A 527,935-nucleotide genomic window follows, 5' to 3' on the forward strand; every position below is an offset into this window, starting at 1 on the left:
GGCCAGGGTCAGCTCCCCCATAATGTGGTGCCTTCTGCCCCCTATACCACCCCTGAAGTGCCCTGAGGGTGGGCCCCAGAGGATCCCACCAGCCCACTCCCACCTGCCTACCTGGGAGCCCTGGGCAGTGCTGGGCACCTGGCCTTGAGTGTGGTGGGATGCTCTCCCTCCATCTTCAAGACAGATATGCTAGTGGCCCAGGGCTACTGCAAGCAGAGGTGAGGGGTTTGCCGTGTGCGGGAGCCTCGACAGGGTTCAGACCTCACTGCACCCAGACTTGCACCGTGAGCCGAGGGCCTGACCTCAGCTCGTTTCCTCGTCTATAAAATGGGTGTTGTGTGGAGCAGAGGCGCTAGCACGAGGCAGCGAGCCACGGGGACCCTGCACGGCCTTGATCCCTGGAAAGACCTAACCTGATGTCCAGACAGCCGTGCCAGACCAGGAAGCTAGGGACTAGGGACATGTTGCGAGGACCCAGAGGACCTGGAGGGCTGAAGCTCAGTGACAACACCTGCAGCAGCAGGACCCTGGGGACAGCTTGGGAGACATACCTGCCTCCTCCCCTTTCCTTATTGTCCGACTCTGGTCTCTGCTGCTCTTACTATGGAGAAGCACAGGTAGACCCACAAGCGCAGGTATGCTCCAGGAGAAGCGCAGATCTCACACATCTCAGCCCGCCAGGCTCAGGTGACAGCGCCCCGCCCCTCCTCGGAGACAGCTCTGCGGGGCCCAGGCCCCTGAAAGTCAGTGATGGATGTGTTTTTGATATCTTCTAAATTGCCTCTAATTTGGAAATTGTGCTCCTTAAACAGCTCAATTTAAAGTTGTGATTTTTAAGGTTGATCATTTTTCCCTCTTTCTACCACTATTAGCAGAATGCCAGAAACATTTCTAGCAAATTATTTGAAATTGGAATAAAAGCAGTAAATGGTCTCCAGGGGTCTGTGAGAGAGAACAGGGAGGGCCTGCAGTGGTGGTGAGGGAGACGCAGTGTGCCAGCCAGGCCGCCACGCCCACCGGCCGTGCCCCGCCCACCCCACCACCTCCTTCCTTCATTCCCCTTGATGCCAAGCCAAGCTCACTGGACCTGGACCCTTGGCCATCCCTCTTCACAGACCTGAGTGTGCCTACTCAAGTGACCCAGAAGGCACCTCAGGCTGCAGCTCCCCCCCTTGTCACCACAGAACTTCAGGACCCCGAGTCCCACTGATGTCTCTCTGGGAAGCCTGTCCTGGCTGGGGTGGCCTCACTGCACTGTGCTTGTGCAAGGCAAGCCAGCAGGGGCTGCAGGGCCAGGGCTGGAGCCGGGTCCCTGCCAGGAGGAGGGCAGCAGGCGGCAGTGCGTCCCTTAACCCAGGAGGAGGGCGGGGACAGGGCAGGTGCAGGTCCAGAGGAGAGCGAGCGGCAGGCTCCCCGGGCAGCAGGGGCCCATGCAGGGAGCACCCTGCAGAGTGGACTTTAAGGACAGAGAGTTGCCAAATAGAGACATTCTGGGCAGAAGGAGCAGAGGGGGCTAAGGCAGAGGTGGGGACAGCCGCTGTGGCCTGACAACTAGAAAGCAGGAGCCGTGCTACACAGGACCCTACAGGAGAGGGTGGCACAATGCTCAGAGGCCTCGGGGGCTTGGCAAAGGCAGAGGTTCTGTAGATGGGGTCCCTGCAGGTGAGACAGGTCCTGCAAGCCCAGATCTCCATGTACATCTGGGACCCCTGGGGAATGACTGTTGGGTGCCGCTCAGGCCTAGCACAAGTGGCCACCCAGAAGGCACTGGGGGACAAGGACTACGGGGGCAGGCTCACATGGCACAATGCCACCAGCTGACTCCACCCTCAAGCAGCACTGGGGGAGACCTGAGACAGGCTGAGTGGGGACACTGGGCCCTGGGAGGTGGTACCCATTCAGGAGCAGAGGGAGGGGGGTGCATGCACCAGAGAGCAGCAGACCCGGCCCCTTCCTACTCCAGATGCTGATGGGCAGAGACAAGCACACAGCCCAGGCCTCAAAGGGGTGAGCCTGGACAGAGGAAGCAGAGCAAGGCCGAGCACCCTCAGGGAACGTGTGGGGACAGAACTGGTGTCCACTCAGCCTGCTGTCCAGAAGGCCCTGGACACTGCAGGGGTAGGTCCCTGAGGACTCTGCTCTCCTCCTTGCTCTCCCTGTCCTTCCCCTGCCGGCCCCTTCCTCCCCATCCTCTCTCTGGAGTGGACAGTGGTCACCTCTGGACTTAGAGAATTAAATTTCTGGAGGACTTAGAACTTACCTTGGTTTCCAAGGCAACACGAGAACAATTCACGCTTCCCAGCCAAACCCAAGACAAGCCCAGCTTTCCTCTACGTTATGGGTGGCCAATTATTTTTAATAGCCAGGTCAGCAGGAGCTGTCCCTGGGTCCCCTGTTCTCATAGCCATCCCAGATGGGGGCTGCCAGGGCAGCGGTCACTAAGAGGCTTTAGGAGGTGCTGACCTGGAAAGGGGAGAGGAGATGCTCTTCCACCACTGTCGCCAGGAGGACGAGGTCTGAGCTGAGATGGGTCTCACTGAGCAGATAACAGAGTGCAGGGCTGAGCAGGGCAGGCGGCCAGGAGGCGTGCTGCAGAACGCTGCTCAGGAGGGAGCACAAGGCCCAGAAGGCACGAGGCCATGGGTGGCCTAGCTGGACGCAGAGGTCCTCCAGATCTGTGGCCTGGGAGAGCCTGGTGGGAAGGGTGTGGGCTCTGACCTGGAGCAGTGTCCTCACTGCTCCTTGGCCTCGAGAGGGGAATCCTAATGCCACACACAGGACATCGCCACTCCAGGAGTCAGGGCCTGGGAGACAACAGCTGCTCAACAAATGCCTGCAGTCATGACCAACAAACCACCCTCCTTGCCCCCAGGCAGCCCTGCCCCCAGGCTAGCCCCTCCCCTCCTACTGGCAAAATATCTGCTCCCAAGGGATCACTGAGGCAAAAGCTGGCCAAGCATCCCTGGGCTTTAGCCTCGACAAAATGGGGACCATGTGAGGTGCCCCAGGGTCACCATGTGACAGAACAGCACTGGACTGAAGAGCATAGCTCAGCCCAGGTCAACCAGGGCTCCCTCCATCCCAACACAGGGCCCTCGGCCAAGCTGTTGGCTTCTTGGGCTTTACTCGTTCAGCAAGGACCAGCCACCTGCCTGACCCTGTTCCTGAAGCTGGGGACAGGAGCAGGTAAGGTGCAGCCTGCTTCTTATGTCTGTGTGTCGGGGGGCGGGCAGCTTGGTGGGAGATGGCCATAAACTAAAACAATGTGTCCATGACTGTGTTCTGCAGAAAGGAAAACCAGGTGAGAGGGAGGGCAGGGTGGGCACCTCCCCAGGACCAGGCCCTCCCTCCCCAAGCTGGCTGCTCTTCTGAGCTAAGCCCAGCTGCCCAGGGTGGGTGTGGTCCTCTGACACATGTCCGAGGAGGGTCTTTCTCCACCACCCCACCTCTCCCAGAACAGGAGTCGGCCACCAGCCCGCCCAGCCCTCGGACATCGGCCCTCCACAGCCACAGCTGAAGGCTCCAGGGTGGGACTGGCTTTTTAATTTTGAAAATAAATTTGAAAATTACAGAAAAGAAGATGAATAATTTAACACACACCCTCATATCCACAGCCCAGGATTAACTCCTGTTAACATCTGGGTGCAACTGAATCACCATGTAATAAGAAATAAGACACTTATATAGATGTAAGTCAAGCAAATACCATTAAAAGATATACAGATATACAAATATGCACATCATGTTCATTAACATGTAAATGCGACACAATTGCATCAATGTCTAAAAACAAATGTGGCTGGTGCCCTCTGGTCCCCACCACTGCCTCCCACGATCCCTCTGGAGGGACAAGCATCCTCCAGCTCCCTGCCTTTGTTCACACCTCCACAAGGATGCACGTGGGCAGCTGGGTGTGCTCTGGCCTCTGCAGGGAGGGTGGGGAGCCCCACCGGGTGCCACCCCCGCCCTGCAGTGTAAGCGAGTCTCTAGATGCTTGGTGGCTCCTCTGAGCCTCTCATCTTCTGCACAGGGGTCAGGAATAGCGCCTCCCTGCTGGGCACGCACTAGGGGCTGAGATGGCCGTGCTGAGATCCCCAGAGACACCTGGCCAGGGTGCACCTGCCCCCAGGGCCGGCTGGCTGAGCACTGCTCTCGAACCCTGTGCAGGCTTCCCTTTTCCTCAGCGCCGTCAGGCCTCTCGAAGCCCACAGGAGCCCCTGCTGTTCCTGTGGCCCCATCCCACCACCTTGCCATTCCACTCCACAGTGCTCTCCCAGGAACGGTCCAGCCTGCTGCCAGTCCCCTGCCTCCGTCCTGCAGCACGCACCCTGCAGAGTGACTCACAAGCCAGATTTGGGGGTTCAGACTTGCTTGATTTGCTTCTCTGTGGGGCTTCAAGGTGGCTCTGGGGTGCCTGCCTACCTGGTCCTCCGAGGGAAGAGTTCCTGCATCCCACCTGCCCCTGCCCCTGCCCCGCAGGCCTCCTGGCTGAGGGGCATGCCCACCACAGCCAGGCTCACCTGGCCTCCTGAGCTTTTCAGTCCCAGTTCTCCTCAGCAGGCTTCCTGGCGTGTGGCTTGTGACATGTATGCTGGACTGCCTCTGCCTCCATCTAAGATGTCATACTCTGTTGACAAGCCCCGCCCCCACTTCTTTTTGTCTTAAAATAGAACCCACCCCAGTCAGGGTCACTAAGCCCCATGCCGGGACACAGGTCTTAATGAACTGGAAAGTCTGTGCTGGAGGACTGCTCCCTGGAGCTCCATCCAGCCCAAGAGGGCAGGCGGCGGCCGGGCGGCCCTCCCACCCGCCCGCCTCACCTGGCTGACAACGTAGGCAGAGGCTGCCCCACAGCCCCGTGACAGCCAGCCTGGGAGCCTTGTCGATGCTCAGCCTACAGACTTGATGGAAAAAATGAAGAGAACCAAAGGGCAGCAACCCCCACACTCCAGGCCCAGGCTGGGCAAGGGCCAAGGTCGCAGGGGACATGGGGGTCTCCCCTGGTGTTACACGGCGTGGGTTAGACAAGTGCACCATGGCAGCCATCGTGCAAACTTGGTGCTCTGTCTGTCTGTCCTGCCCATCCCAGCCCCTGGCAACCGCTGGTCTTTGACTACCGTTTTGCTTTTTCCAGAATGTCACTTAGGGAATCCCAAGTGGAGCCCTCCAGACTGCCCTCTCCCGCTCAGCAACATGCCTGTGACCTTCCTCTGTGCCTGTTGGTGGCTTCATGGCCATCTCCCCTTAATGCTGAAAAGGATTCCCACACATGGCTGTGCCACCGTTTGTTTACCCACTTACCGCAGGTCGGCGGGTGGTGTCCGAGCGGGGGCCATTGTGAATAAACATTAATCGGCAGGCTTCTGTGGGCTCAGAAGCCTTCAGATCAGCTGGGTCGAGTATCCAGGAGCAGGACGGAGCCCCCTAAACCTGGGAGAAGCTCCAAGCCGTCTCCCAGGGTGGCCGCACCATGTGCCTGCCGCTCCGCGTCCCCGCCAGTGCTCGGGCGCTCAGTGTCCTGGACCTGTCACCCTAACAAGGCGTAGGGCATCTCACTGCTGCTCCAATTACCATTCTCCAAACACCTGTCACCGAGCAGCTCTTGATATGCTCCTTCCCCATCCCTACAACCACTTCCATGAGGTGTCTGTTCAGGTCTCAAGCCCATTTTTAAATGGGGCTTCTCGTTTTCTTACTGTTGGGATTGAACGTTCCTGGTATAGTTTACGTAGCGGTTCTCTATTGCTCAAGCCTTTTGCAATTATTTCCTCCCAGTCCTTGGCTACTTCTTGTTTTCTTGCTGCTTTTGGTTTTTATGATCTCTGCATTATCTATAGTTTTGCCTTCCTCTTAATTTTTTTCCCCTTGGGAACTGTCTGTTATTCAGCAAACATTTATCTGACTCCAACAGTAGATGGGTGCTGGTTCTGAGCGCCAGAGGCAGCCAACCTGAGGAACAGGCCCAGTTTCCTGCCCACCTGAGGGTTACGCTGCTGGTCTTTTCTAAAATGCAACTTCTGCTCTGGCCAGTCTTTTCCATTATTTGTGTTTCATTTACAATCCAATGGCATCTGTTTCTGTATCGTTATTTGAATCAAATCATCTTATTTTTTAACCTGTTCCCCAGGGGTCCACTGCTTTCTGCAGAAGCCCTGATGCGGCTACACTTGTGGACAGGCCAGCACACTTCCTGGTGGCTCGGGGGTTTGCTCACCTGTGCAGGCTGTGCCACACCTAGGCAGGCCATGCCAGGGAGGTTCTCTGAGCATCGGAAGCACTTTCCCTGTCCTGGCCGATGCTTTCCAAGTGGGGTCTGGAGGTCGCGTGTGTTTTCAGTCACACTGTCTTCTGGTCAGTGTCCCTTATATTTCTTTTCCTTCAAAAATCTTTTGTTGTGTCTCTTTTCAACAGTATGCCCTATTTTATTGGTTTTCAAAACTATATAACATACTCTTTTGAACAGGTAATCAACATTTCCTATGTGACCATACTTTTCCTTGCTCTTTTCTACTCCCTGTCCTCTCAGTTTTGACATTCTCTTCCTTTCTCTTCTCTTGGCAGTAATACACCATTTCTGTCATTTAAAAAGTTATCTTTAAATTATTGTATCATTTCTTAAACTTCTACTGACTTTCCACAGTAAACCAGAGGAGTAGGTCTTCCTCTCTCTGTGAGACACTATGGGTTGGAGACAGGGGTAAGTTATCTGGTAGCAGTGACTGAAAAATCCCACTTCCAAAAATCCATAAGAGAAAGTATTCAAATGTAGCTATTTGTCACGGTCACATTTGCAACAGTAAAAAAAAAAAAATCCACTTGATGCATAAGGGAATAAACAAATTATGCTAATCCATGCAGCTGAATATCATGCAGTCATTAAAATCATGTTTTTGAGGAATTTTAATGATAGGAGATGCTTCTGATGTTAACATAACAAGATGTCCTGCACGGTTTCTGTCTGGGCTGCAGCCAGAGGAAAGGAGGAAGGGGAGGCGATGCCTCAAGGCGGCTGCAAGAGGCCAGGCGTGCGTCTGAGCAGGGGGAGGGCGGAGAACCAACCTGCCCACAGATTGACCAAGTCCAACCACTGCAAGTGCTGGAGAGGTGAGAGGCCCCCAGATCCTACCCTGCTGTTGGAACCTGACCAGGAGAAACTGCTTTGCCAGAGGGTCTCCATCCCCGAGCACAGCGGGTCCCCCAACATGGCTCGGCAGTCCCACTTCGGGTGAAGAGCATCCTGACCCTGGCACATGCCTGCCTGTAGGAGATGTGCACACCAGTGTTCAGAGCAGCGTTATTTAGTTGCCACAACCAGAAAAAGGCTGTGTCCTCTGACAGCAAAATGCATAAACCATCCCACACTCACATGATGCAGAACCTCGCAGCAATAGCAAAGAAAACACAATGTCACCAGAAGGGTTGGGCAGAAAAGGTGTTCATGAAACAGCTTGTGCTGTGCGATTCCCCTGGCACTACATTTAAAGGCAGGCAACACTGAACTGTGGTTGGAAGTCAGGCTGGTGCTTTGGGGAAGAGAGCAGGGGCTACGGGATCTAAGGTGTTCTGTCTCAAGTTACGTGGGCGTCTGCCTTGGGATAATCCACAAAGTGCTGAATCTGGGTCATGTCCTCTTCTGATATATTTGCAACAAATTTGGGGGAAAAAACACAGCCAAAAGGAGGGTATATTGGCATTTCATTGCTACATAACAAATGATCACAAACACAGTCCTGGACCTCACAGTTGCTAATTGATGGAGCCGGACATCTTGTCGTGCGTTTTTCCCGTTTAACTGTTAGTATTGTAAACATGCTATTCATCATTTGGGGTTTTTTTTTTGTTGTTGTTGTTGTTTGTTTGTTTTTTGTAAACCGCCCATTTTCTGTGCCCATTTTTATTCATTTCCAATAGCTGTACCTACTAAGGAATTCAAAGGTCTCACCTCAGTTGCAAATGTCTGTCCAGACAGTGGTTTACCAGGAACCTGTTTACGGAGGTTCTCTGGTGTCCTTGCAGTTGCTCCTATAGTGCACCTACAGATATTTATTGGCAATGTTATACACTGTTTTTGCCACTGGCATCATGTTTAGAGAGCCTTTGCCATGCCCAGTTATAATAGTTGCCTACTTTGACTATTTTGGTGGGGACTTAGATTTTATACTTAAATCACTTTGTATAGAATTTACTAGGGGATGTGATTGATTTTCCCTAAAATAATAACCAGTGTACGTGCACAGGTTCACTGCTGGGCTCTCCCTTCTGTCCCGTGAGGCGATGTGGGACTCTGTGCCATGTTGTGTGGTACCCTGCTATTTAAACTGCAACAGCTCTAAAGTACAGTTTGGAATCAGGCAGTGTGACCTTCCTGGCTCTGTTCTTTTGTTCATGACTGCCTTGACTACCTGGGGTTTTCTGTTCTGCATGAATTTTGGGATTTTTTTCTATCTCAATGAAAAACAAAATTGGCATTTTGATTGCATTGATTCTACGGATCACTTTGAGTGGAATGGATATCTTAACAATTGTCGTTTGTCCAATCCATGAACATGGGATGTCTTTCCATTTATTTTTGCCTTCTTCAATTTCTTTCAGCAATGCTTTATAGTTTTCAGTTAACAGATCCTTTACCTTTGTGGTTAGATTTATTGCAACTTTATTTTTGCAGCTGGTGTAAATGGGATCGTATGGAAAATGTTACTGATTTTTCAGTATGATTTTGTATTCTATGACTGAATTCATTTATCAGTTTTAATTCTGTGTGTGTGTGCTGTTTGTATAACCTGTCATGTTGTTGGCAAAAAGGGACAATTTAACTTCTGCCTTCCCCATGTGGATGCCTTTCATGTTTTCCCTTGCTTGACTGCTCTAGAGAGAACTTGCAGTGTCATGTCAAGTACAGTGGTCAAAGTGGGCGTCCTGTCCTGTCCCTGGCCTCAGAGAAAAGGGTTCCAACTTTCCACACTGAGCACACCGTTGGCTGTGGGCGTCTCACAGGGCCTTTGCTGCGCGAGGTACATTCATTCAATAGCATGTACTTTGATTCAATTTTTCATCATATAGTGAATTTTGTCAAATGACATGTTCATGTGGGGTCTGTCCTCCGTTCCATTAACTAATGGGGTGCATATTCACTGACATGCCTGTGGTGAATCATCCTCCCATCCCAGGAAGAGATCCTGCTTGATCATGAGCCCTTGAATGTGCTGTGCTTTTTTTTTTTTTTTTTTTTTTTGTCTTGCTAGTATTTTGATGAGGATTTTTGCATTTTTGCTCATCAAGGATACTGGCTTTTGATTTATTCTCTTGTAATGTCCTTATCCAGTTTTGGTATCAGGGTAATTTAATGTTGGCCTGGTTAAAAAAAAAAGCTTGGAAGCCTTCCCTCTTCTTTGACTTTTTGGAAGAGTTTGAGGATTGGTGTTAGTGTCAGTTCTTTTTGGTGAAGCCACCTGGTTCTGGACTCTTCTTGGATGGGAGACTTTCTAATCAGCCTTAATTGCGGTGGCCTGAAGGTTCAGTCACGGAGGTGGCTTCGTGTACTCACTCTGCCATCTCTGGAGGAGGACCTCCCAACCAGGGGCTGCAGGATGGGTCTGAAGAGGCCTCCAGGCTGAATAGGGCAGATCTGAGCAAATGGCCCTCTGGGGCTCAGTGCTTCCCTGGAGGGAGTCCAGAGCTGGGGATGAGAGGGCAGCCTGTGCGGGCAGCAGAGGCCCGAGGGAAGGGTACACCTCAGTTGTCTGCCTTGAGGAAGCTCCCCTGAACCCCAGGCTGAGAGCTGACCTGCTGGGGCGAGGGACTGGCACCCAGCTGCAGCCCAGGGTGGGCGGCACCTGGAGGCTTGACTCTGAGCAGCCTGAGATGGCCTTTCTGCAGCTCGTCCCCATGTCCTAAAGGGAGTCGGTCTGCTCAGCCCAATCAACTTGCTCAGCCCAATCAACTTGCCCTCTCCCCAGTCGTCCTTCTGTAACCCACATCACTCAAACAACTTAGGACTCTCCCCTCCCAACAAGGCTGCCCTGGCCAGGGTCTGGCTGCCCCAGGGTTACCTCTGGCCCTTCACAAACAACAGCAGAGCCAGCAGGCCAGGTCTCATCTGTGGGTCAGTCTCTGTTCTGTAGACCACATGGGCCCCACCGGGTCTAGGCCTGTGGCCCACCCTCAGCTTGGCCCACTTGGTCACAGGGTGAAGGAATAAGAATCACCAGCCCACCCACGAGGGCAGGACCACAGCCCATGCCCAGGCAGCAAGCAGCAAGAGATGGCAGAAAGCCAAGTGCTTCTGTGGGAGGATCCCAAATGTGGGGGGTGCAGACATGGGTACCCAGAGAGGCGTGGGGGCCTCAAGGACTCCTAAGAAACCGGGGCTCATCAGGGCTGTTTCAGTGATGCAGGGAGGGGCAGGGTGTGTGTGTATGCCCAGGGAGTTCCCAGGTTGGGAGGGATGGCCAGATCCTGTAGTGCCCACTAGCAGACCTTTCACAAAGCCCAAGGGGCTGGCCTGGACCCTGACACTGTACTAGCTCCTGTCCCCCAGCAGTGCAGAGAGTCCTGCTACACCACCTTTCAAGTGTACATTCCTCCCCCAAGGTCTCATGGGTGTCACCGAGTTCACAGAGCTCATGGGCCCAACATGGGTCCTGGCATCAAAGCATAGTGCTAGGTCAGGGCCCCTACTGGAAAAGCGAGTCCTCAAATCCCAGGCTGTGCCATAGGCTGCACTTGGCATCTTTATTCCTTGTTTCAAGCACAGCACATTCCAGACACCCCGGAACAGTTCAGCACACCTGCTCAGCATCAGGACTATCACCAGGCCCCTCACACCCAGCGTTTCATACATGAAATACAGACAGGACAGAATTTGACTTCAAGCACCCTTCCCCTTTGAAAAATAACCTGCCACGAAAGGCAGGTTTTTTGTGTGCCCAGCTCTCTGGTTGTGCAGAGCTCTGTGCTACAGAAGGGGAAAGTGCAGGGTGGGTTCTGGCTGAGTAAGATGGGCTCCCCACAGCCACAGGGATGGTTCTTCCTGTAACTGGACAGCCCTCCCCTGCCCCTGCAAGAGGAGCAGGTAGAAGAGGCCCCTTGAAGCTGGCCTGGGAGGACCCTGATCCTGTGGAAATGGCCTCCATCAGGTCCAGGACTAACTGGCCCCTCAGCTCAGTACTGTGTGCTAATTTCCAAGATGATTTTAACAGAAGCAGGAAGATACGCACGTCACACGTCTGGATTCCCACAGCCTCTAGGCAGTGGCCAGGCACATAGGCAGGGGCACTGCTGCCCCTAAAGGAGGGACAGGTCTGAGAAGTAGGCAATCACGGGTTGCTGAGGGTAGGGCCCTGTCCTGGCTCAGGGTGAGGGAGGCTGAGGCTGCCCCCTCCCCGTGGCTCAGTGCCCCAGGGGGTGTCCTTGTCACCTGGAGGATGTGTGGAGGCAAGTCCTGAGAGCGTGGTGCAGCAGACAGCCCCAGCAGAGCCCAGGAGCGGTCAGCACAGCGAGCAGTCAAGCCCACTCACCGCAGACCAGGGAAGCACAGCAGAGCTGCTGGGAGCCCAGGAGACCCTGAGAAGCTCCGCCCACTAAGCCCAGGCAGCTTGGAAGAGGGCCCCACGCAAGGCCTGGGTTACAGGCCAGTTTGTCCTGCTCTGAGAAGAGACCCCACCCCCAGGGGCTACTGGACAGGGACATCACAGGATCGGGGACGGTGGGGGGGGGGGCGTCTCTTTTGAAGATTAAACACGAAAATTAAGGCAATTGAGAGAGGCCTCGCTCTGCCCCACGGCCCCCCCGGGGTTCCAATGCCTGACATCAGCTTCCAGCCAAGCTCAAACCAAGAAAGGAAACACCCCAGGGTGAAGGGCTGCAGCCCAGACACGGCTGGCTGTCAGAGGCTCTGTGCTCGCAGAGATCCAGCTGACGCAAGGTCCTGCTCAGCATCTTGTCCATATTTTATTCTCTTTCACTCAACAGAATAGAACTTTTGCATCATGAAGCAGGTCTGAGATGGCTGCCCCTTCCTCCGCCTGGCTCCTGGACAGCAGGCCTAAGAGGGTGCCTCTTGGCTGCCAGGTTGGGGTTCCAGGGTGGACGTTTGGCAAGGACACTCCAGGGACAGGGTGAGGGGGACTCCTGACCCATCTTTGGCCCCTAAAGCGGGGACCCTCCCTTAGCTCTCTTTGGTATCTCATAAAACTGGGGCTGCCCCACCCCTCAGCCCTAGACGCCTGGGCCCACCCTGGCAAGTCGCCTGTAGGAGGGGCTGCTCCCCAAGGCAGTGCTTGGCCAGCGCCTGCTCAAAGGGGCCTTCAGCTGGCCGGGCAAGGAGAGGACGCTGCCCGCACAGTGAGGCCACTGTCACTGGCGCGAGGCTCACTTCTTGTAGTGATTGGGAGCATCTGCAAAGACGAACTTGAGGCGGTAGGCCTCAGCCAGCAGTAGGCTCATGTCCTCGTCACCCCAGCGGGCGGTGGGCAGGTTCTGGAGGAAGAGAAGCAGCTCCTGTGGGGAGAGACAGGCAGGTCAGAGGAGGGCGGCAGGGGCTGCAGGTCAGGGCCCGAGCAAGGGCAGCCACCAGTGGCTGCAAGGTGGGCACAGGGAACTGCAGAAGCCTCCCATCCACACCCACCCTCCACGCCCGCAGTCCTCTCCTGCTCACTCGCAGCTTGTCCTGCAAGAGGCTGCTGAGCTGCACCTGCCCACTCTTCACAGCAGCGGGCCATTGACCTAATCCCACAAAGCCCCAGGGAGGCAGACATCGGCACGCCCAGGGGCACACTGTGTTCCAGAGGCCTGGGGGCAGGTGAGCGTCTGAGAGGTAGCGCTCAGGCAGAACTGGAGCACACATGCGCAGGGACCACAGGGTGGAGCCAGGAGCATGACAGGACCACCCGGCCCTCCCCTCCACAGCTGCCCTGTGCAAAAGAAAGTGAATCAGGTGTGTGGAGGCACCGGGTGTCAGCAAGGCCAGCTGCATCCCCAGGTCCAGCTGAGCCGCTTAGACAGTGCCACCTCTGAGCCCTGCTAGCTCCTCTGTGCAGACAGGGACCACACGTATGGGCCACTGCAGCACCTCAGCACCAGGCATGCACATGCGGGGCACACACGGGGCACACAAGGGCACACACATGGGCACACTGCACACTCAGCAGTGCCTGTCACTGCCCCTCATTTGGTCCTTCTGGCTTCCAGGAAGCAGGAGCTCTGCTCTGAGTCCCCCATATTGGAGCCCCTTCTGCTAGCCTCACACTCCAGGCCAGCAGTGAGCCATGTCTCAGCCTGGACAAGCTGTGGAGATAGTCACACAACCACAGGACACAAAGGAAATGTCTCCAGAGCTCAGAGTTTAGAGGCCAGGATGCAGACACTGGTGACAGACACGGTGACCTCCTAACCAGAACTATGGCTGAGACTCAGCCCACCCCCACCATGCACCCACAGCGCAGCCCCTCCTGCAGCCCACAGCCCACGTCCAGAGCATCTGTGACCTCACTAAGGACACGCTGGATTTCAAGGGACTGTGATACCTAGTATGGCTCGGCAGGAGTGGGGCTCCGAGGGCTGTGTAGCCAGGTCAGCTTCCTGGACTGGGGTCTCAAAAGAGGTCCAGGCCAGGCTCCTCCCCGTGAGGCCAGGAGGACTTCCAGAGGGAGGTACTCCACTGTCTGATGGCCCTGCTGAACCCGGTCCTAGAGAGTGTCCACCCGAGGCCCTTGGGGCCACCTGCTCCTCCCCAGCCCAAACAGAAGCAGGATGGAAGTGAGGAAGACAGTGAGGCGCCATGGTGCTGGCACAGCCCCTTCCCAGCTCCTGGCAGGTGACAAATGACAAAGGGGGCAGCTGGTTCAGGCTGCCAACACCATCTGTCAATAAAAGGTTCAGCCCAGCGAGGCTCATGCCCAACCTGAGGTAGCCTCTGGGGCCCTGCAAGGTTGGCACAGGGCAGATGCTGCAGCCACTGGCTGGCCGGGAAGTGCACCCCCTGCCTTCTGTGTGGTCCCCGTCAACGGTATGTGCCCCAGACCCTTGTTCTCCTTTAGAAGTGAGGCTGGCGCTATCTCTTCACGGGCAAGATCAAGACAAGCCGAGCTGTCCTGGTGCAGGGCCTGGCACAGTCCCAGCTGCCCTTGTGACCACCCACCACTGGCCCCATCCTGGGTGAAGTAGGGCCCTGGCTGTCCCTGAGCAGTCTCACACCATGAGGGCTACATGCTAGGACACTCTTCTAATTGTCGTTTTGCTATGGCTGGGTGCCAATTCCCCCCATTTCCTTTGCATTTTGGATACTTTCTATGGGCCTTTAAATTGAATTCACAGAGCAAATTTCACCGGCAATATGTCCTCAGGGACACATCAACATCAATCTGCTGTCTTTCACCATTAGATGCAACTTACACGGATGCCAATCCGATTCCGAGCAGGTCATAAATAAATACCTTTGGTTTTATTTTTAATCCACTTCGCTCCGTATTATCATGACCTCGCTACTCGCAAGGTGAGAAGCAGTGCCCTCCCATCACGGCGGCTTACCCACTCCACTGCACACTCAATTTCAGAATCTAATTTAGTCCCCCAGGTTCGCTGGATGGAGGGAGAATAGAAACGCCCGGTTCCTCACGGCCTGTGATGCTAAGGAAGGAAAAATCTATCCGGGTGACCTTTACAGCAGGCAGAGAACACAAACACACCCTTAAATACAGATCTCCTTTAAAAGGCTTGTCTTATTTATGCGCCAGGCAGCGGCATCTCCAATCTGGGTAACATGGCACATTTATTAGCCCTGCGCTATTCTGCATTACCCACCTCATGCAGGTAGCGGGTCCATAACTCACAGAGCCACTGCCTGCGCATGTGACGAGGCTGCAGCTCGCCCTGGACCACCCTGTGGGGAATCCTCCAGGGGCCTGGTCCAAAGACTGCAGGTGGCACTTTCCGGTCAATTCTTCTCCATAATCAACACCGACCCCCTTGGTGGCTGTCAATGTTCAGGGAAGGCTTTGCTCCCACCTGTGATGCTGAAGGAAAACAAGGCAGGCCGGCCCTGCAGCCGCTTCCCAGCCTGTCTGTGTCCGAGGGACTTGGTAAAGAGCAAATGATGTTTACGGCTTTGGCTCTTTGCTGCCAAAAGGATTTTATTTGTCCAGAGTCAAACTCGTCACAGCGCCATCTACACCATGTGATCACCTCGGCACACAGGCCCTTTCAGGAAGGACAACGTGGTGACGCGGGTTCTGTAAGCACGGGCAGCGGCAGGATGGGCGGAGATCACAGATGAGACACCAGTGGGCACCACCCAAGCCCCAGCTCCACACCAGACAGCTCCCCACAGTCACGGCCTCCGTGAGCTCACCTGTTGCAGAGGACACGCTTCCTCCACTGTATCGACAGGCCCCTGTGTCCCTATGCCGCCCAAATGGCATGAGGCGCTGGGTGGAGGTCAGCGAACATCACAGAAAGGTGAACATAGTGCCCTAGGTACCACCAAGGGCCAACTGGGCACCCACTGGCTGGTGCACAAGGACCAGGATGCAAACTCACCCTGCACAAGCCACACGCCCTGGGCAGGTCCCTCACTGGCTGTGCCTCAGTTGGTTACCTGTAAAAGGGGTGACGAGAGCCCCCCTTGGGCTGCGCAATGGGGCTCCTATCATGAAATCAGCACGTGACCACTAGTGGTGCATGCGCCACCGTGGCAGGCAGGAGCCATGGCAGCTGCAAGCTTCCAACCAACCACCGTCCACAGAGGATGCCGAGCCACCCAGCAAACAGGGTCTCACTGTGCAGAGCACTGAGGAGGCAGGGACAGCATCCTGCTCTCCCACAGAAGCGCCTGGACATGGCAGGGAGGAGGCAAATGTCTGGGGGAGGAGACGCCATTACAGGTGGTGACTGGGCTGGGGCTGCCACACTGCCCATGCACCCACACTGCACCTGTAACTCCTGGGAGGACACACTAAGAGATGTGGAGGACAGTGTCCTTTGACCCCTTTGGACTAGACCTTCAAATTCCAACCTCAGATGCTAAATAAGCCATATTAACTTTAAAATATTCCCAAATAACTGACTTGGGCATCACTTGCTGAGCACATAAAACAAGAGGCCCACCCTCATCCTCCCCGCACAGCGCGGGGATAACCCATGCCAGCTGTCAGGGCAGGGTGTGCATGGCCCAGGGGCACAGGATCAGTCCATGGGAGGCCTGATACCCCCACAGCCTGTGATGTGCCCTCGTGTGCAACAACCCCCACAACCCTTCCGTGTGGATGAGTGACCCGGGCCACCTGGAAGGGGACACTGCCCACTAGGCCTATAGGTCTAGGCACACACCCCTTCCTACACTGAAGTTAAAAGGTCCCCTTCCTGTAAAAACTGTGACCATGTGGCCCTGGGCCAAGAGGAAGCTGACCTTCCCACTGAAGGAGAGGTGTTCTCAGGACACCCAGTCCCCATGACTGAGACCTTCTGGGACTCCAGGTAAGACACATGGGAACAGCAACAGAAAAGGGGATCAGAGGGTAGAGATTCAGTCCCTGGGGCGTGCCCAGGCCTCACTGTGGTTGAGTGCAGGAGGCCAAAGGCCAGTGCCAGTCCTCAGGTGGAACCATAGGCAGGGCCCAGCACTGCACCTTCCAGAGGGACCCCACGTGAGGGCTGAACAGAGACACCACTCCAAGTTTTGGCAGCTGCGAGATCCTCCAGGGACAGGTACTGGCACAACACAGAGCTACCGGGCAGCCAGCCGTGTCGGTCACAAAGGGGCTTCCAGTGCCACAGTCGGCCAGGCTCCGCACAGGCTCTCAGGCACAGGAAGCAACTCTGGCTCTGCTCCCCAGGGAGCACCTGTGGACAGGAGCATGCCATGGATACCGCAGCATGCTGCCTCTCCTGTGGCCACACAGACCCACAGGCCTGCACCTGCACAAAACACTCGAAATCACCAAGAGCTGAAGGGTAGTTACTGCCCATCATGGCCGGGGGGAACGTGGGGATTTTCTTTCATGAGCCCACATTCTGATCTTTTAAAAGTACACACACATTTGTTCACTAGAAATGATTAGAGAGAGAAGCAGAGGGCCTGCTCTGAGTCAGAGGTGGCCCGGCTCTGGTGCAGCCAGGGGTGTCCAGCCCAGGAAACTCCTGCAATAGTCTCTGCCCAGTCACGGGGCAGTAATAGTGGAACAGAGAGGAAGTCGTGGCATGGGAGTCGCTGCTGGGCAGGTGGACTGGCTCCACTCCAGCCCAGCCCCATCCTTCAGCAAACAGGGTGCAAGGCCCAGGCCCTCTGTGCCAGACCTTCTTCATACAGAGTGTGGGTTTGCGACTCACTGGGTGGCCGCTCAGATGGAGGCCACCTGTGTCCAACACACGGTGTAGCAGTTAGGCAGCGCTGCCTGCAGGAGAAATCGACAGGAAGAACAGACAGTTCCTAGTGCCTGAGGCAAAACCAAGTGTGGGGCTGGCTGGCCACAGGGTGCTCGGCCTCCAGGTCTCTGGCCATGGCCGGGGGGCTGCTGAGCATCTCCAACAGGCGGGGGAAGAGATGAGATGTAGGGTCCGTGCAGCCCCACCCGATGTTGAACATTTAATGTGAATGCAAGAGGGTGGAGATTCTCTTCAGTGACTTCATGTCGACTGTAGGGTCAGATGATGGCATTGGATGTGCTGGGTCCAAGCAAATATTTTGTTGGAGTCAATTACACCTGCTTTTCGTTTTGTTTCCGCATTTCTAAGTGGCTCCCGTGATACTTTGCACTTTCAAAGTGATGCTGCTCTCAGTGACGCTGACACGCACAGCCTACACGCCCCGGTCCTTGTGTAGGGGGAAAGCCCGCAGGCGCCCGGACAGGGAAGGGCCAGGCAGCAGAGGCCCCATTGGCCATCCTGCTCCTTGAACACAGCAGAAAACAACCAGAGGTCTGCTCAAAGGCCACTGGAGTCAGTATACAAATCGCCTGCACCCAGGAATGAATGAGCTAACCATGACGGGCGTCAGGGCTCCTTGCTCGTGGGCAGGCAGGAGCTTAATTCACTCTGCGCCCTATGCCCTGCGCCCGGCACCCCTGTGCAGCCCCCACAGTCAGGCTGCACAGGTCTCCTGTGTTCCTCTGAGGTGGCCACTTGTCAGGGGGGTGGAGTCTCCAGCTCCAGGACCCTTCCCTGGGACTCAGTAACCAGCAGAGCAACCTCAGTGCCCAGGAGGCATGTCTTGTGCCATGAACAGCATCTTACAGCAGGAGCTGTGGCACCCCTTACCTTAGACTGGGCCAGGATCCACCGAGGCCAGCAGTCCTGAGGCCACTTCCTGTACCCCTCCCTCCTGTCCCTCTGGGTTCCCCGCAGGAGTCAAGAGTGTAACTCTGACAGTTGATTTCTTTGACAATCCAGTTATTAGTTTGAAATCTTGTCAAGTTCTGGACCAAACCAGGGCTAAAAATAGCATCACAGTGACAGGCAGCGGGGGCTGGATAGCACAGCCAGAGCTGGCCATCCCGTGGGCTGACGGCCCTTGGAGGGTGAAAACAGGTGACCTCTCGACAGAGCAGTCTTCCGAGGAGGGCCTGATGGCACAAGGACACACTGTCCTTGTGATTAATTTTGTATTTTTGCCAAAAGAAGACCTCTGGAGCTCAAAACCAGCTCGGCACGCAGCGGCCCACAAGCTGGTGCGGCTGAGGGCCTTTGATCAACACAGTGCTGCCGATCCTCGCTCGGCGATTAGCGTCTGTTTCATCCTGAGCAGGCGGCCTGCATTGTGGACCCAGGCCAGGGACGCTGTGGCCATGTTGTCCCCAGGCACCAATCAGGAGGGTGGTGAGGCTGCAGGGAAGGAGAGTTTGGCGCTTATCTATAAAGCAGCAGGCTCCGCAGCCCTGGCACCTGAACCTGGGCACACGGCTCACAGAAGCCACCACTCCCCAGGCTGAACCAGACACGTTGGCCACACTGCCTGCAGGCAGCGCAGGGGCAGGACCAGGCTTCCCAAGGGCTCAGGAGGGTCAGCCCCACACCCTGCTGGACCTGTGTAGGGACCTACAGCATCTGTCCTGAGAGCCTCACCTGGTGGCCTGTGGCCTCACTCTGGTCCTCCCATGACCCAGGGGCCCTTGCACCAACCTCTGGTGGACCTGGAACCTTGGCCCTGCAGCCACTCCTCTCTGGCTCACCTTCATCACTCTGGCCACCTTTCCCGGCCTCCTTGGCAGCCCCGGCCTGTGAGGCCCCGGGTGCTGAGGTACCCAGGGCCTCTCCTCTCCTCTGTACCTCTGGGACACTGCTGGTGTCCCCACTTCCACATCTCTGCCCGGCAACCAGCTCCCCAAATCCCAGCCCTGCAGGTCCTGTGGCTGCCTCTGGCCTGCGTCCTACCCATGGCCACGTCTGAGGCATCTCAAACCGAACGTGCGCCCCCTCAGCCGCTCCTCCCTCAGCCACTCCTCCCTTAGCCGTCCCTGCAGTGCCGGGCACCACTGTGGTGGGGGAATGGCACTGAGGCGCCCACCCACATCCAGCCCCCGTGGCCCCTGCCAGTGCATCTCCACATGCACCTCCACCTGGTCACACCACCTTCCCACATCACACAGCCCCAGCCCATGTCATCCTGCAGGACGACCCTGCTGTCCCACTGGCCTTCCTGCTCCCACCCTACCCGCCCCAGTGACCCACAGCCCACACAAGCAGGGACGCGCTTCCTTCTTGAGGCACAAGTGCAGGCACGTGGCTCTGCTCTCTAAAAGGTTCTGAGGGCTCCTGCTGCACGAGGAATGGGCCCCACAGTGCGCTGACACGCTGATCGTCCTCTGCCACGCCGCCCTTGTTAGGAATTAAGTTAGGGCTGGGGGCGCAGCTCATGGCAGAGCACTTAGCCAGACAGCCTGAGGCCCTGGCTTCAATGTTCAGCACCCCCAAAACAAAAGCAAACAAACTCAGGGGTGGTTTCTCTCTCCTGCCTCAGGCCTGGGAAGCTTCTGTTGGCGTTAGCAGGAACAATTCTGTTCCCGCAGCTCTGCAACGTGACTCAGAGATATCTACTCCCAGCCACCCAGCTCAGGCAAGCTCCCGGCTCAGCACCAAGATGCTCTGTGACTGCCCCGGGAGGTCTCCTTCCTTCAGGTGACAATGGAAAGCAAGTCACGGATTATAAATCAGATAAATGCACACTGAGCTGCTGGAACAGACTCATCTGCAGAGCATAACAGAACCAGGAGTGGTGACAGCACCACCCGTGACACCCAGCACACACAAGCTTGTCAGCTTCTCATATGAACAGAAACGCCACCAGTCAAGAGGGAAGGCTGCCAGGAGGCACCAGCCAGGAAATGGCCCACGGGGTACTGGGCAGGTGTCACAAGTCATGTGGATCCATAAGGACTCGGGGGAACTGCGGCCTTGTGGCTGAAGAGCTGGGGTGATAGCAGAGATGGAAGCTCTAACAACAGACAGACTCTTCTGAACTGGAAGCTGTAAAGCCTGGGATTAAGGAGCTCAAGGACTCTCAGGAGCAGGCAGGTGACTTGGGCAGCACTGGCCGTCCCCTGCCTGTGACCACTCTCCACTTCCCCACTGCAAGCTGCTCTGTGGGCAGGTGCCCTCTGCCTGGTAGCTCCAGGATCAGAGCAGCGCAGGGCAGTTGTGGTCAGGGTCGTGAGTTTAGAGGGGTGCTTCTGCACGTGACAACTGAGTGCTGCAGCTGAGGAAACCTGGAGAGACGAAGCCAGTCTAAGATAAGGACGTCCAGAAACAGTTCCGAGGGCCACTTGGCAGGGCCTGAGTGGGAACTGAGAGCAGCTCTTGGCTGGCAGAGAGCACTGGGGTGGCTGGAGAAGAGGGTGTCCAGAGGGAACACTGGTCAGTAAGACCAAGCAGGCCTGGGGCACCACCTGCTCCCACCAGCCATGGGCCCCTCTGTTCCCATGGCACCTTCTCCCGCCCTCCGCACGTACTCACACTCACTCATATCCCTGCACACCTGCCTGCAGATGCACCTTCTGGTCCAGCCTCCTGGCCAGCAGCTGACTGGGAGAAACTTCTGAGGAACCCAACTGAGGTACCAATGACCGCTGATCTCAGAATGCGGCAGAGCACTCAACAGAAGAGACACTTCCTGAGTACAAAGGGACAATGGACAGAACAGCAGCTTCCTGGGCCAAGCTGTCGTGGCCCAGAGGAATCCTAAAGTGGGGGTGCCACCCAGCTTGTAGGAAGGCCCAGACCCACAGCTGTAATATGCACCTCTATACCATGTGGCACACCTGTGGCAGGAACCACTGTCACCACCATGGTACTGTTAGGAAGCTGGGTCCCAGCAGGGTCACTACTGGTCACTATTGGCCAAAAACCTACAATCAAGGAGCAGGAACAGAGCCGCAGGCTGTGGTGACTCTGCACAGATCAACACACTGAGACACCAGAGCACAGGGCCTTTCCCAGTGCAGGGCCTAAGGACAGAACCAGCTAAGAGGTGACACTGCTCTCCACTTCTGCAAGTGCCTGAGGTCCACAATGACCACTCGACAGGCCTGTGTGGGGTCTATGCCCCTCACTCACTCGGGTCCTCCTTAATCACAGGGCAGGAGGGGTCCTCCTAGGTGAGAAAGGCCACCTTTGACCATGGAGGCTTGAAAAGACCTTCAGAGGTACCACCTTCCAAGGAAGACCTGGGGGGCCAGCTCTGCTTGTTGTGGACCTCAGAGGCCCACGTCCCACTGAGGTGGAGCCCCCACCCCTCAGAAGGGCCACGAGAGAGTGCCAGGGGGCAGCTGCTGGTCTCGGGCACCACCTTTGTCCCAGTGACTCTAAAGACAGGCTTCCAAAAATGCATCTCATCTGGCCCTCCCACCCCGCATGCACAGGGCCTGCTCTCTCCCCCCAGAGAGGATAACTGTGGGTCTCCTGCTGCGTGCCTCCTGAGACAGGGGCACATCCAGTGGTCCATGTGGGGGCACAGAGGGGATTCGCACACAGAGAGGCCAGAGATGGGGTGAAGAGCCACAGTGCCCCTTTAACTTAGAGAAGACCATCCACTGTGAGTAGGCTCCAGTATCAGGAAAGCCAGCTAGGATGTCATTAAGTCCTCAAAAAAGCAAACCTCTGAAAGCCCAAGAGCCACAGTAGCCACATAGACTTCCTTAGCTGCTTCTGTTCAGTGTTGCCCCTTCTGGAATCTTCCTCCTGCACTCTCCACCATGGACATCAGCCTGTGAGCTCCTGGGGCAGGGCTGGCCAGCTCCACTGTGCCTCCTTCCCTACCTAGCCCACCAGGGTGGCAGGGCAGCCCCCGGCCGACCACACGCTGCTGAGCCAGCCTGACCCAGGTGGGTGGGCAACGCTCTGCACAGGCTGGAGCTTCTGCTCCTGAAGAAGGGACACTGAGGCCCAGTGCGAGGATGAATGTCGCCAGGAGTTTTGCTAAATGTCTAATTAAGTTCCTAATTTTAGAACTTTTGGAAAATCATCTGAGGAAACAAATAGAAGCTGCAGGCCATGCCGCTGAGCAGATGTATGCTCACGCAGACTGCACTAATGAGGCCTGGGCCATGGCAGACCACCCTAGGCTCCAGAACCTTCCAAGTTCCCTGTCACAAGGGCATGTTCCCCACCAGGCCACCAACAGGTCACTGGACATGGCTACCAACATCAGCCCTGCCTGCGCCCCCCCCCCACCCCAGAGAGAGGGGTCCCTACTGGACAAGTAGTGGACACTGACCCTGGGCTGGCCAGGGACAAGTGTGACCTTCAGTCCTCTGCCTCACTCCCCTGCTGGCTCCCCAAGAACCTGAACCAAAAGCTGCACAGGAAGCTGCAACTGGCCAGGGTGAGAGCGGGAGGGTGGTGCTGGGTCAGGGATTGTTCCTGCAGCACCAGAGGCTGGCCGCGAAGCCCAGCAGGCAGAGGAGCCTCAGGGAGGTCCTGGAGGGAGGGCTCCGCACAGCCAGCTCCAGGCCCCCAGGCCCAGGACATGGTACTCACCTGGGATGAGCTCCCTGGGGCCCAGCTCCAGCAGAGCCTGGAGCTACTGAGGGGCAGCTGTCTCCCAGCCAGGGCCACCACTGCCTCAAGCACCTTCCTATTTAGAATTTCTGGTTTTTAACCCTACTGCTCTCTTCTCATGCCATGCGGTCTCCCTTCCTGCCCGTGTTTGTTTTAAATGTCTTCTCAATTGTTCTGTGAAGGTCCCCTGGTTGGGAGCTCCCTTTCCACAGCAGGTGTGCAGCAGGTGAGTCACATGGTGTAGGAGTTTGTCTTGGGGAGGAGCCTCTTGAGGGACTCGCACTTCCCAAGGGTGAGGAGGCTCCCAGGGCTGGTGTTGGTCTGTTTCTGTGAGGACACTGGTCCCCTGCCTGCTGGAAGCCTCCCCTGGGATCAAGTCCCTCAGGTCCTCTTTCCCGGCACAGCCCAAGGAGGAAGTGGGGGCTTTCCTGGCCCTTTCAGGATTGGCGGAGTGGGGGAGGGGCCTGGCTCACACAAGCTCCTTGGACACTTGCTCTCCTCTCTGAATCAGCCCAGCCTGGTCCTTAGGCTGAGAGCCAAGTCCCCGTCATCATGGACCAGACCCCAGTGCAGCCCGCCCCTGCCGCTGGGTGGCATTCTTGTTCATGGCCCTGGCCCAACTCCCTGCCAGCAGGTCTGGAGCTGGCCAGGCTGTGTGTGCCTGCAGCTCAGGCCATCCCCACAATTGAGGAGAAGCCGGAGTCCGGCACGGCCATCCTGCACAGTGTAGCTGCTGACAGCGGAGAACACTCGTGGTGCTTGAAGACAGACTGGAAGGCAGCATGTGTGGCACAGCCTTGCAAGGCCTCTCTGAGGACACCGTGTGACCTGGGGACCTAAATCAACACTGGAGGCTGGTGCTGAGGGTGCGCACACTGGAGGCCAGCAGTTCCAGGGTCCCGACAGGTGGTGCGACACCCAGGAAGGCTGGGGGAAGACAAGCGCTGGCTGGAGGCTCCCAGACACAGCACTGACAGGCGACCCGACAGTGCTTAGAACAAAGCACTCTGGGGGTGGTTTCACCCCGGCCATCGTTTGCAACTGGCAGCTCCTGGTTATAATAAAAGCAGGTGGATCACCAGCTGGACTCAGGGAGCCTGCTCATCTGCTCCAGAGGCCTGAGCCCCACCCATCAGGTACAGTGGCTACTGGAGTCCTGGCTGCTGGGCCCGTCCCTCCGACTGGGCCTCCGACCAGCTGCACCCCTGGCTCACCTCAGTGGTTTTCCTCTCACAGACCCTCACTCTTTCAACTGGTTTGCCCCTGTCACTCAGCTCAGGGCACAGTCAGGCAGGGTGACTTTAACAGGTGCCTGGGGTTCGTGATGTCCTCTAAATGAAAGAATGAATGAGTGAATGTGTGCCCTCCCAACGGCCATCCTGGGCCTCCAAGCTCCATGGCCTTACCCAGCCTGTAGCCAGAGCCCCCTGTGCAGCTGGGGACAGCAGTGGAAACAAGAACCACAGAAAGACCCCCCCAGCTCCGCACCCTCACGAGCGAGGACACCTCCTATTCCCAGGGGGCAAAGCCCTCCTGGCCAGATGTAAAATGGGCCAATGAGTCATGGCCCAAGTATCAGAAGAAACATCTTACTGCCCTTCCTCAGTGCAGTCCAAATCAATTCCTGGGTAATCCGATTTGGTTATCTCTCAATGATAGTAGAAAGACAGAGGTGTGGCTGCCTTAGGGGGAGATTAAAAGGGGCTACTGGTGGGGGACACATTAAAGATAACAGCTAACTGTGCTGTATTGGCCTGGCCCAAAGAAGCCCTGGGCCTGGGCTTGTGTGTCTGCAGGAATGAGTCTTATGGATTTTTCCTAATGTCACTTAAGCACCATTCATCAATCCTACCTAGCAACTGTAATCAAAAGGCTTCGACTTGATTGCAGGAATCTGCTCTGGGAGGAGGGCTAATCGATCCTTCTTGCTAGTCTACCCCATGGATGAGTGAGCCACCAAGCCATAAGTAACATCAGAATGTCTGGACACCTGGGGAAGAGTCACACCATCCAAGAGCATCTCAAAGCCCTCTGGGAAGCTCCCTGCTGGGCCACCTGGTGTAAGCTGGCTGCTCTTCTGGGCCCCAGTAGCTGTCACCCTGTCCTGAGGCTGTGGGAGGTCCCAAGGGTGGGACTGGTAGCTTCTAGGGGTAAAGTAGAGGAGGCCTCACTCTTCTTCACCCAGTGCCTCAGTCTATGCCAAAAATGAGGCCCTTTCCCAAGGGAGATGGACCCATGGGCCCCAAACACAGTGCCTCTGGAGAGGAGCCATGGGAAGGCAACGTCCAGTTCCACAGAGGGCCTTGGGCAGCCCAAGTGCACAGCTCCATAGTGTCAAAAGCAGAGTGGAAGGACTGGTTTAGGAGCTGGGTGGATGCGGGGCACTGGGTCTTCTCTAAAGAAGCCAAGGGCATCGGTATCTGAGAAACCCTGGCCTCGTGTCCAGGAGGAAGCAGCCTCCTATCTCTACACACCCAGAATGCCATGAGGCCATCCAGCCAGGACCTCTGTGAAGAGGAGTGCACGGGGAAGGGCTGATTCACCAGGGGGCTTGGCATCACCCACCAGCATGGGCAGAAGAAGGGTGCAGCCAGGACTGTGAGCAGAAGAAGAGGGAAGGCTGCACATGGACTGTGCATTCCTGGAAGTTTCCAGGCCTTCCCTGTCTGTGCAGGGGAGGAGGGCTGCTCCAGACCTCACCCCCAGGCCCGCAGATTTCCTCCTGTGTCTCTGACAGGGCTCCAGGGACCAATCCTGGGCAGGCTCCTCCTGGCAGGGCCATCTGTGCCTCAATAGCTCAGCTGGCCCTTGCTGCACATGCAGGTCCACTGGGTGCCTGCCAGAGAGCACGGGGCCCCAGGGGACAGTAGGCTGCCCCACCTGCTGGGAGAGGCTCTTATCCCTGGGCTTAGCATCCTCACTGGTGGGCTGCCATTCCTCTGAAGACGTGGGGCATGGACAGTGAGGCTTAAGATGCAAGCCTACTCCTCTTCACTGGCCAAGAATAACTAGCCAACCCCTGCTGCAGGGCTTCTTACTACCTTTCCAGTAAAACCCAGGCTGAAAGTCCTCTACTGGTGGGACACTCCCTTTTGTTTTGAGGAATGTTAAAGAGTCACTGCCGATACCTCACACAAGAGATTCATGGACTTTGAAGGGCCAAAGCAGCTTTTAGGGCTCATCAATTTGTAGACTCTATGTCTGCTCCACCAAGGCAGAGAGGGTGGCGATGGGGGCAGGTGGCTCCATCCTGATCCATCTAGATGGTTCCCTTCCCTTGGGAGAGAGTCAGAGCTTCTAGGGGAAAAGGTCTCCTCAGGGCCAAGGCTTGGCTAGGGGAGCATCCTTGCCAATACCATCCATCCACCCACCCATTCATCTATCCACCCAACACTGGGGAGTTGTGTGGCTCTCAACATCTCCACGGTGCAGTCACCCTCAGGGCCTGTGCATTACCCTTGGCCCTCACCACCAGTGAGTCCCTGAGGACAAAGGTTAAAACATCATAGTGCCTGGCTGAGAGCAGCAGGATAATGTCCAAATGAATGATGAATGATGGGTGGTAGATGAGTGCATGTATCAGTGGGAGGGTAGATAGGTAGATGGATGGATGGGTAGATGGATGGTTGGATGGGAGGTGAATAGGTGAATGGGTGGGTAGATGGGTAGATGGATGGTGGGTGGGTGGATACATAGGTGAATGGATGGATGGATGGATAGATGGACGGTAGATGGGTAGATGAGTAGGTAGATGGATGCACAGATGGAAGGATGGGTAAATATATGAATGGCTAGGTGGGTGGGTGGTGGGCCGATATATGGGTAGATGCCTAGGTGGATGGATGGTGGGTGGATGGATGGGAAGATGAGTAGATAGGTAAATGGGTAAATGAATAGGTACATGGGTGGGTAGACGAGAAGGTAGACAGCTAGGCATGAAGGTGGCTGGGTGGGGATGGGCCTTCAAACAGGCTCCATGGTGCTAATCTTCCCACTGGGAACCTGGAGGACAGCCAATGCCATGAGGCCTCCAGGGCCCCGTGGTGGCAGATACAGGCGCATACTCCCCATCCAGAAGAAGTCTCAGCACACAGGAGGGTAATGTTGCTTATGATCCATTAGCACCATGACTGCCAAAACCAATGCATAAAAAGCCAAATATATTCCATGCCAGATCACCATTTGGAAGAACAGTTTCAGTCACAACTCAAAATATTATCCAGCTAAGCTCTATTTTGGAACTAGTGGAATTTGCTATAGGAAACTGTAGTCTTTAAGGTATTAGCCAAGCCACTTCCTTCCTCCCTCCCTGTATGGCTCCCTTATTCTCTCCTCTTCATTCTTCCTCCTAGGAAAAAAAGCTACAAATAGGAAAAGAAGCCCCCGGAAGCAGGTATTAGTAAAAATTTCGTACCCTGTAAAATGGTGGTGCCCTACTTCAGAATGGGGTGCTAGGAGGGTTTCCCCAGGCAATTAGAGGAGTTGGACTACCCTGGGTTCAGCTCGCCAAGCCTCACGCTAGCTGTGGCCAAGTCATGGTGCCTGGACCTCCTTCTTGGTGGGTGGGCATGAGGAAGACGAGTAGGGTAGACTGAAGATTAAAGGCAGACACCAACTGGAGCATGGGAGCTCCGTGGAGACAGTGGAGCGGTGTCAGGATGGCTGGGGGTAAGCTGTGTGCTCCGGGGCCTGAGAAAGAAGGATGGAGCAATCTGCTCAAGGAAGATGACATGGAACATTAGCACTGCCCTGAAGGCCAGGGGTCCCGGGCCAAGACCAGGCCTCCTTCAGTTCCAGAGCTGGATCCAAGCATGCTGTGACTGGGGCTGGGGCGCCGAGTTGTCACTTCACAGACAAGCCCCAGAAGCATGGGGAGCCTTTTGGGGAAGGTGGGGGCAAGGCTGGGCTCCCCCACAGGCCCTGCTGGTGGCCAAGCAGAATAGCTTCCGGGTGAACAAGCCCTGTTTCCTGAAACGGGCTCTATGGCAACACTTTGCACCCCGATGAGCTCCATCTAAAATAAGTAGAGCAAACTGAGCCGCCCCAGGGAGAATGGAGAGATTCAGCACAGACATTCAGAGTGGTGAGACCTTTTCAATTGATTTCTAAACACATACAGCTCAATTTCTACTCAGAATTATGTCCACAGCACCAAACGAGGAGGAACTGCTTTAAAATTGCTGGGCTTCATTTTGGACGTCACTGCCGTTCCTAGCGACCGTCTCCAAAGTGACAGATAATGATTATAAAAGATGTTAATGTGGCTGGGAGTGCAGACAGAATCACAGATTGGTATTTAGAGTGAGATTCTGATCAAGAGTGATAATGTGAGAGGAGATGTCACATCACTTGACGCCATGACAGGTTCGCAGGCTGGTTTTCATGTACTGGCAGGAATTAGGTTTTATTACAATAGAATTACTTGAAGACATAAAACACGGCCCTGAGAATGGGGCTTCTGCAGCGACTCTGAATACAAATATGTACCTTAGGAAGGCAGGGTGGGTGCGGGGATGCTGGCAGGCCAACCTCCTCTGAGCCAGGAGGCCAGCCTCCTACGTGGCAGGGGAGGCTGGCCCCTGGGAGAAGGGAGGACTGTGCTTCACAGACAAGGGGGCAGTGGGCCCCTGCATGGGGAGTGCAGCACATAATTCTGAGCAGAAGTTGAGCTGCACGTATTTAGAAATCAATTGAAAAGATCTCACCACTCAGCTCTGACTGTGTGTGCCCGATTTATCCATTCTTCCTGAGGAGGCTCAGTTTGCTCCACTGATTTCTAGACGGAGCTCAACGCTATAAAAAGTGCTCCATGGAGAGCAGGGCTTGTGGGCCCCGCCACCGGGGTCCTCCCCTGCAGCTCACCACCCAGAACAACGAGGATCCCAGTGCCAGCCCCACGGGGGGCTCTCCATAGCTCACGTTTGGGTAAACTCCTGGCTCAAGGTCCACACCCTGAGCAGGACAGGGGAAGGTGTGACCACACTGGTGCTTATGGCCTGGTACCTGTGGACTGAGCCAGTGGCATCCTCCAAGGTGTTAGCCTTGGCAAACTCTGCCCCAGATGCTCAATGACATGGGACCATTCTTAAGAGGCATCAGGCCTTGGTACCTGAGCCTTATGGTGACAGACAAGTGTAAACGAAGCAACCAGACATGTTAAGTCAACTTCTGGCAAAGGCTCAGCAAAGGTCTCCCAAGAGCATTGGCCGAGCGGGGCCCACATCTAGGTGAGGCCATCAGGTGGAATGGCTGGAAGCCCAGCAGCTGCCAAGCTGTGCTGGGAGCGTCTGAAGGACCAGATGCTATGGTCCCCAAGCTCGTTTCCCCAGACTGACCTGTTCAGGTCTAACCTGCAATCCTGGCCTTGATGGGGCCTGAGGTTATGAGGGAGGGCCCTTCAAGAATGGCATTAGGGCCTCTATAAAGAAGGCCTGAGAGAGACCCCTACCCCTTCCGCCCAGTAAGGACATAGCCCCACACTGCACCTATTTGTGCCTTGTTGTGGCTTCTGGCCTCAGCACGGGGAGCGACAGGTGCTCCCTGTTTATTGGCCACCCAGTCTAGACCCAGTCCCCAACATCTGGAAGCCCACAGGTATCACTGAACACCCTGAGGACAAAGCAACGAGGATCTCCCGGGTCGTGCCTCCACCTAAACCTGCCCCCCAGCTCCTATGGAAGGAAGCAGCAGGTGACCCAGGCAGGGGCCAGAAAACACAGTGCATTCAGCTTCTCCAGGAACCTGCTGTTGGCCAGTCCCAAGCTGCCAGTGACTACTGTCCACTGCCTCGCCTGCTCGCCCAGAGGCCGAGCATGCTGTAGAACAGGGACTGGTGTCCTCAGCTGGGAACACACAGTAGCCAGACTTAGTCAGTCACCTGACCAGCAGGGCAAGGACCCAAGACATAGCTGAAGCACTTCCCCTGGGTACCCACCAGGACCAGGGCTAATGCATGGAATTTCAGGGGCACTAGGAACCCCTACTGGATGGCAGTCGTGACACTAAGGACAACAGTCCATGCAGCAGCTGTGTTTCCAGGGTACTTATCTATCACAGGGGAAACAATCTGGCCTAGTCCAGGGTGGCTGTCAGTGGCAGGACCAGTCCCCAGCTGGGAGAGGTGAACCTGGTGGTTACTCCTCTGAGTCTGGGCTCTACCCACTGTAGGACCTCCCTTCCCCACCTGCCACGTCACTTCAGCCAGGCTGGTGACCACGCTTCCATGTCTCTCTCTTCCCCACTGAGAGAGCTCAGGGGCTCTCAGGAAAATGCAGTGGTCCCAGGACCCGGGCCTGAATGGGGTCCTGCATGGCTGTTACCTTTGCTCACTGGTCCTGTGATTGTGACAGGGAAGCCCCCAAGGGGAGACAGAGGCCCGGCTCTAGGACACTGAGGGGCACAGCATGCAGCTGTATGCAGAGACATCTCAGCACCCCAATGCCAGGGTCCCCGGAGCCCAGAGAGCTGCCCCATGAGGAAAGGATGCCCTTGGCCCCCTGCTGAGGGGCAGTGACAGGATACCCAGGCTCCATAGTGGCCAACCCAGGCCCAGATGTCCCTAGTCTCTAGTGTCCAGCCTGACTGGACCCTGCCACCCCTGCCAGCCATGCTGAAAATCAGACACACTAAATAAGAGAAGAGCAAATATTTTTTCTTTGCAGGAGGAATTAAAAGATCAATGCAACTTCTTCTGTGTGCTTTATCTCAAAAAACAAACACCCCAAAGTTGAATTGAGAAATCCTGTCATGTTTGCCCTGAAAATCCTCAAAGTAATTACAGTAACAAAGGAATGCACAGGCCCAGGGCTTCGCGGAGGGGAAGGGGTTCCTAGGACAGCCCAAGTTCTCCTCAAGCTCTTTCACACCACCTTGTCGTTACTACTTTATTCTTTTGCGCCAGCACACGGGTGGGGACTCAGAAAGGACCTGTGGCCTACTGTGTTTAGTTCTTGCTCCACTGCTCTGGGTAGGGCTGCGACACAGGCCAGCAGGGCACCTGTGGGCTATGGTGGCCAAGGGCCTGGGCACTGGCAGCTCCCACCACTGAGGGCCCGAGTGTGCCAGGGTTAGAGCACCCTCCACAGAGGCCGCTCTTGCTCTGGAGGTCCAGGGCCCTGGGTGTGCATGCTGGGGGCCAAATGGCCACGAGGGGTCACCCGGGACGAGGGTCCCCAAGGCTCTGGTCTGAAGAGGTGTGTTCACAGCTGATGTTTCAGGTCTCCCTGACACGGCAGAGCAGTGAGGCCGGGAAAGCTCCAACCTCACCCTGTTAATCAACAGAAACCGAGGACCCCCCCTCACTTTCCCCATTTCCTGGTTCTCGTCAGAGCTGAGCTGGGTGAGAAGCATGGCCAAGGAGGGGGGCAGTGGGACCACCAGGCTATGGGGAGTAGAAAAGGCAGGAGCCAAGGCCCAGCGGCCAGATCCACGAGAGGTGTGGAGCCTGGGGCGGCCAGGGCCCCAGACCTCCTGGCAGCTAAGAGGGGAGGGTGGAGCAGTGGGAGAGGAGGCCCAGGAACTTGGGGGAAGGACCTCAGCCCTGCATGTCACCGAGCCCCACTTCCCTCTGTAAGTACAGACCGGGGACTCCAAAGGCACTCACTACCTTTTCCACCACCCTCACCCAGTCTGCCAGCTTGCACTGGGCAGTTAGTGTGGCCTTCTAAATTGCTTCCCTGCCAGTCTACTCAGCCAGAGCGGCTGCCCCATGGGAGCCCAGGACAGGCGTGGGACAGGGCCGGTGTTTGGTGACGTGCCCCAGCAGAGGAATCAAGCACGCACTGCCCCTCCGGCCGCCAGTCCCTTTCTGAGTTGCCACTCCTGCCACCACCTAAGCCCTGCTCTGGGCACTGGGAGATCTCACAGAGAGAAAGGTCCAATCTCCGAGCACCAGGCTCAGCTTTCACCCTACCTCCTCCTTGGCCAGCGAGAGTGGCTCTGCGCCTGCCCACCTCATCCTGGACGACGACACACACACACACACACACACACACACACACACACACACACACACACACACCCCTGGTTTCCAGCCCTCACAGCCTCCGTGCCCTCTGCCAGGGACATGTCTTTGGGTGGAAGCCAGCCTGTGTGGCCAGAGCCCACCCTTCCCCAGCCCCAAGGCCACCTGCATGTGCTTCTACCCTGTCCAATCTCGCTGTCCTCCCTGTCAGAACCAAGGCTTCCCGAGGCACCTGCCCTTCAGCCGTCCTACCACCAGGTCCTCAAAACCCTGGTGACACCTGGCACATGCACTCAGTATGCCCACTACATGAAGAGCCAGGGAGGGGGAAATGGATCCAATTTGAGGGGCGCTGGGACATCAGGATGATAGAAAGAAGTGCCCAGCCCCGCCCTGGCCCACCACAGGTGCTCAGAGGAGGTAGTGCCAGGAAGGTGGCCCTAGATGGCTTCCTTCACCCTCCCAGGTTGGGGGTAGGAGGCTGAACCTCACAGGGTCTGGTAACCATGGGGAGAAGGTGGGGATGATCCCCACAACACAGGCTCAGGGAATGTGCAGCAAAGCCACAGGCCATGGCCCTTCCTCGGGTGGGGGTCAGGGTTGGGGTCGGGATCAGGCCATGAACATGGTGGCCCGATTGCTGAGGCCAGTGTGGGTGCATGGGGTGAAGGGCAGTGTGGCTGGAAGGGATCAGGGTAGTCAGCAATGGGTTCCCCGGGACCAGCCTCCCGTCTGGGCTGCATGTCCTGCCCAGCACCATGATCCAGAGCACCATGATCTCGGAGTGGAGTGGCTCCACTGTCACCTCAGAAACTCAGGACACTGTCACATGAGCAGAAAGGACACTAGCTGCACAGCACAAGGGGGCTCTGCGTGAAGACAACCAAGAGCTGAGTGATCCAGCTAGTCCCAAGCTCAGGGACACGGCCTCCTGCAGCAGCCTCCTCCTGGCCAGAGGTGAGCACACATCAGGTACGCTCCACGTCAGCCTCCTGGGGCCGACTGCGAAGCCTGCGGGCTGGTGGCGACCCTCTACGCTTTACTGTGAAACACTTGCAGGTCGGCCCCACTAAGGTGGTTTGGGCAGGTGGCCTGCGAAGAGCATGTTCCGGTAGACCACGTGGGCTAGTGCCACTACTGCCCTGTGCTAGACTTGTGGGGCAGCCACAAAGGGCTGCAAGATGGGACCTGGGACAGCTGCGAGGGGGACATTTTATTTTATTTTACTGTTCTGGGGATTTGACTCAGGGACACTTAACCACTGAGCCACATCCCCAGCCCTTTTCTGTATTTTATTTAGAGACAGGGTCTCACTGAGTTGCTTAGGGCCGCAACAAGTTGCTAAGGCTGCTTTGAACTTGCAATCCTCCTGCCTCAGCCTCTGGAGCTGCTGAATCGCAGGTGAGTGCTACCGCACCCGGCAGAGGGGAACATTTTAATAAGGCCCAAGATGTAATCACATTTCTTCAGGGAATGAACAGATGAGCTTCCCTAAGTTTATCTGCCTCAGATAGCAAACCCCATTAATGAGATAATAAGTGCTTTTCAATTAATGATTTGAGTGGTGGATGTAATTTTTTCTTTAATGGCAAGATTAATTCAGAAGCAGAAATGAGCAAGGGGGGGGATGCTGGCAAGTTCTTCTGCACCCCTCCCCCACTCACCTGCAGGCAGGTTCTGCAGGCAGCTTGGGCCAGGCCCCCAGGATAGCTGGAGCAGACCCAAGGGAAGGCACTAAGTCCTGGGGTTCAGGTACCACCCTCTTGTCAGGGAAAAGAAATTCTCTGAAGAAATGGCAGTAGAAAGGGAGGTCTCCTTAGCCTGAGGATACCACCCAGGGAAGGGCAGGCACCTTACATGAACACACAGGGGTGACCCCACAGTGCAGCCAGTCCTAGGCTGGCTCCCTGCAAAGCCAAGGACAGGACCACCCCCGTCCTGTCCCCTGCCAACCAGCAGGTACGCTGCTGCAGGTGGAATCCCCGACACCTAGGGGCCTGCCATGTGGCTGCGGGACAGGGAAGTGTGTCCTAGAAGGCCACTGCTAACCAGCCACTGGCCACCAGTTCTGCAGCTCTGCTGCCAGCTGGAGTCACGGCTCGCGGTCAAGGAGGGACCAGGGGGCCCCACACGCCTCTGTCACCCAGTGACATCACAGGAGTCCTTGTTTGTGCAGGTATAGTCTGTGACATTCGTGGTGTTTGCACAACAACAAAACCGCCTGTGGGTGGGGTCCCGGCATGAAGTAGTGACAGCAGTGTCTGGAACTTCAGAGGCATCTAGGCGTGGAACCCAAAGCCAGGCCCCGGCAGCCCGGTCACAGCCAGGCGGGCCTCCTACCACCCCATTCCGTCCTTGCCCCAACACCACGGAGGCCCTGCCCAAAGCATGGCAGGACACAGCTGCACCACTGGACGCCTGCCTGCTCGTGAGGACGCAGCAGGGTCTCTGTCATTCTACTCTGAGGTTCCCACCTGCGATGATCTGGCCAGGACTCCTCCTGCGCATGTGGGAACGTGACTGTGTGACCCTCCCTGACCTGCACCTGTGCTCCAGGGCCATCCGTCAGGGAGGCACAGGCAGCTGAACCCCACGAGCGTTCCTAAACACGTCACCGAGAACGTGAGTCTCCACTTCCCAGCCCCCTCCTTCCACGTCTCGAGAGCCCACGGAGCTTCCGGAGGTCGGAGCGGCCCTGCCGCCAGCTCACACTACACTGGGCTGAACTCCCTGAAGGAACGTTGAGTTCAAGGCCTTGGGTGAAACTGAACCACGATCATCAGGTCCAAGTTGACATTAAGATGCCACTGAGGTCCTGGGTTCCACACTCCGAGGCACTCCGTGTCCCTTCAGACCGCACAGAACTTGGGTCCAACTGAGGGTGGAGTTGAGCCTCACATCCTCCTGCTGCCCATGGTGGGAGCAGCAAAGAAGAGGAAGGCCACCTGGTGGGAGAGGAGCTGGAGACAGAGGAGCGGCTGCCCTGCACCCAGAAGGCAGCGAGCCCCATCCTGCGGCAAGCAGGGTCCCACGCTCAGGAAGCTCCCTGCCATCACATGGCAGGTGGGCTGGAGGGAGGCTGGAGGGAGGCAGGAGGGAGGCAGGAGGGAGGCTGGAGGGAGGCAGGAGGGAGGCTGGAGGGAGACAGGAGGAAGGCTGGAGGGAGATAGGAGAGAGGCAGGAGGGAGGCAGGAGGGAGATAGGCAGGAGGGAGATAGGAGAGAGGCAGGAGGGAGGCAGGAGGGAGGCAGGAGGGAGGCAGGAGGGAGGCAGGAGGGAGGCAGGAGGAAGGCTGGAGGGAGGCTGGAGGGAGGCAGGAGGGAGGCTGGAGGGAGGCAGGAGGGAGGCTGGAGGGAGATAGGAGAGAGGCAGGAGGGAGGCAGGAGGGAGGCAGGAGGAAGGCTGGAGGGAGATAGGAGAGAGGCAGGAGGGAGGCAGGAGGGAGGCAGGAGGGAGGCAGGAGGGAGGCAGGAGGAAGGCTGGAGGGAGGCTGGAGGGAGGCAGGAGGGAGGCTGGAGGGAGGCAGGAGGGAGGCAGGAGGGAGATAGGAGAGAGGCAGGAGGGAGGCAGGAGGGAGGCAGGAGGAAGGCTGGAGGGAGATAGGAGAGAGGCAGGAGGGAGGCAGGAGGAAGGCTGGAGGGAGATAGGAGGGAGGCTGGAGGGAGGCAGGAGGAAGGCTGGAGGGAGATAGGAGGGAGGCTGGAGGGAGGCAGGAGGGAGGCAGGAGGGAGGCAGGAGGGAGGCTGGAGGGAGATAGGAGGGAGGCAGGAGGGAGATAGGAGAGAGGCTGGAGGGAGGCAGGAGGGAGGCTGGAGGGAGGCAGGAGGAGCAGGTCCTTTGACAGAACAGGGATGGTGTTAGCTGCTTTGTGGGGTAGCCTTCCAGGCAGAGGAGGGACAAGGCTGGGGCTACCACGCCACCAACCTGCTGTGGGGGACATGCTGGGAGTGTGCAGGCCCCACTCTGGCCTCTACCCAGGCCGTAGAAGGTTTGGGGCAGAGCTGTCTCACAACTTGTTAGTGGCCCTCTAGAATGTCAGTTCAGAAGGGCTTGGAAGCTTCTAGAACCCATGCCACTGTGGTGACTCCTTACTGCCCTATATAAAGACTGGTCTGAGGTGAATGAGGGGAAGCTGCTCTGGCCTGGGAGACACAGCAAAGAACCAGCTCTCAGGCTCTGTGCTTGCTGCAGCTAACACCCCTTCTGCTGAGAAAAAAGGATCTCAGTGTGGCAGGTGACCGCTAAGGCCAGGCCCTGATCCTGCTTCCGCAGAGGAGGCCACTGTTGTCTTCCTCGCGCAGGCAGGAGAGGCTTGCTGGCCCGTCGCCCAGCACGGGAGAGCTCAGATCCCCTGCTCCTGGCCCCGTCAGGCCCAGGGGGCGGCTTCACCACGGCAGGTCAAGCAGAGCAGCGCAGCCGGGGCGCGTGCAGAGTGCACCTGCTGAGGACTGCACCTCCAGGGACGCAGGTGCTGTGAGATCTCAGGGCACACGCCAGCTGCTGTACCCTCAGGTGAGCAAACGGAGACTCCCAGAGCCAGAGGGCCCAGCGGCATCTGCATGTGACCTGGAGGGGTGCCAAGCATGGACCCCAGGGCCTGAGTCAGAGCGGGGTCTGGGTTTAGAGTGCTCCCGCTCTTCCTGCCTCCTTCCCGAGCACTAGCAACAGCAGAGAGAAGGGACGAGATCAGCGTCGAGGGGCCGCCGGGGGCCCACCTTCCACAAGGCGCTCCAAACAGGAGGCAACGGGTGCGGATGGACTTGCGTGCTCCAGGTGGGAGGGCCCTGGCCGCTGCTCTGGCAGTGTTCATGGTTTAGATGTGAGGTGTCCCCTAGCAGCTCAGGTGTGGGACAATGCAAGGAAGTTCAGAGTGAAGGATGGTTCTGAGACCCTGAACTCTCAGTGCACCAATTCTCCCCATGGGGGCTAACTGGCTGGTGCCTGGGGCAGGGGAGGCTGGAGGAGCTGGGTCACTGGGGCGAGCTTTGGGGTGTATTTGTTCCTGGTGAGGGCATGCTCTCTCTGCTTCTGGTGCCACGTTCCTGGCTGCTTTCCTCCTCCACGCTCTTGTGCCATAGTGTCTGCCTCCCCTCGGGCCAGAGAAATGGAGCCTCAGGCTGTGGACCAAGACCTCTGAGACCATGAGCTACACGTAAGCTTTTCCTCCCCTGACGGTTCTTGACCGGTCTTTTGTCCCAGCAGTGGAAAAGCTGCCTAAAGCAGGCAGGATGGTGAAGACGCCTCAGCATGGTGACCCTGGGCAAGGGGACAGGACTGCAGCAGGGGACAGGAATGTAGACAGTGAGGGACAGGAAGTCAGATGGCACCCTCTCCCTCAGAAGAGCAGCAAAGGCTGGGAAAGAGCAGAGCAGCAGCATCTTGCAAGCCTGCCAGCCTCCTTCACCCTCGGGAGAGGCGGGCATCAGTCCAGACACATGGAGCCCCCTTCCCTTGAGGGGCCAGGGCTGTGTCTGACCAGAGGAGGAAGAAGCAAGAGATGAGCAGTGGTCACCCAGGCAGTGGGGGTGGCAAACGGCCACAGGGTCACGGAGGGCAGGCTGTGAAGGACGCAGGGGTCATGTGCCCACAGCGCACGACTTCCAGCATGAGGACAATGACACGCGCAGGAGAGCCATACCAGGCCCATGGCACGCGAACAGCTCCAGGGAAGGACCATGTCACAGTGACCCTGAGCACGTGCCCGCCGTGGGTGCTGAGAACCTACGTTCTCACCTTCCCTCTCCTGCTGTGGAAATTCACCTCCAGAGGCTGAAAAACTCAGCAATGGCTAAGAGACAAATACAAAAACGGAACAGAGGCATGAATGGCTGCCAGCGGTGGGCAGGGCTGGGAAGCGGGTGGGACGCTGTCCTTCAAAACCTGCACACACATGCAGCTTGGACAGCGTGGACACTGTGCATGCTTAAAGTGAGGGCGTGGGACACAGGTCTCTGGGAACAGCCCGCCCCTTCTCCTAGCTCTGTGACTTGAGGGAAGCCACCAGGTTGGCAGACCTTGGCATCTCCATAGGCCAGCAAGGGTCGTGAAACCAAAGGTCAGTGGCCTCTCAACTATGCTGTCATTCGTGAGAAATCGCAATGGCACCGCACCCACTTCCCAGCAGGCACGTTGAGACCACTTGGTGGTGGGCATTCGCTGTGGCACAGTCAAGACAAAAACATGAGGGGAACAAATGACCCTGAGACCTGGATGCACAGTGAACAGGTGCACAGACGCCAGCCCAGCCCCATCAGGCAGGTGGCCAGCACAGAGGTCCTCGGACGGGGCGCCTTGGGCTCACTGGGCCCACAGTCACACAGCCTCAACCGATATGTGGACACTGGGGTTTGGATGGCCTCTGAAGGTGGGCAACACCCTGAAGTCCTTGAGCACAGTGGACATCACCTCATGCCTGGGGTCTGAGGTGACTGTTAGGGTGCCAGCATGGCCCCAGGCCACACAGGCTGAAGTCTCAGCTGCTTGTCCTCAGAGGAAGTGGGATTCATCTCAGAGGGATGACTGAATACACAGGTGTGTCTGCAACCCCATGCAGATGCCATAAATCTGCCCTTTGAGTCAGTTGTTAAAGGTAAAGTGACCAAGCTCATCTGGAATCAATGAGGCACCCACAGCACTCCCTGGAAGTCACCAATCAGGAGGGCAGGGCAAGCACGTCCTCCCTACTACAAGGTTCTGCATCAGGGTGGGCAGGACCCCGGGACTGGCTGAGTGGACCAGTTCTTCTTGCCTCCCCCAGCTACCTTGCTGAGTCTCCAAGGGGACCTCTCTGGAGGAAGCAGTGAGGACCAGAGGGAAGTGTGGAGAGGATGACCAGAGGGAGGGATGGGCCAGGGGGTGAGGACTGTGTCCATGCCTCAGGGGCTCCTGCAGGCTGGGCGTGAGCGGCTTAGGGGCCTAGGTGAAGACTGGGCCCAAGAGAAGGAGTGCCAGGCACTCTCCATGAGAACAGGCACCTGGACACTCTTTGGCAAGCCTGGGTCTGAGGGCAGTGTGCTCTCTGTGCCCAGAGCCTCCTGCCACCTGGAAAACACTCACTACTCAGACAAGGACCCTGAAGCAGAGGTCCCCTCTCCCTGCTCACTAGGGCAGAGAGAGTGGCTGGCCAAGCATGAAAGTGAATGCCACTGGACAGGAACTCTGCTTGCAGTAACAGAAGCACAAGGGTCATTGTGCCAGAGGAAATCCAAACACTCCTAGATGAGGCAAAGCAGTTTTCTTCAGGACTATTTAGGTAAGAATTCCCCATTTGCAAATAGAGAAAGGGTTTGTTTTTCAGAGATTAAAAAAACAGTCAATTCTTTCCTGCCTTGCTTCCTAAGAGATTCCAACGTTGTGTGCAGGCACGACGTGAGTACATGTCTGTGTGCATAGGCAAGAGCACAGTGTGCCTGTGTACTGTGTGTGCCCAAGTGCATGTGTGTGTGTGTCCCTGTGAGCCTGTGTGTGAAAAACCATCAGCTCAGGCGCCTGCCCTGTCTGGTGGAGAGGTACAGAGACATTCCAGAATGCTGTTCCACCCCTCCTGGGGACAATGACCCCCACCCCAGTCTAGGCAGGGCAAAGGGCCTTTGCCTCCGTGCCCCTGCCTAGAGTCAAGGGCCCCTGGGCTGCCCTACTGGAAAGGGGCTCCACTCGTGGACTCCACATCTCCTGCACCCTTTCAGCTGGCCTTGACCACAGCCACACTGCTGCAGCCCAGAGCATCTTCACAGAACTTCCACCTCTCAAGTGACCCCTCCCTGCCGCCCTCACAGATGGCACCAAACCCCTCCTAGGAGGCTCTGTCTCCTCAGCTGGCCACTCTGGCCCTCGTTCTAGGGAATACCACGGCTCTCCTGGCCTCCTGCATCCTCCCTCCTACATGGTCCTGGGCCCTGGTAACAATGCTCTGCAGGGCAGGTGGGGTATGGAGGAGCAGAGGCCCTGTGGGAAGGGCCTAGGTGGCTTGCACAGGGTCTGCTGCCCACTGCCTGCTGGGCACCCACAAGGCTGGATATGCTCTCCTGTGCTGTTCTGCCCAAGGGAAGCACTGCTGTCTGCCCCCTTGCCTCCCTGCAAGTTCCTTCCTCCTGACCCTCAGCACCATACCCCATCTCACTCTTGGTCCACTGGCCCCGCCTGTCCCCTCTGGCAGACCAAGGCCAACCTGGCTGCTCCACAGGATCTGGACCTCCAGTTAGCCCACCTGCTCTGTGGTGAAGTCCCCACCACCCTCTGCAGCTCCCCACAAGGACTCCTTCCAGCTGTGAGTGCATCTGCCACCAACCTACTACATGCAGACACCATGGACAGTGTCCTCCTCCCGGGCTTCCCAAAGCCACCCAGCATGGGAGGCCAGGTCTGGGCCCCTGGAGGCCTGCTCCACAACCTGCTGCGCCTCCCAGTGGCGTGGACCACGCTGCAACGCAGTCGCCTCCAGTGGCCCAGAGGCAGAGTCCACTGAGAGACTTGGTTTCCATTCACCCAATGTTGTCTTTAAAACATCTGGAAATGGTAGGAAGGAGGCAACTGATCTTTGCTTTGGCATTTCATGACATTTGCTGCTTCAAGTGAACATTGGGTGAAACAAACCCACGCAAGCCAGATGGAAGGACACGCCGACTCAGGGCCATCTGCCAGCCAGCAGGCAGGACGATGTCCCCGAAATAAGTAACTGGGCCCGGGGTGTATGTGACTCAAGACAGTGGTGGACATTCCCAGAGGAAGCTGGACTTCCAAGCAAAGCATACAGGGACACAAGCCTGTCAGGACCACGGGTAGGAAGGCCACCTGCCAGTTGGCGCACAGCACAACACTAGGGAGAGGTCTGGCTGGGGGACGTGCAGTTAAGGTCACATAACGCACAGGTGCCAGAGACACCAGGGACTTCAGGATAAGGGTCTTGAGTGGCCTCTAACAGAAGTCCATGCTGCCCCAAGCAGGAGGAGGAAACACCACCCAGAAAGCACCCAGGTTCTCTTGGCTTCATGCCCGACTGAGGGCTGGGGAGGCCTTCCCACCACCAGCCTTCCCGAGGTGCTGGCAGACAGAAGAGCAGGGGATGCTCTTCGGCTTCTGAGTGGGGTTGGAGCTGGTGGACCTAAGGAGACATTACTCCAGGGAAAAGAAACTCCAGATAGACGCCCCCTCCCCAAGTAGGTGCTGTCTCCTACCCGCCCTCCAGGTGTGATTCTGGAGCAGAAAGTGACCTTGAGAACAGCCTTCCTACCCAGCCTGGGAATTCCAAGCAGGCAGGGAAGCAGGGCCCGTGGCCACTGGGCACCATCACATGAGGCCAGGGGCAGGTGAGAAGAAAGGCCACTTGCGCCTCCCTGCACACCCTCTGCACACAGAAGCTCGGCCGGTGTCTGTAAAGCTTGGGGCCGGGGGCTCTTACTGACGTCAGGTTCTTTGTGCCAACAGACGTCTGAGACTCTGCTGTCTCTCCTAGTTGTTTCTTTACCAGAGATCCCTGAGGTCTGAGACCAGGGCATTTGGCTTCCACAGTGCTTAGAATGCATTCTGGGAGCAAACTGCCATGTTCTTCGGGAGGAGTGCTCCTGATTTGGACAGGCTGTCCCCAGCACCTTCCTGAACACCTACTTGGGCCTCTGGTCACTGTAAGCCACCTTTTAGTGTGAGGTTTACCAGCCACAGAAGTAACATTACTTCTAGTTCTAGTCAGTGGAGGTGACTGTGGCTAGGGGTGTCCAGCACAGACTCTTATTCCTGCTCCATTCAGAGCGAAGCCTCAGAGGAGCCGGAACACAGGATCCCAGTGCTGTCCGTGTGTCTGTCGTGAGCTCACTAGCTTGGGCTCTTCCTCCCCGCCCCGTGCTGTGTGCAGCACGGCTGGACCAGAGCCTGGGAAGCGGGTGCCTTTGCACAAACATCAACTCTGGTGCCGCCTGCTCCTGTTCTGAAGAACCCAGGCACCCTGTGCGAGGACAGCCAGCCGGCTCCAGTCGGACCTCCTCATGATAAAAAAGCAGGCACCTCCTGATCTGGACAGGCTGACCCAGGCACTCCCCAGGTGCTAGAAGACTTTCTCTTATTTCTATTTAATTAAGAGTAGTTTTTCTTCCTATGACACTCAGGAAAAGCTACTGGGTCTCTTCAGATATCCCGTGGCCTGTGCCTGGGTGGACTGACAGTGTGCAGAACGCTCAGCACAGCAGGCAGGGCTTGGCTGTCACCCTGCACTCACCCCTGCTGTGAGTGGGAGTGGGTGGTGAGGGTGTGCCTCGAGCCAGCCCACCCGGCTGCTCAGGGGGATGCCGTTGATGGTAAACACCAGCATTTCTCCTGGGATCTGGGTTTCCGGTTAGAGGCGGATAACGCTGGACCAGCCCCACCAGAAACCCGGGTCTCTAGGCTTCCAGTGGGCTTTCCTGGTGTGGCGCCTCACTGCTGCTGCAGGGAGAGCTTCCTTCCTGTGGCCCCCCAGGAGGAGCATGGGAGCCCGCCCCGGCTCCCCACACCACCTGCAGGCTTTCCCTCTGGACCTGGCAGTGCCACAGTGACAAGTCTTGGCCACTGAGACTTGTGGGTCCTAAGAAGCCCAGGCGGTGATGGTGGGACCCCAACACAGGAGATTTGCCAACACAAACCAATTCAAAATTCCTAGTGTAAAGAGATTTTATGGAGTATTTTTTAGTTAACAAATTGATTAATTAAATTTGTTGGCATATCATTAAGAATATTTTTATTTATACTGCAATAAAAATTAGATCCTAATTTTTAATCTGATTTGTATGTGCGTCTTCTTTCATATTAGCAATAGCTCTGTCCAATGCATGTTTATATGTGCACCTTCCTGGGCATGGCATGATGAGGGCAGAGGTACCCAGTGAGCAGGGCCTGGAGTCGCCCTGAGCTGTGCTCCTGACATTCATGTTCACACGTGACCCTACTGCGCACACACAGGACTTTAGTGTGCACCTGACATACGCATGCTCACGTGACTCTAGGCTACAGTCCAAACTGGGTTTTAGTCAGTTTGCATGACTGTGGCCAAAACACCTGAACCACCCAGAGGAGGCACCTTGACCTGGTTCAAGTTTCAGAGGTTCAGGCCTTGGCTGGCTGCCTCCACAGCCCCGGGGCTTAAGGTGGGGCAGAATGTGAGCTGGGAAGGTGTGCCACCAGGAAGCAGAAAGAGAGGCTCCCCTCACCTGGGACAAAATATAAACCCCAGAGGCCCCCGCAGGGGCCACCCCCTCTAGCCACACCCACCTGCCTACAGTTATCCCCCAGTGGATCCATATGGGTGGATCCACCCTCTGAAGAAGTTACAACTCTGAGTCTCGTCCTTTCACCTCTGAACACTCCTGCACCGTCTCACACATGGGCCTTTGGGGATACCTCCTACCTCCCATAACAGCCCCCACATTCTTATGGGAACAACTGCCCCACGAGTCCTGAGGCGGGGCCTCTGGGAGCAGGTCAGGCCTCTTGCAGACTACCTGCATGCCACGTGAGCCCCCAGCAACCAGGCACCACCCTAGAAGCAGAAGGCAGTGTCGCCAGACCCCTCTCCCCCTCTCCCCCAGCCTCTAGAGCTCGAGACAAGAATGCCTGCTGCTTATGAATCACCCAGCAACAGAAGCAGACGAAGGCCCTCCACACTGAAGGACAGACACAGCCACTGCCCCAAAGTCACCAACACCAGCTGCCTTGCTCTGTGAGGTGGAATGCCAAGTTCCATCTCTCTGAGATTGTGGATGAAGCCACTGCAAAGACCCTGCTGGCCTTCAAGGTAAGGCTTTGGCAATATTGGAATTTATTCCCAAATTAGGGGTCCAACAGGCTGTTGAACTTTTTTAAACCTTAACTTTCTGAGTTAAAGGCTTAGCTTATTTCTTTAAAAGATGTTTTTAGATAATAAAAGCACTGTGGCTTTGAATGTGATTATGGGACCCGCACTGGCCACGCCACCTATGTTTAATTATCTTTCTGTGACCACAGGATCGTTTTCCTCTCAACCCGTGCCATCCTGAAGAGGGTTCTTTCTTCAACAGCCGAGGTTTGACCACCTACTGTCCATCTCACTGCTGTCTGGTGTAAAGGACGCTCAGGGCACACAGCTGGCTTGCTTCATGACTGCTTTCTGATTTTGAAAGATCTAGGGCTTCAGTTAGACAACCAATTTCTGAGTGCCACAAGGGCCCTCAGAAAAAGACGTGCTCTGTAGCACCCGCCTCTGCAGGCTCAGCACCCCCCGGCACCTGCCTCAGACCCAGCGACGCCCTCCGTCCTCCCCACATGTGTCCTCCCACTTCTGTAAGTCACCCACGGTTGAAATCCAGTCTACCAGGAAAGTACACAGACCCTAGTTCCAAAAATGGCATGGCCCAGGGCCGCCACCTAGCCCCAGAGACAGACGGCATGGTCCCCTGCCTGACCACTGGCCCGGAGGCACTGCTGTGGCCTCTGTACCACGCCACATTCTCGGGATGTGCGCCTGGCTGCAGCTATGGCACAGAGTGAGCATCTCCTCCTCTGCACCCAAGAAGGTGCCATCTGGCCTCCTCACAGCCCAGTGTCCCTGCCCCTCTGCCTGTCCTTTTACTTGTGGCTAGAGGGCTCCTGCTAGTCTGGCTCTTAGCTGACCCTCTGGCTCTGTAGCTCCTTCGGTCAGTTCCCATCCTACCTCCTCCCAACAGCTATTCCTCAGCCTCAGTCACCGCTTCCTACTTCCCTCCCCTGGACTGTGTCCTGGGTCCTCTTTCCAAGGCACCTCCCTGGTCACCCCTCCCATGGCTGAGCCTGACGCTCCCCACCCTGGTGGTAGGGGGTGCTCTCCCCTCCTGCCGAGGGCCTCTCCCCACTCACCACCCAGCACTCCCCATGCCGGGCACCAAATGACTTCCCTCTGTAGTACAGGCACTCCGCAGGTCCACTCTGCCAGGAAAATACCATCCTGCGCTCTCTTTGGTCCTCTGCCCAACTGGCTCCCAGCACCTTGACCTGCTCCTTCTACTCCCTGGTAACTGCACCAGGTGCCCATAACAAAGCGTTGTGCTGACCCTGAGGAGCAGTCCTTCACTTTTGACCCTGGAGTCCAGCTGGCACTGCCCTTGAGTCAGAAATGGCTCAGGGAGTTCACTGAATGAACAAGAAAAATCCACAGGCCGTCAGGACAGGCTGTGAGGACAGGCTGTGAGGACAGGCCCTGAGGGTGAAGAAAGCAAGCCAGATGGGGCTGGGCATGGTCCAAGCCCTCACTGTTCTTATCTGGTTTCCCTGCCAGGTGGCTACAGATGCCACAGGACCCCACCCGAGACTCAGAGAAGGAGAAGAGGGGGCTCCTGGGCCAAGCCCTACAGACCACACCTGTGGGGCTACTTCCTGCACACCCAGGAGCTCTCAGCTGGACGTGGGGCCCATAGCCAGGCAGAGCTCAACAGAAACTGGTGTCAGAACCAGGGCCTTGCCCCCCGCCTCCTTCATAGGCCTACAGGGTAGGCGTTTCCCATGAACACAGAGAGGCTGTCTCCAAATGAGGCAGGGCCCAGCCACCCTTCAATCAGGTGTGCTCCTGGGAGAAGCTCAAGGTTTCAGGGGAAGGAGAACCACAGCAGGCGGCCGGAAAGGGCTGTAGCGGGTCCCCAGTGAAGCCAGAGCAGGAGGCTGAGACCCCTGGAGATAAGGTGGGCATGACGCAAAGGTTCTAGGGTGAATCAATTTCAAACGTTCTAAGAGTCAGAAAAGCCAGCATTTAAGCTTAACGTACACCCCACAGGGGTCAAAGCCAGCACACAATGGCCTCGCAGGAAATATGCCTGTGTCCTGCTTAGGGCTTGTGCAGCAGGGACGGAGCCCTTTCTCTGAGCACAGGGACAGGTTGCAGCCGGCCATTTGCAGGCTTGCAGGGAGGTGTGTGGGCCCACCTGGCCAGAGGAACCAGCAGGCCCCAACGGATGGCACGGGCCTTGGAGGTCTCTCACCACACAAGGACGGTGGAGAGTGCCCAGCAGACCCCAGGGACACTAGAAACTCCACACAAAGGCTCTCCTTTCACCCCAAGGACCCTACAAGATCTGATGGGGAAAAGTAGCCAGGAGGGCAGAGCCCAAGCTGTGGGAAGTGAGGGTGGAACCCAGCAGCAGGCCTCAGCAAGAGACGCCAGCTTGACGGCCACTCTGCACTTTGTGTGCTTGGTGGGTGGACGCCCAGAGGGAGTGCCCAGGGCTACTCAGTCAGAGCCAGGCTGCAGAAACAGATGCCAAGGTAGGTAAGCGCCGCGGGAAAGCCTTCCCAAGGACAGGCAGCTCTGGCAGGGACAGAGTGCAACCACTGAACCCCAGTGCCGGGGGAGAGGCTCCTCCTCTCCGGAGGGTACCCCTGCCCAGGGACCAGCAGACCACCTAGCCCGAGTCCCTGCCCTAAGACACTCGCCCAGTGGTCCCCAGGAGCCCCTCCACATTCACAGAATGGCTATAACCATCCAGAATTCCAGCTGCAACAGTCTCAAAAGCTAAGGGGCACCGGAAGGGGTGGCACCTCAGCCCCCACCCTCCCTCCTCAACCCCACGCCTGGCCGACCATCTAGTACCAACAGAGCCCCAGGAATACCACCCTCAGAATAAGATTCCTCCTATGACAATGTCTTAAAACAACCCAGGATTTCCCAATGGGCAAATCACAATGCCACAGGTTGCTTTGAGCCGTCTGTAGTGAAGATTCTCTTGCTGGAGACTTCACGTCCTGGGTCTCACCCACCCAGCCTGCCCTCCACAGCGTACCACATTTCCTGAAATGTCAGGATCATAAATGCCAATTCCCCCATGCTCACCAGGACTGCTTGGGTTCTTGCTTCAATTTGTATTTCCTCTTCCTATCTCCTTTCCTGTTTAGTTCAACTCTCCACAGCACATGCTGGGTTCACACGGTGCTCTCTATCCACTCCCCGTGATACCAAAGCACCAGTCTGCTCTGAGCTTAGAGGGGGAAACTTTATCCCGTGGCTCCTGTGCCAGGCCCTGCCATCCCCACCAGGCTGCAGGGCTGCGCAGGCTCTGGTCTGTGCCCTGGTGGTCACCACACCTATGCCTGATTCTGGGCGGCATCCCCCACCCTGCTTTAGACTCAAGGTGAGCAAACAAGCTCAGAGGAGGAGGGCTGGACATTCCCACCAGCTGCCCTGAGTGCCTCTGACCAGCACAGCACTGTCTGCAGCCCAACAGCCAGCAGACTGCACTTCTGAAGTGTGATGGGAAGGGCAGCTGGCAACAGCGGCCACCCTGCCCTTCAGAGCCTCAGATGGGCTGTCCATGGCCCCTTGTGTCCAGAGGCTGTTCCTACATTTGGCCCTCCACCATGAGGGGCTCTCATGATTACTTTGGTCCCCAGGGCACATATAACATGTCTCTGCAAGAATAAAGAATAAGCAAGAACAAAGGTGCTTGGAAATGCCCACGGCCAGTGCGCACCTGGTCTGCCTTGAGCCACCTTGTGGGATGGGCCAGAGCAGCACTGGCCCTGCTGGGGAGCAACCAGAGAACCTAACCCCTCACTCTTCACTAGAACGGGAACATCATTCCAGGCTGCGGCACGTCTCACACACATGCAGCCCAGGGCCAGTCCAGAGTGGGCTCCAGAGGCTCTGGATGCCGCAGCACGCAGCCTGGCTCCAGACAGTGCACAGCAGGCTTCTCCTACCATCCCCAACCCCAGTGTGGTCAGTCCCTCAAGGTGGCTTCTGGGAATGCTATTTCCCACCTGGTGAAGCCACACACTGATGGCAGGAACACCAAGTGGCCAGGTCAGTCCTGAACCCTGACTCTTGGGGGCAGGAGGCAACTGGATCTGAAACAAGTTCTCCAGGAGACCTCTGGGAGCCAGCTGGGGCACAGGAATGCAGTCTCCCACACTGGCCACGGTCACACGGAGAGCAGCCACTGTGCCCAGGGAGGCTGGGCCCCTCACCCTTCAATAAGCAGGCCAGCTGGTCAGTGGCCTTCACAGGCAGCCCTGCTCACCAGAACCCTTGGAGATGAGAGTGCTTCCTGCAGGAGAAGGAAGCAGAGGGCGTATGAGGAGACGGGGGTACGTTACCAGCATTTATTCTGCCTTCTTTGGTGGCAGGGAAGTCACAGCCTCTCTTAGGCTTCTAGGCTCTGGAGTGTAGAGGTAGGAGAGGAGCAGGTGGCCCAGAGGCCTGACCCAGCAGCCCTGCACACCCGACGCGGCAGGCATGCTGGCCTGTGCGCGCGTTCACACCTCTCTACATGATGAACGTCCTGAGTCTCACCTGCACGGGGCAACGCAGGAGCAGTGGCTGGCTGAGGCTGCCTCCAGTGCCCCCAGTGACACAACTGAGCCCACGCTAACGAGGGCAGCAGCTGGCCTGGAGATAACCTTACTCCTCCTCCCCAGGGAGCACCTGGGACGTGTAGGCAGGCTGGGCCCGATCTGCCTGGCTGGGGCCCTGTTGGCAACCTCTGGCCCCACAGAGGCCTCGCCTGCCTAGCCTCTCCTGGCGTCTGGCCTAGAAGCAGGAGGCAGTGCAGGGGAATGTCCATGACTCACCACAGCCCTCGGAGGGCAGGGGGCGGCAGGGATGCTTGGAGCCGTCTCACAAGCACAGGGCTGCAGAACAAGCAGCCAGGAAGCTGTCTCAAGTCACCATAGTGGGGCAAGAGGACTGTGGGGTCACCTAGCCTGTCCTACCACCTATGAGATGGGGGGCTCAGGGTGAGGTGGAGAGTGACCCTGGCACATCAGTGTGGGGTTCATTCCCATCCTGGCAGTGTCCTCTTTGCTGCACCTCTGGTCCCACCCCTGTCCAGGATATGGGCACTGGGCCTGCTCTGGGTAGGTAATGGGCAGACTTTTGTCGGTACCTCAGGTAATGGTGGCTGTCAGCCCCCAGTGGCCAACCACCCCCATGCTTTTTGGACCACCATTTAGAAGAGTTACTGGGGGTGGACCAGGGGCTGGGGACTCAGTCCATGTGACATCCCCTGGGTGGGGCACAGTGCCTGGCACAGTGTTATGGTCTGGATATGAGGTGTCCCCCAAAAGCTCACGTGGGAGACCTGCAGGAAGGTTCAGAGGAGAAATGACTGGATTGTGAGAGTCTCGACCCAATCAGTGAACTGACCCCTGGTGGGAAGACCTGGGTGGTCTCTGCAGGCAGGGGGTGTGGCTGGAAGAAGGGGTCACTGGGGGCGTGGCTGTGGGTGATATTTTGCACCTGGCGCTGGAGTCTCTCTGCTTCCTGAGCACTGTGATGTGAGCTGCTGTCCTCGGCCACCCTCTCCCGCCATGATGTCCAGCCTCACCTCGAGCCCCGAGGACTGGAGCCGGCCTCCTCTGGACTGTGACCTCTGAAACCGCGAGCCCTCGAATAGACCTTTCCCCCCTACAGTGTGGGGGTCAGCTCCTCCAGTCACAGCAGCGAAAAAGCTGACTAAGACACATGCTCGAGGAATCCTCTGATAAGTGGGTTCGAGTACAGCTCTCCTGCTAAATCACAAAGGAGCTGGCTCAGAGAGACTCAGACCTGTCCCAAGGTGCACAGCTACCAGGAGGTCTGGCCCGACAGAAACCCAGGCACGTGGCTTCTCATCAGGCACCATCCCTTAGGCCCCACAGTCCAGGCACAGTGAGGAGAGTTCTTCCAGGATCACACTGCCACCGTCCAGGGTCACGCTGCTGAGGGCATGTGCTGGCTCTGTGGGGGCTTATTACACTCTTAGCAACTCAGGGAGCTGGCGAGTTTACCTGCCATGGCCCGCACTGTGCCACCAACTCTGTGCCCTCCCCAGAACGAGCTTCCCGGCAGCAGGAGGCCAGCGGGGACATGACCAGCACTCCTCCACAGATCACCCCAGAACCAAAACTAATAAAACTCTCTCCCTGCAGAAAATCAAACGTGGGCGCTTCTAAAAAAATGTTTACTTACTTGAAAATCTCTTTCTTCTAGTATTTCCTTCCTCCATCTCACGAGAAAAGCAGCGCAAACGTACAAGTGGAAATGAGAAAAGCCCTCGGGTTCAGACTAAAAGAAAAAACAAGCGGGAGAGAGATTTAACGTGTGAGCCATCAGCCCAGCCGTGGCGCTGTCTGCATGACGGGGCTCATCCAGTCAGGTTCAGGGAAAACCAAAGTGGGCGTCAACCTGCTCACTTTTACTTAATGACTTAATTTCAAAATTTGTGACTCATTAAAATAAACACCATTTTCTCTTTACGTACCAGCAGCCTGATAAATAGGATGGGATGAGCAGACCAGATGAGCAACGTCAGAAATAGCTGCTCATCTTCTCCCAGCACAGATGACAGCCAGCAAGGGTCAAAGGCACACCCAGCCAGCGCTCACTCCAACCAGGCGCAGAATCCGCTCCTTCGACGACTGAGAGGAAGGCATCTTCCATCTCAAGGAGGAAACCAGCCGAGAAGCTGAGAAGCTGGCCAGGTGGGCCCGGGGATTTGCAGGCACGCCAAGAGCCTGGCCCAGGGCCTGGTTCTACTGGGTGTTAACAGAGCAAGGAGCTGGGATAAGGCTGGGCCAGGAGGGTGCCTCACACCCCCTCTCTGTGCCAGGCACACCCTTCCCTCTGCCTTCTTTCTCTATTCACCTCCTGAAACCCGGACCACTGGCCTCCTGGAGACCCACCCAGAGCCCCAGCCGCCCTCCCAGCAGGATGCCCCCATCCCTTACCCAGTTCTACCACAAAGTGCCCTCTGCTGACTGCTGAGGCTGGGGTGCCCAAGACACCAGTCCCCAGGGTGCCGACGCCACCATTCTGCCATGCCACCTGGTTCCTACACAAATGTTCTCACTAGTTCATTAAGTTAATATAAACAAAAGACATGGCACTTAAGATGGGGACATGCTTTGGAACAAGATAGGGGATAGAAAATAGCAGGTGTCTGTGTGATTCCAACATGGTGGTCAGACACTTAGGTGAAGACCAGAGAGGGTAAGTCCTACAGACGTGGGGCAGGGTGTTCCAGGTAGATGTAACAAAGACCCTGGGGCCAGAGACCACCTGAGACTCCAGAAACCAACAGGGCACAGGGCGCAGGTGTGAAGCAGAAGCTGAGGCTGGCTGGGAAGGGAGACCAGGCTAGGTCCCCCAGGACTCTGGCCACTGCCTGCTCCTGAGGGCCTGGGAGCTCTGGGCAGGGCAAGGATCCCACGGGGTCTCCCACTGGGAACAGACAGGGCAGAGGGCAGGGTGAGGAAAGGCACAGTCAAGGGATGGGTAGAGGCATGGCCATTAAGAAACCGACTGGTGTTAGACATGTGGGCCAAGCAGAGCAAGAGGCTTGTGGGAAGAGGTCAGACTCCAGATGTGGGCTGAAGGCTGAGCAACAAGAGGCATGTATGGGTGCAAGGGAAAGAGGATCAAGGACAACGCTCCCTGAGATGAAGAAAGGTTGCAGGAGTTTGCAGGCAGCAATTGGTTGAAATGGTCATACCTTCTTCCGTGACATGCCAAGTTCAAGATACCTGCTGGACCCATAAGTGGAGGTGCCAGGTGGCCCTAGGACACGAGTATGAGACTGGCCACTGGTCCAGGCCAGAAATAAATGCTGATAACTGAAAGACCTAAGGAGTAGCCAGGGAGCAAAGGGACAGTCAATGGAGTGGTCCATGCTGCAGAAGGGCTGATGAGGATGGACACTGGGAGGTGACGTGGAGGTGAGTGACGTGGAGGTGGTGGGAGGCAGGAGAGCTGACCAGTGTTGGCCACTAAGGCAGGAGTGGAGTGTTTGCCTCTCGGCGCACTGAACAGACACACTGGGCAACACTCCTGCCTCCACTTCCTGATCCTGGAAGGAGCCGGAAGCCGCTCTCCACAGACAGTGCATTCCCAGGCCTTTGTAGGTCAGAAAGTCCCCTCCCATTCCTCACTCCCTAGAGCTCATGGGACAGTTACGGAGCAGGGTCCAGTGACTCCCAGCAACCTGTGCTCCTACCACAGTATCCTGCTCTCCTCCAAGCTGTGCCCACCTCGTCTGCCTGCAAGAACCTGACTTGGGCTCAATGTGTGGCGCTTTCATGACTAGGCCCAGCTTGCTGAGCACCACGCAGGAATCCTATGTTCCTATGTGCAAGACTGGCCTCTAGTCTTGCATTTCTGAGGCTGTTCTCAGGTTTCAGAGCAGGGTAAGCCTGCCTCCCTCTTCCATTCCTGGGCAGGCACAGTCTGCACGGACGTGGGTCCTCTGAGTGTTGGCTGGATGCTCCGGCAAAACAGGCAGGGCCTGCCGCTCTGTGGAAAGTCTTTCACTCCTGATTTCATCTCTCATTTTTACTGAATATTTTCTAGTGCATTACACTTATAGACAGTGGGGCTCATCCTGACGTGATGGTCAGCGGAAGCCACTCAGCCAGCACCTCCTTATTCTTCCCCTCGCCCTGCCCCCTCCCCATCCTCTACTCTCCGGGTATTACCTCAATTTATTTGTTTCCTATAATCATAAAACAATTCAGACTTTCTCAGAGCTGGGGGCAAATTTATTTTTTCCAGGAATTTGTCATCCAGATTTTCAATTTTTTTCATAAAAATCTATTTTTCTTTAAATCCCCTGCTTCATTTGCAACATTATCCTACTTACAATTTTAATACCACTTTTTTGTGCCAAAGCACTTTCCTCATCATAGTTATTAATCACCTAGAGGTTTGACTTCATCAGTCTTTTAAAATAAGCAACTTTTGATTCTGAGGAGCAGCTTCAGTTTTTCATTAGTTTTTGCTGCTATCTTTATTGTTTCTTTGCTGCTACTGACTTTCTCTTTTCTTTATTGTGGATTCTTTAAACCCACAAAAGTGAGTCGTTTCTGTTGTTTTATCAGTTCTTGTTCTTAGAACATTAGTGTTTGCTTTTCCTTGTGATGTAAATGGCAAACAAGCCCGCCTTTTTTTTTTTTTTTTTTTTTTGTACTAGGGATGGAACCCGCCTGGGCCTTCACGTGCCAGACAAGTCTCTACCGCTGTGCTCCATCCTCAGCTCTTTCTTAAGTTTTGAGACGGGTTTTGCTCGGCTACAGGGGGTGGGCTTGGTTCACCCCTCCTGCCTCCGCCTCCTTCTGAGGTCCCCCTGGGGCTGCCCTCCACAGTCTCCAGGAGTCCAGTCTGCCTGACCTCTAGGGAGGTTCTGAACTTGTGACTGCCTTGTTGGGATCACAGCTTACTCTACTACTGTGTTTCTACAAATCTACACACAGAATCAACTGGTTCTGTTTTTGCCCTTCAGCTTTGCCTGGGTGAGGGGTCTGTAACTTTGAGTGGTTCTGTCCCTTCAGGTGGATGAGCCTGGGTTTCTGGAGTAGAATGGGACTGAGTTCACAAACACCCAGGAGGGAGCATCTTTGGAGACCAAGAACACAAACCCTGGCGCCCAGGTCCTGGCTGTCACTTACTGTCACCTGTGACACCATGCCTGGCCTGTGTCTCAGTTTCCTCATTTTGTAATATTGGGAAGATTAAACAGACAATGAAAGCATTCAGGATAATGCCTGGGACACTGGACACAGCAGTGGCCCACACCTGCCTGCTGCCCCCGGGGTGTGTCACAGTGTGCATTCTGGGATTCATGGAGACATTCCCACAGCCTGTTGTTTCACCAGCCAGCACCCAAGGCGTCAGAGCAGATTCACGGAGTTAAAATCTCCTGTAAATCCTCACTGGTTCTTTCAACTGCTTTTGATCTATCAGTAACTGAGAGGTGGGTCAGAAACACTCTACTCATGTATTTGGAAGCTATGTCACTAGGTGCACACACATTTTACCTTCCAGGTGTTCTGAACAACACCAATGTCAATAAGTATAGCCACCTTTATCTCAAACAACACTTCTGCTTTGAAATCTCTGGAGTGTGGGGGACACCGAGCAGGTGTCTGGTGTGACCGAAATTACACATAAGATTTTGTTGGGTAACTTATTTTAAACAGATTTACTGAAGTGTGGCATACAACAAACTTCACACATTTAGAGTCTATAAGTGATCAATTTTGCCATATGTAAAAGACTATCACAACTGAGATGGTCAGTGTCTCCCTCACCAGAAGAGTGACCGTGCTCCTAGCTCACGCTGCCACTGCCTTTCAGATGACAGAGGAACTCCCTCCTGGGATGGAATGCCTGGGCATGCTGGCTTCCCGTGTCCCGCCAGCCTCCCCGCCCTCTCATGCTGCCACATGCCAGCTCCTTTCCAGTCACCACTGGCCCTGATAGGGCTGTGGCCCCACAGGGAAGTGCCCCTGAGCTTCTGGGCCAGCCAAGTCCCCTCTCTGCCCTCAGTGGCTGTCCTGCCACTTCTGTCCAAGGGCCCTGGCAGTCTCTGCTGCTGTATCCATGACTCCCTCAGTGTCACTGTCAATGGTCTCACGTCCAATCTCCCACTGGTCTCTGGGACCCCTGCTTTGCAATCCCTGCCCCAAATCCAATGGCAGGATTAGAGATGGAATAAAATCACATGCTTCCCCAAATCCACTCATTCACAGCCTGCGTCTGGGGACTGGCAGGCGGCAGTAATGGATGCTGGACAGGGAGAACCTGAACACATCTAAAGAAACACGTTTTTCCTTTTAAATACTGAAGGTGACCTGAACAGCACAAAACCCTTAAGGCCCCGGGGAGCCAGCCCTAAGGAACACCAGAGCAGTAACGAGCATCTCAGACTCAGAGGGAAAGGTCCCAGGGCACAGGTGTCCCACGGCCCTTCTCTGCAGAACCCAGCTTCCACTCTTGGCTGGCTTAGCAGCCTTCTGTTTAACCAGCCAGTGCCCAGGCCAGCCCCGGGACACCCTCCACCAACCTCGCTGGATGCAGCTGGGCCATAGATTCTGCAGCCCACAGATGGCATGGGGAGGGGGATTGAGTTTAAGTGGATTATGTGTCTTCAGTGGCTTAGGAAGTTACATTCTGATAGCAATTTGATAAAGAAAAAAAAATCCCAGCATAGATGGAAAGGGGGCTTTCTGCTTTAATGGAGCTCAACCCAGACAATTCATGTCATATCCCAGGCAAGGTATATGAACAGGGGGCGGGGGGTGGGCAGCAGCTATATACCAAAGGCCAGTCCTTGCCGCCCTACTCAGCCCAGAGCCTGTGCCCGCTCAGGACAAGTCAACTCATTTCCAAGTCCCGCCAGAGCCCTTCTCTCCCCTAGAATAGGCTTTGACTCTGTGAGACCCCTGGGGGCTGCTGGAAGGACACTGTCAAGCCCAGTTCCAACCTGCAGAAAAGCACAGCACCCAGCTGGGAGGGCAGGCTCTGGGAAGCTCTGGACCAGGCGGGCCTTCTGCTCCTGGCTCCCTGCTCCTTTGGAAGCACCCCCATGCCAGCAGGCCTGACCTGCAAGTCAACTTCTTCCCGATTCCCAAGACTCCAGACTAGATGGGGAGGGCAAGGAGGGAGCCAGAGATCTGGAAAGGAGGGAATCATGGATACACCAGCAGAGACTGCCAGGGCCCTTGGACAGAAGTGGCAGGACAGCCACTGTGGGCAGAGGGGACTTGGCTGGCCCAGAAGCTCAGAAAAATTCTCTGGCTGACCTGTGGGTCTGTCAAGCAGGGAAAGTTCCCAGCAGATGGGGTGGGAGCAGGGCGAGCTTCCTCTTCCAAGCTCGGGACAAGCCTTGAGCTCATCACCTGCAAAACCGGACCCTTTCCCTTCTTCCAGCAGAAATCCAAGGAGACCCAGTTGGAAAACACCATCCCGTACGTAGAACTTTCCAGATTGGGGTGGGGTGCTCAGCTGCTTCACCTGCTGGTTTTCAGGACATCACTGGAGAAAGGATGGCTGCGGGACCGCAGTGGTCACAGTGCAGCAAACTGGGCAGTACAGAGCTGCCGCGGTCCAGGCTTCTCTGGCCCTGGGGTCGGCCCCCAGGAAAGGTCAGCCCTCAGTTACCCTCGGGGCATTCAAGGCCCATCCTGCCTAATCAGCCCTCCCAAGCTGCCCCAGGGCACCGCCATGTGCACCCAGAGCTGGAAAAGCCCCAAGGACGCAGCCAAACCCCAAAGTCTAAGGGCTTCAGAACCAGGCTTGCCCCTATCCTGGAGGACCTTGGTCCTATCGCCCTTTCCCCAGGGACTCTGGCCACCTCATTCCACAGGCCAGGACTGGAGCATTTGGGCCCTGAGGCCCAAAGGCTCCCCTGGGCTGGCACTGGGCAGAGGTGTGGAGAGGAGAGTAAAGGCCAGGCCTAGTCAGGCCCGGGCAGACAGGCTCTGGAGGCCCAGGGTCCACCAGCCCAAGAGAGGCAATCCCCCAAGCCTGACCTCTGCCCTGGTTTTGGCCTGCAGGCTGCGGGGGTGGGGCGCAGCTCCAGGCTCCCTGCTTTGCCAGGCTGCAGAGGAAGCAACTCCTCAGCCAGCAGTTCCAGAGCATCTTCTTCAAGACAGTGATGGGTGATGAATGTGGTTCTGATTAATACAACAAAAGAGAACATTTTGGCAAGTTTCGTTTCCAGGTTATTTCAGTACCACCCTGTCTTAGTCACTAATTAAGAAAAAGCAGCTCAGATAGACTCCGTGACAGTAAGTGTGCTGGGCCAGACCGCATCACAAGGCCCAAGCACTCCCGAGAGCACTGGGCAAATCCGGGTGATGTTTTCTCAGCTTGGGGAAAGAAGACAAATAGGAACTCTTTTAAGCAGATCCTGGCAGGCTCATACGTTGTCTTACAGAAGCCCAGAGCTAATTTAGCTAATGCTCCTGCTGTCTACCCAGAGACGAAGCCATCATCCTGCACCCGCCTTGGAAGAGGTCTGCTCTGGCAGAGGCACAGCAACGTGCAAATCAGGGAAGGGCGCCGGCTCCGAGGCTGGAGCACAGGGGGCACACGGGCCAGCCAAGGCCAGCCTACAACAGCAGGGAGGGGCCAGGAGTGAGCCTTGGAGCCACCAGCTGGGTTCCAGCCCCTCTGCTGTGTGGTCCCACCCACCATCCTTCTGCTGCCCTCCATCCCAGGGCTTGCGCCCCTGCCCCCTCAGCCCCAAGCGTCCCCTCCAGCTCCGCAGGGCTCACTGTCCTCTTGATTCACAGCCCATTCCAAATGCCCCGCGGGAAAGGCCCTGGGGTGGGGGTCTCAAGTTGCTTCTTCCTACAGATGAGGACACAGTTGCAGAGCCCATGGTGGCTCACGCGGTCCCACTTCAGGTCTCTGTGAAGGCAGACCCCGGGGTGCAGTGCACAACTGAGCCACATGAGCAGTGGCCCTGGAGCAGAGACCCACAGGACAACTTGCCGTCTTGCGTCCGTCTTCCCATTTCTATGAAGCAGAGGTGATGCTGCATCTTGCTCCTCTGCCCTGCTCGGGTCACTCTACTACCACACTCTCGTCCCCTCCGCTGCCTCCGTGCCTCCTCCACCCATGGACCTCTGCGCTGTCCTGCTCCTCCAACACCTCCCAATATCCTCAGAAATGAGACCACGAGACCTTGTGCAGTCCCTTCTCTCTCTGCGAGGCTCTTCTTCCCGCCGTCCTCTGAAGTCCCAAGAGGCCAGGGCCACACCCTGCACAGTACCAAGCAGGTGTCAGGACTCCTGACTTCCTGAGGGCTCAACTTTCTCCTCTGCATCCACCTGGGCACTGTAACTCCCTGAGAGAGGAGCAGGAATTTGCTTTAGAACATTCTTACCTGCTGGTAAGAATTTTCAGGTAGAATAAATTAGCCAAGAGACACATTCACAATATAAGTGTGTTTATAAGATTTTCCTTTAAAAGACGGTTCCTATAATTCTAGTAACATGTTCTCCTTAAATTTGAGTTTTTCTGTACTTTTCAACCTCACAGGGGTATTACTGGAAAGTAGAAACCACACATTCAAAGTGCACAATGGGGTGTTTTGAGCACATGTTTGTGGTAAACAGGCCCCACAGTCAAGTTCATTAGCATCTCCACACCTCACCTAGTTACCTGCAAGTGTGACCAAAACACCTAAGATTCATGAAATTCATCTTAGCAATTTCCACCCGACCACACAGAATTTTAACTACAGTCCCAGTGCTGTCCCAACTCTAGAGCTTAGTCACCCTGTGTCAACAAAACTTTGTCCCCCTAACATCTCTCCATCCCTAATCCACAGCTCCCGACAACCACTACGCCAAAAGTTCTGTGAGTTCAACTCTTGGATTTCCACATATAAGTGAAACCCTGCAGTAGCGGTCCTCTGTGCCTGGCTTAGTTCATCCATGTTGTGGCCAATGACAGAATTTCATTCTTTTTTAAGGTCAATTAATATTCATACCTAAACATCATATATCATAAATACTGCATAATGCACATATTGTTAGATATTACATAATTAATATAGATGAGTACTTATCACATTTCTCCATGCATTTACACATCAACAGGCACGTAGGTTTTGTATGTATCTCAGCTCTCATAAATAATGTCACAGTGAACAAGGGAGTGCAGGTACCTCTTATAGATATTGATTCCACTTCTCTCAGAAATTGCTAGATCGTGCGGCAGTTCTAATTTTTAATTTTTGAGAAACAACCTACAAACTGTTTTTCATAATAGCTGTGCCAGTTTACATTTGCCCCAACAGTGTACAAGCAGAAAAGCCACTTTAACACACCCCACACTGCAGCACAGGGAGATGTGCACAAAGCACACTGAGCACTGTGTGTAACTGCAAAATAGTCGGTAGCAACATGAATGCCTTTCAACAGGAGAATGGATGAAGTACAGCAGGTTCAGACAGTATAACTAACAGTGTGCAGATAAACGAAACACAGCTCTAGTCATCAACTGAATATGAAAAATATAAAGTTGAATTAAATAAAGCATTGCAAAAGAGAATATTTAAGTATGATGTAATTTTTAAAAAGTTTTAGAATGTGGATCCATTATGATACTACATTTGCTTATGGATATGTATATGGCAAATACACTAATCCATGTTTAAAAATAATATAAACCAAATTCAAGGTATTTATCTCTGAAGAGGAAAGAAAAGCTTTCAATGGTATATGTAAAATTTAATTTCTAAATAAGAAATAAACAAAAGACCTGAAGCAACAATGACAAAAGTTTTCAGACGTGCCAGTGCTGGGTAGTCAGTATGCAGGTTTTCATTAGATTGTTATCTACACTTTTCTGTATACTTAAAATTTTTCATAATTAACAGAAAAGACAAAGGACTAATTTGAAATGGTCTTTTCTAGTCACCATCAGATCTTCCATTTGAAGGGCCCACTAATCTATGTGGTCCAGGCTCTCGGGCCACAGGACAAAGCTCCAGAGCAGGGCAGGTCCACCTGCCCCCTGATATCATGAGAGCCTGGCCGCCATGCCCTCAGGCCAGCCCTGCCCAGCCCTTCTGCCTGGCACCCAGCATGGAGGGCAGACATTCCTCCTTCAGCTCTGTACCCGGGGACTGTGGGTCTGCCCTCTGAGGAACTGCCAGCATCTGTCGGGTTTTTGAGAGAAGCACAAAAGAATGACCGTCTGGGGAAAGAGCTATTCCTCTCCCTCAGTGACTGGCCAACCCTAAGGCCTCATGGCACTGTGAGTTGCCTTAGAACGAACGGCACACTGGGTTCTGCAGTGGACCTAGTTTTCCTTATGACAAAACACGAATTAAAAATGACCACCGATTTACTGAATGCAAGTCACTTACATGTGACATGTGCTCTGTAAAAACAGGACCTCAGCAAAGAAACAGGTTTCCTTCTATTTTTTTATGGTAGAGAAATTATGGTAAATGGAACGATTTTTAATTACATCATTAAATTTCCCCAATAAATTTTGGCACCTACAATAAAAAAACCAAGACTAACTGCCTTGTGGCATTGGATTTCCCCGTGTATATGTATTTATGTAGATGGATTCAAGTGACGGGAATTGTTTCTTATCCTTTGCTCAGATTCAAGAACATTGACTTCAGCTGTGCAAGCAAAATCTTTGCTTGATTTTCTCTGAAATATTCATCACCAGTCCATTGCATGATACAATTACCCACCAGTAATGCAGAGCACGGTGCTTTTACAATTCATACCAACGTGCCCACGGCTGGGCATGGGCTAGTAATGAGGACTGTAAATCACATGTCATTACGCAGCCAGATTCCAAAGCCTAAGTGGGCCTGGTGCTCATCCAGCCAGCATCAAAGTGACTGATCTATTATCTCTGTGCCCATCTAGATTATCTTCTGCCAGACAGTTATTGGCATGTGTCCATCCATGTCTGAGAACATCCCAGCTGGTTAAATGACAAAGGTCACATCCAATAAAATTCAGTGAGTCACAGGGCTGACTCTGGCCTCTGCAGCCTTGGGAAGAGAACGGGAGAGAAGACGGCTGCCGAGGTCTGCCGCCTGCTCCCAGGGTTCTCTGCCCACTGCTCTCAAAGCATCAACACTGCCCAACTGAAGCCAGTCTCTTAAAACCACATGGCCCAAGAGAAAAAACATGAAATCATGAAATAATTTTTTAAATTCTTAATGGATATTTATTATTCAGTTAATGTATCAGTCAGAGTTCTCTGAAGAAACAGGACAGGACATACAGCTGTGCGTGCATGTGTGCGTGGGTGTACATGTGCATGTGTACAAGAGAGACAGAGTGAGACGGGTCTTGAGGAAGTGGAGGCTTGGTGAGAAGGAAATCTGGTGGAACCGGCTGAAGGCTGGAGCCCGGGAAGAGCAGCTGTCGAGCTCCACAGCAGACTCCCTTTCTCTTCTGAAGGTGAGTCTCTGGCCTGCACAGGACGAGGCCTACCTACACTAAGGAGGGCCATATGCTTTATGCAAAGTCCCTGGTTTCACTATTCATCTTATCCCCAAAACATCCTCGTCAAGACTCCCAGAATAATGTTTACTCAAATACCTGGGCACGGTGGCAAGGCTGCGTTGACCTGATGATGCTCCATCACAGTTGATGGCGCAGATCAAGGTCCCTCTGCCATTCCAAAGAACAGTGTCTGCAATGCTTGTTTCTAGATCCTTTAAATATCTGATTATTTAATAAGAAAGCAACACTGCCTGAGAAGCTACAAATCCCTATGGCTCTAAAATGGGAAGTGGCCCCCAAGTTCCTCCAGTGGACACTCCGGGAGCCCGTAGAGTCTGAAGTAAGGGCTCCGCTGGGCCTCACTGTACACCTGCTCTGGGATCTACTTCTGGCCCTGCCAGGAAAGGCTGACCCTGAACTGCAAAAAAGCCATTTTTTGCATGGACTCAACCATGAAGGGTGATCTTCATTTACATGTCAGTTTCCACAGGGGTCTCAGGACAGCTGTGTCGTCCCCCAGGCAGGCAATCCAAGCCAACCGCCTGTGGCCCAGCAAGGATCCCAGGGCTGTCACCAAGACGCATGGCGGAGGCAGCTCCTATCACAAGTGCACATCACACGGCCACACTGCCTCCAAATGCCTGTCTCCTTTGCAGATGAAACCGGAGACGTCCTTACCGCTGCTCAGTCGCAACCTTCACGCGCTGAGCAAGCTCTGCTGGACTACGGGCCAGCACAGGTGCCGGGAGAGGGAGCAATCTGCTGAGCTCAGCTCAGCTGCCCTTGTGACACACCCTCCCTGTCCCTAAGCTGCACATCACCCACCCATGACTGGCACGTCTAAAAGACACTGCACCACCCCTGGGCCTCTGGGCAGTGTGAGAGGTACTTTCACTGCCCTGTCAAAACTAATAAACCGATTTTTAAAAATTCTGCCAAGGACACTCCTGGCAAGTTCAAAGGGAAAAGATCTTGCTGTGGGCCCTGATTATTTTTCCTTTGAAGCAAGAATGACACCACACCAATTAATGACTCAAAGCCTCAGTTCCCCCGTGGAGCCAACTCAGCTGAAAGGGCAGCAGGTCAGGGAGGGGGCAGGCAAGCTGCCGCACTGGGGGAAGGGCTGCGGTGCTTCAGGCAGCCCTCCTGGTAGGCCTGCAGGTAGGCCACCGGCCTACTCCCTCCCAGGACAGTTCCTGCCCTCCTGGCAGGGAAGCTGCCCCACTGTCGCTGTGTCTGTGAGGTTGTCAGGACGCTCAAAGCTGCTGCAGTGCCCCGGGCTGCTCCCACATTGGGCTCTGGGGCTGTGTCTCCCCAGGGCACAGCAGGACACAAGTGCACAGCACACCCTTATTTGTTGGCCTCTCCAGGACTCCTGAGGGACCGTTCTCTGGGCCCTGCTCCTGTGTCCATGCAACGCCTCACCCAGACCTGGCACCCAGTCAAGCCCTTCTGCCCCTGTGGGAAGGGCAGCTGCTGTAGCCAGACAGGCTGGGCCATGGCTCCTACCCTGACCGCCCCCCTACAGAGCAGCATCCTCTTTCCAGTATCAGTCCCAGAAAGAATCAGAGGTGAGGCTGTGCATGCTCTCAGCAGATGGTCCTGCACCTAAAGCAGGTGGCTGAAGGAAGGTGAAGTGATGATGTGCCCATGCTTTACAGGAGCACCCATCTGAAAATTGTCCCCGACGCACAGCTCAGCCCAAGTGAACTTCAGTCTCCTCCACCGGGAAATGGCAGAGCTGAGCTGAACAGACTAGGCCCCGGGGTCTGCGCTGCCAGGCGCCACTCTGCAAAGGCTACAGCAGCCTGCCAAGCACCTGGACCACTGCAAAGAGCCGCAGGGAGTCCACTTCCCCCAGGACGCCTTCCAGATCCCTGAGCTGCTCACTCCCATGCACCGCCGCCTGCCTCTGGCATGGCATCTGCAAATGATCCCTGCGGAAACCACCAAGGTGCTTGCCAAGGGAACAGAGGCTTCTAGCTGCTGGCACCAGGTGAGCTTCTCAGGTAGTGTCCACCCAAAGAGGGGACAGAGCCACTCATTCCTTAAACAAAACAACAAAGAGCATTTGCCTGGGCCAGCGTGTTGGGTTTTCAACATCACTGACTGGGATCTCCCAAAGTTACTCAGCTACAGAACATGTGGGAGGGACAGCAGAGGCAGAAATAACCAGACACGCCACCCTGGGAAGACACCCAGATGGAAAAACCCAAGCATCTCAGACGCTCTCTGACTGTAAGCTCCTTGGGACAGGGGCTGAGCCTCCTGTGACTGGAGTCCTCCACGCCTGGCTCTGTGCGTGAAGGCTGGCAGGGTGATCAGATGTCTTTTGTACAGCACACCCTTATTTGTTGGCCTCTTGGAGGCCCTGACTACCCTTAGAGCCTCTTGAGGGTGTGCCCAGGAATCTTCACTTTTCACAAGCTCCTTGGAGGGTACTCTCAGGAGGCAAAGGTGGAGAGCCACTTGCTGGCCTAAGCTCCAGAAGTGAGGCCCTGACCACCCTCCTCCTGGGTCCCTCTGGGTGCAGCACAGCACTTGTACAAACAGCAGGGAATCAAAAATGACAAAGGTCATGAGACAGTGAATTCATTAATGCGCTGCCAAAGTTCCAAGTTATGTCCACAACTGGTGCTTCACACTGACCTGTCCTGACTGCTGAGACTCACTGAGGACTGAGCGTTGAGGGCCTCAGACCACCAGCCTCAAACACTCTGACCTGTCCCCTTATAAATTAGGCTGTTAATGGGACTTGTATGGCTTCGAAACCAATTTGAACAAAAGGAATCCACATTCACCTAATAGTCATTCTCTGGGGAATTCCCAGATTTAGAGAAAATAGAACAACAGCGAGCAGAATTTCTTATGAGCTAAGCTAAATTTACACTGTGCTGTAGCCCAATACCTGGAACAAGAGGACTTAGAACACTCAGCCTGCCCATGGGCTCCAGGTCCTGTCCCCCGACTGCTGTGACCACCACATATCGTGCAGGCCTCGCTCCTTCCAAAGCACTCCTCAAGTGGGCTTCCCGGCATGAGTGTTCATACCTGCCTATGGCGACCAGTTTAGACCTCTTAGAACCCCCAGTGCAGACAAGCACAGGAGGAAGATGCCCACACCACCCAGCGTCCTGAAGGACTGATGTCTGGCTGAAGCAGTTTCGTTCATTACCATGCTGCCCTCTGCCCACATGCTGCTGCATCGTTCTGCAGCAAACCCAGCATCACCTCACACACAGAGACAGCTTCATCTAGAGCTAAAGATGCTTCCCAGGAACGCCAGCACACGACCACGATCCCATCTAAAAGGTCAACCATGTTCCCTTCAGACAATCTAGGGTGCCTCCGAATCGAAACTGCTCCCAATTGCCCCATCTAGCTCAGGCTCCAGGTGAAGCACACACCGCAGTCACCTCTCAGGCCTTTCCATGTCCCGGCCTCCCTTCCCCCTTGTTTCCTGTTTGGTTTTTGTAGAGAACTGGTCTTTTGCCTTGAAGGAGGTTTGCACTCCAAGCTGGCTGCCATCCTTGCCACAGTGAGTTCCACCTGCTTCCCGGTTTCTGGCACTTGCTGGAAACTGGTTCTGGATTTGGGCTGGTCAGATTCCGATTGACGGGTGTGTATCTGAGACTAATGCTTTCATAGGACGGAGTTCTCCATATTTCACTACGTCAGGAGGCAGGACGTCTATGGTCTCCTTGTGAGGCTATGATGGATTGGCGGGTCCAGCTGTTGCCAGGCAGGGCCATCCATCAAAATACCAGGCCCAGGTGTTGCCAGCAGGGCCACCCACTGAGAGGTTCCCTCTGCTGGCTCCCACCCTGTCTGGGAGCACTGCCCCACCCATTCCTTCCTTCCTTAGAGCAACACAGCACGCACTCATTCTCTCTGCGTTTACAACTGCATTTTTTTTCTCAAAGGAGTTACATGTCTTCAAAATCCAGCTATCTAATGCAAAGAAAGCAAAAGGCTGCCAGAGTCTTTCCTCTCATTCATCAGTTGGTGCTTTAGCAACCTTCCAAGGTGGACGAGTAAGGGTTTTACTACCCATGGCTCAGAATGCAGTGGCTGGCTGGTGTCAACCTGTGCCAGCCCTGTTGTCCATGAGCCCAATCCTTCCAAGGGAAGCTCAATGCTAAACTGCTGTGGATGGTGTTCCTGACTTTCTGTCTGTGCCTGTGGTTTTCTTCTGGTTTTGAGTTGAAATAAGGCAAGCATGACGTATGGAAGGGTCTTTAATCTGCATTATGTTGCTGAAAGCCACTCACATTGCTCCACGTGGCTACAGACTACTGCTCTTACTTTTCCTTGCTTCAACCATGCCCCATGACTTATCTGTCCATGCTACCTCTGTCCACACTACCTAGGACTAAAGAACTGTATTCAATTCCAACTGCTATTCATTCACATGGCTGCAAGTGGTGTCCAGAGTGGACCAGGGCAGTGCTGAGGACATTTCGGCATGGAGTGAACACCTGTGTCATAGGGAACAACCTGCCCAGCTTTCCCAATCAAAGCTCAGCTCCTTTCCAAAGCTGATGCACAGATTTACACTCCCACCCCTCTGCCTCCCTAAAATGTGGTGGTAGTTTGCTTTTCACTCTGATGCAGTGTCCTTCCTTACCTGCAGACACACTAGGAGTTTGTTGCAGGCCACCAAGCATCCCCCGCAGGGGCCTTGGGGCCAATGGTTTTGTTCAGAGGGTCTCCCCTGAGCCTCACTATCTGGGAAAAACTTGGCATCTTATCTGCCTCGAGTACCTGGAAGGGTTTCAAACATGGAAAACTCAAGTTCACTGGATTTGAAAAATATGACATCAGGGTTCCACTAACTGGGTTTTTGCTTTGACTCTTTTTTTTTTTTCCCGGGCATCTAAGGATTTCCAGCCAGCACTTTAAAGGATTTTTATTACCTTTTTGTTTTTTGATGTATAATTTAAAATAGAGTGAAGCGTGCTGTTAGATGAGTCTGGTCAGAAGAACACCAGGGCAATCCACATCCCTATCCTGCCAGGGGCTCCTGCCACCACTGCAGGGGGTGGGGCGGCTCCTGCTCTGACTCCACCACAGGGCACTGGGCCTGCGGTTCCCGAGTGCCACGCGCATGAAGTGTGCAGCGCGCTTCCCACTGTGCTCTGCTCTGCTCTGGGGGGTCGACATGCTGCTCTGGGATTCCCCACGTGATTTCTAAGCAGCGCTGCAGTCTGCCCACCCGTCCTTCTGCTGTTAAAGACGTTTCTGGGTGCCAGCTGACACAGATGACGCAGCACAACTGTGTGTGTGTGTGTGTATGTGTGTGTGTGTGTGTGTGTGTGTGAACATTCATTTCCTGTTTGAATACCAAGGCAAGGAGCTGTGAAGCCACAGAGGAGTGAGGTCCTGTCCTCGGGAACAGCCAGTTTTCCAATGTACTGGCACCACCTAAGGCTGTGCCTGGATCCTGGCGAACACTCGGTGCTGCCCTCTTATCAGTCATCCTGACAGGCAGGTGGCTGCACTGAGGTCCACTCTGAACCTCCTGCTGGGGAGCACACTGGGCACTTTCTCAAAAGCTCCCCAGCCATTTACCGCCCGGGGCTGGGAAGCATTAACCTGGACCCAGTTTTGAATGGGGCACTGAACCATAGGAGGCTTCATATAGCCTGGCAGTCCCTGGTCACAAAGGTACTAGGATCCTCTACCCCTGTGAGTCTCCTGCTTATTCTGGAGTCGCTTTGCCTCATTACTCCATTATCACCCTTCTGCTGATACCACTCTTGTTCTGGCAGCTCCACAGAAAGCCTTGACATCAGAAGGTCATGTTCTCCAGTTGATGTCCTTCACGAAATGTCATCTCCACATAAATTTTGGAATAAATTTGCCAGTTTCTACAAAACAGCGCCTCACCACCGATCAGGTCTGCTTCAACCTCTCCCAGCCACGGTCCTGACACCTTCCTTGAGTAGCCCCAGTTAAATCTCTCCCTACGTATTTTTATGGTTTTTGAAGTTATTAATGGTATTAGTTTCTAGTGTTCATTGCTAATATGCAGAAATACCACTGAGTTTGGCATATTAACCTTGGATCCTGCATTGTTATTGGTTTTTTGTGGGGTGGGGGGTTCTTTAAGATTTTCTAACTGGGCAATCAACTAGACAGGTTAACTTTCCCCTTATTATTTCATTCTCATGCCCAATTGCTCGAGCTATGCCTTCCAGTACAGCCCGAGTCCGGGTGAGGAGAGTGAACATTCCCACCTCCTCCTCACCTTGGAGGAAGCGGTGACAACACCACCACTGAAGGCTTCCGGGTGACATTTCAACCGTGGAACTGCTGTCTATCCTGGTTTACTGAGGGTTGTTATCATGGGTGGGGACTGAATCTTGTCAGATTCTTTTTCCGCATCTATTGACGTGATAGCCTGGTTTTCTCCTTCGCTCTATTAATGTGGTCAATTATACTGATTGGTTTTTTAATGCTAACTCAACCTAGCATGTGTGGGATAAATCCAGCTTGTGGCAACGTTCTGTCGTTTTACATGTTAGTTGATTCGAGTTGCTAATGTTTTCAAGGATTTTTGCAGCAGATATTGGTTTCTAACTGTCCTACAATGTCCTGTCTCCTGTTGGGATCTGAACTATGGAGACTCCTAGAAAGAGCTGGGAAATGTCCCTCCCTTCCTCCTGTGTGTCCTGCAGGAGATGTGTGGCGGAGGAGTTCCTCCTCAGTGTCTGAGTGCCCCAGGACAGTCCCCGGGCCCGCGGCTGCGTTTGTCAGAGGTTCTTAACGAGGAGTCTCTTTTCAGACGTGCTGCTCCTTGTGCAGGGTCGCCTGCTGCCTCCTTCATGCCACCTGCCATTTCATCAAGTTGTTTAGTCTGCTAATGATATTATCTTTTTAATTTCTGCAGGATGTCTAGAGATGTCCCTTTTGTGTGTGGTGTTAGGACCCCACAGACACACACACACATTTTCATTTTCGATCACCAGCCTAGGCTGGAGTTCTTGAGGATTATTAATCTTTTGATCTTACTGATTTCCTCTATTGCTTGCCCAGGTTCTATTTTACTGGTTCTACCCACTTCATTTTTATTTTCTTCCTTCTACTTCCTTGAAGTTGAATTGCCTTCCCTCATCCCCAGTGTCTGAAGGCAGAGGCTAAAATTACTGATTTTAAATGTTTTCTTCCTTCCACAGAGGGGCTTTTAAAGGCATGCCCTCGCTCTCCAGGCACTGCCCTAGCTGCACCTCACAAACTCAAGTGTGCTGTATTTTATTATCCAATCAGTTAAAAATATTAGCTGTATTTCTGATTTCCAACTTAATTATGTTACGGTTCAATAACACATTCTGTATGAATTCAACCCTTCAAATTTTTATTTATGGTCCAGAAAATAGACAACCTTGGTGGCTGACCACTGTGCACTCTGAATGTTACCAGACATTTGCCACTGATTAATGTATTGTTTTACAAATGTTGACAATATCAAGGAAGCTATATGATAATTTCATTTAAATCTTATGTATCTTTACTGATTTTTTTTTTGTCTATTCAACCCAGTAATGTCCGAGACTGAAAAATAAAAATCTCCAGTTTGGTTTGACTATGATTTCTCCACTCCTTTCAAGCCTGCCCATCACTGTGTGTGTGTCACATTACTGAAGTGTTCACATTCAGGTAGTCATGTCTTCTGGGTCAACAGAACCTTTTTCATTAAAAACCAGTCCTTATTCCACGCTGGTAGAAAGGCAAAATGTGTCCTGAACTCTCTTCCATCTGATACTGACGCAGCCAGCCTTCCTTTGATTGGTATTTGCGTGGTACATCTCCTCTATCCTTTTTTCTACCCAGGTCACTATATGTAAAGAGGTCACCAATAAACACCAGAGAGTTGGGTCCTGCTAGCTCACTCAGTCTGATAATCTCTGTCATTCAACTGAAGAATTTAGCCGTTCACACTTAACATCACTGAATGTGATCGGGCTTAGTCTATCATCTTCCTTTCGGTTTCTGATGATCACATCTGTGTTCTGTCTCCCCTACACTTTCTGCCTTCTTTTGGATTAAAACAATATTTTGCAGTACTCCATTTTATCTTATTTTACAACTATGGGTTATTTTGCTAGTGGTCATTCCAGGGTTTATAAATAGTATCTCTTTGACTGACCTCAGTTTATCTTTAAAGTTATAGTTATATTACGCCACTCCACATATAAGAACTTTATAAAAGTATACTTCCACTTACCCCATCCTTTCCCTTGAGATACTTGTTTTTATGGAAAGTTGCCTATTTCATTAACATTCTAGGATGAAACTCCAATCTTTCTTTATGACAATGGCTGCTCACCCCTCACCTGCCCACTCAGCTGTAATAGGCCCAAGCCAAAGCAAGTCCTGCTCTCCTGTCTGTGCTGTAAGGAGTCTGTAGGGTCTCTGCACAGCTGCACGCACACTCCCCAGCAGCAGTCACCCATGTTCCTGCAAGCCCCTGCAGCCCCAATCCCCTCTACCCTGCTCAGCAGCTCCAGAGAGGAAGGCAAGCCCACAGGAGCACTCAACCACAAGGAAGACTGCGAGAGAAGACTCTCGACTAGAACTGATTGACCATGAAGAGGCTGCCTGTGAGGAGGATGGTCACTTCACCACAGGTGTTTCAGTGAAAGCCAAATAATCAACAAAAGGGGACGTAACCAAAAGGAGTCTATCCTGGGAGGGGCTCCTTTAAGCAAAATGTCAGGAACCACAAGGCAGCTCCAAACTCCCAGGATAGCCATGGCAGAGAGCTGTGCACCACAACTGTGCCGCACTCCATCTCCCTGTCTGTTGGCCTCTCTGCATGACAATCCCAGGGTGACTCATGATGTTTCTCAGCAGGGAAGCTGGAACACGGGGCACAGGCACTCTCCCCAGCTCTCCAGGGAGGGCCCACACTAGGACACACCAGTGTGATCTTCATTCTTTGTTCACACTTATCTTAAAAGCAAAAGTCTCAGAGTATGTATTAAAATATTCTCACATCCCTTCTGGGAAGGGCTTGGAGACAGAGAGTACACACACCGTGGGCAGAGGAGAGGGGAGCAGGCTTGTGGCTAGGAGTGCAGGCTTCCCCCCTGGGCACTGCCCTGTACCTCTGCACACCAGCCCACTCATCTGAACAGGTGGGAAACAGCCCCGTGCTCATGCTCTGTCCCCCTCAGGGGTGGCTGGAAGAATCAAAAACCACCCCTGTGGACAGTCCAGGAAGAGAGCGGAGCCCCACAGCACTGCTGTGACAGGCAGCCATGCAGGGCAGGATTCCCTAAGATAGAAGGGACACTGGGCAGGGCCAGGGACGGCTCAGACAACCATTTCCAGGAAACAGTGCCAACAGGGGCAGCAGAAGAGGTCCAAGTGGTGCCCTGAGCACGTGCCATGTGCCAGGCCAGGCACACACCTGCTTTTACTGTCCACAGTCACAGCACACGGGTTTCCCCTCCTCACTTTAAAGAAACTTTGAAGATGGGTAGACTTGGGCACTAAGCCACACAGCCAGTTACAGAAGCATCTACAGAAGCATCTCTGACCCCTCCTAAGAAGCTGCCTAGTGCTCAATGCGCTTCTGCCAGCACCGTCTTCAGGCTCCGGGGTGCAGCTGCCGTGTTGCCTGTCCAGCTCCCCCAACAGAGTGTGAGCTCCTTGCCCACACAGAGAAGGAGCACCCCCCAAGAGTCCAAGAACAGCATCACCAGGCGAAGAGCTGGGCTGAGCAGGCCACGGAGCCCCCGCAGATCAGAGGCACAACTGCCATCACTGTCACATTCATTTACTTTGTATTAATCTCGTTCTGGTACGCGTGTCATTTTTTTCTCTCACAGAAGCACCCACTTCTCAGATGACTCTATATCCTGTTCTTTCCAAACCAGACTTTTACCACAGACCCAAAACATTCCTAAAAGGGAAATCCAAACTGCTCGCCATGTCACCTCCCTCAGCCTGAAGCAGCCAGAGCGGTCATCATCCATTTCCTTCCAGCAGTAAGGGTTCCCTTATCAGAGGGGGGAAAAGGTAGCTGATTATCAAAGAAAGGGAACTGGATAGATACCACTCCCCATGGATCACCCCATTGCTAACAGCCTCAGGGGAGGGGAGGATGGCCCCCTGTGGCTCTCCTCCTGCCTCTGGCCATTAGGCAAGAGAAGAAAGGAAACCCAGACTCTATAAACGGGCAGGACACCCCCACTCCCTTGGGCACCAGCTCTGGACCCCCTGATCTCCAGAGGAGTGTGTCTGTCTGTCTCTGTTCTCATAGATGAAACTTATTTTCTTGGAAGGAAAAAAAAAAAAAAGAGCAACAGTAGCCAAAGAGCACCCCCTGCAACACCCCCTCCACAAGGCCCTGGGGAGGACCAAGCCATAGCAACCAGGCCACAGATGGCAGGCAAGCTATCCTTCATACCTTAGCCATAGGTACCACACCCAAGACCCAGACTCTGAGTCCCTAGGAGAAGTCCCCATCCACCAGGGACAGAGAAAGAAATATCTAGGCAGAGGAGATGACATGTGTCCATGGAACCCAAATGGTGGACTGGGGCATGACTAACAGAACAATGGGACCAAGTGTGCCGGCTTCCCTCACAAACTTACACCTTCTTCTTTGAAGAGAATCTGGATTTTTAGCTAGGCCAATGGCCTCAGGAGTAAGTGGCCACATGTCCACTCTCCTCTGCAGCCAGGTATGGTCATGTGATTCAGTTCTCCCCCAAGATGTAAGTCGAGGTATGTGTGCAATGTTCAGGAAGAATCCTTCAGGGAGGGGACACGATATCCTTCACCAACTCCTCCTTCCTGCTGGCTGGGACAGTGACATGATAAACAGAAGACTAGCTGCCCTTTTGTTCTGAGGTGGCACATTAAAACAGCCCAGCGGCAGGCCTGGGACCAGGGCTCAGCGGTAGAGCACTCGCCTGTCATGTGCGAGGCCCTGGGTCCGATCCTCAGCACCACATAGAAATAAATAAATAAAGGTATCGTGTCCAACTACAACTAAAAAATAAATATTAAAAAAAAAAAAAAGCAGAGCAGAGCAGCAAGACACTGTCTCTGAGTGCCATGGCCACTCACCTGCACACGGCAGCTTGGGAGAGGGAGATGTTATTCTACTTTGTTCAAGCTGGCTTTAAAAATTTTTTTCACTTGTCATATGTAGCCAAAATAACTGAACTGACACATACAGGGAGAGCAAGAATACAGCTGCGGGAGGAGAGGGACAGAAAGTGGGAGGAGGGCAGGTGAAAGAGGCCAGGAGCCCAGCCAGTCCTCATGGTTTTCCAGTATGCACCCACGTATGCTTTTAAATTTTCAGATGCAGAGGATTTCCTGTTGTTAGGTATTTCCTGTTGTATTACTGGCTACTGTTTTAAATGCACCAAGGTGAAAAATCAGTATTAATTGATTGAGACTTGCTTTGTGGACTGGAAGGTCTTCAATTTGTGCAGTTTACACTACTCTCTAGCCTCAGGTGCAGGGTCTACCTTTAACCATTCAATTAAGCTTGTTTATTATACTGCTCTGGACTTCCATGCCTTCTAATTTAGTGGTGGACTTTAAAGCTACTGTGATTATAAATGTGTCTGTCTAGGTTGGTAATTCTGGTAACAGCTGCTTTACACATTGTAAGGCCAGGTTTCTTAGGTGAATCTATGTTCAGAACCATTATATATCTCTAGAAACATTCTTTCTATCATCATGTAGAGATTTCCAACACTCTAATACTCTTTGCTTTGAAAGCCATTTTGTCTGCCATCTATACAGACATTGCAACCTTCCTTAGTTGGGATCTTCTAATTATGAAATTTAAAGTCCTACAGGCCCTTGTGAGTTCAAACCCTGACGCAGGTCAACAGCACCTCCCTCCTACCTTGCCTGCTTTCCCTTGGCTTCTGGTGACTACTCTGCTTTCCTGAATTTGAGTCTGCCTGAGCACTCTACAGCTCTTGTGGGTCTTCCAGGATTGTACCATCCCATACCTAAAGCCCCCACTCATCCCCAGAAGTGACACAGCGATGCATCTCCAGCTCCAAGCTGAGCAAGCTGGCTCCTCACTGCTCCCTTGGTTTGGTCTGATTTATCGGGGGCAGGGGCTCAGCAACACAATGCATAGGCTAGATGAGCTAGACGGCAAGGACCCCTCACACCACAGGGAGGCCTCTAGGCATTATCTGGTGGGCAATGGAGGTGCCAGGAAGGTAGCAGAACAGCTTCCAGATGGTGAAGCTTCTGGCCCTCAAGGACAAACAGCACTGTGACAGCACCATTCACAGGCCCTTGAGAAGTCACCTCAAAGAGCACACTAATGGAGTCCACCGTGCAAGGAGGGGTGCTGGACACACTGTGGGCATCGATTTCTCTAAAACCTACACACAAAAGTGAATTATTCAGTTGAGTGGATGTAGCTTAGGAACAATGACAGGCACATTTCACACATAAGCCTATTTTTCTCCAGAGAAAAGACCTAGGAGTTGCCTGGGAAGGGTTAAGACTTGGAATTAATGAAGTGCCTGCTTCCAGCATCTCCCAAGTTGTCATAGAGACACATCCAACTGGAAATCATTGACAATGGCCTAAGTCCCCCTGACAGAGGTGGTCACACACAGTAAGGAGGAAATGGGGGAGTCCATGGGGCCTCAGGGCTCTTCTTGGCTAGTTGCTGGGCAGGTCTCCTCTGCAGTGCAGGCCTAAGAGGCCAGGCAAGGTCTTCGACCTCTGCACTGTGCTGCTTCGAATGAGACCCACAGTCCGTATCAAATCTGAATCACGTTCTCTCAGTATTATGTGCTCTAAAAACCTAACATGGAAGAATGTCTTGGAGGCCTACCAAGGAACACAGGGCAGTCTGCCTCTGCACTAGCTGGACCCAGACTGCTCCAAGACTAGAGTGCCTGTGTCACCAATGCCTGCCCCATGGTCTAGTCTAGGTGGCCAGGTTTGGGGAGATTGTGCACTCTGAGGAAACCTGGCCTTACAAAGGACTCAGATGTCCCAGGCCCGGACACCTGAGTCCTTGTGGTTTGGGGGTTTTGGCTGTTCGCGGCCATGCTCCAGAGCTCTCTGGAAGACATGCAGAGATGGCAGAGGAGGCCTGCGTGAGTAGGGCACCGTCTTCCCCTAGGACCACTCTGCTATCAACTGTGGGATGTGGTCTCTCTTGCTCCTGCAGGACTGTCACGTTCTGAGTAGGCATGCTACAGAATGGACCCCAGAAAGGCATGGTGTTACCGTGTTAATAAAAATGCCAACAGCATAGAATAGACTTGGTACTTCAATAACTTGAATAAAAATAGCTGCTTTCCACAGCCTGCAACAACATTCGGGGATGGGGTTTCCTCAGAGTCACAATCTCCCCATTTCCTGCTGAGTTTTCTGGGTCACACATATTTCTTCACCAAGTCTATACTTCTGCTTCAATAGTTAGAAGAGTCTTTCAGTATCATTTTTCCTGGAATAATTTGTTATCCATCATTTTTATGGAAGCATTAAATTTTAAGAGAGAATTGAGAGGGATAGAAAATCTACTACATATTCCAGCCCCAAAGAAAGCCTTGAATAAATTTAGAACTTCTCAGTTTTACATTCAAATCAAACCCAAGAACCAAAAGGTTGTCTGGAGCTGTCCATTCTTCACCTGGGAGTGTGGGGCCAGCTGCCCACCCTGTCTGCAACTGAGCAATGGCTCAGGAGGCCCTCCCCACTGGCAGGGAAGGCAGGTCTAGTGGCCCAGACAGTGGATGCATTGCCAAGAGGCCAGCCTCAATGACTAGAGGACAGGGCCTCCCTGTCCTCCACTAAACACCTGGCAGGTGTTCACGAGTGCTCCCCGTTAAATCAGGCTGGAATGCCAGGACCCACAGCACCCCCCGAGCTCACAGAAATGCCAGCATTGACCTTGCCCTCAAGAACCTCTTGGTCTAGATAAAGGCAGGCCCAAGACGGTGGCACTGTGAAACCACAGGAGCTGACAGTTGAAGGCCCAGGGTGAGGAGCTGCCCCAGGAATGCAACCATGGTATCCACAGGGCTGCTTGATTGTCTTCCTGGGCCCACCAGTTCCAGCCACTGGGAGGGCCAGCCCCTCACTGCTGGAAGCCAAGGAGGTTGTGACAAGAATACCCCAGGCTCCTTGTGAGAATCACAGTTCCTGGTGGGGAGCACAGTGAAGGAAGTAGAGGGGCCCAAAGGAGAAGCCGCCGCCTAGCCAGGGCGGCCTGAGCTGTAATCCCAGTGCCACACCAGCCAGCCAGGAAGGCATCCCCCAACCCACAGCCCTGGACCCCACAAGGGCAGCCTCTAGGCCGGGCCTCTGCTTTGGTGGGCCATCTGCAGGCACACTTTTCTGATCATGCTCAGACAGACCAAGGGAACACAGGCCTGCTCCCAGCAGGAAGCCAGGCATGTAATTTGCAATACAAAAAGGCAGCCAGTCTCAGGAGAGGCTGCCACAGAGCCCATAGAGCAGCACACACTTTATCATGGCAACCAGGATGACGTACAGTGAGCAATGGCTCCTCTACTTCAAGAATGAGAAGATTGATGTCTGCATCAGATTGACTCTCTGGACTCAGAAATTCAAATGAGGAAATAACTTTTATTTATTAGGACTGGCTTGTTCTTTTCCTCTTTCCCAGAACTTCAACAAACCACAGCTATAAAGCATTAGCAAGTGTTTCTGGATTGATAGATCAAATCACAGGATGATTAATGGATGGCGGATCATTTGAAAGGAAAGAATGGAAATGGTAGGGTTGATCCTTCCCTCCACCCCTGAGCTACAGCTTCCCTTTCTAACTAGGACAGTAGAAGCCAAAAGTGTGGTGCAGCCTGCCCAGGAGCTGGCCAGCCAGGGACAGCACAAGCTCAGTCTAGTGTCCCAGGCAGAGAGTAGAAAGGGGCCACAGCCTAGGGCAACCTGCTGCCGCCTGTCTCAAGCCTGGGAGCTGCGAACCTTACTCCCTGGGCCCCAGCAGCACCGATTAGAAAAGGAGCTGTTTGTGGTGCTTCTTGTGCAGTTCCTGGGTGCGGAGCACATAAGCAGCTGCACGTACACATAATAATCCCCAATGTGGGGATTATTATGGTTTTTACTATGTCCTTCAACTGTTTGGGAGATTAGCCACTAAAGAGATCTTTTAAGTTGCTCATTCTTTTAAAAAGGCCTAAGCATGGAGTTCAAATAGTTACATACAGGTCTGTCACTTTAACATCAGCCCCTTAGGAAGTGTTTATAATCCTGACTCCCAGAATCCACTCAGGCCATCTTAAGTGGATAACTCAGAACAGACATGGTTAGGTCAGCTCTGGCTCCCAGCTGCTGGGACGGTGATGTGGAATCAGACTGCACCAGCAGCTGCTTGTGGTCGCAGGACACACTGAGAGGCTACAGCAGTGGAACAGTCTCCCTCAAGGGCAGCACTGCCAAAACCCTGGGTCAACTAGGGGCGACCGTGCATCTCTCCTGGACCCGGCTTTCCAAGTTCATTTTCAGGATCAGATTTGTAATAAAGACACAAGTGAACCTGTAGGTTCTTAGCTGAAACTCTTTCACTTTGAAATGCCCAAAGTTTCACTTGGTAAGTTGGTCAAATTAACTCCTCTAAAAACTTGCTTTTGCAACTTTTGTTGTATTATTGCATTTTGCAATAGGAGTTATTTTAACAATGTATAATATAATTAGCCACTTAATGTTATTAAGAAAATTTATGAGCCTTTATGAGTTGAAAAACTGCACCAAATGGTATTTATTAACTATCTGGGACTAAAAATAGGGTCCTATCGCCTTGGTGAACCACGTTTAAAAAAATGTATAGTCACAAATAATATGTCTAATTATGTATTAAACTAATTCTTGCCTTCACCTTTGGATTTCTAAACTCCTTACCTCATGTATCATTTTAATTATTTTCCAGTTCATTCCCAAGGAAACTGGCTGATGGGGAATTAATTAATGGGTCCAATAACAAGGCTGCGGTATTGTTCACCACAACCTGCACCCAGACTCATTTGCATGTCTCCTTTTATTCTAAACAATAGCACTGCTGAGATTTCGGCATGAAATTGTGAGCTCATTAAAGAGGACACAATCATATCCATTTCTACAGATATTCATCAATTATCACACTTTACTGCAACAGGAACCCATGAATAGAGATTCCACTAGAGCTCCTGGCCCCAGGGTTTTGGGCATCCCTCAGGCACCTGAACACCACACATCCAATGGACAAGATGGGATCATCTGAGGCCCCGCAAAGGTCTTTTCCCAAAAGCAGCTGGCTGCATGTCACAGTAAGGTCTCAGCCACTTGGGAAGAGCTGCCTCCACCATCTGATGCCTATACTCAATGCAGCCACAGGACACACTGCAGAGAAGAACGACAATTTCCTTTGGTGACATCTGCTCCCCTGATGCCAATAGTAGAGTGCACACTTGCTCTGTCTTCAGTCATGGGGCAGAAATGGTAGGCCACACAGAGGCCAGCAGAACCCTGGTCAAGGATCCTGCCAGAACAAGCACCCACATGCCTGCCCATAAGGGCCTCCACTGACAACCAACCCAGGTGCCCAGAAGCCTGACTGTTGCCAGGCAGCTTGCCCATTCCCCAACTGATCCTGCTTCTTGCTGTCACTAGCTAGGTGTCAGGTGACTCCTCCCTGGCGCTCACTCAACTGAAGGCTCTTCCAAGGTAAGGAACCATGCTCTTTTAATGTTCCACATGTAACACGAGGACAAGTTGAGTCCAAAGGTCCAAACAGGTGCCTAAGGCATCCAGCATAAATACAGACCCATGTCAGCAAATCCAGGAGAGGAGAGCCTTAGGGAGCCACTCACTGGTCAAGTCTGAGCAAGGTCCAGCTGTGAGAGTGCATGCACGCCCAGACTCAATCTGCCTCTTTCAGGTTACTACTTAAGTGACTGTGGTCCCTTTCCGGGGCTTTGGCATCCGGCCTGGAGTCTTTGCCTGGGTCCTGAAGTGCACACAGAATCCGCCCCTACATGGCCAGCCCTGGGGCAGAGGCCTCCAGCACTCTGAGGCTGCGGACCCTCTGCACCAGCTGTGCACTGCTGCCTGGAACTCCTCACAGAGGGACTTGCTCTTTGGAGAAGGAAGACCTCAGCTACCCTTCTGGGTGCAGGTGTGGTCTCCGTCTGTCCTGGTTTCCCTCCTGGGCAGCCATCTCTTAATGACTAGCATAAATAAAGGAGAGGACAAGATTTGTGAATATGATTCAAGGCTTTTAAGAGCAAGCCCTAGAATTTACAAAAAAAAAAAAAAAAAAAAAGCTTTCTTCTGCCTTGAAAGTCCTAGAAAAAGAGACAGTCATTAGACTGAAGTTTTCAGGAGGTTAGAGTCAGGCAAAGCAAGCCAGGAACATGGACACCTGCTGGCAGGAGAGCCTGTGGGAATCACGCTTTTTGATAGTGCCAATCCCAATTCAAGAATTGGTTTGCAATTACCTATGCAGACAGAGCACTACAGCTAGATTCAAAAACAAAAACTTTTAAAAAACACCCAGATGAACCATGAAGTGAGCCAGACTGAGGGCAGAGGCTCTGGTGCATGCAGAGGTCAAGCACAGCCTGCCAAAGGCCAAGAAGTAACACCTGTCCCCCTGCTGGGATTCACAGGGTGGACAAGCTTCAAAGCAGCCACTGCCCTGGAAGGCCAGCTCTCGGAGATGCCAACTGCCAGTTCACACGTAACTGTGTGGCAGAGATGATTACCGCTCTGCCCAAACCCACTCTACCCTTCCATGGCAATACCTGGAGGTCGGGCACGTGCTGGATGGCACGCCCCAGACTCCTCTGTAGGTGAGTCAGGCATCAACAGGCTGATCACTCACCAGGGCCATGAATGGAGGGATGTGGCCATCTTTGCAGCTTCTCTCTGTCCAGTCCCCAACTTGCTCCTCCTGGTCCCTGGGCCTCCAGGTCCCAGCACACCATAAGCATTCCAAGGGACTCCACCTGGGGTGCCACATCCCTGCCTGCTACTGTCCAGCTAAGGACTCCAGAGGCACCACACCTTCCTAATGGTTGTCCAGTGTCTTTGCCATTGTTCTTGTGAATTCTGCATGCTTTTTCTTTGAGAAAGGACCATGAGTTTTCATAGGTATCTTGGTTTACTGAGGTGTCAATGGCTTAGTTCCCAAAATGTTCTTGGCATGCCACAATGGGAAATCTGATGACATCAACTACCTTCCTGGACTGTCCTCAAACAGCTGGGCCCTTGCTGAGGGCCAGCTTGCTGCAAGCCTCTGTCACCTCCAATAACACAGTGCAGGATGGCTCACAGGGGCTCACTCTTCCTGGATCTGAAAGTCCAGCTGGCCCAGGGATGTGTCCAAGGTCCTCAGAATGTCTGCCCCCGTGAGATTCAGATTTCCTCCAAGTCTGCATGCCTACTAGCCCCCCACACAGCCAACGCGTGGGCTGGCCAAGGAATTCTAAAGAGGCATTGGAAAGTGGCCAAGGAGACTGAGTTTCCTCACTTAAGAACCTAAAGTTATTTGCTCAAAATCAACAACCAAACACTAAAAACCAGCTGCCTCTTGGCACCAGAAAATGAAAGGGCAGGACGGGTCACAAAAGGCCTGGGTGCTGTGCAGGAAACTGACTCCTGGCAGCACCCTCTTGGTGACACCCTCACTGCCCTCCCTTGCCAGGTGGAGTCAGAGGAAGGGCAGGGGCAGGGACCAGATGCTCTCCTAACTCGAAGCTCCTCAGACACAGCAATCCTGAGGCTGAGAAACAGACCTCCTTCAGCAAATCCACCCAACCACTCAGTGCTCAGCTGGGTGACCTGGGGACATCTCCAGGGAGAGCCACAGAATAAGGCCTCTGAATGCTTATTTCTAGACCCCCCACGCCAGGAGGGACCCAGGTCCAGGAAGCCAGTGCGTCAGGAGGCGCCTGAGGAGGTCCATGTGCCGCTCTGTTAAGGGAGCCCACACGCACCTGAGCAGAGAGCACCTGCACTGTCACAGCTCTGAGCCAGAAGCCACACTCTTCAGTGGTGTCACTGCGGAGCAAACCAGAGGGTTTGCTCGCTCTCACTTAAAAAGCACAGATACCTCCTTTAGAAACTGCCTCTGTGTGATGCTGGGAAAATTAATTTCATGTACATTTTTCAAAAAGACACTGTCGACTGCAGAGAAGAAATTAGGGCTTTTAGAGTTAACACTTATTCTTGTGAAATTTAATTAAAAGAAGCACAGCCCTGACCTCTAACAGCCTGCAGTCCTGAGTGTGACAGTGTATCAGGGGACACCTCGAGTTCCAGCTTGAGTTCCTGAGCACCTGGACACTCTTGCGGTCCATTTGAAATTCCCTGTTGGGCTTTGTGGTGGAAGCAGTGGTAACTCCAGAGCCCTGCAAGCCCTGCAGAGGAAAGGGGACTGCACAGAGTGCTGCCCACTCCAGGACAGGTTGGCTTTGTTAGTGACAGTAACAAGGGCTTGCCCTAAAATGTACTACCATTCCTGTACTTAAATAAAACACCAACAAAATGAATCAGACTGAAACATTTAATCCTTCCAATGTTAGCCATAATGAGCCGAACACCTCATTCTGCACAGGTGTTAACAGGGACTTCGGTTTTCCCAATTCTGTGTTTATTAAAGCACAGAGGTTCCTGTTGACAAACCTGGCCAGCAGGAGATAAGAGGCCACAGGCCCAGAAGCCCAGAGCCCAGCAGCACTCTGGGCCTGCTACCTGGGGCTGGGAGGCCAGCCTGGCCCCAACAAAGGGGCCATCTGCGGCAACCAACCTGTGTCCCTGCAGAGTTATATGCAGGGACACCTGTTTATGTGACCTTATTGGGAAACAGGCTCTTCGCAGGTGTACTGAGATGAAGCCATTCTGGACTGGGATGGGCACTACTCCAACCACTGATATCGACGTAAAAGGAGATAAATCTAGATACAGACATTCAAGGGGACAAGGCCACATGCCACAGAAGCCAGGCATGGAGGGATGCTCCCATAAGCCACAGAGCCTGGGATAGATTCTCTATGGAGCCTCTGGAAGGCATCAGCCCTGTCTACACCTGGCTGCAGCCTTCTGGCTCTGGGCTATGAGAGAGTCAAAGTCTGCTGTTTCCCTTGGTGTACTTGCCACACCGCAGCCCAGGAGACTGACCCATTGTGCATAATCACCCCTAACTCTGACTCCATCCTGGGACATGGCTAGGAGGACTGCAAACCTGACTTCAGGACCATGCTCCCAGATATCCCTAGGCCTCAGGAAGTTTGGCTCACAGGCCATGACACTGGTGCCCTAGAGCACAACCGCAGGTGGTCTGTCCCTGGCGCTCCCAGGGGGCCGTCCTCTCCTCTCTCAGATGAGTCCTCACTTCCATGCCCACAGGGCTCTGGGCCACCGTGAGCCTCCTTTACACTTCCACACACCCAGGGCTCCAAGACACAGTGGGCCTCCCTTACACCTCCCAGGAGCATTCTGCAGGCTGCCTCAGCCAAAAGCCCAGGGTTGGAGCCATTAGAAACGCATCATATGGAAGAGACTTCTCAAACCCAGACATTTGGGTCACCAGGAAGAGAGCAGAGCCCAGTGTGATATACACCCTGGGGGAGTCTCACCAGCTCTCAAGCTGGCACTATGATAAGCACTGCTTTATAGCCGGAACCCAGCAGGCAGAGAAGGCAAATCACTCAACCAAGACCAAAACCTTGGGAGGCATATGTGGCCACAAGGCTGCCCCTGACCATCCAAAGGAGATGTGATGCCCATGGTGCTGGCTCTGATGAGGTGAGCACAACTGCCCCTCAGACATGGAGGAAAGCAAGGCTCACATGAGGTCCGGCCACTCTATCAGTAAGGTAGAGAAGTCAGGCTGAGCCAGGCTACGGGGATGGCCACCCCATCACTATTTCCAACATCACACTGCCTTTAGCCAGTGCCTAATGGAACTGAATCCAGAGAAAGGAGAAGATGGGAAATCTGAATAATGAGAAACTTTCTGGCCGCTGGCGTCACTCTGGGCCAAGACAAAGCTGGCCGCAGGTCAAGTGCAGGATGGGGGCCTCAGCTCTGCCTCATGCCCTCCTCCCAGAGGAGGCCTCCCTCTGATCACAAAGCACTCGCCAGCTGAATGCTGAAAGGCCCACTGCAGCTGATTAAATTGCATTTGCATATGTATTCACATTCTTCAATATCCAAGGAATAAAAACTTGCAATACTTTTTTAATAATGTAGACTTAATTCATATTTAGATATTTCTTTGTGTGCAGCTGCTTGCTTTGTTAACCATGATGAAACGGAGAGATGCTCTTTGGAAAGGGAGCTTCTGCTTCTTATGCAGATTACTCGGCCCGTGTTTGGGCCTGGACTCAGATAGGCAGTTAAGGGCCAGCATTGACCACGGTCACTGCAGCTCAGGTACAAGCTTGCTCAGACCCAGACTCCTAGGTACAAATTTCCCAGACTCCAAGGAAGCCAGCTGCCGGATGTGAGGAGATCAAGGAGCAAATCCTGCTCCTCAGGGACTCTCAGAGGCTGCCATACCTGGCAAAGATGGGGCACCAGATAGATGTGTGACCTGGACCAAACAGGACCAGTGAAGCAAGCTCACGAACTGGAAGGGAAACTCGGGTCTGCTCATCTCAAACTGATAACTCACTTTTACCCATCCTATGGTGAACTCTCCCTTTAATGACGTCAGGGGGTCCACACATCCCTTGGATTCACGTGGGAGGCCTTGGGACACAGCACTCTCAGGTGCTGCTGGATGTGGTGGCTCCTCCTATCATCTGCATCCACCACATCTTTATGTGGGGTACCGGTGACAAGAGTGTGTGGAATAGGTGGCAGGATCAAGGGACACACAAAGGCCCAATAACCACAAGGTCCAGGGCCCAAATGGACACAGCAGGGCGCCTAGGAGGCAGCACAGAACGCTTCCCACAAAAGGTCCCATGGTGGCAGAAGCACCAGCCAAGGAAGTCGCAGGAACATCAGCAGATCACAGCCTCTGGGGAACTCTGCAGGAAGGATCTTTCACTGGCTGACCCTGTGGTCATCAAGCTTTCTGGACAGGTAGCTGTGCCTACACTGGAGAGAGATGCTGGCCCACAGAAGCCCCATCTCCAGAAAACAGAATGAGTACAAGCGGTTTGAGATTGGCTTCTGGCTCCAGGAAGAGTGTGGCCTGGATCCAGGGTCCTGGGTCCCAGGCCCCAGGCCTCAATGGAGTCTCTGAGAAGAGGCTGAGCCAGGGGGCAGCGCGATGAGGCTTGGCCACAGTCCCCAGCATTTCTGCCCATCTGCAGAGCCAGCAGAGCAAGGACAAAGCTCTCCAGGCGGACAAGCAAAAGTGCTCTGCTCCCAGGTGCCTGCTGAGAGGTTGACATGCTACTCCCACTGATGAAACCGGAGTCACTAGGGCTGGCTGGAAAACAGCAGTGAAATACCATATGACCCCACACTGAAGGCACCTGGGCCCAGGGCTGTGCATGTGCCTGGGGTCCTCCTGCGTGCAAGCACCAAAGCCTCAGCAAGGATGCACTACATGCTCCCTGCACTGAGCTGGTGGAGACTGGGATGGGGGACTTTCCAGCAGGAGGAGTGGAGAGGCGATCACACCAAGAGAGCACCAGGCACCAGAGCATGTGTGCTCCACATGCTCTTCCAGAATCTTACCCGGTTCTGTCAGGAGGTGGAACCTGTGGCCCCCACTGTGGGTGGGCCTCTCTCCAAGTGGCTCAATTCACTGGAAGAGACACCAGCTGACCTCCACAGCCAGTACATTAGCAAAACCATGCATTGGCACCTTGTTCTCAGAATGCAGCCACCATGCTTTGAGGAAGCTCAACAGCCCCATGTGCCTAAACAGAGAGAAGCAGGCTGGTGACCTCAGCCCACTGTGCTCTCTCTGAGCACCATCAGTATGCCAGCCAGGTCTTATGTTCCTGATGATTCAGCGCAGACTACATAACTATAACCAGAATGACAGTGTTATTATAAGCCACTAAATACAGGGTGTTTTGTTTCACGGAAAATAACCTAATCCAGATAGGATGCGAGAGCTGCCTGACTGGGAGATCCTGGTGAGGTGAGTGGTGGCCAAGTGCAGCCACATCTAGCAGAGAAGGAAGACCGCCTCTAAGACACACTACACAGCCCCAGTCCTGCTGTCAATCACAATCCAGAAAACTATAATCTCAGATGCCATAATCCTGAATGCCAAACCACAAAAGATCAAAATCCCTGAAGTCCCAAATCCCCAAAATCATAATCCCCAAAGATCAAAATCCAAAATGTTGAAATTCTGAAATCTAAAAATCCTAAAATCTGCAATTCCCATGGGGAAGAAAGCCGGGAAAAGGTCTGGCCATGCAACCAGGCAGCAATGCAAACTTCAGACTATAAAGGCCTCATTTGCTGGGCTGAGGGGCAGCTCAATGGTAGGGCACTTTCTGGGCATGTGCAAGACCCTGGGTTTGCTCCCCACTACCAAAAAAATAAAAAATTAAAGCTATGATTTGTCTGTAGTGGCAGTCTTTCTAGCTGCTAAAATTCCATAATGGAATCTCATGAATTAGGGCTGCATCTGCCTTTCTATGAGAGCAAAGGTACTGATGAGCTGGAAAATACTTATTGCACAGTGGGATAAGAAGACAGGCATTTGGTCACCAGGGCGGTTTCTGCCAAATCCACAGTCTGGATGAGTGCATGCCAAATGGATTCCTGCACGCCCAGGACAACACAGAAGCGTGACACAGAAGAGAGGACAATGTAATCAGGAGCGCTCCCGCTGGTGCATACTGAGTCACAGAAGGCCTTCAAAGACAGCAGAGCCACGTAGAAAATGGATGTGAGCGCGCTCTTGGAGGACAGGCACACAGCTGTTCATGGTGACACAAGGACAGGTCAATCGGCCAGCTCCCAGGACCACCTCAGGGCACATGCCCACAATCTGCCCCTGTAATACACTTGCTCATGCGTCAAATTTTGTTTTTAGCTTCTTCTAGTTTTCTCTCTTTGTAATCCCCTCCCCCACTACTTTAAATTGGCAGGATTATTCTTTACAACCCACTTACTATCCATTGTTCTTCATCTATACATCATTTCCAATAAAATGCATAAATTGTGTGAAGATGCAGGAGAGTTCTGATTCATTTTATGCCTTTTTTTTTTGGCATTACTGGTAGGAGGGAGAACTTATGGTGAGGGGTGCTCAGTGGAGGGAGGGGGTCTCTGGATGTGCCCTTGAAGGGGAGACTGGGCCACAGCCCATCCTCTTCTCCTCTTGTACATGCCATCTGCCATGAGGTCAGCAGCTGCTTCTGCCACAAACTCCCACCACACTGTGCTGTCTCATCACAGGGTCAGAAATAACAGCCCAACCAGCCATGGGCTGCAACCTCCACAACAGCAAGCCAAATAAACCCTATCTCTTCTTTCTGAGTCACTTCCCTCCAGTGTCCCGTCATGGTGGAAGTGCCTACCAGCACATTGGCATCACAGTGGGGACTCTGGTCAGGACTAAGCCTGTGCACAAATGCTAGTGTCTTCTCAGTGAATGAAGAGATCCTTTCTGTACATCTGCATTTGTGAAAGCTGGGTTTCTCGAGATTGAGGCTCCCTGGGCAACAGCACCTGTCTCATCAAGAGCCTCAGGCTTCTGCTATGGTACTTCAGAAGACTGCAGTAATGAAGTCAGGTGTCCCCACCCGCCAACCTGTGATATGGGCTCACACATTTCACTTTGGGACCCATTTCTGTTCTCCCCCTGCCCTTCTTTTCTTTGCATGCTGGCGAAGCCAGGGTCTCACCAGTGCGAGGCAAGCCCTCTGCCAGCAAGCTACGATGATCCCTGTTTGTGCATGATTGAGTTCATCTGTTTAGAGCTTTGTACGCAAGTGACTGTACAGCTGAGTGTCTACGCTTGCAAAAAGATGTTGTCATTGCCTATTTTATTGTGTAAAGTGCCTGTGGAATCATGTTTTTATGTTTTTCAAATAACTCCCCCTTAAAAACAAAAATAAATGTCTTTTAAATTTTTAAATTATTTTTTCCAAAATTATATTTTTGGGATTTTAGACTTATAGACTTTTGGGATTTTGATCTTTCAGGGTCTCAACTTTGGGGATTACAGTGATAAGAACTGTGTCTTTTGGGATTATGGGCCAAACCCACCGGGTCTGGGCAGAAGGGTGAAGGGAGCCAGGTAGGAGGGGGCAGGGAGAAAGCACTGCAGTGCCTGGGGGTGGCGCACTTCAGGGAGCCTGGGGGAGGCAGGAGGTGGAGCAGTGCCTCTGTGCAGGTGGGAGGGAGAGGCAGGCTAAGGGCCAGCCCTAGCTGAGGTCTGGTGGCTGGGAGCTGTGAGTGCCTGGACTCCACCCCAGGGGTCCTGATCCAGCAGGCACTATTGACACCAGTGTCCCGCCCCAGTGGAACACAACAGGTGGAGGATGAGGCTGGGCCTGAAGGCTGAGGGCTCTGATGCCTTTTGGGGGCTGTCACAAGGGCCACACAGCAGGAGAGGCCTAGGGCCGGTGAAGGGCCTTGAGAAGGCCCTAGGAGATCTCAGTGGCCTATCCTCGCCCCTGCATAAGGGTGTTGAGGGACTGCCAGCCTTTCCCGCTCCTGTCTGTCTCACATGGTGATCTGTGTCTCCAGCAACAGGAAGCACTAAGGCACCTGAGGTGGGGCCACCATGAACTGTGCTGGGAACAAAACAGAAAGAAACATGGAGGTGGGCCAGAACAAAAGAAGGACCCACACACACGGGACCTGGTGGCTGCGGAAAGCTGTGACTCAGGTGCACGGCAGCAGGACACCCCCAGGGCAGTGGTCCGCAGGCCTGAGTGGGCGTCTCAATCCCCCAGAGACCTGAAGCACAGGAATGGGGCTACCCAGAGCTCTGATCAGCTGGCCAAAGGCGCGGGGGCGGGCCTTGTCACGCTGTCTGACCTCAAGGTTGAGAGGAAATGTCCAATGTTTCTGAGGAAAGGGCCTTAACAAGGCAGCGCCCTTAGTAGGAAAAGGCATCATGACCACGCAAATGCACAACAAGTCCCAAGACACTTAAGAAGTGACAGAGACAAAGAGAGTGCACCATGGGCTCAACCTGAACCAGACCCCAGGAAAGATCAACCACAGGCCACAGATGGATTTCATCTCTGTTGAAAGGCTCCACAGGGAGGTACCATCCTCCTGCCTCTGCTCAGGGCTCCTGCAAGAGGTACAGTGTGCAGAGCACCCTCTGAGTGCCCTGGGGCTGAGGGCAGTGGACAGGGCCCCCTAAAGGACTCCCAGGAACACACAGGCCATGGGCAAGGCGGCAGCAGAGTAGGAAAGAGGGAAGGGGAGGGAGCAGAGGGGAGGAGGAGGGAGCAGGAAGGAGGCCCTGCATACCTGAACATCTTGGGGAGCCAGGGCCCTCTACCCTCGGTCCCCATAAGGCAGCTTCTGAGTGCCACCCAGAGGGCAAGTCCCAGGTGGCAACGAGAAGACCAGAAGCCTGCCTTTTAGGGGCCCAGGTGGCCAGAATCCAGGGGCTGTCTAAACGATCATGAGTGACATTTTGGGGGATGCAAATATATTTTCAGTGGGAAAGACAAGGCCTCTGGCAGCAAAATATAAATGGCAACCTGCTTCTGCGCCTGTCAGTGGGATGGAGGGGCGCGATGCTGGCAAGGCAGAGGCAGGACACCTCCCAAGGCCTCCGGCAGGTGGGAGAACTGATTTCCTCCAGATCACCTGCCCCTTTCTGACAGCATTTGCCTGGTAGGTAGTTTGGCAATCTTTTTCTATGAAACCATCACCAACTTTTCCCCAAAAAAGGAAGTCAGAAGCCCTGAACAGTGGCAGCAGAAGCTGCGGTGGCCTGCAACACTGGTGGGAAATAAGAGAAGCTGGCTGCCAGCATCTTGGTGCTAATGGTAAGTGGAGCTGACAGCGCATACACATTCAGCGACCATCAAAGCATCCACTGCCACACTCCTATCCAAACGAGGCTCCGTCCAGAATCCCCAAGCTCCTCAGAGCCCACGTAGATGGGAGGACTGGGGCTTCCTGCCAGTCCCCTGGGGCTCAGGCAGCTCCTCGATGCTCCCAGAAGACTGGTGCACCCGGAGCAGACAGCCCTTCCTATAGCTCGTCATTAACGAAATGCACCAACAACACAGCGCCCATTGCATGGCTGAAATCACATACCACTAAGTCACAGAGGGTCCTCCAGACATGTCTTTAAAAATAATAAGCTCCCTCCTGGTGCCATAAAGTCCTGATACCAGAAGAACGTGCAGGCTTGGCAGCTAAGGCCCTTCAGACCAGAAGGCACAGGGGGCTCGGTCAGAGCTAGCAGAGAGTGGCCGCCTTCCATTCAAATTAGGACACCAGGAGAAAAGTCACCTTTGGTTCTTAGGCCTCGGGCAGCAAGGGTCTAGCCAATCTGTGATTGCTGACACACTCTTCAAAGCACATTGCCATCAAATCCCTCAATTACACAAGCATCTTGAGGTGACGGACCCAGATGTGCCAACATTGGAGGTGGAAACACTCAGAGCTCAGCATTCAGGAGAAAATCTGAAAAACGTTATATGCCATTTGAATGATTCCAACAGAGAGCAGATGCGAGGCGACGATTTCTCACTGCTGAAGCTGAGCGTGTGCCTGTGTGGTGCGAGGCTGGGGGGACTCCACCTGGGAAGGGCCTGCTTGCTTCACCTTCCATTTCCTACTGAGCCCTCCCCACCACCCCATGCACAGCAGCAAGAAAGTGCTAAGTGCCCCAGTCACACTCACACAAGTGCACAAAGGGTGCTTGTTCCCACCTGGAAAGGGCCCAGGGGCAGCCCTGTGGATGGCCACAATCCAAGTCCTGGTTCTGCCTTGCACCTGGGTGAGCACCTCTAGATGAAGAACCTCACCTGTCCTCCATCTCTTCCTCTGTAAGGGGGCTGCACACGGCTGTTACAGGGTGGTGGTGGAGAGAGAGTGTGGGAAGACAGGCCTGGCATCTGCACATGACCACCCTGCCTGAGACGCCAGGTCTTGCTCTGAGCAGCCCCGCCCAGGAGGCCCAGGGCCCAGCAAGCCCCATTTGCTCCACACACTGTCCGGTTTCCTCTGGTCTGTTAAAAATGTGCACTGTGGTCCCAGGCAGAGGGTCACATCCTCTGGATCCCTGGGCAGCACTCAGAGGAACAGTGCCAGCTGCTAAGGGGCTGGAGGGTCCTTCAGTCTCTGGTAACCGCAGGGCCAACAGGAAATGAGGCTCTCATTAGGAGCACCACTGTCCTCCTCGCTTTTGTACAGGGAAAGGGGCTCCACAAAAAGGTCTGGCCTGTAGAGGGTTCTCGGCAGGTGAGTGAAGGAGGTGGTCAGGAACCCCCTGTCAACTGCGTGTGCACCTCCTCACTCAGCTGGCCACGGCAGGACCAGCCCCTGCAGCCCAACACTGCTGAAGAGGTGGGTCCATGGTCTGAAGGAGAGAGGCAGGTGGGCTGCAGGAGACCCCAGGCCAGGGACCAGCACAAGGATGATGGGCTTCGGGGTTCAAGGAGACAGGAGGGAAACTACAGCGTGGGGCCAGACAGGAGCCAGGGCCTCATGGGCCCAAGGTAGGCTCTGGTCATCCTCAAGAGAAATGGAAGCACCTGAGGCCAGCCTCAGTGGATGCAGGGCTGGGTCTCTCCTCCAGGGCTGGCTAGCAACAAGAAGGCTGACAAAGAGGGAAGGCAGCAGGGGACCAAGAGCAATGGAACCGGCTTCTGAGAGAGGACCTGGTAACAGACGACACAGGCCGTGAGTGGAAGGCTCCTGCCTCACACCTGGGGATCAGGAACCTGTGGTCTCACTGGCTGGAGACAGCAGGTGTACTCTGAAGGCTGCCGCCCAGGGCCCCACCAACCAGATCAGCTACCAGATCAAACTTCAAAGCCAACTCGAACTTAAACATGTTCTCAGTCACTGACAAGCACCCAGCCAGGGAAGATGCTTTAACGGCAAGCAGTCCCAAGGGCACGCAGCAATGCTGAAGGAAGGTATCGGTCTACACAGCTGCCAGTGTAGACCATCTCCCCCCTCAGGCCCACCAGCCCCTTGAGTTCTCCCCAAGATGCTTCTCAGCTATAGACACCTGATCAGTCTCCTCAAATAGGCCAACAGCCAGAGCCACGCCTGTGTACACAGGAAGTACAGTGCAGCAGAGAGGCATGCCACGGGACGCAGTCCCTCAGGCCCCTTCCTCCTCACGTAGCCCAGGGGCAAGGAAGCAGTAAGGGGTCACCCATCTATTTCCAGGGCCTGAGCGCTCAGACCCAGCTATGGCTGAGTCCACGTTATATTGTCAGCAAGACAATACTGGGGGGTGGCCAACTTACTCTCTCAGCCCCTGCCCAGGCAGGACTTCTAAACAGCCTCTCCCAGGATCTGACATGGCCAGGCCATTCTGCCCCACCTCCTGGTAGCCCCAACCTGTCTTGTGCCTCTCTGGTGGCCCTTCAGCAAGAGTGGCGTCTCTGCCTCCCCATACTCCCTAGTTACACCTCAGCCCTCCATTACCCCAGATCTCCCATTACAGAGCTTTTCAAAATGTTGAAAAGATATACATCCCATCAGAGATATTTAATCAAAGTTCTCCTTCAGCCATGCCAGAGACTGAACCCAGAGCCTTGCGTGTGCCAGGCAAGCACTGTGCCAGTCAGCGACATCCACAGCCCCCTAGTCCTTCATATCATCATTGACACTGGTGTGTGCTGCTGCAGTCACACACAATTTCCTCCTGTCCAGCCATCCTCTGTCCCTCTATCTGGCCAGCAGTCATGCTGCCAGACACCCTGGTGCAATCACCCCTCCAAGTAGCAGCTCTGGGATGGCTGCCAGGACACTCCTGTGACCCCTCTGCCCCAAGCTCACAATGCAGATGAAGTTGCGGGGTCCCTGGCCATCAGCAGAGGGTGCACAGGGACAGCCCTGGCACCTGCCGCCACCTGTTGGGAATGTCCCTGCACAGAGCTTAGCTGCCTTCAAAGACCTGCTCACCATCTCCATGTCACAGGTGAGCAGGATGAGGCTAAGCTCGGGGTATCTGCTGACAGCCCCCCAGCTGCCCAGGCACAGTCAGGCAGTGGCCACACTGAGGTCTGAGCTGCAAGCCACTGCCATGCTTCAAGAAAGGTAAGGCTTGGACAGCAGAAAGACGTGGCCCCAACCTGAGAGCCCAGCAGCTACACGTGCACCCCAGGCCATGGCCAGCCTGAAGGATTCCTGCAGGAGGCGGCAGGGGAGGAGGGGCTCAGAGGAAACTGGAGGAGTCCCGGCCCTTGCCAGACACCTCCTGTGCGTGAGCAGCTGTCAGTCTGGTCCCTCGCAACAGTCCTCATCAGCAATCTCCCAGGCGCCTGCCGCTGGCCCTGCTACTTGACTTCAATCAGAGGCAAAGCGCCTTTCTTCTGTTATCACATCAGCAAGGGGGAAATGAATGCCCAGGATGCAACGGGCCTGCTGAGGAAGTCAAGCCATACCAACGGAATAGCAATGAGCAGCGGCTGGAAAGGCGCTCAGCCGCACCAGCAGACGAGAATGGTGAGGTGCTCACAGAGCAGGTGCTAAGAGGCAGATCTGTGAAGTATAAATAATGTAGCCAAGGACGTACCATGCAGAGCGGCAGACTGGCCGGGGGCTGTGCCAACAATGGCGAGGAGCATCCTGTGCAGTTGGGGGTGCAGCAGGAGGAAGAAGACAAGCCCACAGTGGCTCCAGGCCACGTCAGCTCTGCTGGCGTGGCAGCCCACCTGGCCCAACACTACCGGCAAGACTGCAGCCAGCCACACGTTTCCCCAGCTCCTCCTTTCCGAACATGGTGCCCTTCTCTTGCTGCAGCACAGCCTCCCGGACCCGTGGGTGTCTGCTCCTCTCCTCTCAGCCCAGTTGCTGCAGGTCCTGGGAATCAGCTGCTCTCCAGGAGTTCTGTGGAGCTGCAGCTGCTTGTAACCTCGGTGCTCACTCAAGTCCTAGAACTTCCAGCCAGGTGCCCAGGACAAGTCATCACCTCTCTGGCTCACGCTGCACGGGGTCTGGTGTCCCCCAGCTGAGGAGCAGGTGTCTCAACTGGATGAGCATTTGGGCAGAGGAAAGTGCAAGCGGCCACTAGAGAAGGGCATGAACCTGTGACCACCACAGGGTGCACAGCTGTCCTGCAGAAGTTTGTTACAAACACTGTCTACCTGTATGTCACTGGGCAACTCACCTCCCTCCTCTGGGTGGCCCTTGGGGTCCTCCCTATACACAGTAGACCTAAGTGGACCCACTTGCTAGGCTTGTCTCATTCTAAATAGGTCAAGTAAATCCTACCCACTTCCCACACCTCATCATGAGGGTCCTCAGGTCCTCGTGGGCAACTCCAGGATCACCCACTCTGCCTGCTCCTCCCAAAGGACCAAGAGGAGCTTCCTGCAGTGTACCGGGGGCAGCAGATGTCACAGGCCAAGAACACCCTAATCAAGAGGGAACGCGGGTTGCCGGCCTGACCTCTGCACCACTGAGTCACTCAGTATTTCCTGAGGGACTTGGGTATTGCAGTGAATGCAGACTGCTCTAAGCCAACGTTCAGAGCAACAAGAGACCACGATCCACACGCCCTAAGGGCAGCTGGCACATCTGCCACCAGAGCCCCACGAGCATGCTCCCAGCACACCAGAGGGCCTGCTGCGTCGGCCCTGTCCAAGGGGACAGGAGCATGTTGGATACATTCCCCCAGGAAACGGGGCTTCTTCTTCTCTCATCTCTTCTGCAACGTGCTCTAGTGGTTCAATAAACGAACACAAGGCCTCAAAAAGCGAGCAGGAGGGATGGCCTGTTGGCAGCTCAGCACAGCAGGCAGGCGGTTTGAACCCACAGGGTTCACAGGGCCCACTCCTCGACAATGGGTCCAGAGGCTTTCCCAGGAGACGCAGGGTAATGCTAGGAAGTTTCAATGCTCAAACAGTGACAGGAAGCTGATGGCTGGCCCAGGCACTGTGATAATGTCACAGAGCCTGGTCACAGTCAGGAAGAAGAGCTGAGCACTCAAGGCAGCGCAGTGTATGTGGCACAGGGGAGCCAGGCAGAGCACTGGTCGCCTCCTCCTGGTCATTAACAAAAGGTCACAGGAAATTGGACTAGAAACCTTGAGAACTCCCTGTGCTGGGGACATATGAGGCCAAGGTCCTGGAAGCAACTCTTAGGTTAACTTTTACTTCTTGATTTTCTTCCAGAGCATATAAAGAAGGAGAGAATTACCAGCCTACACTACACCGCAGGAGGGCCTATAAACCAAGGACCTAATGCTGCGCCCTGCAGCCCTGCATCGGGCCGTGATGCCCATCAGAGCAGAGAAGGAGCTTGCCCACCCCTGTGGAGGGTTCCCATTGCCAACTCTGCTCCCAGTAACAGTGACCCCCACAAAATCCTGGCACCGGGAGACAGCAGGCTCTCTCCCCCAACGTGCCCTGCACATGGTGTCTGTCTTCAGGTTGAGCTTTAAGTCACCATGAGAGGAGAAGCAGATGCCATAGGAGCTGAGGAGGGTGGCAGGAGAGGCCAAGTCCCTGGAGCACATTAGTCCTGTGCTCCATTAGTCTGTCCGCCCCCTCTTCGAGGCTGGCAGTTGCCCTTAGGAAGGACTTGGATGCCAGGATCAGTCTGGCATTTGCCGTTTTCTCCTTGTCCTTTGCCAGGTAAGGAGACTAGGTAACCATGACACTGGCTGAGATGAGTAAGCACCATATCTGCAGGGGACAAAGTGACTGGAGATGCTGGGACCAGCTCCCCCTTTCTGCCCCAGGGAGACACAGTGCTCCACTTCTGACCTATCACGGCTGCTAGCCCCCACAGGCTACATCTGCACAGTGGCTAAAGCCGGCAGAGACCCAATGCCACCCGCCTTTCCCAATGTCACATGAAACAACTCGGCTTAGCTGACCTCAGAAGTGCTCTGGATGGTGTGAGGTCACATAGGCCCTGAAGCCACCTTATACATGAGAAGGGTCCAAATGCCCCTTGTTGGCAACAAAGCCCACTGGGCCTCCTTCTCTGGCCGCATTAGGGAGCCAGCCATGGAGGAATCACAGGACAGTCCGGGAGCAGGACTGGGGTGCTGAGGGCAGGTGGGAGGCGGCCACGCCTCAGCTGGACCCTGTGTGGATTTAGCCCATTACAGTTTCGTCCTCCAGGTGAAAGTCATCTCCTTTCATTTAAGATCGGGTGGAGATGCCTTCCTATTGCTCCTGGCCAACTTTCCAAGAGAAAGCCAAAGCCAGTGCCAAACAGTGGGGAGCAGGTGACCCTGGCACAACCTGGGTACAGCCCTGACCAACAGCCAGGCAAGCTGGAGAAATCCTCCCAGGGGGGGCAAAGTAGGGTCAGAGGAGAGCAGCCAAGGGCAGCATCGCCCAGCAAAGACAAGGAACAGAGGCAGAGAGCGCAGCCCCAGGGTACCATGAGGCCTGGGGGGTAAGAGTGTGCCCACTGGCATGCCAGCCTGAAGAGCCACAGCCTCGGAGGACCCTGCATCCACAGGAGGGACTGCCAACTCCCTTGCCCTGTTCGCTCTCGAAGCCCTGTGAGAGCTGCCGGCCCCTCCTCTGATCACCAGCAGTGGCTCCTCCGATGTCCTGTCTGGCCCAGAGCATCCCCGCATCCATCCCAGCACCAAGTCCATGCTGAGCAGGGGGCTCTAGAAGGCAAGCAGTCCACGTCCCCGTTGGCCCCTGGCACGCCGCCCCATGCTGGTGACCAGGACTCTTCAGGACTAGGAATTAAACGCTGGCACAAAGGCAGACTTCAACAACTTTCCTAACCATGCTGGACTCTTATTAAACACACAACCTTAGCATTCTCTGTATGTCCACTTCTAATCCTGTTGGAAATCTTTCCAAGCCATGCGTTTTTAGGGAGTGGGTAGAAGAGCTTCCTGCAGGAAGGGAAATGCCCTCCCCTCCTCTGCCCTACACTGAGGTGGCGCTGAGGTCAGGAGAAACACACGACCTCCTGTGCTGGGAGCCAGCCCTCCTCCGGGAGGGCTCCAGTCAACAGCCCTGGTTTTATTTAACCTTTGTCGAAAGGTCCAAAGAAGTCAGACAAGTTGCCTAAGATCGTACTGAAGATAAAATATTCACCAATACATCATCTTAAAGCCTAGAAAAATGGAACATAGCTAGCAAACTCCATGTGACCCTGGCGGGGCCACCAGCCTCCATGCCTCCTGTTCCTGCGGACCAAGCCCCCGGGACAGCCAGCAGAGCAGCTGTTCCATAGCCCTGTGGAGCTCAGGTCCTGAGATCCTCAAAACAGGAGGCAGCGGCTGCTGCTCAAGCTGGAACTAGGGCTCGGGCAAGGCACTGGCTTTAGGGGCTGTGTCCAAGGAAGCCGCGGGCACTGGTGTGTGGATACCCGCCATATCTGCCCTTTCTGTCCCACGCCCAGGGGACTTTCAGGAATTCTTCTCAGTGGTGGTGCCAGAGGTTGAACCAGGGGTGCCTGACCACAGAGCCATCCAAGCCCTTTTTATTTTTCATTTTGAGATAGGGTCTCACTAAGTTGCCCAGGCTGGGCTTGGACTTGTGGTCCTCCTGCCTCAGCCTCCCAAGCTGCTAGGATCACAAACATGTGCCACTGCAACCAGCTAAAAATAACTTATCCTCCCTTAGAAAATGCCGTCATCACGACACCCAACTCCAGAATTGTCTGAGAGTTCTTGTCCCCTTTAAGCAAGTATTCACCCGAGGAAACCACCATCAATCGACTACAAGGTGCCACTCAGCACCTTGGAATGCAGCTACCGGGAAGAACCGGATGTCTGGGAAGTCAGGGAGACACCTGCCCCCTGGCCAGCCTGACCCCATCCAGGGAAGTCCAAGGTAGCCAGATCTTCCAGGTGACTGAGAACCTAGAGGAGGCTGCCACTCACCCATCACCCTTCCCACTCAAGGAACTACTCTGTCTGGTCCACTACGAGGCAGTTGCAGTTTCTAATCACTCTTCAAATAACTTCTAGAAATAAAGGTTTTGTCTGTTACAAATTTAAAATCAGAGCATGTTACAGTTTGGATCTGGGTAGTCCCCCACAGGCCCAGGGGTTAAGGTCTGGTCCCAGCGTGGCACTGCTGTGGGCAGCAGAGCTTAGTGGGAAGTCTTCATGGGTGCGGGGGCACCACTCTCCAAGGGACACTGGGGACCCCAGCCCCATCCTCTTCTCTTTAACTTCCTGGCTCTGAGGTGCAGAGCTTGGTTGGCTCCATCACGTCCTCTCACATGACATGCTGACTCACCACAGGGCTAACAGCAGCAGGGCCAATGGCCGGGGGCTGAGACCTCCAAAACAAGCCAAAACAAACCTTCCTCTTTATAAGCCGAGTACCTCAGCAACTTGTCAAGCAATGCAAACCCAACCAACACAGAAACCAAAGTGTAGTGCAAGTCACTATTCTTGTTTCAAAGACAGCTCAAAGGCTCCTCTGCAAAGAGATCCAGAGGTGGCCCCACATCAGGACGATGGGAGTTAAGAGGGCACAGCCTCCACCCGCACAGTCTTTCTTCAATAGGACATACAGGGACCAGACCTCTGGGCCCTCACACACTTGCCCAAAGGTGCTGGGGTGAGCTAGAGCTGCAGAGGGAAGAAAACGCCTCCTCTGTAGTTCCCAAGCCCAGAAGGAGCTCTGGTAAAACCCAACGCGATGGGAGGATGAGGAAAGGCGGGCTCACAGTCCTACCCACGCTCCAGATGCTTTTACACACCTCTCTAAACCCCAGGCACCGACTCACTGCCACTCCAAGTGCGGGTGCACCCTCTCCCGGCTCCTCCCTGCAAACTTATCAGCAGTGAGTCAAGTCCTGCTGCATACTCTCATTTCTAAATCCCAGCCTCTGACAGTGATGTATGCCTGCTTCCCGCAGGAGGGCAGGCATGAAGAGCTCACGCCCTCAAATCCTAATGGGCTTATGAAAAAGTATGTTGTAAGAAGACCTGCTTCTCTGGGTTTATTAGATTAACCCAATCCATCAGTTCCCATGCAATCAGCACTGTGCTGCCGGGAAGGCCCAGAAGAGCCCGACAGCTGTCACCTAGGCATAGCAGGCATAGAGTCCAGCAGGTACTGGGCTCAAAGCCTATCTCCTGCTCTGACACCCAAATGACCCAACATAGCCACACCCAGGCCTGCCTCACAAGGACAGGCTGTGCCCATTTGCTTCTAGGCACCTGGGTATGCACTTCTCACCTGCTGCAAACCACCCTGCAGTCACTTCCTGGGTGGGCTCTGTGCCCAGCACGTGCTGACCTCTGGAGCATACCCCTGGCCCACCCTTCCACTACACCTCGTCCTGCTCAGCTGCCACCCAGCTACCATGCCTCCCCAGCACCCCAGGCAGGGTCCTCCTATGCCCTAGTGCCACCTGTCACCAGCAGCACACAGGGCTACAGCTATGTCCCCATTCACTCTGTTTTAGTCAGCTTTTTTAAAACTGTGACCAAAAGACCTGACAAGAACAAATATTTGGTGCTCATGATTTCCGAGATCTCAAGTCTATAGACAGCCAACTCCACAGATCTGGGCCCAGGTGAGGCAGCATGTCATGCTGGAAGGGTGGGGAGGGGGATAGCAGGTCAGGACATGGCAACAAGGAAGCAGAGGTCGCTCCACTCACCAGGGACACATATAAACACCAAAGCCACCAGGCGCAGTGGAGCACACCTGTAATCCCAGCAGCTCTGGAGGCTGAGACAGGAGGACTGTAAGTTCAAAGCAAGACTCAGCAACGGTGAGGTGCAAAGCAACTCAGTGAGACCCTATCTCTAAATAAAATGCAAAATAGGGCTGGGGATGTGGCTCAGTGGTTGAGTGCCCCTGAGTTCAACCCCCGCCCCAAAAAAAGACACCAAAGCCACACCCCCAGTGACCCGTCTCCTCCAGCCACACCCTACTGCCTACAGTTACCTCCCAGTTAATCCATATCCGTGTATTAACCACTAATTAGGCAATACCTCTCAAATCTAATCATCTCACCCCTGGAGTTTCCTTGAATTGTCTCACACATGAGTTTTGGGGAGGACACCTCACATCTAAACCAGGACATCCTCCCAGGAGAGAGCAGGATACTTCCTGAGGCACAGTCAGGGGGTCCGGGACCCTCAGTCTCCCACAGAGCAGAAGGATGGCTGCTGGTGACAGTGGGGAGCGGATGTCATCAGCAGGTGTGCCTCTTCTAAGCTCCATAAAGGGTTATCAGAACTGACCTGCATTTCCCATTACAATGTAAATGGAATTTCATGGCCTGATACTGACAGGATGGGCCCATGTCGAAAAGAAGGTGCCCACTCACCACCTCGACCTCTGCCAAAAGAAGTGTTCATTTAAAAGTATTAATGGAGCCTACACTGTGCTCACAGGGTGCTGAGGACTGAGAGCAGTGCCCCAGCTCAGGGACCTGTCCAACCGAACCTCACAGCCCACATCTCATAGCCCAACGGCACCCACGCTTCCACTTCCTGCCTCAACTATGACCCAGAAGAAGCCACAACCAGGCCCAAATGCCCTTGGGATGCACCCACAGGTGAGAAGCTTCAGCAGGGATTCACCTCAAGGCTGGAGCTGGGGAAGCTCCATCTCACAGCTCACTCACATGTCTGAGAGTGGCCTCAGGCCCTCAATGGCTGGTGGGTGGGAAGACCACTCCTCACCTTATGGGCCTCTCCCTGGAGCAGCTCACAAAAGAGTTAGGAGAAGAGGGAGCGGGGAGGAGTCATCCATCAGGTCCAGCCCACACCACGGAGAGGGGCTGGCTGCTCCAGAAGCTTCCCAACACACCTAGGACTCATCTCCAGTCCTGCACACATCCTCTGAGGCCATCTTCAAGATACGAGGAGCTCATGGAATCTGGCCCACATCAGAGTGTCAGATGGACCAGGCTGCGGCAGAGCCCCATCCAGTCATGCTGCCCACCCCGGGGCTACTGTTTCTTCATGACTGCTCTAACCTTGCTCTTGATGTGGACTCAGGTCCACTCTCATGCAGGTTTCCTTGGTTTTCCCCTCACGTTGTTTTTCTGTCCCAGAACACCTTCCAGGGTCTCACATGACCGGCAATCATCATTTCTCCTTGGGCTCCTTTGGCCTGTGACAATTCCTCAAACTGCCCTTGGATGAACCTGATAGTTTTGAGGACTGCTGGTCAGCTATGTTCTAGAATATAACTCCCGGGGAGTTGTCCAGTGATTCCCTCTGGGCTGGTCTAGGGCTTTGGGGAGGAGAGGTCTCAGGGAGCAGAGTCCTTCTCCTTGGTCCCTGGCTGTGCATCTGAAGGCATCTCCACTGCCGCATTCCTTTCCCCTATCTGTACTGAGCTCTCTGGGCAAGGTCACTCTGCACAGCACAAATCAAGAGGGGAAGTATCTACCTCCGCACCTATCTTCTCCCAGTTTATCAGTTTATTCAACCAGGGGTCACTTTCACTGTGGATTCGTGGGTACTTTGTTATTATAGTTTATACTTGGGGTGACAGTGCAATTCTACTTTATTTACTTTGTTACGATTCTTTTGCTCTGCCACTGGACCCCTGGATGCCCGTTCACAGTGGATGGCTGAGCAGTTCTGTGCTCCCTGGCCCTACAAGGTGTTCCAGGCTGCTCCCCAGGGACCGGTCACTTCTCCAGGGAGCCTGGGTTCTTTTGCTGGGGAACAGTATCAAAAGCCTATATCTGGGTGATGTGTGAGACAGTGCAAGGTAATTTATAGGTGAAATGACTGGGTTATGAGAGCCTTAACCTAATCAGTGCATTAACTCCCTGATGATTAACTGTTAGGTGATTGTAGACAGGTGGGGAGTGGCTGGAGGAAGGGGGTTCCCGAGGGTGTGTCTTTGGGGCTCATATTTTGCCCTTGTTGATCCGAGTTCTCTCTCTGCTTCCGGGTGGCCCTGTACTGGCCTTTCCTCCTCTGCACCCTTCTGCCAGGATATTCTGCCCCAACTCTGGCACAGAACAATGGAGTCGGCTGTCTGTGGATGGAGACCTCTGAAATATGGGCCCCAAGTTAACTTTTCCTTCTCTGTGTGTCCTTGTCAGGTCTTTTGGTCACAACAGTGAAACAGCTGATTAAAACACTAGGAAAGGGTGTGTTCACTGCTACTTAGGTTTGGTGGCTTCTAGACCCTCAGCTGGCAGAGCAAGGAACAAAGGGGAACACTGAGCCCTGCATGCCTGTTGGTGTCCACGGCCACTCCCTCATGTGACGGCCTGTACCTGTGGGGAGGGAACATGAGCTCACATGACACTGAGCTCTGATCACACATGTGCATGGCCCTGACACATGAATTCCTATAGGACAGGCCAACATGATGATCCTTGACACCTGCTGCTCCCTCTGCCCAGGGTTTCCACTCCCTAGATATCTACCCGGCTCCCTCCCTCCCATTGGAACATGCACCAGGAGGCTGCCCAGCTCCCCAACCCAGTGTATTCTGTGAGTATTCTGTGAGGATAGACTTCTCTGTCTTGTTCCTGTGCCCCAGGCCCAGCTCAGTGCAGGCACACAGGACACACTCAATGCCTATTTCTGGTACAGGTTTATGTAGAGGGAGGAATGAGGCTGGGGGCCACCACCCAAGACAGGCATCACACAAGCTGTTCATTTCTCGCTGGAGCTGTTCAGGGCCTATCCTCCTGGCCAGGGCTTATTAGCCCACCTCTCAGCAGTTAAGGAGGCTCCTCTCTCTCTGTTCCCCTAGTCCTGACCTTTAAAATAACAAGTTTATTTCGGAATTAACTAGAGACAAAAAGAACACATGCCAGTCAATATGCTGCTCCTCTGCAGACAGCAGTGCAGACCAGCTGCTGCGCTGTTGGAGTCACACCATCAGGGACAGTAACAGACACCATTACCCCCTGCAGGGTACCTCCTTTCATGGCTGCTCTCTGGGACAAAAGAGTGAGGGCCACATGCTGGGGTAGTCCCATGTAGAAGGTTTCTCAGCTCTGATGCTAAGGAGTCGCCCTCTATGCACACTGACCCCAGGAAACAGGAGCTCTCAAAGAAGGCAGTTCCACTCCACCGGCACCCAGAATGTCACCATGTCAGCCAGCTCAAGGCCGTCCTCCCTCTGTCTTCCCGCCGGACAAGGCCATCCCACACAGTGGACACAAGCAAGCACCCCAAGCCAACCCTAGGAACTGGGACCACAGAGAGGGCAGAAGAGAACTGAGCTGAGAGTGTCTGTGGGAAGCATGCCCAAGGCCTCCTGGGAGGCCTGCTGGCCAGCAGGGTTGCCAGCAGCAGGACCTGTGCTCAGGGTCCCCAGAACAAGTGCAGCTTAGTCCACAAGTACCCAGCACAACAGGCCCCACGTGGCTCAATGTGAAGCTCTGTTCCATCAGGCTCTGCAGCCCATACCTCCCCGTGTTCACTCCCTTTAAAACAAGCCCCCTTACCTGCCCACGGGCATGTGCCCACTGCCTTAGAAAACACCCTCTGGGGCAGGGAGCCGGCATCATGTAAACCAGGAAAACAAGAGCGCCTGGCTGAGCTGGTGGGAAAGAAGAGTTCACCCCACAACGCAGTCCAACCAGGGGAAGGAGAGGAAGGAACAATCTAAGGTCCCCTTCCCTGTGGAGGGCATGGCTGGAGGGGCCTCCGGGCGAAGCTGCATCTGGCCTTTATGCAGCACCCCAGGGCTCTCAGGGACTGGGGCTCTTGGGGAGCTGGGATCCTGGCCTACCCACGGCCACCACACAAATGCAGAGCCCCAGGGGAGCGGGGCCTTCTCCGCTTATGTCCCCCTGGTGTCTTTCCATGCTTGTGATGACACTCCCCATTCATGTCAGACCACTTCTAGTCGGGGTCCTGGGACAGGGTGGGGACTCAACAATAACCGTTCTTTGATACGTGTCCCGAGAGAATTTTAAGCTACCTCGTCAGGGGTTAAAGAGTTACTGAAAGCCATCATGGCCAGCCAACAAACACCCCAGCTTAGGGTAGAGTCATCACTCAGCTGGTCTCCCATGATTACGACGTATCGTCATTGCCAAAAGATGCTATACAATTTCATGGTTACTTGGTCCTGTAAAATAGAAATACCCCCAATTTTTAAGAGATGAAAAGGTTTACGACCAGATACTATCAGTTCATGAGTCCATGGGACAAATGAGTCAATTCATGACAAAATTTAATTTGAGGAAAATTAACTCAACGAAGAGGCCATAATCGTGCTCAAAGTTTTAATACCTACTAGGTGTCTCAGGGAAGCAGCAGAGGATGTGGGCGAGCTGATCCAGCTCCTGGTTCTTCAAGATACAACTGAGTCACTATCATTTGTTGGTGATGGGGATGGCATTATAAGGAACTCTGCTTAAAGAGGGACCTGGGCTTGAATCACCCAACCAACCAAGAAATGCAGAGCCTTTGCAATTCACAAGAAGTAAGGTTGTGTTTCCTGGAACCCTAAATGGCCGACAACAGCCCTAGACTGATAGCTGCTTTGGCTCAACAGCCCCAGGTAAGGTAGGAGGCACCCACTAGGGTTACTCATCAGAAATTCTGGCACTGCAAATGCCTAGACAAGCAAAGCTACCCTGCAGAAATACTCTCTGCCACACACATCCATGTGCCAGGTTTCATTTCTGGATTCCAACCCATTTCTACTGCCTCATAAACACCTGTTCTCTGAGGCCCCTCTCCCAGACACCCCAACACCCACCCCCAGATGCCCCTGTGCACAGCCAGGCACACAACCCATGAAGGGTAAGTTCACAGCACAAACGCCTGCCTCCTCAAGCTGAGCACGCACACCAGCAGCAGGCTGGTTCCCAGCTCCCAGCTCAACATGATGGCGCCTACAGTCTGCACCAATGGTGAGCAATGGCACCCAACCCTGCAGCAGGTACAGCTTCAGCAGACAAGGCGAGCAAGCTTAAAGGTGTGAGAACAAGCAACACACACAAGGGAGAGGAGACCCATCCTAGAGAGCACAATCCTCTAGAAAAACAATTTTCACCAAAGCAGGTAAAGAGCAGAAAAGGTCATACTGTACCAATCTGCCTAGGACTTTCTGGGTCTCCATCATATGTCACTGAGAACACACAGTGCACATCCTGGGTGAGAGCAGGACTCTGTGCTCCCAGGACTCAGCTCAAGGTGACTTGCTGGTGAGTATTGGGGTCACTGTCACCACGTGGTCAAAGTAAAACCCAGTGACAAGTGGCTCAATGTGAAGTCCTTTTCCCTGTTCTACAGCTGGTCAAATAGCAGAAACACCAACAATCACCTCCTTCAAGACTCTTTCAGTTGAGAGGACCCTTAAAGTCAAATGCAGGGCTCATGTGGGCGGGGAGGGCTCACCTGGTACGTGTCCCACAAGCGCACAGTGCAGCGGAGGGGCACCTCCCGCATCAGCAGGTTGTTCATCCAGCGGAAGGCGAACTGCAGGTACCGCACCTCGTGCTGGTCCAGGTGCCGGTGCACTTGCTCTGCACAAAACAAACACAGGCCCCGAGGCTGTCAGGGGAGCCCTCTGCAGGCCACAACAGCTGCCATCTGACCCCCAAGGCCCTGTCCCTGAACCCCATTCTGTCAACCAGACATCCCCAGCAACAGATCACACTGCACAAGCCTTCCCAGCCCACCGTTCTTGGGGGGATGGATGATGGGGGGGTGGTAGTGACAGGGATGGTGAAGAGACCTGTGACCTGGGCAGACCTGAGTCCAGCACACAAGGGAAGCCTGCACATCTGGATAGCCCACAAGTAGGCCCTCTTTCCCCAACCCGACAGCCCTGCCAGACCCAGGCTGGTGTCCAGGGTGATAGGGCTTCAAGAGTGCAGGACATTGGCCAAACTTCACCCCCCTCAGGTAAAATGTGCCTCTGTACCTAGGCCCACTGACATGTCCTTGGACATGGCCAGGTGGCCTCTGGATTCTAGTCTGGGGCACTCCTGAAGATAGCAGGGCCTCTGAAAGCAACATGTCACCAATCAGCATCCCCAGAGCCAAGCCAGTTCAGCCACATGATCCTCCCTCTCACCAGGCCAAGCCTGAGACCCCTACGTCCTGCCCCAGCCCCTCTAAGAGCCACCCCCCCAACAGGCTCCCAGGTCCACACACTGTCACCTTCCTCCCCAACTGCTGCCATCCACAGCTGACCAGAGCCACGGCATCGGGACACCTGTCGGGGGCTGTGCTACAGCTGGATGTGGTCTGTATCCACAGGGCTCCTGTGCTGGAGGTGAGGTCCTGGGCGTGGATCTCTCCCTCTCACACGAGTTCCCAAGCTGGGATCACAGGCATGTGTCTGGCTGTGCTTTATTAGGAGATCTGGGCACACCCAGGCCAACATAAAAGACAGACTTCCAGGTTTCTACAAATGACTTCTCCTCGGAGCCGAGCTGATGCCAGTGCTGTCCTTGAACTCCAGAAACGTGAGCTAAATAAAATTCCTTTCCTTATGGGTGTCAAGCCTCCAATATTTCACTATAGTAATAAAAAACAGACTGATACAGGTAGGTGTGGAGAAGAGAGAAGGTGGTGGGATGCTGGCTAGGCAGAAAGGATCCAGTGTTCAAGATCAATGCAAATGAGACGTTTCCACAGAAGGGGCCAACAAGAGGAGCAACAACTCCTCTGAGCTCCTGCAGCAGCCTGGGAGCAAGGTGCTGGGGGCCGCACCAGCCGTGATACCCCAGAGGAGAGCATCAAGGAGGCTCCCTGGCCCAGGCCAACGGGGGCCCAGAAGTACCCATGTGCCCACCACGTTCTGCCTCTGCAAGAACAAAGTTAGGGACCGAGAGATTCCAGGCCCAGCATAGGGCCAGTCATGGACATTGTACTAGGTCAGGGAGCAGGTGGAATGGAGGCCAGGCAACAGGGCAGCTTACAGGGTGCAGTTCCTACTCGTTTCCTATAGACAGGGTGGGATTCGTTTCTGTTGGTTTGTTTTTGTTTTTGTTTGGGTGATTGAACCCAATAATGCCCTATCACTGAACTACATTATCAGTCCTTTTTTATTTTATTCTGAGATGGAATCTCACCAAGTTGCTGAGGCTAGCCTTGAACTTGTGATCCTCCAGCCTCAACCTCCTGAGTAGCTGGGATCATAGGCATGCCCTGTTTTGGCTTTATTAAGAGATCTAGAACACTTCCATGCAAACATGACAGATGACCCTGCGTGTTTCTATATAAGCAAAGTTTTTTAAAGAATATAAAGGGGCTAGGGAGTGAAGCTCAAAGGTATAGCACTTGCCTAGCATAGATGAGGCCCTGGATCCCCAGCACTGCCAAAAATATATTTATAAAAATTGTTTCTAATTGAAATTATCTGCAGCTAAAAAAATGAACCTGAGCCCACAAGGTGGCTCCTTGTCTAGCCCTGACCTTTGTCCATTCCCCAAGGATACAGCCCTCTAGAACTGACAGCCTCACCACAGCCCAGTGCACTGACGTGGGGCACAGCAGCCCATGTGAAATTCAACTCTGACAATATCTGGAAACCAGCAGTTTAGAGACCAAGAGAACTTTCTGAACAAGGTCTTTTACTCAGACGACAGGAATGAGCTTCAAAGAACAGGCAGTTGGCTACTTGGGGAGGAACAGGCCACAGTGACAGGGACAGCTTCCCAGAGGAAACCGGGGCCTGGAACCAGCAGGGATGATGGGGGGATTCAAAGTGGCATGCAGGGGTGTGGTGAAAACACTGCTCCTGGGGCTCCTGGGGCTGGTGTGCCCAAGAGGTGGCCACTCCCATTCTGCAGCTCTGCCTTCCTGGGTCCTGTCTCCACTCAGCTGCTGTCACATACACACCTTTGGACAGACTGCCTTGCAGGTAAGGCCTGAAGTCCCCTGGTCAGGGTGGGAGGCATATGGCCTTGCAGGGAGCTGGGGGGGGGGCCTGGTGCAGGATGGCAGGGCACCATGCCCTGGCTGGGGTGCACTCCTTACCAATCCATCTTCACCGGGGAGGGCTAGGAGCAGGCCCATTTCTTGCCCTGATGCCTTTGAGGCTGCAAATAGAGCACGGAGGCTTGATTTTCACTGTTTCATAAGGTTACTTCAATGACAGGTGTTCCAGAAACACATTTAATTTTTCAGGGTTGTTTCTGGCCAGTTTGTCTTAGAAAGGTGCTGCCTGCCTCTGGGCGTGCGTCAGAGCTGTTTATTTTCCAGTTCTGGAGATGTCAACCTTCCCTGTGATGGGCCCCGGTGTGCAGCAGAGTGCCTGCCAGGCTTGGGGAACTGTGGCTCCTGCCCGAGTCCTGTGACTCTTGAGAGAGACTGGTGCAGGTGTCACATAGCTCTTGGTGGGCAGGCCTGACTCAGTCTCCAAGAGATTCCCCACCTCCAGAAAGTCTCTATTTACTGGGTAAGACCTGACAATGTCGTTCACCTGAGCCCTGTGCATGTGGAAGGGGTGCAGGTGAGTGCTTGCTTTAAGGCCTCTCTTATAAATTGGACCTGATTTCTCCCTAGCAGACCACGGTGTCTATGTGCAGTAGAGAGAAAGAATGCATGAGAACCGATATCCCAAAGGTAGAAATGCCGAAGGGCTACTTAACAATGGTAGAAACTGCCTTGAGCTGCGCTAGTAAAAGTGGAGTCAGTGCAGGGTCCAGATTATTAAACACGCCTGTCACAACACTCTTTGACATAGTCAGGTCCTGCCATGGCAGTGGTGGCATGGTTAGTGAGGAGCGACTGGACAGGGACAGTGGAGTGGCTGCTCACTTCTGCATTGCTCATCCGTAGGAGGCTGAAGAGCCGTCCGCCCATTCCCAGCCCTCCCCTGTGATGATGAATTGGCAAGGAGTGCACGCCAGCCAGGCACAGAGACCTGCATACTGCACAATCTCCCTCACACAGCTCCCTGCAGTGTCACATGCCTCATACCCTGACCAGGGGACCCTTGGCCCTCACCTGCAAGGCAACCTGTCCAAAGTTGTGCATATGGCAGCACAGAGTGGAGACAGGACCCAGAACTACCCCCTCCAACAGTGGAACAGCCCCACCCTTGGGCCTCTGGGAACCAGCACCTAGACGTGGTCATCACCCTCCACAGAGCAAAGCCCAGTCGGCATGTGCAAGAGCGCCGGCCAAGGAGGGAAACCCAAACCCAGTGATAACCCGGGAGGACACAGCCAGGCCCTGGGGAACAGAAGGCTCTCCACTCTTCAGCTCTCCCAGCAGAGATCCACTGGGCCCCACACCCAGGCTGCCTCTCAGGACAGGCACAGGGAAGGCAAGGCCTGCTTCCTGCCCTGGAGCTAGACACCACAGAGGCAGGGAGGACAAGGGAGCCGAGCCTCTGAGCTGTCTCCTTGACCAGACTCCCCCAGTACGAGCACCCAGCACCTGGCCTGCCTTTCTCCTGAAAGGAGCTGAAAGGCCAGTGCCACGCCCATTGAGAACCTGAGTGAGGTGCAGCAAGGGGCACAGGCAGCGCAGCACAAGGCCAGCCTAGGACAAACGACAGAACGCCCATCCTAGAATGAGCTGCAGAGCGTCCTTGTTCACAGGCAGGGGCCCATTTTCCACTGGTTTTGAGCTTCTCTGGAAGCAGGTAAGCAAGAGTGACAAAGTGGACCAGCCCCATCTCCAGCCACCTTCTAATGTGCATAATGAATGTCTGGCAGGGCTGCCTCCTGTTTTGAACAGGGTGAAAAATGGACTGCTGAACTCCAGGCTTGACTTTCAATTTATATACATCAGAGCTGCGAATGTATATGCTGAAAAGATTCGTTTTTTCCATTTTATAAGTAATTGTGAGCAGATGCTCTTTCACTGATAAAGGTAATTTGGTTAGCAATAATTCTGAAACTGAAATTTCCATTTCACTGGAAATAAGGGTGTCGTATAATGAATGAGCAGGCAGATGTAATTACTGTCATCTTTCAAACTGAAAAGACTTCCCCACAATGCCCTGGGTGCCAGGGCAAGGTGTGCTGGGAAATCACCAGGAAGGGCCCGGTCCCATCAGAGCCGAAGAGGGGACCTTGGTGTCTGCTGAGCACCTTCCGTAGTGATGTCGACAGCAGACCTACAGATGAATCCTATGAAAACATCTCTTCTTGATCGAAAGAGCACTCTGTTCCAGGATTTATGCTAAAAAGGAAAGGACATGATCCCATCGACCTGGCATTAAAACCACTGCTGACGCAGAATCAGACACTACTCAGATTTATCTGCCCAAAGACCAGGCATAGTCACACAGGTTTAAGATACCTGAGAAACCTTCAGCCTCTGCAGGAGCAGAGAACCGAGTGCGCCATACTTGCACTGGGCTAGGTATAAGCCCAGAATGATAGGCTTTGAATTGAGGGCACAACTTCTCCAGTAAGATTTAAAAGACAAAAAGAAAAGAACAAGAGCCAGCTGGCAGTGAACACAGGGCCTCCTCCAACCCACAGCCTCCTGGTCTGAGCTACCCCACCCCTCACGGCAGGTGTGGTACAGGTCAGCCTTCCACAGCGGAGAAAAGGCTGCTTCACCTGCCCGCTGGAGGACCCAGGGCCCCGCAGTGGCAGAGGTGGGCAGGATGAGAAACTGAAGTCTGGGCCACTTCACAGGGCACCCACCCCTACCCTGCTCTCCAGGCTGAACCAGGAAACCACAGAGGCACGCTGGAGCCCAGTCTAGGAATCCATGCTGGAGTGCTGAGTCGGCAGCCACCTCCTGTCAAGCCACCTGGTGAGCCTCCTCTCAGTCCGCACTCTTGGGCCACCCGCAGCCTGAGGCCCAGCAGTGCCTTTGTAGCTACCTGAGGACTCTGCTTCACAGCCATCAGTGAGTCAAAACAATGGTGGGCTGAGGTGGGGAACACTCCAGACCAAATGGTCTACAAGAGCAAGACGGGGGGCCCGACCTGGCTGTGCCAGGACCCCTGCCGGCAGGCTGCAGCTGCTGGCTCTCCAACCGCCCACACGGGGAGCACCTGCTACTGCAGGCCAGGCCAGGAGCCAGAGCAACCAAGGAAGGGGCACCTGTGCCCCACGGACCAGAGGCTGATGGGTCAAGTCTAACAAGACTCAAGGTGGCGTCTGGGCCAGTCGAGAAGATGGCTACACTTGATGACGCTCCTGGAGTGTCACTCTGGCTCAGGAAACCGCACCTCCACTAAACCACCTGACCCATAATGTCCAAAGAAGGTCTTTCTCGTCATGAACACACACCGCTGCACTTCATAACGCTCACACAACCTCTTGTGAAAATAAGAAAATAACTTTTATCCTCAGGAATTTTAATGGAAATCAATAGGAAGGGAGATTTATTTAGAAAACTTAACACCATTTCAGGAATGTGCTGATGATGCAAAGACAGAACTCTCAACCTGCTTGCCCTCGCTCCTGCAGCAAGAGCCCAGGAAGCCAGCTGACCCCACAGTGCTGGAAGGTGCAGAGACACCTCCACACCACACGGAGCAAGTACTGCATCTGTCACTGCAGCCCAGGAGGTATTCTGAGGACCCAGGAGCAGCTGCTGGAGGTGTGTCCATGACCCTGCACACTGTAGACATGCCTCTGCTTGACCCCAGGCCCAGGGATACCAGCTACACAAGCAGCTCCTTGGTGCACAACTAAGACCTGGACTGGCCTCAGTCACAGGAGGGTGTCTGCCCACTAGAGGGAGCAAGCCTGGCTGGAGCCCTGGAAAGTGGAGGGGAGCTGGAGATGGAGCTCAGCCACACCCACCGCGCACTGTCCTGCCCACACCACAGAACCACCACCACCACCACCACCACCCCACACACACCCCCACCCCCACCCCCACCCGCACCCTCTGGAACTGCGCATGGAGCTCTGTGAAGCCTCCTGGCTGGCCAACATTGTGACAGGATGGGAAAGAGCTCGACGTCCCCAGGACCCTTCCAGACTCTGTCCCATGGACCTGCTCATTTGTCTGGTGATCCAGACCTGCCCCTTTAAAATAAAGCAGCATTCATGAGTACAACGCATTCCTGAGCTCTGTGAGCCTTTCCAACCAATTATCCAACCCCAGGGCTCTGAGACATGCCAGGTTTATAGCCAGTCACTCAGAAGTGTGGGTGACCTGGAGTCCCAGAGTGGTGCCAGAGGTGAGGGCAGTGTTGTGGTAACCTGAGTCCTTGACATGGGGAGTCTGATGTTTAATCTAGGCAAGTAACATCAGGATCACACTGTGGTCACCAAGTGGGCACACACAGAATGTTCCTGCCATCATTAAATGGCCCTGAGGTCTAAGGTTCTGACAGATGACAGGGCAGAAGCCACACTGCAAATGGATTCTTCCAAAACAACTTCTCCAAGGCTCATTTTAACATGGGGTCACGCCACATGGCTGCTGCCCTCTTCATGCTCAACACAAGCTCGGGGCGAAGGTGGGTCAGACCCAAAAGGCACCGTCAGCTGCTCAAGGCAGGCAAGACTGAAGCAGCCAGGCAGCCCAAGGAAGAGGCCACAGGGCATCCAAACCTAGGCCTTGCAGGACAGGGACGTCACCACTCACTCTGAAAGCCTCAGGAAACATGAGCTCAGCATAGAACTAACCCTCCTGGCAGGTTGTGGAGATCAGTGTGCGTCTGACATCACAGTACACAACCTTCTCATCTCTAGAGAGGAATTAAGGTAGATTTTTGACAGTACTATAATCTAAAATACAAGTTCTTCTGAAGCTACACGGAACTGAAGCAGTGAGGTACGGAATCATGATCACTTCACAGATGTGCCATGAACTTCTTGACAAACCCCTCCCAGAGAGGCCTGTTTTCATGAGGAAGCAGCGACAGATCTCATTTAGAAGAGTGCAGATGCCAGGGCTGCTGGTGGGTGCCCAAAGCTCCAGGGTGACTGGCTGTGCTCCAAGCACCATGGCAAAGAAGACCCACTGTGGACATCTGCAGTCCACGCTGCCTGGACAGTGTGGAGCAGACCATGGGTGAGCTGGAGGAGAGGCTGCAAGGGGCTGGGCCTCGATGCTGACGGAGCTCTTAAGATGATGGTCCTGGGAAAGACAATAGCATCTGAAGAGATTCCCAACTGGATGATGAAGTCCAATTTATTTTTCGAAAATCACCTTTAATGTTCCCTGATTTTAGCACCATTCTAAGAAATCTTGAGTACCCAAGTCAAGCTCACAAAGACTTCCTATGTTTTTCTTACAAATTTATGACTTTAGATTTACATTACAGATCTTTGATTCGTTTTGAGGTAATTTTTAACATGGTACAATATACAAATCCAAATTCCTTTGACCTACCAACATTGAATGGCAACTGCACAGTCTGTCATGTTCATATGAATATAACACATGCTTTGCTCCTGCACTTCTCCCGAGCCTGCTGGATGTCACTGTCGCTCTGTTTCTGAACATTCCTCCACCTCAGTGACCTGTCAAGGCCAAGGGCACACAGTTGTGAACTTCACGACTCTGATAAGGGGGCGGGGGGACTGATCCTCTAATGTTGTTCAGCCTCTTCACTGTTGTTTAGCTATTCTAGGGACCTAGTGCTTGTGTATTTTAAAATTTTAAAATCAGCTTTAGATTTCTGTACAAAAACATGCTGGATCGTTAACTGGGATGGAGCGGAATGTGTGATCGGCTTAGGGGAAAAGTATTTGATGATCTTGAGCTTTCCAATCTGCAGACATCATCAGGTCATGTCTGATTTCTCAGAATGTTTAATGACTTCCAGTGTATGGCCCACATCATCTTTGGTCATATTCACCACAAATTCTTCACATTTATGCTATTATAGATGGCACTGCTCATTTAACCTCAATTTCTAATTTCTCACTGGTAATATATAGAAACACAATTTACTTTTACATATTGATGATCCTCTATCCTGAAACCTTGCTAAGCTCTCCTCTCTAGTAGGGTTTTGTAAATGCCATCAGATTTTCAAAAAAGATGCTCATGTCATCTGCAAATGAACCCACTCTTCCTTCTCGCCCTGCAGTCTGGATGCCATGTATGCTTGTCTGTTTTCATTTCTTGGTTTTCATCGCACGGGACTGGCTGGGATCCCCAGCAGCCTACTGAATGGCAGTGGGGAGGAGCATGGAGCCCTGTTCCTAAGCTCAGGGGAGAGTGTCAGATGCACATTACTTTGTATGAGTTGGGCGGCAGGTTTGGCAGATGCCCCCATCAAGCTTAGGAAGTTCTGTTCTATTCCTGGTTTCCTGAGAGCTTTTATTAGGAAAGGGTGTTGAATTTTGTCAAAAGCTTTCTTTCTATATATACTGAGATGATTTTTGTGGGTTTGTTCTTTTTAATATGTTAATGTAATGAACTCTACTGATTGCTTTTTCAACAGTTAAATCAACCTTGCAGTCTGGGATAAACCACATGTCACAATGATATATTATTCACTTTACAAACTGTTGAATTTGATTTGCTAAAAAATTTCTGTTCAGGATTTTTACATCTATGTTCATGAAGGATAACAGTCTGTAGTTCTCTTTCTTGAAATGCCTTTGGTTTGCGTAACTGAAAAATGCTAGTCTTATAGAATGTACTGGAAAGTATGCCCTTCTGTTTATTTTTAAATACTTCATGTACGGTTAGTATTGTTTGTTAAATGTGAGGTAACGCATGCCAAGAGCTTTCTTTGTAGGAAGGTTTTTAATTACTAATTTAATTTCTTTTAAAAATATGGGAATATTCAGATTATCTCTCTTCTTGGCCAACCTGGGTTTGTGTATTTTGAAAAATACACCTATTTCTTTGGATTATCAAATAAATGGGCAAAATATTTTGAATAACAGTCCCCTATCCTCTTAATATTGATTTAATTTATAATGATGTTAACTCTCTCAGTCTTAATCTTGGTAATTTGTGTCTTTTCCCATTTTTTCCTGATCAGTCTGACTACAGATTCATTGATTTTTATTTAATTTAAAAAAAAAAAACTTGGTTTTATTCTCTCTCCCCTCTTCAGAAAGAAACCAAAATCACTGATTTGACGACACCTTTGGATTCTCAAATACACTCAGTACCATCAATTCCACATAAGTATTGCTTTATTTGCATTTCACAAATTCTAAAATGCATTTCTCTTGTCCTTTAAAACACTAATTTCCTTCTGATTTTTTTCCTGTGATCAATGGGCTACTTAAAAGTGAGTTAGTTTAGAATCACGTGGTATCTAGATAACTTGCTGATTCCTAATTTATTTCTACTGTGCTCAGAGAACAGATCTCATATTTCTTGAATCCTTTAGATTCAAATATGGTGAAATATTGGTCAATCTTGGAAAATGTTCTGTGTACAAAAATAATCACAAAGGAGCATGCATGCTTGGAGTTCTCCACAAAAGTCACTACATCCAGCTGCAAGTGCTCTTCAGGTCCCTGTACCCTTGCTGGCTGACTCTCTATTTGTTCCCTTGCTTCTTGAAGAGAAGCTGAAAACTCCACCTAGAGCTGTGGGTCCATTTCCGGCGGGAGCTTCACTAGGTTCTGTCTGTGTGCTCTGAAGCTCCTCCGTCATTAGCACGATTCACACTCAGGGTTGCCCTCTGGTCCATTTCTGGCGGGAGCTTCACTAGGTTCTGTCTGTGTGCTCTGAAGCTCCTCCGTCATTAGCACGATTCACACTCGGGGTTGCCCTCTGGTCCATTTCTGGTGGGAGCTTCACTAGGTTCTGTCTGTGTGCTCTGAAGCTCCTCCATTCGCACAATTCACACTCGGGGTTGCTACTGCCCTCTGGTTAACACTTTACCAGGTGAAACAACACTTTTTCTATGATAATTTTTGTTCTGAAATCTACTCTGACATTACTCTAGCTTTACTCAGATAGGTGTTAGCAAGGAATAACTCTGCCCATCATTTGACTATCAAATTATTTGTGCCTTTATATTTAAAATGCATGAAGAACATAGTTGGGCCTGGCTTTGTAAGTCAATCTGACGAGACCTGCCTTTTGATTGGAGCTTACTCGTCCACCTGTCACACACTTAGTCACTTGGCAGAAGGAGCCTATGTGTTCGCATCTGGGCGCCACACATCGCATCTGCTCCCGTCTCTGCCCTCCTGACGGCGAGCATCCTGGAAGACTCCACTTGGCCTCTGTTGGCTCTTGGCCTGCTGCTTGGTGGCTCCGGGGTTGGCAGCAGTGTCCCCCCGGCACCACGCCCGCTATCAGCAGTGTCCCTCCAAGCACACCAGGAACCGGCAGTGCACTCCCCTCCAGCCTGCACCTGTGCTGCTGTCGGTTTCTCTCAATCGTCTTAAAAACCCACAACAGAGCTGTTACTGTGTTATTTTTGTTTTGACCTTCCAATTATTTTTAAAAGAGATTTAAGCAATAAGAAAGAGTATTTGAAAGTACTGCTGTGGCCGCAGGTTTGGGGGCTCTTGGTCTTTGTGCACAGACCCGAGTTTTCCCTGGGGTCAGCCTCCTGCTAAACTCCAAGTTTCCCAGTGGATTACCGCTGGATGGACACCCTGGCCTCCTGTGGCTTCTTCCAGCTTCCTTAAGTCTGCAGACGCACTTCTTTCACCCTTTCACCCGCGTCTCTGAAGACACACTTGCTTGCTAACAAGCTCAGGTTTTCTCCTCTAGCAGTTCACGGAGCTGCTCCACTGTCGCCTGAACCAGCCTGAACCGTCTGTGACAAGGAACCTGCTACCACCCTTTTCTCCTCTGGTGCCCTCCGACCTTCCCGTCACTGGTGCCTTGAAGCAGCTTGATAGCGACAGGCAGAGTTCTTCACACTGCAGGCCTGGCACTCATTCATGTTCTTGGTTCTATAAATTTATAGTTTCACCAATTTTCTCTAAAAAGTGAATGTCTCTCCCAGTGTTTTTTCTGTTTACCCCTACAGGGGACACCAATTGCACACATGTGAGCCGCTTGAACTGCCCCGCAGTCTACAGACTGTGATCTTGTTGTTTTATCCTTTTTCTCTTTTATTTTGAATGGCTTTTATCGTGTGCCTGCAGGTTCGTGGATCTTTTCTTCTACAAAGTCTAATCTGCTGGTAATCCCATACAGTGTTTTTCTCATCTCTTTCATTGTAGTTTTATCGCTGCAAGTTCAATTTGGATCATTCTGACATCCTCCATGTCGACTTCACATGTTCACTGCTTCTCTAGATTTTGAACATACAAGATACAATTATAATAAGTGCTTTAATGTCACTGTCTAACAAGTCTCACACCACGCCATTCCCAAGCCAGTCATGATTGAGGCTTTTTGTTATAATTTTCTGTACCTTTGCATGCCTGACAATGACTTTGGAAGGTAAATACTGTGGATTTTTTCCTTGCTGGGTACTCAATATTTTTGTATTACTATAAATATTTTTTAACTTTTCACCAAGATGCAGTTAAGTCACTTGAAAATAATTTAATCATGTGGGGTCCTGCTTTCAAGCTCTGGGGCAGAGAGACATTTAGTTTTACATACCCTAGTGATGAGCAAAACTTTTTAAGTTCTCTAACCAATACCCAATGACTTATAAAGTGTCCTCTGACCTTCAGGAAAGATGCGCTCCCCACCTGTGAGGGTCTCAGGGCTTGGCCCTGGTCAACTCAAATGGGTCTTCCCCACCTTGAGTGTGGAGCAGTGCTCAGCTTGACCCTTGCAAAGACCTGCAGAGCATCTGCTCTCTCTGGGCTGCTCTCCTCCATCAGCCTCTTCCCACAGACCCCAGGCCTTTGGCCTTCCCAGACGCCCAGCTCTGTCTAAACACAGGGTTCTTGCTCCTCCTGCCCGCAGGTGCTCTCCAGGCATTGACCTTGGCCACCACGGAGTTCGCCTGAACTGTTTCTCTTTCAGGGGTCACTGTGCATCAGGCCTCAGATCTCAAAGACAAGGGTTCCACAGTTTCAGTGTTTTGGCTGATACAAACAACAGAGTGACTCTGGAACCTGAATATACCACCAACACCTTGGAACTGCGGGCTCTCACCAAACCTGAGCCTTCCCTGCTCAGGGAAGCTTACAATCAAGGCCAACAGGAAGCAGGCACAATTCCCAACACCTGCAGCTCATTTCCCTGATCAGGTCTAAATGAACTGCAGGCTCTAATTGTTGCTGCTGTTGTTGTTGTTGTTACTATGATAAATCATGATGGATACTGTTCTCTGAGCAGTACGGGAGCAACGTGGACAGGAGAATGCTGATGTCTGGGGGGGAGCAGGGCACTCCACTGCTGGATGAAACCCAGAGCCGGACGGAAAGAGAAAAGGGGCTCTGTGCTATTATCCGTCCCTTGCACACCATGGTCCTCTGTTGCTTGTTACCACTTACCACCAACATGGCAGCTGAAAACAACATGAAGGATTCTATACCCAGCAGACCCAAAAGGGTCTACAAAGAAACTATTAGAGCTAATAAATGAATTCAGCAAAGTGGCAGGATATAAAATCAACACGCATAAATCAAAGGCATTCCTGTATATCAGCAACAAATCCTCTGAAATGGAAATGAGGACAACCACTCCATTCACAATATCCTCAAAAAAAATAAAATACTTGGGAATCAACCTAACAAAAGAGGTGAAACACTTATACAATGAAAACTACAGAACCCTAAAGAGAGAAATAGAAGAAGATCGTAGAAGATGGAAAAATATACCCTGTTCATGGATAGGCAGAACTAACATCATCAAAATGGCGATATTACCAAAAGTTCTCTATAGGTTTAATGCAATGCCAATCAAAATCCCAACAGCATTTCTTGTAGAAATAGAGAAAGCAATCATGAAATTCATATGGAAAAATAAAAGACCCAGAATAGCAAAAACAACTCTAAGCAGGAAGTGTGAATCAGGCAGTATAGCGATACCAGGCTTCAAACTATACTACAGAGCAATAGTAACAAAAACAGCATGGTACTGGTACCAAAACAGGCAGGTGGACCAATGGTACAGAATAGAGGACACAGAAACCAATCCACAAAACTACAACTATCTTATATTTGATAGAGGGGCTAAAAGCATGCAATGGAGGAAGGATAGCATCTTCAACAAAATGGTGCTGGGAAAACTGGAAATCCATATGCAACAAAATGAAACTGAATCCCTTTCTCTCGCCATGCACAAAAGTTAACTCAAAATGGATCAAGGAGCTTGATATCAAATCAGAGACACGGCGTCTGATAGAAGAAAAAGTTGGCTACGATCTACATGCTGTGGGGTCGGGCTCCAAATTCCTCAATAGGACACCCATAGCACAAGAGTTAACATATAGAATCAACAAATGGGACTTACTCAAACTAAAAAGTTTTTTCTCAGCAAAAGAAACAATAAGAGAGGTAAATAGGGAGCCTACATCATGGGAACAAATCTTTACTCCTCACACTTCAGATAGAGCCCTAATATCCAGAGTACACAAAGAACTCAAAAAATTAGACAATAAGATAACAAATAACCCAATCAACAAATGGGCCAAGGACCTGAACAGACTCTTCTCAGAGGAGGACATACAATCAATCAACAAGTACATGAAAAAATGCTCACCATCTCTAGCAGTCAGAGAAATGCAAATCAAAACCACCCTAAGATACCATTTCACTCCAGTAAGATTGGCAGCCATTATGAAGTCAAACAACAACAAGTGCTGGTGAGGATGTGGGGAAAAGGGTACACTTGTACATTGTTGGTGGGACTGCAAATTGGTGCAGCCAATTTGGAAAGCAGTATGGAGATTTCTTGGAAAGCTGGGAATGGAACCACCATTTGACCCAGCTATTCCCCTTCTCGGTCTATTCCCTAAAGACCTAAAAAGAGCATGCTACAGGGACACTGCTACATCAGTGTTCATAGCAGCACAATTCACAATAGCAAGACTGTGGAACCAACCTAGATGCCCTTCAATAGACGAATGGATAAAAAAAAAAAAATGTGGCATTTATACACAATGGAGTATTACTGTGCATTAAAGAATGACAAAATCATAGAATTTGGAGGGAAATGGATGGCATTAGAGCAGATTATGCTAAGTGAATCTAGCCAATACCTAAAAAACAAATGCCAAATGTCTTCTTTGATATAAGGAGAGTAACTAAGAACAGAGTAGGGACGAAGAGCATGAGAAGATGATTAACATTAAATAGGGATGAGAGGTGGGAGGGAAAGGGAGAGAGAAGAGAAATTGCATGGAAATGGAAGGAGACCCTTATTGTTATACAAAATCACACACAAGAGGAAGTGAGGGGAACGGAAAAATAATACAAGGGGGAGAAATGAATTACAGTAGAGGGGGTAGAGAGAGAAGAGGAGAGAAGAGGGAAGGGGAGGGGAGGGGAGGGGAGGGGGGATAGTAGAGGATAGGAAAGGCAGCAGAATACAACAGACACTAGTATGGCAATATGTCAATCAATGGAAGTGTAACTGATGTGATTCTGCAATCTGTATACGGGGTAAAATGGGAGTTCATAACCCACTTGAATCAAAGTGTGAAATATGTCAAGAAGTATGCAATGTTTTGAACAACCAACAATAAAAAAAAAAAAGAACACAACATGAAGGCCTTTCCTCGGTCTCTGCAGGCCCAGTCCAGGTGGGGCCAAGCTGGTTCCTCTGCCCGGTGCTGCACAAAGCTGCAGTGAGGCTGAGTTCTCATTTGGAGGACTGACTAGGGAACACCGGTTTCCACACTCATTCCAGCTATGGGCAGAGTCCACCTCCCTGACGCTGCATGGCAGAGGCCCCACTCCTCACGCTGGAGACTGAAGGCCACCCACAGGTCCTGGCCACGTAGGCCTCTCCAACTGACTGCTTATTTCAGGAGCGAGAGGAACCTATCCCATCCCAGCTTGCTAAGCCGGGGTTACTGGGTGTAATTACGGGACTGACACCCCACACCCACTCCTGAACTACACAGAGGCAGCCCACCAGGGGGTCTGCCCACCATGTTCCGTCGCTGCATTTGGTGTGACAGCAGGAAAGCCTCACCCCTTTGCCTCAGTCTCCTTTTTGCAGTGTGACCAGACAGAGAAAGAGGGCCCATGAACCAAGGAGTCCAGCCTGGAAACCAGGGAGAGCTGCCATCAGAAGAGAACAAGGACGCTCCGCCTCCCTGACAGTGCTTCACCAACAGGTTTCCCTTTAGCAAACGAGAAAGGACACAGAAACAACTCCTATCTGAGTGGGCACACAGGACTGATGAGCCTGGACCACCTCGCTGGGGTGAGAAAGCCCTGCCAGGCTCGGCAGCGCAGTCCTCTAAGAGGCCTAGGAGGCTGAGGCAGGAGGATCGTGAGTTCAAAGCCAGCCTCAGCAAAAGAAAGGCACTAAGCAACTCAGTGAGACCCTGCCTCTAAATAAAATGCAAAATAGGGCTAGGGATGTGACTCAGTGGTCGAGTGCCCCTGTGTTCAATCCCCGGTACCCCCTACCCCCCACAAACAAAGAAAGCTCTTATATAGCCCAAGTCAACAACGAGCTAAAGGAGGGGGCTCTCCACAATTAGCCATAAAACTTAAAACAATGCATAAGTTTTAAGTTGCTGCTCTGCGTAGCACAATGATCTCATGCCCTCTTGCTCTGCCAAGTATATCCATTTATACATATAAATTATGCTGATTTATAAATCAACTCTCCCATAAGTCTCATGTAGAGATAAAAGTACAGGGTATATAAGATTCAGTAATATCCACAGTTTCAGGAACTGACTGAAGAGACCTACTGCAGAAAAGGAGGGACTTCGCATAACACAATATTCCACACATTCCTGACACAACCCTAATGACATCCTGTACCACTTAGAAACCTTCCACGACTCTCCCCAAAGCGAAGACTCCTAAGGAAGCCAGCCTGGGTACGCCCTGCCATCTTCCCCAGCATCAGGAGTGAGCCGGCAAATGTTTAACAACCAGCACTCAGGAAAGAGGCCATGACTTGTAGCATTTGCAGATTTCTGTGGGACAAATACCCCTCCGATGCCTCAAGGTGATTTAATGTCACCAAAGATGATGACCCTGAAGGCAAAGTCGGGAAGAAGTGCACACCACTGGCTCCACACACAGCCCGCACTGTCCCTCCCTCATAACCCAGGGTCAATCCCTGCACCAGGTGGTGAGTGACAGGGACACAGAATCCAGGTGGAATCATGAGGGCAATCCACAGGGCTGTCACCGGCCATAGTCCCTTCAGCGCTCCTGTACCACCAGCCTGAAACCCCAGAGCTGGATGTTATCTCAAGAGCAGGTGCCGTACGAGATGGTGCTGAGACAGAGGAGGGAAAGAAGGACGGGTTCCGAGCGTGCCACCTCCCGGATGCTGCAGACACAACACAGACAGCAGTCCTGAGGATGGTGTCTGCGCACATGCTGTCTGTGCAATTGCGCTCCCTTGATCCGCTCTCCCTCAGCAGAGCCACCACCGGAGCCACTGTCAGTGATGAGTGGCGACACTGGGGGCAATGCAGGTCAAGTTCAAATCCCTTTAGAACCCAGGCCTAACATCCCTGGTGTCCACCTGGGACTCAGCAGCCTGTGCCAAGTGGCGACTCACTCTTCACTGGCAGTGACTTATGCACACAAATGTGTACCAGGTCCACAGGAGAAGGGGAGCTGGACAGGCAGATGGACCGTGCCAGAAGGTAGTAGAGAAGGACCGAAGGAAAGAGAGGCAGTGTACGCTACAAGTGGTCTAGTGACGCCATTTCCTCGGATTCAATTAAAGCAGCAGACCTGGACTCTGCACGCACTGACTGGAGTCACCATAAGAAACGATCTGAAACATTGGACGGAGAAGTCTCAAGGCCGTGTGTGGCCCAGCAGAGCCCAGGAGGCTGCCCACAGACCCTACTGGTGTCACTCAGTACCTGCTCTGTCACACCTCCTCCGGGACCAGAACTGACCATCAGCACCCACTGTCTGCAGTGGGATGCGAGCTGCGAGAGCTAGGCCCTTCTGCCAGCTATCTTAGTGGCCGAGGCCCCCACACCATGCCCGTCAGACACCTGCCCCATCCCTGGAGAGTGACAAGTAAATGACAGGGACCCTGAGACGTAAATGCCACCTCTGCCCACAAGAGACCAGCGCCCCTGGAAGGTGACTTCACCAAGAGAAGGTTCTGTTTCAGGGTCTACAAGAGGCCCCAAGTTGCTGAGCATCCAGAGGGGCTGCAGAGGGCCTGCAGTCAGGGGCGGCTGCAGCGCCAGCGCCAGGCCACAGGATACCCAGCTTTCAGACTCTTTGTGAACAAACAGAAGGTGCCTTAATTTTAGAGTTACCCAAAGAAAATAACTTCAAGGAACGTTTTACTCCTCGTTGTCACAGTCATAGGCCTGGGAGGCCCCTTGCCCTGCTCAGACAGGAAAGAGGATTCCCTGCTACTTCAGCACCTTGCCAGGGCACAGGAAGTTCTTTCCCAAGGTGCCTGTCACTGAGTGCAAACAGCAGGGAGATCTGACTCCTTGTCTGTCATAGGAAGCTTGTGTGTCCCAACTCCACTGGCTCTGCACCCAGACACCCCAGGAGACACCCCAGAAACTGGGCACAGCCAAGTGGCAGTGCCAGACAGCTGTGTGCCTCTCAGAAGATGAGCGCCTGCCTAGACTCCAGCACCAGGGCTCCTCAGCCCCAAACGAGGCCGAGTGCCACTCCTCATCCCTCCAACCGACAGGGCTGGGGGTCTCGCCTGTCCTCACTCACGGACCACATGCCCTCAGGCATCCCCACACCCCTTGCCTCACTGGACCTCACAGCTGCCCTGCCATCCCCCTTCGAAGGAAATGGCCCTGGAAGGTGACCTGCCTGTTCCAAGTCAGGGGAGCCTCAAGCCTTGGAAGGCAGTGAACAGGAACCCCACATTCAGACAGGGTGGGTCCTGGAGGGAAGAAGTGCCTCCTCACAGCAGAAGGGCAGCTGCTGAGGACTCTGCAACCAGCAGGGCCATGGGCCCTCCAGGAGAAAGCAGCCTGGACAAGGGTCTGCTGCATACAGGTCTGGGGGGACAGCAGGCTTCGCCTCAGAGTTTCCCACAGACAATCACTGACCCCAGAGTCTCGGCAGGGGCTGGCAGGTGGGACATGTTCTCCTGCTGGCCAGCCAGCCTCCCACACTGGGCCACCTGCACCCCATCACCAGGAGGCAGCAGACAGACCCAAGTTAAGTGAGGCTCTGAAGAACACCCCTGGGGGTCACTTCTAATATGTCCGTCTCGTGAAGTGCACAAGAGGCTGGGGCCCTGCTGCCGGCCAAGCCCAGGCAGCTTGCTACAGGCCCACTCTAGCTGCAGGGCAGCCCTGGGACCACAGGGAGATCAGGCCAAGTCCACAGACCACCAGTGCCTTGCCTGTGGATAGATAGGTCCTGGTCATGGCGACAGTGCGCTGGTGCCACAGAGCACACTTCACCACACCCCTTCTCAGGACTTGTGGCCCCTTCTCCGCCACACCAGCAAGGCCCCCACACCCCACGCGCTCTCTGCAGGCCAGGAGGCCAGTGCCAGGCCAGGCCCTCTAGTCCCCTGTAGGCTGATCCAGTGCGCACCGTGCTCTACCCCGTCTGGAAACGAGCTATATACAATCCATTTCCCATCCCCATCCCAGCCTCCTCTGGTGACATAAGCCTTTCTGGGTGCTCACGGGCCTCTTGGAGTAAAGAAAACCAAAAACAAAGCCCTCTTCTTTGTCCTGCCTAAGAGCACAGTGTCCCAGGCTCCCACACAGCTCAGGGCCTGCTCACTGCTGTTTTCTTCCACAGGCTGCTACTCGGAGGCAGCTGAGACCCCAGGTACCGCCACAGGGATAGTGAAGGTGAAGTCGGCAGAACCGGTGAATCTAGAGGTGAGAACAGCACAGATCAGGAGTGGGAAGAGAGGGCAGCGTGAGCCACACTCTGCACCATGGTCTGCAGGACAGCAGACAAGGTGGCCAGAGGCTGGTGGCAAGGAGACCTCCTCTAGGCTTCCACAGGAACAAATCCTAAGAAGAACCTCTTGGAATCAAAGTGGCTGCACCTGGGGGCAGAGCAGCCCCAGGGCAGGCAGCTGTGTGGGGGACAGAGGACCCTGGGGGGTGAGGGCGGGCAACGAACAAAGGACGGGAACTTGGACACTCCTGGATCCACGGAGGGGCTGTTCCCACTGTGCTCATGGAGATGCCCCAGGACAGCAGAGTTCCGGAACCCAGCAGAAAGGTGTGTCCCAGCAAAGCAGCCAGGCACTCTGAACATGCTCTGCCCTTTCTGGCGCATCCCTGGGAGGAGGGTATGGTGGGGCTTCTCAGTCATCTCTGAGACAGACTGCAGCAGGAGCTCACTCAGAACACGCAAGGGAGCATCCTGAGGTCAGCTGCTGAGGGAGCCTGAGCAGCTCCAGGACAGATGGGCCAGCCACAGGCCACCACAGTACAAGAGGGCAAACTAGGCAAGAGCATCAGGCATGTGCCCACCCACCAGAATGCCCACACCCACATCAGGTCTGGGCAGGCACTAGGAGCCTGCCAGCAGCCCACCCAGGGCTCTCAGGGACAAGACGGTGCACATGCAGGACTTGAGGGCACTGTGCCCAGTATGAAAGTTCCTACATTCTAGCAACCCAGAGAAACCCTGTAGCAGTTGGAAGGGCTGGGCACATGAGTGGCAGCTAGAGACGGGGTCTCAGAAAAAAGTGGCTTTTCTGGAACCTCAAATGCAACCCTTTGCTGCTCTGCCAACACAGGGGACACAGGAGTTTGGAGAGGATAGCAGAGAGGATTCAGTCAGCAGGAAGCAAAGCCTGCTGCTCCCCAGACAGGAAAGAGGAGGATGGTGGCATGGCTTGCTCGGGGCTTGGTCTGACGGCCAGGCTACAAGGGCGACATAAGGAGAAGAACCCAACATGCTGCAGAGGCCAGGCTGCTCCCAGCAACAGGGCTCCTGTTTTCCTGCCTGGCTAAGGCCACCCAAGCATGTCAGCATGGCCAGAGCTGCCGGGTTTCCGCTCACTGTAAGCCTTTCTATCTGGCGAGTCCTTTGCTTCTCGGACACATACCCCTGGTTGTCCTGCGGCTTCAGTCAGTGGGCAGATGACAGTCAAACATCCCACATCAACAGCACATGGTAATCTGCCCAACCACAATGACCCCACACATGGACACAAGACAGGATGCAGTTCCTTCCGAAGCTCTGTCTTCATACCCAGACACTGGGAGAGCAAAGGGCAAGATCACCGTGCAGATTACAGGTCCAAGCTGAGCTGCAAGGATCCTGGAAATCACAATCAGGAGGGCAGCACCAGAGTAACACGGGGTGGGACTGGGTGCTCTCCACATCTGCAATTCAAACATTTAAAGGGAGCTGAAGGCATTCCTTGTTCTGGAAATGCCCTGTGCAAATCAGGTGAGGAGAGCACCTCAGGCCCCGGAGCCACCCCGAGTGGCCCTTCCAGGCTTCCCAGGCACCAGAAACTGCAGCCTGACTCAAAGTCACCAGGCTCATGCACCCCGTGTCCAGTCACAGACTGTCACTTGCTGGGGACACATGGCACATGTCTCAAACAGCAGCTCTGTGTCCACACCTCATCTCAGCCTGAGACAACCCATGGGCCCATCTGTTCCCATGGACATAGCACCATGGATGCTAGAACCAAGCTAATGAGTGACGACACAAGTGCCCCTGAGCCTGCATTCCTTCTGCTTCCTGCCAGCTGTGTGCACACCGGGCTGCTCTCACATGTCCTCAGCACAGAGCCTAGGCCACCCATGCAATGTGGAGCAAGAGGGCAGTTCTCTGCTTATGGCTGGAGTATGCTCCAAGGAGGGTCATCGAGAGGCTCCTTAGCAGAGCTCAGGAGGAGGAAGGGGACCATGAAGCAGCAGGTAGTGGGATCTGGCAGCCCTCAGCCCCACACATGCAAGCCCTCACCAACAGGTCATATAGGAGCCCTGGATGAGAGGTTCAAATCCCTCCTGCGGCTTCCCCATGTGTACTCAGGCAAGTCTCAGCCTCCGGCCAGTCATCACTTTTGACCTCAAAGTCACTGTGAGGATAACATATGGCAAAGGATATGAGTGACTCAGTCGAACATGGGAATGTGCGCAAGCTCATGCAGCAGTGTGCTCGGTGGGACCTGTGCCCTTCCCAGGCACCCACATTTGGCTGGGTACAAGAACTGACTCCTGATAAATATATGAAGGGTGTCCACTATTCAGTGGAGACCACCAAGGTTCTCTGTCTGGGGCAGGATGGCTTAGGAAGTCATCAAAGGGATGAATGGTGTCATCCCAGCTCACTGATCCTTTCTATCCCCCTTAATAAACTCTGCAAGTCTGTGCAATCCAGACCCTACTGGCCTTCAGAACCACCAGGGGTGGTTTCCAGAATCCCTAGGCCTCAGGGAGGCAGTCCAGGGCTGCAAGCCCCTCGGTATGGTGAACTTCATGTCAGAACTGCAGCTCATCTTTGGAGGGCAGCAGTGCCCAGAACAGGAGCACGGGTGTCTGTTGCATGGTACTGGCTCAGGTCAAAGGCAGAGTCAGGCTGTGGCTTCACCAGGCTCAGGGTCCTAAAGGTCCTGGGCCCAACCCCACAGTATCCCTTAGCGCAGATCTGGCCAAGGCAGGTTGTATGAAAATAGCACCTTTATTTGTCACAGTCCCAGTAGGATAAGGTCCGGGGGGCAGTGGTGGAGGGGTGGGTGTCCTTCTGGCCTCATCAGGGCCTGTTTATGGGGCGGCTCTGGGCCCTTCTCCTCACAGACTCCTAGGGCCTCAGGCCTGGCCGGAGGAGGTCAGGATCCAGGGAGGGCTCCCGTCTCTGCACCTACACCATCTCCTCCCGCCCCAGCACTATCATATTTCCAGTCTGGATCTTGCTGCAGCATTGGACAGAATGTCCTGCCCCATGTCTGGCTGCAGCCCCTGCCCCATCGCCTTCCTGTCACACCCCAAGGGTCTTGGCAAAGAAGACCCGAGCACAGTGGAGAGGGAGGGCCAAACCTCGCAGTGATGAGGATGCATGGCTGCAACACAGGACTGGAACGTGAAGCCCAAGTGCAGGCCAGCCCCACACGCTGAGGGCCACCAGACCTGTAGCTGAGGGCATAAGGAACCCGGGGAAACCACAAGTGAACCTCTGAACAGGGAACAAAGTTGAAAAGATGTGGCTTCCAGTGCGTGGGACCAAAGCTTTTCCTAAAGAACCAATGGTGGTGAGATGGGAAGGTGAAGGACCTACGGAACAGTGGACTGCCTTTACCTGGACTGCGCTGGCTGGGACATGCCCACCTGCAGGCACTACCTCCTGTGCGGTGGTCCTCATGGTGAGGAAGGTAAAATGCTCACACCTTCTCTGCAACTCTGAGCCATGAGCAGAAACCACGGCCTCCATTAACAGAGACTACCAAGGAGGATCACTCAATCTGGAAGCCTTCACTTACAGTCCAGCTACCTAGGCTCAGCTTGGAAATAAAGCCAAGTGCCACTGACAGCATGGAGGGTCACAAATGTTCATCACCAAGAAGAGGAGGCTCAGCAACGGAAACAATCAACCATGTGAGAGAGATCCCACGGAGGGGGAGAACATCTCTACCACACACACATCAGACAGAGCACTAATCTCCAGGATAGATAAAGAACTCAAAAAACTTAAAACCCAAAAAATAAATAACCCAATTAATAAATGGGCTAAAGAACTAAACACACTTCTCAGAAAAAAATATACAACGGACAACAAATATATGAAAAAATGTTCAACTTCTCTAGTAATTAGAGAAATGCAAATTAAAACTCTAAAATTTCATCTCACTCCAGTCAGAATGGCAATTATCAGAAATACAAGCAATAGTAAGTGTAGGCGAGCATGTGGAGGAAAAGACACTTTGCTGGTGGCATTGCAAACTGGTGTGACCACTATGGAAAACAGTATGGAGATTCCTTAGAAAACTTTGAATGGAACCACCATTTGACCCAGCTATCCCACTCCTTGGTCTATACCCAAAGGACTTAAAATTAGAATACTACAGTGATACAGCCACATCAATGTTCACAGCAGCTCAATTCATAATAGCTAAACTATGGAACTAACCTAGACATCCTTTGACAGATGAGTGGATAAAGAAACTGTAGTACATGTACATAATAGAATATGACTCAGCTTTAAAAGAGAATAAAATCATGGCATTTGAAGGTAATGGATGGAGTTGGAGAATATCGTGCTAGGTGAAGTAAGTAAGCTGATAAGTGGATGCTAATCCATCATGGGGAAGGGAGGGAGGGGACGGGTGGAAGGGGAGAGGACATGGGGGCAGGAATGATGGTGGAATGAGACAAACACATTACCTTAGGTACATGTATGACTGCATACATGGTGCTACTCTACATTGTGTACAACCAGAGAAATGAAAAGCTGTGCTCCATTTGTGTACAATGAATCAAAATGCATTCTGCTGTCATGTATAATTAGAACAAATTTTAAAAATTTTCCCTATCTTGAATATAGTGGCATATTTTGACCTTAATGATTATTGAATAAATGACACATACTGCAAAATAAAAAATAAAAAATGAAGAAGAGGAGGAGGCTGAGTACTGAACCACCCAGCCTTGCATGTTTCAATTCAGAACACTCAGGTGGCCACAGGCCACGCTTGAGCACCAAGGGTAAGATGGCAATTGTGGTTCTGCCAACCCACTCCTGGTACCTCTCAGGGTTCCAGGGAGTTAAGTGTGGGGCAGTGATACCCAGTGGCCAGAGCCTGTGGGGCGAGCACTTCCCCTGCTGCACTCCCTGCAGGGCATTGGCCAAGAGGGAAGCAGGGAGCCCGCTGGCCCCCAGTGCACTATGACCGACGCTCTACACTTGCCAAAGGCCATGAAGTGAGCCCGGTGGGTGACTGATGGTCGCAGGCTGCCACTCTTCTAAGACTGCCGAGTGCGGGCTAGAGAAAGACCTCTTGGCATGACAGGCAGCATCCTGTCTTCTACTATAGGGCAGAATGCCCCTAGCAGTCACAGACCAATACCCATCAGCACGAGGTCTTAAAACTGTGCGATCCTTCTCTCCTGCAAAGGATTTAAGTGCGAGCTGACCTGAAGGCCACTTGCCCCAAGATCCTCCTGGGACACTGTCAGCCCAAAAGCAGGATAAAAGCTGTTCCTTGGCTTTTTAAAAAAGAATCCCTCTCACTTGCTCTAGAGGAACCACTGAAAATTAGCTTAACTGGGCTTCACTGGGAGGCATGAGAAAGAGCAGCAGGGAAATGCGATAGGGGTGAGGCCCAGGAAGGAGCCACGGACTTGTCCAGGCCCCACTTGGCATGGAGATGTGGCCTGATTCCCAGGTCCTGAGACAACAGCATGGGACCTGAAAATAAGGAACCAGGACGGGAATTTGCAGCAAAAGCTGGTGGAGCAGCAGGCAGGGAAAAAGCTCTGGCACTGGTGGACCCCAGGCCCTCAGAGGTTGTCAGGCCAGCATCCCATAATCCTCTGGCTGTGTCATCTCCAAGTCAAGACTTAAGAGCCCATGTGGCTCAGAGGGACAGCAGTGCCTCCTTCAGTGACTCTAACAACTCTGAGGTATGGGAAATATTCCAAGACTGTCTCTCTAGATCAAGGCTCAGCAAGCAGGAGACAGTCTCTATACTCAGAATGACATGTTTAGGGGCAGAAGTCAACAGATCAAGGGGCCACGGGAAGTGGGGCTGAACAGGGACACGAACCATAAGACAAGACAATCTTCAGACACCACTATGGTTTATATTTGGAAAGTCCCCCAAAGTCTCAAGTACTCAGAGGCAGGGCTTTTGGAAGTGATTAGCTTGTGAGGGTTCCGACCTGATCAACAGATTAATCCATTTGGTGGAATAATCCATAGATAGCTGGTAAACTTCAGGGAGGAGGGACCTCATTGGAGGAAGCAGAAGGGCAGAGGCATAACCAGGTAGGATCCTCACCCACAGCCTTCCTGGGCCTCCCACGTAGGGGAAAGGGCTGGGGAGTACTCCCACGTTCAGACCATCCCAGGATGGACAGTGCTGGGTGCAACGTGGAGATCATCTGAGCTACAGGGAAATGAAACCAGAGAGGCAGGACTCTTGAAGTGGGAACAGCACAGAACCACCTGATGGGCTCCATGAAAAGCCACCAGGGTGCACACAAAGACCTGAGAACAGCCTGATGGATGCTGGCTACTGTACCCATCATCCCCAGCAACAGCACAGCAACCCAAGTTCAGATGCAGGGGTGGACCTGCACATACACCACATTTATTCTGAATACATGGAACCCAGGAACATATTCCTTATATATCATTTTGTGAGTTACACTGCTAAACTTCCTCTATTTCTTTGATTTTTTTTGTACCATAGAATGTACCCTTCTTCCCAAAGATGCAATAAGATGTCCGTTTAGATTTTCGATTGAGAGTGCATTATATCAACTTTACTTGAGGTGCTATGACATCCCATGCCACAGTGAGTGCTCACCTGGGTGCCACAGGCCTCAGACTATAGAGGGTCTGTTGAGCCAGGATTGCCATTTAATGGACACCAGTAGGCAGTCATCAGACATAGCAGGGAACAGCCATATCCAATGGGGAAGGCCACAGGCGGACGGGCCTGGGGACAAGGCTGTGACGAAAGGAGCCCAGGATGTGGGCATTCAGCCCGAGCTGGCACAGGGGGCTTCCCAGAACATCAGCTGGGCTCCTTCCCAACAGGTCCTCAATTACATGTGTGCTTTGCCAATCATCATACTCAACTGTCTCAAATGAAATGCCACTATGGCTTCCAATGTTAGACCAGCCACCCCGGGGCCCAGTGAGGCTGCGTGCTGCGGGGAGGCGGCCACACTGAGCGCTCCACAGCCCAGGCTGCTGGGGACGCTCTGCTCTCCAACGGCTTACCTTGTAGGAGTAATAAAAATATTTTCACTTAGGCAGTAATAAAGCTGAATCTAGTTTACTAGCTGTAACTGAATTCTATTTTGAAAGAATAAGTCAATTTTAACCTCACAATGTAGTCATGACAGCTTTCAGAAAAAATTTCATTAACATCACATTTAACCTGAATTAAAAGCCCAAGAAAGGGAAATTGTACAAGTAGATAAAGCCATTTTAGACACAGAGGTAAGAGTATTCTCCAGTAACAAATTCCAGAATTTTCTTCCTTGAGGGAGAAAGTATAAAATGTTGGTAACAATGGCCACTGCGGTCCTTGGTCCCTGGGTTTGGCCAGGCATCCCTGCAGCTGAGAGAGGAGCCAGCCTCAGGAGCCAGGGCCAGACCAGGGACCCTTGCAGCTCAACAAGGTCCCGCCTCGAATGAACCCCCACAATTCCCCCACAGCTGGCTGCCTGCCGTGGTTAGGCAACAAAGGGAGCCACGCCTGCACGAGGCTTAGAACACACCATCAGCACTGTCACCGGTCATGTGTACTGACTTCCCACCTCACACTAGGCTGGCACACACATTAAGTGAAAACTTTTCTCCTTTTTTACGAAAATGCAAAAGTCAACAAAGCAAATCTATTGCAAATAAAATATGAACTTGCAAAAACAAAATGGAGATGCACCAGGCGGGCTGCCCAGAGCCTAGGCTGCGACTGCCCCCTGCAAGCAGTGGACAAGGCAGGCCAGCGGTGCTCAAGGACCATTCCAGTGAGGCCACACAGGCTCCACCCTCTCCTTTCCTGCTCTAGTCCTCAGATTACTTGTACTTACACTAAAATAAATAAGTAAAGCATCATTATTTCTCTGAAATTCTAATTTAACTGGGCACTCTGCTTCATTTGCTAAGTCTGATATCCTGAACCCTTAGAGGCCGTGGGGATGCAACAATCAGGAGGGCAGGGAACATTACCCCTATTTTTCCTTAAGGCTTCAAGCACAAGCACAGTCTGAATAAGAAAAGTGAGAAAGTATATTCCTGCAGGTCCATTCCCAGGGAGCCCAGGCGTCAGCTTCAATGCTACGGCAGAAACACCTTGGGGTGGGGGTGGGGGTGTGTGTCACACCTACTAATGACCTTAGTTCAGACTGGTCATCTGGATAGTTGCTCCAGCCACCGCACCCACCACCACCAGGGCCTCTCAGCCTTGAGTGCCCTCGGAACAGCTTGAGGCAGGGCCACTAGAACTGGGCTCCGGGAGCACCATCCCAGCCCACCCCCTCCCTGAAGCCACACCCACAGTCCCTGTGCCACAAAAAATAGTGCCCCAGGTTTCTCCATGGAGCCAGGGTCGCCCCCAGTGGGGTCACTCTCGGGTGTGAAGCAGTACTTTAACTCATTTTAAGTCTTCTGAACAAGAAAACAAGAATGGACATGACCTGACACACCTGCTGAAGCCAAATGCTTTCAAATATTTTTTTAAATACTGAATTAAATTCTCCTTGGTTTCACTCATCAAAACATGTGGCGAATACTTCATCTACATAGACCTCATCAGTGCCACAAAAAATGCGAGGCCCTGAACACAGGTGGGGCTCCCAGGGTGGGCAGCGGCCCGGTCTTCCACACAGGGGCTCCGACTGCGCCATCAGCAAAGCCAGGCCTGGAAGCCAGTTCTTCTCTGGTTGTTCTACCTCAAGGACAAGAGGGATCACATGACCCAGGAGGTTCAGATTAGACATAATAGATACTTCATGAGGATTTCCTGCAAAAATGTAAAATTTCACATTCAAATATACATAAGCATTCCAGATGTCACCAGGAGGGAAAATCTCATCGTGTGCTTTACAAGTTGTGTTCTCCCAGTCAGCTGGAGTGTGGTTGGAGAGTTAACATGTATTTATCATTGCAGCAATGAATTACTAAGTAATCAGTGAAAAGTGTTGATTCTATGCAAAAAAAAAAAAAAAAATCCTTTAATAACCAGATAACAGACTGACAGTTGATACAAACATTGTAGGCAGGTAACCTTAGAATGAACATCATATCTTCTCTGAGCTACAACTGCTGTCACAATTTAAATGACAGGGAGAGTGGGACAGAGCAGACGATATTCTAATTCTGCCTTCCATGGCGCTGTTGGACACATGCCCTGCCATAACACACAACAAAGCAAACTTTAAGACACATTTAATTTTTAATCATTAAATTCCACTTAGTCATGAGCCTTGATTCAGGAATTTTTCAGAAAAATTATTCTTCCTGAACAAGCATTAGGCCCTTAGAATTTCCCTACTTACACATTTGATAAGATTATAAAAATGAATCAAATTTTGTATAAACTCCAGATTTATGCTGCTGTCTCTGAAGTCTTTTCTATAATGGTGACCACAGTGCTCACCAGCAGCACCCACCAACATTGGCCTCCTATGGAGGCACTTCTCTGTCCCCCACCTCACTGTCATGATAGGATTCAGGCTGGCCAATGACACCCAAATGGGCATCATGTGCCAGTCTCTGTGGGAAACAGCTCCCTCCAGCACAGGCACTGGATGAGAATATTCTTGACAGTAGCTCCCTCAGCCTGTATGCCACAGTGGGGGCTGGACAGAACACAGGCCCAGCCAGGTCTCAACAGTCACACTGAGTGAGAAACAAATGCTGCTTCAAGCTGCTGAGATGGAGAAGCTGTCCACTCACAAAGCAAGCCTGGGCCTGGCCTGATAACAGTGACTCAGACCCCTTACCCAGCCATTCCAAATCTGACCAGTGTGTACACCTGATGCAGTCCTGGTGCCAGGTCATGTGTTCAAGCAAGGTATGAGCATTCAGGTCTAACCTGCCATGCAGAAGCAGACACAGCATGCACAGGGTCTGGCAGGAATGAATGTGGGTCACCAGAGTGGAGGATGCCACTATTGGCAAGAAAAACAGGAGGACAGGAGGAGAGGGGGCACTAGCAGGTGCAGGCACCAGAGGACAGGTGGACTTAAAACACTCTCCCAAAAGGAAATGGCATGGCACCTCATGCCAACACCAGCATACCTGCTTCTTCCTAAGTGGCCTCCACCAGCTGTGGCCCACCCCTCTGCACACCCATTTCACAAAGGGCGCTGGAGTTCTACAGGCCCAGGAGCAGTCCAGAGGCAGATGACAGTACCAGCAGCACCCTGCTGCAGAAGCAACATGTCTCCACACCACAGGGCACCACCAGGAGCTATCTGACTTACCACAAGTGCCTTGGTACGTGCCCTGTCAACTCTGACAGGAGGTGGTGCTGAAGAGCCGAGGGGTGCTGGTATGCATTTCCGAAAACAACTGGTTCTAGGCATAGCCTTGACCCAAACATCTAACCCACCATGACCACCAGGGAGGGACTGGCAAGTTCAAAAGCCAGGGAGGGAGGAGGGCTGGAACCACCCCCAATTTCTACTCAGATATTACGTTTCTCTACTCAGATGCAAGGCGCCCCCCAAGAGCTCATGTGTAAGACCACACAAGAGTTCAGAGGTGAGGTGACTGGGTCCTGACAGCCTTAACCTCATCCGTGGATTAACCTGCTGATGCAAATCAACTGGGTGGTAATGAAGACTGGCAGGTGTGGCTGGAGGAGGTGGTCTCAGAGGTGTGCCTTGGGGGTTCTATATTGTGAGCTTCCTGGTGTGATGTTCAGAGGTGCTTTCCTCGCCATGCCCTTCTGCATGATGTCCTGCTCCACCCACGGCCTACAGCTCTGAAGGCAGCTCTCTATGGACTAAGACCTCTGACACTATGAATGCCAAATAAACTTTTCCTTCTCTAAAGTTGTTCTCATCGGGTCACAACAGTGAAAAAGCTGACCAAACACCAAGTGATCCATTTCTTCTAAAGGAAGAAAAGATAAAGTGTTTGATCAAGAACCCAAACAAACAGAAAACGTGTTAGGTGGGGTTCTGCCAGCACCATAAATGCCAGAACCCAGCCCCTCCCTCAACCCCACCCATGTTACTTTGTGAGTGCTGCTGGCTGGGATGGAGTCCCAGTCCTCTGACCCCCGGCCTTGACCCCTGCCTGCATCCTGCCCTCCCACCAGCAACCCGAGTTGTCCCAGGAGAATCTGATCCTGAAGATGGGGCAGGAGGGGCCTGTGGGAAACAACCTGGACACAACAGTGTTCCTGTGCACCAGAAACCGCTCCTTGCATGCCCAGCCACAAGGAAGTGCTACTCTGCAGAAATGAGACCCTGGCCCAGCTGATTCTAAACTGACCTAAGAATCAGCTCCTGTGAGGCAACTGATGGTCAGACACAGGGTTCTGCTATGGACACAGCTGCCATTCATCCAGGAAATCTCAATTCCTCTCAATGACCCACTAGCCAATGTCCTGACCTATGAGATATCAGACTTTCCATATCCTGGAAAGGGCCTTGTCTTTCTTGTGGTGATTTATCTGGGTCTGTCCTTTCTTTGGCAAACTTAGGGTACTAGACGATGTGCCTCTCCCCACAGGCTGACCTGGGTGGGTGGTTTGCCTGCTTACAGGAATCTGAAGTTCACAGGGACCATTCCCTAGTTATGCTGCAAGGGAAGTTCACATGTGGCTTTACTGCTTTCCTTCTTGATTTATACAGTTTCTTGGAGGCAGTGTAAAACAATTCAGATTCAGATGTAATCCTGGAATATCGAATTCACTTTTGAAGGATACCTTTGGTGGATATAGACTCCAGGGAAACAGTTACATTCTTTCTGGATATTGAAGATACCCTCAGGTACATTCTATTGAGAAGTCAATTTTAGGGAAGCATTATTCTTCTCTGATTGATTTGAGAATTTCTGTGTTTAATTAAATTCACTTTGATGAATTTCCATTAATTCTCCCCAGGATTCACTGGCCTCTAGAATCTGTGAACTTCCATAATTTTGGAAAGAGGTCATTCATCATTTCATCACTCTTTCCTTAGTTCTAAAACCCCATAAATAAATAAATAAATAAATAAATAAATAGATAGATAGATAGATAGATAGATAAATAAATAAATAAATCGGACTTTCTAATTACATCCCTACACTGCTTACTTTCTGCATTCTCATATTCTTAACTCTCCAAGTTTCACTGGGCTATTTTCCTCTAACCCATTTTCTAGTTCACCAATTTTCTCATTAGCTGTATCTAATGTGTTAAGCTTGTCCGTGGGACTTTTATTTTTGGTTACCATGTCTTTTAATCCCAGAAAGTGTTTTGGGTGATTTTTCAAATCTCTTATGCAAAAATCATATGGTCACCAATTCCCCGAAGATACTTTCAAACTTCTTTCTTCATACATAGGAAGCACAGTGGTTTTATAGTATGTGCCTAAGGATTACAAAAGCTCAGGTGGACCTGGCTCTGTTATCTGTTTTCTCTCGCTTAAGGAGTCTTGAATGTGCAATCAAGGTCATTTCATTTGAAAAGAAAATATTTGTAGGAACAATTTAAGTTCTGGGGACTCCCTCCTGAAAAGAGGTTGTTTTTACTTTTCACAAGCCTCCTGAGGAACTCCAGTCCAGAAACTCCACAACCCTGGTCCTACACCGCCTGAACTAGAGGCTATGGGAGTCCTGAGAGCTGAGTGGCTCGCACCACAACCCACATCTCACCTTTCCACTGTCAGGAAGTAAAGGAGCATTTGCTGATTCCCTATTCAAAGTAAGCCAGGTCTTATCAACTTGCCCAGAAGACTGCCCAAACTACAACACCCTTTAGGGTTATTCTTTCAGCCTGGGTGCTGTGCTTCTCTCCTGAGGTTCAGGTACTGTGTGGTCCAAGAAGTACTTGTTTCCTTCATAGCAGTTTGATGATTTTTAAGAAACTTCTTTTCTTTTGTTTCCCTTTTTGTTTGTTTGACAGCTCTTAGTTGTTTTCAGTGGGAAATTTGATTGGAATTATCTAGTCTGCCTCTCTGAAAGTAGAAATTCCTCCTCTTACCTTCTCCTCCAATTCTAAATTACATGGCTCCAGTCACCATCTCTCACTATGTGGGAAACTCCAATTTCTGCCCCAAGATTACAGGGGAAATCCTGGACTTCTCACCAGCCAGCTGCCCCTCCTGCAATGGTCTCTGCTCCCCACCCAGTGCCAACAAAAGGCCCCTGCCCACTCCTACCACACGGCTTCCATGAGGAACCAACTCTCTTCCTTCAGGCACCACACCTTCATGTGCACAGAGCCCTGGAGGTTAAGGATGCAGAGCAGCGCTTCTCAAAATGGGAAACTCTTGAAAGTGCCTCTGGCTCATCATTGGTCACTCATTCCCCACTTCTGTACCCTTCCCCCCCAGACAGGTGCCCACTCTCCGGTGGCCTCCTGCCTACATCTTCACAGTGCCACCACCAGTGGAACACCAAGATTCCTTACTTTGACCCTGCAGAGCAACGTAGCTCCTTTTCTGAATGAGCCACACCCGGACCTATCCACTAACCCTCACCTTTCTTCACTTGCAAGTCCATGAAGAGTTTTCCATCACCAAAGTGTCAAAATTTTCTGAAATACATACTTACTTTCCCTGAAAATGCAGAAATGAGGCAGTGGACTTTTTATAAAGCAAATTTTTTTCTTCCTAAAATAGTCTGCCCTTAATAAAATCTTTGAGGTCTCCAAAAAAGTTCCAAGCCCACAGACTCTTTCTCCTAGTGGGATGATATGCAGAGGAGTGATCTCCAGAGCCAGGCCCTGGTGCTTCCCCAGGTGCCTGCTGGAGGCAGAGGATCCCCACCAGGGCCACTGTGGCAGGTTCCAGACCCTTCCTTCCGGAAAGCTTGGGTGTCTTCATGTTGAGGACAACACAGAAATTCTTTAAGGTTCCACAAGAACAATGGGAAGCAACAGGTCAGACAGCTCAGCGTGTGGCAGAATGAACCTCCTCACTGTGGAAACAGACCCGTTAAGAGCACAGGGTGAAGATGCCACACTCAGAAGCGATGCAGAGCTGGACGGATGCTCTACTGAGGACAGGTCCCACTGGGCTGCTGCGACGGCCATTGCCGCTCTTTCAAAAACCACCCAACAAATCTGCATCCTGCTTCTTTCTGAACCACAGAACAAGAGAAAATCAATTCAAGTATTTCTCCAAATGCAGCACTGGAGCAGATGAGCACTGGCCACAGCTCTCCAACCTCCAGCAAAATATAAAGTAAGCCTTCTGAGGGGCACAGGAGGAAAAGAAGAGTCTCCTAAGAATGAGTAATTCACATCCACTAAGAATTGTAATTCAAAGAACTAAACAGAACGGCAACACTCATAAAACTGCAGGTTGAAGGAACAAAATCCAAGCACAGTCAAGCGCAATCTTACTATTGTGTGTACAATGTATGAACATAATGTACTGACAGAGGCAAAAAAAAAAAAAAAGAGTAGTATTTTGAATAGATAGGAAAAAAAGTACCCAAATATAACACTGAATCAAATAAAGTATCATTGGAAGAACTGTATAAGACTTCATAATATGGAAATGAGGCAATAACCATCAGCCACAGAGCTAGAAATCAGACTCCATCAGGAAACAGAATGGAGTTTATAATTTGCATGGCTCCACTTTATAATGTCATTCAGGAGCTTCCCTCAGAAGCCTGTGATGACAGGTTTCTCTGCAGCAGGTCCAGTGAGGGCACTTGCACGTGCTCACAAGTCAAACTGCCAAGTCCAAGTTTCAAACAAAGTACAATTTCTCTACATCCAGGGAGATGATTTGCCAGGCTCACCTGGGACGCTCTGTGAAAGCACAAGTCTCCTGGGCCGCTCACCATGGCGGGCTGGTGTCACATGTACTCCTGGTTCTGCTTGGCATCACTTTGTTAATGCTCTGTTCATTAATTTAACAAACTATCAGGAGAATACGCCTGGAACGGGTAGCATTATCTCTCAACTTTCATTTAATTAAACTCTGCTAGTGCAATATGACAGTCAGCACATCAAGGGGGAATTATTTTAAGGATGAAGGTAAAAAGTATTCGAAGTCCCCACTTAAATGTGGAAGCATAATCTAAAATTGCCAGAGAACACACTATAATTTTTCTATAATATTAAAAGATGTTATTTCCAGACTTGGTAATTAATTGGATTCCATGGAGAAATTATTCTAACTTCCTTGATAGCAAAAGCATGCACAAAGCCAGGGAAGAGAGTGCCAAAGGACAGCCATAAATAGCCGTCCCCAGCTCAGTGAGGAGCAAGGCTGCCTGCACAGAAGGCACTCACGGCATTCCTGCCACATGCCTGAATCCTGATCACCACGCTGGTTGAAAGGGGCAGGGCAGGTTCCTGGAAGGATTCACAGGGATGAGCCCCAGCAGGCTGGGTGCCACTGTGTCCTGTCCCACCAATGTCCAAGGCCACCTCCCCGAGCCTTCAACCAGGCCTCTTCCCACCCTCAAAGAGGGGCAGCTCAGGAAGCCAACTCACCATCAATCCGGCTCACGAGTTCTTCCAACATCTTCACTTTCATTTGAATCCCAGGTTGGGCAAAGGTGTAGTTGTCCTAAGGGAAAAAAATAATGTGTATCATGTGCATATAAAATAAAACTTGAGTTTCCAAAAAGGAAACAACTTGAGAGTAGTGAATGTTTCACAACCTCACCAATCCATAAGCCACTAGATTTTAACCTGAGAAACGAGGACAGGAGAGCACACAGCAGCATACCAGCGCCTCGAGGGAAAGCCCTCGCGCATACCTCAGGAATGTGGAATGGTGTGCTGCTGTGTGTAAATGTAAGATATTTACATTTAAGTTGAACAAACAATTTAAATGTGTAGCTCATCCCTCTCCTGGGCTGACCACCTCCCTGGTACCAGAACAGCACACACTCAGCCTGCCAGGGGCAACTTATGGATCTTCCCAAAATTTGAACTCTCAGAAGTGAGGGTGTCAGAGGCTCATGTCAATGTACAGGACTTCCAGGCCCTAAAGGGGCCTCATTCACTCCAGTGAGACCTCAGCACTCCACCAGCTGAGACAGAGTGGCAGCAAAAGGTAGGGAAAATTATAAGCTTGAATGCATCTGAACCAAACAGGCATAAGAAATTTTGGTCCTGGACTTCAGTTCCTTTGAATGTATCATTTTTTGCTCTGAACTTAGAAAGGTTAGCCTATTCTCCTAGGCAACTAGGTAACAGACCAAGGTTTATTTTGAAATCTGGGACACATTTATACAGTGTCATCTAACCTCATGGAGGAATTTCTAATGAGCCGGGTTGAACAGCACAGCTGGTAGAATTAAGGATGACAAATAAACTAGAGAGTGGTTTGCAGCCTCAGGTGCAGAGAGGCCGTGCAGATTATCTAATGTCCTGTTCTGACAAATTTCAGAGCCATCAGGAGCACAGTCCAGCAGCCCACAACCTCCAGGGTTGTCCCAAGAGAACACCTGAAGGAGCAGGTGCCTCACAGTAGACTGTACTGAGCTAAAGCACTGTGTATCTCCTTACTACCCAGCTAGCTGACCAGGGGCCTAATGGCTATGCAAACAGCAAGCTGAAGAAGCTGAGGGTGACTCTTGCCCCAGACCTGGGGTCTGCTTCCAATCGAAGGGAGTGTAGCTGCTAACTCTCCTGTCCTCTACCTCCAGAAGCACCTCTCCAAGGAGACAATCCACTACACCCAGGAACAAATGGCCTGGGGTGCAGCCCCCCATTGAGTCACAGAGTTAGCTACTCCCTGGAGGCTCTACTGCACAGGAGGACAAAGACCCAACTGGCTGGGAGGCCAGCCTGGACAGCTTTGGGACTCATTCAGCTGGATCACATTAAGATAGGTCAAGCCACCTCATTCAGCAGGAATAAAGTTATTCTTTGGTGTCACTCTCTCTCTCTCTCTCTCTTTTTTTTTTTTTTCCAATTTGTTCAAACCCAGGGATGGAAAATGGGTTGTCGAAAATTCAAACAAAGAGAAAAGAACAACACCCAGAGTCTACAAAAAGAAAAAGGTTCCTATTTCAACAAGGCCTGCCAACACTACCAGGTACGCCCTGGCAATCTGACTGTAGGCTGGAGCTGGAAGACCACAGACGCGACCAGCTCCAAAAGCAAAGGCACATGTTTGGGAGGGCTGTACCCGGCAGGGTGAAGCACAGGCGCCTGGCTGGGCACTGGCTGGGCCTGCACTGGTGAGTGAGCCCAAGGGCCAGGAAGCCTTTAAGGGACCCATCAAAGAGAGAGAACTAGAGCTGCAGATGCCAGAGGCAGACAGCTGCGCGAGAAGATGTGAGGAGAAGGGCCTCTCAGGGGAAGCACTGGCCACACTGGCCTCCACCAAGGCCTCCAGGCAGACCAGGGGCTCACCTGGGGCACTCTCTTCCAGCAGCCCTCCACCCACCAGCACCCCAGGCCAGAAAATAGCACTCAGAAAACATCTGCTGTGTGAGTACATGCACAGGCACCCAACGGAGAAAACCCAGAGCTGAACACTGGCAGGAAGTCAAGGGTATAGACATTAATATCACGCCCTTCACAGAGGCAGCATGCATATTCTTTCAAACTGAGATCTTTATTTGGGGTCTTCTTTTAAAAGGGGGCAGATTACAAAGCACTTCATTTGGAGGGAAGGAAGCAGGTCTCTGGACTTGGCAGCCTTCTGTGAGATGCATTACAGAAACAACGCTGCATCAGCAGACAGGGCCCAAGGGGACCCCATGCACCTGCACCTGCTGCCCTCCAGTGAGCTGCCCTAGCCACAGCAATAGCACTTCCCGACTCTTCAGAAGAACAAACCTTTCCAAGAGAGCATTTTTTCCCATATATATTTTTTTTTTTTGTATTGTCCCAAGAGAGCATTTTTAGGAGAGTGGACATAAGCCTCCTGGTCAGCTCAGCTGGAAGGGCCCAAAGCACCCCCTGCTAGACCTGCAGCTCACAGTCAACATCTCTGACAAAGCATCTCCCACCTGCACCAGAGAGCCACCTCCCCACGGCCTCCAATGCCCTTCCTGGCCAACCTCATCTGTCGGCAATCTGTTCACTGAACACTTACTGATGTCTCCTATGTGCCAGAAAATTAAGTCCCGAGTATCAATGCTTTGGAAAGTACTGGAATCAGCAGGCCTGGGTGCTGCCCCTGAACAGTACGCAGCCAGCCAGTCCCTGTCTGGCATCTGGAAACCTGGACAGGGTGGGTCTCAGCACTCCCTAACCAAGAGTGGCTCGCTGTGCCTAACCACACAGTGTGGCAACAAACAGTGCCTGCTTGACTTCTGGGAGTCTGGAATTTGGGTGCACATCAGGCAGAGTCCCCAGTAATACCTTGAGCCCTTCCTTCGTGTTGTCATGGCCCACAGATGGGGTAATTACGCATGTCCTCTGTGGCTCCACAGGGAAGGACTTCAGAGCTCCTGGTTTCCACTGGACTCCACCCTATTCCCTCTCTTTCAGCTGTGAGTATAGCTCAGCTGATCCTGTGAGCCACCACACCAGGCTGGGTCTGGGGTCCTGACACAGCAGGGAGAAGTACGGGCAAAGTAACTTCCATTCCCAGAGCTGGCGATATGCAGCTAAGCAAATACCCATCACACACGTCACGCAGCACATGTGTGGAACTAACTGTGCTCGGGGCACCTTGCTGTATGGTACAGAATTGGACTGACCTGGAAGACCACTCTGAGGATACGGGGCCTGGGCTGAGCTGAGAAAGATGGTTCTGAGTGAGCAAAGAAGGGAGCACCATATGGCAGTACCACAAGGGCCCTTGGGAGCACAGCACATTCAGGGAGGGTGGAAGGCCCAGTAGCCAAGGGCCCATCCAGAAGCCAGGAAAGGCAAGAGAAAGCCACTCAGCTGGTAAGAAAGATGCAAAGCCATCAAGGAGTTAACGAGGTGGAAATGGGGGGCAAGCACCATGGTTACAGGATTTGTATCTGAAAAGACGCTCTGACTGCACATTATAGAAACTGCAGAAAAGGACCAAAGAAGATGGGGACACTGGTCATGAAACAACTGCTGTAACCTAGGTAGAAAGATGGTAAGAACACGGCACTGGCTGAAGGTGTACCCAAATTGTCCAAGCCATTTCCTTCTGACCTAGGCTAGAGGGGTTTCTGAACTTGAATGTAGGACTTCACATTTATTCCTATTAGGTGTTTAGCAGATTGGTTCTCGGCTGGCACTCTGGGTAGCTAAACTCAATCTGAATCCTGATCATGTCATCTATCACATTAGCTGTCCCTCCAAGTGCGGTGGCTACACTGATACTGGCAATGTCTTCATTGTAGTCTCTGAGAAGAGGGAAGGACAAGGACGGGGCCCTGTAACACACCTCTCAGAGGCCACAGCAGAGCAGAGATACAGTATACACACAGCCTGGTTTCACTCCTGGCTTTTCCTGCTAGCTTAATTTCTCAGATTTTCTGTTTCTCAGCCGTACACTGGAAAGAGAAATGCTCCTCCCAAAGGCACTGGGGTATTAGATGAGTGACTGTTTCTAAGAGGACCTCCGACAGTGTCTGCCCCTAGAGTGCCCCAAGCTCCTGTCCTAACTCCCATGCTGGTGCTGGCCACGGCCCAGCAATTAGGACTGAAGGCTCCAGGGGCCATGACAGAGCAGCCAGTGCTCCTGCTGCAGACGACCTCAGAGGCAGGCAGGCAGGCAGGCAGGCCACACCTGTGTGCAGACCCAGGGTGACGGGGCACAGAGTCGGCTAACAGTGCCCGAGGGCTGTCTGTCAAGGAACGCATGTCCTGGTCCGTGCCTGCAGTGTGGCCCAGGGTGTGCCCCACAGAACACGGCTGAGAAGACTGTGCCAGGGGCTTTGAGGCAGAGATAGGAGGGAGCACAATTCACTCAGCTTGGTGGCCCACGTGACCCGCTGAGGCAGGTGGGGACACTGAGCAGGCTGGTCAGGAGCTACAGTGACACCTGGGTGAGGGTGAAGCCATCACTAGAAGAGCAGCCAGCCAATGGGCCAATGTGGACATGGACTCCAGAGAAGCCAGCCTGGAAAGGTGACATGCTGGGGGACTGCACCCAAGTACATTCTGAAAAGCCCAAACTGTGGAGACTGGGGATTGACGGGGCTGAAGGAGAGGGGATGAGGGATGCACGGGGAGGGTGCACAGGGAAGCCGCAGAGCCACAAAACAACTCTAGGTGACACTGCCATAGTGGGCCTATGTCAACAGATATTTGTCAAAACCCACAGAATGTACACAAATTAAGAGATTAAAATTAGTCTTAATTAAGAAATTCATGATGGTGGACTAGAGGAAGGCTGCGTTCCAGTCAAGACTCAGCAGCAGGAGCTCTGCCTTCACCGAGGGTCAAAGAGGATTCAGAGATTCAGTGTTGGACATTAAGAGACTCTTAGGGATTCAGAAATCCGGGTACACTGAACAAAGAACAGGAGTACACTGGGGCCACACTGGGGACAGCGGCTCCCGTTCACCACAGAGTAGACGGATGCCACAGAGAGAAACGCAACAGAAAAACCTGAGATCAGAAAAGCAGCCTGAACTGAGCTGCACGGCAAGCTGGTGTTTGAGAAGCGCCCTGTGTCCTCAGCTGGCCCCGGAGACCAGGCAGAGCCATCCTGAGGAGGCCACGCACAGCTGCTGCTGCTGCAGAGTGAGGAGGTCACAGCACACGTCACCACACTGTCCTGGTCCGTGCCTGCAGTGTGGCCCAGGGTGTGCCCCACAGAACATGGCTGAGCCCGGCACAGAGAAGACTGTGCCAGAGGGTTTGAGGCAGAGATAGGAGGAAGCACAATTCACTCAGCTTGGTGGCCCACGTGACCCGCTGAGGTGGGTAGGGACTCTGAGCAGGCTGGTCAGGAGCTGCAGTGAGACCTGTAAGGCTGCCCACCTCCCCCCCCCTTCTTGTCAGGCCCCAAAGACCTAGGCCCAGCAGAGGTGGGCACCGGCCCAGCCCCAGCTGACCAAAGCTGCAGAGCAGATGCCACCCCACACAGCCCCAAATGCCTGACTCCGGCCTCCAGAACACCCCACTGAGAGCTCTGCAGCAGCCCCACCCCAACAGCACCGACCTGGTCTGTCTGGACCACAGCCCCATTGACACAGTGGCCACTCAGTCCCGCCTCACACTGTGGCAGGGAAGCTGGGAGCTATGTCAACCAACAGCCGCACCAGACCACTCCAGCTGGCAGCTGGGCAGGCAGCAGGAGAGGAGGGTGGGCAAGCCCGCCCCTGCCGGCTATGAGGGGTACTCAGCCCACGAGGTGAGGAAGGAGGGCAGTCTGGCAGACAGTGGCCCCCATCTCTGTCCACGGCCCTGGCCTCCTGAGCAGAGGCAGCTCTTCCATAGGCTCCCTGTACTTTCATGCTCCGGCGGTACTGGCTGGCCTGTGGACAGACACACCTCCACAGACATGGGGCTTTTTTCTCGTTTCCAACATTTTTATGTAATTTTTACTTGGTCTTTTGAGAGTTAAAACTTCTTGTTTATTGTGTTCTTTTGTTTGTTTCTCTTTCTCTCCTTTCTTCTCTAATAGCCCATCTCTCTTGTTCTCTTTATTTCTTTTGTTTTTTTAAATTTATTTTTCTCCTCCTTTAAAACCATCACTTACTATAAACGTTCTTTTACCCTCCTACCACATTTCCTTTTCCCTACGTGAACTGTTATTTTACTGTCTTTTAGAAGGGCTTGGTTTACATGATTCCTGCCTCACCATCAGCTATTAGTACTGTGTATGGCAAATGTCACTGGCTGTTGACCTGAATGCCAGGCCTACTTTGTGGCTATTTATCGCAGTCACTGCGGCAAGTGCTGACCATGCCGTTCCTGCTTTGATGGCAATTAGTATCACAGACGTGGCAGTAGAATCTGGTAATTAGCTCAGTGTCGTCTTCTGCCCTGCGGCTGCTTCCCTCCTTCCCTGTGAGAGCTGGAAATCTACTGGGACACGAGGAGTTCACGGGCACGGACTCTCTGCTGCTGACTGCATCTAAAACCCCGCCAAGAGACAGTGAGACTGGCTCCACAGACAAACTGACCAACTCAAACTTCAATAAGAGCTGTGGAGACAAAGGGCCCAAACCAATGACTGACCCCAAGCAGAAAGAGCTGGAAGTGGGAGGACCTAAGGTCTACTCCTGGACATCCACTCCTATGGTAAAACAGAGGATGGCCACACTACAAAGGGTCTCCACCTGGCTGCTTGCACACCCAGAGAAAGAGCTGCTAGGGGAAGGAGAGCAACCACAGAGGCTACCACAGACCCTACTGCACACAACACCACTGCTGGATGCCCAAGGAGGAGCCCACTCTCGAAGCTGTGACACATATACATTGTATCAGAATAGATTGATAATCACCAAAGAACTAGCAGGGAAACTACATTGCAAACCCCACTTGGAAATACACTGAAAACTGCACAATACCCCAATACACTAGAACCTATCAGAACTTCCTGGACACTGTGAAGGCAGTTCTAAGAGGAAAGATTATAACTAAGAAAGTCAGACAGGGCCCAAATAAACATTTCATGATTCATCTCAAGGCCCAGAAAAACTAAAACAAGCCAATCTCAAAAGCAGCAGAAGAAAGGAAATAATTAAAATCACAACCAAAATAATGAAAAAATAATACTAGAAAGGATCAGTAAAACAAAGAGTTGATTTCTTAAAAAGATAAAAATTATGGTAGGTGGGTGCGGTGGCACGTACCAGTGGCTCAAGAGGCTGACGCAGAAGGCTCATGAGTTTGAAGCCAGCCTCAGCAAAAAGCAACTCACTAAGCAACACAGTGAGACCCTGTCTTTAAATAAAATACAAAGTAAGGCTGGGATGTGGGTCAGTGACTGAGTTCCCCTGAGTTCAATCCCCAGTACCCCACCTCAAAAAAAAAAAAAAAGATAGGTAAACACATGACCAAATTAACTAAAAGAAAAAGAAAGAAGACCCCAAATCAATAAAATTAGAAATGAAAAAGGAAAAATCTCCAGAGACATCAAAGAAATCCAGGGAATCATTAGAGACTGACTATTTTGAAAACTTCCACTTGAATCAACTGGAGAACCTGCAAGAAATGAATATCTTTCTAGACACATTGACCTGCCAAAATTAAATCAAGAAGATATGGAAAACATAAGCAGACTGGTAACAAGCAATGACATAGAAGCAGTAATAAAAAGCCTTCCAACAAAGAAAAGTCCAGGGTCAGACGGATTCTCAGCTGAATTCTACCAGACTTTAAAAAAAAAAAAAAACTAAGAACTAAGGCCAATGCTGTCAAATTATTCCATGAAATATAAAGGGATGGTACACTTCCAAATCCATTTTATGAAACCAGTATCACCTGTACAAAAATCAGAAAATGGACAGATTGAGGAAAGAAAACTACAGACCAATATGCCTGATAAACTCAGATGCAAAAAAAAAAAAAATCTTAATACTAACAAATGATATTTACCAACACACTAAGAAAATTATACATCACAACCTAGTTGATTTCATTCCAGGAATGCAAGCATGGTTTAACATATGCAAATCAAAAAATTAAATACATCATGTAAACAGAATTGTATGTAAAAATCACAGTCATCTCAAAGAGATGCTGGGAAGGCCTCCAACAAAATGCAGTACAACACCCATTCATGAATTTTTTCAAAAGGCTATCTATAAAAAACCTAAAGCCAATCTCATATTAAATGGAAAAAAATAAAGTATTTCCTTTAAAATCAAGAGCAAAGATTATGGCATTTTGCAGGCAGATGGATGGAGTTGGGGAATATCATGCTAAGGAAAACAGCCAATCCCAAAACACCAAAGGACAAATATTTTCTCCAGTATGTGGATGCTTACCCATAAAGGGCAGGGGTTAGGGGGTTACCAAGGGAAGAATGGAGGAGCTTTGGATTGGGCAGAGGTGAGGGGAGGTGTCTGGGGGTGGGAAATATGGTGGAATGAGCTGGACATCATTACCCTAGGTACATGTATGATTGCACAGGTGGTGTGACTCTACATTGTGTACAACCAGAGAAATTAAAAGTTGTGCTCCATTTGTGTACAATGAATCAAACTGTATTCTGCTGTCATATATAACTAATAAGAACAAATAAAAATTTTAAAATAAATAAGTAAAAGCAACTGCAAAACAAGACAATGATGTCCACTACTCTTGTTTAATAAAGTACTAGAAATTCTAGCCAGAGCAATTAGGCAAGAGAAGAAAACAAAGAGATAAAAATGAAGGAGGAGGAGGAGGAGGAGGAGGAGGAGGAGGAGGAGGAGGAGGAGGAGAAGTAGTAGTATTAGCAGTTAGTAGTAGTAGTAGTCGTCGTCGTCGTCGTCGTCATCGTCGTCATTGTCATCAAAACATCACTGTTTGCATGCGATATAATCCTATACTTAGATCCAAAATGCTCCATTAGGAGACTGCTAAAATTAAGAAATAAATTCAACAAAGTAGCAGTTACAAAATTAACATACAAAAATCGATAGCTTTCCTATATACCAATAATGAACCTGCTGAGAAAGAAATCAGGAAAACAATTCCATTCACAGTAGCGTCAAAAAAACAAAATACCTAATCTCTAATCTAACCAAGAAGATGAAAGATCTCTAGTGAAACCTACAAAATATCAAAGAAAGACACTGAAGAAGATATAAGATAGACCACCCATATTCATAGATAGGTAGAATTAATATTGATAAAATGACCACAGCACCAAAAAGCTTCAAAGAAACCCCCTCAAAACACCAATGACATTCTTCACAAAACTTACAAAAAAAAAAAAAAAAAAAAAAGGACTTAAAATCATTTGGAAGAACTAAAGACCTAGAAGTACCACGGCAAATTCTAAAGCAAAAAAAGGTATGCTGGAAGCACCGTCATACCGGACTTCAAACAGAGCTATAGTAACAAGCACTGTGTGGTACTTGTCTAATAACAAACAGACCAATGAAACAGGTAGAAGACAAAGAGACAAATATTTATAGTGATCTGATCCTTGACAAAGATTTCAAAACATTTGCTGGAAAAACGACAGCTTATTTAACAAATGGTGCTAGGAAAACTGGTTATCCATATGTATAAGAATGAAACTAGACCCTTACCACACACCCTGCATGAAATTTAACTCAAAATGTGCCAAAGACTTAGGAACTAAACAAGAAATCATGCAGCTCATAGAAGAAAATGTAGGGTTAATACACCAACATATAGGTACAGGCAACTACTTTCTCAATAGGACCCCAAGGTTCAGGAAATAATGCCAAGAATTAATAAACAGGATGTCATCGAATTAAAAAGCTTCTGGACAGCAAAAGAAACAATAAAGAATGTGAAGAGAAGACTCTAAAGAATGGGTGAAATTCTTTGCTAGCTACTCTGACAAGGGATTAATAATCAAGAACTCAAACAAACACACACACACACACACAAAAAAAACCCAAAATCCCAATTGATAAATGGCCATATGAACCCAATAGACATTTCTCAAAAGAAGAAATACAAATGGCTAACAAATATATTTTAAAACATTCAACATCTTTAGCAACTAGGTAAATGGAAATCAAAACTATACTGAGATTTCTATCTCACTCCAGTCAGAATGGCAGCAATCAAGAATACCAACAATAATAAATGCTGGGGAGGATATAGGACAAAAGGAACACTTTATACTGTTGTGGGATTATAAATTAGTACAACCACTATGGAAATCAGTATGGAAGTTCCATAAAAGACTAGGAATGGAACCACCATGACCCAGCCAAACTATTCCTTGGTATTTATCCTAAAGAATTAAGGTTGTCATACTATCACAATACATGCATAACCATGTTTAGAGCTGCAAAATTCATAATAGCCAAATTACAGATCTTTCCATCAATGGATGAATGGATAAAGAAAATGTGGTATATATACACAATGCAGTTTAATTCAATCATAAAGAAGTATGAAATTAAGCCATTTGTAAAGAAATGGATGGAGAGCATTATGTTAAGCAAAATATGTCAAACTCAGGAAGTCAAGGGTTGTATGTTTTCTCTCCTTTGAGGAGGCTAGGGAAGATAATGGAAAAGAAAGGTGGAATGGGGAAACTAGTGAAAACTAAAGGGAAACCAGTACAGTAGAGGAAAGGGACCCGGGAGGGAGGGAGAGAGAGGATGCTACTGACCAAACTATATTGCTGTATTACGTGCATGTATGAATTATAACAATGAATGTACACTTATAATGAACCAGGAAAAAACATGAAAGAAAAGCATCTCTAATTATAAACTATGGGTTTGAATTGGTAGGAATATACCGTATTGGCTTAAGAATCATAACAAATGTGCTACACTAATGAGAGGTGTCCATAGGGGAAAAAGGATTGTTGAGGGAGAGAAGGAGTACATGGAAAACACCTGCTCTAAGAAACAGTGTATTAAATTTTCAAACATTCTTACTTCATTGAAAATAAAGTGGAAATAAGAAAAGTGAAGGCAACAGAAAATAAATAGCCAAATGACAACCTAAATCTCGTCTATACAATCACACTGTACACATTACATGAATGTACATTAACTAAATACACAATAAGTATACAAGAAAACAAGCTTTCTATAAGAAACACTTTAAATAGGACAGAAGCAGATCAAAAACAAAGAGAGCAGCTCTAGATCACCAATGTTAAGGAATATGAAAAGGCTTCCTTACATCAGATGAGCCAGACCTCAAGACAGACTTATGGCCAGAAGCAAAGACAAATGTGTCACTGTCAATAAATAACACACACACACACACACACACACACACACACAAATTCATCAAGATAACACAATCATCCTATATGTGTACACACTTAATGACCAAGGTTCAAATATGTGACACAAACCTGACAAAAGTAAAGGAAGACATGCATCACCAGTTATAGTAAGTTCAAAAGTCCTCACTCGGTAACTGACAAAAAAAAAAAAAAAAAAAAAAAGGTAGACAGAAAACCAAGAAGGATAGAGAAGAGACACCATCGACCAGAATAACCTCACAGAGACCAAAATGTCCCCCAACAAACAGAAGACATGTCCTTATGAAGGACTCATGAAAACCAACACAGTCCATATGTCAAAAAAAGACCCAATTTAGTTACCAATATAAGCAATGAAATATCTCATTGTAATAAGTTTCTGTCGGTTTTTTAAAAAATATTTCTTAGTTGTAGTTGGACATAATACCTTTGTTTTATTTATTTATTTTTATGTGGTGCTGAGGATCGAACCCAGTGTCTCACACATGCCAGATGAGCACACTATCACTGAGCCCAACCCCAGCCCTCTACTGGTTTTAAAAGAATAATTTGATATGCAGTAAATAGCAAGATATCAATAAATTAGACAACCTTTTAAAGTGGTGAAATTCTTTTAAAAAATTACGAGAGGAAACAGAAAAACTGGATAGCCCTAACCAGAGCAGAAATTGAATTTATATTTACTCACACACACAAAAAAATTCCAGGCCAAAATGCCTTCACTATTGAATTTTACTTAATATTTTAAAAATAATTAATACTAATTTAGCAGAGTGTGGTGACATACCCTGTAATCCCAGAGATTCAGGAGCTTGAGGCAGAGAAACATAAACACAAGGCCAGCCTCAGCAACTTACTGAGACCCTATCTCAAAATAAAAAGTTAAAAAAGGCTGGAAATGTACATGTAGGAGATGTAGGTGTAAATCAGTGGTAGAGTGGCCCTGGGTTCAATATCTTGTACCCAACAAAGAAAAACCTGATCTTACATTAACTTATTCAGAAAGTACAGAAGCACTTTATGAAGCCACCATTTCCCTAATGCCAAATAGAAAATGACATTAGGAAAAAAGAAAACTATAGACAATTATTTCTCCTGAACAGGAGGAAACCATGAAAATCATTAAAAATAAATTATCAGAAGAATCTAGAAATATATAAGAGGGCTGTATTTTTATGACAAAAATGACAAAGTAGGATTTACCTCAGGTTGGCTTAGCTTTCAAAAACTAATCCATACCCTTCACTACATTAACAGAACAAGGAAGATTACACCATTTCAATGGGTGCAGAAAAAGCATTTGATAAAACAAGAATTGTCGGTTTTCAAAAAAAAAATCTCTGTAATCAATGATGTGTCTTCCTGTTCTTCATCTCCTATGTATCAATAATTCTATTATCATCCTTGACTTCCATTATATACCAAGCATTCTTCAAATATAAAAATCTACCACACCCACACCCCTCAAAAACAGGGTGCCTATAAAATATACAAACCCTTTGACGACAAAAAGACAACAGTTAACACTGAACTTAAAGGTAAGAGCCTGGACACTTTACCCTGTCCAACAGTATCTATAAGAAAGCATAAATGTCTTTTCCCGTTGTGTCTAACAACATTGCATTTGAGGTCCTTGACAATACAATACATCAAGACAAGAAATAAAAGCCAAATTTATTTGCAAGAAAGAAGAAATACCCTCCTTACTTGTTGATGACATCCCAGTATACACAGAAAACTTGAAAAACTCCTAGAATAAGTGGGTTTATTATGAAAACTTACCTGGAAAAAATGAAGCGTATATTATATTTCCCAAAAGTGGACACAACAATATTTCCTACTCCATGTGCTCTTTTAGGATGTGACCATGCCACTCCTACGTCAAGAGGTACCGTCTGATTGCCTTCTCCTGGAATCTTGGTAGGCTTGAGTAGAGTAGACATTACTTCTCAGTCACAACAGGAGCACAATATATGACTTATTAGGCTCATTCATGACAAATGAATCTTATATTTTGTTGGAAGATCTCACTGACAGCCTTGATCCATAGGGAAAAAGTCTGACTGTCCTAAGGTCATCATGCTTATAGGACAGCAAGCCATATGGAGAGGGTATGTGTGAAAATCATGTAAGATTAGGCACCAGATCTGTAAATGAAGGAGAGTCTGGTGATTCCAGCCCCCAAGAATCATCTTGTGGTCAACCTTCAAGTCTTCCACCTGAGCCTCCAGACACTGGTGTACAGACAAGCAGTCCATATCCTCTCTGACTGAAACCCAGACCTACAGAATCTATGGGGAGGGAAGACAGAAGGAAGAGGAAGAAAAAGAGAGAGAGAAATGGAGACGTAAACTCAGCAAGTCTGGGAGCAATTTGATATGAAATTATAATAGCTAGAAATCTATTCTAGTTTTTAAAAATAAGTTGTTTTTCATATACCTATAGTAAAAATACCAACAAAGCCATCCTAAGTAAAGCAGTATAAAAGCAAACAAAATATTTACAAATAAATTTTTAAAATATAAGCCAAACCCACATGTGGAGACTACAAAATATTTGTGAGCACAAATTAAAGACTATCTAAGTAAACAAAACATCTTGGTATTTCAGGAGCAGGCAATGGATTTTTAGTCAGGATGCAGAAAACTGCTAACCACAAAAAAAAGTTAGATTTTATTAAAACTAAAATTTTCTGTTCCTCAGAAGGCACTGTCAAGAAATATACTGACAAGCCATGATTGCAAGAAAATATTCTCAAAATAAATATCTCAAAGAATTGCTATGCAGCCTAAATAAAGAATATGAGGGAAATGTAATGTTGGTAAAATTGTATGCTGATGTGGAAAACCCTGAATTTACAGGCACAGCTGATGCGTATGTAACGTGGTACAATCACTTTGGTGAAAAAAATCTGGCTCTGTTGGGTGGCAGGATGGTACTGGGGTTAGAAGTCAGGTTCTCTATACTGAACCACATCCCAGCCCTTTTTTATTTTTTAAGACAGGGTCATGTTAAGTGGCTGAGGGTCTTGTTAAGTTGTTGAAGTTGGCTTTGAACTTGCAATCCTCCTGCCTCAAGTCCCTGGGATTGCAGGCAAGAGCCAGTGCACACCCTCCACACCACTACCACCCCCAGCCCCCGCATGGCTCTTTCTTATCAACTCCTTCTACACTGTGACCACCAAGTCCACTCCTAGATACTGACCCAAGAGAAATGAGGCATGGGAAAAAGATGAGGCATACATGAATGTCCGTGGAAACTTGTTCCTGACACCCTGACTCCTACCAGCAGGAGGACGGATAAACTGCAATATATCCAGACAAAGGAGAGCTTGGTAATTAAAGGGAATAAACTATTCACTCAGGCAAAAACATGGATTTTTATGTTTTTCAATGCTATTTTAAATTAAATTTTTTTAATTTTCATTTTTAAATTGCTTGCTGCTCAATGACTCATTGACAATGGATCTTCCTTTGCAGCCCAGTAACTAACACGTTCTTGTCTGTTTAATAAACCTTTCTAAATGTTGCCAAGAGCCTTCGGTTTTATCAACCAGGCCCTAAAATCACCCTCAGACTCCTCCACACCCACAGCACGCCTTGTCTGGAACTGGGATGCCTTCGCCCTGTGTAAGCAGACAAGGTGCCTCCTCCATCCTCTTCCCTCCACGTGAAGGCTGCCTGCTCCCTGCTCCTGGGGGTGAGGCCTGCTCTCCTTGACACGCACAGGCACCTAGAGCTGAGGGCCAAGCTGGTCCCCGCCTCTCTCCTAAGCAACAGCCAGCCCCATTTTGTTCCTCTGCCTTTGAACTAGGTGGCAAAAGAAGAAGAAAGCATCCCAGGACACAGACTGATCCAGTCCCAGCTGTTGGGAACTCACTCCCGAGGATCCCAAGCCACCCCTCTGGATTCCCTTTGGCTTCTCTCTGTGGAGCAACCACTTTAAGAACAGGAATTCTCCAAGGGTTCCTGCACACGCTATCACCTCTTCTGGCCCTTTGCACCTCCCTGGCCTCTTCTCAATTAACTCACCTGAGCCCTGTTTGAGGGCAGCCCTTAGGCCAAGAAAAAGCCACTCCAGCCCTAACCCTAGGACTGGAGGTTCCTGGCCTTCTCACTGGCAAGTTCCAAGATAACAGAGCCACTTCCCACTCCACTGCAGGCCACCAACCAGTTCTGAGATTGAAGGATTCTTCCCCAGGGAAAAGAAATGTAAATGGCTAATTATAAAAGGCAATGGTTCTTCTCTACTGAAAGAAGCTGTCCTGCTAGGTAATGAATCCAAGAGTAATAGAATGACTTCAGGGTAGGCAAAGACGGAAGCTGTAATTCAGGAAGTAATGGTGTGAGCGTTGTTAGAGAAATGAAAAGACTGGCGAAAGCACAAGAATAATCCCCTGAAAGCCTGAGAGGATATGGCCAGCCTGGAACTTCTAACTACCCCAGGGAGAAGGGCCAGGACCCCATGGCAGGCCTCCACTTCCACCCCAGAAGGCAGACATTCAAAGCCAGCCTCAGCAGGCCCAGAACCAGCCCTGTTTCAATGCAACCCTTTTTAAAGAAATATCCAAGAAACAGAACTGGTTCAGATGTATTTCTGTGATCTACACCAAAAATCACCCCCAAAAAATAGATCCTAATACCCATCAGCACAAAAAGGCACCATCCACGATGGCAAGGAGAAAAGGAAAGGCCTGCAAAGTGATTCCCAAACTCATGCCACCTCCCGGCACCCTCTCAGCACACCTGGTGAGGCCCTAGGGACCCATCTGCTCCGCCAGAAGGTGGGGAGCCCTGGAAGTGCTGTGCCTCACAGGGAGAGGGAGCCCTAGAAACCCACATCCAGCCCACCTACACATGCTGAGCTCACAGGCAGCAGAAAACGAGACACATGACGATGCTCAGGGTCATGGTCAGAAGACCAACAGTGAAGGGAAGGGAGGAAGGAACAAGATGGATTGTTTCTCAAATTAAACTCACATGAATTTCAAAAGGTGCTTACAATCAAAGTTACCCACAATTGAGAAAGCAAAGCTAGACATTCTGTCGCCAGCAATGACTGCTCACCACTGAAGTTTATTAGAGGGTTCCCAGGAAGCTCAAGATCATGACTGGAGCAACCCCTCACCACCACCTCAACACCACAGCCCTGCTGGCCACCAGCCAGCCTGGGGCTACCCGCCTGTACTGCATGCCAGAGACCAGTCTCACCCCAAGTAAAGTACTCTCCTCAGCAACTCCGACTCTTGTCAGGACAAAGCACCCACCTGTACCTCAACAGTGTCCACGGGCTGACAGCCCAGGCACAGATGTGCTGACTCCCAGTCCAGCATTCTTTCCACATTGCATTCCTTACTGGAAGATTCTTCCCAAGGCTGGACAGTCAGTGCACTGCTGGACACATAGTACCCTGATCTGTCAACTAAAAGCCAGAGTTATCTCTTGTCGGGGTTTTTAGCCTCCATCTCCTCCTGACCAGCGGGAGAAGCGGGAAAAGCACGCCCCGACCAGGAGGAGCCAAGAAAGGTAAAGGTCGACTGGCCGCCCACCCAGCCCTCCCTCCAGGGAGGACAATCAGAGGTGCCAGGGAGAACAGGCAAAGCAGGATCTCGTTTAAAAAGGAAGTACACACAGCTTATATACTGCACAGGAGCCAATCAGAATAAAGGTCAGAGGGGTGGAGCAAGTTCACTTGTACACCCACCCCATAGTCTGTAAGGGAAGGCACAAGCTGTCCACCACGGTGGAAGAGTCCTGGACATATCCTGAGGTGGTCCACCTCCTCCATCACCACCCACAGCACTGCCTCCTGGCTGATAGCCAGGAGCCATCCCAGCCACATGTGCAGGCCCCAAGACCAGGAAGCAGGCAGCCACACCCTACAATCTCTGATTACAGCAACCACAAGAAAGCACCCCAACGAATTACCAGCAACCTGAGAAGGCAGCAGAGTACCTACCACTTCTGCCATTGGAATGTTGTGGAATCAGGCAAGCAGCAGCAAAGGGCACTCAAAGAGTAGGAGAAACCAAAGTTTATTTTACGTCAGTGGGCCCAGAGATCAGCACTCCAGATTCTGAGCACTCCTTTCTAGTTTTTCACAACATTTACAGGATATCTAATTTCATAAATTTTCTAGTCTAAAATGATACATGGTTGTGCACAAGGTTTCAGAAGAAATTATACATGATCTTGTGTAAGGCTTTCCTAGGGGGAGTGTGTTTACAAAAGCCCAGTGCTCTAAGGGAGACTGGCTCCTCTTAGGAGGCCTCTAGCCTTGGGACCCCAGCCTTGGGGGGGTGGGTAGTGAATGGTGCTAATTAGGTTCCCTGAAAACCAGCTGGCAGGAAAGAGGAGGAGAACTCTCCCTCTCCCAGGCACTAATTTTCGCAGACAGTGTCCTTAGTTTATTTGGTATTCAGGCCTAGGTGAGTTCCCCACTGCACCATGACGGGCATGTGTCTGCCATGGCCAACAAGGCCTACCGAGCCTGCCTGGTGCTCTCCCTTGTACCTGGCCCACCATGCCTGTCTCAGGTCACCTAGATTAAGCTTGCGGAGGCTCTGGAGGACTCCCTTCTGGGCCAAACAGAGCTCGAGTGCCTCTGCAAGGCTGGACGGCCCTAAAGGCGTTGTCAATGACCTCATGTCCCTGTTCGAATGAGCCAGCAGTGGCTTCTAGCATCACTTTGTGAGTGAAGTCTCTCCCACAAGACCAAGTTGTGGAAAGGTGGCTGCTTCTCCTTTCCTCCCAACAGGAAATGAGCACAAAAAGAATGTTTCTGGAACAAATGCCCGTGGGGAGGGCACCAATGTATCACGAAGGACATATCAGGCTGAGTATCTGCAGAGAGCCAGGATCCCAGCCATTTGCTCCTAGCTGCCAACTGTCAACCCAGCTTCCCAGTCACACTGAGAGCCCACACACCTCTGCCTGTGCGATCTGGGCGGGCCATGCCAGCATGGTTCAGCACAGTCCAGAATGCACCTCTACATTGCTCATCCCCTACCCAGACCATGGTCTGCAGGGCACCGTGGTGGCAGCCGGCACAGCCATTCTCATACAGGTCCTGTGCATGCAGAAGAGAACAACCCTCCCCTGCCACTGCATCCAGGGCTGTGGGTGTCCGCTGGGTCCAGCTCACGAACTGCAGTACACAGGCTCCTGATCTCACCAATTCTTCTTTGCTTGACCTACTAATTACTGACAGGCAGGAAAGCAGCAGACTGGATGGGTCCAAACCCCAGTTCCTCGGGCTAACCACAAAAGGGTGCCCATCGAACTCCTGGTTGGGAAGGAAAGCTCGTGGTGCAACCAGCACCCATGGAGGGGCACCGGCTCTGGCCCTGCTTCCTGGCCACCCTGCTGCACTTGCCCTCCCTTCCCTCACCCTCCTTCCTCGCTTCCCTGTACTTCTGTAATAGACCCAACGTGCTGTCGAAATCACCTTGTGAGCTGTATCTTCCCCAGTAGGTTCACCCACTCCCCCCTGGGCAGTACCTATCCCTAACCATGCTTCTGCCCTACAGCCACCTCATCCAAGAGCCCACACTGCCCAGGCTCCTTGAGAGCTGCCCAGCCACCTGCCCGCGCAGAGCCGAGCGCTTACCTGGTGCACTCTCCTAACCCTCCCGCTGCCCCTCCCAGCTGTTTTCCCTGGGTATCCTGAGCAGCACACAGGTGGCTCCTAGTCTCAAATCCACTGGCGAGACAGCTACTGCCTCAGAACGCCAACCACATCACTCCAGTGGCCCCAGTGGGGGATCCTTCTGTTGCAGTTGGCTTCCCATCTATTTTCATCTCCAGCTGTAGGTCACTGGCCTTCCTGTCCTTGGAGACACTCTTGTCTTTCCTATTCATGACTCGCTCTCATGTCTCTGTGCGATTTTGTTTTAACTCACCTTTCCTTGTATTTGTTTGTTCTGTTTTTTGATATCAGGGATTGAACCCAGGGGCACCTAACACTAACCCTCATCCCCAGCTCCACTTTTTTTATGAGCCAAAGTCTAAATTGCTTAGGGCCTCAACAAGTTGCTGAGGCTGGCCTCAAACTTGTGGTCCTCCTGCCTTAGCCTCCCGAGTCACTGGGATTAGAGCGGTGTACCACCACACCTGGCTCAATTCATCTTTCTAGGGACTTGTTTATTGCACATAAGCAATAACTTAAAAGTCTCAGCCATAATCTTATAAACACTGACTCTTCTCCAATACATTTTCTCTCTCTAGATCTGTTTGTTCATACTCTGTTTCAGGTCTTAATCTCTGTCTTATTTTCAGTATCTCGCTATGCTGCCTACTCAGTAATTTTCTCAGAACTCCATTTGAGGTCAATTAATTCTCTCTGTGTCTAATGGGTTGTAAATTTCAATGACTATTATTTTGATTACCAGAAATTCTTTCTACTTCTTTTGAAACTCTCCGATCTCATTCTTGATTCTGAACTGCTCCTTTACCCTCACCACTTGAACCTCCCATCCCAGGCCCTTCCATCTCTGTTGGGGCATTCCAAGCCCCTGACGACAGCGCAAAGCGGCAGCCAGGTCTTGTCCTTGGGCACTCCTCGTCGGCTTGCTGGGCACTCTCTCATGAGCTGCATCTGTGATAGGGACCATGCGTTTTTCAGGGAAAAGTTCTCAAAGGCTGGCCAGTCACCTACCAGCGTCCCCAAGACCTTCTCTAGTAGTGTGTGAGAACAAAACCATTTCCATGACAAAACTAGGATGTTGGCATTGTTAGCACCTGCTCTGAGGACACAAGCCTTGTGAGTCAGCTGGCAGGAATGCATGCAGCACCACAAACTCATGCCAGGCCACAATCATTCCTAATGCCACGTGCCACAGTTTAAGACAAAAGGCAGCTTCCTTTAAGAATGTCCTTGATGAAGTAGGAACTTAAACACTGCAGTCAAATCCAGTCTAATCATGCTATTAACATGAGCTTAGTCCCGCTCTTGAGGAGACAGCTGTCCGACACTCCATGGGGCAGGACAGGAAGGCTATGTGACACCCCATGGTGCCTAATGAGCAACACCACTACCTCCCAAGGCAGATCTCGGTGTGGCAGTTTCTGTGTGAGCCAGACTGAACACCTACTTCAAAAAACAACATTTTTACTTAAAGGACAAGCACGTGAGACAAACTGGTTATTAAAATTTGAGTCTCCAGCAGACATTTCCTCAAAAATGAACTCAGCCTCTTGTTTCAAGAAAACAATGGGTAGTTACTATTGTCCACTATGGTATCTGAGCTTTTAAGACAGAACCTGAATTATGGAAGACTTTCATTCCCACCGTGGCTGGTGGCTTCAGCTTCTCCATGAGATTGCTGGGAATGTCGTAATGCCAGTGAACGTGAAGCTGTGACATTGTAGGACAACACAACCAAGTTTGGATACCAACCCATGACAGCCTTGAGCAACCCTGCATTAGCACACCGCCCAGTGTTTCCCATCCAACTGTGTGTGAGGTTCCAGAGCCACACGTGGGTAAAAGCCACAAAGTGCAACAGCCGCCACCAGACAGACGTTCACATGTGTGTGAGGTGCAGCGGACTTCAGAAACCTCAAATATTGAGTTATGATAGAGTATTAAAGAAAAAGTCCACAATTACCTGGAAAAGATATTAAACGCTCCCTTTTCCAACCACATACCTTTGTATGGCTGAAGTTTGTTCATGTCCTTCAACCCCCGCCAAAAAAATTACAATATATTGACTACACCAACATAAATGATTGTTTTGTCTTCTATTAAGTTAGATACTAAGGAAATTTACAAAATGGTGAAGGGGAGCCTTTCTCACCACTAAATATTTTTGTTATAGAAAATATTAATTCATTATAGAAATAATATCATAAAATAATAGCATACCCTGGGTTAGCCATAATTAATTTCAAACAAGTTACTAAATACTTTTAAATTGTTTGTATTCAGGAGAACTGGTGGGTAGCTCTTTGGTTCTTCAGTGATTTTTAAGAATGTCAAGGGGTCCTGAAACACTGACCTGGTTTGCCCACTGCAGGACCATCTGCTTTGGCTCTGGACAGCACCTCCACTTCCCTGGGCAGGGCCAGCTTGTCCCATATTTCACAGGCTGCCAGCACGGGAGACCTAACCCTGCATCTGATGCCTCCAATGCACCAGCCACCAGGGAGGCTCCCCACTCTTCCTTTCTCGGGGATTGGCCCTGGTGGCTGAGGAGTCCATTCCTTCCTGGAGGGCCTGCCCTGGTGGCTGAAGAGTCCATTTCTTCATGGACAGCCTCCCCTGGTGGCGAGGAGTCCAGCAATGCATTTAAACACCTTCGGTTCACAGTGGCCCAGCGTCACAGGGCCTTTGCTGCAGAGTGGTGTGGGCCTCCCCAGGCTGCATGTGGGTGTTCATCTGCCAGCCATCTCTCCCAGCCCATCCCAGTGGTGCTGGGCTCCCCAGGACAGCAAGGCAGTGCTGTCACACTCACCAAACGAGCCCAGCTCCTCTACAGGAAGATGCTCACCATACTCTGGCCAAGTCAACAGAGTTAACTGGTCAATTACCATAACATCGTGGAATACAGCATGTCAGAATGAGACTCCCAGGTGAATCACAAGCATAGTGACCACTGTCCAGTATGTCAGAAGGTAAAATAGACAGGTGATTTGTGCCTCTGGAACCCACTCTGCAAAATGGAACGCATGCAACCTACTTCAACTTAGAAAGGCCCCGGTCAGAGTAGAACACAGACCCCTGGCTAAAGGGTCAGAACGTGGGCTCTCACGCAAGCCCGACCACCTTGGGCTGGTGGTTCCAGCTCCCTTGGCATTGGTGTGCAGGTGTCACCTCAGATCTGTCATGAGATTCAGCACCAACTCCAGGAAGCACCATCATGCAGGAGGCACAATCAGTTGCCACTCCACACCCACTGTTACTGCCCACCACTCACAACACCTATGGCCCCAGACATGCGTGTGCAGTTCTCACTCCTCAGGAGGAAAGCCCAGCACCCAGTTTCAGTGCAGTGGCTCCACTGCAGTCTCTTTGCAATGGTATAGATGGTTGGCACACCTTGACCAGGAGCCTGACCTTGGCAAGCAGCTGGGAACACTGGTGAGAGTCAGCACCAAACAGAACCAAGACAGAGTTTTCCCCTCATACTTCTAATCAGAGTGATGATGAGCAGAGACACCTGCTTAAGCAGCTCTAAGCAGCAGCAGCTGAGGCCCAGGAGGCTGGAAGCAGGAAAAAGAAAAGGGACAAGAGTGGCCCGGGACCATGGACAGAGGCACTGGACCCTCAGGGGCTGACACTCTGGTTCACACAAGCTGGAATTTTAACTAGCTCTTATCCTCACACATACCTAACCCTAAAATAATGCCAGCCCTTGCCTGCAACCCCAACAGTGCCTGGGAGGGGCTGACGCTGGTCACGGGGCAACCTCAGCCCTAAGAATCAAAGCAGTGCCCCCGTCCCTGGACAATGTCACTGACATCACTCAACTGCAGCTCAGGGGAGGCTCACAGGAATCAAGTGTGACCACAAAAAAGAGAGACGACAGCTCCCCTGGGCTGCCACAGGGTGAGTGTGCACCGAGAAGTGCCAGCCTCTGCCGTCAGCCTGTCCATAAGCCCTGTCCTCAGCAACAAGCTCAGGGGAAAAGGAAAGCCAGCATCGACCGACCGACCGTGTTGTACAGCTGATCTTATTTACAAACACCAGCCAGATAATCCTGTTTTTAAATGGCACAAGTTCCATCACTTCCAACCAGAGAAGCGACAGTGGGAATTGATAGTCTTACATCATGATTCAATCCCTCTTCTAAGGGGAGAGCCTTAAGTTCTAGAGGGAAAGATAAAAAATAAGAAAACCCTAACAAAGCACAGACATGAAAAATTGACACTTGGGCCAAAATACATCTCTAGCGGGCACATTTTTCTTTACAAGAAACAGAAGAAGTCACGATCACATCCCGATTAGCGGGAGATGCGGGGCTTCCACTCTTCACTTACATGAGGGATTTGAATTTCTCTCGTGTTTCCTCAGTTATCAAAAGCAATACAGACCCAGTTTTCCTCAATGCAACCAACGTGGCTCATTTTTTAAAATTATCCTTCATACTGAACTTCATAAAATCTTGTTTTGACCCTGGCAGATCCAGCAGCAGAGCTGAGACCTCTTTAACAAGGGGTACCAGGCACGGCTATGGTGACAACAGTACAGGAAAAGCAAAATGAGCGCAGCCAGGCCCCGCCTCCCACCTGCTGGAGGAAGGCCCCGCCCTGCAGCTGGGAGGAACCCTTGCAGGGGCCTGGGCATCAGGGCTCCCACAGTGACCCTTGGGAGGAACATCTAGTCCTGCAAAAGCTTCCATCCACCACACCCTGCAGAGGCTTCCCCCCTATCTGACAAGTCCTTAGAGTCCCTTCCCCCCACATTCAGTCCTCAGCGGCCGTGCTTGCCACCTCCCCGTGCTGCAGCCCAGGGGGAGCTTCTTGCAGCCTCCTGGGTTTTCAGCACAACTCCCAGCACACGGCAGGGGTGCAGGAGACAACACCTCCACACGGCATGCTGGACCAGAGGCAGCCACAGTCCCCAACACTGGAGCCTGGCACCCAGCTGGTAGAACTAAGATGTGCTCGCGGGCCCAGGTACTACAGACATGAGCAGCACTGACCTTGACGCCCTTTAAAGGGCAATATCCTCCAAGCACTCTTGGCCACATGTGGTCCATGGCTCCTGGACCAATCTACATGCAGCTGGGGGCTGGCCTCTGTGGGCACAGGGTGAAACACCAGAAGCCACGGGGAGCAGACTGTACCGCCTTCCCGCTGAAACCCTGAACAGGACATCATGACCACCCAGGGACACAAAGACAAGGCTCACACCCGTCACCTTGAGGAGGGTGGGCTGCTGCTCCAGATGCAGAAATGGAGGCTCCTGAAGCTAGTAAGACTCGGCTCAGATTGGGGAGCAGGCCTGTGGGCTGGACCCAACGCCCGCTGCCCTTGCCAGGCTCACCTGGATGCCGTCCAGCAGCTTGCTCATGCACCAGTAGGTGTCGGCCTCAATGTTGCGCAGCACTTCCTCAGGCACGCTGGAGACGTCCACCGCATCCACGTCCTCCTCTTCTGGACAGCACCAGCAGGGAAAGACAAGGTGCAATTAGCCACAGAAGTAAACAACACCGGGAGGTGGCGACGAGAGACCCCAGGCGCTGTCGACCCCCACCCACTCTTTCCCACCACCAACCAGCTTGTGGCGTCTCACACCTCATCACTTAATGCCTTCATTTTAATACCTAATTAGTGGCAGAAAATTATACTCTGAATCCTCTCCAATTAATTAACATAATTAATATATTGTATATTATTATTTCTCAGGCACTTCACATTCTGACCAGAATGAACCTAGAATATATTACTTACTCCTAACAGATCTGTAAGTTTCTCCATCCAATTTTTTGAACTCTGTAATATATTTACATATTCCTTGAGCAGTGATTCCTCTAAAAATCTGTTTCCAAGGTTAGAGTTTCCAAACTACACTGTGTAAATACTCCTGTAAGATCAAACACCCCAGAAAGCAGTAACACAGATGTGCTTCAAAGAAATAACTGACAACATGCACTCAGAAGTCTCCTGAAAGTATAACACACCTAATGAGGAAACATAACTTAAAAGTTTTTAAAATGCAAAACAGATGCCTAATTGAAATGACTTATCAGATATTTGAACAACGTAATTTCAGACCCTTACAAAAACTGCTATCATCCAGCATAGCACTCGCAATGTTTAAAATTGATGAATCCTATTATTTAATTTTCTTTCTTCTATTTTATTTGAAAATGTGCATGCATCTTTGCAAGGAACATGTTCTTTATGAAGGAAGGCAGGTTAGTCCAGATACATTCAGAAAGTCCTGAGCAGAGCAGACGTGCAGTCACAGCACGGACAACAGCAGCAACCTGCTGCATTCACATTCGTCATAGCCAGGCCCCCTTCCCTGTATTTCAAATATGATCACCCTTTACCTCTGTCACATCCCCACTTCCATCACACTACGGACAGGGAGGGAGTGGAGACAAAACAGCCCTGTGCCAGCAGCCTGTTTTTTTGCAGCATGGCTCCCAAGAAGGCCAGAGCTTCAACTCCTGTTCACCTGCTATCCACCCTTGACACCAACCTTCTTAATAGCAGCCTGCACAGTCCTAGCTCCCACCAAAAGCAAGTGAGCACACCACCTCCCTGCACGGTCCTAGCTCACACCAGCAGTAATTACACTGCCTCCCTGGTTCTTGGTTCACAGCAGAGATCAGAAAGCTACAAGGGAAGAGTGTTTCCGCAGCACTATCCAGTGGTGGGGGCTGACCTCGAGAGCTGGGACAAGACAATGACAGTCCTGGACAAACAGCCAGTGTGGGTCGGTGCCTACAATCCCACCATGCCTCTTTCTGAGGCAGTAAGAGGGTGTTTCTATATGGTTATGGGGCTTTTTAAACTGAAACATAATCCATATCCCATAAAGGTCAATCTTGGTAAGTTTACAAGCTAGGGGTCTCTAGCATATGCACAAAGTCACACAGTCACCACCAACAATTCCAGAGCCCTTTGATCACCCCAGTGAGAAGTCTTTGTCCCTCCCACAGTCCCTGGAAGCCATCACCCAAATTCCAGTTCTCTCTATGTGGGTGCAGCCACACGCTGGGTGGCCATGGGCACCTGGCTTCCCTCCCTCAGGACATGGTGCTCACAGTACACCATACAGCAGAGCAGACTCACAGCACGGACAACAGCAGCACATGCTGTATTCACTGAGTTGTTTTTTTTTTTTTCAGGATCTACAAATAATTTTATTGAAATTGAACAAATAACACAACAGTCTTCCTATGCTGGGGACCACCCTCCCCAAGCCATTTTCCACACTCTAGAAGCACAGATTTTGCACAATAAGAATTTTTTTAAAAAAGTAATTTCTATATAGAAATCAGACTCTGTCCCGACATCATCATAGACTAGACTATTTACAAACCTTCACATTTTAAGTATTCATTTTATGTAAAACATAAACCCTTCCTTTTTGTGTCTACCAAGGGGATCCAGTACTTTCCCTTAAATGATACTGAAGGGGTGAGGATACTGTAGGGGAAGGGTGGTGGGCTCCTTAAAGCTATTCACACTAGCCCTAGTGTATTGTTCCTTACCACAGGGTAGTAGACAGTTCCCTCCCAAGTGGTGTGGAGGGCTGATACAAAGAATGGGTGGCTTGGGGCAACTCCCCATATGCACAGGCATCCACAGCCCATCCTGACCCTGGCCTGCACTCTCTCAAATAGGGGAAGGATAAACAATTAATTGCAGTGGGTAAGGATCAATCCAGCCCTGGGTGAAGGGAGAAGCCTCTCACAACAGTCCCCATTTCTATTAACTGCCAGCAAACTGTCCATCTGAAAGTGGGAACAAATGGCAGGTAGGTGGGAAGAGCCCCAGCCTCTGTCCAATACAGGAGGAATCGAGGTAGCAAATGGCTGAAATGCTCCAACTAGGGGGTACGGAAAGTGAGGGGAAAGGAAGTTCTCTTTTGTGTAAAGCCCCCATAGCCCAGGGGCTGGAAGAAGGCAGACTTTATTTGTAAAGTGCTGTAGCTTCTAGCAGGGCTTGGCCCTGGGAAAGCTTGGAAGGAAGCAGGCCAGGCAAGGAACCAGGAACCAGGGATTCCTGACTGGCATGTGCCCTGCCATGTTTCTTGCAGAGGTGGCTGGGGAGGGTGGGCTGGTAAATCTGCCATTAGCCTTCACCAGTCACTAACCACCTCCTGTCCACACACAAACCAATATACAATTAACACCGAGGGACTGCCCTGCTCACAGCCAAAGGTTCTGGGCCAGTGGAGTTTATTCAGGGTTGTGGCCTCGGCCTGGGCTCCTCAATGGAAACTACACCTCAAGTCTGGGAGTTTCTTGCTGAGGCAGACGGTGTTTGTGTATGCCATCTCCCAGGCTCACACCTCGTAGAGAATCACAGGGAAATCCACATGGAGGCGGGGGGGATCCAGCTTCACGAAGCCCTGAGGAATCAGATTCTTATGCACCCGCCTCAGTTTGGCCCGCTTCTGCCCATTCTTGGTGACGATTGTCTCTTCGTAGAACTCATGAGCCAGATCCCTATCCTTGTCATATTCACTGAGTTTTGAGATCCTCGAGAAGCCCACACACAAAGGGCAAAGCTAGCCTGGGACACCTGTGGCTCCAGCACCTCTATCCACCCTAGGCCATGCAGGGTTTCAGGCTCTTGCTCCAGCATGTGGGGACCGCTCTATCCACTGAGCTCCAGTCCTGCAGAGTCTGGCCTTGGAAGCCTGTGGGCCCAGGAGCCCAGCATCAGACCTGAGAACCACCCCCCCCGCCATAACAAACTCCCCAGAGACTTTCAGAAGGCGCTGCCTCCTGAACTCCTCAGGCTGCCAGGGTGGGGGTAGTCATCTCCACCTGGTGAAACACAGAATCCGGGCTCAGGAGCTCACCAACTGGCATAGTCCAACAGGGACAGCAGAAACAAGCTGGCTCCATCGTGTGCCATCCTGCTGAGAGAACTAGGAAGCCAAGGACACCACAATAGGCACAGCCTCCTCACACTGTGATTCTCCTGCTGGGAAAACAGCTTCAGCAGAACCAATTCCACATCCCGCCGGTTCAGAGAGGATCTGACTTTATCTCCTAGTCTCAGGGAACTGAATCAGCACCATCATCAGAGGACTTTTTTTGAGATGTTTTCCACCAACATGCTCTCACTTTCCAGGGCTTTACCAGCACAGGGGTGCTCTCCCGGCTACAAAAAAAGAGTGAACAGGCCCCCCCCACCCCCCACCCCCCACCCCGGCCTCAGAAGCCTCACCTTGGTTCACAGGAGCAGCACGGCTGGTGCTGCAAGAGATAGGCAAAAGCCCCGATTCCTCTGTTCAGCCAACTTAGTACTTTACCCAAGGAAATGGGCAGCAGCCTGCTCTAGGTGTCAATTCTCACAATGGGCCCTTCATTCCTCTTTGATGCAATGAGAGAGCTCTTACGATGCTTCGTCTTCTAAACACCAAGAGAATCAGAACTGCCCTGACAGTTAGAATGAGATCAACCTCCCCTGGCCCAGGTCCAACAGGGCAGCCCCCTTCACTAGCCCAAGGCATTAAGAGCAGGCTAGGTCACTGTGGAAGCCCAGGCTATCATGGCCACTTCAGAGCACAGGGGTGGGGTGCAGAAATACCCCTGGGCTGGCAAGACCATCCAGGGCCCCCATACATGGCCCCACAGAGGACAGGACACTGGCAGTCCTGGGAGCATGGCTGGACAGAATCACAGGTGAGATTGGCAGGCTTGGGTCCCTTCCATCTCTGGGAAGCTGATATCAACTCACTTTCCACAAGGAACCACGGAAATGGCAGGGGGAATGTGTCCTCAAAATCAAGACACCAAAAAAGCCAAACAGTCAGAATAGATTTCCTAACTCAAGGCCACCTGACTCCAAAGATACACACTATCCACCAGGCATGTGCAGCCCAGGGGCAGGGAGAGGAGATGGGAGGAACCGGAACACGGAGCACCAGGGAGGCCCCACAGTCAGGGGCCAGAGGCAACTGGGTCAGGACATTTGTAGCTGGGCAGACACAACAATGTGGCTGGGTTCAGCTCCCAAATATGTCACACAAACAGGAAAGACAATACCATCAACATCAATGAAAAGACTTTACTAAGATCACAAATAACAGAGAGAAACACAGACACTGAGGAATTCCAAGACATCCCAGTTCAAAGAAAGAAACGTGACCCACAGGGGAAACTTATGAATACACAGGTAAAAAGGGTGAACGGGCCTGGTGGCCAGTGATGGAAAGTGGTGACCGTGTGCTCTGGGGCAGCACTGCCCTTGGCTCCTGGAGAACTAGGCTTACCTGTTTCTCACCTGAGCCATAAAGACTCTGCTCCACAAGCTGCCTCGAGGCGGTGGGTAGGACAGAAGGTAAATAAGCACATGCACTCCTGAGGGGGCTGGGGGGACACCCATAATCTCAACCTCCTCCCAGTCATTTTGACTGCCTGGCCCGGGGATGGGCTACCTCTGGGATGCTCTAGGTTGACACATTTATGCAAAATACATCGTTAAAAATGACAGAATTTTCTGACTCCATCCTAGTTTTTATGTTAATCGTTTCATCACAGATCAGCATTAACACCGGCGTGTTTGGTGCTGTTCTTGAATGGACCAGCCCACCTTCTCCCATGTTACCATGGCACCTCCCTGCACAGGGCAGGCCCTGTGGCCTGGGAACACCAAGGTGAAAAGGTTTAAGCCACGACCCCAAGGAGATCAAAAGTACACAAGCTAAACCTCAAGAACCTGGAAGAGGCAGGGGAGCCCTCCTGCAGCCCGGGAAGACCAGCAGTCCCAAGTGGACCACCACAGAATGTAAAGTCCCAGGATATAAATTCAGATATTTAATTAAAAATCATTTTACCTGTCATCTTACATTGTAGAAAAGCTTAGGAGGGCAGGGGTTAAATAACCTTCTTGGAAAATGCTGCCCTGCTATATTTTTAAGTCACAAGTCAATTTATAAAATACCCCACCTTGATCACCAACTCCCTTCACATGGAAAGCTCCACACTGCCCCTCCATAAACACAAGCAGAGTGTGCAGGAGCCCTGGACCCCCTCGGCACGGCGGGAGCAGAAGGCAGGCTCGTCTTCTGTGCAGAACGCAGGGGCAGTGCGTTCTCACAATGCACAGTTACTACCTTTGCAAAAGGAAAGACGGCGCCGCCTGAGCCACTTGAGTGTCTGACGAGGGTCTGTCCTTTCCCAGATGAACATCCCCACAGCAAAGCGGCGGCGACACTGCCCCTGCATATGATCTGAGATGATGCCAAACGACAAGGGCCAGTGCAGTGCTACGGGGTGAAGGGCAGCATTTGCATGACAGCCGCATCCACAGTCTGCTTGGACAGGTGGGTGGACAGACAGTCCAATAGGGGGTGGTGAGTGGTGGCAAATGCAGGGAACAACGCAAGTACACGGGAACCTAACTGCTGCTCTGGAATACCTCTTCTAGGGAAACAAAGAGCAGTTACTTTCTATCCATCTTTCCATGTCCAGCAAACAAGAGGCACAGGGAGGGTGATGGTGGTGAGCACTGCTCACCAGGGACAGCTGACGGGCAGCCAGGACTGCTCCCTGCCACCTCTCCCCCAGGGAGCCTGTCTTCCAGGTCCACAGCCAGGTCTGCTGGTGCTGCCTGGGTGCACAGGACCTGTCCTGGGGAAAGCCCGAGGGAGGGCACAGGTAAGGGGCCTGCCGGCAGGGGGACACAGCACAAACTGGAAGGGCCTGGCCATGAACCAGGGTTCATGGCATAGCAGAGACTGTGTGGCTCCTTCTGCCCCTCTGACAATAGCCCTGCATGGAGCCCTCTGGCTGGGACAGAGGAGGAGGGACTCCACAGTCACTGTGCCTGCCTCATGCAGCTTCCACTCTAGAAGGTGAGACTCCATGAACAAAGAGCACCCACACCCCGCAGCCACGCATGCCCATGGCCTCTTCTGCCATTCAGCAAAGAGCCACACAACAAGGTCAGCCCAGGCCCAGGGATCCTTCCTCTCACAGGCCTTCCTGCCTCCTATGAAGGCCACATGCAAAACAGCCATGAGACCCAAGCACTGGACCCCTTCCATGTAACCATCAGAGAGGACAAGAGAGCACAAAGGTCTGATCCAAGTTCAGGTCTCTCGTCATAACCCACAGGGAAGAGCTGATGTTTAGCAAAGAGTCAAATCCCTCATTTAAACACGTGGAAGGGTGCCAGGCATCAGGAGAGAGCCCTGGAGCACAGAGCACAGGTAAGACCCAGCGCACCTGGGAGCGTCAGCCATGGGCAGGGAACGAGCAGCAGTGGTCACGACTACACCACTCACCCAAGTGACACAAACCTGCACTAAACCTCTTCATGTAGTTAGGAGCTTAACTGGTAAACAAAATGCTCCATTCTTCATAAGGAAGCCAGAGCTGCTCTGTGGATCTAATCTCTGCATTTCCCAGCTTGGGCACTTTACATCTGAAGCCCTGACACTTGGCTGGTGGAGATTTTAGCACTTAATTACACAGATTTGGGTTTCAATGCAGAGAAAATAAGTCCTGCTTTGGTGACAATAGCATCACAACTCAGGACTATGAATTCACAAAATTCTTTGGTTCAGCAAAAACAACTCATGCTATTATGAAATTGGTTTAGCACTGGGAATGTTAAATTCTAATACAAATGACAATCAACTCAAGGTCACACACTAAACTAGGACCATGGATCTGAACAGTTCTGCTCCATGGCTGCATGCTTCAGTCACCTGCTTACAGCCACAGACCAGCATATGGTTAAGGGTGAGTGTCAACAGTCAATGACCCCAGAATAACACAACATGCACAACACGCGCCAGGCCATGCCTAAGAGCATCTTCCCAGCCCAAAGAAGCCTCTAAGCAGTGCCCCCCACCCCCCCACACCCCGAACCAAAGACATACTGGTCTGGAGAACACTGGGAAGCAGTGTGCCCACTCTGTTTAAGTAAACTGGTATCAGATTCCATACAGGAAAATGAGGACAGGACACTGGGGAGCAGAGTGAAAGACACTCCTGGACTTTTGGTCATAACCATGCCATTGTTGAGAGAAAAAAATTAACCTTATAATATTCTCTGAATTTGTCTGGAACTCTGTTTTCAATGATGCTATGAGTAGAAGTTTCTGACCAGCACTGTAGAGGGATGCGGCCTGCCCAAGGTCCCCCAGGATGCGTGCCACCAGCTCTACTGTGTCTTCACCGTCTATTGCTGTTCCCCACAATACTAGCAGCTCCTCAAGGTACAGACCACTCCCCTTGTTCTTCAGGGTGCACACAGCAGGGGCTCAATGAGCATACCACAGGAAGGAGCAGGCCACTGTGTTTGCGACCCAGGAGAAGGAGTGAGGACATGCACAACTGGAAGAGAACGCAGAAACCCACACCAAGGTGTTCTATGAAGAATGGGAAAAGCGATCTCTTGATAAAAGAGGCATTCAAGTTGTTGCTGAATCTGAGACAACAGCCTTGGGGAACAGCACTGCCCCTACACCACTGTCTCCCCTCCACCCCCTTGCACACAAGCTCAGGCTCCCTCAAGAGAGGGCAGGGTGGTTTTGCTATTTTGAGGCCCTTAAACAGCTGCAGCCATTGCAAAGCTGAGCTCTGGGAATTACGGGTGAAGTTTTTCAGGAAAATAGGACCCCAACCTGCCTGATGAAGCAGGCTTTCACCCCAGTCCTGCCCTCTTCTCACAATTTGTAAGTCAAAAGCAAGGTACACATCACCCTACTGGGCATGTGGGCCCAGGGATGTGCTCCTGCTCCCACAATGCAGGGGCCTGGCATGCTCCTCACCCAGAACAAAAGCTGGCCTTTTGCATGTGCACTGAATTAAAGCACTGAGCCCTGTCATTTGTCAAGGGGAAAGGAGCCCAGGGCCTTCTGCTAGGACTTCCTCTATGCCTCTGTGTTTCCAATTAGAAAATTCTGTAGTCACCCACCTTCCACAAGGCAACAGCAGGATTTCACATAGAGAATAAGCTTTCTTCAGTCATGATAATGTGAAAACGCAAACTGATCATAAATCAATCCACTAAATTGATGCACTCACTTTATCTAATTAAGTCAGAAATAATCCCTCGATGGATGAACAAGTCTTTAAATCAAACAGCAAAATGTTCCCTCCTGCAGATCATAAACAAAGGGGCCAAATGGAAAGAAAGAAAGACTAAGAGAGGCTCTGCTCATTCTGAAGACCTTGGTAGCCACATTGGGAAGGCAACTGACATTCACACCCACGTGGAATGCTCCACTGTGACAAACAGTCACACCAAGAGCTCTGTGCAAAGACACATCCCCATCTTCAGCCTGTGGTGGCAAAGTACAGCGCCACCTCAGGGAACCCCCTTTGGAAAGCTTAAAGCTCAGGTCTGAGGGTCAGGAAGAGACTTTCTAAGCCACAGCCCAGAGCACAAGAAAACTGGACTGTTATCAGATAAGAATCTGAAAGTGGTTGTAGGTGAAAAACCAAATTGGAAAAACATTTATAATTCATTACAGGCTAAGCATTCATATCAATAAGCTCTAATGAATGACTTCTCAATAAGAGGCCTATCTGTATTCTATATCCTATTCTGTAGCCCAACAGAAATGAAAAAAAAAAATCCAGATAAAGTAATTTACCAAAAAAAAAAAGTCAGTTAAAATCAAGAAGTAATGGCCATCATTAGTTATTAAATCAACATAATAGGACACACCCAGTTCACCAATAAAAATAGCCAAGATATCAAATTCCAGAATGGATCCTAGTGATTCAAGTGACAAGAAACAGGTCCTCAGAACCACCAGAGCCCTCAGAACACTTCTGCCCATGACTACAAGGCAGCATCAAAGCTCTTGAAAACCCAGAATGCAGCTAAGCCCAGGTGGTGCACCATACCAAGATGGGCCCCTGGGGAACTGGGAGGAGGCAGCCCCCCACCAAGCCCTTATTGCAGCTCATGCTCTGGTCAGGCTCGGGCAACAAGGTGGAAATGCACACACCAAATGAGAGTGGGCAGGGCACATCCCTCCACCAGACCAGACAATGAACCAGGCCCCCTTCTCATTCCCTGGGAACAGCACCCAGATTGCCAAGACCACCTTGGCAGATGGGTATGCTGCTGGCACTCCTATGGTGTAGCTAAGGCTACCAGAGCTGCTGTTCCAGCCTGAAGACTTACAGCCCTCTCCTGGCCATGCCTGATGACCCTGGCTGGGCCATGTACCAAAGGGGGAGCCCCTTCACTCCTTGAATCTTGGTCTTCCATGAATCACTCAGACACATGGATTCCAAAGTTCTGTTCATGCATGGTGGTACACACACCCCAGCTAGGATTCCTCACATGACATTTACAGGGAGGCTGGAAGTGCCAACGCCTGGGATCAGCAACGATTTTCCTGCACTAAGACCAACTCGAGGTACATGGCTGGGGCCTCCACAGCAACTCTTGCAAGTCAGCAACTGTCTGTGAGCACTCCCTAGCATGGCTTCTCCACCCACAGGGCAGGCGGCCCAGCCCCTCGGCTAGACATTTGTAGCCTGCACCATGCCTGGATGCCATCCATCAGAAATTGATACATTTCAAAAAAAAATCAGACCCCTCTATTACTTCCAGGAGATGGACCATGAAAATGAAGTAAGGGCTGGGGGTGTGGCTCAGCGGTAGAGAACTTGCCCAGCATGTGGGAGGCACTGGGTTCCATCCTCAGCACCACATAAAAATTAATAAAATAAAGGTACTGTGTCCATCTACAACAGGAAGGAAGGAAGGAAGGAAGGAAGGAAGGAAGGAAGGAGGGAGGGAGGGAGGGAGGGAGGGAGGGAGGGAGGGAGGGAGGGAGGGAGGGAGGGAGGGAAGGAAGGAAGGAAGGAAGGAAGGAAGGAAGGAAGGAAGGAAGGAAGGAAGGAAGGAAATGAAGTAAAACACTGCTCACCCTGCCGTATCCTGGGTGGGTGGGACAGAACGGCAGAAAAGCCCTGAGACTACTCTATGGAAACAAACACTGGACAGATCCACGTGTTACTTTGTTATGGCTCAAAGCAAAACAGGACTGCGTCCTATCAGCTCCTTTATTTTAAATCATACCTCTATTAGAAATAATTTACTCAATTTATGGCTCTTTGGCCTTTTTTAACAAGAAATTTGTTCCCTTAAAAAGAACACATGGACCACCCTGTAAAACATGGGCCTGTCCCTTCCTGCTGGGCAGAACATGCCCTGACTTGTGGCTACTGCACATCCTGCAGGTCACCATGGCTGGGGAGAGCTCTGCTGCATACTCAAAAGGCAAGACCGAGGAACAGCCCCACAGACACCTCTTCCTCAGTGACAGACAGCTCACTTCACTCCACCAGCTACCTGTTCCTGCCCTAACACTCCCACAAGAACACTTCAGCTTCCCAAATCAGCCTTCCTAGGCTTGCACCAAAGAACAAGGGTCTGCCCAAGTCCGTGGCAACCACTCTGCACCTGCCAGAGCCCACCCCCACACTCACCCCCACAGTGTCACCCAGACTCCCATCCTGGCACGCAGCATCATGAGTGAACATCTCAACAGACTGGCATCCTCCTGCTAGGCCCAGGGCTGGAGAGCAGAGAAGGGCACCCCAGTCCAGCTTACAACTGTATGAAGAACCAGTGGCATCTGAGCTTGCTTGTCCACAGCCTCACTCTGGGATACAATGTCATTCAAACGTTTCACTGCTGCAAGGAGCACCCCACCAGGCACCTCTTCTAGTAATGGTACTGGAGGGCACAGTCCTCATCACCTCTCGAAGGCCTGACCTCCAACATGTGAACGTGGGGGCACACCCTCAAATCATAGCACCCAAGGACAGATCTCGTGTACAGCACCAGTGAAGAAGCAGGTCCCAGGACTGGGGAGGGTCCCAGTGCTTGTCACAAAGCTGGATACCCTGCTACCAAGGGCTGATGCAAGAGCTCAGCCCGGAGCCAAGTGGAGACCTGGACAAGTAGCTGGGTGAGGGCAGGGGCAGGCCGCATGCAGCTTCATCTGAATTCAACCTTTCAATACGTGGAAACGCCCAGAAATCACAGCTTCCTACAGCACGAACCACCACCAAATGGACAAGGAAGGGGAAACAGAAAGAGGTCCCCTCTACATAACATGCTAAGAGACCCCAGTCCACTCCAGCAAGATGAGAGGATGGCTATGCAGCCAGGGGATAGGCAAGATTGAGAAGCTGGCTGCAGGGGGACCACGGGGACTGGGACTAAAAGGGGCTGAGTGGCAAAAAAACCTGCGCCTCGGAACTTGTGCCCAGCTCTCCAGGCACACAGACGTGGCCTTCCTAGCAAGGTTCCTTAAGACACTGACTCCGCCGTAAGTTGGAGAAACAGAGAAGTCTAAAACAAAGAAAATCAAAGCACCTAGAAACACGCTCTGCAGAGGGAAGGGATGCTGGTCGTACAGGCTGCAGAATTAGCTGGTCCAAGCACCATCAGAAAGCACAGACAGCCACCCAACGACAAAGGCCCTAGCGGAGGTCACTCCCACTTGTGTGCAGGTGGTGTCCCCTTCCTGGGTCCTCTCAGTCCACCTGTTGAGCTTCGCTCACACACTGGGTTAGGGCGACTACAATGGCCTCATTTTACCTTCACTACCGGTTTTTTTGTCATTACTTTTATCGGCTCATAACAGTTACACATAACAGTAGGATTCATTGTGGCATAATTATAGATGCAAGGAATATAATTTGCCTCAATTCAGTCTCTCCCAATACATTTCTGGGTACTAGGAGTCAAGACTTCAACATATGAATTTCGGGAAAAACAACTTAGCAGTAACATTCATACACATGTTACATGTGACATTCATACACATTTTCTGATAAACTAGAATTGACATTATATATCATTTCACTTACTTCCTATTGTTTCATTTATACTCTAACTGGTATTACAATTAGAAAAGAATTAGAAAGAAAAGAACTAGAAAGGAATTTTTTTCTGAAAACATGTTTAAGGTTACATGGAAATCAAGGTCTCGCCACGGCTTTAGTCTCCTACTGGCGGGCACGGGCGGGTTTGGAGGAGCCACACTGCACAGAACCCTGGTGTCTTCCTGCGCCTCCCCTCCGCCGCCTCAGCCCTTCAGCAACCCCTCTGCTTGCTGTCTCGCCACACCCCACATGAGTGTGGTCCTCACCTGGAGAGCCCTGGGCTATGCTCTCCACCTGTGTTGCTTGATGGACTAGCACAGAGACTCTACTGTTCCATTTACCAGGAAGCTGCACTTTTACTGCAAAGGGCCTCTGTACTTCCTACTTTGTCTCTCCTTATTTTTCTAAGCCTAAGGAGTAGCTCTAAAGGACACTCACCAGCAAAACCACCTATGGTGAGCCTCAGGGAGCTGCTGTCTCTACACAGCAGAACAGGGGAGCTTCCAATCCAAGCCTCCTCACAGCATGGGCACCATCTTCCCACAAAAACACACAAGACAACCAAAATGATGACGTCTTTCTGGGGCCACTGGAAAAAAACTTATTTTGTTTGGCCTCAACTCACATTAGTGTACTTTTAATCAAATATATCAATATGTACTAATTAACCCTGGTTAGGGTAAGTCAAAATTAACACACCATTTCATTAATAAATCGAAAAACCATAATTGGTATTTTAATGTTTTATAAGTAACATACCATGTAACACCAGAATGAATATTATATTAGCACTGGATAATTACACCACAACATATTATACAGCCCACCCTTCCCACTGTTATTAGACTCATAAAATATGCTTCCAGAAGGAGAAGAAAATAGCTGTCAAGAACTGCATCTTATTATTCAACTATTAAACTTTTTTAATCATCAATCAGTTTAATTGCTCCTGACATGAGTTATAAATAACATTTTGTGGTTCAATAAAATACCACAAGGATAACCCCTTCACTCCCAAAGCTGATCAGAAGCCCCTCCTTGGGTGTTCCAGCAAGATCTACTTATCCTTCACTGGGATCTAATCATTTCCACCTCAAGTACATTTAACATTCTGAAACATTTTGCTAATTTAAGCAAAAACTGTTAAAAAAAAATCACCATATTAAATTGCACGGCATTATTTCTATCACATCCCTGCTGGCGAATGACCCATCACACTGTGGCCCAAATCAGGCTGAATGAAGACATCAGTGCCTAGCCACGCTCAGCAGCTGCTAATTCTGACCCCTTCTCCAGTTCAGCGAGCCTGTCCTGAGCTCCAGCTTGCAACCCAGGATGCAGAGGGCAGGGTATTGGCTCCCTCCAGGGACCTTACAGGTGGGCAGGGAAGACCAACACATAACACAGGACTGAGGCCACACTCTCCCATGGCAAAGGCTGCATGCACTATCAGCCAGCACCAGGCGCCAGGCAAACAGGCCGTGCACGACACAGGGCGCACCCATCCTTCCCACAACCTGCCCCAGGGACCCTTAAGCACACCCACAAGGTCCTTTTCTTCTCCTCTGCCATTAAGTGCCTGGAGACAGCAGCAGCCCACACAATCACAGTGCCCAGCATGCTGCAAGCACAAAACAGACCACAGCCGCCTGGGCCTGATGGAGAGGGGAAGAGGGCATGTAGCCTCCAGGTTAGGAGAAAGCCCAACCTGATTGAAGGAAGGATTTCGGAAGCTTCACAGGATGGGAAGCCAACTGACTGGGACCCGGGATAAGTCAGCCTACATTTCCAAAGCTGCACATATCTAACCACCTGGCGCCCCAGTGCCATCACCTTACAGGGCTCCCCTTGGTAGTCACAGGGCTCAGCCTGGCCCACAGACTCTCCACAAAGAGGCTCCCTTGGGCTTCTCTGGAACTTCCAATCCTCCCTGCAGCCTAATCCCCTGAGGTCACTGCCAGGTCTGGGCCCCTACAATGCCAGGTCTTCCCCTCCCCCCACAGCCTCCCACCCCGTACCCCCACCCACCCCACCCTGCTTCCAGCAAGGCCCTCCTGGGCCTGAGGTCTGCCCTTCACACCCCCTCCTCTGGCCTGCCTCCACACCCAGTCCCCAAGCACAACCACAGCGCAGCTCCCACAGTGAAGTGCCGCCCTGTCAGCTCTTTCTTGGCCTCCCAGACAGTGAGTCACTAGGGGCTCTCCAGGCACCCAAGACCCATCTCCTAGCACACTACTCTGCCCAGAAAGAGCAGTTAAAAAAAAATCCATGGCCCAAACAATCAAACGATATTATATATTGCTTTACAGGTGGCAGTGTCCTCTGTCATCTGACACCTGTGGAGGGCAGTTCTTCTTGTTGGTACAGATGGGCCTAGGAAATGGGACTCTGGTACAGGAAGGGATGCTGGAGGAGTCGGGCAGGATGAAAGGGCACAGGCCAGAGCAAACCCAAGAGCACAGGACCCAGGCACTTGCAGTCACACAGTGGCAGAGACATGGGAGATGACATTGAGGAAGGGACAAGTGACAAGGCCAGAAGGGTGCGCAGAGCCAGTGGAGGAAGATGCTTTCAAGGACAAGGAGACAGGCTGCAGGGGGCACGATGGCTGCAGAGTGCCAATAGCACAAGGGGCAAGTGGTCACAGTGATCTCAGGAACAGGCTGCTCCTGAAACATGCCAAGCCACATCTGTCCCAGGGCACGATCCCCAGGCCTGGGCCAGGGTCTCAGCAGGACACATCTTGTTGACAGCACTAGTGATAAGCAGGTTGGTTATTTTGGACCTGGAGGGACCGCAAAGGCTCACATGTTCAGAGGTGAAACTCGGGGAGAGGTCGGTCAGTCCTGAGGGCTCTGAAAGCTTCAGAGCCACATGAGCTATGAGCGGTCACACTGAGGGAGCAGGCCTGCTCTGGAGAGGTATCCCTGTCCCTGGGCTCTCTCACCACACCAGCTCCCACCATGAAGTCCTGCCTCACCTCAGGCCCAGAAACAAAGGATCCAGCTGACCATGGACTGAAACTTATGAAACTAGGAGCCAACACTGAATTTGCCCTCCAAGTCGGTATTCTCAGGAACTCTGTCCCAGGGATGGGAAGCTGTGGCTGACACAAGCCTCCTCTGGCTGGCTGCGCGACTATAACAGCAACTGTGACTTTCAGGGAGTCTCCAGAAGACAGCACCGTCATTTCCTCACCTCCCTCAGGGTTTCTACTACCTGGACAAGCGTGGGGCTAAACACCAGGCACCTAGACAAAGATTTTCCTACAAAACAAAGATCTGTTCTGAGGCATTGGCTTCAAGCAGCACAAATTCCACTGGTTATAAATCAGGTTTATGAATTTTGTATAGATCTAAAAGAAAAAATCAATCAATCATCACAGAATGCTTGTCCAGGTTCTGAGTCTCTGTAGCTGGGCATGAGGATGCATCCCTAATGACACATTATCACAAAGTTAAGCTCCAAGGACTAAAGAACAGAAGTGACACCCTGCCTGGCCTGAAACAATCCTGTCAACTTCTCCTTCTGTACAACTGGACCCACTGTGTTTTCAACACTCAGCACTCTGGGCAAAGGCACACCCTTCCTTGTTCTCTGAAAACACATAATACATGAACCACATAACTAACCACGAAGGCCTGTTGAGAGCCACAGCCCAAGGGGCCCCAGCAAACTTCCAGCTGCCAGCTGATGATTGGCTCACAGCTGCCCCAGCAAACTTCTAGCTGCCAACTGCTTGGCTCCTCTGCAGTGAAGCTCATTGGGCTGTTTCCCTGCCCTTTCAGATCACGGAGCTGCTCATTGGGGGACTTTTTTGGCTCTGCCCACGCAACCCAGCCTATTGGCCTCAAGAGTGGGAGGAGTGGGGATTGAGAGGCTTGTAGGAAGCCGGTGGTGGCAGTTGGGCTCTGAGGGAATTCCTGAAGAGCTCCTGTGGTGTGGTGTGTGTTCTAAAAATAAAGTTTGTTTCTTTTCAATTGTGCCCAGCCAGACTGCAGCATTTGGTGGCCCGTACAGGGAACAACTGAGGGTAAGTGATAAGGTAAACTGCTCGCCCCTGAGGGCAGGGCGAGAGGATGGGGAGCCATTTTAAGATTCTTCTTTTGTTTTGTTTTGCTTTTGTTTTAAGTTGCCAGTCCCTGGAGATGAGTGAGACGGAAGAAAAACCGCTCATATCTGAGGAAAAACTATTTGCGTCTAAGGAACAGATAGGGAGCAAGGGCGGATGGACATTTCAGGAAGATGGAAAGGCTGATATAATGATTTTGTGTTGTTCCATTTTTGTTTCATTCCGTCTCGGCTTTGTTTGGCGTCATGTTGTTGGGTTGTATTATAGTAGAAATATGGGATCAGAAATTAGTAAAAAACAAACCGAAAGAGTGTTAAGTAAATTGTTAGAGGAAGGAGGCATCTCAGTAAAATCAAGAACAGTCAGGGCATACGTTGATACAATACAAAAATGTAGCCCATGGCTTTTTAAGGAGGAGTTGTTAAATATATCACAGTGGAAACATCATGGTGAAGATTTAAAAAGAATAGAAAAGAAAAGCCCAGAGACTCTGCCAGTTGGCACATTGACATTGTAGACATTCGTATCTGGTTTGCTTAGTCCAAAGCCTTCAGTTCAGACAATACTAGAGGAAGGAGAAGACATATTGATTCAAGTAAAAGAGAAGGCCTCTCAAGCTAGACAGACAGAGGAAGAAAGTTTAGATCAGAAAAAGCCATCAGGTGAAAAGTTACAACAGGAGACTGCTACTAACACCTTTCTATCACCAGAGGGCGTAAGTGTGCAACCAACAGCGCCAACTCTACAGGAGACTGCTACTAACACCTTTCTATCACCAGAGGGCGTAACTGTGCAACCAACAGCGCCACCTCCATATGCTGGGAGACCCCCATCCCCCGCAGTTGAGAGTTGGGATCCTGAGACAGGATCTCAAGTATTAGCATGCCCTGTACTTGAGCAGGCAGGAGGGCAGCGAATTCACCATGTTTTAGATTTCAAAACAGTGAAGCAGCTAAAAGAGGCTGTAACAACCTATGGTCCTCAAGCACCCTTCACTGTAAGCATGGTCGAATCCATTACCAACTTGGATATGCCGCCAGCAGATTGGACTACTATGTGTAAAGCTGTGCTAAATGGAGGACAATACCTGTTATGGAAGGTTGCCAATGAGAAATTTTGCACGGAGGCGGCTAGGCGAAAGGCAGCAGCTGCTTATCCTCAGAGAAATCTAGATATGTTGTTAGAAAAGGGACCTTAAGAGGATCAGCAGCAACAAATTACGTATGATCCGGGCGTATACTCACAAATTGCTGTAGATGCGGTTAGGGCACGGAAGACTTTACAAGGACATAGAGGTTTACAAGGTCAATTATCTAAGGTAATACAAGGAGCTAATGAACCTTACCCTGAATTTGTAGATAGGCTTATTCAAACAGCTACCAGAGTTTTGGGGAATACAGAACAAGCAATGCCATTAATAAAACAACTGGCTTATGAGCAATCAAATCGTTGGTGCAGAGAAGTCATTAGACTATGGAAACATGAAGATTTAAACACATATATTAAATTATGTAGAGACATTAATGAACAAGGGCAAGTCTTGGCAGCTGCAGTAAAACAGGCTTTAGATGCCCTACAATTGTGAACAAACAGGACACTTTAAAAGGAGTTGCCCCATAGGAGGAGGGTTTAACAAAACTAGGTATCAAAGGAGTAGAATACGGGTATTTGCCCACAATGCCATAGAGGGAGACATTGGGCTAATGAATGCCGTTCTCAAACCACCATAGAGGGTACTCCATTATCAAAAAACAAACAAGGACCAGGTGTTTATCCACGATATCATGGAGAAAGGCATCGGGCTCCATTGCCAAAAAATGGACAGGTGGGCCCAATGCTCCAGGGCCCAAGACCACAAATATACGGAGCACTGGAGGAACCCAGCAACCCCATCAGGGTAGTGCCCACACATTGTCCATTAAATCCCTCACAAGACAAACCAGAGGAAGCGCAGGACTGGACATCTGCGCCTCCGACAGAACAGTACTAACTCCAGAGATGGGAGTTCAAATCATTCCAACAGGGGTAAAAGGACCTCTTCCCAAAGGAACAGTAGGCTTATTATTGGGACGCAGCTCTTCTACTCTAAAAGGACTTATGATAAGTCCTGGGGTAATTGATCCCGATTATGAAGGTGAAATTAAAATTATAGCCAGTTCTCCAAAGGGTATATCAGTAATTTCACCAGGAGATAGAATAGCACAGTTACTAATAATACCCAGCCTACATGATAAAATTTTCCAGTCGTACTATAGAAAGAGGTTCCAGGAAATTAGGCTCCACAGGTGTAGATTGGGCTATGCTTTCTTTAAATTTAGATTCTCGACCCATGCTAAAACTAAATATTCAAGGACATGAATTTAATGGGCTACTGGATACAGGTGCAGAACTTAGCATCATCTCTCATCAAGAATGGCTAAAACACTGGCCATTACAACAAGCCACTCAAACGTTTTGAGGCCTAGGAGTGGTGAATAATCCCCATGGAAGTACAATGGTATTAGATGGGAAGGATCCAGAAGGATGTGAAGGAACTATACAGCCATATGTATTGGATCATCTTCCCGTAAATTTATGGGGACGAGATGTCCTAGATCAATCAGGTTTGACATTGACAAATAACATCAATCAAAATGCACCCACTATTAGGGCTAGACAAGGTTTTTAGGAAAGAAAAAAGATTAGAAGAACAAGAACAAGGTATAGCTGCACAAATACAAATAGATCAAGGAACAGACAGACATGGATTGGATTTTCAGAAAGGGCCACTGAAACAATCAAAATTACTTGGAAATCAGAAAGACCAGTGTGGGTTCCTCAGTGGCCCCTGACTAAAGAAAAGATACAAGCAGCCCATGACCTGGTCAAACAACAATTAGTGGAAGGACATATACAGCCTTCTGTATCTCCCCATAATACTCCCATTTTTGTCATCAAAAAGAAATCTGGTAAATGGAGATTATTGCAAGATTTAAGAGCCATTAATAATGAGATGGTTATTATGGGACCTACTCAATCGGAGATTCCTCAATTGTCCGCTTTGCCAAAAACCTGGTATGTTTTAGTTACAGATATTAAAGATTGTTTTTTTTTTCGATTCCCATTCATCCCGAGGATAGTCCACGTTTTGCATTTACTATCCCTGCATTAAATCATGAAGGTCCTGATCAGAGATATGAATGGAAAGTACTTCCTAAAGGGATGGCTAACAGTCCAACTATGTGTCAAATCTATGTTAACAAAGCAATCCAGCCACTTAGAAATCAAAATCCTGAACTACAAATATTTCACTATATGGATGATGTATTATTAGCACATAAAGATAAAAAACATATTGCTGGAATGTTATGCCACACTTACAAACTTATTAAAAAATTATAATCTAGAGATAGCAATAGATAAAGTACAATTAAATTTTCCAATTAATTATTTAGGAGTTCTATTATCCTCAACTATGGTCCATCCACCAAAAATTCAAATACGAGTAGATCAACTCAAATCACTTAACGACTTTCAAAAGTTATTAGGAGACATAAATTGGATAAGGCCTTATCTAGGTATACCAACAGGAGAGTTGGGACCTTTATTTGATATCCTAAAAGGTCCATCAGATCCAAATCCACCCCAAATGTTAACGCCTGAAGCAAGAAAGGCATTAAAAACCATTGAAACATATATGGAAAATATGCATTTGGATAGAATTGATATAAGTTTGCCTTTTAAATTTATTGTACTACCAACAAAAAAATATTCCTACAGGAGTATTTTGGCAAGAAGGTCCATTATTATGGATACATTTATCTCATTCTCCTAACACTATTCTTACTAGGTATCCTGAGGCTGTAGGACAATTGATACTCAAAGGAATAAAAGCAGCAAAGGGAGTGTTTGGAATTTCTCCCAATAAAATTATTACTCCATATACTATGAATGAAATTGATGAGTTAAATACTTGGGCAATAATCATGTGCAAATCTAATGTTTCATTTGATAACCACTTACCATCTAATCCTTTATTGTCTTTTGGTAATTGCATCCTGTAATTTTTCAAAAAATGACAAGAAAAACACCTATCATGAATGCTCCAAATATATTCACTGATGGGTCAAATAATGGTACAGCAGCAATAGTTACACCTGATCAAACTTTTACATTTTTAGTACCCAAACAATCAGTTCAAAAGATAGAGCTTAATGCAGTATTACAAGCTTCTGTGATGTTCAAAGATTCTGTATTTAATTTATTTTCTGATAGTCAATATATAGTTAATGCTATAGTATCCCTTGAAGATGCTGGTAGGATTTCCCCTTCCTCTACTGTTTTCTCTTTGCTTTCCGCTATACAAAGTCTAATCTGGGACAGAAAAGATCCATTCTTTATAGGACATATCAGGGCACATACAGGATTGCCTGGAGCCCTTAGTTTGGGCAATGATTTAGCAGATAAAACTACACATGACGTACATATTTTCTCTACACTAGAAGAAGCTACAAATTTTCATAAAAAGTTCCATGTCGATGTTAATACTTTACAAAAGCGTTTTAAAATAACTAAGGAACAAGCCAGACACATAATAAAACAATGTCAAAATTGTGTGACCTTTTTTACCACAAATTAATCTTGGAGTCAATCCTAGAGGACTGATACCTAACCATATTTGGCAGATGGACGTCACACACTTGCCAGAATTTGGAAAATTAAAATATTTTCATGTTACAGATGATACTTCTTCCGGATTTTTGATGGGCTCCCTTCATGCAGGAGAAAAAACTAAAGATATTATAGCTCATTGCTTTCAAAATTTTGCCACTGTGGGCGTTCCAAAACAGTTAAAAACAGATAATGCTCCTGGTTATACTTCTACCTCTTTTAAACAATTTTGCTCATCATTTGGCATTACTCATATAACAGGAATCCCATACAATCCACAGGGACAAGGCATAGTTGAAAGAGCTCATCAAACTATTAAAATGTATTTATTAAAGCAAAAAGAGGCAATTGGGAAGGGATAAACTCAAAATAACCCTTTTTACTCTAAACTTTTTAAATTTGGATTCATCAGGACTTAGTGCTACGGAAAGACATATGTATCCAAAAAATGTACATAAGCCCAAGGTACTTTGGAAGGATATTCTAACAGGACAATGGAAAGGTCCTGACCCAGTTATTGTCTGGAGTCGGGGTTCTGTTTGTGTTTTTCCACAGGGAGAACAGCAGCCAATTTGGATTCCAGAGAGATTAACTAAGGTTCTGACCCAGTGATTGTCTGGATTCAGGGGTCTGTTTGTGTGTTTCCACAGGGAGAACAGCAGCCCATTTGGATTCCAGAGAGATTAACTAAAGCGATTTCTACAGACCAAAAAGAAGATGATTTGGCTCAAATCCATAACAGCTGATATCCAGAACTCCAGTTTGGCTATCCTTACATCTGTGACAGAACCAGGATGCTTTTTTCAATATCTATTTTATTATTGCCCTTTCCCACATCATGAAGTTCTATTTTGGTTTTTGAGCTCATAGAGACCTAGGTTAATGTTTTGCTGAACAGTTCTATTTTTTGACTGTAGAGTTTTTAAACATTGCAATGGAGATTTCACCTGTAAAAAGTTATAAAGCTTTTACTATTATGTTATATGTTGTATGTATTATATTATGTGTGCACACTTGTGTTTTATGTTGTATGTTTGTATGTACGTATGTCTATATATCATATATGATGAGCACTCATGAAAAAATGGATCCAAATATTTTTTTTTAATTCATGTGATTTAAATGGTTTAATCTAAATTGGGTAAACAGCTGTTGAGGATTGTTTTAATATGTGAACAAAAAAGGAGGTTAACAGATCTGTTTACTTTCACCTTTCCTTTTCATTATATTTAATAATTCTGTTCAAGATAATGTAAATTGTTAACAAAATTGTTTTCTTTTAGTGCCTTCTGGAATGTTACATAATTTTTTCTTTAGCCATTATTGCCAGAATTCCTATCTTCATCCCAGTGCCGGTGAAGACAAAGATAAAACCAATCTACAGCTTCTGCAATAGATATCACTGAACTGCTTGCAGAACTTCCCTGGACTATGCATCACTTGTATGCATTGTGAACTATCTGTTGGTGCAGCGATTTGTGTTAGAGTTGGGGTATTTTTGCTGATGGTGTCATCGGTGGTACAATTTTTCCAAAAGGAGCTGTCAATTTGTTTGGTGTATCCTCCTCCCTTCTGCTTGTGATGGTCGTTCAGCTAAACTTTGGGGGCCAACAGAGGTGAGGCAAAGAACCTCACCCACCCCCCGCCGCTGGTACAAAGACCTACCCCCAGGTGTGGCTGTATGCTGGATTGGTAGTCAATGACGGATAAGATCCAATTGCAATGGTACCAACCTAAGACAGGAGGCTGACACCTTGAGGTCAGCTCATCCGATGACGGGTAAGGACCATATGTAGCATTAGACAACCTAAGGCAGACAAGGTCCCTAAGCCACATGCTTGTTGTTTAAACAGAGAGGGGGAGATGTTGAGAGCCACAGCCCAAGGGGCCCCAGCAAACTTCCAGCTGCCAGCAAACTTCCAGCTGCCAGCTGATGATTGGCTCACAGCCGCCCCAGCAAACTTCTAGCTGCCAACTGCTTGGCTCCTCTGCGGTGATGCTCATTGGGCTATTTCCCCGCCCTTTCAGACCTCGGAGCTGCTTACTGGGGGACTTTTTTGGCTCTGCCCACAAGACCCAGCCAATCGGCCTCAAGAGCAGGAGGAGTGGGGGAGGTGGAGAGGCTTGTGGGAAGCCGGTGGTGGCAGTTGGGCTCTGAAGGTTTTCCTGAAGAGTTGTGTGGTGCGGTGTGTATGTTCTAAAAATAAAGTTCGTTTCTTTTGACAAGTGGCTCCTGAATTGTGCCCAGCCAGACTGCAGCAAAGGCCCAAAATTAGACACCATGGCCCAGCTTCAGAAAATGCTATCAGCTTAGAATGTCCATCTGAAGTGACTTTCAAACTAGCATATTATTATTGCAATAAAAATGATTTAAATATAAACACCATTGGAGCTATAATAATAACAACAGTGCACACGTACTTTGTGATTTTCTTTCAAAAATTTGCAGGACCACATTCAACCATTAACCTCCCAGGGAGAGGAAAAGCTGGAAGATACAAAACTATCTGTTTTGTAGGTTTTGCTTCCACAGCAGAGGAAGTGGGAGGTGGGTCGAGGCTGTGCATAGGAACAGATGGAAGCTGGTCACCCACAAACGGGCAGAGATATGAGACACACGTACCTGCCTGCACACATAACTCTGGACAAGCTCACATCTGGATCTTATAAGGAAGTGAGGGGAAGAGCCCTGCAAGGAATTTCTGTAAATGAAAAGAGCCAGAGATTGAAGAGCATCACAAACTAGAGAGAAGTAAAACAGACATGCCACATGTGTCTCAGGGTGGCTGTCCTGGCTCTCCCACGACTGAGCTTCTGAATGATGTGGGCCTCCATGTGAGTGTCTCGGTAGTGGCTGTCCCTTGATTTTTGCACATGTGAGTTTCTAAAAGGTGCAGGGCTCCATGAAAGACCACGCTCTGCCAGTGCCCCTGGCCTCTCCCAGCACCTGCACACACCCCACAGCTACACTCCCGGGTAAGCCATCACTCTTCTCATGGGTCCTTGAGACGCCTTAGGGATGAGATGTCACTGCACCCATACGGGAAGGAGGAAGAGAATGATCTGACAGTGACAGTTGGCTCTGACCACGCAGGAAGGGCAGGCAGGGGGCCATAGCCCATAACTTCTGCCCTAGTAAAGGGTCCTGAACTCTATGGTGGACACCCAGACCTGAAAGGGTTGGGGATCAACAGCCCCTTCACTGCCTTCAACACAGGGAGAGCACCTATCTAAAACTGAGCTCCCCAAGGCTTCCCAAGCTGTAATCCCTTCCTCCCTGCCATAGGGCAAAACACGGGGTCTGCCCTGACTTGGCTCTCACCCTCTCCAGTCCATCGGCTCTACCTTCAGACCCAGCCAGCAGGACCACACACCACCACCTCCACAGTGACCACCTCCAGGCAACACCTTTGCCCAAAGGTACCACTGGTTACCCCCACCAGATTCATACAAGAACCAACCTGGCCCTGAGTCCAGCCAGCTTCTCCTTCTAACCCACTCTTGGTGCATTCCCAAAGTCATCCTTTACCTGTGAGGCCACCTGACCAAAGTCCTTCTGCTGGCTCCCATGGCTTGCCCGATGGGCCACTGCCACCACAAAGCCTCAGGCCAGCATCCCCTGCAGGTCTGCTCCAGTCCCGCTGTCTCAGCTGCAGGTCTGGGCTGACTTCTCCACAGCTGTGCCCTGGGCTGGCCCATCACTGCCTTCCCATGTCTGCTCGGAGGCCCAGCCAGGCTGCACACTTGCGGACTGCGACTCCTCCTTTCCTTTGGCTCCGCCCTATCTTCCTTCTTGGCACTTCCCACCTCTACCTTGCTGTCCACATAATGATTTCTTTGGTTTGTCTCCCCAACATCAAAAGATTAAAATGGCTTGGTAGGTAGATGGAAGGCGCAGGACAAACTGCTGACCTGAGGCCAATCCTGACACATTGAAGAATCCTGTGCTCTATCACCCGATAAATCACTGTAACTGCTGAGCTTCCCAGATCCCCGAAGGCATCAGGTCTGGCGCCCCTCACGAACACCAGCCAGAGGTGGGCTAGGGAGGGTGAGCAGTGCCCGGAGGAAGCATAGTCCCACCACCCCCTGGCAGTGTGGCCTTGGGAAATCAGCTTCCTCCTCTGGGGCAGGTCCCCTCATCTGGAAATGAGAGGATGGCTTGGCCAATTGTCAGGTTTCTTCGAGAGCTCACAGCCTGGACATCCTGAGTGAAAGAGAGCGGCCTGCCATGTAAGTCGCTCTCCCCTAAGTACCAGACTGCACCTGGAGTTGCATCTTCTTTGAGGGTCAGGTCTAAAGCCAGCACATAAAAGGGAAAGACCATCAAAACAAGCTCCTACACAGAGTCCAATGAAGCCAATTCACCCTCCTTCCTCACATTCCATCAGGACGTCAGTGAAAGGCGGACGCTCTGAGGTCATGCCTCGCCCTCTGAAACTCTCACTAGGGTTTAAGGACAGGCACAGAATCCTGGCTCATTGCCTGATCCCTCCAGGACATCGGCTCCTTCAGAGAAGGGTGGGCAGAATACCCACACGTCTTATGCCAGGTGAAGTGCCCTGTGTCCCTTCTGCCACTCAGTGACCCCAGCATACAGAGTTGAATCCAGGCACAGGTGTGGTACACCTCGCCTGTGGACTCCCAGCTGCAGAAACAGGAGACTGTGTGTTTGTGCTCCTTGGTGCCTGCAAGAGGAAGCTGACTCCCGGGAGAAGCACACAGCCTGTACATGAATCCCAGGGCTCTTAGGGCAAGGGCTCTTGAGGGCTTTGAATTACTATTATTTTCTCTTCTTCTTAAGTTGCAACTTCTGCCCCTCAGGGCCAAAGACCCCTGTGCCTGCATGGAAGGTTTTACAAGCTGAGACGAGCAAAAACCACCACCATGGAGAGCAAGAAGACCAGCACCAAAGATGCACAGGAAGACAGTGGGCTACGGCCCAACAAGATTCAGAAATTCCCAAAGGAGGACAAGCAAAGCCCCTGCCCAGCACCAGGGCTCTGGTTAGAGGAGGCCCGGCCCACAGAAGCCCAACCCATGGGAAAACCTTGAGAAGCACTGCCAAGAACATAGACTCCTGCATAGGCACAAGGCTCCACCAGTAAGTCCTCGAGAGCTCACGAGAAACGCCTGGTGTTATTTCCTGACAAAGGATCACCCTGGAACAGAAAGAGTAGGTTGCCATCTTACTAGTCGGTTCAAGAACCTGAATGAAAACCTGAATTGTCTAAGCAGCTTTGATTTCTCTTTTTCTCTCTCACCCAAGATGTTGTATGAAGGTATGCAGGTTTGTGCTTTATTTGTTTTGTCAATCTCTCTCGTTCACTTCTAACATTCAAGCCCTTCGTTCTTGAGCCCTCCAAAGGCGTGTTTCCTAGACAACACACTGTGGCTCAGAACACCTCATTTATGCAAGTGTACAAAGAGCATCCTTCTCTCATTCACAGCTGGCCTTAAAAGTCGAGTTTATCAGGTGAGAGGAGGATTCTAAAAGCCCTGACAATTTTTCTACATCTCTCTTGAGAAGAAAGAACCAAAGTTAGCAACACAATGGAAGGGCAGTGGATTCTCCAGGTGACCAGGCTTTGAATAGGTGGACACAAGGGACCAGGTGGCTCTCCCCATCCAGCCAGTCTCCTTAGGCTGACCCCAAGTCTACTACCCATGCCTGGCCTGACAGAGAGAAAGGGAGAGTACTCACAGAGCCAAAGACAACACTGGAAAGAAACCAGGGCATGCACCACAGGCAGGCAGGAGGCAGTAAACAGCAGACTTGGCCTCTGGAAGGCCCTCAAATACGCTTAGACTTAAAGCTCCGCCACAGGATGGCCACACTTGGCCAAGGCCCCCGCAAACCTGGGCCAGTCTCTACCCTGAATACAGGGACCAGGGCACATCAGCCAGATCGCCCGTTCTTGCTTCCTCACTGTAAGATGGGGGCAGAGGACTGAATGATCTCGGATGCCTAACCATCTACTTTTTTTTTTTTTTCCAGTACTGGGGGTGGAACCCAAGAGCACTGTACCACGGAGCTATATCCACAGCCCTTTATTAAATTTCATTTTTGAAATAGGGTCTAAGTTGTCCAGGTTGGCCTTGAACTTGCAATCCTCTGCCTCGGTCTCCCCAGCAGCTGGGCTTACGGGTGTGCACCTCCATGCCCAGCCTGATCATCCACCTTTAATACACAAGAATAGGCTGCTGAGGGTCACAGGGCCTGGACCTTTTCAGCTGGGAACCCTGAGGACCAATGATTTCAACCAGCCTGCCCCATTCAAGTTGACCTGTGTGGGCCTGGACAGAGTGACTATGAAGGACCCAAGAACCACTTCTAAATAATAATGCCAATCTAAGCACATGAGCAATATGGTGACCATCAGCTCTGTGGCAAAGAGACCTCTGCAACCTGGGGGTCTGTTGGCATTTCACTGCAGGAGATCAAATCCCTCAAAGCACAGAGCAGTGACACCCTGGCTGGAAGGGCAGTGGGGTCACTAAAGCCACATGTCTGTTCCTCAACCTCACAGGCTTTCCACCACCTCATCTGCGCAGCAGGGAATGGGGCAGAGAGGTTGGACCCCACAAGCTCCCTGTGGCCTTAAATTCCATGACAAAGACTGGCTCCCCCCGGGGGAGGCCACTGTTCAAGTGCAGGCCAAGGACAGTGACCACAGGACTGCAGTGGATACATTATATTATTATATTAAATATGTGACATTTGAAGGTATGCAGACTCCTCCAGAGACCAGCGAGAGGACAACAATCCCTACCATGACATAACCTGCTGCACAGAAGCAGGAGCTGCAGCCACACTGCAGAGGCCCCCCGCAATGCTCTCAGCCCACTCCGGACAGTGGAACACACTGATCTCAACAGTGGCCCAGAGGAAGGGGTGCGTGGCTCATTCACGGGGTCCAGACTCGCCCAGGAAGCCAATGGGAGGCACGAAACTGTCCCCAAATGAGAACCGCCTGGGAAATTCCTAAGCACCAGGGGGTCCACATGCTTCCTAGGGCTACAGCCTCCTGCACAGGTCTCCATGGCCCCGGCTGCTCCTGCTGAGTGCTCTCCTGGACAGACCCAACTATGCACAGATCCCCTTGGCTACCTGACTGTGTCATTTCCTCAGCAAGCAGGCGGCTGCCTGGGCTGGACTCTGATCCAGAGCCTCCGAAGCTGAACAACTACATGCGATCTCTTTGCACCCCACTGCTGATCTATAAGGTGTGGTGATATAGCTTCTCCCTCAGGAGTGATGAGACGCTGGGAGGAAAGTCCTTCCAACGCTGCAGCAGAAGACCAAGCTAAGAATCAGCAGCTGTCTCTGCCACCCTGGCTGCTGTCACAGCTGTCTTGGTTCTGTCCCTCCAGTTCCCAGCTGAGTGCTCCAGAACCTGAGAAGGGCCCCTTGGTTCACCAGAGTTTAGACGACCCAAGAGCCGTACTCATGTCCTACACAGCCTGGGATTCCAGAACCCCTCCACCACACAGGCTCCTCAGGCACGTGGGGATGAACTGCAGCTACAGTGACCGGAGGCAGCCATTCCATCTGGACCCAGAACCAAGGTCAGGACCGATCGTGATGAGAAGCGGCCAAGCCAGGAAAGGGAGCTTCCCATTCCGAGCTGTATTTCAAACTCTCAGGCACAGAGACAGAAGGTGAATTATCTACTCTACGCCAACCTAGTGTACTCTGCTCACAGTGCGGTCACCAAGAACACAAGCAGAGAGGAGTGTGGGTGAGGACATGGGGAAGGGGCTCCACCTTAGGCAGCCACTCAGGAAAGTAGTCTGGAGACTCCTCCAGAGACCGGAAGTGGAACCATGTGTGACCAGTTCCCCCACTCCTGGGTATGCATCCAAAAGGACTTGAACCAGCACTAGAGCGATACACGCACACCCATGTTTACAGCAGTACAGTCAAAAGAGCCAAGTTATGGAACCAGCCCAGATGCCACCAACGGATGAACAGATCAAGAAAAGACAGTACATATATACAGTGGAGCTGTACTCAGCCACAAAGAAGAGTGAAATCGTGGCATTTGCTGGCAAATGAATGAAAATGGAAAACAACCTGCCAAGTGAAATGAGCCAGACTCAGAAAGTCAAGGGTCGAATGTTTTCTTTCATTTGCAGAAGCTAAACAGAAACAGAAATTTTTTAGGGCAGGGGGGATCCTATGAAAACAGAAGGGAGATTGGTGGAGTAGAAGATGGAGATGGAGGGGGAAGGGGGAGGTACAGAAAAGGGAAGACACTGTGGAACTGAGGAATCCCCCATCCAGGCAACACACGGCTCCCTGGGCCCCAGCACGCCGTGGAGTATCCCCCAAGAACATGGGAAGCACGCCCACACACAAGTGGCACTGTTCCCAGAAGCCTCAACGCTGTGACAGCCCAATGCCCGCCACCCAGGAGCAGAAAGACACATGGTGCACAGGCTGCATCACACAGCCTCGGAGAGGAACCATGTTCAGGTGCACACATAGCACCCAGGTCACTAAACACAGGATGGACCAAAGCCGCCCACCAGGAAAGGCCACAGTCATGAGTCCACCTCATGACATGTACAGAGTAGGCAGGAAAGTAGAGAAAAATGAGCGGCTGCAAGGGGCTGGGAGCGGGGCGATGGGGGGCAGGGGGTGCTGGAGGGTGGGGTCTCATGCAAAGAGATGACAATGTTCTGGAATAAGTCAGTAGCAGTTGTGCACGCCTCTGTGGCCACTCTAAAAGACACAGGAGGACACACTGAAGAGCCAGCGGAGGTGGGGCTGACTTGCTGCCCCTCGGCCTGATAACCAGCAACTGTGCCAAGGTCTCCTACGTACACCCCCACCAGACCAGGGGACTGGAAAACCGGGTTGAGAGAACCATTCTTCTTCTGCCGCCTCACAGAATTCAAGTCCCACTAAAGTCCACATACTCTCAAGTCGCCCGTGTGGAGAGGGCCAGGTTCCCGAGCAGCCCACCAGCCCCGAGCTCACCAGGAGAGGGGCTCAGTGATGACACTGCGATGGGCACCAGGGAAGCTGGGGGGAGAGCGCCCTCGGGAGCCCACCTGCTCCCCGTGGTCATGTCAGCTGCAACCTGCTCAGGTCTCCTTCACAGTTCTGCTCCGACACCTGAACCTGAGAAGGCCTCGGGCGTCTGTGCAGTGCCACTGGTCCTGGAGCTGCTCCCCTGTGGGCCAGCCACAGAACGCTCCCACCTGCGTTCTGGGTGGACACGCCTTCCTGGCTCTCACCAAACACCTGACACCTTATCTTCAGAGTGAGTTAATGTCTCTTGGCATAGGCCCCAAAATAAAGCTCCTGATGACAGACAGATCCTTCATTTTTTCTCATGATTCTTTCACCCTTAAGGAAAATTTCGTAAGTAATTTAATTTACTTTCCTTTCTATTTGGAACACAGATCCACTTAGAACAGAAAGGAACAGAAAGCCGGATTTCTCAGCAAGGATCCCCTTGGGAGGTTGGCAGCTGGCGTGTTCCAGCAGATGCACTTCGTGGGACAAATCGGAGGAAGCCTCTGTGGACAGGGGCTGAGCACTCATCACCCTCTTCCTAATTGACATGTGGTGCATACATTATGTTCAGAAGGCTTCCACAGGCACTTTCTGGATCCAAAAAGGCTCTTAAATATTAATGTCGTCTGAATCCTTTTTGAATACTGTTCAGTTCTCGTTACTGAAGCACAGACCTAGACGTCTGACATCAACGGCGTAGCTAAGCAGCTCAGAGAGTGTGGCCAGACCAGCCTCTTCTAATCACTCACGAAGGAGTCACTGAGATCCCCCAAAGGAACAAATGGCCACGCTGAGGGCCAGGACCTATGGGAGTCGGGAAGACGTCTTCATAAAGCTGAGCTTTTCACCCAAGTACGGAACATCTTTTCCTATCTGTCGCTCAGAATGAATAAGTACCGAAGACTAAGATAAAACAAAAACCAGAAGATAGCTCCATTACTGACATCCGACGTGAGCAGCATAGGGGTGGCCTGCTGAGCCTGGCAGAGGAAGATTTCTAAATGAACAAGGAAAGAACTAAAGGACCACAGTGCTACCGTCTTCTCCCACGCCTTAGGCTGAGCTGCTGAAAGGCCCATGGCCTCGACCATGATCCTCCCCTTTTAGGGCACTGATTCCTGCTGTGGTGTGCAGCTGCCTTTGAAGATGACTTAGGGTATGTGTGACTGACACACTGGAGAAGGTGGCTCTCTGAAAGTCAGTAACACAGAGGCCTCAATTTTCTTTCCAAGACTGGGCAGAAGAGGGAGAAGGTCCCTGCCAGATCCAGGCTTCACAAGTTCATTTACCAAACATCAATCTTCAAATGTGAAAAACCAGCTGGCAACCTGCCCAGCCCAGACATGCCCCAGGACTGCAGTGCTGTGGCCATCAGGAAGGCCAGCCTCCACCCCAGAGCCCGAGGTCAACCACTCTGGGGGATCCCCCTCCACCAGGCTCTCCAGCTGTGCCTGGAATTCAGGAAGGCAAATCCAGCCTGTGCCACTCACAGTCCTGGAAGCAGAAATCCCAGGCTCGTCAAGGGTCTCATGGGCCTTGCCACAACCTGAGGCAGTGTCCAAAAGCCCATCCTTCATCAACCACAGTGACCGAGACCCACTTCTCCAGATGCTCAGATACACAGGCACCAGGTGACCACTGAGACATCCTCACTAGCAACTCCAAAAACCCACCAGGAAAAGAACCACCACTAATCATTTGGGTCCAACAGTCCCCTTTATTTTTACATACTTCAAGTCATGTTACAAACAATTTACACAACTACAAATAAAGCAAGGGGGAAAAACAACTTTGTTAGAAAGTTTAATGTGATATTAAATGTGGTCAATTCAAGTTCCCCATATGTAGATCTCAAATGGGCGACATCCTTTGAATGCAAATATGATTGGCCCTCCACAGTCAGAGGTTACTCACCCACACAGTCTAAAAACCAGAGATCAAAAATGTGTGCCTGTATTCAACAAGCCCAGACTTTCTTCTTGTCGCCGTTCCCTAGAAAACACAGTACAACAACCACGTACACAGCGTTAACACTGGGTTAGGTAGGACAGTCACCTGGAGAAGAAGCGTGCAGAAGAATGTGTGAGGTTGTCTGCAAATTCAATGTTGTCTTACGTAAGTGTCTTGAGCACCGCAGACCAAAGACAACTGCAGGTCCTGAAGCCATTCCCCATGTACAATGAGATGATAACTGTCGTCTACCATCACACTGTGCCTGCAGCACATGGCACTGTGAATACCGATGCCAGGTTCCACTTCACCTCTGAAAGGCCCTGCCTGTCACCCCTCTGGGCTCTTCTTGTACTTGTGCAGTTGAGATGCAACCAGAACTCTAAATTTCAAGTGCATCCCTAATAGGTTTCAGCTTCTCATTACTTCTAGCTCAACCAAAACACAGGAGCTTTGAAATTTCTGGTGGCTTTCAATTGTGTTGGAGACAACTATCCCCTTCCTCCATGCTTGCAAAGGATTTTCACTTTGGATTTCTGAAAACAAATAGAAAGACCAAGCCTATTGGTGCTTTCACGTCTACAACTACTTCCTCTCACCACCAATGTCAGCAACGCCCTCAGCGTCTGGAGAGCTGTCCCACCTGTGTGCATGCTCTGATCCATTTAACCAAGGGTAACATCATCTTCTGCCAATTTTCCTCTCATTGCCATTATGGGTGGAAAATAAAAATTCTAGATTCTCTACAGTGGTTCAACAAAAGCTTTAAAAAAAAAAAAAAAAAAGCTTCAAAAATGGAATCTCCAGAATTCTCTTCCATCTTCTCGGAAGATAATGCAGCTGTCTGGCAGCACAAGAAACTGCAGGCTCTCACAGAAGGGCGGACGTACTTCTGTACCACCTGGGTCCCCGGCCCCTACTTCCTCTTCCTCCCCTGCTATCCCAGTCTCCTTCACGAGCTCCGAGTGACAGACAAGCAATGGTGAAATAACACTGGGAGGACAAAACAGCAAAACGTCTCCAGGCACAGGGAAAAATCAACAGCATTAAGATCTATCAGGTACTCCAGGCTTACTGTCTTTGAAAGTCCAATGAATTTATACAGTGACTATAAGTGTGAATGGATTCTGTTCTACTCCTCAAAAACAAATGCCCTTTATCTTTGTTCTTTGAAAAACAGAATACAAATCATGAAGCAACTGGGCATGGGGTCACATGCCAAGAGCCAGGAATCAAAACCAGGCTGGGCAACACAGATAGATTAGAACAACACAGAGTGAGTCATGCGACAGCAGCCTTATAGGCGCATGGGACATCCAAGTGGAAACCCTCAGAGCAGCCCTGAGTGAAACAGACCCCAACGTACCCAGGGAGTGGGCGCCAGCCTCAAAACAAAGCAACCACAAAGGCCTCTACCCTGAATGAAGTCCCCACACCTCCTGTGAGCACAGCCCAGAGCCCTGGGTGCACCTACAAAGCAGCCAGCACCAGCTTTGAGCTGCCAAACATCACTCTTGAGAGCAACCCAACATTCACTGAATTCGGACAGACTGAGCGTGCCCCAGGACCAGCCTAGTTCAGGAAGGACGCTGCGTTTTGCACTAGTGCTTCGTTCCGAGTCTCAGGGTGGCTGTGAGCAGCAGGGCAAGTCGCCCTTCTCCTGTCGGGTCGTGAGCACTCAGACCAGCTTCCTGCTCGGCTGGGTCGGGAGTCCAAGCTCACTCGTGCCCTGGGAGCCAGACTCCCTGCCACAATTTATTCTTTTGTTCAGGGATCCATTGCAGAGCCCGAGCCGCTAACTGACAGCCCTTGTCAGGACCCCGACAGAAAGATCCATAATTACCACGAGCCCATCTCGCGCTCCGCTGGTCTGGCTGTCCACAGTGCCTGGTAACGGAGGTCATCCATGGAGGCTCTGGACGCCTGCCCTGGCCCCAGGGCTAAGCAGTCATTAAAAAGATACACTCTGCACTGTTTGAAGTGGGACCCATTTATTTGAGTTGCTTCTGGAGAACTTCTGGTTTGGGAGGAGAGCCACCCTGGGCAAGGATGTGCATGACACAGCGCGGGGCAAGGAGATCTGGGCAGAGTCCCGTCCAGTGGGACCTACCTGCTGCAATCCTGGGCACACCAACCAAACACACTGAGCCTCCTCGGCCTGACCTGACCACAGTGCAAAGGCAAAAAGCCACAACAGGGGAAGGAGCATCATGGAAAGAGCAGTGCATGTGAAATGACTAGCCGATGTCCAGCACCTCCGGCACTTGACACATGCAGCAACCACAGGGCAGGTTCTCCACCAAGGCAGGACAGTGCCTGCACCGAGCTGCTCAACAGGCATTTGCAAAGATGAAATTTTACTTTGTTCTTAAAAAACACAAATCTGTACTGAGATCATAAAAACAGAAAGTCTGATCATCCAGTTTACGGTCCCCCCACAGCCACGAGCACCATTCTCAACCCTAAAAACACAACCACCGCTGGTGTTCACTTTTCATCACTGTATCAAAATGCTTGAGAAAATCAACTTAAAAGCAAAAAAGGTTTATTTTAGCTCACCATGTCAGGGGTTTCAGTCCACAGTTACCTGGCTCCATTATTTCTGGGCCCGTGGTAAGGTCGAACCCAAAATTATAGAGCAAGTGGTAGAACACAGCTGCTCTCCTCATGGTGGCCAGGAAGAAAGACAAAGGAAGGAGTTAGGGCTCCCACGCACCCTTCAGGGGCATACCACCATGACCCACTTCCTCCCACTAGACCCACCTCCTGAAGTCTCACCACCTGGCAACAGCCTGGTTCCACGTCCATCAGTGGACTGGTCCATTTATGAAGAGGGGGCCCTCGTGATGCAGCCACTCCCAAGCCCCCCTGAGCACTGCTGCACTGAGGACTTTTTCAAGCCCCCAACATGTGAGCAAACATAACAGATGGCAAGAGAAACAGACGGAAAAAGGAGAGAAGAGAAGCCGAGAAGGAGACTTGGCCTCACGGCCCCGGCTCAGCATGGTGTGTGCGCAGCCAGCACCCACACTGGCCGCAGGCCTTCCCCTGTGCATCCTGTCACTTGGAGGCCAGCACAGGCTCACAAAGGCTGTGCTCCCATGGCGGGAGCCACACAACCTGTGCCTGAATTAAAAGAAAACGACTGAAAACTCAGCTCCTTGATCGCACGGTCATATCTCCACACTCAGGAGTCACATGGCTGACAGTCAACTCGTGTGCCAGGCGCACAGGCAGAGAACCCCCAGTGCTAGGGCTCAAACCCAGGGCCTCATGCCTACTGGGCAAGTGTTCTACCAAAGCCACACCCTGGCCCAAATTCAACGTTGTCACATCACAGCTGACCACAGTCCTCTGTGGCTTTAACTAGCACCAAGAGCTCTTCATTTAGGACCAGGAAACAGGATCCAAGAAATTCCGAAACTCTGCAGTCAAGTCTGGGGCCGGGCATCTTTCTGGAGGAGGATCCACAGCCTTCATGACATGGTCAGTCAGAAAGCCCCGAGCCAGACAGAGTTCACCTCCAGGCCAGGATCCAGATTACTTAATGAACAGGCTCCTGAAGTCTGAAGAGGCCCTAGATGGCCCTAGTGATGTTTCTGGATGTTAAAATATGTGGCACTCATACTGGGAGGGTAAAAGTGGGGGCACCACTAATGTGTCTGCTTGCTGTTTTCCTCACAAAGCCAGAACCACCTCAGCCAGGCTGCAGTTCAAACCAGCAAAGGGACTCATTTAAAGACAGGAATAGAGGCTGGGGCTGAGTCACGGGGAGGGGAGGGGGGGCTGGGGAGAACGTGAAACCGGCAATGGAACACAACCTGTTCTCCAAAGAAAGGACTTTTAAAGGCTGCCCGAGGGGTCCAAGTTAACAAGGACCAAACCCAGCACCTCAGCCTGGAGGCGCACCCACAGGCTGACCTGGAGAGGGGTCCTCCCAGTCGGCCACCAGCTACAAGCTGAACACCACATGACCAGGCTACTCCACTGCAGCTCCAAGGGAGAAGCTGATGAGATTCACCCCTCCACCCAGGGTGGCTCAAACTCAATACCAGTTTTTACTCCCCCCCCCCCAAAAAAAAAAAAGAGAAGCCATAATTTGAAGTATCAGAGGCCCCACAACCCCATGACTTGAGACTCTGAAGACAGTTCTGACTGCACACAACTTCACTTTAAATCCAAAGCCCACCCCACATCACTGTGTGAGGATGCAAGGAAAGCTAAGAACACCAACACACAGACTCCACGTGTGTCTCCACCTGGGAGACAGACGAGGGAGCCCGTGGCCAAGAGCATAACATACAGCCCCAGGAACAGGTCCTAAGACAGAGGAAGGGCAGGTGTTCTTTGGGGGACTCTGGATAACACAGGCCTCAGTTCACTCTCAGGCAGGCAAGGCCACCAGCCTCGTGTGACACAAATCACAGGCTGCATCTCCACAAAACTACCTACACTGACCGCTCAGCCAGCACCTCCAGACCCACGGTCTGGGAAGCAGTACTGGTCCCATGGGCAGAGCACTGTGGACCGTGCCAGGCACTTCCTTCTGCCACACCAGCATCCCAGAGGGGCTCCAGTCAGCAGCTGCAAGCCAACTGTGGTTCTGGTGCACACATGGGCATGTGCACACCTGTCTCTGCCGAGCTCCTCATCAGGCCAGCGAATACGGTACCTTTAGGCTGAAAGCCCAAACACTAACACTAGAGAGTAACTAACTGCTCCTCACGGAGCTCGGGGCCACACTGGACAGCCCCACACATACACACGTAGCACCCACCAATGAACGACATTCCCCCCATGAGTACACACAGAGGCAGGTCCTGTCACGAGCTGATGGAGCACATGCTAACTCATGTTGGAACATTCCAGACTGAAGGAGGCAGTAGTTGTAAATACAGCCACTGCTTTATGGAAAATGACCTACACATGTTGTCAACACTTACCCATACACATAGCAGTTGATCCAGCAACGTCTCCCCTAAGAAGACACCAAAAGAAAATCCAAAATGCAATCAAGGATGTTACTGCATGTTGTATCAGTCACAGTGAAAAAGCAAAAGCTACAAAGCTGTGTCAATAGGAAACTAGGACTCTCCTCACAAAGAATGACAGGCCTTGACCTTTTTTCTGGAACAACCCTGAGATACAATTCACATACCACACAACTGAGTCATTTAAAGTGATTTTTACTATATTCACTGAGTTGGGCGACCACCACTGCAATCTAATTCTAGAACATTTTGTTTCCTCCAAAGAAAGTGATCCTTTCTCTCTCCTATGTTGAGAAGAATCTGTTGGCGAGCAGAGTTAATTCCTTGTTTGAACTCTCCAGCGGAGTCATGGCCAGCTCAATCTCACACACAGGATGGGCAGGTGGGAGGCAGAGAGAGGGGCACTGATTTCAAGGCATTTGCTCACGTAACCGCAGGAAGCCCAGAAAGGGTTTCCACACAGCAGTCTTGAGGAAAAGCCTACTTCTTCAGAAGGCCAGTCATCTTCGGCCGTGGACTCTGAGTGGTCAGAGCGGAGGCCCACTGTGGAGGGTGACCTGCCTGTCATGATTTGGACCTGTGGAGGTTCCCAAAGGCTCGCTTGTTGAAAGCTTGGTCCCAGTGCAGCCAGCTTCAGGGTGGGGCTTTGGGGAAGGGGCTTGGTCACAAGGGCTCTGGCATCACCAGTGGATTAATAATTTGATGGCTTTTGGGGGAGGTGGGTGGTGAAACTATAAAAGTGGGAGGAGGCTGGAGGAGTGAGTCCATGGGGGCATAGCCTCGGGGACAATATCTTGTCCCTGGCTCCTTCAGCCACTTCCTCCCTGAACCAGCTGCTTCGCACTGGCTACAAGACAGCTCTGCTCCTCCACACCCTCTCCTGCCATGAGGCCCTGCCTCACCACAGGCCAAAGGCCAGGAAGCCAGCCCATTGGGGATGAGAACCTCTAAAGACATGAGCCAAAATAAACCTTTCCTCTCCACTGCCTTCACTATCCTGTCACAGAGTCGCTGTCCTCACAGCCTGCAGTCCAACTGCTCACACACAGGGACCTCACCTGCACAGACAACCTGCACTGGGCGGGGCCTTTCCTCCAGCCTCCACCTTCCTTCCCTCTCTGAGACACCAGTCCAAAGTACCCCAGGAAACAGCTTCACATTTAAGTAACACAGATATATCAGAGGGAAACCACAGTAATTCTTTGTTTCTCACTCTGCTGAAAATATTTATTTAAACTAAAATACCATTCTCACTTAAATTATGTAATTAAAGGTGATAGAATAATGTTCCTTGATTTTAAACCAAATTTAAAACTCTCAAAAGGAATGTGCTAGTCACTGCTTGAAAAGTACAGGCTTTTACTCAAAAATCACACCCCACCTGGGATGGGGACCAAAATGCCCAATAGCAGTAGGACAGATTCCATAATCAAAACATACTGCTCAGGAGGTAGAAATGGTCTCGCAGAGTCTTCATAACACAGGAGAGAGCTGGTGTTACAAGGGTCAAGGCAAAAGAAGCCTAGAATAAAACGTCACATGTCATGTGCCCACAACTATGGGAATATGACACACAGGACAGGCTCAGGGAACATCATGACAGTGTCAGCCACAGGTGCTGTGGGCTGCAGATGTCCCGTCAGAGCCTGCCAAGAGTGCACACAGCCCAGGGACCCGAGTGACCTCTCAAGAAACTGTGCCTGGGCCCCAATGCAAGGGACAGGCCACAAAGCAGAGTTTGGCTCTAGGTGACATGATCCTCCTTCCTCCCAACCCAGATCTAGAGGCTGCCCCCACCCCAGCCCAGAGAGGAAGAAACTGTAGATAATTCTGCTTCCAGTCAGCTTGGGCCCCAGGCAGCAGGAGGGCCTCACCTGCTTACCACTCAGAGACCCACGGGCTGAGCAGGCCCAGGACTGAGGGGCCCCCAGCAGAGTGGGGAGGGCGGCAACCATGATGAGTGGCGACAGAGGCAAAGGCCAGGTCTTCCCAGCAGTGTGGCCAGCCAGGCCTCGACTCTGTCCCCCATGCCACTCTGTGGCTGGCACAAGCTCTACACTCTCTTAAATGGACTTAAAGGCTCTGTTTTTAAATTGTACAAGTAGAAACTTTTAGTAGGAATTCAATTAATATCAAGTGTACTCAGCTTCAGTTCTGTACAAAGAATGACACACACACAAGACAGTCCTAAGCCTCCGAGTCCATCAGAGAGGGCTGTCAGGGACGAGAAACCAAACACACTTCAGTGGTAAGCCAGGGCCGAATCCTGGCAGGAGCGCAGTGAGGGTGTGTACAGGTTTCCCCAACCTAGAGGCACAGGCACGGCAGAGCTGCGGCTGCAGGGTGACATTCCTCCTGAAGCAGGGCTCTCATAGCACTGGGCCCTGCTCTGGGAACAGGCGGTCAGCACAGTGGTGCTCACCACCAGGCATAATATGATTTCCACAGTTAGCCCAAGGAAATGCGAACACATCTGCACAAAATGACATGAGATATTCAGGACAGCATCATCCCCTTAGATGAGAAGAAGAGCAATGCACATGTCCACCCGGAGGAAGGGAGAAACAGAATATATTCTGTTTGTAGGTCCACACAAGGGAATGCTATTCAACCATAAAAAGGAATGAAATAGTGACCCACACTACGCCTCGGGTGAACCCTGAAACAGGCTGCTTAGTCACAGAGCCAGACACAAAAGGACACACGGACAGGAAATGTCCAGCAGAAGCAAATGCACAGACACACAGCAGTTTTCCAGGCAGAGGTGCCGGGGCTGGTGGCAGGGATAAGGAAGAATGGCAGCTGTGCCTCCTGTGGAGTGTTTCTTCCTGGGATAATGAGACAACCCTAAAAATCAACGTGTTGGTAGTGAGATACTCTCTTACTGTTCCAAAAGCCACTGACCTTGACACTCTGAGTGGGTGATGAAGCTATTCTGTAAGTAGTAACAGTCCCGTCTGGGTGGGCTGGGTGGTGTCGGCCAGAACGCAGGTGCAGACGGCATAAAGACTCTGGCTACTGCTGCTGTGTGCACGTGTCTGGAACCTTCCATAATCAAAAGCACTTTAAAGCTGAAAGAAGTCTCTGGTCTATGTCGCCCAACCCTGCCCAGTGCAGAAGCCCCATGTCACCACTTCTAGTGAGGGTACTCCATGAGCACACAAGTGACTGCCACCATGCTTCAGCCCATTTCTGGAAGGTCACAGTGGAGTTCTCACCGTCGAGCCTTCGGGTCAATTTCCAGTCTGCACCTCCAGGGCACTGCACTGGGCGCCAAAGAACAACTCCTTGAAACTGTCCCTCCTTAATTACCATGACACCCCTCACCTGGTCTTTGTCTGCCTCTGGAACCACTCTTCCCCGTTCTCTTCCCTGGGCACACATGGTGCTGGCTGCCTGAGCACACACACGCTTCCTCCTCTCTCCTGCCTCTCGCTGTCTTTTCCAGGCCTCAGGTGGTGGGCAGAGTGGGGAGGGCAGGGGCCAAGAAGGGAGGTCACTGGGTGGGCTCTAGACAATCCTAGCTTTCTGCCCCTATGGCCACGGGCCCTTTGCCCCTCACCACCTCCTCTACATTTGGAACTGGAGTGCAAAGGAGGTGCAGGTCCTGTTTTGGTGGAGGAAAGCCAGAGGCCAGGATAACCACAGGAAGACTGTGGCATCAGGAACAACACTTACTGGACACACTCTGCTCCACACAGGCCTCTAGGCTGTGCTTCTGTGGGGTCCTCCTTCAGCAATCCCAGCAGCCAGGAGGCCGGCGCCATGACGAACTCCACTTCCCACACCCATGAAGGGAGCACTGGCATGCCTGAGGCTGCCTGCAGCTGGCAAGGTGCAGGGAGACATCTGAACCCAGTCACCTCAGAGCTGCAACCTTAGCCCAGTGACCTTGGTGAGGACAGTAACACCAGCCAGGACTGTCCACACCCAGGCCCCTGCGCAGGAAAGTACACACAACTCCCACAGGAGGGTCACCCTGCCAGTTTCCTGCAGCCAATGCAACTATTCTGGAGACCCCGCCCCGGAGACCCCCAGGGTTCTGCACTGGCCACTCTCTCAGGATCGGTACATCACAGCCGTCACTCCAGGAACCCTCCGATTTCCAATCTAACCTCTGGCAGAGCTCTCTTCCAGGCTCTGAATGTCAGGCCCTGCTCCTACTTAATTCACCATGGATAAAGCAAGCTCAGGGCTGGGCTCCAGCTCAGTGGCACAGCACTTGCCTAATGTGCTCTGGGCTTTGGGTTCCATCGCCTGCATGAAGAAAGAAAATGGGGTGGGGTGGGAGGGGCACAGGAGGGAGGAGGAGAAGCTGACCTGCCTCCCCTGCCCGCACCTGCCTGAGGGTGGTGCCACAGCACCCCAAGGCCCAGCTCTAGGAAGCACACTGGGCATCACCTGCAATCCAGCCTCTGCTCCAGTGTGCCTGCACACCCTCCAGGCCTCCTCCAGAGGCCTCCCTGCAGTCTGCTCCTCCAGGTCTGGGCCTGCTACCCTGGTCCAAGATCCCTTCCCTGCCTCATCTCTCCCAGTGTCCTGCTTCATCCAAAGCAGTGGTCATCGCAGTGCCCCCCTCACATCCACAGACAAAACATGAAGCCCCACCTCAAGCCTTTTCCAGCAGCAGGTGGTGCCAGCTGCCAGGGCCTCCCACGCACTGACCAGCCTGTGGCTCCAGAAGCTTCTGCGAGAACAAGCATCCATGCCAGGTTCTGTCTGATCTGGAATGTGTGTTTAAGCATCTACGAACTTATTGCGTATGTGCCTGGAGTTTCCTACTCACTCCCTAAGGCATCAACCCCTGAAACTCAAGAATTCCTGCACCCTCCTGGCATATGGAACTGTTCCACAATGAATTCCTCCAAGTAAGTAATGCCCCCATCATGACACTGTACTCAGGGACTTTCTCCCCAGGCTCAGCCTGGCCTCAGTGACTGTGTTTACCACTCTGCCATCTCCACGTGCCTCCCATACTCCTACCCCTGCCTCTGAGATCACCAGCGGTCTCCTGACCTCCTTCCCAATTGCAAGCTCCTCTAAAACCCACCTAGACTGGTGAGTGCCATTGCACAAAGTTTAGCTCCACAGTTGCTCAGAATTTGTGGCCAGCACCAATGAGGAGCACGTGTATACAGGTGTGTCTGTGTGGCTGGGTGTGGATGTGCGTGCACGCATGTGTATTAACTTTCATTTGCAGACCAAATCTCATTCATGTGCAGGACGAAATCTCCCGTCCCCAGTGGTGGAGGCCCACAAGGAGCCCAGGGTTACTTGGCTCACGCTCCTGAGTCAGGCCTACTACATTCCCGAGCGCAGGTCCTGACACACCTCTAGAACACTCCCACACGGCTCCAGCTCCATCTCTGGTTCCAAAATGCCCTATGCCTTCCCTCATTTCCCAAGCTGCCTTCGCTGAACACTTCCCCCGCGCTCTCCTGATTTCTGCTCTGACTCTGGTCATCCTGGCCAGCCTCCAGCCAAAGATGAGCACCCCCTCCCTGTGGGGAAGCAGTTAATCTAGTTTGAGAAGTCATGGTCCTCCTCGAATGACTGTCCTCTCTCTAGGTCCCTTCTCAAGTCAGAGAGCATGGCATTGAGGGGCCTTCCAGGGCTAGCACGGGGAGTCAGGGCCACTCACAGAGGGACAGGCAGAGCTGCTTTCCACCGGCACATCACAGCCAGGGCACTGCGCTCCAGGCACCACCCTCCCACAGGGACCAGCAGCACTGCACAGCAGGCCAGGGGCTGCAGGGTCGTTGGTGCCTGGGCCACAGCCAGCATGCACCTCACGAGAAGCCAACTCCTGCTCAGGTTTCACATGTGTCTGAGGTCCGTCACCAGAAGACCCCGGCAGAATTCCACACCCAGAGGCCAACAACCACACCAGCTCCCCTCTATTTCGGAGGCTACATACACTAGGCACAGTCCAACAACCTTGCTCCAAGCGTCAGAGTACCTGAGTAAGAGTATGGGTGCTAATGCTGAGGCACACGGGCAGCAGCACCTTGGCAAACGTCGCTAGGTTTCTCTCTGTAAGAAAGGTCCCATCCAAAGCATCTGGGGATGCCTTCCTGAAGACAGCAGCCCAGGCAGCCTTCAGGAGCACTGACCACAGCTCCCAGACATCACAGCCAGTGCGAATGTGTGCAGACCCGGACCTGAGCCCACATTTCCCAGCCTGCATCCACCCCTGAAGACTCCTCTCTGTTCTCAACATGGTTCACCAGCCCCGGGCACAGCTGCCCCCAGCCTCCAGCCCACTCATCAGTGCCCCTGAGGGTACCTCTGTCTCCAGGCCAGCTCTCTGCTGTCCCTACCACCCTGGTTCCCTCTCACTCCAGAAAGCTTCCTCTGACTGCCTGGGCTAGGACAGCTTCTCATAGCACCCTATGCTTCCTCTTGATAACATGGAGGCTAACTGTTTGATCAAACTTTCCAATCATGCAGGTAAAACCTGGGTTTCCTGCTGCAACTGCAGGCTCCACGGGGACAGGAGCCACACGGCACCTGTAGAATCGGACAGAATGCAAGGCCCAGTGGGAGAGCCAGCTCCACACAGTGCTCCAGGAAGGTCTGCAGAGCAGCAGAACCACACCCCAGAGGGAAGCAAAGTGGGACGCCAAGCAATTTAACAAGAGTCAGCTAAACAGCATGACAAATGATGGACCCAGACTACAAAACTGAACATTTCTAAGCCCAGGAAGCAAGTTCTTAGAGGACTACAAATCTACCCATCATATTTGAAATCCAGGACCAAAAATTTAAAATGTTCACTTAGCGGAAGAGTCAACCACCAGAAATATAAATGGTATGGTCTACGCATATTTTCCAAAGCCAGAGAGCATATCCACTCAACACATGGTGTCCTTGTGTGTGTGTGAGCGTGTGTGTGTGTGACAGCATGCACAGGTGGTGTGAGCACATTCGTTTGAGTGTGCACGTGTGGTGTGTGCACTTCCATGTGTATGTATGAGAATGGGCACGTGTGGTGCATGCACATTTACATATGTGTGAGTATGAGAGCATGCACGTGTGATGTGTGCACATTTCCGTGTGTGAGTATGTATGTGTAGTATGTGCACATTTCCACATGTGTGGCCGGCACTGCAGGAAGGCAGGAAGAGTACGAGTCCATGTGAAGAGTCCACTTGTAGAGCAAAATTCCACTTCTTCCAGTTATTCCTTCTGGACAATTAACACCATGGTCATGTCCTTCGTCCCGTCTCACTAATAATCAGGCAAGGCATTAAGAACCACTTGGGTCTACAACATAAGTTGGTGGTAAAGTAGTTAAGACAAACTTATTTACCACGATAATTAAATGGTCTATTTAACATGGAATATCAATTCTCTAATCACATCTCAGTTGAACTTCTCCTTTCAATTAACAACTCTGAGGGCCACTGACAGAGGTCCTGCTGTTCCAGGATCATTACGAACATTTTCATTATCTGTCAAATGAGGGAGTGGAGGCAGAGTGTGAGCACTCTCAGGAGCGGCCTCTCCCCACTTAAGAGATGATTAGGGGGTGAGGAGCGGCGCTCATTAGTTGCTTAGCAATGAAAAGACCGCCTGTGAAATCACGAGCTGAAGCCAAATGCAAGGGGCTGTGACACACGGCTCTGTGGGCCTGTCCCCCTCTTGGAGAAGAACCTGCTCAGGGAAACCCAGTCTCTCAGATTTCCACGAGGCGGTCTGGAGCAGAACGAAGCCAACCTGGCCAAAGCCTCTGCCTCCAAAACCCCGCCAAGACATGCCAAGAGGGCTCAGGGAGGACACACGGAAGCCAGTTTAAATTAAAATGCTCCAACTGAGGGGCAAAGCCCCTCCTGTGTATTTAGGTTTTAGTCATAAATGAATCCAAAAGAACATACCCAAAACTTACCAAATTTTCTAAAAAAACTTGAAACATGTTCAAAACAGGCAAAGAGATATTACAGTTTGCTATTCTCTCAAGAGAAGTACTCAAGAGAAAAGGCACAGGCCAAACTAAATATCTGTGAAACATTATTTTGCATGTAATTAATATTCCAATAAAAGGAAATGCTACTTGTACATCAGAGATAGAAAACTGATGAACTGCTGCAGAATGCAACTGAAGATCTGGTCTTCAGCTCGTAAGCAGATCTTCAACTAATACCTTGGCCTTATCCATTTAAATCCAAACCATTAAGCCGGAGTTCCGATGGCCATTGAAAGTAAACCCACTGGCAAACACATTCGTCTCTCTTCCACTACTGCAGAGGGAGGGCAGCAACCATCGTGGCTGCCCCTGGATGTCTCGGTAGCTGAGCATGCGGGTGTGAGGCACTTCTGAGAGCTGGCATCCACGGCAGAGCTGCCATTCTCCACTGCTGCCCAGCACTGGAAACACTAAACTTGGTGCCAATTTTCAATATTGGTATAATTGTGCACAGTTACATGTCAAGTCTTATAAAGTTCATATTTCATATTTATGACAAAAACCATCAAGTGACCTTACCTATGTATTCGCAAATGAAGACCACAAAGAAAGGAGTGACAAGGTCGTTTATCCCCTGGACATATCCACTGGCAGGGTGACGGATTGCCCATATAAACAAGATCCTTTCAAAAATCTGAAAGAAAATGGAGCAGGTGGTGAAGCAAAAGTAAAAAACAGGGAGCTTACAGTGATCCACTCTTACACACAACACATAGTATGGAAGTTTTTCCCACTGGCCATTAAAATGCAAATATAAACAAAGAACAATCCCAGTTTAAGTCTGTCTTCTTACTGACTCACCAACATTGTGAAGTATTTCCCAACCCCTGAGCTCACCCTGAGGCCCTTGTTGGCTCTCACAAGAGGCCCCGCTGCACTCCCATGCGCCAGGACTGCACAGGGGCGCCCAAGGGCTCCGTTGGGCAGTACCGCAGTGCTTCAGCAGTGGACAGGTGAACAGTGGCTGGGTAAGTGGATAAATAAACGAACACTGTACTGGGGCACTTGACACATGGTAAGAGACTCGGCCCAGCCTGTTCAGTTTGCCTATATGTTTGTATTTGTGTGTATGTGTGTGTGTGTGTATGCATGCACGCATATACAACCATGGCTTAAAGACCTTTACCTGTTCCACGTCTCTGTCCACCGTCCCCCACCCCGAGCCCAGGGGCCAAAGCACAGCACCTGGGCCTCAGTCCAACCCTGGTGCAGGTGAACCCTGGCTCCCCAGTCACACATCCTGGCCACGCTGGGCTGCCACTCTGGCCTCAGGTCCCACTGCCCAGAGGCCTTTGAGACTCACTTCAAGCCCTATTTCCTGTGGCCATCTGCTCCTTCCCCAGCCTCCTTCTGGAAGAGGCAATCACTTCCTGCACTAGGACACTAGCAATTGGTGAGGCCAGGCTGTTGCCTGGTCCACTCTCACATGCCCAGCCTCGTATGAGGGGCACAGTGAAGCCTCCGTGAGCTTCTAACCAATGAACGAGCAACAGTACTGCTGAGCACACCAAACCCTAAGAACCAACCGCATCTGTCCTGGAGTCGGTCCCCTCCACACTGCACGAATCCTACACTTCACTGGGCTTGGGGTCCAGATCCCCCAAGTCACCACTGACCCTGCCGGCGATTTAGGGAAAAGAACCTGGAACCCACACAGGTGAGGTCTCCACCCAGGGTGAGCCACCTACTATTGGCAAAACCAGCCTCAGAACCCAGCCTCCTCCTCACACACTCTGGTCCATCAGCCACTGGCCACTGTGGTCACTCAATAGCTAACAAGGAAACATCCACCTGTGACGCAGCACACCTGACAAATGTTTTCTGAGTGATGCATCCATGCACCAAGAGCTGAAGTGCTTTCCATTTTAAGTCAACCGCTCTAGCGAGAAGTGAATATTTAAAAACCTTCAAGACCAACATCACTTAATAACACGGCACCCATTAAGGATTCCTCACAGGTGAAAACTTGGCAGCTGCTGCAGAGGCTCCAGGGTGACCAAGATGGACGAGGACCCAGACAAGCCATTCCCAGGAGCAGCACCTCAGGTGACCCGAGAGAGAGACAGAGGCCCCTGGACCACAGTACATCAGCTATGGTTTGCAAATGCATCGGACATGCCATGCCCAGCCACCAGGCCACCAAGCAAGCCACATGATAACATGCAGCTTCATCAGACAGGGGTGGCAGGATACAGGACATGTTCTTGTACCCACAGGCACACATGGGCCTTACTGAGCCCTGGACCCCTCCCCAGCAAGCCTCCCAGGGCCCAAGTCCAGAGAAGGGCAGAAGCAGGGACCACTCAGCGACAAGCAGTCACAGTTACAAGGAGAGAAAGGCAAGAGCTGGCGGCTCCATGGAGGCAACCCTCAGAGACAAGAGGAGATGGGCTACTACACCAAGTTCTCCTCCCAAAGAAGCCCCAAAGGGAGACAGAGCCCGGGAGGCCTCCCACCCACAATGAGGTGCTGCCCACAGACACCAGCCGTGCAGGAAGCTCACCTGCACCAGCCCTTTGGTCGTGGTCACAGCAGGGTCCAGGACAGTGGGCCACCCTCCCTGAAAGTGTCCTGCAAGTCATCAATGCCTCCGCGTGCCCTCTGCATGTGAGTGTTTAAGCGACAGCTGCCAGGCAGTCTCCAGGAGGGGCTCAGCTGTGCTCAGAGCCTGGAGGCAGACAGGAGAGGATTCCATGGGGACACCTTGCACCCTCTGGAATGGGACAGGGTGACGGCTTGTCTTGAGAGGAGACAGATGCTGAGGAGTGCCAGCCATTAAGCCAGGATAGGAGGGCTTCTGGTGGGTAGTCTACATGGAGACGCAGTCAGGAAGGCAGCGCAGGCTGCTCTAAGGCACCTAGGTGAGGGGTGGGGCAGGAGGGCACAGAGGAAAGCAAGCCAGATGGCATTGCTAGGGACAGCCTTGAGCACCACTGTGAAGAGCAGGGGGCTTCCCACCTGCCAGAGTGTTGCCAAGGACAATGACAATGGTGTCCAGCTACGTCAAGCCCCTGAAGACAAAACACAAACCCCTGACTGTGACTCCAGGCACCTGGGCTGCTGCTTCCTGGCTCTGACTTCATCACCACCACAGGGTTCCCTCCCAGACACCTCTGTCCCAATCTCTGTGTTTGCTGGTCTTACTGCCAGGAATCCCCTTCTCCTGAACTTCCTAGGCCCCCAGGACTTCCAGCAAGAGATCCCAGTTCAAAGCCTTAGAGAAAACCACAGGTACCACCCTACCCAAAAGAGCAGCCCCTCTCCTATGCCTGCCCAGCACCACTTACAGCCTCACTGTGTCGAGGATCCTTGGGGAGGCATCTCCTCCCTGGCTGGCTGCTGTGTCCCCGGTCCCACTTGGTGGGTACAGGGGCTCTGAGATCTCCACTAGCTGAATGCAGGTGCAGATGGCCCCGCTCTCCTCACCACCCTGCACCTGAGCTCCTGTTCCTGTGCTCTGGACAGGACACAGAATGCTCACCGGGATTCCCATTAGTTCTCCCAGTCGCTTTCTCCTTGGAATATGCCCCAGACCTGGCTCCCTACCTCCAGCTAGTGGGAAAGGTGTGTGTGTGTGTGTGTGTGTGTGTGTGTGTGTGTGTGTGAGAGAGAGAGAGAGAGAGAGAGAGAGAAGAGAGAGAGAGAGAGAGAGTGTGTGTGTGTGTGTGTGTGTGTGTGTGTGTGTGTGCGCGTGTGCGCATGCGCATGTATGTGTCCTCTGGCTCATGGGAGAACAAGGCCTTTGAAGACTTCAGTGGTTTTTTCTCATCTCACCCCCACCATGCAAAGCAAATTGACGTGCCTGGGTGTCGTCCTGTAGCCACCTCACCATGTGACTTTCATGGCAACAAGTTCTCCCTAATCTTTAGCACTAAACAGCACCGTGAGAAAGAGGTCCTACCCCCAACAGAGGGACACGTGCTTTGCCTCACATAGAATTTTTTGGTTTTTATTTTTAATGTATGGACCTTTATTTTATTCATTTATTTATATGTGGTGCTGAGAATCGAACCCAGTGCCTCCCACATGCTAGGCCAGCACTCTGCCACTGAGCCCCAGCCTCAGCCCCTCACATAGAGCTATTTTTTAAGGAACGCAATGAGTCATTTCTAAGCTCTTGCTTTCAGGCCAGTTTTTAAAAATTGTAAATGACAGATTTCATATCACTTCTTTCCAATGGGCATCTTTAAAGTATACCAAGGTGTCACTTGAAAAGGGCACAAATTAAGCCCATCAGTCTTCAGAGGGCATGTCCACTCATGCGCAGGGCCTTTGGTGCATCCTGAGCAGGCGCTCCCCCTTCACATCCTGCACAAGCGCCCACAGCACAATAGGACTGCATCCAGCACCATCACTGTCACTGAAGCGGTGCCACCTAAAACACTTCCAGGAAGAAGGCTGTAAAGCAAAGAGCCCTCGCTCCTCCACTGAGGCCCCTCAACATGCTTCTCCAGCAGGAGGAGTCTGGCTCTTCCTCTTGCTGCACAGGAAGGCTCCAGGAGACACAGGCAGCTTCAGCTGATGGCAAAGACCTCAAAATTTCCCCATGCCGCCAAGACCAGATCCCAAAAAGGGATGTTCAAAGCCAGCACATGCACACGGCACAGGCCCTACTCCCCTTGGCTGGTTCAGGACACACAGGCCTGCTGGATGGCTCAATGGTCAGGAAAGTGCCTGGTCCAGGGCTTTTCCAATAGCTGGCCCTCCAAGCTGAAAACCCACCCTGCTCCCGCCTGCAGCTTCTGTACCAAGACAAGTCCCTCCACTAGACGGGGCCTCGCCACAGTGCTTCCCCTGGCAGTCACCCCGGGGGCAACCACCAGACTGAGCCTTGCACAACCTGTGGGGCATGTTCACAAGAGTGGTTAAGATACCAGAATACCAGGGAGACAAAGACCACTCTTATTTTTTATAGGCCATGGACAAACAGCCCCTCAGGCACCAGGCAAGGAGACACAAGGGTTCACATAACTGTGGAAGCAGGCATCAGCAACTTGGTATGCCCTTCCAAGTTCAAGTGCCGCCCCCAAGCCTCCCCTAGATGTCTTAATGGAGTAGGCAGGGGAACTTTATATGATCTTCCTGGTTTTGTGCACGTTTCTCTGCAAGACACTTCAGCTGTGCACTGTTGAAAAAAGAGACCACGTTTGGGTCTTGGTGTCACCCATATGCCCACTGGTGTTCACTAGCATTCTTCAAGAGGTCACATCCCCACAACTTCATATGTCAAAAGTGCAGGTAATGTACCAGAAGCCTATGCAGGGAAGGAGAAACACTGCTCTCCCCTGCATGGGACTATCAGTGGGAGCAGGGTCAGTTTAGAAAGAGCAGAGAGGGAGGGAGATCTGTCACAACACATTAGTCCACAGTTAAGTGAAGGAGCCATTGGGGAAGCAGTGCCTGACCTACCGAGGGACCATAAGGAAGGATGCCCTAAGTCTGGGGATGTGTTTAACAGACTGGTCTGGAGCAGCTCTCACAATGAACACTCGCTGGGTAGCATCAGCTATTAAAGTTCTATTCACATTCTTGATATTCAAGTCTTTGTTGGAGTGGGAATTCATTAAAAGCAGTACAAACCTTAAACTCTTCCTAAAGTATCTCTTCTGCAAATCAATCTACACTCAACAGCAGTAATCAAAATAGTTGCTGCTGCTGCTGCTTGATACCTACAGGACCAAGGAAGTGAGGAGGCAGTCCCAGCTCTCCTGCTTGCTGATTCAAAAAGCAAAAGGTTCCTCCTAAACACTGCAACAGATTTTCCCTGGGAAGCTGGGAGGGGCTCGAGAGGTGCCCAGATCAGGGCACTTTCTGCCTGCATTTCGTACTTTTACCAAACACCCTCTACAGGCCTCCACAGCTGAACTGAACTCTAGCCATTCAGTGCCCACAAGGGAGCTAAGACATGCTGCATACTAAAAGTGAAATAAACTGAAATCAAAAATGCCACTGTGCTCACAATTACTCACTAAAAAAAAAAAAAAAACCTGATTTCAGAAATTTGAAAACACGCTGATTCTACCATATGAATCAGTATCAGTAATACCACTTCACAGCATATAAAGTACCATGGAGATAATTCTTTGAGAGAAGCAACAAAATACAGTTACACTGAGAAGACCTGCAGGACATATACTTCTTAAACTCCAAATGCACTGCAGGCTCAGAAAGAAGAAGTTATTTATAACTCGAGATTCTGCAACATGATCCATGAATTACAACATTTAATGAAAGAAAACAAAGCAAAAATCTGAAATGAATCTAGAATGTGGATTCAAAAATCAACCACTTTTCAGATTAAACACACAGAAAGCCCAAGACCTCTACCCACCGCATGGTCACACCACTGAGCAGAGTACTCTTCAAACAGGCACTAACCCTGCACTGGGGTGAGGATGATCCACACCCACCTCATTCAAATATGCCCATCTGCATCCATACCCGGTGCTCACAGCAGGCTTCCTGGTAAGTAGTGAAACACAGAGGTTCCATTGTGTTCAAAATTAAGCACTGAAAGGAAACTGTACTTTCAAAGAAAACATTAGGGTGTCACCATCCTGAGAACAAATATTCAGCACATCTGATTACATGCCAGAGAATAACCAAACAATCGATAAATGGTCAGAAGAAGCGTGTTTCAAATTAAAGAGAAATCTGACTTCCCCTTCTGGCAGTTACAGCTCATTAGACATTTTCAAACTTGATCTCATAATGCAAAGAACAATATATCCTTCATGACCGATTTCCATTTACTTCAGGTATGCACGCTTGGTTCAATACTAGGAAATCCATTAATAAAACTCATCACAGAACAGATTAAAGAAGCAAAAGCATATTATTTCAGAAGATGGGAGGAAAGGGGACCTAGCATACCTCTCCAGCACCTTCCCCGGCACCTCAAGGGCAGGAAGTTCAAGGCTGCCTCTCGGCACACCAGACACCTGCTTTCTCCACTAGCTCAACCCCGAAGTGGGCGTCTTAGCCAGCAAATGCAAACAAGAAAGACACACAGAACAGAGAGAAAAAAAAAAAAGCAATACTGCCATTATTCACCAATGCCAATGACTGATTCCTTAGAAATCTCAAATCTACACAAATTGTAAGACTGACAAAAGAGGTTTGCAAGTTTCCCAAATATATGATTAACTACAAACAACAACTGCATTTATACATATGGCCAACAAAAAAGACAAATTGAAATTTTAAAGGATACTTTCTTAAAAATATATCTATGAATTGTACGAGTTGTACAATACATTTAAGATGGAACATTTGTTTAAAAATAAAACAGAACTAAATAATTCAAAACAAAACATTACTCTCTGTAAATGGATCAATAGATCCACCTTAATTTCTGAGATTTCTGGAAACCTAACAAGCTGACGTTAACATATAAAAGCACAGAAGTGCAGAGAAACAAGAACCCAGGAGAGTGGCCCATCCCACCCAACTCAAGGCCACCATCACCTAGCACAGGTGAAGGTGGAACGGGAGTGGAGAGAGAGCCAGAACTGGTGTGAGTGCCCAAAAGGGGCGCCAGAGAGTGTGGGATCCTGGGGAGGACAGCAGTGCCCCGGGAGCCATGGTGTCAAATACCATGCCAAGTTCACTCTGCACTAAAGGTCAAAGGCAGAATTAAAACCTTTAGAAGAAATGTAAGAAGTCCTCTTTGAAAGGATGTGCTACAACACAGAAAGGCCCAGACATAAGTGAAGAACCTCCCGGTGAGAGTGGAAAGCCGGCCCACTAACGTGAAGCAGACGCGTCCCTAACCCACAGACAGAGGCATAGCAGAGTGTGCTGAGTGTATACCAGCAGGACAGCGAACAGACACCACAGTGGCACTGGCAGAAGCTCTCACAGACAGGGGACAGCGAGAACTAAGAAGCCTCTAAAACCCTGACCACATAGGCAATCAGGCAATGAGACACCACAGGGTGTCTGACCATCCCAAGTGCAGACACAAGTGCGGGCAAGGCCACAGCGGGCACCACACAACACAGCACCTTTGACCCCGCAGCTCCGCTCCTGGAACAAGGCCCAGGGGCACCCTCCAGGTCAAGACAAGGCCACTGAGGGGTCTGGAGAAGCCCTTGAGCAGAAGGACGGGACCTCAAAGTCACCAGCACTCCACTTCCCAAGGTGGCGGCACAGGTTCTGAAAAGACACTGAGAATTTTTCTTTGACTCAGAGGGTGGGTACCACACAGGCTTCTGTGCTGATGTTGTTCACAGCGAGAGCAGAGAGAAACGGAAGGGAAGACTTGTCCATCAAACCCCAAAATATTTACACAAGAGTTAATGAATCGCTTACAAGGCAAGTTCCAGTTCCTGGGCTCTCACAAACACACCATCAATTCTGAAGAAAAAACAAAGATAACCATGACACCAAACACTGACCAGATGTCACAAGAGGGACCCAGCCCCCACTTACCAGCTGTGGGGCTCTCGATGGCACCTCACCCCAGCATAACTACAGGACTCCCACAAGGAGAGGACAATGCCTGGGGGCCTATCGGGCACCTCAGTGGGCACTAAGGAGATGCTGGTAAGGAGAAGGGACCAACTCTGGCTCCTGGAGATGGCAGGCTACAGGGGAGAGACCCAAGCTCTCAGGGAAGGTCAGAGGCACAGCAGGTCATCCATACTCATAGACTGATCCATTGCCTAGTGCTCAGGTGGAGAACCCCGGACAAGGGTCCTACCCTCATAGAGCTCAAGGTCTGGCGGGAAAAGACTCAAAAATAAGCAACCGCCCTGCACAATGAGGTGTTGGAATAGGGAACAGGATGCCGTCGGGTCAACAGCCATGGCAGAACAGGTGGGATGACAAGGTCAGGAAGATCTGCCACGCAGGGATCGGAAGGCAGTTCGTGCAAACACAAAAAACACACATGGACTCAGACCCAGGTCCTTGGTCCATAGAACCAGCCCACTCCCCTCTCCAGGCACACAGGGACCAGGACCCCTACAGTCTGCCCCACTCCGTGGAAAAGAAATCAGCTTATTATAGGTTCCCAGCCTGAGGGAGTAGTCCAGGCTGAACAGGGCTGGGCTCCATCCACGTCCACAACCTAGACAGTGCCCCTTCCTTCACAGTGGGGACAGTGCACCACACCAGTGCTTAAGAATGCCTGTAAGCAGACCTCATGCTTCATTACCCTCCACGTCTGCTCAAACACAATGAGACGGCACTGCCCAGTGACTTGATTGGAAAAAGCACTTTATCTCTGTGGTTTGTAAAATGGGTCTAAGAAGCAGCTAGCCAGAGAGCAGATGACAAGTTCAACACAGAGGAAAAGTCACTGAGCAAATGATTAACTCATCAGCTGCAAAGGCCCAGCTGCCATGTTTAAATGTGGTTCTAACAAACTCCTTGTACTGACCGCAACAGCTCAGTGTCACATGTTGCAATCTTGGAATCCTGCTTCTCAATGTCAGACAGAGTTTGTTCAACACTAAACAGGGAACAAAAACCACGAGTTGGCCAGAAAGTAACCAATTTTACTCTCAAGTAACAATATTGGCTGAAAAGATGACTCACTAATTTATACAAAATCTCTGAGTCCCCCTCAAGGTGCTCCTGATGCTCTGCACTCAGGACACATGAGGGGGGGACCTGCAGGCCCTGCACCCTGGAACCACGCACAGGAGGAGGAGACACCAGCTGAACAAGGCAGCGCACTGGCACCATGATGAGCACGGGCCATAGGCAGAAGTGGGGCTGGAGTGGCTCCAGCTGGCAGGGCAGGCAGTGTCCCTGACAAGGCCACGCCTCAGGCAGAGACCAAAGGGCAGAGAAAGGGAACCGTCTGGAACAAGAACCAGCAAGTCCACTCCCAGGTAAGAGGCAGGGGTGAGAGGTGACAGGGACGCAGACTTCCTCACTGAGATTTGTACATGAAGGGTTACGGCAGATTTATTTTGTAACGGGCAAAAGTTGGAACAAACCCAAGTGCCACCAACTCGTGAATGGATGCACACACTGAAAGGGAAAGGAACACTACTTGGCAATGAAAGGAAGCGAACTAAAGACGCACCCCGTGGATTGAGAACGCCACCCTAGGTTAGTGAAGTCCTCAGCGTGTGTGAGTCCACTTCCGTGAAATCCATGCCTCAAGCCAAGCTCCGGTGGCACATGCCTGTTATCCCGACAACTCAGGAGGCTAAGGCAGTAGAATCACAAGTTCAAAGCCAGCCTCAGCAATTTAGCAAGGCCCTAGGCAACTCAGCAAGACCCTGTCTCTAAAAAATAAAAAAGTGCTGGGGATGTGGGGCTTGGTGGTTAAGTACCCCCGGAGTTCACTCCCCAGCACCAAAAAAAAAAAGTGACATTCCATATGTCAGCAAAGCTCTGGAGACAGAAAGCGGATCAGCAGCTGCCAGGGCAGTGGGTGGAGAGAGACTGAGAGCAGAGGGACAGGAAGAAACTGTCAGGGCAGTGCAATCACCCTTCGATGTGAGCTGGGGGTGGTTACACTCCTGCACACAGGGGGCAACAGAACTCACTGCGCACCAACGGGCAAGTTTCACTGTGTGTGACTCAGACTTCATTAAAGCTGACAGGAGGAAAAAGAGGAGAGAGGAAGGGGAAAGGAGGGGAGAGAGGAGAAAGGAGAAGGGGAAGAAAAGAAGAGGAGGAGAAAAAGAAGGCCAAGCAAACAACCAAATGGATGGGCAGGCTGGGAGGAATGCCCAGGCCAGAAATCCTCCTTGACAAGGTAAGGCCCAAGCCCAAGTGTGCCCATGACAACTAGAGCCAAACTTACATTTCCCTGGTTCTGTACAGCTGAGGATCACTGTGTCACTACAAGAAGCCAGTAAGGATACTGAGCAGAAGCCCCAGGAGCAACATGTATGATTGCAAAGGGAGGCAGATGCCCTTCTCCACCGGTGTCTTACTGGACTTCCCTGCCAATAGAGTGAAATGTGATGAAGAGCACTAGGCAGCCAACTTGGACCCTGAGGTTAAAGCCAAGCAGACAGAAACAACCAAATTGCTGGCGAAGGGCCAGTACCAGAGACAGCAATAAACCTCTGTCTTCTGAAGCCACTCTTGTTATGGATTTGCTATCATTTTGCAGACCCATCTAAACCTTATCGTTACCATGCCAGAAATCATGATTCGACTTTGCCTACTGCCAACACAAGACCAGCATTTCAATACTGTTCCTAAAGCCTCTTGCTCACCATCCTTTCTCCCCACACAAGGCTGTGCTCAAGTCGCCTGGCCAGCACATCGGCCAGCACATCCACCCTGGGCCTGCCTCCCCACTAGAACCCACCTGCCCAGCTTATGGCCCTGCTCAGTCCTGCAGCCTGGCTGAGCACAAACCTAGGGCACTTCCATACCCCCAGAGGAGGGCACAGGAGCTGAGACCACTGCCAGGGGAGGCCTTCCAAACCTATAGGGTCGAGGCCCCAAGAGTCATGACAAGAAGCCCAACTGACACCAAGGGGCAGTGAGGCTGGATCCACACTCAGGGCAAGAAGCCTGCAAGGGAGGCACAGAGGAAGGAAGAGATACACACAGACAATCCACGCTGTCTATTTTCATTAAAACACTTAAAGCAGCAAAGCGGTCACGATCCATTCTCAGACACCAGGAGCACGCTGGGGCAAAGGATGCAGTGCTCCTGGGGAAACCCCTCTGCTCTGCGTCCTGCACTCCTGCCCTGACAACCCTGGAATTTCCTCTGACAGGCGCACCACGCCGACGGGCCACCAACATCAAAAGTGTATTTATTAGCAAAGTCGAGATGCAAAACAAAGTATTTAAAACAATGAAAAAATTCCAATTTTATTATAGAGATACCACTTAGTTTAGCAGCAAAAAATATATGATAATGTGGAATAAATCTAATAAAGCTGATGAGACTATTGAAAAAATTTTTAAACTGCATTGACAGGCATTAAAATGGCCTAAAAGGAAACTAATATGCTCATAAAAAAGGGAAACTAAACCTCATAAAGATGCCAACTCTTCCAAACAAATCCAGAGAATCCATGCAATGCCAACCACAAATCAAAGAGACCTCAAACACAGGCACACCTTGGCAATCTGACTCCAAGGCTTGAGTGGAAGAGCAAAGAGCGAGCTGCCCCATCCCCGCCAAGGAGGAGGAAGAGACATGTGTACCCCACCAATGCCAAGACGTCCCAAAGCCATGTCAGCTAACGGGGTGGGGCATGCAGACCTAAAGCCAGCTGAGTATAGGACAAAACAGAGGCCACAGAAGAAATCTATGTGAATGTGACAACGACATACAGCAGAAACCATCAACACAGAGAGACAAGCTGGAGTCGTGCTGGGATTGACTCATCTCATGCACACAGCTGTCAACTACAGATCAGTGAAACACAGAGGTGTGAAAGGCAGAACTCCTAGAAGGAAAAAAACGGGATGACATCTTTATGTGCAGGAAAAGGCTTAGCAAAGCATGTCAGTGACAGGTTCAACCCCAGGGAAAGTAAGGACTTCCCAGCATCATCTGCCCTCAAGAACAAAGTGAGACATGGCCAACACGGAGGAAGGTACCTGCAACAGAACCTGCAATGAGGGGTCCAGACACACAAAGATCAACTGCCAGCAACAAATTAGGCCAACAACCCAGAAGAAAAACGGGCAAAAACAGAACAATCATTTCCCAGAATAAGAGAACACTTGGAAACATATGGGGAGATGCCTGGCACAATTAGTAACCAGAGAAGAGAAAAACCGGGAGCCTGATAAGATTATCCAACAGAGAAACACATACTGAGAGACCTGGCCATATCAAGAGTCATCAAGGGAGCCGGGCACCGTGGCACACACCTGTCATCCCAGCAGCTCAGGAAGCTGAGGCAGGAGGATGACAAGTTCAAAGCCGGCCTCAGCCACTTAATGAAACCCTGTCTCAAAATAAAATTTAAAAAAAAAAAATGGCTGGGGATGTGCTCCATGGTTAAGCACCTCTAGGATCAATCCCTGGTATCAAACAACAAACAAAAGGTCATCCAGGACCTAGAATTCCAGGAACTCCAACACTCTGCAGGTGGCTCTGGTGGCAGAGGGCCCCCCACCCTGCCAGGAACCATGCTGACACTTTCTCCAAAGTGTAACCAACACACACCCAACCTCACAACTGTGTGCCTCTCAAACGCCTTAGAGAAATCCTTGCCTGTGCACATTTGCATGATGGACAGGAAGGTGCCAGCAATGCTGTTCTAAAAGCACACAATTATAAATAACCACTATGTCTATCAAAAGGAAAAAGGCAAAAGACAGTGTGGGATGTTCAAACAGCAAACATTACTTAACTAGGTACCACAGGTGGGCTGCATCCTACAAACCACCAGAGGAGGGAGCAAGCTGCAGAGCCAGGGCTGCACAAAGAACACCAAACTCCAAAGGACACCACACTCAGTGACATGCCGCTCTCCTGGGTTGCACCTGTGAAGGAGAATGGACGTCAAGGCCAGGAGAGGGATGAGCACGAAGAAGCAGCCCAACACCTGCAGTCAGAGGCAAGAGCACGGACACAGTGGTCAGCAGCAGCAGGCTCCAGCTCCTAGATTCAGGAGGGGTAAAGAGTTCATACCCATACAGGCACGCCTGTTACACACGTCCTTTTGTGTGTGTCACTATTACACAAGAAAAACATCTTAGGAACAATTAGCCATTCCTATCAACAATTGTGCCCACCAGGCCAAATCCCCAGAAACTGGCTGCCCACACGTGCTGATGGGCTGAAGCCCCCCACATGTACCCACTGTCCTGCAAGCACCGTGAGCATCAAGTCACAGACAACACAGAGAAACACCCAGCCGGGCTTCTCTTACCTCCGTCACCTTGGGCTGCAGGATCAGTGCTTCTGGGCTCATCCGAGGGATGTCTATGTGGATCTGGAGGTGCAGGAGAAAGACAGGCTTACTTTGGAGGACCACAGACATCACCATCAACATTACATCATGATTAAAGGTGCCGTGCTCAGAGACTCAGCCATCTGGCCCCTTCATCTGGCCTCTGCAAGGGTGTTAGCTTGGCACTGCCAAGTCTTCCCTCTAAGGGTGCTAGCCCAGAGTTGCTGAGTCCTCCAGAGGGGAGGAAGTCAAAAGCTCATTCCATCTGACCAGGGCACATCCAGTCCAGATGATGGACTTGCCTGACTCCTGCCCAACCCACATCAGAAGCTGCGTGAGCAGGAACAGAGCAGGCCTCAGCTCTTAAGTAACATGATCCATAGCAATTAGTAAACATTGATTTTCAGTGTCTGACACAGAGTGATTCAAGTGTATCAATAGTGTGCAGACTTCAGCTGCGATAGTCCCTTTCTGGAACCTAGGCCACATTTTCCTTCTCTTCACAAGGTCCTTGGGGAATCTAGGACATTTTCAAGGGAAGCATTTGGAAGTCTCTGCCAGTGTCGGAGTCCTGCCTGGTCACCATCTGACCAAAGTCACAGCAACATGCCCGACACTGAAGAGGAGGATGCTGTGGGTTCAAGAAGCCACCAGACAGGAATACTTAGCAGAGCTGGTGTCATCGACTGGCTCCAGCATCCCACATCAGCCACCAGCCATCACTCCTGTCTCGCCAGGGTAAAAGAGGGAAGGCACGCATGTCCTACACAGAGTGATCCCACTGCTGAGCTGCACTCCAGCCTTCCTGCCCAGGCCCGCAGAGGGTGCCAGCATGCTGGAGCCTGGGCATCACTGACTGGCCTGTGCCCTGCATACACCATTCAGGCTCTAATTTCTGCCTCTTCCTGTGGGCTGGCTCCACGCCCTTCAGGAGGTGACTGGTAAAGATCAACATCGAGCTGAGAGGCCATGAGTCAGTGACACACAGGAAGAGACGTGTAGACAGCAGCACCGGGAGGGGACATTCCACACAGAGGAGCAGATGGCCACACACAGGGCCCAGGTGTGGGCAGAGACAAGGGCCACTAGGCCTACTGGCGGGGCAGCCCAAGGGCCATCCTCAGTGTATTGCTCCTGGCATGGCAGTCCTGTGGTCATCCCTGGAATGAGCTCCACAGGCTCCTACAGGACAGAAACCAGGTCTGGCCTGCCTCTGCGTGCCCAGGGCCAGCAAGGCCCACCTTCCTGTGGGCCACCAGCAACAGTGCATACATCAGACCCCATAACCTGCCCATGCTAGAGGAGGGAACCCCACAAAGCAGGTGGATGGGCTGCATGCACCCTTCCATCCACCGCCCACTCCCCACAAACAAAGGCTGGGCAAGCGGTGGGGGCTGCAGGGCTGAGCAGGGAGGGAGAGGCACACAGGTGGACTTTTCAGACCAGTGCCAGGTGGCCGTGACACACACTAGCAGACCTCGGACGTGCCAGGCCACCACTTCCTGCTGCCCTGCTGAAGCAGGAAGGCAGGCCACGGCACCCCCAGAAATAGGCTGCAGCACCAAGAGTCACCCATCATCCGGGCAACAGAGAAGACAGGACAACCTGCCACACCACACAGTGCTGCTCCCTTTCTATTAATGGGAGAAAGTTTTGGGAACTCAAAATAATAAGGGGTCTTTCATTATCTAACACAGTAAATAAGCAACAATGCGTGCGACCAACATTCCCTTCCATGCTCACAACCAACCCGCCTGGTAAGTCCTGCAAGGACAGGCCACTGGCACCCTTTATGATTCTTTTTCTTGAATAAAAATACAATGAAAACATGATCAGAATAATACCAACTTTATCCATTTCCTAAAACCAGGGAAGCTGAAAAATGAACCAGGAATCCCCTGCCCAACACAATCTGTATTCAGTCAGCAACTCAAGAGTCACTGGGTGGAAGCCCAGAGTGGCCAAGAGCGACTAGAATGAGCAGGAGGGGCTGGTAGAGACTCCCTGCTCGGCCTCCAGGGCCTCGCTCTTCAGCCATAGCCCCTCCCCGGCCTCCACCATCCTGTTCATGTGGGGATGCTCCCCAAGAATCCACTCAGCCTTAGAACCTTGACTGAGGCCAGGCCTGTCTTCAAATGGTTCTGATGATCCACACCACACTGGTGAGAGACATAGGTATCACTCTTGTGCCAGAGAGACACAGCCCAGCTCCACCAGACAGGAGTGGCCTCAGGGAGACCAGGCCTTGACCACAGGCTCAGACAATAGAACCAACTGAGAATTGCCATTCTGAACTTCCACATTTTACAAAAAGAGTAAGAATTATAAAGTCCTCAAATAACCATTCTGACAGCAAATTCTAGATGTGCTGTGAATTATAAATCAATGTTAAATGTTTTCCCATGATGCATATCATCCAAGAACTGACTGCACAAAAAAATGTAATTATACCCATTTTTTATCAAACTAAATAGCAAAATGATAAACTGGCTACACTTTTGGCTGTGCACTAAACTGTGCACCCCAGCCCCTGCAATTAATATACCTGATTAATTAATATGCCTGATTAATATCTCTCTCATCTGCCCATATCTCACCCTCCCGTACCACAGACAAGGGCCACTAGGCCTACTGGCCGGGGCAATAGCTCCACCCCTGCCAGTGGGGTCCCGGTCAGGGCACCACCTGGATCAGGGCCCAGTATGGCCCTTCAGGAGCAGTCTTACCTCTCAGGCAGCAGCCCACAGAGACACAAAACACCCACCATCACCCTAGGGCAGAGCCGGCAGGTACCACTATCTGGATCAAAGACTCTATTTTATGACTCCAATTAAAAACACCCTTTTTAAAAGGGCTGGGGTGTGGCTCAGAAGCAGACCACCTGCCCAGCATGCAAAGGCCCCAGTGGGTTCAATCCCCAGCACCTTTTTACTTTTGTAGTCAGAGCTGGAGCAAGCAACCCTGCCATCAGAGGAAACTGGCCATTACTGTTTTCAAGAGGCATCTGCTTACTAGAAATAAACAAACATTTCCTCAGACAGAACGTCACCAAATCCAAGGCTTCGAGGGACATGGGGAAGAAGAAAGGAGCTCCCACCTGTCTGTACGTGTCCTGGTGAGCTTCATCATTCCTGGAGTCATAATAGTGCTCAATGAAAGCAAAATATTCTTTCTGTTTTCTCTGGAGAGTGGCAGGTCTTCGGTCCACATTGGCAGGAAGGTAACCCTGGGTGAGGAAAAGACAAACGTATACATAAGGTTGCTATCATTGAGGGTCTCAATTAAGTGTGAGTAAAAAGACTCACATCTCAAATGGCCTTGCGCTCTGAACCTGACGCAAAAGGGAGGGACTGTGTGAAGAGCCACAGGCAGAGAGGAAGGCAATACCCTCCCTCCCCGTGAGCCCCAGCCAGTCCGCTAGCCAGGGCCGTGGCCCCTGATTCATCCCCAGAGCCAGGGAAGCTCCACACCAGGATGGGCCTGAGCTCTCCTAAAGCAGAGCTGGAGGAGCCATGAGCCCTTCTCCAAATGCCTCCGACACCTTGAGGAGCTAGGAGCCTGTGGGGTCTCATGCCCATATTACCCCACACCCATGCACACACACCCGAGTGTGTAAGGAGCTGGCGCTGCGCAAATTGCACCTATTTTCCAGACTCCTGGGCTCTCAGCAGCTGCAGTCATGATACATAAATTGGGCTGAACTCAAAATCAGCAAATGCCACGTGGTCCAAGTGGTCACAAGAGCCCTGACTCCAGGGCCAGACTGCTTGGTGTTTGATGTTCTTGGTAGCCTTTTTTCCTACATCTTGGATTAACATTATTGACATGCAATTTATGAATTAAAAATGTGCCACGTTTTAAATACAGTTCTGTGACTCCTCCTCGGGGCCCTGAGGGTCCCTCAGAGAGCAGCTGGGCCTGTGTGGGGCCTCCCCGGGACCTGGGCCCTGGCTCCTGCTTTCCTCTGAGGCTGGCCTGATGCAGCAGCCTCTTCCTCTGCTGTGCTGAGGACAGGTGCCTGCTGACAAGTGGCTGTGCCAGGACAGGTGCCTGCTCACAAGCCTTCAGCCATCCCCTTCAGGGGCTCCTAGGAGTGAGGTCAGTCCAGGCATCCTGGACAAGAGGACTCACACCACGTTCGTAGATTTCTCATGGCTAAATACCCAGGAGTGGAGTGACTGAGCCATAATGTAGGTGCATGTTTAGTTTTCTGAGAAGGTGCCAGATCCCTCTCCAAAGAAGCCACACCACTGTAGCTTCTGACCAGCAAAACATGAGAATCCCAAGCGTGCCTCTCGATGCCGTGCTTGGTGGTGATGGGTGCAGTTCTAACTTCACCTTCTTGGTGACCACCCATAGTGAACCACCTTACCAAAGTCCACTGCTGCCCCCCATGTTTGTCTCCCCGCTGACTCTCACGAGTTCTGTACTCGTTCTGTTCACCAGTCACCCTTCACATACATGTATTATGAGAACACTGCCCCAGTCTGTGGCTCATCCTGTCAGGTCTCAAACAGCAGAAGCTTTCAATTTTCGTGAAGTCCAGTTGATGACGCTTCTCCCGTACAGTCTGTGTTCCCTGTGTTCTGTAAGAGGAAGATTTTCCTCTTAATTTTAAACCTTGGCCACCTCCTCTTCTTCATTCACTATGACAGGGCTACCGCAGTGGGACTGCTCACTCAGAGCTCAGCACCACCAGCACAAAGCATCCTCAGAGCCAATGCCAGGCTGCACCAGCCTCAAGGAAAACACACCAGCCTTCACAGCATGACTTCACAGAGAAACATCCACAGAGTGCATGCCACTCTGCCCAGACAGCTCATATTACCTGCTGAACATCTCCTGGTGCCTTATTCACACAGTGTGACAATGCTCTAGGAACCACATTTCCCTGTTTACCACCCGCATGTTTGGGTGGGAATCCAGTTCCATCAAGATAGGTCTGGGCTGGAATGAACTACACAGCTTCACCAATCCACTGGCCACAGTGACAGAGAGACTCAGAGGTAAAGAGGTGACCTAACACAGGTATAATAGCCAATCCCAGGCTATTTACTGCTACTCTGAGTCCAAGTGAATGTGCACAGTCTGGAGCTGTGGCAGCCTCCCTGCGATCACAAGGAAAACCATGAGCTGTGGATCCACCAAGAAAAGCTGACCTGAAGAACAAGAGAACACAGAATTGCCAGGCTTTGATGATAATAAGGCCAGAGCTGGAATCCAGCCACATCTCTTGGATTATGTAAGGTCACATTCCTTTCAAGTTCCTTAGGCCTTTCCCCCAGCATCTTTTCTGTATCATGAACTAGATACTCACACACACTTGTTTTAACAACAGCTGGGTCACACCACTCAAACTTGTTTCTATTAAAATACAACCGTGTGGTGCTTAACACAGATACTCCACACAAGGTGTTTTTCAAATATGTATCTCATGGAAAGTGCGTTGTTAGGTGATTTGTCCTAGTTCACACATCACAGCACGTGCCTGCACAAACTGACATGCTTCCATGGCTCCAGGGAACTTGAGTTCACAAAACCACTGTCCTCTACATAGTCCACTGTGAGCCAGAACACTGTTCCCTGCCCCAGGAGTATACCACACACAATTACAAAAGCACTCCCCAAACATGCGCAAATCACCACCACTAAGTGCACCTGCGCGATGCCCCCAGGTAAAAGCCAGGCCGCTGCCCTGCCAGCACCCCAGAGCCTCCCACTCGCTGCCTGTCTCCTCCTCACATGGAGAACACCGTTTCTGCCTGGCTGTTTCTTCTCAGTTAGGTTTAAAAGCCTGAGGCAGGTGTGAGAGGAACCAGTGCACATCTTCGCACTACTGTTGCCACCACCCTGGGGACTAAACCCAGTGATGTTAGAGAATGCGGGAGGATTTCCAGTTCTTGCTGGCACAGGCTCATGCCCGTCTTTCACGGCGCAGACCATGCACTTTTGTTGAGTACGCAGCTGGGAACAGAACTATGAGGTCTGCACACCTCTGAAGGGTCACACTCCCCTCAGAAATGTGGGATTTCCCACTGTCCCATGTCCCTGCTAGCGCCTGGGGTTGCCCAGCTTTCTCACATGAGCCGCTGTGGCAGTCTGCAGCCATCTCTATTAGCAGGCAGAGTGAACCTGCACTTCCCAGAGGACTGGTGTGGCTGGCCTGTGCAGTGCATGGACAGGTGCAGTCCCCTCCCTGCTGGGTCACCGCTTCTTTTGGTTCTCTAGGCCCTGGTCCCAGTCAGCAGGAGAGCCCTGCAGAAAGCGTCCTCTCCCCCTCCCTGTGGCGTGCCTTTCGCCCTGTCCTCAGTGACGTCTTCTGATGAAGAAAGTTCCTCGGGCTAACGACGCTCAATTTATTAATCTTTACGATTAGTCCTTTTCATGTCCACTGCAGGAAAATTTCCTTTACCCAACACTCCTTGCTCAAGAGTTCACTTTAAAATCAGGGTGGCTTTTCCACAACAGGGCCGGCCACCACAGCCCGCTACTTCTATACATGAGACACTAAAGGGACACTGTGCATGGCAGCTATTCTGCTGCAGTGACAGCGATGCAAGCTGTGGGCGGGCCCCCTGACCCAGGCTGAGACAGCAAGATCACCCTGCTCCAAGACAGTAACCCCACAACCCTGCCCAGGCCAGGCTCAAATCTCGCTCATTATTTCCAGCAGTCCACCCACATCAGCAACGCTGTCTCCTGAGAACACTCCTGCAAGCAAACTGGCACTCAAAGGGCTACGGGTGCCCTCAAGGTTCGTGATGCACTGTTCCCACGGAGCCCTGCTGCAGGTTGTGGTGATGGCACAGCAGGACAGCCCGGCACCAAGGGAGCTCCCCTAGGCCAGCAGCGCCACAAAGAGTGCAGTGCGTCACAAGAGCGCCAGGATAGCATCTACACCAGCCGCCCAAGTATCACCCACTGGTCCCCACAGTCCTGGGCATGCAGAGCCCCTGGGCATTGCCCTGACCTGTCCAGCACAGCCCTGCCCCATGGAAGGGCCCCAAATGGTGAGGGTGGGGCATTGGCAGAGCTGGTGGCAGATGCTCCTTTGTAATGTCACAGATGGCCGTCCTGGGCCTCAGCCTTCACCCACAGCCATCTTCCCCTCACACTATTTCAGGTCTGCAGCCTCTCTCTGAGAGCAAAAGTTACCTAAGACCCCTGCTCCCTGCCTGTACCACAAGGCCACAGCTAACTAAGGGGCGCCTGGCCACATGGTGTGACTCAGTCCTCCTTCAGTCCTTCTCAGGTAGAAGGCCATCCCCACTCCTCTCAGCTTAGGAGGCCACATGAACAGGCCAGAGCCCAGCCCCTGTGCTCAGCTAGGGTCGCCTGTGGGGCAAGTCATAGGCCACCGGGTAGTTATGGGGAGTGGGGTGCAGATGATCCACAGAGGATGTGAGCAGACACTCTGAGAACCACTTCCTGCGCCCCAAATTCTAACTTGACTTTGAAAACACAGATTCTGAAAGGCGAGTGCATTATCATGAGAGCATAGACAACAAACTCCACATCCCCTGACAACCCACTCCTGAAGGAACATACATGAGCAAGTTGAGCCTCTCCATAATTAAGGCAGACTAGAAATTATGCAAATGAAATATATTTGTGTATGCAATGAATTCTAAATGACAGAACTACAGAAAACTTAATTGCTGTATTAGCATGCTATAAAAACACTAATCATAAATGTAAAACAATGCATGCACACACTTATATCCTAAATTGTTCCAGGGACACAAAAATCCACTTATCCCCTCCCACCATGTCCATGTGCAAAACTGCCTCAAGATACAGAAAGGAGGTAAGATGACATGGAGCTGCACTTGTCATTTATAACTATCACATTCAATAGCATAAATGTTAAATGCTTAATTAGTTTTCTGTTAAATGTTTCTGAAACATTTAAAAAAGAAAAAATATGATTCTCTACAGCACTAGTGTGTGAAAAGGTGCTACACTGCTTGCATGGGGTTCAAACACTAAACAGCATGACTGAAGCTTTGGAGATTCAGTGGCATGCTCGAGACAGAGCACACCTGTGACTTCCTTAAAAATACAGGAGCCATGCATTCTCTGCTGAAGCCACATTTCCATTTATTCAATAAAACTGTGCTCCTCCATGAACACCAGGATGGTGCTAATGACCGAGGCAGACATGATGAGCAAAGGTCATTCCTATGTCAGGCTTCGAAGGAGGTCATAGTCCAATACAGCTTTGGTCCCCTGAGTTTCTGAAGTGGACATGTGTAACTTCTTCATGATTCTTCTTGATTCCATGTGCCCCTTCAGCTCTAAGTCCTGACAGGACTGAGTGCTTGGGATTGACCGCTGCCACCTGGGCATGCAGAGCCTCTGGCCAGTGCCCTGGCCCTCCCAGCACAACCCTGCCCCATGGAAGAGCCCCATGGAAGAGCAGGACTGAGTGCTTGGGATTGACCGCTGCCACCCCACCCACTCACTGGCCATCCAGACAACCTGCGCAGGGCTCCCAGCCAGTCTCACTCACCTACCCCTGCTCCCCCAAACACCCCTGCACCGCCCAGTCTGGCCCTCGGCCAGGCATCACAGACCTAGTGTATGCTGTCCTCAATGGGGCCACGTGACTGTCGGAGCCCAGCTCCCAGCCAGCTCATGCGCTCTGGTCCTGTCTTCCTCGGTGGAGTCTGGGTGCCTGGAACAGTGGTCTCTTACCCCGGACACGTGAGCAGCCCTGGGAGCCTAGGTATCAGTGTTTCCTGTGCTCCTAGGTAATACTAACATGCAAACAGAATGGAAGAACTACAGGTCAAGAACCTGCCAAGTTCTCCTAGTCCTGACGCTTGCCCACTCTGGGGCAGGTGCACTGCAGACACCTAGCTCACAGCACGCAGGAGTTGGTGCACACCTGACACCTGGATCTCTCTGTTTCACTACCCAGATGCCAGGGTCTATGACAGCTCCCAGGGAAACAGGAAGCTAGGCTGAATCCTTGGAATTCAGGGAATGACCAAGAGACAGACTGCCTGGGAAAGACCCATTCTCTAGACTTCTACAGATTTGATTTGTTTGCTGGGTTCTCCCCCAAGAACTCACCAAAATATCCTTGTGATCCCAGATCTGCAAGAGCCCTTTCAGGCAGATATGTGAGATCCGCTTGCTAAATCAGGAGTGACTAACATCGTTCACAGGCCCCAAATGGTGCTTAGTCTGACTGTGCCTACGGGAAGGTCAGAGGAGGTTCCTGATCAACACTGCAACAGTTCTGATCCCCTCCACCTGCCCACTGCCACAGCTGACAAGCACCCCTCAGCTATAGGGTGCGCTCCCTTCCAGGGTACCAGAATCCAGGCAGCACACTGCACCTGGGACTCATTCTCAGCAGAGGCACAACCAACACACTGGGTCTCCTGTTCCATTCTCTAAGACCACAACTGAGGCCTTCAGCTACTGGACTCCCTTCTCAGCCCTCCTCAGTGGACCTGTCCGAACTCTAACCCCTCCCAAGACCCAGTAGGGAGCAGCGCCCCCTTGCCCCCAACACAGCTCCCCGCTGCCACACACTAGTCCAGACTGCGTGGTGAGGGCATCACCTGCTCAGGGCCCAGGGGACTGTGCTCTGTTTCTGTGGGAGCCCATGTGTGTCTAGTCTGGCATGCATTGAGCACTCAATAATGGAATAAAGGAGCAGATGCAGGGCGAGCAGTGTGCTACGGACACAGAAATAGGTCCTGCAGGAAGGGACACCCTTGGGTGCAGGAAGACTTTGGGCCAGCCTGAGGAACAAAATGGTGGCACTCCCGCTCTGCTCTACAGGCCCCAGGGCAGCCAGGACTTGATCTTTTTCCCTCCTGATGTTCCCCAGCACCCAACCCAGTTCCCGGACATCCAGACCTCAGCAAATCTCCATCAAACGACTGGATGAGTCAATGGAAGGGCATTGCAAGGCTTCACCTTCCAGAAACAGCCTCATTACTCCGGGCTCAAATCCTTCAGGATGAAGCCCAGGCAACCTTCAGGATTTGGGGGACAATGATGCACCTCGCCTCCTCCAAGTTCCACTATCCTGGATCCCATCACCTTGCCTCCTGCTGGTACCTGAACTGGGCAGCTTGTCTCAGCCTTCCCTGTCCACCTAACCACACCCCTACGTCTCATGAGCTCCCTGTCTCCCTCACCCAAGCCACAATGGCCTGCCTCTGAGATGCCAGGTGGGCACCCCACTGTCCCAGAAGCCTTGCCTGCATTCTTGAGAGCCTGTGCTCCTCTAGAACCATGCCCCTTCCCAACCTGACACCTACCTTCTTCTCAGCTGTCACCTCAGGCCCAAAAGAGGCCTGAGAACTATCCTGTCCACCTCGGTCCCTTCTGCCAATGAGTCTTCCCTCCCTGCACATTTCTGCAAATCTGCAGTGGCCTCAGAGCTTGCTGTGACGTCTCCTTGCCCAGGAGGCTGGCCCTACGCACTCACACTGCCCCACCACGGATCCCCTGCTCTTGACAGTCACTTGAGTCCTACACGTCCAATGACCCGTCACCCCAGGCTGCGCTGGATCTGCCCCACCACGAGGGTGCACCTCGACTTTCTCCTAGTGGAAGCTGTGTCCGAATCAGTGACAGTTAAGTAGCTGTGCCTACGAAAACCCAGGTTTTCTTTGGTCCACACTGCCCAGATTTCCGTGTACAGACCCCCACATCTACTGCCCTCCCACACCCACTGATAGGGTGCGACCACCGACATCTGCTGCTGCTGCTCCTCTGCCAACTGATGCCCAGTGCACAGCTCAAAGTATCAGGGAATCAAACCACAACCCGCACCAAGCTAAAGGACAATGCCAGAACACAACAACTCCCATGACACCCCCCAGGGAGCATGTCCTTGATAAACACTAAGTGGCAATAAGGATATTCAAGGTGGTTTCATAAGAACTTGCCACAAACTAATCTGAAGAGCTGATAACCTCTCTTGGAAGGTATCTGGAAAACTGGATATACACCTTCAAATAAAAAACACAAAACAAAAATATAAGCAATCACAGCAGGTCTAGTTTTAATTGCAAGAGAATATTTAATCAATAAATATTCACTGTTCAGAGCTGCATCTGCATTTAGGATTATGAGGTACTAAGCTGCAAATTTATTAAGACTCATTAGCAAGAAAGAGTCTTTTAAACACTGAAAGTCAGACCCAATTTAGAGTAGACACTTACAGTTCCCTATTGACTTATCTCCAAAAACAATAAAAAAGGAAAACAGAAGGACGCTGACTGGAAACTGCTCTGAAGCTCTGGGCAGGGCCCCACACACAGAGACTTGCTGCCTTGAGCCGGAGAAGGACGCGCAGTCCGACTGTTGCAGAAGGGCCTCAGCTTGGGCACCATGGAGCCAGCTGAGGGTGGGACACCAGTCTTCAGTCTAGAACATGAACTCCTCCTAACATCGGCTTGGGGTCTGTGTGTGGGGGGGCCTAATAGCATTACTAATACTTAAAAGGAAACACTCGGGGAAACCCACTGCTGTTGAGAGTTCTCAGAGCTGAATCATCTGCACCACAGATGATTCGCCACATCGCATGATGGAACAGATGATGACGAATTTTTACATAATGAAAATCTGAGAAAAGACATACTGCCGTTCCCTCCTCGAGTCCTGCCACCCTGGTCAATCAACCTTCAGATTAGGCAAGGACTGGACCATGCCACCTAGCAGAGCAAAGCCCTGTGCCATGTACAGCCGCAGCAGGCCTGTGGTGGACACGTGAGGGCCATGCTTCGGCCAGCCGGGCAGTGTGCCGCGAGAGGAGACGAAGTGGCTGAGCAGGTGGGCAGCAGAGACTTACTGAGAGAAGCTTCCACGTAATTGGACGAACTGGCTTAGGGATTCCGGACCAGCTCAGCTTCCGTAATTCCTCTGTTGACAAAAAAAAGGAACAAGGAAAAACAGGGTTTATAAAGGTCAAGACCTCCCCGTGCTTCACTATCCCACCTGTGTGCACAGGGCAGGGAGCCCGGAACCGGAGCAGGAGCAGCCCTGGGAGGGAGGAGCTCAGGGACTGCTGTTCTCGACATGCCAGAGCAAGGGTGTCACCACTGTTCTTGGTCACACACACACACCACTTTCATGCCCTCATGTCCTGAAGAGGATGTGTTTGCAAGTCACACCTGAGCATCCCTGGAGCTGCCCTGGACAGGACAGGCCCGTCCTCCCACTGTATGGTCATTGAAGACCTGCACACCAGCCTCCTTCCTCCCCTCGCCCCCTTCCCCGGCCCCACCTCACCCCAAGCTGATTCCCTTAGAGGGCTCCCCGTCTCCTCTCCCTGCCCTGTAGCACCCCACCTCTCACTTTTAGGCACCTTGCACACAGTGGCTTTCTTAGTATGGTTTTGACAGAATTTGCTTCTTGGAGATAAGCTTGTTTTTGCACAGCATTAAAAAGACACAGCCATACTGTACACAGCCAGGACAGACTGACCCTCACCAGAGACGCTTCTACAACACGCACAGATGAGGAGAGTCAGGAGCAGGAGTGGGGCCAGAGTCAGGCCAGAAACAGGGGCCTCAGCCAGGACAGAGCACTCAGGGCCACAGGTGAGGGCAACAGACATGCCAGTTCTGCATCCCCATGATGCCCCTTTCACATGCCCTGAACAGCCAGAGCAGGGGGTCAATGTGCCAGAGATTCACACCTGTCCAACTCCACAGAGTCCAACACAATTACTTCCTCCATTTAAGTTAGCAATATTCCATTAAGGTCTTCTCCTAACAGCTCAGAGCTAGGGATTAACACTAGCAATAAAAGAATCGATTACAGAAGATTTTAGCAATATAATCAACAAAATACAGCGTCCTGGCATCTCATCTTTTCCCAATTACGAAAGTCTAAGTAAAGTAGGTACCAAATAATTGGGTGGCAGTTCCAGCAATGACATGCATTCACAGCAATCTCAGAAAATACCAAATCTTCCCCTATTCCCTAAGGACACTATGAAAAACAGGAGCTTAATATCTGAACACCAATAACATAGTGTTTACCAATCATGTTCCCAGTGCCTCTCCCTTTGCACAGCCCTGGTTGTCTGACTGTGGATTATGAAGAAAGCACAGAGAACTCATTTATTAATGTTCTCTGAATCTGTCGCCTCATTAGAAGCAACTCTCAAGAAGTCAAAATCTTGAAAATACAGCATGAAATGAAGTTCTAACTTGGTTGAAGCTTTAATGTTTAAAGAGAGGTGTCACATATATTATCTTATTCAATCCTAGAGCAGCCTGAGTTACCTAGCGCTGTGCACCACTATAGTAGCCTCAGAGAGGTTAAGTGACTTGACCAAGGGCACACAGGAACTAAGTCACCTTCAATACCAGTATCTTTCCACTGCTTTAACTCCCATTCTTTAAAAAGACTTTGTAACACAGACAAACCTCACTTGTGAATACGGATAAAAAGATCAAAATAAAAATCTTAGCAGATCAAAACACAGCAGGCTATCCAAAGAATAATACACATAGGCAGGATTTACTCTAAGAATGAAGGTGGTTCAACATAAGAAGTCCTGCTGCTTCACCTGGGAGCGGAAGCCGCCTGACGGGGAAAGTCGTCATTTCTAACTGGATACCCGTGACTTCCAGCCAGGGGCCACTCACCACCTTCCTAGAAGAACACCAGCTGTGCAGTGACCACTACTCCCCCCACCCAGGACAAGCTGAGCCCACCCAACCCTGCTCCAAAGGTGCCCCTGATTGGCACCTGCTGTAAAGCCAAGCCACCCTCAGCAGGGGCGGATTCCACGATGGCCTGGCACTCTATCCAAGCCCTGGGCAGAAGGTATTTTCACCCTTGCCCTTGGCAAGTCTCTGGAAGCAAGCCCTCTGCCTCCCTCTGAAAGCTGCTGGGCTGCATCAGCTAGGACCCGACCAGCCTGAGGACAAGGCCAACGAAGAGAAGGAGGCAGAACCTCGAGGAGCCAAGATGTAGAAGTCGGAGTTCAGTAGGTGCCAGACACAAGGAATTTCCCAAGTTGACAGCTTTCCTCTGTGGGCAACAGGAAAAATGGAAGTGTCATGGGCATGAGCTTGACAGAACCACACAGGCCCTTGTGAAAAATCAGGAGTTAGGGCAGCTGGCACCGACACCCATGAGAGACAGCTCTGAGTCAAGCAAAGGTTTTTGACAGAGAATATCTGCCAGACTGCCCTCTGCAAGGTGCAGCAGCCTAAGACCTAACAACACCAGGCCTCACGCAGAGTCACAGATGGGGACATGGCCAGGCTCAGGGAGACGGAGCATCTGCAGCACACAGGCCCGGGGCCAGAGGAGCACCAGCCTAGGAACTCGGGCCGCAACCTAGGAAGCCTGTGCTGGGCAGCCTGTGCTCAGAGCTCACCTTCTTCCCCAAGACGGAGCCAGTGTGAGCTCAGAACCACACGACTGCCAGAAGAACAGGCAGAGGAGGTGGTACGTGGGCCATTGCACAGGGTCAGGAAGGTCAGGAGGTCTCTCTGCAGAAATGGCAACTAGACAAGACCTGCAGTCCACAGCGGTCTCCTTGAGAAGCCCAATGTAGAGGGCAGCAGTACAAGAAAGACGGAGGCCAAGACATTCAGGGCAAAAAGCAAGACGACTCACAGGAGGCCGGACAGGCAGGCGGCTCAAAGGCTAGAAACCAGAACGTAACCAACCGTCTGTGCCAAGCCAGTTCACACTCCAATAGGACTCGCTGCACGTGTTCTGAAACTTGACAAGTGTATCCCAAGTTCACCAAGAAGAACAGGGACATGAAAACATCCAATAAAGTTCCCAAAAAGAGGAAAGAGAGCAGCCTTGAGTAGCAGATAAAGGACTCTGTGGCAGAGCCACAGCAACTAGAACTACAGGACTCTGGGAGAAGCCAAGGAAGCTGCATGAACGTTCCAAACCATACCCACACATGCAGGAGCACCGGATGCCATTCAAAGGGTACCTCGAGTCAGGGGGCACCGACCAATGGTCTTCCGCCAAGATGGATTTGTTTTCAGAAAGGATACTGGGTCACTAATCCTACCAAACAAAAACTGATTTCTAAATGATTACTGAATTCCACTGCATAATTGCTGCATATCTGATGCTAAATGTCTTTGCAAAAGAGGTGGGGTGCAACCATTATGTGAAGCATATTTTTTTTAAAGTGCCAGGATTACTTAAAAATCACAAAATACTAACCTGTCTTTTGAGCAAGGCTAGGATGCGAGCAATACCTGTGACTACACATTAATGAATGGCAATGATGATGTGGGGCAACAGGGTAAAACCCTAAATAGGCCCATGTGAAGGGGCACGTCTATGTAAAGGAAGATAACAATACTAGAAGAAAATGTGAGCGATCTTGCCACCCCCAGGCAGGAAACGCACTCCTAGGCAGGACACAAATCTCACAATCTATGAAGAGATTCTCAAACTAAGGATATAAAAGTTCAAAAGTGACTATATAGCAAGACACTACAGTGTTAAAACAACAAATGACAAGTTTGAAACATTCAAGCAGCGTATAAAAAGTCAAAAAGCATTAACATACAAAAAGCACATGTTAAGTAAGAAAACAAGCCCCTACAAAAAGGAAAGGAAATGGAAATGACGAAAGAGCATACCAAGAAAAAGACGCTGTCCTTGATGGTGACCAAAGAACCACAAATTCAAACAAGAAATCTGTCAGAAATAAATTGGTAAGACTGTAAGTGACAACACCCATCACCGACAGCCACCCTGGGTCAACGGCCACTCTTTTACAGGCAGTGTCTACACTGGTAGGCCAGTTGTGTTGGTCAACTCTTGACGGTCTATAATCTTTGAGCAGCACCTTTACTCCAAGACAGCTACTCTACAGGGACATTTCCTAGAGTATGCAAGGACTATACCCAAGGATGTCACTTCAGCAATGTCATGCTGACAGCATTAGAAGCAGCATTAGCAGGGAGGTGACTGAAATCCTACTATATCCAAAGCCTGGAATACAGTATTGCCATAGAAAAGAAAGGTATTTTTAGCATGGATATAGAATAAATGCATCTAATTACAAAGTAAAAGGAGAATAACTGAGAAAAGTGTGCAGAAGCACTGAGAGTTTCTGCAGCACCACTAGCCTCAGAGAGGGTCGAGGAAGGGAGTCAAGGCCAGGAAGACTCCCCTGCACCGGGCGCTCTCCCCTATCTCTACAAAACTATGAACTTCCTGCAGCATCTACCCCTCTTCACCAGGTTCTCAGGCTCCAGCGTTCTGGGCCCAGGCTCAATCCTAGCCGATCAAAGACACATATGGTTCCTGCCCTCTCCCCTCTCCCATGGAACGGACGCCTGCCACCTGCAGGGCTGTGTCCTCAGTCTCCTGAGGCAGAGCAGGAGCTCCTGGAGATCAGAGTCCACGCTTCTGCTGCCCTCCACCCTGACATGCTGCTTTGTGACTGCTCCATAGTAGGAGCCAGGAGAGAAAGTCCAAAGGTCCCTCTGCCTGTGGGAGGCAGGTGGGCTGTGGCTGGCTGGGGGAGCTGTTGATATTTTAAATTGAAGTATAATCTGCATACAACAGAAATACTAAAGTCACCCTGTCAACTGGAATATTCCTAACTGCCTTTCTAGTAACCCCTGCTCCCACCCTGAGCTAACCACTTTCTGGCCCCCGTTGACACAGTCAGCTTGGCCTGCCCTCTTGAGTCATGCAGGGTAAGTCCTACTCACTGCTCAAAATGTGTCTGCCAAAGCCACATGTGTTGCAGGTTATCAGTAGTTCATTCTTTAAAGCAGACTCGGCACTCTACCCTACACACGTACCACAGTATGGCCACACATTCGCCTATTCCTAACACCTGAGTTAGCTACAGGTTTTCAGCCTGAAGATGATGCTGTGAACATTCTGGCTGGTGGGACCACTTTCGTTCCTCTCAGGCAAACACGAGGGGTATAGCTGCTGGACCACGAGGCAGATGTATGTTCTTTCATCTTTGTACCTTTTAGAAAGAGGAGAGGAGTCCACAGGAAGGTTCTCCAGAGTGGCTATACCACTTCACACTACCCACCAGCAATGTCCCCAAGTTTCAACTGCTCCATAACTTGGTCAAAACAGCACCGTCCATCTGTTTCCTTGCAGCCATTTTAGTCAGTGTTAATGGTATCACACTGTGGCTTTAACAGGCAATTCAGTGATAACTACCAATCACTGAACAGATTCTCCTGCACGCTTTTTGGCAACTTCTATAACTTTGGGGTAGTGCGGGTTGAGATCTTTTATCTGCCCCTTCCTGTGCTGTTCGGTTTTATTGTGGTGACGGATTCTTCTCTTGACGTGATCATGCTCTCCTGTTCTGCAGCTGAATGCCACATGTGCCAGGTACCACCTTTATCACCTCTACCATAACAGGACGGGCCTGTGACTGCTTCTCCCTTGCCAGCCAACCTGCTCTCACCTTGCAGGACAGTGTTGGAGGCACTGGAGGGGAGGGCGGAGTGTGGGGGGTCCCCGCTCCCACGCGTGCTCTCCAGCACTCAGTTTCTGCAGCTCTGGAAACTGTCCCCAGAGGACATTATGGTGGCTTCCCCAGCTCATGGACAGCCTTGCTGCTGAGCAGATCAGCACTCAGGCAAGGATCGAGGGCATCCTCTGTGCGCACCCGGGCTCTTCCTACGTTTGATTCCCTCCTGCACAGGACCCTGCTCCAGGCGGCTCAGCCTCCCAAACTCCCCTTCCCAATTCCTCAACTCAGGAAGGTGCCAGGTTCACTCAGGTTCCGCTTCATGCACAGCAGCCTGGGTGACCACAAAGTTCACGGAGTTCACTGCCCTTGTCTCAGATCAGTCTGCACTACCTACTGGCCAATGTCTGAGAAAACTTATTTCAGATGTTTGGTCCAGTTTTCTGTCTATAACAAGAAAGCTACTCTTTAGCCAGTAGATCATCCATGGCGTGAAATGAAAATCAATTATGTGACATTTCTAAAGAACTCTTTGTTCACAGTTGTGGCCCCTGGCTCCCTTCCCTCATAATGTCTCACAAGATTTTGCTAACAGGGTCGTAGAACCTTAAAAACTGAATGAAGCAGCACCGAGTCCTCCCCCTATCTCCAAGAGTTCTTCTTCTTTTTAATAATTATTTTTCGTGGTAGTTGGACATGACACCTTTGCTTTATTTATTTATTTTATGTGGTGCTGAGGATCGAACTCAGGCCCTCACGTGTGCTAGGCAAGTGCTCTACCACTGGCCACAACCCAGCCCTCTCCAAGAGTTCTTGGAGGTCTGGCACTGCTCCTTCTTTAAAGGAAATTTTACTATGTGCACATATGAGCACGTACCTACAAGTTAGCCCAGTACTATGTACAATTACAATGCACCAATTTAAAAAGTCTGCTAAAGTTCACTAGCACAGAAAGCCATCTGGCCCCAATATTTTCATGTGTGACAGCTTTTTTTACTGCAAATTAATATTTTAAACCAACAAGGGACACCATAGCTTTCTGTTTCCTTGAATTGGTTTTATTAGGCTGCATCTTTCAAGGAATATTCTGGAATGTATAGGCACACACTTGCACATATGCCCCTTGCTATCTGTCTACTATCTGCAGGCTCTGTAGTAACAGCCCCTCTCCCAAGACATTTTCCTCTGCTTTTCATAAAACTAGCGTTAAGCTTTCAAGACTCCTGTCTTGCTCAGTCACGCTCTAGTTTGTTTCGCCCTCACGAGAGGGCTATCCTTCTCCTACTGTGCTCTGGAGCCTGCATGTGTATGTGGCTGACATGCGAGGCCAACCTCTGCTGCCCAGCTGCACCCCAGAACCTGGCTCAAGCTCTCCTGTTAGTTTCTTAAGGTAGGGCTTCCATCACTGCTTTGACACCTTTTCACTTTCTAATACAGGCATTTAAAGCTCTGAATTTTCCCCCAAGTACTATTTTACCTGTATCACACAATTTTGATATGAACTGTCATTACCACTGAGTTCAAAATATTTTCTGATTTTGCTTATGATTTTTCTGATCCATAAGTTACTGAGAAGTACACACATACATTTCTAATTATTGGAGGATTTCTGGACATCTTATGCTACTGAGTTCTAAAAGCATTCCATCAGATGAACTTTGGGCTTTTCCAACACTGTGGTCTCTGCTGTGACTTGTCTGGGCCTAGCACATGGTCCACGTGGTGCCTGTGTCGTGTATCCTGAGAGGAACGAACATTTTCAGTTGATGGAGACAGCAATCTATAAAGCAGTCAGATCCAGACAGTTGATAGTGCTAATCAAATCTTCATATCTTTAATTTATCTACGATATCAATTGCTCCGGGAGGGGTGTTAAAATCTCAGTGATCATGAACTTGTCCTTTTCTCTCTGTCTGTGAATGTTTACTCTGTGTGTAATAAAGCACATTTGGATACACATTTGGGGCTTGTCTACCCATTTAATAAATCGACCCTCTTATGAAGCATCCCTCTTGGTCTCCGTACAGCTCTCTGTCTTGCAGTCTACACTTTCTGATGAATTATGGGCAAGCTAGTTTCCTTGCATTAGGTTCACATGGCCTAAGGTCTTCTCTCCTTTTATTTCAACCCCAATTCTTAGTGTCTAAAGCTCTGTCTGGCTTTCACTGTGGTTTGAGTTTTCCTGTGGCCTCCAGAAAGTCACGTGCTGGGACTCAATTCTAATGCAGCAGGTGGAGGTGGGCCTGGGGTGGTGTGCAGACCACCAGGCTCCACTCTCTGAGAGGATGGGAACCCCTGGAAAGGCCCTCTCCTGCCCAGGCTTCCTTCTCCTGTCCTCTGCCATGGGAGGGCACAGCGTGTCTCCTCTTGCCCTTCCACCTCCCGTGTGCCCTGCAAGGACACAGTGGGAACCCTCACTACAAGCTGGCACCCAGACCCTGCACTTCCCAGCCTGCACAGCTGCCCTTTCTTCATGATCACCGTGCCTGAACTCTTCTGTGATAACAGCACCAGCCTTCCTGTCAGCTTGCTGCCCCTGCATCCGGAGTCAGCCAATAATATCACTACAGCTCTAAGAGAATTGACGAAAGAAAGTTAAATATGCAGAAAATGAATGAGAAATACATTTTCTTTTTACTCTCTACAACAGATTTGCTCTCTGAAAAATAAAACATTGAAGTATTTTTATGAGAAAACACCAAAACCACAATTCCATGCTGGCCTGCATCAACCAGGAAGGCTTTATTTCTCAACAGGACCCTCACACTTGGGTCATCACCAGAAGGGACACTCTTCCAGAAGCAGCAGAGTGGCAGCACAGCTCAAAGGTCCTGGTCACAGTCCAGCCTGGCCAAAGCCCCTGCAGGCAATGCTCAGCCCCTCCACTCTCTGAGCTTCAACTACCAGAGGCACGGAATTGTCACAAGGAATAGCATTTGTGAAATGTGCCATGCTCTACACAAATGAAGGGCACGTTCTGTTATGCTAACAGAGGGGGTTACTCAGCACATTCTGAGTCCAGACCAGAGAGTGACTAGGACTCATTTGTTCTAATTGGATGTAAACAACCAGATCTAAGACTGAACCAGGGATCTGTCACAAAATGGTGTACGCAAAGAACTCACAATTACAAGCACCTTTTTTCTGGAAAGCCAAGAATAACTGAAAAATCAACACAAAATTTAAGCTGTTTCTTTCCTACCACTCGTCCTTTCTTAAGTGGTTTTGATTCTGACTTTTAGAACTCATGCAGCAGTGGCTGGGAGATACGAGGAGCACAGGCGAACAGTCCAAGAGAGCAGGGGCGTGCGGCTACCTTGGGCACAGAGCTGGGCACCCAGCACAAGACCATGTGTCCCTCCCAGAGCTACGCAGGATGGCCTGGAATGTAGCCCTGCCCGCCAGCAGCTGCATCCACACATGGGCCTTCCAGTCACACACACTGACCACTGGTCAGCCCATGTTCCCCGCATTAAATAGGACTACTGGCCAACGTGCACCAGAGTCATAAAAATAAAGAAGCACAAGGGCCCCAGGAGAGATCTGTACTCTCCTATGAAGCAGGGTCATCAGGAAAGGTACCCACGGGCTGCTACCGAGGGTCCACTCCCCAACCCAAACCCATCAGCAGGACAGTAAAGGAAATGGGTTACCAATGAGGACAGGGGCATAAGGCAGGAGATGCCCAGAGAAGCACAAAAGATGGAAAGCAGAGAAGGCAGAGCCTCCCTGCCTGCCAGGGGCTGGCAAAAGACCCTGGGAAAGGGTTGTGCGGAGGTCCATAGCAGAGCGGCACTCCCAGGCAGCAGGGCATGCCCCCACATACGGCATCGCCCACCTCACTGGCAGACTGCCTGGGTTAACCACTGCAGCAGAACAAGTTACACAGGACAAGTGCTGGTGGCTCATTCCCCCACCAGAGATACCATCACAACAGCACAATGAATCCCAACTTCACCAAAAACATGCCATGGTAATACTGAGCAGGTGCACAGAAGAGGACAGTGTACCCTTCTTCCAAAGTAGAAAGTCAATAAATAGGTGAAACTATGACAATCTGCTCTGGGGGTGCAGCATTTACAAACACAAAGGGGAGATCACCTGCAGATGGGCTCCAGGAGAGGGGTCATGACCTAGTACTTCCTCAGCCAACCTCATATTACTACCTCATTCTGCAAACCAGGCGCAAGGACTACTTAAGATCAAAGTTAAAATGTGACCCAAAATAATCAAGTACGGTACATGGCAAGGGGCCAAGGGCACAGTGTGCAGGACACAACACACAGAAACATGAACTACTTCTCCTGCTTCTGGGCCAGCTCCGCAAGATGTGGATTTCAGTAAGAAAAAAAAAAAATAGCAGCATTTGGATAGAGGTCTGCCATATTTGCTGAGCACTGACTCATCTACCTACGAGGCTCAAAGCAACCACAAATGACAGGGACACAATGGGACCTACACGAGGCAGCCCCTGCACTGCTAGTCACTCAAACTTAGTGTACAAGGAAGGCAAGCCTTCTGCAGGCCTGGCCCTGTCCTCGAGCTGCGGAAGATTCCCCCCAGCTTGGGGCTGCCCACAATAGTGCTCTGGAATACCACCAGCACCCAAGGTCCCCAAAGCATGACAGGTGCACCTTAAAGCAGATCACTGCCACCCCATCACTCTCAGGCTTTCTAGAGAAGGTTGCTTGGCTTTCTCAGGTGAAAAACAGGAGGAAATAGAGGCTACTGACCCATAGGTGCTACCATTTACGTGGGGTCTTTGGTTCCTTACCAGTCTGTGAACGTGGAAGACTGGCTGGCTGTCAGAGGGAGCAGAAGAGCCCAAGAAATGCACCTGCTCTCGCCTCTCCAGGCCTGGGAATCTCAGTCAAGCTTCACCTCCACAGAGCGAGCAGAGGGAAGCCGTTTCTCCTCCTCCACATGAGGTGGTTAAGTCATCCTTTTGGAAGGTATTTCCTTCTGCAGGACCCAGAGGCCAAGCTGCAGCAAGGGAGAACAGCCGCACACGTCTCCCAGCTCAGAAGAGGCTGGCCTCTGTTCTGCAGAAGACTGGACGGCAGGCAGGGGCTCCATCCCCTGGCCGCTTTTCTCAATAGTCGGGAACTCCAAGCTTGACGAGTCTTAATTGCTACAATTAACAATAAAGTTTTCAAAATTTTCTCAATCTTTCACTTTTTCTTTTACCTAAGTCTTTTTGTTTCCTTCAAGCAGCTTCTGGGTAACAAATGGAAAGAAACTCCATTTGGAAGTGACACAGAGTTTAAGAAAGGCCTTAGCAGGCGTCCCTGGCTGGGGTGCTACAATGGCCTAGAGGGAGGGCAGGGCAGGAAGGCAGAGGGTGAGCCGCTGTCTCCTACAGGAGGGGCAGTGCAAGTGGACACACAGACTGGTGCCCAGGAGCATGCCCCCTGTGCTGCACACGGCTTACTGCACAGGGTGCCAGGAAGTTCTCTTGTCACTTGTTTTTTCTGTTTCGTTTTGCTAGTTTTAATAGTCCCATTTACCACAAGTAGAGTTCTCTTTTATTTTTTTTTAACTTACTGAGTGAACACACCCAATTCGTTCACAGCAGGGAAAAGGAATCCTGTTAAACACAAGCTGCTCTGCAGAGGGCAGGGACTCACTCTTCTGTGCTCTGCACGGGGAGCGCCCAGCTGCTCCTTAACCCCTCCACAGGTGAAGTTGGAGGCGCCCTCCCAAGAAGCCTGGAAGTGTGCCCCTCCACCACAACAGCGCAGAACCTCCCCTCTGCACAACAGTCTTCTGCAGTAGCAGCTTCTCCGACCGACCAACCGTCAGAGGGGGAGCTCTGGAATGTCTCCATCGTGCCTGCTCCTGGCTACCTCCATGCAAGTCTACGACATGGTGCTCAGGCCCAGCTCAGCTCTGAGATGCACACGGATGGCAGCTGAGGAAAGGGGGAGCAGAGGGCACAGGAAGTGAAACTTGCCGGCTCAAAGCCAAGTCCTTGCTGCCCCTTAACTCCAGCTGGGTCCCCACAGCAACCAACCAGAAAAACAGTATTAAGCCTCAAGAGTCCTGGATAAGAACAGAAGCAGCTCATCAGGAGAGCATCTGCTAGCCATGCTCAAGCCCAGGTTTGACCCCAGCACCGCACCCCAACAAGAAGTCTTGCATATCAATAAGAAAGTAAACCTGGGGGCTGGGGATGTGGCTCAAGCGGTAGCGCGCTCGCCTGGCATGCGTGCGGCCCGGGTTCGATCCTCAGCACCACATACCAACAAAGATGTTGTGTCCGCTGAGAACTAAAAAATAAATATTAAAAAAAATTTAAAAAAAAAAAAAAAAAAAAAAAAAAGAAAGTAAACCTGGGCTGGGGTTGTGGTAGAGTGCTCACCTAGCGCCTAGCACGTGTGAGACCCTGGGTTTGATCCTCAGCACCACATAAAAATAAACAGATAAAATTAAGTTGTTTTTTTTTTTTTTTTAAAAAAAGGAAGGAAAGAAAGAAAACCCAACTTAAAACACGCAGAGAATATGAACAGGCGATACTTCACAGAAGATATTCAGAGAGCCAACATGAGTGTGAAAGATGCCCAAAACCATCAGCCACCAAGGAAATCGCACCCACAAGGAGATGCCACACACATGGCACAGCTCTCAAATGCAGGAAAACCGAAGCCCTCATACACAACTAGTGAGAATGAAAAATGGTGCCGTCATTGTGGAAGTCTGACAGCTCCTTAAAAGGTTAAACAGAGCTGCCATGTGACCCAGCAATCCTCACTCCTGGACACATGCTCAAGAGAAGGAATACACACCTATAAAGGCCTCATACTGAACGTTCACTGTGGCGTCACTCAGAACAGCCGAGAAGCAGAAATACCCAGACATCTGCCAACCAGTGATGGATGAACGCATGCATGTATGTTCACTTTCTGAGAAAATCAGCTTAAAAAGAGAAAAGGTTTATTAAGGTTCATGATTCCAGAGGTTTCAGCCCATGACCAGGTGGATCTGTTGTTTGGGGCCTGTGGTGAGACAGCACATCATGGCAGAACCATGAAGCAAACCCACTCACCTCCCGAGAGGGAGTCAGGGTCCAGATACCCACATGAGGGCACACTCCCAGTGTCCAGAAGACCTCCCACGAGGCTCCACCTCTGAAAGCTTCCACTGCCTCGCAGCAGTGGCGCTGGGGACCAAGCCTTGGACACATGGCCTTTGGGGAACCCAAACCACACTGCTATGGAATATTTGAACAAGAAAAAAGAGTGAGTGCCGTAACAAGGACAAGCCTCACAAACACATCTGGGGATGACCTGATTCCACCCACAAGGAAAGTCCCCAGGCAAATCCACGAAGGCAAAAAGCCGAGCTGTGGCTGCCCAGGGCTGGGACAGGCGGACTGCCAAGGCACATGGTTTCTCCCTGAGGCAGTAAAAATGTTAACTGCAGGCTGGGGCTGGGGCTCATGGGCAGCGCGCTCACCTAGCATGTGTGAGGCACTGGGTTCGCGATCCTCAGCACCACATAAGAGATAAAATTTTAAAAAATATTCTTTTAAAAATGTTAACTGCACATTCTGCAAACACTAAAAGCCACTGAGTCGTAGACCTTAACTGGGGGGTTGTAAGGTATGTGGATTACAGCTCTCTAAAGATGTTTCTAAGGGGCTGGGGCTATAGCTTAGTCGGTAGAGCGTTTACCTTGTATGTGTGGGACACTGGGTTCAGTCCTCAGCACCACATAAAAACAAATAAATAAAATAAAGGTATTGTGTCCATCTACAACTAAAATAATACTTTAAAAAAAAAAAAGATGTTTCCAGATGACTTGAATAAGGAATTTTCAGCTGGAGTTTGAACCTATGGCCTTTCACATGCTAAGCACACACTCGACCACTAAGCTACATCCCCAGCCCCAAAACAGGAATGTTTAAAATGGTATCTACAGCCCACCCACCTTCCCAGGAAGGGGTGGAAACAGAGGCCCTTAGTAGTAGGGGTGGTGACAACAACAGGTTCTGGCATGCAGCCTGTGTATCAGACCTGAGGCAAGCAAACGGCCCTGCACAGGAAGGAGAGGTCTGAGTCTGGACAGGGCTGGTCCCCAGGGGGAACAATGGTACAGAGCTCCGGGACCCACCCAGCAACATCCCAGTCCTCAATACACTAACCACAAACCTCCCGAAGGACTCGTACAAGTGGATGTGTTGCTCAGTTGGATTTTGGTTTGGGTTGCTAAGTGGTAAGGGCTTTAGGCTGGTACAGGCAAACCAAACCCACTCATTAAGAGGCCATAATCCAGCAATGCCAACGGCACCCTCACATAGGGACCTTGCACACACAGGAGCTCAGGGAACATACCACCTTCACCAAGCAAGAGATAGGGCTGGAGGCTGTCCTACAGCTAGACCTCACCCAGACAGCTTCTCCAGAACACAACCCAGCCTCCTCTAAACTGCCCACAGCCCTTGAGCCAGTGACACCACTCCTGGGCTCTGTCCTAAGGAATCACCTACATGCAAACAGACACTCATGCATATAGATGGTCACGGAAGCATCATTTACAGTTTAAAAAGATGTGACCTAAATGTCTAGTGACAGGGAACTGATTAAATTAGGTGCATGCTCACTTGTGGCTGTAGCAAATTCTTATAACCTCACGTTGCACTGGCTCCATTTTGAATGCAAGTGGACTTTCTTAGGCCAGCAGGGCTATCGCCCTGGGCAGTTTCCAGTTCTCTGCCTCCCGCTAGCTCCTTGATGTGTCCATCCAGATCTCTGCCTTATACAACCACCTTTAGTGACCACCTTCCTATAGGACAGCAACCTGCATCCTCTCTGACCATCCCCACTCACCCCGTACCCTGAATGGACTATGTAGACCTTCCCCAGTGACCACTTCTCCATCACAAAGTGACCCACGGAACTCATGCCTGCTCATTCTAGATGCCCCAACTAAAATACTGGACCCCAGTGAAGGCACTGAGCCAAGATCACCCATGTCACTTTCTCCCCTTCTCCTGTGTCACTATTAAACCCCCTACACACACACACACACACACACACACACACACACACACACACCTCTGCATAGGACGTTTAGGTGATAAACTCTCATGTCCACCTAATGTCCCTCCTCAACGACGGAAAGGTGCTCTCTATCTTTAAGATCCTAAATTAAAACAGTTACCAACAGGAGATCTAAGTGTTTAAAGGAAAACAAGTATTTTGGAGACCCAAAATGTTTAAAGGAAATCTTTAGTCTTTCAAAGTCTACAGCTGAGAAAACAAAGTGCAACTAGTCTGTACCTCCAGAAACCAGCTCCCCCACCACTGGGAGAGCCCTGATGGTCTGCTAGTCACTTCACAAGGCCTAATTACACTGGTTTTCCCTTCAATACATTGATCCCATGGCCAATGTTGCATGGCATTTAATTAAAGGAAAGACTACTACTACTTCATGTTAAAAAGCTAAATCCCTGCAAACAAATTGGAAGCTACAGGCTGACATTTTTCCTTTCCAATAGGAACCACTGAAGACAGGCCCAGAGCCTCAAAAATTTCAACATTATCCTGTATTTATACACCTGTCACTTGAGGGGCAAAGAGCATGAGAGTGGGTGTGCACGTCCAGGATCCAGTGCACCCGCAGGTCAGCAATCCACCAACAGTACCCGGCAGCAGGGCACTCTAGTCCCTAACAGGCAGGGTCCAGGACAGAGTGGTTGCAACCAGCACTCACACTCAGCTGCTAGGACTCTCCAGGGATAGATCTCACCATGGGCACTAGGACCCTGGGGCCATCACCACCCCTTCCACTAGCTCTCCTGCATCTGCCTGCTCCAAGTTCCCCGACACCACATCCTCAGGAGAGGCCCCCAGGACCAGGACCCTGTGGAAGTATAGAAGACAGGGGCTGTTCCCAGCTCTGCTGAAGGGTTCTCTGGCTGCACCTGCGTTCCTCCTGTGGCTCCAGGGGACAGCGAACACACCCCCAGATGCCACACATGACTGGGAGCTGGAAACTGAGCGGCCAGAGGGTCTTGTGCATCATCAGCTCAATCAACATTGGGTAAATGTGAGGTAATTCCAAAGGCAAAGCCACTTAGTCCCACAGCCCCCACGTGCCTCAAAGGTAACACATTGAGTGAAGCTTGGCTGGCATGCAATGCCCTGGGATGCCACGGACCCACCCGGACCTCACCTGCTGGCCCACAACCCACGCACAGTCAGGCTCTCTTTACAGCACACCCCAGGGTGCTTCCATCCAGAATCCCATCTGTCTTTGGTATCCACTCACCAGCACACTGCCGATCCCGCCATGGTGCTCAGGAGGCACCCACGCCACTCTCACCCCACACTGGAGCAACCACTTCCTCCCTTCTCTGGGGGACCCTATGCCTTCTGCACACTTCCTGTGTCCCAGTATCAGCTGTACTTGTCCCCAGGCCCACCTGTGCCTGATCACAAGCTCCACAAGGACACAAACTGTGTCTGGTCCACCCTGAAGACTAATCCTCGGCATTATCACTGCAGCACAAGGTGCTAGGAATGTTCACTACTCGAAATACAAAAAAGGTGGGGAGACTCGAGATGCTGTGCCCACCCACGAGGGCTAAGAACAAGGGTTCTGGGAAGGTGGCCATCCCACCTGCAGCACACACAGGCTGGGGCGGCCCAGCATGCTCTTCAAAGCAGCCCTGCAGGGCACAACACTCAGGCCAGCACTTCCACGATGGACCTGTGCTCAGGCATGCGCTCTAGACAGCGAGAGGATGAGAAGGCTTCCTGGTGGCACTGAGAACACAGGAAATGGGCAGAAAGACACAGACTGGCAAGGACAGAGTATTAACTCCTGCTGCTGTCACTAACAACAGAGCAGTGCTGTCTGCTGTGTCATCAGCGCTATCTATTTCAGCACATGTTTGAATAGTTACTATTCCCAAGTATCCAGCAGATACTAACAACAAACACCCAGAAATCAGCAGGTTCCCACATCCAGACAGACAGAAGGACAAGTAGGTCACTGAACACCAACAGAAGACACAGGAGCTTCTAAAGCAGAGGGGAAAGCAGAGTTTCAAAGTGCCTTACCTCCTGCTGGTGCACGGAAGGCATCATAAGGGAGGGGAAATAAGGAGACTGGCTGGAAGGCTGCTTCCAGGTGTGGGCAGATATGATCAAGGACAGGCCACAGGCAGAAGGAAAGATCGCAGGGGCCAACACAGAGGCACCGAGAAAAGACAAGAACAGAGAGGCCTGCATAGTGACTAGACTTGGGGACAAAGAGAGACAAGATTTGACAATGACCTCCAAGTTTTATCCTGGATAAGAGAGATCAGTGACATCTATGACTCACGAGAAGTCAGAAGGCAGGCGATTTAGTGCAAGAGGAGAGAAATGGGAGAGGACAGACAAGAGGAAGGCCCATGGAAAACTACTAATGCCAGAGAGCAGCCTGGGCACAGGGGTGGTTTCCACAGGAGTCTGTTGCCCTGAAGGGCAGCTCCCATCTGCTGTAAACACAAGGGAAAGAGACCGAGCATCCTGACTCTCAGTGAAGTCCATGATCCTTCTACCACACTCGACATGGCGAGCTGGGAGACAAGGCAGAGGGCCCTTCCAGAAGACACACAGACTGGGGACAAGTGTGGAGTGTGCAATACAGAGGACTCCGAGGCAAACGAAAGCATACTTTTAAAGAGAAGTTGAGAAATTCACTTTGGCAAACACGGGTGTGAAGGTTGAAGGGAGTGGACCAGGCACAGGACACACCAGAAGGCCACTGAAGTTCCAGGGAGGAAAACCTTCCAGAATGTGCTGGTGCAGAATGCCTCAGAGGCAAACCCAGCAACTGAGAAAAGCTACCCATAGGCAGAAAAGGGTCAGCACATCTTACCCATGCCAAGCCCGGAAGCCCTGGCACCCATGCATTCCAGGCTAGGTCTCCTGGCCTGGCTCGAGGCCCTGTCTCCAGCGAGTGCTCAGCACATCAGCTGAATCAGTGAACCCCTGGAATAACAGTTTCCTCATCTATAAAACAAGAGGCTTGGATTCCACCTCTTGGGTCCCCTTCTTCCTCCGGGAGAAGTCTTTTCTGCTGTCCTTTAATAAACTTCTAATTTCTACTCTGAAAAAAAAAAAAAACAAGAGGCTCAACTAACTGCTTGGCTCCTGTTCAGCTTAAGTGCAGCCGGGCGAATGCAATGCCTTTGGGGGCCTCCAACAGACCTGTTTGCACAAAGAAAGGAGTAAAATCCAGATTTGTGGGAAACAGCACAGCACAGTTATGTGTCTCACTCCATCCTTCAAAGCAGCTGCAGGTGAAACCCTAAAACTCTCAGAGGGATCCTCTGTTCCTGACTGGAGGAAAAGCCTGAGAGGCAGCAGCCAACCTAAAGGGCACAGCACAGGCAGGCGGAGGCTGCACACACCAGCACCTGCACCCACACACAGGAGCACTCTCCCCAATCCTCAGGCCCACCCTCCCGTGATAAGAAACAGCACACTCTGGAAGAAGGCATCTCCTTGCCCCTCTCAGCTGCTTTTGACACTCCTGCAGGTTAGAAAGTGAAGAGAGCTAGAGCAAGTACAGAAGGGGAAGGAAAGGCTCACAGGGTTGAGAGAGACCAGAACAAGAAAGGGCAGGGCGGGCTGGGGTCGTGGCTCAGCAGTAGAGCACTTGCCCAGCACATGCAAGGCCCTAGGTTCGATCCTCAGCACCACATAAAAACAAATAAAGCAAAGGTATTGTGTCCAACTACAACTAACATATAAATATTAAAAAAAAAAAAAAGAAAGAAAGAAAGAAAGAAAGGGCAGGGAGCTCAGCCAGAGCAGGGTCAGGGCATCCCCCCGTAAGCCTCCACCTATCTTCAGACATGTGCCTGCTACACGGTCAGTCTTTAAGGGCCCTTCAAAGGATTGAACCGCAAGGTGGCAACAGATACCAGATCCCTGCAGAGGAATCACAATCCTAAAAGGAGCAGCTCTGGGGGTGCCAGGTAAATGAGCCATCTCCCAGTCCAGCAGGAGTCAGTCCACCAGCACCAGAACGGATCTCAGTCAGCAGAGACACAGAAAGTTTCAGGGCAGGCAGGCAGGCAGGCAGAGGATGGGGAGATGACCAGAGCACCGTCCTCCTCAGAGGAGCTCACAGTACAGCCAGGAATGCAGAGCAAGACAAAATGATCATGAACAGGGGTGCAAGCAGAGTGCAGAGAGAAAAGGGGTAAGCATGAGAACTGGTGGGCATCTATGTCAGGAACACCTTCAGGGAAAGCAAAGAAGCCAAGGGAACAGCCTAGGGACAGGGAGGGGCCCAGCAGAGCCAGGGCCAGACAGCAAGCCCCCATCCCACCTTGAACCCAGGAGGGTGTCTCCAGCAGCAGACTCACGTGGATGACTGAGACTCGGATAAATGTAAGGATCCCAACTACACAAAGAGAATTCCAGAAGCATCATAACTTCTGCTGAAGTTCAAAACGATGAGTAAGGACTCAGCATCACTAAAAATGCACCAAAGACATGGGTATAGATGCCGGTGCCTCCCTGGGGTCTGCGGAAAGACTGCTAAAGTTCTCAGGAGGGCGACAGGAGAGGATGGAGAATCCGTGGTGCTCAGGCACCCTGTCTCTGTATTCCTCCTCCTGCTTTGAGCAGGACAAGCCCAGCAACAGACAGCAGAGCTCTCACTCCCACAGCATCCCAGGAAACAGCCAAGCACATGCATCGCACAAGGGAAGCACAGTTGACTCCTGGACAACCCTCAGGGCTGCAGAGCTGAGTGTCACCTCTGAGAGTGAAAGAGAGGCTGAGGTGGCCTGCGCCACGCCCTAGAGTCCCACCACAGCGCCACACACTCTAGGACTATTCATTCAAGCAGGAGACTCTTTGTCTCCAGAGAATGCCCAATGCACAAAGCGAGGGGCTCTGAGAAGAGCCCGCCAGCTCACTGCCACAGCTTCTCACTGCCACACGTTTGTTATCAGCTTCACATTTCTGACAGGAGGAGCTAAAGAATGTGCACCAATGAGGCCTAAACCCAGCTATTGCTTCGTGCTGAACCCGGAACCCCACCACCTAGTCCCTCCCTCACCAACTACTATCAAGGAAGAGCTAGGGAGGCCACCAAGATGTCAGAAGCCCACTTCTAATTCCTCCCGGACAGGCAGCTCCTCCCCTCTGAAGACAAGCTGTAGACTTCTGATCACTGCACTAAATCCCTGGGCCTCTGGCACTCAGCCTAAGCAAGGTGCAGCCCCTCATGCTGAGTGGGTCTCTACAGACGAGAGGGGCAATGGAAGGTGCTCTGGGACCTGCACAGTGGCTCAGGAGAGACACCCACCGCCACCCCATCATCAGGTGGGAAGGCCTGAAATCACTGCCTGCTTGACCCAAAGGACAGGAACCTCTCTGAGGGCAAAGCCTTTACTGAATCCCTCCAGATGCCCGCAGAAAGGGCTAGAAGGCATGCCTTCAACTCTTTCATTGAGACGTGACTCACATGCCATGAAGTCTGAAGTGTGCCATTCCATGACATGACGACGTTCCCAGAGCTAAGTGAGCATCACTAATTCCAGAACATGCCGTCCATCACCCAGGCCAGAAACCAAGTGCCTCTTAGCAGCCACTTCCCTGGCCTCCTTTGCCATGGCAAGGCCTCCTCTGGTTCCAGTTGCCCAGGATTTGCCTGTGTGTTTCGTATGAACAAGAGTCACACGTCTGAGACGGGTGGAAGTTCACAAGGGATGCCCTAACCCCACCAGCATGCCTTTATTATATCTGTTTGTTTGTCTGTTTTTATGCAGTGCTAAGGGTAGAACCCAGTGCCTCACAAGTGCCAGGCAAACTCAACCACTGAGCCACACCCCAGCCTCCTGCCCTTTTTGTTAGGGTCTCTCTCCACCCTGTGAGCCTTCCCTGCCCTTCTGCACTGGCTCCCGCATTCTTCACATCTCTGACCTGCAGGTGTGTGTGGGGGGGGGGGGACTTTCTAAAGGTACCTCAAGCATGGGAGAACAATCCCAGGTGTGGACACACCTTTGCATTTTTCTTGGGTCCAGTCCTAAGAGTGCAACTCCTGCACCAGTGGCAGCCCTGATTCCACTGTTCCGGGACTCGGTCACTGTTTCCCAGCGGCTGCACCTCTCCCGCTGCCGTGTGGGGCGTAAGGCACCCTCACCAGGCCTGGGGTGTCTTCTCTGCTGTACTGCAGCCATCCTCTGGGGGCAATAGGTGTGGGTGTTTAAATGGGATAAGAGTTAGATCCCAAAATGCTGGGTCCAGTTTCATCTCATCTCAAAACAGTTCTGCACGTGTGCTTGCCTGTAAGAATTTCTCAGCTCGCAAGCATAGGCACACACACACACACCCAGTCAGCACTCCAGCTTCAACTGAGAACACTGAGGCCTCCAGGATGCCCACGGGCAAGGAGCTCCACAGTGTCCCACCCCATGGCCCCTGCTTCATCAGAACAACATCTCCTCAGGGGACAGAGACACCGCAGGCAGGGGCTCTCCTAAGCCCTCCTCGTCACTGCACTCACCTTCCCATGCTCCACTGCCTCGATTCATCTCTGGCCACTGGTCAGGGACAGGGAGGTCTGCCAAGGAGATCAGGGAAAGTGCCCACCATGTATTGTGCCCTCTACAAAACAGCTCCATGGCGAGCAACCTCCTCCAGATGTTCCCTAGACAGCATCCACGTCCACAGCACTTACCCAAGTTCATCCAAACCAACCAGCTAAACACGTGATTAACAAGAATAACTTTGATGAAGACAAAGGCCATGTTTAGCAATCCGTGGACACATGGCACGAGAGAGTGCTTATGACCAAATGCAAGACACCAAGGTCCAAGAGGCAACTACAGAGCCTGGCAGAATTGGCACCTGTACACAGGTAAGTCTCTGCAAGTCTTTTATGAGGAAGTGGGAACCACCCAAAAAAGTTGCAAAGCCAATCCAAGATGGCTCCAGGTTGGGTGACACACACTGCTGGTTTTCTCTCTGCCTATCGCCACTGCCCAGACTCTCCCAACACTCCTCACAGGCCGGGATGAGGGTAAGAAGATGGCTGAGTCTGGTCAACTGACTATCTGAAAACAGGTGAGTCTGACTAGGTCATACTCTAACAGAAGTGACAGAGACTGTGTCTCACACACATCAGGCTTGGAAATGACTGAAAGTACATGGCAGTGTTCTAAGAGGTGATGGGACTAAGGCCATAAGCCCCAGCAGCCCGGGGTGGGCCCACTGACTCCACGAGTCGGCTCTAGAGTTCCAGGACACTGACCAACATCAGCATGTCCAGAGGAGAAAGACTGCAGGCAGAGGGCCATGATGTCAGGCCCAGCCATCTGCAAAGTAGGGTGACAGAGCACCAACAGCACAATCTGCCATCTGGATACCCACCACATGAAAAGAAAATCAGCTCCAGGGGCCAGAGCCAGGTCAGCAAGGACAACCTACAGGCAGACAGCATCTCCAGAGAAAAAGAAGTTTTTCACTGTGGAAAAATCTGAGCCACAACCAGGTCCTCTGCCCACAGAGCTCCGTAAACCACAGCATTTGGTCCTTGTAGACACCTGTGAGAGGGCCCAGGGCCCACCCAACGCACCCACAGATAAGGGTAAGGAATGTGTCCATTAGACAGAGAAGGTTGAGAGCAAAACTGGGGGGCAAGCCAGGCAGGCGGCACATGCCCGTAATCCCAGCAGCTCGGGAGGCTGAGACAGAAGGATCACAAGTCCAAAACCAGCCTCAGCAATGGTGAGGCTCTAAGCAACTCAGTGAGACCCCGTCTCTAAATAAAATACAAAATAGAGCTGGGACGTGGCTCAGGGGTCGAGTGCCTATGAGCTCAATTCCCAGTACCAAAAAAAAAAAAAAAAAAAAAAAAGAAGAGAGAATGGGAGTAAGGCAACTGTACTGTCAAGCATCCCAGTCCCACAAGGTCCCTCCCGACAATGCAGTGTCCCAGGAGCCACCCAGTGAGGGTCTGGCAATCTGGAAAGACTGTGCTGGGCCTTACTGAGGACTGACACACATGGAAGAAACACCCCAGGGAGAATGGGAACTGCTCAGCCCTGCCACCCTGTGTGACTGTGTGAACGTGGCACTCTCAGAGCAGCACGTCATGATGCAGTCAGAACTGTGACCATATTTATGACTATTTGCAGCAGAAATAGTATGCATTAAAAAGCAATATACAGTAACAGCATAAACATCGCCACACAGCTTCAGCAGCGCCAACCAAAAGCCTCGTTCCTGAGAAAGGCGATAAACATTTGTAACAGAGAACCCAGCTGGGTTTGTCTGAGATGCTGACAGAGAGGCTGTGGGCCGGTGGGCAGAACCCTGCTGTCCTGAGTCCCCACTCAGCTCAGAGAAGCCCGCTGTCCAGTCTGAAGTAGCTGCCTTGATGAGCCATCACTTAAGATCCACACGCAACCTGCTGTAAAAACTCACTGCAGTTATTCTCAGACCAATTTATCAGCCTAGAACCCACTCCAGCTGGCTCTGCACGCAGCCCTCCTCCTCCAGCCTCCCGCCCCATTCTCCAGGCCCCTGACGGAAGCTTCTGGCATGAGGTTTCACTTGCAGGGCCAGAGGCAGACTCTAGGTTCCACTGGAGCACTTCAGATCTTCTGAACCCCTCCTCTGTTCTGTGGGGGTGAACATAACAGCAGGACTGAATGCAAATGTTTCCACACGGCTCTTAATGAGGAACACATCCCACTACAACACCATTCTCCTGTAACAGATTTAATTCAGTCTTCCAAACACTGGCTCCTCTATTTGGATGGGACTGTCACCTAAAAGGAATGTGTGCTACTCAGAAGCACTTGGGACCCTCCCCTTGGCTGTTGACTATAGGGACCCCATCATACACACACACACACACTCAGAGTCAGTCTCCTCTCTCTCTCTCTCTCTCTCCCTCTCTCTCTCTCTCTCTTCCCCTTCCCCATTCTATGCCTTATAGCATTTGACTATTTTGTTAGATGCCATCAGACTGGCCCTCTACCTACTTTTCACCCATCTGGAACTGTAACTTTTTTCCCCTCAAACCCCATCTTCCCTCTTGGAAGGAATGGGGCTCCTGCCTCTGAACAAAGAAGCACCCAATCTGGCAGATGTAATGAAAGACTCAAAAGCTCTAACCTGAGGAAAAGACAGATCTTGGACGCTATCAGAAAACCTGCACGCATGACCTAAGATCAAGAGAAAAAGAATGAAGTACACTCATCTCCCTGTAGCCATGGACACCTGGGGCAGGGCATGGGACGAGGACAAGGGAGCATAAAGAAAGTGCAATGGGGAAAGTGACAAGATGAGCCAAGCCCACCACATGTGCCCACCAGAGCCCAACAAGCAAATGACACTGTCATCTCTTCTCCAGTGCCCCTCACATGTGTTAACCAAAGCAGCAAAGGAAAGCCACAGAATACCAAATGCCTCCAGATCAGGACACCCAACCCAGAGTCTTCAACACTGAGAAAAGATGCCTACAGGGACAGCTTTCTCTGAGTGCCAAGTCCTCGGCACAGTCCCATTAGCCCAAGACTATGTGAGCCACTGGCTGCCCGGAAGGCCCAGCCACCAAGGTGCAGTCACGGTACAACTTCCGCACATAGCTACAGTGAGGGCAGTGCCCACCTCAGGCCCCTTGCCAGCCCATGTTCTGAAGGTAGCAGGCGCTTAGGTGGGGGAAGGGTTGGAATGCATCCTGAAGTACAGAAAGTCAAAAATGACATGATGTCTGGGATTTGCTTTGAAATAATCCAACAAAGGAAAAGAAAAAGAAAAAAGGGGCAGATGAGACAACCGTGGTGCAATCCTGATAACTGTGAATTCCAAGGACAGGTGTCCTGGCTTCACTGCACCGTTCTCCCGGCCTTGGGGTGCGTGTGTGTGTGTGTGTGTGTGTGTGTGTGTGTGTGTGTGTGAAATTCTTCTTAGCAGTTTTTTAAAGCATCAGAGAAGGTAAAGGTGGCGCAGATCAGATGATGACTAATGCACTCCCATTCCAGAAAACTCTCTTCTGAGAAGCAGAGCTTCCCCCTCTAGGTGAGGAGCTCTTTTATTTGAAAGTGATAGAATGATGCTCATGTAGTAGTTGCAGGCTGGGGACCTCCCCCTCACACCTAGAACCCCAGGGCCCCTGAACTGTCTCCTGGGACTTCCACATTCCTGCAGGTGGCCATGCAAAGACCCAGCATTCAGGCAAGTAAAGCCATGGCACCACACCCAAGGCACACCGCACACCAGGCCGCGTCCTGCCCAGGCTCACTGCAGAACAATCCCAGCAGCTACTGTCCACTGACCTCGTTGTTTAAAAACCACATCATGACACACGTGTGCTGCTGAGAAAGCGGAACAACTGGGAAGGCAGGGGAGCTCCCAGCACACTGCTGCCTCCACATTCACTGACCACAGCCATGGTTCTGCCCGCCACAGCACTGATGGCAGGGTATCCACTCCTCGTTCCCGAGAGCGGAGGTTGAAAAGCATCTCGGCCTCTCAAGACAGATGCTCCTTTAGCCCAGCACCCCAGCCCTTGCACAGCCCTGGCAGGGACCACTCCAGCAGGCCACTGACTCAGAGAACTACAGTGAGCGGCACAGTGCTCCCCAGACGTTGCGCCGCCACTTCCCTCCCGAGAGCCCCTCCCGAGAGCGGGCAGCCAACGCAAACAAGAGCGCCGCCTCCGAGGTCCCCAGCCTGCAACTACTACATGATCATCATTCTATCACTTTCAAATAAAAGAGCCTAATATTTTGAGCATAATGATTTTAAGGAGCTCAACAATTTCTTTGCATGCATTATTCATTTTGTGACACAAAACTGTTATTTCACTGAGATTACTGTAAATCGCTACATGAAGAGCTGGCTTGCATGAACAATTAAATGATAGATATGATAAACTAGATTTATAAGCTTTATGTTCCTATAACATAAATTCCTTGAATGATTTAACTCAACAGAGCTAGAAAATTCTTTCCAGATGCCAAGTCCATGGATCTGTAGCTCCCCCATCAGTATTTCACAAAAACTTACTGAAGACTAAAAGGAAAAATATTTAATAAAAGGCTTAATATCACTATGGTAACCAGTGCAACTTGTTTCAAAAATGAATAATAGCTCTGTTAGGTGCTTCATTAAAATTTTTCCAACCAAATACTGCCCTTAATCTTCTCAATGGAACAAAAGGCTTATTCAGAATACATGTACAGGCTGAAAATAACGTCAGACACAACCGTGTGTCTGCACAGATGTCCTTAAGTCTGAAGCACAGAGAAAGATGGGATCTAATCAGCTGAGATGAGAGAAAATTGAGTATTTACCCGGAAGCAATTAATTAAAAACCTCAATATCTCATTGTTAGGTTCTTTTCTCCACTAATCAACAAATTAAGGACGCTTCTCATTTCAGCAAAAAGACTCCTGGCACAGGTAACCACCTGCAGATGGTGAGGAAATAAGGACTGGAACCCTGGAGATGGGGCCCGTCAGACAGCAGCTCCAGGCTTCAGGCCCAGAGCTCCAGAGATGCAGCACATGCAGAGCTGAGACCTGGAAGCAGGAAGGGATCTTCCAGAGCAGCTGAGCCAGCCTCCCCGGGATGGGGGAGCACACAGCACCTCCAACCCCACGTGCTCCTATCACCCGCCTCCCCTCAGGAGCTGCATGAGGGACACAAGCCTGCAGAACTTCTCAGACTCGATGCAGCTGCACCATGCTTGGGCCATCAAGTGACACAATGCCCAGGAGAGGATGCAGAGGCTCTGCTGTGAGCAGGCATGGGTTCTCCACACACAGAAACACCAGCCCAGCCCAGCCCAGCCATGTGCTAACACAAAAGAGCTGCTTGTGCAGGCCAGCAGTGTGTGTAGCGGGCAAGGGAGTGCCCAGATGCTTCAAGGAGAGACACTAGTGCCACAACAAACCTTATCAACTTCTCCAATTCAGGGAGTGAGGAGAGAGAAGCAGCAAGCTAGTAGCTGCTTCATGGTCTACACTGCCTGCAGGTGAACGTGCTGGTGAGCACTGCTGACGAGGAAGCCAGGGCAGTGAGACCTGCACAGGGCTGCTTCTCAGCAACATTCCTGTTCAGAAGACCAAGAATGTCTGAAGAAAGGAACTGCTTGGACCTGGGAGTCTAGGCCCATGTCTACCACACCTTCCCCACAAGTCCAGGCTGGCAAGGCTGGCCAGTGAGGCTGGCCGGCAAGCCCTGCCCATTCCTATAGTCATTTGCAAGTGATAACCAAAAACAAGAGTGTGTAAGGCCACATCAGACTGAACAACTCCACAGACATCTGGCCTGAGATTTGTTGACACCAGCCCACATGTTTTCTGGCCCCAACAACATGTGAATGTGGCATGATAAACAGAAGACAGCTGTCCTGATTACGTGAGAACACTGGGTGCTTACTGGCGCCACCCACCATGGTACTTTTCTCACAGGTGAAGTGGCTGCAAATGACACGCACTTCACCTCCATCAATAAAGCTGCCTTGAGCATCCCAGAGGATGCAATGCTTTCTCGTCTGCCTCTCTCCACTGCCTGTTTACCCTCAGAAAGATGGCAAACACCTCCGAAGCCCTAAGAGCCAAGCCTGGACCAAGTGATTCCTGCCCCCCCCCACCCCCAGCTGGCTTCATCCGCAGTGTGCCGAGTGCACGTGCTCTTGTGCACAGATCACCAGGGGGTACTATAGTGGCTCTAGGCCAACAGACATCAACAGGGAAGCAGCTATGCAGCAAAGACTAGGGTCTCTCCACCTCTCGGCACCAGGAGCCCAGCCTAGAGAACTGCAGGGAAGGTCGGGCTATGGTTCTGCCTGTTCATTTCTACAAGGGTGTCACTGTTCTCATAAAAACACACACAATGGCAACCAGAGCCACAGGGGAGAGCTGATGTGTGCTGTGCCCAGCACGGTGTGAGTGCCACCCTGAGACCTTTCATATGCACTGGCACACTGAAGGCTCCCAGTGCGACAGGCAAGGGGGCATCTTATCCCAACGTGACAGAAAAGGACACCAAGACACAAAGAAATCAACAGTCTTGCCCCCCCCCATCACCACTGGGAAGTAGCAGAATAGACTCAGCAGCTACCCTTGGTCACCACCCTACAACAGACATTTCACCAACAAGGAAATCAAAGCTTAGAGTAGTTAAGAGCTTACTTGAAGGTGCAGAACCAGGATCACAGAGATTTTTAAATCCAAGGCACCTGACTGAACATGTGGACATAAAGGCATTTCTCACCAACTACCTCGGTAAACACAGCAGGAGCCACCAATCCCAGTCCCACTGCCTCTGCATTAGCAAGTGTCCTAGACATCCATCATCCAAGCTATCATCAACCTTCCCACACCCAATCCTGCAGAGGCGCCCTGTCCCTCTTCCCACACCCATCTACCAAGGCCGCCCACTGGGTATGGTTATAGAGTCTGTGCACTGCAAAAGGGCAGCTGAGAACTTCCTTCAGTACAGCCGATCTCTACAGTTTGGTAAGAGTTTGTGAGGAACAGGTCATAAGTTTGTCAAAACCCATATAACCGAATTTTCTGTTGGAGACCTGTGCATTTTATAGGGTAAATTTCACCTCCCAAAAAAATTCAAATCTAGTTAATGACATGCACACTTAAGTGCTTAGTGATGAACTGATGTCCATAACTCTGAAATGCAGTCAAAAATTAAAAAAAAAAAAAAACAGATCAACGGTTGGTTAAAGAAGGACATGTGGAGAGAGACATAACTTACTCTATACTTGGCTGGGCACGGACAAGCCTCTCAACTTCTTTCTCAGTTTAAAATATTTCAAAACTGGCATTCAATAAATGCTAAAAGTAAATCACAAGTCTTGGATCCCTAAGAGGCCTAAATCCAGTGACCAGTCCACCTACCTGGATTTTGGCCAATGACACCACACTGTAGTGGTCCCTATCACCAAGTGGCCAAGGACAAGGAGCTTGGAGTCCAGGCCTGTGTAGGTTGTTAGTGCCTTTGCCTGGAAACGCAAAGCTGGTGCTTTAAATCAGGGAAAAGTTTAAGAGTCACAGTGAAAACATCTGTACTTGAACATCTGTGCTTGTAACTTGTAACTTGCACACATTTTTTCCCTCAAAGTTCTAGATTATGGAAGTCCAAGATTTGAGATTGAGGTCCCAGCAGGTTCAGTGTCTAGAGAGACTCTTGCCACATTTCACCTTGGTTACTTGGAATCCAAGTATCCCAGCAAATGTGTCTCTTCCCTCCACTCACCTGCCAAGAGACACTCAGGTTGTTCCACATCCCAGCTGTGGAGCATGATTCTGCAATGAGCGTCGGGGTGCCGCTGTCTATAGGGGTGCTCCTCTCATTTCCTTTGGATATACACTCAGAGGAAAGATTACTAGATCAAATGAGTTCTATTTTCAATTTGATTTGCTTTGGTCTTGTTTTTTTGTTTGTTTGTTTTTGTTTTTTACTGAGGATTAAACCCAGGGGCACTTTACCACTTAGTCACATCCCCAGTCCTTTTTTTTCATTATTATTCTTTTTCTTTTTTTAAACAGGGTACTTGCAATCCTCCTGCCGCGGCCTCTGATGCACTGGTATTAGGAACCACCATACTGTTTCTCAACTGATATTCCTCCCAACAGTACCAAAGTTCCTTTTTCTCTACAGCCTCACCAATAGGGTTATCTTTTGTCTTTCTGATAAAAGCCACCCTGTGCAGATGGTATCTCATTGTGGTTTTCTTTACATTCCTCTGATGATTAGTATTTTAAGTCAGCTTTTCCACTGCTGTGACCAAAAGACCTGGCAAGAACAACGAGAGGAGAAAAAGCTTAAAGCTTATTCTGGGGCTCAGGGTTTCAGAGGTCTCAGTCCACAGACGGCCAGCCATTCTTCATGACCCAAGATGAGGCAGAACATCGTGGCGAAGAGTGCAGCGGAGGAAAGCAGCTGGGAACATGGCACCAGAAAGCCAAGAGCTCCCCTCACTATGGACAAAATATAAACCCAAAGACTCACCCCCAACAACCCAGCTCCTCCAAACACCCACCTGCCCACAGTCACCACCAGTTAGTTCCTACCAAGGGATGAATACGCTGGTTGGTTAAGACGCTCATAACCAGCAGGTAAACTTCCTTGTGTTGCCTCACACATGAGCTTTAGGGAGAAACCTCGTCTAAACCATAACAATTAGTGATCTGAACACCTTTCCTTGCCTTTTGTACGTCTGCTTTGCACAAATGTCCACACAGGTTGTTTGCTCATTTTTTAATTGGATTACTTAGATTGTTCGGTTCTAGGTTTGTTTTTTTCTTTTTTGCTACTGAGTTGAGTTCTTCATGTATTTTAAATATAGGGTTTGCGAATATTTTCTCTCATTCTGTAGGCTGTCTCTTCACTTTGTGGATGGACTCCATCGTTTTTAAATTTGATGCAATTCGATCTTTTTTTGCTTTTGTTTGAACCTCTGGGTCATAACCAAAAAACCACTGCCCAAACCAATGTGAAGAAGCCTTAGACATGTTTTCTTCCAGCAGTTTTACAGTTCTATGTCTCATATCTAAGTCTATGATACATTCTAGGTTGAATTTTTATTTGGTATGAAATTTTCCCTATTGTGTGTTATTTGGCACTCTTGTCAAAGATTGGTTGACCATAAATGCATTGATTTATCTCTGAGCTCTATTCTATTCTCTTGGTCTATATGTCTGTTCTGATGTCAGTGCCATATTGTTTTGATCATAGCAACTTCTTAATATTTATTTTGAAATAAAGAACTGTGATACCTCCAGCTTTAATCTTCTTGCCCACTACTTTGGTCATTTAGGGTCTTTTGTGGTTCCATATGATTTTTAAGATTTTATTTCCATAAAAGTTGTCATTGGAACTTTATTAGGGATTCCACTGAATCTCTAGATCACTTTAGGTAGTGAGGTTGTTTTAACAATATTACTTTTCTCAATCCATTAACACGGGATGCCTTTCCACCTGTGTATTCTTCAACATCTTTCATCAATGTGTACAGCTTTCAGTGTTTGAATCTTTCACCTCCTTGGTTAAATTCAAAATGTGTTTCACTTTTTTGTTGTTGTTCTATGTAAACAGGAATTTCTTAATTTGTTTTTCAGACAGGGCAGTTAGTACACAGAACTGCAAATAAGTTTGGCATGCTAGGCTTTTATCTTCACTTTGCAACTGTACTGAATTTGTTTATTGGTCCTAATGGATTTTTGGTAGAGTCTTGTTATGATTTGGATGTTGAATGTCCCCCAAAGCTCCTGTGTGGAAGGTTCAGTCCCTACTGGTCGCGGCTATTGGGAAGAGGTGGAACCATGAGGAAGTGGGCCTAAGAGAAGGAAGTCAGGTCACTAGGGTATGTCTAGTCTCCTAGTGATATTGGGGTCCCAGCCCCTCCTGTCTCCACTGCCTGGCTGCAGTGGGCTGACAGCATCACACACTCCTGGACATGATGTCTTCCCTGTCACAGGCCCAAAAACAACAGGGCCAAGTGACCATGCACTGAAACCTCTGACAAAACAGCCTACATAACCTCTTCCCTCTGGAAGGATTATCTTCTCCCTCTCTGTTCCCTGCCTCCTTCTCTCCTTCCTTCTCAGCCGCCATGTGCTCTGTCACAGCACTGGAAAGCAGATCAACAGAAATCCTCAGAGTTATCTACAAATGAGAGCATACCATCTGCAAACAGAGACCATTTTACTTCTTCCCTTATTTTGGATGCTTTGTTTCTCCTTCTTACCGTAATAGTTCTGGCTAGGGCTTCCAGCCTTCTGCTGAGTAAAAGTAGTCAAAGTAGGCATCTTGTCCGGTTTCTGATCTCAGAGGAAGGGCTTTCAGGTTTTCACCACTAACTGTGAGCTAGCAGCTAACCTGTCAAATGTAGTCACTGTTTGTATTGCTACACCTCCTATTCCTAATTTGTTGAGGCTTTTTTTCCATGCAAAGACATACTTTGTCAAATGCCTTTTCTGTATCTATTGAGATATTCCTAGAGGGTTTTCTCCCTGATTCTACTAAAGAGGTTTACGACATTTATTGATCTGTGTATGTTGAACCATCCTTGCTCCTCGAAGCAAATCCCACTGATCACGATGTACGTGTGATCAATCCTCTACTGTGCTGCTGAGATCAAGATGTACACATCTATGTCCATCAGCAACGCTGATTTGTTAACTTTCTTTTCTTGCAGTGTCTTTGGCTTTTTTTTTTTTTTAAGCAGGTGTGGTATTTCTTTGTAATAGGAATCTGGAAATGTTATCTCCACTTCTATCTTTGGAAGAATTTGGAGAGTTAAGTATTTGGTAAAAATTCACCAGCGAAGTCCTGGGCTCTTCTTTGTTGAGAGGTATTTGATGACTTATTCAATCTCCTTCTCAATATAAAGGAGAGAAGTTGTGTATTAGTTCGTCTTTCCATTTCTTCATGATTTAATGTGTTTCTAGGAACTTATTCACTTCTTCTACATTATCCAATTTATTGGTGTATAACTGTTTATAGTACCCTTTTAGCATCTTTGTTATCTGTATGGTATGAGTAAAAGTGGCCAAAGTAGGCATCTTGTCCGGTTTCTGATCTCAGAGGAAGGGCTTTCAGGGTTTTTTTCCCTCACTTATTTATAATTTGGGGGGTGGTACCAGGGATTTGCACCTAGGGGTGCTCAACCACTGAGCCACAACCCCAGCTCTTTTTATTTTGAGACAGGATCTCACAAATTTTCTTATGCCCTACACTAAATTTATTTATATTCCTCTCAATTTTTCTTAGTTAATGCTTTGTAAATTTTATCATCATTCGTTTAACTGAACCGTTCCTGCCGTTTTTCAGTCTCCATTTCGTTTCTCCTGCTCTCTGAGTTATGCTAGATTTTGTCTGGGATCTGGAATGTCCCACAAGTCTCATGTGGGTGAGGGGTGGGTCTCAGGGAATGAGTGGATAGGGAGGGCTCTGACCTCATCAGTGGAGTGATCTATTTGATGAATGAGTCTATAACAGCTGAATGGACCACCAGGCAGTGGGACCTGGCTGGAAGAAGAGCATGGGGCGAGCCCTGGGAGGGTTCATCTTCTCCCTCTCTGTCCCTGCCTCCTTCTCTCCTTCCTTCGCAGGTGTCAGGAGCTGAGCACCTTTCCTCGGCTCTGCACTTCCACAGTGACGTTCGGCTCACCTCAGGCCACAGCAGTCAGCCATGGAATGACCTCTCTGAAACAGTGAGCCAAAATGAAAAGCCCCTCATCTAAGGTGTTCTTGTCAGGTATTTTGGCCACAAGGACAAAAAATAGATTAACACAGTTTTTCTTTCTTTTTCTAGTTCCTTAAAGAATAAAATGAGGTTGTTTGGGATCTTTCTTTCTTTCAGTATAGACATACATGACTACAAACTGCCTCTCAGAACTGCTTTGGCTGGATCATTTAAGTGTTGACAACTTGAATTTCCATTTTCCATTTGTCTCAATAAATATCTTAATTTTCATTTGAAGAAGAAATCATCTTCTTTAACTCAAGGGTTGTTCAAGACAAGAATGTTATTTAATTTTCACATATTTGTTTTATTTTTATTTATATGTGACAGTGGAATGCATTACAACTCTTATTATACACATTACATAATTTTTCATATCTCTGATTGTATACAGTTTTCACATATTTGTAAATTTTCCTCCCATTGTTGATTCCGGTTTTATAACACTGTGGTCAGAAAAGATACTTAATTTCACTTCTCTTGACCAGTTTTGGGACCCAACACATATGATCTATCCTGGAGAAAGTTCCATGTACCCTTGAGAAGAATGTGTATTCTACTGAAGGATGAGATGGTCTATGGGTCTGGTAGGTTCCTTTGGTCTATAGTACTTTTCAAGTCCACAGTTTCCCTATTTTTGGTCCAGAAAATCTATTTATCGTTGAAAATGGAGTATTAAAGTTCTTTAATATTACTATGTTTTAGTCTATTTCTCACTTAAGTTTTGTTAATATTCGCTTTATACATTTGAGTATCATGATGCTAGATATGAATTTACAATTATTATGTCTTCTAGAGGCAATGACTCCTTTATCATTATACAATGACTTTGTCTGTCTCTTGTGATAGTTTTTGTATTTTCTCTGACATAAAGATAAGCATCCCGTTTACATGGGGTACTTCTGCCCATCCCTTCACTTTCAGCTTATACATATCCTTAAATCTAAATAAAGTGAGTGCCTACAAATAGCATATTGTGGAATTTTTTTCATCCAGTCAATATATGTCTTTTGATTGGCAAGTTTAAGTGATTTACCTTTAAAGTAATTACTGACACATAAGAATTCACTATTGACATTACTGTTTTCTTACTGCCTCGTATCTCCTTTGTCCCTCTCCTCCTCTCTCGCTGCCTTTTGTTAGGATTTGGGTTATTGTCGTAATATGCTTTGACTCTTTTCTTTTCATCTTTTAGTATGAATTAAAGGTTTTTTCTTTGTGGTTACCATGAGGCTTACATAAAAATCTTACAATAATACTTTTTTAAGATGGTAAGAACTTGTTGTAGTAGGCCATCACAATAAAAACTACCTGAAAAAAAAATTTATAAAAAGTCTATTTTGGGGGCTGGGGTTGTGGCTCGGTGATAGAGCATTTGTCTACCATGTGTGCTGCACTAGTTTTGACCTCAGCACCACGTAAAAATAAATAAATGAAACAAAGGTATTGTGTCCATCCACAACTAAAAAATATTTTTTTTAAAAAAAGTCTATTTTGGCTCACAATTTTGGAGGTTCCAGTTTACAATCAATTGGCCCCTCTGCTTTGGGGCCTATAGCAAGGCAATGCATCATGGCAGCAGCATGTAGCAGAGCACAACTGCACATCTCACGACCAGGGAGCAAAGGAGAGAATGAAGACGGGGCTAGCCTCCCACAATCCCCTTCAGAGCACACCCTAAATGACCTAAAGATTTCCCACCAGGCCCCACCTCTTTAAGATCCCCCCACCTCCCAATAGTGCCATAGGCTCAGGACTAAGGCTTTACCATGTGACTCTTACTTCTCATACACACAAAACATTATAATTGATATCACAATTTACATCTGCTCATGTATGTATCCATCAACAAATTAAGGTAGCTATGATTATTTTAATTATTTTGTCTTCTAGCTTTTATACTAGAGTTAAAAGTGATTTACACATCACCATATCCACTGCATTAATGTCTTTATGAATTTGACTACATGCCTACCTTTACCAATAAGCTATACCTTCATGTGTTTTCATGTTATCAATTAGCAACCTTTCATTTCAAGTTAAAGAACTTCCTTTAGGGGGCCGGGATTGTGGCTCGGTGGTAGAGCGCTTACCTAGCATGCATAAGGTACTGGGTTCGATCCCTGGCACCACATAAAAATAAACAACAAAATAAAGGTATTGTGTCCATCTAAAAAAGAAAAAGAAAAAGAAAAAGAAAAGAAAAGAAAGAAAGAAAGAACTTCCTTTAACATTTCTTTTAAAGCAGGTCTAGTGGTGATGAACTTTCATCTCTGAAGGGTTACTTTGCCAGGATAGAGATTCTTGGTTAGTAGGGGTATATTTTGTTTTGTTTTTGCTTTCAGTATTTTGAATATATCATTCCACCCACTCGAGGAAAACAAGATTTCCATTGAAAAAAATCCACTGGTGAGGCTTACAAAGTCCCCTTGTTTGTGACAAGTCACTTTTATGTTGCTTTCAAAATCCTTTGCTTTGACTTTTGATGATTTAATTATAATGTATCTTAACGTCGACTTCTTTGGGTAACTTATTTTAAGTCCAATGGGCTTCTTGAATGAGGATGACTATTTCTTTCCACAGATTCTGAAAGTTTCCAGGGAGTATTTCTTTAAATAAGCTTTCTGCTACTTTCTCTTCTCCTTCTGAAACACACATAATGTGATGGCTCACTTAATGGGTCCCATAAATCAAATACACTTTCTTCACTCTTTATCATTAATTTTCCCCTCTCAATGGATAATTTCAAATGGCCTGTGTTAAGGTTGACTGATTCTTCTGATAAGTTGAGTCAGCAGTTGAAGCTCTCGATTGTGTTTTTTACTTCAGTCACTGCATTTTTCAGCTCCAGAATTATTTTGTTTCTCTCTCTTTATTAAAGTGTTCATATTGTTCATATATTGTTTTCTGCACTTTGATGCTTGTGAACTCTTATAGTTCATTCAACTTCCATAAAACAATGATTTTGATTTCTTTATCAGGAAACTTATAGATCTCCATTTCTTTGGGACTGACTGCTAGAAAATTACTGTGTTCCTTTAGTAATGTTTTTTGTTTTGTTTTGTTTTGTTTGTTCATTTTCCTTAAGGTCTTACATTGCTATGCCTTTGAAACAACAGTCACCAAACCCCAGTCTTTTTCTTTTATAGTACTGAGGATTCAACTCAGAAGCACTTAATCACTGAGCTACATCTCCAGCCCTTTTTTGGTATTTTATTTAGAGAAAGAATCTCACTGAGTTTCTCAGGTCTTGCTAAGCTGGCTTTAATTCACGATCCTTCTGCCTCAGCCTCTGAGCCGCTGGGATTACAGGCATGCACCACTGCACCTGGCCAAACCCCAGTCTTACTGACTGGCTTCATGAGAGAAAGATCTTCACCAGTCAGCCTAGCTAGGGATTCTTGGGGTCTCTCCAGCTATTTCAATGGATGTACCCACTCCATTCCCCCTGGAGAGGAATTTTTTCTTGGGGGTTGTTGAGAGCCACAGCCAAAGGGGCCCCAGAAAACTTCCAGCTGCCAGCAAACTCCCAGCTGCCGGCTGATGATTGGCTCACAGCGGCCCCAGCAACATCTAGCTGATTGGCTCCTCTGTGGTGATGTTCATTGGGCTGTTTCCCTGCCCTTCAGACTGCCAGCTGATGATTGGCTCACAGCGGCCCCAGCAACATCTAGCTGATTGGCTCCTCTGCGGTCATGTTCATTGGGCTGTTTCCCTGCCCTTCAGACTACGGAACTGCTCATTGGGGGACTTCTTTGGCTCCGCCCACGCGACCTAGCCAATCGGCCTCAAGAGCAGGAGGATTGTGGGAGGTGGTTGTTGGTGTGTGGGAGAGGCTTGTGGAAGCCGGTGGTGGCAGTTGGGCTCTGAGGGTTTTTCCTGAGGAGCTGTTTTGTTTGGCGTTTGTAGTTTTAAAAATAAAGTTTGTTTCTTTTGACAAGTGGCTCCTGAATTGTGCCCAGCCAGACTGCGGCATTTGGTGGCTCGCACGGGGAGCGACTGAGGGTAAGTAAACTGCTCGCCCCTGAGGGCAGGGCGAGAGGATGGGTAGCCATTCTAAGTTTCCTCTTTTGTTTTGCTTCATTTTTGTTTTAAGTTGCCTGTCCCTGGAGATGAGTGAGACGGAAGAAAAACCGCTCACATTTGAGGAAAAACTATTTGCGTTTGAGGAACAGATAGGGAGCAAGGGCGGATGGACATTTCAGTCCCTGGAGATGAGTGAGACGGAAGAAAAACCGCTCACAACTGAGGAAAAACTATTTGCGTCTGAGGAACAGATAGGGAGAAAGGACGGATGCACATGTCAGGAGGATAGAAAGGCTATAATGAAATTTTGTTGTTCCATTTTTATTGGATTCTGTCTCGGTTTGCTTTGGTGTTATCTTGCTGGGTTGTATTATAGTAGAAATACGGGATCAGCAATTAGTAAAAAACAAACCGAAAGAGTGTTAAGTAAATTGTTAGAGGAAGGAGGCATCTCAGTAAAATCAAGAACAGTCAGGGCATACGTTGATACAATACAAAAATGTAGCCCATGGCTTTTTAAGGAGGAGTTGTTAGATATATCACAATGGAACCGTCATGGTGAAGATTTAAAAAGAATAGAAAAGTACAACCCAGGGACTCTGCCAGTTGGCACATTGACAATGTGGACGCTCGTATCTGGCTTGCTTAGTCGAAAGCCTTCAGTTCAGACAAAGGCAGAGGAAGGAGAAGACATATTGATTCAAGTAAAAGAGGTCTCTCAAGTTAGTCAGAATGAGGAAAAGATTCAAGTACAAGAGAAGGTCTTTCAAGCTAGTGAGACAGAGGAAGGAAGTTTAGAGCAGAAAAAGCCATCAGGGGAAAAGTTACAACAGGAGACTGCTAATAACACCTTTCTATCAGAGAGCGAAAGTCTCCAACCAACAGCACCACCTCTACAGGAGACTGCTACTAACAGCATTCTATCACCAGAGGGCATAAGGGTCCAATCAACAGCACCACCTCCATATGCTAAGAGACTCCCAACCCCCGCAGTTGATAGTTGGGATCCTGAGACAGGATCTCAAGTATGCCCTGTATTTGAGGTAGGAGGGCAGCGAATTCACCAGGGTTTATTTTACAAAACAGTGAAGGAGCTAAAAGAGGCTGTAACAACCTATGGTCCTCAAGCACCCTTCACTGTAAGCTTGGTCGAATCCATTACCAACTTAAACATGACGCCAGCAGATTGGGCTAATATGTGTAAAGCTGTGCTAACTGGAGGACAATACCTGTTATGGAAGGTTGCTAATGAGGAATTTTGCAAGGAGACAGCTATGGGAAATGCAGCAGCTGGTTATCCTCAGAGAAATCTAGATATGTTGTTAGGAAAGGGACCTTATGAGGATCGGCAGCAACAACTTGCATATGATCCTGGTGTATACGCACAAATTGCTATAGATGCACTTAAGGCATGGAAGACTTTACAAGGACATGGAGGTTTACAAGGTCAATTATCTAAGATAATACAAGGAGCTAATGAACCTTATGCTGAATTTGTAGATAGGCTTATTCAAACAGCTACCAGAGTTTTTGGGAATACAGAACAAGCAATGCCATTAATAAAACAACTGGCTTATGACCAAGCAAATCGATGGTGCAGAGATATCATTAGACCATGGAAACAGGAAGATTTAAACAAATATATTAAATTGTGTAGAGACATTAATGAACAAGAGCAAGTCATGGCAGCTGCAGTAAAACAGGCTTTAGATGCCAGAGACATTAATGAACAAGGGCAAATTGTGGCAGCTGCAGTAAAACAGGCTTTAGATGCCAGAGACATTAATGAACAAGGGCAAATTGTGGCAGCTGCAGTAAAACAGGCTTTAGATGCCGGGCTAAGAACATGCTACAATTGTCAACAAGCAGGACATTTTAAAAGGAATTGCCCCATAGGAGGAGGGTTTAACAATACTAGGTATCAAAGGAATAGAATACCGGGTATTTGCCCACGATGCCGTAGAGGGAGACATTGGGCTAATGAATGCCGTTCTCAAACCACCATAGAGGGTACTCCATTATCAAAAAACGAACAAGGACAAGGTTTTTATCCACAATATCGTGGACAAAGGCATCGGGTTCCGTTGCCAAAAAACGGACAGGGGGCCCCAATGCTCCGGGGCCCCAAACCACAAATATACGGAGCTCTGGAGGAACCCAGCAACCCCAGAAACCCCATCAGGGTAGTGCCCAGGGCATCAGATCCCTCATCAGACAAACCAGAGGGAGCGCAGGGTTGGACATCTGCGCCTCTGCCAGAGCAGTACTAACTCCAGAGATGGGAGTTCAAATCATTCCCACAGGGGTGAAAGGACCTCTTCCCAAAGGAACAGTAGGCTTATTATTGGGACGCAGCTCTTCTACTCTAAAAGGACTTTTGATAAGTCCTGGGGTAATTGATCCCGATTATGAAGGTGAAATAAAAATTATAGCCAGTTCTCCAAAGGGTATATCAGTAATTTCACCAGGAGATAGAATAGCACAATTACTAATAATACCAAGCCTACATGATAAATTTTCCAGTCATGTTGTAGAAAGAGGTTCCAAGGGATTAGGCTCCACAGGTGTAGATTGGGCTATGCTTTCTTTAAATTTAGATTCTCGCCCCATGCTAAAACTAAATATTCAAGGACATGAATTTAATGGGCTACTGGATACAGGTGCAGACCTTAGCATTATCTCTCGTCAAGAATGGCCAAAACATTGGCCATTACAACAAGCCACTCAAACGCTTCGAGGCCTAGGAGTGGCGAATAATCCCGATAAAAGTGCAATGGTATTAGATTGGAAGGATCCTGAAGGATGTGAAGGAACTATACAGCCATATGTATTGGATCATCTTCCTGTAAATTTATGGGGACAAGATGTCTTAGATCAATTAGGTTTGACATTAACAAATAATATCAATCAAAATGCACCCACTATTATGGCTAGACAAGGTTTTAGGAAAGGAAAAAGATTAGAAAAACAAGAACAAGGTATAGCAGCACCAATACAAATAAATCAAGGAACAGACAGACATGGGTTGGATTTTCACAAAGGGCCACTGAGACAATAAAAATTACCTGGAAATCAGAAAGACCAGTATGGGTCCCTCAGTGGCCCTTGACTAAAGAAAAGATACAAGTAGCCCATGATCTGGTCAAACAACAATTAGTGGAAGGACATATACAACCTTCTGTATCTCCCCATAATACTCCCATTTTTGTCATCAAAAAGAAATCTGGTAAATGGAGATTATTGCAAGATTTAAGAGCCATTAATAATGAAATGGTCATTATGGGACCTGCTCAATCGGGGATTCCTCAGTTGTCTGCTTTGCCAAAAACTTGGTATGTTTTAGTTATAGATATTAAAGATTGTTTTTTTTCAATTCCAATTCATCCTGAGGATAGTCCACGTTTTGCATTTACTATCCCTGCACTGAATCATGAAGGTCCTGATCAGAGATATGAATGGAAAGTACTCCCTCAAGGGATGGCTAACAGCCCAACTATGTGTCAAATTTATGTTAACAGAGTAATCCAGCCACTTAGAAATCAAAATCCTGAGCTACAAATATTTCACTATATGGATGACATATTATTAGCACACAAAGCTAAAAACACATTGCTAGAATGTTATGCCACACTTACAAACTTATTAAAAAATTATAATCTAGAGATAGCAATAGATAAAGTACAATTAAATTTTCCAATTAATTATTTGGGAGTTCTATTATCCTCAACCATGGTCCGTCCACCAAAAATTCAAATACGAGTAGATCAACTCAAATCACTTAATGACTTTCAAAAGTTATTAGGAGACATAAATTGGATAAGGCCTTATCTAGGTATTCCAACAGGAGAATTGGGACCTTTATTTGATATCCTAAAAGGTCCATCAGATCCAAATTCACCCCGAATGTTGACGCCTGAAGCAAGAAAGGCATTAAAAATCATTGAAACATATATGGAAAATATGCATTTGGATAGAATTGATATAAGTTTGCCTTTATTATTTATTGTACTATCAACAAAAAATATTCCTACAGGAGTATTTTGGCAAGAAGGTCCATTATTATGGATACATTTATCTTATTCTCCTAACACTATTCTTACTAGGTATCCTGAGGCTGTAGGACAATTAATACTCAAAGGAATAAAAACAGCAAAGGCAGTGTTTGGAATTTCTCCTAATAAAATTATTACTCCATATACTATGAATCAAATTGATGAATTAGCTAATGAGTTAAATACTTGGGCAATAATCATGTGCAAATCTAATGTTTCATTTGATAACCACTTACCATCTAATCCTTTATTGTCTTTTTGGTCATTGCATCCTGTAATTTTTCCAAAAATGACAAGAAAAACACCTATCATGAATGCTCCAAATATATTCACTGATGGGTCAAATAATGGTACAGCAGCAATAGTTACCCCTGATCGAACTTTTACATTTTTAGTACCCAAACAATCAGCTCAAAAGGTAGAGCTTAATGCAGTATTACAAACTTTTGTGATGTTTAAAGATTCTATATTTAATTTATTTTCTGATAGTCAGTATATAGTTAATGCTATAGTATCCCTTGAAGATGCTGGTAGGATTTCCCCTTCTTCTACTGTTTTCTCTTTGTTTTCCACTATACAAAGTTTAATCTGGGACAGAAAAGATCCATTCTTTATAGGACATATCAGGGCACATACAGGATTGCCTGGAGCCCTTAGTTTGGGCAATGATTTAGCAGATAAAACTACACATGACGTACATATTTTCTCTATACTAGAAGAAGCTATAAATTTTCATAAAAGGTTCCATGTCAATGCTAATACTTTACAAAAGCGTTTTAAAATAACTAAGGAACAAGCTAGACAAATAATAAAACAATGTCAAAATTGTGTGACCTTTTTACCACAAGTTAATCTTGGAGTCAATCCTAGAGGATTGATACCTAACCATATTTGGCAGATGGACGTCACACACTTGCCAGAATTTGGAAAATTAAAATATTTGCATGTTACAGTTGATACTTCTTCTGGATTTTTGATGGGCTCCCTTCATGCCGGAGAAAAAACTAAAGATGTTATAGCTCATTGCTTACAAAATTTTGCCACTGTGGGCATTCCAAAACAGTTAAAAACAGATAATGCCCCTGGTTATACATCTACTTCTTTTAAACAATTTTGCTCATCATTTGGCATTACTCATATAACAGGAATCCCATACAATCCACAGGGACAAGGCATAGTTGAAAGAGCTCATCAAACTATTAAAATGTACTTATTAAAGCAAAAAGACGGAATTGGGAAGGGGTATATATTCCCCAAAGATAAACTTAAAATAACCCTTTTTACTCTAAACTTTTTAAATTTGGATTCATCAGGACTTAGTGCTGCAGAAAGGCATATGTGTCCAAAAAATGTACATAAGCCCAAGGTACTTTGGAAAGATATTCTAACAGGACAGTGGAAAGGTCCTGACCCAGTAATTGTCTGGAGTCGGGGGTCTGTTTGTGTGTTTCCACAGGAAGAACAGCAGCCGATTTGGATTCCGGAGAGATTAACTAAAGTCCTGACCCAGTGATTGTCTGGAGTCGGGGGCCTGTTTTTGTGTTTCCACAGGGAGAACAGCAGCCGATTTGGATTCCAGAGAGATTAATTAAAGCAATTTCTACAGACCAAAAAGAAGATGATTTGGCTCAAATCCATAACAGCTGATATCCAAAACTCCAATTTGGCTATCCTTACATCTGCAACAGAACCAGGATGCTTTTTTCAATATCTATTTTATTCTATTTTGTTTTTTGAGCTCATATAGACCTAGGTTAATGTTTTGCTGATCAGTTCTATATATATATATATTTTTTTTTTTTACTATAGAGTTTTTAAACATTGCAATGGAGATTTCACCTGTAAAAAGTTATAAGGCCTTTACTATTATGTTATGTGTTGTATGTATTATATTATGTGTGCACACTTGTGTTTTGTGTTATATGTTTGAATGTATATATGTCCATATATCATATATGATTGAGCGCTCATAAAAAAAAAAATGGATCCAAAATTTTTTTTTTTATTCACGTGATTTAAATGGTTTAATTTAAATTGGGTAAATAACTGTTAAGAAGGTTAACAGATCTGTTTGTTTACTTTCACCTATTCTTTTTATTATATTTAATAATTCTTTTCAAAATAATGTAAATTGTTAAGAAAATTGTTTTCTTTTAGTGCCTTCTGGAATGTTACACAATGTTTTCTTTAGCTATTATTGCCAGAATTTCTATCTTCATCCCAGTGCCAGTGAAGACAATGTAAATTGTTAAGAAAATTGTTTTCTTTTAGTACCTTCTAGAATGTTATATAATTTTTTCTTTAGCCATTATTGCCAGAATTCCTATCTTCATCCCTGTGCCGGTGAAGACAAAGATAAAACTAATCTACAATCTCTGCAATAGCCATCACTGAACCGCTTACAGAACTTGCCTAAACTATGTGTCACATGTATGCATTGTGAACTCACTTGTATGCATTGTGAACTATCTGTTGGTGCAGCGACTTGTGGTAGTGTTGGAGTATTTTTGCTGATTATGTCATCGGTGGTACAATTTTTCCAACAAGAGCTGTCAATTGGCTTGGTATATCTTCCTCTCTTCTGCTTGTCATGATCGTTCAGCTATTTGGGGGCCAACAGAGGTGAGGCAAAGAACCTCACCCCCCCGCTGGTACCTCTCCACAGGTGTGGCTGTATACTGGACCGGTAGTCAATGACGGGTAAGATCCAATTACAATGGTTCCAACCTAAGACAGGAGGCTGACGCCCTGAGGTCAGCTCATCCGAAGACGGGTAAGGACCATATGTAGTATTGGACAACCTAAGGCAGGCACGGTCCCTAAGCCACATGCTTGTTGTTTAAACAGAGAGGGGGAGATGTTGAGAGCCACAGCCAAAGGGGCCCCAGAAAACTTCCAGCTGCCAGCAAACTCCCAGCTGCCGGCTGATGATTGGCTCACAGCGGCCCCAGCAACATCTAGCTGATTGGCTCCTCTGTGGTGATGTTCATTGGGCTGTTTCCCTGCCCTTCAGACTGCCAGCTGATGATTGGCTCACAGCGGCCCCAGCAACATCTAGCTGATTGGCTCCTCTGCGGTCATGTTCATTGGGCTGTTTCCCTGCCCTTCAGACTACGGAACTGCTCATTGGGGGACTTCTTTGGCTCCGCCCACGCGACCTAGCCAATCGGCCTCAAGAGCAGGAGGATTGTGGGAGGTGGTTGTTGGTGTGTGGGAGAGGCTTGTGGAAGCCGGTGGTGGCAGTTGGGCTCTGAGGGTTTTTCCTGAGGAGCTGTTTTGTTTGGCGTTTGTAGTTTTAAAAATAAAGTTTGTTTCTTTTGACAAGTGGCTCCTGAATTGTGCCCAGCCAGACTGCGGCAGGGGGTTAAGTCTGAGAACTATATTATATGCATTATCTCAACCCAGCAAAGTAAACTCAGATGCTGAGAGGCTCCCATTTATTGTCCCTAGGCCATTGCTCAGAGTGTTCAAGGTTAAGCTCATTTTCCCAGCCCATCAGAGTCAAACTAGCTATCTACATTCCCATGTAATCTGCAGAGGCTCAAGTGCTGTTACTGGGGACTGGGCGTGAGCACACAGGGTTCTGGGTTCAGGGGTTGGTTGGAGGTATGTGTGGGCTCAAGTGATGCATCCTATCAGGTTCATAAGAAGGCCTCTTGGCAAAGCCTATGAGGCAATTAGTAGAAACTGCAGTCCTTAGCTGAGTTCTATACCCCAACTACTGTGAGCTCCTGCCCCTCTTCCCTACTCCTAACTGCCACCAGGCAGATTCCCTTATCGTTCTGGACAGATCCAAAAAGAAGTAAGCCTCTCAACAGCATCCTACATGGCTGGGGAAGTGGGGTGTTCACTACATTATCACCTTCACTTGTGTCAGAAATTGAAAACCAAGGGGAGTCTCTCTTGGTATTTAAGCTGTGCTGCCTTGGAGGAACAGTATCATAAACAAAAATGTGTCCATTCTTGAATTATTTTAGTCCAAAGAGATGCTAAGACTTCTCTACTGGATTCCCACAAAGACATTCATGTCTGTGGAGGTTTATCAAAATCAATTAAGGTGGTGTTTCCTTACAACTCTGGGCCTCTCTCTGATTTTGTTCAGCCCAGCAGTCTGTATTCATTCTTCTGAATTGGAACTTCTGCCTTGTACCTGCTCCTTTTGGCTGGGGCTGAGCCTAATTCTGAGGTTAGGGCTGTAGAGGGTCTAAATACAATTTAATAAAATGCTACTAAAGAGAAAACACTAAGGAACATGGCAGAGACACTAAATGGGATGAAAACCCAATTCCTCTCTGGTGAAAGGTCCTTGTACCATGTCTCACGAATGCCATGAAACAAGTACCTAAATCTGGTTAGCACTCAGCACCAATAAGCCAGCATGCAAATGCTCTTTCACTGTAGGCCCATCCTCCAGAGAAACTAGACCATTCACAACTCTGACCTCACTACTTCTTCTCAAATACTACTCTCTTAGACCTTCTACCTACTCAAACCCAAACTCTCTGCCCAGATGCTACCTTCTCCTTGAAAAATCCTCCTGATCACTCCAACTAGAAGTATTCCTCCCTCCTTTGAACACTGGCCTTCCCCAGTTACTGGTTTGAGTCCTATCATCCCCACAACCATAAAGTTCTTGGGGTAAGAACAGGTAGCACAAAGCACTCAGGCCAAGTAGCAAGAACCCAGTCTAGGAACGTAGAGAGAGATCACTGTACTTGTATGTAAGGAGCTGGTGTTGCATACTGATTTGTAGCTGCCAACCTTGAAAGGCCCTCAAGTGGTCAAAGGTAGTCCAGCAGTTGCTTTGATTCATCTTCAGGCCCTCCCAGGGTTGGTTGTGTCTAACTGTGAGTCCACCACCTTTAAAATGGGGCCTCAGCTATGCCTTCAGCCTCAGCAACTTAAGCTTCCTACAGGTATGGTCAACTGAGTTAAAAAGTCACGAATGTTCTTGCACATAGTAGATGGATGACTGCCTACTCACTATATACAGAAAAATAAGACATACAACAGAGAGAGACTAATTTTCTATTAACCTGACAGTTTCAAATCACGGTTAGTTGAGGCTCAGCCTCCTGGTCAGGAGAAATCTAGCCTTCCTTCTTCCTTGACCTGTCGAAGCCCCTGGGACTCCTTCTCAGTTTGACTGGGTCTTAAAACACCTGCATGCTTTGTTCTCCTCAAGCTTCCACTGTTACACCCAAGCTCCTCCGAACAAGGACTAGCCAAGGACAGCACCATTTGCCCTTCCTGGACTTGTCTTTTCTTCTTCCTCAAGGCCCACAGAGTCCAGTGGGAACCAAATGACAGGAACCAGCATTACAGTGCTTGCTTGTGGCAGTTCTGACCAATGAGACAGGAGACTTCCAATTCCATTAGCAGCTTGTTAGCAACAGACTTACAGAAATCAGTAAAAGTTAGAATCTACTCAGCAGAATAAGAAGAAAAGAATTTTAAAAATTGACCTTTTATTAAAATGAACAATATATTTTTAAAGGAGAACTTAACTTTTTCCACAGATTGTAAGAATCAAGAGGTACACAACAAGACTCCTCAAAGTGACTCCTAAGAGGCCAAAGCTCCTTCTCTGGATCTGCCTTGGTGGCCAACTGGTCTCCAGTCCAGGCCATGGTGCCCAAATCACCCCTCAATGGCATGATTTACTTCCGACTGAACATCCTGCCAAACCCCAGCTTCTCTCTGGGCCTTTACCATCTCCACAGCGTGAAGCCCAGGATTGAACTCGAGAGGAAAGGACAAATGCTCATTTGCCTCCCAAAACTCATGCAGCTTCCACTGATGACCTTTACCCCACAGCAAAGACACCACAATAGCAACAGGTGAAAAGACCTTGCAAACAGCTAACACTAAACAGTGCACTCCATGAAATCAGCTAATCCTTATGTTTAAAATATTCCAGCATGGTAGCCTGTCCTTCACTTTACTGATTCTTCCAGGGTGATCTACTGCCCCTGCTCTTTCAAATGGATTGCCAAACAGCATTTTATTGGGGATTTCCTCTAAAAGGCAATTGGAGGTTCCTGGAACACAATTTATAGGTGCATTGTTTCCATTTATTTTAATTTTATTTATAGCTTTCTGCCCAGAGCCTGTTGGGCACAGGGAGCTGTAAATCAAAGATCACAGACAGTACTGCTTTGTTCCTCTGCTGATGCTCAAATACCAGGGAATTGTTTGGTAAGCTCTAATATGAATACTAATTACTTTTTCAATCAGACCATGGGTGTGAGCTCCCTTGAAAAAACTGCATAAAACAAAATTTCATTATATAGTAGATAGTATCTTGAGCCAAAGGACACTAGGAGTGGTCCTACTTGAGAAGGAATACAACCTGTGGGGGAGGCACATGCTCGGCAAGGGAGGCCCAGAGGTTTAATTGTAGGCACAGCCTCATTCTCCTGACGACCTTGGGCAAGTTCCCCAACCTTGGCAAGCCTCAGTTCTCTCAACTATTAAATAACACAGGGCAAAAGAACGCTTCCTACAGAGCTGCCACTGACCAGATGAGCCCCTAGAGCAGACCCTCAATGCCAGGGCCCCACCTCCCATCAACTGTGGTTGGCTCTGTCAGTCCTCACTGCTCCTCCCCACACATGCCCACTGCACCATCTTCTCCTGCCGCCCACCATGGCATTACAAACCCACGTCCAATACTGAATGCCTTAGGCCTGCCGGATCTGTTCCTCCTTCGTGGCCTCTTCTCAGAGGGGGTCATGGCCACCTACCCTGATGCCAAACCAACAGCGTGGGCTCACTACTGACCCTGAAGCCCCCTCACACCACAGTTGCCAAATCCTGCTGGCTCCACGCCTCAAAGCCCTTCTGCAAATATGACAGGCCTCCCCACCACAGCCAGGCCCCCAGCACTGCCTGACCAGCTCACCTTCCCACTGCACCAGAATGGACTTTTTAACAACCATCACTTCCTGACCACAGTACTCCCTGGATGGGAGGCCGGATCACTGCTCCTGAGGATGCACTTCACTGTACAGGATTATGTACTCTGTCCAATGGTGCTGGTCTTGGCCAGGGCCATCAGCTGGCCAGAGGACTGTGAATGGATATGGCAGACACAGTGTCCTGGCAAAACTTTGAGAGACAGGTACAGGATGCTTCCACCAGTCCCTTGCTTCTGCCGTCTGCCAGGAGAACAGTCCCAGGCAGGCTACAAGTTCAAACAAGGGCTTGGTAGAGGTGATACACAGAGCTACCTATGCCCTGGGGCAGAGTTCAGCCCCCCTGCAGCTCACGCATATCACAGAACCCTGTTACTTCTACTTTGAAGATGAGAGAGCCGTTTATAAACCTGCAGTGTCCACATGGTAATTTATGAAGACAGGACCTTGCCCCCACTGGAGGCTCATGGCCCAAATGGAAATCAGCTACAAGGAGAAAGGAAGTCACATGTGATGAGCAATAAAGGCCAACCCTTGGGGCTGGCAACCAAGGATCCTCATAAAGATGCCATCCATCATGCTGGCCTGCCCCCAGCCACACACCAGGACCCACAAGTGTTCCTGATTGGCAGGCTGCACCTGACACCTGAAATGCCCATGCAGCCCTCCGGCTCCATCAACTCCAGAGGACCACCTCTGCTCAGGCCCTCCTCATGGGCCTGCTTCACACTAGCCGATGAGCAGCCTGTCTTGCAGTCAACTGGAATATAGGCCTGCCTTATTTTCCTTGGTACCTCCTCCTTTCATGGTGCCCAGGCCTGAGTTGACCCTGAGTCTGTTGGGTTTTTTCTTTTTTAAGACTTCCATTGTTTAGAAATACTAACACACAGTGGGGCATGGTGGTACACACCTATAATCCCAGCTACTCAGGAGGCTAAGGTAGGAGGATCACAGGTTCAAGGCCAGCCTGTCTCAAAATAAAAAACAGAAAGGACTGGAGGTGTGGCTCAGTGATAGAGCTTCCCTGATAAATTCAATCCCCAGTGCTGACAAAGGGGGTGGGGGGCGGATGCACACTCAGTTTTCATAGAATCATTTCACATTAAACACTAAATTTCCAAGCTCTAGTCCCCGAATGGGAAGAGAGCCAATGTGGAAAGAGAGGCCAGAGACAGCATTAGAAGTCTGCTGAAGAGAATATGAGCCAGAGGCCTCCTGGCGCACAGGCGCCACTGCCCATAGGTGAATAATGGCTGCATTACCAGCCCTACCTTGGACAAGCAGGCCATCAGAAATGCTTATTTTATGACTCAGTCTTTCATAAATTATGCAGTAAGATTCTCTTAACTGAGCCTTTCTCAGGCCTTCCAGATGCAGTACTGATTTGGCAGCAATATTAAGCAAACAAATTCTCTTTATGCTGGTAAGTCTTAGAAAAGGTTTGTCTCTCAACAGCAGCAAAACCAGAGATGGCTTCACAGAGCACAGCAAGAGAAAAACTGCGACAGGACCTCCTGCAGAATTCGATGGTCAGGCAACTGAGAGGGGTGAGCTTCAAGACACGCTTTTTCACAAAACTCCAAATTCCCTAAGCATGCTAAGTACCTGCTTACCATGTGCCGCTGATTATGGAACATGAAGACAGCAAGATGCACCCTGTCCTCAGGGGCTTACAGCCCAGACCACAAATAACTCTGTGACAATTTGCTAGATGACAGCACAAGACTGGAGAGAAATGAAAACTAAATTAATGAATTAAATAAAGGCCAGGAAGAGGGTGCCAAGGTGGCAATTCAGGGGACCCAGGCAGCATGGGAAGAAATAAGGAGACTGGGGGCATGGAGACGTCATACAAGGGCAGGAGCCCCCAGGTTGACTGGCCTCTAATCCTGGTCCTGTGACCTTGGTGGGCATATGACCTTAGGGACTTGCTTACCACATCAGTGTTTCCAGCTCCTCATCTGAAATGGAGACAGTAATATCCACCACACAGGTTGCTTCAAGTAGGAAATAAGACAAGAAGAACAGCACCTGGCACGGAGATGTGCACTCAGCCCACACCCAGGTACAGCTCATTCAAAGAATGAAGATGAGCCTATCATGCCACAGCAAAGCCGAGTGGCAGGGAGCTGCCCAAAATGAGCAAAAGGGTGGGTGAAGGCTAGAGAACAAGAGGTGCAGCTGCTGCCCCAGGCTGAGGAGTCTGAAGGTCACTAGGCACTCAGGGAGAGCCTGGAGGTGCTCCAGCAGGGGGTAATGTAAGCAGGCTGGCTTGTGACAGACCCCTAGGGGAGATGGAGGAAGGGAAACTACCCACTCTGAAGACCAGGCCAGAGATGGCAGGAACGTGAACAGAGGGGCAGCTGTGGGGCAGAGAGTGAAGAGCAGGTGAAATACATGATTGTCACAACGGCCCAAGGAGTTTAAAGTAGAGATGCTTAAAAACAGAACACAAACGACAAGGCGGCCAACGGGCCAATTAAAGGCCTCCTGCCTTCTTCATCTTTCATTCCTGTGTCGTTCTTCCTAGAGAACTGCAATGCTTACATTTTTTTTTAACTTCATCACATTTCCATATATCACAGCCTGTGGGGAGGAACCATGCTAATGCAATGCATCCCATCTCCAGGCCTTCTCTCCAACAAGACCGCAAGACAGAGTGCAGTGCTGCCAGGAGCTCAGAGAGCCACTGGCCTACGGGGCTGCTCCCTCAGCAAGCAGCCCACAAAGCCCCTTAGAAGTGAAAGTCACAAAGTCTGCAGGGGCCTCTTCTAGGGCAAGTACACTGGGCAGGCGGGGCCTGCGGGGGGGGGGGGGGGTCCTGACACTACCCAGAGGGCATAGGGAACCGCAAGGCACTTTGACTGTTGTCCTGCTTTAGTCTGACCTTCCAGCAGATAAGACACCCTATGTGAAGCCTTGGCCACTCCCTAGCAATAGGCTGTCATCCTGGGCACCCAGGGCACTTCATCCAGGCACTCCTAGAGAAACCACTCTAATGTTGCTGAGAGACCCACTTACACACCAGGCTGACAAGTGTCTGCAGGGAGAAAAGACAGTGACGCCACCTGTGCTGGTCAGGTGTTGGCAGCCAGGCCTCTCTTTAATTCAAAACAACAGTCATTTACAAAATGCCATTTGTGCATGCCCATTTAAAATGGGGATCCAGTCACTTACAAAATGCCATTGGTGCATGCCCATTTAAAATGTGGATCCATGAGAAAGGAAGCAGGAGACTTTCAAAGGTCTTCAGGATGGGCAATTCTGGTGAGGCAGAGTCACATTTAGACACACAATCTATGCCAACAGTAAGAAGCCAATACCTCTAAGGGGCAGAACACTGTACTCCTTTGTCCTGAGCCATACACTGTGGTTCCTGTGTGAATGGAGTGTCCAGCAAGTGAAGCAAGGAGATGGGTCTTTCCACACCCTGAAATGAGAAGCCCAACCTGAGTCGGGGAAGGTCACTGAGACCTGCGACCCACAGCCATAGGAGTGACAATGCCCATACATCAGAAATATCACAGGATAGATTATAACCAAATAGTGCCACTGAACTATGCAACTTAAAAATAGAGTGTAAAGAACATTTTAACATAATTTGCTCTTCAGGCACAAAGAACCATGTCAATCAACTACAACCTAACAGAGCAAAGAGTCTCTGGTGATGGCTTTCTGGCAAAGATAGAAACACAGATCTTACAGTGGGCTAAACTGTCTTTCTAAAACCATGGAAGCCGAAACTGGATTTAAATTTTCACTTATTCATTCATTCAATAACTAAGTGCTAAGCATGAACTAAGAATTGTCCTGGACATGGTGACCTTGAGTTATACTTTGGAATTAGCAAATGTAGGGTCACACCCCAGCCCACCATCCACAGCTGTGCAGCTCTGAAATGGTTTACACAGCCTCCTGTGATCATAAAGGGCAGTCACCAGGATTAGAGACAACAACATCTGTGATTGTGATGCACCTGCCACGGGTTCTTGGTAACAACAACCATCAGGGCAGCCTCCCTCAGAAGCATCCTGACAAGCCGATGCCAAGGGAAGCCCAGCCACAGAGTGGGGACTGGAGATGCCGCTGCCTCTCCAACATGGCCACAGCACCAGGATAAGCCTAGAGGGCAAAAGGTTCCTGTCTTAGAAACTGCTCCACACTTTGGCCTAAGAAAACAAAGGAAAATCTAATGATCTGAGGAAGCCCCTTGGGACAGAACCTCCAACTCCAGTGATAAGCTTCATTTCAGAGTGGTTTGGTATTTTAATAACTCCATGGAGCATCCAGCATGCTAGAGAAATCAGCCAAGCAGGCAACCACGAGCTGAGACCTCCCTGTGTATCCCATTACTATAGACGCTTCCACTCCAAAAGGACATTGTCATTTTAATTTTTCAAAAATCAAAATGTATACATCTTATAATCAATGTGTGCTGCATGTTTCCAGTATCTTGAGAACAAAGAAAATGCAGCACTTGGCTCACTTAAGCTTCCCAGCAACTCTGCAAGGTACCTGTCATTAACCCCCCACAGAAAACAACACCTCAAAAGGCCAGTGCACTAGGATGGCACAGCCAGGACCCAAGCCAACCCTTTTGCCCCAGAAAGGACACCTGAGCGCCAGCATGACTCAGGCCAAGTGCTACACATAGGAGTAATCCGCAGCTGCCCCCCTTTCTCTCTTACATGGAGCAGCATCACACCAGGAACAAGGCTGGGCTCTGGAACGCTGCGGAAGCACAGACCACATGCAACACGCAGACCTCGCCAAGAAAGAGGGCAGCAGCCTTGTTTCCATACGGTGGGAAATAGAGAAGTAGCCATAGGAGAGGTAGGAAGCACAGTACAGGGTTTTCCGTAACAGAGGGACAACAAAGAGGTGACCCTCCCTGAGATCACACGGTGCGGAAGAGGGAGGACCCTGCGCAAGCCTGCGGGTTCAAGTCCTGATTCTGTAACTCAGGCACTCTGTGACCTTGGACAGCAAACTGCTGAGCCTCATTTTGTCATCTGTATAGTGGTCGTAATGATACCTACTTCCAGGGACCCTGAAGGACTGAAGGCCAAGTACTCTAACCACACAGGCACACAGCAGGTGCAGACAGCAGTCTACTCTCAGGCCCTCTCTTCCCAGCCCAGGTGCCCACCTTGCAGAGCACTCACCAGGTGTACAGGTGCTCAAGCCTCACCTGCATGATGTCCACCTTCCAGCACAGCAAGGCTAGGCTTCTACTAGGCAGAACCTCCTAGAGATACATGTGGATGAGACAGACAATATCAGACAAAAATTAGCCCAGAAAACAGCAGAAATACAGAAAGGCCCATAATAAGTGGGGGGGGGGGGGGCTGGGGCTGGGGCTCAGTGGTAGGGCGCTCACCTAGCATGTGCAAGGCCCTGGGTTGGATCCTCAGCACAACATAAAAATAAATGAATAAAGTTAAAAAAAAATAAGGGGGGGGGGATGTGATCAAGTCTTGAAGATAGGCTATCTTTCAAACCTAGTAATTATCCCAAGAAGATAACCAGAGATGAGAGCAAAGGTGTGAATACAAGGATGTGTAAGGTGGCATGTAGTGAGGAACCTGGGAAAACAGCAAATGTGTGACAACAGGGGAGCAGATGGCTATGGTGTCCAGGAAATGGTCACGTGGTGATGAGACAGAGTGTGGCCGAGGGACACTCGACCTTGGGAAGCCACAGCTTACTGCTGAGAAGAAAACACGCCTCGTATCTCAAAAGTGTTGTTTTGTGCCACATATTGGACATGTAAGGCCATTTTGTTTGCAATGACTCACTGTGAAGCCTGCAGTGAGGGAAGACTGACATAACCACGTAACAGCAGGAGCAAAGCCCTCCACACCTCCATTTGACTCCCAGCACTCAGAGGGACGGGATGGATACTGCGGTCACTCCCAGCTTCACAGGCACGGCATGGGCCTGGGGCAGGGACTGATCTGCTCTGAGCGAGTCAAGGAGGAGGAGCTACATTCCCATGGACTCCCACCATGAGACAGGTGTGATGAGACCCTGAGGGAAATCCCTGGGGTTAAAGGGAATGTTTCCAACTTTACCATAAATGTTTAGCAGTCAACTATAAACTATTTCATAATTGTTACATCACTGACCCCAAGAAACCCCAAAACTTCAATACACCCTGTGCACACACAAATCCCTGGGCTGGGGGAGGTAGAATTCCCAGCATCTCCCACACTGAGCTACACCTCAGCCCTTTTTTTACTTTTATTTTGAGACAGGATCTCACTACGTTGCCCAGTCTGGCCTTACACCTGTGATTCTCTGATCTCAGCCTTCTGAGTAACTAAGATCACAGCTGTGCACCACTGTGCCCAGCTACAAATGCCTCATCTTAGGGAAAAACATAGGCACCTTTTTTGTAGCACGAGAAATGTGCTGATCAAAGGAAATCAGCAAAAGGAAGAGAGATGCCATGGAAGAGTCACCGCGAGATGGTGGCCGTGCATCATCCCTCACCACAGACCCACCACCATGTCCCCCAGCTGGCTCCCCCAGACCTCAGAAGGCCCACTGGCACCCAAAGCTCTACATGCCTCCATCCAGTTCTCTCTCCAAATCTGCTCCTTCCCAAGGACCCCATCTCAATAGATGTCCGCCGTCCCTCGAGAGGCTCAGGGGCAACCTGATAGTCACCCTTGAAGGCCCTGCCACCCTTAACCCTCATTCCCGGCCATCAAAGTCCCCTCTCTGTAGCTTTAAAATACACCTCAATTAACCCCATGCTTCCATGACCCCCACACCACAGCCCAGTCCTGGGACCTCACTCTACCCAGCCGACAGGTTTGCACCAATTCCACCAGGTCACTTTGCTTACCACCTGCCACCAGCTCCCCACAACAATGGCCTTCTTGGCAGGGTACCATCATCAGGCCAAGCTCTCCACAGCTCCCCAGCCCACAGCTCTGCCAAAGCTACCCATGCTGACACCTCCTCATCTTTCAGATTGCAGTTTAAATGCCACTTTGTGAGAAGGACCCCCTCATCACCTTGGCAAGCAGCATCTGGTCCCACCCTACTCTAGCCCTGACAGTCCGACATGCCCCCATCCAGTTCTCTCACCAGTTCAGGTCCCACGGCACCTGAAACGCAGCGAAGGGACGTGAGCTACCTGTGACATACACTGAACACTTGGTAGACTTGGCCCAAAAGGTGAGTGGGAGCTAGCTCAGAAACAGTGTCTACACTGATTACACACTAAATTCATGTACTGTGGTCATATTTTATAGATTGGATTAATAATAAAGCACAGTAGGGGCTGAGGTTGTGGCTCAGCGGTAGAGTGCTTGCCTAGCATGCATAAAGCACTGTGTTCGATCCTCGGCACCACATAAAAATATTTTAATAAAGACATAGTGTCCATCTAAAACTAAAAAATAAATATTTAAAAATAAACAAACAAATAAAGTACATTAAAACTAATTCCACCTGCTCTGTACCATGCCCAGCTAGCCATTCGTGTCCCTGGCTGCTGACAATCCAGGTGGCAAGTGCGTGTCCTAGAGCTCAGGCCTCTGGGGCTGAAGCTCTCTGGACACCCAGTTGGCCCTGGTCACTAGTGTTCTCCCAGCCCCTGGAGACACACCTGGACCTCCAGAAGTGCTGGAAGTTGACTGGACTAAGCCACAAGCTCAGAAACAGGAGAACAGGGCCAAGAGTGGCCACAGAGAACACTGGCAGCACTGCTGGTGCTCACGGATTCCAAGCCCTGCTTTAATCCTCGCCACAAGCCTGCGCCACTCGGCGGTGAGATGTGGAGCTGGCGCTCAGGCACGCTGACTGGCAGTCTGCATCCTGGCCAGCAGGCAGCCAACTCAGGGCCCCTGTGGTGTGGCTTCCCACACCAGTCTGTGGGATCCCACTTTTCCTGGTGACTTTCAGCGCAGGATCTCGAGGTCACTGGTGTGGGGATCTCCCCATAGAGAGGTGATCTCCCATGTGCCTGGGTTAACACAGCTCTAAGTCTCAGGGTCCCTGTTCAATAAAAGCAGGCCCCACCAGCCTTCCAGGGCTAGTCCCAGCCCTACCTTATCTGCCAAGCCCACCTGGACCAGTTCATCCTCCTCCTCGGCTCATCTGCAGTCAATGTTAGCCAGTCCTGGGTAGCTCAAGAATTATCACTTCCTCGTCACCCACCACCTGGCAACACACCTGCACACTCGAAGCCAGGTACCAACTTCTACCCCCTCACTGTGCTGCCCACAGTCAAGTGACCAGCACACTATAGGCCTGATTAACGCTGCTGGCCTGAGGCACTGACTCGGGTCACTCGTCAGGGGCTGCTTTTCCTTCAAGTCCTCCACAGAAGTTTCCTGATCACACTGGAAAACAGTAAGCTCACTCTGCACTAAAGTAATTAGTAGTGAGATTCTTAAACTGCATTTCTGATTGAGGTTAAGGAAAAATCACTCAAGGCACAGTTATTGTCCCTTCATCAAATAATCAGAGAGCAAAACCAGTCCCTCCTAGGTGCAGGGGAAGAGCGCCCAGGCCGCCTGGAGAGGGAGAAGGAGCCAGACAGCCTGGGTCAGAACAGCAGCAAAGCACAGCGCAGGCACAGGAGCAGCAGACGCGGGGAGCAGGGCTGGTCCCCTGATGCTATAGGAGCATAAGGTACAAAGAGCCCAGAAGGGGAGTCACAAGAGAGGTGCCAGAGAGGCCGGTGGGACCACCCAGACCTTGGTCTTCAGCCCAAGAGGGAGGGAGCCATTTTTAAAGAACTGTCAGCAGGTAAATGCCACCACCTGCAGGATGAAGTCCAAACTGCTCCCTGCCCACAGACCTCCCCCATCTCCAGCGAACCCCGTCTGTCACCTCTAGCTCCCACAGGTGCCTGCATGGGCACACGGTATACACTAGAGCCATGGTGCACACGCGCGCACACACGTGTGCACCATGGCTCTAGTACAGGCTACAGCAGCTCGTCTCGCACAGCCCCAGCCCTCAGCAGGATTCCCTGTCTTCACTCCAAAACCCTCACCCCTGAGCACGACAGAACCCATGCCTCCCTTCCCTCTCCTTCCATGCAGCTGGAACTCTGCAGTCGGCTCTCATTTCTCAAGGAGGTAAACTCCTCCAGCCAGGAGTGTGACTAGTAAATACATCTCTGTACCTCAGCACCCAGCACCAGGGCAGATGTGTAAGAAATGTTTTCCAGAAAAATGAATGGTCAATGAGCAAATGGCTGAAATAATTAGTGAAAGAGTGAATACATTAATCAGAATAAGAAATGGTTGCAACCTTATTAAAACTATCCACAAACCTTTTAGGAATCCAGAAAATCTTGTTCAGAAAAACACTGGCAGACAACACATGGGCAAAGCAGGAGAGCATTCTCCGAGCAAGACAGCAGCAAAGGGTACAAATAACTCGCCGTGTGCCCAGGGCGCTTCAGTTCTCACGCTCTGATATGGATGAAATGAGAGGGTGAAGACAACCACGTCAACAGCTGTGATTAAAGGGCACAGGCCCACGAGGGAGCTGCAGGACCGAGCAAGAGGACAAGAGTTCAGGACGGGCCAGCGATGTGCCTCCGTTTAGCACCAAGTCCTTACTCAGGGCCTCATGTGAGGAAAGACAGACAGCCAATCAAAGGCTATTCCAGGGACGTGCCTCACAGGGTAGTAATCACACTACAGAAAGCACGAACCGAACTGCCAACAACCTACATGCCCAAATTAACAGAACAGCCTAAGAAATGTCTCCTCTATGAGTCAATGAAAGAAATGACAGCATTTTAAAGATACTGCAAATCATGTTCTCAAAGAAAATCAATGCCATGGGAAATGCCAGTGTTTATACAAGTAAAACAAGACAGATGAGGCTCGACACGTTGCTTGACCCAAGTATGCACACAGGGGAGATGCACTCACCTCTAAAGGCCTCCAGGACACAGTGCTGCCCACTCTCCTCCAGACCACAGTCCGGGACACCAGGCAGCATATGTGCCAACAGCCTCGGACACACCAACGTCTGAGCCGTGGCTTTTCATCACCCTCAGGAGGTAACCTTGGGCCCCTCTGAGCCTCAGTTTCCCATCTGCCAGGCAAAGATAATAACTGTCTGCCTCACAAGGTGCTGTGAGACGTGACAGAAGACGCCTGGAGACACAGCCCACAGTGGGTACCTGGAGCACAGCACACACATGAGGTGCTGCAGCTCCTGCTGACTACTCCAGTCCTGCTCGACCTCAAACACTGACCACGAGGCACTTCAAGATAAGTTTAGAAGAGGAAAGATGAACCCAGTACGTGGGAGGCTGAGGCAGAAGGACTTCTGGCCCCAGGGTTCATGGCCAGCCTGGGTAAAAACAGCAAGACCCCATCCCACTAAAAAAAAAAAAAAAAAAAAAAAAAGAACAAAAGCAGCCAAGAGGAACCAATGTAAATGTTCCACAAGTGAGGCCTGCGCTCCAAACACACCAGACCTTGGTGACAGGGGACAAGCTGACAAGCCGGGCAGCCACAGAGAATCCAAACCACTGCAGGGGTGCAGGCCCCACCTCCCACACAGCCTTCCAACCAATCCCTGTACTCTTAGGTCTCACGTCATGTCTGTGAAGAACCCCCGCCTGGCAGTGCCACACAAGAGTCCTGGTGGTAGCTCAACCCAGATCAAGGCGGAGGCTCCATGGAGGTCAGGGTGAAACATGGAGGTCAGGGGAAGCTCAGCTCGACCTGGATCAAGGTGGAAGCTCAACCTGGTCAGGGTGAAGCTCAGCCCAGACCAAGGGGGATGTTCAACCTGGGTCACAACAGGCATGACACAGACGTGACAGCACAGGTGCGACACTCCCTCTGCAGCATCCTGGTGCGAGGACCCTCCCCCAGCCGAGGCCCGGGACGGGGCTTGCTTCCAAGCTTCCCAGGTCCTCACACCACATACTCAAGTGCCCTCGTCCTCTCCAGCTCTGATGTACTGCCCTGCAACAGGGCTGCCTTCCTGTCCCAGGACAAACTCTGGAAGAAGCCCTGCACCCCCCATGCCTAGCCTCATGGCAGTTCACTAACTAAAGTATCAGAAATAATGTTCACTATTAATAAAGTGTTTTTCTTCCACCCCAGAAAAAAATGGAGGAGTCAAGAAAAGCTAAAAGGAAAATAATATTTCTCTCTCCCAAAAAGTCAGTCATACTGGCCAAAGCAAATTTAAAATCTCACTAAAAACAACTGTAAATCAAATGGTGCATACTACAGACCAAAAATAACTCTGCTAAATAGCTGTTACCCTCTAGCAGTTGGTTTAGGCAAAGAAGATAGCATTTTCAGGCACAAAGGACCCAAACCTAGAAGTTGTAATGACTCCTGATAGAACTGGCATACACAAGGAAACCCACGTCTAACTAATTCAACAGGCACTTTACAGAGGAAATAACCATGAAAAGATGGAAAAGAAGAGTGTGCTTTAGTGCAGATTTAATGGTCCAATCTAGAAGGTCATTAAAGGAAAGGAACAAGCAAATGTCTTCGTTCATAAAGGCCTCTGGGACCACCAGGGAGATGAATGGTGACCAGTCGGCAGGGGCAGCCCCACGAATTGCCACGCAGACAGCCTGGACACAACAGACACAACAGAGTTATCAGTAAGAGGGTCCACACGGGCCAGGAACATGGGCTGCAGACTGGTAAGGGCTGAAAGAAGTGGGAACAGCTGGGAAGACTGAAGCACAGGAGGACGCTGAGATCCAGTCCAACAAGCGAATGTGGGTTCATAATAATTAGAAAACATTTTCACAGAAATTGAATGGAAGTTCCTAAATTTGACAAGTATTATACTAACACAAAGTTCAACAAATCCATCCCAAAGTTGGAGTTCCTTGGTCGTACCTTTAACAACAATCCACTTTAGTTAAACCTTCTATCAATTCCTCAGGTTGACAACCCTTTTCTCAGTGGCCCCAGAGAACCAGACAAAGCCATGCTGCCACCAGAAAGGCAGCAAGCAGGCAGTTCCAAGCAGCAGGAGCTAGCCTGTGGGCCAGCGCGGAAGCCAAGCAGCCCCCTCAGCAGCAAGCGCCTGTGCAGCACAGGGCCTGCGCTCTCCAAATGCCAGCGTCCTGCTTGGCTGCTTGTGATCCTTGTGAATCACACACAGCTCCTGTGCCTACTCACCACCACAAGCCAGCACTAAACAGCCTCATTATCCTGAAGCCTGCTGTGACCACAGGGTGTGCAGAGAAGAAAGGCCGATGCCAGGGAGAGAGCAGGCAGGAGGAGCAGCAGCAGGGGAGCCCAAGTTTCCACCAGACCCAGAAATGGCATGAGGTAGTTCCAAACGGCTACAGTTCAGAGCACAGCTAATTCACTTCCACTGAACTTCAAGGTGTCACCCACACACTGTCACTTCCAACCCCACAGCAGGATTATCACAAAGGAACAGCAGCCTGATTAACCTCCCCAAAGCACTGTTCTGATCATTCCATGGCTCCCAACTACCCACCAAACAGAGTCCAGGAGCTGGAGACTCTCCAACCCCAACCACCACCTGCACCAACCCTTGGATCTTACAGACAAGGAGACCGAGGCCAGGGATGGCAAAGAGGCCTAAGGCCAGCAGAGGCAGGACTGGACCAGGGCTCAGCCCCTCCTCCCCACCCCCAGGATCCGTTTCGCAGCTCCAGTCTTGTCACGGCTTTGCCCCCTGCCTTCCATGCAGAGCCACCATTCCTGAAGGGTAGCAGACTGAAAGCCAGCCAAGTGACCTGAAACCTCCCCTACTCTGTGTCTCTGGAGGAGGCCTGGCGCTGCACACCTCCGAGTGCTGCGGGGCCTCTGCCTCCTCCTGCACTTTGCAATCTCTGCCTGGGCTGTCCCCCAACCTAGAATGGCCCTGCCCTGTTGCCAACTATGGGAATCACAACATGAAACAAGACGCACCCACAAAGGCTAGACCTCCACATACCCAAGGGCATGTCACCCTGCAGCATGGGGCAGGGTACTGAGCACACACCTGTTAATGTTGAAGGATGACCAAGGGAGGAGTGAAGCCTGCTGTCCTGCCCCCATGTACCTCTGCTTGGTGCACGGACCTCACATTCTGCTGCTGACAGCACCTCACCACTTCTCCCAATCAGCTTTCCTCACCACCTTTATGACAGGCACTAAAGCCCATCCACAGTGGCCAGTCCCCACCCAGTGCCTGCACCTGGCCAAAATAAGCTCACAAACATCAGATATCCACTCTCCACCCACCCACAGGGGTCTGAGGTCAGTGTGCTGCTCGGACCCAGAATGCCTGGTAGTAAGTCCTGTCCTGACACAGGCCAGTGAGTGCATCCTGACACAGCAAGGCTGGCTGCAAGTCCCACCACAGCAAATGCACCAGCATCCCCACCCACCACTCGGGCTGCAGATTCCAGATAAAAGGTTTCCCTCCTTAAGGGCTGGCCCTTGGCTGCCACAGGACCACTAAGGAGCTCCAGGGGACAGCCATAGTGCGCACACACACACAGGAGGCAGCAAGCAAGCGAAGGACCCAGGTATGCCCTGCATCTGAAACACACCTCAGGGCAGGTCGGCCTTCACCCAACAAACACCTGCAAGCACGTGCAGAGCCAGATCTCACATGATGGGCTTTCAGCTGGACAAAACACAGGAGAAAGCAAGCAGCCCAGGAAGAAGACGAGCTGGGTCACACTGCATCCTGAGAGCACCGAGGATGGGGAGCAATGCCTGGAGGCGTCTGACACATGAGCGTCCTCCTCCATAGCACACACTTCCTAAACAACTAGTATGCTACAACAAGGGCAAGAAAACAAGGGATGTCACAGTATCACATAAGAGATCCCCCCCAAAGAAGTCATTTAACTCCTAAGGGCTTACTGAATACTCGGGTATATGAAAATATTCTAAGGGGTGCCATGGCCAGGAGAGGGTTCAGGAAGGACCCTGCTCTCACCACGATGCTGAGTAGCCCTGTGAGGAGGGGATAACCTCACTTCTCTGTCCCTCAGTGCCACCTCAACAGCAGACCAAGACTGCTCTCAACTTCCATTTTATTGAAACTAAAAGGACTTACTTGGTGGTATCACACCTCTATGACAATGGCCTTGGACAGTGTGAAAACAAGGGAACAGGCTGCTTCCAAACTCTCCCGGAACACTGGCATACTTGACCCCCAAGACCTGAGCCAGTACAGGAGGAGGTCTGACGGAGCAGGCAGCCTCAGGACCCCACAGCAGAGAGCTGTGGTTCAGCTCCACTCTATGGCCCTACCCGGATGGGACCCCAAACACGAATAGCAGCACCTGCCTCAGACAGTTCCCACCTCACTGGACTTGGCGACACCAGTCTCAGTGCAGGTGCTCCAGAAACATGTGCCTGGTACAGAATCTCCGCCTCCTGCGACCCCAGAGGGATGAGCAGGCGCCCAGCTGGACCACACCATCCCACTTCACATCACTGTGCTGCCCACAAGTTACACACGCAGCCTCTCAGCCTCCTGAGAGCCAGTGGCTCATGTCCCAGGCATCTTGGCTGCCCCCAGTTCCCAGGGGAGTGTGAAAGGCAGACCTGAGGTAACTGGATCCTCAACTGGAGAGCATGTGCCTGAAGAGGGGCACCCCGGAAGGGGCACCCGCGGGAAGGGGCCTCTCTCCATCTGACTGTAGGACTAAAAAGCCCCAATTATGTAATTATTGTGATAAAAAACCTCTCCCAAGGGCTGCACTTCTGCAGACACCCCTTCTGGAAGGCCATCGGAGGTGGCATTGGCTGCTCAGCAGGGCAGAGGTACTAAGTGCACTCCAGTTCACCCCAAAATGTTTTACTATACTATTTGAATTCCACCTCCTTTTATTTTATATATATTCTGTTTTAGTTGTAGTTGGACACAATACCTTAATCTTATTTTTTATGTGGTGCTGAGGATTGAACCCAGCGCCCCGCCCATGCTAAGCGAGCACTCTACTGCTGAGCCACAACCCAGCCCCTCACCTCCTTTTTTTCATAATAATATTTCAATTGAACATTCCATGATGCATGCCATCTGACACTTGTGGGTGGAATGAAGGACGGCTGTCCACAAGTGTTGGCCGGCTCCTGGCCTCAGGCTCTTCTGTACTCGGGTTGTAATTTTTAGTGAGAAAAAGGATACATATACTAATACGCTTCCATTTGTATTTTTTAAAGAATGGGGAAGGGTGAGCAACACATTTACACACACCCACGTGTACTATTTGGAAATGTGCAGAATGCTTCTGGAAAAAGGTAAATGGCAGGACTGCTGCTGGGTCATGGAGGAAAGGAGATCTGTCATGGCGGAAGTTCTCAGGGACCATTTCAGTTCTTTACCTTGGTGTCACGGTACAGCTTTTTCAATTTAAAAATTAGTAAATAAAATAAGAATCAACACTCCCAGTCCCCAGACTCCATGACAAGCCTTGAGAATCCCCAGCCCTCCAGCCCTCCTCCCCCTCCTCTGGAACACCAAGGAACAGCACCCCTGCTACTGAAGTTTATGCTACAAATTCTCAATACTGTAGAACGTATCTAGGTCTTGATTATGCACACAAATTAAATGTTGATTTAGACACATAAACAATTTTAATAACAATTTTAAGTAAAGATCGTTTCAAAACATTATACGAACATTAGAAATGATGATTATGAAGATGTGGCAACATGGGAAAGGCTTGTGGCATAATATCAACTGGAAGAAAAGGGTGACAAAGCGCATCATCATTCCCACACCTTCTGTGGAAAGACAGGATGGGAGAATGGTAAGAAAACTGTGATGTGCAGCTGCCGCAGGCCACTCTGCGCTGGCTCCCAGCCAACCAGCCCTGCGGGGCCTCTTTGCATCTATAAGCAAGGTGCAGGTGAGTGCCATGCCCTGCTTTAGAGGTAAGCAAGGCTCCAAGGCCTGACTACAGGCACCCACTCAGAGCACTCTGTGGGTAAGTGGCTGGGCACGGCCAGACCCTACTGTGACCCCACCCCAAGCCCATGATCGTGTTCCTATACTACCCTGACCCCCAGGAAGCAAAGAGTCAGGGCAGCAAATGCCTGAAAGTTAAGGCCTCTTACTTTTCTACAACATGGTTACTCCACTTCCACAACCTAAAACAAACACATGGTGACACCTCAGGTCTAAAAATGGGTTTAAAAGGATCCTAACTACTCCTGACTGAGTTGGGTCCCTCGAAATTCACATATACCCAGTATTAGTTGTAGGGCCCATAAAAAAGGACAGGATTAGTGTCCTATGAGAAGACACATCAGAGCCTCAGCATACCAGGACCCGTGCACTCTTGCCCACCCACGCCGACACATCGGGGCACAGGAAGGACTGGCATCTACAAGCAAGAGGCAGCTTCTTCCCAGAGACAGCATCAGCTGGCACCTGGATCCTGGACTTCCAGCCATCAAAGCTGTGAAGGAGAAGTGAGGATTGTGCAGCAGCCCACCTGCAGTGGTACTACTGCTGCCCAGCAGATGGGCACACTGACCTAGTTGTTCAGACTCTTACTGAAAACCAATGACATTCTGTCTTTAAGCATTTTATGCAGACTTGAACTTTTCCCTCTAAGACCAATTTGAACACAGTCTAAGACGAGGGCAGAGAACCTCCAGAGTTGTATTAACATCTCGAGCTGTCTAAAAACCAAAACCAAAGCCTCACCCTCACCTGACATTCAGAGGAAATGTGACATTCTTTACCTTCCCGTACAAAACCCAGGCTCAGGCAGCTGGGGTGTGGCTCCGCAGTAGAGCACTTGCCTCCCACGTGTGAGGCACTGGGTTTAATCCTTAGCAGCACATAAAAGTAAGTAAACAAAATAAAGATACTGCATCCATGTATAACTAAAAAATATTTTAAAAAAAGAAAAACCCAAACTATTCTTCATTCTCGGCACCTGCTTTTTTTTTTTTTAAGAGAGAGAGAATTTTTTAATATTTATTTTTTAGTTTTCGGCGGACACAACATCTTTGTTTGTATGTGGTGCTGAGGATCGAACCCGGGATGCACGCATGCCAGGTGAGCGCGCTACCGCTTGAGCCACATCCCCAGCCCTCGGCACCTACTTCCTGGATTAGATCCAGGGGTAATAGCCACTGGCTCGCCATGTCTCCTACTTCTGCATTTCTATCATTAGGAATTCCTCCTGCTTTTTTAATCATCAATGATTTAATCCTGTATCAAACTTCTAAAAATGAACTCCTCGTGCCCTATTAAACAAAATACAGTGCAACACAAACCAGGTCCTACAGCAATCTGCTGGCTCCTACAGTGGCCAGCTCCTCGGCCTCCTGGGCCTATCTCCTCATCTGAAAAATGGGGACCACAAGCTCCTGCACCCTAATTACATAGGGTCAATGCCAAACAAACGAGCACTTTTGCAGGAAGGGATTTATCAATACCGGCCTTCATCCCTGCAGAGCACAGAAGGCACAGTGCGTTGACCAAGTGGAGCCAGTGTGTCACCAGGCAACAGGGTTCTATCATGCAAAAACAAGGCTGCATTCTTCCTTTTAATATTCTGAAACATAAACACAGCACCTCAGAAACAGCTCCCCTTGAGACAGCTCTGGTGACAACAGCCACAATATTGTACTCACTTGCACACAGCAGAAGCCCTCAGCAAGGGTACAAGGAGTCCATGATCACCAGTAAGCCCCTGTGTAAATCAGGTTAAGGGTCCAGCACAGACAGCAACGAGGTCACCAGCCACCTCACAGCCTCACGCATTCATGGGCTCCATCAACACTCAACACAGGCAAGCGTAGGCTGCTGCGGGGCAGGGTCAACAGGACCCCGCCATTCTCTGCAGCCTTCTTTCCCACTGGGCAGTAGCCGAGTGGTAGCCAGTCGGTAACTAGGACCTGCCCTGGGACACACGACCCCTGCTCTTGCTGGTTAGTTAAACGATGACTGCCCTTCAGTGACCAGAGGACCTAGCCCAAAGGACTAGGTCTGTTTTACTACCATGAAGCCCCTATCACCAAGACAGGTCAAGAGTTGGGGCCAGGCTGGGAGAACATCAGGGTGCCCAGGAGTTGGGCCTCGCCTGCTCCACCACCACCTTGATGGTGACTTGACCCTCCTGCGATGACAAATAACTCTTTCAGGCCCTTAAGGACCACAGAAGGCCCACAACAACAAAATCCAGAACAAAAACCACCAGCCTCTCTTCCTTCACCTTCCTGCTTTATGTCTTTGACATACACCACTCCCTTCCTACCTGTAAGTTCTCAGACAGCACAAGAAAGTAGCTGCACAGGGGGAATGGGCTGGCCCTGGCCCCCAGTGCCTTCCCTGAGAAAGCAGGGTAATCCACGAAGCATCCAGAACAAAGTCCCATAGTGACAGGGCCTCCAGCCCCTGGAATAGAGAACAGTCTCAGATAAGGCCCACAAGGGGACAAAAGTAGAAGCAGACAGCCACTGAGCTTCAGGCCCTCTCTGGGCTCCTCCTCGGGTCACTCTCTCTTCCCCAGCCACCCACCACCACTTTATTTTCCCATGACCTGTGGAGAAGTGTCAGCTCCTGCCCAAGTGGCAGAAGCACAGAGACCACTGGTCAAGGTTCTGCCAGCAAGGACAGCAGAACAAAGGAAAGAGAAGCCATGGCGAGCAGATGGCTCAGGAGCCAACTCATGGAGGGCCAGGAGAGCCAGTCAGTGATCCAGGGGTAGGGCTGAGGACAGGCAGAGCTGGGGACAGGCAGGACACTGCCATGGAAATAGGCTCACTAGCAAGGCTGAGACACCACCCTTGGCTCACACTCACACACCATTCCCAGGAGTGTGCACAAAGCTTAAAACTGAGGGGGAGACGAGGTAGGAGTCTGGTTCACATCTAGTCTGACACTTACTGGTTATATGCCCTTCGACAAAATATGTAACTTGTACATTCTGTTAGTAAAACAAACTGATAACAGCACCAATCTGGTGAAGGAAACGAAATGCAGGAAGCCCCTAGAACAACACCTGATACAGAGTAAACACTAAATAATTGTATCACCAACACCAACACCACCACCATTATCACCATTACCACCACCACCACTATCATCATCATCACCATCACTACCACCACCATCAAAACTATCACTGTTATCACTGTCATCATCATCACCCTCAGTGTTATCATCATCACATCATGATCACAACCATATCACCCCCTGTAGCTAAGAGAAGCCACACACCTCTCAGCTCTGGTCTAAAGCCCGCTTTCCTGATAAGAAGACACAAACCCTGGTGGCTGCCCTTCACCCTGTGAAAAGCCGAGAGGACTGGAGCTTAGATTCTTGCTGGCATCACTAAGCTGACGCCAACAACTACCTACCTCCAGACATCTCACAAGGGGAGGAAAAAAGTAAAACTGTTTATTTAAAGGCCCTTGAGTCTGGTCTTCTGTTACCTGCAGAAAAAGTTTATGTCCTGACACCCCTTGACACCAGGTACCTGTGTCAACTAGTAAACTAGCAAAACGGATAACTGCTAAAGGGCACGGAGCAAGAGAGCAACTCTGACAGCTGGAGGCTCCATTAACCCCACTGGCATTCCCTGAGAATGCTCCACATATGTCACGGGTCACTGGAATACAAGGACAAGTGATTTGTTGCCTCAGCCTACAAGAGATTCACAGTCTACATAGTAGAGATCAGACGGAACTCCAACAGCGGAAAAGAAGAGGAGACAAAGCACAAATGCAAAGTGCTGCCCGGCACAGGAGCAGTGAACTCCCAGGGACTCTTCCACACTCTCTCCACTTTTCTTCTCTGGTCCTTCAAACAGAGAAACATACCACAGTCTCATACTACTCATTTATTTGGCATCCTAGCCTGCAAAGAACATTAAGAGAAAAAATTTAATAGACTGACTTTTAAGACTCTTCCTTTGAACTGTAAAACAGCCAGGCACAGTGGTGCACACATGTAATCCTAGCATGTAATCCCTCCAGGCTGAGGCAGAGGAGCACCAAATTCAAGGCCAGCTGCAGCAACTTACCAAGGCCCTAAGCAACTTAGCAAGAACCTGTCTCTACATAAAAACAGCTGGGGATGTGTCTCAGTATTTAAGTGCCCCTGGGTTCAATCTCTGATACCAAAAATAAAAATAATAAATAAATATATCTTACAAACTTATAAATATTTTTCTTAACATGTGCATACTGGGGGTGGGAGGGAAAAGGAGGGAGCAGGGGACTAGCAAGGATGGTGGAATGTGATAGACATCATCATCCAAATACATGCATGAAGACACAAATTGGTGTCAACATACTTTATATACAACCAGAGATACAAAAAATTGTGCTGTATACATGTAATAAGAATTGTAATGCAGTCCACTGTCATTTATTTTTTTAAAAAAATTGAAAAAAAAAAGAGTGCATACTGAAGGGCTGGGGTTGTGGCTCAGCAGTAGAGCGCTCGCCTAGCACATGCAAGGCACGGAGTTCGATCCTCAGCACCACATAAAAATAAATAAATAAAAGTATTGTGTCCAAATAAAATATTTAAAGAAAAAAAAAGTGCATACTGAAAACTAGCACCCAATAGAAACAAGCATCTGAAAGAACCTTGAATGTTTCCCATGAAACTAAAAGTCTACCCTGACTATTAAAAGGAATTTTTAACTTCCACCCAAGCATGTTCGGCTTGGCTGTTAAAGCCGACTAATGCTACATGAAGTTCAAGTGCCACATCTAGCAGTGAAAATGATACTCCAAAAGAGGATACCGGTGATGGGACAGAAGTCAGAAGGAGCCAGTGTGCTGCCTGAGGCTCTCCTGCTGCTTCCCAATGCCCAGAGACTGTGCTGATGAGCCACCATGGACAGCACTCCTCCTGGGAGTCTGCAGCCTGGGTGAGAACTGGTTAAGAGAGGTGACACAAAGGTGGAAAAAGAAAGCCCGGCTGTCATAGATAGGACACATGTAAATAGTGCAGTCTGGGTTCGCTGATTCCATTATGTTTCCATTCCCCTAACTTCCACTAACACTCCTGCTGGCGATCACAGAAACCCCTCAGTGAGAGAAGGACACGGAGACCAGAAACAAGAGGGAGGGAGCCGTGCCAAATCCCTGCAGTGCCACAGGAGAAGGCTGGGAAGGACAGCAGGGCTCTGCACCACCAGGGAAACCACAGAATGAAAAAAACGCAAACTAAGAGCCACAGCTGCAAACTAGTCCCGGGCTGAGGAGAGAACACTCTGGCTGAGGAGCCGACACCAGGTATGAGTAACAACCACTCACTGTGTGACTGTCCTTAAAGAAACAAAACCAGAAAGAGGACCGTGACCACCCCAAGGAAGGGAGGAAAGTGTGGACAGGTGACATCCAGTGGCAAGTGCCCACTACGTGGCACTCACTGAACAAGGCACTGAGGTCAGAGCTGGCCCAAAGACAACAGCCAGCCCTGCTGGGGCACATAGAAGAGACATGGGGACAAAAGCAGGCAAGTACCACATGGGAGGCCAGGTGGCAAGGGGTGCTGCAGAGAGAAACAGAGCAGAAGGACACCAAAGAGGTGTGCTGGGGTGGGCAGGGTTGTGCTGTTGATACAGCAGTCAGGAAACCCTGCTGAAGAGGCAGGTAGCATCGAAGCAGAGAACTAGAGAAAGTAAGTCACACAAAAACCCAGGGACAAGGGAAGTGAGTGCAAAGGCCCTGGGATGCTCCCAGGAGAGGAGGCAGCAAATGAGGCCAAGAGGAACAGGAGCCAGATGGCAGTGGCCCTAGAAGGTCACAGCAGGCCTATGGCTGGCTGCCCGGTAGCATGCCATCACTGATGGCTTTGAGAAGTACTGGATCTCACTTCGAAAGGTCACTTACTGCTTTGTGGAGGAACCTGAACATAGGGAACTCATAGGGGACAGAGGCACAGGTGCTACACAGCACTATGTGGGGTGAGGCAGGCAGGAGGAGACTAGAATGACAATGACAGCCTGGAGCTGCACTGAGCAACTGCTGTTGCATCCACAGCTGGAGCCACTCAGGAGAGAAACCAGGGTTCCTGAATCAAACCCGGGCGACCACCTTGAACCCGGGAACTGCCTTAAATACAGATGAACTTACACAGGGTGTGAAGAGCCCCCTCTCCCACATTCCTCAAGAAACTCGCCTCAACACTTTACTCTGGGCCATGGGAAGCTGCAGCAGGAAGCCAAAATGGGGACCAACAGAGGTGGGTGAAGGGCACAGTCAGCACGCGAGGGAACTGAAGACCACAGGCGCCCAAGCCCACGAGCTCCAGCCAGCCGTCAATGAAGGAAACAGGCTCCAGTCCCCTGCATACCACAGGGAAGCCTGGGAGAAGGATGGGTGACCCCACCACTGGCCCCAAGAACTTGCACCCCATGCCACCACCTCCCACTGTGTCTAGAGTTAGAATCGGCAGAAACATTATTTTCCTGGCCAAGTCCCAACGGGACCATGGCACCTTTCATACTGAGAGGTGCTCCCTCATTCCCCAAATGTTCACCATGCACCAGTTATGTGCCAGGTTCAGTCTTGCACTGGGGCAAAAGGACCAACTGACCCAAAGTCCAGCCCCAACCTGGATGCCCTTTCAGCCTGGCTCTAGATGACAAGCTGCAGGGGGGACCACATATTGCTGGAGAGGCTCAAGCACCCCATCAACACTTCTATGGCTTCAGTGTATTCCCAAATCATATTTGGAGGTGGAGTATTTGAGAGGTCATTGGGGTTGAGCCCCCAGAACGGAAGAGATCTGAGCTGACATACACTTTCCCTCTGTCGCCATGTCATGACGCATCAAGAAAGTTGCCACCATGCTCTTGGACCCAACCTTCATTCTTTGTAAGTCTCCTGGTCTCAGATATTTTGTTTTAGCAACAAAAAACCAACTAAGACAGATCTCTTTGAAGTACTTGCTTCTAAAACCACAAGAGCAAAGACAAAACCAGACCTTCAAAGGCATCCTGCCAGTCACTGGCTGCCACATCTCTCACACCTACATCCAGGCAGCTGCTGGCACCCAGTTGTCCAGCTAGAGTAAGGAGCCTCACTCTGGCTGAACTGGCACAGTAGACTCAGGCTCAGGGACCCAGCACTGCCCACATTCCCACAGCAAGAGGATGTAAACTAAGCCATGAGTCAGAACGCAAAGCACTGGGGAGGACAGGCAGCCACACAAAAGAGCAGGGACAGGGGCAGGGCAGGCTGGGAGGGAGCAGAGGGCCAGGGTGCAGGCGCTGGGGGCAAGCAGGTGAGTGCAGCCTGGGCACCAAATGCACAGAGGTATGGCTAGAAAAGGAACCAGGTATGGTCGCTAAGTGGGGATCCATTTCCTCTCCACAAGGGTCTTTGCTTTTTGGTAGCTCCATCCTGTCCTGTCTTCCCTGATGAGATTCCAGGGCAAGTGTGAATTAAAGCCTTCTCTGTCCCTCACATTTTCCTCTCTTCTGAGCTTGCCCTCACCCTTCAGTAAACATGATAAATATGCATGGGCACACACATGTGCACAAAGACCCAAGGCAGTGTTGCCACTGCACCTTGCTGTCCTGTTGTGGCACAGGCTGCAGAGCCAGGGTATGGCCACTAGAGAGTAGCACTGGGCGGGCTGGCAGATTGCCAAGAAGGGAGGAGCAGCTCTTCAGAGCCAGCCTGCCAGGCCCAGGGCCAGCCTGCTGCTCCTGGCCCAGATGCTAAGTTCTCCAACAGAACCCGCAGGAGACAAAACAACTTCCTCAGGCCTCTGAAGTGCACTAAGAATCCTGCTGCCTGCACTAACTAAAAAATGTGAGACCAGGAGACAGGAAGCCTAGACCAGATCAACACTGTCCCACCCTGCCCTGCCCCACAGCCAGGAGACTGAGCCTGCTGCTTACTTAACCTTAGAAGCAATCTCCCCAACAGCAAACCAGCGAACAGGAGCAGGCAGGTAGTGTCTGGGGCCCTGGGGTGGGGCAGTTGGTGGGGATTAGTAACACAACATACAAAGGCAGCAATTATGCAAACATTTAAATAGACTGCTTTCCCTGGTCTGTTTCCTCAGGCCATGACTTTGTTTCCCAGCTGAAGCGACATATTTCTTTCAGTTCCTAACATGTTCTGGTTTTTATCCCCTATTCCTGCAACCCCTAGGTTCCAGGTTCTGATGGTTTGGCTCCCTCCTTCTCCCAGTCTACCCAACATCATGCCCAACCAACGAGACCCAGTTCCATCCAGCAGTGCCAGAAACTGACCACCCCACCCCACCCATCCCCAGGGCCTTCATCTTCCATCAACCACCCCAGGATCCCCTGCCCCTCCCTACCTCCATACCAGCAAGGCTGCCCAAGGAATCTACCTAGTCCAGGGCCCCAGGCAATGCTCTGGTGAAATTCTTCACGGTCCTTCCTTCCAAGCTTCACTAGTCCGGGTTCCAAACCTCCCAGAGGCTTCACACTGTGTCCAGAGGAAAGCAGAGAGCCTTCATCTGGCTTCCTCAATACTGGGACCTGGCCACTTCCTACCCGACTGGCCTTCTCCCTTTCTCCCCACCCCACCAAGGCCAGAGCTCCGTAGCTGCCATTTCTCAAGCATTTCTGAAGCTCTCTCACCACAGGACCTTTGCACTCTTCTCCCTGGAATGCCTTCCCCGTCTTCAAACACCTCCCTTCAAGGGTCTCAGCCAGAAAGCACCTTTTCAGGGTCTTGGTTGACCACCCAGCGCTACCTCTCGGCATAGCTGTGTCCTCCAGGCATGCCTGTGGACTTCCGCTGGCATCTGGAGTGCTGAGTGTATCTGCCCCTGAACACTAAAAGGCTAGCTCCTTGAAGGAAGGGCCCTCAGGGCCGGCTCCCAACTCCTCACAGTGACTATTGACACAGCAGGGGCGCCAAACATACTGGCTGAAGGAGTAGACCCTGCGAACACCAAGGACCCTGCAAGTAGACCTCCTCTTCACAGCTGACGAGACCGGGAGGCTGAGTCACTTGTTGAGTCAGTCACATAGGAGTGAGGGCACAGCCAGCACGTGACTCCCCTATCACCGCAGGCCCCGCAGGTCCTGTGCGTGCTGTCCTCCAGCCATGGACACTAAGGGCATCTGCCCACATCCAAACTGCCAAGGCACAGGGCTCCACACCTGGCCACCTTCCGCCCAGGGCCAGACAACCCTCCTGATCCAGGGCCAGACTAGATGCTCCCTCAGGGAATCAGGAACATGACTGGACGCCGGGCCCACTCCTCCAAGAGCAGGGTGCCGCCTCTTCTACTGTCTGAATGCTCCACACAGTGCGCCCTCCAGGCCCTCCGCTATGAGGAGTCGCTCAGCAGCTCTCAGGAAACCACGTGTTTTGCACATTGCCAAATCATACTCCCCTTCACCAGACACACGTGACAAACAGGACGCCTCTAAGTGTCATTTTCCCAGGTTTCAAACAGGCAGTCTCTGTGTGAGTAAATATTGAGTCAATGCTAAGAGGGGAATGAGCTGTTAAGTTCTATTTGCTACTTTCTTCCCCAGGCTCCTAGCAGCACAAGCTAAACAAAGCAGCACTCGCTGGACGGTGATATGCAGCAGGCATGATCGTACTGTGGCACTTCGCACATCAGCAATTTGCTTCTCCGAAGTCGGCAAATATTTGCCACTTAAGTTTTTACGTAATGTGAAAGGAATATGTTCCACTCTTCTCGGAGCTACCTTACAGGCCTTAAGAAACAGGCAATTTACCCACTATGTTTTCTCTTACCACTAAATATAAATCCAGTACAGTTTAAGCTCTGACTTTAACTGTTGGCTTTAGATTGTACTATTTAAATAGAATTCTGAAGAAAGAAAAAATCCATAATTGAACCAACCTCACAAAGGAATCTGACTTCTACATGCTAACCTTTTGACTTACCCATACATATTCATTCTCTTACAACCCTGGAAGCTTCATTTATAAGTATGATTTTAATTTCCAAAAGTTGCTCCAATAACTAAATCCACAAGGAAATTCTAGCTGGTGCGCACAGCCTGACTAGACCAGAACTCCCACCAGGCACATCTGTTTCCCTCGGACACCTCCTAACATCTCGCCTTTCAGAAACCTCTGAGCACAACAGGAAGCTGTCTGTGAACAACCTCGATTATCATTCAGCACTAAAGTTACCATACCATAATAATCAACATCAGAAAAATCAAGTTAGAGGGTAAGTAGGCCAGTGAAAATAAAATAACAATAATAAAAGTAAACGACATCTGTGAGCATACTAAAATAACAATAATAAAAGTAAACGACATCTGTGAGCATACTATGTGCTAGGCCCTCTCACCTAAGCATGTTACATGCACCGTCCCACTCAATCTGCAAACTCAGTCCTGCCATCAGCACGTCTTCCAGATGCACAAGGACCCTGAGGCCCGGGACCTCCCCACGCGCTCAGGATCTCCACAGAGGCAGTCCAAATCTAGGGCCTGACCCACAAGCACCATGAGGTTCTGCCCCTCCCCTGCCTCAGCTGCTCCCAGACCCTGCAAAGAAGGCACACTGCACGCTAGCAAAGAAAGCATCTGAAATACAGATAAACCACAGCCCATGCTCCTGCAACAACAGTCTGCCTTTATTTCCTATTTTGGTGGATGGGACCTCTAGCTGCCCAGTTCTTACGCCAAACTCACAGGAGCCATGCTGTACTATTCCCTGTCTCCCACCTACATCTAGGGCCATTCTGCAAATGTTATCATCAGAGGTTCAGATACTGAAGTTTTCAAGTTGTCTGTAATAACAGAAAACAAGGAATAACCTAGGGAGCTGGAGAAATAAATTATGTGATATGCATCCAAGGGATGCCCCCTGACCTGTTATAGGAAAACATATAGTTAAATATTACCTTTCATGTGGCAAAAATATATATATTGTAAGGGGCAGGGGGTGTAGCTCAGTGGTAGAGTGCTTGCCTAATTCATGTGAGGTACCTCATGTACCTCAGCACCACATGTAAATAAAGGTTAAAATATACATACGTGTGTGTGAGTGTGTGTGTGTGTGTGTGTGTGTGTGTGTGTGTGTATGTGTGTGTGTGTGGAGGCTCAAAAGTTTCTACAAATTGCTTTCTTTTTTTTTTTCCTGCAGTACTGGGGACTGAGCACAGTGCCTCCTACATGCCAGGCAAGCACTCTACTACTGAAGTACACCCAGCCCTTTTTATTTTTATATTGAATCAGGGTCTCACTAAGTTACTGAGGCCTCGGCTCCTGAGCACCTGGGATTATAGATATGTACCACCATGCCTAGCTGTCACTTCTTAATTATCAAGGGAAAAAGAGTAACTTTTCAGTGTGCAGAGCTGGCAGCACCACCTCCATCAAGTGGCCAGAGTCAGTATGACCATGTTAGGACAAACCAACCTCATGCCTCCTGCTATGATGACCAAGAACACAAATCTCTTACATGATACTCCTGCCAAAAAACTTATCAACCTAGATCTCATCATGAGGAAACAGTAAACTCAGGGACATTCTAACAAATAACTGCCTGTACTCACTCTATAAAAATATCAAGGTCAAAAACCACAATGAAAAGCTAAGCATATGGGGACTAAAAGGAATGTACCAGCCAGCTTGGGTTCCGTACTAGGAACAAAGAGATGAAGAATGGCACAGTGTGACTATGGACGACAGATTATTACAGCAGTATTGTTAAAATAGAATGGTGCCCAGTGGTTCGGGAGGCTGAGACAGGAGGATCACAAGTTCAAAGCCAGCCTCAGCAAAAGTGAGGTGCTAAGCAACTCAGTGAGACCCTGTCTATAAATAAAATACAAAATTGGGCTGGGATGTGGCTCAGTGGTTGAGTGGCCCAGTACAAAAAAAAAAAAAAAAAACAGTACAACGTCTATGTTGAATTGCTTTACTTGAAAACTGCACTACGATTACTTGAGAAGATATCTTCACTCTTAGAAAACTCACAATAAAGTTTTCCAGAGTAGAAGAGGATATCTCCAATTGAGTTTCAAATGGCTCAGGAAAAAATACACACATACAAACACATGTAGAGAATGGTGAATCTAGGAGAGGGCAAACTGAGTGGCCACTTGTCTGCAACAATAAACGACATCAAAATACAATGTTTAACACAATGTACACACTAGCTCTCTCTGGAAGAAGACATCTGGAATAATGAAAAGGAGGGAAGTGGAGCCCAAGACAGGGCGAGAGGCTCTGGCTCACTCTCACTTACCCCTTCTGTGCTTTGTAATACTGTGACACATACGTGTGTCGCTGAGTCAAAAAATAAATGAAACTAAGCAGAGGAAATCCCCTCAGAACTGGAGCTGTGTATCAGAAGCTTTTCAGACTTTTCCAGATCTCCCCTCCTTCATGGCTCCAAACTACATCCTGCCCTCTCTCACAGCCTCAGCCCCAGCCTCCTGAGCACAAGGGCTGGGTAAGCCCTCCCCCCATCAACATGCCCCAATCGCCACCTCCTGGCCCAGCCAGGCACTGCACCTTCCACCATCCAGCAAACACCCAGTGCAGAGTGGCACTCACAACAGAGCTGCCTGAGAGTGGGGTTCTGCCAGAGGAAACTGAGGGCGAGCACACACCTCAGGGTCTGGCCACAACGCTGCTCTGGGGAAGACCAGCACTGGTGACTGCCCTCCCCCACCCCCAGCCCGCAACCAGGACCCACACGGGCCTAGCTGTCTGTCTCCCCACCCTCTGATCCCTCTGCTTTCTGGCAGGAAAGCAGTCAGCAGAGCAGGAGGGTGGTAACCAGCCAGCCCTCGCCCTGTGAGCCAGCCTTCAACCCATGCTTATGAAAACAAACACAGCCACCTAGCCAGCCTGAAGGAGCCACAGAGGACAGGAGGAGAGGTCCATCCAGGCGCAGAGGAAGAAGAAGCTGGAAAGGCATTAACATAGCCCCTCACAGGATGCTGTCAGCATCCCTGGTGTCCTAGCAGGCTCTGGCATGGGAACGGAGCACAGCAACCCCCATGAGGCACTCACACAGGGACATGTGCATTATGTACCATGCCCAGCGTCTCATTTAGAACGGCCACTGGCGTCCTCCAGCCTGCAGGGACTCACCAAGGTCTGTGTGGGGGCCCGCGAGCAACTGCTTGAACTTGTCCAGACGATAAGCCTCTCTCTCGCTCAGAGCAGAGCCTCCAAGGGTGCTCATGTCAGACGTCCCACCTAGTGCAGTGGTGGCCGAGTGGGGAAGAGACTGAGACCTCTGTAGAGGGATCACGTTGCTGGCAGTTTCTGCAAGAGTAAGAACAGGGAAAGGTGAAGGTGAGCCTCCTGCCCACTGCTGCCCACACCCTCCTCCTGCATCAAGGTGGCCTCTCACTTGTGGTGCCCACCGTCCCTTAGTGGCTTTCAGGGCTCACTATGTGGGCAGAGAGCCTCCAGTAACACGTAACAAGAAAAGATGCAGCCTTCCAAGGCGGGAGAACAGTGAGGGAGGAACCAAGACACACCAAGAGCACCTCCTGCTATCTCCAGGGCACCTCTGACGCCACTGCCTCCAGACTCCCCCTGGCCTGCCCACTTCCCAGACCTTGTCACAGCCCTGGGGAGGAAGGCTGGGAAGAGAACAGCATCTCAAGGAAGCCAAGGAAGCCAGGCAGGAAGGGTGGGCTGCAGTGGCAGCAAAATACAGGCCCCCACCCCCACCAGGGCATCTCCTGCTGCTACACCCCTGGGACCCTTGGGCTCTCTGGGACACTGGGGATGGCATAACAGTATGCTACATCCAGGAACCTGGGCCAGGGACAGCCATGAAAAGGAGCTCAGGGCTTCCAGGTCACACAGCAGTGCTACCTGGGACCAACCGGCAAGAGACTCTGTGGGCTCTGACTCCTAGTCTAAATCCCACCCAGCAACCTCATCTTCCAAAAAACAGAATACAAGAGGAAGCAAGAATACACGCCAGGGAATGGTGCAAAGCTCAGCTCCGTGGAGCCAGCAGGTCCACTGGCAGCAGCTGCAGAGGGGCAGGGCACAAGTGCTACCCTGCAGCTCATCCTGCCCAGCAGCCTCCTCCCCTTACAATCTGGCCAGGTGGCTGCTTGTACATGCTTTGCTCGGGACCTTTGCATCACTCCACAGCGCAGGGCCGGTGAGCCCAAGGCTGGTGAGCCCAGGGCCTACCACTGCACCACACTGCATGTTCAATCCAGCTACCCTGCAGGGCTGAAGACCAAGGCTGACTATGGCAGGCCATAGGTACTCGAAGGTGATGTGAGGTCCCCAAGGCAGCACACAGGAAGGCAGAAGCACAGATGCCCATGAACACAATCACTGGAACTGGACTGTGCCCCACAGGACAGAACGGTTTAGGATGCTCAGAAGGGCAAAACACTGTTCCTATCAGCAGAAAAGTAAAATGGAACTTCAGGTTGATGGCCTGAGCAGCCTGCAAGAGGGCCCTAAGGGGCGATGCACAGGGCCCAAGCGAAGCACGCACAAGCAGCTGCACAGGATACCAAGAAGAACACACAGCTGGGGCACCATCCTGCCTTCAGAGACCTGCAAAGTGCACAGAGGCAGGACGGTCAGATACAGCCCTGCCCAGAGAGACTGTTTCAGACCCGAAAGCCTTGACCTTCTGAGCCTGGACACCAACAGACATCCCCTCCTCCCTGAAGACTTCCATGACCTTACCCTGCACCCTCTACAACAAGACAAAATGGGGTCTCTGGCTCCTGGACACTCTACATTTCATCCACTCACAAATTTGCCTGTCCCCACTAATACTCACCCTAGCTATGATCTTAAGTCCCTGAAAACAAGAACAGAAGTGTGCCATCTTCATGCCACTGCTGAGGAAAATGTCTAGTGATCTCAGAGGCTAGGACCGGGGGATCAAGCACACCTACTCTCCCCCTACACTGCACAGGTTCTGCTCCCAACCACCAATGCGACCAGTGTCCCCAGCAGGTGCCTCCAATTTCAGGGCTCCTTAGCCTCACTGCTACAGATACAAGAGACTGATCAGTCTCTGTTGGGGGCAGAGACTGATCAATTGCCCTGAGCAATGCGGGATGCTAAGTAGTATCTCCAGCCCTGTACCACACACAGTTACATACATATATACCTGATGTGTCCAGAGACAGTGCCCCAGGGCCCTGTGGGCAGGATCACTTTGATGAGAACCCCTTCTCTATGGGGTAGGGCCAGCAGCTAATAGCAGGGTTCCAAGCCAGGTGTCCTGGACCCGAACACCAGTCCCACCACTCAGGGGACAGCCCTAGGCCTCTCAATGCCTCATCCATGAAAGAGGACTGGACAATGCCTTCCCTCCTAGAAGACATGAGGTTAAGGAGCTACTGCAAAGTTTATTATTAAAGCGCTGGCGACAGCAAATGATCAATAAATACTATTATTATTTTGTTGTTGTTGTTGTTGTTGTTGTTGTTGTATTAAGGTGCCAAAAAAAAAAGCTTGCTCAGAAAGCAGACATGGGAGAGATGACCAACCCCATGGCAGGCGAAGGCCAAAGCAAGGAGTTCAAGAGCCCTCTCCCAGCCACACAGTTCCTCGGGCACCATCACTTTGCTTTCTTTGCAGGAGGTGGCATGCAGGATAACATCCCATGGTTCCCCCAGCTGGATAGATGCATTCTGAGCTTGCATCTGCTCAGGATATCCCACCATACACCTCCTAGTCCTGCCCACTCTCAGCCCTGGCATCTGGAGTGTGGAAGACCATCACTAACAGAGGCAGCTGTCACAAATTCAACCCAGACCCCCAGGGGCTTGAGAAGTGGCCTTCACAGCTCGTCAAGTTTCAACATCAGCAGTCTGTGAGCAGGCAACACCAGGAGTGCCACAGCTGAAAGCACCCTGGCAGGATTAAGCATGGGAAGGTGGGAAGCGTGTACTTCCATCATCACCAGGACTTTCAATCAGCTGCAAGAGCCACATCTGGCTGTCCATCCGTAAGCTTAAAGACTTTCAAATTTGTTACATTCCAATACTGAAAAATGATCATGTGAAATAACTCATATATTCTAGCTCAAGAGACATGGAACATTTTAGAAGTTCATTAATTCCCAGAAGGCGTTTTTGAAAACTAGACCAGGTACGAAGCACAGGTCTGCATCCAAGGCTACCATGATGATTCCGGCTTTCTCATCTGTAAATGCGGAGACAGCACCCTAAACCTGAGGAAGGGATGCAAGACAGCCTTCGGCACAGCCAGCATCTTTCAGAGGAAGATGGGGATCCCACAAGACACCATGCTCCTCAGTGGCCCTCTTGGGAATCACCCCAAAAACCACCAGCCCTGCCACTTCCTCTGGAGGAAAGTGACAGCTCAGAGGAGCAAAGAAAAGCACATCAGGACCTGAAGGGAAAAGCACAGACCACCACCCCTGCCTGGGGACACTGCAGCTCCATGGAAGGTGACCTTAAGATTTTCTGGGTGGGAGTCCTGCATAAGAACAACAGGCACCCTCTCATCTCCTGTCTCCCAGGACGAAAGGCATGTCACTACCTTGGTGCACCCCACCTACCTTCGGGACAGGATGTGTGGCTCTCGCTGACAGACTTCACCAGCCGGAGGTCCCCGCTTGGAGCTGTGAGCGGCTCTGTTGCAGGTGCTGGTTCCTGCGTGGGCACTGGCTCCTCCTGCAGCACAGGCCGGGCCTGCCGCTGGCTGTGGTTGCGCAGGACGCGGTGGGCTGTCTCCATGACCACCTCAGTGTTCAGGCTCTCGGCCGCCATGGCCAGGAGCTCGTCATCATCTTCCCCAGCATCCCAGGCATCACTAGTGTTGCTCTCGAACTCCTGGAAGGTGCTGACCCTCTTGGCCTTCACTGGGGTGGTTGGCACCTTGGGTGTGGACTTGAGCAAACTGCAAAGCAAAGGCACCATTACTGCACCCACTCAGAGGAGCGGCAGCACACGTCCTAAATCAGCAGGAAAGAGCCCCCACTCAGGAAGGCGCTCAGTCTAGAGGAAGGTGCTGTGAGAACTCAAACACGAGTCACACAGAGAGCATAATGAGACGAGGCAAAGTGCAGGAGGATCCAGCCACGGCAAGGAGAAGGTTTTTAGAGTAGCCAAGCTGAGCAGCAGCTGTCATCCCACCCACGGAACCCCACTAGGAAGCACAGGACTTCGGGGCAACGCTATTCAGACTCACAGCCTGAACTCATTTAAGTCTGGACCCGCAAACTGAGTTGCATGCTCCCAGCATCTCAGCAAAGCTCCCACAGCAACGGCTGAGGGGCTGGGGCAGCAAGGACTGTGCAGAGAGCACAGCCTGTGGTATGCACGTTTGGAAACAGTATCATTAAAGGAGACTCCCCAGAAATGTGACAACATACAACATCAGCCCTGCAGATGTCAGGAAGCGTGCACACAGGTGAGTGCTGCAGCCACACCAGCACCCTCCCACAAGTACCCACCAAGACCCACTCCCTCTGCTCCCACCTGCTGTGGTGTAGCAGCAAGGACCAGGGCAGCAGGCAAGAGAGGAGGAGTCAGATGAGCCTCCAGGAACGACCTGAAGCCAGGCTGCACCAGTTAACGGCACCAGCTCCCTGTCCTGCAAGGCTCCACCCCCAAACACACGCAGCTGCAGCCCTTGTGTCACCTGTCCCACTGCAGGATGAGCTAGGCAAGGACAGCGGTGTCTCGCAAGAAGCAGTTGCCTGGTCCACGTCTGCCAAATGAGAGGCTACTTTCCCTGCCCTTGGGAGTCTCAGTGAGCTGGAGGACAGTAGGAAGACACTGGCTACCTCAGCCCTCCTCAAAGCAGCTGTGAAGCCAAAAGTGAAAGGAAATGTCACTTACGTGCCATGTAACAGTGGATCAAAAGGTGGGTGCTGGGCTCCATACACATGCTGGATGCTAACAAAAAGGAGAAAACAAATCAGCTTTTCTTTGGCATTGCTGAGAGCCCACCACTGACTCAGGAGAAGGGACAGCTCCTCATAAGCCACACCACTGTGGAAGCAGCAACTCACGGGCCACCACAACCCTCCTCCATGCCAGGTCCTAAGGGCAGGTCGAGGAGGAATGCGTGGCACCACAGAGGCCCACCCACCACACACAAGCAGGGCATTTAGGCCCTTCCTGAGAACGGGCTGCACAGGCACCGCAGCCCTCCAGGCACCACCACAGAACTCAGGCACCCACTGAGAGACGAGGCCCTTGGGGGCACTGTCCGTCACACAAGCTGTTCACAAACACATACGAATGCCTGTCTGGGAATTCTCATCACTTTGTCTGAATGTCAAACGCAGCAGCACCAAAAGAACATAATGTTTCTAAAGAATTAATGGTTTTATCACGGTACACTGGAAAGAAAAGGGTTCTCCCTGGAGCCTCCAGAAGGAGATCCTATTGACAGCTTGATTTTGGCCCAGAGAGACCTTTGTCAGACTTCTGACATCCAGAGTCCTGAGATGACACATACATTGTTGTAAGGCAATAAGTTTTTGCCAATTCGTTAGAGTAGCAACGGAAAATGAACACCAGTGACAAATCTGTTTTCCTAGTCACCGGTGGCAAGGTCCACCACTCTTGTCTCCTTCACATAGGATCCACTGTGGTGACCACAAGGGAAGGCCCCCCCTTTCTGAAACTGCATAAATTCCCAACTATGTGCTTTTTCACACTTCTGTTTTTTTCACATCTTTAACCCTTATTTTAAAATCCATCTATAATTTGCTTTATTTCACTACATAGTGTTTATTAGGAAACTTTTTTAAAAATCAATTGTTCTGGGCTGGGGATGTGGCTCAAGCGGTAGCGCGCTCGCCTGGTATGCGTGCGACCCGGGTTCGATCCTCAGCACCACATACCAACAAAGATGTTGTGTCTGCCGAGAACTAAAAAATAAATATTAAAAATTCTTTCTCTCTCTCTCTCTCTCTCTCCTCTCTCACTCTCTCTTTAAAAAAAAAAATCAATTGTTCTAATACCACTTATTATAAGCTCTCCTCCAAACTGGCTTGAGGATGTCATCTTTCATATACATTAAAATATTACCTTGGGGCTAAGGTGGTAGCTCAGTGGTACAATGCTTGTGTGGCACATCTCACTGGGTTCCAGCCTCAGACCCACATAAAAATAAATAAAATATAAGTACTATGTCCATCTACAATTAAAAATATTTTTAAAAAACATTACATTGGGTCATTTTGCAGTGTTCTACTTTCTATTCATTTCTATGCCTGTAGCAGAACATTTTTCAGTAAAATGTAACAAACATTGTTGGATATCAACTCTATGACAGGATGAAGGAAGCAAAAATAAGTACAACACAATCCAAATCATTAAGGATTTTACAACAGCTTCAGAAGCGAAAAATAAGGTAGCCTATGTCATGCTCTATGGTAGTTCCTGCGAGACACACCATGGGAACACTGACACCCAGTCTTGGGTTTTGCTTGACACCTAGACCTAGAAAAATGTACCAGGTAGAAAATTCTAGGTGGAGAGAGCAGATGCATGAGGTCTGAGGGCAAAGCAGAGAATGAACGAGGCGGGGAATAAAAGTGGCATCCAGGGGCCACCGCTGCAGTGAGCAGGAACATGCTCATGTCAGGCTTCCCTGATCCTGAGTCCAGGAAGGCTTCACTCCACAGAGGATGGACACCAGGAAGTGAAGGGAATTCAAAGAGCCTGGCTACAACTCTTGACTTCCAAGTAAGTCAATAAGAGAACAGAGTGATTTCAGAAGACAATTCTAAAGGAACTCCAAACACCACATTTATTTCTGCACATATCAGGATAAGATTTGCCCTCACGCTGAAAAAGAAACCAGAAAGCTCAGATCCATCTGCTCAGCCAATAAGGACCTGCCCTATGCCAGGCACTGTCCTGAGTGCTGATGTCGTAGCCACCACAGGCCACGGACCAGGCCAGTGACAGGGGCTGGATCAATGCTTTTACAAAAGGAATGATGCATACCAAGAAGCAGAGGGACGGCCCCATGACCACAACTCGGCTTCAGCCACTCTCAACAGCCTGCATGTTTGCTCCAAGCTCCTGCAAGCCAGAAGACATCAAGAACAGTCGTCTCAAGCAGAGATTCCACTTACTCAGAATCCAACATGTCAGTTCCTTTGGTCCCCATAAACCAACAAACCACAGATATGACTACTGCCATCCAAGATGGAAACCTGGGGTCTTCCCTGAGTCACAAGTCCCTGCAGGTTGCGAGGCCAGCTTAATGATACCTAAAATGTGAGAAACATCCACACAAGCATCACCCAGAGATTTGAGTTCCACCAGATCCTAACACTCTGTCACCCAGAGCTGAAATCCTCCTCAGTTCCACTCCCTTTCCTGCATCCTCAGAGGCAGCTGCCAAGTGTACTTAGCATGCATAATGCCCAGACAGGTGCTTCCACCTTGGGGAATACTCCAGAGAGTGTGTGCAACAGGTCTCCGGGCCGCATGCTATGTTAATATCACCGTCACACGTGCACCTTTTGCAACCTGGCTTTCAGGCTTGTTTTTCATGCAGGAACGTCAACACGTGCAGCTTGGTTCTGTTCTGCAGGGTTTCACTGAGTACCAGTGAGAGGGGGCACTCCTGCAGTAAACCAACTCTTCAAATGAAATGTCACACAGAAACACTCAACGGGCCACCCCACCCAAAGGAAGAGAGGAACCCAGCACCACGGCGGGACTGCAGGTGAGGGCAGCACTGGCTGGTTGTCTCCTCAAAAATCTATGACTAACTAGAACAAATAACAAATTTGTACATATTAAAAAAAAAAAGAGGAATAATAGCAAAACCAAAAGAACAAAGAGGACAATGTTACCAAGACTGACTGAAAGGAAGAGAAAGAAGACTCAAATTACTAAAACTAGAAGCAAAGAGGAGATTGTTAACCTGACAGAAATGTTTTTAAGAACTATACCAGAAGATAGTGGACCACTACACACCAACACATTAGGTAACTGAGATGAAATGGACAAAGCCCAGGAAGACAAATCATCAAAATTTATCCACAGAGAAACAGAAAAAATGATTAGACATACATAATGCAAAGAAACTGAATTAGTAGCCAAAACACTCCCCACAGGAGAAAGTCCAGGCCCACGGCTGCGCCGGAATGCAAGGTTGGCTTCACTACCCAACTCACTCAATGCCACACACCACGTGAAAAGAAAGGATAAAACCACATGATCACCTACATAAATACAGAAAAGCATTTGACAAAAATGGCACCATTTCATGATAAAAATTCTCAACAAGCCAGGATGAGAAGGTATCATCTTCAAATTCCAAAGCTAACACTCCGCTGGTGAAGGACTAAAAATTGTCCTCCTAAGTGCAGGAAGGGGACAAGCCTAACTGCTCTTCTCACTCTTGCTTGGCACTGTACCAGAGGTCCCACTTAGGCAAATCATACGAGAAATAAAGGGTATCTATCTGGCTAGAGTAATACTACCTGACAAGAAAAATAATCCTGTATTTAGGAGGTCCTAAGGAACTCACTAAAAATCTATTAGAACTAAAAAACAAGATTTCAGGATACAAGATCAACACACAAAAGTTAACTGCAATACTACACAAGTGCAAAAAAAAAAAATCCAAAAATAAAATTAAGAAAATAATCCCAGGGCTGGGGTTGTGGCTCAGTGGTAGAGCGCTCGCCTCACACATGCGAGACCCTGGGTTCGATCCTCAGCACCACATAAAAAATAAATAAGTGAAATAAAGGTATTGTGTCCAACTACAACTAAAAAATAAATATTTAAAAAGAAAAAGAAAATAATCCCACTAAGAAAGCACTAAAAAAAATATTTAGAAATAAATCGATTTAAGTATAAACATTTACATTTTAAGAACTACAAAACATTGCTGAAAGAAACTGAAGACCTAAATAATCAGAAAGATACCCTATGTTCCTTATCAAATGTCCAAATCCTAGCCAGGAGCAATGGCATATGCCTGTAATCTCAGTGGCTTGGGAAGTAAGGCAGGAGAGTCACGAGTTTAAAGCCAGCCTCAGCAAAAGTGAGGTGCTAAGCAACTCAGTGAGACTCTATCTTTAAATAAAATACAAAATAGGGCTGGGGGACTGAGGTTGTGGCTCAGTAGTAGAGCATTAGCCTTGGCACATGTAAGGCCCTGGGTTCGATCCTCAGCACCACATAAAAATAAATAAATAAAAATAAAGGTATTGTATCCATCTACAACTAAAAAAAAAAAAATTTTAAATAGGGCTGGGGATGTGGCTCAGTGGTCAAGTACCCTGAGTTCAATCCCTGGTACCCGCCCCCCAAAAAAATGGCTGGATCTTAAGAGGGCCAGATTCCCCAAACTCAATGCAGACTCAGCAAAATCCCTACCAAAATCCTAGCTGGCTTCTTTGCAGAAATTCACATGGTGAGCCTGAAACAGGCAAAATGCAAGGGACCAAGAACAGTCAAAACAGTCATGAAAAAGAACAACAATTTCAGGTTTCAAAACTTACTACAAGAGTCAGCACCCATACACAGGATGTACGGGCCTGGCATAGAAACAGAGATAGATGGAAAGAATTAAGAGTGCAGAATCAAATCCTTGCCCTTACAGTCAACTGGACTTGACAAGGGCACGAAAATGATTCAGTGAGGAAAAAATGGTCTTGTCAACAGTGGTGCTGGGACAATTCAATACCCACATACAAAACAATAAAGCTGCACCCTGCTTCTTACCACATGCAAAACCAAACTCAAAAATCAATGACCAGGCTCTTCCACAGGAGGCCTATATGCCACTGCTCTGCTGCCTCCATGTCTCTAGTGATTCCTGAAAAGTTCCAGCACATTTTGCGAGTACTCAACACAAACATCAACGGGCGGCGGAAAATAGCCTTTGCCATCACTGCCATTAAGGGAGAGGGGCGAAGGTATGCTCGTGTGGTGTTGAGGAAAGCAGACATTGACCTCACCAAGAGGGCTGGAGAACTCACTGAAGATGAGGTTGAAGGTGTGATCACCATTATGCAGAATCCACGACAGTACAAGATCCCACACTGGTTCTTGAACAGACAAAAGGATGTAAAGGATGGAAAATAGAGTCAGGTTCTGGCCAATGGTCTAGACAATAAACTCCGGGAGGACCTGGAGTGACTGAAGAAGATTAGGGCCCACAGGGGACTGTGCCACTTCTGGGGCCTTCGTGTCCGAGGCCAGCACACTAAGACCACTGGGCGCCGCAGCCGCACCGTGGGCGTATCTAAGAAGAAATGAGTCTGTAAGCCATTTCTGTTAATAAATAGTTTATATACCGGGAAAAAAAAAATCAATGACCAGTAGGGCAGGGTTGTAGCTCAGTGGCAGAAACCTTGCTTCCCATGGGCAAGGCACTGGGTTTAATTCTCAGCACCACATAAAAACAAATAAAAAAAAATAAAGGTTAAATTCTTTAAAAAAAATCAATGACCCAAACATAAGAGAACTAAAACTATGAACCTTAATCAGCAGAAAGCGCAAGAGTGATATTCACTAGACAATCACTCCTTAGGTATGACACCAAGAGCAACAAAAACAACAAATTAGCTGTCATCAAAACTAAAAAGTGTCTGTGCTTCAAAGGCTCCCACCAACAGGAGAAATTCTTAGCAAATCACACATCTGATAAAGCTTGGTATCTAGAACACATGAAGAATCTTAAAACAAACTAATAAGAAGTCAAAGCAATTTAAAAAGAGGCAAAGGACTGGGCTCAGTGGCACATGTCTCTAATCCTAGTGACTCAGGAGGCTGAAACAGGAAGACTACAAGGCCAGGCTAGGCAACTTAGCAAAACCTTGTCTCAAAAAAAAAATTTTTAAAGGGCTGGAAGCGGGCTAGGGGTTGTGGCTCAGCAGAACAGGGCTAGCCTACCACGTGCAAAGCGCTGGGATCAATCCTCAGTACCACGTAAAAAATAAATAAAGTGACGGTATTGTGTCCAACTACAACTAAGTATAAAAAAGTGAAGGTATTGTGTCCAACTACAACTAAAATATAAAAAAGGGCTGGGAACATAGCTCAGTGGTAGAACACTCCTGGGTTCAATCCCCAGTACAAAAAAAAAAGACAATGGCATGTTGGTGAGGTAGTAGAGAAAGAAACTTCAAAGGTTACTGATGGGAATGGAAAATGGTGCAGCTGCTTTGGAAAAGTCTGACAGTTCCTCAACCAATTAAATATAGTTTCCTGACAGCCCAGTAATTCCACTCCCAATATTACATACCCAAGAGAAAAGGTGTACCAAAAAAAGCAAATACTCACAAAAATATTCACAGAGATATTCACAGAAGCATTATTCATAATGACAAAAGGTAGAAACACCTCAAATGTCGACGGAGTTTTATTTTGCTGAAAAACACACATGCTACAAGAATGAACCCTTGTGGCAACACACAACTAAACAGGTCAAAGTCACTCCAGGTGAACTGGGCTGGCAGGAAATAATGACACACAGAGAAATACCTTTTTCTTTGGGTTCTGTGATGGCCTGTCTGACCCAACTCCCACAAAGATAGCAAGGCAGCCAAGAAAGAGAGCACGCCTTGAACCCAGATTTTATTAACGAGGGGAGCTAATCCATAGAACATTCTATCCAAAAAAGGGCAAAAGGGTAGGATTACAGCAAACAGGTGGGTATAATTCACCCCATCAGGTGACGCCCACTCCCAGAACTGCACCTTTCTTATCCAGGTGGAGGTGAAGTCCACTTGCATCGCAGGGTACAATACCAGTCCAGGACCTCTTTACTCAGGACTTAAAGGTTTGAGCATAGTTCCTGTTCAGGGCAGACCCCAACAAAACTTGAAAACAAGAAGTACAAGAAGCCAATCAAAAAACACATATGGGGGCTGGGGCATGGCTCAGTGGCAAAGCGCCTGCAAGGAGACACTGGGTTCAATCCTCAGCACCACACAATAAATAAAATAAAGGCATGATATCCATCTACAACTATAAAAAAATTATAAAAACATGATTCCATTTACTAGAAGTGTCTAGAAGAGGCAATTCTACAGAGAGTGTCTATTATTGGTTGTTCAGGGCTTAGGGGAAGGGAGACCAGGATGATTGTTTTTGTTTTGTTTTGTTGGAATTTTATTTCAGATGAAAAACATGTCCTTAAACTGACTGTGGCTACAACTCTTTGAAAACACTAAAAACCACTGAATTACAAATTTAAATGGCGAATGCTATTGTGTGTGAATTTAAACAGGTGACCTGTGTTCCAGCTGAACCTCTCAATGAAAACGCTGTCACTTTTTAAAAGGCAATGCAAGCCAGGCACAGTGGCCTGAAATCCCAGCGGCTCAGGAGGCTGAGACAGGAGGATGGCAAGTTCAAAGCTAGCCTCAACAAAAGCAAGGCACTAAGCAATTCAATGAGACCCTGTCTCTAAATAAAATACAAAATAGGGTTGGGGGTGTGGCTCAGGGATCGAGTGCCCCTGAGTTCAATCCCCAGGACCAAAAAAAAGAAAGAAAAAGGCAATGCAACTGCCCCCGGCTGCCTGGGTTCTCTCTCAGAAACCAACCAGCATCATGAGGAAACCCACCAGCTTGAGGAGCACCCAGAGGTGTCCCAGACCACTGACAGCACTAGCTGGGACTCCTGCTGACAACCCAATCCACCCCGGACCAGTGACCCAGCCCCCTATCCAGCCCCCGGTTCAAGTGCTCCCAGTGATACCCAGGACACCATGGACAGAGCAGCAGTCCCCACTGTGCCCTATCAGACTTTCTGACCAAAGAGTCTATGAGTAGAATCAAACATTTGCCATATTCCAAAAAATTACACATAGATAGACAGATTATTTTTTTAAGGCACATTGTCTGTTTAGATCAAATACAACACATCCATCGTGTCTTTCTCCTAAAATTCCTCGGAGGTCTCTGTGACATTGGCAGAGAGCTTCCAGGTTTAAGAATCAAAAGGCCCAAGTTCAAGTTCCAGCTCTAACACTAGCTGGTAGGTTTTGTTGTTGTTTATTAGTTTGCTTTCTTTTTTGTGGTCCTAGAGATTGAACCTAGGGCCTTGCACAGTCCAAGGCCAGCCTGGGCCACACAGTGAGACCCTCAGTAATTGAGTGAGAGCCTGTGTCAAAATAAAAATAAAAAGGGCTAGGGATCACACACACACAAAAGAAAACAACGGGTGTGAAATGAGATAACCAGGTGACACGCGGTGAACAGCATGAAGTGGCCTGTGAGGCGCATTTACCAGGATCAGCCTGCTGTCTTCCTCCTCCTCAAGCTCCTCCTGTTACTCCCAGTGCATTCACAGGGTTGAAAACTAGCAGGCAGCCTGGCCCACAGGGCACTGTTTGCTTGTCATCTTCACAAAAGCCTCTGTGCCGGCACCAGAGACAGCAGGCTTTTCCTTCCAGCAGAGCCAGAACTCATCAATTCCTCATAGGCAGCCACCTGTGTTTACTGGGCAGAAAATGCTCCAACAAAGTTCAAGCTCAGACCAAAGGAACCTCATTTCATCTTATTAAAGTTGAATTTTTATTTGGTCTTGCATAGCTAAAAAGAAAAACAGACTTCCATCAAAGTTATTTGAAAAGAAGTGGCAAGTAAGCCACCTATTTCATTCAGATAATGAAATCTTTCTTCAAAACATTAACTAACAATATTTTCACATAAATCATACTGCTTTCCAATTCTGCAGCATTCTACAGTCTTAAAGAGAGCCTCAGCGATTCTTCATGAAAAGCAGATCCACATGATATAACATCACTTCCTGGTTCACAAGCCTAGAAAAATCCTCGTACGCGTACAGGAGACAGATTCAGCAAAGTATGCAATATTAAAAAGAAAAAAAATTTTTTTGAGAAAAATTCAGATGTCCATTACAAACTGAAGAATGAATAAACAAAATGGTATATCTACATATAATAGAATATTAGCTGCAACAAATATGAATCAGACCTAACAGAATAGATATTGATAAATTTATAAACACTAAAAAGCAACACACATACACACATATATATACATATATATATATATACATATACATATATATATGCATATCTGTATGTATTAACACAGAGAGAGAGAGAGAATCAATCCTTTATTTAAAAAAAAAAAAATTTAAGCCAGGCAAAGTGACTCAAAGTGACTCACCTATAATCTCAGCTACTCCAGAGGCTGGGACAGGAGGATCTCAGGTTTGAGACTAGCCTGGGCAGCTTAGCAAGACCCTATCCCAAAATTTTTTAAAAAGGGGGGAGGGTGTTGGGGTGTAGCTCAGTGATAGAATACACACCTCACATAGTGAAGACCTGAGTTCATTCCCCAATACCAAAAAAAAATAAAAAATAAAAGGTTCTACCAGAGAATTGAAATGTTGCACTCCATTTGTGTACAATAAATTGAAATGCATTCTGCTGTCATGTACAACTAAGTAGAATAAATAATCTTTAAAAAAGGTTCTAAATGTAAAATAGTAGATATCACTTTTGAACACACATATAAGTGGTAAAAATATGTGATCCAGAATAACAATCACCCAGGATGAAGGAAAGGAAACTGGCCCAGGAACACAGCAGCACCCAGTGCACGTGTGTGATGTCCACCTCCTCCTGCTGGAACAGGGACACCTGAGCACTGTGTATAATTTTCAGACTGTGGAGCCTCTCTGAATGTCAAGATGACCCGGTCCTGGGAGGTGAGGTGCAGGGGCAGCAGATATCACACTACTGGAGCACCGTCCTGTTTATTCAGAAGGGTAAGAACAGGAAGGATTCTCCAGTAATGTGATCCTGAAAAGTCTGTCTCCACTCCTTTCACCTTGGACATAGAAACCTGCCAAAACATTTGCGACCTCATTAGCCATAAGAGAACTGCAAATCAAAACCACAATGAGACATCCCTTCACCCAGGCAAGATGGCAAAAATTTAAATGACGAGGCCAGTACCACCTCAAGAATGCAGAAAAATGGGAGCCTTGGCATGGTGGCCACCAGCAAGAGTGAACATGGGAAAGAGCCTGGCAGCTCCTCAAAGCTGAACAGTCACCACAGCTCCCCTCCGAGGAACATGCCCCAGAGAAGGGACACATGTCCACAGAAAAACTCCTGTAACACTATTCATAAGCAACAAAATGTGGAAAAGCCCAAAGTCTACTAGCTGAAGAATGGGTAAACAAAACATGGCCTAACCACACAGTGGAATATTAGGTCATAAAAGGAATTAAGTGTCAATGTCCCCACTTTCTGACAATTCAACTTCAACTTTTCAACAACAATGGTGTGAAAGTAACATATACAGAAAGCATACTTCAAATGTGAATTCTGATCTCCCAGGCTAGCCATGCACATAAAATGCCCGCCTTAGCACTGAGCAGGGTCAGCCCAAGTTCACTGGGACCACGATACTCTGCAGTGCACCCTGCAGCTAAGACAGGAGGATGGGAGATCAAAAATGTTAATACACATCCACCCCAAGGACTCTGTCCACTTACAATGTGCACACATTAGCACATAAGCCCACTGGAGGCCAGGAGCACCTGTCCTGCTGCATACTACAGCACAGAACCTTGAGGATATTATGCCAACACATGTGGTATGACCCCATTTCTATGAAACATCCAGGATAGGTAAATCATAGAGATAGAGTAGATGAGTGGTTTAGGGGGCGGGGAGTGACTCCTAGTAGGTATGGGGCTTCCTTTCTATGGTGATAAATTATTCTGAAATTGATTATGGTAATGATTAAATAACTGTGAACACACCTAAACTGAACATTTCAAACAGATGAACTGCTTGGTATGTAAGTGACGTATCTATATGAATGGATGTGATGGATGAGGGAAGGAAAGGGAGGGGCAGAGTCCTCCCTGAATGCACTGAGTCCAGGAAGATCAGGAGGCCATGTAGGCAGAGGCCAGACAAGCAAGGCTGCTCAACACCAAGCACCTGGCTGACCAGTATCACCCACTAAACCTCTCCCCACACTGAATAACTAAAGTTTGTAATGGTGACACCACAAAAGAAAAAGTTTCAGCATACTTCACATGAAAATGACAGAAACTTTACCACCCCTGGCACCACTTTCACCCAGTGGCCTCCTAGCTCTTCCTGGGCCAGGGTCTGACAACCAGAACTCCGACAATCTCACTGCCCTGGACCATCGTTCCATCTCCTCTCATCCTGACCACATTTCCACTTTCTCACAACTCAAACAAGGGTCTCCAGATGGAACCACTGCCAACTAAGAAAACGGAAACTTAAGGACTGATCTGTTCCAGCAAGCAACAGCAGGGGTCATTCCACCTGCTTTCTCATGATCACCACTCTGCTGCCAGGAAGGAGGCTTCTCAGGTGGAAGAGCAAACGAATGAAACCAAATGAAGGTGCCAACCCTGTGACCTACCCAGGCACATCCAGGTGAAAGGGGATTGATCCAAACAAAGCACAGGCCAGGGGGGCAGCAAAGAGACACCCAGGACACTGTGCCCTGAAGAGGACTTCCCCAGACAGTCCCTGGGGTCCATGACAAAGCTTATTTACCTTTCACACAAGGAAACTTCATTTAACACCACCAATAGTAAATGGAAGAAGTGGACCAAGAACGGGGTGGGAAGGCATCCCACAGAAGTGGACGGGGTGGGAAGGCATCCCACAGAAGTGGAGGGCACCTGCAGGGAGATGGGTCTGCAAGAGGACAGGCACTGCCAGTTGGGAAACGTCCATGAGGAAGAGAAAGGCCTCCAGGGCAATGCCACACAGGGCTCTGAATCTCAGGGACATTTTAAAAGGAAAAAAAAATCAAAACCCAATCCTTTCTGAGAAGTTCCTGTGGGCAGCCAAGTTCCCAGAGATGGGCTTCCCTTGCACAGCACCATGGAATACGTTTCCTATGACACCTTCACAGAGTCACTCAGCAGGCACTGCACCCTGCCGCGCCCAGTGTTGGTGCCAGAAGGAAGACAGCACACGAGTGACAGCCTGGCCTTGGGGTGCTTCCAGGAGCCAGGAGCCACTGAGCTGGCAACAGCAGGAGGAACCCCTCGCTTCTCGAGAGGTTTCTGGCTTGAATTTGGAGCCCTGCACCATGGTGCTGCCCTGGAGAACAATACTGGAGGTGCAGGCTAGACAGCTTGTGTTTGCAAATTCCACAGCAGCTGGTAAAGACAGAGGTGAGTCAAACAGTGAAGACTAAGAGAAAAAAGGTATGGAGTGTTCTGGGCATGACCAAATGAAAGAGAACTGACATCCCACATACGATAAAACGCCTTCATGTTTCAGGTACATGAAACAAACAAGCAAGTCATCCAGCCAACTGCAGTTCAGGCTCTGCAACATCTCAGCCCCAAGCATGGTCACTACTCACTGCCCCCTCTGGGTTCAACAGCAATTTTCTGAATTATGAACTATATTAGCAACTGATTTTCCATCTGGCTCATTCTAACACATAGTGATGCTTCCCAGATTTATAAGAAGTAACTTCTCCAAGGAAATTAACTTGAGAGGGCTTTGGGGGAAAATGTACCAAAAAAACACCATTCCAACATTACACAATCCCACTGCTGCCTCTACCCACAGCATGATCTGAAAATCAAGTGTGCCTCAAGGAGTCAATTGCAGTATAGATGTGGCCCCAGGACCGTCCCTCCACTAACACCCACACCACTCTACCTGGCAATAACACTTCCCCTGCCCTCAGGCTCCCAGTAATCTGGAGTCCCCCTGGGCCAGGAGCTCCAGAGCACTCAGAGTCCACAGAGACCTGGATAATTAGTGAGCCAAGCCTGTCAGGGTTACCTACAGGCTCTACCCCTAAAGCCCAGTCCCCAGTCTCCTGACCACTGACCAGCTCCAGGAAAATGATTCTCAAACAAGGGTCTCCAGGACATTAACAGGTCCCCACGAGTGTTATCTCTTCCTCCTATTCATAGAAGCCCACCTGAGACAATGTCAGCACTGTCCACCAGCCCTCCAGCGGCAAGACAGTGCTCATCCTGCCTAACACCTTCCCCTGGCACTCCTTTCACCCAGTGGCCTCCTAGCTCTCCCTGGGCCAGGGTCTGACAACCAGAACTCCGACAGTCTCACTGCCCTGGACCATCATTCCATCTCCTCTCATCCTGACCACATTTCCACTTTCTCACAACTCAAGCTCTGTGAACAGCAATGCACAAGCCTAAGGGCCACAGTGTCCGGAGAGGAAGTACCCCACCACAGTCAGGGCCCGTGTCTTTCAAGACCACCCAGAACTTCCTCCATCAGCCCAAACCCAGGCTCACCTTCCCCCCACAAGAGAACTGCAATAGCCCCCAGCTGCTCCAGCTCTGGCTTCAGCCCTGACCTCCAGTGCCAGTCGGGAAAAAGTCACTTGCTGGCCTACAATCCTTCGAGACCTCCCCATGGCCATTAGGAAAGAACTCGAAACTTCTCAGGTTCCCTGCCAGGCCTGCACATGCTCTGCTGTCCTTCTCTAGGTGACGTGCACACACCCAGCCCAGTCACATCACCATCTTCACTGTAGGACACACAGTCAATCTAGAATACCACTGCTGGATAAACTGAACTGCCCACTCCTAAACGTCCCTGCTCTCTCTCGTCCCCTCTGCAGCAGGGCCATGGCCTCACTCTCTTCCACTGTACCATGGCCCTCACCTCCTCTACCCCTCTCCTCCCCTCTGTTCCTGTGGCCCTCACCTCCTCTACCCCTCTCTTCTCTTCAATCATAGCCCTCACCTCCTCTGCCCCTTTCCTCCCCTCAATCGTGGCCCTCACTTCCACCCACTCTCTTCCCCTCGACCACAGCCCAAACCTCCTCTAGACCACTCTCTTCCCTCCACCACAGCCCTCACCTCCTCTACCCACTCTCTTCCCTCGACCATGGCCCTCATCCCCTTTTGGCCCCTTCCCCTCAGCCATGGCCCTCACCTCCTCTCACTCTGGTCTTCCACATGGCCATGGCCATGGCTCTCATCCTGGATCCCAGTTTGGCCTTGTCCTCCCTGGGCCACATGAGTCTGGCCGGTCCCCTTGACTGAGTGAGCCTGGTCTGGCACACAGCAAGAGCACAAGAGATGGAAGTAAGAGGTCTAATCAGACTGTCCCTGCTCAGAATCTTCCCCAGCTGCAAACATAAAAAACAGCTTCCGGTCTAAACTCCCAAGCACACCACTCTCAGCAACTGACCCCTCCCTGCCTGCCAGCCATACAGCCTGTCCTTGTCACTGACTCCAGGCTCCTCTATTCTCAGGGAGCTACGGCAACATGCTACTGACTTTTCCACAACCTCACCTGGGTTCACACCCTTCCAAGGCCAAGAAGGCCCTGCCCAGCCAATACTCCCACCCCCAATAAAAGGGCCCAAAGGGAAAGACCATGTCACCTCATTCATAATATTTCCCACCCACCCTGCCATGAGTTCCCAGTCCCCCCACTGCCATGCTGACCACAAACTCCCCTGGGGCAGAAGTCCCAGCTGGCATCTCTGCCTCCTCAGCAAGGGGACCCATCCCCTCTGCACACCCCAGGGCCTGCTGTGCACAGAGGGCATCCAGAGACTGCTTGGTGTAGTCTTTTTTTTTTTCTTTTTTAACAATGTAAACATTTCAATGACTAGGGATTTTTTTTTCTTTGAAGAAATTTTTCTAAAAACACAGTACATCCCTCATAATAAATACTACCAGATAACATCTCTTAAGAGTTCCTGTGCTTTTGTGCTTGATCAGTCGTAATAGAGCCCGGTCATGATAGGTTAGGAAAGCCCATCTGGCTGACACACAAAACACTACCAAGGCTCTGGTGACTGATTTATGGAAAATTAACCAAGACAGGGATTAATTCAAAAAGAAAACAAAACAGGGACCACACCAACATTTCTTTCTTTTTTTTTTTTTTTTTTTTTTGAGAGAGAGAGAGAATTTTTTAATATTTATTTTGTAGTTTTTGGTGGACACAACATCTTTATTTTATTTTTATGTGGTGCTGAGGATCGAACCCAGCGCCCTGCGCATGCCAGGCGAGCCCACTACCGCTTGAGCCACATCCCCAGCTCACACCACATTTCTTTAAGAACCACTACATCAAGCAGCAGTCACTGTACAAGGATTATCATGCGCCTGAGGACACTGAGTGTCAGACATACTCTCAGAAGGGGGGCACGTGTTATTCCCTACCCCGAAAGCAAGTCCCGAGGTCCCAACAGGAGGAGGAAACTATGGCCAAACCTATAAAACTATGGTTAATGCTCCTCATCACTCTTCCTCCCAGATTCCATGTCAATTCTGAAACAAGCAAAGCAGCAGCTCCCTTTTCCTGCCCCCAGGGCCGATCTGTAGGGAGTCCCACCCCCTTCTGGCTGGCCACCTGCCAACACATTCCGTGAAGACAACAGAAGCCATGGGTCAAGCAGCCTCTGAAGTGCACAATGACACTGAGGGACTTGTCCCCTCTCCAAGACCTAGTCCTTTGATCTGCCTCTCCACCTGTGCCATGCCCAAACCCACTCTGCTGAGGGCTCATCCCTCATCCAGAGGACAGGGTCTAGAATGTTTGTCTCTCCAGGTATAAGTCCATTTCCCATCAATGCAGCAAGAAAAGCACACCAGGGAGAAGCAACTGTGATTGGTGGCACATTGAGGAGCTCTACCACGGGTCTGGCATCTGGTACAGTGTGCTTGAGGAAAAAGATGGAACCCTACTCTCATGCCAGGCCAAAATATCCCTCTATAATCCAACCCTGGAGGGTAAACCCTGAGACAAGCAAGAACACCTGGGAAGAAACATGCGGAACAGAGCAAATGCTTTCAGGTGTCCAGGCACACTAGGGGCCAGGGAGCCAGAAAGGCCTCTGCCTCAGATAGGCGGACCAGCATAGGCAGGCCCCAATCTCCAAGGAGCATGGGCCTTGGGCAGAGGCTCAGCTTCCTCACTGCTGCCCAAGCAGGGAGGCAGGCAGTCATGGAAGAGAACCCCCATAATGCCAGGCCCGGCCTGCACCCAGGCCCCGCCCCAACAGCATCCTCAGCTCTGGCTGACTGCAGTAAGGGAATCCACAGCTTCTCTAACCAGCTGAGCACATCAAATTTTATGTGCCTTGTCATGACCCTCAGCACTTGGGGGTGGAACTCCACACATTTCCCCAGGAAAGAGGAAATGACATTTCAGAAAGAGAGAACAAGAAGGCTGGGCATACTCAAAACAAAGTCTCCCTTAGCAGGGCACCCCCAAAATGGGAAGAACGCAGCAGCCCCGTTCCCTCCTCAGTCCTTCAGGGCTCAGACATCTCTACCTCCACTCTGCAAAGGGCACCAGGCTGAACCTAGAAGCAGCTGCTCACCTTGCCCCAGAAAAACCCCAGAGAGGTCTCCAGGCCCTGGCCTCTGGCTAAGAAGCCAAGCCTCTAGCTAAGCTCAGCAGGCTCCAAGGACAGCGGGCCCAGCAAGTCCTATGGGTGTTCTCCCCACCCTCGGACCCCCTCAGAGATGTGCAAAAAGGGCTGCAGGGCACAGATATAGGCATGTGCTAAGACATCAAGAGCACAAACTGTGGACACTGATTCCTTAGGTTCAAGCCCAGGCTCTCTCCCAAACTGAATGACTCTGAACAAGTGATTCAGCTTTCAAGTCTGCTTCCTCATCTGTAAGACAGGGAGCCTCTTCCCCACTGCAGCTGCTATAAAGACTGGCCCAAGGCAAGAACGAGGTGTCCTCCACAGCCTGGTCCTTCTGGGCTTCCATCTCCACACCATGAGCACAGCACAGAGCACCTGCCCTGGGACCGCTCTGCACAGACCTCTCCCTGGAGTCTTCAAGAGTGAACCCTGTGCTAGGTCATTCCTGCTCCCAAACACAGTGACGATCAGGTCCTCTACCCCTCACTCTCCCGATAGCAGGAACACCAGCAACTGTTCCAGGACCCCCGAGGCACCAAAAGGGGCTGCACAGAGCAGACCAGCACATTGCTGAAGCTGGTCTTGAACTTGTGATCCTCCTGTCTCTAGCTTCCGAGTTGCTGGGATTATAAGCGGCATCACCACACTGAGCTCTTTAATTTTAAATGAAGACAAAAATTACTTAACAAATCCTGACTAATAAATGCTGACTAGTGTGAGAAACAGAAAGTGTGCTGCTCCATTTTCAGAATACAGTGTTAGCCTTAACTGACAAGGTCCAACTGTAACTATTTTAAGTACAGCCCTTCCCTTTGCCAGGCCCAAATATTAAAATCAGTCAGTCATGTAGACTGTAACCCGAGCTCCTTTTCTGGATCAGGGCAAGAGGCAGTACTGCCTTAGGGATAAAACTAGGTAGAGTGCTCGCCCACATGAGCAAGCTAGCCAGATTCTCTAGAGCCCTTCTGACAGAAGTCAAGTTTGCCTTACCCATCCATCTTCAAGCACGCGTTTGATTTCTTGTGGCTCCTAGGTATTTCTAATATAAAGTAAGCCAGAAAGCAGAAGACTGAACCTGTCGGAGGGTGGGGAGGGGTGTCACTTTCTGGCCCCACAAGAGCCAAGACAGCCCTATCCACTTCCCACTGCCCTCAACCTGGCTGCACGTGGGCCAGGCTAGACCACAGTGGTTTGGGAAAAAGGAAAAGAAACAAGTCATACTCTGTATCTTCTTTGCTTCCACCTTGCCCTCCTCTTTCCCTAACAATTTGCAGGTATAAGACACACTTTCTACTCTCATGATTTAATAAATCATTAAGGATTTATTATTTTAAGTCATTCTTGTCTGCACTTAAAATTAACAAGAGCCCAGTGTGGTGACACCCACTTACAATCCCAGCAACTGGGGAGGTTGAGTCAGGAGGATCATATATTCAAGGCCATCTCAGCAACTTAGCAAGACCCTGCCTCAAAATTTGGGAAAAAAAAAAAAAATGTGCTCAGTGTAACTCAGTGGTAAAGCACCACTGGGTTCCAAAAAAATAAAATTAACAAGAGTACAGAGTTGCTGTATTAAACAAATATGTAAGAGGAAAAATAAGATTCACCTTAAATTTGTCTTAAAAATGTCTCTGAGAGGGCTGGGGTTATGGCTCATTGGCAGAGCACTTGCCTAGCAAGTGTGAGGCACTGCATTCCACAGCACATTAAAAAAAATAATAATAAAAATAAATAAATAAAGTAAAGTTATTGTGTCCATCTATAACTAAAAAAAAAATTTTAAAGTGTCTCAGAGACATTAAGTTACATGAAAAGTGACTACTGGAGAGAAAAACAAGTAAAAGGGAATGGGACCATGGTGACAATTCACCCACCATTGCTCCCAAGGCCTGCATCAATCACACAGAGGGATGAGGGGAAAAACCCGACTCCCCGCCCAATACATAATCCCTGCCAGGACATAAACTCCAGGGCTCCTGGGCTTTGAAACAGGGAAAATCGGGAGTGAGGGGTCTTCCCAGAAAACAGCCACTTCAAACCCACAAGCAAGGACATAAAGAGCTGTAAGAACACAGGACAGAGAGCTGGTGCCAGGGCACAGCTAAGCATTTGACAAGAGCCTCTACCTGGTTCCTGGGCCCTGCCCTCCAACCACCTCCTGCCACCTGAGACCAACTGCACTTTGCAGAGCTCCTCCTGCAGTTACAAGGCCGCTAACCAAGGTACCCCTGCTCGTGTCTAAGAGCAGGATTCTGCCGAGGGAAATGCTGGGGGCAACCTGCAATTCCTTCCCCTCATATACCCTTTAGCACATTCCCCAAGGCGTGCGCGCATGCACACATATTATCTTAAAGTTGTAGAGGTCAGAAGTCCAAAGGGATGTCACCAGCTAAAGTCTGGGAGTCAGTCAGGTATCTTCCTTCCTGGAAGCTCAAAGGAAGAAGCCCTTTCCTGCTCATTCTGGATGTGGGCAGAATTAAGTTTCTTACAGTTGCAGGACTAAGATCCCCATTCTCCTGACTGTCAGTGGAAGGCCATTCCCAGTTTCTAAAGGCACTCACATTCCTTGGTTCATGACCCCCTCCTCCACATGCAAGGCCAGCAACTTTGGACCAAGTCCATATCACCACAAATCACTCTGGCCACTTTTAGGAATCTGTATGGTTACATGGGGCCCACTAAACAATCCACACAACCCCCTCATGTCAGGCTCCGCTGACTGGCAGCCTCAATTCCCCTCTGTCATGTAATAAACAGTTCCAGGAATGAAGAAGCAGATACTTTTGGAGGGCTGGGAGTCTTTCCACTACATGCCTATCCCCTGGCCCAGAACCTGCACCGGTGACATCCCGCTTAGCAGTGAATGTGGGAGCTCCTCCGGCCACAGGCACCTGAACCCAGCCACTCCTCCCTGCAAGAGGACTCTCAGGCAGCCTGGCTCCTTCTCCACTTCCAGACCTCATCTCAGGCAGGACGTGCTCAGGGAGGACACGACCATTCTATCCACACAGGACCCTGTTATTCTGCCAACGTGCCCATAGTGCTGCCTCCCAAGGCGCACCAACCAGCATTTGTACCTCTGTGCTTGCTGCCCCTGCTCCTCTAGCCTCCTTGGGCCATGTCTGCTTGCCTACATTCAACATAGCTGCTGGGACCTCAGAGGCGTTCACCACATCTGAATGACTTCATTATCCCCCAGCAACACCTCTCCTTCAGCTGGTGACAGACGCTGGCCTGCTGAGCTGACTATCCCATTGGCTCAGATTCCTCCTGGGTCCAACAGTGGAAGCTGGAAGCTGACAGAACCAGACACTCAGACCTGCCTCTGCTCCAGCTGCGTCCCAAGCGCCATGACCTTGCCGTAGTCAAGCTGGCCTTTCTTGACACATCACCTTACAAATGTCATGCCACACATGCCAGGCTCAAGCCTAGCTCCTGTCAGCAGAGTTGTGCTAAAACAGCAAACACCACACCCCCGCTGAAAGGCTGCCTGTGTTCCTGAACCCAGCGCGCAGGGTTTGCCTTGCGGTGGAATTCCAAATGCAACTGTGGAAAGCAACAGCCTTCGAGCGCCAAACGAGTCCACAGCCCAAGAAAGAGCAGGCCTCAGAGAGTCAGAGACCACAGTTCCAGACTCTGACCACATGCCTCTGCCTCTCCCCACCACCGAGACTGAGGTTTGCTAGAGCCTCCTACCTGGTCCCAGGGCTTCTGCCCTTGCTCCCCTCATACCTCCAGTCTCAATGGAGCAGCCAAAGAAATCCTGTTACACCAAGGCAGCCCATGCCATACCTCTGCTCAAGCCTCCACAGGCCCCTCACCCCTCAGAATGAATGCATAACAATCTATCCTTCACTGTGACCACAAGACTGGCTGTAGTCACACTGGCCACTTGCTGCTCTCCTCAAGTATCCCAGCCCCTCTGCTGGGTCAGCACCTTGGTGCCTGCTCATCCCTCTGCCTGAACTGCTCTTCTCTCAGCTGCCCAGGGGGCTTTCCCTCACCTCCTGCAAATCTTTACTCAAAAGGCATCTTCTCAGTGAGGAGGTCCCCAAGCACCTTATCACCATGAAACCCTCCCTCTTGCACCTGCCTCTGAGCCACCTACCCGCCTTTCCCACCTCAAGTTTTGACAGTAGTTATCACCTCCCAACAGTGAAACTCTCTCTTGGTGGTTACTGATCCTCTGCTCTTCCACATCGTTGAGCTCCGTGAAAACACAGATCTTATTTTGTTCACTGATGTAACCATCACACCTGGAGCCAGTCCAGGCATAAAGCATGGGTCAAATAAACACTGGATAAATGACTTATCAAACTCTCAAAACTAGTCCTAGAGGCCTCTCCTTTTCTAATCAAAGAGAATCCACCTAGACCAAACAAACCTTCCCCTGGACACCACAGCCACACAGGTCTAATACAATCCCCTCACATTTTGGATGCAGAAACCAATGGCTTCAGCGTGACAAGACATGGTGAATGTCAGACAGATAACAGAAAGAGAAGGCTAGAACCCACCCAACTCCTACTCAGAGGTCTTTCTACCAGACCACATTTGGCTGCCTCATCCAGAAAGGCAATTTCTAAAGAAAAAAAGATGAAAAGAAATTTAAGGTGAAAAAGAAAGTCTCAAATACACAACCAAAAACCAGGGGGTGTGCAGAACAGAGGGTTTACCAATAAGACCAACTCTCATGCAGCACATGACCTTGACCTCTTCAGACCAACGTGCAAGAGTCTGGATGAACCACCATTTCTCAGTACTAACAATGTAAGATGAGGCACACTCCCTAACCTTGCAGAATTCACTGCCTGGTGAAAAAGGTAACTCATAAAAGAATACCAAAGTTCAAGCTGCACATCTACAGGCAAAGCTTTAAAAAGAGGCATGCTGCAGGTGAATTCTGAAAAGTAAGAAAAGAAAGCCCAGCAAAGGGAGGGAAGGAACATTCAGGTAGACCACAAGAGCTCAAAAGCGAGAGGCACTAAACAGCATGGAACAAAGAAGAACCCAGAAGCCCATTAGCACTGCTGAGGGCAAAGTTCAAAGAAAGGCTGGGTGGCAGATGTGGCTAAACATTTTGAGTAGTGATGAGGTTATAAAGGGCCTTAGATGTCATGCAAAAACATCCACCTGTGGCATAACATTGCAAGAGAATTGACCATTGGGTTTTAACCCAGTCTGCCTCAGTGAGTGTTGCCTAGAGGACAAAGCATGTGTTTTACAAACTACAAAATAACAGAAAACATAACACTTATGAAACACCAAGAACAGGACCAGTCAACCTGAGTGCTTGATAAACGTCAGCCACATGTCATGGCATCTTTAAGGGCTGTGCTGTACAGGTCCCTCCACAGTCAGGTATACTATGGGAGGTGTAGTCTCCCTCCTGGGTTTCCCTGTTGGAGGTTCATTATCATGGGAACCACTGGCAAAGCCACAGGAACCTAGTTAGCAGCTCTGCTAGAACGGCACTGGCATAAGTGAAGACCCAGAGTGTGGGCAGTGACCACCACCTACTGATAGAAAAAACACACCATAACAACTCTTCTTCATGGAGAGTTCCATTCTGTCACAGGTGAGGGCCACAGAATGGAAAGCAACCCAGAGGCTGGAGAGGCCTCTCTTTTGGGCCCAACTTCTTGAATTTGCCTTGCCCTCTTCAGTAACAGCCTCTGACAACTCTCAAAACTCCACTGCATCTCTGTAACTGTACCTGGAAGCTGCTCTCAAAAGGGCCTAAGACACAGCATGGCACCAAACTCCAAGGCTGGCTAATGCCACTTTCACAAAAGAAAGTGGAGGCCATATTAGTTTCCTTTGTCTGCCACCACAAATATAGTGGCTTAAAATAACAGACATGTACTATCAGTTATGGAGACCACAATCGTGAAATTGAAGTATCAGCAGGGTCATGCTCTCTAAGAAACTCTAAGGGAGGATCCTTCTCAGGCACTTCCAGCTTCTGGTGGCTGCCAGCCATCCCTGGCTCTCATTGGCTTGTAAACACGTGGCTCCAACCTCTATGTCCATCTTCACATGGCCATCTTCCTTATGTCTCTGAGTCTGTGTTCAAATTTCCATTTTCATATGAGGACACTGGTCTTAGGATTAGGGCCAATCCAAATCCAAGATTTGTTAATTTTGCAAAGATCCTATTTCCAAAAAAAGTTCACACTCACAGGTTCCAGACAGACATGAACTTAGAGAAGACACCACTCAACTCAGTACAAAGACAAACTACCAAGAGACACCGTCTTCAATCTAAAGGTTTATTCACTGTTTTAACTACACAACAGCTCTATTATTCTTCCTTCTCCTTTGATTGTTAAGAACTAATTAGAGGGCCCTGGATGTAGCCCAGTAGCAGAGAGCTTGCCTAGCATGCAGGAAGACTTGGGTTCTATCCCCAGCACCACTAATAATAATAATAATAATAATAATAGGGGCTGGGGTTATGGCTCAGTGGTAGAGCGCTGGCCTTGCATGTGTGAGACCCTGGGTTTGATCCTCAGCACCACGTAAAAATAAATAAGTGAAATAAAGGTTTTGTGTCCAACTACAACTAAAAAATAAATATTTTTAAAAAATAATAATAACAACAACTAGAATTTAGATGAAAGGGTCCAAAACCTCAAGCCCTAAAAGCAACATATGAAAGCTATACTGCCATGGGATCCTTTGCCCTGTCACCACTAGGACCTCCTATTCCCTACTATTTCAGAATTTTCACCGTATCTTGGACCCTAACATTGGTTTTGATGAAAACTCATATTGTTCAGTCAAGCCCAACACTGGCAGAGTAAAACAGGGACTCTGGCCGCCTTTGATGGCTCCCTTCAAGTCACTGTATCTGCGCCATCAGTAACTCCTGGCTAACTCCCCAAGACGCTGAAAAACAAGCTTTTCTGACTGGATGAAGTGAGTGCCAAAGTTTACGATTCTAAAACTCACACGATGGGGTCTACTGTGAAACAAAGGCGCACAGATCACTTCACCATGTTCATGAGGATTCTACTTATTTTATATCACAATTCTTAATTTTCAAGATCGCAGGCTTTCGCCTTGGGATAGAACAAACAGGAAATCTTGAAGCACTCGCCTCCGACCAGTTCCCACCAATAGCTGACCTCACCCGAGGTATCTCCCAGGTAGCTCCCTCCTTCCCCAGGGCCCCAGGTACCACCCTCCTTCCCCAGGGCCCCAGGTACCACCCTCCTTCCCCAGGGCCCCAGGTAGCACCCTCCTTCCCCAAGGCCCCAGGTAGCACCCTCCTTCCCCAGGGCCCCAGGTAGTACGCTCTGGCCTCAGGTAGTAGCACCCTCCATCCCCAGGGCCCAGGTAGCACCCTCCTTCCCCAAGGCCCCAGGTAGCACCCTCCTTCCCCAGGGCCCAGGTAGCACCCTCCTTCCCCAAGGCCCCAGGTAGCACCCTCCTTCCCCAGGGCCCAGCGACAGAGGACTTTGAAGCTGCACTCAGGTATTAATTTTTTTCACTGTAATTTGCTTCCTGCGTTCGTTGACACAACTCTGGAGTTGGTTTGGGGGCCAGAAAGTGGGAAGATGGGAATTCTCAGGGCGCCTCCAACGCTCCTGCAGGCTCCAGGCCAGAGCCGCAGCCCAGCAGAGCGGGAGGCCCTTCGCGCCGGCCCAACGCCCGGCCCGGCTGCCCGGGAGCCTCCGAGTCCGCGCTCCGGACAGCCCCCGGCGGCGCCTCCCCTCCTGGCCAGCCCGCTCTCCGGGCGGCCACTGGCACCGCCGGGACCCCACGGAATCCCCTCCCTAGGCCGGTCTCCACCCGCAGCCCGGCAGGTCAACTCAGCCACCTGACCTCTGACCCCTGACCCGACCCGGTCCTTCTTGTCACACCCACCTGCCCGGGACCTTGCTGTTGCTGCGCTTCCAGAACTGCTTCCTGGCCCCGTCGCTGGCCATGGTCCCTCCTCATCCCTCACGTCCGCGGCCCCGACACTCCGAGTGTGGCCGGCCTGCCCCCGGCAGCCCTTTCCCGTAACCCGGGCGGCCCCAGCGCACTCCCGGGACTCCTCAGCGTAGAGCCCAGAGGCTCTTCCGCCTCGCTCCGGAAGTTGTGGATCCGCGAGCCCGGAAGTCCCGCCTCTGTCCAGGCGGCGTGTGGCGTCATTACAGCGCGACGCTGGGAGGTGGGCGCGTTCCTGGCGCGGAGGCGGAGGCGGAGGCGGAGATGAGTTGGCTGTCTTTGTGGAGGCTCTGGCTCGGAGGCCTGAGCGCAGCATTACCACAGCCAAGTCGGCCGGGTGTCCGTCGCCGGTTCGTTTATTGAGCGCCTTCCAGAGACTGACCCTAGACCAAAGCGGCAAGGCCCGATTCTGGACCTGGAGCCCGTTTGTCGCTTGAAAAGCAGACCCCGCAGAAGGTGTGCCCCGCACCGCTTTGCGGGACACGAGTGGGCTGCAGTAAATACTGAGGACAAGCACGTGTACCATGCGGCGGGGCGGGCGACACAACCACGAAGTAACGTGGAGCGAGTCCCAGGCCGCGGGCCAGGCGTCAGGTGAAGTTTGAGCACCGACGGAGCTTGAAGCCTTGGCCTGGCCGGCGCTCGACCACTTGGACACACGCTGCTTGGAATGTGTCCAGTGCTCACTGGGGTGTGTTTTGGGGTGAAATGCATACGGGACTCCAGTGGCTTAGTGTAAAAATAATAACTTTTACGTTGATTGCATGTTGAATGATAATATTTGGGTGTATTGGAAGCGATAGAATGTGTTGTTAAAATCATTTTGGGTTTTTTTTTTTTTTTTTTTTCCTGAAGATTGTACCTAGGAACGTGCTACCACTGAGCTGGTCCTGAGCTCTCTTTGTTGCCAAAAGCTTGGACATTTTCCTCGATGCCAATCCAATAAGGAGGACACAGTTTTGAGAAAAAAGAGAAACACAGGAAGATTCCTGTCTCAAAGGCTATGATTCTGCCTATCTGCAGGAACCAGGGAACTTTTATAGAGGTGATTCAGAGAAAATGAGACTAGGGAGGAGAGATCAGGAAGGAGAAGATGGGGTGGGGGAAGAAGTTTAAGGAAAAGATGATAGGGTAAAAGAAAAAAAAGTGTTTCAAAGCCACACGGGATATGGTCAAAGCATCTCATCAAGTGAACGTGTTACATCTTTATTTTTATTTTGACACAGTCTCGGTAGGATTACAGTCATGCATACTTCTTTTTTTTAATGTCACTACCAGAAAAGTTGAAATTGCGTATGGCTTTGCATTATGTTTATGTGGCCTTAAACCAAAGTTGGGGGTGGGGGAGACTGGCATTGCAGGCTGAAGTTTTGCTTTTTGTTTGTTTTCCCATATAGATGAGTTTTAGTACAACATTTAGGAGCTTCTGGAAACACCATCAGTTTTATTTCGAAACTAATTACATTGTATTCCTTTCAGGCCAGCTGCTTGGAAGGAAAAAAAACAATACCATTGAACTACACCCTCAGCTCCTGATTATATTTTCTGATTAATGAAAGCTGGAGAGGCTGAGGCAGGAGGATCTCAAGGTCAAAACCTGCCTCAGCAACTTCTGGAGGCCCTACTTAGTGAGATCCTGTCACAAAATAAAAAAGTAGAAAGGGCTAGGGATTTGGTACAGTGGTTAAGTGCCTCTGAGTTCAGTTTCTGGTGCCAGAAAAAAAAAAAAAATTTTTTTCCATGCTTCTTCATATACTGATGAGTATAATCAATTTAGTACTTGTTCCATGCTAGGTGTCCCACTAAGGTACTTTATATGCATAATCTCAATCATTCCAACCATGTCCTCAGGAGTACACAGCAGCCTGAAAGGCTCTATTAACTCTCATAACACTCAACTTTTATAGTTGCTAATAGCAAATCCTTCTACAATTCTGCATGCCCTGCAACATCTACCTGACCACATTTTTATTATATCTGTGTCCACTTTTAGCTTGTAGGATATTGCCAAGTGTGGCCTGTGCCTTATCCACAGCAACAGCCTCAACACCTCACACAGGAGGCCTTCCATAAATGCTTGAAAAATGGATGACAATCACAGGAACTCAACGTATCCCCTTTTGCCATGGTGATAGAAACTCCCAGGAATCTCCACCCAGCAATCTCAATGGATCCTTGGTGACCCCTTTCAAACAACTACTAGGTGCTCAGGGATCCTTTGTGGCATAGCTATGAGAACTCTCCTGGGCTTAATGTCTCTACACAACCTCAAGGAATTTCCAGAGATCTGTAAAATGATGACTTCTAAAGGACCCTTCATTTACAGCCTCTGCTAGTGGAATTCAGGACAGCCCCAGAGATGAACTCCAAATACCTGTTCTTTACAGCTCAGTCTGACTTACTGCAAGAATTGGTGAATGGAGCTGGGCAAAGTGATGCATGTCTGTCATTCCAGCTACTGGGGAGGCTGAGATAAGGATCGCAAGTTGGAGGCCCATCTGGGCAAATTAGCAAGACCCTGTCTCAAAAATTTTTAAGAGGGCTAGGATGTAATTTAGAGGAAGAACATTCCTAGGTTCAATTCTTGGTATTGAAAAAAAAAAATCAGTAAGGACAGAAATTAAAATGATGGAAGCAGAAAGGAAGGGAAAACAAAGTTTGCCCAAAAAAATTGACAGTGACTAGTCAGATGCAGTCCTTCCCCATAGTTTACTGTAGGCGTCCTAACTGCTGTCTTGGAAGAAGTAGTAAAACATTGACTTGAAGGCTTCTAGACTGGCTAAGCAAAAAATTACTAGTGCCCCCAAAAAGCATGAAAGGAGGGAGTGAGCCAGTTTGCAGCATAAATTTATGATTTGTTTTAGACATGCTGGGTTTGGGTCATAGATATTAAATCTCAGCCATGCACTAGATTAGAGAACACAATTTGGCCAAAAATTAAGCAGGGGCTTAGAGGGGACGCCAGAGCAGAGTGAGAAGACTGGTAATCAGAAACAGGTCAAGGTCATCACAGTCACAAAGACAAAGCCAGGATAGTTCATTTCCAGAGATGGATCTAAGCAAAGGGGACAGATGAAATTCAAAAGCGGAACCTGGTAGAAGGCCAGGTTTGAAAGCCAAAGTGATAACAGATGTGGAATCTGGGAGTAGGACCTATGCAGATATCAAACAGGACACATCCCCAAATCCCAGAGCTACAAAATGAGCAGAACCCTTTTTATTCATTTTTCTATTTTAAGGAACACATGGGGAAATGCTAATTGGAAGTGCATATAGGTGCACAGTGTTGGGGATGGAACCCAGGGCCTCATGCACACGAGGCAAGTGCTCTACCAGTGAACTATATCCCCAGCTCTCTCTTTAAGACGAGATCTAAGAAATAACCCAACTGATTTCAAGTTTCTGGGTTCAAATGATCCTCTCAGCTCAACCTTCCAAGTAGCTAGAACTACAGGTGTGGGAAGTAATTTTTGTACAACAAACTTACTAGGCTTATGATTGCTACTATTTAAGACAAATACAAACTAATGTACCATTTCACACTTAACAGATTGGCAAAAATTTAAAATCTATCAGTGTCAAAATTGATGAGAACAAGCTGGGTGCAGTGGCACACGCCTGTAATCTCAGCAGCTCAGGAGGCTGAGGCAGGAGGGTGGTGAATTCAAAACCAGCCTCAGCAAAAACAAAGCACTAAGCAACTCAGGGAGACCCTGTGTCTAAATAAAATACAAAATAGGGCTGGGGATGTGGCTCAGTAAGTAATTGAGAGCCCCCAAGTTCAATCCCAAGTACCCCCCCCCAAAAAAATGATGATCCCATGGGTTTTGTGAAAAGAGTTTTCATGCCTTGCTAGAAGAGGTATAAATGGTTTGATATCATTGAGTGACCATTTAGAAATTTCTAGTAAAGATACCCAGCAATTCCCACTGGGTATTTGCCATGGAGCAACTTGCCAAGATGTGCAGACAAGAATATTTGTTGTGCCATTGCTTCTAGTGATGGTGGGGGATTAGAGGGAAAAGCATTCAAAGTGTGATCTACAGGAGAATTGACAAATTGCCGTTATCCAATAGAATACCATATGGTAGTAAAAAAAGAATGAATTGATTTTGCATACATCTGTGTTAATTTCACAAACCATTGAGAAAAGTTTCTTACGAATTCGTATGATATAACCAGCTAATTCTCTTGTTAATTTTTAGTTGTCAATGGATCTTTAAAGGTGCTGAGGATCAAAATCAGGGCCTCACACATGCCAGGCAAGTGCTGTACCACTGAGCCACAACTCCAGCCCCCAGTACTATTGTTTTCTTAATCTATAAATAACAAATTTTCCAAAGCATGAGAATGTTAAGAGCTAAATGCAGAAGAGTAGTTGCCTCTGGGTGTTTCGGGAATGATCAGAATGGAGCTCACAGGAGGGTTAGTTGCACCATTGTGCCTTATTAAGGCAGATAGAATGTGTTCAGGTGTGTATGGTAGTTTTATGACTTTTCTATGTATAAGTTTTTCATAACACATAAAAATGTAATTATTGAGCTCTTTGCACTGTACAAGGAGCTACTGCAAACTGCAGGAAAAGGCAAAGGCAGACAACAGTGACTGGACAGGAGTCTAGAGAGCTGATCGCATCTAGGACTCTTGTGGCCATTGTTGAAGATTGCTTAGGTGTTGATGGGACAAAATGCAAAAAACATCAGTGCTAACTCAAGGAGATAAGGAAACTGAACCTCTGGGTAACATAAGGTTTTCAGTATGGCTAGATTTATGATACAGGTTGAATTCCATAGGGAACAGGTAGTGAAACATACTTGCACATAGGTGGTTTATTGAGGAGAAGTTGAACTGTGATGAGCCACATCATAGGCATCAGGCAAACCCAAGAGATGGCCCTCCAGACAGATGTCAGTGGAGCCTTCGCAGCACTGCATACTGTCTTCGGGTGTGCCACCTCAGGGGGGCAGTGCATAATCCTAGGAGACAAAGTGGCCCTGGGCTGAGGGCAGTTGCCAAGGAAGGTAACTTCCCTTCTTGTCTGCCAGGACCCATGGTTGCTGTGCCCTTCTCAGGCATGGCTATTGAACTAGCCCACCTGCCATTGGAGTTGGGCAGCAGAGCACCAAGAGACACCCAGTGAGTCACTCTACTAGACTGGCCATCTAGAACAGCAGAGGTGCTGGCCGGGTTGTGGGATCTGCGTAGCTCCAAGAACGCTCCAGCCTTCCTCTTGTCAGTTCCCCTAGGAAAGGGCATCAACCAGAGTCCTGGAGCTGCTCTTCCCAGATGGGTGGACATAAATGAAGCCAAGGGAAGCCTATCATGGGTGCAGCCTAGACCTCCCCTTTAGGACTGAGGCTTTCTCGCCCAGCTGCTGCTGATTTGTGGAGAAAGTCTCTACCTTGGCCTTGTCTTTGTGACTGTTGCTCATGACATTGACCTGTTCCTTACCATCAGTCTTCTGACTTGTACTGGCCTCCCTTCTAGCCCTTGTGTCATTTGTGGACAAAATATGTTTTCTAATCTAGAGCATGGCTAAGATCTAACATCTATGGCTTCACATTTATTTGTGTCCAAAATCAATCATAAATTTGTCCTGCAAACAGGCCTATTGCCTCCTTTTATGTTTTCATCACCTCCTTTGCAAAAAGATGGTCCCTCAGTTTAATGCAGAAATTTTCAGTTTTATACCCAGCCACTCCCATGGGTGGGCTAGACACTCTGAAGCCCACACAGACCCAGCGAATCACATCCTCCCTCACCATGCAAGTGCTGGGATGATGGGAAGGGAGTCTTCTACTGGGGGCCCATGTTTCCACCGAAGACTCCTGTTGCGTATTGGAAGGATGGATGTTGGTAGGCAACAATGGTCTCTAACACCTATAAAATGCTCCCATGACTTGAACTAAAGGGTGAATAGTATAAGGATGGGTGTACCCAAAGACACCAACCTTTGGAGTTGTTGACAAATGAACCAACTACCTGGCAAAATGAGATGAACCATATCACTCAGCAGTTTCTATTTCCCAGGCTTCTCCCTCTTCTGGCCCACCAATCCTATTTTCTCTTACCTGCTAACTATCTTTTCTGTGTCTGTAAGTGTCTAGTTGCTCTGACCAGGTTTTCAACTAAAAGTACAGAACACTTAACCAACATTGGTTTAAACAAATAATCTATTTCCTTTCCAGAAAAAAATCAGAGGCAGGCAGCTGTTGGCCGAACTGCTTGGCAGTGCTGCAGGGGATGCTGTGGTGTGCCCAGACCCCTCTTTCAAGACCACACACAGCAGAGCCCCTCCCAAGGGACCAGCCTTGCCCACAGAGCCTGCTCAGCACTAGGACAGTCCACATTCAATGACTGGTCAGTGTGGAAAGATGAAAGATAGCCTCCTGCCTCAGTTCGGTCATCTCTGGAGAGCTGTCCCAGTTGACAAGCTATCCATCAGGACAGACCTGCTGAGGCCGTTGTGACTGCAGTGCAACTCAACTTCTCATGGCTCAGGGCTCTGCTCCTCATTCCTCACATGTCCAATTCTCAGGTGCATCCCTAGCAAACCTCCTGCAGGGGAACCACCCCACATTTACTGTCTCAGACAAGTTAGACATCAAATTCAAGACTGGTTGGCTCATGGTCACAAGGTGGTGTCATGGCTCTATCATGGGCTCACCAGGACCCAACCAAAAAGGGTTAGAAGAGGGCAGAAGAAGAAAACCTTTCTCACCTCTTGAGTATTTTATCCCATAGGTTGTGTTTTATACCCAGCCAACTTTCTCATTGGCCAGAACTAACTCAGCAGCAAATGATAGACCAATCACTGTGGAGAGTAGACTTACATGACTAGTTTGGACCAATCAGAACCTCCCCTCTGGAACCAGAAGGGAGCACTTTCCCTCAAAGGAATGAATCTTGGCCCATTACAAAAGCAGTGCTCTGTGTGCAGAGGAGAGGATGGGTTGGCTGGGGAAGTCACCAAGGTTACTCTCACAAGTAGGAGAAGCCAGAAGCCGCTGGTCAGGACTCTGAGAATTACCTGAAATTCAACTAACAGAACCACCCAGCTCATTTTCTCACCTCTGCCCGACCATCCTCCACAACTCTGCCATAGCATTTGAATCTGATCATAAAGTGACATTCGTATCCCATCTGAGATCCTCCAGGGGTTCCCATTGCCTTCTGGGGAAGTCAAGCTCCTGGGTGGGCTGTACGGACCTTTGTGCTCAGCATGCTTCCTTCCTTACCACTCCACACTCTGCTGTTGCTTTCCCCACAAGCCAAAATCAGGGTGGAGAAGGGATCCCAATCCCAAAGTCCCTGTGGGCTAGGTGGCTTCTAGTCTTCCATGACCAGTGTCTTTCCTGGGTGAACAACAGTCCTGAGAAGGATCTGGGGGTCTGTGTCTTTTTCACCTGTTTATATGCTTTATTTACATGTGTCAAGCGCCTTGGAGGGGCAGAAAAAAACCTCCTTCAGCAAAGCTGCATTCTGCTTTCTCTGCCCTCAGATGGGCCGTTTCGGCTCAGGGCACATCTCTGAGGACCTTTGGAGCCGGCCAGCACCTCCCAAGGGGCACATTCTCCCTGCTAGGTTTCCTGGAGCTGCAGTGCCCTTGGGAACTTATCTTGCACTTGGGGTGAACAGGTTCAGTGACACCTGCTGTGCTTCCTGTGGTCATCATCCAGTCGCCAGAGAGCTGGAGACGAGGGCTGCCCATGTTTATTCTCTCACTTTTGGGGTGAGCTCACAGGGCCGAGGCCAAGGACTGCAAGGCTGGGTCCTTCTGGAGGTTCCGACGGACAGTCTGTCTTTCTGGCTTCCTTTTGCTCCTGCATTTTTTTTCTCCTTCCTCTGTTCTGAGAGAGTGTCCCCCATTCTCCACCATCAACACAGTATCTTCTCTCCTGACTGCTGCAGTCTGGCTGGGCACAATTCACGAGCCACTTATCAAGCAGAAACGAACTTTATTTTTAGAACACACACACACACACACACACACACACACACACACACACACACACACACACACACGCCGCACCACACGAGCTCTTCAGGAATTCCCTCAGAGCCCAACTGCCACCACCGGCTTCCCACAAGCCTCTCTACCCCCGCCCCCCACTCCTCCTGCTCTTGAGGCCGATTGGCTGGGTCTCGTGGGTGGAGCCAAAAAAGTCCCCCAATGAGCAGCTCCGTGGTCTGAAAGGGTGGGGAAACAGCCCAATGAGCATCACTGCAGAGGAGCCAATCAGCTGGAAGTTTGCTGGGGCGGCTGTGAGCCAATCATCAACTGGCAGCTGGAAGTTTGCTGGGGCCCTTTCGGCTGTGGCTCTCAACACTTGACTCCTCTGGTCTCCCTTTAAAGGACACCTTGGGGCTGGGGTTTTGGACCAGCGGTAGAGTGCTTGCCTGGCACATGTGAGGCATTGGGTTTGATCCTCAGTGCCACATAAAAATAAATTTAAAAATAAAGGTATTGTGTCCATCTACAACTAAAAAAATTTTTTTAATTAATAAAAAAGAGAGAGACCCCTGGGCCAGGACCAGACCCCTGGAACAAGCCAGGTTCCTACTTCATCACATTCACAAGCTTCCTGCTGGCCATTTAAAGCAACATTAACGGGCTCCAGGATTAGGATATGGTATCTTTGGGGGGCCACAATTCATAATAAACGGCAAAGGTCCTCATTCCTTACCTCAAGAGACAGTAGGAGACAGTCCTCAATTCCCTCTCACTTCCCCCTCCTCCAACTCCATCCAGTCACTTCTATATTATAGGGTTAGTTATGGGCAACATCCCACTTTCTGGCATGAAATTCTGCACGAGGTAGGGTGTTGTTCATTGCAAGAAAGACAAAGTCCAGCTCAGAATAGCTTACACTATAAAGGGAATTTATTGGTTATATGATTGGAAAAGTCCAGAGGTAACTCAGCGTTTGGAGAAGGGCCAGTAAAGCAGCTCTATAGTGATCCAGGGGCCATTTCTTTCTTTCTGTGCAGTCTGTGCCCTTGAGGTTACAGGATGCCTCTGTTGGCTCCTGAGCTCACGGGATGCCTCTGAGCAACCTGTGGCCAAGAAAATGCCACACTGGCTTGGTCTGCTAGTAAGCAGAAATACTGTGCACTAGTGTCAATCCCTGGAAGGGAGCACCCTGCACCAAGTGCCAGTCCCAGGGGAGGACTCTAAAAACCTTACCAGTTTCTGCTTGTTCCTAAGTGGGCCATGGGTCCTGGGTCAGAGAGGATGCCGTGCACAAGCCCAGCTGTCCGAGGTCAGCAGGCTGTCTTGACTTTGAAGGGACTCACTACAGATCCCACCACAGCCAGACCTTTACCGCTTGCATTCTTGAGTCTGACCCTGAGAGGCAGGACACTTAAATGAGTCAGGCAAAGCTGCTTTGTCACTCACGGTGGCAGGAACCAACAGACACCTGGGAGGGCTGTCCAGCCAGTCTCCTAAGGCTCAGTGCAGATGAAGCCCCATCTGTGTATGTCACTTTTTCACTGCAGCTGAAGGACCCCGAGAGCTTACCAGCAGCGATTATGTACCAGATGTTACAGGGCCAAGGCTTTGCAGGATGTCCTGTACTAGGAGGACCAAGGACAAAGCCTGGGCTGTTGCAGACAGCTCTTGCTGATATCAGGACACCGCATTCTCTGTAAGTTCTACCCAAGAATTGCAAGCAAGATGGAAAGGGCCGTGTCACCAGAGTCACTCAGAGACTCATCCTCCTACAGATGGCCTTTAGGAGCTGGGCAAATCTCGTGGCTACTACCCAGTGTGAGAGACAGAGAGTTGATGTTAGCGAGCAATCCAGTGCCCACTCAGCCAAAGCAGGAACCATGGGAGAAAACTGGTGGGCCGCCTGACCACATTGTTGTTGGCCAAAGCGTTTTTTGTTGTTTTTGCCAAAACAATTTTGTTTTTCATTCTGTGTTTTAAGCTACCAATTCTTTAAAATGACACAATTTTATAGAGAGATGAGCAAATTGGGCTGAGGTTGAAGCTCACGCATGCCTTGCATGTGTGAGGCCCTGGATTCGATCCTCAGCATCACATAAAAATAAATAAATAAAAAATAAAGATATTGTTTCCATCTAGAACTAAAAAAAATTTTAAAAGATAAGCATATTAAAGCAATTAATATAAACATTGCACACAGGTCTAGTTTGAGAAAGTTAATATTAGTATATGGGTACACATTTATCTTACTCTTTAAAAACTTCTATCAAACCTAGGGCACGTATGTTGAAGTTAGATTTTCTGGGCAATACTGAAAGTCTATGGCCAACGAATATTCACAGAAGAAACTACAAAATAAGAACTACTTGGTAGGGCACCAGCCAAGCCGCCTTCCAAGGTGCTCCGTGGAGGACCGATCCTGGCTGTCAGTCCCTTATGCCAGCTCTTTAATTTGCTGTATCCTGACATCCTAGCAAATCAACCAAAAACTCATCCTTCTCACAGAGGAAATCTGTAATAAAATCTAGTTTAACAAAACATCCAAAAATGAATCAATTGTTACAATTTCAAGTTTACATTAGAAACTTACTAAAAACAACAAAAGACTATCCAAATATCAGCCAGTGTCACTGATAGTCAATGTAGCTGAACTCAGTGGCGCGGGTTATAGTTGGTTAGATCTGGCTGGGCAGAGTTCTGAGAATGTGATCCCTGTCCTCAGCTGACCTAGGGCAGTGTCATCCCGTGCTTCTCTGCTGAGGAGACAGTGGGACAAGATGCCCTCCCTGAGCCCACCTGAGACCTGCTCCCTCCTGCTGGCCTGTCCTACCCCACATTAAACATTACAGGTTAGCTGTGCTTCCATGGACTCCTCAGCGGAGTCCAGAAGTTTGAGCTGAGGGCTGGTGCAGCTCAGTGGAGGAGTGCTTGCCCAGCACCCAAGGGGCCCTGGGTTCCCTCCCTCATCACCAAAAAAGTCAGGGAACTATTCAGAGTGAAGGTCACAATGACAAAAGGAGGACTCACTTCCACCCGTGGATTGTGGTCTTTCCTCCCAGACTTTAATTGAAAATGGTTTTTCCAATAAAAAATCGTATTTCCAGCGTGCTTGGGTAGGCAGGGGACTCACGAAGGACACAACTCCATAGTGGCAGTTCCCAAAACAGCTGCTGAGGCAGCCAGCAGATGCCATGGATGACTTTGTGGTTTCCAGGGTAAAATCTGAAGAAAACTCCAATTCTGAGATAGCCTAGCCGTTGCGTGGCTGTCTACCTGCTTAACACCCCAACACTTCCACCACAGCCTTCTCCATGCCGGGAAGTCGAGGCTGTAGGCATCGTTTCTGTTCACAGCTCTCACGGCTGCAAGGCTCCTAGTGCAGACCTCAGGGCAGACGGTCAAGGATGGCCTCATGTAGAGCCGAACCTGACAGGCTCAAGACAGAGGCAGGAGGATCACAACTCAAGCCCAGCCTGGGAAATTTAGCAAGACCCTGATTCAAAATAAAAAAATAAAAAGGTCTAGGGACGTGGCTCAGTCCTTAAGTGCCCCTGGGTTCAATTCCTAGTCCCCTAAAAAAAAAAAAAAACCATATGGGTCCGAGGTCAATAGCAGAAGCCTGTAATCCCAGCAGCTAGGGGGGCTGAGGCAGGAGGATCACAAGTTCAAAGTCCAGCTCAGCAACTCAGCGAGGCCCTAAGTAACTTAGGGAGACCCTGTCCCAGAATAAAATATTGAAAAGGGCTGGGGATGTGGCTCGGTGGCTAAGTGTCTCTGGGTTCAATTCTTGATTAAAAAAAAAAAAAAAAAAGCTTATGGAAGGCTATGGCTATGCGAAGGTTCTGTGCAGATAACATGCAGTTTCCATTTCCTGCCAAGGACCTGAGCACCTGAGGAGGTGTGTCCTGGAACCAATTTCCTGCAGATGCCACGGGGTCGCTGCACTTGCTGTCCTTGAAGTAATCACTGTGTGAGGAGGGCCAGCTCGGCCAGGATGGGCTTGGACCTGCTAAGGCTCACCCCAGACAGTCCCTCTCCACTCCCCACATCCTCAAAAATGGGGTGGGGGTGGTTGACCACAAATGTCCACCCTAAAATACTGGCAGTGGCTACTTCTGAGAGCAGCATCCTCAGAAAGGGTCCCAGGAGGTCCCCAGAGGGGGAAGGAGCTCCTGACTTAGCCACAGAGAGGAATTTCAGGCGATGCCTCAGAAGAGGGGCACGGCGAGGAAGCAAAGGGGTTTGTGGGGGAGGAGCCGGAGCAGGACACACCCCCAGGGAGGAGGGGCTGTGCAGGAATGTGAGCAGAGCCTGGGGGTGACCCAGGTGGGTCGGGGATCTGGGTCCTTCAGGGTCGTCGTCCTGCAGTCAACAAAAAACAGAGAGCATCTGGAGCGCCTCACCCAGGCTCCAGCAGCGTCCACCCTGGGCCTCACCTCGTCTAAAGGAAGCCTTCGTGTGAACTAGCACAGGGGCACCCACACCCAGACTCACTCGCTGGGATTCAAAGGCTTTTTAAGAACTTAGGTCCGGAGGAAAACAGGCCCAGGGAACCAAAGTGGGGTGTTCTTGGGGCTGCTTGGGTTTAGAGTTTCTTTCCCTTCCCCATTGGCCCTCTCTACCTGTCCTTCCTTCTATCTACTTCATCAGGAGAGCAGGAAATTAGTTGGAAATACTTTGTATGTGGTGACACTCAGAAACGTGTCTTCCAAGGTTCATCTTTTACATGAATTACTTGACCAATTTTAAAACAACAAAGGCCACTAGTAGAATCTGGCCATGCCTTTCCTGACCTTCAGCTGGGCTTATAGTTTCTTCAAATAGGCTGTCCCCATTCCTGGCAATATTTTTCCTAGGCATCTCCGCAAGCAGAACTTGAGTGCTTCCTCCTTGTATCCAGCCCCCAAATGAAATCATCCTGTGACTTCTGATAGTCTGTCATGTATTTTTAATCATAAAATTTTTGAATTGTTTTAACATAAAAAGGTTAAGAGCACGGACTGAGAGCCCTGCCTGATATTACCAGTGAGCAGACCGGTGCCTTGAGGCCCTGTTGAAGCAGAAGTGTCCCCTGAGAGTGCCCACCCTGACTCTGGGCCCCTCCTCCCATGCACACATCTCCCTGGGAGTCCCCACGTGCTCCCAGAACCCTGCCCTGTGGCTGCAGTCACCAGGTAGAGCAGCAGGGCTCTGACAGAAGAGCTTTGAGCAAAGAAAGTGGCCACTAGCCCTGCCCCAGGGCAGAAGCTGTTAGGTTGGAGGCTTGGGACCTGTTAGGCGTGATGGTCCCAGCTGTGTGCAAGGAAAGGCCTACTGAGAGAGAACGAAGCCACATGCAAAAAGCACAAGGTGAGAAGAAAGAAAAGGAGTGGCTTTAAGACCCTGGATCCAGTTGTTCCTGAGTCCCAGATAGCCCATCCCTTTCTTCCATTACACAGAAGTACACCACCCCCAAGATAGTGGCCTTGAGAGCAGTGACAGCCCAGTTCTGGAAGGAGAGCCAGGGTCAATTCTAGACAGTGCCGTGGTGCTCAGCTGAGACCAGGACGTGTCCAGCTTACGGTAAACCAGCCCCAGTGATGTGCTCACCCTTCCCTAAAGAAGGAAAATTAAGGGCTGGGGAAGTGGCTCAAGCAGTAGCGCGCTTGCCTGGCATGCATGCGGCCCGGGTTCGACCCTCAGCACCACATACAAACAAAGATGTTGTGCCCACCGAAAACTAAAAAATAAATATTAAAAAATTCTCTCTCACTCTCACTCTCTCTTTAAAAAAAAAAAAAAAGAAGGAAAATTAAATTCTGCTACTGTTACCATCTAGGAGTGCTGGATTCATTGTCTCCGTTTAGCATAGAATTGAAGAACAGGACACAGACAGCAAGCAACAGCAGGTTTACTGCAAAAAGAAGACAAGGGCCCCAGAGCTGGGAGTCCGGTGGGGGAGTTGGGGCGTGTTCTTTCTATGGTCTCTGGAATTTCCTCCCTTCCTTACCTCCTCCCCGATCCTGCTCTCCTCACTATGATGCTCCCCTCTGTCCACTCATCATCTGTTTTAGTTTTTCTCCTGGATCCCCCGCTTAGGAGCCTGAGTTTGGAAGTGTCTATCTGATGGGGTCCCCGCTCATGTCCACCAGCACTCTGGTCAAGCAGGAGGTTGACCTCATCAGAAGAGGCTCTCCATGCTCCTTTGCTCAAATAGATCAAGGAACAGACAGACATGGGTTGGATTTTCAGAAAGGGCCACTGAGACAATAAAAATTACTCGGAAATCAGAAAGACCAGTGTGGGTTCCTCAGTGGCCCCTGACTAAAGAAAAGATACAAGCAGCCCATGATCTGGTCAAACAACAATTAGCGGAAGGACATATACAACCTTCCGTATCTCCCCATAATACTCCCATTTTTGTCATCAAAAAGAAATCTGGTAAATGGAGATTATTGCAAGATTTAAGAGCCATTAATAATGAGATGGTTATTATGGGACCTGCTCAATCAGGGATTCCTCAATTGTCTGCTTTACCAAAAACCTGGCATGTTTTAGCTATAGATATTAAAGATTGTTTTTTTTCAATTCCAATTCATCCTGAGGATAGTCCACGTTTTGCATTTACTATCCCTGCATTAAATCATGAAGGTCCTGATCAGAGATATGAATGGAAAGTACTTCCTAAAGGGATGGCTAACAGTCCAACTATGTGTCAAATCTATGTTAACAAAGCAATCCAGCCACTTAGAAATCAAAATCCTGAACTACAAATATTTCACTATATGGATGATGTATTATTAGCACATAAAGATTAAAAACATATTGCTGGAATGTTATGCCACACTTAAAAACTTATTAAAAAATTATAATCTAGAGATAGCAATAGATAAAGTACAATTAAATTTTCCAATTAATTATTTAGGAGTTCTATTATCCTCAACCATGGTCCATCCACCAAAAATTCAAATACGAGTAGATCAACTCAAATCACTTAACGACTTTCAAAAGTTATTAGGAGACATAAATTGGATAAGGCCTTATCTAGGTATACCAACAGGAGAGTTGGGACCTATATTTGATATTCTAAAAGGTCCATCAGATCCAAATTCACCCCAAATGTTAACTCCTAAAGCTAGAAAGGCATTAAAAATTATTGAAACATATATGGAAAATATGCATTTGGATAGAATTGATATAAGTTTGCCTTTATTATTTATTGTACTACCAACAAAAAATATTCCTACAGGAGTATTTTGGCAAGAAGGTCCATTATTGTGGATACATTTATCTTATTCTCCTAACACTATTCTTACTAGGTATCCTGAGGCTGTAGGACAATTAATACTCAAAGGAATAAGAGCAGCAAAGGGAGTGTTTGGAATTTCTCCCAATAAAATTATTACTCCATATACTATGGATCAAATTGATGAGTTAGCTAATGAGTTAAATACTTGGGCAATAATCATGTGTAAATCTAATGTTTCATTTGATAATCATTTACCATCTAATCCTTTGCTGTCTTTTTGGTCTAAGCATCCTGTAGTTTTTCCTAAAATGACAAGAAAAACACCTATCATGAATGCTCCAAATATATTCACTGATGGGTCTAGTAATGGTACAGCAGCAGTAGTTACCCCTGATCAAACTTTCACATTTTTTAGTACCCAAACAATCAGCTCAAAAGGTAGAGCTTAATGCAATTTTACAAGCTTTTGTGATGTTCAAAGATTCTGTATTTAATTTATTTTCTGATAGTCAGTATATAGTTAATGCTATTGTATCCCTTGAAGATGCTGGTAGGATTTACCCTTCCTCTACTGTTTTCTCTTTGTTTTCCACAGGACTCACCCTGCTCATCTCTCTAATTAGATGAATAAAACCTGCTGCACATCTTGTACAAGATGGACTAGAACTGAAACATTGTAAGTTCAAATGTCACAGTGCGCTCACAACTGATTTACAGCTGACTGCTTAAAATTTGGGACCCCAAATCTCAAATGATTGACATTGGACTTGATTTTCACAAAAGCCTGAGAATCTGCACTTTTCTTCCCAGGAAAATCCTGCTTACAGTACAGAGCTCAACCTTGGGCGTGAGGCTCATCTTCTCTGAGAAGTGAGGGGCACCCACACCCTGCTTTGGGGGTACATATCCCTTTGCCTTCCTTTAGTTAATCTTCACTTGTAACTTACTTTCAACACATCCTGAAATTCTTTTTAGTAGCCTAAGTCAAGAACCTGCCCAGGCCAAATTGAGGTCCCACTACCTCCTTGGAGGGACCGCCTCGGACCCTGTCTAGTGACACATGAATTGATAGAGGAATATGTATATAATTTATAAATAAATATGTACATCTTAAGGTTCAGCTTAAAAAATTCTCAGTGATAGTCCTGAAAATTAAGAAAGTTAGAGACCAGATATCAACTGCTCTTACTTCTGTTTATTGACAATGATTAGCAGTTGGCATCTACTCCCACCTACCGCCTGCCCTGCAGGCTCCCTCCTCTCTTACAGGAATGTTCCAGAAAATGGGAATATGCTCAGCAGTAGACCAGCTGCTCACTGTGTCTGTGAAGAAGTGCAGCTGGGCAGGCCCTCCCCCAAACACGGTCAAGGTCAGTCTTCCATGCTGTGGCCGCTCAGAACGTGCTCTGAGTGAACTTCAGGACCTGGTGTTTCCTGGATCCCCGAGTCCTCTTTCCTGGTGTGGGCTTTGGACCCGGAGGAAAGCTGGCTATCCTTCCCCTGGTTCCCAGGTCAGGTCAATGCTGTACACCAGAAACTCCCACCCCATCAGGTTCACCAGAAGGAAAGGCAGGAGAGAGGGGAGGGAGTGTGACCCTCAGAGACGAGAAATGTGCCCAGCCCTCTGCCCAGACAGGCAGCCCACAGCCGACCCTCCCATCCAGCTGAGGAAAAGCAGCCAGGATGTACCCCAACCTGTTCTGCTTTGTCTCCCTTTTCCCTTCCATTAAATCCACATGCACATTCTGCTGCCAAGTAGTGATGTTGGAAAAGGGGAAGGGCAAGGAGGCAAAGGGATCCTCAGAAGGAAAAGAACTTTAATTAAAATTGGTCAACTTTGTGGCCTCCAGGAGAAACTGGAAATCAAACCAAACACTTTAAAGAATGGCACTGACTTTACTGAGGCTTTGGGGGAGACAGCAGAGCCATCATGCTTGGGCTCACCCCTTCCGTTTTCGGATGGGCCTCACTCTTCCACTCCTGCCCAGGGCTCCCCAACCCCTCAGTCCCCTTCCAATGTGCATTGTACGACTCTGTCTGGCATCTCAAAGCTCAGCAGACCACAGCATCTTGCTCAGGATGCAATGTAGTCGCCTCCAGGGCCATTTTTAAAGAGGAGAAAGTTGGAGCTTCATGAGCCTAAGTGACAGGAAAGTCCACTGCTAGTGAGAGGGGCATGGGGTCTGGAGCCCACTCACCGTTGCCTCCATCATGCTGGACCTCAGCCAAGGTCACACCGCTGGTAGGAAATAGAGTCAGCAGTACAGTTCCTCCCTCGACCCTGCAAGCTGGGTCCCAGGATCCTCTGCATCACGTGGGTCCCCTCCCCCACCCTTGGCAAATGTGCAGGGAGCCACAAGTCCGTGTGACTCATAGCCAGCAGGCCCCAGTGACTCAGGCAGAACTGCACAAGGTCACCGAGGGGGCCCAGACTGACCATCTGCAAGCTGTGTTCTAGTCCCCCACTAATGACTACAGTGGCCACCGTCATGTCCTAATACTGCCAGCCTGTTTTCCCACCTGTGAAGGAGAGGTGAGGACCCTGCCCATGCGTCCCTCAGGGAGGCGGTGGGAATCCCCTCAGACATTGGATTTGAAGGCATTTTATCAACCAAAAGCTCTGAGCAAGTGTGAGAGAAGCAGAGTAGATAGTGAGTCTGTGAGGGACATGACCCCTGTTTGAGCCACCAGCGGTAACCAGGATGCCCCATAGCACAACGCCCTCCCCAGACTTCCCACAGCTGCTCCTGGAATGAAGGGAAGAAGCCGCACCGTCCATTAACTCCCCAGGGAGCACAGCCAAAGAACCAGAACAGTTTCTGCTGACCGCGCCAGTCCAAGCACTGAGGACAGGGGACACAGAGCCTGCCGTACATCCCTGGCACCCTGCAGACCAGGATGGCAATGGTGGGTAGGTCGCCAGCCCAAACAGCACCTCTGGGTGGTTGGAGACCTGGAGGTCATGGCCTGGGAAGGAGCTGGATGGAAGTCCCAGGGGGGTATGGGGGCTGGTGCCACAGGCAGCGTGGGGGCAGGCACAGAGGCAAGCCAGGGGCACAGCCACAGCCGGGCTGCGGCTTTGTCCAGTTTGCAGAGAGCAGCACATGGTCCAGGCTCCAAACCTATGCCCATGCTGCTTTGTTGGGGACATAAGAACATTGGAGCCAGGCATGGCCAGGTGGGGACATGAGGGGTGAGGGGGGAAGCAGGGTTAGAGGCACAGAACAGGGCCGGGGACCAGAGGAATGGGGAGCAGAGTAGGGGGGAGGGCAGGGACTGGGTTTGGGGTGAGCAGGGCCTGGGACGTGGTCAGGGGAGATGCAGGGTGGTGCGTGGTGGGGAGTCTCCAGGGGACAGCCTTGTGCAGGAACACTGGGCTGGGCCTGTGCAGGAGCCCCCAGCACCCCTCCTAGGGCGGGCTCGGCCCTCTGCTCCCCCAGCTTCCTATGCCCATCTTGCTTCACCTCCTTACTTCCTTGAGCCAGCGTGGTCCCCATGCCTCCAGGTGGTGAAGGCAGAACAGACGGGGAGGGTGGTGAGGCAGGAGACCACAGGCCTGTGCTCATGGGCCAGCCTGGGCCTGCCATGTCTCCTAGCCATCTCTAGGTGGCGCAGGGCAGAGCCTAGTTGTGAGCCACCTGCAGCCCATCAGGAGCAAGCCCTGGCCAGAATGAATGGACCCTGAAGCTGCCCGGGGTGGATCCTGAGCAGTAAGAATGCAAGTGTGTTTGAGAAGAGAATCCTGGACCATGTGAAAGCCCAGGAAGGAGACCCTCGACTGCCTGCACGAAATCCCCCAAGTCCTCCCTCCCGTCCAGCAGCCCTCGCCTGCTCCTGTGTAGGGCAGTAGGGAGCCAAGTCTTTAAATGTCAAGCGATGTGTGGGCAGTGTTGGTAGGCAGGGGCAGAAGCCAGGCCAGCTATACAGGCGGGCGGGGGGCTCTGCAGGGTACAGTGACCCTGGCCCTCCCAACCAACAGGAATCTCAGGCTGCCTGCCACGCCCTCATTGCCCTGCTCTGAGCCCACATCTTGCACGTGGCTGCAGCAAGCTCAGTCTGCAAGCCAGCTCTTCCTCACTGTCCCCGTTGCTCTGGCCCCTGGGATTACCAACAGGTGACAACCTTTCCTCTGTACCTCATCGGGACACCTCCAGACCACTTGGTCAGTAGCAGCAGGTGGCCATTCAGGACATATTCATCAAATGAACTGGATAGAACCGGGGCCCGCTGTCCCATAGGGTCACGGAGGGTTGAAGAACCTCAGCCCAAAGCCTAGAGTCTTTGCCTACCTTCCTGGGCCTCACTCCAGCTCCACTGCAGAGCCCAGCCTGTGACCACAGCGACCTGCGAAGGACTCAGGGTTCAGATGCCAGGTTTGTTATCAAAAAGAAGGGGCTTGGCTCCCCAGCAGGGCGGGCTGTTTTCTCAGTGAATGGCAATTCCAGGAAAGTTGGCTCTACTTGGGAAGACCCAAGACCCAACCTCAGACTATTCCTGGTACAGAATGTGACTTTAGTGGGTACAGGAGAAAGCGGTGGTGGCACCTCTGAGCCCCTCTGTGGGCCTCATCTTCCCCATATGCAAAGTGGGGGTGATAGCCATGCCCCTCCCTAACATAGGTCAAGGGAGAGGGGGGAGCTGGAGGGAGGGCGGAGGAAGGGAAAGGGAGGAGGGTCACTGAAGGTCCTCTGTCATCTTAAGTGTCATTTGAGCAGCTGGAATGGGGCCACCCTCATGGGTTCTGGGTTTCAGGCTCATTCCCAGGGGCTATCAGAGCTGAGCTGTGGCCCAGGTCCCAGCAGGGACAGTTCTCAGGCACTGGGCCAAGGCCAGGATTGCATGGTGGACAGAGCACATATGGGGACCTGGCCTAGTGCACGCCACACCCCCTGCCCTGCCCATTTCCTTGTTTCCTCGTTCACTCCTGTCAACCACTGACCTCAGGTGCCTCTTCATGCCTGCCGGCCTCAGGCACACCTGGCTTTTCAACCGCCAGGTGTCCTGCCCACGGCACAGTGGGGGCTGTGCAAGAAGGAAGGGCCCCTGGATCCCACTGGCCTTCTCCAGGGACCTTCCACCACCACTGATGACCACCCTGCTCCAGAAGTGTGTGGCCACGGCACGAGGCTCCACTTAGGAAACGGCAGTGAACCCGTATCTGTGGGAAAGTCTCCGTGCCCCAGCCACAGGCCGCTCCAGGTTGGCGGGCTCCTTGGTGCTCTCTGCCCCTCAACACACTCTGGGTGCCACCTTTCACTGGCAGAGCTCACTGCATGCTGACAGACACCAGCCCCCCAAGGCCTCCAGCCTCCCAACTCCTAGGGCTTGCTCCCACAGTGCCCCTCCCACTGCCTGCCCACCCCCCCCCCAGCAGGAGCCTGGTATCTTTGGAATCATGGCCTTTGCCCTCTCCTCCCAGGGAGTGTGCGGCTGATTCATCACAGCCACTGAGGGCGATGGTGGGCACGGACAAGGGCTGGGAGCATTGGTGACAGAGGGCTGGGAACTTGTGAAAGAGAGACTGGCTGCTGTATGACCCAGCACAGGAAGAGGTCTGAACCACGGTGCCTCATGCTGTCCACCCAGGAAGGTGGTGCCAGCCTCCTAGAGCCTGCCCTGGGACCTGAGCACCACACCATGCTGGACTCGGGCTGGACGCCCGGGAAAGCCTTTTTTTTTTTTTTTTTTTTTTTTAAAGAGAGAGTGAGAGAGGAGAGAGAGAGAGAGAGAGAATTTTTAATATTTATTTTTTAGTTCTCGGCAGACACAACATCTTTGTTGGTATGTGGTGCTGAGGATCGAACCCGGGCCGCACGCATGCCAGGCGAGCGCGCTACCGCTTGAGCCACATCCCCAGCCCCCGGGAAAGCCTTGACCATGCCCTGTGAGGTGCCCCTCAGCCCCTCTGCTTTCATCTAGGGGCTCCCTTGAGTCACAGGCATTGGGTCACCCACAGTACACCAGGAAATGGCAGATGCAGACAGAGCTGGCCAGGGGTCAGGCAGCCCCCACTCCATGTGACCCAGGCAGGCCGCAGCCCCGCTCTGGGCCGCCCTGTTCTGTCTGTACGATGGGTGGCAGCCACCAGCCTGCACACCGCACATGACCTTCTACAGATCAAATGAGGCAATAAATAGGAACCTGCTGATGGTGCCAGCATCGGGGGCTAGTCCTGGATTAGTGTGAAGGTGGGTGAGTCCACGCCTGCCTCTGCTGACTCCTCCTCCAAGTCTCCCCCGAGCACAGAGTGGGTCCTCCACAAGGCCCAGTCCCAGGGGCTGCAACCTGCAACAGGTGAGTTTCCCTCCAGTGACAACCTGCAGCTCCTGGAGGGAACTCCTGCCCTGGTGTCAGCTGATCCCGCAGCCCCCCTGGAGGCCGCGGCCAAGAGGACGGTGGCAGCCTGGCGGAGGAGGATCTTTCCTAAGTACCTTCCTGTGGCTCTGAATTGACCCCGTGAAGCTCGGCCACCCTCGCTGCAGCCTGTTTCCTTATCGGGAGAGGAAGAGGGTAAATAAAAGGGTCGATTTTTCTCTCTCTCTTTTTTTTTTTTTCTGCAAAAGCTTAGGCCTGAGACAAAGGAAGCTCTGTGCACCTCGAGACTTGGCCCTTCCTACATGACGCTCCCAGGGAAGTCGCAAGATTAAAAATTAATAATAAAAACAGCAGACATCACCCAATGACTGGAGGCTGAGGAGGAGTCCAAGGAGCCTAGAGTCAGAGCAGGTGGGCACCTTAGATTCATCCTCCTGCACCCCCACTTTGCAGATGGGCAGGCTGAGGTCTAGAAACCAAGGCTACATATAAGTCAAGCAGCCTTAGGTCCCCGACTCCCAGGCAGAGTTGTTCCTGTTAGGCCTCGACGTGTTGTTGTTTTGTCTGTGATGCTGCGCCTGGAACCCCGGGGCCTCTTGCATGCTACGTATGTGCTGTGCTGTACCCAGGCCCACCCTTCCACTCTTGACAGTGAGCAGATCCCATGAAGAGGAGGGACACAGGACAGAGACGGAGGAAAAGGCATGGCAGAGAGGGCAGCTGTCTCAGGGAGAGGGCAGGTGAAGGTACAAAGGAAGGAGGCCTCTCTTGGCTCCCCCTCTTACCCCTGGCTCCGGGAGGGTTGCAGGAACTTTGCAGAGTCAGAGGGTCAGTTCCAAGACAGGTCAGTCCTCTTCCAGATCCTTCAATAGTTGCCTATGGGAGGAGCAGAGCAGCCTGGGCCCTGACCACAGAGAGCCAGGTCATGTGAGGGGCCTCCAAGAAGCACATTCCAGGCCCTACTGTCAGCAGGTCAGACCCTGAGAGACCAACTGGCTCCCTCAACCCTCAAGTTTGCTTTCAAGGGAAAGGGGACTGAACATGGGGAAGGAAACGGGCCAGCTCATCTGACTAGCCGGCAGAGCACAACCTGGACCACAGAGGTCCCTCAGCTCCCAGCCAGGGCTCTTCCCTTACTGCATCCGTCCCCCTGTGCCAGAGGCCAAAGTTTGGAATGGACAGGGGCACAGGCTGGCTCACAGCGGCAGCAGTAGCAGGACCTTCCCAGCTCCACCAGGCTGTATCCAGGCACTGACCTCTCAGCTGCCCTCTGGGGGGTGGGGGTCATGAGCAAGCAAATGCCCAGGCCTGGGCCTTGGTGCAGAGCAGGTTCAGGGCGTTGTCCTTGGGTGGGACAGAGCAAGGCAAGCCTCTTATTGTGCCTGGCTCTCCATCTGAGGACCCCTGTGTCCAGATCACCTGGGGAGCACATGAAACATGCAGGTTCTTGTCCCAGCCCTGCCCCCAACCCAGTGAAAAAGCATATGTCCCCATGGAGGGGGCCATCCTCACAACTGCACCCACCAGGGAAAGAAGATTGCACGAAGAACTTTCCATGTCCCAGGATGTCAGCAGAGAGGTCATGGCCCATTCGCAGGCTCTGCTCTGAGCAGCTGCTAATTGGCACCACTGTTCCACTTCAGCTTAAGCCTGAATGAGGTCACCCTCCTGGTGCCACCCCACATGAGTCCAATAAAGAGAGAGCTCCGTGGCCCAGGGCCAGCCAGCCTGGCTCCAACCCTGGGAAGGCCCCGAGCCTGGAATCAGGACAACTAGGGTGACCAAGAGCCTGGAAAGGCTCCCTGAACGTGGGACTTGAAGCACTGTAAGCAGGGAGGAGCTGGTCGCCCGAGACAGCCTGGGACACCTGGGTGTGCCTCCTCGGGGGGGGGGGGCTCCTGGAAGTCATGGAAGCCCACCCCGCAGAGCCCCCAAACACTCAGAGCCAGAGCTGGGAGTCCCTGGAGTCGGGCGGGGACCTGCCCCTCAGCATCATCCATTGTTTGCGTGTGTCAGAGCTCTGTTCCTCTTGGTGGCCGGTGGGCGACAGGCCGCAACTTGTTTATCCACTCATCTGTTGACGGACACTCGACGGGTTCCGCCTTTGCCTACTGTGACTGGTGCCACTCTGGACAGTTCACAGGTTGAGAGTCCCTGCTCGCACTTGATCACCTGCTCACGCGGTCTACGTTCAGCTATTGAGGAGCCGCCCTGCTGCCCACAGTAGCTGCACGTTTTCCTTCCTTCCAGCGAAGCTCCACAGCTCCGGTCCTCCACATTCCTGCCAACACCTGTCACTTTCCAACTTTGGATACTTGGGCTGTGATTTATTAGACCCCCAAATCTCCACAGCCACCTAAGTGTGGAATATCCTTCTGGGAGAACTAATGCACCCCACTTGGACCCCACACTCCCTATGCAGATTTCTACTGCAGCACTTGAAGACCGAGGTCCATTCATGTCTTTTCTCATCTCTGTGAGATAATCCCTCAAGACAGAAACCTGTCCCATTGGCCATCCCCTGGGACCCAGTAGATGAATCTCTGAGTGCCACGGTGATTAGTGATGTCTACACTGCTGGGGTGAGAGCACCACACACAGTGGGGGTCTATAGAACCAGTGGTGGAGGCTGTGCTGGGTCAGAGCCCCAGAAAGCTCTACAGCAGTGCTTTTACAAAATAGCAGTAATCATGACAGACAGGGTTGAGACCTGAAACAGGTACCACATAGAGAACCACGTGCATGATGGCAATGCCCACATTTTGCCAAAGAAGTTGTATAAATGGCTGTCCAGCACATGGGGAGATGTTCCGTAGCATTAGTCAACGGAGAACATAGAAATCAAGGCCACTGTGAAGGCTGGGGATGTAGCTCAGAGGTAGAGTGCTTGCCTTGCATGCATGAGGGCCTAGATTAGATCCCTATTGTCACAGAAACAAACACCCACAATGAGAAACCTTTCACCTTCAGTAGGCTACTGCCACATGAGGACAGCCAGTCGCACCCTCTGTGAGGAACGGCACTTCACAAAGACACCCAACCCGCTGTTGCTTCCGTCAGGATTTCCTGGCCTCCAGAACCGTGAGCAATACATGTCTCTTCTCATAAACCCCCGGCCTCGGGTATTTTACCATGGCAGCAGGAATCGACTAAGGCACTGGATGGAAGAAGCCAGATACAAAGGCCACGTTTTGGGACAGAGGGTGAGGCTCCGTGATGTGGCTCACCTGCCTAGCCTGCACAACGCCCTGGGTGGGATGACTCCATTAATATGGAACGTCTAGAACAGGCAGATCCATAGAGCAGAAAGCAGGCTAGTGTCTGCACAGGGCAGGTGGAGGGCAGAATGGACACAGGCAACCTTCCCAGGGAGAAGAGAGTGTTCTGAAGCCACCTGTGCTGGTGGTGGCCCGACATCTGAATCCACTGATGCCAAAGGGCTGTGACCTCAAGGGGTGAATTGTATGGCATGTGTGTTACATCCAACAAAGGTAGGCTGCAGGCTGGGCCCAGGTGTGTGGCCTGGCCACTACTGGCCAGTGACTTTCTCTAGGTCCCGGTTACCCTGGCCCTTCCCTTGACCTGGCCTGTCCCCTACCCCACTGCAGCTGGGGCTACAGCTCCCATGTGCTGCCTGCTCCTGTCTCTGGGGTGAGCTCAGCACTCTGGGCTCTGTGCACTAGGGTGCCACCTCCCAGAGCAGCCTGCCGAGCCCACGCCCACCTGGTGTGTGTGTCTGACTTCATCCTGTGTTTCTAACAGTCTTCCCCCGTGGTTTTGTTTCTTCACTGTTTGGGGCACACACATATACACGACCCAAGACGCATTCATCCGTCTCTATCACAAATAACGACCTTGCAGTCCAGCTCAACTCTCTGAAGTTTTAAGACAAGGCCACAAATGGAGGGCCTCTGAATTCCTCTGGCTTGCCTCTGGGCTTTGTCATCCCACCGTGTTATCCTGAGAAATATTCCCTATTTCAGAATCATATTAATTGCAAGATTTAAAAATCATCAGAGCTCACATAAAAATGTGGGCTTCTGGCTTCTCTTGACAGCTCTGAGACTGGGGACAAGGGTCCACGCTCCCACACGGCAGCCAACGCTGGAGCTGAGCAGCTCTGTCAGCTGTGGCATGCAGGAGCTGCCTGGTCGGCCTCACTCCCCATGGTGGGTGTCCTAACGTCTGTCCCCATCAGTGTTTCTGTAAACAACCCCGATTTAAACTCAATGTGGTCGGTCTCACAATTGCTTCACTGGAGCCCAGCACCATGGCAGCCACCTATAGTCCAGTGGGTCCGAGTTCAAAGCCAGCCTCAGCAACTTAGTGAGGCCCTAAGCAACTTCGCAAGACCCCGTCTCAAAGTGAAAAATAAAATGGGCTGAGGATGGGGCTCAGTGGTTAAGCACCCCTGGGTTCAATCCCTGGTACCCAAAAAACAAACAAACAAATGATAAACATAAACAGGGCCGGGGCTGAGGCAGTAGTGTGGCACTCACACACACACACACACACACACACACACACACACACACGAGGTCCGTGGCTCAGCATCCAGGACTAAGGGGGGAATCGCTCCCCTGCTTCCTGTGCTTGTATTTTCTTCTACTATTCATTCAACAATCTTTTATTGTGTATCTACCATTCTCCAGGCTCTGAGTGGGCACCAGGGACCCCAAAAATGAGAAAGACTAGGCCCCTGGCCCCTTGGGCCTCTGGTTTGCAACCATCACCTTCCACCCTTCCATACCTTGTCACAGGCCCACGGCTGCATGCAGGCCGACCTGTCCCCATGCTCCCCAGCACATGGCATGTAGCACTTGGAAGGACAAGGTCCGACTCCCAGAAGAGCAGGGATTGGCACCCAAGGGTGGGGCAGGGGCCAGAGGACCAGAGCTGGGGAGGCCAACCAAGGTTGACCCACAGGAGCTGGGAAGGGTTGCAGTCCAGAGTGCAGTCAGCTCACCACTCACTCTCCCCCTGCTAACTGAGACCGCCCGCTGGGAAAGTCCAACGGGTGGACAGATAGGCACAGAGGCAGGAAGGGGACACCAGGAGGGTTTTCTAGGCCCAGTGACAACGGGGAAGGAAGCATCGAGGGAGATCAGGGAAGGAGTCCGGTGCCCTGAGCTGCATCTTAGGCTGCAGAAGGTGGCGTGCAGAGCAGGGTCCCCTGGTTTCCAGGTCAGCACTGTGCTCAGGAGGGCTCCCTGTCTGAGGAGGGGAGCTCCCTGCTCCCTCATCCCGGCTCCTCAGGCTCCCCTCCCACTTCCTGGCAAAGGGTGAGTGTGGGGGTGGGGCACCGTTGGCCTGGGGTTCTCCAGCTTTGCACGGTCCTTCTCTGCAGTGTCCTCCAGGCCACCATCACTGCAGGGACACGTTGAGTGTGCTTTTCTTGGGGCCAGGGCATTTTGTCTTCTTTGCTCTTCTTGGGAGCCCATTTCAATGCATCTCTCAGATCACCCTGGGATCCATTTTTGAGGTGCTTTTTGCTTTTTTTCCTGATTTTTTTTTTTTGCTGTTTTATTATTTAATTTGTGGTTAGTTCTTGCTTTTATTTTTGGATCCAACACTTACCGTTTGCAGTTTGTTGACTGCACACAGGTTGTTTTGTATGCTCTAAGACTGTCCTTCCTTTACAGGGATTCATCTCCACGTTCCCGAGTTTGTTTGAAGCAGGTTTTCTCTTTTCTACACAAGGTGCCTGACAGTACTTTTGGTCTTTCTTCTCTTCTAACAATGCTGTGTACCATGGACCCATGAAGCTGTCCATCTTTCTTCTAGCTGCAGGGACAGGAAGGAGGAACTTCCCTCCTGCCCTGAGGGGCGCTGAGTTCACCCAGTAGTAACATGCCTCTTCCCTAGTGAGGGGCTGGTGCAGGGCAGATATCCTTCTCTGGGGACAGTAGATTGGTCCAATCCTAGGATGCTCCCCAGGGAGCCAACATGCTGGCAGGTGGTGAAGCAGGCAGGCTTTGAACCTGACAGTTCTGTTCCTTCCCAGTCCTACGCCTGGCCCAGGCACCTAACCTTTAGGGACTATTTCTTTACCTGGAGGTTAGTAAAACCTGAGGATGACATGAGCTAATACTTAGCAGAGTAGCAGGCATCCTGACTGTGCCCCACTGCAGAGGTCACAGAAGCAGATCTGGGGATCTCACAAACCTGAGCCACTGCTGGCCTTTGGAGCCCTGGGTATGGCATTACCCCCAGCTCCCCAGGTGCATGAGAAGCCCGATTCCTGGCCACTGCCTGGGTGTTACTTCACTGGCCCAGCCTCACTGGCCCTTCCAGCTCAGAACTGCCCTCAGGCAACTGCCCCATGAGGAACAGCTGCGCTCCACCCTGGACCAGGCTTTCCCAGATGCACAGGGTAAGTCAGGGTGGGCAGAACCATTTCTGTGAAAGCAGCTCAGGCGGAACTGTCCTGCACACCATTGAGGGCAGAAGGGATGTCCCACAGAGTCCCCAGGCAGCAAGGCCTGCCTAGGGCACTGATTGAAGACTGTCACCTTCTGCCCTCTCATGTCAGGTAGTCCTGTGGCAGTGTGACCCCTGCCACCTGGGGCAGAGAGCCTGCAGTGCTCACCCATCTAATTTCCTTTTTGTATAACTTGGGCAGGTCAATTCAGTTTTGCAGATCTCAGTTTTTCGGTCTGTAAAAAGGAATAAAGCTACCCATTTCCAGCGAATTACTCTCCTCTCTTCACCTAACAGCATAGGGACGTGCATTTTGTAACCATCAACTCACTCTCCAAATGTACGGGCCTCTCAGGGCCCAGGACATTCCTTGCAGGCAGTGGGCTTTGACGGAAGGTGCTGGAAGACCCCTCCTGGAGGCAGAGGGCAGCATGGCTGGCAGCCTTGGGCAGAGGTGAGCCAGGCCCCACAGAAGTCTTCCAGTTTCTGATGTCCAATGGTCCTGCTGGAGGAGGCCTGGGAGCTCAGCAAGCAGTATTATTCTAGGACACAAGGGCAGGGCTCCAGGATGAGAGGGGAGAAGGAGGTCAGAGGCCACTGAAGGGACAGTGCTGGCTGCTGCTGCTGCTGGCCAGGGAGCCTCTAGTGTGGATGACCCAAAGGGTGGGACCCTAGTGAATCTCAAGTGGTGATGTATATCCCTAGAGAGGACCTCAGGGTCCAGGAGGCCCACATGCGAGACCCTGGACACTAGGACAGAGGGCACTGGCCAAGGCTGGACACCCCAGTGTCCCCAGTCTCTAGACTGCTCAAGTGATGGGGGCTGGGCAGGGTCTGACTCATCAGGGCTAAAGCCAGGCCACTGGTCTAGCTGCAGCTCAGGGTGCCTCTCACCCATGTAGGTCTAGGCTCCAGCTGCACCTACACCAGGGCAGCAGCAGGCTGGGACACTGGTGGTGCTGCAGGGACACAGGCAAAGGTGACGCCCTGCGGCAGCCGGGCAGAAGCACCCTGGAGCCCACTGCCAGGGGCCTCTGAAGCTGAAGGGGAGGTGTGGCTCAGGAGTGAGCAGGGTCTCCCAGGCAGACGTGTGGGATGGCCAGAGCCCAGCATGGGAGACAGACGCCCTCCAGGGAAGCGGTGAGCCAGGTGGCTGGAGGCTTCGGGGAGCTGGGTGCGGCCTAACGCAGAGGCAGGCCTTCCAGGCGTGACACTGTCCACTGGCTGTCTGTTGCTCTGCCGGTTGCCTTCACACCTGGTTCCTGTTGGCCCCAGGGGACCCAGCTCAGTGGAGGCCTGGCAGCTGCCCTGGGCAAAGCAGCCTCCTTCCCTCCATTACGGTGCCGTGTTCAGTCCTGGCTCACAGCACCTGACCCTGTCCAACACCAGGCCCCACAGAGGACCTGACCCTGTCCAACACCAACCATCTCAACTACGGGAAGTGCCGCCCCTGAAAATACATCCTTCATTAGCTCACCCTCTCCTCCTGAGCAGAAGCAGGGTGCTGCTCTGGAGGCCCCGCTGCACCCAGTCTCTGGATGACGGTGCCCAGGCCGAAAGGCCTCTGCCATCGCCACCTGGGTTCCACAGCACACCTTCAGCCTCAGCGGCTCAAAGGCCTGAGTTTTACGCCTTATGGTTCCCAGAGGCTGGAGGTCGGAGGCCGAGGAGCTGGCAGGGCTGGTGTCCCAAGGCTTGCAGACGGCCATTCTCTTGTTGCCTCTTGGAAGGGTCTTCTTCTGGGTACACCTGTCCTGATGTCTGTGTGTGTGTTGAAACTGTCCCTTCTTATGAGGACACCAGATTGGGCAGGGCCCTAATGATCTCCAGATGGTCATGCTCTGAGGCACTGGGACTTAGGGGGATGCAGTTCGGCCCAGAGCAGCCACGGAAAGACCCTGGGCCTGGCCAGCGGCTGAGTCCTCTGGGTGAAGAAGGGCAGGGTCTATCCTAGGACCCTCTCACACTAGGGTGCTGCTTAGAGCTCCACTAGTGTCTGGTGGCTGATGTGGCCATCTCCCTGGGCGCAGTTCCTTGATACCTGGGCTCTGGATCTCCTGGGCTCTGGGCCTCCCGAGCTGGCTGCAAGACTTTGTGGCCATTGTAGGACACTGAATGAGTAAACGTGAAGAAGCTGAAAGTCCCTGGCCACAGGGAGGAGGAGGAAGAGGCTCCAGAAGGGAGGCTGGCATTCCCAAGCCCCTGCCCACTCTGCCTTGCCTGGATACCCCTCCACACACAGCAGCCTTGGCACTTGCACCAGTCAGTCTCACACTGGCATGAGGTTTCCAAAGAGGTTTCATATCCATATTTCCCAAGGCTCAGAGCATAGTGTGGGAGGGAGGAAGCAGGGCAGGCCTTGCTGGCGTCCACCCACTGCCCTGGGAGATCAGGTCCAGCTTGCCCAAGGGTGTGGTTCAAACTCTGGGCCCATCCCAAGCTGCAGGACTATCCTAGGGCTGGCCTGAGTGGGAGCTGGGTTCCTAGGGAGCAATGATTCATAGCTGCTCCTGCTCTGTAGACAGGCCCAGGGAGCTGGCAGGATGAGACCTGTGCATGTAGCCACCCAGTGCCAGGCACGGCCTCCAGGCCCCAGACCTGGCCCGCCCACCTGCATCCGCAGCACCAGGGCTGGACACAAAGAGCTCAGGAGGAGGACAGGCTTTCCTGTCAGTCCTGGAGCAAGACTCTGAGGCAAGCCCTGGCTATGCCAAGCCAGAAACCTAGGCTCTTTTTCTCTCCACACTAAGGATTAAACCCAGGGGTGCTTTACCACTGAACTACTCCTTTAGTGCCCCCAGCCTTTTGAGGCTGGTCTCAAACTTGTGATACTCCATACTCCTGCATCGCTGAGATCACAGGCAACTGCCACTGTGCCAGCAAGAAACCCTGTACTTTCAGACAAGTTCCTGAATGTCTGAGCTGAAGACCCTTCATTGACAAGTTAGAAATAGATATACCCACTAAAGCAGTATTTGAGAGCTTACTATGTGCTGACCTTGGGGACAGAGATGGACATGAAAGGGGACAGACATGCTTAGGGCAGGGACAGATCCTGCCTATGTAGTGCTGGGGGTCCCTTTATCTGGGGTCAAGGATACCTCCCAGGGAAGAGGATGCTGCTCTGGCTGGATAATGAGATAGAAGACTCCAGGGGTGATGGTTCCACAAAGCACTCAGGCTCTGTGGCTCTTGTCCTTTGGGCCTGCTCAGGAGGGGAGGGGTCAGCTGATGTTGGGTCCCCCTGCACTGTCTCCTTAGTGATGGCAGGCTCCAGAGCTGTCCTCAGGGCCTGCTCCCTCTGCCCCTGGGAAGGAGACCTCCTTCTCCCGCAAGCCTTCCCTTCCAAGCGCCAGGCCCCTCCGGGGCCCACAAGATACCAGGGATCCCAGAGGACCGACGCCCAAGGTCACGCCGCCGCGGGGCCCCACAGCCCCGGACGCCCGCGCACCGCTGCCAGGCAGCATTTCTGCGCCGCCCCGACCCCGCCCGTCATTACCGCCCTCCAGGCAGACGCTGTTGAGCTCCGGCGGCGTCCAGCTGGGCTGGAGGGTCGCCTGCGCCGCTGCCCCGGCCTCTGCCCTCGCTGCTGCCAGCGCACCTGGCTGCGCTGCGACCCTGCCCAGGCCCACTCTGTCTCCAGGTCCCCTCCTCTGACACCCCGTCCCGCCCAGGCCCCTTCCCCTGACCCCCGCCCACGTCCTCCTCCCGCCCCGCGTCCCGCCCCTCCTCTGGCCCCGCGTCCCGCCCCCTCCTGTCCCCCGCGCCCCCTCCCGGCGCGCCCACCAGGCCGCTCCCCAGCCCGCACCTGACCCGCGGCGTCCCCTCCCGGCGCCGTCCCGGGTCCCCGCCGCCCGCCGCCTGCGTACGGGGTGACGCAGCGCCTCCTCCCCTCCGCCTGCCCGCGCCGCCGCCCCGGCGACTGCAGGGGCCGCTAACGGTCCCGCGACCCCCGGCGTCCGCGCGCCCCCCGCCCGGCGACCAGGCCGCGCCGGCCGCGCTGGGGCGATGGGGGCGGCGGAGCCGCTGCGCTCCGTGCTGTGGGTGAAGCGGCAGCGCTGCGCCGTGAGCCTGGAGCCCGCGCGGGCGCTGCTGCGCTGGTGGCCGAGCCCGGGGCCCGGGCCCGACGCGCCCGGCGCGGGTGAGTGTGACCGCCAGGGTCCGGGGGGATCCGGAGCCGCGTCCGCCCGGGGCCTGCGCCGCCCGAGCTCCGGGCAGGGCCGGCCCGGAGGGTGGAGGCGGACGGCCGCGATGGGGGGACCGAGATGGGGGACCGGATGGGGAGGGCACAGGGACCAGGTTGGGGGGACCTGGCTGGGGGGTGGGGAACGGGATGGAACGGGCCCAGGGACTGGGGGTAGAGAGGACTGGGGACGGGGATGGGAAAGGGGATGCCTGGGTGCTTGGCGACAGCTGGCAGGGAACCGTCCCCAGGCAGAGGGCACATACACTCCAGGGACCAGGATTGTAATGAGCCTCAAGGAGAGAAAGATGTCAGAGAAGATGGGAAGGGAGGGCGCTGGTAGCCCCCCACCCCTCCTGTGGTGGAGACTCCCGTTGGGGGCCCTCTAGCCAGTCGACAGCCGGGATCTGTCCCCTGGTCAGAGCTAGGAGATTGGTCATGGATGGGTTCCCTGGGGCTGCCAGGCCCCTCCCCCATTAAACCTCAGGACGGATGCTCCTATTTAGCAGGGATCTCAAAAGGAGAGGCACCTCGCAGGAACTTGCCCTAGTGAGAAGGGGGCTTTTGATCTGTTGGGATGTGCTCCCTGCTTGAGGGTGGGGTGGTCTGGGGGCAACAGGTTGCCCACCTTGAGGATCTGGGGATTTGGAGAAACCTAATGTAGCTAAACATGAAAAACACCCCACCCGGAGGGCCCTGGTACAGTGGCCGGCGTGAGAGAGGACCCAGGCTGCCCTCCCTGGGCCCTTGTGCAGCGTTGTCTGGTGGCCGACAGATTGGCAGAGGCTTATAAAGGAGAGGTCATTTGGCCCCGGGAGGAAGGGGGATTATAGAAGGTGGCCACTGGACAGGGAGGGCAGCAATAAGCAAGGCAGAGGAAACCAGGCCGGCGAGTGTGGGGTGGTGAGCTTCATCCATTCCCTCTTCTGCCAGTTTTTGTTTTTGTTTTCTTTCTGGTGCTAGGGATGGAACCCCGCGGGGGCCTGCAAAGTGCGGGCCTCACCACTGAGCCATGCGCTTGCCCCTGAGGTTTGCACTGGGTGCCTGTTGAGGATGGGCCAGGCCGGTCCTGTAGGACACGGGCCACGGCTGCAGTGGGGCGTTTTCCATTAGAGGAGAATCGGGGACAGAGACAGGTGTGTTTGATGGAGCTAGGCCCCTGGGGAGAAGAGCCCCACAGAGATAGCGTCCAGGTTGACCAGGCGGGGTGATTGCTTTCTGGCACAGGATGGCCCAGTGGTCCTCACATACATGTCTTCTTTGATGAGACCTGGAGAGATGGGCACTCTGTGTGACAGGGAGGGATCAGTGCCACGAGGCAGAACAACAAGTGGCAAGTGCAAAGGCCCTGAGACAACAAGAGGCCAATGTGACAAGAATGAGGGCCATGTGTGTGTGTTGGGGGCGGGGATAAAATAGAGCAAGGTCCCCTGAGGTCTTGTGGGCCAAGTGGGGACTGGCCTTTACTGTGAGTGGAATGGGAGTCCCTGGAAGGTTGTGATCAATTTAACTTTTCAAAGGATTCCTGTGGCTCTGCAAGGAGAACAGACAGGAGGGACGAGGCAGGTGACCTGGGAGGCCTTGGGCCCAGTTCAGGTGGGGATCGTGGTGGCCACAGGGTTCGTGTGGAGGGACTGGCGATCGAGACCTGGAGAGGGCCCCCGATGGCAGATGAGGGTTTTGTTTCTAATTATGGGGTTGACAGTGGTGGTCACGTGCTCTGCTGGCCGCTCTGAGTGTGAGATGCCTTTTTAAAATTCATTTTGCAGCCCCGGGATCCAAATCCGGGGCCTCGAGCGGCTAGGCTGGAGCCTGTGCGCTGAGCTGCAGCCCAGCCCGGTGTCTGTGTGGGCAGTCAGGGCCGTGGGACTGGGAACCCAGGGGAACTGGGGGGGTCAGTCAAGGGGCAGCCACAACCTGCACCCCACTTCCAGCAGCAGTGGGCTTGGAGAGCCTGTCTGTGGCCGAGTGGCTGAGACTGGTCTGGTTCCCATTCCTCATATCCCCTCTGGGAGAAGGTTGTGCTCAGACGTCACCCCCGGCCTCCCAACACCACTTTCCAGGGCGCACTTCTCCGTTTTTGTGCAGTGACACTGATGTCTGGCCTGGGGCCCAAGTGGGTGGCGCTTTTCTGAAAACCTCTGGCTTCAGTGAGGGCAGGGTTTCCCCGAGCGCCCACTGAGTGCACACCACAGGGCCTCTGTCCCTTCATGCTGGACTCCATGGCTGTGGTGGGGAGCCACTCCTAGTTTCAGCAGGGAAGAGACTGAGCTCAGGGGCCTTAAGAGCCCGCCCGGCAGGGTGCCAGGCTCCCAGACACAGTGCCAGCTACCTCGATCCTCCCCACTGGCCATCTGGCCTCCCCTGGGCCTGAGCGGCTGCGTGGACATGGACGGAGCCCCTCCAGGGGCATGTGTGGGTGGGAAGCAGCTGCTTGCTGTTCTGTGTGGCACATGTGGCCAGCCACTCGTGCAGTCTCCGGACCCCAGATTCTGGGTTTGGTGTGGTGGCAGTGTCTGCTTTTAGTCTGCTGGTTTTAGTGGCCAGCGCTTCCACCGCCACCTGCCCTTCCTCTGTGCTGAAGAGGTCACTGCTTCATTCCTGCTGAGTATGCAGGGGCGTTTGTGTAGGATCACCGGAGCCTCCTGGTGTGACAGCAGTGGCCCAGCAGAGGGGCCTGGGCTGCCTGGTGGGTCAGAAGTGCTGGATGCAGCCACCATCTCTCTTTCTCCCTGCTGATTTTGCAGTCCCTGAAGGGAATCAGGCCCGAGTTAGATGGTTCTCCAATTGAGGTCAGTGGGGTCAGTAGGGCAGACTGTGAGCCAACTCACAGGACATTCAATTAATGTTAGTGGGTGGTGCTCCTGGCCCTGCCCCTCCCAGGTGCAGACACACCTGGATTGACTGGGTCGGTGATGGGAGGGAGAGATTGTGCAAAACAGGCTCCCAGAGGGTGTGAGAGGACGCAGGAGGCAGCCCTGGAATCCGGGGATGGGCTGGGACGCTGCACCAGGAGGGGAGACTACCCAGGTCTTTCATCTGCTCTTTCATTTTCTCCTATTTCAGATTGAAAACCGGAAGCTGTGTGCAGTGGGGAGCGGGCTCTGAACCCAGGCACACACTCTTCCCCAGGCCCCAGCTGGGAAAGTGACAGGGGCCCTGCAGCAGAGATAAGGACTAGCAGCGCGGGGGCGGGGCTCTGAGGGCTGAGGCCTCCATGGAGAAGGGTGAGCCCGGCAGTGCTCCTCTGGCCGGCCTTGTCGGAAGTAGGGCAGACTGAAAACAGGAAACCGGGGAGGGGAGGTTCTCAAAGTGGGTGGCTAGTTGAACTTGAAGCCTACTCGCCCCAGCTGCGGCTCCCAGGGAGCTGAGGTGTGCACCATGGTGCCAGGCTAACACATGATTTTAAAAGAACAACTTTACTGAGGTGTCTGTGCATGCCGTGGAGTCCCCCGTGTTTTACGAGCATATTCAGTGAGTTTTGATAAGTGCCACTGGGTGAGCTTTCCTAGCCAGACAGGGAGCAGTAGCCACACCCAGACCCGTCCCCAGGTGGCTGTCTCTGCCCTGCTGTCTGGGGGTGGGGGTGGGGTGCCCCTCTGCCAGTGTCTCAGGAGTGCAGCGGTGCTGTCCCTGGGTGCTGTCCCTGTCCGTGTCCGGAGTTCCCTCTGTGGCAGTGGCCATCTCCACCTGGGGCTGTGCAGTCAGGGTGCCCGGCCTCTGCTCCCCTTCCCTCCGGTGCGTGGTCAGGTCGGAGGCGGGCATTCCTCGTCGTGTTGTCCAGCGTTTTACCACATGAACATTACAAATTCCTTTTTTTTTAAAAAAAAATTTGTTGATTTTATGTGGTGCTGAGGATCGAACCCAGTGCCCTACACATGTGGGGCAAGCGCTCCGCCACTGAGCCCCAGCCCCAGCCCCTACAAAGGCCTTTTTTACCGTTTAAAGGTAGAAAGTTTCTGGATTCAGAATCAGATGGATTTAAGATTTGCATGTAAAAGTAAATCCTCACAAGAAAATAGAGGACAGTTCGTAGCCTTGGAATGGAGGGAGGCCTTCCTGACCCAGATGGGATCCAGAAAGGACAGAGAACATGCTGGCTTTTTAACCCGGGGATCGGCGTCTGTAAGGCAGCGTAAGTAAGTCGATGAGGGGTGGTGTCCACAACTGATGGGGGCGATGTCCTCGTGCGCGGACCCCTCCGTCTCGTGCCCTTGGTCTGATGCTGATGTGGCCACCCTGTCTCCTTTTGGTCAGTGTCTGCCTGGTGTCCCTGTCCTTGTCCTTTACTTTCAACGGCTCTCGCCCTGAGGTTCACAGTGATTTCTCAGCATGAAATCCCGTCCGTCCTGATGGCCTCCGTCCTGTGGATGGGCTCAGCCCTGACCAGCTGGGCTTTTCGGAACGTAGGCCACGGATGTGAGGGGTCCAGCTGCCGTCTGGTTTGTTTTCTGTTTTCTCGTTCGTCTCTTTCCTTTTCCCACGGCCCTGGGCACGACTTAGGTGTTGGTAGGATTTTATTTTGATCTCTCTATGTGCCTTAAACGTTTTACACATGTGATGGGCGTGGGGAAATGCCCATTCCGGTTTCCCAGCATCGCCGTGGCCTCTTTGGGTTGCTCGGTGTCCCTCCTAGGGTCTCTGGGGGGCGAGGTACCTGGGAGTGAAGTGGGGACGGCCTTCGGTGGCTCTCCCTGTGGGGCTCGGTGGGCCCCCTGCTTCCTCCGCCCGCGTGGTGAGGCTCCAGCCCTGGCGCACAGCCGAGAGCGCTCCAGGCAGCCGGAAGCGGCACTGAGTCTGTCTCCCCTCTGTGCTCCCTTCTGGTCCTCGAGGACCTGTCACTGTCTGGGTGTCCTTCGGACCCTGGGTCTTCGGGTCGCTCCCCGCCCTGTCTGTCTGGTCACTGTGCTCAGTTCTGAAATCCCACCAGGCTCTTCCCCGCAGCGCCTCTCCCGGGTTGGACCTCCTCCTCTGCCAGGCTGCGCTCTCCTGGTGGGAGTGTGTGGTGGCTGCTCTCAGGTTCCGCCCTGTGGTGTCTCAGGGATGTCACCTCCTGCTCTGTGTTGTTGTTGTTGTTGATGGACCTTTATTTATTTATTAACTTATATGTGGTGCTGAGGATCGAACCCAGTGCCTGACACGTGCTGGGCCCCAGCCTCAGCCCTACTGGTCTGGTTTTTATTCAGCTGATTTTTGTTTAAAACCCGAAGAGCTCCACCCCCGGGGTGCCCTCCTGCGTCTGTCCGTGGTTCTGCTCTGGCCATCAGGTGACCTGGCCGTTCACGGGCTTACTTTCCAGTCCTCACCGCCCTGCGGTGTGCTGTCTCTCTCGGGGACTTCTTTCTGTTCCCTCCAGCGTGTGCAAGTTTGCCTGCACAAAGAGAGCGTGGGGACCACAGCCACCTCCATTTATACCTGTGACTCCCACGCCGGGTCCTTCGGGCTTGGCCTCAGGCGACGGGCTCCCTGGGAATGCTGATGAATTATACTTGAGCCCCGACACTGGGCTAACACTCCGCCCTGTTGGAGGTCCTCCCACTTCAGCCGTGCTCGGCCTGGTGGGCACAGACGGCAAGTCCCGCGCAGTGCGGTGGCCACATCCCGCCAGCCCAGCCTTCCAGGCCTGGCCACTGCTTTTGTCATCAGGTGAGGCTGCACTGGTGGCGGGGGGCTAGCAGTGGGCTTCTCTGCTGGCTCTGCACATGGGCAGCCAGGTGAGCCGGGACTTTCTCCTGCCCCCCACCCCCGGCCGAGGTCCCCCACCCTCTGTCCAGGGGGTGGTGCTCTCTGGTTTTCACCGAGTCACCCGCCCGACTGCTCCACAGCACAGCTGCCCTTGGCCCCGAGCTGGACAGGAGAAGGACGCACCTGGAGCTTGTGCACACTGCTGCTGCTTCAGGGCCAGCCTCTCTGGCCGTCGCCTGCTGGACATGGACTTTTAGGGTCCTTGGTTAGTTGCCCTTTCTGCAGTCTTGTCCAGAGTAGCCAGTGGTACTCCACGGGGGACAGAGGATACTGGGCTTCTGCCTGGCGGCCAGACCTGGTCCTGGGTGACCGTGATGGAACCTTCCATGGAAGGTGCCGAGTTTTCCAGCCAGAGCGGTGCTCCGCTAGAAGTTCTTGGTTAGGATTTTGGGTTTGGGACTGAGTTCCTGGGCTCCTATCCCACCCACCCTCTCTGGCAAGTCCCAGGGCCCTGGGTGGAGTGCACCCCCAGCCACTCCTCCCACTCTCCCTGCAGCTCTGCACCCCATGAGCATCTCCTGGGCCTGCAGGTGGAACCCTCGGGTCCAGATGGGCAGCCCCAGGCCTCTCTTGGAGATGAAGTGTCCAGGCCCTGGGCCTGGCATGACCAGAGGCAGAGCCGTCCTCACTCAGGGGCAGGGGCTGGGGGCTCAGGTTGTGGTGGTTTAGCCCTCAGGGCTCCCTAGTTCCCCCAACAGGAGGAGCAGTCGGCTCAGGAGCCTCAAGCCTGAGCTTTCAGGCTCCCAACCCTGCTCAACCCCACTGCCTCCAGCGCCTCAGGGCCTTTGTACTGGCTGTGCCCCTGGGTGAGGCTCCTCGTTCGCCCCATCCGGTCTGCCCTGGTCTCACTCCTTGTGCAGGTCCCCTGCCCCCGTACTGCCAGCCCTGCTTTCACAGCCTGGGCACCGAGGCTAAGCGGGTGACGTGGTGGACTGGTTCGTATGGCTGCTGACTTCTGGTGCCAGAGGGCAGAGTTTCCTGTTGGTGCCTCCTGTCTAGACGGCCTCTGCTGCAGGGTAGAGGCTCAGCACCCTCAGCCGTGAAGGGCGGCTGGGGCCTGCGCTGAGGGCGGCTGTCTGGGCTTCAGGGGTCCCTCTTTGGTGGCGGGATCCACTGCCCCCAGGAGGACAGCACAGCTGGGGACTTGAGGGCAGAAGGCCCAGGACTTGTGCCTGGAAGGATCTGGAAAGGTAGAGCGGGACTGCACGGCGGGCTGGACCTCAGCTGTGCCCAGCTGGCGCCCCCTCCACCTGCCTGACCGGGCAGTGGCAACCTGGCTGCTCCGCTTGCCCTCTGCCCTCCGGGTCCCTCTTTAGCTCAGTCCTGTCCCCGGTCCCCTTCCTGCCCCTTCCCAGGTGGCTTTTGTTTCTTCAGAAGGTGTCGAACCTGCCGTGTATGTGACCGGTGTGAGTCAGTGTGCTGTCAGAGGAGAGGGCAGCAGTGACAGCTGCCACTCATCAGCCCTGACCAGGCCGGACGCCTTCTCGGCTTGCTCCCAGTGACGACCCATCAATGCTCGAGGACCCCCCTTTGCAGACGAAGTGACAGAAGCACAGAGAAGTGAAGCCAGGGGCCCAAGGTGCACAGCCGGGCGGCTCCAGAGCTGGGCTGGACCTCAGGGCTGACCCCGACTTCATCCGTCCCCCTTAACAAGTAGCATCTTTGGGGCCAGAGACAGAGACTTTGGTGAGGAAGAGGAGGGAGGTGGGGTGGGGTGGAGACTGGAGAAATGGCTCGGGGACTGGGTTTGCTGCCACCTCGGGCTCAGAGTACCAGGATCAGCCGCACCAGGGCTGTGCCCGGGGGCCCCCAGGCTCCAGGGGTGGTGGGTGTGTCTGCCTGGCGGGCTGAGTCTCCCTGTTCCCTTTAGACTTGTAGCCAACATTTTAAAACCAGAAGATTTCACATAAAAATCAAACGGGACACAGCTGGTGCCACTCCCCCCTCGAACAGCAAGCTGGACTGTGAGGGGACGGCCTCGGCATCCCCTGGTTGAGGCTGCCTCCAGGCAGCAGGGGCAGTGAGTGCTGGACCCCGAGGCCCTGGCAGCAGGGTTTGACTCCAGCAAGGTCCTGGCTTCGTGTTTAGGAGTGGAAAGTTACCTTAAGTGACATTCGTGCTCAGGGAAACACGTGTGTGGGCGAGACTTACAATGCCCTTTGTTCTCAGTGGAAGTCGTGGTCTCTTGAGGCCACTTTGGTCTGCCCCGAGGTGTGGCCTTCCTCCTGCTCTGAATTCACACTGCGGTTTTGGGTGCTGCCACTCACCTGGCCCTGGCAGGAGGTCCAGCAGCCGTCTGCCCCCACTCATACCTAGAGCTGGGTCCCAGGGGGTGCGTCACATGCCGGTGCTCAGGGATTCTGGGGACAGCTGGGAGCACCCTCCCAGTCCCTGGTCAGTCAGGAGCAGAGCTCACCCAGGTCCCCAGCGACGCCTGGCCTGCTGTCAGGGGGCCTTGCAGGGGCTTCCGCTTGCTTTTCTGCTGCCTTGGTGTCCTTGTCTGTCCTGTAGGGTTATAATTGTGTCTATCCAAAGGGCCATGGAGGTTTGGGACAGGCAGGTAGGTGACCACCTGTGTGTTCTGCCAACAGTCCCAGCAGTGAGCCCACACTGTGCACTGGGGGTACTGTGCACCACATGCCCTCCTCCTGCAGCAGAGCTGTGACGTCCCCTCCATCGTCCCCTCCAGGACCTGTGCCCGTGCTCTGTGAACCCGTGCAAAGCTCCTGCAGTCCCGTCTGGGACTCTGGCCATGTGGTGGCCTCTGTGGGTGACGGTGGATTAGACCCTGGGTGTGGAAGATGCTTGAGGTCACCAGTAGGTCTTCTTGACACTCCTTTCCAAGCACAGCAAGCCATCAGCACGCAAGCCCCAGCACGTCAGGGCATCTGCGAGCTACCCCGGGCTTCAGGCTGACTCACCGGAGGCCAGTCTCAGCGTAAGGAGGAGCCACCTGACCGGGACCTTTGGACAGGGCAGGATTGGGTGACCACTCTTAAGTGATGGGCTTTTTTGGTTTTGTTTGTTTATTTTTCCGGGGATTAAGCCCAGGGCCTTGAGCCTGCGAGGCATGTGCTCTACCCCTGAGCTGCGCACCCAGCCCGGCAGGTGAACTGCGGCCTGCAGGTGTTTCTGGGTCCAGTGGCACTGGGCAGTGGTTTTCATAGGCAAGTGCTCGCCTGTCATTTTAATGAGGTCAGGTGTTCACCTGGCAGAAGGCGTCTGGCTGTTGCCAGGAAATGTGACCCCCAGGTGTCCTTCCCCAGGGGAGCCCTTGTTGCCGGTGCCCCCGCCTCGGCTGGTGTGCACAGGGCCAGGGGCCCCTTCCTCACCTGCTCTCCCACAGCAGAGCTCCCAGCGTGCCCCGGGGGCCTCCCAGATGGCTGCCAGGAACCCCTCAGAGGAGTGCGTCCTGCCCCCCCCCCGCCCCCTCCACACGTGTATTTATGTGCACACGCACCTGTGTCGCCACAGACCTTGCTGCCCTCGAGGTACCCAGGAAGCCCTCGGAATGCCGTGTGTCCAGGAACTCAGAGCCAGAAACAGAGAATGGGATGGAAAACACAGATGATGGAACTCGGAGTCCCCTTAGTGGGCCCCGCCAGCGTGGCCAGGTGGCTGCCCGTGCTGCAGTGGTCAGCAGACAGGGCAGTTGCAAACTCAAGCACTGGCCAGAATAGGGAGCCAGGCCCCTGGCTTTTCTGGAGTGCGAGGCCTCTGACCGCCCTGCACTGTAGGAGGGCGCCCCCAGCCTCAGCCACGCTGGTCCTGAGGGCGCAGGGGAGTCATCTGTTGTCAGAGCTGCAAACTCTCACCAAGGCCTGGTTATAAGGTCTCCTGTTTGGGGAAGGCCTGCGCAGGACACTCTAATGCACTGTAAGGGCAGTCCTGGTATTTGAACCAGTACTAACTGCCTGGAGGTGGGTCCTCCCATTGTTGGAGGAAAGACCTGTTCAGAGGGTTCAGAGGGGAGAGACGGTCAGGTGAGCTTTGCTGTCTGGGCCTGAAAATCAGGGCCTGGCTGTGCTCAGCCAGCAGGCTCGTGATGGCTGCGCTGCAGAGAGGTGCAGGCTGTTTACAGTGGGGCTTGGTCAAATGGGTGCCCGGCTGTCCCCCTGCTCCAGCTGTCCCCCCAGTCAGCTCCGGTGCTGCGAGGCGGCTGTTCTGGGGAGGCCTTGGCCAGTGTCCTGTGTGGTGGTGGGAAGGCTCTGCGACGAGGATTGGCCAGATGGGACTCTGCTGAAGGCGAGACCTGGGCGGGTGATCCGGGGCAGGGCGCAGGCATCTGAGTAACGGGTCCCTGCGCTCCAGATGTGAAGGAAAGAACTTCCTGTAGATTTCCCAAAGCTGCCCGTGGTGACTTGGGTGAGCCATCTGCCCTCGCGTTGGTTCCTGGTCTGTGGCACGAGGACCCTGGCATCTACCTTTGGGTGTTGTGGGGACTCTGCCTCTCGTGCGCTGGCACGAGTCACACTCAGGGTGGCCCTTGCTCTTGGGACAGGCCTCTGGTAAGCCAGCAGAGTCAGCTTGCTGCCAGAGAGGTCCCGGGCTGACTCGGTGTTGTGGACGCCCCCACAGCTCTTTGTGCAGCGGGCAAGGCCACTGGAACGCTGGCCTTATCTGGGCAGCGTGGGCCCGGGGTCAGGATGAAATGACCCTGGAGCCGTGCTGGGCGGGGACCAGCCTCCGGCTCTCAGGGCTCCAACAGAGCCTGCAGGACTGATGCCCTGAGGTCGGGGTGTGCTCCCTGTATGGTTTGGGGCAGGCTGGGCAGGACACAGCCATGCTGGGCGGGGACAGGCAGGGGTCTAGCTACATCCTGAGGGGGTGGGAGAAGCCGCTGGCGGACCCAGGTACAGCAGTGACATCTGTCAGACCTGCTGGGAGCTCACTGGGCCACCTGAGGAGGTTTCAGGGGCACAGTGGGTGGCTGTACAGTGGCAGGTTCCGTGGGAGACTCGGGGCAGCAGGGTCGGGATGAGGAGGAGGACATGGTGATGGAGATGGAGGAGGAGCCCAGGGGCCCTGGCTTGTGGGCACCCTGGTACACGGGTGGCGCACTATTCCCCAGGCTCGTGGTGCCACAGGGACAGCGGTTTCTGGAAGGAGCAGAGGAGCAGCATGGGTGGCCTTGGATTTAGAAGGTTGGGTCTGAGGCCCTCAGAGGCCACACAGGTGGTCTGCCGTGGCTCTGGAGTGTCTGTGGCTCTGGGGCCACCCTTGTGCCCAAGGCTGGCCTTAGGTCAGCTTGGGCAGTGGGGGAAGAGTGTCAGAGGTTCCCCTGCTCCAGGAGGCTGGACTGTTTTTGCTGCAGGGGGAATGGCAACCTCCCCGTTCCTGTGACCTGTGAGGTGCCAGGCAGCAGCCGGGCAGCGGGGCGCGGTGGGTGTTGCAGATGCGGAGCGCCTGGCAGGGCTGCTGCTCCTGAGAAGGAGGCCACCACAGATGGTGTGGGACAAGGCTGGGTCCTGGCCTCCCTCTGGTCCCGCCTCCCGTGTCTCCTGGCTCACCATGGCCCCTGGGTGACTCTGCTCAGGGAGTTCCCCACAGCGTGTGGCCACATGGCCTTGCCCCAGCTGGTTCGGGCTGGCCTGGGCAGTTCTTCTCCTCCAGGCAGATCCTGCCTCTGACCCCAGGGGTGCTCCGGCCGCGTGCAGTGCAGAGGGCACAGACACAAGCACCGGAGCCCCAACCCCCAGGCCCCTCACCCCCACACCTTCCCCAGTGCAAGCCCTTGTTTATGGTGCTGCCGTGGCACTTGGTGTCCCCACCACACGATGGGCTGATGCGTGGTGCCTGTGTGGGCCAGTGCACGTGGGGTGACCAGCAGGGTCATTCAGCACTGGCTGCTCTCTCCTGTTTCCAGGGCCTTGGTGCCCGCTTCTCCCACTGCCCCTGTGACCCAGCCTCAGTGCTCGGTGACTTACGGTGCTGTTAAGGTTTCCTGTGGGCCAGAGGCAGCCCGTGGTGGCCTGTTGGCCTAGAGTGACCAGCACGGCTGCCCTCCCAGCACTGCAGCGAGCTCCCCCAGGGACTCGCTGTCTGTTATTTGCCTGCTCATCAGAAACGAGACAGTGGAGGAACCTGCCAGGACGGGCAGGTGCCCGGTGACCTGGGACCTGGCGAGCCTGTGCTGGCTTTCTGCTCTGTGGGGTACCGGCGCCAGGTGCAGAGTGGCCCTGGGTTAGCCCAGGGTGCAGGCCTGCGGGAGGCACAGCCCCTCGGCAGCCGCTTTTCTGTGACTTTTCTTTTGTGCTTGAAACTTCCTCACCCTGTATTTTGGGTCCCTGGGGCTGAGTCTGACTCTGCCCTGTTCCTGGTGACGATTTGTGGCCCTGCTCCTGCCCACAGCGAGGGGTCCTTGACGGGGACCATGGGCCTTCGTGGCCACATCCCCTGGTCCACGCAGACCTGCTGCCGGGTTCCAGGCCTGGCTGCGCCGCGGGGCCTCTGGGTCAGGGAGGGCAGCTCTGCGCCCCCTGCCGCTCCCCACAGGTGAGGGTGATTCTCACTCCTCCGCTGGGTTTCCTTCCCTCTTGGTGTCAGTGCACACGCCACGTGTCAAGGCAACACGCATGTGAGCACGGCTGCCAGGATTCTGTTTTCATCCCACCAGGGACAGCCACCGCCTTCTGTGGGCCTGGGTGCAGCCAGCAGCCCCTGACCCTGCCGCCGTGCACCTTCTTTTTTTTTAATTTTATTTTTGGTGCCACTGGCGATGGGATCCAGGGCCTCCCACGTGTTTGGCCAGCCCTCCACCACAGAGCACACCCGTGCCCCGGCCCACTTTCAGTGGTCCCTGCCACACCTAGGTCACCATACACCTCTGCTCAAAGCCAGCCCAGCTCCCGTCCCACTCCAGGGAGGCCACTGACTGCTCTGTGCCTCCCATCCCTCCCCTCGGCCCTCGCCGCCTCTGCTCCCCTCTCTGGCCCTGCCTCTTGGGCTCTCCCTCCTTCTGAACTGTGTGGCTGACCGGGAGGCCTCCGCTCCACCCCGGGGGAAGACCGCCCTGCAGCCCTGCTGTGTGTCTCTGTGGCCTCTTCTGTCTCTCTCTGTATTTTCTGCTCCTGTCGCAACGGGCAGAAGGGGCCACATCTGCAGTCGAGGGGGGAGAGAAAGAATGTCCATGTGCTTTTTTTTAAACTTTATTTATTTATTTATTTATATGTGGTGCTAAGGATGGGACCCAGCACCTCGAACGTGCTAGATGAGCTCTCTGCCACTGAGCCCCAGCCCCAGCCCCTCTATAGGTTCTTGATCAAGAAAACGACGATCCTTAGTGCAAGACGCTGCAATAGACATGATCAATTCACAGCACACAGTTCTAGATCAAGTAATTCTAGGCACTGCAAACACACTCATGACAGGCTCCTGACAGACATTCCTTCTACAAGCGAAGTTCAGGTGCTGGGAGTAAAGTCTCAGGCCTTGGGCTCCAAGTCCACAGATGCCCACTCACTCAGACAGTGAGCAGGTCAGGAACCAAGGCAGACTTCCCCTGGGGTGGAGCCGATGGCCAGTGAGAGGATCCTAGGGAGAAGTCGCAGCCCCCACCAGGGTCAAGATGTGGCTGTAGAGTTGGAGAGCAGTGAGGACCACGCAGAGGGTCAGCCAACAGTGACAAGTGACGGGATGTCAGTCCAGGTCCTCACAGGCTCTGAGGCTGTGTGCATCCTTGTTTTGGCGGGCTGAATGTGTGTTCATCTGCTCTTCATTTACAGTAAAGTTGGGGCTTCGGACCACCTTTCAATCCCTATCAGCTGCCACTGGATTTCTCCATCATTTACCCTGGGGTTAAAGCTTCTGGTCTGGGGGTCCCCACCCTGATTTTCTTGCCTTTCCCCTTATGGGGTGAGCACAGCCTGCCAGAGGCTTCCCTCTGAGTTTGTCAGGGGGGGACGTGACTTGTCTGGGCCTGCGGACCACACTGGAGGGCTCCGTTAGGCAAGCCCTAGTGACGCTGCAGGTTTCAAACTGGAGTTTTTAAAATGGAGTTGCTTAGGCTCAGGCCTAAGGCCTTCCTCACCGCTCCCCACCCCGCCCCCTGTGGTCCCTGGTGCCCAGACACCTCCAGACGTCACCTCGGGAGTCCTGAAGAAGCCTGCCTCGGGGTCTGGCCAGCGTGGCGTGTGACGCGTTTGAAATCTCACACTTCCTTCTTTGATTCTTCAAGTCTGTTGATCTAAATTGCAGGTCCAGGAATGATTCCCTTGTCAGAGCTTTTATGTGGGTCATCCTGTGAGTCATTGAGACTTCAGTCATTTTGTGGCGTAGTACTGACTCTTGTCTAACTCTCCGTTTGGATGTGGAGACACTCGCCTGGCTCCCACCTCCTGCCTCGCAGCCTGTGACCCTCCTGTCATCGTAGTTGTGATGATGACCGAGGAGCGGGGGATGCTGGGGTCACGGCAGACAGTTGGACCACGTCCGTGTGTGGCTGACTCTATTCCTGCTCCCGACACCTGCCCCAGCCGGCCCTGAGCTTGCTGCTGAGACACACAGAGACCTCCCTTTAGCTCCTGTCCCCTGGGAAACAGAAGAGGTCGGGGCAGTCGGGGGACGGAGTGCAGGGTCACATGGAGGCTGGATTTGGAGGGGCCCCTGAGGACGAGGCCAGCCCCCCCCAAATAGGGACCTGTTGGGAAGGCAGTCTCTGGGGACGGGGAGCCGTGGTGGGGAGCCGTGGTGAAGAGCCGTCTGGGGGTGGGAAACCTGTGGCTGTGTGGGTGTCGGGACACCTGCCCGGGAGCCCGGGGGTGGTCCTGTGTGCCAGAGTGGAGAAGAGCGCATAAGAAGCAGGCAGAGGGCTGGAGATGTGGCTCAGCGGTAGCGCGCTCGCCTGGCATGCGTGCGGCCCGGGTTCGATCCTCAGCACCACATACCAACAAAGATGTTGTGTCCGCCGAGAACTAAAAAATAAATATTAAAAATTCTCTCTCTCTCTCTCTCTCTCTCTCTCTCCTCTCTCACTCTCTCAAAAAAAAAAAAAAAAAAAAGAAGCAGGCAGAAATTGCATTTTGGTACAGTCATGAGATCGGGACTTCCGGGTGCCGTGAGCAGGCTGCGCTCGCAGCTGGCCTCTGCCTCCTCCTCTCCCCCCGCGACCAAGGGCCCAGCTGTCAGCCTCTCAGAGCTTCCGAGGAGCAGGAGCTCAGCTCAGACTGTCCCTCCCTGGGTCCTTGTATTTGGCTACCATAGACAATGGCTTTAAAACAGATGCAAAATGACCACAGAGGCCACGTAACCTCGCTGGCGACCTGTCCTGGGTTCACAAAATCTGACTACTCCAATAACTCGGGAGAACGACAAAGCACACAAACACACAGAAGCACCTTTTCAAAATCTAGGACGGCTCTCCCACCTTAAGGGTCCGTGAAAAGAGAGAGCCACCAGAATTCTTTATTCTCCTATAGGGGACACACGGGGAGGTTCCAAGGAACATTCTATCCCAAATAGGGCAAAGGGGTAGGATTACAAGTCACAGGTGGGTGTAGTCAACCCCACGGGTAACACCTCCTCCTGGAGCCACGCCTTGTTCCAGCTGGGGTGACACCCTGGTTACTGCCAAGTGACAATTGTTCAGGACCCGGGGCATCGGGACTTAACACATCACAGTGATTCATGAGAAAGCTTTGGACTCCAGCCTGCCCGTCCCAGGGGCCCCTGCTTGCCGCCCCATCCCCGTGCCCTCCTGGGGGGACTTTCACGACCTGCCATCCCCGCAGCTGAGCTCCCAGCACTTCCTCTGATCTGCGGTTCCGTGACTGCAGCCTGCTGGGGACCTGGGGCGGCGGGCGGCTCCTGGGCTGGTGTTAGAGAATGTCCCCGTCTCCCTTCCTCCCTGCTCCTAGGCACCCACAGCCTTTCCAGAGCCCCCCAAGCTGGGTCCCGACTCTCACACTTGGTGGCCCTGGTGTCCTGCATCCTATGTGCCCCCTTCTGCCCTCGGGACAGACTGTGGCATCGGAGCACGTCTCTTCATACTTACTTCATGCAGCAGCTGGGCAGGGGGTCTGCATCGCGGCTCGATCGGTGGGCGAGTCACTGAAGAGCAGCAGTGGCATTTGGTGGGCACGTGGGCCACTGTTGTCTGGTGACCCCTGGTGCCCGCTCTTTCTGATCCTTGAGCCATACCCCGCGTCCAGACTCCCTCCCAGTTCTCTAACCAGGGCGTCCAGGCAGGTGACCTCAGCATTTCGGAGAGAGCCGACTCCTGTGGCTGACGCCCGTCCGTCTTTGCAGATGCCTTCTCGGTGCCCGTGTCTGAGATCATCACCGTGGAGGAAGCAGACGCTCACAAGAAGTGCCACGCCAGTGGCCAGTGGCAGAAGATGGGACAGCCTTGCGCATTCACAGGTGAGGGCACCTGGGTGTCACCTCCCGGTTCTCCTTCGGCTCTGGGCAGGTGACGGTGGGGAGGGGCTTTCCCCAGGCCCACGAGCGCAGTGGTCTGGCTGCTCCTTGTCGACTCTTCATCTCCCCAAGGCCCGCTTCTTGTGGCTGTCCACTGTCTGTTTTCTTATTCTCTCTATTTTTGACGTGGCTTGAAGGACCTGAGAAGAGGCACGTTGTATCTGATTCACACGGTCACTGACTACTAGAGAGTGAGCCCCTGGCTCGCAATCAGGGCGAAGCTGTGGGTGGTGTGTCGCCCGCTGCCTGCCACCCACTGCCCACCCTGACCCGTGCCTGCCTGTCTCTTGCAGTTCACTGTGTGAAGCGAGCTCGACGTCACCGCTGGAAATGGGCACAGGTGACTTTCTGGAGCACGGACGAGCAGCTGTGTCACCTGTGGCTGCAGACCCTCCGGGAGCTGCTGGAGAGACTGAGTACGTATGTGTTCAGGCTGGTGAAGGGCAGCTGCGGCAGGCTCAGGGCCAGGATTTGACTGCCCTGGGCACAACAGGTGGTTTCCTGTTGCTAGGTGTATGGTTAGAGGACAGCCTGCAGTGGTGGACGTGGGTGGGCTCTGCTGCTGTGCCTGCCTGACGTCGCTGCCTCTGGACACACTCAGGGCCCCGCCACCGTGGGAAGATGGCCTTTGCCCTCTGGGCCATGGTGCTGCCATTTAGGCTTTTGCCCTCTGTGGCTGCTGTGAGCCGTGTGACAGAGCTGTCCTGCCTGGCTTCTGAGACCCGGCCAGCTGGCTCGATACAGCTCAACACGAGGCTTTGGCTTCCTGTCAGGCACGGCGGTGTCCCCTGTGATGGGGGCAGTTCTGTCTCCTCGTTTTCCCGTCTCCTCCTTCTGCCAGGGTTGGGCCGAAGTGCTGGGGGCAACACCTTGGCCCTGACCTGGGGCAAGGTTCTCCACATTCACCCTCAAGACAGTTTCTTAGGATCTGAAGATATTTTAAAACCAGATTAGGGGAATTCTCTGGCAGCCCCAGTTTTCTGAGCACTTTGGTTTTTAACTCATGCTTGGGTCTTGAGTAGATGCTGTCTCTGCATGTTGACATGATGGAGGGCTTCGGAGCTAAGCTGTGGGACACAGAGACTCCATGATGACCCTGTGCTGGAGCCGAGCCCCTCGGCCGCTAGGAACACCTGCTGTGCCCGTGCTGTGCTGCATCTCTGTATAGGTGACAACAGAACTGCCACTGTGGTGACCTGCCAGCTTGCTGTCTAGGTCATGAGTGTCCAGAGGTTTCTCCTGGATGGTGGCACCTGCCTGCTTGCTGTCTAGGTCACAGAGTGTCCACAGGTTTCTCCTGGATGGTGGCACCTGCCTGCTTGCTGTCTAGGTCACAGAGTGTCCAGAGGTTTCTCCTGGATGGTGGCACCTGCCTGCTTGCTATCTAGGTCACAGAGTGTCCAGAGGTTCCTCCTGGATGGTGGCACCTGCCTGCTTGCTGTCTAGGTCACAGAGTGTCCGGAGGTTTCTCCTGGATGGTGGCACCTGCTTGCTTGCTGTCTAGGTCATGAGTGTCCGGAGGTTTCTCCTGGATGGTGGCACCTGCCAGCTTGCTGTCTAGGTCATGAGTTTCCGGAGGTTTCTCCTGGATGGTGACACCTGCCTGCTTGCTGTCTAGGTCACAGAGTGTCCAGAGGTTTCTCTTGGGTGGTGGCACCTGCCTGCTTGCTGTCTAGGTCATGGGTGTCGAAGGTTTCTCCTGGATGGTGGCACCTGCCTGCTTGCTGTCTAGGTCACAGAGTGTCCAGAGGTTTCTCCTGGATGGTGGCACCTGCCTGCTTGCTGTCTAGGTCATGAGTGTCCAGAGGTTTCTCCTGGATGGTGGCACCTGCCTGCTTGCTGTCTAGGTCACAGAGTGTCCAGAGGTTTCTCCTGGATGGTGGCACCTGGCTGCTTGCTGTCTAGGTCACAGAGTGTCCACAGGTTTCTCCTGGATGGTGGCACCTGCCTGCTTGCTGTCTAGGTCACAGAGTGTCCAGAGGTTTCTCCTGGATGGTGGTACCTGCCTGCTTGCTGTCTAGGTCACAGAGTGTCCACAGGTTTCTCCTGGATGGTGGCACCTGCCTGCTTGCTGTCTAGGTCACAGAGTGTCCCGAGGTTTCTCCTGGATGGTGGCACCTGCCTGCTTGCTGTCTAGGTCACAGAGTGTCCACAGGTTTCTCCTGGATGGTGACACCTGCCTGCTTGCTGTCTAGGTCACAGAGTATCCAGAGGTTTCTCCTGGATGGTGGCACCTGGCTGCTTGCTGTCTAGGTCACAGAGTGTCCAGAGGTTTCTCCTGGATGGTGGCACCTGCCTGCTTGCTGTCTAGGTCACAGAGTGTCCACAGGTTTCTCCTGGATGGTGGCACCTGGCTGCTTGCTGTCTAGGTCACAGAGTGTCCACAGGTTTCTCCTGGATGGTGGCACCTGCCTGCTTGCTGTCTAGGTCACAGAGTGTCCACAGGTTTCTCCTGGATGGTGGCACCTGGCTGCTTGCTGTCTAGGTCACAGAGTGTCCACAGGTTTCTCCTGGATGGTGGCACCTGCCTGCTTGCTGTCTAGGTCACAGAGTGTCCCGAGGTTTCTCCTGGATGGTGGCACCTGCCTGCTTGCTGTCTAGGTCATGGGTGTCGAAGGTTTCTCCTGGATGGTGGCACCTGCCTGCTTGCTCTCTAGGTCATGAGTTTCCAGAGGTTTCTCCTGGATGGTGGACCTGCCTGCTTGCTGTCTAGGTCATGGATGTCGGAGGTCTCCTTATTCTGTGTTCTGGAAGAGTTCATGTAACCTCAGACGGGTGTCTTGAAGTACGTGGTGGAATCTGAAGTGGAAACATCAAGGCCCGGGTTCCTGGGTGGAGGTTTTATAATGCTCCCTTGTCTTTCCTAGGCATGAGGGTATTCAGATTTCAGTGTCTTCTGACATCTTTGGTAAATTGTGCTTTTTTGGAGATGTGGGTCCACCTCACGCCCATCCAGAAGGCGCAGCGTGAGTTCCCAGCACCCTCTACTTCCTTTGCGCCATCTGCCTCCAGGAGTGATGTCCCCCTGGCTCCTGGAGGGGTCACTTGTGTGTTTTCCACTCTTCTCTTTGGGGTTGATTAGGGATTCATCACTCTTATGAGTCTTTTCAAGGAGCCAGCTTTGGTCTTGGGGTTTTCAGGCGTGGTGTCCCCCGTGTTTTATTAGGAACACTGTGCACATGCGAGACCCCCGGGGACGGCTCTTCACACTTCTGGGTGCCCCACCACGATCGGGCTGTTCGGTAGTGTCCACCCCTGATGCCTAGTCATGGTTTTGCTGCATTTCTAAGTAAGTGGCCGTTCAGCATGCTGGACCCTTGGACGCTTCGCATGCCTGTCACGGTCGAGGCAGCGAGGGTTGTAATTCTGGGGTGGAGTCCGTCGTACCTTGGCGACTTGAGACACACATCTTGTGTTCACTGGGTCTTCAATCAAGCACACCTGTGCTCTGTGCTCCGAGCTGTGAGACGTCCTCTTCTCGGCTGGTGTGGGCTGGACTGGTCTTGTGCCCGTCCTGTATCGTGGACTGCTGGGTGCGAGCAGCTGTGGGGTCTCTGCTTGGTCTTGGCGTGTTTCACGTTGGTGGTGTTCTATGGTTCTCTCCCTTTTGTGAGTGAAGAATGCTCTTCTTGTTTGTCCAGCCACCTCCCAGGGACCCGGGTACCCACGCTGGCTATCGTAAGGCCTGCAGCAGTGGGCTTTAGGTCCTGGTTTCGCTGTGGACATACAAAGTCTTCAACCTTCTTGGGCGTGTTCCTCTTGTTCCTCTTGATTGTTAGTTCTACTTGTGTTTCTGAGTTGCAGAGCTGACCAGTTCTTCTGGAACTGAGCACAGCACAGCGGGGAAGTCGTCATAAGAAACCCACTGTCTGGGAAACCGGGGCCTCGGCGCTCTGCCGGCCTCCCGTGTGCTGCTCTGCCCTCCCTCTGTTCGTCTCAGCACCAACTTGGTGTCTGTCCGTCTCGCCGCGTGTTCCCTTCTGCACGTCTGTCTCATTCTTTTTGTTCTCTGCTGACCTGCCCCCTGCAGCCTCCAGTGCCCAGACCACCTGGGATGGTCAGGGAGAGTCCCCTGGGCAGGATTCCCGAGTCCTGGGCCTTCATTCTGGAGTCCTGGCCCTTCCTTGCCCCCGGCAGAGGCACACGCCTCCCGGCTGGTGGACAGACTCTGGCTCGCCCCTTCCCGTAGCGGGAGATGTGTGTCCTTGTTCTTTACGACCTACAAGCTGTGTCCTTCTGCCCATTTGTGTACAAGGAGTTGAGATCATTCTGCTGTCACGAATGACCGACCAGAACAAATAATTCTAAAAAAGAAAGAAAAAAAGACCCACACGACTTCTGTGTCAGACAACCCGAGGCAGAGTCCTGAGTCTGATGTGCGTGTTCTTTAGTCATTGATGGTGGCTCTCGTGTGTGGTTCTGCAGCATCTAGACCCAAGCACCTGCTGGTGTTCATCAACCCACTCGGAGGAAAGGGCCAAGGCAAGCAGATATACGAAAGGAAAGTGGCACCGCTGTTCACGCTGGCCTCCATCACCACCGAGGTCATCGGTAAGGCCCCGGCGGCGGGGAGGAAACTGCACGATTCAGACGTGGTCACCGGAGGAGAGTTTGTCCCATAAGAGCAGTGTACACAAAACAGGGTTCTGTTTGCCTACCAGAACGGAAGAGTAGGGAATAAATCGTGTCATCTCTTCTAGCCAAGTCTTAGCCAATCAGGTGCTCAGGAAGGACCTGAGCAGACAGCAGACAAGGGTCACAGACAGGAAGTCCTTGAAGAAGAAATACAGGGACCAAGGTGCAGGGTGCAGTCCCAGGTCGCACACCCAGTTCTGGAGGTGAAGTACAGGGACCAAGGTGCACAGTGCAGTCCCAGGTCGCACGCCCAGTTCTGGAGGTGAAGTACAGGGACCAAGGTGCACAGTGCAGTCCCAGGTCGCACGCCCAGTTCTGGAGGTGAAGTACAGGGACCAAGGTGCAGGGTGCAGTCCCAGGTCGCATGCCCAGTTCTTGGGGTGTGCCGGGCGGCAGGGGCCAGAGCGTGTCTCTGCCCCTCAGGACTTGGAGGGTTTGGGGTCACACTTGGCAGGCTGAGGATGGGGCCCTGGGTTCTACCCCAGGCACTTGACAACACAGGCCGAGGGCCTGAAAAGGGAGGAATTTGGACCCAATAATCTGTCCCCGGAGTCTTTCTGAGGAATGCCATCAGCTGTACCCTGAGTGCGGTGTCCAGGTGTCCTTGCTAGACAGCAGCCTGCTGCAAGCCACTTAGATGCCCCCAAACAGAGGATATGATGAGCAACTGTGGCAAGTCCAAGGGAGTATTGAGTCGTTGTTTAAAGTAGTTTTATGGCCAGACTGCAGCCACACCTGTCACCTTAGGACCCAGGAGGCAGAGGCAGGAAGATCACGAGTCTGAGGCCAGCCTCAGCAAGTTAGCAAGATCCCGCCTCAAAATAAACTAAACAGCAGCTCAGTGGTCCACCACCCTGGGTTCCATCCCCGGGACTGGGAGGGAAAGCGTACTTACAAAGAAGTCCTAATGATGATGAAGTGATTGAGAGAAAACAAACACACAAAATTGTGCCCATGGTGGATAGACGTGGGTCAGAGACCGTGGACTAACGTTCGTCTCTACACTTGCGTGTGCTTTGACATGGCACAAGTGGCCTGGACAGTAGGGGAGGTGGATATGGCCGCTGTTAGGTTCCAAGAGAGTCAGACTGGCCTAGTAGGGGGCCTGCCCACCCAGGCCACCCAGTCCCTTCCTGGGGAATGCTGGGTGGCCCTGCAGGGTTCTGGCCACTGCCCTCGCCGTCCACGTGAGTCACAGCTCACAGGCATGGACATAACCTACCATGTCCCCACAGTGACCGAGCGTGCGAACCAGGCCAAGGAGACCCTGTGTGAGGTCAGCATGGACAAGTATGATGGGTGAGTGAGTGCTGGGCAGCAGTCCTGACCCTGAAGTGAGCTGCTCACAGAATGTCAGGGTGGGCAGGGGGCTGGCCCAGGCACCCCTCAGAGACCACCCTGGCCTGGTGGCTCTGTTGCCTTTCAGTCTCCCAGAACACCTGGCCAAGGGCATTGTCACGTGGAGTTGAGGGGGTGTTGTTCTGGCTTGGGATCCTGCTTTTCTGTTACTGTTAGCTGTGAACAGTTTTCCATGTCCCCAAAATATTATGGTAATGCCCATATCATCTTCTGTGACATAGATGTGCTGTAACTTAACTAGTCTCTCACTATTTGGGCTCTTTCCAACTTTTGCTCTTTAAGTAAGAGAACATTACTGAATACAAACCCCTCTGCATATTCTGGTTTTGGGGTTTTTTTCGAGATAAATTCCTAGAAGTGGATATTTTCCTTGGGGTTGGGGGTGGAACCCAGGGCCTTTTGCACCAGGTCACAAGCTGTACCTCTGGGCTACTTACTCAGCCTGAATTTGGGGTCTCGGGGGGAGCTGGCAGGGGCTGGTCCCGTAGCCACTCTCGGCCAGGAACCTCTGAAGTCCCAGGCCCAGAGGGAAAGCCAGCCTGGGCCACAGTCCCACTGGACGGGCAGGGACGTTTGGAGGGCCCCACCTGCGAGCTGCCGTGGTGGTGCTGGGAGCGCTGACCACCTCTCCTCTGCAGCATCGTCTGTGTGGGTGGCGACGGCATGTTCAGCGAGGTCCTGCACGGCCTGATCGAGAGGACGCAGAGGAGCGCCGGTGTGGACCAGAACCAGTTCTGCGCCAAGCTGGTGCCCAGCCCCCTCAGGATCGGCATCATCCCCGCAGGTACGGAGCCCGGGTGGCGCCCTGACGTCCCGCCATCTGACTGTTCCCCGCTGGCTCACACCCGTGTCCTGTCTCAGGCGCTTCCAGGGGAGAATCCTCTGGGCTTCTCCTCCAGGTTCATCACTCAAACTGTGATTCTCTCCCCATACGATGCTGCAGTCCCTCTGGGCCTTGTTTGTTTGTCTGGCTTTTTTGGGGGGTGGACCCCAGGGCCTCCCATATGCCAGGCCAGGACTCTACCGCTGAGCCGCCTCTCTCGCTCCCAGTGGCCCTCTTTTTGGAAAGAGAGTGTGTGTCCATAAAATGAACACTCAGGCCGGTCTGTAAGGGACCTTGTCCGCTCCCGAATGCCAGCCGTGTGCAGGACCCAGGAGCCAGCAGCAGGGGGCAGGCGCTGCTCCTCAAGAGCCCTGGAGTGGGGGCGCCTGGTGCCCGGGGCAGGCGAGGCTGTAGAGGTGGTCTTCAGCAAGAGGTGGCTTCTAGCTGACCTGGAGGGATGGGGAGTTGGGGTGGGTGGGCAGGAGGAAGGATGTGGGTGGGGAGGGAAAGGGCCAGCCAAGCGGCAGGGCCTCCTCACGGCCTGGCGGACGGGCTCTGCTCCCGAGGTGTCCATCTGGCTTGGTGTATTCACCATCTTTCTAGGAAGCAGCTTGTTCTTAGAAACATCTCAGCTAGACAGTGACCAGCTGGCCCGTGACAGGGCAGCAGGCACAACTTCCTTCCTCCTGTGCCTCTGTCGGCACAGCCACCGCCCACGCCATGGGTAGCTTCACCCTGACGGCTCCTGAAGTCAGTCGGTGGACACAGGGGTGGGGAGCTGAGAGCCCTCAGTTGGCATCCGGCCCCAGGAGGGACGCCTTGTTACTGTGCCAGCCTCTGGCCCCTGAACCCTCTCTGTCAGAGATGTGACCCTTCCACTTAACCTGTGATTCCCCATTCTGGGCCAAGGACGTCCCCGTGGGCAGTGGCCTGTGCCTGTTCTCAGGACAAAGCCTCCCTCTGGGCCGCATTCACAGCTCAGCCTGCAAGTCCAAGGTGGCCATCAGCAGAGATGCTGGGGTTGTCATCCGAGGTCCCGCCCATTTGGATGGAGTGATGCGCTTCCTGAGCCGCTCGCCAGACGGTTCTGTCTGAGGGGAGCAGCGTAGCAGCGAGACCCCGGCCAACCTGGTTCTCCAGCTGAGGACAATGCGAGAAAGCACTCAGGCCCCCATTCCCTGTCGGGTCCCTGCAACTGACCTGGCCATCAGCAGACTGTCCTGAGGGATGGCTGCAGGGCCCCTGATGGACTTCCTGTCCCCAGGTCTTGTGGACTTCTCTGTGCATTCAAGGCCTTAGGAGCAGGTGGGAGGGGCAGCCAGGGGCTGCTGGCCAGGCGAGGGGCAGTCAGGAGGGCCCATGTGGTGTCTGTCTGCCGCACAGTGGGGGGCTCGGCCTTCACTTGGGTGTCCCTGCAGGTGCTGCCCAGCACAGGAGGCCCTTGTGGAAGGGTGTCCCAGCTCACTGGGCCTGTTTGTGAGGGGTCAGTCCCTGTGCTCGAAGCTGCTCTTACTCACCCCAGGGTCTGCCCTGGGAGGCCAGAGGTGGCCACTCGTCTTGCTGTCTGGGGCTGTTCAAGAGCAGTTCTAATACTGAGTGACCCAGACTCTCACCATAAGGCCAGAGCCCCTGAGGAGAGCCCGCCGTCTCTGCCCCTCGCCCGTCCTTCTCTCTGCCACGGCTGCTGCACTCACTAGAGCCTGGGTGCTGTAACAGGTGGCCCACGAGGCTCCAGGCGGCGTGGTGGACATCACCTGAGGCCTGTCTCCCCGGAGGCCTGTGTCTCCCCAGGCTGGGAGTGGCCGTGCGGTCCCTCGGGGGCTCGGTGGCGGCTGTCTGGTCGGCCATCCTTGTCTGCACTTCTCTCCTTTCCCAAGGCTGCCCCCTGCCCCTGTGCTTTCCCTTCCTGGGCCGTCCCCTCCCTGCGGCCCTTGGGGCAGGTTAGCAGCTCTGCCACCACATGGCCTTAGGGCTGGAGCTGGGGCAGGAGCTCACCCCTCCTGTGTTCTGGGCCTCTCCACCCTGGCTGAGGCTGGGCCCTGCTGGGCCTGGAGAGGAGGCAGCTTGAGAGCTGCAGGTGTGGCCAGGAGGGGGCCTGGAGGTGGCCCAAGGGACTTGCCAGTGACTGAGGGAGCCCTGGGGTGACCCATAACTGGGGGTGGGGTGGAGGGGTCTGCTGGGTCCCTGCAGCCCTGGCTACAGGAAGGCGAGGCTCCCCGTGCGTTGAGACCTGATCTGACCTTGTGTGGAACCAAAGTCCTGGACTGGGTGTGGATCAGGGACGGAGCACTTGCTTGGCCAAGGGAGGCCCTGGGGAAAAAGAAAGAGAAAGATCCTTTAACTGTAAGTCTCCTTCCATCACAAGTTAACGGGGCTGTGTGACAGCCTGGGGAGGCTGCCGTCCAGGGGACACATCAAGCCCTCCCCCTGCTGTACCTACTGTGTGTGCCATTGTGACTAAGGCTCAGGGAGAGGCTCAAGCAGGTGCCTCTGAAGCCTGTCTGTCCTTCTTGTGGGGGTGGGCAGGTGCAGGGCCCGAGGCCAGATGTGTGAGGGGTGTGAGGATGGCTGCAGCTGTTCCCAGGGCAGGCAGGTAGCGTGAGCGTCAATCATCCTCTTGAACTTGACCCTTAGGGTGCAGGGTGCAGGGGCTAGTGGCCTTGGCCCCCCGTCTGAGCCAGTGGAGCAGCAGTGGAGAGGCTGAGGAGCCACATCTGGCCTCTTTCCACGGAGGACGGTCAGGCCAAACAGGGTGCAAACTACCTGTCCTCAGGTTAAAATTAGCATCGATGGCTTTGTGTGACTTCTCCGGAACCTGCTGGTTCAAAAGTCTGTCAGAATTTCTAGGTTGTAGCCAGGCGTGGTGGTGCGAGCCTTTAATTCCAGTGACTCTGGAGACTGAGGCAGGAGGATTGCAAGTTTGAGGCCAGCCTGGGCAATTTAGTGAGATCCTGTCCTGTACAGGAGAGGCCGGGGTGCAGCTCATGGTCAGGCGCCCCTGGGTCACATCCCAGGACCAAAGAAACAAGCTTCTGGGTTGGGGTGTTTCTCTGTGGTGAGGTGCTGACCCTGTCCCGGCCATACGGCAGCTTCCACGCCCAGCGGGGGGCCCAGGCCAGCACACTGGGGGCACAGGCGAGGCTGCAGGGGCTCTGAGGACCGTGCCCTCAGCCTGGAGGCTGGGAGGCCTGCACGGGAGTTGATGCTAGAGCCAAGTCAGGACCACCAGCACCTGGGAGGTGACTTCTGCTCCCTCAGAGGTGACTTCTGGTCCCTCGGAGCTCAGGAGTCCGCTCCAAGCTGTGCACAGGCACTGAATCCTTAGATACGTTAATTACACTTGGAGAACCAGCCCCTCCTGTGATCATAAGTGCTCGTTAAGCACATTTTTATTTTTGAAGTAAGATGATACTCAAGTCCTTGAGAGACTCCAAAGAGAGGTGCACACCCTTGAATCATGAGTGTGTGTGAGTGTGGGTCTCTCTGTGCCTGTGTGCACCTGCGTGACATCAACCATCCGAGGCCTCAGGTGACCTGAGGTCGCACTGAGGGCCCCGTGTTGCCATCTCCGTGCCAACCAGGTCCCATGGTCTCTGTGGACCTGTGCACTCTCCGAAGAGATCAGGGTCACTATGACAAGACCTGAGCACTGTCCTGGGCCCGGGCTGAGCTTCCAGGGTCTTTGGCTCTGGTGGAGTTCTGTGCCTGTCACACTGGTGGCCTCCTAAGGAATGCTTGTGTGCCAGTGGCAAAGCTCCGTGGGCCTAGACACGGCCATGCAGCTTGTCCCAGGGAGACCTAGACTAGGGCGTCCCAGGCGCAGGGCACACCTGTTACATGTTCATGTGGCCCAACCCCACGTGGCGGAGGCTGTGCCCCAGCTAGAGGGAGGTCCGGGCCTCGCTGCTGTGACATGGGGCCCCTAGCTGTCAGGACTGCTTTCCGCAGTGGTGACTCCTGAGCAGATTCCGCGCCCCGCACTCAGAGCCACACTGTGGTCACCCCCAGACAGAGGAGGGCGTGACCCCTGGCCACAGGCAGGAGTGTGCGTGGTCAGGGCCCAGAGCTGTGCAGCCAGGCCCTGTGGTGGGCCCACTGTTTCCCTGAAATTCGGCCCCGCTGCTGAGATGTGCCTCGATGTGGACGCTGCCTTCGCAGTGTTCCCGTGACCTTCATGGTCAGCCCTGCCTTCCACCCTCTCTCCCGCCGACGATGCTCCGTGCAGTCTCCTGCTGCCATTGAGGTCTGGGTCACAAGGTGCCCCTGCCAGCCACGCAGAGGTGGGCGAGCACCAACACCTCACAGTCTCACAGAGGAGGGCCTCCGTGAGGCTTGGGCAGCCGCTGGGGCCGCAGGGACTGCAGGGGCAGGCATGGCCACTGTGAAGAGCTGCCGGGTGCCACTGCCAGGTCCCCTCGCTCTTCCCGCCTCCTCCACCCTTCAGCCGAGCTCTGGGCGCCTCTTCTGCTGGCCACGGAGGAGAGGCAGGGCCTCCACTGGGTGCCCGCATCCCACCATGCCCCTCCCTCTCAGGGTCGACCGACTGCGTGTGCTACTCCACCGTGGGCACCAACGACGCCGAGACGTCCGCCCTGCACATCGTGGTTGGTGAGCTGCCTCCCCGCCACTCCCAGGGCACAGGCCACCAGCGCTGCCATTTCTCAGTGGCCCTGCTTCCTTGTGCTCCGTGGCCTTGCCCACGACCGCAGGAGTCCAGCCTGGCATCCGTTCGCCCCAGCCACACGGCCTCGCCCGCCCCCCTGGGTCTGTCTCCCAGGCCCGTCTGGGGCCTTTTGAAAACATGAACCCATCGTGCCAGACCCTTCTCAGCACCCAGGGGCGCAGGCCTGGTGACGGACCAGGCGCCACCCCACAGCGCCCCTGCTCCCGTGCTTGTCCCTGCTGGGTCCTGGAGCTCCTGCCACACTCTGCCTCGGGCTGCCACTGCCTCTGGCCTCCACTCAGCTCCGCGCCCACAGCCTTAGCAGCACCCCACGGCCGCCAGCCCCCTGTGCCTCACCTGCGGTTCCATCCAGCCCACTGCTTTCATGCATGCTCTTAGGACGCCCCTGGGTGCCCACTCTGCCTGGGGCACGAGGTGGCCTGGCCTTCCTGGTGCTGTGGTCAGGGGTGGCTGTGGGTGTGGCCCCTCCCATCTCTCTGCAAAGTACCTGCCAGGCTGCAGGTGACTCACTCCTTCAGGTGACAGGTGCCCAGCGCCTGCCCAGCCCCTGGCAGGGAGAAGAGGGCTGTGGAACCTCTGCGAGCTCCCGGTCACAGCACCTGTCTGACCCAGACCCAGGAGACCTCGTGTTTTAAAATAGCCACTTAGGACTTTGTGTTTTTTGCTATCTGCCTTCCCTTCAGTCTCAAACCCTCCCCTTTCAGTCAGTGACATTGGTGAGCTTCATGGGTACAGGCTTATCCTGTCCCCAAGAACAGCTTCCCAGGAAATTTGAGACACGTGTCATTTGAACCAAAAACAGGGAATCAAAGGGGGACCCTGTGCTGGTCACATTCTTTCTCCTCTGAGATCAGGGCGCTTTGGGAACTGCCCTGACCACACCTGTGCTCCCCTGCAGGGGACTCGCTGTCCATGGACGTGTCCTCGGTGCACCACAACAACGTGCTGCTGCGGTACTCAGTGTCCCTGCTGGGCTACGGCTTCTATGGGGACTTGATTGAGGACAGTGAGAAGAAGCGGTGGATGGGGCCTGCCAGATACGACTTTTCAGGTAACTCAGAAGAGCCTGCCGAGCCGAGTGCCGACTGAGTCTAAGGGGTCTGATTTAATCACCGGCCCCCGAGCGAGGCCGCCAGCCCGTGCAGACGGAGCTCACCGGCCTCGGCCTCCTGGAGCTGGAAGTGTGAGGCCTGGACTTGGCCCTGGATTGTGTGATCCTGTTCCTGGACCCAGCACAGGTGTCTGCACAGGGCGGCCAGCCCGAGGGGATGGCTCCAGTGAAAGTCCTAGGAGGAAGGAATCCATTCAAGAACCGCCCCGTGGGGGGTCGCCCCTCCCCCCACGTGCGGCAGCCTGCCCTTCAGATCCCCAACAGATGCACTCTGTTGTCCAAGTTCTGGGGTAGGGACCCCATCACTCAGCACTCACTTGCACCTGCCCGGCCAGGATGCGCCCCTGAGCAGGACAGGTGAGAGCCCTCCTCTGTGGGACTGCTCCTGCTCCCCAGGTCGGGCGCTCCGGCTCCCCCTGTGCAGGCCTGGCGCCCAGGGGCTTCACTGCCATTTCACAGCTGAGAAAACGGGCGCCACAGGGCTGAGTGACCACCCTCCTGCAGGTCTCGGCTCTCAGATTGGGTGGCCATCAGTGTCCCCTGGCGGCTCGTTAGAACCCAGAGCTTGGGGCCACCCTGAGACCCCCATGCAGTGTGGGAACAGCAAGTCCACCAGTCTCCCTGGGGACCCTGTCACCTGCTCACACAGCTGGAATGAGCAGGAAACAGAAGTTGGTGCTGCCGGCTTCTGGAGGTGGGTGCAGCTTTCAAATGCAGAAAAGAAGGACTTTGAAAAGATGTGGAATTTAAGGTTGGACTCCTCCAGCATCCGGCTGAGTTCCTTTGCTGTATGTAGTGACTGTCACTTATCTGGTCCCCACTGCATTCAGGTGGATGGGATATCCCAGACCTTCCTCCTGGGGAAGGAGAGTGACTTGGTGGTTTTGGCAGCCTAGAGACTGTAGCGTGGCGTGAAGGGCTAAAGCTACTCCTCACCCGACCTCCGTTAAGGAAAGGAGTCCTGAGAAATCAGAAAAGCCGCGAGAATCTCCATGAAGGGCCAACCTGTTCCTGGCTGCCCTTGTGGAGCAGGTGGCTGGCTCAGCAGGCTGCCCCTCCCCCAGCCCCTTAGCACAGTCCCTGCCCTAGTCTCACGTCCCACCCCTGTGGCCTGGCTTCAGCCCTGAGAGTCTGGAGCCAGTGGGTTTGCGTTCAGCTGCTGTGAGGTTGAAGTCCTGTCGTCTGGCAGAGCCTGGGGGAGGTGGAGCTGAGTGGGCAGGTGCCATCCTACACCTGGAGGTTTAGCGGGGGCAGAAGTGGGGACACCCAGGCTCAATGAGGCTGCCACAGAGGTGGCTGGTGCCGTGAGGCGGCTGTCCCCAAAGCACCCTGCAGGAGTCTGGCTGCACCCTGTGCCTTAGTGAGGGACACACATGCCAGGCTGCTCACCATGGGTTGGCCTCCTTCAGGCCTTGGACACTGGACATCTCATGGGGCCTACAGGGGAGCTGGGAGAGAAGCCAGGGCCACCATGCAGAATGGCACGAGCCCCTGCAGGGCCACCTGGGCAGCTGTTTCTCACGGAGCAGATGATCCTGGGCATGTTCCCGAGCCCAGCCCCCGCCAGGTGCGAGCCAAACAGGACGAGCACTAAAGGGTGGGTGGCAAGCCGTGGAGCTGCCCGGGCTGGCCCAGGGCTGTGGATGGAACCCTGCCCCAGGGGCCGGGTGCTGGGGTCTGTGGGTGAGGGCTTGTGGAGGTGGCCTGGGCACTCTGTGGAAGTTGGAGGTCAGTGTGTTGGGGACCAGGAGAGGTGGAGCCCCAGTGGCTCCCGAGGCCAGCATCACACCACAGCAGGTGTGGGCTGGACACTGTGGCCATGCAGGCCTGTACTGGGCTCAGCAGCAGAAAAGGAGGTGTGATGTCACCCTTGCAGGATACACCTGTCCCCCGTGCCCAGCTCCCCCAGGCCCCTCGCACCCACTGCCTCTCCCCGCTGGCCTGCTCCGGCTTCCCCAGGCCCCCTCCAGGGGCTTTGCCCAGCGCTGGAGAGCCAGGACCGCAGGCAGCACAGTGGACAGCACCCACAGGACAGCTGCCCTGGCCCTTGCCCTGAGCCTTCCAGGCTGTCACACGTATGGTGGGTGCCTCTGGCAGGGGCCAAACCTGGAGGGGGACACTGCTGACCACTCTGAAGTGGGGAGACAAGGACCCAGGCCACTGGGACCTGCAGGCCACATCATGGAGGCCCTGCAGGGCAGTGACACGAAGACCCTGCCTCGCCAGCATGGAAGGGCCACAGCCCTGACCTCTGTGGTCCCTGCCCAGATGTGCAGGGCCAAGCCCCTGCGGTTCCCTCTGGTGGCCTCTGGGGGCTCCCTTTCCTCCCTGGCTGTCCATAGCTGTGTGGCAGTCGCAGCCAGGCAATGACCTGCGACGTTCTCTCTTGGCCATACTCTGTCCCCAGGTTTGAAGACCTTTCTCTCACATCACTGCTACGAAGGGACAGTGTCTTTCCTCCCAGCCCAGCACACCACGGGATCCCCACGGGACCTGAAGCCCTGCCGGTCAGGGTAAGCACACCTCCACGTCCTTCTGTTGCACCTGAGGTGAAACAGGGCCTGGGCTGGGGCTTGTTCCGCAGGAGCTGGACGCAGAGGAAGACGCTGGTTTCTGTGGGTGTGAGCAGGGTGTGGAGGCCTGAGGCTCCAGGGCCGGCTCCTGCCTGAACTGGCCTTGTGCACCTGGGGCACTGGCCAGGGAGGATGCCAGGAGAGGGTCCCTGCTTGCTGGGGCCCAGGGCGGTGCAACAGCGAGGCTCATGGCCACACTGTCTGGTCCTGGTGGAGTTCCCTGGCCCCTCCAGGGGCTGGGGATGAGCAGAGCAGGCGGGAAGGGACACGGGCAGCTGTCTCATCCAGAGCTGGGCGTGTGCGCTCCGGCACAGGGAGGGACTGCTGGCAAGGCTGGTCCGATGGAACCTGTCTCAGCAGCCCTTGTCCCCACCCCTGGCAAGACCCTGTTCCACTCTGCCCGGCTCCACAATGGGAGCTCTCCCCTGATCAGGAGCCCTGGTCAGTCCCCCGGCCCCTCAGAAGGCAGGGAGCAGCCGGAGCAAGAGCCCAGGTGCCCACCAAGGGGCAGACCAGGCAGCTCTGGGGGAGAAGAGGCCCAGGAGGGGGAAGGCCAGGAGCTCCGGCCTCCCTGTGGGCACAGAACCCCAGGAAACCTCGACTGAGCAGCCCCGGCTGCGTGGCCACCCCAGTGACAGCACAGCATGTGTCTGCTTGGCCACCTATGCTGGCGGAGGCTAGGAGACGGTGACGCTCTGGAGGACACACAGTCCTTGAATGACCATTCCACGTCCTCACCTGTGAGCAAGGAGTTTGAGGCCATCGAGTTAGAGGGTCTAGCTGCTGCCTTGCCAATGCCACCAGTGTCCACAGCCTCTGGCTGCTGTGTAGCCCAGCAGCACCCAGTGCGCACCTGGGTGGTGACCGCATCTGGGTGGAGGGCTCAGAGCTGCCTGTCTGCTGCTCTTAGCTGGGATGAGTGCCCCTCAGGGATTGGCCTGAGTGCCCAGCTCCAGGCGAGTTCTCCATCGCTGGTGAACTTCAGAGGCCCAACTTCAGAAGCAGTCTAACTTGGAGAATTCAAGTTGGCACGCTAAAGAAATATGTTCAGTTCGCCTTGAACTGAACCGTGCGTTCCGGGAAGAGAACTGCGCCTGACCGTGGGCGCCAGGCTCCGCCCTCGGCCAGCTCCTCCGCCCTGGGGAGAGGGTGACCGGTGACGGCTCTGTCTTTCAGATGCCTGGTGTGCAGGCAGAGCAGGCAGCAGCTGGAGCAGGAGCAAGCCCTGCGCGGCCGGCAGGACTCTGGTCAGTCCCCCACCCCATCCCCCCCCCGGGTGCCCGCCCCCTCCTCTGGGCAGCTCTTCTTTCCTGCTCCCCGTGGTGCCTCTGTGTCTCTGGCTTTCCTGCAGCGGGCCTGAGGCCTGGGGGACCTCCTCTGAGGACGTCCTCTGTCTCAGCCGCGCAGCTTGCCCCGAGCCAAGCTGCCTCACGCCACACACAGATACTGCGCTTGCTACCGCCATGAAGCCTTGCTCACGGACACCGGGATTTCCCGTCACAACATGTCATTATCCCTATTTTCTTTGTTAAAGAACACTGCCCACCTTCTTTGTCATGCTGGACAAAGCAGGACAGAGCCGGCGAGCACTTTCTCCTTGGAGGCTGGGGCTGAGCCGGGCCCCTGCACTGCACACGTGTCCACCCCCAGCCACCTCTCAGCTCCCCTTCTTTTCTTCGCTGCTAAGGACGCCCTGGCCTTTCCAGGTTGGGCTTCACTGCCCGTGTTCCATCGCCCATGCTGTCCTGTCATGAAATGTCCCCAGGAGTCCCTCGAGGACAGAGCCTGGGCCATGTCACTGCCTTGGGCACATCTCCACTTTTCCTCTTTTCTGGTCCATGGCACATGCAGTCACTAGATGGCAGCAGCGATGTCCCACAGTGGCCGTCTCTGCCACCTGGACTCCCCGCTTTCTGGGCTGCCCTGCACCTGGGGTGGTCACTCTCTTTCATCACCTGCTTCTTAAGGTGCTGTGCTTCCTGCAGAGACGTTTAGCAGAGACTCGGAGCTGATGGAGGAGGGGACACTGCCAGCACTGTGCCTGGCCTGGCAGGAGCCTCTGTCCTTGACCAGGCTGTCGTCAGTATTGAGTCCCAGACAGAGGGGGGCGGACAGTGGCCTCGTCACAGCCAGTTAACCTGTAGCTGAGCTCTTGGTCTCTATTCCATACCCCAACATGTGTTAGGGCTGGGCGGGTGGCTTGGTGGGAGTGGGCTTGCCTAGCACGGCAGGTCCTGCGTCCATCCCGGAAGGCCGCGGCTGCACGTGCGCTGGGCTGAACCAGCGCCAAGGACTCCCCGCCGCCGCCCAGCTCTCCCATCAGGACCCCTGCGGTTATCTTTTGCCACTCCTAGCTCCCAGGCCAAAGGCACATGGCCGGCTGGACTAGGTCCAGGTGGTGGTTCACTGACCCATGCTCTAGATCACCACCTACAAGTTGCTGAGGACCCTCGGGTTCAGCGTCAGTGCAGCTTCCTGGGGCAGGTGGCCCTTTCTAGGCGACGTTACTGGTTTGGATGGCAGTCGCATGAGAAATGTGCTGAACGTCACCAGGGTGAAAGCCCAGGGCGCCCAAGGCACAGGCTGTAGCTGCGGCCCCGGGCCCCACTGCGCGGCGACATCGGCCTTGTTCTTTCTGCTTCAGAGAAGGTGGAGGAGTGGCATGTCATCTGCGGGAAGTTTCTGGCCATTAATGCCACGAACATGTCCTGTGCTTGTCCCCGGAGCCCTAGAGGCCTGTCCCCAGCCGCTCACCTGGGAGATGGGACTTTGGACCTCATCCTCATCCGGAAGTGCTCCAGGTTCAACTTCCTGAGATTCCTCCTCAGGCACACCAACCAGTACGACCAGGTCAGTGGACAGGTGGACGCGGCAGCGGGGACGAGGAGCTTCCCGAGGGTGGTCCTGGTCCCACACTGCAGGAGTGCGTTGTGTAGTTCCAAGGAAGGCAGCAAGGACACATCTTTTGGTTTGCTTTTCTCCAGTTTTAAACTGGTCAGTTGCTCCTGATGAAGTCCATTTTGAAATGTCACAGAAACTCAAGGCTGCGGATTGCCCAACTTCTCCCTGGGCTGCTCTTCCGTGTTCCCCCTCCTTGCAGGCCCCTCCACGTCCATCTCCAGAAGTGGGCTGTGTTCAGACCCTGCCCCGGCACTGACAATCTGTGGAGGGGAGGCCTGGGTCAGTTAGGAGAGGCCTGGGTCAGTCAGGGGAGGCCTGGGTCAGTCAGGGGGGGCCTGGGTCAGTCAGGGGAGGCCTGGGTCAGTCAGGGGAGGCCTGGGTCAGTCAGGGGAGGCCTGGGTCAGTCAGGGGGAGGCCTGGGTCAGTCAGGGGGAGGCCTGGGTCAGTCAGGAGAGGCCTGGGTCAGTCAGGGGAGGCCTGGGTCAGTCAGGGGAGGCCTGGGTCAGTCAGGGGGAGGCCTGGGTCAGTCAGGGGGAGGCCTGGGTCAGTCAGGGGAGGCCTGGGATTTTTTATCACAGCCTCTTAATTTTAGTGAGATTTTGGCTTTTTGCTTAAATTGTGTTTCAGATGTAGTCCAGTGGTATTTTTTATACAGCTTTTGAGTAGCCCTTATTAAAGAGAGGACAGAAGAATCTAGCAAGCACTGCTCGTTAACCACCAGAGCTCTTTAATAAGTGGTGGTCCCTGCGGGTGGGCTAAGACTTCCAAAGTCTTGGTGTTGCTTGACCAGTGCCCGGGGAGGGCAGTTCTGGGTGGCTGTCTCTAAGAGGTCCCACCAGCTGGAGAGGGGGGCTCAGAGGGGCTGCCTGACAGCTGGACCACGAGCTCGTAGAACCTGGAGGCCCGCGGGCCAAGGGCACAGAGCAGGCGTCCCCCACGGAGAGTGAGGACCCTGCTTCCCCTCCCCCCGCCCGCCCGGGTAGTTTGACTTCAGTTTTGTTGAAGTCTATCGCGTGAAGAAATTCCAGTTCACCTCCAAGTCCCTGGATGAAGAGGACCACGCCCTCAAGGACAGGGGGAAGCAGGGCTTGGGGCAGATCTGCTGTGACAACCCCGCCTCCTGCCGCTTGGCCCCCCGGAGCTCCTGGAACTGCGACGGGGAGATTCTGCACAGCTCTGCCATCGAGGTCAGGTGAGCGGGCGTGCCCAGGCTGTGGGTGCCAGGGAGAGCTCCGGTTTGTGGCAGTCCTCCTTGGGTGGTCAGGTGCGGAGTGCAGGAGAGGCAGGGGGAGCACTGGCAGAGCCTTCTCCAGGGCTCCGAAGCCCTCTCTCCTCTTCCTCTTCTCTGCGACACCTGACACCCAGCAGGCGTGGTCTCTCCTGGGCATTCTTTCTTTTCTGATAAATCATTCAAAGACAAATGAGCTGCCCTCACAGGCACTTCTCAAGTCCTGGGCCCCTACATCCATGGGCGGACATCGGGCCTTGCAGGGCCTGCTGAGGGGCCTCATGCTGGTGCATAAGGGGCGGCTGCCCTGGCAGGAGGCAGAGGGGCCTGGGAAGAGCACAAGGCGGGCAGAGAAAGTGGGGGGGCACAGAGGGGAAGCGCAGGGTGTGGAGGCAGCAGCCTCGGGGCTCCCCAGAGACCCTGGGCCCACTGGCTGCTGGGACCTCTGCTCCAGCACCAAGAGCGTTCACCATTCACATCTAAATAAGGCAAGTGGATAGGACGTCTTCAGATGTCCCCAAGCCCTGGGCCCAGGCTCCATTTCCTTCTGGTGCCTGTGGCAGTTGGTGGTCAGCCAGCTCCTGCCTGAGCACAAGGGCTGACGAGGTTCCAGGAAATCACCACAGCAGCCTCTGTGCACCGAGGGACTGCTTTCTGCTAGCTTGCCTGACACGTCAGGGAGGGGGAACTACTGTATACACTGGCTTATATATTCACTCAAGAAATAGAAAGCTTGGGCTGGGGCTGAGCTCAGGCTCAGAGCATTGCCAAGCACCTGTGAGGCCCTGGGTTCAATCCTTAGCACACATAAAAATAGATAGATAAAGGTAAAAAGATTATAATAATCTCAAATTAGGAAGGTCTTCTTGACATATAGCCCATCTACCCTGCACCTTGGCACGTGCCACTTACTCTTGGGATCTTAGTTGCTAGAATACATCTGTGCTTTTGGTAACAGTGGGGAATGAAGCCAACAGGGCTGTCCTGCATGGGGCCCAGGACCTCCATGCTGCTGGTCAGGGGACCTCTAGGACACCTGATCTGCTCCCCTCTGGCGGGCTCTTGTTGGGGAGAGGCTGCGCGGGAAGGGGAAGCCGTGGCACATGGAATAGAGGCACTTGGGATTGTCCCCCTACTGTGGAGGGGTGTGGGAATTAGACCCAGGTCTGCTGGTGCCCTGGATCTTCCAAGTGGCCAAGAGCATCTCTATAGAGAGGCTCTGGAGTGCAGGACGGCCACGTGCCTGTGCCCTGGCAGTCCGCACCTGCCCCGTCCAGGTAGGGGACACACAGGAGTCACAGTGTGGCCCTTTGTCTCCACAGGGTCCACTGCCAGCTCATTCAGCTCTTTGCAAGAGGAATTGAAGAGACGCCTCAGCAGGAGCCCTGCAGCTGAGGGCCCGCCCGCCCCATGCACAGAGGTGTGAAGACTGTTTAATGACCACAGACCAATTATGTCGATATCTACATTTACATCTAGAAATTTATTTTTGATAGTTAGATCTTGATTTTAGAACAAGATACGTTTTGTCAACAATTCTGCATACATATCTGGCATTTGAGTTCCCTGGGAGCTGAGTGGCGCTGCACACAACTGGTTTCTCAGCATCCAGCGCCGCGGGCCTGGGGCCCGGCCTCGGAGCTCAGCGACGCGGGCAGCACAGATCTCAGGTCGGCCCCGAGCGGTTCCAGGGCAATGACTTTAGGGACACAGGAGTACTTTCCAGGAATCAGGCCCACCTTCTGGACGCAGGGGCCTGGGTCACAGATCTGCTTTGTAAGATTCTTCTGGAATGGTCTGAGCAGGTTTGGGAAACAGGTTTCTTCATTTTCCTCCACCTTCCCTGTGGTCAGGGCGTTACCATCTGGTGAGGGCAACGTCTGACCTTGCAAGCCTCCTGGTCTGCTGCCCTCCCAGCTGTGTTTGTGAGACCGTCCAGTGGGCAGCTCCGTGGTGGCTATGGAGATGGCTGGAAACGCGCTGGTGAGGGCTCGTTCTCTTTAGAGGCAAAACATGGACATCGTATATGGACACAACGTGCTTAGCACCGCCAGGCTTTCTGGGGAGCAGAAAGCAGCGGGCATTCCCCGGGGACATTCGCTTTGACAGGGTGGCCCTGACTCCAGCAGGCTGACCTGGTGCCGGCCTTCGGTCTCCTGCCGTCTCATGCTGACCTCTGTATCAACAGCTTTGCCGTCCTCAGTGGGACCAGCACAGGGCGTCTCCGCCGTCTCCCCAGCCCTGAGCCATGGTGGCAGCTTCCCGCTGAGGTCCTGGAGCCAGGGACCGGCCCCCTGCAGGCTTCCCGCCACTGGGCTCCTGACTGCGCCTGTCTTCCTTGTTTTCAGACTGATGTGTGTGAGCCCTGTGGAGTGGCACATGAGGCAGCCTGACCTCTGGCCTGAAAGAGAAGGCGCCAACTGTTAGGAGACCGGGGTTCACTGCTGCCGCTGTGGGTGGCTCTTCCACAGGTCCCCAGGTGGCTGCCGCCTCCGACAGAGAGCATCTGTTTTGGGGATTCTTTGCGTTGATTGTATTTTGAGGCATACACAAAGCCTCCTGTCTCGTCATTCGGTCCCTCCTGGGCTTTTCCCGTGGCTTCTGTATTAGTGGACCAGGTTGGCAACGGCAGCCAAGTGGCGGGAGGGTTCAGTAAGCCAAGGCTGAGTCACCGCTGGGTGACAGTGGGCAGACGGGGCCTCTGTATTCAGGTTTGCTCCTGGTTGGGAAGAAGCCAGAGAGCCAGAGTGGCAGGTGTTGAGGGGGCAGTGACCTCTTGTGCTCAGCAGCCGACAGGCAGGGGGCACCCTCAGGCCAGCAGGGTGCTCCCAGGAGGTCCCACCTGGGATGACACCCTGCTTCCCTGGGGCCATTCCAGAAGGCTCAGGTGGAGGGTCCTGAGGAGGCTGTGGCTGCCCCTGAGAACCGGGCCCATCTTACAAGCTTTCCCCAAAGATTCAGAGTCGTGACCCTGTGAAATGCTTCCCAGGGCCTGGTCTGCCCAGAGCCCTGCCAACCTGGGAGGATGACCCAGGCAGAAGATGCTGCGGTGGAACGTACCAGTGGCAGGCTGATTTTACCACCTGGGACTGCACAGGGGGCTGTGGCAGATGCCCCCAAAGCCCCTTGGGACTGTACGCAGGACGGAGGCAGCCTCTGCCATTCCCACCAATGGGCTCTGTCTTCCAGGAGGCCTCACGGCCACCCCAAGCCCTGGACTTGGGGACTTGAACAGAAGAACACCAGAAGTGATGGTAGACAGTGAGAACTTGGGGCCCGGAGATGGGATGGTCTCTAAACTTTCTCTGTGGCTTGTTGCTGTGAAACAATCAGGCAGCAGTTCTGCCCCGTGGCTGACGGTTCAAATCGAGAAGTGGGGGCGGGCAGTGCGGCTTCTTCCCCAGCCCCCGCCCAGCTGGGAACGCCGTGGAGAGGGCTTAATTTTCTGCCTAATCTTGCTGGTTTCAAGATTAGTAAATAGCATATTTGATCTGATATGTTTGAGAAGACAAAAATAAAGTTACTTTGGGCAGAATTTGGCATTTTCTCTTTCTTTTACAAATTTATTTTCAGAGTAGAGTATTTTTCATGAAAATGAAAAACTTTCACATACAAAGAAGAAGAAATGAGTGAAGATGTGCATGCTGCACCTGTGCCAGGAAACCCAGCGGCACCAGAGCTTCCCCGCCGAGCCTCCCCGCCTCCCCAGCAGGGCATGAAGCTGAAACCGCCCAGTGTGACTCGCTGCCCCTCCAAGGCCGACCGTGAGCTGGGGAACTTACCTGGGGAACTGCAGGCTGGGCCCAACCCGTGGCTTTTGCTGGGGCAGCTCATCCCCCACCGGCACGGCTGAGCCACGCAGGACTGCACCCACCACTCGGGAGCCTCCCAAGACCCCTGCCTCCCTCAGGCCAGGGTGCTCCCAGGAGGTCCCACCTGGGATGACACCCATGGCCCACCTGTGCCCTCCTGCTACACACCTGCCTTCGGGACCAGGTGAGGGGCTGTGGTGTCTGAGGACAAGGTCCAGCTGGACTGGGCTTAGGCCAGCTGTGCAGCTGGGGCTCAGGATGGTGCCGGGAAAGGGCAGAGGGGCAGCTGTGCTGGCCGTCGCAGAAGCATGCTCTCAGGAGGGGCTGTGGGTGCTGCAGGTTGCCCCAGGGACCTTTGTCCCTTCTCTGCTGTCTCCCGGCACCCAGGACAGTGCTGCAGTGGACAGGGGAGGGAGGGCAGGGGTGTGGGCATCTGACCCCCAAGGCCACACTCCCCAGGTTTCCACCGACTCCCAGCGGCTCTCGGGGAGCTGGGCAGCCAGCTGGGAGGCCAGGCACTGTCAGTGTCCCACACAGGTCTCCGGTTTAGAGGCCAGGTGGGTTCCTTGTCCTTCTGTGTCAACATCAGTGTCTCAGTCAACCAAGTTATAGGTCACCAGGGACCCTTCTGGCCAGGAACCCAGGACATGGCAGCTGAGTGGGGCCAGGGTCTGCACCCCAAACCCCAGGCACTGCCTGGCCTTGGCCCTGCCCCACCCAGAGCTGGCCTTGGGTGCCCTCCTGACAGCTGTCCCCTGCTATCTGGCCTCCATCTCTGAGACCTGGGCCTGCCTCCTGATGCCCACAGCCCAGCAGGACTGGCTACCCACCCAGCCCTCCCCGAAGCCTTCCCTCACCCGGGTGGCCCTGCTGCCGCTCCAGCAGCCCCCAGGCCGCGCCCCGCCCAGAGAGCCACGGACCCCGGACTTTAGCACAAAGCATTTTAATTTATTTAAATAAAAATTATAATTTATACAAGACTTTTCTTTAAACCAGGTTTTCTTAAAAAATGTGACAGGGTGTTTTTCATCAGTTCTCCATACAGTACAATCCTTTTGTAGAACAAAAGTGACACCAGTAATGATTATTTACAGATCAAAATAGACTCGGGCTCCGGACATACAAAATCGAACATTCATCTAGCTCAGTGATTAGTCACAGAAATTAAACATCTGTCCAGATTCACGCACTTCAGCGAAAACCCTGTTGGTCTCTAACAGGGAGCCCAGACCCTAGCAGGCCCCTGGGCTCCAAGGAACACGGCTGCCTGCGAGCCGCTGGACTGTGGACCCCTGTTCCCCAGCAGGCCTCAGGCCTCCCCGGGTGCAGCACGGTCAGTCTGCATCTCCCTTCCGGTGAAAGGGACTCCAACTAACCTACTTGCTCTGCCAAGAGGCCCCTCCTCCCGGGGACCCTCCCCGCTGGGTGTGGGGATGGCACCCCAGTGTGCCTACAAGGAGGACTTACTGACCCTGGTCCCCAGGACCCAGCCTGGGGCACTGCCAAGGCCCAGAGAGAAGTCTGACACCACCCAGGGGTGTCACCCCACAGCCATCCCTGGGGACACGTCACAGATACCCTGCCTCCCCTGGGGCACCCTGGGGTCCTGCGGCCCACATCTCGCCCCATGCACTTGAGCGCACCATCCCTGCAGGGGCTGAAGCCCTGGCCCAGGGCAGGTTCTGCCTTCATCGACGGAGGCTGACGAGCAGGGCCATCCGGCAGCTGGCACCCATGGCGCCCGGGGTGGGCAGCCTCCACCCTCTGGGTGGGATGTGTGCTTGACCTGGCTGGTCGGGGTGCTCGGCCCACGCACCAGAGTGTGACCCGGCAGACCCACCAGGTCTCACACCCGAGCCAGCAAATGAGGATCAGAGCTAAGGTAAAAATGTCACCTGAAAAACGATACAAAAATAAGAGGCAGCTTGCTCTCTGTAAAAATATAATCTCTGTTTCTTCAAAAAACAACTATCTCAGTGACACCCGAAGGACTTAGACAAGCCGGGGAGGGGCAGGGCCACCTGAAAAGCGTGCGGACAGGGAGACGGTCACTCCTTTGGAGGCCCGGGCCTGTCCCAGGACCCCACGTGGCTTCTCACTTCAGACAAAACACAGATGTCCCAGTACAATCTGATCCTGCGAGACGCTCCCTCGGCCTCCCCCACGAGCCACCGTGTTCCTGGGTAGCACGCGTCTTTCATCCAAGCCAGCAAGTGCTGCCCTGGGGCGGGTGGGCACTGGGAGTGGTCTGGGCCCAGATGAGCGCTTGGTGGGCACACAGGAAGAGAAATACTGTCAGATGTCTGGGGCAGGCCTCGGCCCACGGAGCCTCCCAGCAGCTCACGGGCAGGGCACTGAAGCTTGGCCTCCACGGCCAGGGAGCTCTGGCCGCCCGACTCCACCCCACTGACCCCATGGCTGTGGCTGACCTTTACCTGACCAGCCAAGACCCAGAGCTGGGCCGTGTGCTCCTGGGCTTCTCCAGGGAGCACAGTGTCGAAGGGTGTGCCTTCACTTGTGCCCTGCACCCTCGCGGGTCGCCAGCCCAGGGGCCAAGATGGGCAGGTGGATGCGGCAGCTGGTGAGGGAAGCCCCTGCCCCCCAAACCCCTACTCTGAGGACCTCCGCACCCAGCAGTGACACTTCCTAACCCCAGCAGGAGGGCCACAGACGTGCTCAGCTATGGCTTCAGGGGGCGGCCTCTGGCTTTCCGAGACTGGGACTCGGGGGCTGCAGGAGCCCCTGGGGTGGCCGGGGCCAGGTCTCTACTGAGGCCAGGATGAACAAGGAGCTGTGCCTGGTTGGGATGGCGAGGGTCCTGCATGTCACCCTCTAACAGGCCTGAGGACCCTCTGCCCACCTGTGTCCACAGGTGTCCACCAGGGGCCCCACGTGCCTGGCAGGGGCATCTGTGCCGTCCTCGTGAGCTACAGCCCCTCAGTGAAGGGGTCCGTGGAGCACGGTCAATGCCACGGCAACCACAGGCGAGGAGCAGCGTGGCAAGTCCACCTGCCCGTGTCGAGGGCCGTGAAGGTCCCGCGGTGGCGGGGTCAGGACTAGCTGTCGCCACCAGAGGCTGCGGCCGAGGTGATCTTCACGTACTGGCTGAGGATGGTCTCGAAGGCCTCGTCCCTGTGCACCATGGCCCCGAACACCAGCGGCTGGCGGAGGAGGCACCGGTGAGCCAGGCGCCAGGGACGAGCGCTGCCAGGCTGGGGCCAGGCCACCAGCAGCCACAGGGTGGCAGACGGCCTCCAGCCTTCTCAGAGGGAGAGGCAGGGCACCCGCAGGCTCAGGCCCCTCCCTGAATGCCCCGTCGGCAAGATGGGGCCCTCTGCCATCACTGAAGCCACAGCTGGTCTGCAGCTCGGAGTGTCCCCTGGGTCCCCAGAGCCAAGCCCCTGCCACACCTCGACCCCACAGCAGGTGCCTGACACTTACTTTCTGAGTCGATGGTGTTGACACGGCAATGCCCATGCCTGAGCCCGGGAGGACGGACAGGACCTTGTACTGAAAGGACACGGCAGGGCGTCATTAGGGTTCTCTTGGGCTGGGGCCGCAGCTGGCCCTCCGCAGGCCCAGGGACTCCACTAACCACAGCCGTGCCAGCCACAGGAGGAGGGACCCAGGAGAGCCTCGTACCCTGCGACTGAGAAGCCAGACCTGCACAGCTCATCCTGGGGGAGGAGCCCAGCCCTGACTCCCAGGCCCTGAACCCAGAGGGGCCCCTGTCGGCACTGCCCACCCAGAGGCCAGCCGGGAGGGCCCTGGCCTGACTGTGCCTCTGGTTCCCCACCTGTACACCTGTTCTCTGGAGAGGGGCTGACCACAACACCCACGCCTGGGTGGGCCCGACATGCCACGAGGGAAGGGAGCCCACCCAGCAGACCGCTTGGGTCCCCCCACAGCGGGTCTGTCCCGTTGGGCCTAGGAAATCCCCCGACAGCAAACGCCCCAGTGTACACAGTAAAACCCCCCAGCTTTGTGGCCCTCGAGGATTTTTGTCCCTGAAACTGACAGGAGACGGTAGAAATGCAGTGGGGCGAGGCGGGGGGCATGGTGGGGTGAGGCGGGGGGTGGTGGGGGGGGCGTGGGGGGGCGAGGCGGGGGGGGGCACGCCCACCTTCTGGATGTCCGTGATGTCCACCAGCTTGATGACTTTGTTCCTCTTTGAAGACCCAGATCTGGAGCTTTCAAAGCACAGATAACTAGACGGGGAGAGCGAGAGGCACAGTCCACACCAGAGCCAGGTGGGGCTCCTGCCCATCGGGTGCTCCCCAGGCTGCCGCCTCACAGCCCAGCAGTGCCCCCGCTGCTGCAAACAGCACCTACAGAAAAACCAGAGGCCTGGGCTCCGCACTAAACCCGGCTTCCCTGCCCACGGGATTCCCGCCAGGTGCGCTGGAGTCCAGGGGCCCGTTGAGGGCTCTGGGACCAGATCCTTCAGCAGGGGCTGGGGGAGCTCGGAGCCTTGGCCGCTGCTGCAGGCTGGGGACAAGGTGACGTTGAGGCCCTGTACTCCCTCCTCCCACACCTGGGGCTGAGACAGTCTTGCCTGGCAGAGGAGAGATGAGGCCATCTCCAACTGCTGTGTCCAGACTGCAGCAAGCCTTGGGGCCCTGGCTCAGCGGGGCAGAGCACAGTCCCTTCCTGGGAGATTGTCCTGTGCCCCCTGAACAGCCTCACCCTGGCAAGAGCGTTCCGGTGGCTGGGCGTGCAGGTGGTGCCTGGCCCCAGGCGCCTGGCAGGGCAGTGCAGCCAGGTGGCCCGTGGCCTTGCAGGAGACACTTGCTGGGCCAGCCCTGGGACCTGATCACACTCCGAGGTCCCGCCAAGGCCCTGCAGAGGGACCTCACTAGGTCTAGGAAAAGGTGCAGCTGTGGCCCCACTCACTTTTCGGTCACATACAGAACCCCGTTCCGGATGTAGTCCGTGGGCATCTTCCGGTCTCGGTTTATCAGGCAGCAACGCCAGCCGTTCTCGCACACTAACGGGGAGAAGAGCACCTGAGACTGCCTCCGCTGCCACCCTCAGCAGCCATCACCCGGGGCACACGTGGCCACCGGAGGTTCAGCATGAGCTGGGGTGCAGCTCTCCCCCAGCCAGCACCAGAGAAAGTCCACAGTGGGAGGAGGGTGCAGGACCAGGAGGCGGCGGTGCTGCAGGTCTGGGAGTCACCCACTCCTCCCAGTGTGCGGAGCAGGCACCCAGGCTGACAGCACCATGAGACAGGCGCACTAGCCCACGCTGCTGTAGACCAGCGCTGACCCGCAGACCCACAGAGGACAGCGCCAGAGACACGGCCACACTCAAAGCTCTGTGACTGGGCTGTGTGGCTCAGGAGCTTTGCGGCTTGGCCCTGGCAAACCCCGTGCTGACACGGGCTCTAGCGGCCAGTGGGCAGAGCAAAGCCCCCTTCCTGGGACCTCCCCCCTGTGGGGAGCGGGCGCCCTGGGAGTTCCCCTGCCAAGCAGACCTGCCCTCCAGGGCACGCCATCCCCGGCCGCCTGGGACAGCCCGCTAGAGCCGGGCTCTGCACCACCTCCTCCTGTCCCAGGGAGGCCACCCCTCTGCTTTGGTTGGGCCTCCATGCCGGCCTTCATCAGCACCTGTGCACATACCGGCCAGTGGACGCTCGTTTTCAGTCAGGTTGAAGATCTCGTGGAAGTTCCCCTTCTTGGTGCTGTGGCAGCGACCAGCGTCCTCGTCTCTGCCCAGGCCAGCTGGCGCACTGGAGACGCAGCTCCGCGATGAGGCCGTTTGTAGCTGCCAACAGCACACAGGGGCCTGCTCAGGCTCTGGGCAGAGGCAGCAGGCCCTGCTGGTGACTGAGGGGACACAGGGCTTTCCTTGCTCGCACCCAGCTGCAAACTGACCAGCTAAGAGGCTCTATGTGCTCCTGCAAGCTCAAGTCCAAATGTGGGCGCCACAGCCCCCACAGGCCCGGGGCTGCAGATTCCACTCCTCAGTGTGGGAGAACTTCTCCTTCCCCGGGGACACCCACAACCTTCCCTAGCCCCGAGTGCTGGGGCAAAGCCTGGACACAAAGTCCAAGGACACAGGTGCCTGGCACGTGATCCGCGTGGAGGCAGTTAAACCCCACATTTCAGAGATCAAGTCTGGCCACCGACAGCAACTTAAGAAAACTAGACTCCGCAATGGCACAGCACTGGATCACAGAGGCCAGGGGACTTCCACACGGACACCTCACCTCGTCGGGCCCTGACAGCTGGCCACAAAGGAGACATAAGCACGTGGAGCAGAGCTGAGCATGAAGGGCCACGGGACATGGGATCTGGCCTCCATCCTGGGACGCCTCCTCCCAGGTTCACTGATCTCTCCCGAGTGGCCAGTCCTGAACCCAAGGAAGGCCCCGGTCCCAGCCACCCAACAGCAAAGATGACCCCTCATCCTGTCCCAGGGGCCAGGATCCTGCATCTACGCTCCTCGAGCAACCTTCACCTACAGGACAGCCATCAGCCTGGGGGGGGGGCCTGTGGCAGGTTGGGCCCCCTGGGGCCGAGCTCAGGGTCCTGCTGAGCTGAGGGTCCCACCAAGCTTGGTTGTTCTGGAACCTGGGAGCACAACCCATGCCCACCCAAAGCCTCCCTCCCCCAGATAGGGCCATCAGTGGGTCACTGGAACAGCCTCCCCTCGAGACTGCTCCAGTGCGGCCTCCTCAGCAAACCCTCTTGGACCTCGCTGGGAGTCCTGCTGGGCCTGGACCCTCCCCACTCATCTGAGACCCCAAGGACAGCACCAAGGCTCACTCATCCTCCTGTCCCAGCTCAGGACCCCGTGCCCAGCACCCATGAGGCCTGAACTAGGGGCTCTGCCCAGGTGCTACTTGACCTTGAGTCTCACAGTCAGGGACAGTGGTCACTCCCCAAGTCGCTGGCCCCTGGCTGTAGCAGGCATGGCCAGTCCTGGCTCCTAGAACATCTGGGAGGGAAGGTCCCCAAGGGCCTGCAGGTTGCTGGCCTCACAGAAGAGACGACAGGGACAGACGGGCCACAGAACAGGGCACAGAGGAAACCTCGAGATGCCCTCGGACGCCGTCTGTGGGCACAGATCTGGAGAAGATCAGATGCCCAGCGAACCGAGGCTGTCTGGAGTGGGGGGGACTCACCCTCCGTGACATGGTGGCGCTGGCCCTCTCCTTGAGCTGGGGGTCCGTGGGGAGGCTCCGCCAGACGATGTAGGGCGTGTCGTACTTTGCTCGCAGCCTGGGGCAGCGCTTGAAGATGAAATCGATGAGGAAGAACTTGACACCAGCATAGAGCCCTGAGGGAGAGGAGGTCTGCGATGCCCGGGGCCTGCAGCCCAGCCTGCCTAATGGGGGACGGCTCAGCACCTGCTTGTGGAGTCACCAGGTGCTCTGGGGGCGCTGTGCGGCCAGGTAGGGCACCTGCTCCAAACCCACAGCAGGAGGGGACTGGCGGCCATAGGCTGTGAGGCCCCGGACTCACGGCCATCACACTCAGTGCCTCTTGCTGCAGCCACCACCTGTCCATTGTGGACAGGGCCTGGTGCCAGGAGGGCCTTGATACCTACAGTGGACCAGGGCTCAGGGTGTGCCTGGGGGAGGTGAACTGAGTGGTCAGGGGCCAGGTCCCTCAGCGGTCTCAGGACCATGACCTCAGGCTGGTGGTGGCCTTCCCGCCTTCCCCATCTGAGCAAGGCCATCCTCTTCCTTCCTACTCTGTGGCGGTCCAGGGCTGGGGTTCAACACATCTCCCACCTGGGAACGCAGGGACACTCTCCCCGCAGACTCCCCCAAGGCCCTGCCGTCACCCACTGGAGCTGGGCTCTGGGGCTCTGAACGTCCCACACCCAGCACCCTCTGCACACATTCCCTGCACAGCTTCCCAGTGGCCTCAGTGTGGCTTCCCACGCTGGCCCTCTTCCCTGCAGGCCACCACCAGTGTCCCTCCTGTCCATTCCTACCACTCCCAGACCCAACCTGCTCCCTGAGCCCATCTCAGCTCAGCTCAGGCCAGCTCCCAGACCTGAGAGTCCACCCCCAGCTCAGTCTCAGCCCTCACTGGCCCCAGCCTCACTGTCCTGGAGACGCGTCCCCTCTGTGATCAAAACCCCAGGTGGGGCTGTCCCGCATACTCTGACCTATGGCAAGATGGCCATACTCTGCACACCTTCCGACCTCAGGATCAAATTTGCCCCCTTCCCCAGCGTGTTCTGTGGCACTGGATGTGGGCACTGTCACCCACCCAACAGGAAAGAGAGTCCTCTGCTCCCAGACTTCCTCCCCAACCTCACCCATCTGCTTGCTAACCCCTGGCTCTGCCTTCCCCATGGGTACTAGTCAGGACCCATGGTCCACTGCCCACTGCCAGTACTAGGGCTACTCCTGCCCAGGCCAGCCCTCTCCCATGACAGGCCACACCCTCCGACCGTAGACCAGACCCTATCCCAGCCACACCCTCAAACAGGCCACATTCTTCCACCATGGGTCATGCTCCCACCATAGGACACACCCTCCACTACAGCCACACCTCCCACCATAGGCCATACTCCACTCAGGCCACACCCTCCACCACAAGCCACACCCTCCATCACAAGCCACACCTTCCACCACAGGCCACACCTTCCACCACAAGCCACACCCTCTATCACAGGCCACACCCTCCCACCATAGGCCACACCCCTCAGCATAGGCCACACCCTCCACCACAGGCCACACCTTCTACCACAAGGCACACCCTCTACCACAGGCCACATCCTCCCACCATAGGCCACACCCCCACCCTAGGCCACCCCCATAATAGGCCCTAACCCCCCCATCACAGGCCACATTCCTCCCACCACAGGCCATACCCACTCTTGCCTAGGCTGTAGTCTGGGGAGCTGGCAAATAAGTTAATAAAGTGTCCAAACCATCATAGGTCATGACCAATACTATGAAAGAAATAAGCAAAGTGACAACGTAAGAGCCACCGGAGGCAGACTATGTCCTACAGAGCTCCCAGTGAGCTACCTGACTGTTTCTGGTAGGAGAAACAGACCTGCACCTCCATGACAGGCTGCCCTCCCAGTGACCATCCATATAGCAAAGGTCAGTTGTGTGTGAGCACAGTCCGGTCACCTGGCTACTTTTCTAAGTGGCTGCCTGGCTTGACAGCACACGGGTGACAACACACAACCTCCCAGCTCAGCATGAAGCGAACCTCCTCCCACCCAACTCCCTGCTCTCACGACTCGTGCAACCACCCCGTGCTGGCTGAGACCCCACCTGCCCAGGCCCGTGGGCTTTCTCCTGAGTGCCGGGGCCTGGCCACATCACACGCCAGTTACTGATAAAGAGGGAGAGAAAGAAGGAGGGTGGGCGTGGATCCAGAGGTCATTGCCACAGTGACACCCACCTCCCCATACCACGGGTCACCCTCAGAACACCAGCATTCCAGGAAGATGTGGCCCCTGGCTTCACGCCATGACACTGATCCCATCAGCCACTACTGGCTCACTGCCCCTCAGATGGGCTCCGGGCCTCCCCACCTGGTGCCAGGCTGCCAGCACAGCAGCCCTGCCACGCAGCGGGAAGCTGGGCCTCTGATGAGCAGAGGACGAGCCTGAGCAAGAGCCATCGTCCTGCCTCGCGCAGGACTTCAGGCCGCCTCGCTTCTCCCACCTTAAAGCAGCTTTGAGAAGATGCAGAGGAAGGTCAGGACCTACGGCCAGCCTGGCCCCTGCAGGCATGAGACGCCCTGCAGAACTGGGATCTGGCGACCCCCGACACGTGACGTCCCCAGCAGCCCCGGCTCAGCAGGCCCGCGGCACTCCTTACCCACGGCCAGCCCCACCAGGCGGTAGGGGAAGAAGCAGGAGGCCAGGAAGGCAGCCCACAGCGCAATGTACAGCTTCTGTGTGATCTCGGGCTGGACCCACATGAACAGGCTGGAAGGGAGACAGGGGTCAGGCAGGGCACGCAGGGGTGCCACTGTCACTGTCACCGAGGGGTGGCAACTTACTTCTTGATCTTTTCCAGGATGTCAGCCATCTTGCCAAAGAGATTCTGTGTGAAGAAGAAACAGGGATAACTACAGACCCCTGTGCCCACCAGTCACACCGAGACGCTGGGTGGGCCCCAAGACACAGGGCTCCTTGGGCATCAGCCCCCTGGTCCTGCCCAGCCATGCCCAAGTCTGGGGGATCTGGTCTAAGCAAAGGTGAGTGTGCCCGTGGTGGACATCAGGCCAGCTGAGTCCTGCCTCCAGGGAGCACATGCCCAGCCACCAGGAGGGCTCCCGCCACATGAGGTCAGATCCCTGCGGAGATTGGGAAGAGCCACAGGAGACGCGGCAGGTCGGCTGCAGGTCAGTCAGCAGGCAGCAGACCAGACAGGCCTGGGTTGGGGTGCTGCCCGCAACACTAGCCCCGCCTGGCGACTCACCTGGGCCTTCTGGGCGACGTCCAGCACCAGCTGGAACTTCTCAGACACGGTCAGGTCTTCCTTTGGAGGTTCCTGCAGGCACAGGGAAAGGGAATCTAACCGCTGAGGTTCAACAGTTCAGAAACACGCTCACAAGACCACATGAGGCTCCCAGACCCAGCGCCTGCAGGTCACTCTGCTGTGCCCGCAGAGCCAGAGGGGATGGGATGGGACATGGCTGGGGGCCCCAGCAAGAGGAGGACACCCTGCTGGCTGGTGGTGGCAGCTTCCTTCACACGGTGCAGAGGCCCAGAGTGCAGGGCTGAGTGGTCTCCCTTTCCCGGCTCACCTTAATAGTGCCCTCCCGCCCCTGCGCACTCTGACAGGCAGGACGCTGAGGCCCAGGCAAATGGGGGCCTGACCTCATCCCTGTTGATCTAAGCCCGTGGTGACATCAGGCCTGTGGGCTCCTGGGGCCAGGCAGGTACAGGCACGTCGCCTCAAAGACACCTCTGTGACCTTGTGCTCCATGTGCACAGGAGCTCAAATACTGGACAGGCCCCTGGAGACGCCCAGGGGTGTCGCCCAGGGCCCAAGCCTCCCTCTCCAGCAAACTTCTGAGAATGGCTTCTGCTCTCAGACCACGCGGGCCTCACAGCTGCTGCACAGCTGGGCAAGAACAGCAGGTGTGAAGTGGGTGGGCGTGGCAGTGGACCGGATGTGAGTTCCACAGCCCTGGGTGGGGACAGTCTACTTACCTCACTTCCTGTCCACCTCCCCACCCACCACATCCCAGTCAGGAAGAGTCTGGGGGGACAGGCTGGGACAGGGTGACCTGCTCTTCTGCAGCTAACTTTGACCCAGCTGGGATCAGAGTGGGTGGCTTCCCAGGGCTCAGGCTGGGTGCTGGCCGCCTCCACCCTGCCCCTCCTGCCAGGGCAGGACTCATCTGTGGCCTGCAGGTTCCGAGGCTACCCCAGTGGGAGGGACGGGGGCACTTTGCCCACCAGCACTCACCACGGCTTCAGACACTTCTGGCACAATGCTCCACTGGATTCTCCAGCCCCTGGCAAACAGAAGCCATCACAATCTAAAATAGTGTCACCTGCAAGTGGCGGGTCAGGGGACAACCTCAAACTGTCAGCCCCCAGCTCCCAGCTGGGGAAGGGGTCCTCAGCCCTCAATGCTGGCCACCGTGACTGGCTGCCTGGGGGCGGATTTAACAGCAACCAGACTGCTGGGGGGGAGTCCCACAACTTCGCCCGCCCACCCTGGGGTTGGGGAACTCCTGCAGGACGTGAGCCTGACGGAGGGCGTGGGGCCCGTGGCGGCCGTGCAGGGAGAGAGCTCGGGAGGAGGAGGCTGTCCTGCCCGGGGCCTGCAGCCTATCAGAGGACCACGCCCCAATGCCAGTGCCTCAGGTCACACTGTGAGGGAGGCACTTGGCCCACGCGATGGGGACACAGCACCACCCCCCCAGCACCTACCTGGCAATGAGGTAATTGAGGGACAGCCTCAAGATTGCTAGGAACAGGAACATGGGGATGGCCCAGCCATGCCACACGGCATTCATGTACACCTGCAGGTGGCACAAGGCGGGAGGGAGGGGCGGGTCAGGAGGCCTTGCAGAGGGGTCAGGACCAGCTGCTTCCCTCTCTTCCTCTGACCAACCAGGTAGGCTCTAGAAGCTTCCAAACTCCTAGGGCCGAGGGCCCGCAGGACGGGCATCCTGGGGAACGGCGGCTTCCTGGTTAAGGGGAGCCTGCGCAGGCAGGGGTGGGACAGGGCTGCTCGGGCCGAGGCAGGTCCCGAGCCAGCCAGGTGGGGCTGCAAGGTGGGCCTGAACCGAGGGTACAGCTCTTAGTGACAGGATGCAGGTGGGACCAGGACACCTGGGCCCCAGGAGGGGGCCCTGCTGAGCGAGCATTTGTGAAGGTGGCAGGGGAAGGGGCCTCCGAGCACATGGGGGGTCCTCCCCATGAGCTTCATCTTGAGAGTGCCAAGTGCTAGTCCCCCAGGGGGACAGTGAGTCCTCCCAGGGACCTGCTCAGAGATCCCACCTACCCAGAGCCACGGTGGATCCCAGACCCTTCCTGGCATAGGCCATCCCTGGTGACCGACCCCTTGACAGGACAGTGCTACCTCTGAGTACTCTGGAAGGTGCCCTGAGCCATGGTCCCTCCTCAGGCCTAGAGGCAGGTGAGGGGCAGCCAGCACACTGGCCCCCTCTCTAGTAAGGGGCTCCAGTGGAGAACCAAGTGCCCACAGCAGGTGGGCGGGTCTTCCTGTGTGTGCTGGGGCAGCCACTGCAGGCTAATTCCAGGCAGGGCACTGGGCCCATTTTCTCCAAAGCCCCCCACCCCATGTCCTGCCTCCTGGGACAGGTGGCTTAGACATCGTCTGGGTCCCTAGGTCACCATGCATATGGCAGGAGCCTCCCTGGCCCCCAGCACCAGGTGCTTGGAGGAGGACAGGATTCAGATCCCAAGCAGGGCGGATGCTTTGCAGCCACGGCCCCCAATCAACAGGGTCGGCCAAATGGTGAGCCCAACAAGAGGCCCTCTCCTGAGACCATCACGTGAGGGCTACCTCCCCTCCAGGGCCCTGCACCTCTACCCAACCTGGCCACTCTGTGGACCCACTGGACAGACCAGAGACTGAGACGGAGCACCTGCTGGGCCCCAGGAAGGCTGTGAGCCCCACCCGCCCGCCCTGCAGGGGCCACTCACGGTGAAGGCGATGGCAGAGGTGTAGACTGAGTACCAGTCGGATAAGGCAGAGAGGTTCTTCACGAAGTTAGTGACAGGCTTGGCCCCGCGCTCTGGGGACGGAACAGATGGCACACGCTCAGGGTCAGGTCCATCTCCCAGCCCAAGTAGTACCCACTCCAAGGCTCAAACTGCCACAGGCTCCTGGCGGGCCCAACACTGGCCAGTGGTTTCCTGGGGTCAGTGGTTCTTTGAGGGAAAGCCATCTTCCCCAGGGCGGCTGGTGGGCAGGAGCACACCACCCCCTTCCCAGGGCCTGGGGAGCACCCAAGGAATGCCACGGCTTCCACCCCACGCTGGGCTGGCCAGAGCGGGCTCTGCCCTCTACAGGCCCCCAGACACCTCCACCTGAGCCTCTCCCCAGGAGGCCTGGAGGGGTCTCGTTCGCTTAAACACATTTTTCTGGAGAGCAGTTCAGCTCGTCTCATGCCCAGAGCAGCGCCCACCCACAGCTCCCACACTTACTCAGCCGCCTCATGTTCTCCGTTAGCCTAGGAGAAGGGGAGAGAGACGGGCCAAGGTTAGTGCCTCGGCCAGCCCCACCCCGCCTGGCCATGCCCTGTTGGCACTCAGGGGTCAGGGGACACCAGGACTGTCACACGGCGGCAGCCTGGCACCCAGAACTGCTCCCTAGGTAGGAAGGCAAGACCTCCAGCAGACTGTGCCTGCATCTGGCCCACACCCCTGGCGAGCAGGGGATCTCTCAGGGGTCCCAGGCCACCTGGCAGGGACAGCCAAGGTGCAGTGGCCAGGCTCACAACCCGACAGCCCACACTGTGAGGAGAGCCCTGGCAGGGGCATGGGACCCTGCATACAGCGTCCCCACACGTAGCTGTCACAAACCCCAAGGGGACTGGTGTGGATGTGAGATAGCTCAGCTCTTGGGCGGGCTCTGCAGGCCCCTGTCAGACACATCCCCCAGAACCAGGACCCAGAGCCACGGGGGCTGGCAGCAGCCATGTCGGGCAGTCCTGCAGGCTGGAACAGCGCCCACCTCCTGGCACTGAGGGGCTCCTCCGTCTCCACGGTGCTCTCCTCTGGCTGAAAGCGGAAGTCTTCCACGTACTCCCCAAACCTCTCGTAGAACCACTTCTGCAGGCGGGAGGACAGTCCCTGGCCACGTCGGTCTGGGGAAAGGGCAGAGGTGGTAAGAGGCACCACGGGTCTGGGCAGCCTGTTCTGGGGGTGTCCCCAGATCTCGGGCAGGGAGGGGGCTGCAGAGCAGAGGCCCAGATGAGTAGGGACCTCCCAGAAAGGTAGGGACCTCCCCATGGAGCAGCGGGGGCTAGCAGAGGGGCCACTGAAGGCTCCGCCATCTGAAGACATGGTGCTACCCTGAAGTGTGGACCCGCACGGCTCCGGCTGCCAGCGCCACGGCACGGGTCTGCCCCTCCCACAGGTGCCCAGCACCTCCTCTCTGTCTCTGGTCTGTCTGGGAGGCGACCAAGTGGGCTCACTGCCCCAGACCCGATGGACACTCACGAATGCTGGGGCGGGGGATGTGTGGGGCCGGACGGCCGGGCAGCGGGCTGGGCGAGGGCAGGGAGTTAGTGCAGACGGTCTCACTCTTGTCATCAAAAGCTGAGACCTCAGAAAGCCACCATGTGGCAGCACGGCAGGCATCCTGCTCAGCAGCAGAGTGGGGTGGACCAGGGTCCCCTCAGAAAGTAGGCGTGGGGGTCGCCTGCAGGGAACAGCATGGCCTGCTGTCCTGCCATAAATAAGGAGTGGGAAAGGTGGGCAGGTGATCACTGGACACTGTGCCATAAACTATGAATATGTCAATTAAAAATTAAAGGAAACAAACCAGGTGTGCTGTAGGCTCAGGGCAGGTGGTCAGTGGTCAGAAACCCCAGGTGCCTCAGACTCAGGGACAGAAGCCACAGGGCCAAGGCCAACAGTGGCTGGGGTGAGTGCCCTGCGGCTATCTGGGCAGGGGAGGAGGCCCAGTCCCTGGGAAGGACGAGGCAGGGAGGCTCCTGGGGGCTTCCCTGTCCTGTGGGACGGGCAGGCAAACAGCTTGGGGTGGAGGGGGTGGGGCTGCGGCCCGAGAGGGTCATGGCGTAAGGTCTGCTGGTCAAGCAGCAGCCTTGCCTTGACGGATTCTCACACTTAAGCTCACAAAAGGCCTACAGAGGGGGAAAAGCAGCCGGGGGCTGGGGGCAGGTGTAGGGAGGCCCAGGCGAGGTGCCTTCCTGGCCAGGCCCTCAGGACTGGCTCTGAGGAGGCTGAGCCCAACAGCTTTCTGCCTCAGGCTTCCCACTTGCGCCAGCACCAATGCTGCTCAGCTCTGTAGCTCCCCTTCCTCAGCTGGGGTGCAGCAACCCAAGTGTCTGTCCCCCCGCCCCCTGGAGGGTGACCACGGCCACCGTGGAGGACCAGTACCTCCTCTCTCCATGCCCACAAAGAGCCCACCACCCCTCGACATGAGCAGTCCAGACAGACCTCGGTTAGACAGGAGGACAGGGGTCCCCAGCCCTGTGCAGGACCAGGGAGCTGGGCTTTCCCACCCCGTACCCCTCTGTCCTCACTACCACTCAGCATTGGGGGCCTGGGGTCTCTTATTCTGCCTCTGGCTTGATGACCAAGATGCACAGGTCAAGGACTTCAAGTCTTGACCGCTGGCCATGGAGCCAAGTGCCACAGGAGGCCACCACCCAAGGTACAGTAGCTAAGCCAAGATCAGGCTTCCCACCGTGGGTCCAGCCCTGGCAACCCTGAAAAGGGGTGGGCCGCTTCCCCCCGAGAAGCACAGTGGGCTAGCCCCACAGTGGGCTCACGGTGCAGGCAGGGAGGCCCTGTGCATGGGCAGCAGGTGGGACAGACTCTACTCCAGGGCACGGAGGCCAGGGCCCAGGTAGCACAGGGCACGGCTCCCGGTCCCGCCCTGAGGGACACTTAAGAAAGCTAGGGTGGGGCAGGAGAAAGAAAGGTGCCCAGGGCAGGAAGGCAAGGGCAAGAGAAAGGGCGCTGACCCAACCAGGGGCTGGGGCACTCCCACCACCAGCCCCACTGCCTGCTTGTGCCCTTGTTTTGAGGACCAGCCTCAGGGAAAGGCCACCTTTAGCAGGGCCAGGCTCAGACAGCACACCACATTTCTATGCGACAACGCGGCCTCGGTCTGGTCTCACACCTGCAGTCTGCTGTGAAGACTGGCCAGGTCCCCAGGGAGAGGCACTGACCCAGAGCTGCTGGGAGGAGACCGCTGGATGCCCAGGGAACACTTGTGGGCTTACCTGCTCCGTGGTTGGCCTGGCTCTGCCCTCTGGGCGTCGGCTGAGCCTGCGCCGGCTGCTCCTCGGCTCTTAAGGAGAAGGAAGAAGAGGCCAAACAGCCGTCAGTGCATTAGTGCAAACGCGGTGCGGGGGAGGTGCCCACGCCCAGCACGTGGGCGGCATTGCTGGCTCTGTGGGAGCCCCGAGTGCCCACGGGCAGGTCCCACGGCACCGGACAGCTGAGCTGTGTTCCTGAAGTGCAGGTGTTCTGCTTTGAAATACCCAGTAAACGGGGACCCTAAGTACCAACTCTGCTCCCTGCTGATGCTCAGTGTAGACAGCTCTGCTCTCAAAGGACACGGCTGCCACCACCTACTCACCCGCATGGCAGGGCCAGGCCATGTCAGCTGCCTGTGCCAGGCCCCAGCTCGACCACGTCAACTACCTGCCCTTGCCTGGCTTCCTGTCCCCCAGCCCAGCCTCCTGACTACAGCTGGGCTCTGGTCACACACAGCCCCGCCTCCTGACCATAGCTGTACTCACAGCCCCTTGGGCTCTGTCCACTGTGGATCCCAACTACCTCTGACCACAAGCTCCAAGGGAGCTGGGTCCTGGGCCGGTCGCTTGGGTGCTGTCTGTCCTGGCTCTCTGCCTGCTGGGCCCTCTGCACTGGTCATGGCTGCGGGTGCACTGAAGCTGCTCCTGTGGCTCGGAGCTCCCAGGCCTCGCAGGAACCTGGGCAGGGGTGGGGGTGCGCAGGGTGGTGTCCCTCTGGTCACCACTGGTAGAGGGAGGGGTGCTGTCTGCTTCATTCCCATCCCACAGCAACACAACAACAGCACCATGAACCAATGTCCCCAGGCTTGTGACGGCCACAGGGACTGTGATTGCCATGTGTATGAGGCAGGTCAGGTAGTGCTGGTGCTGGGTGAGGGCCTCAGGAGCAGTTGGGCAGGCACCAGAGTGGAGGGGGAGTCCCCAGGTAGGAGCCATGGTCATGGAGGAGGGGCCAGGCCCACACTTCCCAGAGAGCAGAGGGACTGTCCCTGTCCAGAGGGGCTTCTAAAGGGGCCTTCACCAGGAACAGAAGCTCAGCCCAGGGCACACGGTAACTCCAGAACCCCAGCTGGGTGTCCCTCTGGTCCTGGTCAGAGGGACCAGGACACGCCCTGAAGGAGAGAGGGATTCGGGAAGAGCACTTCTCCAGGCAGGTACCTGATCCAAGGCCAGGGGAACTGGGCCTCGCCTCAGCACTGGTGGCCCTGGGGGACTGGGGGCATCTCTGAGAGGCCAGTGAGGCCTCCCCAGGGGCTGTGGCCAGTACTGTTTCACCTCTACTAATAATGCAGGTCACTGGCTGGGTGACTGTTCCCAACACAGTGACCTGCTAGAGAAAAAGAGGAATTTAGTTACAGTCTGCCCTCGGGCATGAGGCTGGCACCCAGGCTGGTGTCCAGCAGCAGGGACTCTACCTGCTCCACAGGATGCCAGCCACAGGACCCACCAAGTGCCTGCCAGCAGCGCACACCACACGAGAGGTCAGGAGCAGACTGACCACGATGCTGCTGGGCAGCACCTCTTACAGCAGAAGGGAAGCGGGGGGCGGGTGTGTCAGGATACCCCGGCAGGCAGTGCCTCGCAGACTCAGACGAGGAGGGCACAGGCACTCTCAAAGCCAGCGCCCACGGGGCCCTGTTAGTGGGAAAGGACTGCTGGCTTGCTAACTGCGATGCTCCACAGTGGCCTGCACGGACGCTGGGTGCGAACCACAAGTCTGGGTGGAACACAACGGGCTTCTACGCCTGGCTTCCCGAGCCTCCGCCACCTAAGCCAGTTCAAGGTGTGGGAGCCGGGCCTGGAGCTGCCCCACTCCTGCTGCCCCAGCCTAGGTGGGCCCCAGCTGGGTCACCAGGCCTCCCTCCCTCCCGGTACACACCTGTCCTCCTGCCTTCCGCCTGCCACAGTGAGCCGTCCGGCCCCCACCTTCCCGATTCTGGGCTGTCCAGGGGCAGGGGCCAAGGAGCGAGGGTCCTTCCTAGGGAGATCAGGGCAGGGCCTGGGTGGGCCAGACCACAGGCTAGCCAGAAGCTTCCAGGAGCTCTGGACCCTGGACAGTCAATGTCTACTAACAAGTCGGCCCAGAGGGAGGTGAGTTCCTGGGGGTTTCTTAGCGACTAACAGAGGTTTGTGTGAGCATCTCCGCCGAGTTTCCACGGCAGCTCTCCTGAGCTGCCCTCCCCCGATGGCCCAGTGCCACCCACTCCCCCAAAACCTGCTCTTCCCTCCACCCCCTACTTCAGGTTTAAAGAAGGATCTAAACTCTCACCCTCATGTAAAGCAGGGGAGGGGCCCCATAGTGCTTCTGGGACCCTCAATTTTACTTCCTGGGTCATGACCTGCATGTTCCTCTCTGCCCACTACAGCTGGCCCTTCGTGCCTCAGAAGCCACCCAGGCTGGGCACACGCACCACCCAGGGGTGCTGGCAGGTGGGCAAGTGGAGGTGCTGGTGCTGCTATGGGAGCAGGGACACAGGTCAGCTGAGAGCCACCCAGAGCCACCAGGGGGCGCTCAGCCCCCAGGTGAAGCTGGACGGGACGCTCTGCAGCAGGGGACGATGGCACCCTGGCTAGTGGGTGAGAACACAGTCCCATGCCCAGCAAGCGCCTGAGTCTCCGTCCGCCCCTGGGTCTCGCAGCCTGGGTCAGGCCCCTGCCACTCCCCTGCACAGGGCTCAATCCCAAGGATGCTCCCTGGACACGGCTTGTGTCTGGTTTGGGAAGGGCGCTGACCTCACAGCCATGGCAGAGCAAGGTTGGGTCACTCCTCCCCAGACAGGCCCCAGTGACCTGTAGGAGGCCCCGGGGAGCCTGGGCTACGGGGGAGCGTGGCCTGATGGGCAGCACCTGGACACTCCTCCCAATGCAGCTCCGCAGAGCAGACACCGCCTGGAGCCCAGAGGGGGAGCGGCATCTGGCACCACAGATGACCCTTGGTGCTGCCACCCAGGGACAAAATCCTTCCCACAGGAAGCCAGGGTCTGGACAGGTGTCCCCAAGGGAGAGGTGTGCCACCACCGCTGGGAGCAGGTCCCTCAGGTGGCGCCGGCTGTGGGCAAGGGTGGGGTGGGCAGTGCTGAGGGTGCGGGTGCAGGAGGCGGGACCAGGGCCACTGGCCTGGGTTCTCCAGCCTCATCCTTCCGGCATTTTGTTTTAATATTTTTAGTTGGTGGACGCAAACCTTTATTTATTTACTTGTACGTGGTGCTGAGGAGCGAACCCAGTGCCTCCCGGTGCCAGGGGCTGGGCGGAGGACGGGCTGGGGCTGTCGGGACGGGCGGGGCTGGTTCTGTAACCTGCAGAGCTGCTCTGCCATGCTCACCAGGTGGGCAGAGGTGTGGTGAGCAAGGAGGCCATGAGCCCAGGGGCAGCTCAGTAGTGCCCGGGCCCAGGTCCAAGGGCAAAGGTCACTGTGAGTAGCCCACAGGAGCCAGGGCACGGGGTGGGGTGAGGGACAGCTAGGATGGGGTGGACACGGCAGGCAGCTCTGAGCTGCTGCACCTAGTGGGGGCTGGGGAAGCCAAGGTGTCCAGGACCCATCTTGGGGCCACGGAGGCTGAAAGTGTCGGAGTGGGCAGCGGGGCCTGGAAGGGGAGCAAGCAGGGGAAACAGGTCCCGGGGGTCCTGAGAGGCCTGGCCAGCCTCCTGGGGCCAGCCCCACAGGATGGCACACCTGCTGGCCCAGGCTAGGACGGGGGTGCCGGTGTCTCTGCAGGCCCCACACCAATGTCTCTTAGTCCTGCCCTGCCCGTCCCTGCCCGTCCCTGCCCGTCAGAGCCTCCTGGTGAAGGTTCTGTGCCCAGGCCTGGGTGGTGACAGACCTCCACTCACAGGGAGAGGGCCACCTCAAGGGTCTGAGCAGGGCTCAGCTCCAGGACCCTGCCCACCGAGGAGAGGCTGCCCACGAGAGTCTGGGTTGGTCTTTCCCACAGGGCCCATGTGCTGGACGCTTGGTCCTTGGTGGGGATGGGGGACAGGTAGGGCCTGGGGGGTGCCTCAGGTCTCAGGGGCTGCTCTCAGAAGGGAGTAAGGTAGCTCTCGTGGGTCTGACTTGGCTCTCGTGAGAGAGTTGTTACAAAAGAAGTCAGCCTTTCTGACTTCCTGTCTTGTGATGGGACCTCTTTCTGGCATGTACTCCCACCACACAGCATTACCAAGAGCTCCTCACTGGAGCTAAGCCGATGCCAGCACCATGTCCTTCACCTTCCAGAACTGTGAGCCCAACTGTGAGCCCGGGGAAGCCTCTTTTCTTTGTAAGTACTCAGCCTCAGGTATTTCATTATAGCAAGAGAAACAGACTAATGCAAGCATTACCTGGCCTTCAACACCTCCTGCATTTTCTGTTCCAGCTCAATTCGCCGCTGCCGCTCCCGCTCCAGCTCCTGCCGCAGCATCTCTGAGTTGGTCTCTTCTCGCAGCTTCCGGAGCTCTTCCTCTGTGGGGGAGAGAGCAGCCAGTGACTAGCACTCATGCCCCATGACAAGTGTCCAGACCCCATTTGCTCTCACCTGACGGGGCAGCGGCTTTCCCCTGGGGTGCTCAAGTAGAAGGAGCCATTCACTGGACGCCCCTACACAGTCCAGGACTTCTCTACGACGCTCAACGACACGCCAATCTAACCACAGGTGCATTCCACCGAGGCACTGCCACCCAGGGGCACAGGGGAGGACCTGGGCCTTGGCCGCCCACCCACAGGCCAACACCTCCGTGCAGAGGGCCCTGTGCAGCAGAGCAGCTCTGAGCCACCTTGTGAGGAGAACCCGTAACCCACGTGAGGTCACCAGGCAGGTGCCGGGGGGCCTTCCCAAGGGGCGGGACCTGGGCCAGTCCTGAGTGAGGCGGGAAGGGGACAGCAGCGGGTGACAGACACGGGGACCAGAGAGGAGGGAGCGTCCTGCTGTCCCCAGCACAGAAGGAGGACGCTTCACCATGACCCGCTGCGGCTCAGGAAGACACAGAGGAGAAGCCCACAGGACCCAACACTCAGACAGGCCAGGAGGTGGGCAGGGGTGTGGGGTGGGGTGGGCAGGGGTGTGGGTGGGCAGGGAGGTGGAGTAGACAGGGGTGTAAGGTGGGCAGGGGTGTGGGTGGGCAGGGGTGTGGGGTGGGGTGGGCAGGGGTGTGGGTGGGCTGGGGTGTGGGGTGGGCAGGGGTGTGGGGTGGGCAGGGGTGTGGGGTGGGCAGGGGTGTGGAGTAGACGGGGTGTAAGGTAGGCAGTGGTGTGGGGTGGGCAGGGATGTGGAGTAGATAGGGGTGTAAGGTGGGCAGGGGTGTGGGGTGGGCAGGGGTGTAAGGTGGGCGGGGGTGTGGGTGGGCAGGGGTGTGGAGTAGATAGGGGTGTAAGGTGGGCAGGGGTGTGGGGTGGGCAGGGATGTGGAGTAGATAGGGGTGTAAGGTGGGCAGGGGTGTGGGGTGGGCAGGGATGTGGAGTAGACGGGGTGTAAGGTGGGCAGGGGTGTGGGTTGGGCAGGGGTGTGGGGTGGGCAGGGGTGTGGGTGGGCATGGGTGTGGAGTAGACAGGGGTTTAGGGTGGGCAGGGGTGTGGACAGGGGTGTGGGGTGGGCAGGGGTGTGGGGTGGGCAGGGGTGTGGGCAGGGGTGTGCTATGGGCAGGGGTGTGGGGTGGGCAGGGGTGTGGGGTGGGCAGGGGTGTGGGGTGGGCAGGGGTGTGGACAGGGGTGTGGGTTGGGCAGGGGTGTGGGTTGGGCAGGGGTATGGGGTGGGCAGGGGTGTGGGTTGGGCAGGGGTGTGGGTTGGGCAGGGGTTTGGGGTGGGCAGAGGTGTGGGTTGGGCAGGGGTTTGGGGTGGGCAGGGGTGTGGGGTGGGCAGGGGTGGTGGGGTGGGCAGGGTGTGGGATAGACAGGGGTGTGGGGTGGGCAGGGGTGTGGGGTGGGCAGGGGTGTGGGTGGGCAGGGGTGTGGGTTGGGCAGGGGTGTGGGGTGGGCAGGGGTTTGGGGTGGGCAGGGGTGTGGGTTGGGCAGGGGTGTGGGGTGGGCAGGGTGTGGGATAGACAGGGGTGTGGGGTGGGCAGGGGTGTGGATTGGGCAGGGGTGTGGGTTGGGCAGGGGTGTGGGGTGGGCAGAGGTGTGGGTTGGGCAGGGGTTTGGGGTGGGCAGGGGTGTGGGTTGGGCAGGGGTGTGGGTTGGGCAGGGTGTGGGATAGACAGGGGTGTGGGTTGGGCAGGGGTGTGGGGTGGGCAGAGGTGTGGGTTGGGCAGGGGTTTGGGGTGGGCAGGGGTGTGGGTTGGGCAGGGGTGTGGGGTGGGCAGGGTGTGGGATAGACAGGGGTGTGGGGTGGGCAGGGGTGTGGGTTGGGCAGGGGTGTGGGTTGGGCAGGGGTGTGGGTTGGGCAGGGGTGTGGGGTGGGCAGAGGTGTGGGTTGGGCAGGGGTTTGGGGTGGGCAGGGGTGTGGGTTGGGCAGGGGTGTGGGGTGGGCAGGGGTGTGGGTTGGGCAGGGGTGTGGGTTGGGCAGGGGTGTGGGGTGGGCAGAGGTGTGGGTTGGGCAGGGGTTTGGGGTGGGCAGGGGTGTGGGTTGGGCAGGGGTGTGGGTTGGGCAGGGGTGTGGGGTGGGCAGGGTGTGGGATAGACAGGGGTGTGGGGTGGGCAGGGGTGTGGGTGGGCAGGGGTGTGGAGTAGACAGGGGTGTGGGGTGGGCAGGGGTGTGGGCAGGGGTGTGGGTGGGCAGGGGTGTGGGGTGGGCAGGGGTGTGGGTGGGCAGGGGTGTGGGGTGGGCAGGGGTGTGGGCAGGGGTGTGGGTGGGCAGGGGTGTGGGGTGGGCAGGGGTGTGGACGGGGTGTGGGAATGGGCTTGGTTGGGGATGTGCAGGGGGTGGAGATGGGCAGGGGTGTGGGTGACGGACAGAAGGAGGAGGGAGAACAGGTGGATGGGTGATGGGGGGATGGAGAGCCTCTCCTTCCAATACTCCCCACTGGGGGACGCCACAGACTGCTGAGGCTCAGCCAGGATCACAGCCTTGAGTGACAGGAACTTATCCCCTCCCTTGGGGCACCCCGGCATCCTGGCAGGAAGCAGAAAGAGCAGCAGCCTCCTCTAGGAGAAGAGAGGCTGGGGCAGCAGAGGGCCTGAGCAGGACTGCCCGGGAGGGGAGGGGCTGGGCAGGTTTCAGTCAGAGGGCACGGGGCAGCTGTTAGTCCACCTGAGGGCCCTGGAGTCCTCCCACAGGCAGGGGGAGGGGCGGTCAGCAGCCTGGGCTCCCCGGTCCCACTTAGGCCCTTGTGGGGAGAGGCCAGGGTGGTGGACGGAGGGCCTCAGCCCAGGCATTCAGCATGGGTGGCAGAGACACGCTCGCAGCTGGTACCCAGGACCCAGACGTGGGGTCTGGGGTCTGGGCCACAGGTCCGTGTGTCTGCTCAGGCTCCTCCCTGCACCTCAGGTCTCCCCCATTCCTGCTGCCCACCTGCGCCAGGCAGGGACAGGAGACGGGCGTCTCCTCCTCCTCTGCCCCCCCGCTGCGTGCCCCCCTGCTGCCCTCCTGGCGCTGGTGCAGGTGACACTCAAAACACGAGATGGAAGAGCTCAGGGAAGCAGAGAGCCGATGCCTGCAGACACCGGCTCCCTGTTTCTTCTCCAAGGCACCTCTGGCCCCACCACGGGGCCAACGGGACGCTCCCTGCCCCCTGGGAGGTGCAGCCTGTGCTTTGGGGACAAGTCCTTTTCCCACACAGCTGTTCAGGTTTCACGGGGCCATTCGAGGAGCTGCTCTCTCTGAACCCTGCAGCCTGCTGGTCCACATCGGGGTGCCCATGAGCCCAAGGTCCAGGAGCCCAGCTGCTGCCCCCTGCCCGGCGCAGGCTGTGTGGTGCACCGAGCACTGCCTGGCACGTGGCCGCTGGGCTGGACGATGAGAGCAAGAGGACCACCAGCACGGCCAGCTGGGGACAGGGGGCGGGGAGGAGCCAGGCGGGTGGGGCCCGGGCACAGCCCAAAGCTGAGGGCTTCTCTGAGGAGCGCGTCTGCCCAGCCCCACGTGCCAGGAGCCTTCGACACTCCTGCATGGCCACCTAGTGAGCAGTGCCTGGGAACACCTGAGCTGCGCTCCAGGGGCCCCGGGGCAGCCCTGAAGACCAGGGGCTACTTTCTCAGCCAGCAGGGCCCTGGCCAGGGAGGCCGTCCATCCCAGCCCCAAGGCCCCTGCAGCCTCATGGAGTGCAGATGCCGACACCTCGGTGACCACATCCCCCTGGCTGAGCTCACCCAGAGGACTCAGGTCAGCCCTGCCCTCGGCCACATTCCCCACACCCTGTGGCCCTGCGGATGGCACAGAGAAGCGCGACAGCGCCCACTGCTGGCAGCGGAGCTGTGGGAGGACAGCCCTCAGCAGCAGCCATGGCGCTGGGCACACGGGCAGCCTGGCGACCTCCAGCACCTCCCGCCAGTGGCCTCCAGGCTGGCTCCCTGGTGCCTGGTCCTGAGGCCTTTCCTGAATGACCCCACACCCCGAGTCCGGAGACCAGCTGGGGCTGCGCACCAGCCCCCCAGGGCTGCGGGGTACTGGGAGCAGAGACATGAAGAAGGGGCATCGGACGGATGGCTTCAGAATGCCTCCGCCTCCTTCCTTCTTACACGATGAAATACCTGGGTGACTGTCTCAGCTGCGGGGGAAACACAGGTGGCAGGCCCACACCACACTGACGGAGGTGGCAGCACCAGAGCCAACAGCGGCCACTAGCAGCAGGCCCCCCGGGCAGAGGCTCCGTCCTGGGAGCTCGAGGACTCCGTGGGAAGAGGCCCAGGGGCAGAGAACACCCAGCCACTGGGGCTGGGGTACGAGGGAGTGGCATCCAGGCCCAAGGGACAGCCCCCTCAAGTCCCGCAGACCCAAGGAACCCCATCACCCCAACAAGGACAACGCCAACCAGGAGGAAGGCCCTCCTTGAGTTCCGACAGCACCTGGATTGCAGGGACCCTCACCAGGCAGTGACGCCGCAGGCTCAGAGCCTGGAGCCACAGCAGGCCAGGGCCACAGGGGGAGGCCTCCTGGCAGGGCAGGGCAGGCAGCAGGCGAAGGCAGGACCGTCCACAGACACAGCGGCAGGCAGGCCCGTGACCCTGACGACACCCACGCGAGGCCCTCGAGGTTGGGTGCCTGGGACCGCCCGGAGAGCAGAACAGAGGGGGCATCTTCCTGGGGTGACCTGGCCATCCCGTCTCCAGGGTGTCCTCCTGTGGAGGCCAGGACCAACCTGGTCCCCCACCAGAATCAGCAGGGGGCAGGCGTGGGTCCAGGTGACTGGTTAGCCTCTGTTTTGATGGCAGAGACCACCCCAGTCCCACCCAGGGACCCCCAGGGCTGAAAGACAAAGCCCTTCCAGAAGGGAAACCCACAGGGGACGGCAGTGGCCTGTGCGGCACAGGACACTCCTCAGACCGGAGCTCCGACCATCACCTACTCTGTGAGTGGGAACAGAGGGCCCTGCGGAGAGGCAGCCGCCCGCTGCTGGTGGTCAAGTGAGGCCCTCGCTAGCCTGGAACCCCTGGGTAGGACGTGGAGGGGTTCCTGGGAACCGAGCCACTCCCGCTCCTGACCACCTCACCAGAGCCAGAGACACGGCCTCAAGCGGAGACCCTGAAGCTCAGGCCAGGGTCAGCACAATGGCCCAGGCTGCCCTCCAGGACAGCTGTCCAGGCCAAGCTTGGTCGAAGTGGACCAGGGGAGAGGCCAGAGCTCAGCAAACCTTATGAAAACATTTAGGCTTGCTGAGTGCTGGCATCCACTCCCGGGGTGGACATCTGGAGCCGGCAGAGCCCGCCCACACCTCCTCCACAGCTCCTCCCCCCGGTGCCTGAAGCCCACAGGGCAGCTAGGCAAGCTTGGAGCAGACCCGCCCCAGGTGGCCCGAGGAGCTGGCCCACTCACAGGCAGCTCTACCTGGCTCTCCTTGGCTGTGGCTCCCTAGGGACTGAGGACCAAGGCCCCCGACCTGCTGCCCTGGCCCCACGGGGCAGGTGCACACTGCGGGTGAGGTGAGCCAGGCTGCTCAGGTGTTCACACGGGCCCCTAAGTGTCCGTGAGCCAGCACACGGGCAGGAAGCTGCTGCCATATCCCTGGACACACGCCGGCACCCAGGGTGGGCCTACAAAAGGGAGGCTGCAGCTCCTCCTCGGGGTGCAAGGGGGGGATCCCCGAGGCAACCCAGGCCCACAGAGAAGGGGACAGCAAGCACAGGCTCCCGGTGGCCTGCTGCGTTTCCCAGTCTGTGTCCACTTGAGCTGAGCCCAAGCCTGGAAGGTTCCTGGGGAGGACTTCCACCTGTCCCTGCTGGCTCTGGCCCTAGGACCCAGCCTGGTTCCAGAAGATGACAGAATGAGGGGAATGGCCGGAGGGCAGGGACAGGTCCACAAGTGCTCACACACATGCCAGAGACAGGGGGACAGCTGACCCCAGGGACGCTGGGCTGGGCTGGTGCAGAGGACGTCGGTCGGGGTGGGGTCACGGGGGGAACTCAACAAGCTCTAGGCCTGACCATCTGCAGGGCCTCTGCCCTAGCACCTGGCCTGGCTTAAACCAGAGTTCCTGGGGACACTGCCCCAGAGGATTCAAGGGCACTTGACAGTCCTGTGCATGATGTCCCCTGGCACTGTGTGACACCCACTGATGTGTATCTTCACTGGGAAACACTGGGCCCAGCTCTGTGCAGGGACACGGTCAGGGAAAGAGGGGACAACACAGTGCCAGGGCAGATGTCCAAGTGGGAGCTGGAGAACAGCATCAGGGACGAGTGGCCCCTCTCAGTTAGATCTTACCAGACCCTGCCTGGCCCGCTTGGTGGGCGGAGCCATGTCCCCGACAGGAAGGGACCCTGTCACCTTGAGGGCCCTTCCTCGGGGAAAGGCACACAGCAGATGACAGTGAAGAGGGCCTGGGCCTCCCTGCTGCCCACTGAGACGGGCACCCCCCAGGGCCCTCTAAGGCCACCTCCCAGGACCCTATTCTCAGCCATCAGGCCCCTCCTGCAGTCCGACATAAAGCAGGGGCTCAACTGAGGCTCACTCGAGCAGCAGGTGGACCAACCCACTGTCCCATCAGCCGCTGCAGAGACCCCTGGGTGGGCAGGCACCTTGGACGTGTGCACTCAAAGCAGCTGCCTTCCACCGTGAGAGCCTGGCCTGGGGACACAGCGCGGAGCTGCTCGTCCCACAGCGCCTCCACCCTCCACCCAGGGCAGAGGGCAACACCTCATGGGGCGGGCCTGCTCCAGACAGGGCGGCTGGGCAGGGGAGGGCCGCCCATCCCACATCCCAACCCCCAACGACCCCCCCAAGGTCAAGGCCGCCAGACACCCTCTCTCCAGCACGTGCACAGGAGGAGATGCCTGGCTCCTCCCAGCGCAGGGGAACAGGAAACCACATGTTCCTGGCGGGGCCGCCCCTGAGCGCCCCTTCCTGCTGTCACTAAATCATGAAAGGTCATCTCGTGACTCACCATGTAATGGAACGTTGGCCAAAGCCTGAGCCAGGGAGGCCACACCAGCCCCAGAGACAGAGGTGGACGGGTGTGGGCACAGTGGTGCCCTCCTGAGACGGACGGGATGCCGTGAGTGTGAAAGGGCACATGGTACCCCAGGGACCTCAGAGAGGAGCCCAGGGTCCTTTCGCCTGCAGCTCCCAGCAAATGGGCCTCAGCCCTCGCTGTCACCGAGTGCAGGAAGCTAGCGCCCACTGTCGAAGCTGCCCTCCTCCCACCTCGCCTGAGCCCTGCCTGGGCCAGCAGGCCGGCTGGCAGCCTGGCAGACCCGTCTCCTCCCACTGGCCCAGCAGAGCGGAGGTTCCCACCTTTTCCTGGTGACACAAGAGCCAGATAAATGAAGCCAGCAGCTTTCTGACCACTGTCTCTAGTCTCTCGTGTGTGTGGGCTGGCGCTCGCACACAGGCTCTCTCTCGCTCTCTCTCTCTCTCTCTCTCCCACTGAGCAAATGGCCCCCTGCTGAGGCCCAGTGTCTCCCTCCCAGACTCAAACAATGAGGCGACCCCAGGCCTGGCACTGAGGCCCGCCTGCTGCCAACAGTGACATATTTAGGTCAGATGCAGTGCACAGCCCCACCATCCTGCCACAGGACAAAGGCAACACAAATGCTCATTTTTGGTTTTTCTTTTTCCTCTTGAGTAGGAAATAAGATTTCTTGCCAAGTGGAAAGGACTGCTACAGGCCAGGGGCTCACCGGCCTCCTGGGACCAGCCCCCGGGGTTCTATGTGCGGGACACCCTCCAACCATGAGCTGACGGTGGCACTAATAGTGCCCTGCCTCCGTCTCCGCGAGCCTGGACCCAGGTCCTGCAGATCTGGGGCTGCTGCCGAGGCCCTGGGCTCTGCGGGCATCCACAGCTTGGGGCCTCCACATGCTCTCAGCTGCTCATGGACACCAAGGATGCCAGCCAGCCCACCCATAATGGGCAGCCCCCCACCGACTCAGGCTCCTGCTCCCTCCGTCAGGAGCGAGGTCCCCCAGAGCAGGGTGCAGGGGAGCGAGCCCTCCCCCACCTCCTGGGGCTGCTGTAAAAAATCACCACAAAGAGGCAAAATTGATATTGTCAAATGGCCACACTACCCAAATGCGATTCCAATTAAAATCCCAATGTCATTCCTTATAGAAACAGAAAAAGCCATCATGAAATTCATTTGGAAAAATAAGAGACCCAACATAGCCAAAGCAATCCTTAGCAAGAAGAGTGAAGCAGGTGGCATCACAACACCACACCTTCAACTATACTACAGAGCAATAGCAACAGAACCTGGCATGGAATTGGCACCAAAATAGGTATGTAGACCAATGGTACAGAACAGAGACTAACCCACATAAATACAATCATCTCCTACCAGACAAAGATGACAAAAACATGCACTGGAGAAAAGATAGCCTCTTCAACAAATGGTGCTGGGAAAACTGGAAAACGATATGCAGCAAAATGAAACTAAACCCTCTCTCCCCCCATGCACAAAACTCAACTCAAAGTGGATCAAGGACCGAGGAATTAAACCAGACCTCTCACCTAAAGGAAGAAAAAGTAGGCCTAAATCTCCATCAGGTCAGATTAGGCCCCGACTTCCTTAACAAGACTCCTAAACCACAAGAAATAAAACCAAGAATCAACAAATGGGATGGATTCAAACTAAAAATCTTCTTCTCAGCAAAAGAAATAATCAGTGAGGTGAAGAGAGAGCCTGCAGCTTGGGAGCAAATGTTTGCCACCCACACGTCAGACAGAGCATGAGTCTCAGGACATACAAAGAACTCAGAGCATGAGTCTCAGGACATACAAAGAACTCAAACAACCAAACCACCCAATCAATAAATCGGCTAAGGAGCTGAACAGACACTTCTCAGAAAAAGATATACAATCGACCAACAAATATACGAAAAAAAATGTTCAAAACCTCTAGTAATTAGAGAAATGCAAATCTAACTGGTGTGAGTAGTTTAAAAAGCTACTCACACCAGTTAGAATGGCAGTTATCAAGAATACAGACAACAGTAAGTGTTGGCAAGGATGTGGGGAAAAGGCACACTCATACATTGCTGGTGGGACTGCAAATTAGTGCAGCCAATATGGAAAGCAGTATGGAGATTCCTTAAAACTTGGAATGGAACCACCATTTGACGCAGCTATCCCACTCCATGATCTACACCCAAAGGACTTAAAAACAGCATATTATAGTGACAGAGCCACATCAATGTTTATAGTGGCTCCATTCACAATAGCTAAACTGTGGAAGCAACCTAGATGCCCTTCAATAGATGAATGGGTAAAGAAACTGTGGTATATATACACAGTGGAATATTACTCAGCAATAAAAGATAATAAAATTATGGCATTGGCAGGTAAATGGATGGAGTTGGAAAATAGCATGCTTAGTGAAGTAAGCCAATCCTAAAAAAACCAAATGCTGAATGTTCTCTCTGATAAGTGCCTGCTGATCCATAATGGGGGGTGGGCATGGGGAAAATGGAGAACTATGACTGGGCAAAGGGGAGGGGAAGGAGGGGGCATGGGGGCAGGAAAGACAGTGGAATGAGATGGACATCATTGCCCTAGGTACATGTGTGACTGCACATATGGTGTGATGCTACATGGTGTACAACCAGAGAAATGAAGTTGTGCAGCAACTGCGTACGATGAATCAGAATGCATCCTGCTGCCATATATACCTCATTAGGGTTAATGAACAATAAATAAATATATATAAAATCGCCGCGGACTTAGTGGCTTAGACAACACCGCTCTTCCCTTACAGCTCCAGAGACCCAAAAGGGGTCTGGCTGGGCTCGAGGCGAGTGTGGGGTCGCTCCGCTGCACGACCCCTTTCCTGGTGTTGCCCACTTGAGAGGCACCTACAGCTCAGGACCCTGGCAGCAATGACATCACTGACTTCCGACCCCATGGCTACCTCTCCTCCTCAATCCCTCCCGCCTCCGTCTGAGGACCCCTGGGACGACTGACCCAGGTGGTCTCTGGTGGATAATCCTGGGCCATCTCCCATCTCAGACCAGCACGTCGTCACCTCAGCACGCCCCTCTGCTGGGAGGTCCCACTCGTGTTTCAGCATCAGCACGCAGACACTCACAGGCCACTCTGCTCCACTCTCTCGAGACACCATGCAAGGTGGAAAGTCCCTGGTGGCCGGGGAGGGGGCAGCCCTCTCCGCTCCCCGGCCCACAGTGCACCTTCTGTCCTCCAGCCCCTGGCGTTCTGAGGGTCACAAAGCAAGGAGCCTCCTTTACCAGGCTGGCTGTCCCTCCTGGGGTGCACAGACCCCAGCTGTCCCTTTGTCCCCACTGCCAGCTGTGCCACAGACGCACCTGCAGCAGGACTCACCAGTACCGCACCCGCAGCCCTGGAGAGACACGCTCATGGTAACCTCTCTGGGTCAGCGGTGGCAGAATGTCACCAAGGCGACGCTTGCAGGTGGGCCTTGTGTGACCTTGCAGTATACTCAAAGACCACAGGCCAGGGACTCCTGCTCTGCCGAGACCCTCTGCCACTTGTCCTGGGGCAGAGACATATGGGAGTTCAGAGTCCAGGCTCCAGCTGCCTGACCCTACTCCCCACACAGGCCACATTACGCCAGGAAGCTGCAGAGGTGGGCACTGCCCACGCTGGCCAGCAGCTAAGCCACAGGTAGGGACCACGGTCAAGGCCGCCACCCAGCACTGTGGGCTGCAGATGCTGTCACATCACAGGCCGTAGATCACGCGGGGCAGCTCCCAGCCCAGGGGCCTGCTCCTCTCCCAGGGCCTGGTGCTGGCCTGGGGCTCTGCGCACTCAGGTGACTTGGTTACAGACAGCTAAGGACAGTCAGGGAGCCTGCAGGAGGCCAGGGCAGCCAGAACCCCCAGTGCCCAAGGATGTGCCCCCAAAAGAAGACCTGAGGCACAGCTCAAGTTGGGCTGCACCGACACGCACCCAGCAAACCAATCCACTCTCCAGGAAGGCAGGATCACCCAGGTGCATGGCCCCAGAGGGAAACCGGGACGGTCCCCGAGGGCACAGGAGCACAGTCAGGGGGCACAGTGTGACCAGTGAGAGGTGGAGGGAAGGAGGCCAAGGCGGTCTGGGCCTTGCAGCAGTCGACAAGCCAATCAAGTTCTGGTGGCACCTCTGAGGGACACTGAGAAGGGGTCGTCCCAGCCCTGCACACAGGCTCCTGCCTCCAAAGGGTGGAGCAAATGAGGCTCAGAGACCTGAAGTCGAGAGAGATGCCCAGCAACACTGTGCACCAAGCTCACTCGGTGGAGGCTACGGGAAGCCCCGGGAAGCTGGCTGCCAGGCTGCCACCAGGCCCATGCGCAGGCCTCACCCCAGGGTCTGGAGGGAGAAAGGCGGGTGACCCGCTGACTGGCACCCTCCCCACCATATTCTGATCTGAGGGGAGGCAGAGGAGACGCCTTGGCCCATGCCCACCATGGGCCCGGGCAGCGCAACGGCGGCTCTACCCACCACCCTGGGCTCAGCGACACCCAGCCCACAGGGAAGCTGGTGGGAGGAAGGAAAGCAGCTTCAGGCTATTTTTAAACCTGCAAAAGTAGAACTCCGAAGCAGGAGTCCTGCCGGCACACCACTCCACGGCCAGCCTCAGCCAGAAATAAAAATCAAGTGATAACCCTTAAATAAACTCCTTCCCACCCAGCCCGGAGCGCAAACCCAAGAAACAGGAGGCTGCTCCCGGCCAGGTGGCGCGCGCACCCCACAGCCGGCTGGGCCCCACGCCTCCCGGACTCACTGACTCTCGGCCCCACTGTTCCTCCCATCACCATCATGGGCCTTTCTAGAAGACAAAGCCAGGCCCCCACACACAGGTACCAGGGGACTCCTGAGCTGAGCACACACCTGCACCTTCAGCCCCGGGAAGAGGCAGCTCCCCTCCGCCGGTGGCCCGGTGACCCACTCTGCCTGAAGGAAATGGTTCACCCTGGAACTACCTCCCTGCTCTGCCCACGTTCCCTCACATGCCCTCTGTCCCCGGTCAACTCAGCAGAAGCAGGAATAAGCCGTGGACGCTGCATAGACGCCACCAGGCAGCGCCTGGTCCTGGCGTGCACACCCCGCCCTCCAGGCTGCCACTCGCATGCCCCCAGAGAGCACTGCACCGTAGGAAACCATCGTGGGGCTGCAGGGACTGTAGTGCACCGAGATCTTGCCATGTAAAGAACAAGAAATGGGATCCAGGCCGGTGCTTTCACCCACAGGACGGATTACCAGGAATCGATAATGGCCTTTCAGGGCGAGATGGCGCAGGGCATCTAACCCTGGGGCCGGGTGCCGGGCTGGGCCCAGCACTGAGCAGGTGACGTGATCTGTGCTCCTCCTGCCCGGCTCCCCTCTGGCCAGGCACTCGGTCCCTAGCTGAGCCCTTTGGGCTGGTCCTGTCCCAAGGCAACAGGCTCTTTGCTGAACAGCCACCCACTGCTCAGTGTGGGCGGGGACAGGCAGGGACACCCTGCCTCCATTAGTGAGGTGAGGCCCCAGGCCCCGAGTGAATGGGCCAGCAGGGAGCAAAGGGACACAGAGGACACATGCACCTGGGATAGCATGGGAGCAGAGGGAGGAGTCGGGCCCTGGAAGGCCCCCAGTGGGGCCATGAAGGTGTGCCGGGGGGGGGGGGGAGGGTACGCCCCGTGGAGGGAACACTCCTTCCACCCTCTGCCCACCCTCCTCTCGTTGATTCATCCATCCAACCATTCGCACTCCCACCCACCCCTGGCTCACATGCTCACTGATCCGTCCAGCCAGCCATCGACCCCCTGCCCATCCTCCACCCCTGCACATGCACACACACCCCCAGATGTGCACCAAGCCCCAGGCGGCCAGGCTCTATGCCACAGGTAGGGTATCCACACTGCCCGTGAGTCCAGTCCATGGAGGAGACGAATGGGATGAACAAGGGTGCCCCCCAAGCTGGAACACTGGACATGCCGGGCCACCTGGCACTCCCCATGGACACCCTCTCTGCCAGCGTGGCCTCCTCTGTGCAGACGACAGTTTCAGCAAGGGACCCTAGGGAGACAGCAGAGGACAGAAGGCCACGGACCCAGGCAACTTCCTGGCCCCTGCCCACACCTCTGCAGTGCCATCTGGAAGCAGGCACACGTCCCCAGGCCCTCACAGCCAGGGGCTCATGATGAGCCCTGTGGGACAATCACTCAGAGAAGTCCCAGAGATGGGCGGGGGCTCCCCATTCAACTCCCCCCACGGAATTCAACTCTGTCTTCAAAAGCACCCGTCCACTGCCCACCCCACCCGGATAAGCCAGCAGGAGAGCGCAGACAGGGCAGCTCCTGGCTCGGCCCCTCGGCGCAGCAGGGGAGCACAGCAGGGAGGCCGGAGCAGGAGGACCCAGGCCGCACGCAGGCTGTGGGGCGGGACCGTGGAAGCTCTGGCATGGGGTCACTGGCTCTGTGCTCAGCACCTCCTGACCAGGGCCACCAGGAATCTCAGGGCTGACCATCCACAAAGAAGAACCAGAGCAGAGCTCACGGTCAGGAGAAGGAGCTGGGAGGGTGGAGGTTCTTCTCACTGGGTGCTGGGGGAGGGACCAGGGCTCACAAATGACAGGCAAGGGCCTCGCACTGAGCCACGCCACAGCCCCCGAAATAGGGAGCCCTGTCCCCAGTGCAGCAAGCTTTTAATTTTCTTGGAGCCAATTCCATCTTCCTCCTACACAATTCTGCAGGATCTGATGTCCAGTCCCGTTCTCAGTTGTCAGTCATCTGTGCATCCAGCCTGGTCCTACCTGGGCCTCTGCGTGTCTCCCTGGGGACAGAGCCAGACTTGCCAAGCCTCTGTCCCCGGAGGTTCACCTCTTCAGCTCAACGGCACTGAATCGGCAGGAGGAAGAGATGACAGAGGCCAAACCTCTTCAAGACATCTGCAGGCTGGGGGGAAGGGCAAGTCCAGGTGCAGCTGGACAAGCCCAGCTCCAACAGGCCTCGTGGCTGCTGGCTCCCAAGACCCTTCTGTCTTCAGAACGGCAACGGTGAGGTCTTCCTCACCTCCAACCACCCAGGCTGGCCATGCCGAAACTCGCCCGCCCCGCAGGCGCCCTCTCTGTCTGTGCATCCAAAGGACAGCCCTTCATGTCTGGGGCCACCCACCTGCTCCCAGGTTCCTGGAGGAGTCCTCCTCAGGGTGCAGGGTGGGGGCCGCCACTCGGACCCTCAGAGCAGGGGGGAGCCTCCTCAGAGCAGCATGGGGGCTCTTTCCAAGTCAGGATCCACCCACCGTGTGGGTGCCAAGGGCCCAGAGACGGGCTGTGGCTCCCTAGAGGAGCCTCTGCCAGGCCACCAGGGAGGTCCCTGCAGGCCTCCACGCCAACAGGAGGAGAAAACCTGGACCCCGGGGTCCTCAGCAGATCCATCCAGCAAGCAGGGAGCTCCGGGGCCTGGAAGGCCCCGAGGAGCGCGGCCCCTCTGAGATCCATGCCACACCACACTGCTCCTGAGCAGGGCTGCGTGTGCACCTGGGAGACGCAGAGCCCCTTCCAGAGCCCGTGCCAGCAGGAGGTCAACAGACGCACACTCATGTACAGGCTCAAAAAGCAACCAGCAGCTGGGGAGCGCTCCAGGATGACTGGAAACGAATGATGCTTTTGGTTTATTTATGGACTTCCTTAACACACCCAGGCCAGGGCGAAACGCAGCTCGCCCTCGCCTCTTCAGCCCAGGCCCTGTCTCCCAGAACATTTGTCCTCTTCAATATTTAACCACCCAAGAAGGCCGAGTGCAACCGGCCCTTTTCTCTCCTCCGTGAAGGGAGAGAAAGTGCTGCAGATAACTGAATGACCGCGTGGAGCTTACGGGCAGGGGCACTGCAGTCCTCTTAGGTGACTGTGTTCAACTGTCCGCTGACAAGTGGCAGAGACAAGAACCAGAAGCCTGAGTCCCCATGCGCACTGAGGGGCAGGGACAGCCAAGCAGCCAGGGCATCTTGGTGGACCCCAAGGTCACAGACGGCCTGCTCCTGGGGATGGAGCTGGAAGCCAGACCCTGCAGCCGACCTGTGGCCCCCGCCCTGCTCCCACCCCGGGCACCAGGCTCATGGCCGGGAGATGAGTGCCACCTGTGTCCTCAGGGGGCAGAACCTGGTCAGAAGCACCTGCCAGCACTGCAGCAGCCCAAGGCCGCAGACCCCGGGACAGGCCATGGTTGGGGAACAGGCGAACTGCCTCGAGGTGTAGGTGTGGTGTGCCCATGTTTACCTAAGGGATAAGATCAGATATCACCTGGCTCCCATTTACAAAGTCATCGCAAGAAATCGCTAAACAAATAACCCAATCAGGAAACAGGCAAAGAACAGGCAGGTACTCCTCAAGAAACTGCAAACACTGGAAGGCACCCTCTCCAGCCAACAGGGAAACGCACCCAGAACTGGCTAGACGCTCGCTCACTCCAGTCACAACAGCGATTCTCAGGAACATACGTGATAAATGCCGCAAGGACGCGGGGGAAAGGGGTGTCTCCTGAGGGAGGGACTGCCTTTTAGGGCCACGTTGGAAAGCAGTGGGGAGACTCCCCCAAACTAGGAAAGGATCCACACACGACCCAGCCAGCCCACTCCTTGGGATTCATCCAAAAGAGCTAAAGTCAGCCTACCATAGTGACAGAGCCACCCCAGTGTCACAGCAGCAAGTTCGCACAGCCATGTTGTGGGGCCACCTGTCAACAGGCGAAGGGATGGAGAAATTGTGGTGTAAAGACAAATGGAGCTTTACTCGGCCACAAGAAGAGGGAGATCACGGCATTCGCTGGAGATGGCAGGTGCGGTGAGCCAGACCCAGGAAGTCGAGGGTCGGGTGTCCCCTCCTACGGGGACTGGAGAAAACAGGGGAGGGAGGGAGGAGTGGGGAGGACCAGGTGGAAGGGAGACCAGGGGCAGAGGAGCAGCGGCGGAGCGGGAGGGGAGGGGAGTGGACCTCCAGGACCACGGTGCATGACACATGCGACCCCACAGGGAGCCCCACCTTCAGGAACAAGTGGAAGGACCCATCAAAGTGGACACAAGGAGGGGGAGAGGAGGCTGGGAGAGGGGGGAGGGGGGGAGAGGCCGGCGGAGGAAAGGGAAGTCCATGCATGTGCAGCCTCGGGGGACGACCCAGCTCTGCGTTCAATATGACGCTAAAAGAAAAGGAGAAAGGAAAGAGATTCAGCGGAAGGTGCGGGGCCTGCGGGCTTGAGGGGCAAGACGGGGTCCTGAGTTCAAGGCCAGCCTCTGCCCTTTAACAGGCCCTCAGTGACCTAGCAAAACTCTGCCCGAAAATTAAAAGTAACAAGGGCTGGGAGTGCAGCTCGGGTAGAGTGCCCCTGGTCAGTGGCATAAGCAGGGAGGCCGCTGGCTACCCACAGGGAGGGCGGTGTAGGTGAGGGAGCAGGCAGAGGAACTCTGGCTCTCTGAACACACCCCGACCTGGGATCCAGGTCAACAATTTGAAATCAATTCACTCCTTTTTGAGATGGAGCCTCACTATGCTGCCCAGCTGGCCTTGAGCTCCCGGGCTCCAGTGGTCCTCCTGCCTCCGCCTCCCGAGTAGCGGGGCCACAGGTGACCCCGCAGCAGACTGTTCCAGCAGCCGTAAGAGCTTCACCTTTGGAAAAGCTCTTGACACACGAGGTGGAACGAGACGGCCTCAGGGGCCACACGGCTCTGGACACTCTGGATGGGACGCGCAGCCTGCGTCTGTCTCCCCACAAGGCAACAGCACACAAGCACAAACTGAGGACATTCTACAAGTAAGTGACCAGCACTCCTTGAAAACCCCAAGTCAGGGAACAGACACAGCTGACCACTGTCCAGGAGAAAGCCCACGGAGCTCCTCCTGGGGGGCAGTGAGTCTCCCTGCAGCAGCCTGATCCTCATGCTCATCGACGACGTTGAGGACTGCGGTCAGGTGGAGACTGACCACCACGTCTGCCACTGACCATCAAGCAGGTCACAGAAAGAAAATACACAGGAGAACTGCTAGACGTGGGTGGGGAAAGGATGTATGGCAAGTGGTGGGGGAACCAACAGATGATGGATGGGTGGGCAAGTGGTGGAGGGACGGACGATAGCTGGATGCCGAGAGGGAGGGAGGGATGGGTGGGTGGATGCATGGACGGGGGATAGATGGGTGGGTGGGGGATGGGGGGATGGATGGGGATAGATGGGTGGGTGGCTGGGGATGGATGGGGGGATGGATGGGGATGGATGGGGGGATGGATGGGGGGATGGATGGGGATGGATGGGGATGGATGGGGGGATGGATGGGGGGATGGATGGGGATGGATGGGTGGGTGGAGGATGGGTGGGTGGATGGGGATAGATGGGTGGGTGGCTGGGGATGGATGGGTGGGTGGCTGGGGATAGATGGGTGGGTGGATGGGGATGGATGGGTGGGTGGATGGGGATGGATGGGTGGGTGGGGGATGGGTGGATGGATGGGGATAGATGGGTGGATGGATGGGGATGGATGGGGGGATGGATGGGGATGGATGGGGGATGGATGGGGATGGATGGGGGGATGGATGGGGATGGATGGGGGGATGGATGGGGGATGGATGGGTGGGTGGGGGATGGGTGGATGGATGGGGATAGATGGGTGGGTGGCTGGGGATAGATGGGTGGATGGGTGGGGATAGATGGGTGGGTGGCTGGGGATAGATGGGTGGGTGGATGGGGATGGATGGGGGGATGGATGGGGATGGATGGGGGGATGGATGGGGGGATGGATGGGGGGATGGATGGGGATGGATGGGGATGGATGGGGATGGATGGGGATGGATGGGGGGATGGATGGGTGGGTGGCTGGGGATAGATGGGTGGATAGGTGGGGATAGATGGGTGGGTGGCTGGGGATAGATGGGTGGGTGGATGGGGATGGATGGGGGGATGGATGGGGATGGATGGGGGGATGGATGGGGATAGATGGGTGGATGGATGGGGATAGATGGGGGGATGGATGGGGATGGATGGGGGGATGGATGGGGATGGATGGGTGGGTGGGGGATGGGTGGGTGGATGGGGATAGATGGGTGGGTGGCTGGGGATAGATGGGTGGATGGGTGGGGATAGATGGGTGGGTGGATGGGGATGGATGGGTGGGTGGATGGGGATGGATGGGGATGGATGGGTGGATGGATGGGGATAGATGGGGGGATGGATGGGGATGGATGGGGGGATGGATGGGGATGGATGGGGGATGTATGGGTGGGTGGGGGATGGGTGGATGGATGGGGATAGATGGGTGGGTGGATGGGGATAGATGGGGGGATGGATGGGGATAGATGGGTGGGTGGATGGGGATGGATGGGGGGATGGATGGGGATGGATGGGGGGATGGATGGGGATAGATGGGGGGATGGATGGGGATAGATGGGTGGGTGGATGGGGATGGATGGGGGGATGGATGGGGATAGATGGGTGGGTGGATGGGGATGGATGGGGGGATGGATGGGGATAGATGGGGGGATGGATGGGGATGGATGGGGGGATGGATGGGGATAGATGGGTGGGTGGATGGGGATGGATGGGGGGATGGATGGGGATAGATGGGTGGGTGGCTGGGGATAGATGGGTGGATGGATGGGGATAGATGGGTGGGTGGCTGGGGATAGATGGGTGGGTGGATGGGGATGGATGGGTGGGTGGATGGGGATGGATGGGGGGATGGATGGGGATGGATGGGTGGATGGATGGGGATAGATGGGTGGGTGGCTGGGGATGGATGGGTGGGTGGCTGGGGATGGATGGGTGGATGGATGGGGATGGATGGGTGGATGGATGGGATGGATGGGGGGATGGATGGGGATGGATGGGTGGATGGATGGGGATGGATGGGGGATGGATGGGGATAGATGGGTGGATGGATGGGGATGGATGGGGGGATGGATGGGGATGGATGGGGGGATGGATGGGGATGGATGGGGGATGGATGGGGGATGGATGGGTGGGTGGCTGGGGATAGATGGGTGGATGGATGGGGATGGATGGGGGGATGGATGGGGGATGGATGGGTGGGTGGCTGGGGATAGATGGGTGGATGGATGGGGATAGATGGGTGGGTGGATGGGGATGGATGGGTGGGTGGATGGGGATGGATGGGGGGATGGATGGGGGATGGATGGGGATGGATGGGTGGGTGGGGGATGGGTGGATGGATGGGGATAGATGGGTGGGTGGCTGGGGATAGATGGGTGGGTGGCTGGGGATAGATGGGTGGGTGGATGGGGATGGATGGGGGAATGGGTGGGGATAGATGGGTGGGTGGCTGGGTGGGGATAGATGGGGGGATGGGTGGGTGGCTGGGTGGGGATAAATGGGGAATGGGTGGATGGGGGATGGGTAGGTGGGTGGGTGGATGTGTAGTGAAAGAATAGATGGAAGACGGAGGGATGACGGTTCTCGAGTGGATGGTGGATGGATGGACGCAGGCACACACACAGACTGATGGATAGATGGGTGTGGGGTGGGTGGGCAGGTAAATGAGACAAATAAATGTGTAAAATGTGAATCTTTGATGAACAACTGGATGAAAAGCACAAGGGAATCATTTGTATTTTTTCTGTAACTTTCCTGTAAACCTGAAATCATGTCAAAATTAAAAGAAAGCAAAGGCAACCTCTAAAACCCTAAAGTGTGACAATCTAAGGGAGCCAGGCTGCGCTGCCTTGGTCCCTGGGCCAGGGTGAGCGACTTCAAACGGAGTGGTTTGCACCCCTCCAGGGAGCAGCCCCTGAGAGCGCAAGGACTAGGACTGGACACCAGCTGGTCGCAGTCCTACGGGGCGGGCAGTGCTGGCTGGGATTCTGAAGGGTGTGGATGTTATCGTGCGATAAAACCAGCCAGCATGCGGTGTTGCCTTCTGAGAACCAGGATTTCTAGCACCAGAGAGACCCGGTCAGAATCTGATGAGGCAAACGGCTCAGTTCCAGGACCAGGCGGCACTTGTCCTGCCACACCAGGAAGAGCCACCAGCACTGGCCAGGCTCCCACAGCCAGGCAGAGCTGCCTGGCCCAACAGAGCCGGGACCGAGGATGAGCCCTCCGCCCGCCGGTCTCAGGGGAAGATGCAGCTCATTCTTTCAAATCTGGAAAATGAAGGGGGAGATTCATTTTACAAATGAAGGTTGTAAAGCTCAGAATCGGTCGGCTTGTGAGTGGAGCAGGAAGGGCGGAGCGGGAAGGGGCCCGTGCAGCCGGCTCAGGGGCCAGAAAATTACCCAAACCCCAGAAACCTGAAGAACTCAAGGAGCAGCTCCTTCTGTCACAGCCTGGACTCAGGGCATCTGTCTGGAGCACTCTAGGCCACCTACTGGTGCCAGGTGGTGGAGGACGCCAGGAGGGCGGGAATCGGCTCCCCAGGAGGCAATGGTGGACATGGACAAGAGAGCACCAGAAGTGATCTGTTCAGTTCTGGTGCACAATCAAAACCTCTCATAATCGAGCCAGCCCACAGCTCAGGTGGAACTCTGACTGCCACTGTGAGAGCCACTAGGAGTCCAACAATTGGCTTCTTAGGCAGCACTGAGGACAGAACCTGAGTGCCAGAGGCAGCAATGACGTCTGGTAGTAGGCAGCCTTTTTTGCACTTTTCCTCACAGCCCCAATCTGTGTCTCATCTGGACAGCCCCAAAGAAGCACGCCCATGGGTCTGGCTGTTCCATTCTCCAACTTCATCATGACCTGCCTTGAAGTGTCCTTCAAGTGTCCTTCAAGGACACTTCAAGTGGACCCTCCCAGGACCACTTCTCCTGGACACCTCTCTGCCCCACCAGGCCCCTGTGGATGCTCCACAGCCCGTCGCCTTTGCTGGGGGCCATGCACTCTGCAGGTTCACCCAGCCCCATGAAACTGCCAACACTGGACAGCTCTGGCCACAGAAGGGCAATGTCATAAGGCTCAGCCGGGAAGAGGCAGCCTCCTGCAGCTGCTGACCTGACCCAGCTGAGGTCTCCAGCGGCACAGGATGAGCTCCACATGCCCGTGCAAATCCAGCAGAGCTGGCCAAGGCCACAGGTGGCAGGTCCCCAGGACTGCACCAGGAGGGCTTACTACCCAGCTCTCTCCACCCAGGTGGGCTCCAAGGCAACCTCAGACTCAGGAAAACCAAGTCACTCCATAGCGCAGCCACAGAGACACCAGAACCACTCACACTCCGTCCCTGGGGGCCAGGGCAGACACACGCACACACGAGCACACAAAGGCCCAGCCACCACACACGTTGACCACTGCTGGATATTCACGCACAGATACTACTGCCATGGTCAATCACCTGCACACCTACACTACCGCTGCCACGCACGTACACACACACACACACACACACACACACACACACAGCTCCCTACTGCTCTCCAGCCAGGTGAACCCACAGAGCTGTGTGTGACGCTGGCCCCTGACCACCAGGTGAGTGTGAGATTCCCCTGAGCCAGGCCCCAGCCTGCAGGAGAGGCAGGTGGAAGCCACAGGACAGGGCACCTTGGTCATCCCCTCTAGCCTCACAGCGGGAGTGTGACGCCCAGCACCACAGGGCCCACCCGCGGGGAGCCGAGGACAACATCACAAGTGAAAGAACCTGGTCCCCTGGGACATCAGGCTTCGTATGTCTGCATCCTACTGAATCCACTGAGGGCTCCCAGCACAGGCCCTGGGCCAGGAAGAGGAGAGAAATCAGAGACAGAGAGACCCCCCGAGCAGCCTGCAGCCAGTCAGCACAGGACAGAGGGACAGAGACCAGTCAGGCACCAGCTGCCGGCCAGAGCCTGGAGGAGCCCCAGCGTGCAGGACCCCCAGAAGGGAGGGGCCTGCCTGTCAGCCCTCAGCCCGGCCCTTTGCCCAGGGCAGCTGGCCGAAGTGGGCCTCCCCTGGGCCTTGCTCTGCGCAGGTCATAGTGCCCAGCTCTGGGTGCGCAGGGCTGAAGCTGCCCCTTCCTGCCAAGAGCAGCGCATCAGCCGTCGTCCAGCTGTAGACATGCCCCACGGCAGGGTCACGGGCATGGGCTCCTGCGTGGGCTCAGGGCTGGTCTGTCTGGTCGAGGCCCTTACTGGTCGGGGGCTCCACCCAGCAGGAGGCCAACTCGAGCTCTCCCTGCCTCCTGCCCTCCCCGTAACACCCAGAGGACACGGAGGAGAGGAGCGAGGATCCAAAGTGAGCCGCCAGGGACTCTTCCCTGCCAGGACCCCCAGGCCCCTCCAGAACAATCTCTAGTCTCGGAGGCCAGGCCCCAGCAAGTCGGGGCTGTGCGGGCGGACAAGGACCGGGAGCCCACTGCACCCCCTCCCTGACCCGTGACTAACAGAACACAAACCTTTTTTTAAAGAAGTATTTTTCTAGTTACAGATGAACATGATACCCTTATTTTATTTATTTATTTTGTAAGTGGTGCTGAGGACGGAACCCAGTGCCTCTCACTGAGCCCCAGCCCCAGCCCCAGAACACAAAACCGGATTCCTACAAGATACCAGATAAGCTCTGAATGGTGGGAGACGCCCGTGCCAGACTGACTGGAAGGGCCCAGGTCCTCATGGAACACTCTAGTCCTTCCCCACAGGATCCTCTTACCCCTCACACTGAGCAAAGGTGACGAAGACCAGCCTCAGAGAAGCAGCCGGCAAAGACGCACGGCAAAGGGCCGTGCGGGGACTTCCAGGCCCCAAAAGCCACGTGGGCTGTGCCTGGCCCAGTCCCATGTCCACGGTAGAGCGCCTGGCCCGCGGCAGCAAGACCGTATCCCAGCTCAGCCCACCCCTAGAGTGGCCTGTGCCTCCCGGAGCGCCTGGTACTCACGGAGGAAGTGCTTTTCCAGGAGGGCGATCTCCAGGTGGCCCTTGATCTCGTTCAGCCGGTCAAACTCTGTCCGGTTGAAGTCCTGGACCCCTGAAGCCATGATGAGGGTCCCTGGACCAGCCTGGAAGAGAGACAGGCAGAGCTCAGAGGACCCTGGACAGAAGCCCTCGCCCCGCCGGTCCACTCCATGGGCCCAAGGCCTCGGGAGAGCAGCGGCAGCTCTGCGAGGGACGGTGGCCCCCCGGGCCCCACAGCGCCCAGTCCATGAGGCCAGGAGACGGGCACTGCACCCTAAGGTCCTCACCAGCACGCCTCAGCATCCCGCCAGGCAGACACCCCGGAGCTCACAGCTCAACCTTAAGACAAGACACCAAAATCTAAGCCAAGTGCCCAGTGTCCAGCATTGCCCTCACAGTGGGCGCTGGGCCAAGGCCATGTCCACACCATGCAGAGCAAGCTGGGGAGAAGGGCTCTCAGGCAGGATAAGGCCTGTGGGGGACAAGGGAGAGCGAAGGCCACACCAGGGCCTCACCCTGCCAGCTCCGTGAGGACTGATGTGACCACTGTCCTGTCCCGGCAGCCGGGGGCAGGCTGCAGCTGCGGCCACTGGTGCCCACGGCCACGAGCCCAGAGCAAGCAGCGGCTCTGCACCCTGCACCTTTCCCAGGGAGAACACGAGGCCCACCCAGTAGCCAGGCATGTCCACACGGGACACTCACATGGTCACCCCTCAGATGCATCCTGCTGCTGACCCGAGTGCCTGGCCAAGGACAGCAGAGCTGCCTTCCCTTCCTGGTCCCCAGACCTCCTCCAGGGCCGGGCAATGCTTAACACAGCCTGTGCTGGAAGAGCGTGGCCAGGAGAGCAGGTCCACCCTGCACACATCTGTCACCTGGGGGGAGGCCACAGGCAGGAAGAGGGGGCGTACACCGAAACACTGTCCACAGGACAGATGCTCTCAGAGGACCCTGAGGACAGGGAAAGCCCTGTGCCCCACGACTGTGTGGCTCACCTCGGTCTGCCCCGGGCGGAGCTGCGGGACTCACAATTCAGGGGTGAGGTCAGCCAGGTGTCCACTCAGAACCCTGGGACGCCCATCCCCAGGCGCTCCACACAGCTAGCCCCAGACAAATCGCAAAGCCTGGACAAGGCATGGAGACCCAGGTGGGCAGCAGCCGAGTGCAGTGCCCACTGTCCCAGGCGGGGACGCTGCCGTGGCTGTGCTCGGCCCTCAGTGTTTAGACCAGCTCACCACGCCGCAGAGACGGGCAGAGGACCAAATGCCTGGCATTCAATCCAGAATCATCCAGAGGGTGAGGGCAGGCAGTGGCCAGGAGACCAGGACCACTGTGCATGAAGGGCACGTGGGGTTCACGCACACTCCCCTTTGGTTCAAGTGCGCTGGGCGTCTGAGACATTTTTTATTACCAAAAAAACCAAACAAACAAAAAACGCCCCTTTTAATCCCCCAAACAAACGCTGGGCCACATGCAACCTGCTCATCCCTAGGCACCCGGGGCAACTCCAGGCTACCTGACCTGACTCTGGCTGGTCCCCTGACTCTGGCTGGTCTCCATCTCCCTTTCCCTGGACATCTATGCACCTCCTGGAAGGTCCCCCCATTCTCTTGGAGGCACACTTCGCCACCCTGCCCCCGGTATGGCAAGGCAAGGCCTGTCTCAAGGACAAGGTGGTGATAAATGTTGAACTGAAATGCGATCCAGCAAGCCAGGCTCTGCGGCCAGCCCCACCCTGCCCAGCTCCCGCCCCGCAGCCTTCTGCTCTGACCGCCCCTCCCCTGGCCGCCCACGTTTTCAATGTTTCACTTGCTCTTTCTGTTGAAGAAACCTGCATGCCACAGGAGTGTGGGCACCCAGAAGGAGTGCGGGCACCCAGAAGGAGTGTGGGCCACGCGGGGCCTAGAAGGTCTGTTCGATGCTCCCCGTTGTCTGGAGGCCCCGCAGCAGGTGACCTAGGCAAGCCGTGCTGTGGCTGTCCCAGGAATGGGCAGAGGCACAGAGGGCCCTTCCCGGGAGACTTGTAGACACCAGGGATTGGTCGTGAATGATCCAGCACAGAGCACCAGATGGAGAACCAAGGACCCGTGCAGCGACGCACTCAGGACAGGAAACAGCCCACCCACCCGGGGGATGGCTCCCCCTGGCGTTTGCTCCAGCAATGCAGAGAAAGAAGGGTCCTTCCTTCTGTGACAAGGCAAGGCTGGAGTCCCAAGAAGCCGTGGCCTGGGCCTGCACCCCATGGGGACCCCTGTCCACAGCAAGGATACCCAGCCTGGAGCGGCAGCGGGAGGCAGAGCCACGGGCCAACCCTGCTCAGGCCCAGTGGCCCACCTCCCTGCCCATCAGGGGAGAGGAAGGAGGTGAGGACAGTCAGTGGTGATCAGGGCCAGAGCCAGGATGTACATCCGTGTCCCCGAGTCTAGCCCTGCCTTACGACTGGGGGCTCCCAGGAAGGAAGGAGAACCAATCCCGCTTGAAGTGACTGTTCCCCCAGAAAACATCCCAGTCCCCGAATCAGTGCCCACCTGTGACTAGGAGACAGGTGACAGGCCTCAGAGGAAGAGGAGGGCGTGGTCAGAGGGTCTACAGGGCCCAGGAGGGGAGCACGAGAGCCCCCAGCCCCCAGGCCCCACTGAGCCTAGGACAGCCAGGCTCTGCTGAGACCACCAAAGGCCTCAGCTTCCTTATCTCTCAAATGGGGTGACAGCCCCAGAAAGGAGCTGCCCAGAGTGTGGAAGGGCAACCCTGGCCCTGCCGACAGCCTGTGCACGAGCACCCCCGCTCCAGCCGCAAGGCCGACGGCAGGAAGGCGGGAGGTGAGGCCCCCTGGCTTCCGCGGGCCGTGGCCGAAGCCATGTTTTCAAGGCAGCTGAGCCCACCAGGTTGTGATGCCACCCTGTTCTGAGCACGCCAGCCGGGCAGGGCCAGGCTCAAGTGACTGAGGGGCGAGAAGGAAGCTGGGAGGTGCCCCATACCCCTGCCCACTCGCCCTGCCAACCAACGTGCCTCGAAGGGCGTGGGGTGGCCACGTGCCGGGCACAGAGCAGAGGGTAGGCTGGTGTGGGGGAGCTCCACCCGGGGAGCAGGCGGGCACCCAACCTACCTTTCCCAGCCACCTCTGCCAAAGCCAGCGGTGTGCCCCGTGGCCGACCGGCAGCCCACGAGTATGCCAGTCCACGTCCCTCTGTGGGTATCCCTGGCACCTGGGCCCAGGAAGGCCTGCGCCTTGGGTGCTGCCCAGGCCTGTGGACTTTGGCAGCCTTGGTCCAGAAGGGGCAGCAGCTTGGCTGGGCATGAGGGGCACTGAGAAAGGTTCTGTGGGAGATGACCAGCAGGTCAGGGTCCCCAACAGGGTGACAAGACCCCAGGGTGCTACTCTGAAATGCTGGGGCCTGAACCCCTCTGAAAGGCCACCAGCTGCCCCCTCTCAGGGGTCAGAGGAGCAAGCCTGATTGCAGCCAGGAGCCTGGACGTGGCAGGGGACTGGGGCTCCCGGCACAGCCACTGTGGCCACGTCTTCTGGTTTCCTGGAGCCACTCTCTGAAGGGGAAGCTGCTGCGAGGTCCTGCTCAGAGTCTCCAGCTGTGTGTGGAGGGAGCCTGGGACCTTGTGGGGACCCTCTTCAATCTCCCACTGTCCAAGGCATCTGCCCCTCTGCCTCGCGGGCAGGGCCACCCCAGATCCCCCCCAGCTCTAAGGACTTCAGTGCCCACTCTCCCCTCATGGCCTCCTCGCAGGCCTGGCACTGCCACGCGCATGACCCGCCCCCCGTCTCCACCCCACCCGGCCTCCCTTGGACAGCACCCTGCCCGCTGCACCTTCCCGGCACACCCCCCTCTCGGGCCTTCACACGGGACCCCTGCCCACCCCACCTCCCTCCCAGTAGCAACATACAGAGGACGGAAGCGGGGTGAGCCGACCTGCTACGACAGGGAGGGACCCTGGGGACTCCGCAGGGAAACGTCCAGCCCAGAAGGACAGCACTGTGGGTCTTCATGGATGTCCCTGCCACGGAGAGAGAGGGCCTGGGGAGCCGGAGTGGGTGGCGGCAGGAGGGAGTGAATGGTGGAGTTCTCCCCTTGGAGTGAGGAGAGGTTTGGAGACGGAGGCCACTGAACTGCGTGCCCATCGTTAAAGTGACAGATCTTACGTTGCCTGTGTCACCACAATTGCCGTTTGAGTTCATCAGTGTAAGATGAACGGAGCCAAACGGCATGCCCAGGTGGCCCACAGCCTCCTACCAGAAGCCACTCGAGGGGAACCCGCTCGGAGCGCCACTCCTGCCTGTCGGTCAGCAGAGAGGAGCCTGCGGACACCAGTGCTGGGGAGGGCAGGTGGGCCCTGGTGGGCATGAGGACGGTCCGCCCAGCCCACAGGAGGCCGCCCACAGCAGCCCTTGGGAGGACACGCGGACACCCACGCCCAGCGCTCCCACCGAGGGCAGCCGGGCTCCGGCTCAAGCTGAGGCACCAGAAGGCACCTGCGCGGCCATCACCTCCTGGGATGGGCAACGCGAGGTGGCCCCAGGCCTGGCTGAGCAACCACTGCTCGCCCCGTGCCCGGGCCCAGGAGTATGATCTGAGGACAAGGCTTCCTAGCGGGAGCCCAGGACCGGCCGGTTCTGAATTACTATTTCATGGTCATCAACAGGTACAACTAGCGTGGGCTGACAGCAGGCGGGTGCCGGCCGCCGGCTCGGGCTCCTCCTCCCTGTGTTCTCCAAGGCAGACCCAGGCGGAATGCGGTGCTGCCCGGCTAAGACCAAGGGTGCTGCCGAGCCCGGCGCACACGGCAGTCCAGAGGCTGTGGCTGGAGGCTTACTAACCTGAGACCGGCCTGGGCAATTGGTGAGACCTATCTCAAATTTAAAAAAAAAAGATTGGGGGTACAGCTCAGTGGCAGAGATCCCCTGGGTTCCACCCCCAATACCACAAAATCCCTGAGGCACTGAAGCCAAACCACCTGCCCTGGTTCCCCTGGAGGCCCCTGGGCCTGCTTCTCCTTCAGGGTTGAATCTAGGGTGGGGATGTCCCTCCCAGCGCCTCCTGCTCCAAGAAGGGGACACCAGCCCACAGTCTGACCTTGCCCAAGCCTCTCCATCATGCACCCCTCCCTTAGCCACGCCCAGGGTGCCAAGCCCCCCCCGCAACATGTCACCCAGGACACTTCCTGCCTCACAGACTGGCTGGCACATCAGAGCTGCCCTAGACCACAGCCTGCCTTTCCTATGACCAGTCCACCCTCCAACCAGCCCCATGCCCCGGCAGGGTCCCTCTTGCTCTCTTTGCTGCCCCAGGAACCCACATTCTTCAAATAACCAACCTAGAGTGGCCAGTTCCAACACTGACCTTCCCCTGCTGGGACTCCCCGGTCCAAGAAACCCCATGGTCCTGCATCCTACTCCCCAACCAGATCTGTACCGGACACCCCTGGACCAGCCACCGACTGCTGACCCTCTAACCCACCTACCACCATACCCCACGGGCCACAGCGCACCCCAGGGACAGGCCCTCTCCCTGTCATGGACTTGGCAGCTAACCCCCTGAAGGCAGGGCCTGGAGCCAAGGCCTCAGGGCTCCTGCTCGTGAGCCCTCTGGCCTGCTCACTGGGAGTCCCGGAGCCGGACAGTCCAGGCCCCCAACCAGACGTTCCCCACTTGGCCACCGAGACCTGGCACAGCAGAGCACGGCAGTGGCTGGAGCCAGGTCCAGGGCACAGTTCCCATGCCAGCACCAACCAGGCCAGAGTCCACCGTCACCAACACCAAAGCACCACCTGCTAGAGGCCCCCCGCCCTGCATGTGCCCCCATGCTGGCCACACCTCAGAACCTCTGGCAGCACACTGGCCACAGGCACAGGCCACCTCTGGAGAGGGCCCTTGGCTGGATGAGCTGGGCAGACATCACGGGGGTGGCTGCACTGGTCAGCGCACCACGGTCTCCCACGACTGTGCCCAGGGTCTGCATGGTGCCAGGGCACAGGTGGTGCCAGCCCACAGCCTCGAGCTGGCTGGTGGCTGAGTGCAGCCCTGACTGAGGGTGGCTGGCCCTGGAGACCCCAGGCCACTGTCTCTTCTGACACACTGCCTCACACTCACCCCGATGGCAGGGCCGGAAGTCCAGGCCTCTGCCTAGGCCACACTTAGGGCAAGGCAGCTGTTGCGGCCCTGGCTGGACAGACAGATGGATAAACTGGCCTAGTTTAAGCCTCCGTGTGGGGTCCCCGACTCCCTGCCCCACCAAGCTCAGAAGCACATACTGGGGGGAAAGATTCTTGTTCCTGAGATGCCCAAAAGCTACCACTCCAGACTCAGGGCCACGGCCCCACACGCCAGCCAGACAGCTCTGTGTCAGGACGCGCCCTACTGCTCCACATCCCCTGTGCCCGGGACGCAGCAAGCCAGGGCCCAGTCCGTCCCCACCCAAACCCAGAGGACCAACCACGGCCTCCGAAGGCTGGGGACAGAGTCACCCTCCCAGGATGGGCAGCATGAGTGGGCATCCAGGCTCCCAGGAGATGGTGTCAATAAATTATTAACCCTCTGCAGAGCAAGGCGCCGGCACCTCCCTATGATGAAGCATGAATAATACAGGGAGCCGGGAGCGCGGTGTCACAAGCACATCTGGAAGGAAACCCGGGCTCAGGGCTGGGAGAAAAATGCACCAGACCTGACGCGCACATGGGGGCGTCCACAGCCGGCAGGAGACGGCTCTGGGCTGACGGGAGGACTGCGGTCCACCCGAGCTCCACAGTGACCCAGGAAGACCAGGGGCCTGAGCGCTCACCCCGCCCCCAGGAAACCTAAGCTCCGGAGGGCAGACGACTCAGCACTGTTCCTGCCCAGGCCACAGGCCCAGCTAAGGCGCTCAGAGGCGACCTGCTGCCGGATGACGGGCTCCCGTGACTGGCAGCACACACGGGGAGGAGGGCCCAGCCAGCAGTGGGGGTTGGTGACACGCCCTGGCATGGCCAGGCGGTCCAGCCGGGCGCCAGCAGCTTCCGGAAGGCCCCTGCCTGGCCCAGGCGGCTGCTCCCAGGGGTCAGGTGGAGCCCGAGCACCCCCTCAGCACGAGGTGTGTGCCAAGCACCCAGAGGAGCCAACGGGGAAGGCACAGGAACGCAGCGTGGGACACACCTTGGTGACAAACAGAAACCCAGGACAAGGCCCTGCAGTGCGCCCCGTGGGGGCGGGGGGCAGCAAGCCGAGGTGAGAATCAGGCCGGACTTCCCTCTCGAGCCACCAGGGCAGGACAGGAATCTGCCTACATCCACCCTTGCTGGGCCCACCCGAGGACAGGGACAACCAGCCCGCCTGGAGGAACCGCAAGGACACATGGGTGGTGTACTCACAGGGTCTCTGAGCTCCTCGCTGTCGCGGGGTGAGGTCCGCGGTATCTTCAGGGGGAGCTCGTCTCCACACTCGGTGTCCGAGGCATTTGGAGACTCTGCTAGGTCAAGGAAGTCATCTCTCTTGTGACCTCTGAACCTGATTTTGTCCAGCCTCCTGAGCATGTTCAGCACCGAGCGCCTCTGTCTCACCTGGACATGACGGGCGGGCTCCCTGGAAGAGAGGGGGGTGCAGTCACACCTGCTCTCAGAGTGGACAGTCCAGCCTGCAGACCCTACCTTGCTCCCACCAGGAAGGGCCAACCGTCACCACCCAGGCCAGCCCAGCTGGCGGCTGAGAACCTCTGGCCACCTCCACCATAGCAAGGACCCCTGGCTGAGCAGGGCAGGAGGAAAGCCAGGGGCTTCGTGTCCAGATGAGCCAGGCTGGCCCACACAGCAGCCCCCGACTCCAGGCAAGGCCAGGAGTGGCCCTGAGAGCAGGAGGGCCAACTTCTCCAAGGTCCTAACCAACCATCAGGAAGCGGGTGGACCCCAGCTGCAGACGCCGGCCACATGTCTCCTTGGCCTGAAACCCTCCTCCTCTGGGCCTCACCTGCATGGAGACTCAGCAGGGGCCTCACCTCCTTAGAGAAGCCCTCCCAGTTTGGGCACCACCTTCGCCTCAGATGCAGGGTGCTGGCCACCTTAGCTTCCTCCCTGTCCAGCCCGGGCAGCTGGCAGAAGCCCAGTGTGACAGCACATGGGCCTGGTGCCCCGCCACACCGTGTGCTCTGTGCTGCACGAAGGACGTGTGTAAATCCACACGTATGTGCCCAAAGGGATTCGTGTGCCCTGGGATGCCCACCCGCCACACCTCTGGCCCAAAAGAACCAGGAAGCCACGGCAACCGCAAACTCTGGGGGGCAGCAGGTGCTATTCCCCATGTGCAGCCGGCCTCAGCCCCAGGCCTGCAGCAGGGCTGGCCCGGCAGGGAGGGCTCCGCAGCTCCAACCCCAGCGTCGGTCACACGGCTGCAGGGCCAGTGTCACGTCAGGGCCAGCAAACTACTCTGACCCAGTGGCAGCAGAGGCCCGGGTCCCCCCGGAGCGCAGGGCTCGGGTGCACCTGGGCTCCCAGCCCGTCTGCCGCTCGCGCCTCCCTGAGCAGAGGTCTTCCTTCTGGAACAGGAGCGGTCCTGCCAGGCGGAAGTGTCCCGGGACTCAGGCCGTTTCCACCTAGGGAGAGCGCCAGGTGGGAGCAGGATGGTCTCCGCCGAGCGCCCAGGTGGGAACAGCTTCCTGTCTGGACAGCAGCAGGAAGTCCTCACGGAACTGTCACCGTCCGCAGCCCTGACAGCCCAAGCTCCTCCATGGCCCCCGGCATCATGGCCAGGCCAGGTGGGGACCTGGCATCATGGCCAGGCCAGGGTTAACCCAGTGGGGACCCCTGACCCAGCCTGGAGGTACCAGAACCTGCTGAGCGGCATCAGGGCAGGGGCTGGGGTGCTGCCAAGCAGACCAGTCCAGCTCACTGGGCACAACAGGCAGCTTGCCGCTGGCCCTGGTGTGGGACAAAGGAAATAGAATGTGCATGACCACTCCTGACGCCCAGTGTCCCCTGGGAGCCAGGGGAGCCCACCAGTGGGCGGTGCTGTGGGTGGGGCAGTGGCCACAGCTTGGAGGGTGGGGCTCATGCTGGCCACGTGGACAAATATCCCGTACAGGAACAGGGGATCCCAGGGGACCAAGGGACACTTAAGAAGGAGAGAACTCCAAAGATGTTGTGTCCGCCGATAACTAAAAAATAAAGATTAAAAAAATTCTCTCTCTCTCTCTCTCTCTCTCTCTCTCTCTGTCTCTCCCCTTCTCCCTCTCTCACTCTCTCTTTAAAAAAAAAAAAAAAAAAAAAAAGAACATCTTGGGCTGGGGTTGGGGCTCAGCGGTAGAACTCTCGCCCAGCATGTGCAGGGCTGGGTTGGATCCTCAGCACCACATAAAATAAATAAGTATTAAAAAAAAAGAAGAAGGAGAGAGCTCTCCTCAGCAAATCCTAGGGGACAGACAACGGTCTATATTAAGGACCGAAAAATGAAGTCACAAAGTGGAAAAGTCTAGAGGGCAACTGGACAAATGTGAGAACCTACCTTTACTAAAAAACAGAAAAAACGCACAGCGGGGGAGGACGCGAGCCGCTGGCGGGGAGACAGGACGGCGGCCTTGCCTCAAGAGCCTGCGTGGGCTGCGGGACAATAGGACCTCAGCACCCACCAGGGGAGCCACCCCCGGGGCCGGTCCCCTCCAAGACAGAACCCTGGACCCAGCCCCAGGTGCAGGGGGCATCTCAGGCGTGGCGATGCCCCTTGGGGACAGTGCATATGGCAACACTGAGCGACACCCTCACCACCGCCCAGCGCAACAAGCTGGTCACCAGGCGTGGAGGGGACCCGGGGCCAGGGCCTGCACGGGACGGCGTTCGGGGGGGTCCTCACAGCTCTCTAAGCACCTGCGCGGTTTCCTCCTGCAGAGCCGGCCAGGCCAGCGCCCCCCACTGTGCCGCAGCCCCCTGCACTTCTCTAAACTGTCCATGACGGTAAACCACAGAACGTCAGGTCCACCAACTCAGCCACTTTGGGGGTTGATTGAGCCCGGGGACGTGGAGTGCGTCCAGAACGTGCGGACACTGGGTCTTGAAAACTGAAACCTGAACGCTGCGTCCTGCCCAGGCCCGGGACCACAGACAGGGGTCAAGTGCGGCAGCGCCGTTCGGGAAAGGCCGAGAACGCTCGGGCGGGGGCAGCACCGAGGGGCGGAGGTCAGCTGGGTGCCGGGGCGGCGCACCCCTGGGCAGAGCGAGAGGCACACCAGCCTCCTGCCTCAGCCTCCTGCTCCCCGAGGGCCCTGCCTGGGGTTCTGGACTGGGCTGCCTGCACCCTCAGTCTGGGCAAGCCCAGGAGGTGGCTGCAGTGGGAGAGGGGACAGAGGCAGCAGGGGGTCACAAGCAAGGTCAAAGGGACAAAGGCATCTGAATCCAACACACGCCGGTGAACCACTCGCTCCCGTGACCCACTGGGCCTCACACCGGCCACCCCACGGGACTGGGCACGTGGGCCCGGGGAGGGCCACTGAAATGCAGCCCCCAGAGCCAGGCTCCTCCCAGCCCAGACCCGCCCACTCCTCAGAAGGATGGACTCTTCCTGCTCTGTCCAGGAGGCCAGAGTCCAGGCCACCGACCAGGCTAGCAGGACAGTCCAGGCTGTGCTTCCCCCACACCTGGCCTACGCATGGCCCCACGCCCCCGGCCACATCAGCACCTGTGCCAGGCTCCTCAGTGTCACACCTGACACCAGGACAACCTCGCTCGTCCCCGGCACACCGGCGATGGCCCAGGTTCCAAGTGTGGTGCACCCACAGGCTGCAGGTGGCGTGAGTTTGGGAGGAGGCTGCCCGAGCCAGAGCACCTGATGCTCAGGAGGAGAAACCCAGGTGGGTTCCTGGGTGCTGACGCTCCCGGGGCGGGACCTCGGATTCCACCTGTGACCCCACAGCAGGGGCCTCCCTGCAGGCCAAGTCCTGCCTGGCTTCAGCCACACCCCGTGTCCTGCACGGCCCCTTCCCTGCCCCGCTGCCCCGCCGCCCCGCCCGGGCCTCCCCTCCTCCTGCCCACCACGCTTCCCTCGGCCACTGTGCCCAACTGCGCCCAACTGCCACCAAGTGGAACCAGCTCCTTCCCCTGGGCTCTCAGGTGGCCCCGCCTCCCTCCTCAGAGGCCTCCCTGGGCTGCTCGGGACCTGACCGGGCTCCAGGAGACGCCACCCACCGGGGCCTGCTGCCCCCAGGGGTCAGAGCTTTCCTCTGAGCAGCCGAACCCACTCGGAGCGAGACGGCGGCCCCCAGCCCGCCCCCGGGGCCTTCACCTGGAAGCAGACGTGCCTGGACCCCCTCAGCTGCGGCGACGAGGACATGCTCCCAGTGACCACATGCCTGACACCCGCTGGAGACCACAGGCCCAGGGACGGGCGTCTGCTCCTGGGCCTCCGCAGCCTGCCCGGGAGGGGGACTCGGCTGCCAGGACGCCCCAGCTCAGGCGGCAGCCCGCCAGGCTCCCACCCGTTCACAGGAGCACCACAGCATGCTGAGCGGCCGGCACACAAAGGAGGCAGTGTCTGGGTGCCGGGCTTGGGACCACAGGGCTTCGCCTCCCTTCCCGAGCCCAGGACTGAAAAAATGAGCCGTCCCCGGAACCTGCCTGAGCCCGGCCCCTCCACTGCACCGCCCCCCAAGGTGGGCCCAGCAGCCACGCAAGCCCACACCCGGCTACGGGCGGCTCGCCCACTGATCCCAGGGAGCCACACCACAGGCACCCTCGAGGGCTCAAGATGCCAGCGAGACCCACCTGCCTAGGTTCTTCAGGTCTCAGCCCTCCGGGGAAAGTGGCCCTACACGTCAAGGCCTGGGTCACAGACCCCCAGAAGGCCAGTCAACTGCGGCCGCCAGAGAGGGGGTGAGGACCAAGCAACCAGCAGGGTCTGTGGCCGTGCAAGGTGACCAGAGGACCAGGGAGCAGCAGGACGAGGGCCGGTCCTGCTCGACACCCGGGGTTCCAGCCCACACCTGGGTGCCCCAGCCACCCTGCGGGACAGGCCCAGGACCTGGCACCACGCACACAGCTCAGGCCAGCCAGTCCTGTCTCCCAGGCCGTGTGACCCCTGCGGCGCTGGGACCTGGGGTATGGCCCTTAGCCCACCCCCATCGGCCCTGGTCACTGGTGGCCACCTCCCCTGCCACATTCGCCACTTGGTCCTGTGGTCTGGGCTGCGGGGAGACCTGGGTGTCATATGCTGTCCACTCTGCACCCTCCTGGCCTCCACCAGCTTCCCACGGCACATCAGCATGGCCCATCACCTTCCAAGTCTGGACACCCTGCAAGAGGGACGAGAAGCCCTGACCCGCCCATCTGCCCTGGCCGGCAGCCTTCACTGTGCGCCAGGCACCCACGGAGACCTGAGCAACCCGGAGACGTGCCCCACAGATGCGTCTCGGGTGTCTCACACCTCGCTTGCTTTTGATCTTACCTAGTGTTTACTTTGCCGACTTTGGTGACGGCCAGCTCAGGAGCTCCTGAGCTCAGCACTCGGCCAGGCCCAGCCGTGGCAGCCACACGTGGAGTGGGACTGTGATGTGCCACCTACCTGACTTCCGGCGGCAGCTCGGGGAGGGCCAGAGGCAGAGCCAGGAGCGAGGTGCAAGGGCTCCGGGTGGCCTGCAGGGGAAAGCAGCCCGGGGGGCGGAGGGGCACGTCCAGAGAACACAGGGGCCACCCCTGCTCTCACTGCTCCTGTGACCAGGCCAGGTCCCCACGGGCGGTGCCAGGCCTCCCGGCCTCGGGGCGCTGCCTGGGCCACTGCCCCGTCCAGGTCACTGCTTTCACCTGTGTTCCCCACCGCCTGCCACCTCAGTCCCACCACCCAGCTGGGGGGACCCGCAGCCACCCCACATGTGGCCTCTCCTGTGCAGGATGGAGGGGCGCCTTACCCTCATCGCGCCCCACACCACACGAGGTGGAGCAACACCTGCTCCACGGCCCTGAGGATCCACCCGGGGGCTCCGGGTGGTCGCTTCACCTGTGGTCACCTGGCCAGGCGACCTTGGCTGCATGACAGGACGGGAGCTTTCTCCACGCCCAGGGTCCCCAGCCACGGGATGTGACCGGGTTGCTGAGGCAGTGGCAGGGTGACGTGACATGGGCCAGAGGGACCTGGTGGTGCACCTGGTGACGGAGCCGCCCCCAGAACAGTGACCAACCTGTACCGGCACCATCACAGAACCACACTGGGCCCTGGGTTAGGGTTAGGGGGTGGCTCTGACAAGGGCCCCTCACTGCAGGCCCTAAGCAGAGACCCCCAGGAAGGCCTGGGGGGAGGGCTGCAGGGGCAGGAAGCAGGCCCCACCTCAGGAGTGCCCAGCACCCCCTGGCCGCCCACCAGCCACAAGGCTCTGCACACACCAGGCCACGCCCTCCGACCCTGTCCTCGGTGGTCCCCACGAGCTGAGCGGGAGGTTGGCCTCCCTGAGCCGCGTGCCCTGGCTGTGCACGGGGAGGGCGCCTGGCGCAGCTGAGCCTCTGGTGCCTGCAACGCGCTGGGCACCCGGCCTCGGTCCGGCCCCCACAGCAGGGGTGTCCTGGGGACCCACCACTGTGCCCGCATTTCTCCAGCCTCTGTGCACCCCGGAGCCTGCTCAGGGCCAGACCACCTGACACCAGGGGAGCCTTCTCCCCGCAACTCAGATGCCACCTGAATCTCAGAGCAAAGCAAGAAAACCAAGGTCACAATGACAAGGCCACCAGCACCCCACCCACAGGCAAAGCACAGGACCAAAGGGCAAGAGAGACAAGCTCCTGCAACTGGGCTCCCTCTGTCCTGGTCACAGCGCTGAGGGGGAAGGGCTGCTGTTAAACCAACTGACAGATGGGGAAACAGAGGCTGGGAGGCGGGGTGAGAGGAGCACGGCAAGGCAAGAAGAAGAAACAGCCTGGCTCTGAAGGCCCCAGTACTTCCCAGGCCAGCCATGCCCTCCTCAGCATATGCCTCTATTAACACAACCATCACACTTTCTGACAGTCCCAGGCCCCTCTGCCTGTAGGACTGTGTGGCCAGATGGCACAACTTTAACAAGACAAAACCAGCAAGAAAACCAAAATCTCAGGAGCCAAGAACAGGCAAAAGCCTCTGCTGCGTAAGCAAATCAGCTAAGCCTCAGGAAACCCACAGAATTCCTCCCTGGCACGGGTGCTCTTCTCCGACTCTCCACGCTCCAGGCAACAGACCTCAGCAGAGGCAGCCAATGAGAGCTGGAGGAGGCAGCTTCTGGACTCCCCATGTGCCCTTCTCCCTGTGGCGGCCCTTGCCCGTGTTCCTGGAAGCAGGAAGCAGGTGTCAGCGTGCAGCCACGTGGAGCAGGCCCTTCCCCAGGCCTCGGGAGCCCGGGCGGCGCAGGCTGAAGGGCAGGAAGCAGCTCCGGGGGGGGGCTCCAGCCCATGCTGCTGAGGCAGGTGTGAACCCCAGGGCCTGGGGCACAGCCACGTGCCAGAGACACGTCCACAGAGACAGCAGCAGCAGGTGGGCCTGGACCGAGGTCCTGTGACCAGCAATAAACGCCTCCAAGGAAGGAGCTTGGCCCGGCCGGGGCTCCAGGGCCACGCGACCAAGCTTCAGCAGGCCAGGAGGCCCACGCTCCCGCAGCCTGGGGCCCACTGGGCAGGGTCCTGCCACCTGGGGGTGCTCTCCAGGGATGGGCGGGCCAGGTGGGGTCCACGAGGTCAGGACCCCAAGACAGGACAATCTCAGTGAGGGGTCCCCACACATTCTTGCACACTGTGTCCCCCCCAGGCCATGTGCTGGGCCGTCTCCGCCCACCCATATGCCACCCGAAGCAGACAGCTAGCAAGGGAGGTGGGACCCCAGAGGCCGCGTAGGACAGCCAGCTCTGGACAGCCACCAGCCCCAGGCACACCTAATGCAGCCAGGGCCCTCCAGGGTCAGGGAGGTGCCTCTCACTCTCCAACCCCCACCCTCGCCAGGAGCCCAGGGCAGCCAACGGGACCGGCCAGGCACCAGGACTCCTCAGGAGCTGGGTCGCCCGGGGACCACCTGGGCCAGTGTGTGCTGGGCCCCAGGACAGGACACCCCCGATGGTCCGCCAGGCCCAAGGGCACTGGATCCATGCACCCAGGGGCGAGCCTGGGTGTGAAGGGATTCAGGAGGCCTTCGGGTGGCAGCTGGGCACCCCCCGGGCTCCCACTCCTCTGGCATCCGGCAGATTTCAGAGAAGTACCCGGTCCTGGGCAGACCCAGCACCTAAGTGACCCTCGGGCTTAATCTGCTTCCGGCAGCTTCTAGTTTCCTGACTTGGCCCAGGGGCGGCCCAGAGGCTCCCACAGCTGCCCGGACTCTCACAGGCCAAGCCCCGGATACTCACACGCCAACACAGGCCACCACAAAATGCTCTCGGGTTCAGCACAGCACATGGCCAGACAAGGCTCCCACCTGGCAGAAGACCACACACAGCCCAGGGCCTGGCCGGCCACTCCACAGCCGGCGTTCACACCTGTGCAAACCGAGAGGTCCCACGAGCAGAAGGTACAAGGAAAAGCCAGACAAAATCCCTCCAGGTCCACTCGGCACCCAGGCCGCGAACCAGTCCCCCGGGGCCGGGGAGCTCAGTCTCCCAACTGCCTGACGGGGGGTGGGGCAGGGCCTGCGAGTGCTCGGACACCTGTTTCTGCCACCTGCTGGGGCTGTGCACTGCCCAGGCCGCACCCCGTCCAGGCGGGAAGAGGGGAAAGAGTCGTGGAGCGTGGAGTCACACTCTGGCAGGCCGGATGCCAAGAAAAATGACCGGGCCACCTAACAGGGGTTTAGTGAGCACCTACTGCATGCCAGGCACGCCCGGGCGCTGGTACCAGGGTGCAGACGGGCGAGCTGATGAACCAGAGCTTCCTTCTCCGCAGCAAGCGTTGCTCTGAGCGCCACAGCACTGGGGGCCACCCGTGGAGACCGCCACCCCCAGGCTGACAGCATGAGGAGCCCAAACAAGCCAGAAGGCAAGTGGGGAGCAGGAGAAACCTCACTGGGGCGCCCTGTCCTGCCCAGGTCAGCATGGGCCCCACCAACCCGCAACCTGGACAGGAGGGGGTGGGGCCAGGCTGAAGGTGTGGCCCGTGGGCATCTGGGATTCATCTGGAGGCACAGGACTGGGGGGGAGGCAGGCCGCGCTGGCCGACCCTCCCCACCCTCCCCCGGGACTTTGGTAGGAGCAGCCTTCCCAGAGGACAAGCCCGGCCCTGGCCCCTCCTCACATCTCCAGGCCTGGCTACTCGGAAAACACGGTCGCCACAATAGTGTCACTGTAGTCCCCCTTTCTAAGCACATGGGGACACGGAGGTTCAGGGGTGGCAGATGAAGCCACTGCCAGGTGCAGAATGGAGTCCAGGGCTTTACTGCGCCTGTCACCTGCAAGGGCCATCCAGGGACCGAGCGAGGCCCGCAGAGCTGTGGCGCACGACACAGCACCCCTCGGCAGGCTCTGGCCTGGTTCCAGCCCCCCTGGGTGGGGCCAAGGTGGGGACAGGCCACAGCCACCAGGGACAGTATGGGGGCCTCAAAACCTCAAACACAACTCCTCTCGCCTCTGGATCGACCCCGACAGAACCGACACAGGTGCCCCGACAGACAAGTGCACCCCGCGTCCCTGGCTGCCCGTCACAGCTCCCCACGGGCAGATGGCCCAGGCGTCGTCCTGCAGGTGAGGAACAGGCACAGTGGGGGGCAGACGGGCCATGAAGGGTCACTGGGCCAGAAAGAGGGGACTCGAGCCCTCTAGGACGCACAGACCAGAGGACAGGGAGCCAGCAGAGTGAGCCGCCACCAAGGGTCAGAGAGGGCGGGAGCTGGGGTCTCACAGGGACAGTTTCAGGTGGGAAGACGAAGTTCTGGAAGGGACGGTGGTGACAGCTGAGGGCCATGTGCCTGAGCCTCCGAGTGGCACATTTAGAAATGGGCAAGAGGCAAACTTGATGCTGTCTACCACGACTCAGTGGCGGTCCTGGGTGCCCTCTGAGGCTGGTGGCTAATCTGAATTGTCAACTTGACTGGATTAGGAGAGGCCTAAGAGGCTTCCGTCTCCCTGGGCGCTGCAGGCATGACTGGCAGGTGGGGCGGCCAACTGAAGGAGAGACCCTCCCCAGGTGTGGGCGGCACTGTCCCACAGGCTGGGGGCCCGGATGGTGGCCCTCCGTTGCCCGTCTGGCCCCCGCTGCGCCTGTTCCTCACCAGTTAAAGAACACGGAGGCCCGACCCGCTCGGCTCCTCTGGGCGGGCTCCTGATGGCTGCCCTTCCTGAGGACTCAGACTCCAGCCCCTTCTCTCTTCTACAGCCGACTCTGACCAGCGGCTCTCAGGGAGTGTCCAGCCTCCTGTGCTGGACTGGCTGGCATCACTGATCCCTCTTGTCCTGAGCTGCAGCTGCTGGGATGGCGCAGCCACTGGTTCCTCAGCTCTGCAGCCTGCGACGCTCACTGCGGGTGGACCAGCTGTCTGTCTGTCTATAGATGCTGCGGGTCTGTTCCTCTAGAACCCCCCAATACAAAGGCCATCTGTAAACCCACCACAGACCCTGAACGAACCACAGGAAGGTTCTAGAGAAAGACAAATGGAAAAAAAAATAGGGCAATCTGAAAGGCCAGATGCACAAGGGCTCGGGGCAGAGAGCCCTGGGGGGGCCCAGAGCCCTGGGGTGGGCAGAGAGCCCTGGGGAGGGCAGAGAGCCCTGGGGGGTGCCAGAGCCCTGGGGGGGCACAGAGCCCTGGGGGGGCCCAGAGCCCTGGGGGGGCAGAGAGCCCTGGGGGGGCCCAGAGCCCTGGGGGGGCAGAGAGCCCTGGGGGGGCAGAGAGCCCTGGGGGGTGCCAGAGCCCTGGGGGGGCAGAGAGCCCTGGGGGGGCAGAGAGCCCTGGGGGGGCACAGAGCCCTGGGGAGGGCAGAGAGCCCTGGGGGGGCAGAGAGCCCTGGGGGGGCCCAGAGCCCTGGGGAGGGCAGAGAGCCCTGGGGGGGCACAGAGCCCTGGGGGGGCCCAGAGCCCTTGGGGGGCACAGAGCCCTGTAGGGGCAGAGAGCCCTGAGGGGGCACAGAGCCCTGGGGGGGCCCAGAGCCCTGGGGGGGCAGAGAGCCCTGAGGGGGCACAGAGCCCTGGGGGGGCACAGAGCCCTGGGGCGGGCAGCACACACAGGCCAGGCCAGGCCAGCTGTGATAGGACATCTTAAACCAGGAGGGAGGAGGTACATTGCTCGGCAAATGACGTGGGGACACTTGAAGCCCTCTGGAAAAGGACAGCGGGCTCCGCACCTCTCACCTTCACAGGATGGATTCAGATGAACCCAGGACGTGCATGGACAAAGGTGGACACTCCAGAGAGGCAGGGCAGGAGGGGCACAGGATGTGCTGAAACCCTGGGACGGCCCAGGGCTTTCCAGGAGAGACAGATGGGGAACGCGGGGAGAAGACGGGAACGCGGGGAGAAGACGGGAACGCGGAGAGAGACGGGAACGCGGAGAGAGACGGGAACGCGGAGAGAAGACGGGAACGCGGAGAGAGACGGGAACATGGAGAGAGACGGGAACGCGGAGAGAGACGGGAACGCGGAGAGAGACGGGGAACGCGGAGAGAGACGGGAACGCGGAGAGAAGACGGGAACGCGGAGAGAAGACAGGGAACGCGGAGAGAGACGGGAACGCGGAGAGAAGACGGGAACGCGGAGAGAAGACGGGGAACGCGGAGAGAGACGGGAACGCGGAGAGAAGACGGGAACGCGGAGAGAAGACGGGAACACGGAGAGAAGACGGGGAACGCGGAGAGAGACGGGAACGCGGAGAGAAGACGGGAACGCGGAGAGAAGACGGGAACACGGAGAGAAATGGGAACTCGGGGAGAAGACGGGGAACGCAGGGAGAGACGGAAACGCGGAGAGAGACGGGAACGCGGAGAGAGACGGGAACGCGGAGAGAAGACGGGGAACGCGGAGAGAGACGGGGAACGCGGAGAGAGACGGGAACGCGGAGAGAAGACGGGAACGCGGAGAGAGACGGGAACACGGAGAGAAGACGGGGAACGCGGAGAGAGACGGGGAACGCGGAGAGAAGACGGGAACACGGAGAGAAATGGGAACTCGGGGAGAAGACGGGGAACGCAGGGAGAGACGGGAACGCGGAGAGAAGACGGGAACGCGGAGAGAAGACGGGAACACGGAGAGAAATGGGAACTCGGGGAGAAGACGGGGAACGCAGGGAGAGACGGGAACGCGGAGAGAGACGGGAACGCGGAGAGAGACGGGAACGCGGAGAGAAGACGGGAACGCGGAGAGAAGACGGGAACACGGAGAGAGATGGGAACTCGGGGAGAAGACGGGGAACGCAGGGAGAGACGGGAACACGGAGAGAAGACGGGGAACGCGGAGAGAGACGGGAACGCGGAGAGAGACGGGAACGCGGAGAGAGACGGGAACGCGGAGAGAAGATGGGGAACGCAGGGAGAGACGGGAACACGGAGAGAAGACGGGGAACGCGGAGAGAGACGGGAACGCGGAGAGAGACGGGAACGCGGAGAGAAGACGGGAACGCGGAGAGAAGACGGGAACGCGGAGAGAGATGGGAACTCGGGGAGAAGACGGGGAACGCAGGGAGAGACGGGAACGCGGAGAGAAGACGGGGAACGCGGAGAGAGACGGGAACGCGGAGAGAGACGGGAACGCGGGGAGAAGACGGGAACGCGGAGAGAAGACGGGAACGCGGAGAGAGACGGGAACGCGGAGAGAGACGGGAACGCGGAGAGAAGACGGGGAACGCAGGGAGAAGACGGGAACGCGGAGAGAGATGGGAACTCGGGGAGAAGACGGGGAACGCAGGGAGAGACGGGAACACGGAGAGAAGACGGGGAACGCGGAGAGAGACGGGAACGCGGAGAGAGACGGGAACGCGGAGAGAAGACGGGAACGCGGAGAGAGACGGGAACGCGGAGAGAGACGGGAACGCGGAGAGAAGACGGGAACGCGGAGAGAGACGGGAACGCGGGGAGAAGACGGGAACGCGGAGAGAGACGGGAACGCGGAGAGAAGACGGGAACGCGGAGAGAGACGGGAACGCGGAGAGAAGACGGGAACGCGGAGAGAGACGGGAACGCGGGGAGAAGACGGGAACGCGGAGAGAAGACGGGGAACGCAGGGAGAGACGGGAACTCGGGGAGAAGACGGGAACTCGGGGAGAAGACAGGGAACGCAGGGAGAGACGGGAACACGGAGAGAAGACGGGGAACGCGGAGAGAGACGGGAACGCGGAGAGAGACGGGAACGCGGAGAGAGACGGGAACGCGGAGAGAAGACGGGGAACGCGGAGAGAGACGGGAACGCGGAGAGAGACGGGAACGCGGAGAGAAGACGGGAACGCGGAGAGAAGACGGGGAACGCGGAGAGAGACGGGAACGCGGAGAGAGACGGGAACGCGGAGAGAGACGGGAACGCGGAGAGAAGACGGGAACGCGGAGAGAGACGGGAACGCGGGGAGAAGACGGGAACGCGGGGAGAAGACGGGAACGCGGAGAGAGACGGGAACTCGGGGAGAAGACGGGGAACGCAGGGAGAGACGGGAACACAGAGAGAAGACGGGGAACGCGGAGAGAGACGGGAACGCGGAGAGAGACGGGAACGCGGAGAGAGACGGGAACGCGGAGAGAAGACGGGAACGCGGAGAGAGACGGGAACGCGGAGAGAGACGGGAACTCGGGGAGAAGACGGGAACTCGGGGAGAAGACGGGAACACAGAGAGAAGACGGGGAACGCGGAGAGAGACGGGAACGCGGAGAGAGACGGGAACGCGGAGAGAGACGGGAACGCGGAGAGAAGACGGGGAACGCGGAGAGAGACGGGGAACGCGGAGAGAGACGGGAACGCGGAGAGAGACGGGAACGCGGGGAGAAGACAGGAACGCGGAGAGAGACGGGAACGCGGAGAGAGACGGGAACGCGGAGAGAGACGGGAACGCGGAGAGAAGACGGGGAACGCGGAGAGAGACGGGGAACGCGGAGAGAGACGGGAACGCGGGGAGAAGACGGGAACGCGGAGAGAGACGGGAACGCGGAGAGAGACGGGAACGCGGAGAGAAGACGGGAACGCGGAGAGAGACGGGAACGCGGGGAGAAGACGGGGAACGCAGAGAGAGACGGGAACGCGGAGAGAAGACGGGGAACGCGGAGAGAGACGGGAACGCGGAGAGAAGACGGGGAACGCGGAGAGAGACGGGAACGCGGAGAGAGACGGGAACGCGGAGAGAGACGGGAACGCGGAGAGAGACGGGAACGCGGAGAGAAGACGGGGAACGCGGAGAGAGACGGGGAACGCGGAGAGAGACGGGAACGCGGGGAGAAGACGGGAACGCGGAGAGAGACGGGAACGCGGAGAGAGACGGGAACGCGGAGAGAAGACGGGAACGCGGAGAGAGACGGGAACGCGGGGAGAAGACGGGGAACGCAGAGAGAGACGGGAACACGGAGAGAGACGGGAACTCGGGGAGAAGACGGGGAACGCGGAGAGAGACGGGAACGCGGAGAGAAGACGGGGAACGCGGAGAGAGACGGGAACGCGGAGAGAGACGGGAACACGGAAAGAGACGGGAACGCGGAGAGAGACGGGAACGCGGAGAGAGACGGGGAACGCGGAGAGAGACGGGAACGCGGAGAGAGACGGGAACGCGGAGAGAGACGGGAACGCGGAGAGAGACGGGAACGCGGAGAGAGACGGGAACGCGGAGAGAAGACGGGGAACGCGGAGAGAGACGGGGAACGCGGAGAGAGACGGGAACGCGGGGAGAAGACGGGAACGCGGAGAGAAGACGGGGAACGCGGAGAGAGACGGGAACGCGGAGAGAGACGGGAACTCGGGAAGAAGACGGGAACGCGGAGAGAAGACGGGAACGCGGAGAGAGACGGGAACGCGGAGAGAAGACGGGGAACGCGGAGAGAGACGGGAACGCGGAGAGAGACGGGAACTCGGGGAGAAGACGGGGAACGCGGAGAGAGACGGGAAACCGGAGAGAAGACGGGGAACGCGGAGAGAGACGGGAACGCGGGGAGAAGACGGGAACGCGGGGAGAAGACGGGAAACGCGGAGAGAAGACGGGGAACGCGGAGAGAAGACGGGGAACGCGGAGAGAAGACGGGAACGCAGGGAGAGACGGGAACGCGGAGAGAAGACGGGAAACGCGGAGAGAGACGGGAACGCGGAGAGAGACGGGAACGCGGAGAGAAGACGGGAACGCGGAGAGAAGACGGGGAACGCGGAGAGAGACGGGAACGCGGAGAGAAGACGGGAACGCGGAGAGAAGACGGGGAACGCGGAGAGAGACGGGAACGCGGAGAGAAGACGGGAACGCGGAGAGAAGACGGGAACGCGGAGAGAAGACGGGAACGCGGAGAGAAATGGGAACTCGGGGAGAAGACGGGGAACGCAGGGAGAGACGGGAACGCGGAGAGAGACGGGAACGCGGAGAGAGACGGGAACGCGGAGAGAAGACGGGGAACGCGGAGACAGACGGGAACGCGGAGAGAAGACGGGAACGCGGAGAGAAGACGGGAACGCGGAGAGAAATGGGAACTCGGGGAGAAGACGGGGAACGCAGGGAGAGACGGGAACGCGGAGAGAGACGGGAACGCGGAGAGAGTCGGGAACGCGGAGAGAAGACGGGGAACGCGGAGAGAGACGGGGAACGCGGAGAGAGACGGGAACGCGGAGAGAAGACGGGAACGCGGAGAGAAATGGGAACTCGGGGAGAAGACGGGGAACGCAGGGAGAGACGGGAACGCGGAGAGAGACGGGAACGCGGAGAGAGACGGGAACGCGGAGAGAAGACGGGGAACGCGGAGAGAGACGGGGAACGCGGAGAGAGACGGGAACGCGGAGAGAAGACGGGAACGCGGAGAGAGACGGGAACACGGAGAGAAGACGGGGAACGCGGAGAGAGACGGGGAACGCGGAGAGAAGACGGGAACACGGAGAGAAATGGGAACTCGGGGAGAAGACGGGGAACGCAGGGAGAGACGGGAACGCGGAGAGAAGACGGGAACGCGGAGAGAAGACGGGAACACGGAGAGAAATGGGAACTCGGGGAGAAGACGGGGAACGCAGGGAGAGACGGGAACGCGGAGAGAGACGGGAACGCGGAGAGAGACGGGAACGCGGAGAGAAGACGGGAACGCGGAGAGAAGACGGGAACACGGAGAGAGATGGGAACTCGGGGAGAAGACGGGGAACGCAGGGAGAGACGGGAACACGGAGAGAAGACGGGGAACGCGGAGAGAGACGGGAACGCGGAGAGAGACGGGAACGCGGAGAGAAGATGGGGAACGCAGGGAGAGACGGGAACACGGAGAGAAGACGGGGAACGCGGAGAGAGACGGGAACGCGGAGAGAGACGGGAACGCGGAGAGAAGACGGGAACGCGGAGAGAAGACGGGAACGCGGAGAGAGATGGGAACTCGGGGAGAAGACGGGGAACGCAGGGAGAGACGGGAACGCGGAGAGAAGACGGGGAACGCGGAGAGAGACGGGAACGCGGAGAGAGACGGGAACGCGGGGAGAAGACGGGAACGCGGAGAGAAGACGGGAACGCGGAGAGAGACGGGAACGCTGAGAGAGACGGGAACGCGGAGAGAAGACGGGGAACGCAGGGAGAAGACGGGAACGCGGAGAGAGATGGGAACTCGGGGAGAAGACGGGGAACGCAGGGAGAGACGGGAACACGGAGAGAAGACGGGGAACGCGGAGAGAGACGGGAACGCGGAGAGAGACGGGAACGCGGAGAGAGACGGGAACGCGGAGAGAAGACGGGAACGCGGAGAGAGACGGGAACGCGGGGAGAAGACGGGAACGCGGAGAGAAGACGGGGAACGCAGGGAGAGACGGGAACTCGGGGAGAAGACGGGAACTCGGGGAGAAGACAGGGAACGCAGGGAGAGACGGGAACACGGAGAGAAGACGGGGAACGCGGAGAGAGACGGGAACGCGGAGAGAGACGGGAACGCGGAGAGAGACGGGAACGCGGAGAGAAGACGGGGAACGCGGAGAGAGACGGGAACGCGGAGAGAGACGGGAACGCGGAGAGAAGACGGGAACGCGGAGAGAAGACGGGGAACGCGGAGAGAGACGGGAACGCGGAGAGAGACGGGAACGCGGAGAGAGACGGGAACGCGGAGAGAAGACGGGAACGCGGAGAGAGACGGGAACGCGGGGAGAAGACGGGAACGCGGGGAGAAGACGGGAACACAGAGAGAAGACGGGGAACGCGGAGAGAGACGGGAACGCGGAGAGAGACGGGAACGCGGGGAGAAGACGGGAACGCGGAGAGAGACGGGAACGCGGAGAGAGACGGGAACGCGGAGAGAGACGGGAACGCGGAGAGAGACGGGAACACGGAAAGAGACGGGAACGCGGGGAGAAGACGGGGAACGCAGAGAGAGACGGGAACGCGGAGAGAAGACGGGGAACGCGGGGAGAAGACGGGGAACGCAGAGAGAGACGGGAACGCGGAGAGAAGACGGGGAACGCGGAGAGAGACGGGAACGCGGAGAGAAGACGGGGAACGCGGAGAGAGACGGGAACACGGAGAGAGACGGGAACTCGGGGAGAAGACGGGGAACGCGGAGAGAGACGGGAAACCGGAGAGAAGACGGGGAACGCGGAGAGAGACGGGAACGCGGGGAGAAGACGGGAACGCGGAGAGAAGACGGGAAACGCGGAGAGTAGACGGGGAACGCGGAGAGAAGACGGGGAACGCGGAGAGAAGACGGGAACGCAGGGAGAGACGGGAACGCGGAGAGAAGACGGGAAACGCGGAGAGAGACGGGAACGCGGAGAGAGACGGGAACGCGGGGAGAAGACGGGAAACGCGGAGAGAGACGGGAACGCGGAGAGAAGACGGGAAACACGGAGAGAAGACGGGGAACGCGGAGAGAAGACGGGGAACGCGGAGAGAGACGGGAATGTGGAGAGAAGACGGGAACGCGGAGAGAAGACGGGGAACAAGGGGAGAGACGGGAACGCGGAGAGAAGACGGGAAACGCGGAGAGAAGACGGGGAACAAGGGGAGAGACGGGAACGTGGAGAGAAGACGGGGAACAAGGGGAGAGACGGGAACGTGGAGAGAGACGGGAACGCGGAGAGAAGACGGGAACGCGGAGAGAGACGGGAACGCGGAGAGAAGACGGGAAACGCGGAGAGAAGACGGGGAACGCGGAGAGAGACGGGAACGCGGAGAGAAGACGGGAAACGCGGAGAGAAAACGGGGAACGCGGAGAGAAGACGGGGAACGCGGAGAGAAGACGGGGAACGCGGAGAGAAGACGGGGAACGCGGAGAGAGACGGGGAACGCGGAGAGAGACGGGAACGCGGAGAGAAGACGGGAACGCGGAGAGAGACGGGAACGTGGAGAGAAGACGGGAAACGCGGAGAGAAGACGGGGAACAAGGGGAGAGACGGGAACGTGGAGAGAGACGGGAACGCGGAGAGAAGACGGGAACGCGGAGAGAAGACGGGAAACGCGTAGAGAAGACGGGAAACGCGGAGAGAGACGGGGAACGCGGAGAGAGACGGGAATGTGGAGAGAAGACGGGAACGCGGAGAGAAGACGGGGAACAAGGGGAGAGACGGGAACGCGGAGAGAAGACGGGAAACGCGGAGAGAAGACGGGGAACAAGGGGAGAGACGGGAACGTGGAGAGAAGACGGGGAACAAGGGGAGAGACGGGAACGTGGAGAGAGACGGGAACGCGGAGAGAAGACGGGAACGCGGAGAGAGACGGGAACGCGGAGAGAAGACGGGAACGCGGAGAGAAGACGGGAACGCGGAGAGAAGACGGGAACACGGAGAGAAATGGGAACTCGGGGAGAAGACGGGGAACGCAGGGAGAGACGGGAACGCGGAGAGAGACGGGAACGCGGAGAGAGACGGGAACGCGGAGAGAAGACGGGAACGCGGAGAGAAGACGGGAACACGGAGAGAGATGGGAACTCGGGGAGAAGACGGGGAACGCAGGGAGAGACGGGAACACGGAGAGAAGACGGGGAACGCGGAGAGAGACGGGAACGCGGAGAGAGACGGGAACGCGGAGAGAAGATGGGGAACGCAGGGAGAGACGGGAACACGGAGAGAAGACGGGGAACGCGGAGAGAGACGGGAACGCGGAGAGAGACGGGAACGCGGAGAGAAGACGGGAACGCGGAGAGAAGACGGGAACGCGGAGAGAGATGGGAACTCGGGGAGAAGACGGGGAACGCAGGGAGAGACGGGAACGCGGAGAGAAGACGGGGAACGCGGAGAGAGACGGGAACGCGGAGAGAGACGGGAACGCGGGGAGAAGACGGGAACGCGGAGAGAAGACGGGAACGCGGAGAGAGACGGGAACGCTGAGAGAGACGGGAACGCGGAGAGAAGACGGGGAACGCAGGGAGAAGACGGGAACGCGGAGAGAGATGGGAACTCGGGGAGAAGACGGGGAACGCAGGGAGAGACGGGAACACGGAGAGAAGACGGGGAACGCGGAGAGAGACGGGAACGCGGAGAGAGACGGGAACGCGGAGAGAAGACGGGAACGCGGAGAGAGACGGGAACGCGGGGAGAAGACGGGAACGCGGAGAGAAGACGGGGAACGCAGGGAGAGACGGGAACTCGGGGAGAAGACGGGAACTCGGGGAGAAGACAGGGAACGCAGGGAGAGACGGGAACACGGAGAGAAGACGGGGAACGCGGAGAGAGACGGGAACGCGGAGAGAGACGGGAACGCGGAGAGAGACGGGAACGCGGAGAGAAGACGGGGAACGCGGAGAGAGACGGAAACGCGGAGAGAGACGGGAACGCGGAGAGAAGACGGGAACGCGGAGAGAAGACGGGGAACGCGGAGAGAGACGGGAACGCGGAGAGAGACGGGAACGCGGAGAGAGACGGGAACGCGGAGAGAAGACGGGAACGCGGAGAGAGACGGGAACGCGGGGAGAAGACGGGAACGCGGGGAGAAGACGGGAACGCGGAGAGAGACGGGAACTCGGGGAGAAGACGGGGAACGCAGGGAGAGACGGGAACACAGAGAGAAGACGGGGAACGCGGAGAGAGACGGGAACGCGGAGAGAGACGGGAACGCGGAGAGAGACGGGAACGCGGAGAGAAGACGGGAACGCGGAGAGAGACGGGAACGCGGAGAGAGACGGGAACGCGGGGAGAAGACGGGAACTCGGGGAGAAGACGGGAACACAGAGAGAAGACGGGGAACGCGGAGAGAGACGGGAACGCGGAGAGAGACGGGAACGCGGAGAGAAGACGGGGAACGCGGAGAGAGACGGGGAACGCGGAGAGAGACGGGAACGCGGGGAGAAGACGGGAACGCGGAGAGAGACGGGAACGCGGAGAGAGACGGGAACGCGGAGACAGACGGGAACGCGGAGAGAGACGGGAACACGGAAAGAGACGGGAACGCGGGGAGAAGACGGGGAACGCAGAGAGAGACGGGAACGCGGAGAGAAGACGGGGAACGCGGGGAGAAGACGGGGAACGCAGAGAGAGACGGGAACGCGGAGAGAAGACGGGGAACGCGGAGAGAGACGGGAACGCGGAGAGAAGACGGGGAACGCGGAGAGAGACGGGAACACGGAGAGAGACGGGAACTCGGGGAGAAGACGGGGAACGCGGAGAGAGACGGGAAACCGGAGAGAAGACGGGGAACGCGGAGAGAGACGGGAACGCGGGGAGAAGACGGGAACGCGGAGAGAAGACGGGAAACGCGGAGAGTAGACGGGGAACGCGGAGAGAAGACGGGGAACGCGGAGAGAAGACGGGAACGCAGGGAGAGACGGGAACGCGGAGAGAAGACGGGAAACGCGGAGAGAGACGGGAACGCGGAGAGAGACGGGAACGCGGGGAGAAGACGGGAAACGCGGAGAGAGACGGGAACGCGGAGAGAAGACGGGAAACACGGAGAGAAGACGGGGAACGCGGAGAGAAGACGGGGAACGCGGAGAGAGACGGGAATGTGGAGAGAAGACGGGAACGCGGAGAGAAGACGGGGAACAAGGGGAGAGACGGGAACGCGGAGAGAAGACGGGAAACGCGGAGAGAAGACGGGGAACAAGGGGAGAGACGGGAACGTGGAGAGAAGACGGGGAACAAGGGGAGAGACGGGAACGTGGAGAGAGACGGGAACGCGGAGAGAAGACGGGAACGCGGAGAGAGACGGGAACGCGGAGAGAAGACGGGAAACGCGGAGAGAAGACGGGGAACGCGGAGAGAGACGGGAACGCGGAGAGAAGACGGGAAACGCGGAGAGAAAACGGGGAACGCGGAGAGAAGACGGGGAACGCGGAGAGAAGACGGGGAACGCGGAGAGAAGACGGGGAACGCGGAGAGAGACGGGGAACGCGGAGAGAGACGGGAACGCGGAGAGAAGACGGGAACGCGGAGAGAGACGGGAACGTGGAGAGAAGACGGGAAACGCGGAGAGAAGACGGGGAACAAGGGGAGAGACGGGAACGTGGAGAGAGACGGGAACGCGGAGAGAAGACGGGAACGCGGAGAGAAGACGGGAAACGCGTAGAGAAGACGGGAAACGCGGAGAGAGACGGGGAACGCGGAGAGAGACGGGAATGTGGAGAGAAGACGGGAACGCGGAGAGAAGACGGGGAACAAGGGGAGAGACGGGAACGCGGAGAGAAGACGGGAAACGCGGAGAGAAGACGGGGAACAAGGGGAGAGACGGGAACGTGGAGAGAAGACGGGGAACAAGGGGAGAGACGGGAACGCGGAGAGAGACGGGAACGCGGAGAGAAGACGGGAACGCGGAGAGAGACGGGAACGCGGAGAGAAGACGGGAAACGCGGAGAGAAGACGGGGAACGCGGAGAGAGACGGGAACGCGGAGAGAAGACGGGAAACGCGGAGAGAAGACGGGGAACGCGGAGAGAAGACGGGGAACGCGGAGAGAAGACGGGGAACGCGGAGAGAAGACGGGGAACGCGGAGAGAGACGGGAACGCGGAGAGAGACGGGAACGCGGAGAGAAGACGGGAACGCGGAGAGAGACGGGAACGTGGAGAGAGACGGGAACGCGGGGAGAAGACGGGAACGCGGAGAGAAGACGGGAAACGCGGAGAGAAGACGGGGAACGCGGAGAGAAGACGGGGAACGCGGAGAGAGACGGGAACGCGGAGAGAAGACGGGAACGCGGAGAGAAGACGGGAAACGCGGAGAGAAGACGGGGAACGCGGAGAGAAGACGGGAACGCGGAGAGAAGACGGGAAACGCGGAGAGAAGACGGGGAACGCGGAGAGAAGACGGGGAACGCGGAGAGAAGACGGGGAACGCGGAGAGAAGACGGGGAGCGCGGAGAGAAGACGGGGAGCGCGGAGAGAGACGGGGAACGCGGAGAGAGACGGGAACGCGGAGAGAAGACGGGAACGCGGAGAGAGACGGGAACGTGGAGAGAAGACGGGAAACGCGGAGAGAAGACGGGAAACGCGGAGAGAAGACGGGGAACAAGGGGAGAGACGGGAACGTGGAGAGAGACGGGAACGCGGAGAGAAGACGGGAACGCGGAGAGAAGACGGGAAACGCGGAGAGAAGACGGGGAACGCGGAGAGAGACGGGAACGCGGAGAGAGACGGGAACGCGGGGAGAAGACGGGAACGCGGAGAGAAGACGGGAAACGCGGAGAGAAGACGGGGAACGCGGAGAGAGACGGGGAACGCGGAGAGAAGACGGGGAACGCGGAGAGAGACGGGAACGCGGAGAGAGACGGGAACGCGGAGAGAAGACGGGAACGCGGAGAGAAGACGGGAACGCGGAGAGAGACGGGAACGCGGGGAGAAGACGGGAACGCGGGGAGAAGACGGGAACGCGGAGAGAGACGGGAACTCGGGGAGAAGACGGGGAACGCAGGGAGAGACGGGAACACAGAGAGAAGACGGGGAACGCGGAGAGAGACGGGAACGCGGAGAGAGACGGGAACGCGGAGAGAGACGGGAACGCGGAGAGAAGACGGGAACGCGGAGAGAGACGGGAACGCGGAGAGAGACGGGAACGCGGGGAGAAGACGGGAACTCGGGGAGAAGACGGGAACACAGAGAGAAGACGGGGAACGCGGAGAGAGACGGGAACGCGGAGAGAGACGGGAACGCGGAGAGAAGACGGGGAACGCGGAGAGAGACGGGGAACGCGGAGAGAGACGGGAACGCGGGGAGAAGACGGGAACGCGGAGAGAGACGGGAACGCGGAGAGAGACGGGAACGCGGAGAGAGACGGGAACGCGGAGAGAGACGGGAACACGGAAAGAGACGGGAACGCGGGGAGAAGACGGGGAACGCAGAGAGAGACGGGAACGCGGAGAGAAGACGGGGAACGCGGAGAGAGACGGGAACGCGGAGAGAAGACGGGGAACGCGGAGAGAGACGGGAACACGGAGAGAGACGGGAACTCGGGGAGAAGACGGGGAACGCGGAGAGAGACGGGAAACCGGAGAGAAGACGGGGAACGCGGAGAGAGACGGGAACGCGGGGAGAAGACGGGAACGCGGAGAGAAGACGGGAAACGCGGAGAGAAGACGGGGAACGCGGAGAGAAGACGGGGAACGCGGAGAGAAGACGGGAACGCAGGGAGAGACGGGAACGCGGAGAGAAGACGGGAAACGCGGAGAGAGACGGGAACGCGGAGAGAGACGGGAACGCGGGGAGAAGACGGGAAACGCGGAGAGAGACGGGAACGCGGAGAGAAGACGGGAACGCAGGGAGAGACGGGAACGCGGAGAGAAGACGGGAAACACGGAGAGAAGACGGGGAACGCGGAGAGAAGACGGGGAACGCGGAGAGAGACGGGAATGTGGAGAGAAGACGGGAACGCGGAGAGAAGACGGGGAACAAGGGGAGAGACGGGAACGCGGAGAGAAGACGGGAAACGCGGAGAGAAGACGGGGAACAAGGGGAGAGACGGGAACGTGGAGAGAAGACGGGGAACAAGGGGAGAGACGGGAACGCGGAGAGAGACGGGAACACGGAGAGAAGACGGGAACGCGGAGAGAGACGGGAACGCGGAGAGAAGACGGGAACGCGGAGAGAAGACGGGGAACGCGGAGAGAGACGGGAACGCGGAGAGAGACGGGAACGCGGAGAGAGACGGGAACGCGGAGAGAAGACGGGAACGCGGAGAGAGACGGGAACGCGGGGAGAAGACGGGAACGCGGGGAGAAGACGGGAACGCGGAGAGAGACGGGAACTCGGGGAGAAGACGGGGAACGCAGGGAGAGACGGGAACACAGAGAGAAGACGGGGAACGCGGAGAGAGACGGGAACGCGGAGAGAGACGGGAACGCGGAGAGAGACGGGAACGCGGAGAGAAGACGGGAACGCGGAGAGAGACGGGAACGCGGAGAGAGACGGGAACGCGGGGAGAAGACGGGAACTCGGGGAGAAGACGGGAACACAGAGAGAAGACGGGGAACGCGGAGAGAGACGGGAACGCGGAGAGAGACGGGAACGCGGAGAGAGATGGGAACGCGGAGAGAAGACGGGGAACGCGGAGAGAGACGGGGAACGCGGAGAGAGACGGGAACGCGGAGAGAGACGGGAACGCGGGGAGAAGACAGGAACGCGGAGAGAGACGGGAACGCGGAGAGAGACGGGAACGCGGAGAGAGACGGGAACGCGGAGAGAAGACGGGGAACGCGGAGAGAGACGGGGAACGCGGAAAGAGACGGGAACGCGGGGAGAAGACGGGAACGCGGAGAGAGACGGGAACGCGGAGAGAGACGGGAACGCGGAGAGAGACGGGAACGCGGAGAGAGACGGGAACGCGGAGAGAAGACGGGGAACGCGGAGAGAGACGGGGAACGCGGAGAGAGACGGGAACGCGGGGAGAAGACGGGAACGCGGAGAGAGACGGGAACGCGGAGAGAGACGGGAACGCGGAGAGAGACGGGAACGCGGAGAGAGACGGGAACACGGAAAGAGACGGGAACGCGGGGAGAAGACGGGGAACGCAGAGAGAGACGGGAACGCGGAGAGAAGACGGGGAACGCGGAGAGAGACGGGAACGCGGAGAGAAGACGGGGAACGCGGAGAGAGACGGGAACACGGAGAGAGACGGGAACTCGGGGAGAAGACGGGGAACGCGGAGAGAGACGGGAAACCGGAGAGAAGACGGGGAACGCGGAGAGAGACGGGAACGCGGGGAGAAGACGGGAACGCGGAGAGAAGACGGGAAACGCGGAGAGAAGACGGGGAACGCGGAGAGAAGACGGGGAACGCGGAGAGAAGACGGGAACGCAGGGAGAGACGGGAACGCGGAGAGAAGACGGGAAACGCGGAGAGAGACGGGAACGCGGAGAGAGACGGGAACGCGGGGAGAAGACGGGAAACGCGGAGAGAGACGGGAACGCGGAGAGAAGACGGGAACGCAGGGAGAGACGGGAACGCGGAGAGAAGACGGGAAACACGGAGAGAAGACGGGGAACGCGGAGAGAAGACGGGGAACGCGGAGAGAGACGGGAATGTGGAGAGAAGACGGGAACGCGGAGAGAAGACGGGGAACAAGGGGAGAGACGGGAACGCGGAGAGAAGACGGGAAACGCGGAGAGAAGACGGGGAACAAGGGGAGAGACGGGAACGTGGAGAGAAGACGGGGAACAAGGGGAGAGACGGGAACGTGGAGAGAGACGGGAACGCGGAGAGAAGACGGGAACGCGGAGAGAGACGGGAACGCGGAGAGAAGACGGGAAACGCGGAGAGAAGACGGGGAACGCGGAGAGAGACGGGAACGCGGAGAGAAGACGGGAAACGCGGAGAGAAGACGGGGAACGCGGAGAGAAGACGGGGAACGCGGAGAGAAGACGGGGAACGCGGAGAGAAGACGGGGAACGCGGAGAGAGACGGGGAACGCGGAGAGAGACGGGAACGCGGAGAGAAGACGGGAACGCGGAGAGAGACGGGAACGTGGAGAGAAGACGGGAAACGCGGAGAGAAGACGGGGAACAAGGGGAGAGACGGGAACGTGGAGAGAGACGGGAACGCGGAGAGAAGACGGGAACGCGGAGAGAAGACGGGAAACGCGTAGAGAAGACGGGAAACGCGGAGAGAGACGGGGAACGCGGAGAGAGACGGGAACGCGGAGAGAAGACGGGAACGCAGGGAGAGACGGGAACGCGGAGAGAAGACGGGAACGCGGAGAGAAGACGGGGAACGCGGAGAGAAGACGGGGAACAAGGGGAGAGACGGGAACGTGGAGAGAGACGGGAACGCGGAGAGAAGACGGGAACGCGGAGAGAGACGGGAACGCGGAGAGAAGACGGGAAACGCGGAGAGAAGACGGGGAACGCGGAGAGAGACGGGAACGCGGAGAGAAGACGGGAAATGCGGAGAGAAGACGGGGAACGCGGAGAGAGACGGGAACGCGGAGAGAAGACGGGAACGCAGGGAGAGACGGGAACGCGGAGAGAAGACGGGAAACACGGAGAGAAGACGGGGAACGCGGAGAGAAGACGGGGAACGCGGAGAGAGACGGGAATGTGGAGAGAAGACGGGAACGCGGAGAGAGACGGGAACGCGGAGAGAGACGGGAACGCGGAGAGAGACGGGAACGCGGGGAGAAGACGGGAACGCGGAGAGAAGACGGGAAACGCGGAGAGAAGACGGGGAACGCGGAGAGAGACGGGGAACGCAGAGAGAAGACGGGGAACGCGGAGAGAGACGGGAACGTGGAGAGAAGACGGGAACGCGGAGAGAAGACGGGAAACGCGGAGAGAAGACGGGGAACGCGGAGAGAGACGGGAACGCGGAGAGAAGACGGGGAACGCGGAGAGAAGACGGGGAACGCGGAGAGAAGACGGGGAACGCGGAGAGAAGACGGGGAGCGCGGAGAGAAGACGGGGAGCGCGGAGAGAGACGGGGAACGCGGAGAGAGACGGGAACGCGGAGAGAAGACGGGAACGCGGAGAGAGACGGGAACGTGGAGAGAAGACGGGAAACGCGGAGAGAAGACGGGGAACAAGGGGAGAGACGGGAACGTGGAGAGAGACGGGAACGCGGAGAGAAGACGGGAACGCGGAGAGAAGACGGGAAACGCGGAGAGAAGACGGGGAACGCGGAGAGAGACGGGAACGCGGAGAGAAGACGGGAACGCAGGGAGAGACGGGAACGCGGAGAGAAGACGGGAAACGCGGAGAGAAGACGGGGAACGAGGGGAGAGACGGGAACGTGGAGAGAGACGGGAACGCGGGGAGAAGACGGGAACGCGGGGAGAAGACGGGGAACGCGGAGAGAGACGGGGAACTCGGAGAGAGACGGGAACGGGGAGAGAGAAAGTTCACATGGAAGACAATCTCCTGCCAGGCACGGTGGCCACACCTGCAATCCCAGCAACTTGGGGAGGCTGAGGCAGGAGGATCACGAGTTCAAGGCCTGCCTCAGCAGCGTAGTGAGGTCCTGTCTCAAAATTTTAAAAAGGGCTGGGGATGCACCTTGGTGGTAAAGCACTTCTGGGTTCTAGGTTCAATTCCCAGAACCAAATAATTCAATAAATAAATTGAACTTCTAAATTAAATGTTTGAAAAACTAAGGATGTAAATAAAAACAACACTTCCTCTCTCGCAGAGAACCTCAGCTAATGCCTAAGCCAGCAGTTCTCAAAGTGTGGCCCAGGGAGCACTTCCAGGGGACCCACAAGGTCAGGTCTACCCTAGTAATAACCTAGAATGCTGTTCTCCAGGCTGCCAGGGCGTCCCTTGATGAGGGAGCAGACACCTGGAGACTCCGGCAGAACCGGAGCTGGGGACAGATGCGCAACGCCTGACCCTAGTCACTCTTTGTTTCAATAGTAATTCTTTAAATGCTAAAATCGAGCTCCGTATGTTGACGTTCATTCTTCGATAGATTAACATTTTAGTTTCTTTAGTTTAAATTTCTAACATGGTGAACAGAAATGGACACAGGCCCGCGGGCAGCCCTCAGGGCTTCAAAGGGGCCAAGGCCAGCCCACACGGCAGTTCCAAGGACGAGCTGGGGACAGGCTCGGAGGCCTGACCCTGGGTCACTCAACCCTCAGGGCACTCCTGGCCAGCCCACTAGTGACCTCTGACCACAACCCAGGCCTCTGGGCTGAAGCTGGGCTCTGGTGGGCAGCTGCGTCCAGGCACGCCCGAGACAGCACGTCAGGCCGGGGCAGGCTGAGGCAGGGGGCGGGAGGCAAGGGGACAGCACCTGTGAGAGGCAGCTAGGAGCTCCCCTCCTCCAGACTGCAGTCCCTCATGGCCTGACCCATCTCTCTAACTTGGGGGGGCGTGTCCACTGCGCCATGGCCTTCCCTCCCCGTGCAGCACCGAGCCGGCCACAGGTCATGTCCAGGGCTCACAGGGGCGGGTCCACACAAGGCCCACGGCGCACCCTGGCTCACCCTCAGTGGAGGTCACAGGGAAGGAGGTCAAGCAGGGTGGGCTCAGGGCAGCGTCAGCAACTGGGCTTGAGGGTCCACAACACCCACTCCAAGGGCTAAGCCTGGGAGGGACAGGGACGCAAGGGTCGAGGCACCAGCAAGGTGGGCACTGGCCTGATACCGAACGGGTGTGGTCCATGGGGAAGATGAGGGCCAGGGAAAGGGGCCAGTGCCGGGCCCCACCTGGTTGAGGACCGCACCAGCTGGAGGCCATCGGTACAAAGGTAGCTGAGGCTGGCAGGACACAGAGGGGTGCCGGGGGCTCACACCTCTAGGAGGGGAGGTCACCACCACACCCAGCACAAGCAGGGGACAGGCACAGAGCAGCAGGACAGACGGTGAACCCCCTCCTGACCAGCGCCCCAGGGACACGGTGCCCCACACAGTGTGCGACTGGAATCTCCACCCTCCTAGGACAGACGCACACCCTCCCTCCACCCACCTCGTCCTCTCACTCAGAGCAGAGGCAGAGCCCCAGAAAGGCCCTAGTGGCCATCTCCTGGTCAGCATCAGGGTCATGCCATCTTCACATGGGGCAGGACACACCATGGCCCTCCAAGCCCTGCTGCATCCCTTGGAAACCCTCAGCCTCCCAGATACACCCCTGGCCTGGAGCCAGCACCCTCCCCCGCCTCCCCCAGGGCCCTCCTGATCCCTCCTCTCAGCCACCGCTCAGAGCACCTGGGGGTCCACACCTGTGCTCGCCTGGACGCACAGGCCACCCTGCTCCACAGCCCTCCACAGCTGTCTGCGACTTGGCGCCCAGAGGTGACCTGTCTGGGCCTCCACACCCAGCACCTCCTTCCTCTTTCAGTAATGACCAGCCCCGCTGCGAGGACAGCACTGACCATAGCTCTGCAGGTCAAACCACGGCCTTTGTGGAAAAGGGACCTTGTGACCCCAGAACCAAGAGCTGTGGCCATCCTGGGGCCCAGCCTGCAGACACAGGAGAAGCAGAAGGGAAATGGGTGGGCAGGAGCCACCAGAAGGAAGATGAGGGCACAAGACCCTGGCCTGAGACCCCACACGGCTCCACACCCAGCTCAGGGCCAAGCCGGAAAACGTCCCCTCTGCTCAAACAGTGTGACCTCCACACTGGGGCTCTGGGGAGACCCTGGATGATGGCCCAACATCCTGCCACCGAAAGAGGGTGACAGCTCAGGTCAAGCTGCTGGTAGCCCCCTCTCAACCAAGGGCACGCGCCCCCAGCCCCTGGGAGATCAAGAGAAACCGCTCTCCAACAGGCACTCGGGAGAGTTCTGTGGCCCAAGGGCTTCCCCCTCCACAGGACCCTCCGGCCACCATTTGTGAAGAGCAAGCCACCTTCCAGCCACTCAGCAGGAAGAAAGGCCACTGGTCACCAGGCACAGGACGCTCAACTCAGTAGCAAGAGGCCCAGGGGGAGAGGCCCCGATGGCCATCCCACAGAGGCAGCTAAACATCGAAGCACGCGCTGTGTCAGTCCGCGTCAGTGCCGGACCGTGTGGGGCTGGTCTTGGCGATGTCTTAACCTCCACCTTCCACAGGGCACTGAGGGCCTCCCTCAGGAAAAATGCACTCACTGGTCAACGCAGGTCACTGGCTGATTTAGTTCTCAAAGTGATGATAACATCCCCAAGTGCCACTGAGAAAACGCTGCCCGAGGGTTGACACCAAGAGCCAGGTCCCACAGGATCAGTGCTGTGCAGCCGCACACCCAGCCTGGGCACGCCCCGGTGGCTCACTGTGGACCCAGGTCCCAAGGTCACTGCGCTGTGCGAGGGATTCTGGCAAGGTCTACGACGTCCTGGTCTGCTGGCCCAAAGCTCAGGCTCTGCCGCTGTGCAGACACTTTCCCGGGACCCCCATCCTACCCAGCACCCCAGCCTGCTCCAGAGGGCTGCTGAGCCCTGGTCAGAGACACCGCAGGATGAGGCAGTGGCTCCTGTGCCCAGCATTAACCCCCTGCCCACCCCAGGACATGACTCTCTGGCCCACTTCTCTGGCCCACAGCTCCTCTTCTTTCAGCCCTGCAGGTGACAGAGGCAGTGTCCCCACAAGGCCTCGCCATCCCCTGTCTGCCCCTGCACGGGAGAGAGCACTTGGTTTCCAGTGGCAGCTCCTGTTCCCGGATCAGTAACCGCCCCCCCCCCCAGGAGCACATCCTGCTAGGCGACCCCTCCCCGGCACGACCCCTCCCCGGCAGGTCCCCCGCTGTAGCCCAGTTGGTGCTGCTGCTGCCTTTACAATGGGCTCCTGCCCGTCAGACCCCCGCCCCGGGAGCAATCAAACCAATGACAGGTGGTGAAAGTCTCAACGAGGAGGAGAAAGCAACTCGGAGGCTCCCCGTCAGGACCGCCCTGGACGGGGTCCTCGGCTTCCCGTAACGGGGGTCCCCAGTATATAAGCCCAGGCATAAGCTGACCACACGTCCCTCCCTCCCCCAGCAGCCTGACCTCCGACTCCTCTGCAGAGCAGCAAGACCCCCACACGTCCCACTAGAACTGTCATCGAAGTCTCTCCCCAAACACCACCAAGGTAATGGGTAGAAAAACGGCTCCTGAAGGAGGTGGAAACAAGACCGGGCTCCCGCCAACCCGCCCACCAGCCCACGCTGTGTCTGTCCTAATTAAGACCATGCCGGGAAGTCACCTGCAAGGCAGCAGGGAGAGCCCTTGAAGCCCCGACTCACCACATCATCTCACTCCCTCGGCCCTCGGGCTGCAGACCTGTTTCTCTTAGGAAAACCCAGCCCCCTGAAGTCGCAGCAGAACGCTCCTCAGCACCTGCTCACGGCACCCCGCCAGGGTCTCCCCAGCCCAGCGCCACAGCACCCTGTGAGCTCCAAGCCCAGGCCAGAGCCTCTCCGCAGCCTCCCAGCCAAGGGGCCCAGAGCCCAGGGGCCTGGCGGCGGCCTCCCAGGAAGGCAGGGCTCAACAGGCAGGCGTGGGACCCGGCGTAACCAGATGAGCGGGTTGACAGGGTGAGAAGGGCGGTGCCAGTGAGACCATCTGGGACATTAAAGTTCCGCCAAGATGGGGGCATCTCATGGCCAGTGGGAAAGCGCCCAAGGAGACACAGGAATTCTGCCCCGGGACATCCTCTCTGAATTCCAGGAGCTCCAGGTCAGAGGAAGACCAAAGCCCTGGCCAGGTACACACTCCAGGGAGCCGGAGGCACCCGCCTGCCTCCACCCTCCAGGAGAGGAGGGGACGGGAGACGCCCAAGTCAGGCTCACGTAGTCCTCTGCCTAATGTCCCAGCTGCAGGCAGGGCCAGTGACATCTGTCATCCTGGCCACACATACACCTGTGCAAACTGATAGCCATCGGCCTCGTAAGTGCCACTGACCAGACAGGGCTCCAAGCCCTGGGTGGCACCAGCTGGCGGCCAGAGCCCCCTCCCAGAGAGCAGCAGCTGGGCCCAGCTAGTGTGTGTCCTGGTGCTCTGCCAGGAAGAAGCAGCGAAGTCACACTGCAGAGTCGGGTGGCCCTCTGACCTCCCCAGGGCACCAACCTGCAACAAGCAACCCCAACAAGGTGGCCATAGAGTGCATTTCAGTAAAGAAAACCCTGTCCAATGTGCCGGGTCAACACAGAGGACAGCGAGGGGCAGGCGGAGTGGCCCCCCAGCCGGTGGCTCTGTACACCTCCCTTGACCTAGGCCCTCCCAGAAGCCCACCTCCTCAGCCTCCCTGGATGGGGGCAGGGCAAGGTAGGGAAGGGGCTGGGTGGACAGCCAGGACCTGGAGGACCCAGCTGGCACCGCCACGAGGTCCTGGGCAAAGTGGGCCTCTCTTGCATCCAAGCCAGTGGCTGCCTGGCCACGGGGCCAGGGTTGGAGATCTCTGCACATTCACGCTCTGGCCCCTGATAGGTTGCAGGGTGCCCACGGTGGCAGACCTAACCCAAAAGCTGTTTTCCTGGTGGCTGGGAGGAGGGGTCAGGAGTGCCAGGGCAAAAAGAGAGGCCTCCCTCGCTGCGCCCAGGGCCTCCCCTCGCGACAGCTAAGCGCCTCCACGGGAGCCCGCGTTCCTCTCAGTACTGAGTCCTCCCACCCTGGACCCAGCGCCCTAATGACCCCAAGGCCCAGAACGCCACCTCACTTTCCAGATGCACAGCCTGCCCAAGGGCTACAAGATGGGGTCCTGTGGGCAGGGCCCGTCCTGGGAGGAACCAAGGCAGGAAAAGGCCTCTACCTCCCAAAGCTGCCGAATTAAACACACCTCAATGGCCAGTCCTGCCACCTCCAAACCTGAGGCAAGGAGACCAGGGGGCGGGTTCTCACAGGTCCTGCAGGACACAGGACAAGTCTCTCTCTGGTTAGTTTTGGAGCCTGCCCTGGTGTCGGAGGAAGTGCCCCTTGTTTATCTCCACGTGCCCAAGTGTCGCTGAGACAGTCTGGACGCAGAGTGTGGCCATGTGCTGGGCGGGTATGGAGCCCCGCCTCCCCCACGGCTCTGCCCCGTGGGTGGACCAGGTGGTCTGCTGGCAGTGGGCACAGGAGAGCCCACAGTGAGTTGGCGTTTCACTTGGAGAAGTTACAGGAGCCCGAAGGTCCCAGGCCCTGGTGTGCAGGCAGCCAGCAGGTCACAGAGCAAGCCTGCTGCCCAGGAGGAGATGGCGGGCCCCTCCCAGCCAGTGCCCGCCCTGCCCCTCGCACCCCTGCATCTCCAGGCTCCGGACTTCCCCTTCACTCCAGCGACCTGCTGCCTCGCCAGGCCATGGCCAGCCACAGCCTCCACCTCCAGCCCAGACTCCTGTCCCCAGCCAGGGCAAGCACCTCGAGTCCAAGCTCTGCTTGTCCCCCTGAACACCCACGATGACACTTCTCCACTCACCTGCACACCCAGGGTACCCAGCACTCCCTGCCTACGGCACTGATGCTCCTGCCTCTGCCCAGTTCTCCTCTGGCCACTGGCCTTCCCCGGCGCCCTGGAACCCGCCCAGCCCCCACCCGTGTGCTTCCATACCTGCCCTGGCCCAGGATGTGCATCGCATCCCACCCACCCACCCCGTCTGACCAGACCACTGCTACCACGGCTCCTTCTGCAGAAAGGAGCAGGAGGAGGGCATGCGGGGCAGGCAGGGGGCTCCCCGGGCAAGCCTCAGGAGCTAGGACAGTGTAGCACTGGGCCAGAGAAAGGTGCACCCAGGGGAGACAGGGACATGGGACATGGCAGGTGGGAGGGAGCCCTAGGTGCAGGAGGCAGGAGGACCTCTGGGTAGAGGGTAGGGACCATCAGGGCCCTGTTTATTCTGACGGCAAGCTCTGGGCTGCCCTTTCCCTTAAAAATGACTCAATGAACAGACAAGACAGCCATGCTGGACCAACCACGGCAGCACACTGTGACCTAGGGTGGTGACATATCCTGTCCTACGCACCTGAGGTCCAAACCAGGTCCACCCTGCAAGTCTCTCTTCTGAGAGCCACCCCATGGTCACAGGAGCTCGGGTCCAGCAGGTGCCAGGGAAATACCCACTAAGTGGACAGCAACCACAGTCCCCTTCACACCAAGATGGCCTGCAGCAAAAGCAAGCCCCACCCAGCCAGAGGGGAGGCTCGAGGGAGAAAGCGCTGGCAGAGGAGACCCCAATTCACCCTGTGTCAGTAAGAGGTGCCCGTGCTGCCGGGAGAGGCCCTGCTGGCCCAGGAGCGTCAACAGGTCTCGGGCTACCTGAGCCGGCACGTTCCCTCAGGCACCTGCACCAGGGCAGGTTCGAGCAATCCCCCCTCCTGTTTTTGTTCAAATGCTTTCTTTTTGGAATCCCACATGGAGAGAGTGCAATTTAGGTTACGTTGGTGAGGAAAAATGAGCGTGGAGTCTCTGTCTTCTAATTATACAGAATTTAGGACAAAATATTCATGTGATTCTGAAATACTTGGTAAATAGGTCATAATAGGCTCGTTCTGTTGCCAAAATTCCTCACACGCAACACGACAGTGGACGCTCCACGCAGAGCTGGCCACCAACAGGCAGCCCTGGGGTGTGGGACGCAGCGCCCGCCGAGACCCCTGCTCCAGGGCTTTCCAAGCCAACTGCAGGGCTGGTGCCCATCACCTGGGCCACAGAATTCAAAGCCGTGGGACGGAATCTGGCTTCGGCAGGTGTGGAGGGACGTGGTGCCACCCGGCCTGCCGCCGTCTGAATGGCAAGGACACAGAGAGGCTGAAGGAAGCCCGCCCAGCTGCGAAGGAGAGGTCCTCGGCCGACGCAGATGAGCCATCTCCCCGCAGACCAGGGCGGGCAACTCGCTCGACTATCTCTAATCCTCAGTTAAGTCGTCAGTTATTAAAACACACCGCCTAACCCAGGGGAACAACACTTATTTGTCAATTAAGTCAGCGGCTGGTGGCAGTGAGGCTGGTCCCACCCGGGGCGCAGAGCCAGGTTTGCGAGCCAGCCTGGGGCACAGCATGGGGACGAGTGGCTGGCCTCAACAGGCTCTCCTCGGACACACCTTGGTGCCCTCAACATCTGTGCCTGGCCGCAAGTGTGGGGACACAGACATGAGGAGGCCCCTGCCCCGTGGAGCCTGAAGCTGAGCGAGGGGGTGGCAGCCACTCCAGTCCTCAGGGTGAAGCAGGCCCAACGTCCCATCAGCACCACCTGGGACTTCCTCATGGTCCCCAGCTGGCTGCAGAGCGTGGGGCGGGGCCGCAGGCTTCCCCAAGGGAGCCACCACCACTGTCCAGGCCTCCCTGCTGGGTCACCATCAATTCAGGGTCTAAAGCAGGGAGCCCGAGTTCCTGATACAGCAGCAGGGATCAGTTTTTTAAGCCCCCATGAGACAAGGCAAGATGAAGAGGGGCCTCACGGTCCCACACTGGACCCCATGCTGAGACGGGGGCATGGTGGGGAGGGAACTGGTTCCACCAGCCAGTCCGGGTTCTAGCCCTCTCCAGTTGGTTCTGGGATCCCTCACAGGGAACCCTCGCTGACGCCTGTCCTCACCTGGCCGCTCTCCCTGCAGTGGCCGCTCTCCACCCCCTTGGTCCCGGCCCTGCCGTTCTCCACTCCCCCACCAAGCCACCAAAGTGAGTCCAACACCAGGAACCAGAAAGCACCTAGCCTGGGTCACCCCCTCCTGAAGATGTTGCTCCTGGTCCACCCCGCCTCAGGTCAGCAGAGGCCTCGCCCACCCTGCACCTGCTGGGCTCTCTGCACAAGACCAGGTCTCCTGCTGTCTGGAAGACACAGGAGGCCAGCGTGGAAAGTCACCGTGAGTTCTCCCAATGGCCCAGCCAAAGCCCACCAGGAAGAATCAGGCTCCAGGACCCCTGTATGTGTCCCCAGGGAACAGCCCCAGGAAACCCAGCAAGTCGCCATGGGCGTGAACACTCACCCCCCAGGTCTCCAGCCTCCCTACCTAAGGCCGTGCTCAACACCCACGGCTCAGCGACCCCGGGCAGCACAGGGCTTCGAACCTGCAGCCCCACCGCTCTCTGGCTATCTGGCCTCAGAGAAGGTCCTCATCTCTATGAACCAGCCTCGCTAACATCAAGGATTCAAATGAGTTGATGGGGTCTCCCCCTCAGTACACACCCTGCGCCACATACCGGGGAGTATCTTGGAAGGGCTCTGGGGAGCAGCTTGCGGGATCAGGTGGGGAGTCAACAGCAGTACAGAGGGGTGCTGAATGGGGGTCTCCGAGAGGGCCGACGGAGGTGGGGCCCCCAGGCTCCTGGAGCCATGGTCCAAGAGCTGCGGTGGGACCCTCGGGGGTGCACATGGCACAGGGTGGTCACCAGAAACCTGAGCAGTGGGCCACAAGCAGAGCTGGGATCCACCCGAGACCCCTGGGGGATAACTGGGAAGACAGCACTGGCCTTTGAAACACACACACCCAAGAGCCCAGGGGGAGGGCAGGGCATGGCCCTGAAGAAAGCTGAAGGGGGACCTCAGACGCCCACTTCCTCATCTGCAAAGTGGGGACAGGGCCCTGTGCCACCCTCTACATTCCTGTCCCCCTGCAGGTGTTCATGGGACACTCTGCTCACTCTCCTGGGGCCAACTTCAGGCAGCCCTACCAGTGCCCCCTGCCAGCCCAGCCCCCACCACGCCACCTGCCCTTGGACCCCCTGAGTCAGGGACCCTGGCATCCAGGGCTCAGTGCCTTCAAGGAAGCTCCATGGCAGGCAGCTAGAGGGACAGGACATCTGGACAAGGTCTCCCAGCTCTGGAAGGCTCTCTCCCTGCAGCAACAGGGGTCCTGCTCCACCCAGCAGCCCCCGGGGCTGCCTCTGATCGTCACTGGCTGGGCAGCACCACAGACACAGCCCATGTGGCACAACAGCCCCAAGTGGTCACCATCAGGCTGGCACCTCACACAACATCTGAGCACCTGGGAGCAGGACCTCGCTCTGCAGGGGAAGGGAGGAGGCTGGGAGAGGCTGGGTCACCAGCCCAGACCCCACAGTGACACGTGACTTGGAGGCAGGAAGGCTCTGGCTCTAGCCCAGCCAGGACCTCGTGGCTCAGCTAGCCCCGTCCAGCACCACGCTCATGTCCACATCCCCAAGCGGGGGCTGGTCCAAGTGAGGTGGGGCTCCAGGGAGCCGGGCTGCGGGACCCCAGGGGTGGGAGAAGGGAGCTACGAGGGGCCTGGGGCAGACTTGGGCAGGAGTCCAGAGGAGAGGGCCGGGCAGCCCGCAGTGGAGGACACAGCCATCCCAGCCCCATCTTAAGAGAGCCCATTCTCCAAATGCAGCCCCCGCCCAAGTGACCACAGAAGACGGGGCAGGGCCTTTTAAAAGCCTGGAAGAGGGGCTGGCCAGAGGCCATGTTCCTGTTCTCTTGTCCAACAGCCTGGCCAGCCCTGCCCGGCCCCAAAGACGTCAATAGAAAGAGGGCACTTGCCCCCAACAGGCGTGTCCCTCACCAGCTGGCACACACTGACCTCCTGAGGCCTGCATGCCTCTGCCCTGGCCCCCAGGGCCCAGCCCACGTGCTTCCCCAGCGCCAAGGCGTCAAACCCCAGGTACAACAGATGGAGGAGGGGCGGACAGAGGGGCTGTAGGGGATCTGAGTCCTGTCACCTGCTGACCTGAGGTTCCTGGGCGTCCAGTGCAGGTGGGGATGCTGGGCGGCCACCAGGACTCCCAGGCCTGCCCCTCACTCCTCCCCACCCTACCTGGCAGCAGGTGAGCTGTGACACAGTCCTAGATGTCCAGCGTAGAGGGGACGGCCCAGGGGGAGCCCCACCCGCCTGCCCTGCCTGAGCCTGACTGGACACCACGCTCCTGTCCCGCTCCTCCTGTGCCCCACGGCCTCTGCCCCCTCCTGTGAGGAGAGTGAGGCTGCCACAGGGTGTGACCCTCAGGCCCTTGTCCCCACCCCCACCCTGCCACTGCCCAAGCTGCTGGCAGTTAGGGTTCACTTCCCCTCTGCACAATGGGCCCCCGCCCCCAGGCCGGCCACCCCTGCACGGTGGCCACCCCTTCCCTGGGCCATCCCTCCCATCACTGTCCCCCCTGACAGCTGAGCTCAGGGCAGGGTGGAACGGTGAAGGGATCCCCTCCCCTGCTGTTGAACAACACGTCACCTTTCTCCCTGACCCCTAACCCTGGCCTGCGGAGCGCCCGCCTGTGCTGCTCCAGGCCAGGACGGAGCCCCAGGGCAGGCCGCCGAGGGCCTCGGTCCACCCATCTGCCTCAGCCCTGGCGGCCTGGCTGCCCAGTGCAGGGTGACGTGGGCCTCCTCCGTTCTCCCTTGTCTGGCCCCTGACCATGCCCTCAGGTCAAACAGGAGAATGGATACACAAGCCGACCATGAGGCCAGCACAGGACCCCAGCGGACACGTCCAGAGGGCTCTCAGGGGTGCACACAGCACGGGCAGCTCCCAAGCCCCAGGCAAGCGTCCCTCTGGACACTGGGCTTCCCGCAAGGCCTCCCCACCTCTGCCCCAGCACAGGAGCCTCAGCCCCACCTGCTGGATGGACCCGTGTCAACGACCCCACACCGGCTCTGTCTGCTCTGCCTCTGGCTCAGCTGAGAGGGCAGGCCCTGGCCAGAGCCTGGCCACCCTGTCAGGGCTGCCCAGAACAGGAGCAACCGGCTCGATAACAAACAGCTCACCGCCAGCAGCTGGTGCCTTGGTGGCAGCTCCCAGGTGTCAGCTGTCCTTAAGGGGTCAGCTCTTGTAGAAAGGTCTGGGCTTTGTGACACTGAAGGTGTGTGTCTTCCTTCAACCAATCAGGTCGCTTCAGAACTATAGATGCCACACTGCCTGCCCAGGGGCCATGGCTGGTGCACATCCTCCTGACCGGTGGATCCCAAGCACCCTGAGCGGTGGCCTCAGTCCCCTCCCTGGCTGGAGGCAGAGGATGGAGGCGGCGGGCCTCACCGTCCAGCCACACACCTGGGCTGCTTTTCCAGGCAGCCATGCAGGAGTGCCCCACGCCACATGCCCTGGGCAGTTACTGGGCAGCAGGCAGCTAGAGGGACAGGACATCTGGACAAGGTCTCCCAGCTCTGGAAGGCTCTCTCCCTGCAGCAACAGGGGTCCTGCTCCACCCAGCAACCCCCGGGGCTGCCTCTGATCGTCACTGGCTGGGCAGCACCACAGACACAGCCCATGTGGCACAACAGCCCCAAGTGGTCACCATCAGGCTGGCACCTCACACAACGACATCTGAGCACCTGGGAGCAGGACCTCGCTCTGGAGGGGAACGGAGGGTGTGACCCTCAGGCCCTTGTCCCCACTCAGGGAGCCCTCCCTGCCCCTGAGTCAGAGCCTCCCCATCCCAGAGCCCACAGTTCTCTCCACTTCCCACTGACCAGGTCCTCCTCCCACCACGGGCTCCCGAGGGCACAGGGACACAGAGCAGGACACATCAGTCCTCAGTAAACTCGAGAGACCAGGGATCAGGATCAGGCAGCTGAAGAGCTGGGGGGTGGACAGATGGAGCAAGGGTCCTCAGCCCAAGGAGCCTCCCCTCCACAGCGGAGGTTCACGGACAGCGGGTGGACATGGGCTCCTCTCAGATCCCAAGACCCTGAGGAGACAGCACCACCAACACGCCCTCAGCAGGCGCAGGCCTCCCCAACGGGGGGTCAGAGTGCACGCCCCCTGCACCCCCACCTCGCTCCAGCCCATTAAGGGTTGGTGCCTCCCAAGGCGCTCAGAGATCTGCCCATGTCACACGGCCAACAGGTGCCCAGGTGCTGGACCGGCCTGCTGAGCCCTGCTGGCCTCCCCCACGGTGCTGCCTCACCTTCTCTGAACAGGGCTGCAGCACAGACAAGCCGCGCCATCAGCCGCTCTTCCAGCTCCTCAGGTGGCCACTCACGGAGGACCCCTCACACCAGCCAGCCTGCTACCCACTGGGCCACAGGGTCTCCCTGTGCCCAGCTCCACCACTCTGCCTGGTTCTGCTCCCACCTGCTGGACCAGCTCTGCTCCAAAACCCCCACACCCTCCCCAGGGCTCCAGCTGCTGGGGACCTCACAGCCTGGCCAGGGCGCATGCCACTGAGCCCCCAGACAGGAACAGAAACGAGTCGCAGAGGGCAGCAGAGAAGGTGCTGGCCCAGTTCTCTTTCCCTACACAGCCTCCAAAATCATCCCAGGCACAAATGGCATTTCTTGGAAAAGCGGGCAGGTGAGCCACCATCCCCCATTTCAAAGACTGCCCCCTGCTAAGGTGGCAAGTTCAGAGGCAGAGGGGAGACAGAGCCTGCCAGGGTCAGAGTCCTAGACACTCGGTGCTCTGAAGCACCCACTGCACCCAGGCTCCTCCCTGACCCAGCAGGCCGGACTGCCAGGAGGCTTCAAAGTCAGCCACTCACAGGGTTCAAAGGGATGCAGGGTCGGTGCCCATGCCACAGCCAGGCAGGCTGGGCACAGCAGGCAAGTCCTGCTTCTGTGGCCTCCCCCTGTTCCTCTCCCTCCACCCCAGCACCATCTCAGGGAGGCAGCTCTGCAGGACCCTGTGGTCACGTGTGCAGGAGTCTGACCCACACATGCCCGCTGCACCCCAGTCAGTTTCCCACTGCATGGACACTGGCATTGACCGATTAATCGATAAATGGGTGGCTAGTGGAGGGAGACTGGCTCCCCACTGCTGGGATGGAGAGGGACTGATCAGCAAGAGGAGGGGACAGGAATGATCCCGGGGTGACCAAATCTGAGTCCCACATCACATGAACTCACGTGCCCTCACCACAGGTAGAGTCACATGAGGAAGTGGCCGTGGACACCAGCAGGCCTGTGGTGCCAGTGTCCCCTGTATTCCTTGCTCTGCCAGCTGGAGGTCTAGAACCACCAAACCCACACCCAGGTCTGGGGGTGTCTGATACTGTTCTCCACCAAAAGGAAGCAGGGCTCCCTGGAGAAGTGGCTGGTTCCTGGGCAGCAGCTGGAGCGTCCTGTAGGGCCAGGGAGCACCCACAGTGATGGGGTTTCCAAGGGACCCAGCGGCCAGAACAGAAGAATCAGCAACAAAATAAATAAAGCGCAATTACACTGTAACCTAAAGTGTAAACTAAGTAACAGTGAATCCACAGCAGAAGCCATCGGAGGTTGGATAAACGGGGTAAAGGGAAAAGTCTCCCACAGGTAACATTTCAAAGAGTTCAGCTACTCAGCCCCAGGAGGCGAAGCAGAGCCCCACCCTCACCAGGCTGCAAGGACTTCCCTCCGGAGAGTAGGAACCGAGCCAGGTGTGGTGGCACACACCTGCAGTCCCAGCAGCTCAGGAGGCTGAGGCAGGAGGATGGCAAGTTCAAACCTCAGCAACTTAGCAAGGCCCTAAGCAACTCAGCAAGATGCTATTTTTTTTTAAATATTTTTTTAGTTGTCAATGAACCCTTATTTTATTTATGTTTATGTGGTGCTGAGAACCGAACCCAGTGCCTCACACATGCTAGCCAAGCGCTCTACCACTGAGCCACAACCCCAGCCTGTGAGACGCTATTTCTAAATAAAAATATGAAAAAGGGCTAGGGATGCGGCTCGGTGGTGAAGCGCCCCAGGTTCAATCCCTGTTAAAAAAGTAGAAATGGAGGAATGGGAGGGCTGCAGGGCACCACAGCGATGAGTCATGGTGACCACAGGTGACGCCCCTGGTGTGACAGAAAGGCCCTTCCCTCTGTGATCTCCCCGCAAACCAGCACCCCAGATCAACAGAGGAAGTCTAAGGGCCCAGACAAACTCCAGCGGAGGGGGTCCTACGGTGTCAGGGTCCTCACAAGTAAGAAAGGTCTGGCAGGTGCAGGGCCACACCTGCGAGGCCCAGGCAGGAGGATGGCAAGTTCGAGGCCAGCCTCAGTAATTCAGAGGCCCAATCTCAAAAGAAAACTAAGAAAAAGGGCTGGGTGTGGCTCAGGGACGGGGCCTGGCCAGCACGTGGGAGCCTGGGTTCCAGCCCCAGCGCTGCAAGAAGATAAGAGCAAAAACCAGAAGTCTGGGAGGTTGTCAAGCCAAGAGCCAGCTAAGGACACGTGGAGACGACTCTCATGTGGACCTGGGTGGGATCCTGGGACAGAAAAGGACACTGGGGAACCTGAGGAAGCCTGGGTGAACTCTGGATGCTGTTAATAGTAGATGGATACGGACAAGGACACCAACATGAGGGGCCAATGGGACCACAAAGGGTGGGGGCGAGGGGCGTGGGGCGAGAGGGACCAGGAGCTCTCACATCAGCTCTGAAACCCCCTGTGACTCCCAGGCTCCTTCGGGAACTGCGGTCTATCCAAACAAAACCGGGGCGCCCAGTGCAGGGCAGGTGGACGGGCTCCGGCTCCGGGCCGGCTCCACCTGAGCATCCAAGCACCACAGCCTGCGCTGACCTGCCCTGAGGCTCCAGATCTATGCAATCAAGGAGGACATGAAGGGACAGAGAGGGTGGGCTGGAGGACACACTCTAGGGCAGCGGCGAGAGCGCTAGGGACCCCTCCACAGGTCCCCTCCCTCAGTGCAGACACTGGGCCGTGTACACCTGCCAATGCTGTCCCCAACAACTCAGGCATCAGAAGTGAAGGAGGAGCATGGGGCTGAGAGAGCCCGGAAGGCTTCCTGGAGGTGACACAAATGACATCGGGGAGGTGGCTGGTAAGGCTCCCGGTGCCTGCGTCTCAGGGAGCTCCACACAGCCACGCCGAGGGCAGGTACTCAGACCCCTGGTGTCAGGGAAAGTGGCCCAGGGCCACTGGGTGCAGAGGACCTGCCACCCTTCACCAGAGCACAACCTTGTCACCACTGTTGCAGCATCCACAAGAGGGACCTGGCACAAAAGGCCATAGGCCAGGTGACCGCAGTCATGCCCAACGTCCAGAACAGGCAGATCACAGACATGAGCTAGAAGGTGGCTGCCCCGTGCTGGGGGAAGAGGCAGGGGCGCGGGGTGTGCTCAAAAGTTTCCTTCTAGGGTGATGGAAACCTCTAAAACCAGTCTGTGGCACTGGGTGTTCAAGACCTGAACTGGACACTCAAGTGAGCATGCCCGTTGCAGGTAGGCGACACCTGAGCAAAGCTGTTCAAAGAACACACTCGCTGGGCACGGTGGCCACCACGCCTGCAATCCCAGAAGCCCAGGAGGCCAGCCCCAGCAACTCACCAAGAGCCTAGGAACTTAGTGAGACTCTGTCTCCAAGTAAAAAGTGAAAAGCCAGAGTGCCAGGCCCCTCAGCCGACCGCCCAGCTCAGGCTCAGGTGGGCTCCAGAGCCACGGTCCCGGGAACTGAGGCTGCTTCCCTGAAGCCAGGGCTGCAGCGACCCAGGGGGCAGAGCAAGGTGCCCACACGATGCCACTTCAGGTCACAGGGAAATGATGCTGAACAGGCAGGAGGGCCCCTGGCCTCTGAGAGCAGTCCCCCATGAGGCCGAGGCAGGAGGGGTGTGCAGGCGGGGGCTGGGACTGCCATGCCCAACTCCGAGGGAACACCACCCCAGAGCGCCAGGCCCCACCCAAGGGACAGGCAGAAGCAGAGGCCCAGTCCACCCATATCAAGGAACCCACCAGGAAGGGCCAAGCGTCCCCAGAGCCCTTCTTCCACGGTGGCCCTGGACAGTCTCCAAGCACATTCGGTCTCTCCACCATTGGTGGCACACGGAGCTGGGTGAGGCCTCCCTTCCTAGCCGCCCCCAAGAGACAGGAACAACCCCAGAGCACCGTGCTTCAGTCTCCTGGTGGCCCCGTGCTTGGCCCCCACTTCACAGAGGACATGGACACTGAGGGGGGACAGGTGTCATCCCAGGGCCCTGCGACTCAGTGAGCCCCACACAGCCACGCCAAGGGCAAGGACACTGGGAACCTGGGGAATCTGAGTGAACTTTGGATTCTGTGAATGATAGATGGACACGGTCCCTGTGGGCAGCCCACACTGCCCGGCTCAGCACCAGACAAGGCCACACAGGGGACAGGCGGCTGCTCAGCAGACCTCCTCCTCCAGTGGGGGCAATGCAGATCTGTCACCAGAGCCCAGGGGCCAGCCCCCAGGTTCCGGCTCCGAGTCTAGGCCAGGTCCTTTTTCACAGTGACTGATCTGAGGCCTACAGAGGTTAAGCATGTTGGAGGAAAAAAGAGCAGCAAGACGAAGACATTCTCCTGACCACCCTGCTCAAGGGCCTGGGGCAGGGGCAGCGCCCACCAGGGCAGACTCGGCTCACCCTGGGCCTCAGGAAGTGACCCAATTCCACTTTGCTGGGGCATCCTTATCTGTCAAAGGGAGCCCCCTACGGCACCCCTCCTGGTCATCATGAAGATAAATCATGCCAAGTGCCCAGCATGCCCTGTGCCCTGTGCCCTGGGTGAGAGATGCTGTCACAGCTTGCTGTCACTGCAGGCTGGGAGCGGAGGGTGCTCCAGCACGCCTGATCCCCAGCACGCAGCTGAACTTCCCCAGGGGATCACCAGCGAGACTGTCGGCCTGCAGTGGTGACCAGCACAGCCCTTGGGGCCGAAAGACCCAAGTTCAAACCCCACTCAGGCACTTGGGCGAGCTGCCCCACCCGCTGTGCCTCAGCTTCCTCATCTGGAGACCAGGGAGAAGTGTCTGTGGTGGGGACTTCCTGGGACAGTCGTGTAAAGCACTCGGCGCCTACCTGGCTGCAGACAGAGTGAATGCCAGCACTGTGATTGCTTTTTAATAGGCCAACACCGCCTCTCTTCCTGTGCGACCGCAGGGGACTTTAATCACACGGATTAAGCATAATAGAACCCTGGTAATAACTCCAATGGCAGAACTCCCCCAAAGGCCTCGGGATGGCAAATGCCATTAGTGGTGAATTACAGCCAGCAGTCCCCACCCAGCCTTCTGCACGGCCCCACGGACACAGAAGTGAAAAGAATACGGCCGTCTCCACCCAGGGAAGGCCGCCTCCACCCAGGGAAGGCCATCTACACCCGGGGAAGGCCGTCTACACCAGGGGAAGGCCCTCTCCACCCAGGGAAGGCCGTCTCCACCCAGGGAAGGCCGTCTACACCCGGGGAAGGCCGTCTCCACCAGGGGAAGGCCCTCTCCACCCAGGGAAGTCTGTCTACACCCAGGGAAGGCTGTCTCCACCCACAGAAGGCTGTCTCCACCCAGGGAAGGCCATCTCCACCCAGGGAAGGCTATCTACACCCAAGGAAACCTCTCTTTCTTCATGCCTGTCTGCAAGGGAAGTCTGAGCTCCCTCTTTCCCGTGTCAAGGAAACCCATAACGTACTCCACCAGCAAGGTTCCCAGCAGAGGCCACTGCCCTGGGCCCACCCACCTGGGCCAGAGGCTCCCAGCAGGTGGGGCACTCACTGGAGCACTGTCACCCTCAGGGACCCAGGCCTCCTCCCACACAGGCCAGCAGGACTTGACTGCACAAGACTTGAACTCCAACCCCTGTCACAAGCAGTGTCCTCTAGGTCCTGCCCAGGACAAAGACCCAAAAAGAGTGTCACTGCTCTGCCAATGAGAAGCCAAGGAAAAGCAGACCTGAGCCCACTGTGGTGCCCAAGAGCCCCCAAGTCAGCCTGCAGGGTGCCCAAACCAAAGGCCTTCTGCAGCCCCACGAGTGGCCACGGCAGACAGGGCAGCTCCAGGAGACACCCATCTCTGGGCCAGAGAAGGAGAAGCTGCCTCACAGCAGCGCTGGTGTCCTATCCACCTGTCCCTGGTGCTGCAGGCCCACGTCTCACCTCCCTCCACTGGTTAGTGATCTCTTTCGGCACAGGGATGCTCTGCCACAGACATGTGCCCGGGCTTTCCAGAGCAGTGGACCCTGACTGCTAACAGGGCCTCCAGTGTCCTGCAGGGAAGGAAGCAGAAACTCAGAGAGGGGGTGACCCGGCACATGGCGTCCCAGTGTCTCCCTTCCTGGTCAGCATACCCTCATGTTAGCAGTGCTCCCAAATGGCCACTAGTCAGAAGCCCCAACCAGACACAGATGGTCCAACACCAGAGACAAGAGGCCAGAGGACCATGGGAGGGAAAACCTGCCCAGCTCCTGGCGGGGGGCGAGGGGGACAGGCCCCAGAACTGAGCCTCTGGCCAGAGCCACAGGCTCCAGGACAGACACCCACTCCTGTGCACAGCCCTGCAGGAAACACCAAGCAGGAGTGTGAGGCGAGGGGCGGGGACTCAGGAAGGGGCTCTAGGGAAGGGGAGGACACCTGCAGACACAACCCTGAGGGGTGACACCAGGGAGCAACACGTTTCCTGGGGTCTGCCCGGAACAGGGCCCTGGGACTCCTGCGGCTGGATTCCACGGGGCGCAGGGATTCCACCACTCTAGATCGCTTCCAGAGAGCATGAGGCCCAGCCTCGCTGGCAAGCTATCTCCAAGTCTGATGACAGTGTCCATTGTGCCTGACCACTGCTCTGTTCTCTTCTATTGTGCAGCAAAAGTGGTGATTCAGAAGGGGCCTGATGCTCTTCCCCGCTTTCTAGGTGGCAAAGGTGAGAAGCAGCGCAAGCGAGGACACTGGAGACGGTGCCAGCACTGGTGACGGAGCCGTGCCCTGGCGCCATCCCCTGGTGCCCACTCCATGCTGAACTCTACAGATAAGAGGACACTGAGGGGGTTGGAGAAAGGCCACCTGGCCCTTCCCCTCCGCCCACCCCCACGGCAGGGGTAGGATAAGCAGGAGCCCAGGGCGGAGTGGAAACTCTCAACTTTGAGACTCTCTGGTGCACTTCCAGGAAATGGCTCTCTGGCAAGCAGACAGGCATCATGGGGACAGGCGGGGACAGCCACACTCCCCACCATCAGCCAGAGCACTGAGGAAAGACAGGCAGAGCAGGGGGATGGCCACCAAAGATGAGGCCATAGGCAGGGACCCCTCAGCCACCAGGACCAAACCCACATCGCCATGAGCTGAGCATATCCTTGCCGTGGGGGCTCAAAGCCCTGCCCTGGGGCCACAGAGCTCTGCTGAAGGTAAGAAAGGGGTCTCCAGAGGGGTCTTCAGCAGGAAGAAGGGCAGATTTCTGAGACCCTGTGGGACATGGTTTCATCCCAACACAGCGCAAGGACAACAACTAGAACACACTTGCCCGGCCAGTCCGACTGCTTGTCTCCAAATGGGCCCACAACCCAGGGGCCATTGGGAGGGATTCTCCAGTGAATTCCACAGGTCAGACTCGGCCAACTGGGGGCAAAGGCCACTACTGGCCTCAACAGCCTGTCCTGACCCCTGACCAGGGAGTGTCCAGCCGGCGGGCACTGAGGAATTGAGGCCCCAGAGCTCACTGCCTTGCCCAAGGTCATAGTGTAGGTGCAGGAGGAAGCCACACATGTTTTCAACTGCTCTCTGCTTCTGACACCGCTCCCCAGCGCAACCGTGGGAGGGCCTTGATTCGGCATGTGGAAGACACAACTCTGGATTTCCTGCCCAGGCTGCACAGGAAGGCAAGAAGGGAACCCCATCCTGCATAAGGAAGTCCCCCAAACTCAATCTCTCCTGTCTTCAGAAATGGAGGGCTGGTGACAGCCTTTCCAAAGGTAGACTAGCCTGGGGTGGGGAGGTCACACTCTGGGTCTCTGGACCTGGGGGCCTGCTGTTCCTCCTGCCACAGAGCCACCAGACGAGACAGGTGCACCAATCCCAAGCCAGCCCACTCCAGCCTTCCTCTGATGGGGCAGGGGTGCTGTCCTGTTCTGCTCTAGACAAGTGGGCACCTTAGGGTGGCGGCTGCCACACACCCAGGGCCTTCACACTTAGGATCTTGCCAGGGTGCCAAGTGGTCCCAGAGAGCCCCAGAATAGTGTCCAAACAAAGGGAGGGGAGACAAGAGCAGAAAGGGGGGTGCTGAGAAGTGGGACATCTCCACAACTTTTGGTGGGGGCCATTTCTGGGGTCGCAGGGGCCTGGGACGCCCTCCTCCTCTCCTGTCCCCCTGAGGAGTGGGTCAGTAGGACGACATTTGCCATACCAGTGGTCCTTCCTGTCTGCCTCCAGCGTCCTATTCCCCGTGACCCCAGCGCAATGACCCCCTCCCCAGCCTTGGCCCTGTGCCCGCGGGACGTCCTCCCCTCGTCCCTCAGGACCCCACCAGCGGACGCCGGCGCCTGCGGCGCGCGGGGAGCGGCCGTGACGAGCGCCCCGGCCCGCGAGGGACCCGGCGGCGTGTGTGCGGGGCGCGCCCGCGCGGGGCCCTGCACGGGGGTCTCCGTTCCTGGCCCGGTGGCAGCGGGAGCGCCACCGAGCGCGCCAGGTCGCGGCCCGCCAGCCCGGGACCAGCGCGGCGAGTGTGGCCGGGGAGCGAGTGGGTGTCCGCGCGCGCCGCTTACCCTGCGCGGAGATCGGGGCCAACTCTCATCCACCCGCCGCCGCGGCGCCCCCCTGGCCGGCCGCGCTGCACCTGCCGCCCGCCCCGGAGCCCAGCGGCGCGGGGGAGCCGGGAGGAGGCGGCCCCGCGGGTCCCGGCCACGAGCGCGGAGGCGGCGGCGCCAGGTCGCGCGCTCGCGTCCCGCTGCGCGGAGTCTGCGCGCCCCCGGCCCGGCCTGCGCAGCCGCCGCCCCGCCCCGCGCCTCGCGCCCCGCCCCGCCCACCGCGGGGGCGCGCCCGCCCCACCGTCTCCGCGCGCGCCCGCACGGTCACGCGGCGCCGCCTTTGTTTGGGTGGCCCACGTGGGTCCCGGCCGCCTGCACCCACGCGCACGCGCGGCCGCCCGCCAGTCGCGGCCACGGGCGCCACGGACACAGCCACGCACACGTACGCACGACACTGTCGCCCCCTGCGGGCCTGTGGGTTTGGAGGCGTCTCAGTGACTTCCCTGCCTGTTAACAACGACATCCCGGGCAGAGATACCTGTCCCCTGACCGCCCCCAGAACCCAGCTCCTCCCCGAATAGGACCTGGAGCCCGCTCCTGGAGGGAAGGTGGGCACCGTCCCCCTCGGGACTCACCCGATGTCTAGCTGAGAATGACTCCGTGTTTCCCGGGGGCGTTTCCTGTCCCCAGAAATCTGGGCCCCTTGCTCCGCCCCCCCCAGCTTTCTCTAATCCTCACTTTAGTCATTCAGGGGGAAACCCCAGGACCATTGCCCCCAGCCCTGCATCTCCCGCAGGATCCAAGCCACCTGTGCCTAGGAGCCGGGGTCCTTCCGCAGAAACCCACCCCCTCCACAGTGGCTGCAGGATTCTCCAGTTCCCCAGACCAGGTGGAAGGGAACACTCTGGAATCCCAATCCTTTACCAGACGTGGAGACTTGGGGGAGCCCTGCCAGCTCCCTCCCCAGATCTGATCCAGGAACACTGGAGTTGGGGTGAAGGGTAGAAGGGACTGAAGGAAGAAAAGACAGCAGAAGGGTGGAGGCTCTGCCCCTCCCCAGCTGGGTCCTGCCTGCTCTGCCCTTCCTGCCTGCCACCCGTGTGTCCCCAGTCCAGCCAGCAGCTCTGCTCCCCACCCACTAACCTGGGATCCTGCAGGCACCTCTAACCCAGTGGATCCAGAACTGGACCCCCCCACCCCCCGTCGAGCACCCCAGCTCAAGAGCCCCTAAAGCTCCCTGGGGTGAGATGCCGGTCCCTGTGGTCCTCCTCCAGGATCTCCCACCTTCCCCACAGCCCTTTGGACCTGGGTCAGGGGTGGGCATTGGGGCCAGCTTCTAGAGGGGCCCAGTGAGGAGCAAATGGTTTCCAGGAAGGAAGCTAGGAAGCACCCAAGTTGCCCAACCTGGGGTCTGCCATGTGGCCCTCCGCTGCGGCATGGGGTGTGACTGTGAGCTGTCTGCAGGACTGTGTCTTCTGCAAGTTGAGCCATCCTTTGGGCAGGAACCACATCTGAGTCCCATCTGTGCCAGCCCTCACCCAGCACAAGGCCTCGCTGCCCAACCTCACTAGTTCCTCCTAACCGAGCCTTCCCTGCTTTGACTCCTTGTCCTCCAAGGAAACACGACTTGTTTTTCCCAAACACAAGCTCTCCTTTCCTGCTCAGCTCGTTGCTCTGGCCATGTCCTCCTAGGGCCACCTTCCCTACCCTGACTACAAGATTGTCCGGCCAGCCCCAAAGCCACCAGCTCCATGAAGCCCCCACTTGACCAACCTGGCCAGAAACAGTCTGAGCCTCCCTTGCAGCCAGAGCTCTCGGAAGCCCCATGGGTCACCTTGCCCATCGTACCCCCAACACGAGGACCAGTCTTAATGGTTTTTGTTGTTGATGATTGGGTTCTTTTCTCCCTGTCAACCCAGCTGGGCAGCTCCCACTAAAAAAAAAAAAGCCCAGAGCATTCACGTGTGCTTCCCACCCCCCTAGGGTTCAACTGTGCCCCAAAGTCCTGGAGTTGCAAACCTAACTCCCAAGGCAACAGTCTTGAAGGTGGGGCCTGCTGAGCCTCTGCCCAGAGGAGTGGATTAGTGTGTTCTGGCAGGAGGCGAGGTGGTCCTCCTCCTGCATGCCTCACTCTGTTCTCTCTGGGCTTTCCCCATGGGATGGGGCAGCAAGAAGGCCCTCCCCAGCTGGGCCCTGGACCTTGTTCTCCTGGCCTCCAGGACTATGAGAAGTAAACCTCTTCTTTATCAACTACCCAGTCTCACATATTCTCTCTTTAAAAAAAACTATACATATATATATTGTAGTTGGGCACAATACCTTTATTTTATTTATTTTTATGTGGTGCTGAGGATAGAACCCAGAACCTCGCATGTGCTAGGCGAGCGCTCTACCGCTGAGCCATGACCCCAGCCTCTCTTTTTTATTTTTTTAAGAATTTTTTTTTTAGTTGTAGATGAGCACAATACCTTTGTTTTTCTTATTTTCTTATTTGTATGTGGTGCTGAGGATCGAACCCAGTGCCTCACACATGGTAGGCAAGGGCTCTACCTCCGAGCACAACCCCAGCCCTCAGGTATTCTCTTACAGCAACACAAAACAGACCAAGGCTCTCCCACTCCCCAGCGTGAGGCCTTGGCCAGGCTCTGTGGAACCGCCAGGGCCCTTTGTTCACACAGGACAGAAACCTGCCTCGCCGAGCCCAGCTAACCCGTGTGCTCCTCAGGTTGGCGGTGCAGCCCCTGAAGGGCCCCGGCAGCGGGATGTCTCACTCCTCCACCTCTGGGCCTCCCTGCATCTTCTCCTGGAGACGGACGCTTCCCCTTCAGCCAGTCCCAGGGAGAGACCTCCTTCCTGGCCACATCCCTGCAGCACGTCTCATGGAAGGGTTCTGCTTGACTCTGCACGGTCACATGCCAAGCCTGAGCCGTGGTGGCACCCGGGAGGACTAAGGGCATGTGACTGGCAGTGCCAGACAAACCGCCTGGCTGGCAGGTGGCACCCCAATAGAAAAGGGGCACAGCAGGTAAAAATGTCAGCTCTGCACCCAGCACCACACAGAGCAGGTGCCCAAGGAATATTCTTTACATGAAGGGTCAGGATGGGGCAGGAGCAGGCAGGAGCCAGAGGGAGCCCATTCCCGGGGCCTCCAGGATCCCCAACCCTCATGTTCAGTCCACTTCATGAACATCCACCAGGTGCCCACTCCAGCCAGACACTGCTTGACAAGGTCCACAACTGATAGACAGGCTGAGACCCAGCGCCTCCTGGAGGCCAGACCTGGACCAGATACCCCCCACACCAAGTAGCAACTTGATATAACACAGCACCCACCACCCTGCTTAGAGGTCCTCACAGCCATCCCATTACCCCATTTGTCGAGCAGGGCTGATGTGGGCTGTGCTGTGTTCCCCTAAATCCATATGCTGGAGCTCTGACCCCCCTGGACTTCAGAATGACTATTGTGGAGTCAGGGTCTTTACATGGGTCACTAAGTTGAATGAGGTCATAGGGGGTTCCTAATCCAAAAGAGCTAGTGTCCTTATTGGAAGAAAAGATTAGGGCGAGGCACCATGGCACATGGCTATAATCCAGTGACTTTAGAGGCCAAGACAGGAGGATTGTGCGTCAAGGCCACCCTGGGCAACTTAGTGAGGCCCTATCTCAAAAGGACTGGAGGTGTAGCTTGGTGATGGAGTGCCCCTAGGTCAGATCCCTAGTAACACACACACACACACACACACACACACACACACACACACACACCATCAAAGGGCTGCTGGGGAGGTGACTCTGATAAAGCACCCCAGGTTCAATTCCCAGCACCACACAGTAAATAAACAGAAGAAAGCCATTAGGAAAGAGACACACAGAGGGAAGCCACATGAAGACGGAAAGACAGCTCCTGCACCCCCAGCAGAGAGGCCTAGTGGCTCCAGCCCTGCCCACATGGTGACCGTGCCCACACCAGCCCCCCAGAGCTACGAGGGGTTAGTCTGTGGTGGCACCAGGTAAACTCATGGGTGGACCTGGGGGCAGAGCTGCCTGATGCTAAGGCCAAATAGTCAGGCAGTCGCTCCCCACCTCCCCTGCTAGGAACCGAGCTAGACACAGGGGTGGCAGAGGACAGTGCACCAAGTGGGCCCTGCCAAGCTCTGAGCCTGGAGGGTGGCTGGAGCCTGCCCACCTGGAGCGAGCACTGCTGGGCCCTCAAGCCCCTTGCCCTGCCCCCAGAGCCCCAAAGGGGCACGATGACTGCCCTCGAGATACACGGGTGACAGTGAAGCAGGGGTGTTGGTGGCCCAATGCAGGCGTGCAGAGAGGAGTCACAAGTGGCCTGGACCACCGGGGGTCCGCCCAGTGCAGGTGCAAGCCCCGGCTCCTCCCTCACTTTCTGAGACCCAACCTGGCACCCAGGAAGCGACCCAGGAAGGTTCCTTAGACTGACCTCAGCACAGGGGCATTGGAGCTGTCCTTCCACATGCATGAAACCCCAGGCTGCCAGCCTTGCCAGGAAGCTGCCTGAGGCCACCAGGAGGTGGAGCAGGATCAGGGGCCTGCCAGCTCCAGACTGCGGCCCTCTTTCTACGTCACCTCATCCCAGGAGACGGCAGCACCTGGCACCAATGGCCCCGGGAAGTGGCTGTGCCTTCTATTTTCATCCTGATTAGGGGAGGAGAGGCGGAGCTCGGGCAGGGAAGGTGCCCAGGCGTGGAGGATGGAAGACTGGAGGCGGCGGGGAGTTTGAGGGAAGGACCCCAGGCCAGGAGTCGGGGTGCCCTTCCCGTGGGAGCAGCGTGGGGCAGCTATGAGGCTGCTCTGAGCTCTGGTGGACATGGGGGGCCCACCTAGCCCTCTCCTGGAGTCGCCCGGCTCAGAGCTGGCCTTGCCATGCCTGTGCTAGCAATACCCTGGAGCCCATCCCTGTCCAGCCCAGGAAGGGAGGAGGCACTTCCTCACCCCCTCTGAAGTGGACTCTGCTCCCCAGGAGCCAGGCTGTAGGGACCCAAGACACTGAGGGGGCAGGAGGCAAGCCTGGACTCTGAGCAGCAGGTGATTCTGGTACATCTGAAGCACCAGGACCCCCTGACTTCCACACCCCTGGACAGAGGTAAAGAGGAAGGGCTTGATGACCAGGACCAGCACCTTCCAGTGCTTCCAGCCGGAGGGATGGCTGCCAGGCCACAGCTTCCCTCTGTCTCCCAGGGGCAGGGCCACAGGCAGATCCCCTTCCCCTGAGACGCTACCCCAGGAGTGCCTGTCGTGGGAGCCCAGAGCTCGTGCGCTTCCCAAACTGGGCCACTGCCCATCAGGCAACAAGACAGCTCCTGTGCTTCTGGAAAGAGCAGAGGCTGCCCTGGCCTCTCCCAGCCCCAGGGCACAGGTGGTGGCCTCTTCTGCTGTCACCATGCCCACGCGGCTCAGGGCACCGAACCTGCCTAGAGGGCGAGCTCACGGTGCCCACTCAGGAGGCTGGAGAGCCGAGAGATAGAAAAGCGGTCAACACTCAGACGCGCGCTGGTCCCACGTGGGCACGTGGGCACGGCAGGGCCAGCGGGCGGCCCACCCTCACACCTCCCGGCTGCTCCTGCAGGCGGCACTCTGTGGTCATGGGAGGAGGAAGGACTCGGGTCTGCCCAGCTCGGCCAGGGGAGGAGCTTCGAGCACCCCATGGCAAGCAACCCAGTGCCTGGCCTGTGCTGGGGACGTGTGGGGAGGGCAGGGGACAGCGAGCGCCATCCTGGCCCCCGAGGGCTCTTTGGTTCTTTTTCAGGGGCGCTCCACCACTGAGCCGGATCGCATCTGGGCAGGGGGACGCCCCTGGAGCCAGCACCTGACCTGGGACCCAGCTTTGGGATGATGCAGGGACAGGGAGGGAAGCCGGGGGCTGGCCCTGCTCGGGAAGGAGCGGGTGGGGCACCACTGTGCCATTCAGCAGATGGGAAAGCTGCGTCCCAGGATGTCACGTGCTTGAGATGGCTTCACGCGACCAGTCAGGCTGGATTAGGGCTGCCCAGGAGCCCAGGGCCGCTAGGCACTGACACTTCCTCAGCCAGAACAGACAGGGACAGGGACAAAGTGATGTGCCACATGGCAAAAAGATAACCCCAGGGGCTTTGCGGAGACCTGGGAGATCCACACACAGCCAGGGGCGCATGCTGAGAGCGCATGATGGTCCTTCCATTCTGAAGGACAAGAGTGGATCACAGCAGCCTCCAGGGAGCCCAGGGACACAGGTTAAGGCTGGTGGATGAGAAAGTCCAGCGGGACAGAGGGACGCCCCCAGCCCAGGGGCAGGTGGATGTGGAAGGGGTGGCCTGGCAGCAAGGACTGCCATCTGCTTGGCAGTGGTCACTGAGGAAGGGCGAGATTCAGGGGCCATTTCAGGGTCTGCCAACAGGGTGCACTGACCTCAGGGGTCAGGAGTCCGCACATACCGGGGGAGACAGGTTCAGACCAACCAAGCTGCCGCCCCAGACCCCGCACAGCCCACTCGGCCTTCCCTTCCCACCCTTCCCAGCCTCCTCTGGGTCTCTGCTCCTCCCAGCCCTGCTCCAACCATTCCTTACTTGCTCTGCTGGAGCTTCCTGAGAGCTCTCTCTCTCTGAGCAGCTGTTTGGTCCCCACGTCCCTTGCCGGTGAGCGCAAGATGCCCGACCTCCAGGCCACTCTCCCTCCCTGCTCCCTAAAAGTCTCCCAGCCTAGACCCCATCCATGTTCTGTGCGGTGCCCTTCCCACACCCACCTCCCTGGGGCCACGCCTGCTCCTCTGGCCACAGGGCCTCCTGCTTATGTCCTTACTGGGCTGCCACCAGGCACACGGCCTCGCTCCATCCTGGGGCACACCAGGCACAATCCTGCTTCAAGGCCTTGTCCCTGCTCTGTCCCCTGCTTTCCCTGCCGTCCTGCCAATGTCTGCATGGCTCCGTCCAGCCTCTGCAGTCCCACTCAAGTGCCGCGTTCCTCTGAGGTCCACCCTGGCTCCTGCCTGGGAACCTCTCCTGTTCCCAGCCCTCCTGCCTTCTCGCCTGCTCTGCTCCCCCCAGAACAGAGCATTCCGGGCAGAATCTTGGCCCCCAAGGCATCGGCCACCTGTCCTGGACCTGTGAATGTGCGACCTTACCTGCAGAAGGGACCTTGCCGGTGTGATTAAACTAAGATCTTGAAATAGATTATTCCAGATTACCCAGTGGATCCCAGTGTGATGGCAAGAGGGAGGCAGAGCTGGAGGAGGAGGAGAAAGACAGACGGAAAGACAGACAGAGGGAGGGAGATTTGAAGAGGCTGCACTTCTGGCCCTGAGACAGAGGAAGGGGCGCAGGCCAGAGGGCAGGCGCCTCGGAAGCTGGACAGCACAGGACGGTGCTCCTCCTGGGGCCTCCAGAAGGAGCGGGTCCTGCTGATAGTGGACTCTAGCCCAGCAAGCCCAGTCCAGGCTTCTGACCTCCAGGGCAATAAGAGAACAACCTGTGTCCTCGAAGCCACCAAGTCTGTAGTAGCTTGCATTACAGCTCTGCCCCGCCCTCGGTGTTCTGCACACTGTGGGCAGGGCTCGCCCGCCACCTCTCCCTGCTGGTCCCAGCACTCACTGCCCCAGCTGCCCCCACTCCCATGTGCAGGTGCCCCAGGGCTGCGTCCAGCTGCTGCCTTTTCCCAGCCTGAGGCCACAGCCTGGAGGGCCCTCCTGACCCCACTGCTCCAGGCCTGTCCCTGCCAGGCTCCCTTAGGGCCATGCTGCCCCTCCCTGGCTGCCTCAGAAGAGCCGGTCTGTCCACAGGTCCCTCCCAGCCAGAGTCCACTGCCACGGGGGCTTTCTCCTCCGCCTGGCTCTGGCCAGAGCCACGCCACCCTGCCCTTTGGACGTGGACACTATTCAAAGCTGCAGCCCTGTCCTTGAATATCTCTCTTGGGGACAGCTCTCTCCCTGCCAGCTGCTGGTCCGGGCTGTTTGTTTTTTTTTTTTAAATTTGTTTTAGTTACAGGTGGACCCGTGTCTTTATCTTACTTTATGTGGTGCTAAGGATCAAACCCAGGCCTCACACATGCTAGGTGAGTGTTCTACTCCTGAGCCACCACCCCAGCCCCAGGCTGGTTTTTATTCCCCCCCAGTACCAGGAATTGAACCCGGGAGGCCCACCCCTACCCTGGGTTACAGTGGCATCACAGAAATGTCCAGGTGGGCCCGCGTGGACATTGTGAGACCAAGGCTCTTCCCACCTGCACCCTCAGGGACTGTGCCCTGCAGGTCACAGGGCACAAGCCCTGCTGGAAGGAAGGGCTTCTTCCAGCCCCAGGGAGAGGCCAGGGGCGGGAGAGGCCACGTAAACTCGACCCTATGAGTGTGCCACCTCGTGGCCGCAGGCGAGGATGCAGCATAGGGCCCACAGCCGCTCCCCGGGGCAGCCCCGCCCGCCTCCTTGCAACAGTGGCAAGTGGCAGGTGCCACCTGAGACCACAGAGCCTACTTTGTCCCCTTTGGGGCAGACTGCTGGCCTGAGTTCTAGTCTAAGCTCTGGGTCTTACCTGCTGTGTGACCCTGGCAAGTCCCTGCACCTCTCTGAGCCTCAGTTTCCCTTCTTTGGTGGTCAGCTGCGTCCTTCCTCCTGCCCTCGCCTGCTCCATAGTCGCGCACGGAGGCCTCACCTCCTTCTCATTTCTCAGCCTGTGGTTCCAGTTTTAGCAACAGAAAATGGACCAAGACAACTGCCCAACCAGAGCCCGAAGGATGGGACAGCAGGCAGGGACAGCGTGAGGGACAGAACGGGGTGGGTGGCCGAGCAGGCACCTGGTTGGCCAGCCCTGAGGTCCTGGATGTCCCGGGCACCATGCGCTGGTCCTCCTGGAACACTCCTGTTCCCTCTGAGAGCAGCAAAGACTGTGGGGACTTCAGGGCTCCAAACCAGAATAGTGCAAGGGGGCCACAGGTCTGGTGGTCAGGTGGTCTGGGGGCCTGGGCCTGGAGGACTCTAAAACAAGGCACCTTCCTGCTTACACACCCCTGCCCTGAGGAGAGACCCTCGGCACAGAGCCCACCTCGAGGGTCAGGGACGCTGGGGGCAGAGGAAGGGGGCGGGTGGAGGAGCGCCAGGATGGGCGGTCCCACGTCTGAGGCCAGCCGGGGCAGTTCATCAAGAACCCGCCTGAAGGTAAAGAATTGAAAGGGCTCGGTGAGGCAGTTCAATAGTCAAGTGCTTCCTTAGACGTGTGAGGCCCTGGGTCAACCCCCAGCTCTGGATAAAAGGATCCAGAAATGTGATAAGACAAGGCAGCACAGGGATGCAAACACAGCGGATCAACCCGCGAGAACAGAAGGCAGAAGGAGCGGGCCTCCTTCATCAGCAGGAAACGAGAAAGACACGAAAGGGATGGGAGAGACTGGGAGAAGTGCAAGAGACCCGGAGACCTAAGGCTCACCTGACCAGAGAAGTCCCTGGAGAAAAAGACGGACCCGTGTCCACAGGCAAACCATCGCAGGAGAAGCTCCCGGAGGGTAAAACCAGCAACTAGAGACCAGGACAGCCACTGGGAGCCGAGCTGATGCACCAGAAGCTGTCAGGCTGCACAGAGAAGAGAAGCCTCGGACAGCCAGGCAGGAGGTCGGGACACCGAAGAGAGGTCGAAGGATGAGACAGGGTCGCTAGGCTGCATTGCCCTGACCAGCCCATACTGGGAGATAGAGCAAGAGACCCAGAACACAAGACCCAGCACTCCAGACCCAGAACTCCAGACCCAGAACTCCAGACCCAGAACTCCAGACCCAGAACTCCAGACCTAGAACTCCAGACCCAGAACTCCAGACCCAGCACTCCAGACCCAGAACTCCAGACCCAGAACATCAGTCCCAGAACTCCAGACTTAGAACATCAGACCCAGAACATCAGACCCAGAACTCCAGTCCCAGAACATAGACCTAGAACATCAGACCCAGAACTCCAGGCCCAGAGCACCAGAACCAGAACATCAGACCCAGAACATAGACCCAGAACTCCAGACCCAGAGCACCAGACCCAGAACATCAGACCCAGAACATCAGACCCAGAACATCAGACCCAGAACTCCAGACCTAGAACTCCAGACCCAGAACTCCAGACTCAGAACATCAGACCCAGAACTCCAGGCCCAGAACTCCAGACCCAGAACTCCAGGCCCAGAACTCCAGACCCAGAACTCCAGACCTAGAACTCCAGACCCAGAACTCCAGACCCAGCACTCCAGACCCAGAACTCCAGACCCAGACCATCAGTCCCAGAACTCCAGACCCAGAACTCCAGACCCAGAACATCAGACCTACAACTCCAGACCTACAACTCCAGACCTACAACTCCAGACCCAGAACTCCAGACCCAGCACTCCAGACCCAGAACTCCAGACCCAGAACTACAGACCCAGAACTACAGACCCAGAACATCAGACCTACAACTCCAGACCTACAACTCCAGACCCAGAACTCCAGACCCAGAACTCCAGACCCAGAACATCAGACCCAGCACTCCAGACCCAGAACATCAGACCCAGAAATCCAGACCAGAACTCCAGACCCAGAACTCCAGACCCAGAACATCACTCCCAGAACTCCAGACCCAGAACTCCAGACCCAGCACTCCAGACCCAGAACTCCAGACCCAGAACTCCAGACCCAGCACTCCAGACCCAGAACTCCAGACCCAGAACTCCAGACCTAGCACTCCAGACCCAGAACTACAGACCCAGAACTACAGACCCAGCACTCCAGACCCAGAACTCCAGACCCAGAACATCAGACCTACAACTCCAGACCTACAACTCCAGACCCAGAACTCCATACCTAGAACTCCAGACCCAGAACTCCAGACCCAGAGCTCCAGACCCAGCACTCCAGACCCAGAACTACAGACCCAGAACTACAGACCCAGAACATCAGACCTACAACTCCAGACCTACAACTCCAGACCCAGAACTCCAGACCCAGAACATCAGACCCAGAACTCCAGACCCAGAACATCAGACCCAGAACTCCAGACCCAGAACTCCAGACCCAGAACATCAGTCCCAGAACTCCAGACCCAGAACTCCAGACCCAGCACTCCAGACCCAGAACTCCAGACCCAGAACTCCAGACCCAGAACATAGACCTAGAACATCAGACCCAGAACTCCAGGCCCAGAGCACCAGAACCAGAACATCAGACCCAGAACATAGACCCAGAACTCCAGACCCAGAGCACCAGACCCAGAGCACCAGACCCAGAACATCAGACCCAGAACATCAGACCCAGAACTCCAGACCTAGAACTCCAGACCCAGAACTCCAGACCCAGAACTCCAGACCCAGAACTCCAGGCCCAGAACTCCAGACCCAGAACTCCAGACCCAGAACATCAGTCCCAGAACTCCAGACCCAGAACTCCAGACCCAGAACATCAGACCCAGAACTCCAGACCCAGAACTCCAGACCCAGAACTCCAGACCTAGCACTTCATACCCAGAACTCCAGACCCAGCACTCCAGACCCAGCACTCCAGACCCAGCACTCCAGACCCAGAACATAGACCTAGAACATCAGACCCAGAACTCCAGGCCCAGAGCACCAGAACCAGAACATCAGACCCAGAACATAGACCCAGAACTCCAGACCCAGAGCACCAGACCCAGAACATCAGACCCAGAACATCAGACCCAGAACATCAGACCCAGAACTCCAGACCTAGAACTCCAGACCCAGAACTACAGACCCAGAACTACAGACCCAGCACTCCAGACCCAGAACTCCAGACCCAGAACATCAGACCTACAACTCCAGACCTACAACTCCAGACCCAGAACTCCAGACCCAGAACTCCAGACCCAGAACTACAGGCCCAGAACTACAGACCCAGAACATCAGACCTACAACTCCAGACCCAGAACTCCAGACCCAGCACTCCAGACCCAGAACTCCAGACCCAGAACATCAGTCCCAGAACTCCAGACCCAGAACTCCAGACCCAGAACATCAGACCCAGCACTCCAGACCCAGAACATCAGACCCAGAACTCCAGACCCAGAACTCCAGACCCAGAACATCAGTCCCAGAACTCCAGACCCAGCACTCCAGACCGAGAACTCCAGACCCAGAACTCCAGACCCAGAACTCCAGACCTAGAACTCCAGACCTAGCACTCCAGACCCAGAACTCCAGACCCAGAACTCCAGACCCAGAACTCCAGACCCAGAACATCAGACCTACAACTCCAGACCTACAACTCCAGACCCAGAACTCCAGACCCAGAACTCCAGACCCAGAACTCCAGACCCAGCACTCCAGACCCAGAACTACAGACCCAGAACTACAGACCCAGAACATCAGACCTACAACTCCAGACCTACAACTCCAGACCCAGAACTCCAGACCCAGAACTCCAGACCCAGAACTCCAGACCCAGAACATCAGACCCAGAACATCAGACCCAGCACTCCAGACCCAGAACATCAGACCCAGAACTCCAGACCCAGAACTCCAGACCCAGAACATCAGTCCCAGCACTCCAGACCCAGAACTCCAGACCCAGAACTCAAGACCCAGCACTCCAGACCCAGAACTCCAGACCCAGAACTCCAGACCCAGCACTCCAGACCCAGCACTCCAGACCCAGAACTCCAGACCCAGAACATCAGACCCAGAACTCCAGACCCAGAACTCCAGACCTAGAACATCAGACCCAGAACTCCAGACCCAGAACTCCAGACCCAGAACTCCAGACCCAGAACTCCAGACCCAGAAAGTAGACATATCACACCCAGAGCATGAGACTCAGAACATTGGACTAGCATATTAGACCCAGAATATTGGGCCTTGAACTTTCGGTGCAGAGTGCTTGACCCAGCGTATCAGCAAGCATTCGGCACAGAGACTGGCCGAGAACACAGACCAGAACCCTAGCCCAGCCGTCCATGTTAAGGCTGCAGAGACGCTGCCAGGACTTGGAAATTCTCTTTGTGGAGCTTTTGCTGTGGGAATCTGCAAACCACAACCAGGGCCCGGCACAGGTTGCAACCCATGAGGTCATGACGCTGCGGGAAAGATCACAGTCCAGGAGGAACGCAGCTTGTGATTTTGAAACCGTGGGTAAAGTGAGGAGATCAGCCATTTCTCCCCCTCTCCTAGGTGGCTGGAACTCAGGGCGACAAAGAGCCAAGGAGGGGAAGTCTCTCCTCATCGCGTTCAGCTGATGAGTGAAGAGGGGACCCTGGAACTTGGAGATCTCCAGTATGCACCTCCTTGTGGCTTAGGGACCCACGGCCATGACCATCCGTTTATCCTAACCCTGCAGCACGTGGCCACTCCAGCGGAAGGCCCACCACACCCAGCAGGCGTCCAGGCAATTGGCACTGAACCTGAATCTGACAAGACTGGAAAGGGCCCTGCCCAGCAGGGCAGCCACTGTCCCCCCAGCTCCTCACATGTAAGACCCGTCAGAACAAGACGCCACCCTCATCACTAGGCCACATTCCACCTGTGCATTGCCACCATGGCTGGTGCCCAGGGCTGGACAGTGAGGAGGATCCTTGCAGAAAGATCCACGGGACAGGGCCACCTTAGTGCTGATGGCCACTCAGCAGCAAAGGGGAACAGAGTGACCGTGGTGTCCCTTGGGTCCACAGCTGGCACACAGCCAACACTCACAGCGCAGTCTCTAAAAACAAGCCAAGTTTAGAGGAAGACGCTGGAGAGGACACGTGGTCAAGGGAGGCCTCAGAGACCCACAGAGGCCCATCGGGAATGGAGCCCGTAGGTGGCGCTGTGTGTGAAGGGACGGCCTCGTGGCAGGGCGGGTCATCTTGGGTGTGAGCATCGCTGTGCTGTCTCCACAGGGCAGCCCTGTCTCTGGCCTGCACACTGAACCTTCGCAGATTCACCGCCGCCTGGACCTGCTCCATGCTGCAGATGTTGGGGCCACATGCAATGAACCCACCCCAACTCGAAAGCGTTGTCTGGGGAAGACGCCTGAGCACCCCCAGACCCCGACCCGCTGAGCGCCCGGCTCAGCCACGCCACTGGCTGGGGAGCATCCCGGCCTTCCCCGGGATGGCAGGGCTGACCGGGAGCCGCCCTCACCAGGTTGCCCGGCACGGAATTGCTAGCCCAGGAGAGGACCGAGGTCAGGACTCAAAGCCCAGTTTCTGCTGAGTGTGTGTTGCTTTCCCACCGTCATGAAGTCGAGCAGTTGTCCCTCAGCCAAGCTGGGGCCCACCTGTAATCCAGGGGTCAGTGTGGGCTTGACTCAGGGAAGCAAGGGGCTTGGCGGGCGGCCTGTGTCCTTGGGCTCCCTCTGCTGTCCTCTCTGCTTGCCCGTTAGGCGCTCCCATGACCACAGGGACAGCTGTGCTCTCTGGCCTCAGGAGCACCCACCACCGAACCCAGCGGGGCCCCCAAAGGTCAGGGCAGGAAAATCGCTGTGTCCCCACTTGGCCCGCAGAGGGCAGGCTGGGCGGAGGGACCCAGGGGGACTGCCTGGGAAGGCCTGCTCCGACAGAGGCCACGGCCCCCCAGAGATGGTGGGGTGAGGGGTCTGGTGGGCAGCCACTCCCAGGAAGTGTCCCCTACGCCCCTGGGGACTGCCACAGCCTGCTCACACAGCCCCACTGCAGCACCCGCCTCCTGCCTCCTGGGTGCGGGCACCGTGCTGGGCACTGGGACCCACACCGCGCCAGCCCCCGGGAACCAGCAGAGAAGCCGCTGCAGCCCAGGGCCAAGCCCTGGAGGGAGTGAGCCGGGGGGCGCCTCCTGTGGGGAAGGCCTCTGGGGACAGCCACTGTTGTCTGTCTCATGGACTCTTTACTTCGTGCCCTGATGCCCACGCCTAGTTCCCTGTGTCTCCGTCAGCTGACCCACTGCAGTGACCAAAAGACCTGACAAGAACAGGTGAGGAGGAGAGGTTAACTTGGGGCTCATGGTCCCAGCGTCTCAGTCCATAGGTGGCCAGCTCCTTTGCTCTGGTCCAGGGTGAGGCAGAACATCATGGTGGAGTGTGGTGGGGACAGTGGCTCCGGACTCGGCTACCAGGAAGCAGAGAGAGCCCTGCGACCAAGGAGCAAGGCCCCAGGGACCCACCTGCTCCAGCCACACCCACCTGCCTGCTCCGCCCAGGCTGTCCACTTCACCGCTGACCCTCCTCCTTGGCACACATGAGCTTTGTTCTTTCTTTATACCTTTATCTGACTCTGTGGTGCTGAGGATGGAACCCAGGCCTTCCGCGTGCCGGGCGAGTGCTCTACTGCTGACCCCAGCCCCGGCCCCCCACGTGAGCCTTTGGGGACACCTCACATCTCACCACGGTGCCCTGTAGCCCCCTCCATCGCTGTGGCCCGTTTGTTACAGACAGTGACCCCTCTTCACTCACCTCCTTGGTCTCTGCTGTCCCGGGGTCCCGCGGGCCGTCCAGGCGTCACGGCTCCCTGGGCTCGTCCTGGCTGGGACACTCTCTCAGATTCTGTCCTGATTTTGATGATTCTGAAAGTTTTGAGGAGGGACAGGATTTTATAAACGTCCCTCCGTTGCCATCTGTGCCCTGTTTTCCTCAGGGTCAGACTGAGGCCGGGGGCTCTAGGAGGAGGCTACGGAGCCCTTCTGATCGCATCCTGTCCAGGTCACCTGCCATCCGCACGACAGGCCACTGTGGGTGACTGGCCACGCCCACCGGGACTCTGCTCTGGGACTGTCCCTTCCTTTCCCAGGCCCTGGGACGGAGGTCAGGATGGTGGCTTCTCCCCATTTAGGAAAAACAAATCGTATATATATAAAAGCACCAGGAGAAGTCGACTCCACTTGGATCTTGCTGATGTACACGCAGCTCACCAGGTGGCCGTCTTGGCCACCTGAAGGTAACCCGAAGCCCACCAGGACTCGGTGTCCACCCAGAACGCTTTTTTAAAATAGTTGTCTGTGTTTCGGCTGTGGTGGGACACATGCCTGGGTTCCATTTATGTCTACGTGGTGCTGAGGATCGAACCCGGGGCCTCGCCCGTGCCGGGCTCTACCGCTGGGCCCCAGCCCCGCCCCACCCAGAACGCTTTGCACCTTGCAGAACGGAAGCCCCCGGAAGCCCGCACCCAGGAAACACTGCCTTCTCCGGCCGGCCCCTGGCGACCCCGTCGGCTTCCTGTCTCCGTGAGCTGGACCGAGGCCCAGGACAGGGACGGTGCCCTGCTCACCTTTCCGCCCAGCCGCCAGCGCGGTTCAGGATTTCCTTCCCTTCGTGGCTGGGCGGTCCCCTGGATGGAAGGACCACATCTTGTCCATCCGTCCGTCTGTCAGTGAACATCTGTGCTGCTCCCGCCCTTTGGTGGCCGGGCACCTACAGCCGTGAGGTTGATTCCTCAGGGTCCACTCTAGGAGCGAAGCTGCTGGCCACGGGGTCACGCTCCATTTAGCGTTTTGAGGAGGCGCTGGGCAGCTTTCCGCCGTGGTGGGGGTCTTAGGTTCCGCCAACGGTGCAGGAGGACTGACCCCTCGCGTCCTCGGCAGTGGGAGGTGACGGTCTGTTCCGCGTGAGTCGGTGCGCCTTTTACATGTTCTTACAATTCTATTTATTTTTTGAGGAGGTGTCCAGGGCGACATGCTGCGTCCGCCCCCATCTCTAGGTGGCGGCCCTAGCTGAGGACGTGATGGCATTGGAAACGGGGACTGGGAGGCGACTGGATGCCATGGTTTCGAGGGTCATGGCCTGTGGCAAGCCGTCCCCTCCTGCAGGCACACAGGGACAGCTAGAAGGGACGACACAGCTGGAGTCTCCCGTCTCCCCCAGGCACACAGGGACAGCTAGAAGGGACGACACAGCTGGAGTCTCCCGTCTTCCCCAGGGAGGGTCCTTGCCAAGAACCACAGTGGCCAGCACTTGAACTTCAGCCTCCAGAGCCGTGAAACATCAAGGCTGTTGCTTAGGCCACCAGCCCCTGGGATCCACCCTGAGCTGAGCAGGCGGGTGGTGGGTGACGGACTCGGGTGGTTCAAAGCTCACAAGGCTCCTCCCTCCAGCCCACCCACACAGGTCCCTCTGGGAGGGGACATTTGTACTGAGACCCACCACAGGACAAACGGTCACACGAGAGAGTGTTCCAAGCAGCAGGAAAAGCAAGTGCGAAGGCCCAGCAGTGAGCAAGAGGCTCAGGAGCTGGGAGGCTTCAGGGTGACCGGGCAGGAATGGTCACCGAGAGCCTGGGCCTGGTGATGGGGGCAGCAGCCTCCCGGGGCCTCCCAGGGGCCTGGGAGGCCGCATGCGGTGGTGATGGACGCATGAGCACGGATCCAGACCGCAGCGTGCATCTGGCTCCATCCTCCCTCGGGGCAGGACACCCCTCCCCCCGGCGGGTTTCCAGAGCCGTGAGGAAAGCCCCCCACCCCTGTCTCTGTGACACCCCCAGAGCCGTGCCTGGCGCCTGAGGCACGTCACACTCGGAGGGACGGTGTCCAGGGGGAGGAGCGAGCCGTGCTCCAGGGCCTGCTTCACCTGGCCCCCGCAGACCTCCCCTGTGTCTCGCTGGCCAGACGCTTCGCCACTCTCCAGCTCTTGAACCTCAGAGGCCAGAGAAATGGGTCAAGAAGGCCAGAGGCCCAGAGGCCCAGGGTCAGCAAGGCAGCTCCCCAGAGCTGACCTGTGGTCAGGGGGCCTCCTCAGAGGTGTCCAAGTGATACTGCTGCATGGGCCTGCTCTAGGGGGACAGAGCCGCCTGTGACCGGAGGGCCTGTGCAGCCCCACACCTCCGCAGGAGTCTGAAGGTCGGTGGCAGGAAGTCAGCAGGGACCCAGGGCTCAGCTGAGAGTGGACCTGAGCCCAGGGGCGGGGTGACCTGGGCAAGCACCTGCCAGGTATGGCTTCCAAGGGGTCCACGGCCAGGCAGGGCCAGGGAGGGAGCAGCCCGGTCCTCATGACCCCCAACACGTGAATCCTGGGGTTGGGGTTCTGACACCAACGTGACCTGCGAGGCAAGTCCCTCGGGGGTCTGGCCTGCGTCCCCCGTAATGCTCCTCAGATGTCACCCTCCAGCCTCCGCCAAGGCCCCAGGCCATCAGAAGCCTGCCTGGGCAGAGATGTGCCCAGCCAGCAGCCGCGCCAGCTCCCGGGAAGACAGCCCGCCCCTCAGCAGCCTGGCCGTGGAACTGTCCCAAGACCCCACCCAGCCATCTCCTTCTCCAGCAAGCTCCCCAGCCCTGGGCGGTGAGGTCCTGTAGCATCTCCAGCCTGGGGGACAGAGTGAGGAGTTCATCTGACTCAAAAGCCACTTCAGACCAGCCCAGCAGAAAAGGAAGCGCATTAATTCTTACAGCTGCCAAGTCCAGGGTTTCCTTTCTTTCTTTTTTTTTTGAACTGGGGATTGAACCCAAAGGTTCTTCACCACTGAGCCACATCCCCAGCCCTTTTTATTTCATTTATTTTTGGGGGTTACCAGGGATTGAACTCAGAGGCACTCGACCAGCTCTATTTTTTTTTTTTTTTAATTTAGAGTCAGAGTCTCACTGAGTTTCTTAGCTCCTCGCTTTTGCTGAGGCTGGCTTTGAACCCACGATCCTCCTGCCTCAGCCTCCCAAGCCACTGGGATTACAGGTTGATCTTCTTTCTAATTCTGTCTTTTGCTTTTCTATTTCAAATATCCAAACATCTGAATTCTCAGGGGTCCGTCTGTTCGCCATGTCTCTTGACTCTCATGGCCTGTGTTTCTTTGAGTTTGGTCTTTTCCTTTTTATTGCAAGTTCATTTTTGGTGGCACTTCACCTGTGAGAATCCTGAAGGCCTGACCTGGGTCACTGACCTCCAGAAGGGACTCCATTTTCTTCTGCGGGTTTCCCGGGAGCTGGTGTGGACCCTCAGGGCATGCTCTTGATCTGGGACGGTTTGCCGTAGG

The 527,935-nt window shown here is 53.9% G+C and overlaps 3 protein-coding genes, 1 long non-coding RNA gene and 1 pseudogene across 5 annotated transcripts; 3 read left to right on the forward strand and 2 right to left on the reverse strand.

The window, feature by feature from the left end:
- Positions 1–4,818: 4,818 nt before the first annotated feature.
- Positions 4,819–339,054, reverse strand: Tbc1d22a (TBC1 domain family member 22A). Of its 2 annotated transcripts, none has more exons than XM_026394283.2 (13): positions 338,860–339,054; positions 314,465–314,521; positions 313,180–313,520; positions 309,747–309,923; positions 232,903–232,973; positions 224,179–224,307; positions 221,061–221,123; positions 207,760–207,874; positions 162,064–162,170; positions 137,805–137,880; positions 103,002–103,129; positions 49,857–49,952; positions 4,819–12,498 (listed from the first exon to the last, which is right to left on the reverse strand). In XM_026394283.2, exons 1-13 carry the CDS (start codon positions 338,919–338,921, stop codon positions 12,370–12,372), a joined length of 1,551 nt encoding a protein of 516 aa, XP_026250068.2. In that variant the 5' UTR covers positions 338,922–339,054; the 3' UTR covers positions 4,819–12,369. The 2 variants fall into 2 exon arrangements, with proteins under 2 accessions (XP_026250068.2, XP_026250067.2); XM_026394282.2 differs by having other exon boundaries at positions 162,064–162,173.
- LOC113186754 (small ribosomal subunit protein uS13 pseudogene) lies at positions 319,404–319,875 on the forward strand (annotated as a pseudogene).
- Positions 339,055–339,142: 88 nt separating the features above from the next.
- On the forward strand, positions 339,143–342,719 carry LOC144254851 (uncharacterized). The gene is made up of 2 exons (XR_013343615.1): positions 339,143–339,616; positions 339,781–342,719. It is a non-coding gene; the product is annotated as an uncharacterized LOC144254851 (long non-coding RNA).
- A 27,386-nt stretch (positions 342,720–370,105) lies between these two features.
- Cerk (ceramide kinase) lies at positions 370,106–410,025 on the forward strand. The gene is made up of 14 exons (XM_026394319.2): positions 370,106–370,485; positions 370,724–370,983; positions 387,016–387,129; positions 387,480–387,602; positions 391,612–391,737; positions 393,057–393,120; positions 393,819–393,964; positions 398,537–398,611; positions 399,586–399,738; positions 402,206–402,311; positions 403,548–403,618; positions 405,016–405,221; positions 406,256–406,464; positions 407,823–410,025. The coding sequence occupies exons 1-14, from the start codon at positions 370,106–370,108 to the stop codon at positions 407,893–407,895; spliced, it is 2,106 nt and encodes a 701-aa protein (XP_026250104.2). The 3' UTR covers positions 407,896–410,025.
- Positions 410,026–411,287: 1,262 nt separating this feature from the next.
- Gramd4 (GRAM domain containing 4) lies at positions 411,288–509,217 on the reverse strand. Its single transcript, XM_026394363.2, has 19 exons — positions 509,097–509,217; positions 461,382–461,592; positions 454,012–454,132; positions 431,054–431,174; positions 426,704–426,771; positions 424,462–424,594; positions 423,933–423,958; positions 423,429–423,520; positions 422,187–422,278; positions 421,717–421,765; positions 420,721–420,792; positions 420,299–420,342; positions 420,115–420,224; positions 417,442–417,596; positions 415,934–416,078; positions 415,206–415,299; positions 414,436–414,520; positions 413,754–413,822; positions 411,288–413,473 (listed from the first exon to the last, which is right to left on the reverse strand). Exons 1-19 carry the CDS (start codon positions 509,123–509,125, stop codon positions 413,369–413,371), a joined length of 1,821 nt encoding a protein of 606 aa, XP_026250148.2. The 5' UTR covers positions 509,126–509,217; the 3' UTR covers positions 411,288–413,368.
- Between the last annotated feature and the right edge of the window lie 18,718 nt (positions 509,218–527,935).

Source organism: Urocitellus parryii, chromosome 5 (assembly GCF_045843805.1).
Source record: "Urocitellus parryii isolate mUroPar1 chromosome 5, mUroPar1.hap1, whole genome shotgun sequence".
Classification (NCBI taxonomy): Eukaryota; Metazoa; Chordata; class Mammalia; order Rodentia; family Sciuridae; genus Urocitellus; species Urocitellus parryii.

Coding starts and splice junctions, on each gene's coding strand:
- Tbc1d22a (XM_026394282.2), bottom strand. CDS start 338,921: ATGGCCAGCGACGGGGCCAGGAAGCAGTTCTGGAAGCGCAGCAACAGC. Junction 314,522..338,859: donor AACAGCAAGGTCCCGGGCAG/GTGGGTGTGACA, acceptor CCTTTTTGTTAG/CATCCAGCATGTGTATGGAG. Junction 162,174..207,759: donor CTTCATTTGCGAATACATAG/GTAAGGTCACTT, acceptor GGTGCTGTCCAG/AAGAGGAGGACGTGGATGCG.
- Cerk (XM_026394319.2), top strand. CDS start 370,106: ATGGCAGGCTCCAGAGCTGTCCTCAGGGCCTGCTCCCTCTGCCCCTGG. Junction 399,739..402,205: donor TGCCAGATACGACTTTTCAG/GTAACTCAGAAG, acceptor CTCTGTCCCCAG/GTTTGAAGACCTTTCTCTCA. Junction 402,312..403,547: donor CTGAAGCCCTGCCGGTCAGG/GTAAGCACACCT, acceptor TCTGTCTTTCAG/ATGCCTGGTGTGCAGGCAGA.
- Gramd4 (XM_026394363.2), bottom strand. CDS start 509,125: ATGAGAGTTGGCCCCGATCTCCGCGCAGG. Junction 426,772..431,053: donor CAGGAGGTGTTGAAGGCCAG/GTAATGCTTGCA, acceptor CTTCTCCTTAAG/AGCCGAGGAGCAGCCGGCGC. Junction 423,959..424,461: donor GAGCCCCTCAGTGCCAGGAG/GTGGGCGCTGTT, acceptor CCCTTCTCCTAG/GCTAACGGAGAACATGAGGC.